The sequence below is a fragment of the Lutjanus erythropterus genome, chromosome 22, assembly GCF_056507025.1.
Source record: "Lutjanus erythropterus isolate fLutEry1 chromosome 22, fLutEry1.hap2, whole genome shotgun sequence".
NCBI classification, from domain to species: Eukaryota; Metazoa; Chordata; class Actinopteri; order Lutjaniformes; family Lutjanidae; genus Lutjanus; species Lutjanus erythropterus.
The window spans coordinates 8,301,829-8,862,596 of NC_139338.1; the positions used below are offsets into that span (position 1 = coordinate 8,301,829).

General features: G+C 39.4%; 11 protein-coding genes and 2 long non-coding RNA genes across 26 annotated transcripts; 6 read left to right on the forward strand and 7 right to left on the reverse strand.

Moving 5' to 3' along the window:
• The first annotated feature begins 532 nt into the window (after nt 1-532).
• Nucleotides 533-32,592, forward strand: LOC146306594 (basic helix-loop-helix ARNT-like protein 1). 6 transcript variants are annotated; one of them, XM_084710703.1, is made up of 17 exons: nt 533-610; nt 19,049-19,160; nt 19,323-19,361; nt 19,452-19,493; nt 20,289-20,446; nt 20,532-20,614; nt 20,711-20,803; nt 23,304-23,421; nt 23,518-23,667; nt 26,517-26,751; nt 28,030-28,136; nt 28,406-28,556; nt 28,715-28,770; nt 28,860-28,971; nt 29,984-30,071; nt 30,852-30,948; nt 32,357-32,592. In XM_084710703.1, the coding sequence occupies exons 3-17, from the start codon at nt 19,342-19,344 to the stop codon at nt 32,512-32,514; spliced, it is 1,668 nt and encodes a 555-aa protein (XP_084566829.1). In that variant the 5' UTR covers nt 533-610; nt 19,049-19,160; nt 19,323-19,341; the 3' UTR covers nt 32,515-32,592. The 6 variants fall into 6 exon arrangements, with proteins under 6 accessions (XP_084566829.1, XP_084566830.1, XP_084566827.1 ...); XM_084710704.1 differs by having other exon boundaries at nt 19,049-19,142; XM_084710701.1 differs by lacking the exon at nt 533-610 and adding an exon at nt 6,372-6,602 and having other exon boundaries at nt 23,521-23,667.
• Nucleotides 32,593-44,641: 12,049 nt separating this feature from the next.
• Nucleotides 44,642-68,451, reverse strand: LOC146306595 (uncharacterized). Its single transcript, XM_084710775.1, has 5 exons — nt 67,798-68,451; nt 48,656-48,847; nt 48,042-48,195; nt 47,768-47,953; nt 44,642-46,485 (listed from the first exon to the last, which is right to left on the reverse strand). Exons 1-5 carry the CDS (start codon nt 68,054-68,056, stop codon nt 46,149-46,151), a joined length of 1,128 nt encoding a protein of 375 aa, XP_084566901.1. The 5' UTR covers nt 68,057-68,451; the 3' UTR covers nt 44,642-46,148.
• A 20,579-nt stretch (nt 68,452-89,030) lies between these two features.
• slc13a4 (solute carrier family 13 member 4) lies at nt 89,031-113,043 on the forward strand. 2 transcript variants are annotated; one of them, XM_084710774.1, is made up of 16 exons: nt 89,031-89,536; nt 99,044-99,172; nt 102,937-103,073; nt 103,325-103,500; nt 103,730-103,793; nt 105,362-105,401; nt 105,514-105,600; nt 105,742-105,926; nt 108,623-108,742; nt 108,952-109,053; nt 109,311-109,412; nt 109,675-109,790; nt 110,717-110,832; nt 111,254-111,471; nt 112,435-112,574; nt 112,870-113,043. In XM_084710774.1, the coding sequence occupies exons 1-16, from the start codon at nt 89,414-89,416 to the stop codon at nt 112,959-112,961; spliced, it is 1,947 nt and encodes a 648-aa protein (XP_084566900.1). In that variant the 5' UTR covers nt 89,031-89,413; the 3' UTR covers nt 112,962-113,043. The 2 variants fall into 2 exon arrangements, with proteins under 2 accessions (XP_084566900.1, XP_084566899.1); XM_084710773.1 differs by having other exon boundaries at nt 111,254-111,415; nt 112,437-112,574.
• A 2,983-nt stretch (nt 113,044-116,026) lies between these two features.
• Nucleotides 116,027-117,312, reverse strand: coa6 (cytochrome c oxidase assembly factor 6). Its single transcript, XM_084711433.1, has 2 exons — nt 117,119-117,312; nt 116,027-116,889 (listed from the first exon to the last, which is right to left on the reverse strand). The coding sequence occupies exons 1-2, from the start codon at nt 117,260-117,262 to the stop codon at nt 116,791-116,793; spliced, it is 243 nt and encodes an 80-aa protein (XP_084567559.1). The 5' UTR covers nt 117,263-117,312; the 3' UTR covers nt 116,027-116,790.
• A 2,442-nt stretch (nt 117,313-119,754) lies between these two features.
• LOC146306598 (uncharacterized) lies at nt 119,755-127,506 on the forward strand. Its single transcript, XR_014768965.1, has 4 exons — nt 119,755-119,894; nt 123,297-123,351; nt 125,257-125,320; nt 127,345-127,506. It is a non-coding gene; the product is annotated as an uncharacterized LOC146306598 (long non-coding RNA).
• Nucleotides 127,507-130,762: 3,256 nt separating this feature from the next.
• Nucleotides 130,763-205,299, forward strand: ptprz1b (protein tyrosine phosphatase receptor type Z1b). 2 transcript variants are annotated; one of them, XM_084710777.1, is made up of 33 exons: nt 130,763-131,040; nt 159,932-160,000; nt 177,940-178,119; nt 179,950-180,101; nt 180,215-180,310; nt 180,426-180,492; nt 181,346-181,503; nt 183,945-184,095; nt 186,913-187,097; nt 189,687-189,813; nt 189,914-189,966; nt 190,360-190,866; nt 191,032-191,221; nt 192,695-192,922; nt 193,792-195,330; nt 196,298-196,442; nt 196,549-196,640; nt 196,733-196,818; nt 198,391-198,411; nt 200,154-200,250; nt 200,333-200,415; nt 200,526-200,660; nt 201,207-201,338; nt 201,450-201,607; nt 201,683-201,818; nt 201,968-202,114; nt 202,267-202,360; nt 203,133-203,206; nt 203,323-203,451; nt 203,543-203,689; nt 203,798-203,940; nt 204,091-204,226; nt 204,526-205,299. In XM_084710777.1, the coding sequence occupies exons 1-33, from the start codon at nt 130,977-130,979 to the stop codon at nt 204,667-204,669; spliced, it is 5,865 nt and encodes a 1,954-aa protein (XP_084566903.1). In that variant the 5' UTR covers nt 130,763-130,976; the 3' UTR covers nt 204,670-205,299. The 2 variants fall into 2 exon arrangements, with proteins under 2 accessions (XP_084566903.1, XP_084566902.1); XM_084710776.1 differs by lacking the exon at nt 193,792-195,330 and having other exon boundaries at nt 130,764-131,040.
• A 5,002-nt stretch (nt 205,300-210,301) lies between these two features.
• Nucleotides 210,302-217,373, reverse strand: LOC146306600 (HMG box-containing protein 1-like). 2 transcript variants are annotated; one of them, XM_084711145.1, is made up of 13 exons: nt 217,337-217,373; nt 215,937-216,041; nt 214,995-215,102; nt 214,710-214,905; nt 213,552-213,678; nt 213,224-213,335; nt 212,925-213,034; nt 212,495-212,651; nt 211,766-211,910; nt 211,519-211,637; nt 211,224-211,407; nt 210,980-211,121; nt 210,302-210,685 (listed from the first exon to the last, which is right to left on the reverse strand). In XM_084711145.1, exons 2-13 carry the CDS (start codon nt 216,025-216,027, stop codon nt 210,668-210,670), a joined length of 1,509 nt encoding a protein of 502 aa, XP_084567271.1. In that variant the 5' UTR covers nt 216,028-216,041; nt 217,337-217,373; the 3' UTR covers nt 210,302-210,667. The 2 variants fall into 2 exon arrangements, with proteins under 2 accessions (XP_084567271.1, XP_084567272.1); XM_084711146.1 differs by lacking the exon at nt 217,337-217,373 and adding an exon at nt 216,559-217,023.
• Nucleotides 217,374-219,025: 1,652 nt separating this feature from the next.
• On the forward strand, nt 219,026-234,888 carry pik3cg (phosphatidylinositol-4,5-bisphosphate 3-kinase, catalytic subunit gamma). Of its 2 annotated transcripts, none has more exons than XM_084711153.1 (24): nt 219,026-219,183; nt 221,067-221,286; nt 221,372-221,543; nt 221,626-221,888; nt 222,036-222,122; nt 222,216-222,316; nt 222,450-222,619; nt 222,765-222,952; nt 223,943-224,050; nt 224,217-224,304; nt 224,385-224,814; nt 225,771-225,869; nt 225,958-226,093; nt 228,977-229,042; nt 229,778-229,921; nt 230,748-230,829; nt 231,284-231,387; nt 231,481-231,627; nt 231,706-231,796; nt 231,892-232,022; nt 232,868-232,979; nt 233,725-233,882; nt 233,981-234,062; nt 234,367-234,888. In XM_084711153.1, the coding sequence occupies exons 2-24, from the start codon at nt 221,074-221,076 to the stop codon at nt 234,564-234,566; spliced, it is 3,372 nt and encodes a 1,123-aa protein (XP_084567279.1). In that variant the 5' UTR covers nt 219,026-219,183; nt 221,067-221,073; the 3' UTR covers nt 234,567-234,888. The 2 variants fall into 2 exon arrangements, with proteins under 2 accessions (XP_084567279.1, XP_084567280.1); XM_084711154.1 differs by having other exon boundaries at nt 219,031-219,183; nt 221,071-221,286.
• Nucleotides 234,889-244,748: 9,860 nt separating this feature from the next.
• Nucleotides 244,749-335,411, forward strand: ano2b (anoctamin 2b). Of its 2 annotated transcripts, XM_084710720.1 has the most exons (27): nt 244,749-244,981; nt 252,391-252,587; nt 254,694-254,735; nt 257,979-258,362; nt 273,123-273,221; nt 273,640-273,791; nt 274,485-274,539; nt 274,636-274,687; nt 278,704-278,759; nt 279,551-279,598; nt 280,415-280,479; nt 280,998-281,132; nt 281,733-281,893; nt 283,053-283,135; nt 283,627-283,713; nt 285,386-285,469; nt 294,229-294,303; nt 294,543-294,744; nt 296,779-296,890; nt 297,795-297,852; nt 297,956-298,056; nt 303,450-303,592; nt 315,730-315,882; nt 317,185-317,237; nt 318,910-319,088; nt 329,772-329,877; nt 333,246-335,411. In XM_084710720.1, the coding sequence occupies exons 1-27, from the start codon at nt 244,945-244,947 to the stop codon at nt 333,630-333,632; spliced, it is 3,306 nt and encodes a 1,101-aa protein (XP_084566846.1). In that variant the 5' UTR covers nt 244,749-244,944; the 3' UTR covers nt 333,633-335,411. The 2 variants fall into 2 exon arrangements, with proteins under 2 accessions (XP_084566846.1, XP_084566847.1); XM_084710721.1 differs by lacking the exon at nt 285,386-285,469.
• On the reverse strand, nt 294,618-297,085 carry LOC146306603 (uncharacterized). The gene is made up of 4 exons (XR_014768964.1): nt 297,031-297,085; nt 295,900-296,054; nt 295,517-295,579; nt 294,618-294,740 (listed from the first exon to the last, which is right to left on the reverse strand). It is a non-coding gene; the product is annotated as an uncharacterized LOC146306603 (long non-coding RNA).
• A 19,064-nt stretch (nt 335,412-354,475) lies between the features above and the next one.
• On the reverse strand, nt 354,476-368,433 carry LOC146306604 (uncharacterized). The gene is made up of 5 exons (XM_084711236.1): nt 368,369-368,433; nt 366,057-366,182; nt 364,987-365,055; nt 357,003-357,098; nt 354,476-355,194 (listed from the first exon to the last, which is right to left on the reverse strand). The coding sequence occupies exons 1-5, from the start codon at nt 368,408-368,410 to the stop codon at nt 355,105-355,107; spliced, it is 423 nt and encodes a 140-aa protein (XP_084567362.1). The 5' UTR covers nt 368,411-368,433; the 3' UTR covers nt 354,476-355,104.
• Nucleotides 368,434-395,081: 26,648 nt separating this feature from the next.
• ntf3 (neurotrophin 3) lies at nt 395,082-441,552 on the reverse strand. The gene is made up of 2 exons (XM_084710831.1): nt 441,387-441,552; nt 395,082-396,018 (listed from the first exon to the last, which is right to left on the reverse strand). Exons 1-2 carry the CDS (start codon nt 441,402-441,404, stop codon nt 395,137-395,139), a joined length of 900 nt encoding a protein of 299 aa, XP_084566957.1. The 5' UTR covers nt 441,405-441,552; the 3' UTR covers nt 395,082-395,136.
• Nucleotides 441,553-545,544: 103,992 nt separating this feature from the next.
• pfkfb3 (6-phosphofructo-2-kinase/fructose-2,6-biphosphatase 3) lies at nt 545,545-554,492 on the reverse strand. Of its 4 annotated transcripts, XM_084711481.1 has the most exons (16): nt 554,236-554,492; nt 551,947-552,072; nt 551,672-551,768; nt 551,513-551,579; nt 551,320-551,394; nt 551,171-551,227; nt 550,921-551,045; nt 550,630-550,837; nt 550,374-550,520; nt 550,169-550,273; nt 549,930-550,059; nt 549,709-549,836; nt 548,997-549,185; nt 548,614-548,636; nt 548,179-548,229; nt 545,545-547,103 (listed from the first exon to the last, which is right to left on the reverse strand). In XM_084711481.1, exons 1-16 carry the CDS (start codon nt 554,312-554,314, stop codon nt 547,097-547,099), a joined length of 1,614 nt encoding a protein of 537 aa, XP_084567607.1. In that variant the 5' UTR covers nt 554,315-554,492; the 3' UTR covers nt 545,545-547,096. The 4 variants fall into 4 exon arrangements, with proteins under 4 accessions (XP_084567607.1, XP_084567611.1, XP_084567610.1 ...); XM_084711485.1 differs by lacking the exon at nt 548,179-548,229; XM_084711483.1 differs by lacking the exon at nt 545,545-547,103 and having other exon boundaries at nt 548,175-548,229.
• Between the last annotated feature and the right edge of the window lie 6,276 nt (nt 554,493-560,768).

Consider the following 560,768-nt stretch of genomic DNA (forward strand, 5'->3'; position numbering starts at 1 on the left):
TTTGATGGACCAAACCAGATTAGTAACTCACCCTGGGTGTTATTAGTCAGATCAGTTACATAATGTTTCAAGACTGATGTACAGAGACGTCCTTTTCCTAACTCAGAAAGCAGGGAAAGGTGTATTTATTCTTTTAAAAAGCAATTGACAGACACATAAAAGATAAAAGGTCCGCACGCATCTAGAATCTAGTTTTAGATGTAAATGGTCTCTGCCTCTGAAACCTCAAAGCCCTGTGATTAAGCTAATATATGTAATTTCCCCCTTGTTAAAGCAAGAATCCGCTTGTAAAAGGTTAAAAAAAAAACCTCCACAGGCCAGGACTATGTTGTGAGGTATTTCTGTGTAATGCTGTGTACATATTGTTGTAGACACTTGAAGGAAACTGTCCGTGGAGAGGAGGAGGAAATGCTCATTAATATATTCATTCACACTGATGAGTTTTTATGTTGATACAATGCTTAAAATAATAAAATTAAACACAACAAGTCTGAAGGTTTTCTTTTTTTTTTTTTTTTATTGTTGGGGGAGAGGGGCAGGTAAACGAAGACCACACATCCCATAAACACACGGAGTGCAGACGCCGAGAGAAACTTCTTAAGTCTTCAAGGTAATTCAGTAATCTTGTACAGCATGTTGCTATTGTTAGAAATGGTCGTTAGCATAATCCAGGGGTTTTTAAAGCCTGAGACTGTGGGTTTCCCCTCAGAAAAAGACTTAACTTGCTTAGTTTCGTTGAATCCGTGGATGCCTAAGGGATCACGCTTATGTTATTTAATCCTATAGACACTCAGCTTTTGAGCCATTATTGGAGTTTGACATCAGACCACACTACATGCATTAAAAACTCTTAAGGCATTTATTAGTTTCAGAGTCTGGGAGGTGGAAAAACAGTAAACTTCCTCAATACTGTGTCTCTGAAAAATCCCTCTAACCAAACCACAAATTTAGACTACACAATGTGATATCCTTCTGATAAGTAATGTAATATTTTTTCATTTCCATTCACTAAGCCTCCCCTGAAATTGCTTGGAGCTCCACCAGGCCCGCTTCACACTGAAACCCTCTGGTATAATCTGTTGTCCCAAACAGGCTGAATATAATTTAATGTGATTTAATTTTTAAATGTAACCTGCAGCTGCAATAATAATAATTCTTAAATGATTATACTTAAAATTAATAGTAAAATCTAAGATCTGTGGTCTATACAAAACAAAATAAACTGATGCAATGAAATACAGTCATAGAGGATCATTTTACCTTGTATGAATGCAGGATCTACTGGAGTGTAAAGTCAGACTTTTGATTTCTCTCTCTTTAAAAGTTAAATTAAAATCGGACATAAGTGTCAAAACTGAAACTAAAGTGTTATCCACTATATTAGTCCTTGCAGAAGCATTTTTTCCCCTCTGCTTTAAGTTGCACAGCTTGTTGCTGTGATTCACTGGGGCCACTAGAGGGAGCTCTTAGTGCATTTTCAGCTGGTCAGGATCTTATGAATGGGCAGTCTGGATTATAGCTTAACAACAGCTGTTATGTGAAAACTATTCATCTCCTTTAAGACTGGTTGATCATTCATATAATAAAGGATTTAATGCTTCTCTGTGGACAGAAACAGTGCAGTCTGACTAATAGTTGAGCCATCTTTAAAAATAGCTTTAATAAGCTTGGAGTTCAAGTGAAAACATTGCTGTACTAATTAACAATACAACTGATATATTTTAACACTGGAAAAATAAGTCATTAATCCTCTGTATCTCAAATGAAGGCCCACCTAAAAGTAATCATATTACTGCTGCTGTTCTAATATGCCAAATTGTTTCAGATGTCATTTATTGTTTGAATTCAATTCTATTTTTGCAGAGGACTGGACAAATATTCTTGTGGTATGTGCAGTTTGATCTTCGGATATGGACAATTATGTATAATTAACTTCAGTTTTAATCCGACTTTGTATTTATTTTAGATCCATGTACGCACCTACACGTGTCCCGCTGCACTTCGGTCACAGACACACACCTGTCCTTGTCAGAAGTCCGGCACGTTCTCACTCTTACAAACGTGGTTACGAGCATAAATGGCAAAGAAATCAAGTTTTTTTCCCCCCAGCCAAAGTCTACTTGTGTTAACCGGGTTTCTTTTAATCCCTTACCCCGATTAAGGAAACCAGGTTTCTGGTTTCCCTTAAATCAGGTTACTAAAGCTGGCAGCAACCAGGTTACTTACGTGTTAGGAAACGCACGTGACACGCAGGTGACAGAGCCATGGCCTCGACATGACCCCGTTATTACCAGAACAGAACAATTACTTCATATAACTATAGTTATTCTTCCATTCAATTCTTCTGCGCCATTTGAAAGTTTACAAAAGAGAGAAAGATAGGATGTAATGTCGTTTTTTATCTCTCAATGCACCTTAACATCCACCATCTTCCTGCTGTTTTCACCTGAAGTTGAAAAGCACTTCAATTTATCATGTGTTGCTTTACAGACTTAGTATTTACTTCTCTTTCCCACTCAGCAAAATTTGGATGGAAAGACGTTGAAAAAACGGTTTTGCTGGTCACCTAAGAAACGTTTCATTTTGGTTAAAAGTTAAAGATGAAAAGACTTCTTTTTCCTGTCATTGAAAACACAACTATCCAAGGATGTCCCACCGATGTCCAATTTTAGTTTAACTTGAAAGGTGAAAAGTTGTCACAGCCCACATTTCAATGTCTATGTTTGGGCCACGTGGACAAAATTTGACAGACCAAAGAAGACCCACATGTCAGCTTCTGATTTTGGACTACATTCGGACTCGAACAAGACCCTAATTTCAACATCTAATTTTGAGCTATAGTTGGACCAAATCGGACAGACCAAACAAGACCCAAATTTCAATGTTTATTTTTGTGCAAAGTATGGACCAAATCGGACAGACTAAACATGGCCCAATTTTCCACGTCTAGTTTTGGACACTAAAAAGACTGCAGGTGCTTGGTGGATTATTTGATTGGAGGGTACAATCAGTTCAGTTTACACAACTTTAATTTGCAGAGCATTTAACTAACAAAACCTTTGGAGTCAAGATATCAAAGTCCTTTTTTTTTTTGGCTTATATAAAGTTGTTTTCCTCAAGTTGAAATTTGACCCATGTTTTTCTGTTCACCATCACCATGCTGGTGATAAAATGAGGACATCCAAAATATTTTCTGGCTCGGTAACTGCAGACCAAACACCAACCAGGAACATGGTAGGAAAAAAGGACAGTGTTGCCCTCAGGAAAGCCTGCAGGGGCGGAGCTGACTCATGCAGAAAGGTCACAAACAGGATTCAACATGGCAAATAGTATGTCACACCTGGAGTCGGGATTAGACCTTATCACTCAGTGACTCCTTTAACTAATTACAGACCTGCATTATTACCATGCTGTTTTAAAGGGAATATGCTGTAATGGCAAAAAAGTTAATAAACTACACTATATTTAGCCTACATAAATATATTTCAATCTTAAGTAATAAATTCAAACAAAATAAAAACAAACTCTTACTTGTGCATCTGACACACACATAAAAAAGAAAAGAACAGACATCAGGCTATTATGAAAAAGTCCCAGTGTTATTATATTATTAGTAGAAGGATTATTATGAATGATAGTTTTCAATAATAATGACTGGGGAGACTGGGGGCGATTATAACACACTCAATCTTCCAATCTTAAATATGCTAGAGTGATGACACTTACTCTGCACCTTGGCAAAAGTTTTCAAAAAACTAATTTTGAGGTATTAAAGTTACTTTTTGGATGCAGCCTCTGTTGTCTGAACTTAAGAACTTTAGATGATTGTGACTTTAAGCTTATATCAACTTTCACTTCACAAATTTTTACATGAACAAACTATGCTAAGGTAGATGTTGCTAACAAGCATAGGGGATTTTCTCATGGCTGCAAGATCAGGGACAGTTGTAACACTGTTAACACCGCCTGAGCCACATGGCCCATTGTAAGCACCTCGTTGGTCTGTGATAACAAACTTTTCTGTTAGAAAAACAACATATTTCACTAAATTGTATTGTAAAATTACTTTTAACTAAATACAAATATTTAAAATCTACAGTTGCCACTTGAATTGGTTGTCTAGTCTTTTGTTTTGAATGCCAACATGTAAGATCCCTAACATCTAGAAGAATATGAACCACCTGCAAGAAAACAAACGAACAAAACAAAACAAAACAAAACAAAACCATTATTATTTACTACAGCAATAATGTAATTATTTTGAGGTTTGCTTTTATTTGAAATACTTTGATGACTTTATTTTTTCAGCCCAGCCAAGGGTGCAATTAAAACACTCTGAAGTCTTGCATTAAATTTAATATTTTAGTCTTGTCTTTATTACTGAAAATATATCGAATGTATTATTTATTAGTGAATATGTATGTTTGTTATGTATGTGTATGTGTAGGCTACACGAGCTATTTAAATGGTACTTTTCATTTTATGATATCATATCACTATTGACATGACGTGAAATGTCTGTGATACCCTCTAAAAGTTTGTTACTAGTTATTATCCATGTCTCTAGTGTTTCCTGCTCGATGACAATGTTTCCGGTTTGGAGAAGCGCAGGCGGACCGTACTTTCACCACGGACGGGCTTTAAATGGGTTAACGAACCAACCGTCGCCACGTGATCGTCCAGTTATATAATATATAGGTCAACACGTTTCTCGCTGGCACGTGCAGCCTTCCTTCTTACGTAAAGTCTCGTGCAAAGGTCTCAAATTACACTATGTAGGTGAGAGCCGAAGATCGTCAACTTTGGATGTGATGTATCACTTTGAGTGTTTTTTAAACTGGGGTGAACGAGGGCACAATCTCCAGTATCACTGAGTACTTTTTTGTTTTTTGTCTTTTTTCACATATATTGTTGTCGTGTTAGAGAAAGTAATGTAGGCAAAGAAACCTCACAGGCCCTTTTCATGGCAGCTATTTTGACATTAAACAGTAGAGTAAACACAACAATGATACTAATTAAAGTCCTCTTGGCTCACTGGAAAGCCTCTGCTACAGTAAATTGAACGGGACTTTAATTATTATTATTGGTAACACCTGTGTTTGCCCTACTGTTTCATATCAATATGGCTGCTGTGAGAAAGGTATTTTGCTCAAACAATTTTAAGCAGTCTCTTCTCACAAACTGCAGGATATAAAACAATTTGGATGGTGGCTACATTTTCATACTTGTCATGTTACGTTGAGCCTTTCACTGTATTATATTATACACTTTACTCCACTAAATTAATCTGAAAACTTGTGGTGGAAATTCACATGAATAAACATACATCAAATAATATATTATGATGAACATTGCTTCCACAGCTGATCCTAAAGTTGAACTTTTGAAATGAGCAGTATATTTATCTTATCAACTTTTTCAGTATTTTTTTTTACTATGTAATAAAAATATATATAAGACACAAATTATCATTTTAAAAAACATCTGGAATAATGCAATTCAAACAAAATTAATATCTCATATGGATCTTTCAAATATAAAAAAACAGACAGTATATTTATTTCCACATGATTCTTTTAATACCTCCGGTTATTAATATGTGCGCTTGTGCTGAATGATCATTCACAGTGCCAGAAAATAAGGACAGAGTGAGACGTTACACTATCGCCGCCGTGTTTTGGGAAAACCAAGTGAGTGGTCAAGATCAAGTCAGATCGGTGACGCGCGTACGGCGCTTTTTCAGGTCACCAAAAGCAGCGTAGCACCGATCGGAGTAGTGAATCATTTGTCACCGCCTCATCAGGGTTTGTCTGCCTGGCACCGTTTCACAGCATATCTATCAAAAATTATATCAGCGGTGTCGCAATCTTGGTGCACGTGCCTTAGTAGTAGACAATCCACCTTTGAACAACTAACTTGGTGTCTGCGTCACGGTTTAGCCTACAGGCTCTGTGGTGGGAAATGCAAATCAGAACATATTGTTCAAAAGCGAGGCACTCATATTTGCATCTATTTTTCATGTTTTATGGCATTAAATAAAAGCGCACTTAAATTCATGGAGAACAGACCAGACTGTACTTGTTCCTTTTTTTTTTTTTTTGCTTTATTCTTGGTTGACAGAAACGCTGAATCATGAGTGAGACAGCTTCAGTGAATGCACTACAGGCAGCTGTCCTAGTAAAGCACCGTTTACTCCGACAAGTAAACGCTGGCATGAATGAACCGAAAAGGCGACGAAGGAGGAGACAAGTTTGAACTCTTCCCTCTTCGCGGCGTTGTCTAAAAGCTCGTGAGTGTTCAGTTCTCACCCGTCCCTCACGTTTCTGCCCCCCTCTCCTCCTCCTCCTCCTCTTCAGCCCCCCCACTTCGTCTCTTCTGTAAAAAAAAAAAAAATGGAGAGGAGGAGGGTGAGGGAAAAAAAATGAAGTCAATTATACAACACTCCACAGCTCCCTCCTCTCCTCATCTGTTCTGTACTACTACTAAAGCCGGTGGCTCCACATGCGCGGCGGCGCCTCCTCCGCAGCCTTCACCGCAGACACCGGCTCGAGCCTGTAGGATGTCAGCCGGTGGCTCTGACGGGACGGCGGACAGGCCGGCAGGTAGGTGCATGGGGACGGCTTGCTTGGGGGATAAATGGGGCGTCAATTGTGTGTAATTTACATTCTACTGTAGGATAGTTGTTAAGGAGCGATTAGTTGTTGCTTTTATATCCTTTGGCTGCAGAAATATCAAAACAGAGGTGGGTTAATGCTTCAGAAAGTACCAGACATACTTCTGAACTTCTTGAGCCGCCGCGTACGACTAATTGGGCTGCAGTTTCACGTTAGGCAGCGACCCTAGCGTCTTTAAAAGTAAGGTTTACTGATAATGTTTTTGCGAATATAACTTTTATGTTGACAAAGTAGCGGCGGCACCGCCTCGTTCTGGTAACGGGAGCAGCCAGCACCTGCCTACTAACCTACTGTACTTAAAATAGGCTACCAATTCGCACCCGGTCGCACCGGGGGAAGTCTGTCCATTCATTATTCCGTACTACGTGCTCGTCTCCGACGGGGCGCGCGCGGCGGAGGAGGGGCGGGAGGGTGCTTTGTTCCGTTTTGGGGAGGGAATGCTCCGTCAAACCTCATGGAAGCACGTGACCGTCACCATGACGACAGTTTTCCCCTAACATAAAAACAAACATATTTTTATTACGCTAACCGTGCCCACATATTTCATTTGACGTGGACGCCCTCCTTTTTTCCATCTAACCTGTCAGAAGTGTGTTTTTTCATTAGCCTAACCTTCACTAAACTGGCCTCGAGGGAGCTTAGTTGGTCACGTGGTTCCACGAGGTTCGTCCCCGTATTCTTTCTAGTTCAGCTTCTTTCAAAACTGGGTCAGTAGATCAGTAGAGCATCGCTGCCTGCGCCGTGCAGCAGAGGGAGGCAGTCCTTCCCTGCCGCCTGTCAGCCACACCGAGGAGCGCTGCGGTCATGTCCGCTATTCAAACTGTTGGAAGCCAGAGCCACAACATTATCTCCAAATCTAAACCAAACTCCATGAAATACCAGAGGAGCTTTAAAAAGAAACTAGAAACTATTTGTTAAAAGATCCTATCTGTCTTTTTAATCATTACAGTAGCAATGATGTGATGAAGCAATTCTTCACTTTCAGCCCCACACTATAAACTGTCTTTGATTATTAAATTGATAACCTTCTTCAGTAAAACATCAATTTCAATTCAAAAGGGCCTTTGTTGACATAGGAAACAGATATTTGCATTTTCAAAATAAGTGTGAAATAAAAAACTAAAGAAAAAAATTACCTAAACAGAAAAATTGTCAAAGAAAGTTGTTTTCTAGGGCAGACCACAGTTATTTGTATTTATTTATTTATTTTACTTTTTCCTTCGTAACTTACAGACTACTTAAAAGACAGCAGTCAACTTTGATATAAGAAACATACTGTATACTGTATATATGGACTAATTAATAATACTATTAAAATATTTCCACTATAATATGACAGTTAATGCATCCTTGGTGGGGGCACTTGTAACACTGAAAAAATATGTCATATTAACCTGATTTATCTAAAATAAAATTATACCTCAAAGTAATCACATTACTGCAGGGTTAAGATAAGAATGTTTTCATAAATCTACTTGCGCAAAGTCAATTTTTACTTGTCCCTGTACATAATTTGCTTAATTTGCAGTTGTCAAATATCCACAAAGAAAGTTAATTTTCATGTTTATAAGCAATGCAGTGTTCATAAAATGTCAGGAAATAGTGAAAATGTCCCTCCTAGGATATCAAAGTTCAAGATGTCTTGTTTTGTCAGTCCATAACTAAATATATTTAGTTTAATATAATAATAAATTGAGAAAAGTGGGAAATATCCATATATAAGAGGCTGAAAACAGCTTTTTCTTACATTTTTGCATGAAAAATTACTTTAGTGATTAATTGATATCACTCAGAAATCTATAGGCAACTTATTCTAGTGGTAACTAGATGATTTAAAATAATTCTACACTTAAATTGAGTGAAATATGTTTGTTTTCTAATAGAAAAGTATGTCAGCACATAAAGACAGGATGCTTACACTGGGCCATGTGGCTCAGTGATGTTTTAATAGCCTTTTCATCTATGTGTATTTAAAACTATAATATAAGCTGTTTGAAATCTCTCTTACAAAACAAAGCCCCCTCTACCCATTTCCTTGACAGTTTTTAATCTAGATTCTCTGCGTTAGTTTAGGAAATCTTTTGTCAAATCAGCATATTGATTTTCCATCAGTAACCATAAAAGTGCAGAAGAGGTAAACCTTGTGATTTTGGCTGATATGGAGGAACATTGGAAGGATTACTAATGAAAGAAAGGTTTTTTTTTTTTTTTAATTCTTCCTCCTTAGGGTTCCCCTGCTGAGGTTTTTTTTTTACCTAATATTGCCACCAGATTGCCTATTGAAAAATAGTAATCTATATATGAATTAGAGTCAGCATAAATACATTATTACCTCTAACCACAAAAACTCTAAAGGAACATTTTAATAGGCTCTTAAATATGAACTATTGCCTTGATGTTCTTTTGTAGGATAGACATCTATACAAGCCTTAGAACCTGGTCAATACTGCAGAGAACCTGCAGCGTTCTGTTTCATAATTAGGCTAAAACCTAATTAATTTAAAGCAAAGAAATTAAAATGGGAAAATAATCATTATGATACAAATAATACACATACAAAGTACATATTTGAAATGAAAAACTAGTTTCAAAACCATATCAGTACAATGTCCCTTAGTATCAAAGGTAAAAAAAAAAAGTAATAGCTGATCTGTCTAATCTAATTGCTGCTGGTTGTTTAGTCTTGAACCAAGCATCCTCCTGTCTGAGCTTATGGAATGTTTTTCATGAAAAATCCTGCAAATGAACCGTTAAGACACAGCTGCAGTTGGTTTATTCCAAAGCATGCTACTTATTAAAGCTTATTATGTTTATTTCCATTTAGTTGCTCTCTCCGAATGCCTTTAACACTCACAGTTACATTTTACTGACTGCTTTTTGAATTTAAAAGACAAGATTTAGGCTCCTAAATCTCGAATACTAATATCATACCAACACATTAACTGTTAAAGTACATTTTAAAAGAGCGAGGAAGTAAAATATTAAATTGTCAAACAGTCAGTGAACACTTCTCAAAGCCCCACTGCACTAAATCAGACATAATGTGTGGATAAATGAACTTTTATTCAGTTTTAATACCATAATTTTTGTGTTTGGGGAGGATTTCAAGACTTTTTTTTAAATGAATGTCTGTAGTTATTTGTGTTACAAGATGATTTTTTTTTTTTTTTTTTAAAATCAGCTTTTTAATTTTAGTCTAATCCTCTGATATCTACACCTACCAGTAATATGTAAGGGTGAAAATTAAATATGGACTTTGATATGCAAACCAACAAGTAAAAAATGTGTCACCAAGTGAATTTTTTTCAGCTGCTTAATTTAATTAAAATGTTCTAAAGTGCAGGATCTAGCCCCTGTATCTCCATGAAACTAGATAACAGACTTTTAAATGCATTTGTTGGTTACTGTTGACTGGTTTCTGCATTTGAAGTGAATGATGTATTTAAATGGAACACAAAAAAAAGAGAAATACATACCCTACAAAGTGGCTGGCTTGGCTGACTGCATGTCTCTGGGAATAAGAGGTCTAGCCTCAGTTACTGCTGTGTATAACTTTCATAGTCCAGATTCATATTCCCATATTCCCATACATGCTCTGCAGCTGCTTGCTTTTTGTGAGGAGTTGCAAGAATTGTAGGTCAGTCAACCAGAAATAACCTAGAACATACTGTGCCATAACTGTGGGATTTAAGGCTCGCCTGCCTTCTCTGCATCCATTCAAAACCACAGTACTCGTGGTTATATTCCTAGAAGCAAGCTCAGACTCTGAGCTCTGCCATAACGTCTCCGGTGGATCAGATACTGACCTCAAGCTTACATGAGAATACACACAGAAATATTAAAATTGATTGTATTCTACATGTGGTCCAGTTACACAAAGGCCACCTATAGACAAATTCCTAAGAAGAATATTGACTCTGTGGAATATTTTCTCTGTTCCTGTATGAGCAAACATATGTCAAAAAATTGTTCAGTATCACTGAAGGTCAACCAGAAGAAATAGACAGCTATAATACCACAACAGTATTTCTAATATTACCACAACCACTACAACCACTAGTACTGCTTCTACTTTTACTACTGCTTATAGTTTGACTGCAGCTGCATTTTAGTCCCTCCAGGATTTTGGTGGCTTTTTTGGTGATTGTTATGGCCTAAAATGCCTTATCTGATGATGCACGTTTGCGATGAAATTGCGGCACCAAGAAAATATTGCAAAAATGTGCTATTCTTGTATAATTCATTGAAAATCAAATGCAACTTTTTCCAGGGAGAACAAAACTACACTCTGCTCTAAGTAACCTTACCGAAAAGATTTAGGATAACAAAACCTCTGACAGAATCTGCTTTATTTGAAGAAGTGCAACTGCGGGGTGTTCCACAAAGAAGCAAAATCTTTTTGGAGCTCAAACCCAGTCAAAAGAGCACAAAATTAATTAAAAAAAAAAGTCCTCAGGGCTTTGATAAATGCAAATTACAATGACAAAGATTGTATCAAACAATATACAGTTAATACAGAAAAGTACACAATAAAACATGAGTCAGTTCATTGAGATGAGTTTGGACAAAATTCCAAGTTCATGCAGAATTCAGAGGGAATTGTCGTGGTTGCAACTTCCTTGAGAGACTAACATTTACTACTCATACTACTACTACTGTAACGTACTGTGTTGCTGTAACAAATGCTATTACTCCCAGTGCTACATATACTTTAACTACCACATATGCATACGTGATCAAGGATTTATCTTGGGGGAGACGAAATTAACAACTGTAATATTCTAATATTAAATAATATCAATGATATCTGCTGTTTGTTTGTAACTCCATATAGCCTACAGTCGTGGACAGTTTATGAGACAGTGGACTCTCGGAGGAACTCAGCCAGACTAACAATCAGCTAATAATAGCAGCAGGATATCAGAATAATAATAGCAGTAAAGGAGGTACTTGAGAGGTACTTGTAATGATAGTAGTACAAGCAGTATCTAATGACGAGGCTGAGCCAGAGAGGTGGCCTGATTGAATCTGATTGTTTATGATCTGATTCTTACGTGTTTCTTTCAGTTATATTCTATAGGTGAAGCAGATCTTGTGGCTGCGATCGGTTGAAAACTGTATGTGGTTGACAAAGGAGATTGAGTTTGTTTGTGGTCGTTTTGAATCTCTTTGTAGTTGTTTTCTTTCCCCTTGTAATTTTGCGTATGTTTGTATTTGTGTTGTGTCTCTTTGTAGTTGCTTTAATCTCTAAAATTAGGGTATTTGTAGTTATTTTCCTGTCTTTTTGTGGTCATAATGTTTCTCTTTGTAGTAAGTAATGTAATGACAGTCACAGAGATTCTGGTCAGTATAGCATAATAAATGAGGTAAATTTACTATGGAGACCAAAACTGTTTTTTGTTTCAGGCTGTAAACATGATTATTTTTGCTGTAAATTTGGGCTAATTTATATAATCAGATGTAAATCAGATTCTAGGGTGAGCCTGTGCCAACTATGTGTCACCATAGTTGCTGAAATCAACCAAAGTTGAACCCAAAATGAAACATGATCAGATTTAAGCTGCTGATTATAAAATCACTTTTATAAACTTTTACTTTTAGTGGTGCACATGACAGAATTTTAAGCTCTGTGATTGGATGTCTCTTCCCGAAATGCAAACTGGGAGTCATATAACTTCTCTTTTATGCTTTCTTTTTTTTTTTATCAAAGAATCAGATGATAACAAAATAATAATCAGTAATGAAAATGCTGTTTGTTGTAGCTCTTAGTACAGTATTACTAATAAACAACTTTCGGAAACTGCAACAAAGGGAAATTGAAAAAAATCTATAGGATAAAGAAGGAGAAAGGACAAAGTTTTGGCAGAGGTAATGTAATATTTCCTTTTGGAAGGGTAACAAATGAAGGAAGTCACTGTTTACATCTGTAGGTACACATTAGTGGTCTGGGCATTGAGCACTAATGGATTAATAAAACTACAAAGGGGAGTGATCCTGGCACTGCTGATGGATCTGGAAACTGTGGCCCTGAAACATTTAATCATGTTGAACATCAACAAAAGGAAGCGCTCTTGTATGCTCTAGTTGGAGGTTTTGCAAAAAAACAGCTCTGTGAATACAGACTGTCTGTCCTTTGAAAAACAGAAAAATGTCTCAGTCAGGGGTGATAAATGCTGAATATCTGTAGACTGAAAGGATGTTTTGAGGATGAAGGTTTTTGCATCTGCAATTATATGTTTGTCTTCTATATCTGAATGGTTTATTCTCTGTGTCTCTGCCAAGGTATTGATTTAATGAACGACATCCTGTTGTAGAAACCTTATACAATCTCTATGCCTTTGCATCTCAGAGTGGGAGAAATGGAGGACAGAGGCATTTATAGACCCACTTTAGTGAAATCACAGCTTCTCTTACTCATATAGATGCATCTGTTGCATTGATGGTTGTTATTTCACAATGACAAATTTAATGACAAAAACATAGAGCTCATTTTAAAATGTATATGGGGGAATTACTCTGAGCCCGTGTTACTGATACAAGAGGAGTTCAAAATGTAATGCAATGTGGAGCATACAGTATTAAACTGATTGACTGTTGAGGTCATGATTAAAATTATGTTACGCTTATCTTCTATAACATAATCAGTGCTAAGTGTTAAAACACAATGAATGATTGTAAATGATTGCAATAAACAGTTCATTCAGAGAAAAGCATGTCAAATGATGTGCACTTACTGCCATTTCTAAACTATGGATTAGTACATTTTAGTTGGTTAAGTTCTTAACAGCAATTAGTCCATTCATGATTAGTCATTAACATCCATAGTGGGTATGTAAGTATGACATAATAGTTTCAGATAATTCATAATTTCCCCTTTTCTTGCTTAAAGGGAGACACTGCCTTCATTTTAACTTTCTTTTTTTGCTGTGCTTGTATGAAAATATTGAGAAAAGCATATGAGTGCATGTAACCTATAGTCCCAGGGCTACTGTATTTATAATGTCTACAGATTGTTCATATTAGGTTATTTCTCCAAAATTCAATCAGTTTATTAAGATAAAGAGGATACAGTTTAAACTGTATTTTTTCTTCAAAGTTACAGTCTTGCTTTAAACTAGGCTACTTACATAAGTTTACATAAATGGTGTCTAAATTATGTTCTTTGTTTTTCAGAATGGTACACACCTTATTTTTGAAGCTAACTCCTTTTTTCTTTATCAGCCAAATTGAGAGAATATTTTTTTTTAGTATTATTATTGTAGTCTTGCAAAAGTGAATTATATAATTTGAAAACAATTGTCCAGTGAGTAGTTAAAGAATGAAGTAAATACAGAAGTACCTCTCATACCTTCATGAATATTTAACAGTTTCTCACTTTCAGAGCAGGAAATCTTTCACCAGTTTGTTCTAGTATTTTTTTAGTTAAAAAACTAGTCACACATTTGCACATCAATAGTCCAACTTTGTTCGCAGATCTTTGCTCTGGCTGTTTAACACAGACTGTCACTGTAATTTATGCTGTTTGGACACACGCTCAACATCCCCTGCTCAACTTTCACAACCTGTTATTTTTATTACTCGGCTCTGTGTTGGAGGAAACATAGCAGGCTTCGCATTGCTTTTGTGGAATTTTCAAGCAAGACATTTTGAGCTTGAGTTAAGGACTGAAATGAGCTGTCTGCATAAATATCCTCTTTACTGGACACTAGGGGCTATTGTAACATTTTTTAAACATTTTAATTCATAACTCACCAAAATACACCCTGTAATTGATATATTTTCATTAATAAGGACAAGACTAAAAATTTCAAATAAAAGCACACCTCAAAGTAATCACATTACTGATGTAATATCTAATAATGGTGTGATTCATCTTGTTCTGTTTTTACAGAAGACTAGACAGCAGTCTAGTGGTAAATAAGAGTTTAATTAGCTTGTTCATGTTTAATTCTAAACCAATACCCACAAGATGAAATTGTCATCTAAATATTAGACAGCAGAACAAAAATCATGTTCCACAGAACGAGAGAGAATCCTACTGAGCATGTGCAGAGTAAGTGCTGTCACTCTAAGGAGGAATTGAGTGTCTCTCAATTGTCCCCTGTTGCAATTTTCCCCCAGTCTCCCCTAATTTATGTCTAATAGTATTGCCTAATATCGTAAGATTGATTCAGAAACCAGTTAGAGATCGTCAGATGCTTCGGAATTGTATTAGTCACTTTGCTGGTCTTGCTCTTTATTGTGTATTTGACTTTTTATTGCTGAGTTTTCCACGCGGTGGTTTGTACTGTATCAAATTACATGCTGCATTCACTGTAATTATAGAGGAATTTTCCTGCCCATACATATAATGTCTATAATTCTAATCATGACATCTATATTATACTTTCCCCTGCCAAATATCTTGAAGTCATTCAAGTGGGGTGAAATTTGTGCTTGTTAGAAAATGTACAGAAATGCATGTAGGTCATATCGTGTTTGCTCTTGTACTCCAGCCCACACTGAGTTTAGTTACACTCCTGTGCATCTCCACCATGGGTGGCTTTCTATGTTTCTGTGTCTCAGTAATATGGTATGTCATGTGCTGCCCTGCAGGCTCGTCCGCTCTCATCAGCACTCGCGTCACGATCTGAGTTTTTGGCTCGGCTGTGAATCAGAACGTGACAGTCTATTTGTTGCTCTCGGCAGCACACAAAACAGACACTGGTGTGGCTTCCTAGATGGCACGTTTCAACCAACCAGCCAGCGGGGATCATGCAGATTGCCTCAGGGAAAAAAATTCCTGACTAATAAGGAAACAGGAAAAAGAGTGTGACGTTAGAAGCGGCGTGTTGTGCTGTATCAGCGGTGGAGAGCTAGGGTGGGTGGAAGGGATATTCGTTCCCACATTCCACTTGTGCGTCAGTGATGACCCACTAAACTCCTCTGGAGGGATTAAAGGAAATTGTGTCAATATCACAGAAATTAAATGCACTGCTGAATGAGTTGTAAAATTTGTGCCTTTTGGTAAAAGCTTGCTGTGTTTGTTTGAGGTTTGACTTTTCTACCTGTGCAAAGGGTCACTATGACGTCTCAGATACGCTTCCCTCACAGGTTTATTTCTAGGTTTCGTTTTAGGAATCTTTACATTAAGTGTTACTCATGTATCACTGTGTAGAAGTTGAAGATAAACATTAAAAGGACATTTTAAGCTTGAAAAATACTGTGGTTTTTATTAGATTGTGAAGCCAGAAGAAAAAATGGGTTATGCTGGTATGGGTATCAGAGCACATGTATATGCTCTGACACAACATAATTTATTAGACCCAAAACATGACCTTGCTACTTTTCAGCAGCGTCCCATATGGCATTTTTTTCTCCTCAGGGTGACAAAGTCATCTGCTATGGCATTTACTTTTCTACCTGAGTAAAAGGTCACTCTGACCTCAGATATGCTTCTCTCACAGGCTAATTGCTAGGTTTCTTTTTAGAAATCTTTATATAGTGTTACAAGTGTTACTCTTGTATCTCTGAGCAGAAGTTGAGGATGAACATTGAAATTACATTTTAAGCTTGAAACATACATACATACATATATCATTGTCCCAGCTTGTACTATAAAACCAGCTGAAAAAATGGGTTATACTGGTATCGGCAAGTACACGTGTCTATGCTCCGATACCACGTAGTTTTTTAACCGGAAATGAGACCCTGCTATTTCCCAGCAGTCATTTTCTAGCCCCAGGATTGCAAAGTCATCTGCTATGACATTTATTCTCTGTGTTTATTTGTTCATGCTTTAACCAGAGTTTGTAAAAGCCTGCTGTGTTGGAGGTTTGACTTTTCGAGGGTCTCTGACCTCTCCGATACTCTTCCCTCACATATTTATATATAGGTTTCCTTTTAGGAATCTTTATATAAAGTGTTACTCATGTATCTCTGTGCAAAAGTTGAGCATAAGTATTACAATTACAGTTTAAGCTTGAAAATACTGTGTTTTTGAAGTCTTCCAGCTTATATTATAAAACCAGCAGAAAAATATGGGTTAATAACTAGAAAAAGTTTGCCATTATTATCAATAACTTTCTCCTTTAGTGAGAGAAGCAGGAGGAGAATATGGGTCAGCCATGGTCAACAGTCACGCTCAAAAGCTTTGTTCACTTTTATCTACACTGTTCTCCCCAAATGGATGTCACAGTTTGAAGTGTGAGAGAGGGAAGTAGGTCAGTGTTACCGCATTATATAAGCGTTAGGTAAGACGATAGCCCAAACCCCATTTACTCTCACGTGCCTCTTTAAGTGATAAAGTCAGAGCATAGCCTGCGATTTGGCGCCATTCAATGGCAACCTTCAGTCAGTGCACCGAGAATTCGCCTGGAAACAGATGACTACAGAGCAGGAGCCAAGGCATTTCAAGTGTGTGTGTGTGTGTGTGTGAAATGTTTTGGCAGGCATAGGTCAGCTTTTAAAGTGGCATGCGGCTTTTTCCACAGTTAGATGCACATTCCACAGTGAGATATAAGCCTTTTAAAAATAACTGCCTTGACTGCAAACACATTCATGAGTGATCTTGATTTTTTTTTGCCTACATAAAAAGTCAGGCTTTTTAGGACAAAAGTTTTTTTTTCAAAATATTGATGGACTGTTTCCAGGTTGTAACAAAGCTGTCTTACAGTTCCACTAGTTTCAAATCAAAGACAGGTTTCATAGACTTGACCTAAAAACTTACCTCAAAAATGGCAGACACACAAGATATGATCTATTGTATGCATGTCTGCTTCGTAGGACTTTCCTGGAAGCAAGGAAGGGCCATAATAATTAGTAGCAGTACGGTAAATGATATTGTAATAAATAGAAAATAATTTAGCGCTACCAAAAACAATGACAAAACAGTTCTGTTGGACAGTTTCATGGAGTGAATAAAATGAAGAAATCCAAAACCTGTGGAGGCAAGAAAAGGCTATAATGATTTCAAACAACTGAATACCTAATTATGAATTTAACCATGACTTATTTCCAATGGTGGAAAGAGTACTTCAAATCTGTACTCAAGTGCAAGTACTGTTACATTGCTCCAATATATTACTTAATTACAAGTAAAAGTACTGGTGTTAGAAATATACTTTGCCTCCTTTCTCTGAAAATCAACAATCAGCTCCTTGGTTTTGCTGACGTTGAGCTGTAGGTTATAAGTTAAAATCTGTTTTAGTATATAACACTTTTTTTAGGGTTCATGACATTAAACAAAATTAATTTACTTTTTTCACATCAGCCAGATTTTTAGGGAATAGTAGGCAAAACACAGGTGTTACCAATGATACTAATTAAGGTCCCATTCCATTTAGTGTTGCAGAGCTTTCCAGAGAGCCAGCATGCAAAATAGCAGCACCCTGACTCTGTTTGACATGAATGGAACAGCACTTTAATTAGCATCATTGGTAACACCTTTGTTTACTTTGCTTTTTCGTGTCAAAATGGCCTCTGTGAAGGTCTGTTGTCCAAAATTCGTCAGGTTTCTTATAGTCAACTGCTCATTTTTGGATTACAGTAAAAGTAAAAATCAGGCTGCTTAATTGAATTGGAAAACAGACATAAAAATTAAAGATGAAAAATCCAAACTGGAACATCAAGGCTACAGTTTGGGAAATTTGAAATAAGCCTCTGGAAATTTCAAAGGAGATGAAGTAGTAAAATAATTCAACACGACCAGGTCGGTGGAATTTAATCCTGGCCCTTGTTTTTACCACTCACAATGACCTTTTTTCTGGTTATTAAAGTAGCAGGAACAAAACTGCTCTGATGACCTATTTAGAACTAGATGAATCAAATAGGCTGCACAGTTCCATGATTACTTATAAATATTAATGAACACATCAAACATATTTAGGTGCAACAATGCTATGATTAGTTATAAATATTAATAAATAGAAACAATCATCCTGCAACAGTTTATTTATTGTGATTATAACAGATTAGAACACAGATCTATTTTTTCCAAATGCCACAGTTTTGCACGGTTCAGTAACCTGTAAATCACCAGTGTGCATCATTAACAGTGGTTCAAACATGGTAATGAACTGTTTGACAGTTTTTGCACATAGATGGAGGTGAAGCCTCGGCCCTCGCCAGAAATGAGCCCAATATTTCTTCCATAGCTTAAAGGTGCATTGATTGTGTTGCTGTCACACACTTTCCCAAGACATTTAAGTCTTTTCAGCTTCACTCCTCCTGACGAATTCTTTTCTTTCGCTGATCAATACGTGCAACAAACCCAACAAACCCTTGTGGCAGAGCAAGTCTCATTCATTCATTCATGATGAATTATTGATAGAAAACCTGACAGGCCAGCGGTTTCAGTCTCTCACATCCCTGTGATGGTTGTTTTCATGTATCAGATCCCCCTGCAAAGGAAGAAGGGCCAAGCCAAGCAGGCTCCTCGCTGCCAGCTGTCGAGCTGCCAAGGAAACGAAAGGGAGATGTGGAGGAGAGGTCAGACACCCATGTACAGTAAGAGGAGAGCTATGCTGTTTGTGAAGAAAAACTTTTACTCTTTGTTCTCTGGAGTAAATATGTTGTTTATTTATATGCATTGTACTCCTGTAAATACATATTTCTCTTTTTATATATTAAATATTAAATGACTTACAGTATGTTTGTTCGATCTTACAGGCACAGCCTTGACATCCAAATGGATGATGACCTTAGCAGGTAAGCTGATTTCTTGGCTTTGTTTATACATGGTCTTTTGAGAGAGTACTGGCAAAGAATTTTCCTGATTTTTGATCCCTTTATTTGCAGATCTGAGGGAGAAGATCAGCAAGTCAAAATGAAATGCTTCAGGTAATTCTATTTTTCTTACATCGCATTAATGTGCCATCCCTTGCCACGCCTCGAAAAGCCTTTGTGTCTTTTAATGTGTAATCTGACCTAGTATTTTGAAACCAAAGGGACTTTCACAATATATAAAAAAATGCATCATGAACTTAAAGTAATTGACCCTTCATTGCTGTATGGTTTTGCTCTGTGCTCCATAAACAGTTGAGCAAGCTTGGTAACTCCATCAACTGTCTGCTTTCCTGTAAAAGCAACATGTAGTCACATCCTGAGTTAGCCAGTGTTAGCAAAACTAATTAATTTTACACTACTTAGTTAGCTAGTGTTTTCACAGCAGAGTTCTCTCCATGTTGTGGGTTGAAGTTGTGGGTGTACTGCGTGAACAGGAGGGGGCTGAGCACACGGCCCTGGGGACTCCCGTGTTGAGCGTCACTGTGGAGGAGTTAGACCGACAATCTGAACTGTCTGGGGTCTGTTTGTGAGAAATTCCTGTATCCAGTTGCAGAGTTTGGTGATCAGGCCCAGGGTGCTAAGTTTGTACTCAGCTTCTTGGGGAACATTGTGTTGAATGCTGAGCTGACATAAACAAACACTTGTGAATCTTGTCAATCAATCATTTTTCTTAAAATGGCTATCTTGCTAGATTGGTGTAAGCTACTAATTTAGTTAACTACCAAAATAGCATAAAAGAGGAAGCTGATCAAGGAGGTACCAAAGAAGGGTCAATTATCTCCCCCCTGAACAGATACAGTCGGTAGAAAGTTGTGGTATTGACTGTCTGATCTCTGACTACACTTACAGGGAGCCTCACAGCCAGATTGAGAAGCGGCGGAGGGATAAAATGAACAATCTCATTGACGAGCTGTCTGCCATGATCCCTGCCTGTCAGCCCATGGCTCGAAAACTTGACAAACTCACTGTGCTACGGAAGGCTGTGCAGCACCTGAAAGCCCTCAAAGGTAGCTCATAACCCATCTGCTAATTCGAAACATCAGTAATATCTATTTTGCTCCATCTAGAAGCTTGTGTGTCCTGTGTTTTCAGCTGGAACAAGTAGCGCCTTCACAGACACCACCTACAAGCCTTCCATCCTGCCTCACGATGACCTCCGGCACCTTCTACTCAGGGTAGGTACTCATGTACGACCCCAACTTGTCCTGCTTAGTGACACATCTATCTGTCCATTGATTGTCTATTTATCTGTCTATTTATCTATTTACCAGGCTGCAGATGGTTTCCTATTAGTTGTAAGTTGTGACCGGGCGAAAATCCTGTTCATCTCCGAGTCTGTCTCCAAGACCCTCAACTTTACCAGGGTGTGTTACACTTCTACATCATACACGTTGCTGTTTGTTTGAGACAAGTTGCTTCCATGGACACTTCTTGCTGTCGTCACACCAAAAACCACAGCCAGTAGTCCCTCCTAGGACACTGATTTGCTGCACCACTTTTGGTGCTGACACAAATGGATAGCTTTTTACCTGTTATTTAATATCAATACAGATGCCATTAAAAAGGTCTACTAATAGAGCTAAGTTGAGCACCAGCCTTTTCATTTAGCTACGTTACTGAAGGTAACTTTCTTCATAAACCTGCAGGAGCTAGCTAGTACATCTAATGTTAATTTTCCATATATAGTTTACTGCCATAGTGTCACTGTCTAAACTCTGGAGCTAGCCGGCAAGCTAACAACAACAAAATCTTACTCATGGTTATCAAAAATTCACAGGCAGCAGCTAGTACCTTCATAACTTAAAGTACATGTCTCTTGTTTTATTCAAAGACAACAAAGGGAAAAAATAATAATATGGAAATAATAATTCTAGTTAGTATTAAATCTGTAGTGATTTAATATACCTTTCCCCATGATGCAAAACCTAAAACTTGAAAGTAGCATAAGCTAGCTAACATGGTTGCCAGCTAAAATGCTTCATCCACTGTTACAGGAGTTTACAATGTGATGCCCCAGCAGTTTATGGATGATTTATAAAACTTGCAGTGGCTGTATAGTTTGAGAAATTTTGTTATCGGTGCGTGTTCACCCACCAGTGTTTTTAATGAGCATATTTTACCAATTAATTGGTGCTAACGGAAAACATACTTTTCTTTACTGACTGATTTGTGGTTAAGGAAAGAGTGTGAAGCCTTATATATCTTTTTCACTTCATTCTAACAATATTGAGTCGGTCATATTTTTGATTTGTCAGAGAACCTTGTACTGTATTTGCTTTTGTTTTTTTCATTTCTGTTTGGGGCTCCATATAAAATTTCCTCCTCATCTGCTCTCAGCATGTGTATCAGCCTGCTGTTGCCACATAATTGGTTTGTGGCCAAGGAACCAGGTCTTTCCGACTCAGTCTTCACATAAATTGTCATTGCGGACACAAAATTGTGCGAGTCTGCAGGTTTTATGAGAAAACAAAAACACATGAAGCGTTTTACTGAAACCCTGATGAAGGCCTGATAATCCTGCAAGTAAAACTTAATAATCAAGACTGTTGTTGTTCCGCGGGGTGAGCGATCTGAGCTTTTATCCATGTTTTGAAAGTCAGTTTATAGTGTTTGGCAGTCAGAATGAGAACCACACCTGCTCTACATTCTTGACCACATTTTTCAGCTTTGAGACAGACAGTAGGCAAGCAGAGAGGAATGGAGATTAGGAGGGACGCAATAGAAAAGTTTCTAAAGAAATCTGACTCCATGTCTGCAGGGCAGTATGTCTTATTTAGGGGCTTACCAGTAAACCATGACTGGATACATGCAGCAGAAATTCCCCTTTTGGTTTTACTCTTAGAGCTCAGATGCATTTACTGTATGTAGACATGATAAACTGAATTGTCTCGATACCTTTTAAATTAAGTTTTGATGCATTGAGCTCGTGTCTCCAAAAATATTGATATTGCTAAATATCAATACTGAATATTTGAAAAGCTTCCAGTATTCATTTTTCACAGTCTTGCCAGTTGAGAAATAAAATATGTCAGTGTGCTGCACATATTTGGACTGGTTTTCAAGTGTGGTGAAAAAGATGTAAAAGTCGTATCAACATGAAAAAAGCAGTAAAATAACACAAGTCAAGAAAGATGTAACAAGATGATAAACAACTAAAGGGATATAACAAAACAGAAAAAAACATAGTGAGACCAAAAATGACGTAACAAGAGATGAAAAACAATGTAACAGATGTAACAGGGTGAACGATTATTTTCATTATTGATTAATCTGTGGATGATTTTCTCTACTATTTGATTACTTGATCTATAAAATGTCAGAAGATGTTGAAAAACATTGATCTGTGTGAACATTGTTTTGTCCACAACCCAAACAGATTCAGTTTAGTGTCAGAGAGGAGTAAATAAACCAGAAAATATTCACATTTAAGAAGCTGAAATCTGGTAATTTGGCCTTTTCTTCTTTAAAATTAAAGACTCAAAACAATTAATGATTGATTCATAATCGGTTAATCATAACAGCTGTAATCGATATTCTGGTACCAGTACACTTTCTGGCTCTCTTTTTTTCTCAGTGCCTTGTCTCATTTGCTATATCTGTTGTCATGTCATAACCTGAGTCAGATTTTTCCAGGTGGTATCAAAAATAGTACCAATATTTTTTAAGGTATGGAATCGAAATTAGAAATTCCAGTATTATGACCATACTGCAATGAGCTGTATGATGATCAAGACAATAGAAGCACAGGAAAGGATAAACAGCTGAACAAACAACACAACAAGTTTTATGAGTCTATAAATGTAGTACAACATGAACAAAAACAATAAAATATAACAAATGGATGTATGTCATTTGGGCTCACAGTTGGAGCTGACTGGGCAGAGCTTATTCGATTTCGTCCACCCCAAAGACATCCACAAGGTGAAGGAACAGCTAGCGTCTTCAGAGTTGTACCCTCGCCAACGCCTCATTGATGCTGCTAGTAAGTCTGTTGCCATGTCAGGTTTAAGAAACATCTAATTTGGACACTGTAACCAAATATGAAAATTGAAATTAATGTGCAGCATTGTATGTGCAGCAGGTGTTCAGGTCCAGGCGGATGCCCCCGTCAGGCCGTCCTACTTGACCACTGGAGCCCGGAGATCCTTCTTCTGCCGGATGAAGCACAGTCAGGTGGCGGGGAAACACGAGGACAAGCAGTTGCAGCCTAGTACTTCCAAAAAGAAAGGTGGGTTCAGACTGGAGGCGGGCCTGTAAGGGCTCCCTAACACCTACTCAGTAGCTGCACCCGCCCATGATGTCACATCAACAATATCGTCGGGCAGATGTTGATTTTAGCTCAACATCCATCACAGGAACACTTGTGTCAAGATATTGGCTATTTATCCAAGTAGCAACAATGATTCTGCGTTGTTCCCACAGTAAACACAGATATGAACATTAAATCTGGGGGACTTTTACATTTTTAAACTTGACTTATTGTCTGGTTAGGTTTAGGAAAAGATCATAGTTTCTCCTGGGTGTAAATAGCAACATTGGTTATTTACAACCCAGGTACGAATAGCTTTGATGGTGCCTGTCTCTGTCATACTAGACTATATACACCCATGTGTAAGTAGCCACATTTGTCATTTACAATCTGAGTACAAATAGCATTCTCAGCTACTTACCCTGGGTGCTTGTCTCTGCCATGCAAGGCTATATGCACCCAGGTGTAAATAGCCACACTGGCTACTCCTCCCTGTGTGCAAATAGCTTCGTTGGCTACTGACACCTGGGTGCCTGTCTCTGCCACACTAGGCTATATACACCTAGGTTTTAAATCAGAATCAGAACCAGAAAAGAGGAAAACAATGCCACAGTCTCACACAGGGAGAGGCGAAGGAGACCAAATGTCCCAGATCAGATTTATACAATTTAACAAAAACACGAACCTTGGTTCAGACTCTCAGGTGTGAAAATGCCCTTTCAGCTGAATATGCACACATAAAGACATAACCTTGACTTTTCTTCAGTTTATGTGACCACTGGTTGCACTGATCTAACCAGTGCTGTGTCCTATTTTCAAGTAAGTACTTCCAAATGATTCTCTGTGTGGAATACCAGATGGATGTGCTGCAGGAGGCAACAAAACAAGTGCCAAAAAATTAGACTGAAGTGTATTCAGTACCCTCTCTGTTTATGAAATGGACTTTAACACAGAGGGATTGTTTTATTATGTGTTGTATTTCATCAGCTAAAGAACAGAATTCTGCAGGGAACACTGATTCATTGTATGCCGGCATGAAAGTGGTAAAATATTAACATAATATTTCAGCTATCAGCTGTCTGACTCCAGATTTATTTACATTTCCATTTACAATCAGTGAAGCAGTTGAATCCCAAGCAACTTAACAGACACTAATAAACGGGCTGCATTGCAGTAAAACCCACTCATCTGCTTCTTTAGGCGAGGAGGATAAAATTTAATCTCAGAAATGTTTTCTGCCGGAGCCAGGTCGGTTATCCTGAAAGCCATTTTGACCATAATAATATACTACAGTAATATGATATCAGAGAGGTTTCACCTACAGCGGAGCATGACAGAATCTAGACACACAGAATACAAATAAACACAGAGAAACACACTGACCCTCTCATCTCCGCACCTCTTTTTCAGATCAGCGCTATTTCAGATCATTTTATTCCTGTAAGCTCGCGCTCTTGAGAGCACTTGAGGTGATTCAGCAGAGAGGAACAGCTCAGATGAGTTAGTTCTTGAAACGACTGGAAGGATTCAGCTTTATATATACAATCATGCTCAGTCCTTGGACCTGCAGGGCTCTTTGGCCCAAACAGATGAGGAGGAGGAGGAGGATGTGTGCCGAAAGATTAATAAGATATTTATGTGCTTCTAGGCAATGAGGTCAGTGTTCAGGCAACCAGTGGAAAACAAACAAGTACAATGGAAAATATATTCCCTGCCTAAGAGGGAATAAAGAATTTATCTGATCTGGTTCTGGTGCAGAGATGGACAATGGTGGACGTGGGTGGATTGTGACCCCCCCTACCACCTCCATTCACCTGTTGATAATGTTTGCTGAGGTTATCGGTTGTGTGACTTTGATTTCCATGGAAAGAATGAACAAAAACTGCTTTCTTATCTCTGTAGCTGCGTATTTAAACCACTATCTAAAGTACTGTTGTTTGTGTTCCAGGTAGCTCCTGTTTCTGTGAAATTTCGAGAATCTCCAAACCAAATAAATGAGTAGTTACTTAAACAACTCAAAAAACAAAAAAAAAACAAAGATGTCATGACATACCAGAACATTTTGTTAAAACACACAAAAATGTGTCTTTTCCAAATGTAATTTAGTGGAAAGAATTCGGTGTTCGATCCAGGTTTTTTTCCAAACAGATACCACAGTTTACAAAAACATGTCCTGCACAGGAAGTAGGTCAGCGTGACTGCATTGTATAACCACAAAGAAAGAAGACGGTCCAAACCCCCACTTACTGTACACCTAATTGTGGTGATAGAAAAAAGGAGGCGTGTCGCCACCCAGTGGCCAACCTCAGCAACTGCACTGCAACAAGGGAATCAATGACTTTTAAAGCCCATAATATTATCTTATAGTGACTCAGTGCAAAGGTTGTCATAGGCAGCTGGACTTGGAAGACTTCTTGAAGACGTTTTTTCCTCTCATCCAAGGAGCTTCCCTCCATGTCCATGAATTGGTGGATGTTTAATGAATTTTCAATGTCTTGCCAATCATCATCTGAATTTCTTACGTAAACTCTGATTCCCATTTTACTTTTATGTATTTAGTTGAGTGTTTGTTCATCATTGGTGTACCGCAGATATTGTTCTAGTTTTTGAACTGATCATAATTTGTATCACACCATTCACTTCCACAGAGGGATCTATTTTGATTTCTTTCTTACAATCGTCTCTTAGTTGTATCTACCTATAAAATTCATGCTTTTCCAAATCATATTTATCTTTCATATGATCGTGTATCAAGTTGTGATTAAATTAAAGTTATTATTTTATAATTGTATTTTCAAATCTTACAGACTTGTTGTTTTTGTCCACAGACTCTTACAGATACTGCACCCTCCACTGCACTGGATACATGCGGAGCTGGCCGAGCAGCCAGCTGGACTCAGAGGGCGACGCCGAGAAGGAACCGTCAAACTTGACCTGCCTGGTGACGGTGTGTCGCCTCCTCCCCCACGTGTCCCACCAGCCTTCCAAAGACGTCAACGTCAAGCCTGCGGAGTTCATCACCCGCTGTGCGATTGACGGCAAGTTCACTTTTGTAGACCAGCGGTGAGTTTCCTGATCTGAACTGCGTCCACTTGCACAAGTTGTCATTTAGCTCCCTCATGTGACTCATGGATTTTTTTCTGAACATACGGTTCCACTGAGAAAGAAATACTGCGGTCAAGTGAGCTGCTGTTTGGGAAAACCCAGTAGAGCCAATAGCTGCTTGGATTTTTCTATTAGTCAGTTATGGTACCAGTGCTTCGAGTCGCCTAAAAGGACAAAAGACTCACATTACCAGGGGTGTAAGACTTTGAGGAAAGCAGGACTTAATGTACAGCCGGGGAGAGCCCACAAAAATATTAAGATTAATAGCTGTGGATGTAGGGAGGGGTCTGTAGAGAATGACTGTGTACAGGGTCCAGAATTACACTAAAGCAATAATTTCACATAATACTACACATCATGTTTCAAGTCCTATCTAATTTGACATCACCAAATAAGTCCTAATTTGATAAATTTCCACACTAGAAAATTAAAGGGAAAGTCAGAGACCATTCATAATTTCCTCTTCTTCTTCTCCCTTTAAAACTAGGCAGTAAAATAACTCCATATTTCACAATGTTAAAACCTCTTAAGGAAAAATGTTTAAGACATTTTAAATAATGAGGAAATTGTGAATGGTACAATGTATTTTGAGCTGACTCTTCCTTTAATTTTCTGGAATGGAATCAGTTTTATTAAAGTAGGACTTATTTGGTGACACAACATTCAACAAGGCTTCATTAAACCATGATGTGAGAAGTTAGTGCAGTAATATGAGTCTTTAGTCCTTTTTGGCTCCAAGCACCTGTACTGTAACCGTAACAGCATGAGTAGATGTGCATCAAAATCCAAGCAGCAGCTGGCTTGACCAGGTTTTTGCAGGTTTTCGCACATGGCAGCTCACTTGGCCGTAGTAAAGAAATGGCAGAGGCGTGTGGCGGCGAGGAAGCCTCTGAGCCTACAGCATGAGTTTTGTCAGTCCGACTGTCAGTGGAGATAATCCTTTGTCTTTGCCGTTGTTTCTCAGAGGGAGCTGTACATCTTGATGGCATCACATGAAACTCTTCTCAGTTTTTTGGGAAGTGATTTCATACCACAAGTATAGTAAATCATTTTATCAAATTTCCCACATTTGTGCCTGCTGAATGTTACGTGTGGTGAGACTCATTTATGCAGCATTCACTTTGATTCCATTTCCTCTCATCACTGTTTTTTAACCAGCACAATCCTGAGAGACGACGAAAGAGACGGAGAGCGCCAGAATAACTCACTTCTCTCTTTATCCTCTCCTTCTCCCAGAGCCACGACGGTTATCGGTTACTTGCCGCAGGAAGTCCTCGGCACGTCGTGTTATGAGTACTTCCACCAGGACGACCTGCAGCACCTCGCAGAGACACACAGGCAAGGTGATGGAGCAAAGACACCACAGCCGGTTGAGACAACTGTACCCCAAAACCAAATATCCATGTTTGAAAAATGGGTAACAACTTATTTGAAGGGTCATGCATAAGATGTCATTACACTGTTATAACATGTTATTACCAAAGTGTTAGAGAAAAATGCAGCATATATGTTAAGAAAATGTTTTGCTGTGTAGTTCAAGGAAAGAGAGCAACTGTTTTTCATTATTGTCTACTGTGCTTTGTGATGACACCCGTGTCCAATCTTTTGGCAGCTCTTCGAAGCAAAGACAAGATTGAGACGGCATGTTACAAGTTCAAAACAAAATATGGCTCCTACATTTCACTCCAAAGTCAGTGGTTTAGTTTCAAAAATCCTTGGACCAAAGAAGTTGAGTTTATTGTGTCGTTAAACAGGGTAATCTCGTGAGTATCGATTCATTTGTTTTTAATCTTCTTTTAAAGCAATCCTGATACAATCTATCTACCTGTCTCTGTTTTTGTGTGCAATCATGTTGCCATAGCAGTGCTTTAAAATAGAGTTTATTCAGAGATAAAGCAGCATAAATATTCCTTTGCACCAGCAGGGGGCCTGGTCAGACAAAAGATGAAGAGGCAGGCAGCTCAAAAGCACTTCAGGGTAAGAAATACATACTGTATATAGATATGGGCGTTGATGTCTTGTGTGTAACTGGCTGATTTTACCTTTTTTTTTCTTTTCTTCCACAGAAGACTCTAAGCAAATACCTATAATTCCTGGCCTTTCCAGCGGTGTTGGCACAATGATCTACGCAGGCAGCATAGGGACCCAAATCGCAAATGAGCTCATCGACTCTTACAGGTGTGTAGTGTGTATTAGGGCTGCAATTAACAATTATTTTCATTGCTGATTGATTATTTGTTAGTGTATAAAATGTCAAACAATTAAAAACAGGTTAATCACAATTTCCAAGAACCCGAAAGTGACATCTTCAAATTGCGTCTTTTGTCCAAAACCCAAAGACTTTTCATTTATTATTATATATGACAAAGAGAAGCAACAAATCCTGACATTGAAGAAGCTGGAGACATTTTTACTTGAAAAATTACTGAAATGATTAATCGATTGTCAAATAGAGCTATAAAGAGTGATGGTTGTAGATTTATGGGTTAAACACAGGACTCTCCCCCTGGGAGACTGGGATTTGTGTCCCATATGAGTGTTGACTTTTAATTTTTAGACTTCAGTTTCAGTCACAGTTTGTGTAGGTTTGGAAAAAGATTGTCTCTGCCATGCAGTTGCAAAAAGCCACACTGGCTATTTACACTGCAAATAGTGCAAATAGCATTTTTGGTTACGTACGCCTTGGTGCTTGTCTCTGCCAATCCACGTAGAAATAGCATGGTTGGCAACAGACTCTTGTGTGCTTGTCTCTGCCATATTAGTCTATATACACCCACGCATAAATAGTCACATTGGCTGTTTGCACCCCAAGTGCAGTAGCATTGTTGGCTGCCCATAATAAATACAAATATGAACATTATATCTTAGATCATAGGGGACTTTTACATTTTTAAATTTGACAGATTTTTAAAAATTATTTTAGGATTTCGGTCACAGTCTGGCTAGGTTTAGGCAAAAAAAATTTTTTGGTTAGGTTTAGGAAAAGATCATAGTTTTTCTCATATGTAAATAGCCACACTGGTTATTTCCAACCCAGATACAAATAGCTTTGTTGACTACTGACACCTGGGTGCAAATAGCATCTACCAACAGCAATAGGACATGTATGTGCATATACATCTTTAATAACCCAGAGGAATATTTAGAATAAATTACAATTTTTCAAAAATCATTTTACCTCCTGCTGCAGGATGAACTCCTCTCCATCAAGCGGAGCTTCCAGTCCATTTGGTCCAGTCCAGGAAAAACCACTGGTTTCCCCACAAACCAGCAGGAGTGTGAGTGACCTCGTCATCATTACAGCATATTTACTTACTTACACACATGTTGTTTGTGTTTATGAAATCAAGCCATAATCACTGTGCTTGCTGGCCTTCTGATAAAGGTATAAAGTGAGTAAAAATATTCAGTTTTTCAGTTCACCTTAGTTTTTCCTGTTTTTGAGACTTTTAAGAGTTTACACTTAAGAGACATTATTTGTGTTTTCATGTTTTTTTTGTTTTACTGTCAGTTTTAGTGGCATAAGGTTTAATTAAAATGCTTAACTGGGGAGTTTATATGGAAATGTTTTTTGACATTCTTGTAGATTTGTTTATGTAAATGTATAGTGACATGTCATTTATGCTAATTTGGTGCAGTTTGGTATTGTATGCAAATTAAAGCTAGCCTCTCATACATTTTATACTTTCAAACAAATTAATGGTGACATGGGGAGTTCCAGTGTTGTAAGCAGCTCAGACAGGTCAGCAAGACAACTGAGTCTGAAACCACATGGAACAATAATATCATATAAAAAGTACTGTTACTTGTAATAGAATTATTCCCTTTATTTATACCTTACTTAAAGTAAAGATTTGAGTTGTATTTCCACCACAGCATGCTCACGTCCTTATATTGTCTCTATTAGCTTATAATTCGTATTCAAATGTGAGATGTGCTAAAGCATACATTAAGATGTCGTTTAAGTTGTTTTCCTGAGTTGACTTACACGCTTTAGTGGAGAAAGGTGAGACATGAGGCTCTACGCAATGTTTTAACTTTAACGCGACTTGTTCCAGGCGTCCAGCAAAGAGGAGGCAGCAGGCAGTTCATCACAGTCCCAGTCTGACTCGGGGACAGCAGCGGGCGTTAGCAGTGCAGCTTCTCAAACTACAGGTACACTCTGAAGGATATTCATAAATCCTGTCCAAGGTTAACAGTCCTTCTCTGCATCTTGCAAAGAGCAAATGGGCAACACTTACAAAACTGGTCCAAAGGCATCAAAAATGCTTTTGACGTTTTATATTGGCAAAGAGCTTGAGCCCCTCCCACGGTTTCACAGCTACGGTCCTTTAATCTTCATCCAGTTAGGTGATACAAGAGGTTAAAGCAGTAAAATCCAACATTAGTATAATTGCAGTTATGTTTCACTCATCATATTTTTATGGGTATTTTGAAGTGTTGCATTAGAAGAGGCTCATGGAAAGTTAAAAAAAAATTTAAAACAAAAAAAATTAAATAAAAACATGAGTAATTAGAACACATAACAGGATGCTTTTATAGCTGAGGACTAGAAGAAATGTTAACCAGATTATTGTTTTGTGATTTGCACATGGCACTCAGGTCTGCTGCTCTTATATGGATTTATTGTTGTGTTTCCATATGCTTATTGCAAATTTCCTGGCACCGTATCCAATTTAAGATCAAATGCAATTCATCAACATACTCAGGTGGGTAAGAACAGATTTGGTTGTGTGCGCACGTTTCATGAATCCCCATTGGATTTTTCATGGTTTCCTCTTAGTGCTTTGTTTGAGAACATGCCTCATGCATGAGGCCCATTGTCTACAGATCCAGGGTTCCCATTTAGACACAACCTTTATTTTGAAAAGGTGTTTCCATCCTCTATTTAGCATATTAACTCTGTTTAGAAAAAGCAAAAAACACTTAAGGAAGAAACTGAGAAACCTTTTGTAATTGTGATCAAAATGTGCATAAAAACACACTGATGGAAACATAGTTAATGTCAGTAGTTTCTGTCAAGTTAATTATATGTGCCTAACCTCATATTGCCTTTATACATAAAATACAAAAATAAAATAATATATGTTTTCCAGTATTTTAAACTACTTTCTTTCTGTGGAATCCTCCTGTATATCCCTCACAGCTCGCTAATGTTAAAATGCTAAGATAAAGTTAGTTAAAGTTAGTAGGGCTTAAACATTAATGTCTATGTTTGGTTTTGTTACAGATTGGATTTCATTTCACTATTAATGTATTTTTTCATCTTCTCATCCTGAGTGAAAAAGAGTTAAATTAACCATGAAAATAAACCTATTTGCTTTGTTGCAGAGGACAGTGAGGCACCTCATTTTTGCAGCCTTTACTCAAACAGAACTGGGGTCCCTCTGCAGTAGGACCATTTTTGTAGCAACTCAGTGAACAAGGCAGAGAGAGAGAATGATGAGAAAATGGGTTCATCTAAAACAATTTATCACCAAATAACAGAACACATCGATCACTGCAGATAGGTGATACTCCGGCATGTCACGGTTTCTAAGTTTCTCTGCTCTGTGTGACCCAGGTGAGCCGTCCCAGCTGGACTTGGACAACATGGTGGTGCCAGGGCTGAGCAGCTTCAGCAGCGACGAGGCAGCGATGGCGGTCATCATGAGCTTGCTGGAGACGGACGTAAACATGAGTCAGTCGGGGGACCTTGAGGAATTACACTGGCCTTTCTAGAGGGACGGATGTTCAGCCCCTCTCACATGCTCTTGTGCCGTTTTCTTGCCATGTGCCGAGAACTTGGGCGTTCAGTTGTTCATCTGATGTGATTGTGACTGATTGGCCTGGCCTTGCACATTTGAACCCACTGGACTTGTACCAAAGGCCGCAACATGTTGCGCGTGTGGAAGCTTAACAGATAGGAATTATTACGACTGTGATTAGCTTGTTGGTCCCTGCGGCTCTCGCCTGAAGGAATGCGAGGTTAAAGTGTCCCTGGAGCCTGTGGTGATTCAGTGTCTTCCTCAGTGACACTTCAGCATCCTCAGAGGGGCTAAAACCGAGACTTTCCACGGCAGAACGATCCATCTGTTCGCTCTGCTTGCCCCCCAGTAAAGCGACCGATGTCTGGAGGACAGTCAGACTCCTGCCATGTGCAGTGCTGCTAGAGAAACTCATCGAACCATTGACATTTGCGAAACCTTTCGGCACCCAGTGAAGATGTTTTTCATAACATGATTGTTCCATTTTTTTACTCTGTTTTTTAAAGATCCCCTCCCAACACATTTTATGTCAAGCTGAGTAATGTCTGTCCAATATTGTGTCCACTAAGTATTCAAGAAGGCTAAAAAAGAATGTCTACCCCGACTCCCCTTTATTAAGAATTGAAGATTCATCACTGAATATGCAAACAGGGAGATGCCGCAGGCCTCGCACAACACCCACCACCACTATTGGTCCAGTTACACTCCGTTTGGAAGATTTTAGCGAGCGCAGTCTGGCGTGGAATCATCATATGATCTGAACGCTTCATCCAAGCTGAGTTATAATAATAATGACCATAATTTTTTTACCATTAGAAAATGATTGTGGCCAAATGTTTCACACTTAAATTTCAAGAGGCCAACATGCAGCATCACCAGCACACAATGTCCAATTTCACCAGCTAGCTATTAACGCTATCAAAAACCACAGAGGAAGTGGGTTACATGGAGAAAGCTTTACTTTGGGACTGTTTTTAATTAAATAAATACTTGAATATTGACTCCTGTTTACAATTTTGGTCCCAGGATTAACAGTTGGCATGGAAACCAGGTTCACCTGATGCTCCTGAGCAGAAGGAAGCTGAAACAGAACATATACATATTTAGCTTCAAAAGTTAAACTACTCAACGCAAACTTTACCGAAAAGTCAGTTTCTTGTGTGTACGTTGAAGGGTTCTTTTTGCCACTTTTCACTTTAGTCATTTGCACATTGGACCTTAATTGGCTACCAGTTGTGACGTCACAAATAATACTCATGTAGACGTCTCAAATTTAAAAAGTAGGAATGTGACAACAGCCTGCTAGGTGAAAACCACACCCGTTCAAGGTGCAATATGTAAGAATATTAGTGTAAAACTTTAAAAAGTAACTGAAATTATCGACAAAATGTGAAGAAATAACAGCTTCGATGTTATGTCAAAGACATTTACGCATCGTGTTGCAGAGATGCTAAAGTTAGCGAGCGAAACATCTAGCTACCTTTGTTTGCTACTTTACACAAGCTCTCTTAACTTTTTAGTCGTATAAAATGAACAAAATAAACTTAGAAAATATCAAGAAAGGATATACAAGTATTCCCACACCAAGTTTCTCTCTTTTATGGATCTTAGACTAACTTAATGTCCTTGTTAACTCATCATAAACTACCTTTCATTCAAACTTGGCAGAAATGAAATAAAATTTACCAAAACTATCATGGTTGGTCTTTCCACTGTTCCAACAGTCGTCTCCGGTTTGGATGAAATAAACCCTTTATACACCGAGCTAGATGTGTCAGCTAACAGGACTGCTACCATAGATTGTCACTCAGCCTTGTTTACATCTTTTTTCCTAGTGGCCACTCACAGTAGTGCATCAAAAAAATTCCCTGCTGCCAAAAAATGATTTTCCCCATAAGCCACCGTCTACTTAGGCTCGCCAATAAAGTCTCTAAGGAATGTGAATAATTTAACAATTGTGGCTCAAGATAGATTCTTCACGGGTTTTTTGGCCTAAAATGGCTCATTTGAGAGTAAAGGTTGCAGACTGCAGCAGACGGGGCTGAGCGGGAGCTTGTGGGCGGGGCCAGTGGAAGAAACACGACACATGTTCAGTGGCCACATTCAGCGAAAGTAAACCCGGAAGCTAGAAAACTTTTTTTCAAGTTTGTGCCAGACGAGCAATCGTCATTGAACTGAATGAGCGTCATCTTTGCGTCCTATATTTAGTTCATTATTACAGTTAGTGGTTACTCTGGAGATATGTGGACGCCTATTTGTTTGGAGTATGAATTCGACAGGTGGCCAAAATCTTGCAGTTCTTACATATTGCACCTTTGAAAGTCCAGAAAGATTCCACACAGGAAACCACATTATTGAGTGGAGGGGGTCTTTACATGGAGTGTTTCTCCATGAAGTTTTCATATTGAATGTGCACTAAAGGACTGAGCCCTAGTATGCCTATACTACGTGTTCACATATCACATTTACTGTATTCCAGACAGTTCTGTGAACGTAATCTACTGTACGCCGAACTCCTGGGAAAATATGTAAGGTCCAACATGGATGGTAGAATGTTTTTCAGTGTTGACAAGGGACAAGCCAACATGTTTTCAGGACAGATTTGAATACTGTTGTGTCACGTCTTACAGCCCCCTTTTCATTACCCTCCCTGTCACCCATAGTATTTGTGTTTTGCTGGGGAGACAGTAAATTTGCGATTTATCTATTTCTGAATGTCCCATTACCACAACTGCATCTTGTAAAAGGAAACTCCACCCTGAAGCATCTCAACACTGTTTTTTTTCAAAAAAAGAATATGGCAGAAATTGAATATAATGTTCATAAGTATATTTTCATTAGCATATAATTACCTGAAAGTAAGAATTGTTACCATAGGATGAGCCTTTTATATCTGCAGAGGCGGTGAGTCGTCTTGTAAGGAGGCCACACTGTTGCACCACCATGTCTCTACAGTGGCCCAGAACAAACAAACCAAATACTGGCTCTAAATAGGGCCTTTTGGCCAAAAGAGTTAATTTAGAGTTAATTTATCACTGAATAACCCCTTAAGTGTTATATTAACAGTGTATGAGTGTGTAAGGGTGGATTTTACTTTTACACTCAGTGACTGGCCTTCATACAACACATGTAAACTCTGGTTATATCACTGGTTCCTCTAATCTTGAAAGTATATATGTGATTGTGTTGCCTTGAACACAAATTGTTTCTGAAAAAAGTTTAATTGTAAATCAACCGTTATGCACTCTCTTTGGCTTTAAATTCAGATCTGTTGGTACTGGACAATATTTTTTTTGTTGCCATCAGTGCCATTTGAAATGGGCACTAAAGCATATTGAACATGCCCTGCTATCAAAAGACAAAATGTCTGATGTTTGTACGTGCGAATTGTCGTTGATGTATCTGCTGTAACAAGGAGTGGAGGATGAAGACTTTAAAAGTAAAGTGATTTTTTTCGTAAATGGTCTGAATTTTGTTTTGTGGTTACCATCAGTTCAATTTTGTCTGATCGTCGTGAGTAGCTGTTATTTTTGCAAGAGGCGGGAATCTTATACACTAAAAAATGCTAAAAAAAAAAACATAATATACATATAAGACAAACCAAATTATAGTTCAGTAAGTCGTAAGTAAGTCTCAAGTCTTTGAACTCAACTCCCAGGTCAAGTCAAGCCGACTGAATTTAGAGTCTGTTACAGTGGATCTGGTGAATTGAGTGTTGAATTGTGTTAATCTTAGTTAATTTGAGGAATGAAGGAAATTAAAATGATTCGTAACAGTTTGAAAATAACACACTTGGCTTTGGGGGAAGGTATCAAATATTTTCAAGTCAAAGCGAAGTCATGAGTCACTGGTGTTAAAGTACAAGTTGAGTTTGAGTCCAAATCTTCTGATTTTATTGAGTCTAAAGTAATAAAATTTATCACTTGGGCTCTGCTTCAAACTTATATTTTAAAAATAGGCAGAACTGGAAAGAATTGAAGAATTGAAATTGATTAAAACAATGCTCAGGAAAAAACGAGTAAACAAGAAAGAAGGGATTAAAGAATGTTATTAAAAGGCTGCAACTCATTACAAAGACATTTCATACAGTAATTGCTGCCCTGACTAATAAAGTATGTTGTGCAACTCTAACAATAGCCTCAATATTCAAACAAATCATTTTTAGAAACTTTTTATTTAAGACAGTTGTTGGCCTTTACAATGCAGAACAAGTCAAACAAGCAGGGAATTGGAATTACTGTCATGATCACTTATAAAATGACAGCGTTATTATTTTTAAAAATCATCTGTATCACGTGTTACATCGTGGAATAAATGTCATGAGTCATACTTATGACTCCTGTAATGCAAACTCACAGAAAATGGAGGCAACAAAACAAGATCAGAATATGTAAGTAAATGCTTTAATGCAAATCTGTAAAAGAACACACTGACTTTGCGAGCATAGTGTTGTCTTTAAGGCCATTTCACGATGTTGTTCTAGCAGTAGGAAAGTTGGCCATAGCAATTAGGAATGCTAAAAATGTACTGGGTGTCAAATTATATGTTTTTGAGACTAATATGTGGCATTATGCTGATGATATTATGCTATTTTCCTAAAATTTAAACTGGTCCATATCTAATATATTAAATTATTAAAACATACATTTGATTAATCTACATTTACTATCTTGTCCCTAAAGGGTTAAACGTGGTGGTCATGCATTTCAAAATATTCAGTGGAAAACATCTTTAATTGTACTTATTAGCTTAATGTGGGACTGAACAGGGGTGATACATTCCTTTGAGGCTTACTTCTAAGAAAAGAGAAACTTTTTTTTTTTTTTTTTTGGAAATTTTCATTGTAACTCCAATCATGTTTTTGCCCCAACAGTCAGAATCAGTGTGAATATTATTACCATTGAGTACTAAGTTTGAACACACTGCAAGAGAAAGTTTTTATTTCTCATTTTTCATTTTGTTGCAAAAATGTGTAGCTGGAAAACACAATGGGACTACAGCATTTAGCCTTACCTAGTCCCGAGTTTAAATGTGACATCAATACCACAGAAAATTATATTTACACGTTTTTCTGAGGGTATGTCTAGACGTTTTAATAAAAAAATAGCATTTTTTTTAGAGTAACTGAAGCATAGATATATTATTTTTTCTCTTGTTTAAACTATACTTTGTGCATATGAGGAAAAGGAGTTCATATGAAAAGCAACTTACAGTAAACTATCTCAGTGTTCATAATTTCTCTGTTGTCATTTTCAGGATTTCATTGGCTAAGTGAAGCACCAGTCAACCACACAATCTGTTCCAATTGGTTATGTCTTTGTACAAGAAGCAGGCACTTCCTTTCAACACAGACACTCATTGGCTGTTTGTGGATTGTAGACACGAACATGGATGCTGTCATGGTTTTGGTTTTTGTTGGTCATTTCCTGTTTTATTTTTATAAATAAAATATTTTTATTTTTCTCCCTCATGTGTCTTGTCTTTACTTCCTGTCTTTGTTCTTTCCCCGCTCTTTTTGACAGTCATTGGTTTCACCTGTCTGTCCACCTGTGTCTAATTTGGTTCTGTCTATTTAGTCCCTGTGTTTCTCTGTTTCTTTGTCAGTTTGTTGTTGCCCCAGCGTGTCATCCTGTCGTTTGTTGGACCTGTTCTCATTTCTTGGAGTTTTGCATTCTGCCTTTGTGGATTCTTTTGTTTTTTCTCCCAGACTCCGGTTTTGACTTTCTTCATTTATGTAAGCTGTTGATCATTTGTTTGCTTGACTAAATGCACTTGAACTCTGCTTCCACCGTTGCATTTTTGGGTCCACATTCTAGTTTTACTTTGACACATATTATAACAGATGCTCCTATTGGCTCAAGTGAGGTGTCAATCAAAAGGCCAGACTGCAGCGGCCATCTTGAGACCAAGATGTCACTTCTATCTGCATGCAAACTCCAGCCACAGACTGATGGATGAAGTTCATGTGGGTATTTATCAATGGAAGTTGAGTGTTTTGGACTAAATATGTGACTGGATTGGATCGACTGGACCTTTGCCAATGAAACAGGACCATTGCTGTTGGAATATTATTGATGCATGGATCACTGGGAATCCTTAATGGTGAGTTGGCTCAGTTTTGTAGTTGTTTCTTTGCTGGTTAGTGGTACTGATTGTTGTGTACTTTGATGGATATTAGTGGGAGTGTAAACTTCTGCTGACTGAGTTGTAGACTTTGTGGGTATTTATTGATGGAAGTGGTGTTTTGCACTAAATATGTTACTGGATTGGATCGACTAGGCCTTTGTCAGTGTAACAGGATTTTCATTGGAATATTATCAGTAGACTTGCACCGATTTCAACTTTCTTAGCCGATTCCGATTTCCGATTTTTGAGGGGTCTGACCTACCGATTCCGGTTCCGATTTTCAGTCTTTCTAAGAACTGTAATTGACAGCATTCACAAACATTTTTGCAACTTTTCTTGTAAATATGTTCATCATAAGACACTGACTATTAAATATTCATTTAATACTTTCTCCAAAATCATCCAGATTACAACCAGGCCTTATTATCATTTTATATTAAGATTATGAATTGGGTGAACGTGATCTCGCGAGATCATCTCGCGGGATTTCGTGGGACGCGATTTCACGTGATCTTTTGTGGAAGCGGATGTAAACAAACCGGAGACTAATGCGGTGCAACAGTTTGAAGTAAAACTTTGCCGTGAGAAAAACAAACACAGAAGTTAAAGGAGTCTGGATGAGAAAATGTTTGAGGACACGCATCAACACAGGTTGTTTATTCTTCAGCCAGAACAGGAGGTGAGATTTTAACTGTCCCTCTGTGAACAGCAGTCTGCTGCTAGCTTGCTAGCATTAGCCTGAAGTGCCAGAGAGTTTACGGCTGTTTTGCGACATTGTCAGCTCCTCTGTCTCGTTGTAGACTGTCTGTCTTCTCTTTATCCTGTTCTTTGAATCTGTCTCTGACACCATTTTCAAGCAGACGTGTGTCAGAGTGTGTAGCTGTTATCAGCGCTGTGTTGACGTCACGGTCAGTTTGTCTGCTGCGCGCATGACGTGATCATCGTGCAGAACATGTGTGTGACAATGACGGGCACAGAACCGGATTTGTGACGCTGACCAGCCGGTCACCGGTCAAGGCCAGTCACGTAAAAAACCGGCCCGATTCCGAGCATTGCCGATTAATCGGTGCAAGTCTAATTATCAGAGGGTGTTTTATTGGGATTCTTCAGCGGTGAGTTGCCTCAGTTTTGTAACAGTTTGTTTCCTTGTTGGTGGACAGATTGTACCTGCTGTTGCGACTCTATCTCAAAATGGTAGGCACTGATTGAAACACAAGAATCTCAGCTTTCAAACAGCATGTCGTAGGAGTTTAAGTAGTAGTTGCTGTGTCTTTTATTCTTTGTCGCTGTGATTGTATTTATTGATTATGTAGCATTCTTTTGTGATTTTTACTTTGAAATTTGCATTTAAGAAGTCTCCTTTGTTCTCAGAAAGTCATTTTGTGGCATTTTTACTGTTCCTTGACTCATTAGGGTTGTCTTTATTATCTGTCTGGCTGATAACTTGTATTTCATTACCTGCGCACAACAAAATCAGCAGTGAAACTCCATGATGATGCCATGTTAGCTGCTGTTGATGGGAAGTTTCTATGCTGAACTCTTCACACAACACTTACCTCTGGCCAGACAGAAGGACAAGGTGACGCACCACACCACAGCAGAAACAGCCATTCGGTACTCCAGCTTCCTCACTCTCAAGTACAGCACAGGTCTAATCACCGCCAGGTAGCGCTCAATACACATACAGGCCAGCAGCAGGGGACAGCCAATCAGGTTCAACATACTGAAGATTTGTGCTGCCTTATCCATTGGATGTGTAGGGTTGGAAACTTGCTGGACAATGGCTAAAAAGTGAAGACGATACAGGGTTAACGCTTTGCTTTTACAGTCGCTTTTGAAGGTGGGGGATGGGATATGAACTGGGCTTGTCAGAAATTTAAGTCATCCTTACAGACGTGATCGGGAAGCTTGAGGCAATTCCACAGGACAAAACCAAAAGCATCCCTGGGTGCCACAACCACAGACATATAAGGCATTGACGTGGCATTGACCACTTTGGCCTCTTGCTATGATATATCAACATATATAATCAGACCACACTGGTCCAATCAGGAGTGTCCTGTCCTGTGAAGTACATGTAAATGTGGCGAGCTGATGTTATATCCAATGATCTACAGCTTTCTGCAGCTTTCCAGCCTGTTTTTTTAGGATTCTACCTGCCTGTTTGAACTCCTGTTTGATGATTCCTCACCTGCTTCCTGCCTGGTTAAGTTTACAGAACGTCTCGTTTGACCCTTTGCCTGACTTTTGATCAGAACCTCCAGTAACTTTTACATTACTCTGACTCTTGCATTTGAGTTCAAGTTGTTACACCAGTGGGGGGCACAGAGGGAGAGACACGAGGCATACCTGTGCGCTATGTTAGGTGAATTCAAGACAAGAATATTCTCTTTCTCTGCATTCTGTAGTTAAGGTGCAAATTTGCAACACAAAATTCCTCAAAGTTAACTAAAATAATACATTTTGCCCCAAAACTTTAATGTGAAAAATGTTGGATTATAGATTATATTGACAAGGCTCTTGTCTGCCTCTGTTATGGTCAGCTTCAACACCACTCTGCAATGTTTACCTGACTGATCGACTTCTTGATCTCCTTCAAAAGTGTCATAAATCATGCTGACAGGTATTATCGACAGGTAGATGAGGTCCATCACAACAAGATTCACGCCTAGAACCTGAAAGACAAAGTTTTACACACAGGGTTAGGCAAAGTTGGTTCAAGTTCAAGAGGAGAATTTGCAGCCAATGTTATGGTTTTAGTTTTCCCTCAGTAGCAACTGACTGCCAGTTAATGGGCATGTATCTGTCTGTAGTAGGGCTGGACAATTAATCGCAATTGCAATACAATCGAAAAATCTAAATTACGGAACCAAAACACAATTTTTTTGAAAAGAAAAATCTTGTTCTCCAGATAAAGAAGGAATTAGTGTTTTGAGTTGGAGTGCAGCAGTCTAAATAGTAAGTTGGAGCCATAAACTTTCTATTAAATAGCCTGTAATCCTGTTAAATTTACAGTACCATCTATGGTTGATCCTCTCCAGACATGGCAGAGACAGACAGGCTGCAGGAGCTCCAGAGGAGCACAGGATTCACTCAGCCTCGTAAATTTACAAGAAACAATTTTTGGAATTGTGTGTCAATGTAAAGCTAAGCCTGTTATCCTGAAAATAAAAATGAGTCAAGTGGCTGCCTGTCTCACTGCCTGCCAAACTCCATTAACATTTTCCTCAATTTAACAGTTTTAAACATCTACTCCTTCTACAATAATATTAATGATTTCTTACAACTCATAAACAAACACTTACTCATTTGGCAAAAATTCAGCATTAATTTGAACTCTAATTAATGTGAAACAGGCAGACAAAACAGTTAATGTGGTCCAGAATGAGGATTTCAAAGGGGACACTGGGGTTGTAACGTTCATGTCAAGTTTCCTCGATCCCTGATGACACACTGTGGTAATTTTATGTTTACTACAGTAAATATATTACAGATCTATCCTTTATATAAAATACCCTGGGATCAATGAACCTACCTGTGACGCCGACAGTGGTTTCCTTTGCCGCAGAAATATCCAAAGCAGGGCAACGTTAGCCACCACCCCAGCGATCAGGATGAAAATGTCAGTGACATACCAGATGTCACTCCACTCTGGAGCGCGACAGACTTTGACGATAGTAGTGATGTGCCGGGGTTTTGACCCGTCCTTACCATGAAGATTCACGCTGACAAACCAATCCTGCAAAGTCAAAGAGAGTCATTATCAGCATTTGAATCTTGTATATTTTTTTTACTTAGACTGTAAAAAATGTACTCTTTATTTTAACTTAAAAGAAGATTAGTGTCTGGGCTGCATTGAAATTTGAAGTTGACTGAATTTGAGAAGACAAGTTGAAGTATCTTTTTTAATGATTCAAAACAAACTTGATATTAATTCAGTCATGTTAAATAAGCTGAAGATATTAAGTTGAACCAACAAGTCCTCACTCACACTGACGATCATTACAAACTGCTGAGTACAATCCTAACCTTTATCATAGTTTACGGTGTTTTCATTACTGTGAAAACAACTATAATTTATCTTAAAGTGTATTAGAGACACAAAGCAAATTTTCATCATATATGTTTTCTGAAAATTAGTACTAGAAAGTTTAAGTTTATTAACATGAATAAAACTTGTACTTTCTGTTAAGTTAAAAAAAAAGAAGGAAATATAAGATGATTCCGCTGAAGTCATGTGTGATTTTTTTTTTTTTTTTTACAGTGTATGACCCCTGAAGCTGTACAGAAAGGTGGAAAACTGTCCATCTTTAAAATTTACTCCAGCTGCTGTTTCTATGTGTCTTGCGTTCGGTGCTTGAACACGCTGAGAGGATTATTTTTGGAAGTAGCTGAGGCTTGCTGCACACTGCGGAGCATCCCCGCTGAGTTTTGAGGGGAATTTTCAGACTTTCACCAGATGCTCACAGTGCCTTAGTCGCACCATGAAAGTGAAATAAGTTTCTGGAAGGCGATGATGCTGTTCAGTTCTTTAAATTTTCAACGCTGTGAGGACTACAAATGTTTCGAGATAGAGGCATAAAACTCAAAACCTGGATAAAATAACAACCAAAAGCATCTGCCACCACTAAAAGTTACAGAGAAGATATGTTTATCTGTTATTTGGGTGAACTGAGCCTTTAAATTGCTCTTATTTATACACATACAGAAGGTATTTTAGTTACATTTCATGCAGTAAAATGGACAATTAATGGATCTCAAATGTCTGAAAACGTGAATTAAAGTGTTTAAAGTCAATTAAATTCCATTCAAAGTCAAATAAGAATATATTTTACACTCCTGTCCAGCCATCCCATCTTAAATCTGCCCCTCTGTGGCAGCATCATATGTACTGCTTTTTTTCCTGCTCAAGTTATTTTCCTCACCTACACAAAATGCCCTGTCCTTCATTTAATTATCCTGAACTCTCTTTGTATTATTAAGGCATGAAAAGCTAAGGCTAAACACAAAACCTCAACTTACCTCTCTTGCAGTCTGTAGTCAGTTCTTGCTTACACACACATGTACAATATCTATAGGGCAGACCAAACAAATGAGCAGGTGTTCATTTTCCACCCTTAAATGCAAAGATGAAAGTTGAATGGATATGTTTGCATTATAGATGATTTCCATCACTGTTTCCCGCCTGTTTTTACTGTTGGGGGGGTACTTGTACTTTTATGAGTAGATTTTCAAGTGTGTACTTTCACTGTTTTTTTTTTTTTTTTACTTTTACTCATTCAGAGTAATGATGTTAATAATTAATCGATTAATTGCCATTAAGAATTTAACCAATTAAAAGTGGATATTTAATTCATTTATTCATGGCAGTCATTGGACATTGTTTTGTCTGGTGGAGCCATTTGTTAAATAAGAAATCTTAAACTTGGGGGAAAAAAATGAAAATGACGGAAAAAATGTGTAGCGTGTGTTAAAAAATGTTAATGTTTAATTGATTGATAGCAACTATCAACTATTTTCCTGATTTTATCTTGTCTGACTTTCCTTTTTTAAATTGAAAATAAAATAAAATTCTATCAGGTCGCATATTTCAGTTTGCAAGATAAGTGAAATACCAAACTGTTGAAGCGGAGTGTTGAGTCCAGAATGATTTAAACAGAACCTTCTTTTCAGTGACTTGTTTTTTAGCCAGCTTCCTTATGATCATGTTATGATCTGTTCAGTAAACTAAAGCCGGCAGTGAACCATTTGCTACAGATGTCACTCAGGTCCAGTGTGAGCAGACGAACCGCTCCGTCTTCCTCAGTGTCGCTCTGCAGGCAAATGAGGTCGTCTCATTTTCAGCTGTCACGCCACTGAGACGAATGAGGTCCCACTTTTTTTTTTCCCTCTTCGTTCATCTATTTCCTTCCCTCCTTCATCTATCCCCCTCTCATCCTCCCTTCAGTCAGATCGAAACCACATGCTGAGACCTGTTCAACTAAACAAAAGTCTCTTTATTCAGCTTTTATGGCAGTCGTATTATTATTATACAACAGATCGCTCAATTATAACAGTAAAAGAAATATTTAGAACTGTCCAGTCCAAACAGTTTTACCCACCCCCAACTTCAAAAAATGTAAAGTGCAGATTTATTAGTGTGTCTACCCAAGTCCTTCTATTAAAAATAAAAAAAGCCCCACAGCTAGAGTGTAAACTGACTAGAGCAACATTAAAGGGGCTCTTTGACAGAGTTCATGATTAAAAATACATGTACATATACCAAGGGAACAATAAAGGTTTAAGGTTAATTTCTCATTTGAAAAAAACATTAGGAGCAAAATCCACATTTGCTGCACAACTGCAGATGAAGTTTCTCCATCTCCCTATTCAGTCTTTACATATCAGTGCATTTCAGTGCAGTTTCCAGTGCATCAAGGATAAAACAGCAGCCTCGCAATGTGTCTGACCTCCTTATGTTTGATATAACTTACACAGAGAACCTTAGTTACATCACACATGAGCTTTTCTTGAAATTGAAAATCCATTTTGCATGATTTTCAACTTTTCCGAGGCTCAAACCAGACTTTTGTGATCCTTATTAGCACTTATTCGCTTTTCAGTCTGTTTTTCAGTCATGTATATTCTACATGTCCCTAAATCCATCAGGGGCCCTGAATGGCTTTACCAGTCAAACCGCCGACTGTAAAGCAAGCTTTTGTCATGAATAATTATTTGACAGGATGAGCCACGGCAGCACAGACGGATAAAAAATAAGCAGACACAGACAGAAGAAAAAAGTTAACAATTTTGGTGAGAAAGAAAGGATCAGTTTAAAACGACCACTGTATCATTAAATCCATACAAACAGCACAAAATTGGCTGCATTCAGTAGTTGCAGCAACAGCGGCATTTTAATCACAGTGTGTTTGCTATCCACAATTCCCTACTGTCAGTCAATTTTCTCCACACAGTCCCGGAAAAAGAAACAGGACATAATAACAAGAGCTGTAAGTGACCTGAAGCCTTTCATTATACCACACGTGAGATTTCAAAAGTTCATGATAAATCTTTAGTTTTAAAGCAAAAATATATATATATACTGTATATATCTGTCTAGATTAGATAAAGTGGACATCAGGAAGGCTGATAGGGATCCTTTTCTGAACAATAAACTATTAAAAAATCAACACTGCTGAGAGGATTGAGCTGCCTAAACAGAGGCGGTCGCAGTCAAAGTCCTTCATTATTCTTTCAGAAATGTCTCATAAACTTCCTGCGTTCCCTTGTTGAGCGGCTACGTGATGTTTTCTTGTAATTTCTGTCGGCTAAAGACTTTCTCCAGAACTCCTCTTGCAGTTCAGTGAGAATTAAGGAAAAGTTCCGGTGTTCAGTTCCCGTCGAGTCCAAAATGCAGGAGAAGTTCAGCAAGCATGCAGCGAAAATGGGGGGAGCTCCTACACCGGCTGCATCTCCATTTTTACACCTTGGAGGAGGACGTAGCTACTGCCATGGCCGCTGTGGCGTCGGGTTGGGGTTGGGGTAGATGGGCGCCGGAGTTGGGTGGGGGTAGGCGGGCACAGCTGTGTTGGGGTTGGGTGGGTACGTCGGGGTAGGGTACTGCGCCATGATGTGAGGCTGGCTGTGGGTGGCCGTGTGGACGGGTGAGGAGGCGGAGGAGGAGGAGGAGGGGAGGTGGAGGTAGAGGGGGGCGGATGGAGCAGAGGGGGCAGAGGGCGCCGTCGGTGTCGGGACCCTCTGCAGGACAACATGTGGGTAGAGCTGAGACTCTGAGCGGTAGAGTCCGGGCATGGAGGCCTTCAGCAAACTCTCCTGACTCCTATATGGAGACAGAGAAAGAGTCAGTATTAGAGCCTGACTGATGTATCAGACGACCGATATTATCGGACCGATACTGGCCATTATCAGCATGTATGTTGCCTGATATACACCTACATAAACCTATATGAAAGTGTTTTCATATAGGATCATAATGCTGATTGTTTTAGGTACACTTGATCCTTTTTCTTAATTCAGGTCCAGTATATACATATATTTGCTCTATTTATTGTTTTTTTTAATCCTTATATTAGAAATATATCATAGTATATCATTTTTGACAATAAAGTTTATTGTTAATCTGTAAAATATCCTGCCTCAAGTACATATCTTTGTCACAGGTCTTAACCACTTCTGAGCACAAAATTTATACATATTCTATATTCTGTTTAAAGAATATCATCTGATATGTACTTTCTAATATCAGAAAGTAATATACCCCTAAAAGCCAGTATTGGTCAGGCTCCTGTCTTTGTCCTGTTGTTATCCCAGTTGCCTCTGTTGTCTGTTTGCCCGCTGTGATATTATATACTGCGGTGATTTCCTTTGGGAACTAGAAATGTGTTGACTTGTATATCCCATGAGTACTTGCATAACATGCTATATTTGTCTATTTGGTCCCCGTTAGAAGGGGATGGTGACACATGACACTTTAAGTATGAAGGTGTTTATAAGAAACTTGGTAACCTGAATGAACTTGAGTTTTTGATATTAGTAGTGAATAAAACAGGCATTACATTCATAACCTGTATAATATGTCATAGCAAGAGGTGCCTCAAACATGCAGTTGTTATAACGGCCAGCAGGGGGCAACTCCACTGGTTGCAAGGAGAAGTCAGATTGTATAGAAGTCTATGGAAAGATGACCCTATGTCTCACCTGATTTACCACCCCGGTAAGCAGTTTCCTAATGAGTTTATAGTCTCAATCGCTAGTTTATTTTCAGTTTCCAGTACATGTTTTATGATTTACATTTAGCATCTCAACTAATATCACAGACTGTCCAACCCTCGCTCCATGGTCACTTCTGGCCTCAAAAAAACAAGATAGCGACGACTAAAATACCAAAATCAAGGCTTCAAAATGATCTTCCGCAAATCAGTGGATGATGTCATGGTGACTATTTATACTTATTTTGTACAGTCTATGATCACATTACTTTTAGCAATAAATGTAAAATGTGGATAAATGAGGATAACTTAGAGTTTTGTGCTTCCTAAGTGACTCTCTACAAAGCACAGACCTCTGTGATGTGTTTGGTCCTCTGTGATGTGAGTGTTTACCTCTGGTATCCTCTGTTCTCATATCCACTGAGTCCTCCAGTCAGGTAGAGGGGGCTGTCGGGAGCCAGTCTGGGGTTCATCCTCTGGGAGAGGTGGAAGATCTTGGGAGGAGGGAACGCTTCCCACTCACCCTCTTCTCTCTCCAGCCAACACTCGCTGCGACGGGCTGAGCGCTTCTCTCTGCGCCTGAGGAGGACAGACCTTCAGCTCAGAAGTCCTCGTATACAGGGGGTAAAGTTTAAGAACACACTGAGAGTTACGTCTGGCAACCTACCTGCTCCGTCCCTCCTTCTTGGCTCTGTCCCGACTGGATCGTTCCTGCAGGCAGCAGATGAGGAAGGACAGGGACATGGCGAGGATGACGATGCCGCTCACCACTGAAGCCAGCACAGCCACTCTCAGACCACGGTCCTCAGGTCTGGGGATGGCTGTGGAGGGAGATCCCAGCAAATGACTGTCAGCGTTCAGTTGGTGCCTGCATGACGTTGTCAACTACCAGCTGAGGAACCTGAATATTTGATTCTCTGGTCCTGTACTAGAAGTTCTGTCCCATTTCCTCTCCAGTGAGCACAAGCTTGATTTCACATGACATGTCTGTATTTTTAGAGGAAATGTTCGACATATTCCCTGAGCATGACAAAGTGCTGTTCACCAGCGATGCTTTACATGCAAGCTGTAACCATATTTCACGCATAACCAGAAGTGGAAAATGAGAACCGGTCCATCCATTGCAATGGAGTAGCTCACACTGAATGCAGGTGAAAATAGCAAAGGCTGTGAAATAAAAAGCTCAATGAAGAAGACTGTTCATTTGGAACATGAGTAATTGTAAAGTCAAGCTGAAAATCTGCTAGTTTTTTCAAAATAAACCTGCTCAAATCTGCTTACCTTCACAGACAGGCAGGTAGTTGCTCCACTGCGGTTTGCCGTTCCTGACATTGCAGTAGATTTTGTCGCTCCCGACCAGCTGGTATCCCTCTCTGCACCAGAAGGCCAACACGCTGCCGATCGACACGCCTGTGCCGCTCTCTACGTAGAAGGAGCCCCGGCGTGGTGGCAGGACAGGGATACAGGACAGACCTGAGGAGAGAGACAAAACAGAGGTTAGGTCACTGATAAATGAAACACCTTGTGATTGAGAGTCAATGACATAAATGAGGAGGAGCTGCAGTTTTGATTAATCATCCACTTATTGGAAGATTGGTTTGATCCCAGGCCTCTCCAGCCCACATGCCGAAGTGTCCTTGAGCAAGACACTGAATCCCAAGTTACACCTCATAGCTGTTCCATCAGTGTGTGAATATGTGTGTGATTGTGTGAGTGAATGGGTGAATGTGACATGTAGTTGTAAAAGTGTTTCAAGGAGTCAATAGACCAGAAAAGTGCTATATAAAACCAATTCTAACCCTGACTCTTGGTAAGATGGTAAATAGAATGTATCTACCATCAGATGAAAAGATTGATCCTTCTCTCATATCTGTATGGTAAATATAAAGCTGGATGCAGGAGTTGGGTAGCTTAGCTTAGCACAAAGACTGGACAAAGCCAGGCTAGCTGTTTGATGTATGTAGCTAATAGTTGAATTGGTAGCTAATTCATTAGAAGTCAGTTACTTACTGGCACATAGTAGGTAGTTTGTTACTGATTACTTAATTAGTAAGTAGGTAAAAGGTAGGTAGGTAATATTATAGGGAATACTGAATTTCAGCTCAAGACTTTTAGCTTTGAACAGAGTCAGGCTAGCTGTTGCCCCTGTCTTCTCGTTGATAAGCTAAGCTAAGCTAATCAGCTGCTGGCTTTAGCTTCATAACAAACATAACCATGGCATCAACAACAAAATGTATCTACCAGCACCTTTAAAGCTAACTTTGTTACCTGTCCCCGATGTTATATCTCTTCAAATCTAAAGTGTAAAAACTAAAAAAAAAAACTAAACTTAGCAAAGAATCAAATTTCCATTAAGCTGTTTCTTTAATAACTTTTCTGAACAGTGTGCAGTTTCAACATTTTCCAGGCTGTCTGTGAAAAAACCACAGAGAATGAATGTTTGCTTGTAGTTTAAAGTGAACATGACATTTATGTGAGTTGAATCACTCTAGAAATAGCAAAAATTACTTTGCTTTGTTAGAAAACTGCCTTTTCTTCATGCTTCATTCCATTTTCTCACATCCTGCACCGTGTATGATTGAGGAGGCACTGATAACATTTACTTCTATCAGGCTCCATTGTTGGAAATTTTGAACCATACTGAATAGTTAAACTTTCTCAACTTTGTCTCAATGCTTATATCAAACTGCCCCTTTTCCTTTGTCTCTGTCTCACTTTCTTCTTCTCCATCCCACCCTTTCCTCTATTGCTTTTCTTTCTTCTGTCTCTTTTCTCTCCTCTGTCTTGTCAAACTCAGACACAGCGTGGTCCAGAATGTCTGTTATCCACACTGAGAGCCTGGGATATGAAGTTTTACGGGATAGATAGACACAGAGATGGATAGAGGGAGAGACACAAAGTACTATTTTTGTCTTCCTCATGCTACAATACGCAAATACCTCGGAGAGGTCTCGTGATACAGCAGCTATTGTTAGAATGTGCTGCAGGGATTTTTGAGCCTCTCAGGGAATCTCATGTAAACCTACAGCGTCGCCAGTTGCACAAATCACCCCACAAAGGATCTCACTCACATAGAAAAGAAGCATGGTTTATTTCTGCACCGCAGCACATGATGACCGTATGATATCTGCAGTGGCTTCACACAGTTATTGATCAAAGGTGATGACTCAGCAAGGACTCTGCTGGGATTCCTGGCTTTTAAAACTCACTTCATTGACTCCCACTTTAAGGCAGTATGTCAGACATTAGGTTACATCTAAAAACACTTACTCCACTAAATCACAAGGGTAAAAAAAAATACCAGATAATTAGATTGTTATCCAAAACTTAAGTATATTTTACTTGACTTGATAGAAACTATATAAACCCTATCTGGCTTCATGAAAGGAGGAAGTGCGACGTATGTTTTACTTTTTTAATAAAACAAGTCATTTGGTAAGATGCATCCTAAACAAGCAGAAGCAAAAAATTTACCAAAAGCTAGATTTCACTTGTCAAAATTACTTGTTTAGGGGAGACTGGGAACAATTGCAACACTTTTTGCATGTATCTCAGAGACTAGATAAACCAGATTTTTATATGATAAACTTAAACTTCCATCTGTCTGCTAATTACCCATACCATATGTAAAGATCATTACATATGACATATGGTTTGTAATACTTAGAATCCAAATGTGTCATCACTCTAGCATGTTTCTGATTGGATGGATAAGACTTGTTGCAACTGTCCCCTGTTGCAGCTGTCTCCAGTCCATCCTACCATGTCAAAGCTGCCACCTGGGAGCAGTGTAACAAGTTGTAAGAGCAACATTGACATATTATGACCTTTGTCTTAAGTTAATAAAGCTAACATGTTAGCAAACCGTTGCCTTGGAGCAACATTAGCACTCATTTAGAGTTATAGTCCAATATTCACTATCCTTTTAGCTCTTGTTTTGTCTTCACCTCCTAAAGGAAAAAAATCTGGATCTCTACATGGAAACAAAATGAACAAACATCAGAATGTTTCAGGTTTTTCCCAATGATCAGGTCTAAGCGACGTGTGGCTCTGGTTCTATTTTTGTGAAGTTTCATGCACTTGCTTCACCACCACCTTATTTTCACTAGTTAAAAGTGACACAGACATCCTTGACATTTCTCTTTACCCCTCCAGTCAGCAGTCAGCATGGATGACAAGACAGGAAATTACAAGGCTGAGAAGTGGCTCATTTTATATGATATGGCCCTTTAAATAAGGATATCCTCCAAAAGGATGCGGCTCGGAAGGAAAACAGGGAGCTGTTGGGAGTCACAAGTACACTGTTCTCCAGCTATATTGAAACAAGGCTGACTTAGCAAAATTAATTATTAACTTATGAAATGAACTTAGACACTTAACACTTTTGCAGAGGGATAAAACACAACTTGCGCTGCTGCAGCTTAGCTCATACTATATCTCAATTTTTCACGCTCCATCTGTGAGTTTGCTCACTCAGTGTATATTAGGAAGCCATGGTAGTTCATAATTGCTAACTTTGTACTCTATTTGTTGCTAGACAGGTGGTGTACAGTGGGTTATCAGAGCTGTTTTTTCCTGGAAGCAGGAAGACATACCAAAATAAAACAGGAAGTGAACTACCAAAGCCCAAAACCATGACATTGAGAGCATTAAGGACTAAACCAAAACAGTGAAGTTGGGGGTCACAAAACCAAAACAATGAGCTCGAAGACACTACAACAAACATGGAACTGCAGAGTCAGATAATTCTAAGATAAGAAACACCTTTAACATTACACATAATATATATATTACTAATTAAAAATCATGTTTAGTGCAGTTTTATAACAGCTCTTACATTGAGAAGAAATGAACAGACAGAAAATGAAACCATGGTGTTTTGCTAATATGATGTTTTAATGAGTAACAGCCAGAGGGGCATGTGATGCTGCAGTTTGCTTTGCTGTGTCAGTATTAGTGTAATCTGTGTGTGTGTGTGTGTGTGTGTGTGTGTGTGTGTGTGTGTGTCCTTAGAGAGAGAGAGAGAGAGAGAGAGAGAGAGATGTCATCCCACTATAAGACCCTGTGAACATGCAAGCTGCTCTCTGCTGATTAGGAGCGACAGATGGGAGGATTTCTGCAGCGGTAGACACAGAGAGGGAGAGGATCCCGTGATCCTGTGTGAAGATGACAGCATCCCCTCCCTCCCTATCTCTCTCTGACACACACACACACACACACACACACACACACACACACACACACACACACACACACACACACACACACACACATCAAGGCACACACACCAGACACGTGCGTAATGGGTACAGTGCAGGGAAACAAGGACAAGCTGACTCTGGTTTTAAAGGAGAAACTAAAAGCCATTCTGTTTCCCCTAAGAGACCTTTTACAGATGCTATCACTCTGTGTGTGTGTGTGTGTGTGTGTGTGTGTGTGTGTGTCTGTGTGTGTGTGTGTGTGTGTGCATGTATCTGGCAGCCACCAACCTACCAAAAAGCTCAAGAAAGAGTCCGATAGCTGCATAAAATTCCATTCATTTGCAATTTGCCTCCCAGTCAGACTTCACCCCTTTGCTGAAACTAAGATTTAGTAACTCAAGTATCTAGTGAAGACGGTCGCAAATCCAAGCTTCAAATAGTCAGAAACAAGGTCAGAATGTTCTTTTTATTTATTTGGATATAAGTTTTGAAATTAAGAAGGAAATAAAAGCCAGATTTGTAAAACTGATACTTGAATTCATGTCCTGGGAGAAACTTCTCAGATCCTATTTGAACTGTTTGGTAACCATGAAAATCTGTTTCTTTCCTAACTCAATCTTTTCTACCAGTTGCTAACTGTATAGATGAATCTAGCCACTGCTTTGTCTGTTCCACCATTGCTTCAGTGGCACGTTTTGTCTGCAACCCTCAGTCTGCTGGTTGTGTCTAGAAGGGAATCCCAAATTTGCGGGACTCTGGTGAGATTTTTCATAGTTTCAGTGAAAGTGTTCACTCTCACAATATCCTTTGGATCTGGGGTTCCCTTCTAGACACCGCGTCTGCTGGTTCCTGCTGACAGTGACAAGGTTGCTTTTAGGATGGCGATATTAATGTTCTTCAAATAATCCGCAGTGGATAGACGTTGGTTGTGACAACAGCCAGAAATTGATAATGGAGGAGCGAAAAAACTGTTCAGCAGCCAAACTGCACAGGTTCTTCCCGACTTCATATACATTGCTGTTAAAAGAAACGTTACAAAACACAGTAAGTGTAAAAGTAGACAATTGTAAACTTCTTACGACGGCTCACTTGCACTCATACTGTGGGGAGATGCTACTGCAGTAATGGTGACTTTCACTTTTCTACCTGTACCTTTAGCTAACTTACTTACCAGCTAACTGTATAGCTAACATCAGTGTTAGTTAGCAGTAGCTAATGTTGGTATTTGTTATCATTGGTAGAATTTGCTAACTGTAGCTAGCTTCCTTAACTTAAGATTGGAAGTTTAAATAATATGTTCCCTGGTCTGTGCAGTGGCCCAGCATGCAACACCTGTAATATGACACAGTAAGAAATAAAACAATGACAGGGACTGACGTTATCTATGTAAATGATTCATTAGATCTGCTTTTCAGTCACGCTATTGTCACATCTACTCCTAATAAAAACATCATGTTTCTCTCCACACTGCAAGAGAAAGCTGGCCCATTGAAATCACTGCAGTTTGGACATAGAAGTGTGAATTTGTGTGAATTTTTGGCAACACTATGCTTCTTTCTTTGCTTTCAGTATTTGAAAATAATACAATCCTGTCATTTGCGTTAGAGAGATGCAAATCTATCTCTCTGAAAGATTACTAAGGAGGCAATTTGCATTTGAATGAGCGTGATATGATACTGTTTAATTAAAATGAGGTGGTATTAATTATCATCTGAGATTCATTTGTGGGTCTATCAAACCATATTGCAGTAACAGGATCTGTCCTGTAATGATCTATTATAAAGACTCACACAGTTATCTGTTTACTGTCCACATGGGGATATTAATTATTAGATGGTGTGGTGAATGCACTTGAAATGTCATTTTTATTGGGACTTCATTGGGCTTTATAGCTTAGCCTGTTAAATATACAGTTGAATTAGTAAGTAGCCCAGAGAAAATCCTCAATTTAATTGGTGAGCCGAGGGCTACACAGGCTGTTAGCTGCTCAACACCGTATGGTGTCTACAGTATGAGCGGTGTTCTCTTGCTCACAACACGCCAGTTTTGTTTTTTAGAGTAAATAAAAATTTATGTCAGCTTGCTTTTTAAATGTATTGTTAGTTCATCAGTATTATAAGGAAGAAAAGAAGTCACGTCACTTTATTCACAAATTGCCAACTCATAAGTTATTTCAGAGAACTTCTCATGTAGAAAAGGTCTATTTAACTAATTATTTTCCTAATGAAGTTGTTTATGAGTGATATAAATTATAACCTGAGAGAAGACGCTAAAAATGAAAAGTTGCTGAGCTGTATGTTCGTAATATCACCGAACGAAGCTATATAATGTAGAAATGTATCATAATGTAACATTACAGCAGCACAAACTGTGTGCATCTTGCTGTCACAGGGACCTACGTTTGGTAATGCAGGGTAATTTTTTCCCCATTTGCTTCAGATCATATTTTTTTATAAACATGCTAGCAAGCAGCTTACATATTTACACATCTGGCACACACGGAGCAACATCAGCTTTCACTTTCAGTTACATTTCTGGCCACCCAGACATCAATATTTACTTTCCCTTTACCTCAGTTTTGATCTCTGCCACCTCCTAATAATAATATCTGGCTTTGTTATCACTAGCTAGCTTGTAACTTTGCTCCTTGGTGCTGTGGTGTATTGTGGGTTTATTGGAAGTTTTTTGAGGAAAACAGCTGCATGCTGTTGCTACAAATTGATGAAAAAGGTGAGAGTTAACCAACAGAGTAAAACACTATGCCGCAGTACAGTGAGCTAAAAGATTTATTTATTTATTTAATTTTTATTTGTATAGGGACAAGTATGCTCCACGTGTTACTGAGTCTGAAGCTCTAAGTGGAACCACATGGTCACTTAGCACCTGAGGAGATTGATTATGTAGGCATGTATGGATGAGTTTGAGATCAGCGAAATTACCAAAATGATCAAAACTTAACATATTAAGTTTCCGAAGAACATGGCAATGATGTGATCTTATTCCAAAATTTTAATTGCTCGTTAAATGTTAAAACACCTAGTGAGGCTAGGCGGAGTTGCAGAGTTGTGTGATAGCTCACTGTGGTTTCATCACTACCATCCATATAGATGATTTTATGCTAACACACCGTTAGCTCATCACATTAGCTAATGTATGTACTGTATACAGTATGTACAGTATGTGTTCTGCCAACTTATACAGAGTCATAGGACTTAAATCTGGAATGCACCTCCAGCTTCCTCTCTCACACACACACACACACACACACACACACACACACACACACACACACACTCGCCTGCCAAAGGAAAAGCCTTTACCTCGATAAATGCAGATAAAATATTGAACATATTACGTGACAGTCCATGTTTTAAGACTCTAGCTGAGGAGTTTTTTTTTTTTTTTGCTGGCTGTTGCCACCCCTCAGCAGGAAACTCGTCTCCTTCCCCACAAACCCTCGAGACACTAAAGTAGCACCCGCCTCCCTGCGAGTCGACGTGGTATAGTAAACAAAAAAGAGGAACAATGACACCAGTGTGGAGTGAACAAACAGAACAAGCCCCAGTGCAGCCAACATCAATAAAAACGGAATTAATGCTGAAAAGATTGAAAATGCGTGTTGGTTTTGGTGTGTTGTTGACTTTTCTTTGCTGCGGTTCGGTTGCAAGTAAAGTTGTGTGTCGTATCAGATTGACTCCTGAGCATTCGTGTGTGTGTGTGTGTGTGTGTGTGTCTGGAATCTGTGCTGATGTCCAGGTAGTGTTTGTTTCACAGAGAAAGAGGACACGACGTTGGTCCTCTGTGTGTGTGTGTTGACTCTGTGCTCTGTTTGCTCTTTCATGTTGGTTCGGTCCCATTCAGAAAGCTCCTCTGCCATTGTGGAAACTGTGGGTTGCCAATCAAAGCGTTCAGCTGCCAGCGGGATGCTAATACGCTTCTGGACCCCCAAACCTGGCAACCCGACGCTGACAACCAAACATCCACTCTGCCGTATTCTTCTCCAAAACCTTCCCCACTCGTCGCTGTCGGGGAAGCACTCGGAATAGTTTGTGATTAAATAAAGATTAGGCTCTCTGCATTAAAGATTCAAACACACACACACATACACATTCACATGCACAGAATGAGTGAACAGAAAAAACACTCTCACTAGATGCACCCACACTTGTATGAAGACACATTGATGTTCTGTACGGTGACATAAGGCATGCATGCCACGCTCACACAGACACATTCATTTACTTTCCTGCTTCATAAACACCAAATTTAAGACCTTACCCTATAAACTAATCATTAATTTATTAATGCAAAGAAGTATGTTGCAGGCAAATATTCTGGTAAATAATGTTCCACTGATTTAGTATTACACTTTCATTAAGTCAGAGGACAAATTAGACAAAGAATGTCCCAAATCTGTGCATAGCAGAGGCTGATGGGATTTTTCCTTGGCACTCTTTGCTGTGCCATGTCAAACCATGCCGCTCTGATTTGCATTTCCATTCCCAGTTTTATCAGCCTAACTCCGCTGACTCGGGCTCAGAGTAGGACCAAAGCAACCAACGCATGATGACCCTCATGTCTCCACCTCGAACAAGTGTGTGTTTTGAGACTAAACTCATGTCTGGTTAGGAGAGCAGAGAGAAAGATGTTGTTAAAAGCCTCTCTGTGTTCAGCTCTTTGTACTCTAAGTTGTGTAGCTTCTAATTGAATCTCTGTGGTTTGAAGTTTATTTCACTGTTTCATGTTCGTTTTCATGACGTTCCGAGTCAAACCAAGTCATGTCAGGCCAGCCCATGTGTATGGAAAAATGGTTTGAAGCACAGGTATCCTGACTTGTAGCCCTAGTATGCTTCAAGCTGATATGTTGGCTCATGTAGTTTTTCCCAGCATTAAAATCAACCCTGCAAACATACAAAACTTATTAATCCATGTACGATGTGTATCTATGATAAAGTTTGGGGGCCAAGTAAAAAACCTGAGTTTCACGGGTTAAACACCAAAATTGAAATGCACATCAAATAAATTGTTCCCTTAGATGGTTTCTGTCACTTCTGGTTGTTCATATCATGTTGATGTTGGTTCAATTGTTAATTTTTCTTATATGTTTCATTCTAATGACTTATTTCCTGGTATAAAAAGAGGGTTTCACAGCACGGTTGACAGTTGAGCTCTGGTTTCAACTGAGTCAGATGACTGTATGGACGGGACTTTGACACAGCAACTCCAACCCTGATCACTACAGCTGTGGCTCTAAGTGATGCCACTATTGCAAGATAGCAGCGCACATATTGGTGATGTTTTGGCTTCATTTAGTGGCAGGATGTGGAGATGCATTGTCCATCTTAATACATTCAATGGTTAAAACACAGATGATGAGAGTGAAATAACTGAAACAAAACAGTAGAGTTGCACGTCATAAAACCAAAAACATCCACTGATTAATGCAGCTTCAGTGCTAACTTCCAGAGATTTGATGTGCTAAAGAAGATACTGCCAGTGTGTTTTCTTCTCTGTATACCTGCAAAGTCTAAAGCCACTCAGTCACTAGTTTTAGTTGACACAAGTGAAACAACTTTATTAACATCCATGTTTAATCTTGAGGATTTTTTAATGTAAAAGTGCATAGTCCACACAGATAAAGCAGACAAAGACTCAGAAATTGAGACTAAACTAGAGAAAACAAGCCCTACGACTCCAAGTAAGACGTTAGCTAAACAGATTTAAGTAAACACTCTCCCTTCTCTGTGTTTGGTCAGTTTTCCCTGGATAAACAATAGTTATAAATAAATTTCATCTGAGTCAGACCTTACAAGACGCTAAAAGTCTGAGTTGAAGTTAATGAAATATGGCATTCTTGGCTGACGGCTGACTAGCTTCATCTCGTTCACCCCCGTGTTCCTGTCGGATTCTTCTTCTTCTTGAGTGTTTTTTGGTCCCTTTGCTCCAGCTGCTCCAGCTTTATGTGATCTGCCCTGCAACGAACATCGTGCCTCTCCGTCCTCTCCATCACTGTATCTATTTCTGTGGCACCTTACTGATGCGCAGTATCACAACAGATTACCTAATCCCCCCGGCTCTCGCTCTGCTTCTGAGGTGTGCGCGTTCCTGTGCAAACACATAAGGACATGCATGGTTGCCTCAGCCAGGCTTTAGTCCCTGTGTCCAGAGAGTTCCAGCTGCTAGCAGAGTGGAATAAAGTGACCAAGGACATTTCTATAGACACATTTTGAGGGTTTATGTTTTGGTTGCGACTATGCTGAAAGGTAGTGGAGTTCTCCTTGAACCGATAACGTTGGCTGGATCTGACTGAGGATAATCTGTCCGGTTAAACAGAGCGGGGACAGTAGGGCTGATCTGAGCTACAGACATCACCAATTGACTGGTTAACCTCACTTGACATGCCAGCAGGGAGTAACACTGGTCTCAAAACCCTCCAGCCTTCAACAGACCTGGCTGATGTTCAATGGATGCCATGAAAACAAACTGTTGGCACAGAACAAACTGAAAGCCCTCATTTCAGTTTCGTGACAAAGCGAAAAGAGATCTTAAGTTCCTCTTAAATTTCTTGCATGTTCAGTCACAGTGGGTGTCACTTTGGAAAATGTCAAATAAAACTTACTTTGGTGTTCTAGAAATGTTGAGGTGGCAAAAGTACATTCTTTACTCAAGCAGAAGTACATATAATTAAAAGTAAAAGTTATAAACTATGCATGAGGAAAAATATTGACATTCCCAACAGCCTCACCTTCATTTTGCCTTTGCCTTACCTACATTTCATTACCCACTTACTAGCTTTTTAAAGTGTTAGCCTCTGTGGCTTTGAGATGCCGTTTTGGTGTCCAAGTTGATGTTGCCCTGCAGAGGTGTTCTCCTGACTTAACCACAAGCACATTTTGTTCACAACTCCCCATATTGTAACAACAAGCTCACAAGTTCTTCTTCATGGCAGTGTAAGTGTGTGAACTATTGCTGTCATTGATAAGGCAGAGCTTGTGCTTTGATGTGACACGCTGAGCCAAAAAACAGTCTTGATGAGAGTTTTGGAAGTGTGTTTGTCTTCACTGCCTCTTGACTTTCATTCCTCCTGTTCTTTAGTTGTTGCCATTCAGCTTCTACCATCAGGACAGAGAGAAAGCTCATTTCAGACTCTCCCTCAGTGACTTTGTTCAGCCAGCGCTGCTAGTTTTAAGCCGTGGGAAGGTAATAATGAAGTTGAGCCACTGCCAGCAGCCATATTGGATTGACAGACAGAAGACAGAAGGAACTCTTTGTTTGACGCTCGCCAAGTCCGTAGGGCTCAGGGAGTGACGATAGTGTGTGTCTATGACAGAAATACCTCTGGTACTACGTGTGTGTGTGTGTGTGTGTGTGTGTGTGTGTGTGTGTGTGTGCCCCCATGTACAATATGTGTCCTCACAGAAACTCTTTACATGAGTCATGTGTGTTTGCAGACATCCAGACATTGCCTGTGGTAAAGTTCCTATATTTGCTAAACTGCTGCTATAGTCTACTGGAAATCTCTATATGGAATATATTAAACCCAGCAATGTCGTTTCCTATGAACTTTATGATTATTCTGTGGGCTTTGCAGATTAGATTAATCCTGGTTGCTAAAAGTTGCATCTTGGGCAATTTAGGTAATTAGCATAATGAGCTAATTAATTGCCAAAAACTGGAAATGGAAATTCTTTTTAACTTACAAAGGTGATGAGATTGTGTTGTTCAGAAATACAAATATATATACATACATACATATTGCTCATCCATAGGAGGCATGAAACTGTATGTTAGTTAGCATAATTTCACCAAGCTTATGTTACCTATCTGATACATTTTTCATAAGAACAGGCTTGTGTTTCTTAATATTTGCTTGTACTTGCTTAAGCAACATCAGTAGTTTAGGTGTGATTACAACTGCCAGCATCATTTAACCTCCTTGATGCAAGGTTTTTTATTTTCTTTTGGAAAAGCGGTACTATTATTATTTTTCTACTATTCTGTTACTATGCTGATAATGTGTTAACAAGTTGCAAATAAGACTTTCCTGTGTATTTTTGCCCATTAAATATGGTGTTGATATTAATGATTAATGTAGTGACGACTGCAAGCTAGTTAAAGCAGTCAACTCGAGCTGCACTGCAATCACACCTCACTCTCTGTAGTACATATCAAACGCACCCTTCCAATCTGGTGATCTATTTAAACTGCTAAAACCTCTCATCTCTCCCTCTGCCTGTCAGTGCCATTGCTGCTTTGCATCAGCATCACTGCCTGTTCATTCAGCCCAAACACCACCCCAGCATCCACCTGCAGGCTCAGACAGGGGGTCCAAGATATGTGATCATCACTCCTCTTTATCTCTATGTAAACATAATCTGCGGGGAGTGATGAGGTCAGAGCCTAGACGCCAAACTCTAACTATGTTCTGCTGCTGCATGACATGAGGAGTCTGACTGAAATATTCTAAAAAGCGCAGTACAGTGGGGCTAGAAATGGTTTCTTGTATTTCAGATGTTATTAGCATTCAAATAAACTTAATCTGGGAAGTTTATTTTTTGGGAGGTGGGCGTGGGGGGCTTGTTAATTTTATAGGACAGCTGAAGATATGACAGGGCGGGGGTGGGATGGCATGGAGCAAAGGGCCGCAGGTGGGAGTCAGGACTAACAACCTGCTAATCTTCCAAGTTGAATTTCATTCTCTAGACCTTTACTGTAGATGACATTTCAATCATAAAAGTACTCAGGAAATACAATTACTTGGTTCAACAGATTTCCAGTAGACTACTAGGTTTTGCTGTTTTCCGAAAATAAATCTTTGCAAAATATTGACCATGTGAAAATTCTGTATTGCAATACATTGATTTTGTTCCTCTGTGTATGACAGGAGGATCAGGTTGTTTTGCAGTGCTAATGTTAGCGAATGTTAGAGTCAAGTGCCATGGCTCCCAACGCACTCCCCCCCAAAAACCCAAAACCTCAAATACACAGAAATAATTGGCCTCAAAATACACTGGACTGTATCTGCTACCAGTGAGTGTGTGCATCTGTATTCCCTCGGTGTTAGCGTGTCATTAAAGGGATTTCTTGCGTTAGAAATAGCCTGGAATAGACAAAGGTAATTGGCTTTGCCTGTCAGTTAATCAGATTAAAGGCATTGTAACATTTCACATTTACGTTTTAGGCTTTTGGCTGACGATCGTATCTAAACAGACTCAGAGTGAAGAATAAGCAGCTTAGTGTCATCCTGAGGTAGATGCTGTATCTAAAACTGAACGTTGGTATTTGTTTTTGGTCAAGAAGCTGCATGCCTTTAGGAGATTTTTTCCACTTGGAACTACCAGAAACTGCTTGTGGTTTCTGACTATTTTTATTCTTCAGTGCTTCCTTTCAGTAGGAATATAATAAAGAGAAGAGGGGGGTATTCTTTCAAACACTGAGGGACTGTCTCAGAAAACCACACAAAGTGTGTAACAGAAAGCATTTTTGGACAGAAGAGTTAAAGACAAAATCTAATTACAGAAAAAAATAATACCACAGTCAGTAAGGATTCACTGTAAACCCCTGGTTGGCCAGATTAAGAGGCAGAACACCTGCTAAGTAACTGATATAGGCTTCATTTAGGGATTAACACTAACATTAACTCTCACACACTGTGTGGAGGTTAATAGGTTGCGTTGTTACTGTGTTAATGTAAAGGCTTACAGCTTTACGAAGGCTGAAATATCCGCTGCTCATCAGCAGCCTGCCAGATCCTCTGCAGGAGGTAAACCTGGAAACCAAGTGCACCGCTGCAGCTCCGCCAACGGTGACCAGGCAGCCTGCCTTTGACTGAATGTGAAAAAAAATATTCCAAAAAGTAGTACACAACTACGCGTTTTTACGAACGATGCTGCTCGCTGGTTTCCACACAGAATTGACTTGATTTGATTGTGGCTCTGGGGATGGCAACGCCAGCTTGGTGGTCGGTCCATGCAATTGGATAGACCTTTAACCAATCACAACGAGACATGTCAGGTTGCGTTTCTTGGTCCGCTTTCAAGTCTGACACAAAATGGCAGCTGCCTGGTCACAATCTTTCTCGTATTACAGCTACACAGTACACCAACATATGTTTCGGTAAACATTTGAGGTGAGAAATGGACGATGCCAGAATCTTGACTCATATTTGATCAGCACTGCCTGGTTTGATTTGTCTTTGGGTGGACCTGCAGCCTGGATGCAACTGTATAGACCTACAACCAATCAGAGCAGTCAAACATGTGATATGTGACTTTTCAAATCTTTACCAGTGGCACAGCTCTGTCAATCATTATACTGAACCCACCCAGTATAAAATGAACTGGATCAAAGGCTGGTGGAATGCCGTCTGAATGGAAGCAGGGCCTGATGTAAACATGAGCTCAACACTTTCTTTTGGAGTCCGGCATGGAAAATGCATGCACAGTTTTGCCATGCTTTCTGCATTGAATGACATGCTTTCTCAAAACGGTGCACAACAGCGTGTAATGGACTTTTAGGTCATTTTCTCTTGTTTGGTGGGCGTGTCAGAAGTGTTACCCAATCAGCAGCAACGCATACATAAAGATTACAATATTAGATATTTTATCAGGGTTGAACACGGCCCTGAATCCCAGACTAGATGACTTTTGCAACCTATGACTTTTCATGAGGTTGACATTTGTGGTTTTGAATTAAATATTTTGACAAGTGGGTGAGTTGCAGTGAAATTTTGCACACACATTCAGGATTAATTGTAATGACTTTGGCGATCTCTGACTCTGAGGTCAAAATTTTATTTTGTCAAATGGTTTGGTTTGTGGCCAGATCTTTGCAAAAGTAATGGCATTCCCTTCAATCTAAGCTGTAGTTTTTTTTATTTAGTTTGTGCTAATTAGTAAATGTTACCATGAGAACTTTATGTATAGGCCTAATGTAAGTTATGTATTAAATTATATATATGTTGAGATCAACATGAGTCATTATATTCATTTTTAAGATGGGAAGAAGATGATAAAAGATACATTTACATGGACACAAAACAAAATTGGAGATGAGAAGCTTTTGAAACACGGGTTAAAAGTGTCTAAATGCAGTCTGATGTCAAAGGAGGAGCACCTGAGGACAGGTTAATCAATAGCAGAACTTTGATCAATTTACTTCCAGGAACAGCCGGCAGCAAGGATTCCTGGATGAGCCGCGTAATGAGTCACGGCTTGTATTGACGGAGTCTGAAAGCTCTGGTTTGATCCAGCGCTCCAAGGCTCTGTGTGCTAAACCTTCACACGTCTGCTGCACCGGTGTTATCGATTTTTAAAACACTGGATTCAGTAAGAAGATGTAAGGTGGGACTGTTTCTTCCCTGCAGACACTGAATCTCTAGCAGCTCCATTTGACCTCTGACCTCCCTGAGATATGGCATTTTGTAGACATGTATGAATGAATACAAAAAAATCAAAAATTGGTTAAATAACACTGAGACAGCGGAGCAGATGTGCCCGCAGCGTTTCAGAGCAGAGAAAACTGCTCATTTTTTCATGATTTTGAGACCTGATTTTACATACTTAGTAATTTTTTTAATCTTTCAAATTTGGCTGAGTGGTTAATAAATTCAAACGAGCACATTTGGAACATGGAGGGTGGTGTTGCTAAAAGTGAATTTGAGTTCATCTGATAAACTTGTTAAAAAAAGAAGTTGGGAACCACTTCTATAAACACTTGTAGGGCTTCTTCCCTTATTTAGTGATTTTGATTTGGCTGCTTCATAAATCTTCTGTGCATGTTCAAAAGCTTTCTATACTTTACTGGAATCTTTTTTTTGTTGTTGTCCTATAAATGACAGCTGAAAGTGGTTTTATACACAAGCTAAAATGGCTAAAATGTCCAAATGTAAGCACAGTGTTGCTGCTGTAAGCCAGACCTGAAGGAAAGAGTCAAATAGGCTTAAAACGTGGTGAAAAAAAAAAACAAAAAACGAGGAGCTTTTATCTGTTAATGTGAACCGGAATAAGTAGTTTATACTGTCACACACACACACACACACACACACACACACACACACACACACACACTGTTTGGTTTCAGGAACATTAATATTAATCTCACCTCCAGGATTTAGAGTTTTTGGACGCTCTCTCACATAAAAGTTCTGGTGTGGCGTAATTCATGCATGTGGCGCAGTGTGGCAAGCCAGCTGATCACCTGTGTGTGCTTTTGTGTGCATTTGTGTGCCTGTGTGTGTGTGTGTTATTAAAGTATAAAGTGCTTATTCCTGCTCTGTCAGACACAGAGCTGCCGTTATGAAACGAGCAACTGTGTTGTTTATTCTCTAAACCTTTAAGAAGATTGGTGTCGTTTGGGCCGAGTGCGTCCATTTCCAATGAATGTGTGTATTAGTGTGTGTATGTGTGCGTTATGAGTGTATTAGGCACGTGAGGTTTGCATTTTGTCATCTGCTGTAGGCTATTTATGCATACACGTGAGGGAGAAGGGGCGAGCAAGGGACATAAGAATAAATGGTGGAAAACGAAGGAGAGAGAGACAGCGGAAGGAAATAAAAAGAAGAAAGAAGACGTGTCACTCAGAGGGAGGAAAAAATAGAAAAAACGAGGAACGAGAAACAAAGTGACTGAGGGAGAAAAAGCAATTAGTAGAAAAAGAGTCACAAGGTTGACGAAAATAAGAAAGGATAGAGAGACGTATAGATGGAGAGAAGAAAAGGATAGAGAGAGAGAGGAAGTGGATGGAGGGAGTGGAAGAGGAGGAGAGGAGAAAGGCAGCTCATGCTCCACTGGAGGTGAAGTCATGCGAGCGGCGCTGCAGCTTTCTCTTCAGGCTGAGCTGCTCCAGCCCGGACATAACGAACTGTCTTTAACTGCATCACCTGCCACCTCAAACACACACACACACACACACACACACACACACTAGCAGATCTGTATTCTCAGGCAAGCACACAAAAAAAACGGAGTCAGACATAAATGCACACATGTAGAAACACTGATGTACAAGAGAACACACACATGCATCCACACTGACAAACGTGCACTTGCATATCAAACTGCAAGCTAGCTTACAAGTCCACGCACACAAGGATTTACTATTAATCAACAGCAGAACAGATTAGGCCCACGTGCACAAACACTCCCAGTCACACACAGGCAAACACACAAACACACTTCATTTCGCCTTCATTGCAAATGCGCTTGAACACATGAATCTCGATAAGTCTGAGGGCAAAACAGACAAATATTTTTTAGTTTTGTGAAGACTTTTTCATGGTGTGTGGATAAGAAAACTGTGGGGAGGTTTTTGAAGCGAGTCACCTCTCGGATGAGTGCTCAAGCAAAACAAGTGAGAAATGGCTTTGATTGAGTCCATGCAAACATAAAGTTCAGTTACTTTTAAAGGTCCAATGTGTAAGATTTAGGGGGAACTTTTGGCAGAATATGGCAGAAATGGTGGGTGCCATGATGCTTTGCCATATTTCTACAGCAGCACAGAATGGACAAACCAAACACTGGCTCTAGATAGATTCCAACATGCTTGGAAGGGGAGGGTGAAGCGAAGTGTTTGTTGTTTCTTTTACCTAGCTGTCCAATCACGGAGAAGAAAAGATGGGACAAAAAGACTACCACAAGCACAAAATCATCCTGCTTATGCTCACTGAACCAGACTCTGTTCAACTTCAGCTCTGAAACCAACAATAGTACTTGCTGAGATGTTTCCTCGCCCACAAAATTTCATAAACCCACACAGACCAGCAAGTCTGTCCTCTCTCCCTACATGCTGCAGCCCTCCCCTCATCAAGAGGAAGTAGGCTACTTTGCTTTGTGCTTACACACTGGTCATTTATGGATAAAATGTAATATTAGTCAAAAAAGTCTTAGTGGCATTTTTGTTTGTTTAAGTGTTGACTGTACAGTAAGTATGTGGGCGGTATGGTTTGATTTGGTGTATAGTTTTGAGGTTAAATATCACAGAGAATACTTGAGATTAGGGCTAAAGTTGGATTCAGTTTAAGGTAAGGGCCCTTTCACGCCCCCATTAGAGGTGTCCCCGGGACCATGGTTCCTCACAAAAACAATCAAACCCTGGTCTGACAGTAAGAGGTGGTCTTGTGTCAGATCATAAATTTTCTTTTGGATAGTTCAGATATTTAGACAAATTACAGCAAGTTCTGGCAGCCTATCATTAGATGTGGAAAAATAAAAACAATCATTCATTCTCTTCCATTCATTCAAACTGTGATTGAAGGCTACCTGCTACATTGACAACCCACCAATATCAGATGCACAACCATATACAAACCGATTAATTGCAATATTGAGAAATGGAGTTTAAGCTGATAATGACTACAGGATGTAGGTTCATCATGTATAGCTCATTAGTGTGCTTGCAAAGTTGCAATGTGAAACCAAAACTAAGTGGATCGAATATTTACAGTGTAACAAAAATGCAAACCTTGGTTTGGACTGAGATTGGGACTTTCAGGCGTAAAAAGGCTCTAAAGGAGAAACACAAATCAATGCAGAAACTTTTAAACAACAAGTACAGTTTAAAGAACTCTTTTCTAATTACCTGTACCATTTCCAGAAATCCTCATTTTTGCAGGAAGTCTGAAAGCAATACCTGGGATTATACCATATAGTAACCATTATTATATGATTCTGTAATATTACAGGGGCAATGATATCTAAATTATACTATGGAGTCAACATTTTTATTGCCAATCAAACTGTTGTCTTTGAAGTTGGAATTTAGCCAAAATTTCCCAAGTCTAAGTTGGCACATTAGAATAGTTTTCTTGCCCAAACAGCAGTTCAAACCCAAAAGCATTCAGTTTAATATCACCGAAGCCTAAGACAAGTTGCGAATATTCACATTTGAGAATCTGAAACCAGTGAATATTATGTCGTTTTTGAGAAAATCAGAGCAGAAAACAGAAAAACTCTCATTGAAAGGCAGTATGAGGTTTCGTCCTCTATACACAGCCAAGAACATCCACCAAACACTTTTTCGATTTGCCATGGGTGCATCTTAGGAAAAGTTTGGTCCAAACTCTTGAATCTAATTGCATCAATGCGGATTCAACTTTGTACAAACAGAAAGGCAGTCGAAAACTTTTTGCACAGGAGTAGAAGCCATCATTTAACCTCGCATTGATGGGAGAGTTGCAGCAGTAACAAAGGAACGGATCAATGGGTGATCGACAGAAACACTGACCTGTATAGTTGCTGGTGGTGCTCTGAGTCGGCGCATCGGTCAGAGCCTCTGTCTGTGCCTCCGTCTGGGCTTCAGTCTGCAGGTCCGGCTGCAGCTGGACGGTCGTGCCGGTCGAGTCCTCCGGCAGCGACGTGGCACTGGTGCTGTTCAGGTCCTCGGGGCTCAAAGTGGAGCCACTAGCCAGGACCAGGGCACAGAGCAGGGTGCACAGCAGCATCCAAAGGTGGCTGCCCGAGGTTTGAGAGACTTTTGGAGACATGGGGTCAATAACGAAGAAGCTCTGAGAGAGGAAAGAAGATGTAGGGAGTCACAGCCTCATGGTGTGGTGTAAAGATCCTTTAGGGGAAAGTTTCCTCCTTTCCTGTCTTCCTCCTCTCCTGTTCCCTCCTGTCCTCTTCTCTTACTTCTTCCTTAGTCTTCTTTTTCCTTCTTGTCTTCACTCCCTTGGCGGAGAGAGGAAATTCCCCTCTGTGTCACCACTCATGATGCTGCAAGAAGAGAAAGACGTGAAGTGAAGGACTGTGTATGTTCATGCATGTACGTGTGTGTATAGATCCAGCTGTAATCTGCCTGCTCTCGGCTCACTTGCTGTTGTTTCCTCTCCAGCCCTCTCCTCTCTGCCCCTCAGCTCATTCACTCGTGCTCTCGCTGCTCACTCGGTCCGCTGCTCTCTCTCTCCCTCTCTCTCTCTCTGATCTCCAGCTGGGCTGACTGAGCTCTTGCATAACAGTAACTCATTCGCTGAGCTGTGCTGAGCTGTAACTCATGCAGCCTTAAGTCCTGATATTCCTGGTTGCTCTTTCCCTCTCCGCCCCTCTCACCATGTTTCCCTCTCACGCTGCACTTTCACTGTATTGACTGTGTACAGTCAGCTGAAGGCTTCACTGTTAGACCTTTACTGGAAAACCATTCGCACTGATCAATATTTGTTTTGGATCGCTCAATGGATCACAAGTTGAGGGTTAGCTTTCAACGCCCAGCTTAGCCACCAGGCTAAAAGAGGCATGTAGCCGCCCAAAACTGTGTTCAGCAGAACACACAGAGTAACACTGTCATCCAAAGTGTGTCTCAGATCATAAGACACAAGCTCCTCCAAGCAAAAGTGCAATGTACTGTTGTAGAAGCAGTGCAGTGCACAAAGCAGCAACACTCAGGTGACAAAACAATCACTAAATTAGCTCATGGCCCAAAATAGGATGGCCGACAACTCATGTCAATACTAGTGCTCACATTGTAGTACTTTTTTGAGGTAAATATTGCACTCAGTCTGAAAAGAGTGAACAATTATTTGTAATGTGGACTGAAACTAAAACAGACTTTAGAGTTGTGTGTTATGGCATAATGATGCAGCGTGTGTACATCGCCACTATAAGGCTGTGGGCTATGTCTAAGCTAATGGACACCAAAAATCTACACAACGGAGGTACAGTAGCCACTTTTTCTCTGCAGGGACAGCTGGGGTTGTCTTTGAGTCAGTGGGGTGTTAACGGCCTCAGGCCTCAAGTCTGGAGAACAAAACCCATTTGTGTTTCCACTATTGCACCGATAGTCCTACAACTTTGCCTTAAAACACACCCACAACATGCCATATCGCTGTAAACATCACTTACCCCACCCATATCAGGTAGGAGACGGAAGTTGAGCTATCATGCGATGTTGAGTTAAATGGAAACCGAAGTGGCCGGGTGTTTGCTGTTGCTGACCTTCGCTTGGTGGATCGTGATGGAGGCTTGATTGGTACGCTGAAAAATCATGTCGGCTAGAGATCAATCCAGGGAAAGCAAAGACAACAAGTGTGGAGGCTGATAATTTCCTTATTGTAAAACTATACTGTTGAATGATAATTCATTTTCACTCCTGTGTCAAATACATCAGCTTGGTCAGTGCCCCAAGCTTCAAACTGTGATGCTGTATGAGGCGCCCTCTAGTGTTATGTTTTGATGTGACAGTGTAGTGAGGGGCGCATTTAATCTGAAAACTTTGCTTTGGTTTCTGGATTGAACGGCACATTTCCTCAAAACAGTGTGCAACAGTGTGCAACTAACTTGGGGATATGTTTTCTCTCATCTGGTGGGTGTGCCACAGGTTTTATCCAATCAGCAGCAACATGTATGATAACACCACTGAAAAAAAAGGCGTTGCAGTGCAGGGCGCTTGCATGCACAACATAGTGTTCAAGCAGCACTGTTTCTATTCAAAAATATGCTTTGTCGTGGCTGAATGCTGCCAATGCAATGCAGTATTACCAGCATATGTTATGTACATTAACTTAGGTGACTAACGTAGTTATTTTATCCAGTCCTCGTTCTTTTCAAAAAACTAACCAAGTCCTTTTGATGACAGCCACCTGACTCTGCTCATAAAATGCTAAATATTTCTCAGCACGTTTTATTTTGAAAGTGTACCCAGATGTTTTATATGCATTATTGCATATTAACTTGACCACAGAGTCCTGCAAGTCCAAAACTGACCATAGAGGGGTACCTGCAGCATCATCCTTTGCAGTGGTGGGCCAATAACCAAGCTGTACCATGTCTGACAAGTTGGGAGTGAGAACAGGTTGTGTTATGTAATGTATAATAGCATGGGACCAACTAATGTTTAAGGTAAATCACATAATCACATATCCTTGCAAAGTCAGTCGATCCACACATTTTGCCTTGCTCACTCTGATCTGGCCCACAGTGTACAGTTGCAGGGTGAAGCTTATTCTCAGTGAATCTTTTCCACACTAACAACCTTAGAGCACACGCTCAGCTCACAAGACGGGCATTTGGTCTTCAAGGTTAACGTTCTTGGCTAAAGTCAAATTACACCACAGTGTTCATTCGCCTTTATTTCCATATCAAGAACCTTACTTTCATACACAAAACTCTCAGGTCACAGAAATGTTTTCCCGCAGTGTGTCTGACTCTTTTGCAATATGTGACTATGAACTGAAAAAGAGCCCTGAGGCCTTGTGGAGCAAAAGTTATGTGTTTGGCTTGTAGAAAATGAAGTACAGGTATCAAGGAGAACCAGCAGAAGAGTTCAGGATAACCAAACGAGTGGAAAAAGAGCTTTTTTAGTGCTCAAAATGGTCCAATATGACTGTTTTTGAATCTCTTGTGTTTTTCACTTGCAACCATGTGGTGAAAAACGTGACTGTAGTGCTTTCCTACCTTTCCTTGAGGGCAGGGTGTGTGTGTGTGTGCATGATCTCCCATTTGCTGGATGTGTGTGTGTGTGCAGGTATCCTCACGTGGGACTGTACATGTCACAGGTGGACGCTCAGGTGTAGCATGATGACCCTGATAGCTCTTGTTGATAGCTCTCTAGACAGAAAGTCCATGCAAAGACATGAATAATTGATGCATCTGGGACCAAAAATAGGTGAAGGATGGAGAGATAAAAGAAAAGACACAGAGGTGGGAGGCGATTAAAGAGGGAGAGAGGAGCAGGAGGAGTGAGCGATGACACAAGTGCGGGAGGAAAACAATCAGAGAGAAAGAGGGAAAGACAGCAAGAGATTGGAAAAGAAAGACAGATGAAGTGATATCCAGAGCTTTTAGCCTGAGAAAACGGCCTTCTATCAAACGTTGGGCCGGTAAATGGGGACGCGGTGGGCTCTGCTGCCGCAAACTACATTATTTACAGCCACGGCTTTGCCAAAGTGGACACAGGAAAGGCTTCAAAGGACTGATCCAAGATTTTATTTTAAGCCATCAAATTATAGCTGCACTAGACAAGGTTTTTATGGTAAAAATACACCCATCCTATCAGTGTAAATCAGAAAATGGGGCTTGAACAGAGAAGGTGGTTTCAGGTGTCAGGTCTTAATTGAACAGTCTGAACACACAGAAAGTGTTGGAGCAAAATACAGCACAGTAATGAGTCAGTGTGCTTTGCAGAGAAAATCGCAGTTTAACACCAAATCCATCACCCACTATGAAGCGGAACTGCTGTTCCGCTGCTGTACTATAGGGCTTTTTTATTCAAAAGTGTGGTCTTTCAATTTGAGAGCGTGACTCATTGATCTCATGTTCAGATCTTGTAATGCTTTCCCTCAAAACCCTGCCCCTGTACTCAGATAGCCCCTGCTGGAGCTCAGATTTGCTCTGCTTCTGCCTGCACTCAGATATATTGCTGCTCGCGCTGATTTCTTGCACTCCAGCTTCAGCCCTTCTCCTCACTCTCAGCCTGCTTTTGTGCGCTCATGAAACTTCTGCTATCAGGTTTGTCCTTCACTCTCTGATCTTTTCAAGCAGTAATCCTGTCAAAATTCCCCAACCAATTGCGGTGAGCAGTGAATTGTCCCTGCCTCGTTGCAGGCACGTTCGCTTTACTTTAGATCAGGGGTCTTCAGTGTCTTTCAGGACATGGACCCCTTAGCTGAAAGAGAGACAGAGCAGGGACTCCCTATTACATAATGTTGCAGTGAATATTTCTACTCTTACCTATAGCTAAATCAGCAGCACGGCTGATTTTAGGAGCATTAGCTTCACCCCTTGCACTTTCACTGAGGTGGAAGGTATATCAGAGTCTCCTCCTTATGAAGCTATAAAATGATCCACTGTTCATAGAGTGTCTGTACACTTGAGGTAATTATACAACTAATTTCTCAATATGTTTTAGTAATACGTAACTAACTTTGTGGTTAAGGAGAGGCAGACAGTGATTTAGTAGGTTAGCGAGCTCACATGATTGCACAAAGACTCATGGGTAGCCTTCTGTCAATGTTTTTGTTTGTTTGTTTTTACAAATAGGCTGATTTATATTTGCTACGTTAGATTCATTTTCAGACACAATTTAAACAAAGAAGGAAAGAATTCAAAGAATTTCAAAGAATTATAGAGCATTAATTTGGGGGATCCGCTGCAGTAACTTTCAGGACCGCCAAGGGGTCACAGACACCCTGTTGAAGACCCATGCTTTAGAGAGTCTTCACGCCCACCCTATGAACCCAGTTAAAGAGTTACTGCCAGTAAGAGTTTCCTGTTTGATAAACCCACAGCACCAACTCTGGTTTGTTTTTGATGATTATTAAAAACCGCATCACATGAAACCCTTTTCATCTCAAATACTTTTAATATTTCAATTTCAGTTTATTAGCTGAAGAAACACAATCTCATTGGTCAAAGATGTGCTTTAATTGTAAAAATAAAATACCCATAAAACATGAATGTTGAGCCATGACTTCATTCAGTTCCTACTCTACTTTAAGTGAAATTTCATGTTTTCCCTTTTTTCTCTCAGATTATTTTTATGTATGCATTAATTTGATGTTCAGTGATTCGACAGCAGCACATGTATTTATTATGTAAAAGCCATAATGCTTCTCATGAGGATGTTCTTTACTGTACTTATGATGATGATGTGGTTCAATGAGGCACAGCTCACAATAACAAGCCTACTTTTACTGTACGTACAGTATGTGTTGAGTCAGCTGGGGTACCACATCTAAAACCCAACTCATTATGCACTCATCATCGGAGCTCTTAATCTATAAATGTGATTATACTATTAGATCACTGTAATGTAACACTGAGGAAGAACAAGGAGACTCTCTCCAGTTTGGTGAAATTAATCGTTATGCAAGTTTGTTGCAATTATCTGCTGTATTATCTAAATACTTGTTTTTTATTTGTCTCATTTTGTCACTTTCTCACTGTTGTGATGATCCACTTTCACTTTTGCATTCATTCAATTTTCAAGAGACTGAGAACTGATCAGAGGGCAGTTACCAGAGTTTAAGGCATGCATTAACACTAACAGTCAATAATGCAGCTAAATATAGTGGGATAGTTTGTATTTTTCAAAGTCGGGTTGTATTACCTGCAGTAGTACACCCCCAGTTTGTAAAAGCAGCAGGAGTACTGGTATAAGAATCTAAGCAATGTACTGCTGTGGACAGAATCAGGAGCAAAATGCATTTTAGCCACCTAAAAAATATAAATCAGTGTAAGTGTATGCTATATTTAGAGTATTTTCACCAGTTCACCATGCCGTCAGACAGCCTTTTCCAACAGGAAACCATTGTTATGTAAGCCAAATATCACGCTTTTCAAATCAACCAAACCCCCTTCACAAAAACAGTAATTTTACCTTGCAGAACACAAAAGTAGCTGGCTCGACTGGCTAGTTTGTTTGTGTTACTGTTTGAGTTTGGTGTTTTAAAAGGTTTGTTCAAATTCACCAGTCACTCAATAACTCAAAAAAAAAACAAAAACAAAAACGAACCAAGCGAGGCAGCTGTAGACCAGCAACTCTCCTGTTCTATGAGTTAAAATCACTGTTTTTGCCAAAGAAGTCTGGTTGAGCGAGAAAGAAATCGATTTTTGGCTTATGTAAATGTGGTTCCCTGTTGGAAAAGGTCACCTGTCTGCAGGGTAAAGCAGTGAAAGCATACACTTAAACTTACATTGATTTTTTTAGGTGACTATGAAGTACATTATGCTGCTGACTCCGTCCACAGCAGTACATTACTTAGCTTTCTACACCAGAACTCCCGCTGCTTGTCCAAACTGGGGGCGTGCCGACTGCCATCTGCCGTAGGTAATGCACTGACTATGGAGAAGTACCTCATACAACCCCACTTCCAAAAACTGAACTGTCTCTTTAACAATCAATAATATATAGTGTTCTTAATATGCCACTTGCAGCATTTTTTCGTATAAATAAGTCATAGCCACATTAATAATGAAACATACTATATGTATAGCTTGTGCAAACAAATGAGATTGTCACTGAGCAGACTATCAGCCTCTGCTCTCTATTTCTATTGTGTTAAATCATCATGTGAATCTGCTGAGTTGCTTTTATGGCACAAAGCAGAAAGACAACTGAAGCTCAGACGGTGGTCCAACATGGGATGGAGAAGCAGAGAGTGACAGCTGCTGACAGATGTCCATCACATGTTCGCACTTTTAAGACCACAGTGTTTATTCGCAGGGCCGTGTGTGTTCGTGTGTAGCCTTCTACCAATAGTGGCCTCAGTTTGAGTGGATAGCACTTGTGAGAAGGATTATGAGGATTAAGGAAGCAGCCGGGCAGATACGGATGAGTCGGATGAAACTCGCACTGGTACGAATCACTCTCCATTCTTTGTCCAACTGGAATGTGAAACTGAGGCTTTTTATTGTTTATCCAACAAAGACGTCTGTCCAAGAAATTAGTTAGCATAGCATATGTGATGATAAAGAGGAGCTGTTAGATCTGATAGTGCAACAACTTACTGAGACACTGTAACAACTGAAACAAAAAATAATTTTAAAAAGCTTTCTGCTTTGCAAAGTATGGTTGTAAGAATTGTTTAAAGCAGTATTATTTGGATTTTTGGCCTCTTGGTGGCAGCAGAACAAGCTGCAAAATGCAACATTAAAAAGTTATTTTGGTTTGTGGACATATGAGCAAATGGTTGTTGGGTATTTACTTTTATAAACTCCAATTCCAAAATAGTTCAGATGCAGGTAATCAGGGTCACCCTGAAAAGCCTCAGTCGTTCATGAGCAAGGATGGAACGAGGTTCACCGCTTTGTGAAAAACTGCATGACCGAATTGTCCAGCAGTTTAAGAACATTGTTTCTCGACCAGCGGTTTCAAAGAGTACAGAGATTTAATCATCTACAATCCATAATATCATTAAACGATTCAGAGAATCCAGAGAAATCTCTGCATGCAGGAGGCGAAGCTGAAAACCAACACTGAATGTCCAAGACCTTTGATCCCTCAGGCGTCACTGCATTAAAAAGCCACGATTGAATCAAGGATACTACATGTCCTTGGGAACACTAGAAAACTATCATTGGTTTGTTGCTGTATCACTGAACGTAAGTTAAGACTCTACCATGCAAAGTGAAAGCCAAATATCAATAACATCCAAAAACAGCCTTCCTAGACTTCTCTGGACACTCACTGACTGTAAGTCCAATGTTCATTCCCCTTTCAGCTCCATATAAAACACACTCCTGACAAATGGTTTGGTCAGTGCCCCTACACACTTAAAACTATGATACTGTAGGTTCTAGTGTCAGTTTTAAGTGCAATAAGAAAGAATAATGTACGATGAGCAGGTTGTTATAAAATAAACTCCACTAGTGTTGTGCAGGACTTGAATCTTGAATCATCCTGATTAATGACCTGCTGACTGTACATTATCTCACTTCTTACACAGCTACTTACTTAAAAAAATCAAGTTTGAAAAAACTATTTATGTAAAACTGAGTTTATAATTAGAACTGTGTGTACAGCTACAGTTTACTTCTCCACCTCCTAAGCAACTGTCTGTTATTAATAGTAACAGTTACTATATAGAAATAACAGACCTGATCAGAATCAAGTATTTAATAAAGCTGTGTAATATATATGCAAAAATAAATATACAGTATCCAGGTAGACTTTCAAAATAAAAGCACTAAAACTACTTGGGTAGGTTTAGGTTGGGTTAAAACAAGTGTGTTACCTATGCAAATTCACATATGTAACATAATGTAATGTAACTCAACGTAACATGAAGATATACTTTTTATACTATGTCACCAGTATGCAGTATTTAGAGCAATCCAGCAGTGAGTTTGCCAATTGCAAACAACTCGCCTCACTTGCCCCCGGAGAACCTACGGGAGCCATTAAATGTGTCATATCTAGCCAGTGTTTGGTTTGTCTAGTCTGGGCTACTGTAGAAATATAGTGGTGCATTATGGCGGCCACCAAGAAGGAGGACCTGCACCCTCTACGGTAATGAAAACAAAAAACATTATTATTTTCAGGTGATTATACACAGGTATCAATATGAAAATAGTGATTAGTGCAGCTTTAATATGTAACTGCTGTTAATAGAGCTGGCTCTGGGTGTGCATCACTATGAGGGACCTCTTTCATGCTGCACATGAAATATTGATTAGCGCAGCCTTAAAATAAATGTTTAAGATTTTTCAAAACAGATATCACATAGCAGCAGTTCTTACTGGGTGGTGGATTTTGTACTGCATTTCCCACCATCAGTTAAAACCTGACACCTGAAACCACCTTTTTTTCCTCCACTTTCTAATTTACTCTGATAAAATGGGTGTATTTTTTGCCATGAAAACCTTCTTCAGCGCAGCTATAATTGTCTTTAAATTAAATTCTTTTATTATTGCTAAGATATGAACAGCAGCTTTTCACAGTTTGGAGATGATGCAGAAGGAAATGAACTGCTTCTCCTTTTAGAAACTAGAGAGGAGAAAAAAAAAAAAGACCAGGTCTAATAGCCTGGGGAACAATTAGCAGCTAATTTTGTATACCGCAGTCCAGAAAAAATTCAAATGATTTCAAGTTCTGATGTCTGGAGAAATATGCAACATTGCGCTCGCTACTGAGCTTATCAGCCAGACAGAGGAAACACAGGCTCGTTCTGCTGTGATGAATAATAACGCTCTGTGCATGTACAGTGTAGTTATTTTAATGAGCATTAAACATTAGAAGTCTGTCTGTCTGATCACACACACTCACAGACAGAGGCAGTGGCAATCTGCAGCTCTGTCACTATCAACCTAATCCCTAATGCGACATCTTAGAGCACATTAAATACTGTTATATAATGCAAAAACACAGCACACCGACACACATGCAAGTACACTCTCACATGCACATTCATGCACAGTCTGGACTCAGTGTTTTTGCATTTTTGTCTCTACACGTGCATATATTGTGTATTTGTGTATCTGCACCCATGCATATTCCCTATACTGTATATAGTTTGTATGTGTATGTGGGTGTTTGATTATCATGTGTGGAGCACAGCAGTGAACAGGATAAAGCCAATAATCAGCGCTAAGTATGGAAGTGCGGGGTCACGCAGGAGTCAGGGCAGAGGGGCTTTCGTTTAAACGAGAGGTTAACGAAGGACAAGACCGCGCTTCTCACCGGGGTTCAAGTAATCTGTCACAGGCAGCAGCTCAAATGATGGAGATCTGGAGAAATTCTTATGAGGAATCAGGGGATAATGAGACTGCACAGAGCCAAAAGCAACTCTGATTGGGCCGCGGTTTGAAACAGGATTCTCTGCAGCGCCCACAGAGCTCTAATTTGGTTTATTCCACCAACACTTTGATTGTATTTTACTAAAGGAATTCAGTGTATGGTGAAAAATAAGCCTATGCGGAATATTCTTTTGATTTTATTTGCCAAAAGTTATCCATACTTTTGAAATATAATTTGTAGTTACTGCAAAAAAACAAACTGTGCTTTACAGCTGCGCCTGTTGTGGTTTGAACTGTACTTTTTTCTCATCAAACATTCAACTCATGAGCAGTTGTGATGGGCTCCACCCCTAATCCCACCCATAGCTTCATCCAGTCCAAATGTGAATGATATGAAAGATGACAGTTGCTAGTACATGCAAATTACTACTACTAATACTCTCCATTGTACCACATTCTTCTCAAGAGTTGGTGGAGACCAAAACTGAGCTAAAAGTAGAGCGATACGAACTTTTTCAATGAAATACAACTGCAAATTAATACCTATGTTTGCAAGTGTTCACGTTTTTAATTTATCCCAGCCCTTGTACGTTTGACAGGTTTATTTCATGGTAAAGTTGGCTTTAGTGGCTGTATCAGATGCAGCCAAGAAGACATTTTTAATGTGATTAATGCCGCAAAACAACAGTTTGGTTGCTGGTTTGGTCTCAGCAGAAACAGCTAATCAGTAATGAGATTTGAATATCTGCTACATCAGAATGTATTCTCCCATTAAGCATTTTAACTCATTTTTGAAAAAAAATAAAACACCAAGCATTAAGAGTAAAAAAAATTGAAGGAGTGTTTTTTTCCCCATCAAAATATGTTGATGGAAACATGACTGAATATCCTATTCTTTGCTTCAGTCACCTCCTTTCCACAATGCCCTTACATTTCATTGTCATTCTCCTCTCATCCACCAGTCTTCTCACTCACCATCCTGTCACGCCCACCTCCACCCACACCTGCACCTCAGTCCCTCATCAGCTCCTCTCTACATCCACTTTCCCAGATCCTTTCTTCCTCCTCCTCGTCTTTGTGGTTTTGTTCTCTCTTGTTACCTTTAACCTACCTGCCTATTAATCTGCCTGATTCCTACACTCTTACCTTCTGACTCTGTGAGCAGCTTCCTCATTAAATCACTCAGCTGATCCCGTCTCCTTGCTTTTGACTGTGTTTGGGTCCTTCCCTTGTCGCCTGTATTCGGCAGTAAGGTTAGGAACCAGCTGTTGCTAGCTAAAAGATCCTGGACAGATGTCTCACTAAAAGGCATCAGAGTCATCTAAAATGTCCCAGTCACTTAAAAATGAGTGGTTAAATGAAACCAGCGAGATTAATCTTAAATTAGCAATTTTTGCATGCCGTTAGTTCAAGTTATCTTTGGCTTTCTAAAATAGAATTTTCAGGTACAAACAAGGTTACAAAATCAAGATGAAAAGTTTTTTTTTTGATGTTCCATACTCATTTTTGATGTTTTATTTTTAGCGTGAATCTTTTGCTCGCCTCCAGCTGGGCCCAGGCCTCTTTCTTCTCTGGACCCGTCTGCTCCCAGACTAAGTCGACTCATTACTTTCAGTACATCTACACCGACTGCATATAAGTCTGCTCTCACAGCCACAACATCATCACACCCACAGTAAACAACTTACTGCAGCACAGTGGGGAACTGCAGATTGAAGGATCTTCGCTGATTGGATTCATGTTTCTCCTACTTTAACTATTTTCTCTGTGAGCACCGGCGATGTCTCGGGATTCCTGCTGTGACAAAACACATCTGACCCTCGGAGGAGCGAAGCAGGGGTCAAACAAGAGTAAGGGGATTTGAGGGGCAGGGGTCAGGGCTGGAAGGAGGCTGGTTCAAATCCCCGAAGCAGCTGCTGGGGAATAATCCCTCACAAGAAACCACTGCTGGAGTGTCCTTGAAGGGTCCTTTTGTGTTGTTGGTGTTCAACTATAACTGTACATTCTTATATGCATAGTGATTCAGGAAGTTAAAAGTTTTGGCTTTTATTGTGTTGTTAAATATGTACTGAAACTCCAAATAATGTTGGCCCATAAAAGGAGTTTTTTTAAATTTTATTTTATTATGGATCTTGTGTGTGTGTGTGTGTGTGTGTGTGTGTGTGTGTGTGTGTGTGTGTGTGTGTGCGATCAATGGACTGTGAAGAGCATCCTGAGGGAATTTCTTCAGACTTCAGACACAAATGTTCACTTGAACTCAAGGACAAACTGAGGTTAGAGTGACCTCACTAAAAACATTTTTGGCAAGAATTCATATTCTAATTCTAACAAAATTACACACAAATATCTAACAGGGTAAAATGATGAGGTGATGTCAGATAGCATCTAAGTGAAGACCAGTGGTGGACAGCAATGAAGTACATTTACTTGAGTACTGTACTTAAGTACATTTTTTGAGTATCTGTACTACGATTTTTTTTTATTATTATTATGACTTTCACTCCACTACATTTCAAAGTCAAATATTGTACTTTTGATCACACTACATTTGCCATTACTTGTTACTTTTAGGCTAAGCACTACTTTGAAGTCAGCTGTTGCTTTTTTTTTTTCTAAAATGCAGTAAAAAAAAATAAAATGACAAATAGCTGTTTCAGAGAGTTACAAGGTTCTGTAAATGCATCGTGAAAACAATAGCAATGTATTGATATTAGAAAAGGTACTTTGTAATTTAAATACTTTTGAATACTTAAGTATTTTAAAAACATGTACTCTGGTACTTAAACTTGAGTAAAATTTTGACTTTGACTTGTAGTTGAGTAATATTTGACCAGGAGTATCTATACTTTTACTCAAGTACTGGGGTTGAGTACTGCAAATTATTCACTGGAATCACACATGTATAGTAGGAACTTCCATTTTGCCAAAACATACACCTACTACCTCTTAAAGTCCTTCAAAGTTACAGGTCAATATAGTGGTAAGTTCCATATTAAACTCTTCTTCCTAACTGCAGACTTTATATGAGACTGGACAGACATGAAGGTAAACTGCCAGACTTAAATAAATACGTCACACTGAGCACCTCCACCGACAAAAACCTACTTGAGCCACGCAGGCCGACAGCAAATACACAAACACACAACACAAATCAATAACACAAATCTAAGAACGTGTATAAGATGTGTAAGGCGAATGTATCGACACTGATTTTCAAACTTTGCTCACCAATTTAGTGAAGTTTAGGGAAGTTAGTCACATTGTAATGTTACATTTAGGAGATTTTTGAAAAATTGATGAGTAAGACAGAAGAGGGCATTTTAAGATCAGTGCTCAAGTCGGTAAAAAGGTGGAAATGACACCTTTTGTTAAACTGTAATAAAAAAAAGCAAACTCAGAATTTCACTAGATTTTTGAGTACTGAATCAAACTCAAATTCCTAAGTTTCAAAATAAACTAAACAAGTTTTGCTGACCTATAATTATTAGTTATTTCTAATTGTTATTAATTACACTTATGAGTGCTTAAAAACACATGGTTGCAACTGAAAGTAATAAATTATGAAGCATTATTTGCTTCAGTGACAATTTTTGTAATGCAATTCTTCTGAGGTTTCTAAAACTCAGGTTCAAGTTTATGTAAAGTGAAGTTGCCTTGAATTTACAACATACAGCAGTTTTTTTCTGTGAAAACTGTAATTGTTATTGGACAGGTTTACGTCTCACTGGTATTTCAGAAAGCCTTTTTTTTGCTAAACTCTTTTTCTTTGCTGGCATGTGACTTTTTTGTGTCATATTTTGTGGCAGTTTTGTGTCATGTACATGCGTCGTCACTTTTGTAAGTATTTTTAGTCGCTAAACTGGATTTCTCCTGAGGTTAATGTTGCTGTTCAGCTTCTTCCAGTGTGAAATCACCGGCAGCTTGCTTTCAAAGTAGTTTTCCTTTGTTTTCATTTTGTTCATATCACTTCAGGTGGTTTGTTTCAGTAGGAAGAATCATGTGCCGTATAGATAATTATGTTGATGGGAAAATGGCACATTCTTAAGAAAAATACTCCCCACGCCGGCTGATTGACTTGGAGATGTTGAAATTGGAGTGTAGCCTCAAAATATCTTCTGTCACTGAGGTAAAGTATGAAAGATGAGAGAAGATGAAGTTATTGATCTGTGTGAGGAAAAGTGGGCCATCACAGCAGCTGAGGAGAGGAGGTTAAGATGGTGAGGAACGAGGAAAAACAGAAAACAGAAGAAAACTATAAAACCAGAGGAAACAAACTTTAAGTGTAATCAGAAGTTTAATGTTTCTGGGTTTTTTTTGTTCCCACACGTGCAGATTACCGCTCAAGACAGAAACACTAAACTACTTGTAAATCTGTTCCCTGAGGATTTAAGGGAAGATCTGAGCTTTGGGTGACTCCCTGCAGCTTCGACGTTAATTTTGGAGGCGAGCAGCAGCAGCAGATTAGGCAGAAGCAGTCGGGACAGATAAACGTGCAGCGGCGCTGTGTGAGGCCGGCCGGGAGACTCTGGGACCCCTGTAGCTTGTCTGATCTTTCTGTTTGATCTACGCTGCGGGACCTGGCTGCTGCAGGAAGCGTCAATAACTGCTGTAGTAAGAAAGTGATTAGTAGGTATTGTTCCAGGAAAGTTCAGTGAGAGGACAGCAGCATGGTGACATCTGAATATATCATACCTCAACTGTCATATTTCACCTTTCACTGTGCAAATGAACAGTTTCATGTGCTGAAATGAAGGGAAAAGTGGATTCACAAACTTTAAATGCATAAAAATGAAAGGACTTAAATAAAATAAAATTTCCTATGTGTATGGAGTCATAGGAGTGCCATAAAAATAATATTTGTTAAATAAATACAGAAATAAATATGTAAAAATATTATTCAAATATATTTGATATTTTTTATTTTCACAAATATTGAACTATAAATGTGTAAATATAAAGGTAGTATAAGGTATAAAAGTAATTTTGAGCATTTCAATTTATTTTCACATGTATTTGTTTATTTATTTCTGTGTATATTCATTTATATCTTTTTTAAATACATATTTTCTGCATATAAATCACTCTTTTCCTGCATAGTTTGAAAAAAAGTTTATGTAATTTCATCCCTTTAATTTTTCTTATTATTTTTCCTATTGCTCTGTTTATAAAATAAAATATATACTAATAAAATACATTCTATGAGAATAAACAAATACAAAATTAAAACATATATACAGAAAATAATATAATAATTCATAATAGTCACTTATATCAATGAATAAATATATTAAATAGTATATAAATTAATATATATAAAATAAATGAGAATACATACAGTTATTATTTCATTATTGGTTTTTTGGTTCCACATTTATTCATTCTTAAATTTCTTTTTCTTTATATTTCCACATTATTTACTTATTTATGCTTTTATTTATTCCTCTTTATATTTTCATATTTATTTTATTATTCTTTACAGTTTTATTATTTTTCAGTCCCTCCTACAGTATGACGGCATAAATGTGAACACTGAAGGTTAAAAGATTGAAAATGCTGTGGATCTGGCAAACAGCCGACTCATGTGGATTTAGATTTGGTTCCCAACCTGAAGAGTGTGTGTATGTGTTTCTGTCCGCTCGTGTGTGTGTGTGTGTGTGTGTCACGCGTTTTGGATGTGATTCCTAATCTCAGGTCAGAGTTCGCTGCAATCTGGCACCACATTTTCTATTTACATTTCAGGTCTTTGGCTAAGCTGTAATCCAGAGGCAAACGGCTTCCTCTTTTCCATCAGCAACACCAGAGATGACCAACAAGCTGAGGGCTAAAACGCCTAAACCTAAATTATTAAAAGCTTATAAATGACAAGAACATGACTAAAACCCCACACCAAATGAAATTCAATAAAACATTTAAAAGCAAGGGTCCAACATTAAAAACTCCCTCCATCTCCTTCATGATACACACTGTATGAACATACAGCAACATATGTTCATTGGATTAAATACTTTTTTTTTCAGGCTGTGCAGTGAGAAGACTGTTTCCTCAGGATTTACATTTAACATGAAAATACCAAGCAGTCAGGTTTGGGGGTGTTACTTAAAAATGCATTCCAATACAGTTACTAATTATCGGTTAAAAAGTGTAGTCTGTAATGTAATATTAAAGTAATGTAACTAAGTTCAGTATAAAATATGGTGAAATTGTTGCGTCTAATACTGTATTTTTTTTCAGCTGCAATTAGCAGTTATTTTCATCATTGATTAACTGGTCAGTTAGTTTGTCAATTAATTGATTAGTTCTTTGTTGATCACAGCTCAAATGTCTTGTCTTATCCACAACCCAAAGATATTCAGTGAAGAAACCAGAAAATATTCACTTTTAAGAAGCTGAAATCAGACAATTTTGACTTTGTTTTCCTCTGTTTACTGTTTTCTTCTTTCCTGTAATGATTATTTTCATTATCAATAAATCTGTTGACTGTTTTCTCCATTAATTAATTGTCTGTTCTATAATATGCCAGAAAATAGTGAAAAATGTTGATCAGTGTTTCCCAAAGTCCAAGATGACGTTGTCAAATATCTTGTTTGAGCCACAACTCAAAGATATTCAGTTTACTGTCAGAGAGGAATAAAAACTATTAATTGATTATCAAATTAGATGCAGATTAAAGTAATAGTCAATTAATAATAGATTAATCATTACAGCTCTAAGTTTTTTATGTTTGTAGTTTGTCCAGCTGTTCCTTCCTTTGTTGTGCAAAATTTATTGATTGATTTATTGATTTAAAGACAAAATTCAGCAAAATTTCCAATCCATCCAACTAAAAATCCCAATTTTTTTATTAAATGTAACTGTAATCTGAGTATGTCTTTATTATCTGTAAATGGAATACAGTTACCTTTTTTGTATCCAGATTCCAGATTCTGTTACATGTAAAGCAGCAGTGCGTCTCAGCTCTAACACAAACCCTGGTGAAGTATACAGCACCATCTTGTGGCTGTTAGGTGGTAACACAACTTCATCTTCACTTCTCTCATGTACCTTCACTCAGTCCCTCGCATACTAAGTTTTTTTCCCTCTTGTGTTCCTTTACAGTACTCAACATGAGTACAACTCACAACTCATGATGTGGAGTCACACCAGTTGCACTTAAATGTAACCATGGAGACAAAGTAAAACAAGCTGGTGGTGATGAAGAGTCTTCAGCACCACAGCAGAGTGGACAGCTCCGCCTCAGGCTGAACAGATACCAGCTCACTGCTGACTACAGAGGCTTGGATTTCTGCTGATTGTAGCAGATTGTGCAAAGATAGATTCAGTGTCTTAATATCATATTTATGAGATTTTAGGATGATTGGACGAGGCTGTGCAGCTCGACACATCATGAAGCCATCACTGAACATCAGCATTGTTCTGAGTGGCAGCCTCAGCATTATGTAACCACAGGAGCTCCGAGGGAAAAGACGCAAAAACTGCTGTGATGGGATGAAAAAAAATACTTACTGTGGAGAAAAAAAATCCCATTTAATCACTCTATTTACAACTCATCATTCTTTTTATTTTATTTTTGCAGACAGCCCTTTGAGACATGCTTTATGATATGCAGCTATAATGAACTTTGACTTTATCCTGAAAACCATAACACAGATCTAAGAAAATGTTAAAAAGCCCTCAATTTGGAGGGAACGTCCCAACATTTGAGTGAGCCGCTAAGACTCAAAGCAACATTAACATTCGGTTTTAGCCATGTTACCGAGCACATAGCAAAGGTAAATCTAATATTTAGTCTCTTTACGTGGGTCCTTATTTTCTCCACTATGTAATGTGCTGAGCAGGTCGTGCACAGTGAGTTTCTCAGAGATTTTCCCACTGAAAACAATGTCTGATGTTGAGTGAAGATTCATGAGAGCAGTGAGGCTGAACTGAAACGGTATAGTTGTGTGCCGTAAAACCTAAACAATGAGCTGAAAGATAATACTCTCCTGAGCTGAGAGGAACTGTTGAGTTAGATGATTTTATGTCACTTCAAGCAACTGCTTTCACATTACAAATAGTCATTTCAATCATTCTCTATTTTAAAAACAAGATATTGATTATGGAAAACATGTCATATCTAAACGAAAGAAAAAGGTTGACTCCAAAATGGCACCAGAACTACTTGGTAAGGTTTAAGACGAGATAATGTTTTGGGTACAAAGTATGTAACCCAAGTTATGTACCATTACATGACGCAAGTTAAGTGCATTACATAAGTTATTTTACCTACGTAAGAAAGAATAAGTCAAAGTTGGCTTCTTGTTTCACCTGTTGACCTGTTGACCCATAGATGAGACTCAACCCATCCAAGTACTTTGCTCCTGCGTCATGCGCCTGCCCCTTCTTGGGTGAAAACAACCACTCTAATTTGACTAGTGGTTTTTGCCAGTTCAGACACATAAAATAAGAAAACTGCATCAGTTTTGAGCCATTAGAAGCTCAAATCCTCCGGTCAACCAGGCCAGTATTCATGCTATGTCTTTGCTGATCAACAATTTGTCGTTATTACATAGAAAAACTCAAAAGAAAAATAGGTTGGTGAGAGTTTGCTTTCATCAAAGTGTAAGAATGACTCCACCTGGTGGCCAGAGGTGGTATATCCTGATATATGCAAATATCTTATTGAATCTCTGGATAAGGTATTTCTGACATCTGTCACTTTTTTAAAACACTACTTTGCTGTTTTAGTTGTTTGTCTACGCTGGTGTTATGTTAAACTAATGACACTGCCAACATTAACATTCAGAAATATGACATTAGTCTTCTCTTCTTGGTTTTCACCCAAAATGTAACTAACCTCCTTCTTGAGATACATCACATCTTGGTAAAATATACAATATAGGCCTAATCGTGTGCATGCATGTCATCACTGTTTTTTTCCCTGTATTTTTGGTGTTAACATAGATAATGTGTTTTGATTGTGTTCGTATACTGTCACTGTTTTCCTTCTGATCACTGACTTTAGCTTACATTTTTATTCACACCGGAGGCTCGGACTGGTTCATAACACACTGCACTGTGACTCTTCAGTTCACGCTCAGGTTTCACTCACTGTAAACTTGGCTAAAACATCCATGAAGTGACAGTTTCCTGCCAGGAGCAGACCTCAGTCAGAAATTACAAAACAGCTTGAGTTGGTACATGAAAGCGGTGCATTTAAAACCATGTGCAGGGCCTCGTATGACAAAACCTCACACATACTGTAAGCAGCACTTAAACTCACCAAACAACCAAACAGCTTTTCTCCTCCATTGTGTAATGAGGATTAATTCTTAGCTTCTCGTCCAGCAAACAAAACCCTGGCTGTCTGCCTGGTAAAAGCAAGGAGACGTTTCAGGGGATTATCCACTCAATATGTGGTAATGTGTGAAAATACAGAAGAAGAAGTGAGATTTATTACAATCACAAGTGAGTGAGGGAACAATCTAATACTGAAATATTGTTTAAATCGCACTCATCGTTTTACTACTTAAGTCTTCTGACTGGTCTGGATGTAACTTATAGAGTCTAAATTAAGTTCACTGTGGCGTGTGTGTGTGTGTGTGTGTGTGTGTGTGTGTGTGTGTGTGTGTTTGTCTCCTCTTCATTGGCCCTTTGAGCTTACATAACCCAATCACTCTCTGCTAATTCTCACTAAACCTCTTTTAGTCTTAAACTGTATGAAACTTTGTCAATGGCTTCACACCTCACACAAGCAGAGCTCCTAGTGTGTGTGCGTGTGCGTGTGTGTGTGTGATATAATGTGTGTATAATGGCCAATGCTGTCATTCAGTCTCATCACCACAGAAGTCCTCACAGATAGTATGGAGGGTTATAAATGCCATATCGCACCAGGTTATCGACTCTAGGATCTTCTCAGCAGGCGACTTTAGCGAATTCCGGCATTTGGCGGGTCTGTGTTTGGCGTTTAGCTCCACCCCCTGGTTTTGATTGGGTTAGATTTTGGCATCATCCTTGTTTAGATTGCTTGAGTTGTAGGCTGTATTGTTACAGCTGCTGCCAGGTGCTCATGAGACAGTTTGCCCAGATTAGAGAAACACAGAGGTCATGAGTACAAATTGTCCCAGACTCCAACTTGTTCTGCCTAAAAGCAGTCACATTTAAATTAAATATTTTTTGTAGTTTATTTATCATTTTTGTAGTTTATATAGAATAAGCATCTAATTTTGTCACAAACAGCTACTGATGAAAGAAAGAAAGAGAGAAAAACACTTGATTTGAAAATATTTGATTCTAATGGCCACCTACCTTACTATGAACTTTTTTTTAAAGAAAAGAAAAAAAATATTCCCTATCAAATGCAAATGAGATCCAAAACCACTCGATTATTAGAATGAATGAAAAGCTTTAACCAGAGTTTGGAACAGTTTCACTATAAATTCATCACAGCTTTATGCACACTGCTGCCCCGTTGGATTTCTTTTTTCCCTCACTCAGCCTGAGTCTGACTCTGCTGTGGTTAGGGGGGCAGCAGAGCACAAAACAGTTAATAGTGGTTGTGATTTAAAGCTGCAACTTTTAATTTCATAGTGAGCAGCAAAACTTTGACCTTTATGTGAATAACATGTATCCCAATAAATATGATCTCATAACAGAAAACTGTCCTCTCATGAAGACAAGCATGGACACTGTCTGAGAGGAACCTGCTTGCACTGACTTAAGAAATCCTCTAGATGGCAGTGTGTGACTGCAGCCTGAACTCAGTGGTTCCATCCTGGCACATGTCACTATGTAAACTGAAGTGCTGAGGACTCCTACTAAGGATTATATGATTTTAAAAACACACAGCCGATTTTCGGATCTGGTGTTTTATCTAATTGCCAATGAGATAAATTATAGCAATGCTGGAAACTTGTATTTTATTTAAAGGCATTTCAATAGTTTTTTGTGGAAGTGTGTGTTACTCTGAATTTTGACATTTTCATTTTAACTAGTTCTAATTATTAGTTACCGGTTCCCTTTATTACTAATAATTGGTATTTTTATTAGTATATTTATAATGTATGCCTTATAACATACTTATAAATTGTGTTCTTATCCAGCATCTCTATTCTAGAGACGTATTAAGTCCCACAGTATTTCCTTTTAGCTCCATTTTATTCCCCTGAACAGACAAAAATCTCTGCATCCACGCGCCCATGCCCTTGTGCAAACTTTCATCCCTGATTGGTCGAAACACAGCCAGAGAGGGTGGGGCAATCTCGTGATTAATTAGCATACCTATCCAGGCTGATAAAAGTGGCAGCAACTTCACCTGATACTGAGCACAGCATCAAACGCACAGAGGAGGAGAGCAGAGGAGAGGAGAGGGACTTCTGCGTAGTCGTGCATGGCCCCAGAGTTAAACACGGTGGAAGTAAAACTCAGATTAGAAAAAGTAAGTTCAGACAGGTTCACTCACCTCACAGAGTCACACACAGGTTCGGTCACCGGCGGCCACGGTCTGTGCGTAAAAGCGCACAGCCAGATCAGAACTTTACGCGCGCCCAGCAGAGACTGTTTCCCTCCTCCTACTCCTTCTTCCTCCAGCCCTCCACGGTCGGTCGGCGGTTCGAGACTTTCCCCGTCGGCCGGTTTGTGACTCTCACACCCGGTTCTGCTGAATTGTGGCCGCTCCGACCCAGAGCCCCTGGTCACCCATGAGGCTAGAGGCCGCAGCCAGGATGGATCTGTTCAGGAAGCTGTGGAAGGCGAGGAAGCTGATCCTTGTGGTGTTCATCCCGCTGTCCCTGCTTCCCCTACCGCTCATCCACCCCACCAGCGTGAGTACACACAAAAATATCATTTAAAAAAAATTCTAAGCATAGAAGCAGAAAGTTAACATCTGTCAGAAAATGGCGATTTTCAATATAAAAGCACATTAGAATTTTATAGTGAGTACAAGCAAAATCAGAGTTAGGCTAAGAACTATAGACTATAAATGAGAGCATGTTAATGTTTGAGTGAGTACGAGAAAAATAAAATGTGATTTATTTTTTTTTATTATAAGCATAGAACAGAGAGTTTATCCTCTAAATGGGAGCACATTACAATTTTATGGTGAGTACAAGCGAAACAAAATGTTTAAAAAAAAATAAAAAATAAATATATATATATTTATTTTATTTATATATATATATATATAAGTATAGAAAGAGTTATCCTCTGCTAGAAAGTTATCATTTTCAAAATAAAATGCAAAACTTTCATAGTGTTCATAGTGCAAGCAAAATATGTAATCTTTTTATTAACAGCAAAGAAACAGAAAGTTAGTTTCTTCCAGAAAGTCGAATTTTTCAAAGTAAAAGCACACTACACTTTTGTGGTGGAATTAGTGGGAGTTTGCAGGTAAATAGGACAAACTAAAGCTGTTACACTACTTGTTACTTTAAGAGAAATTTATGGCTATTATATTCAAAATTAAGAACACATAACTGTGACAAAGCCTGTAAATTATTGAGTACCATAGATACACTTAACAAAAAGAAACCACGTGGTCTTTTAAGAATATTATAGGTGATTAATGGACTAGTGTGTACAGGAAGGGCTTACAAACCATACGCACACTGTTCCTGTATTTATATGCCAGAGATATCACAAGCATAGCAAAAACTAGGTTTACAATATACATTTAAGTGCTGTACATGCCGCTTATAACAATGTTGTGTTTTTTATTTCAAATAAAGTTATTTAGTTAGTCGTTTTAAATATATCAACAAACCTTATAAATACCTCAAAAACATGAGACAGATACAGCAATCAAAACATCCAGTTCATCTCTTGATCTTCCTCCTGGTTGCTCCTAACAGCTGTAGTGGGATGATGGGATTTCAGTGTGTGTGCCTGTGTGTGTGTGTGTCTGTAAGGAGAGAGGGAGAGAATCAATCAAAAGGCACACTGTCCTCTGTTTTGATGAATGCTTGTCCTGAGCTGTCTCGATCATCAGCTGAGCCGTGTGTGTGGAGAGGAGATGTCGCGACATGTTGATGAGATGGAGATCAGTGAGAGGGGGGGGGGGGGGGGGGGGGGGGGGCGAGAGAAGAGTGAACAACTTGATACTCATGTAGGCTCATGTTCAGTTGAATTGTTCGCTGTGAGAGCCGCTGAAAAGGAGGAGAAATCGGTCTGATTCTGCCTCGTAGCTCATGCTTTTAGATAACTTCTCAATGAAATTGCATAGAAAATAATGGGATTATCTCAATCTGCATGAATCCAATCCTAACAATAATTCATCTGTTTGAATTTTGAAATTTGTTGCCATGTTTCCAAGACACAGACACTACCTTTAAAACTAAATAACATAGTTATATAAAGGTTTGCTGATGGGTGATAATGTGTAGAAATGTCAGCTGAGATGAGAATTGTATATGATGTCAAAAACATGTTGTCTCATTCATATCATATTATCATTATTTGGAGTTCCAGACTCAGAACAGTTGTATGTAGGATTTTGGAAGAAGGACAGGATCATGTTTAGGCTCAGACCCATGTGATTTTTCTGGTCAAATGTCTGTAGTAAGCTAAAACTCCCTCATTTGTGCTCTTGTGCCAAATTAAATGATGCGAAATGATCATGTCCTGAGGAAAGCTTGTCTGTAACTGACTGAAAACCCAGATTCAAGCTTCAAACTGTCCTTTCAGAATGTTTTTCTGTCGTCGGTAACCTAAATGGTCCACTTTAGCCCCAGTTTAATTTGAATGCTAATTGTCCGTACCTCTGAAAAATAAATATGCTGTCTCTTTGGTCTATGAAAAACCCAGAAGGTGGTTTAATAACTCTTGCAGCTGTTCAGAACAGATTTCCAGAATCCTGTAAGACTCTTTTAACCATCTGGAAATAATATTCTGTCTGTTGCTCAAATTTTTAAAACTTTTTTCCGGCTCTTTTTCCTAAGCCGAATAAAGATGATAGAAATACAAGTTAGACCTGTATTTACCTTTATTGTTAGGCGGCAACCTCTGGTGGCCGTAGTAATTGTGACGGGTGGAAAGGAGGACATAAGGTGACGTAGTATAAACAGAGACAAAGTCTATGTAGGGGGGAGGTCGGGGTAGATGGGGTGGGTCGACCACATCCATAAAAAGTGATTGTTGACTTTTTTAAACTTTCAAGTTAGCTTAGGTAATACATTCGACTTCTGTTCTACCTCCTATCTCCATGTTTTCACTTTTTTTTTATTAATCAGTGCTATTAGTCACCCTTTGTCCCTTCTGTCTGTGGGTTTTACACATATTTAACCATTGAAAGGTGTCAACTAGTGCTACTAACTTTGACACAGGTTTTTTTTCAATTTCCTGAAAAGTGACGGTTTTGGACGTATGTTTTCTGCTCGACAGCAACAATAACTGACGTACTTATTTCTCCCACATCATGATTTTTTCATAAATGTGACCAAGTAGTTTTGGTGCTTAAAACTAACCAAACTGCAGCGATTTCACAATATTTTCGGAGTCAGTGGAAAAGATCCTATTGTGTTGTTTAGGTGTGATAATGTGTTGGGAAATCCCCAAAATTAAGTATATATGGTAAATGGTGTTTCTTTTATTTTGTACTTCCATACAAAATAGCACAAAATGTAACATGATCATTTTTGTTAAAAATAGCAGAATTTGGAAATGCTTTTTCAAAATTTTTCAAAGATTGTGGGGTATTAACTTTTCAGAGATGCTGATGCCTCATGCTGTTTAATTTAATTCATGAAAGGCACAAATTTGTGTCACACACAAAAAGATCCTTTTAGTTCATGTAATTTGTGTACTTTAAAACAATATGAAAAGATGCAGACATTCAGCAGATCTTTTATTTCCTACTCGTTATGAGCTAAACATCTTAACAAATGGTCATATTGTTTTTAGTGGCACAAAATTGCATATGACATACAAGATTAAAGTTTAAACATATAGGCTAAACTAACATGACAGGTCACATGTTCATTAACACAACATTCATATTAGTTTTTATTCATGTTTTTAGCTAAATAAGTTAGGTGCTAAACAACCCCCATCTCAAACAATAATAGTACACACCTGCCACCACAGGTATGTGTCGCACAGTATGTGTCATAAATGAGCTCTTGTGCGTCACAGCTATTTGCATTTCTTAAAACATCATTAACATTCAAAGGGATTGTTGTGTGCTTACAAGTTGTCCATCAGCCAATCACGTTGTCGCCCAGGAGCCTTGCTGTTATGTCAGGACCGGTGGATGTTTGGCAGGAGTAGGTGGCGCAGGATGAGGCCAAGAAAGAACAAGAGAACAAAAACTTCACTACAAAGAAAAAGAAAGAAACAATCCAAGCAATTAAGTTATATAATCAACCTACCACCACGCTGGATTTTGGCCCCCACGTGGCTTCCTTACGACACCAGGGACCCCAGACTGTGTCAAGAATGTGGCGGGGGTTCACAGCGAGAGTGTGCGCGTGTGTTTGTGTGTGTGTTTGGAGCGGTACTGTGTCCAGCTGCAGCGGGACAGAACATCTGCTGGATGCAGTCAGACCAGGTCAGAGAGACAGGGAGAGAGACTCAACAGACAGTCAAAGCAAACGGCAGATACCCTCAGTGCTCATCAGAGTCATGTTTGTGTCATTTTGCATTCCTACAATAACTGGAAGCTGTATACCAAAATTAAATAGTAGGATCTCTGTACAGCCACATGGAGCTGCTAGCATGCTACACAGGTTACAAGTTACACTGGTAGGCTACGCTGGGCTCTTCATGCATGATCTGACAAACCACATCTAAATCTGTGGTAAATCCACATCTGCATCTGTAGATGTACCTTCACTACTTTTAGGCAGATGTGCAGGTCTAAATAAAAGCTTCCAATAAAAGCTATTTTGCAGTATGGTTATAATAAATCACACTTGATTTTTATTTTTGTTATACTGGTTTTGTGTGCATATCTTTGTGTCTGCATATATTGGTGTAAAACAGATTGTGTCTGAGTGTGTGTGGACGTGTATTACTCATGCTGTGGGGACATAAATCTGTTTACACAGTTACATTTTGGGGACTTATTTTGGTGACAAAATGCAAACCCACATGATCTAAATCATTAAATTTCAGGGTGAAGACCTCAGAGTTATGATGGTTATGAGCAGGGCTCGGATAAGTCTCTAGAAAACGAATTTAACCCAGTGTAATGTCCTCTGAAGTAATGGAAGTAATGATGTGTGTCTGCATGGTTGTATGAGTGTGTGTTATCTGTCACTTTAAATGCTCATTAGCCCTGTGCTGATTGGAGTAGTGAATATTGGTTTCTGCTGTGACATAATTTTCCTATCAGGAGTCCCTCTAAATACCAATTATCTCCTACACTGTCCACAGATAACAGGCAGCTGATGAAACAATCAATGGACTTCTGTTACATGTTGAGACAAAATTGATCTGTCAGCTGTAGTCGTCAGGGTTTGAGGAAAATGTCCCTCTGATATACTAGACCCTCATGTAGACCTGTGTCTAAATGTTTCTTTCTACACTTGATTAAACCATTGATGGTTAGTTGAGCAAATATTACTGTCACCTGACAATCAAACTGATATTATATCAGCAACAAAGCAGCTAAATGCCTCACTGATGAAATGCTTGGTTCAAAAACTCAAGTATCTGAATGTCTACTGGATGTGACACTTCTCCACTGCACTTCAAATGTCCACTAGATTCCTTCAAGCAGTCACATTTCCCATATTATCCAGTTGCTTTCCCAACATTCTCTGTTTTTACGAGCACATGCTAATAATTTTATAACTGTATTCTGTGTGGTGGCTTATCTTCATCAGGGGTCAGAATTTTGTGAAGGAGGTATATTAGCAGAGGGGAAAATGGCAGCAGAAGTTTTGCTATATGCACGTGAAGTTCTGTGGCTCGGTGGTTGAGACGCCTCTCATCAGTCCCAGTCAAGAACCTCAGTTGCATGTCTGTGTCTATGCAGTCGAACTGACAATAAAAGTGACAAAAAAAATTATTCTTAGAAGAATAATTGTATGTCCGTTGTCAATAAATAGAGTGTGAGTCGATTTTAATTCTGAAATGTGATTAGTGGAGCTTAGAAAGAGCTGTGTTGCATTGAGTGAGTTGCAATGCTTATACACCCTGTAGGCATTAGCATAGAAAGGCAATGTGGAAAAAAATAGCCTTCTTGCTGTTAGTATTACAAAAAAATTCTAATGCAGCTATTGTATCAGAGTCATGCATTTATCTGAAAATTAAATTGCTGGATAATGAAGAACTTGATTATGCATTTTTTTTTATCCCACAGAATTGTATATTGTGAATGTATTTATTGTTTTAATCAGATTTTGTCAGTATGACATTGAAAGTCATAGGAAAGATGGAATTGTTCCAGAAAGCTCCATTAAGGCTCAAATCTCAAAGCCTTTGAAGTGCTGATGTAGTGCAGCCTGCTGAGACACACACACAGTCACACACACACAGTCACACACAAAGACTGTCCATTTCACCTCAGGCACTCCAGCATCACATTCTTTTGCAGTCTCCAAAAATCAAGTGAACTTTTGCCTAGATTTACAAAAAAAAAAAAAGAATACCTCAAGCAGCTGTTGCCACTATTTCCCTAAAATATTAGTAATAGTTCAGCTCTGAATGTCAACACCTAAAAGAAGCTGAAAATCAATACAACATTTTCACAAATAATTACTGGTTACATCACTTTTAACCTGCTTATTCTTGCATGGAAACCCTCTTTGAAATCAGGCCTGACTTCAGAGCAAACACACGCTTTCCTCCATCAGCATACCAGCATGTATTGATGTCGGCTCCCTGACACGTCTCAGCATAAAGTCTCGGTATCACAGAGGTTGCATCAGCTGCCCAGTGGTTCCTGCCTTAGTGCTTACCCAGCACTTTGGCTTTAACTTGCAAAACTAGAACAAAGAAAAAGAAGCACCGATGAGGGTTTGAGGATCTGATTGAGGCTGCAGTTCCTGTGTGGCAGTTATCTTCTGATAAACAGACATCAATAGTCAATGATCAGTGACTGAGCTGCTGAATCAGATCATCACCCTGTGTATTTACTCAGTTATCTTTGTCTCATTTTATCTGTTCGTTTATTGTTAGGTCCCCTATGACAACTCTCTTTTCCTCTTTTCAGCCTTGTCGGTGTGAACAACAGATCAGAACATCAAACTCTTTATCTTTTTATCAGGCTCCTCAGTTACCTCATGTTTCCTGAAGGTTGAGACAGACACGCTGATTAGATTAAACTCAACTGCAGTTTGTTTAGATTATGAATAATTTGTCTTTTGTTTAAAGGTCTTTCTTAGATACCTCTTGCCAAATTAAATCTACAGTAAAGTATCTAAAAGAAGCAGAGGTCATGGCTTTAGAGTGACAGCCTGTGCAATGAAAGCCAAACCAATGCTAAAGCAGTATCAACCTACCTGAAGTTAGCTCTAAAATTCCAATTTGAACTTCTTCCTGTGTCTCTTTTGGTCTATCAGCATCATTCCTGTGGTTCCATGTTCCCAGGAACACCAGATTTACATGGCACATATGGGAACATGACAAAGGGACTTATGTTCCCAGGGCCCTATGTTACCCTGTTCTACATATGTGTTCTCCCAGGGTCCTATGTTCCCAGGCACCTATGTTCTACAGCTCTGTACAGTATATAATGGAACATACACTCTTAGGACCTTGGGAACATATATTTGCTCCCATCACAGTTTTTTGTTGTGAACGTGAATTTATTAATTGTGTTGTAGCCAGTGTTGGTTAGGACTAAGACAGTTTTTAGCCACGGTAGCAGCATAGATAGCTTTAGCGATGGTCAGTTGGTCGGTCCACGACTTGTCTGAACCAAAATATCTCAACAACTATCAGATGAATTGCCATGAAATTCTGGACAGACGGTCATGTTTCCCAGATGATGAATCCTAATACCTGCAGAACTGACATTCTCACCAGCAATGGTGCTAATAAACAAATATGAGCCTGCTCACGTGCTAAACTTAGATGATGAACATTGTGAGCATGATGGGGACTGCCCATGGTTCCGATGGCCTATTATTCCAAAAACTCTAGTACCCTTGAAAATGTCCCATGCATGACTGTCCATGATCCTGAAACCAAACATCCATTGCTTCAAAAACACTCTCCCTACAGTTGTTAGTTAGAAGTAGGGTTAGGGTTTGAGCAGCCTGCATCTAATGACTCGAGTGAAGGGGGTGCACACCAACTGAGGATAAACTCAAGATTTTATTCTGACATGTGAAGTTTGTCTGAAGCAGTAACATCCCTTGAAATTGGTGTAAGACCAGAAAAATAGCTAATTGAGGGCAACCTTTCTGTGCAGAGTGTCTGCGTGGGTTCTCTCAGGGTGCTCCGGCTTCCTCCCACAGTGCAGGTTAATGGATTGGTTGTGTCAGCCCACAGTTTTTTGGAGATGCCATCACCAAAAATTGTCTGTGTTATTAACATGTACATTTCCTATAGGCATTTTTTTCTGAAAAGCTTCATTAGATCACATTTATAATAGTGGCTTTTTAGAACAGAAAGTGAAAGTTCAAGTTTATGTACCTTTTAGTGTCCATGAAAATGTACATGAAAATTTTATAACTTACAGGTATATTTAATTTGAACTGTATGCAGCGGATTATCTTAAAGTTGGCCTATGTAACAAATTTGGCAGGTGATTTATCATATTAGAGTAAGTCATTTCTGTAAAGTCTGTGGTTTCAATAACTTTGGGGTCTGAACAGGCCTGAACACATTTCATCCTGGAGCCCTGCTGCTAATTCACCCCACTCTGTGGTTATTAATTAGAGATTAACTGACCTGTTACGGGCAAGATGTTATACTGAATGTTCCTCTTACGTAAAAGTACAACAAGCTCACGCAGCGGGAACTTCATATGTTTAAAAGGCTACTTGTGGGGGGCAAATGAACAAGTAACAAACTGTATCCATATATTACATTAAAAGCAGGTAAAAGCATGTGCAGCAGCAGCATTTCTAACAGTGCTGTGTGTGTCCATGTCCATGATATTTCCTTGACTCAGGTTATCCTTTTATTATTATTATCTTATTATTATTATTATTATTATACTGAATCTGGGATTAAATGTAAAAGGTTGATGAAATTTTTCATAAGGTCTTTGTAAAATGTCACGAGAATTTTTAAGGTCGGAGAGCCTGTCACTAAGCCCTCTGGGGTTGCCACAGAGCAGTGGCTGGTGTGTCGATATTATATAACCATAACCAGACTAGTGCAACATCAGTGTGTGTGTTTTTGTGTGTGTGAGAGAGATGAGTGCCTTTGTGAAGCTCAGTTGGACTCTGAGTATAATCCACACTCCCCTCTGTCACTCCAAAGGACACGCATCATACTAATCTGACAAAAACTTCAAATATTATGATGTAATGACAATAATATGGTAAATATGAAAAAGTGTAGGAAAGCATTTTTAGGTGCATACGTGAGACTGAATAGATACTGTAATTTATCAGTGTCTATTACAATAGTGCCAAAACTGAAACTCAACAGTGGGCCATGTGCCAAAAGCAAACACCCATTGTGTTGTATAGTTAATGAACTATGTTAATGAAATATGGCACTAGGACCTCAAGTTCTCTTGATCGACTGAATTCCTGCTCAAAGTGAAAAAGTTGAATAATGAATAATAATTATCCTAATACTTAAAGAGGATTATTAACATAAAATAAATAAACAGTGATTTATGTTATAATTCAATTAATTATTCATTTTCAGTTGTTATATGCTAGAAACATCTGGTGGGCCAAATTGAACCCTATAACAGGCCAATTGTGGCCCCCAGGCCCCGCTTTGGCCAGCCCTGATATAGACATGGCTTTGTCACCAGGAGATGGTTAATTTAGCATAGCATTAAGGGTAAGGGAAACTACAATAAATAAACAAATAAATAAATAAATACAAATACAGCAGTTGTACTCATGTGCAGGGTAAACAGGTTTTAGCAATGATGCTAATTAAGGTCCTGCTTCAGCCAGTGAGCCAACAAGCACAACAGCAGCACTCTGACTCTGTTTGACCTGTATGTATCAGAACCTTAATTAGTATCATTGGTAACACCTGTGTTTGCCCGCCTAAAAAAATGGCTGCTGTCAAACAGGTGTCATAGGTGCTAGTAGGCTTATTTTTTGAACCTCTGGGCAGAGCCAGGCTAGCTATTTGCCCCTGCTTCCAGAATTTATGCTTAACTATGCTAGCTAGCTGTTGCTAAGGTCTCCCTACTGTGGTGTGGTTTAAAATGAAGTACCTGTGTCTTATTCGTGTTTTCCCTCTCACAGGAAGCATGCTGCGCGTACGTGCTGATGGTGACGGCGGTCTACTGGGTGTCTGAGGCTGTTCCCTTGGGTGCTGCCGCTCTGGTACCTGCTTTCCTTTACCCACTCTTTGGGGTGCTGAAGTCCAGCGAGGTGAGTGTCTGTCTATCGTTAGCTGTCTGTTTGTGTGGAAGCTAAGCTAAGAGGTAAAGGGAAGGATGCTATGCAGTTATGGCGCTAACTATAACAGTCAGTTTAGTTAGACAAAGAGTCACATAGTCTATATCTTATATTAATTCTTTATAACCTGGTCCATACTTGTTAGCAGAGCTAGCATGCTATAACTGAAAATTACAAAATGAAAAACTGTGTTAGCTATTTTGGGTTCTGTTTTGGACACCATGAGCTGAGGACAGAAGATCAAAACATGCTGACAGACACATACCACTGATATTTTATCACACATCAAGCAGACACAGAGCAACATTAGCATACATTCTGAGTTGTGTTTCTTTCAACCTGACGCATTTATGTCCATTGTTCACGGCTGTTTTAGCTCAATTTTGGTTTCCACCAACTTAAATTAAAAATGTCTTGCTAACTAGCTCACTATGTGTTTTATTTTACTATGTGATTTAGCTTTTTCGCTAAAAAAAATGGCAGCTGGAAAGAATGAACTAAAAGAGTTTGTGAGGTTGCAGAGTTGGATGTATATCTACATTAATCTTTGATGGTCAGATACAAATTTTATCGCTTCCCTCTATCGATCTATAGATAGATATTTTCTGGAAACAGTGTGGTTAGAAATTACCTTGTAAACAGCAAATTCTGAAGTTATTTGAGGTAGAAAGTTGCTACCATATTGTATAGTAGGTGTGTATACAGTATATAAACAATAATGAACTCTACTGACCTCAATCTAGATAAGCCTGTGCTGAAATGAGTTTGTTTACATGGTGTACTTACAGAAGTGTTTCCTACATACTTTTCATCACATCTCTGATTTTCTATAAGAAAGTTAACTTACATTTTGAGTAGAATAACTATATGAACAGGAAACAAGGTCTCTGTTACTGTGTCAACTCAACTGAGACTTTATTTTTCACATTATTTAGGGCAAGCGGTAAATCATGCAGGACTTAGCAATAATGCAGGAAACCAGCAGGACTATGGTGAATTCCAGGATGTCTGGTTGTGATGCCGTATTACTGTGCTGGTAGTCAGAGTCAGCTGATCAGATTGCTGTATATGCTGATGTACAGTAAGTCCAGATCAGGAGGAAAATGGGTGAAAGGCCTTTCTGTGCTCTGAACAGCACGCAACACTAAGATCTCTATGCATGTGGAAGGTTTCATTGATGCACATAAGTTTTCATTAGGGAGTTATGATGCGGTGTTATTTATCGTTTAATGTGTCAGAGTAAGCCAGGGGCGTCATCACTAAAGGTTTTATTAGCCATGACTTTATGGAGTGTGTAGAAAATCCCATTAACCTGCTACTCATCATTATGCCACTGATGTTCCTCAGTGTTCTTTCAAGTGTGTCTACACTCAGCCACTCAAACACTTTACCAATCATCAGCACCACTGCCAGGTTTGTTGCTCCGCCCTCTTAAAATCTGATTGGTCTGACTGTTGATGACAGCTGACAACTACTTCTTTTTTGTACTAGTAACACAAGTTTCCTCTCCATTAAACTCGCCCCCCTCTTCCTCACCTTTCTTATCAGCATTACATAAAAAGTGAGCTGTACACCTCATGTGACCAAATCGCATTGACAAACACTTGACAAAAAGCTGCCTGTTAACGCAGCTGTAAGCCTCTTGTAATGGTGTTCGCTAAATATGCCAGCAGAGCTTTATGCAACATTTTTAGTCTATTATGGTTCTCCCAGTCTCCCGTGACACCCCTATTTCCCAAACAAACCCACTGGTGAGTAGTGGCAGGATGCCTGCATGACACATTACTGTGTATAGCACATGCAGCTAAAGTTGACTTATCTGCTATCACGCTCTGTACATGTTCACTCACTGTAAGCATCAGTAAAAACTTAGGTACATATTTAATCTGGTTTGTTATTTTATAAAGAATCAAGTCTGCTGAGTTCCTCTAAAGACCAAAGATATAATGCTGAAACTGATTGGAAATCACCATGAAATTACTACTGATTGTTGGCTATAAATCGACTGTATATAAGAGCTGATTAACAAAGTTTCTAAATGTATCACTGACACTGAGTCAGTGAAGTGTAAGTTACAGACGACAGTCTGTATATTGTACTTTTTATGTATACGAAGGCCTGACTAAGACTTGATTTTTGGGGCAGATGCCGATACGAATATTTCCGATATCAAATAATAATAATAATATGCAGCAAAACACCATTTTTAAAGAAATATTATAAAAAATGTAATCTGAAATCTGATATTTGAGAACATGTAAGGGGTCACTTACTTTCTCAATTCCTTCACTGTTTTTCAAACAACATATACATTGATACCAATTATAGATTGTAGATATAGCTGTGATAAGCCAATATCAGCCAACCGATATATTTGTGGGGCTCTAATGTGTACCACAGCTTTTACTCTTTGTCACACCTGGAACTTGTGTCTCACCTCTGTATTAGTCATCAGTGAGCATTTCAATATTTTAGAATTATCAAGAAACTGTTAGAGCTTACTACTTCTCTAATTTAAAATATAAAGCCTCATTTCCATCCAAAGTACCTGGAACTGTTGGTCTCAGAACAACTTTTCAAGGAAGCCAAAGTGTCTGTCAGCCTGTTTTCTGCATTTCCACCTGTGAAGATTAGGATTTTAAAATTAGTGTGCTGAGGTATGAAAAAATGACAGCACGTCATTTTTGCACGACTATTCAGTGACAATGATGCCACATAAAGCGACAGACAGGCATCGTCCTCAGCATAAGGATCTATTCTGTAACTCCATGTTGAGGTGTCGAGGCACAATGATCAAAAAATAAACTATTAAAAAAAAAGGTAGCTGACATAAAATGGTGCAAGTACTTGACCAATCAGAAATGACCACTCTCCCCATCATTCCCAATGTTCCTGTACTTACTCGAAAGTACTGCTCCCTGAGCACATGGAAGAGTTATGCTCCAAGACTTTCTGCCAGAAATCCTTCCTGTCAGAAAGCTTTCTTAGAGAAAGGCTTTAGGAAGTCATGTTACAGAGTGACAAAGCCCAAATCAGGAGCAGGCTGTGGTAGATGAAGCATATAATTTCAACCTGGGAGACTGAAGTTTATTGATTACTAATTATTTTTGGACTTAATTGGACTTGATTCTTATTTTATGTTTTCTGGTGTAGTTTGGTTAGATTTAGGCATGAGAACTACATGTTAAACTGAGAAAAAGATCATGGTTTGGGTTGAAAAAGACTTTTAACCACATGTTAGAAAGTCCTTTCTGGCACAACTTCTCCCATGCGCACCCCACGAGGAGGAATTTTTTGGCGGTACAACAATATCTCCGGAACTTAATTTAGAACCCCAGCGGTGGTTCTTTGAGTACATGGAAATGACAGAAAAAGAGATATTGAGAAGGAGCCATGTGCAAAAATGTCCAGCAGGAGGAAGTGCAGCAGGTTTTAGGTAAAAGGTGAGGAGACACGGACTTATACAACATTGTGAGGCCGTGAACCCTGTGGGTGGGAAGTGGAGCAGATTAAAAAGAACAAATGGCAAACTGTAAGTGTTGATCCAAAAGAAGGAGGGGGAAGTAGGGAAGTGGGTGAAGGAGGGAAAAGCAAAAGGTCTGCGTCACTCCTCCTGTCTCCTTAGATCTCACACTGTTCTTTTTTTCCTCAATTTAGCCTTGTGCCATCAGACATAATTTATGACAAAGGAAATTGCATAAACTTCTATTTTAACTTTTGGCTTTTTGTGTGTTTAGGTGGCAGCAGAGTATTGTAAAGACACCACTCTGCTGCTGATGGGAGTCATTTGCCTGGCAGCCTCCATAGAGAAGTGGAACCTGCACAAACGAATCGCTTTGCGCATGGTGATGATCGCAGGCGCCAAGCCTGGCATGTGAGCAGCGCACCAACAAACACACACACTCACACATCCAGTAAAACTGTTCATACACACAAATATAAACACTAAAACCTGTTGTAAAATGGACAAGTGGCAAGAGGCTCTTCCTGGATGAGCACCTACTTGTCACAAATCTGGCTGCAAGTCCATAACTAAGGAGGGAGAAGAAAACAGCCAAGCCAATTTAAAAAAATGTGTATTAAGAAAAAGAAGGAGAACATAAACTAACAGTCTTTCTCACCCAGGTTGGTGCTGGGCTTCATGTGCTGCACAGTGTTTCTGTCCATGTGGCTCAGCAACACGTCCACCACAGCCATGGTGATGCCCATAGCCGAGGCCGTCCTGCAGCAGCTGATCTGCACTGGCCTGGCAGACAGCCACAATGACTCAGAAACCGCCGAGGCCACCGAGGATGAAGGCAGTACGTATGGCTCTGTCACTAAAACCCTAGACATTAGATGGATGTTGATAGCAGTGCTTCTACCAACACTCACACTACACTGTGAAGGTAGAAAAATGGGGTGATGTGCAGCAGTGGTTCGACAAATCCAAATGGGTTGTGGGTCCACCTGTAGCAGAACAGCCTCTCTTTGGAAATGCCACCAATAGTTCCTCTGTTACACATTTATGATGAATGTTGTTGTCTGCAGCTGTTTCAGACAAAGAAGAGAACCTGGACAAAAACAAGTTAGAGCTGCTGTATCGCAATGACAGGTAAACATCAATGATATAATTTTTTTTATAATCCTCCTCATATTCTTTTTCTCATTGGCAATACCCAGTGATTCCCAGGAAGCACCACAGACCTTGTCACTGCTAACATTTCAACAGTTGGCCTGGAGACAGTGCAGTGGACTCACACACATTTCCTTTCCCCACTGATGAGTTTCACTGGGAGGACATGAGGCTGGCAGCATACTTCAAACTACATTTTGCAAATTAGCTTTGGCAAAAGATTTAGATTCAACCCGTGATGTTGCATTTGGCTTTGATCACTGCAGTTTCCGCAGACTGGCAACCTAATCTGACAACGATGTCATGAGATTTGTGATATGTCTGCTGTGGCTGAGTACTGAGTTGAATATTGTACCTCTATGCCACCTGCAAATCGCAGATTGCAAATTGCAGATTTTAAATCATCAAATCAAATGACTGTCTGCACATAGCTTTTCAGCAATACTGTCTCATGCCTTTGAGTAGGTGACTGCCCATTGCCTTGACAGCCCAACAGTTAAAATAATGTCTCATTGGACCAAAAGCCCTTTTGTCCAACAGCTTATTACCCTGATAACAAAGAACTGGTGCTCTGGAGCCCCATTGCTACGAAAATATACACTATCCCTGTTGTACTGCCGGTTCTGTCCATTTTGATGAATCGTCTGTGGTTTTTCCCTAGCAGGCCATCTTTCTGGCCCCACACCAGACGGCATTTCAAGAAATTTTCTGTTGCAGACCAATTTGTTTGATTAACATCATGAGAGGTGCCCCTGTCACACAGGTTGTTAGAGTGGTTAGGGTTAACAACTATAGGAAAAAGTGTGTTTTTAGAGTAATGGACCTTTGGAGCAATGAGCGTCTGTCAGACAAATGGGCTTTAGGTCCAGTGGGACATTTTTCAGACTATTAGGGTTTGAAATAATGGACTGTTGGAACAATGGCATTGCACCTTTGATTATAAATATTATTAGCAGAGGTAGGATTAAATTATTGTTTCAAGTCTTTGCACTCAAGTTCCAAATTCCAAAGTTCCAAATTGATTTGTAAAGTTACTTCGCTGTTTAGGTAAGGCATTCATTCACTAATTATATTAATATTAGCTTCAACTTACTGTTCTTTGTGCATCCTGCATGTCGTATGAAGTTGGAAGTTGTTGCATCTCCGTCTCTAGTTTTTGACCAGCACGTTTTTCATACTGCAAGTCATTTTTTGTTGACCACAGCATAGTTTTTGTACTTGAACAAAATTCTTTGGTGTAATTTTTTCCAACTGGAGCTCAGTAACATAACGTCACATTCATGGCTCTCTCCTGCAACATGATTGGATGCTGTTGGATTGGTGGATCTAAATCAATGTGGTCTTGCTGAGAATGATTTTAAATAACAGAGCTTTTAATTTGGTCTTTGTGGAAGGCTCAAGTCCAAGTCAAGTCACAAGTCGTTGGTGTTAAATCAAAGCCAAGTTGCAAGTCTTTTGATTTTGTCAAGTTGAGTCTAAAGTCAAATATGTGACTTACTTGAGTCCACACCTCTGATTATTGTTAACCCCAGTTCTTCTCTCTCCAGCAATGCCTGCACTAAACAGGAGCTCTCTACACTAAGTGAGGTGAGACCTGTAAAGGCTTTTTTTTGCCAAGTAGACAGAAGTCAAATAATCAGCAGTAGAGCATCAGAAAAATCTTTATACTCTAAGTGAGGTCTTTTTCTCTTGTTCTCAGGTCCAGAGTGGGGAGGCAAATGGTTTGGGTCTAAAGCCACTCTCTAACCAGGAGTTCATCAGACACACCAATGGACATCTGCCACAGGTTAGGAACACACTCGCATAGATTATTAGAGGTGAAAGAGGAGGAAGTTTGCTGAAACAAGAATGAGGAGCATTTCCTACTCCCTTACCAGTTACGGTCAGTGAACGCCAGTAAAAGTATTCATTCTTTATTCTCTCTTAGGTTGCCATTGAAATCCCAAATGTGAAGCGGGTGAAGGCCAGGAGAGACTCCCAGTATCCCACCAAGAGGGATCACATGATCTGTAAATGCCTGTCACTCAGCATCACCTATGCCGCCACAATCGGCGGTCTCATCACCATCACCGGCACGTCAACCAACCTCATCTTTGCCGAACAGTTTAACACGTAGGTGCACATGCTTACACACACTGACTTGTGTAATGACTTGAAAACCTTCCATCCATCTGTTGACAGTGAAGAGAAATATTTAAGCAGCTTTAAAAATTGGTAGCAGACACATATTTTGGTTTGGTATTAGCTCAGGAGGCCTGTAGACAGCATCTCAACTTTCAAGCACATTTACAGCTTGATTGATTTCTTGGCTGCCGTGCTGGTCGGACTGAAACCATTCATGTTAACTCAGTGTTTGGGGGGCAAGCAGGGTCTGAGATCAAACTAATCAGCCTCTACAGCCCTGACAGAGCCGATTTCCTCCAGCCGCAGCAGTAAGCCCGGCAGAATGGCCTCCTTCATGTCGCAGCTTGTTGGACAAAGGTCAGGTTTTGATTCAGTGTGAGTGTGTGGGTTTTGCGGGTGCACTAGTAGTTGTAATCCTGAGGTGATGCTAACAGAACCAGCAACTAATCCAAGCTGTGAATGTGAAAATCCCCCAAAATTTTACTTTTAAAATTGTATTCAAATTTTAGTCAAATAGCCTGAGAACAACTTCTGTAAGGTTGGTATGTGTGTTTATGTGTATATGTTTATGTGTAAGTGTGTGTGAGTGTGTGTGTTCAGGTCAGTTGGTCCAAGTCTTTGCCTGCAACAAGTCCACATTTGTATGACAAGGCCAAGTGATCAACTTGGCCGTTGCTTTTAGTCTGCAATTGATATTTTGATACCCTGACTTACTGCCCAACTCTGTAGTTTCCTGTTGAGTCCTTTTGAGCTTTTTTGGATTCAATTTTTTGGTTCAGTCTCATTGCTCTCATTAGTCTTGTGTCCAGCAGCAACAGGCAGTAAAAAGGTTCTGATAAACAGTCAAAACTGAGCAGTTTATTAATTGATAAAGTTAAGCATTGTTTGAAAAAAAATACTGCATGTATTTTGTCTGATGTATGTTTGTTAGCATGTTCATCATACCAACTTTCTAAGGTGACTATATGTCAATGTTGTGTTTACAGCATGTTGTGCCCCCCCCCAAAAAATAAAAAAAATAAAATAATAATCTGTTAATGTAGATTTAAAGTTAAAGTTACTTTTGAAATTCTTATTTTGTTTACTTTTCTTCTTTAGGCTAATATTTATTTTATCGTTTTACTGTAATTAGAAATTTTATGTGTCCCCAGATTTTCTCCTTGTGCTTCTCTCACAGTGTGTTGTTTTTATTTAATCTTTTTTTATATATATATATATATATAAATCAACTGAAACAAACATCCTGATGATGCTGGATCACTGAGGATTATTGAAGGGATGGCAGAGTTGTTTCTGCAGCAACACATTATCATCATCTCTGAATATTATTGTCACCTTTACCCTACTCAGTGTCCATACATTAGTGAACTCAGTGAAGCACGTCTGAGCAAACACATTTCATCACCTGCACATCTGTGTGCTCAGTTAGAGCTGAAAGTGGACTGAAAATGAAGGAACACAGAAACACTTCACTGACAACCGTTTGGTACAGACCATACATTTTTTCATTAGAAGCTTGACTTTCATCTGTGCAAACATCTCTCATCGTGCCTCACACTGACAGTCAAGTCAGTGACCCTTGTGGCTCCTGCTGTATATAAAGTGCAGCTTTCGAGGAAATACACAAACTGTACAGAAAGTAGTGGCAGTAGCATTAAATCACTGACAGATGCTGACACACAATAATTTAGTGGATAACATTATTACTACTTCTACTACTGCTTCTCTTCTGCTTCATCCCTCAAAGGGGTAATTTGGAAAGATGCGTTTACTGTTAAGATTACAGGTTGAAGTTACTGTATATCATTTAGAAACTGGGTGTGCAAAATACTGTAGCACTTTCTAGTGGAACCTGACTGATATATCAGTTCACAGGCCTATAACAGCTATCAGTCTACATCAGCAAATATGTGCTGATATGAAAACTTTTTTTTTTTTTTAAACAGAACTTAATTCCATTTGTTTTTATTTGTTGTTTTATAGACAGCATTTTATGTATATTTGATCTGTTTCAGGTTTAATATACCTGTATTTTTCTCTATTTCTATTTTTTAGTCATAGTTATTTGTAATTATTAAAAATACCAGTAAAAGTTTACTGTTTCAGTATCCTGATATTATTTGGACATTAAAGTTTATTGTGAAACTGTAAAATATCCTGCCTCCATTACATATTTTAAATGTAAATGTCAACAAATTGTTAATATACAATATTTCCACTCTCTTTGACCCCAATTCCGTGTTCAATAAACCGTGTCATACCGTGGTTATTCCAGCTGGGTTTACTGTCACGACACAGAGGTGATGCTCACACTGACTCACCTCTCATCAGTGGAGATTCAGCTGTGCTGCTGCACAGATAAGCAGATGGGAATGACAACATCTGTCAGTCAAAGCAAACACATCAGAGCTGGGCAGAGTCATCGTAGGCAGCTGATGAGGAAAAATCATTTTAGACTCTAATAAGGTGCCATTTTTATCAGTACAGTGGTGTCAGTGGTCACGAGACTCTGCCTTTAAAGACACTGTGTAGTATTTAACCAATATACAGTATTTTATGAAGGTGAGCCCACATATCCCATCTCTTCCATCCTGTTGCAAAAGCCATTTCTAGCCATCATTTTATCAAATAAGTGTTCAAAGTTAACAACCTAATGCTCCCCCTTGCTCTCTTTGTCTTTCCAGTCGTTATCCAGATGCAAAGGTGATAAACTTTGGGACGTGGTTCATCTTCAGCTTCCCCATCGCCATCATCATGCTGGTCCTCACCTGGCTCTGGCTGCACTTCCTGTTCCTGGGCTGCAAGTGAGTGTGTGTGTGCGCGTGTGTGTTTGGGTGTGTATTTTACAGATGTAACCTAATATGTGATTATGTTAGTGTGTGTATCCTACATGCATCTTATCATTATAGACTCATGATAATCTCGCCGTCTGTACAGCGATGAGCCATGACGCTGTTGGAGTTACCATGTGGTTGATGTTGTTGTTATTGTGTGTGCGTTTTTGTGTGTTCAGCTTCAGGGAAACATGCTCGTTGAGTAAGAAACGCAAAACCAGGAGAGAGATGATGTCAGAGAAGAGGATCCATGAGGAGTATGCAAAACTGGGACCGATCAGGTGTGTGTGTGTGTATTTGTCTGCTTTATTGAAAGATATTTAAAAAAAAATAACAGTTTTCTGAATTTGTATGGGAATACATGCAATTATTCAATCCAACTGGAGGATTTAATGTTCAAATGGACAACTGAAGACATTTGGCAGCAACCTGTGTGCGTGTGTGTCACACACCCAGACACGACATCGTGGCACAATGATGTTATCATTCGTGTAATTGTTGCTCACATGCCTTTGTGGTTTTTATGTGTGTGTTCCAGCTACCCAGAGGTGGTGACGGGCGTTTTCTTCATCCTGATGACTCTGCTGTGGTTCACCAGGGAGCCTGGATTTGTGCCCGGCTGGACATCTCTCTTTGAGAAGTGCGTATGCATAATGTTGCAACACAATGCCGCAGTTGGTGTCATAATGAACAAGCGTTGGTGATCAGACAGGTGTGTGTTTGTCACTAAGAGATACATGAACACACACAGTCGCACAGACAAAAAGAACAGAGACACTGTAAGTTTGCTTGTAGAATCAGAACCAGAAGAACTTTGTGGTGAACTTGAAGTTTTTATCTCTTCTTCTTCTGCATCTTTTATATCTGTACTATATGTCATATGTGGGTGTTTTCTCTCTCAGGAAAGGCTACAGGACTGATGCGACCGTCTCTGTCCTTCTGGGTTTCCTGCTGTTCCTCATCCCTGCCAGGCGGCCCTTCTCCTCCTCATCTTCCTCTTCCAGCTATGGAAACACAGGTCAGGACTGTGAACTTGTCTAACCTGAGATATTTTTTTTATAGAGCTGTACTACATTCAGTTAATCTCCTCAGGGCACCAGACGGGTGGGATTTAACATATCAGATAATGTAAAGGAGGTCAGTGAAGTTGTTCAGCACTGCAAATCAGTGTCAGTTACCATTCATGTGTTTGATTGTGCAAACATCACATTGTGGATGGTGTGGTCCACTCTATTCATCATCTCAATTCATTTTTGGCTTAAACATGACAGAGAGATATCATTTTCCACGTCAGTTCATAAGCCAAAACCAATATAATATTCTTCCCAAAAAGTTAGACAATCTCACACAGTCTTGTTGCCGTGCTGCAAACAGCTGTTGTTTCAACAAGCTCCTGTCTGTGTTACCTGCCTGTGCATGTTGGTTTGCTGCTTGTATGCTGCAGGTTCACCGGGTCAGAGAAACCTCTGCTGTAAGAAAATACACAGTGTTGTTTTCCATGGTTGTGCAGCAGTTTTGAAAAAAAATCTGGTTTGGAAGTTTGCAAAAGTGTGACATTTATTGTATTTTTCTGTGCCGCTCAGCATCTGTTTTATTCCTGCACGAACCTCTAAACACCATAACCTATAAGAAACACAGATGAGGTTCAGGCATGCAAACAGCTGCAAGCCATCCACCTTTTTACAACTTCTGATGTTTAAGACACAGAGAGGTAAAGACATAAACTGGACAGAATTATCCTCAACAATTTGGCTATGACTTTTTTGCCAAATGTAATATAACAGTACATTTTATATAAATGTACTGCTTCAACAACTCTGGTAATAAATAAGTCTCTTTATTTATTGGGTCGTTAATTCTTAAAGTCCTTTATGTTTGATAATTTAGCATTACCATTAGCATTCCAGCTGTATTGATATATTTTCTGTGGTTTTAAACCATCAGATGAAGACGATGACCCGCTGGCTCCCATGATAACCTGGAAAGACTTCCAGAGACTGATGCCATGGGAGATCGTCATCCTGGTGGGAGGAGGCTATGCACTGGCAGCTGGTTGCAAGGTACTTTGGACATGTTTGTATGTGTTAGTACTGAACCATCTTAGGAGTAAGTTGGGAGTTAGGAGCCATTTTTATATTCAAGATTAACTTAAGGTTATCATCTCATGAAGGTCAGGCAGGTGTCTGGATAGGTAATGTAATGCTGTAGACATAGTTTCAGTGACAAAGAAAACGTAATCATTGAAACAACGAGCATTAAAATAATGATGGTGATGGATCAAATATAAAGGCTTTGTAGAAACAAGTTAATTTCTCATTTAATAGCTCTCATCTGTTGCTGTCTGTCTACACAACTTGGATCTGCTGCTTTGACCTAAAGTCTTTTAGATTTAGGTGGATGAGTGCAGCTTCAGGGTGAGAGACTGACCATTTGAGCATGCTCACACGTGGTTTGTCTGTATGCATGTGTGTGTGTGTGCAGGTGTCAGGCCTGTCAGTGTGGATTGGCAGACAGCTGGAGCCCATGAGTGGTCTTCCTCCCTGGGCCGTCACCCTGCTGGCCTGCCTGCTGGTGTCTGCGGTCACGGAGTTCGCTTCCAACCCAGCAACCCTCACCGTCTTCCTGCCCATCCTGTCTGCACTGGTACGACACACACTCCCTGACACACTTAGCTGGGAGACACCAAAGTGGAGAAAAAAGGCACTGACAAAATACAGACTAAATTCATAAAACAAACTTAATGTGAAGAATGCACGCAACAGTGAGAGTCAGATGAGAAGACTGATATCACTCTCATGTCTGTTCATTCAGTTTGAAGCTCCAAGCTGTACCTGTTAGCTTAGCTTAGCATAAAGACTGAAAGTAGACCACAAGTAACTTAATCAACCTACCAACACCTCCAAAGCTTACTGATTGACACGTTTTATCTTCTTTGTTTAATCTATGCATAACTGTGAAATTGCAACTTGTCGTAACACTTTGGTTTTTGGATTAATTTAACATGCAAGATTTAACTTGTTAATTAATGAGCTTAAGAAGTGCTGTAGGTGGATTTTGTTACCTTTGGACAGAGCCAGGCTAGCTGTTTCCTACACTTCAGTTGCTACTGGCTGCTGAATGGGCTCAAAATGTTTAGATGTGTACTCGAAAAAATGATACCCAATCTTAACTGGTCACTGCAGCAAATGTCATGGGAATTTTAAATAGCAAAACTAAAATCTATAGATTTAAAACTTGACAGGACAGAGGAAACTCTTCAGAGAAAGCACAGTTAAATAATCAATGAAGTTGCAATGCTTTGCTTCATGCATAAATTCAAATAACAGCATCACCTCATGAACTTTACTTTCCTCATGTGGACTATTGGTTTGGTTTCAGTTTGCTCACAGGGAAAGCTAATATCATGTACATGTGATAGAAGGGAGTGTTCATGTCCCTCACTTCTGTGTTAGTGTAAATGCTCTGAGGATGTAAATAAGCCTATGAAAGCAGTTTTTAACTCGTGACCTTTCCCCTGTTCCTGATGCTCTCCATTCATCTCCTTCTTCACCTCCTTCTTATTTTTTTCCTTCCCTTTTCCGCATTATTTACCATATCTCTCTGTCTCTCCTTTCTTCTCCCTTTCTTTATCTTTGATCTTCTTCGCCTCCGTCCCTCCGTCCAGTCGGAGACGCTGCACATCAACCCCCTCCACACTTTGATCCCGTCCACCATGTGTGTGTCATTCGGGGTCATGCTTCCAGTGGGGAACCCCCCCAATGCCATTGTCTTCAGTTACGGCCACGTGCAGATCAGCGACATGGTACGACACTCTCACACACACTCTCACTCACAAACACACACAAAGTCACATGCTCCTTCTGCACCTGCAGCATCAAAAGGCTCAAAAGTACAATGTGTCAAAGTTGTATTATGTAATCTGAGGAATGAAGATTTTTCTTTAACTCTTGGTGAACCAAAACCATTAATATTTATTATTAATTATTATTATTAATTAATTAATATTTATTTTCAAACACATGAATGCTTACAACTCAACTTTTTTTCATATTAGCACATTGTTTTTTTCATTTCCTTTCCCTCCTCCTCTTCTCCAGGTGAAAGCAGGCTTTGGGGTGAACCTGATCGGCGTGGCGGTGGTGATGTTGGCCATCACCACGTGGGGCGTTCCCCTCTTCAACCTGACTGAGTTCCCAGCCTGGGCAGTGGCCAGGAACGTCACTGGGACCTTATAACCACCGCTCTGGTGGTTTTTCTTTCTGAAAGAGAGAAAGAGACGGGGCAGTGCTTCTGTGAGGAAAGACAACAAGAAAATGACATGTGTCAAGAGGACCGTCTTGCTAAGCCTTTTCTTAGACTGATTGAACTGGACCTGAAGGAGAAGGAAGGATGGAGGGAAGGAGGAGAAGAAGAGGAGTGAGAAAAACATTACCTGTTGCTGAGATAGAATTATTAGAATTATATATTTTTTGGCCAAAAGGGGGCTTTATGAGGAAGGCAGAATGCCTTTGTCAAAGTGGCCACTGTGTGTGAGCTCTGACCTCCAGCAAAAACTTATTTTCTTTACTTCTGTTAACAAAATTTGATGGAGATTATATTTTCATGAAATCAAAGAGAATATAATTAAAAAAAGAACAGATTTTGTTTTTGATTTATAATAGATACAATGATAAGTTTTTCTATGGAAGACCATTTATGCCAAAATAAAAAAGATCCTGTAAGTTTAACGAGAAACCAGTTTTGAAATAATAAATTGGTATCTCAAAGTAATGAATTGCTTTTTGAAACCTCATCTCGAAATAATAAGAAAATCTCCCCAAATAATGACTTCATATTTCACAATAATGAGAAAATTTTGAAAAGGTTTATTATTATTTTGAGAAAATGTTCTCATTTTGAGATACTATTACTATACTATTTATTTTGATAGTTTGAGAGACATGTTATATTGAGATAATAATTTATTATTTTAAGATGCTAACTTATTATATTGAAAAGGTTTCTGATTATTATTATTTTGAGTTACTTAGTCATTCTTTTGAGAAATTCTCTCATTATTTTGAGAGTATCTCATTATTGTAGGATATGAAGCAATTATTTTGAAAAGGTTTCCCATTATTTTGAGAATATGCCATACTTTGAAATAATAAGGCACTATTTCATGAAAGTTTATAATTATTGTGACTTGCAGGACTTTTTAGGATCACATTGGTGAAAATGGACCAAATCATGCCTTGCTCTGTGGATTATTTGACATTTAGATAGAAATAAGCTATAGGGTTACTGTAGATAAGCCTCTTTTTTCTGCATGCTTGCTAAATTTCTGCTGCACTTAAATGTATTGCTCTGTAACCAGATCACATACATTGGTAAGTTTGCTGAAAATCTGAAATTTAGTTTTGATATATCACTTTGGCTAGACTACTGTATTAAAGCAAGATAAATGCATGAAAAGAGGCTTCTACTGTAGCTGATAATGTACTGTATACATAGACATAGAGCGTAGAGTCTTTATGATCTGTTTCTAAAGATATACAAGCTTGTGTATATTAGTGTCAAATTGAAAGTGTCTACACTGTCCTTAGCTGTTCTTAGCTGCTACCTGCATTGCTTTACAAATCTATTAATATTTGCCTGATGTCTTTACCAAAGTTTCTGAAGTTGATTTTGTGCCCCATCATACTGTGAATATTTTACTCAAAGAGCCTGGCAGTACCACTAGTGCCTTCACCATTACTGCCTGACAAATTACACTTTTAGCACAACTTTCTCTTGCGGGAATCCAACTTCAGACCCTGACCGTGTCAGTGCCTCACTGTCATATCAGAGCAGTCCAGGAACTCGGTTCACTAACACCATCTTTAAACAGTGGAATGTATTTTTATACTTTGCTTTATCAGCCCTGTTCTTATACTCAGTACCATTACAATATAATGAATTTAAATTATACTCTATTCAAGGTATAGGAAGTCATATGATCATGAATTTCTTTAACTTGATTTCTGAGCTTTCTGTCTTTTGTAGTTTTTCTTTACAGGGTAACACTTTACTCGAGGTCAACAGAATTATTCATGACACATGATATTGTAATAACACTTAATGACATCATTATGCTAAGTCCAAAATGTAACAAGGAAAATATTCATGAAACACTTATAATGGTGTCATGATAGCCAAATATCAAAACCAACCGCATATGTCAATTTAATGTAATGTGAAAACATAAAGCTAAATAGTGTCTTTAAGTCTGATAATTAGGGCTGCAATGGCATGTTTATGACATGTTATGTTGTCTTGGTTAATGTCAAGTTGCCACAACAAAGATATTGTTAGGTTATATTGTCTTGGTTAATGTTAAGTTGTCATAATGAAGTCTATTATATATATTATAATGAGTCTTTATGAAGGAAAGAGTCTGTATGAATGTTTATGGCATTTGTCATTAAGTGCCATTCTTTATGAATGTTTATGATTTGTCATTAAGTATCAGTTGGTCAGTAATGCCATTTTAAATACAAAGTTGACATTGTTTGAGATGTCTTTGTCAGGAGGACTTGACATTATCCAAGAAAATATATGTTGTATGAAATTTCTTTCATCAGTATATTAAGCAGCAGGACGACCATGTTTGGTCTTTATTTGTTGTCTACTTGGAGGTGAGACTTTTCTGTGGGCGTGTGAATGCAGAAAGAGTCCCTCCAAGTTCTGGGTCATTGTTGAACACAGCATCCAAAGCCTTTTACAGAAGACAGACAGGACGAGTGAAGTCGCGCAGGGTTGTATGGTAAAATAGTTTGTTCAATCAGCTGTAAAATCACATTAACTATTCTCTGGTGGTGAAAAGGTTTGCACACAACATTCACTGTACTGTGCAATAAGAAATGCTTTATATTTTTACACAAATTTTACATGTAATTTGTGACTTTTTTTTATATCATTGCATTTTAAGTTTAGGTCCTAGCGTAGGCAGAATCACAAGCCTACGCTTTTCTTTTGTAATTTATTCAGTTCTGCTGAAGGTCTCTTACATCTTGAAGGTGTTACAGCAGTGACCTTTGTCCCAGGGGCCACACTCCTTTGTAAATACATACAGATTTGTAATATAAAGATAATGTGCCTTTGCCTGTTTTCAAATGAGCTGTAATATTCCTAAATTATGTTATATCTTGATGTCTCATTCATATCCAACTCAAAAACTAGAGTTAGGATGATACATTATACATGCACAACAATAAAACAACTAAAACCACTGACTGTATTTATTGTTTTATTTTATTAACATACAACAGCACAAATCAGTCACACTTTTGAGATTTTGTCTGATGAGTCCTGGAATTAAAAGCTAAGTACCAGCAACCAGTTAAGAGCAACATTTATCTGTAAAATCACACTAGAAGTTGCTTGATCAAGACCCATGACTTTTGAATGTACAAAAACTTCATTTAACCCAAACTCCAAGCAACCACTGTGTTCTGGACAAAGACCACAATGGAGAGGAGGCAATCATTAAATACTACCAAAAAAATCATCCTGGACAGCACTGAAGTGAGTATGAACACAGATCCAGTGTGTGTGTTTGTGCGCATGGACTTGTATGTGTGGATGTGTGTAAGAGCTGCACTGATCACAAGTTTTCCAACATAATTTTAAAGTCTACAATTTGCAATAGAAAATTTTGTCCACAGTGACAATGTTACTGGATCCACTGAACATGGATCTGTTCTTTCTCTTGTCTTTCCTTTGTTATCAAAGATCTCAGACCAGCTGGGCGGGTTAACATGAGCTCACATCACATATTTCAGCTCATGCCTCCACTTGAAGCTGCTAATATGCATTGTTTCTCAAAGCACCTTACATCTGTACAAATAAATAAGGATAACGGTGAAGTTAAGGTACTCTCTCCACAATGAAGTTGGGAAATTCCTGTACAGGTCCTGCACCTCTGGCCCTGATGTGAATAAGCCTAAAAGTCTCAGATCAAGTCAGTCCACAGATTTGGATAGTCAGCTGTCCAGTGGTTATGAAGGCTGTTGAGGACCCTCAGCAGGTGTGAAGCCTTCTGTCTGCATCTTCTCTTTGTATTTCAGGAAGTCTCTCCTCTTGGTGAAATATTTCACCTGTCAGGGAAAATGGAAAGTATAATTTAGGCTGCATCCAGCTGAGCTTTCACCTGAGTTGAGTGAGCTATTTTCAAAGTCCTATGAAAGTCCTATTCTGTATTCAAGATAGTTGGTTGACCTTACCAAAACAATTCAGATGAGTTTGAAACACTGCACTGCCATCAAACTCTTTATTAAGTACAGACCTCACTGATCACAAAGATTTTAAAAAAGGGTGATAAATTACCCACTGAGCAGGGCAATTTGCCTCAAACTCGCTCTGGAACTTCTGGCAGGATGCGGCTTTGTCATCATTGTCATCCAGACATTTCCACAGCAGGTCCCTGGCGTCCCAGCAGGCTTTCCTTTGTGCTGAGTTTGGAGCCGTCATTGCTGTTCGACCCTGGGAGAGATTTTAAGAAGTAAATACTGGGTATGTTAACAGGAATTAATATAGCCTGCTATGTAAGGTGTAATCTGTTGAAAAAAACCCATCATACACTACCCTGAACACACACACTAACAGATGATTTTCTATACAACTGTCACTAAAGTCCTTTTATTACTGCAGTACTTCTGCTTTATTCTGTGTGTTTATCATTTATCCTCATTTAATGTCCCTCAATTTATACTGCTATATTATATGTTTACATGCTGTTCATTTACATACTTACACCAGCCTCAAAAGACCCAGCATCTTAATTTAACCTACATAACACCACTGTTACGTGTTCACTTTGATATCTGACAACCTTTCAGGCACTATAAAGTATCATTCAGCAAATATAACGAAGGTAAGCTGACAATACCTGAATTAAACTTCACTGTCACTCACCAAATGAGACGCTAGAACCTCCGAAATGATGTATTTGTTCCAAACACCGCTGCTGTTTGCTCGTCTCACTCCATAAAAACAGAGAAACAAAGTAACACCGTTTCTAAACAACAAACACAATACTTTTGTAACGTGTTTAAGCACTGTGGGGAATGTGAAGGACGCACATAGCAGCACTTCCTTGTCGCTGCTTGATGACGCCAAGACGCAATGGACGCAATACACCAGATGATGGCGTGGTTCGTTAAAAAATCGAACCAAAGTGAGACGTTTGAGAGTTTTAATGTTACTTGTGATATTAACAGCTGAGTAAATTACATTTCCTAGAATTTCCCAAGACGACGTCTTTACAGACAACATGGCGTGTCATATAATTTATGTATTGTTGAACTAGTGTTAATAACAGTTTTCCTCTGGCTGCCATGATAACCGCGACGAAAAGGAAAAACAGGTGAGGGAGTGATTTATTAGCTAAAGTAGCATCCTTCTTGTTAGCTTAGTTAATAGTTTTCCGTTGTGTGTTTCATTCATAATATTTCAACACAGCAAAACAACCCAGGGTTTTAACACTGCAACGTTTTTAATGGTTAACATATATTACTTAACTGTAGAGGGTAAATAATATCGAAAATGTCCCCAAAAAATGTCCCATAAAGGGTCACAGTTTAACAAAACATAAAAACTTGCACATTTTGGATAGAGCTAAAATAATATTAATGATTGATATGAAATGGTAGGGTAGACACAAGTGTTAATGATACAAATTGGATCTTGCTCAATAGCAGCACCCTGAATTTGACCTGGAACAGAACCTTAATTAGTATCAGTGGTAACACCTGTGTTTGGACTACACTTTCATGGCAAAATGGCTGCTGTGAAAAAAATGTGTATCGACAGATAATTTATCAGCAGTGAGATTAAATTGTTTAATCTAGAAAAAATGCCAAAGGTGTGCTGCTCCTAACCTTGTGAGAATGTGCTTCTTTTATTTGTTTCATATCATATAAATAGAATATTTTAGGTTTTGTACTGTCAAAGAAAAACGACAGATTGTCTGATAATGAAAAACACTAAGTTTCAACTTAGTTTGAAGTAACTTAAAGTGAGTAATATAGTCTCAAGTTTTTTGTCATATTTGCTTTTTTTTTTTGACATATTTCTAAGGACTGTGACCCAGTACACATGGCATGTCATTCCATTTGAATGTACATGGTACTTTGTACATATGACAATAAACTTGAACCTTGAGTCTTGAACCTGCCTATAGCAGTGTTTCCCAACCCTGGTCCCCAGGGACACCTGCCCTGCATGTTTTAGACGTTTCCCTGCTCCAACACACCTGATTCAAATGATCAGTTGATCATCAAGCCTCTGCAGAAGCCTGACAACAACATGGGCCCCGTTTCCCAGAGCCTTTGTAGTGCTATGTGCGTAATAAGTTGTATTTTAAGGTCTCCCTTAAGGTTGTCCCAACTCTGGGAAACAGCCCGTAACCTTAAGCGAGACCTTAAAATACAACTTACGACGCATGTAGCGCTACGAAGGCTCTGGGAAACGGGGCCCTGATCATTTGAATCAGGTATGTAGGAGCAGGGAAACATCTAAAACATGCAGGGCAGAGGGTCCCTGAGGACCAGGGTTGGGAAACACTGGCCCATAGTATAGTAATGGGGTTTACGCTTGTTCTTATTAGGCAGTAGGCTATTTGAAAAACAAGCAGTCCCCGTCCTTAGATCTGAGCTACTGGCTGGATTTTCATGCCAGCATTGCAGAGTGGAATCCTTATGTCAAAACAAGTATTTGCAGTAGCAATGACTTAAGGCTAAAAGTTAAAATTGTCTATATTTGTGTGTGCATTAATGTTCCATTCAAATCAAGCAGGAACAACTCTGTGAATGTTTCTTTTCCTCCAGAGCACAACAAGAGTTTGTCACTGAGCTACATAAATGTACAATAAAGTGTGTATAGCTTGGCAGTGAGTAAAAGCAGAATGAAAATGTGTGTTGTTGATTAACTCCCTCCCTCTCTTTTTCTCCCTCCCTCAGCCACAGTGGTGGAGAATAGCCCCCTTGGTTGCCATGGTGCCCAGCAGCAATCCATCTCAGTTCGTGTGCTTGTGCACACTGAAGGGAATGAAAAAACAAGCCCTCTGATGCAGGGCTGAGGTGCTTACCCTCCTCTTAGGAAAGTAAGTGTTTGTCACCCTGTGCGTGTGTGTGTGTGTGTGTGTGTGAGAGACTTGAGTGTGTCTCTTAAACTGCTTCAGAGACAGAACTTCATTCACTATTCATATCACACACCATTTACTGACCTCACTTCAAGTTTGTTTCCTCCACTGTCACTGAGTGTTTTTATTTTAGTCTGTCCCAGAATGGAGATTTAAGACCAAAGTTCCTCTTCAAGAACTTTTCCTAAAATGTGCCCTTATGCATGAGAGTGCAAATACACACAATTCATGCAAATGAGCATAAGGAAAGTGGAATTGGTGCTGTGCTGCTAAAACATAAAAATGTCATTCTTGTTTACAGCAAAAGCACAACAGCATTTTCAAAAACTTGTCATGAAATTGATGTTTTGTGTAACTATTTTTAACACACTGCAGGATGGATCAAAGACCAGACAGAAAGGTTTTCCAAAAAGTTGTATGAGTTTTGAAGTGGCAAGAATTGTCTGTAGCAGTAGTGATTGCATTTCAGGACCAAAGTGGACCAAAATCTAGCAACTTACTTGTCCAATTGGGAAAAATAGCATGCTGTTTAACACACTATTTACGGAGGATGCCCAATCAGGCAAGTAGTAGACAAGAAATAAACATCCTCTCACCAGTACTGTTTGGGCATTTACAAGAAGAATGCTGTAAATGACAAAGTGTATGAGCTAAAATGCAAGCAAGCCATTCAGTTTTCCTGGACACAGGATTTTAGTTGGGTTGCGTTAGAGGATGGGGTTCTCAGACTTTCAGAAATCAAGAAAAAGTTCACGCTCCCCACCTCAATTTTTTATCAAAAATTAACAATGATAAGGTAAACAACTAATAAAAAAGGATCCAAGTTTAATTTTAGTGTACTAAACGTCAGCAGGATAGCATCAGCAAACTCTGTTTATGTTCCCTACATGAATCATACTTATTCACCTTGTTGGCCTGCCCCAAAGTTTGAGAACCACTGCATTCTCAGATGTGGGTGAAACTCCAACTACAGTATATACTGTGCAGTTTTTTTAAAGAGTATTTTTTGGGCTTTTGCCTTCATTTTGAATAGGGACAGCTGAAGATATGACAGGAAAGGGGGCAGAGAGAGGGGAAATGACAGGAATCGAACCAGTGACCGTTGCAAAGGACTGACAGCCTCAGTACATTAGGCGAACGCTCTACCAACTGAGCTATCATTAATGTTGAAGCTGACTTAGTAGATTGTATTTTCTGTTGTTAGGCATAGAAGACACATTTTGAACTTTAGATAGAAAATCCTACACAGAGGAACAGCCCACAGCTCAGGTATGTCATATGCTGATCTACCAGAGTGCACATTATACTAGTATCAGACAAAGTGGTAGAGCATTGTTTTAGAAATTAAGAGAAAATCTCAAATATACCAAAAAAGAAGCCTGTCTCAAAAAATATATATGCAATTTGGGAACATATCAGCTCCACCTGCACTGTTTGTTCAGCAGGTGATTTCTGGCAGAAACACCACAGAGGGAAGCAACAAGTCACAAAGATAGATATGAGCCTAAACAGAAAAACACAGACATCAAGGATTATGTCATCATGTTTATTTAAGGTACAATTGGATGTTTGCAAAAAGAATTAAATAGCATACCATTTAATGAGCTATTTAAAGGGGGATCAACACTGACATCACATTTCATCCTGGGCGAACTCTGGTAAATGTCTTTAAGTAACTACTCTAGCTAAGTATGTATTGAAATGAGTGTGTGTGTGTGTGTGTGTGTGTGTGTGTGTGTGTGTGTGTGTGTGTGTGTGTGTGTGTGTGTGTGTGTGTGTGTGTGTGTGTGTATGGACTGCACTGTTTTAGTGCACATGCTAACATTCATCCTCACAGGAACTATTTTGACAATTTCAAATGCACACAGCCACTTCATGAAAACCACTCTAGAGTACCTCAAGGATGGTCTTTGTTCTGTTTTTTGCACTTGTTTTTGCCTTGGCAGCTTTATATTGACTGTCTTGTTTTGCGCTGCTTAAATGTTAGATGTGGCACCGTTGGCCCCAGAGAAATGTAATTTCATCCCTACTGTGTATTTGTATCTGGCTGGAATACTTTAAATTTCTCTTGAGTCTTGATACCATGGACAAGATGTCATGTTAATTACTGAACACCATTCACAGTGACCTTTTGACCCCTGAAACAGCTCTTCTGCGTGGAGCCAGTACCTCTGCTCTCCTAGACATAATTTTCAGGGGTATTAGGGCAGAAGGATTAGCATATAACCTGTTCGGAAGGTATTACATGTTTAAAAACTAAAGCAGAGTATAGAGGGAAGGATTGTGTTTGTGTTATATAAGTTAGTACATATTCAACATAGGTGGCATCAGTCAGACTTAATGCTTGAATCCTGGCATTTTAGTGTCACAGCCTGTTGGATATTGCTCACTCTCCCATTGACATAGCTCTCACATGTTGCTGCCTTTACATGCAGTGTGAGAGAGGCTTTCATTAGACTCTGATAGCTGTTGAAGTTAGTTTCCCATTGTACTTGAAACTCTTATTTTCTGTTATTTTTAAAGCAAAGTAGTGAAGTAGCTGATCCACAGTGCCATTTTGAGGCTATTAAAATCAGTAAAGCATGTCTTCTTTTTCCTTCTGCAGCACTGTTTGCAGCAGCCACGTGAGGTGGCATCGGATTAAATGTGGAGAGGACTGGAAACATGAAGAGGGCAATTAGATTGCAGCAGTATGATGTATAATCCATTCAAATCATAGTCATCATGATTAATATTACTACTGGGAAGACGGATCTGTCAGTGACAAAATTATTTTTGAGTTTAAATGAGCATCTCTTTGTATAGTACAGTGCCCATCCCATTGTAGAAAACTAGCTACCACAGTCTAAAGCCAGATCTTAACTCATACCTGCTGTGTTTTTCAAGTTCTAAAACCAACATTAATGTATTAGCTGGCCTCTTAATAAACTTGGTTGTTAATCTAAATTCATTCACCACAAAAGCAACCTTGTGTGCAACCCAGTGTCACTCACTTCATGGACAAAGGAGGAGCTGCAGTGGACATGAGCCTGCTGTCACCTGTCAGTCAGTGTCAGCTCAGCTGTGATTTCAAAAGAAGGATGACACTACTTGACACAGGACATCTAGTATAAAGGATACAGTAGCTGCAATTTGTTGTCAGACATGGCCCGGATCCCTAGACGAGGCTGAAATGGCAATGTATATTTACTGTGGACTCTCTCTTACTGTAGGCCAAACTAATTAAATTTAAGCCACACCAGTTAGATAAAGGCAATGAAGCAGACTGTTTCCTCTATTAGGAATAAAGCACCTTACAGATTCCCTCAGCTTCACTAACACCACTTTAACTGCTTTCCTTACTGTTGTTTTTGGTCACTGCAGGTTTTGGTTTTCAGTGGGTATGGCTGCTTTCTGACCATCATACACCTCTCCACTGGTAAGTGGTATCAATGCACAGACAAAACAAAACAGCGCACTCAAATTCACATGTGATGCAGAGTTTGTATTTATTTCAATTAAGTTTACATTTGTTTGATTTAATGGCCAATTACCATATCTGTATAGTGCTGACAGCATTTTTTCAATGGTTAGGTTTCCTGATTTCAAGTCAATAGTATTGTCAGAAGTAGATACGTATAATCCATCACAGTGAACATTTTTTCCCCTTTTTTGTGAAAGTGACATTATCATATTGTAATGCAATTTAATTGGACTAAACCCATGGCATTTCCTGAGCAAGTAAAATGCCACGTTAGGCAAGTAAATCTCGCAAATCACTTGTGCAATTGGGCAAATTGTTAAAAGCACATTATTTTTTGTGGAGTTGATAATGGAAGCATTTGGATTGAGGGACCAGCAACTGCCAGTTTCAATGTTGAGTGTGTTGTACAAAGATGGCTGTCAGGAGGACAGACAGAACATTATAATTAAAATTTGTATTTGTATTGTCTTGTTAGATTTTGCTAAGCATCTGCTATTAGCCTGTAGTTTGGATGAAAACCACTAGTATTATCTATGATGCAGCTTTGTGAAAACTCTGTTTGATGTATCATAGACACTATTATATAAACAATTCCCTCCGAAACAAAAGATTAAGTATAATGAAATAATAATAATGTGAAGTAGTGTGCATAACATGATGTACACATCTACATTTCTGCTAGGTCACTCCATGTACTACACTATCACGCTAACACATTATTTACATTTAAATTCATAAGTACAATGTGACATTTTCCCAACAGATAATTGAGAAACTGAAAGGAAAGTGAATATGAAAAGTTGCACTGTCACAACGTTTTAAAGTGATAAAGGAAATCCAATATTTGATGAAATTATGGTCTGTATGTGGATAAAAATGTCTCAGTTATTGGTAAGTGGTAATCCTCGTTCCTCACATGATAAGTTGAGTGTGTAAGTGCGAGATGAGTCATATGACTGATCTGTGGTGGAACCTTTAGTATGCCAGGAAGGTAAATGTCAGATCACAGTCAGACACACATAGCTTGTAAAAGGGCCAATACACACACTTGCTCACTTTCAGTTTCAGAAACACACACATAGACACACAACGATGGAGGCAGGTAGCTCTCACTGTTGTCTGAAGCTGCTTGATGCAGATGATAAATGACAACCATGACATTACTCTCTCCACAGCATGTCTGAGTCTTGGCTCTCTGATGTCTTGTTTTCTTGCCTTTAACAGATGATCTTTGACGTATAATGGATCAACTAGAATACAGTTTTATTGATTACTAATTAGAGCAGATTCTCCCTATGGGGCCATTGTCCTTCAACACTGGATCATAGGTCATCTTGCCTATTAATTAGAACAGATGGGAAATCAAAAAAGTGCTTATAAATCTTTGTCTCAAACCTGAAATATTAACAATAAATGTCCTGAGGCGTGAAAGAGTATGCTTTTATTTTCTGGATTTTTCAAGTTCTTCAGCCACACAGAGAGAAATGTACAACAGAGGCGTCAGATTGTGTCCACTCAGATTTCCAATGAACCCAGTCCAGGTTACAACATAGAGCAGATGGCCAGAAAATGAGTGAGAGCCACTGAGGACTGTTTTGTGTGTTGTTGTTGACAGTTCTTTACTTTGCTTCTTGTCTGTACTCTTAGAGGGAGTCAGTATGCTACACTCAAAAGTCTCTTTCTGGGATTTTATATGACATTGAGAAGAGTGTAACTGTTTACCTACAATTAAGAGCTAAAATGCAAACAAGAAGTTCATCCTAACTATCTGTTCATCCTTCAGATATTAATTAACTGATACTCAAGCCTACATTTTGATGTCTATGATCCTGACAGTTTCTTTCTTTTTTTCTCACATAGGAGGTTTCTCATGAGATGCTGAGCACTGGTCAGTGTACAGCAGAGGACCTGTTTCTCCCTGCAGGTATAAAGAATCAACTATATTAGTTAGCCTGTTAATACAGTGCTACTGTACATGGGGGATCTATGTAGCTCAGGCAGTTAAAATACATCTTTGGACAAGACATTTTTAAGTTTAAAGGCTTTGATTCCTGTTGAGATCAGAAAAAACAAACATTGTTCATGGTCTCCAAACTCCCCAGGGACACAACATGGTTTTCAAAGAATGTTCATCATCATGTTCTGTTTTCATCTTGAGATATTTGATCTTAAACATCATGATTAAGGATGCAAATAACTTTTATTTTCATTATTTATATCCACAACCCAAAGATATTCAGCCTACTATCATGAATGACAAATAAAAAGAATCAAATCAATTGAAGGAAAATAGAACAAGCAAATATTTGCTCCAGATGTAATGATGGCAAATGTTGTGTTACCCACCACTGACATCTCCCTCCCTGCATGAATATTTAAATACATGTCAAATGATAGTAAGTCCCATCACTTTACCACGCACAGACCAGTGTTGTCAGCACATACACATTTGCTCACACAGAAATTCACATACACATTAATCAACTACACTACTCACCCAAACACCGTACATGTGCAGGACTAATAAGCCACACACACAGAGCTGTTTTTGCTCCATAGCAGGCATCGACCACCGATGGCATCTCTCTCACACATACACACACACACACATCGACCAGTATTTGTCAGCCTAGTGGTGTCCAGAAAACTGACCTCCAGTTGCCACAGCTGGAAGTCAATATCACTGTCAACTCGGAAACAACATCCACTGTCATGGCAACAGGGTCCAGCCACACACACCACACAACATGCACATAATCAAAATGTGATGTGGATGAAGTAATTAACAGGGGAACGTTTCAGTGGAATAATGTTGTCACTTTTTGTAATGTAATTTAACACAGTTCCAGTGGCATGAAACTGATATATTGCACAGAGACTTTATAACTATTTGTAGCTAATTCTTGTTCCTTGTTATGCTTTTACATGTATGCCTACAGCGTAATTAAAATGTACAGCTTCAAGTATTATTAAACCACAACACAGTACAGACATAGTAGATACAATAAAATACATAGGCCATACCATTCATATACAACAGGACACCATACTTCATGGAGAAAGCTGATTGTCCAAATTTACATCTATGATGTGCTATTTTACAGCTGACATTCATCGTGCTCACTGTTACTCTGTTACTGTCTTGTCTGGAAAGAGGCTCTGGGGGTAAACTGCCGTTACATTTGAAAACTAACTTCAGAAATCAAAGATGACTAGACCTCTCAAAACTGAGCAGATTATATCTTTTTAGTATGTGACAGTGATGCCACCAGACAAGCTTCTTTGTCCATTACTTTCAGTGCCTGATTGTATAAAGATGTGAGGGATCTTCAGCTGAACTTTTAAGGAAAGAAATGATTTGACATCAAACACTTTAGTACAGGATGTTTCCTCCAAAAAACTAAACATGAAATGTGTATCATTAGGAGGATCTATTGAAAGAAATATAATATCAGGTTTTGACATTAACCATGGCCCAATGGTGCCTGGCTATAAAAAGTTACTCTGTGGTCACCAAGTATTCTGTGTACTGTAGGTGGTCACGAAGTTTTATCCACATACTGCAAGCCTTCATTGTTGATTGCTTTATTCATATATATACTAAATTATGTGTTGACTGAGCCTACTCACACTGCTAACATGATCCTTAAGGTGAATTTAGGAGTGAATGAAAGCAGTCTAGCTCATTTATAATTGAAAAACTATTCACAGGAAAAGAGTCACATTGAAGGAAGGCTGTGTTAAGTTGTGTTAAATTGTCTTTTTGCTATTGTTTTTACATAAATTTACCTTTGGGCCACAAAAAAAGTACTTTGGCCCTAAAATTAGCAGCTAGATGGCTCTTGGGTCTAGTGCTTAAAATATTTGCATCTATTATTGCAATATTCATATAAATGTTTTCATCAGTCAATAATAATCTGAAAATAAGTTGTGTTTTCATTTCCTTAGAACACGACATTTCTATCTACGCATCCTGCGGGTCCTCTTCCACAGAGTCTGCTTTGTTGCATCACCATGTTTTCACAGAACGGAGAAACGAAATACTGGCTGTAGATACACACTTCTTTGTTTTTTGGGGAGTTTCGAAGCCACCATAGGTTATCCTACACACTTGGCAGGTGAGTGGTTTGACATCTGTTATTTCACTGCTAGATACAACTATATCCTACGTTTTTTTTTTTAACCTCTATAGTTAAGATTGAAATGTAACACTTGCTTTAAGTCTGCAACTGCAATTTTGAACTTCCCATGACTCTTTGTCGAATGGAAATTGGAAATATCTTCTTTAGTTTATATATAATAGAAACTATTAAACACCCTTAGAGCAACCAGTGTAACATCAAAAATGATGGACAGTTATGGAACTTAAGGTGTGCATCTTTTCCCAAAGCTTCATGAAAATCTGATCAGTGTCCTCCAAGATTTTTGCACGGTAAACAGAGCAGCGCAGCCAAATACTTGAGAGTGGAGCGATCTAAATGAACTCCTGTTGAGTTGTTGACCTTGCTCCACTCGTGGTGCGAACGCACAGTCAGAGAGAGGAAAGGGAGAGCAAACACATAATCCATAATCCATAGCTGCCTGTGTGCAGTGAAAACCGAATCAGCTTTCCACAGCAACAGGATGTGAAAAAGCTCAGGATGTTTTGCAGGAGGGGACGGCTCACTGTGATCATTCTAGACACAGCTGGCGTCTCTACACCTGTCGGTGTGTTTTGTTGAGGTGATGCTGCTTTGGTTTTCTGTCTTTTTACACTGATGTTGTTGCATTCGGCTTCTGCTCCAAAAAAGCTGTTTGTGTGGTGTGTGTGTCTGTGCAAGTGTGCTCTTGTCACTGTGTGTGTTTGTTACATAAGACTCAATAAGAGGACGTTTTTCCAGTAGCATTCGTTTGCTCTATTCCCTCTATTTTTGTCAGTAATCACACTGACCAGTTCTACAGTCAACATGTCGTTATTCAACAAGCCACGTTCCCCTTTTCCCAGAAACATGCACACAGACAGACACACGCACACACAGACACAGGCTTATATACCGGAAGCACAGAGGCAGAGAGGATATTGTAACAAGCATCCGAAAAAATGTTGGTCCAACAAGTGAGACAGGGCTCCCGCCTGAATTAAAGCGGATTATCTCTCTTAATTTATGCTAATTAATGCACACGGAGTAATGAGAGCAGCATGTTATTGTGTGACTGAAGCCTGCCTCACACACACTCTCTCTCACAAACATTTATAAACTCCCACAACCAAGTGTGTGTGTTATAGCACCATTGAAGCCTGTTGCTTGTGGAGCTACACTAATTCTTTTTCACAGGACTCGCACTCAGTACTATGCCATTGTGTGCTTCATGGGAATCTTGTAGTCCCAACTATTGCCAAATCTCCCCACCACTGCAAATACACACACGCTGATTCCGCTGTGGGACAGTCCGGCTGGTTGGATCCACATTCTTGGTTCTTTTCACCGCTCTATACAAAATCAAAATCTAAAAAAAGCTGGCGGGGTTTCTCCTGGAGTCTCTTTAAAGCTTTGTGAGGAAGTAAAATGAAACCTTTAGTGAAATGTACCATGATATTCTGAGACCAAGAGACTTGTGCTCAACAGTAATCAGGGGTGGAAGTAACAAATTACAACTACTCATGTTGCTGTAATTAAGTAATTTTGGGGGGTACTTGTACTTTGAGTATTTTTTTTTTCAATTAGATAATTTTACTGTTACTTAAAGCTGCTATAAGGAGTTTTTAACTACTTATGAAATACTCTCAATTTATTACTGAAGACTATATGACCACTTACACTAAGTAATCTACTTCACTCCTTGTAAAATCATAATTCACTGCTGAATAGGCCTGCAATTAGAATTAATATCCAAGACTTTCATCAGCATTTATGTAGCCAATAATGCTATCGAATCACAAGTGTTCCAGTGAGAGCCATTACATGTATACAGGGGATGAAAAACAAAAACCGCTGCGTGTTTGCAGAGGTGGAGAGGTGGCCACTGAGCAGAACAGAGCAGGAGTTGGGAGTAATTTAAACTGATCTGACAGATTTGGAGAAACAGAAACCCATAATGCATTAACATGGTTAAAAAGTAACTAAAACTCTGAGTTCTTTTTGAGAAGTTGTACTTTTACAAGTGTTTTAACACAAGTGGTTTACTTGGAGTTGAGTAACATTTCAGTAATGTAACACTGCTTCTACTTGAGTATATATTTTGAGTACTTTTTCTACCACTGATTGTGATAGACATTTGAAGTAACCTGACTATGCTTTTTTTTTTTTTTACGATTTCATTGCTGTCTTCCTCACCTCTAGGGACTTTTTTTTCCTCACCTCTAGGGACTTTTTTATATACTGTACAAAAGAGTTCACTGCAATTCCCTATGGAGCTCCTAACAGTGATATATATATATATATATATATATATATATATATATCGATATATATATATATATATCGAGATACATATATATATATATATATATATATATATATATATATATATATATATATATATATATATATATATATATATATATATATAAGTTAAAATATCATAAAGGAGTGTATATGCTATGACAAACGGATTTGCCAAACCAGCACTGGAGTTGAAACCATAAATTTCATATCATGATTGTATTGACTGGAATGATCAAGATTACTATTGTCATAGTTTTATAAAAATGTGCTAAAAGTACTGATACATGCGCTGAAATCATTTAACCAACTTTTTTGTTGAAAATCTCAGTATTTGAGATGGTATCATGTCCTTTGCACTGTCAGTGTTTTTCACTAATGCAAAACAAATTCAGTTGCTAACTATGGTTGATGCTGGATAGTAATTACTGGAGTTTTTTTTACATCGGTTTTCGCGATTATTAAATTGAAAACTGTGATAGCAATTATCGGGAATTTTATGACTGTTTATTGTGAAACAGATTATCATTTCATACCTGTATGGTATATAAATATTATATTGTCATTACAGTGACAATACAGGAGATAATGAAATCACAAAACGACATAAAGTATGGATACAGTTCGTCTTCATTATATGTCTTTTGTCAAAAAATGTTGAGTTATAGTCGCTTTATACCATCAAGTATGACAAGTTCTCTGTAACCACATACTACAAAGCTGCTATAAAAATCTCATGAATCCCACATTGCTGCCAGAGCAGATAAAAGCCTCTAAATCGCAGCTGCGTGCTGCACACACACTCCGTGTCCCTGTAGTAATATCATAAGAATATTATAGGAGTGATACAGTGATTTCCATTAAGGGCAGTGGGCGGCGCGCACACACAGCCCGACTCCTATTGCGATATACGTGAGTGCGCGTCCCTTATCAACCAACCAGCCAGCCAGCCAGCACTCCTCCAGCCAAACCCAGCCGAACCACGCCGAGCCGAGCCAACACCGAGCCGAGCATTTAGCCCTGCCGCCCCCCTCACACAGAGGCAGCAGAGGAAGAAAGATGACCTGGTAGCGCATCTTTACGCACCCGACCCGCCGTCCGTCAGTCCCTTATAAGCCCACACTCTGCCTCTTTACGGTGAATTTTCCTGCCGAGACCATGGAGACGGCAGTTCCCAGGACCGAAATTTTCATCTCTCAGCTGCTCATTTTCAGCCAAATAGGTAAGAAACTGGAAAGGAGGGAAAGATCCTGATTTAATTGACCGTGGTGGCTGCTGACATGTGATGCTGTGGACGTTTTGAACGCTGTCAAAGATTGAGCGCTGCGTCTGGTTTATTCCCTCGGTATTTAACATCCTGCACACTTCAGTCCGTGTTTCAAAATGTGCAATCGGCAGCGAAAAAAGATGAATGTTATATGTAGATAGGATTTGTTAGAACATGCGTGCAAATTTGTTCCCACCGCTTAATATTCACGTTCACTCAAATTTAGTTTCAAGTGAATCATCTGCAGTCTGTGCAGGGGTCTTCTGGTCATGCTTTGAACAGGTTGAGGCGTTCTTCCAAACACATGTTGAAGTATGAATGAAATTGTGCGATCAGTGAGACGGCGCTCTGTGTTTTCTGCTGGTTTTCCTGACTGCTAAGGTGATCAGACTGCTGCACAGTGTGTGATGAACTTTGATTTGATAGAGGTGTTCAGGCCAATGGTTTCCTTCAGAAACTTGGCTTTGATTACAAAATCAAAACATAATTTTTTTTTATAACACATCTATGATGTTTGACAGAGATATTCCCAAAATAACAGTTGCTTAGTTGTGAATTTTATGGTCTTGAGCGTAAATTAGTGCTATATGATTTTTTTTTTCTTTTATAGCCTACAACAGTGGTGGAAGAAGTACTCTAATCTTATGCATCAGTAACAGCATGAATGCCATACTCTAAAAACTACTCTTACTGTAAAAGTTCTGAATTCAAAATGTTACTTAAGTAAAAGTATAGAAGTATTATTAGCAACATGTACTTCAGGTGTCAAAAGTTAAAGTACTCATTATGCAGAATGGCTCCTTTCATAGTGGTGTATTATTATGAAATATCACATTATGTTTTTATCACTAAAAAATACATGTGAGAGCACTTTAATGTTGTAGTTTGTCAATGCACTGGGCAGAGGTGGGACCAAGTCATTGTTTTGCAAGTCACAAGTCTTTGCACTCAAGTCCCAAGTCATAAACACTGAGTTTTGAGACCTTAACAAGCCATAATGTGTTCCTCACCAGTGTAATGCTAATTTAGGCATCACAGCCTCAACTTACTGTTTTTTGTGCAACTTAAATTTTGAACGGAGTTGGAAGTTGCCACATGTATGTCTAAAATTTTCCATTTGCATGTTTTGTAAACTGCAATTCCTTTTGTATTGACCACCTCATACTTTTTGTATGCAAACAAAATGATCTTTGGTATCATTTTTTCTAACTGAAGCTCAATAATGAAATGCAATGTAATGCAATTTGATTGGAGGCTATTGGAGCAGTTCAGACCATGTGGATTTGGAGACTTAAGTGTTGACTTGCTAGAACTGAGTAGCCTTAACTTCAGGGGAAATGGAGGGAAGGGAAATGAATTGATTTGTTGCACATTTTTTAATAACATACGTTCTAAACTTTGGGATTTTGAGGGAAGGTATTGCATATTTTCAAGTCAAAAGGCTTACATCCAAGTGAAGTCACAACTCATTTGTGTTAAAATCGAGTTTCAGGTCTTTTTGATTTCAGTCAAGTCTAAAGTCACACAATTTGTGACTCAAGTCTTAACTCCAAGACCTGTACTTCAAGTCCACACCTCTGCTGCTGTGTAGATTGGTACTATAGTACTGCATTATAATGGTATATATTTTCAATGTAAAAACTAACTAGTAATTATAAATGAAAGTGCAGTATTTAACTCACATGTTCTGGAGGAAGTGTGAAGTTTAAAATGGAAATACTCAAGTGAAGTACAAGTATGTCAGATTTATACTTATGTACAGGACTTGAGTGAGTATACTTCTAAGTTCAAAGTTAGGGTATTTATCCAGTATGGATACTGACTCTGGTGATTCTCCATCTTTTTTTTTTTTAGGTTATTTTTTTGGCATTTTTGCCTTTATTGACAGTGACAGCTGAAGGTATGACAGGAAAGGGGGGTGAAGAGACAGGGGATGACATGCAGCAAATGAGCCGCAGGCGGGATTCGAACCAGCGGCCACTGCAGAGGACCAACAGCCTCAATGCATGGTGCGCACGCCCTACCAACTGAGCTATAGGGGCGCCCCGTGATTCTCCATCTTTAATTTACCATAGCTCTCCTAGTGTCTGAAACTTTTCATGAATTATGTGATTGATTTTTCTGTATTGGCTACTTTTCACAATGTTAGTGCTGTGGATGTATGTTTAGAGAGTAAATTCATGACCTGCGGTGATGTTTAATGTAGTGATTTGTTAAAAACAATTGCTTAAGATCTGAGCCTGAGCCGCTGTTGAAGAATATAGATCCTCTTTGGTAGTGAAATCTGAGAGTGGGACTTGTTGCTGATTTCAATAATGGGTGTACAGTCAGTAACAAGATGAAGCATCACATCAGTTCTCATCAAAACTAGTCTTTTAGCAGAGCAGTTCTTTGCAGTTAATCCGCACCTCCTCATCAGGCCAAGTGTAATTTTTTTTAACCACAAAATGGTGCAAACATGAATCATTGCTTCAAATCTAGCTAACATTAGACCAGTGGCATTTGTGACATTAAGTTTGAGGTAAAAAAAGTTGATGGGAGTTTAGGTGTATTAATTAATAAGCTTTGAACCATATCATCATTTCTTTCTCGCTTGATCAATAAATCGACAGAGCTGATATATTGACCATTATTTGTTTATTAGTAGTATGTCGGTGGTTATGTTGGTGGTTATGAGTAACCAGAAATTACACCATAAAATACCAACTACCAGCTACTTTTGAAATAGTGATGTGATCGCATAGTTTGTCCACCAGACTTGACAAGTATATGTTCTTATACTATTCAATATTGATATTATTGGCCTCAAAAATCTAAAGCAGTTATATGTAAACTACAGTTTTTCAATGTAATGTTTGTCCAGACAGAATGACAAAACCTTTTTCACCAGAGTTGATAATCAAATTTTCTAAGGACTCACTTGAACTCTCTGAACCTCTGGTAATCCTCATTCACCCATCTTCAGTAAAGCTGTAGCTGACATTTTGATTTGACCTTTGGGAAATAGAATAGCATGCTAAAATGTTCACCACTGATTCTTAACAAGGTTATCTAATTGTTTTATTCTATCATCCGTTTGTTCTAGGAAAGAGCAGGAGATGAATCTCATGCCATTCAATTCAGGAAGCTGCGATCAGAGGTTTCCAAGCGTTTTCATGTCATGGACACAAACCTGCATGCTCCCTTTTGATGAGATTTTATCTGATCAGATTAACTCAGATGAGGCCATGAGACTTTTTTTTTTTATCTAATATAACTTGGCGCAGCAATAGACGATTGGTGATAGATAGAATGAATTAGTGAGCCCAGTCATTCCTCAAATCTCCCCTTGCTTTTGATTGGTTGTTTCTAATCACAGCAGGGTTATTACTAGTGCTCTGCTTTCATAAAATGAAGATCATATTTCTCATAAATGCCAGTGGCCTTTAACTCCTTCCTCCACCTGCTGTCATCACAGGGAAAAGCTGTTCCTAAATTAACTGGAGGTAGTTTGAATCAAGTGATCTCAGATCTTCTCCAACTGTTTTGGGGGAGGGGGGTTTGGCTGTCTCATAGCAGAAAAGTCTACTTGCTTGCTTGGTCTGATGGCATCCTTCGACTACCTCGGCCGAAGGAAGCAAGCTCTCATATCCCTGCCAGGCGAGCGTCCAACATATATCCTCGTGTTGGGTTTAAAAAGGTCATCTCCACACTTGATGTCTGTAATTTAGTTGTGTTCAGCTTCTGTATCTTGAAACAAAGTTAGTTGGATAGCTATATCGAGGAGGCTAAGCTAGCAAAACCAGAGTGCAAATAACAACAGCACACAGAAAAGAAACACCATTGCACCCAATATAACCATGAGTCTTGGCGTCGCTTAACTGGGAAGGATTAATAAGAAAATATTAAATGGAACATGGAGATGTAACATTAGTGCAGTGACCAGCAGGAACAGCTTCTTTTTATTTCCTCTCCCGTGTCAACAACAGATCTTTGCCAAGAACTCCTGTTTTATGGCAACTCTGAAGGGACACACTACCTCAAATTGTAAGGGCTTTTAAATCATGATGATGTGGCGATAGTGGGCTGAGTCACTGATGAGTACTCAGTACGCTGAAGATATAGATTGAAATGACCCAGTAGAAAGCAGTATCAGCAGTGGGTGCACTCATTGATAGGGCTGGGTATCAGTACTAACTACTTTTAAGATAACCCAGTACCAAGCAGGATCAAAACTTCTCCAGTCTGATGGTACCTGCATTCAATCCTCTTGGTACCCAGAAAAAAATATTGCTATTTGTATAATTTTGCGGCCAGTTACCGCAAGTGTTCTTCATAAAAGAGAACTGTTGGTATTGGCATCACTTAAACGATACAGGTATTGGTACTTGTATCGTCATTTTTTAAACAATACCCAGCCCAGTCATCAGTGACTTTCAGCCATCAGCGAGGGACGATGGCATCAGTAATCACTACCTCAACCTTGTGTTCTTTTGAGAAATACCTTTGCACAGTCAAAGTTGCAGCAGTTCAATCAGTTTTAGCTGATGTACACGAGTTTAAGCTTGTTGATTCCCTTTGCTGTGGCTGCAAGTTTACATGTATGCAACCATCTGCTGCAAGTTGGTTAATTTCCTTTAAAATGTTTGTGTTAAAGATGCTGTTCAGATACATGGAGAGAAAGATTGTTTCCTTTAGGAAAAGGGAATAGAGCATCCTCCAGCCATCTGTCCCACAATATGCCTGGACACCACTCAGAAATCACACACAAACACAATTTTTTGCTTGGCCTCTCGCTCTCTCTCTCCCATGTAAACCTACACATATAAGTGGCTGTGATGTTGTGGGTGCTCTCATTTTGGCCTTGTTTGTCCAAGCAGTCCTGCCAGTGACTAACTGGTCCTTCACTGTGCCATATGGTTTTCAACAGCACGGTTGCTTCTATACATCTGATTTCTCTGTGGTTATCATGCCTTCTGTCTGTGGTTCCATATGTGCAGTTCAGCAGGGGAGGGATTTTAGTGTGTATTCCTGTTTTGATGCAATATTTTGACATTGAATATATGTAGATACAAGTGTTGGAAACCCCTGTAGTTTTGAGGTTTAGTATGCTGTGATCCTCCTGTTTAGAGATTTAAAACTAATCTGATTCAGCTCAGCATGATGGTTGTATCTGTGTTCGTCCCCTCTTCTCTCATAGCTCTTCTCTCTTTAGACCTCAATTTGCTCTGCTCAGCTTTGAAACATGCAGAACTGCATGTGACTCCTTCTACCCATAATCACTCCCAACAGACTGAATTTCAGTTCTTATACTCGATGACTCACGCTTACATTTTGAGAAGATTGGGAGCACTGCTATCGTAGCCGTGGAACTTGCATGGCAAGTAAATTGTGTGTTTTCTCCCTGCAGTCAGCATTCATGTTTAGATATATTTGAAATGAATTGTTTAGCCACAGTGTTTGAATTGGAAGCACAGTGCATGGTGATTGGTTCAATGGAATGGCATAACTACAGTCTGCCTGCTATTGATCATTCAAGAGCTCCATAGACACTAAAATAAATAAAACTAAACTCCCACCATAAACTAGAGTAAATAGCACAGATCCCCTATATACTTCCTCTAAAGAACTCTGGCCAGCATACCACCTTCCACTATGTCATAGTTAATGTGTTTTGGTTAATGTGAGTTCAGTGATCATACGTTCTCCTTGTGAGATACCATCTGGCCACCCAGTGCACTCAGAGCATTCGAACCAGAGGGGTTGTATCCGGTGGCATAATAAGATGCCTGATGGTGTCATAGTAATTGCCTACAAAATACTGGCACACACATTCTGGCACACATAGCATACTGAATGTGTAATCCATAAATAATATGAAGAGAGCAGTGATGGCAGAGAGTAAGATACACAGTAAATGATATTAGGGATGATCTGGCTTAAAGGAGTTGCAGTAAATGATGCTTACCTTTAAACTTACAACAAGCTGACTTACTGCTTACCTACAGTCAGTCTTAAACTTCGTTTTAATTGTTATACAGTTTAATACATCTGTAATCTGAAAGATCAAGAAAAAAAACAAGATTGTAAGCTTTTAAACATGGAAGGAAAAAAATGTAAAAAGCATTAGAATACTTGAATAATATTCACAAGTATGTTTTCATCAGTGTATAATCACCTGAAAAAGAAAAAAGGCTCACTATGTTTTCAAAACAGATGTTTTCAAAGTGTGAGGCATGCCTCCCCAGGGGGGCACCAAGGGGAGCTTCGAGGAAGGCTCAGTAAATAGAATTTAAGAATATTACTTTAGTTATTACATTGGTTATCAAAAAAAGATCACATAGAATAGTCTAAATGTGGGTGATTTTGTTAAAAAGATAGTTCAGAGATACAGTAGGTTTGGGGTATTTTGATGTTTTTTCCCACTCTCCTAGAGTCAGAAACCAGTAATTGCCTTTGGATAAAACTTTTTATGCATTTGGTCTCATTTGAAGTTACATCAAACAGCAATATTAGGCTATCTTGGCTCAAGTGTTGAATGTCTATGGGACTAAATAACAATCATGGTTCCATAGGCATAGAGGAATTGGGCAAAACTAAGCACCTAAACTGATGGGGCTTCTTCCATTGTCACTTTTGGCTGCATTGAATCAAACTGTGGTCCGCTGATTTGCAGTTCTGCTGCCAGTTTTATTGCGGCAAGCTGTACCACGTTTCACCCGATATGGACCATCCCCTGAGTGGGTACAAAGTACGCCTCTCCCACCTCCCAGCAGGTTGTGGTGATGTCTTATGAGTTAAATACCACACATTAGGGTCTTGCAAATTATCACATCCTGCTTTATAGACATGTTTTTGGACATTCTGTAATAATTCTGACAATCTTAACTTAAATCGGGACGTTGGTATTCAACATCGGTGTTGAGTGTGTTTGAGGGTCAGTATGAAGCCAAAGTGTTATTATATGAACCACTGTTTGTTTTCATTCTCTCTATTCGACTCTCTATTCAACTCCTCTTTTTTATGACTATGTGGTACATGAGTTATAATTGTCTCCCTCCTTCTAGCTTTAACTCCATGCTTAAGATGAGATTATATGCACGCTAACTTGCAAACACACACACACACACACACACACACACACACACACACACACACACACACACACACACACACACACACACGTACACACAGCCGGATGGAGTCAAGCTCTGTAAACCAGTCAAATAAAAATCTTCACTGAGGGAAATAAATCTTGTTAGAAAGATTTTCCAAAGCCTTCTTAACTGTCTGGTTTTTTAGCGGAAAAAAATATAATCAGATTTCCATTTTTTTTGGCATTCAGATTTGAGAGATTATGATGATATTGTAGAGAAACGTTTCATTATAGAATATTACAGAAATATGTCATTTCCCTATAAGATTGTTAAATCCTCAAATGGAGCAAAATGTTTAGTGATAGTGATTGTGTGGATTTGAGTACTATGTCCTTTTTTAAATACCATCATGAATCTCATTTTCTCAATATGCTGCTCTGTTATAGTCACCACAGTGTTGGCATTGCTAAAAACACAGATGTTACACTGAATAATTGATTGCCTACTTTCTACTGTGACATTTTGTCTTCCTTCCCTCTGTCTCTTCCCCTCTGACTGCTTTTTCATCTGGTCTCTCTAACTAAAGCATTTTATTCATAAGTGCTCTTATTCTTTAATCCACTTAGCTGCAGTCTGCTCTTCCTGTGGCAGCGTGCGGTCACAGTTATTTTAAAGCAGGTCTGTGCCACAAGGACAGCTGAATCTCTTTGATGCTGAGCAGCCTGGACAGGAAACTCAGCTCAGTGAAACACTTACGCCACTCAAAAGTTTCTTCTTTGGTAGTTACTGCGGTCAGCAGTGATTGGTAGAAGAGTAGAGGAGTCTCAAAGTGGAATCCAGTGGTGGAAAGCTCTGTTGTATTACACAAGCCAAAATTCAACAGAGCAGACACAAATGTAGACCTAATGCTTTTAAAATATTAAATTAGAGAGTTAGTCATCTTCACTGTTCTAAGACAGAATGAGTTGTTTGCACAGACTTGTAGGACATTGAGGAAAACTTAACTGTCCCTTCTTCTTTCTTTCTCTTCTCACTTTGACCTGATTTGACCGTTAGAAGAATGCTTGTCTCCAAATCCAGCATTTCAGTATCAAATACTCACCCTGCCTGTAGACCTGCAATTTGTCTCTGAAAGGTTTACAGCTTGCTCTTTCGTGGAGAACAGCAAGGTCGACACAGAGCCATGTGTGAAAGTAAAAGCATCAAAACATTAATAGAAACTTCTCAAACAGCTGCTGCAACATAATCCACTCCCCCACTGTTGAATCAACAAATTCTGATGAAGCTTCTGAGTTATGAGGAGGTGATGGGTTAGTGCATTCATGATATGGAATAACTGTGAGTGTTAGGAGCATAATGAACAAGAGGTCCAACAGTGTGGATTATGCTGCAGTAGTGGTTCAAGAAGTGATTGAAAACTATCTACAGCTGCTGTCCTCTACAAAGGAGTAAGCTAAAAAGTCACTTTTCAAGGCTATACAAGTCAGTGTAGCATGTCTCTCATATGAGCGGTAGATGGTTCAGGTTACTGGACCAAAAAAAGTTGGTTAAATATATGTGAAACAGGAAAAGTCAGCTTTTTGAGCAACCCTTTAGTTCCCTGGCTTTGAGAAACCAGACACTGTATTCCATCCCCACCACGAGCAACACAGCCCTGTCACAGCGCTCACAGTGCTGCATTTGTGCACCCGGAGAATGCTTTTCCGCTCGCAGATACTGCTCTGTGCGCTCATATGACGCGCACACCCTTGCTCTTATATGTGCAGATTTTGAGACTAATTAAACATCATAGAGGAGCTACGTTTCTCACCCTTTAGCATTTCAATACTGATTTGGATGTCATTTTTCCAGGGCAAAGGTAGAAGCTTTGCAGCTCTAGGGTCAGCCCTAAACAAAGTGTGTTTTCAGACAGTATCCTCATGGAAGGCGTTCATAGTGTTGCACTTGTTTGTAACAATGATAAATGGCAGAAGTTGCTATTGAAAGATTGAAAAAAGGGGGTTTGAAAGATATTTTCAAATCCCTCCTACTTTAGTCACTGTGCTCAGTGGGTGACAGAAACAAATGCGTGCTTCTCCTGAAAGAACGACTACCTAATCAATGAAAAGTCATCTTTGCTTTTAATTACTTCCCTCCAAGGAGTTAGTCAAACTATTGTGCTAAAAGTATATATATATATATATATATATATATATATATATATGTATATATATATATATATATATATATATATATATGTATATATGTGTATATATATATATATGTATATATGTATATGTGTGTAAATAATGATTTGTCTGTCTCTGTAATTCTATAAAAATGTAGTGTAAATACTTACAAAGAGAAGGAGAGAGGAGAGTTGGTGTGTTAGGAGATAATGAATGACCAAAGGAAGGATATGAGGAGGAAAATGAGGATGGCAGGATCACACAGGACAAAAGGTGAAAAGGAGAGGAAGAGTGAAACTAAGTCACTGAAACCACAAAATGCCAATGCTCTCTCTGTGGTCTCTCCAGTTGAGGAGGTCTGTCTGAAGTTACAGCCACTGACAATGGCCGTCTGTCTGTGTCGGTGCCCACATACAAAAGCCACTGTTGTTTTTTATAAGGCTGGCACCGAGGACTGAGGCTACCGGAGAGGGAGAGATCCTTGCTTCTACTCGGCTGGCCAGCTGATGGGCATACGAGACTTTACCACGTACACGTACATGATTACACATGTAGACATGCTGGGGTTGTTACAATTTCAACTAGATTAAAAATGAATTAAACTGAGCTTTCAATCTCATAATCAAAATCAAAGACAGAATCAGCAATTCTCACAGAATTTATTTTTCTCTCCATTGTTGTCATTTAATTGTGGTTTAAACTAAGGTAAAAACAGAAGGTGGAGAATGTTGAGCGGTTAACTATCGAGCAGTTTGACTGAGGTGTTGCAAATTGCACAACTTGAATAGTCTTGGTTTGATTAAGTAGATGTATAGAATGTACTCTGACTGCTAACTTATTTGAGGAAACTTGATTAGAAATTGCTCTCCAAAAAAACCAAAGAACCAGAAGTTACAGCTTTTGTATTACTTTATTTTGTTTCTGGTGTTGTAATTCACTCCCAGAGGATATAATGATGCGTCCATTAGTTGATTGATAGATTAGTCGAACAGGTAATCAAAAAATATTTCCGCTCATTTTTAGGGCTGGGGCAATTTGTTGATGTAATCCATGTCATCAATTATAAAAATATGTTGATATGCATATCGTGCATGGACGCATGGATATGAACTGCTGTGCCCGGTCAGAGCATGGTTTCACCTGGAGAACAAGCTGCAGAGAGACTCGCTGTGATCATCTAAAGTGTGGGAGAATTTTAGACAGAGACATAACAGTTTGACTCTCTTTAGCTCCACAAACTGGACATGACTTATCACAGCAGGACAAACTGCTCTGCACGAGTGCTGGAAGTGAAGCACCGAGTGACCTGCTGTCCTCCTCCTGCAGCTGCAGCAGCATCATCCGCTTTACTTTCTGTCAGCACCCAAACACGATATACGAGGATTATCAACACGTGGAACGTGTTTCTGTCACTTTAAATAGATTTTCTAAAAGTTTCTTCATTACCCCATTGTTAAAAGTGATGTCTGCAACTTTACTCCGTGAGTCGTCTAACAGTGTTACTCCACTGTTTTGTAATTTCTGTTCACTTTATCAGCCATGTATGAGACAGAAATGGCTAAAAATAATGTTACAGACTGTCTGTAATTAATTTCAGTTGGCAGAAAAATTATGAAAAGTATTTTCTTTGGCCCACACTGATGCAAAAATACTTTGCCAGCGATCATCTTACCTGCATGACTCCAGAGATGAAATAACTTGAAAAATACAGATTTTTTAGTTCAGTAAAGTGTTGTCAGTAATTAGTTGTTAAATTAATATGCATCATAGCTCCTTTTGATTTGAGGTCCAGTATTTTCTGATTGGGTATCTGACATGCAGTCTATTAAATAGGAAGGAAATGAGACTAGCTTTAAAATATGCCACTATTATCATTATTCTAATGTCCATTTTTCAGGATTATGATTGAAAAAAAAAAAATTTAATTATTGAGACGTTGAAGTTTTTGATATGTATTTAAGGTAAATTGAATGTTATAAATTCGAATTTTAAAAAAGCTAGATTAATCAATACATATGATTAATTGAAAAAATAATCGATAGATTAATTGTTTAAAAAAATAATCATTAGCAGCTCTGGTCATTGCCAAAACTCAAATATCATGATTTGACGATTTTCTTCGTTGTACATGTTAGTATCTTTGGTTTTTTGGACCTGTGGTCAGACAAAACAAGACATTTGAAGACATTACCTTGAATCTTTCACCATTTCATAGATCAAATGATCAGTAAAATAATCAACAGATGAATCAATAATAACTTGTCAGCTGCAGCCCTAATAGTAGCATTATCTCAACACCATTCAGGTGCTTATTTTAATCTATGCTGTACCACAACATTGGGGAAAAGTTGCAGTGTTACATACAACTAGCTTGGTAAACATTAGAGTTAACACTAACATTAAACTGGCAGTACTGTTCATGATGTTCAGAATATGACAAAAAGAATCGTTCTTACTATTCCAGTGGTGTGTCTTAATCCACTGTTGTCTGTGAGCACCAGACAACACATTTGTGTTTCTTGTGTAATGTCATTAACTGTGCAACAGAATCAACTGTCTGCACAGAAATTGAAAATTGTGATAATCTGATCAGATGCTGCTATGGTGTCATTAGGAATACAGTCAATACGGAGAGGATTGAAAATGAGATCATGAATGAATGTCTTTATCCAAAACATGTTATAGTACAATGGTTGCATTTTAGCAGTGTCCAGTGGAAGTTAATTCCCTGAACCTGTGAGTGTTTCCATTTTACCCCAACCACAGGGAATGGATCCGGTAAAACCTCTGTGGCAGTAGATACAAGGTAACTTCACTTTATCTGTGTTTCTATCAACATATTTTGTGCCTATTTTGATGTATCAGATCAGTAAAGGTTGATGGAAGCAGCAAAATTCTAAAAAGTTTTAGAAGTTAATTTTTCGGAAAAAGTTTTAGCTCTCACTTCAGGTGTTTTTTCCCTTTTTTGAAAAGAGTTAATGCATTTCATGGGAGATGGGAGAGACACATTTTTTGAACAAATTCTGACATAACAAACATCCAGCTCTCAAGTTAATAGCTGTTTCTGCTCTGAGAGAAGAAGAAGAACCTGTCTGTGCTGTCATGAATACAGCTGACATAGAAGAATAATTACAACTTTCTCAATAGAAAGAAAAATCCTGAAGATGTTTTCCTCTCATAAATGGCCAGAGCGACAGGGTTCGTCACTTTTTCTTCTTCTTCCCTTGCCCCCAACCAGTTGATGGAAATGCTCTTTTTTGTGATATTTTAAAATTTTGCTTCAAATTCACTTGAAAATTAGATGTAACACAGCCTTTGTAGAACAGCGCGTCAGACAAAGATACAGTCAATCTAAGTTTGAAAGACTTCATTACACCAGCTTCCCCTGAGATGCGACCTGAGTGAACTGTGACCGTGTCTGACTACATGGGATCTTCTTGAGTCCAGCTTTGTCTGGATGCACACAGTTTCGTTTTTAGTCTCAAGTTTTGATTTATGGTGTCTTTCAGGTTGATTTCCCTGCTAGTGTTTACTCTGACTACAATTATACCAGACAACAAGGGCACATTTACAGTATCTTTATTAGTTGAGACTGGAGGTGGGATCTTTCCTGCTGCAACTTCCACATGTGACTTAATCTGAGCTTACAAGGTTACGTTACAACCAGTGAGCCAGTCAAAGAGAAAATTATATTTTTTGAAGTGTACTGAGCTTCCCAAATAAAAGAGTCTCTTTTTCTGTCAAGCTCTGTTGTAAGTGAGAACCCGCTGTGAAAAACGGTATGACTGAAAGTTAGACAGTGAGATGCGAAGTTAGACCCAGAAGTTGCTTTTCTTGAAGTGCTGACAAATATTCCCTTTTATTGTTCAGAGAATTGCTGAGAGTTCAAAGAGAGAAACAAAGACAGGAATCACATCTGAAACTCAAAGTAATTTCTCACAGTAAGGCCTTTTCTTTCTCTCCAGAAAAAGTCGACATTTCTTCGCAGGGCTTTCATCTGATGAGCTGCAGAAACGTTTGTTATTTTAGGCAGCGATGAAGTTAAGTGGGAACCAAAACCAATCGGTTTGATGAAAGTTAATGGAGGGCTTGTCTATCGCCTTGTCAAGCGTGGAATTCAGAGATGAGTGGAGTGGAAGTTAACTGGATCTCAGCACAGGAACAACTTTCTTTTCCCATCGAGGGAGTTCATTGGAGGATGTTGCTGTGACCAATCGGTTGGTTGAAAGTTGATTAACCCCCACCCCCACCAGCCGACCACCTCTAAGCCACATTTCAATAGAAATCTTTGGCTGGGCGCTTAAAGTAGCCCCCCACTGGCAGACGCACATATATATACACTGTAAAACATTGCTCTAATGCCTGTGTGCGGGTGTATAAATATACATGCACGCTTTTATTTATGTAAGGGTTATGTTTGCAGGTCTGTTAGTGCATTGATGATTCTCTGAATGTGTTTGTGTGTCTGCTGTCTGCCAGACAAGTGAGGAATTGGGGGCGTGACCCCGCACTGAAAGATAGAGAGGCAAAGGGGATGGTTTTGTATCCATGGCAATAGAGAGAGTCGGAGCAGGAAGCCGACAGGAAGTCAGGGTGTTCGACGCGCCATCGGGGGCTCTTCCGTTGTCATGACGCTGTGAACTGTTGTCATGGAAACTCCACTGATTCAGGCTGAATGCTGATGGAAAACATGTCGACCAGATTCTTCAATGAAAGTGTGTCATCACAGCCTCAACACTTGTTGATAAGTTCAGTGATTCAATGAGTTTTAGAGTTACACTTCTAAACAGATGAATTAATCTGTATAATCTGCAGTATATAAACAGCATTTTCAGTGGTTTAATATTAAACAAAGCTAGGACAGAAAATCCCAAATCAAAATAATTTATTCAAGCCCTTTATGAAGCCGGTTGTCTTTATGCTTTACTTTGTTCTTTGTGTCCTTTTATATGCTCTTCTTCTTCTTATTAAAACAGCAGCAGACTTCAGGCTCTGCTCTCCTCGTTAAATAATGATCAATCCTATTAAATACCAGAAAATCTTTAAGTCTTTTATTTTTCACCAGAAGCTGCTGCAGTAGTTTGCAGTCCTGCTCTAATGAAAGGCTGCACACACGTACTTGTTTCCATCACGTCAGAGAACATTACAGTGAGAACGTTTACATGTACAAAACAATCATATAAAACAGCATATTCCGTTTAGATATTTCTGAATATGGCGTTATTCTGAATGTAGCATTTTCCGATTAAGACATGTAGAATATGCCGGTGTCATTCGGGTTTTAGGAGCGTTCTTCAGACCTAGAGTGCATTCAGTCTATGCATCTCAGTTGGGATTTTTAACTGCAGTTTGCAGCACACAGCCTCTTGCCTGTCAGCTCTGTGCTGTAAATAAACCAATTAGCCAATAGTTTGCAAAGCTGGGGTAGAGATGCCTGCAGAAGAAAAAAAAAGCCTACCTTTGTCATAGGAAGGAGAAACACACCTACTTTTAAGCATTATGAAAGATTTTTACATTAACAGGTTATGGATATGTGTAAAATAGGGTTGGGCCAAATAATTTTCAAACATAATGAGTGGAGCTGCAGGTTCCTGTAAATGTTTCAAAATTAAATATTTGTTAAGAAACAAAGGGGTTCTATCCACTGAGATGCCAAAGGGCTTTTAGTTTGAAACAGAAACAGGAAGTGTATTCTTAGCATAATGCAACTTTAAAGGCACAAACAAAGTTGATTACAACATGGCTTTGTGCTTACTTTTCCATTTACTATGTTTCAGACAGAACTGACAAAGTATAGCTGATTAGCTATCTCCCTAACACAACAAACAGTCAGGGACGGAGTTATATCCAAGTTACACTGAAAAGGGACAATGATGGGGTCTGTTTTTATTAACTTTCCCGTAAGCCTGCACAATTTATCACAATATTATCGCAATTGCAATATGGCCAAGTGTAAAATCTCAGAACTCTCCTGACAAAGAAAAAGTGTGTGACGAACCAGTGTAATGAAGTACAGTAGTGCTGCAGAGTTGCCCTCGCCTACAAATCTTCTTTCTCCAGATGTAAGAAAACTTCATCATGATTATAATCATTTTTTCTGTGAAAATCAAGACTGTGATGCAAAAATAATTATTCCTACTAATCATTTCACTATCACATTTTCAGTCAAAATAACTGCAATCTGACTTTTTTGCAGATCGTGTAGCCCTACTTCCTAGCATTGTGTATTTACCAAGCTAGTTAGCAACATAGCTGTGTACCATTAGCTGTGATGCGCACTCTGCAACAGGTGCTGAAGAGATGGCCCACATTTCCCATGATGCCTTCTAGGGCAGGAACACATAAGTAAACTAAAAAAAACTTTTTTTTTTATTTTTTAGTTTGCTGTTTTGGCTTCCAAAATGCTTGTGTTAGTAATGTGGTTGTAATATGTCCATTCAGAACATTGTTGTTCATGTTGTTGATAATTGTCATTTTTGTATTGGATTATAGAAAACCATGACTAAGGTGGCTGTTACGTTTCTTGTTAGCTGTATTTTGTAAACTTAATCGTGAGTATAGATCCTGCTTTGGTATTGAACAGGAATAGAAGAGCTTTCTTTTATATTCTGGACATGTAACAGAAACACACGCTGAAATTACATTTAGATAAATTAACTGTAGTCGAATAATGTAGAATTAGCCTGGTTTAGGTTGTAAATACTATACTGTAAATACAAACCCTAAAGTTTGATAATTTTCCATCACACATGAAATTTTATCATTTACATTATGGGAACAGATTTGGGTCCCCACAGCATGAGCAATACATGTCCTCATACAGTGCACATAGACACGTACTGTACTCAGTGTGAAGTATTTTCTCAATTTGTGCCGAGCAGATGGAAATGGTGCATCTCACTGCTCTAACTAGGCAGGCAGATTAGTGAGCCACACACACACACACACACGGTTCCCTCACAAGTGAGGTGGACATGTGCAATCATACATGCTCAGTGGATAAACCAGAACTCACTGCCTACATGCACAGAAAACACACTTGGGGGGTGGTGAGCATTTGGGTTGTAACATTAAACACACACACATAGAGAGAGACACATACATCCGCCAACTGGTTGGCTTCCTTTAGTCTCCCGTGCTCTCTCTCTCTTCGTATGTGTGTGTCCTAAATGTCAGCTCACATCACACACACTAACTGTTTACACATGTATCGTGGTTTAAATTATACTTCTTTGATACTTGCTTTTTTCACCTCATTTGTCAGAGATATAGATCTGTGTCTGTCCATGTCTGAATCCCTGCATGTGTGTGTGAGCATATGTGTCATGTGTATGCGGGTCATTTATTCATAGCTTCTTGATAAGACATGTCCTGCCTGCCTGGTTCGGTTTTTAGCCTGGAGCAAAGATTTGAGGTCAGTCCCCTGCAGGGTCTCTGCCACTCACAGTTCATCAAAAATATCTCCGCTCCAGGGTAAAATGTGGAAGAAACGTGTTCATCCATCCCTTTAACACCTAGTTTTAACCCAAGCCTGGCTTGATCAGTTTGTATCTGGACAGCTCAAAATAAATAAAATGCAGGTCTAACAGCAAGAACCACTGAGGAAGAACAACAGTTTTACTGGCTTAACAACATTGAAGTGAAGCCCACAGGAAAAAAACAAGATCTCTCTTGACACTCTCTCATAATATTTCTGCATTAATAATGTCTAAAGGCTGCAGTTTTATTCCGGGCAACATAAATACTGTCATATCCCCTTTTATCCCCTGTATTTGCTGTAACTTCCGGGGAAACACGGCAAACACCAGATATGTCAGCAAGTGAGGAAGGGAGTCAGTAAATGTAACTAAATGTAAATTTAATAAATTACCCTGGTCCGTGAACATGATAGTAAGTATGAACCCTGAAGATATTAGCTAATGAGCCTGCCCTCTGACCCTCAGTCATCAAGCAAAATATGATCAGCAACTGATGAACCAGAAATAACTTGCAGTCATACACACACAGCAATAAGGTTCAACCCAGAGCCTGATGTTCCATATTTATATCCTGAATACTGAAACGAGTTGACAGAAAACAGCATTCCTGTTATGTATGCATATTGCCCTATTTTGTATCCATGGAGGAAACTTTTTGCGGTGGGAACATTTGGGCAGAATCTGCACAGCCTGCTTTCATTCTCAACATGGACAAAGTACTGAAGTTCAAATGAAGCACTTTAGGCATGCTACATTTCCAAACTGAAGCTGAAAGAGGCAGAAAGACCCAAAGCAGTTGCGCTTGCACTCACTGACTCATCTGTCAGTGTGGGTATTCATTTAAATTGCTGGGAATTAATTTGACTTCAGCGCTCTATGAGTTTGGCGCACTAGAGTGTAATTGGTTACAATAAACAAAGGATCAGAAATTGATCTAAATGTCACACCAGTACACCAATGCAGCAGAGTAGTCGCTACATCTGTAGCTGTCCCTGGCTTTACCTCTGAAAACTGTTAAAGAAACATAACTCCAGTCTGTTACTCTGTAATATATGAAACCTTTTGTCATGCAGAGACCCAGCAGAACCTGAGAAGTGGTCACTTTTCAGTTGTCAGTGTTTTTGGTTCAAGCAGAGCCGTTTTAAATAACAGAACTGTTTGGTTTTATTAGGCTTTTATGGAGCCAAAGGGCTCCAGAGGAATTTGTGATACCCCATCTGGCTGGACATAGTGGGGTGTTACCTGACACTGTACGAGTCTGGGCATATGTGTGTGTGTGTGTGTGTGTGTGTGTGTGTGTGTGTGTGTGTGTGTGTGTGTGCGTGGGTGTGCATGTCTGTGCGCACGCACGTGTGGTTTTTAACCCACAGCTGTTCAACTGTATTACCACCTCCAACACGGGGCCCCAAATTCTCACGGTCACCTCAAAACTGACTCCCTTGTCCCCACCATAACAACTGGAGTGCAAGACACTCCACACACTCTGTTACTTACACACACACTCAGATCCTAGTGATAGACTTGTCTGATGAGGTTTTATATTGCGGCTTTAATGCTGTCGTGTCCCCGTGGAACAATGCTAGGTTTGTTTAGCACTCAGAAACAATATCCTCCATTTAATTTGGAGTCTAATCTCATTAAGTCATAACCTGGGCTGCTGGACTTCACTGTGAGGCTTCGTTCATTCAGCTGAACAGAGGAGATGAATAGGAGATGTCTCCCATGCTGCAGCATGAGTAGCAGGGCATAAATGGACCATAGAGCTTCCCAAAATGCCTGGGTACATGCATATAGTATGTGGACAAATTTGTAATTTTAAAGCTACACAAGAAAAAAATTCAATATCTAATTATATATTCTATATGTGAGAGAGAACTTGCTATTCTAGTTCCACAAAAAAAAATCTTAATTTTCTTCACATGTAATTAAATGTTTGAGATTTATTAAATGGGTAATTAAACGGCCGATATTGTCCCAGAAATTAAATGGGCATTTAATTAGATGGGTAAATAATAGCTGTGTGCAGCAAGTTTAAATGTTCAATATCCAGACAATAAGTTATAGATCCTCTCTTCTCTGCTTTGTCTGTGTGTAGCCACCCTGTTAACTGTCCTGTGCATAGTTTCTAATATAACCTGCAGCAGATCAGACAGACTGACAGTGTGAAGATAAGGCAACAGAGAGACTGAACGATAGAGAAGTCAAGCGTACTAATTTAACCAGCTGACACTCAACACAGCTGAATGCTATATAAGTTATAGTCTGGCCCCTTGAGGTATGTGCCTATATGCATGTGTGTAGATGAGTGTGTATGTGCGCGTTTGTGACACTGAGGTCAGCAGGTGTCACGTTTTATGTGACACGGATGTTGTGTGCTCATCAGTGATCAGGGATGGCAGTTGTCATCTCGAGTCCTTTTCCTTTTCCAAAAAATATTTAACAGTAGTTAATTTGAAGTTCACTGCAGAAATGCTATTCATTATGTGCTGACAGGGCATCATTGATCTACTTAAAGGTCCCGTGTGTAAGATTTAATTAAATATAATATCCATAATGATTGTTGAAATTAGTTTATAATCACCTGAAAATAAGAATTGTTGTGTTTTTGTTATTTTGGAATGAGCTGTTTATTTCTACAGAGGGCGTGAGTCCTCTGTAGAAGGAGGCTGCCATGTCACACCGCCATGTTTTTACAATAGCAAAGAATGTTTTGCTGCCACTGTAGGTTTTCCTACGCGGTTAGAAAAGGAGTGTGTGGCGAGTTGGTTGCAATCTGAAACCCCAAAGAGACTTAAATAGGTTTCCATATTGCCAAGGATAAGGACCAAGGGTTCAATTGTGAATCATTCCTTCATGGCCCCCACAAGATGTTTGCTAATGACTTTGGTTACCCGATGACTTCTTTTTGCACCACTGTCAAGCTGAAATTTTTAATTTGACCTTCATCAAGTCAGTGTTTTTATATGTCAACTACTTTATGTCCAAATACCTGCAAAATTGGTGACTAAGATGATGAACATGGAAAACACACCTGCTAACCATAAGCATGTTAACATTCTGGGCATAGTGATGTTAGCTTTTAGCTAAAAGCACTACTGTGCTTAACTGAAAATTATTTGTAGCCTGATTTGGGTCTAGAACATGAAAAAATAGCCATCAATGTGAAAACTTAATGGTAGAGGTTGTTATATTTTGTGTCCAAATCAAGTGCTTTGTACACTCATTCATCCACCAATCTCCATAAGGATAGTTTTTGCTGTGCTGTACAAATACTTCTCTCCTCATGCTTTGGTACTGAATGAGCTGAAAACATAGTTTGTGTAAAGCTGATTGAACAACTGATAAAAAATGCTGTCATTTTTCTGGAGGACTCACACAGTGTCGTTTATCAGCCTTCAAACTAAACCCTTCTTGGATGAATAAACCCACTGAACCATACAGACACTTTTACTCCTTTGGATTGAACACAGGCTGTCTGTCCCTGGAGGAACACAGCGTTTCATTTAATGGGACAACAGTAATCACATCTACTGTTAAAAAACAGTTGTGTTGGTGTAAATGCAGCAGATGAAAAATTCCCTCATTGCAGGGATTCGGGCTAAATCAGCCCCAGGAGTCCTATAATCCAACACGGTGCTGTTCATTAGCGTTCAGCTGGGACATCCTCACTTATCCCAACACTAACAACATGGAGCCAGCTTCAGGGAATCATCCCTGCAGCGACCCCATCCCAAAAAACTGCAATGTAGAGCTCTTGCTGCATGTAGTTTAAGAAAAAAACATTTTAACTAGTCACTGCTAGATTTTAATTCAGTGCAGTTACAAGAGTTTTAGACAGCAATGGTCAAACACACACTCCAAGGCTCACAAACTGCAATAGACCAGCTACCTATATTTCTTTACCCATAAATCTATATTTCACTGAAAGAAAAAAGTTCATACCCCTTCCTTTTGGGTCATTGAAAGGTGTTTTAGGAAACATAAGAAATCAGTAACTGAAGAAATGTAGAGGTCAAGGCCAAGTGCCAACACCAGAGCAATACATTTTCACACTTCACCACAAAATCACTCCCGGAATGAGCAGAACGTGATGGATTGATGCAAGAGGATCTGAGCGGACACACTATCCTGTTGGGAGGGGGAGAGTAGATGGTTACAAGTTCATGACCCTTGCCTTTGTGATTGATCTGGCAACACTTGTGGTCACCATGATAACAGTAAGTTTGGTTTAATACCATAGCAGACATTCCTTCACCAGCTATTTTGTCAGAAATACATACTGAGAACAACTGGTGCATGTTTAAGCTCTGGCTCCTTCTTTTTCTCTGCAATAGTTTAAATTGATCGCTGTTCAAAAAAATACAAAAGACTAAGCTTTTTTGATGAATGATCATGGGCAGCGTTCACTTTGGTAACAAATGCATTGCTTCACAATAAAAACCATCAACAGCAGGAAAGGATAGCATTGGCTTGAACTATTTCCAGCTCTAGTACAACATTTGGAGAGTGAACAGTAAAGTGTGAGGCTGATGAAACTGAGATAACATTACAAACAGTTAAGTGGCAGCATGCACCATTTCTGATGAGTCCCTCCAACAAAAGTTGGCAATGTGGCAGGAGTGGTGGACTCTGCCAATAACAATGATCACTATTATATATCATAATATAAAGAGGTAAATACAGAATGTGAAGTCATTCACTTCCACTGAAAATTTCCCCATTGTGGGACTAATAAAAGAATCTCTTATCCTATTGCTGGAAAAATGCAGAATATAGTGTAAAAACAGGTTTTATTGAATGAAGGATTATAACTGAAACAATATTTCTTTAAAAGCAAAAACTGGCACAAGACAGCTTTTCACCCGATTGAAATGTAAAATATTGGAATTGTACACGTCAGGAATAATGCCCTCTGAGGTGGTCATTATCAGCAATTAATGGACGACAGTTGAGTTCTTTAATTCCTGATTATAGACACCTTGGAGGGCATTATCCTGTGTATACCATGGACAAAAAAATTAAGACCATTAACTTATATTGTCATGCATTTTACCAGTTTCCCTGGTAACGTCTGAGGGTTTGACAATCATTGCCATCTCATAAGGTTCTTATGCATTGGAAGAGTTTTTCACTACTGCAGTAAATATGCATAACCAGAGATATGACTTGGCAACGGGAGATACTTCTTGTCCACGCAGCTTATAGAGGCCTTTGACTCAGCTACCAGCCAGAAAGCTAATGTTAGCTAGCATGATTCAGAGTCAATATCACTGCATACCACTGACAGAAGAAAGTTTAATAGCCAATGTGATGTGAGACAATCATTTATGAGATGCGTGCAGTGTACCTTTTGCAGCTTGTTTGTTACAGTCTCTATATTGTTTTGTTCAGAAGATGAAACACTTGATTTTCCCTCTTTTCTTTTCAGTCTTTTCTTTCTTCAGCTGCATCGTTGTCATCAAAGTTGTAATATTCTCCAAATGGGTTAAAAGAAAGGTTGAAGTCACTCTTTGTTGTAATTAGATGTTAGCTTATAAGATGTTGCAATATGTTGTAAACAGGCTTTGACTGCATCCCTGTTGCTATGGTTACTCGTTTGAGTGCATTAATTTGGTACGTTAAACAGTTTCACTGGAGCTACTATTAGATGTCAATTATAAGGAATTAATGGACACCCTGCAGCCAATGAGTCACCAATTCACCCAGACCATAGTATAATGTGAAGTAATCCCATTACCAGCTCAGAAAGATCAGCAATTCTATTTTACCAACACTGAAAATTTGTGTTTGCACTTGAACTAACCACTACACAATTTAATGAAGATCAGCTCAAAAGTCCTGCGCTGTGACAGGAATTTTAACATCCAACTGACTGACAAGTGAGTGCTAATGATCTTCACTGACTGCATTGCCTCAACATGTTTTGGTCATGTTGCATGTTTATGAGTGGTGCTCCTGTAGTAAATGATCCTCAGTGACTCACACTCTCGTATAAGAGGAGCTCGTAGTCAGAGTATCAGGTGTCTGGCTGACACACATCCTCTTTTTGCTTCATTATTCACTGACAGACGTGGAGTACTCACTCATGCCAACACACAGGGCATAATTCAAATTGGACAGAAGCCCACTTTTGTTACAGATTTACAAGTGGAAATCAGTCCTTCACTCCCACCCGTTTGCCCTCGATTCAGGCATTGAAATTGAGGTTTATGAATTTGTGAAAATGAAGCCGAGCATTGCTGGAAAACTGCATGTCTGTTGACCTTTCCTGTATGAATAAAACTCCACATATAGTAATGTCTTGTTGCCACCTGAACCTTTAATGTCAGGTCTCTGCAGCCTCCCGGGAAATCCGATAAAGCAGATAGAGTACAGATGGGTGGAATAATACAGTGATTCAGCTGTGAGCTTCATGCATGGCCAGCCTGTAGCAAAGAAGTCCCATCACTATCCGCTGTGCTCTTAAAGCCGAGCACCGGTGTCTCTTTGCTCCTGGCTGCTCACCTGAGCAGCTCTGTTTCTTCAACTCAGTCCTCTGCTGCCTCCACTGACTGACAGCTTCTGTATCTCTGCCTCTCTTTAGCACTACTGCTTTAGCAATGTGCATGACTCAAAATGTCTATCAAAAATGAGCAGCTGCTATTTTATCTTTCCAAAAACCATGTAATGTTGTTATCTTCCTGTGAATAGCTACATATTATTGTTCACAAATGGCAGGTATTAACATTTCACATCTTTACAATTTGTGCACAATAACCTATTCAAGTGAAATAATGTGTTAATTAGTCAGTTCAGGCCATTAGACTAGTCGTTGCATGTTTATGATATTATTTTCGTTATTTAAATATATATTTAGATCAGGTGACCATCAGCTGAACCTGCTGATGGTCACCTGATCTAACTGGAGTTACCAGAAGTATCGGCACTTTTCAATACTACCATTTAAAACAGTACAATACTAACATCTGATAGTATTGAAATTACCAAAGCTATAAAAAACAAAAGGTCTAAGTGCTCTTTCCAGACTTAAGTTCATTTCATAATTTTTTTAATACTAATTTTGCATCATTAAAATTTTGGTATCATGAAAAACTTGGAGCTAATCTTACCTTACCTTGTTTGGTCTAGACTTCAACTTTCCACTTAGATCTGAACCGAAATTACAGGTATGAAAACGTCTGGACCAAACATATGAACCTGCTGCTGAAGAGCTGGTCTGGGTATGGTTCAAATTGAACCATGGCTTGGTTCGTTTCAGCCTGTTCTCATTCCCAACTTGTCAAATACCAACGTTTTGTCACCGCCCCTCAGCAGCTCAGACACGCTGTACTCATTAGCAGCTGTATGAGATACACCAGGCTTTCGACATTGTATAAAGAGGGATAGGTCCACACCTGGAGGAGGTGGGGTGTATGGATGCTTAAACAAACTTTTACCTAGGAGACTGGGGCTCATGTCCCATGGGAAAAACCAAACAGTATTTAAAGTTTTAAAGCACATAATGGTCATGCATTATGTGACTTTCATCTTACAAGGTGCTTCAGTGACACCACATGACTTATGTAATGGAATGTAGTTATTGTAACCTAAACCTACCCAAACTACAACTGTAGTCAGGTATAGTTCTTTAGAGGACTTGCTTAATTGCAAAGTGAAACCAAAACTAACCTGATCAGATGTATACAATGTAAGAAAAACATGGACCTTTATTTGGTTTGAACCCTTGTTAGGGCTTTCACACGTGAAGGCACCCTAGAATTAGAGCTTTGCCCTCGTACTTTTGGATGTCAGAGCACCATGAAAATGTTAAAAACATGAATATAACATATAGGACAAGTTTGTTCAGATTCTCACAACATTTCCTCCTCCAGTGTCCTTTGTGTCACTTCATTGAATCAGGCTGCTGACACACAGTGGTTGGCTAAGAGGTGTAATCCATCACTGTAGAAAAACTGACTTGGCCAGCTCGTTCCTGTGAGCGCAGCTTCACTTGAATGTTTCAAAGAAACTTTTACTTAATAGTCACATCAGGACGCATCAGCTGACTGACCTGAATAAAGGACGACTGATGTCAGAGTCAGTCCACCTGCTTTTGTGGTTTGGCTTTTGTAAATCTGGACTCAGTCCAGTGGTCAAGTGACCACGTGGGGAGAAAATATGTTTGACATGCATTTATTATGTATTTCAAAATGTGTTTTATACTTTTGAAGATATTTCAAATGCATTTTTAATGCAGTTCCACCATCTGATTATGCAGTTCTCATGAGTAAATTAAATTCTAAATTCAATCGTACAGTTTCCCTATTTTAGGGCAAAGAAATATTCCAAATACATTCCCTTTTCAAATGGAAATTCTGTCTAATAAGCTTTCAAAAATCACACTGAAAAAAACAAGTGATCCTTAGGGTGTATTTGGGTGTGTGTGTGTGTGTCTCTATGTGTGTGTCTGTATGTGTGTGTGTTGTGGTTGTATGCCAAAGGCAAATTAGATTAAAATCCCTCACAGTGTGATGTTAATGAAGCCATTATTGATGCTACAACCCCACAGTCGACTCCATTCTTCACTTTTTCCCCTTTTGCTTGCTTTCATTCATTCCCCTCATCAGTCTCTCCTCCTGTGTGCTAACATAAGTGTAATCACCAAATACACTGAATTTATAGATGGCAGTCTGAATGAGTGTGCTCTCATACATGCTGGGAAACAAGGCTGCAAATAAACCACTGCTTCTTTCATTTAAAACACCAATTAATTTAGGAGTTTAAGTCAAGTTTAGACATTTTCTCGGGAATTCTTTCTGTCTATATCAAACTCTTTTTTTGTCCCTTACTTTCTTACTTTTGTCTTTTCAATACCCACTTGTATAAACATAAAAGAGTATGCCAAGCTCTGAGTGCTCAGGCTGGTCTGATCACCCCATAATTGTCTTCACTTTATAATATATTGGACAAGTATTTCTCATTCCTGTCAGTACATTATGACACAATATAGGACTCTGATCATGTCCCCTAGACTTAGTCTTATCATTTCTCATTTTCATTACTTACACATTCCAGTTCTTTCTGCAATTTATTTTCCTTCAGGGACTATTAACTTACTCCCAAGGTCAAGAATGAACTTCATCTAATGGGGAAGAAGCATTTTGGAGAAAGCTGCAATTACATATAATTATAATTTAGCTCAAGGCTTAAGAAATGAGTCACTGCTCAGACTTTTTAAAGACCTTTTTGATCCATAGGTAGTCTGTTTTTAGCTCCTCATCTAGCGAGTCAGCAGAGAGCTCCCTGTAACCTCCAAAAGCAGAAAAAAAAATAATTTTTTTTTACATTTAGCATCAGTCTCTGCGGGAAAAAAATAGGAAAGAAGCATGAACATGAGACAAACAAGTGTGAAGTACAACGTTAAATTCCCCTGTGGCTGCATCTGTATGAGGGTTTGTTGAATATTCATTGATGCGGAAGATTTTACAGATGATACAGAAGGGTTTTGTTTTTCAGAGTGGATGAGCTGCATTTCATGTCGTGACAAGTTCAGCAACACATTGATACAACTATATGAACGACTGCATGCTGTCACGCATGTGCTGCATCCAGTGCACCCAGTGTTTTAATCCGGCTGCTGTACACAGTAAACAATAGGATTATGCCGTGTTCCTCTGTGGCACATGGACAGACCTATAATGTAGTGGGTATGGTGGTAGTTGCCCATGACCTAAATCTGACTCGACACGGGGCTTTCATCTTCTTGGAGCAGAAGGTTTTTTTGGTTTTTCTCTGTGTGCGGTGAAAGATCAAAAAAGAGAGGATGTATTGTTTGATGTCGTTTGTGTACCGGTCCTGTTTAAAATGAGTTTTTGTATTGTAATCTCTATTAGCATATGACCCCTGCTCCCTCCTCCTCCTCCTCCTCCTCCTCCTCCTCTCTATAGAGGGTAGCTCAGCAACAGGCTTTGTCAAACTGAAAAAGAAAGAAGAAAATAATAACATTTGAGAAGCTTACATCAGAGAACCTGGACATTTTTTATTAAAAAGTGACTCAAAATGATTAATCGATTATCAGAATACTTGGCAATTAATTTGATAATTCATTGATAATTGATAATTTGTTGCAACTCTAGTCTTTAGTGCTTTACAGTGTCACAGTTGATACCCATGCATAGGCTACATTTCTAACTAAAAAAAAAAATCCATATTCGAAACATGAAGTGCATATTTCTAGTATGTATCACTGAAATGGAAATAAAATCTTGTGGTAATAGTAGGGCTGAGCTATTTTGAAAAATACATCTAATCATATTACAATTAATATATGATTTGGGCATATTACAGGTAATCATAATAATTACATTATTATTCTTACTGTCATTGAAAAACATACTAAAATGATCATGGTGTGATTTCTGTGAAATCTGTACCAAACAAAGATGTTTTCTTGGAGCTACTACAAAGAAATTTTATATAGTGTTGATTTTGGAGACCCCTGTGGACAAAAGAGGTAATGTTTCCATGGTTATAACTACTAAATATAACGTCTAAATCTAAATCCTGCTTCTTTTTAACTGGCTAACGTGCTGCTTGCTACATGTAATTTTAACAATGAAAATGTAGACAGGCTTCTGTCATCTGATTTGAAGTAGAATGTGACCAGGTCGCAGGCGGTAGGAATAACTGTACGGAAATAGCCAGTTTTCTAAACGATGCTCTTGTTAACTAATATAGGTCGTAGAGAAGTAAGAAGAGGAAGTAAAAAATGAAGCTTGCTGTAGGAACATTTCCTCCAGAAAATCAAGAAAGACACAGAAATTGTGTGATGCTACTCTTCAGTTCCGTAGTATCTCCACCGTCTCTGTCTCCGTCTCCATTAAGGCCTGAATATGCTCCCAAATGGACGCTTGTATGGACAGCTGCACATACGCCAGACGTGTAGTAAATCATCTGGAAGTTTACTGTTTTTCTTTTCCTGTAAAATGAACTGTTTAGTCACCAGTTGATGAGTATAGGGCTATGGAAAACAAGAGAGGCTTGTGCCAAAACTGACAGCTTGTGTTCTGCTACAAATTAAATGATTAGAAAATATAGCCTACTGGTTAGTGCAAATACACTTTTAAATACAATACACTCATATTATTAAACAGATTCAGTGAATTTTCTGCTATCAGTTACTGTGCTGACCATCATAAATCAAATTGACTCTTTCTTGATAGCAGGAGGAGAAAGAGTGATGTGAATATAGGCAATGTGACAACACATAGAGAGAGTTAAGTAGAAAAAGCATGAGGAAGAGAGCTGTGCATCTGTGTGTGTGTCTTTGTGTTATTCAGTGTCCTTATATGTCATGAGGCCTAGAGAGGGACACAAAGCCATTAGTGCATGTCCTGCTAGTAGAATTGGCTAGGGAAGTAGCACTCACAGAGATGTACACTGTGAATCCTCCAGCTGTGACTCCATACATCACTGTATCGTTTACTGTCCCCGAGTGAAAATTACTACCCTGAAATATATAGCTCTGTGTGTGTGTATATGTTGAGAAAAATGGTGTTAATGGTGATGCTGTTCCCTCCTGCACCCTGTAAAGTGGTCTACTGTATGTTGATAACCAATGATACTGCTGCCCTGTGTGTGTGTGTGTCTGTTAGTTAGACCAAAGGGTCATGATCTGCCTCTGCTACAGCTCAGTCAAATCATTTTCCACCTTTGAAAAAGATGCTTAGGTGCTGTGTGGCTGTAGAGGGAGCAGGAGCTGAAAGAATGGCCGAAACTGTCCAATTAAAATCAAAGCGGTGTACTATTGTAAGTGTTGCTCTTGTTACCCAGGCTTAAGATTGGCCATTCACGCACAAAAAAATCATCTCACTCTGCTCTGCAGGAATACTGAAAACACAAAACAGTGACATCACATATGACAGTGTTACTTGGCTCCTTTCTGACTGAATGAAGTCAGTCTATTTCCAGTCAGGCTAGGTTGTTATGAAATTGATACCCTGAATGACAGGAAAAGCCCGCCACTCATCATGTAGCACAGTCACACAGCAGCTGGTCATGGTTTCACCTGTCAGCTTGTGCATTTGTGTGTTTTTGGAAATACAAAATGACACTAATAACCTTTCTCTCATTCTCTCTTCTGTAGTTGTGGCAGCAGAGCCGCTGATCAGAGGCCTGAAGAAACTCCCCGAAGATATCGACTGGTCGTACTCAGGTCTGTTAAACTGTTGTTTGTGTGTGTGTGTGTGGCCTAGTAATCTATAATAATAAAATGTACAACTTATGACTAAGTACTCCTGATATAAGTTGTGTGAGCATCTTACTATTTAAAGGTGTGGTAAGTGATTGAATTACACTTATGCTTTAAGTTTATAATGGAACTTTTGCCCAATGATGCAAAAACTTACTGCCTTCCCCAGCTTTAAGTCATCTGTTGTGGGTCACAAAGACTCACAAGTCAGTCTCCAAATGCATCCCTCAACAGAGACTTTGGTTGTTAAAACTGTGGGGAAAAAATGAGAGTTTCTCCATTCCCGAGCCAAGCCAGAGGCAGTCCTTTGTGTTGGGGCAGTGACATCATGTGCTTACTACTGAGGAGAACGGGGACAGAGCATTGTTTCTGGCCAGGCGTGGCCTTCAGAAAAAGCAAGAGATGTCGGTATTGGCTGTTCTCGCTGCAGTTCAAGCAACTACCTTTAAACCATTTAGAAATCCCCAGACGATCTTTAAGCAACAAGATGTCTGGAGACTATGGGTCATATAGTGCATCTTAGTGCCAGCCCAAATCCATTTTTTGGCATATCCAGATTGTATCCAGATTGATTTTTAGAAGGACTGGGCAGCAAAAAAAAAACCCACATGAAATGGGATTTTTTTTGTTTTGGGTTTGACAGGCAGTTTGGATTGGATGCTTACAGATGCGTTGCATTGTTTCTTTTGCATAACTTTCCCACAACACGCAAAGATGGCTCAGAGTGGCTGAGCAGAATCCATGCTGCAACTAGCAGGGTGGCATGGAGGACAACAGAGTTTATCTGTTCTGCACCACAAACTGACAGCATGATTTGAGGGCGAGATGATATCTATTCCTCATGTCCATGTCCGAAAACCATCCCACCAGCGTACATAGCTACTGATGCCTATGTTGCTACCATAGCAACCCATGCAGATAGGTTGGTGAGGTCTGGACATACAAATCTTAAAGATCTGATCTGAGAAACAAATCTGATTTGCCTGCAGTCTGAACAAAGGCTTTGAGGACTGAAACTTAATTGTTCAATCATCCATTAGCGATATGAAGTTTAAGCTGGAAAGCCCTAAACATCATTTTGCCCTCTGCTTGCCTTCCAAAGTCCCACAGACACTTCCTAAAAGAGATATAACTGGAGACAACACCATCATACTGGTAAATGTCAGTGTAAACAGTCCGAATATCACAGGAATTGAAGGAATTGTCTCTGAACATCTCCCATGAGAGAGCCATGATCTGCCTTCGACCATATGGTTGTATGACATCAGCTAACTCAGCACAAAGCCCCCACTGGGCTAAGCTGTGGTCCAGCAGAAACAAAGAGTGGACACAGACAGACAGTAATGGTCCCAGAGGGAGAGATTAGCCGCTTAATGGTCAGGGGGAATCAGGAGGAGCGATCAGGCTCAACAGGTCAACAGCGGGCTAAATACAGAGCTATTAAACTTATTAACCTGCACCCCGAGAGGATTGTTGGTGATAACTGATGCATGTCATTTGAAGCTCATAATAATGTGTGACATGGAGGAGGTGCACCAAACATATATTCAATAAAATCAAATGGCTATTTACCTCTAAATTTTCAGGTAATTATATTAATTGAAGGAAAAGTGGAAAAAAAACAGTATTGATCTTTATTCATCATAAAGATACCTGCATATTTTTCAGCCAGAACTATTTCTCATAAATAAGTTATGATTACTTGCAGGGACATTTTGAGCAGCCAGTAACAAGCAGAGAATTGGCAGTGGTGTCCTCCGGTGTGCTAGATCCAGTGTTTGGATCTGTTCTTTGAAGCCCTGCCTCTCAGCTGCTTAAAAGAGGAGCCTCCTCTTGCAAAGACACACAGTTAATGTCACTCTGTCACTCAAAAACGTGACACTGTGTTCAAGAGCCAAAATGAAAAAAAGGAAATGATGTTTGAGCTGCAGAGCCAGCACTCGCTCGATGATAAACACTGCATTTTTCAAAAAAAACTTTCCTTTAAGAGATTCCTTATCAGTCTGTGCTCTTTCAGGCATCGTTCTTTTACCTCCATTTCTAAAAATCCCCGGTACACAACGGAAAAAGCTGACACAGGCCAGTGATTGCAGCTTTTGTAAAATTTACGGTGTGGATGATGAATAATGTACAATGAAATGATCAGGCTTTTATGGTAGATGAATAATTTTAACTTTACCTTCATAGCATCTCTTAAAAGTAGAGTTTAGTGTAGAGTTTAGACAACACTATGCCAAACAATAAGGCCAAAGAAAACAAGACAAAATTAAGATAAAATTAAAACAATAGTACAAAGCAGCAACAGTAAAAAGCATGGCGATACAAATAAGAAGAATAAGTACAATTAAAAGATAAAAGCAAGTCTATAAAATGGGTTTTAAAAAGTGATTAAAAAGAGGTCAGTGATTCTGTAAGCCTCATCTCCTCTGGCAGGTTGTTCCAAAGCCGAGGGGCCTGATGGCAAAAGCACGGTCACCTTTAGATTTAAGCCCCGACTTACAGTAAAACTGTCCAGAAGGGCCCCATCTGAGGATAGGGCTTCAAACAGGCTCATAAGGGCCCAGACCTAGAGTGCTTTAAAAGTGATCAATCTTAAAATCAATTCCAAATCGAATAGGGGGCCAGTGGAGAGAAACCAGTGTTGCGGTGATGTGCTTTAATCTGATGAAACCAGTAGGAAGCTGCTGCATTCTGAACTAGTTGGAGGCGAGAAAGTGACCTTTGGTTAATGCCAGACAGACGGGTGTTACCATAGTCAAGCTTAGAAAAGATAATGTGTGCATGACGTTTTCCAGGTCACAGTATGAGAGGATTGGTTGAATTCTGGGTGGTTTTTACTGGATGGAAGCAGGACTGGACAGCTTTCTTGATCTGTGGTTCAAAGCTCAGATCTGAATCAAATAGTACTCTCAGATTTCTGGCAGTGGGCTTCACCTTAGGGACCAAGGACACTTTCAAAGAGATGCAGTATGATTGTGGATTTTGAGTTTTTGAGTAAAAAACAAAACAAACAGTAAAATAGTGAACAGTCTTAACGGTGTCTGAACTGATACTTTACGTAAAAGAAGCACAAAATGAAGGTTGACAACATTAAAGCTTTTTTCAGTGCTAAGGCAAATTTGAATAATATATTAACTGTTAATAGTTTTAAAGACCTAAATATAGATAAATGCCAAACACTTAGTAAATAATAAATAAAAACCCAACTGACCTGCAGTGATTTAACACTAAATAACAGTTATAGTACTACAACTATATAAAAAAAAATACATGCTGAATTGGTGTTCTTCAAACTTCAGCTTTAATTGTTTTGCAGAAATACTGTATGATCATATTTGCGCTTCTGTTGTCTGTAATGTGTACAACAAAGGGAAACAGTTTGTCAGTAGTAGGGCTGAACAGTTAATCAAAATTTTATTGAAATCGCAATAAGGTCTACTGCAGTGTCGAAATCGCAGGATGCAAATTAAACATTGTGGTGCTGCAGTGGTGTCCTGGCCAACACATCATTCTGTAGACTTAAGAAAACATCTTTGTTTAGTACAGATTCCTGAAAAAATAACAACATAATGGTTTTAATGTTTTTTTCCAATGGAAATGAGAGTTATGATGTAAAACTTGCCCTTTCCTCTAATATCGCAAATCATATCGCAATTGCAATATTAGTCAAAATATTTGCAGTGAGATATTTCTTCAAAATCACTTAGCCTTAGTCAATAGACAGCTTACATGGCACAGAAATCTGCATTGTGAGTCAGTCCAGTGGGTACTAAACTGAACTGAACTGAACGTTTAAGAACTGCTGCCACATGGCTGCAGTGTTTGGTACCCAACCTTACCAAGATGCTAAAAAAAACTGTATAAGCTATCTTGGCTGTTTGTTCTAAATAACACTTATCAGTTGATAACAATGAAATTTAAAACCCCAAACAGAATCAAATAATTGCAGCGTGACTAATTTGTTGCACTGCAACAAATGTAACTACATAAATTTATTCATTACTTTCTTGGGTCTGAACCATGAAAGGATGTTAAATGAACACAGCGTTAATATGAAACCTGGTCATGAGCCACGTTTTAATAGACTTTTATTAATGCAGTGGCTCACACACACACACTGCAGTACAGCTGTAAGCTTTTGTTTATTCGACTTGTTCCTACTCGTATTAGTCAGAGCAGCATGATTATCAATGGATGCACATGTAGTCTCATCTTGCGGATTGTTTTCTTTCCCTCTGTCAAATCTTAACAATCAATTCTTGGGCACATACACCCTGCTAGAAAAAGAGTAATAGGTTTTTTTGTGCAATACACTGAAATGGTCATGAATGATGAAAAGCCTGTCTGCAATAGAAATGAAGCGGAGGCACCCTTTCTTTTCCTTCCATGTCTTCTTCACTTCTGGTTTTTAATCTTGCTTTTTTGTCTCTTGATCTTTCTTTCTTTCTTTCTTTCTTTCTTTCTTTCTTTCTTTGTTTCTGATTCTTATAAATCATTCTATACTCTGTATGTCACATTTTCTTCACTGCTGGTTTTGGAAGTTCATCATCACAACTGAAGGCAACTCAGTGGCAGTTCATTGGGATTCATTGTAACTGTAGCCATTCCTGCCTCATGCATGTTGTGTGTGTGTGTGTGTGTGTGTGTGTGTGTGTGTGTGTGTGTGTGTGTGTGTGCGTGCGTGTTTGTGTGCGTGTACACAATCTTGTTTTTCTGAGCAGCTCTGTTTCTTGCCTTGTGCTGTGCACTGAGTTGTGAGTAAAAGCATTAACATGTGAAAGAAACGCACTTCATTGTGAGGCACTGTGCACAGTTTTTTAGTTGGGTCAGAAGTGGGAGGGGGGACAAAGGGAAATGAAAGAAAGAGGGGGGCAGGGGAGTGAGAGAGTGAGTGACACAGAGAGGGAAAGTTGAAAAAGAAGAACCTGTCTGAAAGGAAGAGGGAGGCAAAGTTTAAAATTAGGCGACATCAAAATCACAATACACCTTTTTAAAGTGCTTGAGCCTAACAAACCGTGGTTGTTTGGTTTGATTTTTATCAAAATGTTTACATTTTTTAGCAACTAAAACATAATTACATTCATAATGTTTTTTTGTTGTTTTTTTTCAGCTAAATGAGGAATTACCAGTGCAGACATTTTTCACTGCAACAACCCAATTAGCCCTGTGTTTTGTCATCCACACTAGGCTAACAGATAATAGTTTTTTAAAATGGAGATTATCAGTATTTGTAGGCAAAAATGTGGAGGATTCTGTAACAAAGTAAATTTGCAACATACTGGTAGAATTACATGTTCTCTGTATTAAACAATTGGAATTAAACAATTAGACACATCCAAAGTAGTATTTGTTAATATGAGCCGTTTACTTACACAATTTAAAAAACAGTATTTAATACTATGTATACTATGACAATGACGACCCAATCTGTGGAAGTGTTGGCTTTGTCATTTGTTGTGTGTATAGCCACATTTCCACTGCATCACATGGCTCACTTACTTTGGTTTTCAGTTATGAATAGTACGAGGTACCTTTCTTCGGCATCGCATCGGGTTTCAAGGAAGGTGAGCTGGAACTAATCAGAGCCATATTTTATTGATCCCCAGAGGATAATTAGTTAAAACACTGCAGACCACTGATGCTTGTGAAACATGGGATATCCTGCACAAAACTAGGCATTTTTAAATAGCTATCCCTTCATGTCCTTCATTATAAGAGTAGCATAGCTCCTTTTTGTGTGTGTAGTGAATGTGTGGTTGAGAGTGATGGTGACTGCAGCAGAGCAAAGGAAAACATTAGCAGTAAAGTTGTCAGTCTGGCAGTAAATGTACAGTGTAGGTTACAGTTTGTCAGTGAATAACGGCTTCAGCCTCTAAAGACCAAAGTAAATCCCCTGTGTGTTGTTTCCCGGCAGCTGGAATAATGTCACTATGACAGTCAGGTCTGCCTACATTGAGGGATTAATATCTCCTGTGGAAAATGAAGTAGAAATACCAAAGATAAGTCGAGCCAGTGGAGCTGAGTTGATGTGTGTTGATTGATTTTTTGGCCACTTGGGGGCAGTGCAGCTGTTAACACAACATGACATACTGTCACCTAATGAAGTTATGCAATCAGTTAACTTGAACAGTCATGTCTATGCCTGCTTTGTTTCATTATTTTGGTTCTTAAACTAGTCTGAATTATAATGTTGACATCTTGGTAGAACTTATTTAAAAGTAATATCATTAAGCCTGCAGGTACACTGTGCATATTCCTCCTCCATGTTGTTCTTGTCATTCCTATCTGCTCCATCTCCAGGGGGTCCCTGGGATCCTTCTGCCTGGAAGACACCCCCAGGGCCCCATCTGTTATGTGTGTATGTGTGCATGTGTTTGTGTTTGTGTGTGTGCCTTCCTCTCCCAGGCTAATGCAATGGGGATGCAATACATTTTTCAAAGGATACCGCTGAAAATATAACAACAAAACATAAGTCCATATAGGTATTCTAAAGTGATTCTATACTGCTACTACTTGCTTTTTTGATTGTATTGAAACAGCAGTTCATTATGACAGAGAACCGTTAGAGCAGTTGAAAATATTATATTAGATCCTGCATACAATTGGATAAAATTAGTCATTGAAGAAGCAATATTCAGACCAATCAGATGTAAGATGAAAAACAATGTTATATAATCAAAATGTTGAATTCATTACTGTTTAAGCTGAGGTTTTGCCTATTGGGTTTTTTCTTTACCTCTGTATCTGTGTCTCTACCTCCGTCTCCCTCTCATCTATGTGTCTGTTTCTCTGTCTCTTCTCTTCTTGATCCAGCTAAGTCTTACCCAGGGGCGACGCAGGCTTCAGTACTCCCTTGGTGCTTCATCTAGGGAATATTCACACTCACATACAGATTTTAAATATGAATACATCTGCCCCTCCACATATGTTCATAAAATTCTCTCCTTAATCCATTTCTTTATGTTTTAAATGATCTGATTGGAGAGAGAAGGAGACTGTGGCAGAAACAGAACATTTTATATGCTCACATTTTGAATCTGATCACACTGTTGGTTAAATAGTGCCCAATTTCCAAGAAAACATCATGTCTCTACCCTTCATTAGTACAGCTGAATCATTAGCGTTAGACTAATACAGACAACATGAGAAGCTGTGTGACAGCTCCATCTAACCAGACCCCGGAAGAATTCTTTATGCAGAATTTACACTCATCATGGCAATGCTAAAATGCTAATTTTGGATCAGCGTGCAGGTGTTAACAGTTCGCGTTCATCTTGCATTCATTTATTCACCATTATGCAAATATTAAGTGTAACTGTCACCAATTTTTTAAAAAATGAAGGGAAGAGCACATCAAAAGATCCATTTCTAAGGAACTGTAGCATCAAGTTTCCCATATACTGAAGAAGTCAGACACATTAGCACTGTTGAAAAAAGACCACTGCATTGATGCTGTGTGAGTGTCAAAACGAGTTGAACCTCGCTCATGTTTACTATAACGCAGTATTAACCAGCACCACCCTGCATTTGACAGTCAAGCAAGTTCAGATTCCTGGTAGATTGCTTTGCAACATGAACAACATAATTCTTCTTTTTACCGCACCATTGTTGAGACAAAGGATAAAAAAAAAAATGCTGTGATAACTTTCCAGTGTTGTGAAATCCTGTCTCATAGTATTGTAATCCGCTGTGCAGTGTGTTGGCGTCTGGTGAGCTTTTAAACCCGTGGATGGATTACCTGATCTGGCTGTTCTAGATCATATTTTATCTTCTCGGTGCTAACTAAAGTAACACGTCCACACCAAAACAGCTCTCTTTATGCAGGTATCTTTCAATATGAAGGCCCGCTAAAGTCTGTCTGCCATTTATGTGATGAAAGGACTGACACCAAACGCTGTCACTGTATCTATGGTAACAAGGTTTGTCAGATGTATATTGTAACACTTATGCATGCAGTATGAGATGTAATTACAGGTGATTAGCATAATCATGACATATAGAGAGTGACTACACCTGCCAGGCTTGGCACAAATTCAGTCAAAAGCAGCATACGCTAATCAATATTTGTATATTATCAACAAATCAAATAACTATTTACAGTAATGTAATCTAAAAGGTGTCACCTGCTGTCAGTCCAACGATAACAAGCTGGCCTTCCTGCTGGATTTGGCTCATGTCAAGCCGGGGGTGACCCGGTGGTGGACACTGCCTGATGTCCAACCTCCCTCTCTCCTCTTCTGCCTCACGCCTTTCTTGAACCCACTGTGTCCTTGTCGTCCCTGGAGTCAGAGTCCTGGTTGGAGCCACTGTAAATAATCTCGGTACTGTATTCCTCGATGTCAAACTGGCCCGTGTCCATCTCAGAGACTGTGTTTGGTCCTGTTCTGGCCATGTTCACTGGTGGGCTGCTGAGCCCATTCCATTGCCTGCTTATGTGGCTCCAATTTTGGTCCCCTGCCTAGCTAATGGCGCCTACAGTTAGCAGTTGCTTTTCATACGTACCACCTTTAATAGCAGATCAGCATGGTCAGATTGTCGTTTAAAACTCATCACACCTTTGGATGACTCGTATATAATTCCACAAAATTAGTGTAGTCATTTGAAAGCCAGATCTTCATCCCACAGGGGATATGATTACATAATTATTGTAGAATCTCTCACTGGTTATCTGTTGGGAGCCCTTAACCTGAATTGATTTGAACCCTTTTAAGCATGCATTACCATATCTTTGTTGATTTTATTATCATAATTGTAATTAGAAGGTTTTAGTCTCATAAGGGTCTTAAAGCTGTTGTAGAGGCTTTTCCACTGTGACAAGAGGAGAACAATGAAGCTTTGATCCCAGTTTTTTGAATGTCTCTCAACCACGAAGCTGCTCAGCTGTGTTTTCTCCTTCTCTCATCTCATGTTTCTGTTGTCTCCTTTTCTGTGTACATGTGTGCGCGGTCACCACCCACTATGTTCTCAACTGCTCTCTTAGTCACCAAACACTTTAGGCTGGCTTCTCTTCTGCTCTAGTTGTTGCTCAGGCTGTGTGGCTGCTCCTGGAGCCTTGTGGGAAACATGAGGTAATGATGCAGAGGTGTGTATGCGTCTTCTTTTATTTGCAGAACACACACTCTCTGTTCCCCATTTTCTTTCCTCGTCCCTTGCTCGCACCAGTATGAGGCTGGGTTAATGAGTTCACACAGCCATGAGAGGTAACTGTGTGATCTAGGATGAATTAAGTAACCAAAAATTATAGTCACAAAGCTCATGTGTACCAACATGGCCAGTCTAATCTATCTTTCATGACAGTCACAGGTGGGCAGATTGGGCTCAAAGTTATACAATCTCATTGGTTAAGGTAAACATCAGTAGGCAGAACCAAAAGGAGCACATGTTTTTTGTTTCAGTAAGTTTTATGCTGCTTTATTTTTTAGTGAACCCACACTGTATATGTTGAGATACATAGTAAATCAGTTCAGAGAGGCAGTCTGCCATTCTTTAATATTTAACTAAGTAACTTCATACAGTCTTCTCCTGGTCTTCTCTCGCTCCGGAGACTTTTTCATATTCACACGTCTAGACAGAGCAGAGATCACATAAAGAGCATACGGGGGACTCTGATTCATACCCTGGCTCTTTTTTTTTCTTTCTGAATAATCTGACAGGTCTGATTGTCAGATACGCTGGCTGCTGATGTGTGTGACAGTCCATCATTAACATTGTAGATCACACTGGATGAATGATGTGTATGTGTGTGTGTGAGTGTGCGCACAGTCCTTTCTCCGCCATTCATAATAGATTCATTTAGTAGCTTAGATCTTGTCAGCCTCAGGCTCACTTCTTTATGTCAGTCAGTAAATGTGTGTGTGTGTGTGTGTGTGTGTGTGTGTGTGTGTGTGTGTGTGTGTGTGCGTGTGCGTGCACGCCCATGAATGCATTCATAGACATTGATTCTGCAGAATAGAAATGACTGAAGTCTCCTCTCACACAAAGGAACAATTCGGATTTCTCTGCTCAGGCTGCCGCTGTGTTCTAATCAAAGAGTTTTTCTGCACACTGAGAAACTGATTGAAACACATGACACCAGCCAGGACTGAACAGTTGCTCTCTAATAGCATTGAATATTGAAGTTTCTGACAATAGGGACGTTTGTTTTTTGTGCTAATAAACTGTATCTCACACTAGTACTAATAATGTTTGTGTTTTCCCCAAAAATGACAGATTTCATCAGCCTTTTGACCTCCTAACTGCCTCTCCTTTTTATTTAAAATTTTCCATTAGCTTTGTTCAGCTTCTATCATCTGCAGTCACCAGAACCTCTGAAGGCTTTAGCTACACATTTTTCCTGTTTTGTTATGTATATTATTCTTATACAACTATATTTAATAGCCCAAACTGGATGTGGAGTAAATAATTCTGCATGTTTCACCAAGGAGTCATTATTGGGAAAGATATTTGTTGTCTTTTTCTTACAGTAGCATTGAGCTGTGCCCTCTTTATTTTCTGATATTTCTCTAGACAAACATTTTGTGCAAAATTGGGACGTCTTTTGCTGGGCAAGAGACTCACATATCAAAGCAACATTATGCAAGAATTGATATTTTTTGCGATTGGGCGCCCCTACGGTTTCTTAGTGCAATTCACTTCTATACTGCTGTTGTAAATATGGGCAGCTTCATGGGCATTTGTTATAATTATATTATTTATGATCAGAAGTGAGCTAATTGGCAACAATCCACTAGTCAACTAGTCCAACAACAAGAGGACTAGTTCGGTGTCTATCTTGCAGCGTTTTGTTTCACAAAGCTCTCGCCAGTGACTTAAAGCCAGTCCAACATTTACTCTTGCCTGGTGGCCTCTTGCTTTGTCATTCTGTCTTTTTCTTTTATCAGCTTCCCTCATCAACATGCTCTTCATACTCGTCGCCTCTGCCATGATGTCCGTAGAGGCCGCTGAGCCCAGTTTTGAGTCTGTTGCCCACGTGCCTGGATTCAGTGCCCATTCCGGCGCTGCTCCCCACCAGCATTCCCCACTGGGTCCCCACTGCCTCGGGCCTGAAAACCTTCTCCTCTTGTGCTAGTGGTGTAAACAAAACACTCTCTCTGTGCTCTGAGCTCCCACTCCAATCTGGGCAGAGACAGCTAGCTGCACGGCTAACTGAGCCGTTAGTTAACAGTAGCTAGCGGTTACTTTAGCAACAAGTAAAGCTATCTGTCCATCAGGAAACTCCAAAGTGGCCTGAAAGACGGCTGGAGGACATCAGAGGGAAAAGGTGGTGGTGTGTGACATAATGCCGTAAAGCGATGTGTACTGAGATCATACAGGCATACAGGCATTTGTGGGTGGTTGATGTAGCATCAAAAAGACTTTTAAACTTTTTCTTTAAAGTATTTGAGGAAAACTAATTTGATAATTGAAATTGGCAAGTAAGTTTTTTATGGCACAAGTGTAGCTAGTTAGGTTACAGAAAAGTAGCCTAGTGACACATTCAGCTGTCTCTGCTCTCTCGTGATCCACAGACTACCTTTATCACAGCTGACATTTTGACTTGTCACAGCAGGAAAAACACAGGCTACTAATTACATTAACAATGGTCTCATACCAGTGAGGCAGCGGGCACAGTACCAGAACACCTAAATAGCATCCACCATTATTAAGATTATTAATTACACCTGCACATTTCCTGCTAAGATGTGTCAATATGCCTGCTGTGAAAACGGCCTATTATAGCGACTGCTAGAGGCTTCATTATTTGTGTAATTAAACTAATTAGTGCCAGTTAATTGATTAATGAATTGTTAATCAAAAATACCACACGTTAATTGGTTTCAGTCACTAAAATGTGGGTTGATTTGGTTCTGTACCATTTTATGTCAATATAATTTGAACATATCCGGGTTTTGGACTGTAGATTGGGCATTTCTGTCATTCTGTGTACTAATCAGTTAATTGAAAACATAATGTAGTAATCAGCAGTTCTAAATTCATGTCTAAATCCACAAGATGCTGCCTGTAGAACCTTTTATGACCTAGATGAGGGCCCTCGATGCATAAGACCTGGTTAAACTATTCAACTGCAACTGGTTTATTCTGCCAGCCAGATAATGATGGATATTCAACAGCACCACTGTGGGTTAAACTAAACCAGCAGCCGTTTTTTGCTTTAAATATTTGATACATATTCAGCTATTTTTGCCGGCAGTGATGCAAACGGGAGCAGACAGTCCCCCCAAAAAAGTCGAGCCCTTCATTATTCAATCTAATAATCCTGTGTGTTTTCTGAGCAGTTAGCTCACTCAGCAGTGCAGAACCTTTTCACAGAGGGTGAAATCAGCTCTGTGTGTGTGTGTGTTTGTGTGTGTGTGTGTGTGTGTGTGTGTGTGTGTTTGTGCCATCCAATGGAGCTTAATTGGTATAAGCGTAGGCAGGCAGACAGTACACACACATCTCTGTCTGTGCATTATTCTTTCTTCACTTCTTCTGTGTGAAACAAATCTATACAGCACCTCAGTGCGTGTCCACAGAAATCTCCTTGACTCTCCTCCTTTTGTCTCCTTTCTGTCCTCTCTGTCTTCCTTTGTCCTCCCCCTCTTGTCCCCTACACCTGTTCTTTCCTCCACTTATTTCTCCTCTTCAGTCTTTTCTTCGCCACCTCCTCTCTGCTCCTCTCTGCACTTTTACCTTTGTGTCCTCCACTGCAGTATCTCCTTTCTCTTCTTTGTCCCCCTGCGCCACTTTCTCGTCTCACCTCTCCTCCCTCGAGAGCGAGGGCTGAGCTGAAGTGATCGGGGTGTCAGGGTAAAGAGAGCAGCAGCAGCCACGTCAGGTGTAAATGGTTTCTGCCTTGACCACTTTAACAGCTGACTGCTCTTTGAGCTGCTGCAGAGCAGATGTCTTCTTGAAGTTTCCAGACAGCTTTACTGTTTTTTCACCACTTTTGCAGCGTTACAACTTTAGTTCATAGATTAGAATGTATGAATTGTTCATTTTTAAACAAATCATAATCTCAGACTGAGTTATTTTCAACTGGAATGCTGGAAATGAGCACAAGTTAATTACCAGAGGGCTGAATTAACAGATTTCTAATAAATATCTTCATATTCTTCCGGTAAAGCTTGAAATATGTACTGTATTTGTGATTTTATCTATTCTGTTTAAAATCCTTTTGACATTCAGACAGGGACAGAGGACAAAAGCAAAGAGAAAAAAAAGGTAATACTGACAATATTTTTTTTTCTCAAAATTGCAGACTCTCTGCTTTAAAAGTCTCCCATATGAATTTGACAACAATAGGTACACTGGCAGCATCAGCAGACTTTATTCTGGGACTGCTGTGAAAAAGCAAGTGGAACTCAGAGATATGAAATGTAATTTCCATATTTAATCATCTAAATTTTACTCCTTGACTGAGTATGAGTGGATGTTCGTGCATGTGTGTGTTTATATATTCAAATGAAGACAGGAAAATCTAGCTTCAGGGTTTTTTTTTTATTCTCTTCTCCAACCTGTCAGCTACTTGTTGCCATGGTAGCGTTATGTCAGAAGAGTATTTGCGTTTGTGTTTGTTGGTGTGTCAAGATGCAGACGGATGTGACTGCAGGGGCCAGATGTGGTCATTGACACTCTGACAACCCCCTTTCATTTCTTCAGCACACAGATCCACACAAGTACAGTATGAACACTTACATTCAAAATAAAGGTCATGATGGAAATGTGGAATTGACACAGAACATACAGTCATCAAATTTAAATTAAAAGTAAACTACAAGAGGCTTTGTTAAAAACACAAGTGACACAGTCTGCATCAAAGCCAACAATCAGACATGAGTGTAATTCTGTTTTGACCTTTAATGGTAACATTATCCTTGTCGAACATCAGTTTTGTGTTGAGGTGGTATTAGAGGGCTCAGTAGCAGATACTGTATAAACCTTGGCTAATTAAACTGAGTCACTGTATGGCTCATGTTCGCTGAATGAGTTAGTGTTCATGAGGAATTATTAATAATCTTATAGAAGGTGTAGATGTTTGTAACTGTTAGATTGAGTATTATGTTAACAGAGTCTGGCAGGCAGTCACTTTTCAGAGCACTGGGCTTTTGTTTTCAGGATAATGAACTTTTAAGCTTTACATTGACAGACAGTTGACAGTTATACAACTGACAGTAGAAGAGTCATCACTTGTTATTGTCAGTTTATGATGTTGCGTGCATCCTGTACTCCTCCACTGCTCTTGCAGGGGGAAACAACTCGCTTCAACTATTGTTTGTGTATTAAATGTGGTTTCAACCTATTTTTTATACAATCTATGGTTCCGACTTGCTAATTGGACTCCAGTACTCATTTGTCCTCGCACAGTTGCTGCATATTGCTCCTTTAAGTTGCTGCTTTATGAGGAATTGCGTGCAAAAACTTCTCACATTCCTCTTAAAAGACCGTCTTTACTGTAAAAACATGACGGAGCAACCCGACAGCCTCCTTGGTAGAGGAACTGCACCATCTGTAGTTTGAAAGGGCTCATTCTAAGGTGGCAACTCTTTTTTTCAGAGGATTATACACTAAAGAAAACGTACTCATGACTCAATATTGGTATTATAAACTTGAAATGAGTGCAGTTGTTTTTGATGGAATTTATAAGCCGACATGATTGACAGCCAGCAGGTGTGCTCTCTTTGGTTGACTTAAGCATACTGTTACTGACAGGAGGCTGCTGTTCCCCTGTGTACTATACTCTGTAACTGTGTCTGCCCTCTGTCTAACACAGGGATACCTGTGGTTTCTGAAGTAGAAATGAAGACATGCCTAATAGCTGCTTAACAATAGCTACATTCTGCTGGAGTTTCCATCTCTTCCTCACTCTCTGTTGTGTCTGTGCGGTCTGCCGTTTGTGTGAAGGGTATTATACAAGATTACTGTAGGTCTAATGTAAATCTAGACATGGTGCAGTGTAATTTTATGGTTCTTATGTGACCTCTCAGTCTGTTTGGGGTTTGTGAGTGGCTAAGAAAGAAATCTCAACACCTGTCTTCCTTAAGTCTTCAATAACTGTCTTTTATGTGCAGAGTTTGGACTACAAGTCACAACTCATGACAGTTTGGTTGTTGATTGTCTCGCTGTAAATCTGAAATTGTGTCAGCAGACTGAACATCACTCCAACTGTGTCTAGAAGCCACAATCTTTCAGGAGGAAATTAAACAACTGTTACTTATAGACATTGTGTGTTTGACTAGTAAACCACTCCTGTAAATAGAATACAGCTGGATGTTACTAAACCAGTGAACTTAGCAGACATTTTCATCAGAATTTTCAGTCTGTTTTCACAGGTTCAACCACAGCTGGCAAACCAGACAGCAACACAGCAAAGATGGAATTGATTTAGTCGAACTTGGGTCAAACAAGCTCTCTCGCACACAGACACAACCCACGCAGCAAGGAATGTAATGCTAAATACCTGCCAAGTCATGTGTGACCAGTTACAGTTAAACCATCTGCTCTGACCTCATTAGGTCCATTGTCCTTACTGTTTACTGTAAAACACACGCCCACACACAAACACACGCCCACATACACACACACGCACACACACACACACACACACACACACACACACACACACACACACACACACACACACACACACACACACACACACACCAGTGACAAAGCACTGGATAAGACATGTCCAGTGGTGCATTTCTATTGTCAAGTCTTTGCTCTGCACAGATAAAGTAGATATGAAACTAGCTATTCTGTGACCCATAAAAACTGTGATTTTCAACCAACCAAATTCTTAACTACATTGCTGAATTGTCAAGTCTATCCTAAAGTTTATGACAGTATATACTGTTGATTGAATTTTTTTTACATTTTTACATTCATACATTACATTATTGGTCAGTCTTGCAATGCTTTTCACTTTTTTTTCACACATTGAGATATTAGTCAGCATAATAAATGTAGTTCAGACTCTGAGACTCTGCCTGGAGGAAATGCATGAATGTTAAGAGCGGATGAATGCATGCACAGTAAATTAACACATTCACTCATGCAAAGACAAGAAGCTGCTCATGCTTGCACAAAAATATACACAGCAGTTCAGTGTGTATGCAGGTAACTTGGGCATGTGAATTAATATTTCACACACACATATATATATTTATATATTTACTCCCAAAAATACAAAAAGAATAAATAAGAGCATACACACATCATGTTAGTTGATGTAAAGCAGATGATGTGACATGCAGTCATGCCTAAATTGTAAATTCAGACATGAGCTCATAAATAAAAAATCCTATGAGCGCCCAAATACAAGAATGTCCCTTTCGCTTTGCCTTCCATGCTGTTTTGATTTGGGTTTGTTGTGTTGCGTGTTTGGCTGCAAATTTTGCTTGTCTCGATGCCGTTCATATTCTTTTACATTATTCATGTGAAAAGCCTTGTTAAAACACATACACGCATACATACACACCACCCATCAATAAGTTTAAACAGAATTCATGCTGCGCCGTCCTGTCCTAATAAAAAACACAATTCACAGAATAAATGTACACAGAATACAAGACAGGCACTCATGCATTAACAATGCACACTCTCTCTCTCTTTCTCTCTCTCTCACACACACACACACTGTGTGACCTGAGGCCAACGAGTAATGTCTCACCTACAGTTTGACCATCTGCCCTCATTCGAGCTGTACTCATTTAACAGTTGCCTTACTGTCTGCAAACAGAACTACACATTTCTAAATGTACTGTTGTGGTGTATTAAAAAAGCCATGTGAAGCATGTCGACATCCATAAATCATGACTGCATTTAAGTCACCAATTAGACTTGAGTAATTGGTTCACTCTCACAGTCTGAGTGTAAGCCTCAGATATTTATATTGGGAGGGAAAGGCTTGATTACTTATTTGTCACAAAACATTAAGCAGGCGCTGTTTTTCAGGAGCAAACGCCAGAGGTGGCGAGTCAAATCACATGACTTGGACTCCCATTTAGTTCTACACAGGCAGATTTTAAAAATTCTGTTAGATAATCTTATCTAAATTGTTATCCGCAAACTCAACCATTTTCTTGTACAGCGGGTCCCCAAGTGTCTCTGTTATCATTTCAGATTGTTATACTGCAGCATATTTAATAGTTAGTTGCTAAAATCACGATATCCTATTCAGTTCTTCATAGGCATATTTTAAAAATTAAATTGTTATCAGCAAACTCCATAATATTCTTGTGCAGCAGGTCCCCAGGTTCCTCTGTGATAATTGTCAATATGTTTTATTACAGCGTTAAATACTAAAGTTATACCCAATAACCATTCATAAAAGATGTGGTTAGCTGGTGGATTTTTTTTTCATGTACCAGTCCCCATTGGCCAGGGAGTCATAAAGTTAATATCAGACACATGAAAGTGTTCATTCTTAAGTCAACACTAAATCCCCCAGATCCACTTTGTTTGAACTAATCTGACAGCATCCAATCAGGTTGGAGGAGAGAACCATGAATAATTAAAATTATACTACTGAGCTCCAGCTGGAAAAAGAAATTATGCCAAAGATTATTTCTTCATGTACAAATGCCTCACAGTGGTCAACAAAAAATTAGCTTTATTTGACATTTGAAGTTGCATGAAGAATGGTAAGTTGAGGTTCTGTTGTTAAAATGACATTACATTTGTTCAAGAGTGCATTATGATTCAGTTAGGACTCCAAATTTAATGTTTAGGACTTATGACTTGACTTGGGACATGACTTGGAGACTTGTACCTCCTCTTGCAAACACAGTTGAGCTTCCAGATTTTTTGGTGGCAGCTGAAAAAGATTTCACAACCAGCTTTCAGGGAGTTTGACATTTTCAGATTCTCAGTTGTTAAACACTTTTGTCTCTTCATTTATCTGTCCCTCTCTGTCTCATGTACAGGTGCCCTGAACCAGCGCAGCTGGGGTAAGAAATACCCATCCTGCAACAGTGCCAGGCAGTCTCCTGTGGACATCGATGAGACCTTTACCCAAGTCAGGCTGCAGTACCAGAATCTGCAGCTTGAAGGCTGGGACAAACTGACAGCAGAGTCTAGCACCATCCACAACAATGGGAAGACTGGTATGTTGATGTTCTTCCACAACTCATTGCTTACCTCTCCTGCAGAGTCTGATTTTTTTTATTTGAGAAATAAATCTTTATCATTTCATAGGAATTCCAAGCATAATTCTGCCACGATCAAACCTTGTCACAAACTTTTTTACATATTGTAGCTCTGGAAGACATGTTTGAAATGTCATCCTGCAGGAAATCAAACTACAAGCTGCTGCCGTTGAAAGACGAGTGACATGCAGGGTGTTTCTTTTCATTTCACTCTCAGGCAAGCACATATTAAATCAGCAACCAGAGGAGGAAGATATAGTATGCAGTAGATTCAATCTATGGAAATGATTTTGACATTATTCTGGTGCTGTAAAACATGACGTCTTAATCCCTAGATGTGGAAGGAAGCTTAACTTCCCAGATGCAGACAGAAACTGATTCACAACTCAGGGGTTAATTAGAGACAGAAGCAGCGAGGATTTATAGGAGAAAGAGTCAGACAATGAGAAGGAAGGAGGCCAGAGACCAAGTAATTGAGAGAGAGGCAACCAGAGGGACACCAGCACCGAGAGATCATGCGGAGAAAGAAGGATGATCGATGTCAAGAGGCAGAGATGAAACTGAGCAACAGAAAAGAGGCAACAAAAGAGCAAGAGGGAAAAAAATGCATATAGATATATAGAGAGAGTACAGGCAAGAGAAATGAGGACGATGTGAAGAGACAGAGGAAAGACAGCGCGTAGAGTGATGTCTGGCCTGATAAACAAATGAAAGCTGTCTGAGCTATCATCACCATCTTTCCAATACAGCCTGGGCTCTGTGTGTGTGTGTGTGTGTGTGTGTGTGTTCTCTTTGTACCTTAATGATCTTAAAATTAATCTTTTTTTCTCTGTGAAGTCAGAGAGGAAATTGCATATTAAAACAGATATTGTGTAGCTGTCATGATAATATGAGAGAAATATACGGCCTGCACCGTCTCTGAATGTTATTTTCTGTTTGGAGTCAACAAAATAAATTGAGCATCCAAAAAAATTGAGATTGCTCACTTAAAGGGATAGTTGGTATTTTTTTTGAAGTGGGGTTGTGTGAGGTACTTAACCATAGTGTGTGTATTACCTGGAGTAGATGGTAATCAACACAATCCTGTTTAAAGAAACAGCAGGAGTGCCAGTGTAGGTAGCTAATCAATGTACTGCTGTGGACAGGGTCAGCAGCATACACCTACAGTAAAAAAAAAGTAAGTACATGTTCTGCGAGGTTACTCTTTTTCCAAAGGAGTCTGGTGGCTTTGGAGAGAGTGATATCTGGATTATATAACAGCAGTTTCCTGTTGTAAAAGGCTGTCTGATGGCAAGGTAAAGCAATGAAACTAAGAGAATATTAAATAATAAAATCCGAACTATCCCTTGTAAGTATTGTTCCCTTTGGATTTAGAAGGATCGTCACACAAAACTCCTGCTTATTGTGAGGTCCTCTGGTCAATACTTTTAGGCAAATGATGGGTAATGATGGATGTAATGTGAAGAGTTTTTGTTTTATTGTCATTGAAGAAGCTCTAAAAAGTCACTATACGCTAAATGGCAGACAAAGTTAGCAATTAGCTGGTGTACATAGTGAACCTAAAGAACCAGATATTTCCCTCAAGATTTGGTGACCTGAGTGTGAAACTAAAAACAGAGCTACAGTGAGAGTGAATATTGGTTCTTTAGGTTCTTTAGGTTGAGTTATCTTAAAACACCCTCAAGTGATCATTGGACAAACTGCATCTTAGGCCACTAGTACGAAAGGGGATTGTTTTTGCTCTGTAATACCAGTGTGGCTTAATTTAACTCTGTGTCTGTGTTTCAGTGGCCATCAATGTGGAAGGGGAGTTCTTTGTGAGTGGAGGAGGGCTGAGCTCCAGGTTCAGGGTTAGCAGAATCACCTTCCACTGGGGACGCTGCAATGCAACGTCAGACGGGTCTGAGCACAGCCTGAATGGGATGAAATATCCTCTGGAGGTACAGAAGTACAGCATCTGTTCGTCTGTCCATCCACACATTTATTGTTCACACATTCGTCTACCAGTGAAACCTGAGTTCAGCTAACTTGCGTGTTTCTTGCTCTCGTTCAGATGCAGATCTACTGTTACGATCCTGATGACTTTCAAAGTCTGGATCATGCTATCAGCGAAGGAGGGAGAATCACTGCCTTGGTTGTGCTCTTTGAAGTAGGTCAACCTGTTGATTTGTGTCCCAGAATTAGAGTTAATAACTCAAAGTTAAGTGATTAAAATAAAAGTGTGTGTTTTTGCCTGTCTATGACGCTCATGTTCTTCTCCACAGATCAGCCTGGACGACAACGAGAACTTCATTCCTGTTATAGAGGCTGTCAACACTGTCAGCAGGTTTGGTAGGTCACTCCTACATACATACTACATCATCAGAGTCATCAGGGTGAAAATGGACATGTCCTCTACAAGGAAAGTAGCTGGGTGCAGGCGGTGATGTAATAAAAACAAATTTAAGTATTTGATTATCTTTTCTAATCTGTTTACCAGACAAAGTCATGATTATGTTTTGGGGAACATTTGTGTTTAATCAACAGAGAAAGCAGCACAATAATGGCGACAACAAAAGGGGCTGAAGCACACTGATTAATTCACAGGCTTTAATTGTGCAAACAGAATTTGACTGGTTTTATTTTGACTGGGACAGACAAAGATATGACAGGACAGGTGGTAGAGAGCAAATGGGCCACAGGCAGGGGTCAAACCGCCGGCCACTGCAGAGGACTGAGACTGCTGTTGTCCACCAATAGCAGTTCATGTTTTGTGTATTTATTACAATCATTTGTTCAGTTATGCAAATCTTCGAATCTCTTCACCATAAACCAGACTGCATGGACATTTCAGTATAAAGACAACATGAGTGCTGCTGTAGTTTATGAAGAATGTAATGGAGTATTTTTTTAAAATGTACCTGAGTGTCTAAAGTACCAATGTGTCCAATGAATTAGAACATTAAGTACAGCAGCCACAGCAGATTAAAGTTGATTAGAATTATCTTTCCTCTCCTAATGATGAAATTCTAAAAGGTTGCAGATTAGTTTTTAATGAACATCATGATGCATGTCATCGACTTCACAAGCAGTCTGACATTTTGAAAATGTTTGGTCCCTGGTGGATTTGCAGCTGGGATGAAACATTTGCGGTTTGTTGTGACATTTTGTAACTGATGGGACTGGTTCTTTCTTTTTCTACCAGGTAAGAGCGGGTCGATGGAAGCCTTCACCTTGCGCTCCTTGCTTCCCAATAACACAGATAAATATTATATCTACAATGGCTCACTAACTGCTCCTCCCTGCTCGGAGACGGTTGAATGGATTGTCTTTAAAAACACAGTGGCCATATCAGAAATACAGGTCAGCTGGTTTTATCACACACACACACACACACACACACACACACACACACACACACACACACACACACACACACACAATAGCACAGCAAATTGACTATCTGACTGAAACTTTTGTCATAGTTTTCATAACATTTTTTCACTGACACAGTCAAGATAAGTAAATAAAATGTAATTCATGACTGCGAAAATGATGATGAACTATACCTACAGTCTCATCAACAAATAAAAATAAGATGTAAATATTAAGAAGGGACTCTTTCAATGTGAACTCCATCCAGTGTCTCATTATATTAAGCTACAGTTATTTTGAGGTTTTGTTTTGGTGCTTTGGAAAGTGTTTAACAGCTTAACAACAAAGGATTACCAGCACTTGCTACATGTCACTTCTAAACTACGGTGGCTCTGTAGTGTCAGACAGAAAGGCCAGTAAAGAAAGGCACACTGACTCCCACTGTACATTTAAATATAATGGTGAACATAATGGCGCCGAATAAAAAAAAAAGTGACTGTGTTGCTGGAATAATGTTTAGTGCCTAGATTCTCAAACTGTGGTACATCTACGCCTGGTGGTACGTGAGCGCCCTCTAGTGGTACATAGAGTAATGTAAGAATATTATTTTAAAAATGAAATAAATTAATTTAAAAACAATACCATCAAAATACTGCAAGATATGAGCTCACTGAAATAGAATTTTTAAAAGTTTTCATGTATTTTTGTTTCATAGAGTCATGATGATGCATGTTGCGCGTACATGTGGCAGCTGTAGTTATCAGTAGTTAGTAGCTAAACTGTTTCTAGGAAAGAAAGCAGAGGTAAAATGAAGAGACAGAAAATGAATGGTTCAAAAACCCTGAAACTGTGGCTACAGACAGGATTTATTATGAAGTGTCCCCAGCACCTGCTGGAAAATGCTTGTAAAATGTTTGAATAACGCTGTTTTAGTGGAAATGGCCTGTTGGTTAAATTATTTTTGAGTTTTGGAACTGCTCATAGAATAATTACATGGGCATTGTGCAGGGCAGGCTGGTAAGACATCATATATTAACATTTGAGCAAATAAATATAACCACTGAGTAGCAATTCACCCTCATATGTATGAAACAAATATAAAACAAAGAAGATGCATATTTGAAGAAATTTACTGAATGTGAGACAGACAATGGGAGAAATGAGCAGAATTGTAGTCGATTAAATGTTCATGTTAATAACAGGTTAATAGATTTTTCCTCCAGGAGTATGAGTCTGGAACAGTTTTTAGCAAAAAACATGCTTTTTGCATGCAGAATAAAGGCATTATTTTCACCTATTGTGAAAGTGGTGAATTTGAATATTTTTGCACAGTGAGGTCCCAAAACACTAATGGAGTTGCATCAGTTGGGTCTGACTGGAAAGCTCAGTCTCTTGTGGATTCAGTGAGCTCAGTTGTATTCATGTGTGTTGTCAGTCTCCAAAGTAGCCATTTTAATATAGCGAGACCATTTTTTGAAACTTGTACTTGGTAGTGGTTCCTTGTTAGAATTAAATTCAGTTACTGGGGGCAATCTAATCAGTTCTATGCCAAATTATTAACCTTCTGAATAGCCAGAACTTCCACTGGGACAGGCAGGATTCAACCAAGTGTAAAAGCTTTTGTTAGTTTCTCCAAAAATGTAGATTTCTAATCTGTTATATTTGTATAAAGCTGCCTGATTGCTTCTTTAGTTATGTAAAAGTCATTAAAAAACATCAGTTTGCATTTTTAAAATGGACAAACATCTTCTGTAAAGTTAACATCACTGCTGCCTGTTGTGTTTGGTTGTAGTTTGTGGCTGGTTTTAGGTCACCTGTCTTTGACATCTGTGCACAAAATAAAAACAAAGTGTCTTATTGAAGTGATGCAGTGTGGCAGGTTTAGTCAAAATGTGAACTTCCAGAAGAGAGTTTTGTTGTGGCATGATGTGGTAAAAAAAAAAATCATGCAGCGACAACACAAGCCGACACTGTAGCATTACTGCAGCTTGATTCCAGACTGAAGACCTTTAAGGCCTTCTGAGGAGCAGCGACTGGATGAAATCTTCTGTGTAATAATTATCAATTATGTAGCAGAATAATGGAGAGTGAATGAGGTCATGAAAATGGTTGTGTGTATAGCTGATGTGTATATTTGTGTGTGTGTCTGTGTGCTTGTGTTTGTCTGTGTTTGCATGATTGAAACAGGGGTGGCAAGGCACGACATGGGCACATTGTAGTGAACCAAAAATAGAGCAGCGCTGTCTCTCTGCCTTCGCCTGGCACCAACACAAACCTCCAAGACAAACACACACTCACAAGAATCCCTGTTATTTCGGCAACTGCTCAGAAATGGAGAAGATGCAACAGACGCAGGTTTATTTTCTTTGTTTCACTTGCTGCTTTGTTCCTGTTTATCCATCCTCTCTCTTCTCTCTGTCTGAGCTTAGTTGGAGGTGTTTTGTGAGGTGATGACGATGGAGCAGGCTGGATATGTGATGCTGACGGATTACCTGCAGAACAACTTCAGGGAGCAGCAGCAGCAGTTCATGGGGCAGGTGTTTGCCTCGTACACCGGAGTGGAGGACGTCCTCACACCCAGTACGTCAACAAATACTCAAGTTTCTCTTATTTTTACTTTTTAAGTCAGTTCTGTTTTTTTAACCACAGGAAAACACACCATACATATAGAGCAGACCAGGTAAAAACTATGATGTTGTCATGTCATGACGCTGTTTCACACCTTAGCTAAGCCAAGCTGAGCCAAAAGGAGTTCCACCACTAACATTTTTATGATTATAGCTTTTTCAGGATGCATGTAACACAGTGAAATGGCATCTTTTGAACCAGTAATTACAGTTGCACAATTCATTGAACATTAATCTCAATCACAATTTTGGCTTTCCACAATAAAGTGAACATGATCGACTGCGATACTGACATTTAAAATGCGTACTGCACTCATAGATAACTCGGCTGTGCAAAATTTCCTAGATGTTGCAGCTGCAGTCCAGAGTAGAAGAGTATATGTACAGCGCAGAGCATCAGCTATCATCTTTTGTTTGGAAGTATTTACGATTCACGGCAAATCATGTGCGGAGAGTACATGAGGTTTGTGTCTGTGCCGCTGAGTAACACAATTAACTTGTTTACCACCTGAAAACAAACCCCCCCCCACAAATAGCAGTGGGATGAAGAACACTGAATCTGTGTCCTTGTTCCCGTCCTTATCCTCGCTCCTGTCCTTGTCCAGCATCAATTCTGTACAGTGTGTCATTGTATGAACGCAGCACAGAATGAAAGTGAACGCAGTGCTCTCTTGATAGAATTTGTAAAATGTTTTGTAGAATTTTTTTTTTAACTTTTATTTTACTTGTAACAGATGCACTGTGAATAAAGACCAATCTTATTTTGATGCATAGATTTGTACATTAGCAGAAATGTAACGTGGAGTGAAAGCAGTGCTCTGTTTATTTGAATGTGAAAATATTTGTGATCTCAATATTGATCAAAATAATGGTGATTATCATTTTGGCCATAATTCTGCAGTCCTACTGGTAAACATAATTATATACACCTCTTTGTACATTGCCATACTGCTAAGTTGAATCTATTTCTAAACCAACTTCTCTTAAAATCCTGCCTCCATTGACTTCTGGTGACCATTAACAATTTTAACACCAATTATTAAATTGTTCTCCCCTCTATCTAAATGAGATGTGCCCTCTTCAACCTGTTCTGGTTTGTTGCACAAATAAAAACATTTTTACACTAGAGAAAGTCTCTTTAGCAATACTATATCACCGTGTTAGAAACTCTAATAGCAAAGTTTGTTGTGGCTGGAGAATGATGCTTGTTTTATGGAGTCAGATCAAGCTCAGTGGATTTTAAAAGGCGATCCAATCTGCGTTCTTTTCTGGGTTTTTCAAATGGAAACTGGCAGAAAGTGCTCACATAGGTTATGTATCAATGTCATCTTTGTGCAGAAACCTAAGTCAGGTCACACAAGAGAATATTTTTAGAAGGGCTTGGGAAATTAGCTAAAACATAAGTATTTTGACTAAAATTTGATTGAACATAAACCCAAAACCATTAGCCTGACTAACCCTAACCCTGACCACTCAAATGCTGATTTTCTCAGTTTCACATCATTCTGAGCTGAGTTTTAGATAAAAGTACTGATTTCCATTCTTGGACCCCTTCGCTGCCTTTTACGTCTCTTTTCCACCTCTTCTTTTAGTTTTCGTTTTCATTACTGTCTTCTCGTTCTCTGTGCTGAGCCTGTTCTGACATGGGAGTGGGCTCAGTGCCCACAGGCCATCCAGCAGCTTGCTGGGTGGAGAACTGAGAACTGTGCCACATGACTGCAGCTTTAGTTAAAAGTTTCTTTTTTTTTTCATGACTTTTCCTGCTTACGGTTTTGGGTTCACATTCATGGGTTGGATAATACATTTATTATGTTTACATCCCAGTGAGCTTAATTTGTTGGCACGTTTTTTAGTCCTTGGAGCTGAAAAGTCATGTAGCATCGCTCACATGGAGTTGCAGCCAAGTGTTGGCTGAGACACTGGTATTGATCAGCAGTGCTATTGACTCCCAGCAGATCCAGCATGTTATGATTTTGTGCTATAAAAAAATCTTCCTTATTAGTCTTAAAAGATTTCAACCCACCTCTCCAAATCTCTAAATCATTTCACCTATCTAATTTATTGCACGTTTTGTTCAGCATGGTGGATGTAATTAAATACCTCCACCTCAGGGATCAATAGAAATATTCTATTTTTAATCTTATTTTTCTGCTGTGACTGAAAATATTTCCCGTCCTCTGCTTCCTCTGTAGCTGTAACGCTGTCCTCCAAGGTCAGCCCTAGTCATGATCATCAAAAGATATAATTCACGGCGCTCTCCATCTTCATAAAGTCGACCCTCAAGTAAAGTGGGTCTTTTGGGTTGCCAGGGAACTCGACTTTGTAGTTCAGTGCCCCTGCTCCTCTCAGCGCAGGCAATTTATTTTGCAGCTCTTTTTGAAATTGAAATAAAGTATTCAGAAATTCAGAAAAGGCTCTTTTTGCCTGTAACAAATTCATGCAGCCATACACACACACACACACACACACACACACACACACCTCCCACTCATTGCCACATTCACCTCCTGAGCAGGGCTTTTTAAAATCTCTTCCTGTTTTCTTCCATTTTCAATACAGTCGATTCTCAAGTTACCTCCAGCATCACTGAACTTAAGGTGACATGTTACACTGTGCTGTTCATGTTTAGATGTCCAGTTGTACCTTGTCCTTTCATGTCTGTGTTTCTTTGAGGCTTTTTATTGAGTTTTCTGCTACATCCACACCAATCAATATTTTACTTTTTTACTAATCTTGCCCTCTTTTTTATGTCTCTTTCTGCCGTCTCCAGCCTGCAGCTCGGAACCAGAGAACGTTCAGGCTGATGCTCAGAACGATACGACCATCGTAGTGACATGGGAGCGCCCCCGCGTGGTTTACGACACGACCATCGACTGGTACACCGTCACCTACCAGAGGCTGCAGGGCCGAGACCAGAGCAAGCAGGAGTACAGGACAGACGGGGATCAGGACGTGGTACGAAAGAATCTCTTCACATCTGGCAATAAAACAGAGAAACACGTAACATTACAAACATACGTACTGTCACCTTTAACTGTGTATCATTTCAAATAATGATTTACACCCTTATCTACAGTCCACACACGTGCTTATATGTAAAAAATAAATAGAAATTATAGTTGTTCCCTTTTTTCCTGTCGCAAATATTAGAAAATAATTTGTTGGAATTCTATGAACCGTCCATCCACTATCACAGTCTATCTGTCACTGTCACATTGCGACTGCTGTTGGGATCTGGATTGATCAAATGGATCGATTGATTGATGGTGACGATCAATCTTGGCCTCTTAATAGGTCACTGAACATCTCCTATCGTTACCAGCAATATCTGTGTGTGTGTGTGTGTGTGTGTGTGTGTGTGTGTATGTGTGTGTGTGTGTGTGTGTGTGTGTGTGTGTGTGTGTGTGTGTGTGTGTTTATATGTGTGTGTGTGAGTCAGTGTTTGTACAAACTGTTGCATGCATGTTGATGAGCCTTCAACATTCAGACAGATTGTCCACTTGCCTGGGGCAAGTAAAATGCCATGTCAGGCTGGTAAATCTTGTTTGATCGGGTAATCAATAATAGAGAATTTAAGTTTTAAACTGGAGTACAATCGATGAAACCTGTTTCATGTCAAAATGTCAGAAAATGCTTTTTTTCACCCTCAGAGATCCTTTCCTGGTTATTATCATATTAAACTGAATATCTTTGGGTTTGGGACTGACAAAACAACACATTTAAAGACGTTACCTTGGGTTTTGACAAAGTGGGATGGACATTTTCACTATTTTCTGACCTTTAAACATAATGATTGACTTTAGTCTTTGTTATTATTTGATAATAACTAATAAATAAAATGATTTGTGCAGGGGCAATTAAAAATTGACTTTGGGCAAATAGATTTCTGACCCACGTTTTGTTTGCAGACCTTATACATGTAAGTGCATATTTGTACATACATTTATTTGTGTTTGTGCTTCTAATATAGTTTTCTGTTGATGTTTCAGTGTGGGTTTGTTGTTAGTTTTTGCATTAATTTCTCTGTCATATTTGTTTTTTTAAAGGTTATTTACACAGATAAAGCATTACAACCAATGACATTTTTCAGATGATGTTATTGTTTTACAATACATTGTACATTATTAAGCTAAACATTATTGAACTATTTAAGATTAAGAGTTTAACATACCACATATAAAAATGAAAACTAACAAAAACCCACAGGGGGCATTATTTATTATTGTAAGTAGGGCTGCAGTCAACCAAAGAAAAATCTACAGCTGAAATACCATCTACTCGTCAAGCATTTGTTTGGTCAGTGGGGGAAAAATATCCATGTTATCTCTACATTAACTGACTACTAGAGTGCACTCTGTTTGGTAGCCTAAATGGATGCTAATCAAAGTTATACAGTGTTACCAAGCAAATGAATTCCTGCAGTTTTTTGTTTTTTTTTAAGATTATTTTTGGGCTTTTGCCTTTATTATAATAGTGACAGCTGAAGACGTGACAGGACGGGGGTAGAGAGATGGGGACTGACGGCCGCTGCAGAGGACTAACAGCCTCAGTATATGGCGCGCTCTACCAACTGAGCTATAGCAGCGCCCTGAATTCCCACAGTTTGATGATTTATTTTTCATGTGTTGTATTATTTTTTCCTTTAGGACATGTCTGTCGAGTAAAATTTAGAATTATATACAGCAGTAACACAAGCACACACATACGCCAACAACAAGGGTGACACCAGCTGAACAAAGCTAAGTGCTAACGTAGCTTGACCAGCTTCCGGCCCACTACTGTTTTGTTATTTAATTGCTTAAAATGAGGCTTAATGTTCAAGCAGTTTCTTCTGACTGTCCCTCAATATTACATTAGTCCAACATCCCCCCAGCCTGTGAGAGTATCTACAGTCACAACAACATGCTAATGTCAAAATGAACAGATTAACCTTCAAATTAAACATTAAAACAACATAAAATATATCGGTCCATGATTGATGATGATAAAGCAAACCAAGTAAAATCTATGCATGTTGTCATTAAAAATACATTTTTTATCCACTCAGCTCTTGTAAATCCACTCAGTGTTGTAAATTTAAAAAATAACATTATTAGCAGCGTTTATGTGAATTTTCTTTCCCATAACTTTCTCAAAGACTCAAAAATAAGGACATTTCACAACAGAGGTATTTAAATCTGTCATTCCCTCCCGGGAGTACTTGTACCCCAGGAGGTACTCCCTGCAGGAGGCAGTTGTAACACCTTAATACCACGTGCTGCAACTGAGAGTGAAAGAGAGTGAAGTTAGGAAGAAAGGCGAGAAACGGATATAGATGGGTAAAAGTGTCACAAAAATACTGCCTCTCCAAGCTGTCTCTGAATGAATTCAAACTTAACCAAATACTTTTATATCATTAAAAGTGCTACATAACATCCAATTCAAGTGGAAACATTTGTAACAACAGGGGTGGTCTTGATGAAAGGTTACTTAAGCTTCTCTAAAAAAAAAAAGGTGAAAAAAAAAGGTTTGAGAACCCCTAATTTTAACTGTGTAATTTTCCAGGGCGCCATCATCCCCAGCCTGCTGGCTAACAGCAGCTACGTGGTTCAGGTGGTTGCTGTTTGCACCAATGGACTCAGAGGACGATGGAGCGACCAGATCATCGTGGACATGCCGTTAGAAGACCCTGGTACAAACACACACACACACACGCAAAAACTCCTACAAAATAAGAGCACATATATTAACTGCTACAGTTAACAGTCTGTCTTTCTTTCTCCTCTCTGTAGAAACTGATTCAGATTCTGACACTGTCACTAAAGACTTGGATGTCAACAGGGAGGTGGGACCTGACGCCACTCTGCATGTTAGCATTAATTTTGCTGAATTACTTTGCAGTGATGAAGTTTGCCCTGCATTCCCTCATATCAATGAACCTAATTATTATGCAAATAGTTGTAATTATGTCAGGAGAGGCTTGTCACTGAGTGTTTGGAGAGCAGTACAAAAGGTTAGAAGGGACTTTCCCCCATGTTAAGGAGAGATTAAAACAAACTGAGAGACAGCACAGGCTGTGCTCCTCCACGCTGCATAAATGGAGATTACTTGTGTCTTATTATCACCTAATTTGAATGTTGAAGAAGTAAACAACACAACTGCACCACCGCTGTGTGGACATTTATGTTTGCTTCTTTAAGGAAGAAGCAGAGATGGCATTTCTTTTTCTTTGTGACAGGTCTCATCTAAAGCCAGATGGGAGAAGCCAGAGAACCAGAACCAGCTGGATTTGTCTGCAGAGGACCACAGCCCCGTGGAGGAGATCCCAGTGGAGCAGACTAGAGTTTACCAGAACCAGCCTACACGCCTCCAGAACCAGCCTGGAAACCAAACCCAAGCAAACGGAAACGTCCCGATCCAGGTCAGCACCCGTTCGACCCCAAAGACTCCCTCAGAGTCTGCCGTTCTACAGAAAACTCGGCTCACCCAGAGTGTGAAGAAGAAGAATCCGGGCCGGAACAGGTCTAAACCTGATGACATGGATCAGAATTGGATTGACGAGGACCGCAGGAAACCGACACAGCGGCCGTTCACTAAAGCAGGTTTTGACGGCAACGGCGCAATATGGGTGTCTGAGGTAACCGAGCAGCCGGGCTTCCTGTTTCCAGTTGCTAGGACAACCACCCTGCCGACGATCCGCCGACAAATCACAGAAGAGGCCTCATTGTCAGTGTTGACACATCAGGTACTTCAGTAAACATGTTTTTTATTTCCTTCATCCTTAAAGATGATTAAATCTAATACCTGTTGTTGAAACAATCAAACTGGCACACAAAATGGCAAAACAAAGATTTGTCTCATGTTCTTGAAAGTTTCCACGTCTCATCCTCATCTTTTCTTCTACTTGCAGTCAAGTGATCATGATCCACCAGACCAAAGTGGTGAAAGTGGCCGTCCTTCTCCCCAGTCAGACCTCTTCACCCCTCCTGTGGAGGACATTCAAGTCACAGATGTCTTCTATGAAGACATGGTCAACATCTCTCCTGTAGAAACCACCACCTCTGCCACAACAGTGCCTACAGCTGCTGCTGTGTTGCCAGGTCAGATTTGGTTAGAAGAGCTTCTTCTTTTTTTTTGGCACTCTTGTTTATCAAAATCATCTCCATTGGTTGGTGCTGCTGCTGCAGCTCTTTGAGCAGCGCCAGGCAGGAATTTAAGCTCATTAATATTTGAATAGGTACCAGCAGAAGATTTTCCCTCCACTGGACGCTTGCCACTGATTTTGCTCAGATTAACACCAGTATTAACACTGATGTTTTTAGATGGGGTGTTGACCTTTATAGCACAATTTTAGATTTACTGTCAAATGTATACATTTTATAAATGTTTTAAATAAATATTATGAACATCTACAATATTTAATTTACAATCACAGTTAATGGCTGTTCATCTTAAAAGATCTCTATGATGGCAGTATATTTCATAGTGTTTCTTCTCTTCAGTCTACCTGGCAATATTTTTTTCAGGTGCCTTCAAATCTTTCAGGTTGATTCAGGTTTGATTCTTTCTCACATATCCCAACTGATCTAAAGTGAGAAAAACTTGTTTTTCTGTTTGCAATTGAGAACAGCTTCATTTCAAATATTTATGTGGACATTACACATTTGACCTATGCCAACATACGTAGAGTGAAGTCTAAATGGGACAGCTGACAGATGATTGACAGATTACTGACACACACATCTTCCTCTTGTGTACGGCTCAGTTAGATGAAGTCAAAAGTGTTATACCGAATCCACCCTATTAAATCCAGTTTGATCCAAAATGAGACCATGGTGATGAACCCCAAGCACATCTGATACATATATATTGGTCCTGTGCACAACTGCAGCAATTCTGGTTTTCAGTGTTTGATGCCTTATCTACTTTCTTGCATACACTACTACAACCATGCCCACTGCTAGCTCTATTTGGAGTGCCCTTGCAATACCACAGCCCAAAATGGAGTATGACAACACTCCTACCAAGTATTTCAATATCCTATCAACCATCCCCCCAAACTAAGAACCAAATCTCTGGCCTGCTTGTTTTTCCTTCCTTTCTTTTTTCCACTTACAATTTCCTCTGTTGTGACTAGTTACCATAAAAGTAGAATATTCAATTTCTGGATTTATTTTTGTATGTGTGAAAATATAAAAATTTGTTGACTTGTTTTTCTCTATTTTTGGACTTCTTTTAGAGTTGTTCAAAAATGCAGAATTGAGGATTTGGCTTATAGGAATATTTTTATGCATGATACAATATTTATTATATGATAACAACTTAATTCATATAATGTATCATGTGATGTGATGTCTCATTACATCACATGAATTCATGTATTACCTGCATTACATCATGAGATGTTGGATCATCTGTCATTTTGTGTCAGATATGTCACATCATGTCTTATGCATCATGTTTATCATCATGAAAAATTATATCACGACATGTCACCTTGTGGCTCAACAGATGTCTCATCTTATCATGTTGCATGTTGTAAATATTGTCATTATGTTCATTCTGTCCTGCAGGTAATAAAGTGGAGAGAGTCTCCCCGCCGTCCTCTGAAGACAGCGGTGCCCCTGTGAACAAACCTCTACCTGAAACCACCACCGCAGTTCCCTCCAGCCCCCCCTCCCTCTGGATCACAGAAAGGGCAGCAACAGCCAGCAACACACTCGCTGAGTCAGTCTACAAATCGTTCACCTCCTCCTCTCTGCTCAGGGTGCTGATGCACACGACTCAGCCCATGTTTAATGGTAGGATGACATATATTGTATACTATGACTTTTACTTCCTATTAAAAGTGGCTATGAATAATAAAATGAGGGATTTACCATGGCAGCAGCATGGTATAAATAACTGTTTTTTTTTGTGGTGGGTCGACAGCTGGACTTAATTGCGGTGGATGATTGCCTGTCTTCTCTAATAGCCCACTGCTGTTTGGCTAATCACTGCTGTGCTCTGCTATCTCTGTGGCATGTTGTATAGTGGCATGATGTAGATAATACTGGTGGTGGTGGTAATGGTGATGGTTGATAAGAATAAGCTGGCATTGATGATGAGTAGACTGATAATCAGTGTCTGCTTCACTTTCTGAATTGGTTCAGAAATGAAATATGCTTCGACTCTTCTCCAATTCATGCGGCACGTTACAACTCCACATGAGGTCATATTTTTCCCAGCTCTGTATAATCTACTTGAGTCCACTCAAGCTTAATGATTAACATCTACTTTTGGGATTCCTCTTCTGGGTCTGCATCCTTTTCTGTGGCTCAACGGCGCACTCTGGTGGCCGTCTTTTTCTTCTGTTCTTCTTACAGAGTGCAGGCTTCACTTCATCTGGAGGTGGCCTCATCTGTGTTTCTGCGCCAAGTTGATTTAGGATATCTTTCCACTGAGGAACTTCGACTTCTTGACTGTTTTCTTGCACTTTATGTACAGTGTGGGCATGATGACGACTGAAAACTCTATCAGCTTCAGTCAAACTCAAGTGTGCTGTACCTGGGAAGATCAGTTTTCACCTTTTCTCTCATATTTCTGGACATGAAAAACACATGTTGAAAGGACACGTTTCAATCATGGTGTCCTGGAAAAGTTTACTTTCAAATTTTTACTTTTCTTGCAGTGAATACACCCACAACCACTGATCAGCCCTCTGGCTCAACAAACTCTCCTAACACTCTAAACAGAGAGATCGCCGACATCACGTCTGTCCCAGAAGGAGGATTTTCTGCTAAAGGAGATTTATTAAGCGCCACGCCTCAATCGCTCAACCCTCTTAATGAATACAGCAGCAGTTTCCGTCTTTCTCCTGTCCTCCCTGAAGATAAGAGGAGTGACGTTATCTTTCATCGTAATAACAAGTCCTTTGGAGAGCACTCTATTGTTCATCTGCAGATGGATTCGACCACTGTGGGTTCTAAAGATCACTTAATCACTACAAACTCCCTGTCCCTGCCACCTGGCAATGACTTGACTACCATCAACTTATTAATAACAAACCCAGTTGAAGGAAATATGCCTCATAATCACACTGATGGTAGGATTCAGGATGGTCTGAACATCTTACCTTACAATGAAGAGGAAAGCAAAACAGACAGACATAAAGAAGAACACACCTCATCTTTCTTTTATTCTAAAGGTTTGACTTTGTCCCTTCCTCATAACTCAGAGTCCAACCAGGACATGTCAGCAGAGGGAAGTGGATCAGGCTCTGGCTTTTATAGCAACAACCTCAATCAAGAATATGATGGAGTCACTACAGTCAAGACAGACCTTTCTGCTATTCCTAATTCAGCTGTTAGTTTTAGGGTGGATAGTACGGGGAAAAAGAGTAGATCAACAGGAGTTAAGATGGATAGTGAAACAGATGATGATGCGGATGAGGCAGGAAGCAAAGAGCGGGACATGGAGGAGAGTGAAAGTGAGCCAAGTGGTGAGGAAGACGAAGAGATAGAAGGTCATGAAACTGGGAATCAGAGAGTAAGGACAACTGATGGTGAAACAGATGAGAGTGCCAGACAGCCCAGTGGCCCAGCAGGTTGTGATTTGCTGGAAGAAAAAGAGACAGAAACTGAAGTTGAGGCTGGAGTAGGAAAAATGATAAACATCGAGCCTGGCAGTGGGGATGAAATTGAGGCCAATTTCAGAGTTTTTAGTCGGCCTGAGGATGTCCATGGCTCTGGAGATGGAGGCGATGATGAAAAGGGTATAGAAAAGACAGCCAGTGATGTTAAAGAAGGTATCAAAGCTATAGGTGGGAAGGAAAATGGTGACATACATGATCGAAGGGAAGAGAGCAACAAAGAAGTTATATCTGGAAGAAGAGATGAGCCCACATCCGAGTCTTCACTGTTTGACAGCAGTGTAGAAAATAGTGATGGACACAATGAAAAGGGTGAAAGCATAAGTCTTGACAGTCAAGTTGTTGGGGGTAACTCTACTCTGGAGGATGGTAAAAGTGATGGAGCTGTGGAGAGTGGGGAACACATCAAAGGAGGCAGTAGAGAACATAGTGATGCAGCTGTAATTGGAGAGAGTTTTCAGCACTTCTCAAGTGTTGACGGTTTGTTGTTTGATGCTTCAAGAAGTCCCGTGTTGGGGCGTCTGGTCCCTCTGCTCAGACGGACAGATGGCAGCAGGGCCACGGAGGAGCAAACAGAAGGTAAATATTACTCGGTGCTCTGTTTTTCCACAGCTCTGCCTCCCTGTTGTCTGAATGTGCGACAGGGCTGTTTAGTTTCTCCATTTCACATACATCTTTTCATACACATAAAGTAACACTAATCTACATAGTTTGAGTTAAGTGGCGCTCTTTTTTTGACCATTCAGCCATTAAGCCTGAATGAATAGACATTTATTCCAAACATCACACTTATTGCTGGTGGAAGCATGAACAATTAGGCTCCAATGATCAGTATTTTATGGTAATAGAGGTTGAAATGTGTGTAATGAGAATTATCACCCAACTGCGCAGTTCCCCTCAGCTTTATGGTGCATTTTAGCAGCTCATTGAGTTGGTTTTCTGGCTTTCTCAACTTTGTTTTACAGCCACAGGAGGCAGCTGTTTTCAGTATGCTACCAACTCGGTGCCAAACGGCAGACAAAGTTAACAGCTAGCTACAGAACATAATGGAGCAGCTGAAAAGCCAGGTTTCCCTCAGAAGTTGGCAGAGACCCAGACAGAGATAATAGGAAAATGAATATTGGACTTTTGTTCACCAGGGATCCATAAACATGACACTAAAGCCTTGCTCAGACTGCCAGATCTGTGTTTTGCCATATCCAGATTGTATCCAGATTGATTTAAGAAAGACAAGAAAAAAACACATGAAATAACTCAAGCTAAATGTTGAGGTGGTTTGACATGTCACTGTTTCCATTTAATAGCTGTTCTGGAGCTTTGGATCATCAGTTTACCTGGAAATCCTGATCAAAAACTGACTTCAAACCAGTGGTTCTCAAACTTTTTCTGCCATGCCCCATTTCAGAAGCCTAAAAGCTGCTTCCCTCACCTGACAATTTCTTTTTTATCAATCATTAAGAATGATAGGGGAAGCAGCTAATAAAAATACATGAATCATATTCATTCAACTAATATTTTCCCCCGGATTCACTCTTCTCTCTGTCAGAAGGAAGCAACAGCAGCCATGAGTCTCGGGTCGGGCTGGTCGGAGGAGTGGAGAGGGAGAAGAGGACGGTGGTTCCTCTTGCTGTAGTCTCAACTCTCACCATCCTCTGTCTGCTGGTACTGGTGGGCATACTCATCTACTGGAGGTACACACACACACACACACACACACACACACACACAGAGTCAGTATCTGCCTGGATCAATGTCACCTGTGTACTTCACTGAGATTTTGATTTGTTTGTGTCACAGAAACTGTTTCCAGGCGGCTAATTTCTACCCAGATGACACTGCATCACCTAAAGTCATATCTGCTCCATCCACACCCATGCTGCTAGCTACAGGTAACACACACACTGTTATCACTTTGATATCAACCACTACCAGTTAACCGCAATGTTAAGCATGCAGTTACATGTTCACTCTTTGGTTGCAGATGGTCACGAGCCACTGACAGTGAAGCAGTTTGTGAAGCACGTCATGGAGCTGCACACCACCAACACCTTCTCCAAGGAGTTTGAGGCAAGTGCAATGTTCATAACTAGACTATCTGAGTTAAACAAAAGGAAACAGGAACAACTGCAAGATATTTGAGAAGTTCCTCCAATTAAAGAGAGTAGAAATAGTGTCAAATAAAGAGATCACATTGTTTTGGTTCACGTGTGTAAGTAGACAATACCTCACTTGTCATAGCTCCTTAATGCTTTTCCATGTCTCTTATTAACATCATGTTTTTTAGGAGTATCATTCAGCAAAGTGAGAATAATATGTAACTTCATGTACAACAGCAACAGTATGCAGGAAGTTTGTTTGGTACTAACCATGGCAGTGCTACTTGGTTCTCATCCCAGACTCCAAATTCAAATATTATGTATAATTCAAATATGCAAACACAACTGAATATTCAGAATTTGCTTATCAAATTGAATCAATATTCAATTTGATAAGCAGGTTTTGAATTGATGTGCTGCAAGCTTTCAAGCTGGTAAAATATTCATATGTGTTGTAGAAATGTCCAATGTGGAGTGTCGACATATCTTAGTGTTGTTACATATTTTAGGGCAGTTTGTTGGTTAGTTCCAACAATCTGTACATCTGCATGACATTAGTCACCTCTGTTTCCTAGCATGAACCTTAATTCAAGTATACTTCTCCCATGTAATTGCCAGTGTATTTGTGTGTTTCCCCCATTTTTACAGTGTTTTTGCCTCTATAGCTGCAGCAAACAAGCCTACATTTCAATACATAAGTCTAAAAATAAGTTGAAAGGGCATGTGGGCAGATCACAGCCTTGCTCTGTAGATATGTGCAAGCCTTTTAGGTATATGTACAAAAAGAATTTTGCCTTAAAGGGATGGTTCGGATTATTTGAAGTGGGATTGTATGAGGTTCTTAATCCATAGCCAGTGATGGCGGTCAGCACGCCCCCAGTTTGGCAAAGCAGCAGGAGTACCAGTGTGGGAAGCTAAGCAATGTACTCCTGTGGACAAAGTCACAAGCAAGATTTTAGCCAAGTATAAAAAGGCCCACCTGAGAAAAGAATATTGGTTTAAGTGTCTACTATATTTAGAATATTTTCACCACTTTAACTTGCCTTCAGACAGCCTTTTCTGATCATTACGTACACCAAATATCCCTCTCTCCAAACCAACCAAACTCCTTTGGCAAATCAGAAATGGTTGGAGTTGCTGGTCTACCACTGCCTCGGTTAGTTAGTTAGTTTGTGTTGTTGTGTGACTTCTGTTTTAAAGGATTAGCTGGAGGTGTGTGCCATCTACTGTAGGTAATACACTGACTGTGTACCTCACCCAACCCCACTTAAAAAATCTGAACTATCTATGTAGGATTTCACAGTGTAGAATAATAAAACATGGCTAACATGACTGAAATCTACAAGTCCACAGCTCTGTTGGGAATATCAGTGTATTACCCACTTAGCATCGCCTCCGTGTGTGTATCTGAACCCCATATTCCTGTACCTGCACTGACTCCCTGTCTGTCTGTCTGTCTGTCATCTTGCCCCCCCTCCCACTCTCCTTTCACCACCTCCACCACCATCGTCGTGCTTTCTGCATCCTCACCACCCTCCATTAGATTGTCAAAGAATCCTATGAGGTAAGAAACCTGCAGTATCACCCCTCTCCAGTTGCAGAGTTTGGTTTCAAATGAAATCTCCCGTTCGACCGTCTGTTGACAAACCAGTAATCTGTTTGTTTACTGCATCATCTGCATGCCAGATGTGATACTGAATGTAAACTCTGAAAGTTTTTTAAGTTTACTTTTTCTTTGCCAGTGATGGATAGACATTCATCATCCGGCATGACCTGTCTGCTTCTTCAGATTTCAGTCTGTACTGGAAGCTGATTTACAGACATGTTTTCAAACTGAGATGGAACCAAGGACACTTCTAAGTGGCTCATTTACATATTAATCCATGTTTATAGTAAAGAAAAAATAGAAATTAAAGTCTCCCATCCCTGCAACTGACTTTGTAATAATTATCTGTTTTTGCAAGATTGCTGTCACGTGTGAATATGAGGCTTTAATTCAGGTCACATACAGTAGCATCAGTCTCCTGCACAGATCATTAATTATTTTCTTCTTTTTCTACTGTAAACTTACTGTAACCCTAATATGTGCTGTTAACGAAAACACTCAGAGGCAAGTGAGAAAAAATTTTGGTGATCCATTTTCTAGTCTGCTCTAAATAATTTGTGTTCCCGTGTTTATGACTTAAATCCAGGATAATCTCTTTAAGTTCCTTTTTTCATCTGCGAAAACAGGTGGGAAAAAATGTAATATTATATAATTTGCTGGCACACAACTTTTTGTTTAGAGTGTATAGTGACATTGAAATTCACCTGGAGGAAAACATGAATGCTTATAGTCCCATTTAGACCAGTGATTCTCAACCAGGTGGTGAGTAAGCAGATTTTTACATTACATTGCCTGTACACGTTATATTATGTGAGTTTGTTGTGTTACACAGTAATTCCTGAACAGAAGATGATGAACACCAACTGGATTTTTCTGAGGGGTCACAACTCAAAAAAGGTTGAGAACCACTGATCTAGAATGTGGCGTAGAGCTGAACTTTGGCCTCCTGTGGCCAAAATGGGTATTACACAAACAGTTACAATAATTAATAAATAAATTAATTAATTACATATATAAAAGAACAATAATAATTTCACCTGCCAGAACTTTTTTTTTCCTATAGAAGAGTATCAGAGCTAGATATAAAGGAAAAAATGAGAGAAAATTATTTTATTTATTTTGTGCTTTGATAATGGGAAATGAGGAAAAAGTCAAAATGTTGAACATAAAGTTGAAATGTTATTTTAACTTTATTCTCAGAATGCAAAATAAGAAAAATCTCCATCCTCTCTTCATCTGCCTTATTTTTCTCATCTGTTTCACAGATGGAAAGAAGGAACTTAGAAAAATGTGTTCTGGCAAATCATTTTTCCACCTGTCATAAAGACAGATAAACACAGGAAAGCAAACAATTTAGATCAGGCTTAGAAAATGGATCAGATCTTTTTTTCTCACTTGCTTCTCAGGGCTTCCATAGTTATCCTTTCTCTCACCTTTTTTTTCATACACAAATCCAGTAATACAATTTCATTCATGTGCTTATCTTCACTGTTGACACTTGACCATTGTATTGTAATATTATAGGCAGCTATAGACCAATAAAAATTTTAAAAAAAGGCAAGAGCCTGTTTGCCCAAAAGAAAAACGACCATATTTCATACTCACTCTAGTGGCTCCAGTGCTAATTGTGCTAATTAGCATGTTTAGTGTCCTCCGAGCGACTAACCCAAATGTTATCTGTGTTTTCTGTTGTTTTTCAGGAGGTACAGGCGTGCACAGTGGACATGGGCATCACTGCAGACAACTCCAATCACCCCGACAACAAAAGCAAGAACAGATACATCAACATACTGGCCTGTACGTCTCTGTTCAGTCTGATCACTGTTCAACATTATTATTTAACAGTAAACTGGATCTGATGAATCTGTTCCTCTCCCAGATGACCACAGCAGAGTGAAGCTCTCCAACAGTTTGGACAGAGATGGGAAATGTGGGGATTACATCAACGCTAACTTTGTGGATGTAAGTGTGTTTTTGTCAGCCTTGCTTGTACCTCAGCTGGGCCTTTTCCTCTAAATGCACTTCACATGACATCCAGTGTTTTCTTGACTTAATTGTGGTTTCCTCTGCAGGGTTATGAGCGAACGAGGGCGTACATCGCAGCTCAAGGGCCTCTCAGATCGGGCAGGGAAGACTTCTGGAGGATGATCTGGCAGCAGAATGTTGGAGTTATTGTGATGATCACCAACCTGAAGGAGAAAGGACGGGTAGGTCGCTCCACTTCTCAACCACATAATGAGACGCTGTTTCACAAAGGTCAATAAAATTTCATCTGATCTTAGATTTGAATGTTCATATGGCGTTTCATTTCACTATCAAATGCAGAGGCCAAGCTTGACCTTTCTAATCTTGTGCTGCTTGTGGATTGTTGGTTTGTTTTCAATGTAAAAACCTCAATTTGGATGCTTTCTACCTTCATGTTATCTAAAACAAGATGCTAAAATGTGCTACAATGAGTCAGTGGCATTTAGCAGGCAGAAAGTGTCAGTTTTGGAAATATAAGTGAGATGAAACATTGTTTGGATGGAAACCTACATTAAAACTAATTTAAGATATTTGCCTACAAGCACTCCTCAGCATTATTTCATCACTGCAACACTTTGAATCGATTATGTCATACTCCTTAACAATTCTTGTCAATCCGAACTAGCAAAAAAGAGAATAAACATTTCTCTCAAATGTTTCTCACTATTGTGTTTGTTGTTCTTTCACACATTTCTGTTGTTCATCCGCTCTTATTTTATCTTCTACAGACAAAATGTGACCAGTACTGGCCGGAGGAGAACCAGGAGGAATACGGTCCCTACCAGGTGACCCTGAAAAGCAGCAAGACCCTCGCTTACTACACACTGAGGACGTTCACTGTCAGAGATACCACAAATAAGGTACTTGACACACACACAAACTAAAAAACACACTCTTTAAAGAACTTTGTCAAAAGTGGCCATACACATAAAATACCACACATAATACCTCTAACCTTTCTTGTTGTCTAGGCTTCTCAGAAGAGAGTTGAACACACAGTCCTTCATTACCACTACACCCAGTGGCCAGACATGGGTGTCCCAGAATACACTCTGCCTGTCCTGTCCTTCATCAGAGCGTCCTCCCGGGCACGGACGCAGGAGATGGGACCTGTACTGGTACACTGCAGGTATGCCGAGTGTGTTGCCATATCAGATATACCATATAGTGAATGTATGTATTTGACATGTGATGTGCGTCACAGTGCCGGTGTGGGACGGACAGGAACCTACATAGTGATAGACAGCATGCTGCAGCAGATCCAGGATCAGGGCACTGTGAACGTTCTTGGTTTCCTAAAACACGTCCGGACGCAGAGGAACTTCCTGGTTCAAACAGAGGTATGCTGACACACACACACACACACTCACACACACACACACACACACACACACACACACACGACAGTGGTGTTGTCAATGTCCATCCAATCAGTTCTTATTGAAGACAAAGTGTCTCATTGTTTCTCTTCTTTGTCTTTCTCCTGTAGGAACAGTACGTGTTCATCCATGATGCTCTGGTGGAGGCCGTCTTGAGCCGTGACACCTCAGTGACCTCTGACCTCCTCCACACCTATGTGTCTGACCTCCTGACCCCCGGGGCATCAGGCAGGACACGCATGGACAAACAGTTTAAGGTACAACATGTTTATAAGTTTCTATTTTGTTCCCTGATTTGGCTTTTGTATTTTTGGCATTTAGCCTTTGAGTATTTTAAATCATATAATTAACATGCGAATGTACAATTTGAATGTTACAAATGCAGTCAACTGTTTTTGTTGTGTTTCAGTTGATCAGTCAGCGTCAAGCGAAGCACGCAGACTATAGCACTGCCCTGAGAGACGGCAACGCTGAGAGGAACCGAGCCAGAGCTCTGATGCCTGGTAAGAATAACTGGTTTAATAACTGGCCAAAAATGCCCCTAAAGCTCTTGAAGGGATAGTTCAGATTATTTGAAGTGGGGTTGTATCCACCGATCCATAGTCCATGTATGACCTATAGTCGACACGCCCCCAATATGGAGAAGCAGGAAGCAATGCAGTGCACTACTGTGGGCAGGGTCAGCAACAAGAAAGATTTTAGCCAGCTAAAAAAAGTTTAAGTGTAAAATATTTTGACCACTCAACCGTGCCATCAGAAAGCCTTATCCAACAGGAAACTGCTGTTATATACTGTTCTACTCTCTAAACCAACCAAACTCCATTGGCAAAAACAGTCATTTTAAGTTGCCAGACACAGGAGTTGCTGGTCTACTGCTGCCTTGATTGGTTACTCAGTTAGTGTTGTTGTTCTGTTGTGTTGTCTTCTGTGTCTTTAAAGCTTAGTTGTGATTCGCCAAAGTCATCATAACATAAACATATTGAAATATAGCATTCACTTAAACTGATACTGATTGTTTTAGGTGGCTAAAATACATTTTGCTGCCGACCCTGTCCACAGCAGTACATTGCTTATTTTCCCACATCAGTACTCCTGCTGCTTCTCCAAACTGGGGGCGTGTTGACTGCTGTCCAGTGTAGTTAATACACTGACTATGGATAAGTACCTCACACAACCCCACTTCAAATAATCCAAACTATCCGTTTATGTAAACGGTAGATTAAGGTGCATGACCATGTGACCCTTGTTGTGATTGGTCTCTGTGTTTTTGTATAGTTGAAAGATCGAGAGTGTGTCTGACCGCTTCAGAATCAAACTCCACAGGTTACATCAACGCCTCCTACGTCATGGTGAGACAACTGGAAATTGTTGTATTTGTTACCATTTTATTAAAAGGCCCTTTTGCCGTTTTGAATACGTGAAGGAAACATTTTCTGGTAGTCTGATGCAGCTCGTGTTTCCACAGGGACATCACCACAGTAAAGAGTTCATAGTGAGCCAGACTCCACTGAGCAGCACAGTGGCAGATTTCTGGAGAATGATCTGGGAACACAACACACACACTGTTGTCCGTCTGCCAGACACACACTGTCAGGTACATCACACACTCACACATCCTCTGTATAGCACTTATAAAATGACTGTGTATAAACACTCACTCTTACATGTTTTCCTGTTTATGTCAGAGCGAAGATTTTTGTGTTTACTGGCCCAGTAAAGACCAGCCAATGAGCTTTGAGGGTTTCACTGTGTCCTACTTGGGGGAGGAGCATGTATGTCTGCCCAATGACGAGAGACTTTTGGTACAGGACTTTAGAGTGGAGTCTCCGCAGGTAACACACACACTGAGCGTGCTGTATTTAACTAAATGTGTATGTTCATTTATAGACAATCTGTTTTTGCACTTACACATCTCATTCCTGTCTTTTGTTTTTTTCTAGAACAATTACGTGTTAGAGGTGCGTCAGTACAGTGCCACCTGTTGGCCCAACCCAGACAGTCCCATCAGGAACAGTTTTGATCTGGTCAACACGGTCAGAGAGTTCAGCAGACATACAGATGGGTCTACAGTCATACATGATCCGTGAGTACAACACAAACAAAGTCAGTCATTCATTTCACATTTTGTTCTTTCTTTGCATGGATTAATCTATATGTATATATGTGTGTGTGTGTGTGTGTGTGTGTGTGTGTGTGTGTGTGTGTGTGTGTGTGTGTGTGTGTGTGTGTGTAGGTTGGGAGGTGCTACATCAGGGCTGTTTTGTGCCCTCACCACCCTGTCCAGTCAGCTGGAGGAGGAGGGAGCAGTAGACGTCTACCAGGTGGCACGGATGACCAACCTCATGAGGCCCGGGGTTTTTAATGATATAGTAAGTATTGGTACACAAATACACACACAAAGTACTTTTAAAGGGAAAAAAGCTGGGGATAGCTGGTTAGCATGCTAACAAGACATCTCTGAAACACAATATATAGACCTCCTTGATGTCAAAACTGTTGTTTCTTCATAATCTGTTGATAATTTGAGTTCATTTTTGAATATTTAAAACTAAAATGATAACATATTGTACCTCACTTTACCTCAGACATTCAGTAGCTATCGGGTTATGTAGTATTTTATATAATAAAACATGGTTGAGTGTGTTGAAGGTGTGTTTTCCCCCCTCAGGAGCAGTACCAGTATCTGTACCGAGCTGTGCTGAGCCTGGTGAGCAGCCAGGAAGACCAGAGAGCCCTGCAGAGTCCAGAAACCAACGGATCCGTACCACTGGGACAGACCAACATCGCAGAGAGCCTGGAGTCCCTCATGTAGACACGTGTGCACATGCAACACACAAACATCTGACATACGCTGACAACGCACCAGACTGAGTGCTGTGATAACTGAGGTTTGGCCCGACATCATTTCTGCGTCTGAGGTTCAGAGCTGTGTCCACTGAGCATGTTAACGCCTGAACGTACGGTCCAACAATCGGAGACCTTTATTCAAAATATCACAATAAAATGTTACAATCCAGTAAAACTTTAAGTAACCGGAATCAGTGCAGGTCTCAATTATATCTCATGAAAGCAAAGTCTCACCTTTTATAATGAGCACATTACAGCAGCTCCAGCTACTTCAGCTGTCTGACACACAAAAGCTTTTTGCCCACTGAACACGTCTGGCAGGTTTCAACAGGTCATTAAAAGTGATAACCTTTACTTATCATGCTGTCAGCGTTAGCATGCACAGCAGACGAAGCTACAGAATCCACCAGACACAGGAAGAGTTTGTTACTGATGTTAAGAGACCAACCAGCCACGATACGACTGAACAAGTACCACTGTCTAATAAGGTACCTTTTATAAAGGGTTAGTGTTTACTTAACTAAAGGCTTTATCAGTGGTTAGTAATAAATCATGACTCCCTGTAACTGGTCAAACAGTTGTGTCTGGACAGACTTCAGACTGTATAGACCACATTCCACTGAGTAATATCTCCAGACTTGTTAATTAAAACCCTTTATTAATGGAAATGGTTCATATTTATAACTACAGACTTAAGGCTAATGGATTACCAAGATTTATGACTGCATTCTACAAAGTAGGAAGGATGAACACCAGCCAATGGGATTTTTGGCAACCCAGTAACTGATCTATAATTGCGTTGGTAAATTATTTATTTACCATTAATAAAGCCATTAGGTAAAATTCAGAAGTTTACTATAACAGGCTCGTTATTAGAAAGTGGTACCAAAGAAGCTTCACTGCCTTTCCAACAAAAACCTACAGACTCCTGAGAGATGGCCATAAACCTTTTTGAGGGCATTTATTAAAAACTAAATCAATATGACATGAGCTAAATATATTCAAAATGAATTCTCAATACTTCATTGGAAATTATTCTTCTTAATGATGGAGGGAGTCAGATATTTAACTCCAATATTAGACCTACCTTAAATTCACTGAAATCTTTAACATTTTTCTTTTCTTTGTAGTTTCTTTTATTTGATCTTTTGGTTTTGGCCTTTTTTTCACAACACTCTCTTATTCCATCATTCTTTTAAAAAACAGATATATGTATTAATAAAAACTGCAATCAGCAAACAAATAAAATTCAATCAAAACTTCCAATAATTAAAATAAAGTGGAACAATAAGATGACTGTAATGATGCAGGAAAAAGTTCCTCCTCTTGTTTTCAGTCGTGATATTTTTATGCATTGCACATTAACCAGCAGATTCTGGGGCTCAAACTACCACGTATCTTTATTTAGAGTAATGTTTTTGAATAACCAAAATCTCTAAAGGCCTCACTTGTGACTGCTGGTATTTACTGCCGCTGAATTTCTCTGCTCATGTGTTGTTGCCACTGGCTCCATGCTCTCTGATACCCCGTGCCTTTTGTAATTCATGTTCTTGTACTTTAAACCTGTTTTGATACAACTGTGTGACTAATATGCCAAAATAATGACCTGTGATTTTTTTTTATTTCTACTTTCTTAAAGTCTTGTCGCGCTCGTTACTTCCGTATGTAAAAGCCAGAGGAGGAGGGGGGAAACATCATTAGGCTCGGATGTTTTGTAAGTGATGCAAAGTGGGATTTAAATTTAAATATTCCACACAAAATCTATCTTCTTAGCATCAAACAAACAGTGTGGCAAGTGTCTGTAAAAACTTGCAGTTTGAATATGTCAGTCAAAGGAGCAATATGTAGGAATATCACTTTAAAACATTCAAAACGTTTTCTAAAATTATCAGCAGAATGTTGTGACGCAACAGTTTTACATGTACAGTGTTGCAGAGATAGCTACTGAAGTTAGCAAGCTAACAAGCTAGGTACTAATAATAATACTATTTACCTCAGACGGTGGAATAGCCAAGACCTCCTCCTGTAGGGAGACGTGTGAGCGGTGAGTTTGCTGCATTAAACAAGCTCGCTTAGTTCTTTTAGTCTAATACATAAAGACAAATAAACTCACAAAATGTCAAGAGAAAATATTTTTACACCTGTTTTCCTTATGAAACAGAAAAGTACAACCACACCTCCTTTTACCAAATAAAGATTAGCCTAATCGTCTTGTTAACACATCATTTAAATAGAGATATAAATCAAACTTGACAGAGACAAAATAAGACTCCCTAAAACCATCTTGGTCAGACAGTGGGTTCCAACTCAAGCTTGTGGCAGAATCAAGAGGATCACTACTAGCAGCATGGCAAACTGAGCTGACTAGTGACCAGCAGCTACAGCTTGAATCAATAGATGGGTAAAATCTTGCAGTTCTCACATATTGCTTCTTTAAATTCCAATGATAAGCTTTCAAATGGACAGAAAATATCAAAACCTCTGTAACCACTCCTGCAACAGAATAATCAGTCACTATAATCAGCTATAAAACAACATGTTGTCAACATGATGCAGACAACAGTGTTTGGACCATGAGACAAACAACCGAGCTCACTGATGTTTGATGAGATTTCTCATCCTGTGACTCTGGATCCCCTCAGCTCCTCTGCATCCCTGTGTCACTCGTTATGACTGTTGTCGTCAAACTCGATCGATCAACCTCCGAGTCACTTTCAAACAGAGCTGCAGCTTCTGTCTGTGCCTGTTTTGCGGCCACTCCGTTTCTTCAGCTTGTCCAGGGATGCAAAATCGCACAAATCACCGAGGCTTCTGCAACTGGAACACTGATTCAAACCAGACTCAACTGTAACCTGTCTTTTTGTGTAAATATCCCTGAATACATCAAAAGGCCAAATTGCTGTTTATACTGTACCTCTATATATTTTCTATTTTACTATAAAAAAAAGTGATTTTCTAGTCATTTACACATATATAACTGTGTGGATTCTATTTGATAATTTTAGCCTGAAAATATTGATCATGTTTATAGTTTTAATGGAATGTTATCTCTTTTTATCTTTATGATTACAGTAGCAGCTTAATGTCTCTACCTTTATCTCCAGCCATAAACTGGTGCAGTATGTATATAGCAACAGGTTGAAGCAAACCTTGTTTATGATTTAAACTTGCGTCTTTTTTCTGGGAGGGAAAAAAATAAAAATGTTCTTGTTTAGACCCAAACTTTTCCCTTAATTTATTCGTAAAGGCATGAAGACACGGGACAAATGGGATTTACCATGCATTTATTTATACCATAATACACTGTATTGCATCGTCACCCCTGATCGAACTGTACATGACATGATAGTAAAGACAAACAAAAGTTAAATAATCAATGCACAACCATGAAGGGTTAACAAAGATTAAGTCAAAACCAAAAATATATATTTCTATATAATCATATTAATATTTGCCATTACATATTATACTGTAGCAGTCACATAAGATAAAGTGTATATAGTGCATTAAGATAAACCTCGTTATGCAGTGAGAATATGAGTGTCCACCTGGGAGTATGTTAATGTCACTTTCTCAAACACTTACACCTCAAGCAGGTCCACATCCTGTCTTCACACTCTGCATGGATACAACTCTATATGAAGCGCTGAAATTCCAATCATGTGACGTTTCTAAAGCATCTCACATCTGGCACATTATAGAGGCCGGGCTTTCATTTAGGTCATAGATTTTTACTCAGTTTGTTGTGTCCTGTCTGCCCTGGGTCCTTCTTTTTCAGGCATAATGGTTTATAAATTAGCAGACCTGTTAGCTGACAGGTGTCCTGCTCAGCCAGACCTCTGCTTCAAGTATAAAAGGGGCCTGGAAAATACATTTTTAAACACAACAATGGATAGCTAGAAAACCAGCTAACCTTGAAGCTGTGGGGTATAATTTTAAGTTGTAACATTTTCCCATCAGGGGTTCTACATCAATTTTCATCCTCGCAGACTTTGGCGAGCCTTTCTGATGAGTCCGTGTGGGATCAAGCTGTCTCACTGCACAGTCAGGGAGTTTTCAGGGCTCTTTGATAGGCTTTCAAACTCAGAAGCAGCACAATCCACGTCAGGATCAATGAGAAAAATAAAAATCCTTGAGTCTTAGAGCGCCTGAGCCACAGCTGCTACTTTACCAGACTAAATTGAGTCTCTGTTGAATTTTTTTTTACCTCAATTCTTAAGCCCACAACATCCTGATTAAAAACACAACAGCTTATTTTTTTTCTGGTTTCTGATCATTTCCACTTTTCACAAAAATATTTAGCAGTAAAGTTATGTCAGCCTGGAGCATTTTTGTCTCACACCATTTGCCTAATCTATCTCTTCCTATCCTACCTGTCACCTAATGTTAAAATGTCTTTTTCTCAGTGTGCACACTACCTGTCTGACAGAAGCAAGAAATTCTGTTAAATTTTTTGACATAAAGTAAAGCCATCAAAACTTATAAACCTCAAGGAGTGGCGCCAAAAAAAAGCCTGTTTTTTGCTTTTCCTACTTAAGATTTCACTCTTTGTGCAAGCCAGTGGAAGCCATTAGTTGTTGCTGCATTAATGCTTCTTTGATTACACACAAACATACTATACTATCACACTATGGCACATACAGATGTTAGAATCAAAAGCAATAACATGTTAAATGAATTCCTAAATTGAGAGTATCCTCGTCCCCCACACTGCTGGGGATCCAGTGTCTTGCTCAAGGACACTTCAGCAGTGTAGATGATGTCTGACAAATATTAAATCCTCATGTCATCCTGCTATAATGGCAATTATCTGTAACATAGCCCATATGATCTTATATCCTTTGTGACAACACATATTAATTACCTTAAATTCTCAAATAAAAGCCAATAAAAAAATAAAGGCCAGGGGAAAAATGCTATCATTAGTACCTGAACTACAATGGGTGTCATGGAAGTAAGTTTTATTAAACCTCTGCATTGATTCCATCTGTATGATGTATTTTTCATTGTACTTTCTCAAGCAACTGTTGGGAAAAATTAACACTTCTTTCCTTTTTCAAAATAAAAGCCTTCCAGAAGGGTAAAGGGATTGCGCCCCTGAACAGTTGGCCATGATTTAAATGTTTAGAAAATAGAGAAGCATCTTAATATAAAATGTGGTAGAAAAAGTACTTAGAAATTAAAGAAATTAGATAGATAAATCCCCAGGCCCTCTACATGAGAATTTATGGTAAACATTTGTTTAATAACTAAATATTACATGATAAATGACATAGAAGCAAAAAATTATTTAGTCTTGTGCAATACACTGCGTGCAAGTAATACAGGCAATAAAATACTTTGTATATATCTTAACATATAATATATAATTTTGGGAAAATAGCTACATTCTCTGCTTTACCTAAAAATGCTACAGCACCACAACTTCCACCTGTTTCAAGCATATGGTGAGAAACTGAAAATGATCAGAATCTCTTTTTTTATTATCACATTGCTGTATAATTACTCGTGGAGATAAACTCCAGTCAAACATAAAACCCATTTAATCCGCATTTTAATATTGATTGGAGAAAATGTTTTCTCTGTAGGGAGGGAGAGTAAAATGTCATGTTTTATAACTTGCTATAATTAATATAGACAGATTATGATTTATATCACTTTAAAATATTACATTTAGCACCTTTTAAAAGAAAGAGCAGCTCCAAATGTCTACAAGAAGTAGACACTGCTGCTTTTTTTTTTTTCCACTGTGACAAGATTTGTGAGAATCTTCAAAAAGACTGAATCAAATCCTCACTTCAAGATCAAGCCGAGTCTGTTGTTAGCAAAATATAATCTTGAAGCACAGTATTAGAATATGCATCACTCCTTTTCCTTGTCACCTCTGAATATGTGTGTGTGTGTGTGTGTCTGTGTGTACGCCTACAGGCCATGCTGATCGCTCTCTCTTCTTGCCTGTAGCCTTAATTTCCCTGACAACCCTGTTGGACACAGAGGAGGAATTAGACAGCAGTACAAGGCACTGGATTAAGCAATGTGTCTGTCTGTGTGTGTGTGTGTGTGGGGACATGTCCAAGTCATATTGTAGGGATATCCTCCTTATGGAGACACAACACAAGTCATTGTATTTTAAGGACAAAGTTTGGGTAGGGTTAGGTTTAGGCAAGTAGTGGTTATGGTTCTGGGAAATCTCCAGGAAATTAATGTAAGTGAATGTAGTGTATTTTGAAATGATGGAAACATGACTGTGTGTGTGTGTGTGTGTGTGTCCTTACAGAATTGGTTCGTTTGCGTTTCCAGCAGTCTGGGTTGAGTTTTTTCTGTTCGTCTGCGAGGGCTTTGGCCTGTACGGTGAACGCCCGCCGCTCCTCACTGCGCATTTTCTTCCACCGCTCACCAAGGAGGACGCTGATGGCTCTGAAACACACACACACACACACACACACACACACATGCATGACCTCACAATAAGCTTTGACAACTTCACACTATCACGTAGGCACAGAGCACGTCACCCACCTGTTGTCCTTGCCTGGGTACATCTGTGTGTATTCCACCCTGAACTTTTTGGCAAACAGCATGAAGGCGTTCATTGGCCGCTTGCACTTAGTGGGCGTGGTGTTGTTGCTACCTGCTGTGGAGGTGTCCTGGCTTGTGGTTGGCTTTTCACGAGGTGAGTGGGAGCGACCGGGACTGTGGCCGTCTGCAGATTTTAAACACACCATCAGGATTTCTTTTATGAAAGTTTGTAATGTTTCTGCTTGATCACACAGAAGATTATCTTTTAAAACATAGAAAACTTGAGGTGCAGCACCTTGTGATGTGTCTCTGTCTGGAGAAACTGCTCCTCCACTGGACTGGGAGGCACGCCGCCGTCTGGCCATACTGCTCAACACGTAAACCGCAGAGGAGTCCAGAGGAGTGAAATCATAACTGAGGAGGACACACATAAAAACAGCTGTTTCACACGCACTAACTAATCTGCTGCTGAGTCTGTTGCTGCTTACAGCAACTAAATGTATTGTATATTTACTTGATCTGATACAAGAAGTGTATTTTACCTCTTGAATGCGTCAAACACAAGTGAGTTGTCGGTGTGTTTGGCATCTCTGTGTCCCGGAGGAAGGCACACACCTCCCACCTCCATTTCATAGCACGGTATCCCATGACGCACCACGGTCAAGCTGGGGTAAAATGATGACCAGCCTACAAGAAAGCAAGACAAAGTGTAAATGAGTCGATGCCAGGCGGATGCCGCGGTGAGGAAATTTTCCCCACTGGATAATAAACTCATCACAACACTGGTGTTACCAATAATGCTGGACATTTTACAAGAAAAGATGTGAGTGATGATGCTCAATATCTCTAATGTTAGAGCACTTACTTTGATCTTTACGTCCCCTAACTTTGAGCAAAATGAATGTTGCAAAGTGCAGTTCAAACATCCTCCACACAACAATGGAGTGAGCTAACACCTTCATGTTAATGTAGTGAATAACAGAATACTCATTTTCATGTTCGCCTGCCTTTCCAGCAGATTTCAGTGTGTACACACATATCAGTTGTCAAGAAACCTCATGTCAGACTGCCATTACTCCCTTTTTTAAGGTAATGATATATTTGAAATCTGACTCCTGGCCGACACTTTCAGTTTATAATTGTAACATCTGTCATTCAACTAAGTAATGTGATTTCTCTCTGTCAGAACATCATGTAGCATAACACCGATTACCAAGGCAAGCTTATAGTTGATTTGAACAGTTCTGATGTTCTCTCGTCATCACACCCACCTTTGTTTTTGACATAGAAGGGGTGATCAAGTTGGCACTGGGCGGTCAAGCGGGCATGTCCAAATGCCCCAGGATCGAAGGTCAGCTGTAGGACAGCCTGACCAGCCAGCACGGTCTCTGAATGTTCCACCAGCTGCAGGCCCTCGGAGCCATAACTCTGCAAAAGAGCAAGCAGTGTTTTTACTGAATGTACAGCTTCTTCACTTGCTTATTTTTGCAGACATATATTTAGCTTTTTTGTTCTTCTTTCATCAGAAGCAGTGGCAGAAAAACTACCTACCCTTAAATTATATTACTGCTGCTGCTATTGTTAAAAATGCTTTAACAGTGAATGAAAGTGACAAAGGCCACGTAACACTCCAGATGGAGACCAGATCAAAAAGCAAACTGTGAACTCAGAGGTCTGACACAAGCTTCTTGCATTATGTACCTTCAGAGATGTGGATTGCTCCTCATCACTGGAGTCTTCCTCAGCAGAGTCCAGGTCCTCGACGTCCTGCCACTCCACATTAGAGCCGCTGTGGAAGCGCAGACGAGTGCCTGGTGACAGAGAATAGCTGCAGTTATGAGTTCCCAATAGAGAAATACAGGCGGTGACTCAGTATGAGGTGGCACATAAAGTTAGACACAGATGAAATGAAGTCGCAGTCATCTAGTCTCATTTAATTACCAGGTTAAACCCAGTGTATGCATGTGGATCTTTGTGTGTGTGTGTGTGTGTGCATCTACCTTTGAGAAAGCAGTGCCAGGCGGTGGGTGGCCAGGAGAAGCTCCAGCCCATGTCTTCATCATCAGACAGAGAGGATCTGGTCGACACTGCAGAGCCACATTCACTGCTCTTCTGTGGAAACAGGAAGCGGCAGCATGGTCAGGTATGAAACAGCTGCCACAGAGCCAACAGCTGGAGGTTTGCACTGCAAACACCACAGCAGCTCACTAGTGGCCTGCAGTCACAAGGGTTTCAGTGGCATATGGTCAGAGGTGAGTCAGATTTGGTACATAAAAGATAATAAAAGATTTTATTTTTCAAAAAGCAGTAAGCAAACATGAGCTCTACCCTGCTGCGCCGATGCTCCCTGACATGACCTCTGGGGGGCGACGAGGCGCTACTGGGGAGAGACGGAGGAGGCCGAGCGTAGGAATGTAGATTACTGCTGGTGCTGGAGACGCAGACTGGAGTTGAGCTGAAAATGACAGAGGCTCGTAAGTGGCACCCATCACCAACAGCACAGAAAATCACCTGACTGTCACTTGCAGGGCTGATGCACCATGACACATTTAGAAGGAGGAGGACACCCACGTCTTTTCCTCAGTATTGTCTCTGGGACTCTGAGGAATAGTTTACAATCTACAATTGCATACAGATTCAAATTCAAACAAAGTCTAATTCTACTTAAAATCAGAATTCTTATATTTGACCGTTTTAGGCTAAAAATGAAAGTAAAGTCTTCTAAGTAAAGTCATAAATCTGTAAAAGAGTGAGAAAACAAATATGGGAATATAAAGAGAAATCAATAAAAAAAACAAAAGGAAGTGACAAAACAAAAGAATAATCGCAAGCATTTTAATTAATTTTCATTTACTAATTCATTTATGTATATTTCTACATATTAACATATATATATGTATGTATTTATTACATTTAAACTATTTACTTCTTTCGGTATATTTAAAAAAAACCCAAACATTTAGCTTTATCCCTTTATTTTTCCTTGTTCTTGTCCCTTTTGCTTTTCCTTGAAGGGCTGCGCTGTCAATCACCTGGCTTTGGGTGGATCTTCCTGCCTGGGCTGAGGAGTCGATTCCTGCACACATGAATTCTGCCTTTTCCACATTTGTACTTATTTGTACTCCACATTTATTATCTCATTCTTTTACAGATTCATTCTGTTTTTAATGCCATTCCACTGACTCCAGAACTAAGGGGCATGATTTGAAACTGCATTTGTGAAACAGAACTGTGTGTAGATAAAAATCACAGAACATCTCTGAAAACAGTTAAAATAATTTAGAAAATGTGGAAAAAGAAAACAGTGCTTTGTTAAATTTCATACTGGGCAGGGGTTACATTGTAAAATTCTGGATACAGCCCTTCTCACAAGTAGTTTTTGTTATTTAAATCAATGCCATGGTTGTGGAGACACATTACTACTACACATATATACTGTTATATTCATACTTTTTGTTTTGTTTCAGAGGTACAAATCACACCCACCTGCTGTGAGGAGACTCCTGTAGCAGTGGGCTCTCAGGTCCTGTGGCGATGTGAGCCAGCTGCGTCAGCCATTGTGTGTCGGGAGGTTGTGCGTGCGCATGTCGCTCCTGGTGCGACACGCCCACGTCCACCTGGTAGACAGGTGGTGCTGCTGGCTCGGGCTCCTCCTGAACCTCCTGCAGGTCTGGGAGGTCGTCTAGGAGGAGAAGACAACAGCTGAAAAACCTACAGCCTGCATGTATAATGAATCATCCACTGTGTTAAACCTGCTCATAGTTCGTGTACCGTATTCCATGTAACTGTCGCTGGTGGGGAAGCCTGGTGAGGAGGGGAGGTGCTCCTCACAGCAGAGCAGGTCATGTGATTGGTCTCCATCTGCATCCATCATCACAACTGAAGGTAAGAGACACAGACAACAGGACACTTAACTATTGAGTCATTATTATCATGTTAGATTTACATAATTATTTACTGAATAGACCTGAAAACTAACTCTTATATTACGGACAGCATCAAACAGTAAACACCTTTCTAAATCTCAGTCCAAATAAAATTTAAGAAGTGTATTTTGTGACAGTCCTAGGTGTCCACTTGGGACTAGTAACTAGTCTGTCACAGAACAAACACACCAAACACAGGCTCCACAGAGGGCCTTTAGCATTTTGTGTGACTTTCGTGACCACCGTAGGTCCTCCTGCACATCTGGAAGGGGAGAGTGACGTGAAGCGTTTGCAATCTGCTAGAGGTGTGTAATTTTCACTAGTTTTTATGTTATTTAAATTCTTGTTGTCAGTTTAGTTAGTTTCCAGAGTGGATTTGCTTGTTTCAGTTTATTTTTATTGGTTGAAAATGTTTACATTTAGTTTTGTTTTTAGTGGTTTCAGTATTAGTTTTTGTGTTTTTTATTGTAGTGTTATAGGGGGTATATGTCAGGGGTGAGATTTAATGCCTCATCATGTTTGTTTTGTTGACACATTCTTAATTGACTGACAAAGACTAAAACTAAAGACATTTCCTACATGTTTCTTTCATTTTAGTCACGCACACTATCATTTCAGTTAGTTTTCATTTTTCTCTAAGGTGTAGCATTTTAGTTTACTAAATGTTTTTTCACACGTTGTTTAATTGAGGTTAGGTTAGGTCGATGCTGCTACATCCTGCACACTGGTCCATTAAATCACCGGAGTACCCCTTTAAGAGTCACATGAACAGATGATCTGTGGTTACCTGTGTGTTCACCCTGAGGCTCTGAATCCCGCACGTTCTGTTGTTTGGGGTCGCTGGACAGCACGGCCGGGGTCACCACCTCCCAAACCATGATGTGCACGGTCACTGAAACATACACACATCTAAATATCAGCCAATACAGTTGCCACGATACTAGAATTTTAAATTTCAGTACAATAGTAGTATAAAAAAACAATACTAAATACCTCTTAATACTACAGTAAAGAGAAAAAAATACAAAACAGAATACTCAAGATTTTTTTTATAGCTTTGGTACTTTCTGTATGGATATTGTATCATTTTAAATGAGGTATTGACAATGTATCCATGTATGGATACTTTTGACAACCTTAATAGCCAAAAATCCCACTTTATCACACAGTTTTTATGTCAACAGTCAAATGAAAGAGTATAGAACAGATATTATCAGTAGAGGAAATAACTTGCAAATAACACTAAACATTACTATTCAGCATTAGTCATACTCCAGGATACCTTGGGTCCAGCACCCACTAACACCTACAGTGAAACTGACTCCTTTGCTGTAATGTATAGGCTATAAATGGTTGGTGTGACATAAGGAGACACAGGGTGACATAAGGTAACACTTGGCTGCCATTACCTAAGTTTAGACACATTCTCAAAGCTCCAGTACATTTACCACCTCACTATTTAATAAACGAATATGGCTATAACGGTGCTCAATATAGGCTGAAATACTCTGTTTCAGACATGTAAACATGATAAGAGTGTTTCAGTCTTATCTGTTTCGCAATATTCTCGTCATGTGACCCCTTCTTGTTTATAAACTTTGAGATCCTGCGCGCATGCGCACAACAAGCCCATTCATTCAATACTGAGTAGGGCAGCAATAATACATTTTAACTAAGTTGTTCAAAATAAGTAATAAGCACGTCATTAACCTTATAGTATATACTAACTACTGTGACATTATCGACTGCTATAAAATGCTAAAGGTGTCAATGCGTTTACGCGTCGAAAAACTTCAGACGACGTTATTTGTTGTCAGGAAACAAAAGTGTCGCTGAAATATTGAAGTTACGTCGACGAAAACGACAAAAAGCTTCACCGTCTGTATTTTTACGGGCAAGTTAACGACATTAATGACACTCAGGGCGTGAAAATCTCACTAAATACATTAAAATGGACGAGCCATCCTATTGCGCAAAGGCAGTTACAACAAAACAACTGTTAACGTCAACAATGAAGCTTTACGGAGAGCAGCGAAACTGCATTTACCGCAAAAAATAAACGTTGACAGCTCCACATTACTACTCCTTTGCGAAGTTCAGAGGGAAATCATTCAAATGGTGTAGTCACACGTCAAATTCATCGCTTTAAAACCCATAAATGATTTCAATGAACTTTCCTCAACTCACCAAAACAGTCGCCTTGTACGGGAAAGGGGGCTGGTATAAACACATTTCCCCCTTCGATCCTATTGGCCAGACTTCACGTCAGTCTATAGCTTCTCTCATTCTCATTGGTCAGTTCCGTTCAGACTTGTTCTCTTCATTATCATCACCGCAACAATAAAACATTGGGTGGGTGAGAATGATGAAAGATGGCTGAACCACAAAAGTACGAGAAGTGGCAGCTGTAAAACATGTCATCTGCTGTACAGAGAGCATTTTTTTTTTCACCATAATGACAGTATTTAGGATTGTGAGACAAGATAAATAGAAAATGTATTGTCATCCATCTCACCATGTGGCAAGAGCATGTAATAACAAATTAAATAACTAAAATGTTCATAACAGAAGTGACAATATGTTTATCATTTCAACAGCGGACAAACAGTCTCCAGCTCGATTGTCATCCATCCATCCAGTGCAACTAGAACAACAGGTAGTTTCAGTCAACTAACCTGGTCAAAGATAGCCATCTGCTGTCAGACACGTTTGTAAACCCTGTATAAAACCTTTAATATCCCCAAGTACACAGTTAAGTGTAATTCTAGATGTTTCACAGCTGAGTAAAGCCATAATCAGAGAGAGCAACATCCACTTACTGTAGTTTCCAAATGCTGTGCTCAGGCAAAAAAAAAAAAAAAAAAAAAGTACTGTTGCGTCATAACACATACTCAAAAATAAAAGTAAAAGTAAAACTACAAAAGCAAAAGTGGTGAAAGAAAGAAAGAACGAAAGACAAAGAAAAAGAAGAAAGAAAAAGAAAGTATATATTTAAGTGGCAAGTATCTTTATGAGTAAATAAAAAAAAAAAAAAAGAAAACTATGAGGCAGTATTTCTTGTTATTTCAAGTGTGATAGAAAACTTTCTATGTAAATATTACAGCAAACAAATCAGTGGGTCAAATATGAGTGGACATAAGTATTCTTTCAGAAAGTGGGTCTAAAAAGTGTCTGTCGCTTTGAGCAACAGTTCAACACACCTGAAAGATCAAATCTTAATGGTTTAATATCCATAGGTTTAAGTAAACAATGTACAAAAGATTGTTGGATGAAAGTAGAGGTGATCCAAAGTTCCAGTGCCACTTTAAGACCAATCAATATGTAGAAGGCATCGTTAAATGCAATACTACTACTCATAATAATAATAACAATGATAATAATAATAATAATAATAATAATAATAATAATAATAATAATAGAGTAATTATTAAAGTTTTAATGACGGTTTTCTGTTGAGGAGATGATTGTCTGCCTTCATGCGGGTGGAATTGAAAGTCACCACACTGTGCAGAATCGTGAGTGTTGCCTGACCTCTAGTGGTCACATTGAGGAACTGCAACAAGACAAGGCACGTCGATAAGATATTATTACATAGCAAGTTTTCCGGTCAATGCTTTCGAAATAAATCAATAAATGGTAATAATATATTTTATTGTTATGAATAAACTACAAACTGAAGCAATGTAAAAGAGATAAACAGACATCTCAGATTATTTATAACGTAATGTTCATGTTTATTGTTTTGCAGTGGTCAGAGCCTATTTATTATTATGATTATGATGATTTGAGAGCTGTCATGCGTGTTTTATTTTGAAGAGAAGCGCCGGAAGTGTTGTTCTTGTTCAGGCTAGCCGAAGTTAGCCGCCGGTGAGCTTGACATCCTTCCCGAGTAGAGGCGCAGCATTTTCTTCAAACACACTTAGAACAAACTTACAAACTGTATTTTTTTATTCTGGTTTGTGGTATCTTCGTGTAGCATAAATGCCGAAACTTTCGCCCAGAGCTCCGGGTTTCGTTGCCGTCTGCGTTCATTGGTGAGTTATTTAAAGACTTTTATGTTCTTGTTTGACTGAATTGACGCCTCTCTCCTCTCCTTCCGATTATTATGGCAGCTGTACCGTTACATTCTCCGCACACTAACATAGTTCCGCCGTGGCTGCATTGACGCTTGTTAATTACTCTACATGCGGTTGTCATTGTTTGTTTAATTTGCTGACACATAATACTTCTGGCACCGTGGTCAAATCAGCAGACTTTGTGTCTGTGCAGTTATAGTTTCATCCATGCTGGCTCGGGTGTTTTTGCTTCCTGCTTTTCAAAACTTCCTCTGCTGATGTGAAAGAAGCAGAAGGGAAACTCCAGCCATTTAATCCTGTGACACTTAAGTCAGTTAATATCAGGAGTATGTTTTAAAAATACTCCAATACGGCTGATATAATGGCTCACTGCTTTCTGTAGGATAGTAGATTTATTCCTCCAAAATGAGTTGTACTGGATTGTCATAGTCCTCCAGAGGACACTGACAGACTCAGATGAGTCACCTTTTAATAGAAATGTAGCCAACAATGACCACAAAGTCTATTACTATTAATAGATGAAATAAAGCAAAGTCCCACTGGGTCTGACTGTTAACTTTATGGAAAGCAGTGTAGATGTTGATTCATACTGTATAGTTAAACATATGGATTCATGATATATATTTGGGCCAATAATTTATCAGCCAACTATGGAAAATTATGATAATGAAATTCTAGCCATTGAATATCAGCTATGTTAATGTTTGATTTGACAGATTATTTCAAAACCTTTTGTTTGAGTTTTACACAAAATTCTCTGAAAGCTAAAGAAGTTTTTTTTTTTTTTTAATGTACCTTACGAGAAAAAAAAACTGAACATCTGAAGAGTCGGACCTGTTCTTTGTTTTTGTTGTAACAGTGATGTCAGTTAGATTTGGTTTGGTCAAAGCTGTGGAATATTAAATCATCCATATTTGCTCACTACAGGTTAGCCTTTATCACCCACAGTTGCGCACAAACTACAGGTTATAGCAGCTTATTATTAAAATTGAAAAATGTGGAATTATTGGTCAGCTTATCCTTATTGGTCATGAGAAGCAGGTAATTATTGGCTGAAAAAAATTCCATATAGTGCATCTACAAGGGGACTTTGTTGAAAACTGTGAACTAACTTAAAGCTGAAACACAAACAACACATTGACCATTCTTTGGCTCCTGTGAGTATTTGTTGTTATCTTTGTTTTGTATTATATTTAAAAAATGATGATGACATGATGAAATGATGACAGGCTTATTGTTTTCTTTCAACACAGTTGAAAAATAAGTTGATTACTTGAGAAATCAATCAGCTGTTTAATTGACAATTCAGTTTTTTCATTTGAAAGAAGCAGGAGTAAATATCTTTCTCTCTTTTTGTTATTACTTTTACTTATGCCCCATCTCGTTCTGTGACTTCAGCAGGGAGCACATCCAGTAACAGAAACAAAGCAGTTTAAACCGTGAATACAAACCTTGAGTTTATCGCTAATAGCCTACAGCCACAAAGGTCAGAGGTCATAGATGAGTGTTTACTGGCAGATAGATTTATGGCTCATATTACAAAGATCTATCTCTCTATCGATGTGCATCAATTTAGCTGCTTATTTGTTTAACTAAAGGATCCACATCAGCTGACGTGATGGCACTCAACTAATCCTTTTGGAACCAACACCTGACAAACATAAGAACACTGTACAAAAATCAATATATAACTTATGTTTGATGTGATGAAACACAAATATTTAGTATCTGTGAGTGAGTTAATTAGAATTATTGACTCTTGATTGATTAAACTGCTTCTAAAAGAAGATGTGTACAGGACAACAGCATGAGAGTGTTCTGCGTCTCTCCTCTTGCTCAAGCTAGGCGATGGATGGGAAGCAGATCCAGGTGAGCGACGAAGAGCCCAAAGTCCTGCGAGAAGAGAACCGGAGGAGGAGGAGAAAGAAAGCCATCACCTCGTCCTCCTGCGCCTCCATGGATCAGATCACTGTGGAGTTCGTGCTGCCCACGACGGCGCGGGGCGGAAACAGCCCCGACACTCTGCAGCTGGAGGTGGCTGGAAACTGGACAGTGGAACAGGTCAGCTGACTCCCTCATTATTTGTTCTGGATGTTAGAGTGGTACATACATGATACTGATTCAGTGCATGTTCTTTGTCTCCCAGGTGAAAGCTCAGGTATGGCTGAAGGCAGTGACTTTAAACCTCTGTCCTGACTTCTACCAGCGTTTTTCCCCGGACCACTGCATCCTGCTCTACCAAAAGAAAGGCAACGTGTGTGAGATCTACGACAAGCACCAGGTCTTCCAGACGCTCGACTGCATCCGTTACTGGAGAGGTAGCGACCAGTGAGAAAATGTTGAGCCGGAGTTAATCTGTTGTGTTGATGTCTAATAAACACATCTGTTGTGTTTTCAAAGCGCTGAAGAAAGACGTGGGGAGGATCCAGCTGGTTCCCCGACCACAACCCTCGGAGGAGTCCCTGCAGTACCAGCGCTACCTCAACTACCTGATCGGCTACGACGTGACCGATGTCAGCAACGTGCATGACGACGAGCTGGAGTTCACCCGCAGGAAGCTGCTGACGCCACGCCGCATCGAGCTGGCTGACCGCGACCCAAAGCTCTACTCCATGGACCCCTGGGTGACCCGCAAGCCCCTGCCTGAGCATCTGCTCAGCAAGGTGTGTGTGTGTTTGTAGTTGATTGATTGATTTTATTTTCTCCAATCGCCCAACCCTAATTTAAACTATATTATAGCAGTAAGTTTCATTCATTACTTGTTGACTGACTCACTTATTGTCTTTTCATTCATTCGCTCCTTCTTTCAGGTCAGTAACAGTCACATCCTGGTGGTGATCCACATCGGCACGGCCAGCCAGACCATCAAGGTCTCTATCGACGACCCGCCAGCACAGGTAGACAAACATAGTGATGAACACCGTTTATTATGTGTACAACTTTCTGCTCTGTTGCTGTAACATTTTCTGACAATGTTCCATCTTGTTCAGGTATTGGCGAGTTTTTTCGCCAAGACAGCAAAAAAGAGAGTTTTGCTGGGTATTCCTGACGACCTGTGTGAGGCAGACTTCGTGCTTCGCGTGTGTGGAAGGTACAGAAAGTCAAATACCAAAACACACCCTAACACAAACTAATATCACATAGTCTGTAGTTTTAAGCAGATAATTGTTATTATTTAGTGTTTTCTAATGTGAAAGTAACACTCTCAGTGTGTGTTCACACAGGGAGGAGTACCTGTACGGGGATAAACCGCTACAGAACTTCAACTGGATCCGTCAGTGTCTGAAGAACGGAGAGGAAATCCACCTGGTTCTGGAAACGCCACCTGAGACCGAGCTGGATCAGGTTCAGAAAGAGGACTGGGCACAAGTGGATGACTGCACTGGAGTTGCAGGTAAATTAAGAGAAGTGTGCTGCGTTGTTTGTGTGTGTATTTGATTATATCAGTCTCATTTTTTTTAGATATGACCAACCTGATACATGTACACAGAGTATTTCCTTCAGTGGTAGTAACTCTCCTCCTAATTTCTCTTTGTCAGGTACCCACGAGCAGTTGACCATCGATGAGAAGGACCATGAACGAGTGTTCACCATCTCTATGTGGGACTGTAACAGGAAGTTCAGAGTGAAGGTGCTGGGTATTGACATCCCATCCCTCCCCAAAATCCCAGAGTTTATTGTCTTCGTAGAGGCCAGCATCTTCCACGGCCAACAGCTTTTAGCCCAGGTAATCCAAACTTTTATCCACACAACGGCAAAATATCCGTTACCAAAATGACCATGTCTTATTCTAGAGACATGTTTTTGGTAAATAATACAGTGGATTTCCCTCCTGACTGCTTTAAAATGAGAAAAAAACAGTGTTTCATCAATCAAATGTTTTTAATGTGACCTCTTTGATACAACTGTAAGAGACTGAACAATGAAGCTGATATCAGTGACATTAAATTCAAAACAGTATTGCATGAATACTCTGTGCACAAGGGTTAGGTTGTTTTCCGTTTCTGCACATGTGCTTGATTTTACGATCACTGAATGAAGCGGCATTTGTCATCATGAGATGTTCTAGTGAGTTATGAGCAGACATGACGTAGCACCCAGCGACAACAACCTTCCTCCGAATGCACATGTGGTTAAAACTATAATAAAGTGAAATACATTGCTAAGCATCATTTCCCCTTTTCAGAATGACTCTGATATAGCCACATCCCTGACATTTTTCTTTGTTAGTGAGGTAGATAGCCACCTACAGTTTGTCAGTGCGGTCAGTCTTGATCCACTACCATTTGCCATGTTAAAGTTACTGCATTATGCTGTGACTACAAACTTAACATGTTCTGTATTCATTTCAAATTAAAAGCCCTCTAGTAATTCAGTGGAAAGAACCCCTGGAACCCCAAACTGGTCTGAAAATGTTTACATCAGCCCAGCCTTACTCTGTACCGTTTACTGTGAATCTTTTGTGCATGTGGCGGACCCCGCCACTAACAACGACAACAACAGTCAAGAGTGTTTGTAAATACATAATGGATATTGCTGAAAAATACCATGAAAAAAACATAAGCTGTATCAAAAGTGGGGTTTGATTTTATGTAAATCTTAAGAATTACAATTTTAAGCAGTTGTTATCAATTTCAGGAAGTATTTATTATCCAGAACACACAGACAGTAGGTTTTGGACAGATATCAGAGTTTAACCCTGTCTTTACTCTCTCAGGAGAGGACTTCCTCTAAAACCTTCAATGAAGAAGTGTTGTGGAACTGCTGGCTGGAGTTTAACATTAAGATCAAGGACTTGCCTAAAGGAGCACGCCTCAACCTCCAGGTAAACTTTTAATTCAAAGGACAGATGGAACTATTTTACAGTCATTAATTGCTATAACCATTGCACTCAATCTCCAAATATATATTTTTGATAGAAAACAGATTTTAGTGATTGGAACAGAGTTCCTGTGTGCCCTGATGCAATCTACCATATTTTCCCCTCTCAGGTTATTTGTGGGAAGCAGACCCAGACACCAAACTCCAAGGGAAGCTCAGCCTACCAGGATAACACAGCAGGATCAGGCAGCCATGATGGTGAGGTCTACTAACATTTGCCTCCTGCAGTGTTAGACATTAGGGCGAGGCTCATATCTGTCTGTCTGTCCATCTTTCAGGAAAGACCAAGAGTCGTCTTCTCTACTACGTCAACCTGCTGCTGATCGACCACCGCTCTCTGCTCCGCCAGGGCGAGTTCATCCTCCACATGTGGAAAATGCCGGAGAAGAGCGAGGAGAGCAGCAGCAGCATCAACGCGGACAAGCTCACTTCTGCCACCAACCCAGACAAGGCCTCCTCCATGGCCATCGCCATCTTACTGGACAAGTACTGCTACCCAGTCGTGCTGCCCAAGAGTCGCGACGTGGCCCGTGACATCGGGGCCGGGGGTGAGGAAGCTGAGGGCGGGGAGCGAGGTCAGAGAGAGATGCCCAACCACCTGAAGAAACAGTTTGCGGCTATAGTGGCAACCGACCCCCTGCATCCACTCAGTCCTGAAGACAAGGAGCTGCTGTGGCACTTCAGACATGAGTGTATGCGTGACCCCAGGTACTTAATTTATTTCAGTCTGTTATATCATTATTTTTTGCTGCTGTTGCTGGTTATTTTTTTTTTCACCAGTCTCTTAAAACTATTACAACCCTGTCTCTGACTGTCTGCTGTGTTAGCAAAGTAGCTACCCAGCTTTAGTTTGTCAGTGCAGTCAGTCCATTCATGTTTGCCCTGTTAAACTTACTGCATTACACAAACAACAAACACCTCTGGTATCTATTTAAGTTAAAAGCCCTCTAGCGTTTACCTTGCGAGGTAGCTGGATCATGCTGCCATGTTTCAAGTTGACGGTTCACCAAAAGTGGTGCAGCCAATCAGCATCCTAAGACTTCTGGCAGCTACGGGTGTGGTTTAGTTGTGACAACAGCAAGAAGCGTCTCGTCTCCTGAAGAGTTTAGCATAGATACTGTGTTAGTATCAGTTACATCAGAACTAGAGAGTATTTCTTCATTGAAAGATGAACAGAGAACGACACGGAAGGCTTTTTTCGATGGGAAAAAAAGCCCACGTTAGACGTCCAATCACATGCCAAATATTTGTTGAAAGTGCTTGCCCTTTTCCAAACAACTTCCCAAATTGTTCGATGTAACAAACCATCTGGTGTTTTAGGTAACTCTAACATTTCAGTTGACAGAAACCCCCCCTTTTTTTTTTGAAAAAGGCTTTTACTGTGAAAAATGTGCAAACAGGTGTTGTGGAAAGCTCATAGAAAGGGACTGTAGTGTGTTATATCATTGTTTTTTTGTCTGCTGTTGCTGGATATTCAAATTTGTAATTAATCTCTCACAAAATACTTCCTCTATCCATTTCAAATTTAAAACCCTCCAGTGTTTCAGTGGACAGTCACCCTTCAGTTTTTGTGGAAGACTCATGAGAACTCATTGTGTTATATCATAGTTTTTTGCTGCTTTTGCTGGATATTACATTTTGTCACCATCACCTCTTGTCTTCAGGGCCTACCCAAAGCTGCTGGGTTCAGTCAGGTGGGGGAAACAGGAAGATGTTTTGGCAGCACACCGTCTGTTGGAGCGCAGCAGTGCGTGGGACAGCAGGTAAAAGGGCTTTCGCACTGCTACTTCATGTATCTGTCCTCAATGGGTTCAGTGTCCCATCACCTGTCACCATGTTGTTCCTGTTCAGTGGTCTGGATGTCGGCCTGGCCATGCAGCTGCTGGACTGTCACTACTCTGACGCTCAGGTTCGCTCCATGGCAGTCAGGAAGCTGGAGACTCTGGAGGACGATGATGTGCTCAGATACCTTCTGCAGCTTGTCCAGGTGAGTCTTTTTTATGCTTATACATGTCAAAGGTGACACAACTGAAGTACATCAGTTGCAGTGGTGGAAAGTAAGTCATTATGTTTACTCAAGTACTTGCATTGTTTCAGATAAAACTACCCAACAGTATAAAAAGGAGCTGAAATTAGTTTGACAAAAACAATCTTCATTCAAATTCTTCTTTCTCATTATTGTTTGTTTCTGTTTAGTTTTTTTTCTACATATATATTTTTTAAATGTTTGAAATATATAAAATCAACATCAACATTAGCTCCACTTTTGCTTTTGATACTTTAACAGAAGAGTCAGATGCTTTGGAAATTAAACTTGCTTGCTTTCTTACAGTGAGTTAGATCAGAAGTCAACATCAGTCAAGTTGTTTCCATTCGTGGAACCTGAGAGGTCACAGTGTTGAGGCCTACTAAGCAGCCTACAAAGTAACCTACTACTGTCAGTGGAGGACAAAGAAATATATCTGTTTAAATAGTTTTGTATTCACACTTTTGTATTTGCAGCGTTTGCACAGGTGCTGGAAATCCTTGAAAACATAATAATAATTTAATAATAGATTGCTGTCTGGCTGAACTAGTTAGTTTTTAGATGAAGAAATAAAATAAACTGGATATTTGCTGAGCCAGATTGTGAAGGGAGTTAATGATTAATGATTAATCGATTAATTACCAAATGAAAATTTAACCGATTGACTGATTCAACTATCAGTCAAGGAAAATGCACCAAATTCACAATTATAATAAGAAGTCAGGTCTACTTACAGACAGGTGACATATTTTGAAATGTGAAATTTTGTCATGTTTTCCTTAAATTTGTCACCCATCTGTAGATTTCTGTCACAAAAACATATTTATATATATTAAAACATATTTTTTTCAATAACATCTGATTTAATGTGATAAAGAGGTGAAACGATCATTTTGTATTTAAAGATGTCATTTAAAACAGCTGGAAGGAGCTGGAAAAACTTGAAAATGCACCTTTTTAAAAAGTGCTTGAATGTGTGAACCCTGAAGCTGTGACTTTAGTCAACATGTGCAAATCTGATTTTGAGGACCTCAGAGCAGGCACAGTCTTGGAGACCCCCTGTGATTTCTGGCGCCACCTTAAAGGGGGCCCGGACCCCTGGTTAGGAACCAGTGAGTTAGATGACAGGATTGACACGACTCTCATGTCTGTGCTACAAATATGAATCAACTGTGAGCAGCCAGTTAGCTTAGCTTAGCACAAAGACATTTAAGCTAAGCTAAATGTCTACTTGTGGCAGCTTCATATTTTGCTCACAGAAAGAAGAGTGGTTTCAGTCAAGGTCTGTTGCCAATACATATCTGTATTGTTTTATTACCCAAGCCTCACTTTTCCACCAAATTGCCTGTCAAATAAAAACATACAGTATGTGAAATACATGACCTTTGCCAAGTCATGTTTTGGCACCTTTCATGCAAGAGACGCAAGTATGACGTAGGTTAACTGCACGCACATCATCGCCTGTTACAGGTTAACCTCCGATTATCACTGTCCACAGTAATTACAGTAATTAAACTGCAGTATCATTGTTTAGTTTAACAACACACTGGTGATGCAAAAGTCAAAACACATCGCAACCTGCTTACAGGACAGGAGGATGAAGCACTTCTTCCACTAAATCTCCTGTTCCACGTGATTCACAGCTACACTATCTCACAGGCTGGTGGAGAGAGGCAGCTCTGTGGACACACACTGCATGTTTGTCCTCTGATGTGTTGCCATAGCGACTGGTCAACTTTGCATGAGCAATATGAATTATTGCCTGAGGCCAACAAAGAGCCCTTTGGTCTGACAGGGAAATGACTGTCACCTTTACAGTTACTGGTGTCTCTGTATCCTGTAGTGAACTTCAGTGACACGTCTAAAATATAGAGATTTAGATTAGAAATTAATTTTAAGATAATGTTGAAGTCAGATAGATTGATTGATAATGCAAATAAGTAGCAGTACAGAGGTCTTTTTTTCAGGAGATGCTACAGTATCTGCCAGAACTTTAGTAAAATGGTTTTGTTTGTCAGCTCATGTAACTATTAGGGAAAGGTTGGGTTGTAATGTGAGCCAAGAGTTCAGTGCTGTTGTTTTCTTGTAGTCATGCCTGTCTTCTCCACTGATCTGCTTCCTTCAGCTAACACAGTGAGCTTTGTGTTTCCACTGCATTTCCACCTCTGACTCCTCACACTCTAACCTCTGAACTCTGTCTGTTAAAGGTTTCCTGTTAAAGAAGTTTTTATTCTAAACTTGTTCATGTATGTCCCCGAGGCCTTGACACACTTTGATGCCACTTTCCAACTCATGAAACATTTATAAAGCCCGTTTTTGAATGTGGCTTTGTTCTCATCAGCTGGAGGTCGTCTGTTCTTCTGGCACTCAGGTTGATCCACAGAACCTCTACTTGGTCTAAAACTCCCCGGGGTGCTCTTTAAATCAGAATTTAAAAAAATGTCAAACCTTCATGTCCAATATGTCAGTTTTTTAAAAATAAATGGGCCTATTTTCCATGTAGTTTGGAGTGCATACAGACACAATTTGAATGAGTTTCAACAACAGTGATAGATAAACATTTTTGTCTGAAACCTGAAAATCCTGTCATTTTACGTGCTTTCATTAGAAATAAGCCATAACACAAAACTGGTTTAAAAAAACACTGACTGAAGATTTTATCACAAAGTGCTCTGGCTACAATATAATTCATAATTGATTTTGGCGTGCACTTTCTGTTCATCTGACCTCTTCTGTTGATGGATAGACATAAGTCTTTCAACCTATTTTGTCTGTAATGTATTGTGTTGTATTGTTGTACGTGTATAAAGGAAGTGTGTGTGTGTGTGTGTGTGTGTCCTGCAGGCGGTCAAGTTTGAGCCGTACCACGACAGCGCCCTGGTCAGGTTCCTGCTGAAGAGGGCTCTGAGGGTGAGCGACACAAACATCTGTATCTGTTTCTCACACTGCCTTACAAAGTTTGCAGTGTATAGTGAGTCTGAGTGTGTGTGTGTGCTCCTGAGATATCCATAGTTCTGCCCATTTATTTGTTTGTACGTGTTTTTGTCATTCTCCCGATGATGAAAAGGTTTTTATCAAATATTTATTTTAGGTTCATCTGTCCAATTTGAACATTTACATGGACTGATTTTTTATAATAATCATACAGTAATATGGTCTTTTTATTGTCTGGTTCCACCTGATGTTAGCTGCACAAAGATACTACTGTGCATTATGACTAACAGAAGCCCGATTTCCATCTAATTGTCAAGCGAATTTAATGCAAATTAAACAAATCAGCTATTTAAGTGGGTTCGAGTGAGTAAACACAGTTATGCAAAGCGTAGTTTCTTTACAAGTTGCAGACTGCAGATGCAGACTGCTAAAACAGCTACTGCTTCTTCTGCTCGTGGAAACACAGATCAGTCATGTGAGCTGAATATTCGGTACATCACAGGTCATCTGGAGAAGCTTTGTCCATCTCCCACTAAGGACAAGAACTTTTTTGAAGAAGGCAAAAACCAGAATAAAAATATTTTTTGCAAAATTGAGGATGCTTTGCCATTTCCATCAACTGTTTCTAATATGATACTTTGATGGAATGATGCTGTTTAAAGTCAAGTTTTGTTGTTGTTGTCTGAATTTGTTATGTTTGTCTCTCTGCAGAGTAAGCGTATCGGTCATTTCCTCTTCTGGTTCCTGCGCAGTGAGATCGCCCAGTCCATGCATTACCAGCAGAGGTATGCTGTCCTGCTGGAGGCCTACCTGAGAGGCTGCGGTGAGGGAATGCTGCAGGACTTCAGGAAACAGGTGAGCAATAAATCAACATGTGTTATACACAGATCCTTAAACAAAATGATGCAAAAAAATAATAATTGTCTTGGAGTCAACAGACAAAGGACTCAAAACATGAGGTCCTTTTATGAAAAAGAGTTCAGTGCACAGGTTGTCAGTCCAAAGAGAAACTGGGGTATCTAATAAACAGTCAGAAGAAGAGTCAAGTACACAGAAAAATCAGGTCAGATCCAAAGAAAACACAAGGAATAATGGCTGGAACTAAATACTCAACTAACTGAGACGAACTGTCAACAGACAAAGGGCAGCACAAGAACTGTATATGCAAGAGACGAGTAGTAATGAGGGCAGGTGAAACCAGTTAGGGCAGGGCAGGTAATCACAGAGGCGGGAAACACACGGGCAGGAAGTAAAGTACCTGAAATAAGGGATAAAGGTGAGTATCAAAATAAAACAGGAAATACTGACGGAAAACTAGTAAGAAGGAAAACATGACCTTAACGGGGACATCAGGATGTAACAGTGACAACAAATTGTCTGATTCCTAAAGAGATGGTTGACTGATGGATGATCACAATCACACAGTAACACACTTAGTCAACTACTTTTACACTCACAAAGGTTTAGGCTTAAAAGTAGAGATGTTTTTTGCATTTCATGGTTTTTATTTCATTTTGAGTGTAAAAATGTGGAAACTGACCACGACCTTCTGTCAGTCTTGTCATTATTTCTTACCCGGCTGTGTGGGGAGAGAGAGTCATGTCATCTTTTAGTTGAGATTTGCTGTCTGTCTGTTAATCAGCTCTTTCAGTAACTGACACAATGAGCTGATCCTTTCCAGGTGGACATGACTGAGGCTCTGCAGAAAGTCACCCGTGAGATTAAGGCCATGTCCGCCGACAAATACGATGTTACCGCACAAGGTAAGATGGAGGAGTTCAACTTTCTGGTCACCCTACAGCTCTGTTTGCAAAGCACTGAGGCAGAGTTGCAATATTTCAGCTCCCATGGCAAAAATAAGTGTTTTCTAGGTTCTCTTAAGGAGTGTTTTTAGCTACTTTGCTAATCCTGTCTCTTGATACTTGAAACTGAGACTGAACATTTAAGGATAAGCAAAAATCTAACAATCAAACATTCAGTCCAGCATCATCCCCTTCAGCATCTGTCACATCTGTTCTCAGACAGTCAGCTCTTTGTTTTGCTTTACATTCATAATGTGACATGCATGAGTTGCTGCCTTTAATGTATGAAAACAAAAACATAAGGACAAAGTCTGACTTTCATTAGCAGCAGTGTGTAACTATTCGATCTGTCATGGTTTAAAAAAGATATCCCCAAGTCATGAAACTAACTCTGCGTGTGTCTGCTATTTGTCAGTGGTGTTTCAGTTGCGACAGAAGCTGGAGACGCTGCAGTCATCTGGTCTGCCGGAGAGTTTCAGAGTCCCTTACGATCCTGGACTCAGAGCTGGAGCCCTGCTGGTGAGGGACAAACACACGCACTGGCAGCGGAGAAACCCTTACACACCAATCCAATCATAACCAATCTATAAAAGCGTGTTTCTGTGCATTCAGATCGAACAGTGTAAAGTGATGGCGTCTAAGAAGAAGCCTCTGTGGCTGCAGTTTAAAAGGGCCGACCCCACCACCCTGTCCAAAGACCCCATCGGGATCATCTTCAAAGACGGGGACGACCTCAGACAGGACATGCTCATCCTGCAGGTGAGCAGCAGCACCAACGGTGTCTAACACACGTTTTCAGAAAGATCCTTGGCGCTCATTTTCCTTTCTTCCTTTTAGATTCTGCTGATCATGGAGTCGATCTGGGAGACTGAATCACTGGATCTCTGTCTGTTACCATACGGCTGCATCTCCACCGGAAACAAAATAGGTCAGTCATCCACCTGCACAGATATGCAAAGCAGAGGAGTTGAAGTCATTGTATGACATTCACAGCCTCCTTCTGTCTTTACTGCTGTGTTACAGGTATGATCGAGATCGTAAAGGACGCCACCACCATCGCTAACATCCAGCAGAGTGTTGTGGGAAGCACTGGAGCTTTTAAAGATGAAATCCTTTACCAGTGGCTCCGGGAAAAGTGTGTCAGCGAGGACAAGGTACACGACTCACAATTTTGGCAGGCAAACCAGCAAAAATGACTGCTTGACTTGAAGAAGGCCTCAGACTCATGATTGTAATTCTTTGACTCCGCTGTATCCATCCAGTTACAAAACACTCTGTAATACTGCTAACAATAAACACTCCTTGGTTTTGTCTCCAGCTGCTGCTCTGCTTCTCAGACATTGCAGGAAGTAGCAGTGGAGCAGGCAGGAAGGAAGTAACCCTCAGGGGTTTTTCGCTGTCGTTATACTCACACACTTTTAGCTGGGACACCTGCACCCCCTCTACTCTATATTTTCTTCTTTTTTTTAATCTTCCTGCTCTTTTTTTGATATATTGATATACACACCATGCTTCAGTCCAGTACATCTACAGTGAAAGATTTTATTAGAAGAGTTCAGTTTTTTTTTCACAGCTGAGTTTGTCCAGTTCCACAACACCAAACCAGTTTGCTTTTCCCAGTCACATAGTTCTCCTGAAACAGCGAGGAATCCACTGTCTCGCTCAAGGACTCATCAGTTGAATCTGACATTTCAAACCAACACCAGTGACAACTTTTGCACACCTGTAGCTCGACATGTGTGTAGGAGGAGACCAAAGGTTGACAAAAGAGAACAAAGAGACTCCCACACACTGTCTTCTTCACTCGCAATCAGAGATATTTAATTAATAACTGCACTTTTGTGCACAGACCTTCATCAGGTTATTAATGAATGGAACCTGATGAGTGTCTGTGTACCAAAATGCTATTTATTAAATACCTCTGATTGCAAATGAAGAAAGCCGTGTGGGAGTCTCTTTGTTCTTTATGGAAAACTAACTACAAAGTTGTTGTCTGTAGTTCCAGCAGGCTGTGGAGAAGTTTCTGTATTCCTGCGGTGGCTACTGTGTGGCTACCTACGTCCTGGGCATCGGGGATCGCCACAATGACAACATCATGATCACTGAATCTGGTAACGATGTCTGATGTCTGTGTTTTCATGTCGCCACAAGACAAAGTGAAAAATATACATAAAGTCACAGTGATGGGAAATCTGATGAGTTTTCTCTCCAGTGTTTGTGACTTAAAATGTTTTTCCAGGATTGTCATTTTTCATCTGTGAAAATAGGTGAAAAAAAGACTAATGGCAGGTGAAATTTTATTCATTTATTTTTGTTAGGATCATTCTTCCAGGTGTTTGTTGTTGTGATATTCCTTTTGGCCACAAGAGGCTGCAGTGCATCACTACTCCATGTCCTGAACAGGATTAAAAGCGTTTGAATTTTAATGGTACATATATTGTATGGTTATGTCATGTTTAAGCTGTTGTTTTTGATACAGATTTAAATACATGTCTATGTCTCTTTCTGCACATGCCAAAACTTTTTCCCCTACTTGTTTCACAGATGGAAAAAAATAAGAAACAAAATTAAAACCTGTTTCACCATAAGTCACAAACAGAGGAGAGAAAACAGTTTCTATCAGACTTAAAAAATGGATCACCAGAAGTTTTTTCACTTGCTTCTCAGGGCTTCCGTACTTATATCTAAGTACTTGTAAAATATCAGAAGTATTTTTTAACTTACATCAACAACATTTTTTCTAAAAACCTATAAATGAAACTGAAACAAACAAAGCTCCTCATCGGTTTGTTTCAGCCATCATCTGTTTTGCAGTTACTGAAACCCATCCCATGTGTCTCCTTTGCGTCTCTGCAGGAAATCTTTTCCACATCGACTTTGGTCACATCCTGGGGAATTATAAGAGCTTCATGGGAATCAGCAAGGAGTGGGTTCCCTTCGTGCTCACGCCAGACTTCCTGTATGTCATGGGAACATCAGGAAAGAAAAGCAGCCCCCACTTCCAGAAATTCCAGGTGCAGAAAATGTGATGTCTGTACATACTGCAGTCTGTCTGTACACATACAGTTACATACAGTTTCTAAGTGTTCTCCATCTTTTATCTTTGCCTCAGGACGTGTGTGTGAAGGCTTACCTCGCTCTTCGGCACCACACCAACCTGCTCATCATCCTCTTCTCCATGATGCTGATGACAGGTACAACTTCCTTCCTTATTAAACCCAAAGTTTTGTCAGTTTTATGCCTTTTACAGCAGAACAAATCCACGTGATTAACATAATTTCTTTTAATGGAATTGGAATAAAATTTTTAGTTCACATTTTTATTTAAATCATGCTGACACTGTCACCCAGTGTGACTCTTTTGCTTTTTTCTTCACTAATTTTAAAGAAGACTGAAGCACAGATGTGTTTGTGAGTTGATGAATGATAAAACAGTAGACAAAAACTGACAGATGCTCCTACTTCTGCCTGAAAAGTGAGATTTTTTTGTCATTGACAGGCATGCCCCAGCTGACGAGTAAGGAGGATATCGAGTACATCCGCGAGGCGCTGACTGTCGGCCGGAGCGAGGACGAGGCACAGCGCCACCTGCTGGACCAGATAGAAATCTGCCGAGAAAAAGGCTGGATGGTGCAGATCAACTGGTTTGTTCATCTGGTGCTGGGGATCAAGCAGGGTGTGGAGAAACGGTCCACTTAGGACTCTATCTGAATTAGGCAATATTATGATTTCAAGTGTTCCTCTCAAGATTTTAGATATTTCTTTTTATCAGTTGTAAATAAGAGTCTTCCAAGTCTGGAAAGCTATGAAAATATCTTTAAAGTCTTATCTTCAACACAGATTTTGTATTTTAGACCACAGGTCATCTCTAATGTAAAGACATTGTATGAAGAATAATGAGAGCAGAATAACTAAGATATTAGATGTGACTATGGAGAAAGACTGGAACTTTAAAAGAAAAATTGCACTGGGTCTGCAAGAGAAAAATATAAATGAATAAATTTGAACCTGTGATACTGTATGCATGCAGATTTGGCACCAAGACGTAAGGGTTTAAGTAAATGCAATGAATTCTATTCTACTGAGAGGAGACATTGAGCTGGACTGTTCTGCGGTAGTGAGTGTTACACAGCTAGACCAAGTCAAATATCTGCACCAAACTCAAAACTCAACACACAAAACCTTTATCTTTATTCTTTATTCTTTTGCCTTAAACAGCGTCACTATGACAACCGTAAGTCTTTGCCTGCCAACCATAGACTGTGTAAGAGAAGTGGACGTGGCTTCAGTGTCTGAAAAGTGAAGCCAGTGCAGTAGTGCCTTCGACCTGCATTCTTTCTAATGGCCAGCAGGGGGCGACACACTGGTTGCAAAAAGAAGTCCAGTTGTATGGAAGTTTATGAGAAAGTGACCCGACTTCTCTCTTAATTTATTACCACAGTAATCAGATTTCTATGAGTTTTGTGGTCTTCAAACCTCATTCAAACAGTATGATGTTCATTTAGTAATTTATGGAGTAAATTATACATTAAAAAATAGCTTTAGGGCTGCCTTGTGACAAGCTCCACCCTCTCATCTGAACATGGTCAACTCTAGCTCCAAAAAAAACAAAACAAAGATGGTGGCGGCCATAATGCCAAACTCAAGGCTTCAAAATGAGTGGTAAATACAGAGATTGTTTTCTCTCATTGATTGATACAGTTGATCTGAAAATAAATCAAAGAGGTGATGGAGTTCACTTGGGTTTACGCTCACCACGGCCCTGGTGACATCACAGCGTCTATGTCCACTTCTCTTTTAGTAATCTATGCTGCTAACAGAATTAGCTTGCATTTCTTCACATTTTAAACTATTTTTCGAATACAAAGGTTCAACAGTTAATAGTATATTTTTATTAAATAAGAAACCAAACTTATAGTGGAAACCCTGTTTCCATGGGTGAGGAAGAAAAATCTCTTCACCCTCTATTTTCATCCTTTTACAAAGTCTAACTACTTCCTGTCTCTTTCAAGGTCTTTTCCTGCTGAGGAAACACAGTTCTCTCACATTTCCTTCACATTGTTTGTATTTTAAAACATGGTACATGTCACACTGGTTATTGAATTCTCACTGAAGTAGCGCAGCACTGTCCCTCCACTCCAAGAGAAGCTGTAAGAAAATGGTTAATATTAAAAACATTTGGTTTTTACTGAATAATATACAAGAAATTAATGAATTAGATTTTCCTGGTCACAGATTGAAAATAGTGTAATACTGATGAAGTGTTATTATTTATATTATTAACAACCTTTTTATTTGCACTGATTGTGAAGGAATACTTCTCAGATGTCTTGAAGAACTTGGTTCAAATGAAATTGTAATTTAAAAAATATGTATTAAAAATTAAAAATTTAATTACACTAATTTATAATTACACGTGTCACTTCTGTGGCGATGTAACGCTGCAGTGGCCTGTTAGCACATGCTGGTCAGTGCTGTACTCACATTATATAGGACTGTGGAATATATAAGTGATTTTTTACATCTGTTGCGAAATGATTTGGAATATTTCAAATCATACATACATCATCAAGACAGTGAGAAATGAAATAATTCTGTACACAATAGCTGGATTTTAAACTCTCTATGTGATCCTATTATTTCTTAAACTATGTTTTCACCTGTACAATTCAGCTTTGACTGCAAGCAAGTTCATAATTCACACACGTCTCTCTGTCCAGACAAAGTATGAGACTGACACAAGTTTAGGGACAAGGTAAAACAAAAACCAACAAATCCTACCAACAAGTCCAGGAAGTGACGGCAGTTTGTGAATGTTTTGTTACGTTCCATGCTCAAGTTACTTCCTAGTTGGAGATAAAAGCTACAATAAAAATCAGCAGTTTGAAAATAAGTATTTTTTTTAATTAAGCGTTAATAAAAACTTGTTGGACAAATCTAAACCTTCCATTTTTTATGAAATAACATTTTGTAATAAAGTCTTTTATGAATGTAAATACTTTAAATCATTGGTCCTGGAGATGAAATAACTGGAACATGTCAACTTTTCTATGAAGTGATATCTAAGAAATTAAAGATATGTACGATAAATACTTTTTTTGTGTTTTCTCTTTCATAGATTAGACTTCCTGCTGTTTCAGTAGCATTTCATTATTCCAGATCCAATTCATTTCAAATCTCAGCTGTGATAATTGAGTTTGACCACAAGATGGGGCAACACCACAAATCGAGCATTCTCATCCTTTCCTCTCCTTTGCCGACTAGTTATTCCCAAAATTTCCTCATTTTCCTGCTTCCTGTCAGTTCCTACTCGTCTCTTCATCCTGCTCCTCTTCCCTTGTCTTTTTATTTCAGCACTATCATCACAGAAAAGTACGAGTGGGTGTTCAGCATGAAGAAAATGTCTCTTTCATGTCACTCTGTTCTGTGACTGTAAACTGCTGTATATATGTGTGTAGATGTACAGGATGTTGAGGGTCTAAATGGATTAGAAAGATAAGCCTCCTCATTCCCCACAGCTTATCTGCCTCTTTCTATATACTTATACTCTGCTAAATGCAAGCTTTTTAACATGCCTATGAACTGTATGGAGGCTTATCCAGGAAGTGATGGGAGTGAATAGAGTGAAATCTGAATGGATTGAAGAACCCTCCCTTTGTTCCATGTTTCTCTTTAGCATCCTTATTGTTGTAGACATGTTTGTTTATGTTTTTATGCTTCTGGGTGCCAAGTGAATATATATAAAAAAAATCATGTATCTTCAAGGAATCATTATCTGAAAAATGGAAGATAGGCAGTCTTATTTTTAAAGCGTCCACTGATTCAATTATGTGGCAGATTTGAATTTCCTTCTACTGAACCATGGCTTGTGCAGGATGTATGGGCTATTTAAAAAAAAGAAAAAAGTATCAACAATCATATAAAGAATTAACAGTTACACATTGAAGACGGTGTCGTCTGGTGAGGAACTCTGCCTTTACTTTATTGTGAAAGGTTAGTTTTTCAGTTTTACACTGAAATCATTGATGCTAAATATTCTGTGCTAGTCAGTATCTTTAGACATTCTGTATATGTTTTTATGAATTCAACCATAGTCAGTGTTTTTTGTATTTTGTCAAGAGGAAAAATTATGTCCTGAATTGTACATTTTGCTAGTAACAAGCAGCAGGCTACTCGATATAGTGCTGTCAATGATTTTGACAGTATTACTCAGGCAGTACTTAATGTGATGAACCAAAGCAAATGTCTTTGTTGTCTCTGGAGTCCTGGTTTAAACTGTGGTAAATCACCTCAGTACTGCATTTCTGTCATCAAACTGGCCTCTGTTGGTCTCTGAGGCTGTTTTCAGTCTATCCAGGTCCGGCCATGTTCACTTGAAGGCTGCTGATCCTGGTTCTGTTGCTTGTTCGTCCAGCTCTGGTCTTGGTGTCCATTCTGGAGCGTTTCCTACTTGGACCCACTTGGCTCCTCGTCTTAGTGGTGCAAATCTCCTTTGCTTCTGGTGTAAATACCAACACTCCTGGTGCTCTGAGCTCGCGGTTCAGGCACTTAATAAAACTAGCTGAAGGCAGCTACAGTTAGCAGCAGTTAGCTGTTACTCCATTGATATGCTGCCCCCTGTTGGTTTGGGGTTTGAAATCAACAGATGGCCAGTTCAACCATGTTGCACCTTTAACCAAACGTGTATGTTTTTGATTTTCTTGCTGACAAACAACTTGAGAACAAAACAATATCTTGATAGAAGAAATGACTTTTCTCATTGGTGATTATTATAGGACAAATTTTATTTAAAAACCTTAAAATCTCATAGCAAAGCTGTTGGTAAAATACCACGGCACAAGTTATACCAAGCCTGAAAATCCCAAATATTTTTGCAGGACATACTTTGGCTTTTGAAATACTGCCTGATTTTTATCACACGCATCGTAGCGTTTCTGGAATAACATCCTGGGCTCTGACAGGTGTGTGAGGTTGGTGTGGGAGGAAAGTGGAAGAAACTGGGGCATCGAGAATCGATTCTCGCTCTTTTTCTATTATCTCTTGTTCCTCTCCAGGAAGACATGAACCAGATCAGACGACGGGGGAAATCACTCTGCCTCTGTGTGTGTGTGTGTATGTGTGTGTGTGCGCGTGTGCTCACATGTGCTCTAATGTGTTCTCGTACTTCTGTCTCAGCGAGGAGTTTTGATCTTCAGGGTGAGGGCCTGTAGCGTGTCCTTGCTTCTCTAAGGGGTTATGTTAGGGTCAGGACCTGGGTTGAGGCTAATTATAGAGTTAATTAGCACATATTCAGCTGTGGGTCCAGGTGATGTGTAGATCTAAAGGTTAAGAGTAAAGGAGTCCTCACAAAAAATAAATACTTGTTTATCTGTGCATACAGATGTGCATATTATGTGTGTGCACTTCTATGTAAATGTAAATGCAGATATACTGTGATTACATGTAAATGATTATGATGTGTGGGTGTGATGCTCTTCAGTCTATTTATGGCAGCTGCCTTTAAGTGGCTTGAAGAATATAAACAGATTTAATGCTTCTCTTTGATTTCACCGGGTGTCTCTGTGACCTGTATAGCTGTAGAAACTGTCAACATTCATGCATGTTCTTTTTCTGTGGTTTTTAATGTTAGCAACAAGAGGAAATCAGTTTATTGTAAAGGTCTATGAGCTGGTGACCAAACAACTCCTAGTACTACAGCGTTTGTCTTTCATGATGCTCTGCACCAGGGGCGCATCTAAGGGGTGGCCGGGGGGGGTGAGCTGTTTTCCTCTAGCTGCTCAGATAGAACGTGAAGCATAGTTTCCAACAAATGCTGTACTTGCACAAATTTATCCTCTAGAGTATTTTGATTAACTCTGTTTTTTGCTAGTAAGTTAAATGTCCAGGTGTTACTGAGCTGTAGCTGTTAGCTAGCTAGCAGCATAAACACTGACTGGCATTCAGCCGTGTCGTTGACTCTGAATGTAATCTTGATGTGTTTAAAATTTGCTTTGCATTCTGGACGTGCCTTAAAGGAATATACTTATATTTTTTGCTGTTTTAAGCCAGGCAGGCAGTGCCAAAAAATGCCAATTTTAATTCTGAATTCGTAATCCCTGACTAATTTTACATTTGCGACGGTCTTGACACCTGATTAACTGCCTGAATGATCGACAATGTGGATGTTGGATGACTGGTTGGATTTCTGGCAGGTTAGAAATTTTGGTCAGTGCCACAGTTCAGTTTCCTTTGTGGCTGATGTTAAAAAGAATGTAGTGAGTTTTATTGGAGTAGTATTTTACATATACGTTGTGACTGTGATATAAAACTGAACTTGTCTGCAGTACAGACAGATTATACTGTCTGCATCTTCCAGCTCCAGTTTGATATTTTTCTTCATATTTTCAGTTGTTTTGGTTAAATTCACTTTATTGGAATTGTCACATGACAGCTTACTTACTGTTGGTCAGTGTGAGCTTCAGGTCCTGAATATGAACAACCTGTTCTCCTCCCAGGTTGTCAAATATTGGCATCTTTGTCACACCATTGGACATCTTGTACTGATGTACAGCGTGGCCTTTAGTGTCTGTATGAGACTTTTTAACACCTAGTTAATATTGTGAAGTGGTTGCAGTTTGGTTGGGTTTAGGTAACAAAATAACTTCATCACATTGAGGAAAAGATAATGTTTTTGGTCACTAGAGTCACATGACACCTGCAATATTATGCAACTTAAAACTAGTCCCGTTTTTGTGTCACCTGATGCCGATGGGTTTACAGTGAAGTTACTTGAAAGCCCACTGCGTCTCATACAGATGCTCAAGTGCGCCTTAAGCATCTGCATGTGACGCTGAAGGACGTGACGTCAGTATTTGATGGCATGGGAATGAGAGCCTGGCACAGAAGTCAGAGAATTTGATCAGGCAGAAAGGCAGATAAATAAGGGTAATGTGAGTTAAAACAACATAGAAGACTGATAAAATCACAGTGTCTGCCCGGTTCAGCGGGAGGTTATGTGATGGATTGTGTCTTGGCTCTGAGCAGTTGCCAGGCAACCAGCGGAGAGGCAATTCCTGCTCCCAGCCGACTCCGCAAAAGAACAAATTGCAATTTTTACATTCTAGTTTGAATAAATTAATGAGATAAAAGATGTTTATTTGTGAGCTTTAGAGGTGGATTTTGTAACCAAGTTTCCAGCCTTTGTGCTAAGCTAACTACTTATCTCTGATGACATATCACAGTCATGTTATGATAAATTACAGTAGATGTATGACATATTTCTCCTTTAACTGAACCCCTGGTCTAAATATCAATCAAAATGCAAATTACGGCTTCTGTCATTATATGCTGAGACATAAAAAAATCAGTAGTAACATTGAACTTTGGTGACTCCGGCAGGTCAACATTTGAGAAGTGTTCGCTGGGAAAGCTACACAACACAATGGTCAACCAGAGCAGCCTGTACTTTGAACTTGACCTTTTAGCAGTTTCCTCGATTACAACACCTAGCCGTTAATATTACAGCCTTTAATATTTAACACCCTGAACGTATCTGTACCGGCTGTAACCGGAGACCGAGCGCGGAGGTGTGTTCGGTTGCGCGTGCACATGTGTGTCGGGCGCTGCCTGGTCAGCGTGCCACATCAGATACCCTTACTGACAGAATACGAGGGCGCGTGGGTGTGTGCGTGGTTGTGCGCGTGCAACCTGACACGGCCTCTCACACTCTATCTGTATTTAGCATCGGTTACCATCAGGTAGAACAATTAGTCACTGAGGAGGCTGTCCAAGCAATTAGACAGGGAGGAAGTAGAATGTGCAACACACAACCGCACAGCAAATTTGATCGTTTATTTCATTCATTATTTTCCTTAAAGTGGTGGGAAAGCAAGATACAGTGTAGAACTACAAGTGAGGTGGAGAGAAGCAAACATTTATTGGTATGAAAACTTTAACCTCAATAAAATAATCTGTGTCCATTCCATTAGACATTGATACAACAACAAATAAAAACTGAAAAATTGATAAACTGGGAAGAATACAATGTTTTTAGCTTTGATTTGAGAGCAGTAAGTGTTGAAGCCAGTCTGTGCAACATAGTATGGAGAGCAGCCTTACCATGTCTAGGTTTAAAGGTACCTTGTAAAGTTGTTTTTTTTCTCACCAAAATGCATTGTGTGGAACTTTAAATGTGTCTTTTTTCCCATAGACTTCCTGATGCAGTGTGTCCTAACCAGAAAAAAGCCCATATAGACCGTCTGAGCAGACAGCTTATTACAACCCATATTTATGTTTATTGACAGCAGCAGGAAAATTGGCATTTGGAAGAGTTGGGGTGGATAGATTACCTGTGTTAGACATGATAGACAGATGGTCCATCCCATCAACTGCCAAGTGTTTTTTGAAAGTGCTTGCCCTTTTCCAAACTGTCGAAAGATGACTTCCCAGTTGGTTCTGTGCAATGAATCATCGGGTGTGTCAGGTTATCTTATAGATATATCAAACGTTGACTTATATAATGTTTTAAGTTGGATAACATTTCATATGTGACTTAAAATATTCATCTTTTGTAGCATACTTATTTTGGCCCAAACCATGATTTTCCTAAATCCAAGTATTTTGATGCCTAAACCTAACCAAACAGTGACTGTTTTATGTTAACCACATGTTTAACATCATATGACGTAGGCTCATTTTGGTAGTCCTTGATTGGTCAGTTGATTTATTGTGTCATTAGGTATGCATGAGTGTCTGTTGTTCAGATGAAGCACTTATATCTGCATGAAACCCTCGTGGCTGAATCATCACTTCAAATGATCAACAACTAACAAATGCATCAGAAAGTATCCTTTGATTAAAAAGTAAAAGGTACAAACCTGTGTACATAAAAAAATCAGGGTGGGAGTTAACTACAACTCCCAAGGTGCAACAAACATCCAATCACAGAACTTTTACAATCTACTGATTAAATCAGCCGGGTTTGGATTTCTGGGTCAATATTGTGATGTTTAAGCATTTTGAACTCTAAATCATGACTCTGATTCTTCTTCAACAGAAGCCAAGACTCAGAAATATTGCTGCCATGGTTTTGTCTGATTGTTTCCTGTTTTATTTTGTAAGAACTTTCTTTATATGTCTTTGTTGGTTTAACTTCCTGCCTTTGTTCTTTTCCTGCCCTTTTAAAAAATGCCTGATCAGTCTCACCTGTGTCTCTTGAGTTAATTAATTCTTTGTGTATTTAGTCAGTGTGTGTCGTCTCTGTCAGTTCTCAGGTCATTTGCGTTTGTTGCCCAGTGGTGTATTTTCCCACGTGTTCCTGCCTTTGTTCTGGGTTATTTTTTGTGTTTTTTGACATTGGTTTTAATTGCTTTTTCTTGGACTTCTTTAGCACCTGCAGTAAGTGTACTTTTCTCCAAGCTACGTTGTCCTGAGATGCATTTGGGTCCATCAAAGAATTGAAACTCATCTTTTTGCGAATCTTGCAAAGAACGTTGAAATAATTAAAACTGGTGGCCATAACATAAACTTATGATCACTACATTAACTGGGAGAGTCCCAGTTTTTGTGTCAAATTACCTTCTGTAACCATTGACCCACAAACTCCACCCCACTTTGCAACTACATATGAAGTCTTTCTCACTTTTTGCTGACATGTTGCTACATTTCTTGGTCTTTTACTACACCATCTGTTGATCAGTGGAACAGTATGAAGTAGCAGGAATACGTGTTGTGTTTCTATATGCTTGCATAGATATGCATCCTTGTGCTTCTGTGAACCTGAGATACCTGCTCACTGAAAAAGCTCCACAGCTCCACCAGTGCTCAAAAACTCTGCAGGGTACACTTAAAGGGACAGTTCATCCCAGAATCAAGAAGACATATTTCCCCCCTGGCCTGTAGTGCTATTTATCCATCTAGATGTTTTTGGTGTGAGTTGAGAGATTTGTAGATATCAGCCATAGAGATGTCTGCCATCTCTCCAATATAATGGGAGAAAATGGCACTCAGCACGTGGTAGTTAAAATATATATGTGTGTGTGTGTGTGTGTGTGTGTGTGTGTGTGTGTGTGTGTGTGTGTGTCTGTGTGTGTGTGAATATATATATGTTTGAAAAATTCAAAACCAATGTCTCTAACTAAAAATCATGACCTGGTTAGTTAAGATAATCCACAGACCTTGTGAGCAGTTTCATGTAGGAACTATTTTCTTTCTAGTAGAAAATAAAGTAGTTCCAGTAGATTCTACTGCAGAAACAACTTTTTCCTTTAAAACGACTAATCGCATCATAAATTCTGAAGTAATTTTCTTCTTGTTGAAGTGGATTTTCTGAAATGCGTATAGAACAAAGTATCGCTCAGGAAACCGTATTGAAGCCAACCGATATCTGAAACTTTTGAACGATACGCAGCCCTACTCAAAGCGAAGATTAGTTTTTACTAATCTTTTCTCGGAGGTGAATTCTCTGAATCTCTGCTATAGTTTCAAGGTAATACCGTGACTTTTTTTTTTCTCGTCTCGATGAGGCTGCTGAATGTGCTGCACTTCCACCTGTTCCTGAAGAACCAAAGTCCATTATATCACATGTGCCTCGTGAATTATCATTATCTCCGTTTCATTCGTGAGACTCCTCATTGTATAAGTTTAATTTGCAGTAGGAAGCCTCTCCTCTGGTCTTAAGCTCTGTGAAGTGGACCCTTAAGACCCCACAGGTTTGCAAGTAAACCATAACAGAAGGCGCAGTAATTAATGCACTTTAGAGGCCCCAGTAATCTCTGCTTGTCTGTGTGTGGCTGTAATTCCTTTTGCGAAGCACCCAATCAGCCAGCCGGTCTGTTACCCACAAGCCCACGGTGTGCAGTGTATTAAGAGAGTGTACACAATCAGCTGAGTTGTGGAGTTTCTGCTACTGAGACAGCCATTTGGAGAAGAGTATTATCCCGGCAGAGCTAAGCCTCTACTGAGCTGAGGATTGCACTACTGAGTCAGAGTGTTGCTGTTGCTCCTCTCACCTGCTGTTCACAGCAAACCAGCATGGCTGACTGACTGACTCACTGACTGACTGGGAGCTCAAACTGGAGTCACTCAGAGTTGAGTTGAAATGGCTCTGCGCAGATCCCCCTCCTCTACCTGTGCAGGTGAGTGCCGCGGTAACGTATAGGAAAGCCAGCAGGACCCCTCCTTTGTGTGGCCTGTCCGTCCTGTCCCTCCCGTATCCTCACCCAACAAAAAGGACACACTAGACAGGACCACCGTAGAGTAACCCGCCTATTGTCCCATCCCGTTTCCCCCAGTGTGTGTGTGTGTGTGTGTGTGTGTGTGTGTGTGTGTGTGTGTGTGTGTGAGGGTGTATGTGTGTGTCAGCAGGCCGTGTGGGGCGGCCGTCAACAGGCAGGGTGTACAGTTGCATGTGAGGCTGCTGTAGTTTAATTCGATTATTCATTCGGACCCCTCTGTGCTGACGTACCGCCCCTGCTGTTCTCAGCTCGTCTTGTGGAGGACCTGTTTTAGAAACGTATGAATAGAATGAATCAGTTTTTTAAGGATGAGATGTCTCAGACATGTGCTCCCTCTCAGTAAACCTCAATCAGGCGGTAATCCTGGTTAGTGTACATGGCTGACTGCTGCTGTGCTTCCTTGTACACTGTAAAAATAGGCTTTAACAGTTAAAGCTACTACAAGGAGTTTTTACCTGACCATGAAACAGTCCATTTAATACTGATGCATATATCTGGCCAACATAAGCAAAGAGGACTATCAGCAAGAAGACTGGCTATTTTAATGTAGCTGTTCTTACTGCTTGCCAATAAGTTTTGAAATCAGATTAAATGAGCCTGTGTTTACATTTTCCCAGCCAAAGTTGTAGTGAGTCCTACGTGAACCAGTTAAAGAAAAACAGTAGTAGATTTTTAGTTTTTATTTTGTGGTTATTATGGTGGAAAAGCTACCTGTTTTGTCCACACAGGACTCAAAATCAACAAAACATGAAAGTTTTTTTGGAGTAGCTTTAAAAAAGGTTAGTGTTCAGGCTGCTACATGGAGCTGCTTCATCTTTGGGAACTTAATTCAATGAGTTGATCGAACTCTGTACAGTACATTCATTCAAGTCAAAAGACTTCAAGTTAGAAGAACTCATGTTTGTAAGTTCTGCAATGCTGCTGTGCTTTCCTGTACACTGTAAAAAATTAGTTTGAACTAAAAAAAAATGTGTTTTTTACAGTGCAGGTGAGGTGAGGAAGCCATCAGGGCAGATTTCAAATGATCCTTTTTGGTTTTTGTGATGCAGCAAGACAGTGATGATAAAGATCTCATAAGCCCTGAAAGACAAAGACTAAACAAAGCGATCCCCTGCTGCTCCGAAACCGCCTGGAGCTGAGAGGCTGACATCAGAAGAAGCAACTTGTGCGTTGTGGTGCGTTTTATTGGGCTGCTCCAGGGAAACATTTTCAAATGATGCAGGCAGGCAATATTGACTGTGTGTGTGTGGGGGGGGGATTTGGCAGCTCTGGGAAGTCAGGATTTACTATCGAGCCTCCTGGAGTTTTTATGTTCCAAAGTCATTATAATACGGTATCTTTGATGGGAGATGACCCATTGATAGCCAATAATGATGCTCCAGCTGTTGTACACACACACACGGCTTTCCCCTTGCATCAGGGCCAGACTTCTACGTAGTTTGTTTACCCAGAATAACACATGGGGAAAGTTCTATCAGTGCTGTTGTATGGAAAATGAAAGACACCCTCCAGACATGTTTGAGGACATAAAAAAATACTCTGCTTGGAATAACAATTTGTGTCTGATATGGTCAGTGATTTAGTACATATTTATATCTCATACTTAAATAAAAGTACTAATACCACACTGTGAAAGTACCTCACTCCAAGCTAAAGTTCTGTATCAAAATCCTTGGGTAAAAGTATGAAAGTTCTATAGAAAAAATGTACTTTAAGTATGAAAATTAGAAGTAGTCATGTTGCAATAATTTTTTTTACTATTAGTAAAAAGAGACTAGTTAAACTGACTTTAAAAAATACTTTTAATTGGTTAGGCAAAAATTTGTTTTTGTTGTTTTCAAATACATTTCACAACAACTAACTTGTTCTAACTTGTTGACTGGATTTGAAAAAAAAGTTTCTTTCAAAAATTACTTCAATCGATAACACACAAATGAATTAAGTTTTCTCAAATCGAGGTAAAAAGTTAGATTAACACACAAACTAGAAAAAGCTGAAGTCATCATTTATGTGTTGCCCACTGAATATTTTTTTTTTAAAGTTGGTCCAACAGTTCTCTTTTATCAGTACAAATGATACGTCAGAGAGTGAGGAAGGAGGAAAACTAGCTAGCTAGCCCCTCTATTGTTTGTTTTACTCGCCCATGATGCACTATGATTATTCTTTGCCATTTGCTGCAAATGTTGAAGACAACTCAAATGATCCCATGGTACTTCATGACACCATCAGAGTCCATCTTCTGTTGTTGTTTTTATTGAGAAACTCCCAGCAACAGAAATTATGTGCTGTGCCTTTTAGGTGAGCACAGAAAAACTTTTGCCCCTTTAGTAGATTCTGGTGTCAAACTCTTCATACAACATTCTGTAAAGTGAAGATCAAACTTCCAAGTAACAAAAAGGAAAACACATTTTTGAATGGAGGGGGAATTTGATAATTAGGGCAAGATTCTTGTGAATTTCAGCACAACAAAATGCTTTGATAAAGCTTCAAAAACAAGTGTTACAGATCTTGTGCATCACTTCAAACGCCGAACATTTTTAGAACTTTAATACAGTATTTTCGTTTAATCAAGATGGTAAGAACATGAAAGCAAATAAGACAGGGTTAAGAGTGTGTTCAGCTGCGTCCTGGCAGAGGCTTCCATACAATCAGCGAGCCCGAGCCGAGACAACATGTGATAAAAGCATCAGCATTAAGTCTTTGTGCTGCGCTGCCGATGCTGCCCATTAGCTGTTCCCTGAAAGATGCCCTTTGTCTCTGCCATTAGAAATGGCTGTGAAAATAGACAGTGTTTATCTTACACAATCATTCGGAGGAACAGAGGCTGAGTGAAATTCCAAAAGGTTCAGAGAGAAAGCAACATTCAGAGGAAACTGTTCAACACACTCAAAGAGGAAACAAAGTTAAAAGTTAAGCCCCAATTTAGAATAATCTGTCTCCAGGGACACCGTATGAGAGGGAATATGTTATTAGATATGATAAGAGAGCAATATAAATGTGACAAAATGCTAATTTCTGACAAAACATTAACATTGAATCAGAAAGCAGAGTGCTATACAGGGAACTAGGTTGGAGACGTTGCAGTAATTAAAAGTGCTGAATGGGTGTTAAGTCAGCTAACTTACATGCATGGTTAACAGAGGTGATGGCAGTTAGCAGTTAGCTACGTCAGCAACAAATAAAGCTATCTTCTCATTAGGAAATGTGGTAAAATGACCCTGATATTGTATTTCCTTGTCTGTCTCAGAAGCTGTGTTCAGTCCTGGTCCGGCCATGTTCACCAGGAAGCTGCTCAGCCCCGTTTCGTTGCCCGTTATCAGCATCCAAGTTAGCAAAAATTAGCCTCAGGGTTGATCCTGAGCAGCGGAAGCAGCAGAATTTTCTCCATAAAGCATGATCCACTTTCACCCAAATCAGTGATTAGAGTCATTAAGTTGTGTTCTTGTACAAATTATGAACTTAGGCTGTTGTACATTACATTAATCAGTGAAGCCTGGCCTCCAGCACATCATATGCTACATGTAGCACTGCAGCCAGCGGGCCTGTAATCGTGGTATCTTGGGGAAATGGAACAAGTTTTTGAAGTCGTAAACATTATGGAAGACACACCAATGCACCGTACTGTTGCTACAGTAACTGTCACTGTTGTGACAGTTGGATGCCAAGATGTTATTGGTGGGTTGTAGCTTACATAAGCATGCATCTTTTTTCACAGGAAGAAAACACAATTGGATTTCTGATTTTGATCTATAAAATACAAAAAAAAAGATTTTTTTTAGTATATTTTGTCAGAGGTGCACAGTATGACATGAGGATGTGATAAAAAGAGTTTAAAAGGCTTTTTTCATTTCATCTTAACTTTAATCTTTACATATTAATCAACAAATTAAACTAAATTAAAGACATGATATGCAACATTTTCCTAAAAAAAAGTTTCATAAACATAATGCCATTCAGTTATCAGTTATGAAGTGTGGTGTTGGTTTTATCTGCAGATTTTCTGCCCTCTGTCTGTATTTCCTTATTTTCTCATTGTCTCTCACAAAACGTCGGTATTTGACTTCCTGGCATCTTTTTGGTGCGTTTATGAACAACTCGGACAAACCCTGCTGATTTTATCTTTAAGCATTCTGACAGTTGATATCACATCTATGAGATGGATTGTAATACTTCCTCCTTCAGTATATGAAATACCACAAAACCTACTTTGGGAATCTCTACTCTAGACTGGACAAACGACAGTTTTCAACTGGACAAAGTGTATTTATTTTACTTTACTTCAAAATCCAGAAACATTCAACAGAGCCTCATTTCGGTTAGCTGTGATGCCCTGCTTTTATATTTATACAAGAGGGATTTTCTCATTCATCTCCCCTCCTACCAGATCCAAACTGGCGACCTTCCAGTTCCTCTCTAACCTCCAGGCTACTGTGCTGCTGTCAAGTGAGCTGTGAGGAACAGGAGCACAACTGTTGCCATGAAATATCCTTTTCCTTTTAGCGGCTAGAACTCTTCCCGGAACATTTTCTTCTGTTGACCCGGCTGACAGATTCTCATGGTCAAACAGTATGTTTAAGTGTTGTACAACTGAGTGTGGACGAGAGAGGGAAATAAAGAATAAAACAGAAAGAGAGAGAGAGAGAGAGAGAGAGCGCTGTCCATGGTACTGAAATGAGAGCACAGCACGTGGCCTGGTGCGTTACTATGGCTACAGCTGTCTGTATCCCTAAAATAACCATACACACACATAGTAACCTTATTGCAAAAAAAAAAAAAACCGCAATCTGTTGCGGTTCCTGACAACACGGCAGTCAGATTGATACGTGGACCAATGTCTGTTTTGTCACTTTAACTCCATGTGAGCAACAAGTCATCTGCAGCAGCATGTGTACAAAATAGAATTAAGACTTTCACATTATTTGCAATATTTTTCTTGCACTGTTTGTTTTGCCGTACTTCTGCACATCGTGCTCCCTGTGTTTTGGAACTGACTATTGAGAAGTTGGCTCCACAGTACGTAGGCTTGTCCTTTGTAAAGTGCTTTGAGACAGGGTTTGTGATTGACTGACACACGCATCAATTTGCACAGTGTGAAACAAAGCTTCACTAGGCCACTTTGCATATCAGTGGCTCCAACGAGCAGTGACTGAAGATGTTGGTCGACAAATTTTATGCAGTTTTACATGTTTAGAAAAACTAAACAAAACAGGAATTGTGAGACGGCACCGTCCCCATGAGGTCCTTGATTTGATGAGAAAACCGACACTTCAAATCTCCACCCTTCCTTGGAAAATATGTGTGAAAAAAGTGGATGAGTAATGCTCTGCGCTGTCATGATGATAGATCTCAAGACTCTACTGGGACTGTTTTGTAACTACAGATACTGTCAGCCCAGTATCAGGGCCGTTTGTGAAGTGGCCACAAAATGTAATCTATAGATGCGCACACATGGACACAAACTGTCCATTTCTGTCCACTACAAAGGAGGCTGGTTTGGATGAAATTCACAGGGGAGACTGGTGTTCTGTTTCAGTTTGAGACCAATAGTCAATCTTGATTTTAACCCAAACCTCGATCGTCTCCTAAACCCAACCAAACTGCTTTATTTTGAAAGTTTAACTGGAGGATGCATCTTTATTTCTTATTTATTTAGTGCAACCTTAACTGTGGAATGAGAACAATGAGATGATGGTAATACATCAGTTTAAAAGTCGTACTGAGTGTCATGAAGAAAATGGAAAAATCATCTCCATCGTCCTTGTTCATGCACTGCTGTGAGACTGTAGATACTCTTTATGACAGAACAGTCTTTCCCCTCTTATAGTAGAACAGCAGCCGGTTAGCTTAGCTTAGCACAAAGACTGGAAACAGGGGGGAACAGTTAGCCTGGCTCTGCCCAGTGGTTAAACCTCTAAATCACTAATAATGCATTATATCTTGGTTGTTTAATCTGTACAAACACCAAAATATAAAAAGATGAGGTTGTGGTTCTGCTGCAACACGTTCTCACAACTTGGTCCTACGCTTCAAACTAGGACATTATAGGAACCCTTCTAGCATCTGTTTTGCATATGCAGGGCACTTGGCTCAAGTTAATAATAAATATCATTGCTGTGGGGCAGAAACCTTGTTTGTCCAAAACTGTTAATTTTCAGGAAATAAAATATATATATATACATATATATACATATATATATATATATATATATATATATATATATATATATATATATATATATATATATATATATATATATATATATATATATATATATATATGTATATATATATATATGAATGCTGCTTTCAACACTTTTCAATGGTTAAATATTTGTAAAACACACCAACAGACATAAAGGATGACCAATAGCATTGAGTTATGAAAAAAAGTCAAAATTTGTAGATTCGAGGACAGAGACAATATGCAGCATCTGCATAGACTTTCAAAATAAATGCACTGTAACTAATTGGTTAGTTTTAAGCACAAAAACTAATCGGTCAGGTTTCAGAAAAGCTCATGGTTTAGTTTAAATTAAGTACATTAGTTATATAAGTTAATGTGGTTTTTGTTTCTCTGGTGGAAAGTCTGGTTTTTGACTTTAAAATATAATGCTGGTGTGGTTTTCAGCAAGAAAGATAAAAACTTATTCCCCAGGATGGCAAAGTGTTGATGGGGATTAATGCACTGCTACAGCAGAGACATTCACCTTCACCTCTGATGGACAGAGTTCACTTCACTACTTAAAATCCAGCAACAAGTTTCTTCCAGAGCCTTAATGTGACCCTGTCCCTTGTTTCAATGAGACTTAGTGACTTGACAGCTGGCAAATCTTTTCAACCAAATGTATGATAATTTCTTCTATTGCCATGCTGTTATCTCATTCATATTATGGCAGAAGAACCATTTTTAATGGTTATTTCCTTACAGTTTTAAAGTGCAGAAATGTGAAGCAGGCTGTGAATGCATGTGAAAGCGTGGCGTGTTGACTTTACCTGGATAAACAGAAGAAAGCTGCACAGGACAAGATGTGAAAATACACCTGAATCGATAGAGCTGAATCATCCAAGAAGCTCTTGATTCACCCCGCTTCACTTTGGACCCACTGCTTGTAGAAGTACCTCCTCCCCGCCTCCATGTCTAAAATGTTTAGTTTTAGTGACTGACCTCACAATACATGATTTCTGGTTAATAAACCTTAAAATTTTTACAGTTATATCTTAGCCTGGAGTTCCTTGTGCAGTCTTAAATGACCAAATGTCCAATCAAAATGCTATAAACATTTCTATTTTCCAAAATGAATGTCTTCCAGATGCATGGGCCAATGGCGCTGGCTTAATCCGAGTGGCCACAGCCCTGAGCGAGTCGTCGTCCATCCACAGCGATGCCCTGTTCCATCTTACCAAGGACATGTCCGGGATGGGACTGGACCCCATGTCCTACAGCATCCTGGAGCCTGAACCCTATAGAGATGAACCAGAGGCTGAGGAATCACAAAGTCTGCTACAGGTGATTAAAGTAACAAAGAAAGTGTGTGTGGTTGGGTTCCTGCTCACACTCACTTGGAGCAACTTGTAAAAATCAGCTAATTTCCTGCGCTGGTAATGGATTTCACAGTGTTGCATCATTTTATGAGTTAGCAGAAAAAAAAATCTCATTAAAGTTGTCTTCAGATATTATAATCTGTGATGATGATGGAGACAGCTGTTCCCTAAAATTTGGTTCTCAAGCTGTTTATTCCCTTTCAAAATAAGAGCTGTAGATGAGGTATTTGGTTGAATTCAAACAATTTTGACCTGATTTTGTGTAAAAAAGTGTGAACACATGAGTTCAAGGTTAACGTTAGTTTAGGGAAAAGGCTTCAGCTGAGGATTAAGGCTGATATTAGAAATAGGTTAATGGTAAAGCCTGGGGTGAGTGCTGCCTCAGTATCTGTGTGTGTGTCAGTGTGTGTATCAGTGAGAGAGGTGTGTCTGAAGTCTGTTGTGTAGGCTGTTTGATTGATTTTTTCCTAAAATGGACATAAAAATAGACCCGGGACAAAAGCAATGATTTATACATTTTTTATAAAGTTGCTTGTGTTATTGGTGTAACAACAAGTTACATCAGTGAGCTGTCTGAGCAACCAAGGCTGCTCCCTCTCTCCACACTGCAAAAAATATCCATCTTAACTGCTCATTTTTAAAATTTTGACACGTTTGTATGAATTCATGTCGAGCTAAAGAAACCTGTTTTATAGACATGTCTAATTATTATTCTGTGACCTTGTCTGAACCTGAGCATTCACGATAGCTTCATAATTTTAGGTTTATCAGTCAGCTGTCATGCTCTTTCGGTCTTACCCTGTCCAAGTGGATCAATGCCCAAACACAGTGGCCGCACTAATAATACTGAATTACCAGGAATAGTTAGGATCAGTGTTGACTGTAAATAACAAAACCAGTCAATGGACAACTGTTGATCTAAGATAGGCTGAAATTTAGTTAGAGACGACAGTCTGATGCTGTTGTATTGTAATGACTGAACTCTAGCAGCCTCACACTCAGGCTAATGTTAGCTCTCATTCAGTGATAGCAATTACTGTTCTCTGGAGGCTCATAAAGTTTTACTGCTCTCCTTTTGGGATACTTTCTTTTTCAAGGAGGATAGTGAACCGGAGATTGTGATGAATTGATTCCCTCAACCAAGGGGGCAATTGTTACACTGATGTTTTTCATTAAATGTAATATAACAGTATAGTCTTGTCCTAGAAAACTAGTTTATTTCAAATTGGCTCATGACTCATGACAGAGAATGTAAAAATGTTACAGCTGCCCCCAGTCTCCCCTAATCCTGGGACAAAAGCAAAGCCTCACACACATTTTATATAAAGTTGCCTCTTTGATTGTGGTGTAACACACAAGTTACATCAGTAAGCTGTCTGAGCAACCAAGGTTGCTCCCTCTCTCCACGCTGCAAAAAATACCCACCTTATCCTGTCATTTTCAAAATAAGAGCACGGGACATATCTTGCAATAAGAAATATGGGGAAAAGCCCCCAGGAAAGGTGAAGTCGCTTCACATTTTTATCGCAAATCATGTTTGAAAATGAGAGTTTTTATTGTCATTTGAAATGTGAGACTCAGCCAGTCATTTCAAAGACTTCTAAAGAAGTTGAAATCACACAGAATAATGTTAGAATGTTCACCAATTTGGCAAAAAAAATGTTTTGATTTTCTTTGATTTTTATTTTATTTTGAGACTCGGCATCAAGAGTAATGAACATATTGAAGACGGACATTTTTTACAGTGTGGCACGCTGTGTGCCAAAAACGCCGGCGGTGCGCAGGCAGCCTCCAGATCCCACAGTTGGATAGATGGGTATCACCAGCATGTGATCAGGCTGCTCAGTCCCTTCAATCTGACACATCCGTCTTTAACTAAACTATGTGATGAGGCGCGGGTGAACCGCCGCTCATCTCGGACTGGGGACTAGCTGGAGTGACCTCGGGTGTCATTTTGGGGGATGATGGGGATTAAGGTGGCGGTGCTGATTAATCCGGGTGTTTTTTCCTGCGAAAAGCGCCAACTTTCACTCCCTCTCTTCTTCTTCTACTTGTCTTTGTGTCTGTGAAGCGCAACAGCATGCCGATCACCCCGAGTGAAGACAAGATCCCAGTAAGTACAACAGTATCCGTCCGCACGACACTGTTGCTTTTCTCGTCTTTGCTTTGAGTTTAGTTCGTTACACCTGAGACCAATCTGTGCCAACAGCTTCTTAACGAGACAGTTTTTATATTCACCTGTGTGGTAACCTCAATATGAACCACGTTTCACGAGGGGATTCTGTACCTACTGTTGTATGTGAGACAATATAGACCCCAATATGCAGGCAATAAGACAACATAATACTACAGTGACGATCTTTTACCATAACCAGAGCGTTATTATTTATTTTTTCACCTTCATTTCTAGACGTAATTAAAATATTGAATGCAAACAGGTGAGGTTATGAAAATGATTTACAACCTTCTGGGAACCTTCAAGGAACATCCCTCAATGGTTTTGTCATCTTCTGAAACTGGATCCAAATCCTCCCAGTATGTTGTACTTGATTTAAAAAAAATGTCAGCCAACAGAAACACTCTTGCAGAAAGTTCTGGGAGTTTGAAGCTAGCAGTCATTGTGTGTACTGTACTGTACTGTACTGTGTGTCCCATTGGGTGAAAACTTCGAAAACTTCCACAGTATATTATTATTTAACAGTTCACACAGTCCAGTGCTGCTATGTTTACTTCCACTGTGTGCAACTGATTACTAATTCCCCCAAAGTATTCAAAATCATACAATGATTGTATATGTTGATAACTGATTATGAAAAAATTCTTGGCTTTATAAAATACATTATGTCTCTACACATGGCGACTAAATACTGTTTGTTCCACTCTGAACATGATAGGGCATGAATTCCACTGAGAACATTTTTCACAGCAGCCATATTAATATAAAATAGCTGGTCACACACAGGTGTTATCAATCATATTAATTAAGGTGACAATCACAGAATGGTGTCGTATCATTGGTAACACCTGTGTTTATTTCAAAATGACTGCTGTGAAAAAAAAGGTCAATTTGGACGTTTGAATAAAGGGCTCTGGCTTTGGACCCAACAAAGCATGCAGCCATTTTTCACTGATCTCCAGATGCAAGGTACTTAAACTTAAACTGCTACAACTGCTGATTTTTCTCTATGTATACTGAGAGGGGTGAGGTAGGAGTTGAACATGTATGTTTTCCCACTCAGTAAATAGCTTAGATGTTAGCTGTTCGGCTAGTGGGAAATGCTGAGGCTAAAGCAGCTTGTTGCTCACTAGGTGGTCTAAAATGTTATACCAACATCATTAAAGTAGCTGTAACCAATGATTTTTACACTAACAGCTCATTAACTGACAATGTGAAAACAGTGTTACAATGTGAAAGAGGCCTAATTGATGAACTTTAAAATAATTATCAAATGAATTTACTTTGTGGACCTTTACTGTGAGTTTTAGCTTGTTTAGCTGCCTGTAAAGTTACTGCTTTAATTCAGTCTCAGTGTTCTCATACTGTTGTTTTAAGGGTGTTGTATCCAGCAAAAAGCTCTAAAAAACCACTATACTCTACCTGCTTAACAACAAACAGAAGATAGATACAGTTAGCGACTCGCTAGCTGGTGAAAATATTGAAGCATTCAGCCAGTGAGCCATTGGTGGAGACCATGGTTGAGACCAGTGGAGAGTCAGTATTGGACTCATGCCCTAGCTTAGGTGGCAAAAACATGACTCCAAATAAATGCTAATGTTGCTTTGTCACTACTTGACTGCTATATATATATGTATATATATATATATATATATATATATATATGTATATATATATATATACACACACAAGCTTTTTATGCAAAGTTTGTCATATCAACTTAAATTGTGATGATATGTCAAAGTGGCAAAACCGGAAGAAAACAGCCTATGCAGGTTTAAAGAATTTCTTGATTAATGTTGGATATTTTTACTTTGAATGCAAAAAAATAATTCTGAGGCATAGATAAAGCCACCTTCCCTATCATTTATTCTATTTTAGCAAAACACAACCAGTGATGTTGCTACTGTGAAACAGTTTCAGACCAAGATAGATGAAAAATTAAGATGTTAAAGGTCCACTCTGTGAGAAACTTGAGCTTGACTGTACATTTGTGCCATGTGCTCATTTACTTATCCAAATTATGTAAGTGATGTTGTCCTATTTATTGTTTAAACAAAATAGAATGACTTACGATAGCTAAGCTAGCTAGCTTTGTAATGACTTGTGACTCATGATATCACTAAGCTAGCTAGCTTAGTTATCTCTCTCATAAGTTTTTCTGTCTTTCTGGTTAAGTATTGCAGAAAGTTAGGCCAAAGTCCAACTGACAGCACAAGAGTTTATCTGTTTTTTAGCAAGAGGACATTCATTAGACTATAAAATACAGGCACATGTCAAACTGAAGTGATTGATAGACAGTTTATTAGTCTAATTTTAAATAAATAAATTCAGTCTGAGTTTGTTGTTTGTGTGTTATGACATACACAGCAGTATCACAGACGCACAGCACCATGTTCTAGAAATCTGTCCTGCTGATAAATAAGAAACCAGCTCTTTGGAAGCTCAAAAAATATCCCATCATGCCCAGAGCCTATAGAGTGTTCCCTCTTGTGCCCTCCATGTTTAGTCTCCCTCTCTACTTTCCCTCTGTCTAAATAAAGAATAAAACTGCCAAAGGTGAGCTGACTGCCCACTCTGCTGCTGAAGGTTCTCACTTCAGTGTTTTGAGAACCTGCCAAAAGCCACTTCTGTTTGCGTGTGCTGACAGTGCAGTAGATGTTTAAGTTCATTCAAACGATTATTACATAACTCCACTGCTGCTTAAAGGTTCTGTGTGTGCTGTCTTTGAACAATTTGTTAAATGGACTGTTATACCTTGTTATGATTATTTTAAACAAATGGGAGTATGATGGAGATGGTTGGTTTCTTCTGTCTCACTACAGCTACTGCTGTTGTTACAGAGGACTTACTGTATATTTGAACAAACTATTATTTTCATAGTCAGTTAATCAGTTGATTATTTTCTTGATTAATTCTTGTTTGGTCAATAAAATGTCAAAAAATGGGGAAAAACATTGATCACTGTTTCCCAAAGCTCAAGATGACATCCTTACTATAAATGTCCACAGCCCAAAGATATTCGGTTTACTGTCCTAAAGGAGTAAAGAAACCAAAAATATTCACATTTAAGAAACTGAAGATGATTATCAAAATACTTGGCAGTTCATTTAATAGTTGATTAATTGTTGCAGCTCGAATATTTTACATTCCCTTTTGATTTCTATTGGCTCTCTACAGGTTGAGGGTCCAGCTTCAAGCCCTCAGGGCAGCGGCGAAGGCCTTTGCTTTTCCGATGGACGACGGAAAGTTGACTACGTTCTCGTCTTCCATCAGCGGCGGCACAGCTCCATACGTTGCTCTGCCAGCACGTCGGTTTCACACGACAGGCTATCGATCGTTTCCAATGGCAATTTTCCCCCTTCGGCGGGCTCAGATGCGGCGGCAGGAATAGGAGGCGGCGTACCTGGAGAGGCGGTGAGTGCCGGTGAGGTGTTCATGGAGCTCGGAGGCGCAGGAGGGAACGAACCAACAGAGCCCGCTGACCACGAGATGCGTCTGATCAGACAGGAGTTTGAGGCCAACCTGCTGGAGGCCGGCCTGGAAATAGAGAGAGACAGAGAGGTGAGTGTGCCAAACTAATGTCCACATCCTCCCCTGCCTCTCCTCTCCAAGACACGGTACTGACACCTGTAGACACATAACTTTGACTTTCCAGTGTTATATTATTATGCAGTAATGCACATGTTGGTGGATTCAAAGCCTTGTGGAAAACTCCAGGCCAGCAATCATTTTAATACAAGAAACTACTTTAAATTGTCACCATCACAACTCATTTGCTCATTGTCTCTCTTTCACACAGTTTTCCAGACAACGTAAGTCAAAGCTGTTTGTAAGCCAAATGCTAATTCACCCTTAAATGCCCTTAAACACACATTCTGGGAAACATTAAACACACAGCTGTTGCTATCATTGGCTGTAGCTCGCGTTGGCTTACATCAATAGTTGCTCCAGTGTTCACTGTAATGGATTAGCTGTTGTTGTAAATGCATTCTTTTCTGAAACTGAATAAATATTAACTGAATAACTGGAAAACTAATTGCAAATGCCATCGTCTCAAAAATCACAAGTTAATTATTCTTTTATCTCAAGATGACAAAGCTTGTTTTCTCTTGATAATGGGTTCATTATTTTGTTATCTTGAGTTACGAAAACTGTTTTTCTCATGATCACGGGTTAATTATTGTGTTATCTTGAGGGAATAAACCTAATTTTCTTGTGATTACGGTTTAATTATTTTTTTTTTCAAGATAACAAACCTGTTTTCTGGTAATAATGGGTTAATTATTTTATCTTGAGAGAAAAAAGGCAAATTTTGTTGTGATAATGGATTAATCATTTAGTTTTTCATGATAACAAAGGTCATCGTTTCATGCTAATGTGTTAATTTATCTTGAAAACAAGCTTTCTTATCTTGATAACAAAATAATTAACTTCTCTTCATTAACATAACGAAGAAGTATCACCTCAGTTGATATTACATGATTATATAATTAAGACAGTAGACAAGATGTAACATTAGCATTCATTTGAAGTTGTGTTTCTTGCCATCTGACAAATGTAAGTCTAAGTCACTTTCCTTTTTAGCTCTGTTTTGGTCTCCACCAGCTCCTCAGAGAAATATCTGCCTCTTTAGCTGCTAAATGCTCCGTTGTGTTCACCAACTAGTTGCTAGCTTGTCTGCCTGCTATCAGAGCTTCTTTGCTGAAAAGAACCGTGTGTTGCAGCTGGAAATACTGCTGATGAGAGCAGTGAACCAAGATAGTTTATTATTGTGGGCCTTAAAACCAATGCAAGGAGCTTAAAGACGCTAAAACGCTCCTCAGAAGAACAAACTTAAGGAGAATTATCGCCTGACTTCCTCCCAGTTTTAATGGCCAATTTTCTCATAATACATAATGTCATTAATAGCTTATGGTATAAGGAAAAAATAAGGAAAAAAGCACAGTCCTTTAATAAGATCAACGCTTTTGGTTAATCAGGATTATAATTTCAGACAGTACCCAGCAGCCTGTGGTTTGATTCACAGACTAAATGTTGTAGTTTTTACTGACTGCACAGGCTTTTTTTAAAGACAAACCTCAACACAGGATCTGATGTAACTCTGTCTTGAGTTATTTAAGGTGAGCGCCTACATAAGCACCTGGCTCAGATCTTAGAGGAAAGAGGTGGGTGAGACTCGAGGTGCTGTTAAGGATATAAGGCGGCTATTACACCAGCAAGAGTCTAGTGTCATGAGGACATTTTATTTCTCTTTTCAAGTTTTATGTCCCATGTTGTTCTGCCTAAATCACCCTGCTGCTGTTGAACAAAATAAAAACACTGCATTAAAAAGTGAGGATCCAGAGGAGTCATGAAGTTAATGTTGATGATCATTATGTGTCAGCAGGGAAAACACAGTGCAGACTCGTCAATAGCCAAAAGAATGCTAAGATATTTATTGGAATATTGTGTACCTACGGTGCAACACAGGTACTGTGTACTCATTAAAATCAACAAAATACATGCCACTGTACTGTATATCAACAGAATTTGATACACAAGTAGGCTGACTCAGCTCAAGCTTATGAACAAAATATTTATTTTAATCACAAATATGAAATACATGAAAGCCCATTTCCACCAGTGTGATAAAAAAAAGATCATGTAAGTCATTATAATGACAGACATTCTCGAAATAATCACGTAGTATTGCACAATAATGAGTTAGTTCTGCAAAACAATGAGACACTTTCTGAAAATGTTGACTTGATATCTCAAAATAATGAGAAACAATTTGAATTTGAAAGACATTTTGTGAAACTTTCTCATTATTTTGAGATAATAAGTCATTATTTAGCAATACTAAGTCATTATTTTGAGAGTTTCTCATTATTTTGAGATAAGTCATTATTTGGGCTTCTGTAGAAATAAGATCATATAAATATAAAAGTGTTTTTCTGTGGCCATTCACAAAGAAATCTAACACTAATTTCTGGGTCAACTTGTTCACAGTTCCATTTAGCACTTAATATTCAGTTGCGAAGTCAGTCATCGACTTGGCAGTGTGTAAACACTCACAATAAGCAGTGATATGCACCTTTCTGCACCATGAAACATGACCAGAATTGAATGAAATTACCAAAAAAATTACTTATCCCAAAGGCTCACCAAAAAATAGACACACAAAACACCAAATCATCCCAAAAATGCACCGCAGAATAAGTCAATCAAAACCACTGTCACAAAAGCCTTGATAGAAAACCCCTCAGAAAATGTTTTTTAAGAAATGTCTGTGTCAGAACAGCTCGTATCCAAGGCAACACACAGATGCATAAGTCGGTGCACGCTGCACCAAACCTGCAAACCTGAGCAACAGGAAAAAAATCAAGTCTGATGATTCATTCAGCCTTGTACCGTCTTCCAGTAACACTTGCTGGAAGACAAAGGAGGCCTTAAAGCAACAATATTGACTGCCAGCAGTGTGGATGTATATTGATCCTATGGAAACAAACTGATGACTGCTCCACATGGTCAGAATATATCAAACAGGCCATTTTTCCAGAACTAGATTAGACCAGAGCTCTGAACATTTGAACTGAACTCAGATAAACATTTTAATTGTATCTTCTCCTAAGATATAATTACCTCCTCTCACATAATGAAAACACACTGAGATCTCAGCTCTGAGATCTTTCATTTGAAAATTCACATTCCTCTTTGAAAGATGCTGCTAAATGGCAGTTTACTGAATATAACTCACAGTCACTGCAGTTTTCTTACCATGATTCAGTCTAAACTTTTTCATGTGATGCCTGTTATTTTCTGCCACCTCTATATATGACTACGACTCTGTTTATTTTAGAGTCTGAATCCACACAAGGCCCTGATGGCTTCAATGTGAGCTGGCAGACTAATTCTAGTCGCTGCAGCCAACACAGCTGCTGTACTGACCCCTTTGTATCGATTTACTAATTTAGCCTGAAACGGGTAATTTTGTTTTGACATGTACAAATCGCTTCGCCGTGATTGTGTGTTACGTAGCAACCAGTGAGCGTGTAGTTCAATCCTGCTTTTGGATTGTGTGTGTGTGTGTGTGTGTGTGTGTGTGTGTGTGTGTGTGTGTGTGTGTGTGTGTGTGTGTGTGTGTGTGTGTAGTAGGCTCTTGGCAGAACACACAGTCTGTGTGCTTTGTTTTCTTGTAGCGCGGCTGCAGGCTCACTGCCACAGAGTTGTACAAATGTACTTGTAGTTATTGTTAAAAGTTCCACTTGTCAGTTAATGACTGCTGCTGCTTTTTGGCTCTGACACTCAGAGGAATCATTTGGGGAAATGAAGTGTCAGTGTCAGCTGATGACTACATTGTATCACCGCTGTGATGTCACAATTCACAAAATTGCTAGATCCTTACTTCATACAGCAGAAGCAAAGTGCCGCCCCTTTTAGCTCTGTGCTTCAATGACAGTTAAGCAAACTTGAAACCTCTGGCAACTTTCTCCTTTTCCTGTTTCCTGTATTTAGATATCATCGCCGTCCTATGAAAACCATTTATCGCCAAAATGTGAACTTTTCCAGAGCCAGGAAACTCAGCCCTTTTTTTAGCTTTGTGACACTGGATTTTTCAGATAATCCACTGGCTTTGGAAATGGTTTATTTGGCTTAAGAAATAAGAGAAGTGTCTAAACTCATAAAGGAACACTTCCTTCCTTCCAGTTTTAGAAGTTTTAGAAGAAAAACACCAACTTTGGAGATAAGTGGTTTTCACAGGACAGAAATGATGCTATATCCAAGGCTCTTCAATGCTGAAAAGAAACCAAATTTTGAAGATGCTTAGATGCAACATATAGTCATATTTTATGTTAGCTTACGTTAGCAAATTTTAGCTAACTAGTTAGCTAATCTACATTAATAATTAAGGTGCTAACATATTGCTATTATTGTCTAATTTAAGATGTGACCTGAGAGAGTGCTGCAGGCATGAAGCAATTTTGTAGGCCAACCTGGAATTTAGCTCCACAAAAAGCAAAAGGGATTTTTCCTTTGAGTTTTGAATTACTGCAGATAATAAGCTATGTAAACAAAAGTTTATCTTACTTAAAAATGAGTACAGCAGTTCAAATAGTGAGTTTGAGTCATTGATAATATATTAAATAGGTTGAAATCCTATTTAATATATGTTGTACAGTTGAAGTTGTTTCCCTCTGCCCATGAAGCTCAGCTGGCTGCAGGAGCACAAAACACATGCAACATAATAAAAAAAAAGTTGTTTATAACTGTCAGGTAACTATCATTTGTCCAATGTAGAGTAAAGTCTACTGCTCTGAAATAACACACTCTGGACTTGAAGTGACTGCCTGTCTCACTGTCTGCCACGACTCATAAACAAACACTAACTTATTTGGTTGATTTAACAGTTGATTTAACATTCAGCATTAATTTGAACTGCAGTTATCATGAAGTGAGCAAACTAGACCTGGAATAGATATTTCAAAGGGAGACACCATGGCTGTCAACATTTACCATGTTTCCTTGATCTCTAATGACATACCATTGTCATTTTATGACAGTAACAGTAAATGGTTTACAGATTTCTCCTTAAAATGTTTTTGTCAGCAAAATAATCTTCACAAATGAACCACTTTTATGATTTTTGAAGGGTAAATGCAATTCCCAGAAGGAAAAACTAATGCTACGCTGTGAACAAATCACACCACAGTTGTATACCTCAACATCACCACCACTAAGTGGTGTTTGGCACGATGATGTTTAATATCTGCAACAACCACTGCAGTCTCATTGAGCTACTTGTTAGCAACTGCCTTTTTTAAAGATGTGTAAAAGCTTCAAAATCCACCACTTTACTGATGTATTTTATGAAGTAGAACGAGTTATGAAAATATCATATGCTAACTTATTCCCGTGTTTTAGGAGTCATGCAACACTATATTTTGCATTTCCAGGTCAAGGAGAAAGTTGGCCAAGGTACCAAGTTTGCTCAGCTGTTATTGGAGCACAGAGCAAAAAGGGGCGGGACTTAGGAAGGGTCAGTTGACTCGTAAACTCTCTGTTGTGCAGTGTTTAGGGAAGAATTATGTGCACTTTAAATGCAAGATAGTCATACTTTAACAATGTCATACCAATGCACAGTGTCAGAGTTTGGTGTGTGTGTGTGTGTGTGTGTGTGTGTGTGTGTGTGTGTGTGTGTGTGTGTGATAGATACCTATTTGGCTAAATACATGTGACTGTGTGGACATCTGTCTGTGTGTGTGTGCTGGCCCGCAGCCAGTTGGCAGTGTGTGAGGTCTGCAGGCTAGTATTAATCAGATTGTTGACAACGTGGCCACGGAACCTAAGCCAGGATGAGTTTAGTTGACTGACTGATACTCCTTATCTCATCTCATTGATAGAGGGAGAGATCGAATCTGCTGCAGAGAGCAGCTGGTATAAAGAGGAACACTTGCACTCCAGCATCCCTCATTTGAATGTACTGTAGTGACGGGTACTCTTACAAAATGACTGACAAACATAATTACACTCCTTCCATCAGGGTGTAGCTCGATGTGGTTGTAGGAGGTGCTGACAAAGAGAAGGAACATTGTCTGATAATAACTGCAGGTTTGCCGCTCACTTAATCACTCATATAGATACAATCAGAAAACTGTAAATCAGTCATTTAGTCACAGTCATCTGTGTGCAGATAATAAAATAATGCAGCAAATCAAAATTGTTTGACTTTGACGGCATTATGATTCATGAGGTACATGCTGTGCCAGCATCAAAAAAGGTTATGCCTGCACCGGAGTGATGCAAACAGATCATCTAATTTGAAATAAATGAAGTTACATCACAGAACCAAAGCATTAACTGCTGACCTGTTAGTTTAGAAGGACATTTAATGTCTGCCAAAAGGTTTTAATGGACATTGTAGTACTTTTTGAGGGATTATGGTTAATCTAAGTGTTGGTAAATACTGTTTATTGGCCCGGAATTGAATCATGTACCTCAAATTCCTCTGAAATCACAATTCTGCTACTTAGCATGTTAAAATATTTAGCATATTTGAGTAGGCCCCCTCAGTTTGGCTTTGTTTCTTGCAGCAGGTTGAAAATGTGGCACTGAATGAATGAATCACTGAATAAACCAACTGTTCGACACTTAATGTTTCACAAAGCACATTAAATAATGGTAATAAGGTTCTGTTAAACTGCTTTTATGTCTACAAGACTAAATTTGGCCATAGCACACCCTGGTAGATGTGACTTATTGGCCAAGAACAAAATTATAGAGTCAGTGCTCACCATTAAACCAGTGTTTAGCATAGCTGCGTGTTAAGTTATTTATTAATAGTGTAAAGAGAGTAAAGGGATTGTTTGTATTATTTGATGTAAGGTTGTTTGAAGCACTTATAAATAGTCAGTGTTTTTTCCAGGATGGCAAAAGCATGGCAGGCCTGCTCTGCCTTTGATTGGCTGGACTGTGAAATGTTGTTCATCCAGTCATACAGAACAAACACCACAGTAGGAAGGCAGGGCTGGAAGGGTTACTTTAAAAATGTATTCTGATACTAATTTCCTGTTACAAATTGTAGTCAGTAATGTAATCCAAATATTACAATATTAAAGTAATGTAACTTGATTAATTTCCATTACTTTCGGATTCCCTCAGTATAAAAGATGGTGAAAATGTTTAGCCTATATATTGTTTATAGGGCTGCAACTAACAGTTATTTTCATCATGGATTAATTGGTTGATTACTTTCTTTGATTAGTTGTTTGATCCATTAAATGTCAGAAAATGTGAAAACTGTTGATCAAGATCAGTGTTTCCCAACCCTGGTCCTCAGGGACCACTGCCCTGCATGTTTTAGATGTTTCTCTGCTCCAACACACCTGATTCAAATGATCAGGTTGTTGTCAGGCTTCTGCAGAGGCTTGATGATGAGCTGATCATTTGAATCAGGTGTGTTGGAGTAGGGAAACATCTAAAACATGCAGGACAGTGTGCCCTGAGGACCAGGGTTGGGAAACACTGATCAAGATGACGTCCTAATGTCTTATTTTGTCCACAACTCAAAGATTTTCAGTTTACTGTCAGAGAGGAGTAAAGAAACCAGAAAATATTCACATTTAGGAAACTGAAATCTGAAACAACAAAACAATTAATTGATTATTAAAACAGATGCAGATTAATTCAATAGTTGATTAACAAAAGATTGATCACGGCAGCTCTGAGTGTTTTATATTTGTTGTTGCTGCCGTTCCTTCCTTTGTTATGTGAACTTTATTGGTTGATTGATTGATTTAAAGACAAAACATTTTGAAATTTCCCTCCAGTGAAGCGTTTTTTCACAAGAAACCATGATAATGAATTGACACTGTGCATGATAGTATATTGTTCTTTGTTTTAAAATTGTAATAATCCCCATTTTTACTAAATGTACCTGTAATCTGATTACATATTTTTTAGCTGGGGACATGTTGACTGTCATCTACTGTCAGTTGGACACTGAGTATTGATACTTCAAACAATCTGAACTATCCGTTTAAGTTCACCATGTGTTTTACTGCATAATTAGATGATTTAAGATAATTGTCTATAAAAAGTAAAGAGAATGAGGTTAAATACTTGAAAAACAAAAATACTGAAAAACAAACAAAGTTGCTGATTTTTATTAAGGTGTGAATTGTGTGCAAACTCCACTCTCCAACCTGTTTGACTTCACAGTAATTGGATACTAGGGAAAAAAAGAGAGTGGCTTAAATGTCAAACTTGTTGACAGTGTCTGAGGATTATTGAGCTGACCTTTGATCTCTGAGGGACATCCTCTTACAGAACACTTTTAATTAAATCAGAGCAGGATGTTAATTTAAGAAGTGGAGCTGGGACTTGTGCAGAGTTCAGTCTGTGGGGGCTTGGGAAGCAGAATGAGCAGGATTAAGTGTTTTGGTAAAACATCCCTTTGATAGAGAATGATCTTAACAGGCCCGGCAGCAGGACAACACACTCATCTGTGCTGCTCAAGTCCTGCTGCACCACTGTGTTGTAGAGAAATGCCAATTATCATTGATTACTGAATGTGAAGATTTTTCTCTGGAAAGGAAAGACATGTCAGGCAATTACTGCAACAGGTACTGGGGAAGATTATAGATGTATACCCATTAAGTATGCCTCGGTAATATATCAATATTATATTGATATTGTGATATAAGACTAGATATCATCTTAGATCTTTAGATATTTTTATTGTGATATGACATAAGTCAGTACTGCACATATATATTAGTGTTTTTCCTTCTGTCCTTAGCACCTTGAAATGAGTTAGCATATTAGCACTTCTGGTTCCCTCATCTCAAAGTCAAAGGTTTTTTTTTAATGGCTTTTTCTGTCTTTTCCTGAGATAAGTTCTGTGATTTAAACAAATTCAGTCATTATCTACTCGCCCTCATATCAACTGAAGGTCAGGTTTAGTATTTTGTCCACAAAACACTGCTGGAGTTTCACAGGAAAACAGTGTTGCAGAATCTGCCAAACAATTTAAACAAAACAAAACCAAAAAATATCAATATATAAAATGCCTAAAATGCCTCCATACTTCTAGAGTGGTGTAATCCAAGTCTCCTAAAGCCCCAACATGTTGTTCACTTGTGCACACACACTCACACACTACACACACCTAGTTCAGACTCTGTGCACATGCATGTGAACATGGCTCCAAGATGAGGATCTGAAGCAGATAAAAGTCTAGCGAAGACGGTCAATAGCATTTTGCTGACCATTAAATGGTTATCAGGTCTTTATTTTGAAAGGGGTCAGTGCTGTGTTCATTGGTAATTAAAACTTTATCTTTTATAGTAAACTGTAACTTTGTTCACTCAGTGCTGTACATTCATATTGTTTGTGTTTTTTTCTTAAACTTTTGCCGCTACTATCATTGTAATCTGTATCTGGTAATCATGGTACACTGTAAAACATCAGTTTTGGACATTGCCAACAAAATATTAGCCCACAGTTCATCACATGGCAGTTCAGAAAGCGTAACCAACAGTAGTAATGTCCTATATAGAACACCTCTAGCTATTCCATTATTAGATATTTAGCTATTATTAGGACATTATATAATTTGTGTCTGGCCCACGGCAGCCTGATCAATTTCTCATGTGGCCCCCCATGAAAAATAATTGCCCACCCCTGCTCTACAGTGAAGATTTAGGCTAAAAACATGGTGTAAATTATCTATTTCAAGACAGCATGGGACACTGGGGCTTTACCAGCTGTGGTTTAGTTTGTTTATAGCCTAACATGAGCCTTTTACTTTTGGCGGTTGCATTAACGTGTCAAAAATCTTAAAAGTGGTGTTCATTCATTTGTGAAGATTATCTTGCTGAATGTGTCATTATCATAAATGTTTGTTTAGCATTGAGCTTATTTTCTGCAGTAATCCAAAAGCCAGTGGATAAATCCTATTTGCTTTTTGTGGAGGGAACCAGAGCAATGCTAACTTCGGGGCTAGCCTCCAAAAATACTTCATCCCTGAGGACTAACAGCCGCAGTACAGGGAGCAATGAGCTACAGGGGCACCCCACCCAAAAGCTTTTGTTATTAGCTGTCCAGATGTAGGCTGTGGTATAAACCAAGTCTATTTTCATTCAAATTAGATTCCATCACCACATATTCTCTCTCGTGGAACCAAACAAAGTCAAAATAATGACAATACCCCCACCTGTGGACAGTATGTCTCTCTCCTTCTCCCTCATCCTCCATCCTTCTTTAGCTTTTTAGCTAACAGCTGATGTGATATACATCATCATAAAAGAGCCTACCTAAGTCAAAAGGTAACTTAGTTATATTACTGCCCAACACTGGTCATGACACGTCATGTCATGGTTATGATGGTCTAATGTCAGTCTTATGCACACCCCTTTAAGTTTTTAGGTGTTACCATAGACTCCAGTCACTTGCTTACCAAGTCCATCCCAGAATGCACTGGCAGAAAGGCTGAATGCTCTCTAAGAAGAGTTGTGAGTCACATCCAGTTCATCTTACCTACATATTTTTGGCTTTGTGTAGAGACAGGGGTATACTACATTTTACCCATTCACAATGAAGTCGCCAGTTACTGAAAGGCTGCAGTTTTGAGGCTGCTTTTAAAAGAGATGGTATGAGCACTGAAATTGGGAGCAAAAAACTCAAAGATGAAGTGTTACTGTGGCAACTCCAAACTCCATGTATTAGGGATGAGACCACAGTGGGGAAAAAAATGAAGAAACTACATTTTGGGGCTCTGTGTTAGACTAAAAGATCTGTTTTTTACAGTGTGTTACAGCTCTGCGGCAGAAGCCTGTAGCTGCTCCTGCTAATAAATACTTTGTATAAAGTTGTGAGTTAATAAATCATATATCAAATTAAATAAAATGTGTCAGCAGGTTTTAGTGGTTGTTGTAAGAAAAGTAAAGCTAGTCAACACAGGTGATTCAACAGGTCGTGTGTAGCTGGAGGTTCATCCCTACATCCGCCCACCTGCAGGTATGAAAGAGACCCTGTAATGTCAGGCCCCCCACCACACTTTCCCCAATTCAAAGACTCCTGCTAATAACCGCCTTTCATGCTGTGTGTCTTTGTGTGTCTTTGTCGTAATTTGTCATTTTCCTGTGTGGTCCATTCCATCACTGTCTCTATCTCTCTCTCATTCTCACCATCCACGCTCCTCTTGACTCGATTTCCCTCTGCTCACCACTTCACTACCAGCCATCCCATCGCCCAACCGATCACCCTCTCATACTTGATGCCTCCCCCCCATCCAAAGACGCCCCCGGCTGCGTCCTAGTTACCCCCCCTACAGAGATAAAGAGCTAATTGGAAATCCCTCTACTAATTAACCTTCTCCAGGCTGAAAGGTATTTATATCCTCTGCTTTTTGATGGAGCGATAGAAGAGAAGGGGAGGAGGGGGAGGGGAGAGGGATGGAGGGAGGGAGGGAGGAGGAGGGAAAAGGGGGGCGAGAGATGTTGAGAAATGAATGCGAGCAAGTGGGTGGAATATAATGGATGTTGGTGGAAGTTGGGTGCAAGTAAGTGAGGAAGGAGAGCGAGGTATAGACGCCAAAGTAAAAGAATGAGGCAGCTGCAGCATTTTAACATCAATGGATCACTGCTAATTTCTTAATTTTGTGACAGTGCAGTTAGGACCATAACCAAACACAATCATTGTGAAGACTGTCAGCTATCAGTTTTCAACTCTACAAATTAAATTTAGAGTCACCAGGTCAGATTTTCAAATAAAAAGAGAATTTTTGGTGATTGCAAAATATGGTGATGGTGGTTATATGCCAATGGAAAAAGGACCTGGTGGACATGTTTATGTTCTGCAGGAAGGAGGGAAGAGGAAGGCCATGCATCAGGGCTTATGGGAAATGCAGTCTGATTTGAAGTAGTAGCGAGATCTATCTCCACAGCACTTCGTGCTGGAGAAAAGTATGGCGCCACATATGATCATTCTGATATAAGAGAAAAAAAACAAAACACCTTGGGTTTTGTGTTTCTGTAAACCAATCACAATTGTCTTGGGCAGCACTAAGTCCAAGATGCAATGACAGTGCAGTGCATGTGGGGGTGGCAAGCTGGTATTAAAATGTCTAAATTATCACAAAAGTACCAGCTGCTAGCTTGTTTAGGTTCATTGTGTTAGGGCCCCAGATGCTTATTTAAAATTTTAAGCAAGTAGGTTGCTAACTCAGAGGTCTTTGTTGTTTTGCGGGGACTTTGAAAATGCAGATGCAGATGCCATGATGCTGCCTGAAATAAGCGTCCATGCTGATACCCGCAGTGTACATTCAGTGAGAATTTGGATAAAACACTTGTTTTAGCAATACTTCTTGTATGAGATACAGTTCAATAGTTGTATTCACCATGATTTCGTGTATCAGCAATAACTGTATTCAGATATATAGTTTATTTGTCATTTGTCATGTCTATATATTTTTTTTTTAGTGATTTAAAAACATCTGCAGTGGGGCGCATTGATGGCTGTTTCTTGGAAACAACCTGAACCAACCAGAGCTTTGTAGGCAGGTTTAAGATTGAGGATGTCACCCTTCTGCAAATACTTAGAAAAAATGCCACAAAAATGGAATCAAGCGTGAATGAGATTAACAAAGCTAAGTCGAATTTCAACTCTTTAATCTACATATTTCTCTGATTGACGTGACAAACATGAAGTCAGCTGTTCCTAGCGACCATCTTTCATGTTGACTTAAAAGGACGTCCTCGGGACAAATATGTCAGTCTGGCTTATTCTGCCCTAACACTGATTGGTTTTGGCAAAAATAACAACCCCTCCCAAACAGGAAACAGCTAACATGAACACAACATGAGACTGAATGAAGAATGAAAACAAAACAGGCACAAATAGCAGCATCGTTCAGTCTAGTTTGATTTTGAAAGGTATTTTCTACTCTATACAGATAGACTGTAGTGCAAGTTAAAACATTAAAACATACCTAAAAGTTACCTACAAACATTTGTCTTATGATTTTACATTCATATATACGTTTTGTAACAGAGTGTTAAAGGTCATGTGGCTTTACGCTCTGCTGTACCCTTCTGTATGACAAAGGAGAGTGTGGATGTGAGCGAGACAGAGGATAATGAAATATAAGAGGAGCAAGAGTGACAGTTAGTGAGTCAGCCAGTCAGTCAATCAGTCAGTGAAACAGTGTCTAGCGGGTAGCAGAAGGTACAGTAATATATATGTGAGGAGGGGTGGCGGTGGCAGCGGTGGTGAGGGGGAGTGAAAGATCTCAGGAGAGTAGGAGTCGAGAGAGGAGAAAGGGAATCGTTTCAGGTTTCCGTCATTTGCCATGCCACCTTTCTCTTGTCACCCGCCCCCCACCCCCCCCTCACAGAGGCTGATGGGGGTCTGAGGAGGGTAATGTTACCTGGCTGTCGTCCCCTGCTGGCTCTGCCCTCTTTCATTTCTGGTTGCACTCTCGCTCACGCTGCAAAACAGCTCCATTATGGCTGCTGCATGGATTTTGGAGCAACGGTTTTCACAATAAACAGGTTTTGTTGTTTATTTCTGTTAAATTGTAGCTCCTAAGTCACCCACAGAAAGCCAGAAAGGGTTTGTCAATGCACTTATATTCCGAATTCAGTCACATACCTCTTTGATGCTATTAAGAGCTGCCAATTATCACATTTTGCTAATGCATCTTAATACTAAATAATAATTACAGTGTGGGCACAGGACCATGATTCATTAGCACAACTGGCTACATGAGTCAGGATTTTATTTTACACACAGTAAATATATTATATCTGTTTGTTCGAGGAGCAAAAAAAGCATCAAATGTGTCAAGAACAGGCTGCGACGGCAAATCAGAGAAGAAAAACAGCTCCAGGCTTCGCTTTAGGAACAGTGGCTACATGATCTATCTTTTATAAACACCAGTATTGCCGCTGGCTAAACTAGTTGGCCAGAGTGTTTCAGTGGGTCAGGCTGAAGGCAGTGATTGGCTGTGTCTGGGTTGTTTTTGAGAATGTTGAGTTGCAGCTCCAGACACCAGTTTTGAAGTCTGAAGGCAAAAGCAGCTGAGAAGCAGTCGACTGCTGTGAAGTGCAGCGCATACTGAGGTCTCTCCTGCTATATTGGATTGCAAAGCAGGACTGACAGATGGCCTGGTAAGCAGGTAGCTTCAGCCAAGCAATCTGGTAATATATTTCCCTAAAAATGAAAGTTTGGGGTATAAAAAAAAAATACTTTTTTATAGAAAACGTTGGCTCAGTACACATGCACGAGGAATAGAGAAACATGGGGGATCAAACCCATAATCTTCCCATTATTAAAGCTTGCAGATATGCTTGACAGGCCAATGTGTGTGACTGAATGCTCTATGTTATATGAACAATTAAAAAAAAAAAGACTTTCAGCATTTCCTAAACTTCAGGCCCCAAAATTGGTCACAGACCTGATTTTATTGGGCTGCAAATGGCCAGAATAAAATGCATTCTGCATTTCCTAAAATAGTAATAGGCAACATGACATGAGAAATAGAGATCTCTGCAAAATCAGCACTCAATCCATTGAACACTTTAAAACACTAATGTTTAAAATTATAAACCAGGATAAATCAGACAGTTAGTCCATTAACATAAACCATCCTGTTATGGACAGAACATGATGCTAACACTAATACAAAGTAAAATTTGCATTTTGGAACGTAAAGCAGCAAACTTAACAGCCTGCTCAGTCCAGGTGTGATGGGGACATGTTTTTTCAGGAAGGTTCCCGGCTGTATCCAGTTACATAGACATATTTATATCATATTTTCACATAACCTTTGTTTTTCAGTTAAAGACCCACGGCCCCAGCTTCACTCGTCTCCATGCACCCTGGCCGGTATTGTGTCGAGAAGCTGAGTTTCTCAAGATTAAAGTCCCAACCAAGACGGTGAGATCTCACTAACACTTGTTGAGTTTCTGGGTCTAAGTGCAGCACTTACTTCTTGTTATTTCTATGGTTAAAGAAAACAACACAGTAACAATGCAGTAATAATTTGAGGATATAATGTTTAGCATCAGTAGTAAATGTCAGTCCTCCACTCAGCATGAGGCCGTCTTTATAGAGCCATCAAATTCAATAATCACACAGAGACAAATTCAGCAAATAAGAGAGAGAGAAGCAGATGTTCTACTGTATGTGGCTCAGTTAATAAAAATCCTTTTACTGATATTTATACTAATAATGCATTAGGGTTTCATTTCTACAGGGCCACTCTATGTTAGAAAAGAGTATTTTCTTTAGAACTGTAAATCATTTCGTTATCAAACGTGTAACATGGCTGATCCTGTGTTGTGTCTTTCATCAGAGTTATGAACTTAAAGAGGAAAGTGGTTTTGGGTCCAGTATGAGCACCGTGTGGAGGAAAATAAACCAGCCTTTCCAGCCCAAAGTACAACATCAGGACCACGAACGCACCAAGTTTCTTTCACACTGCTTCTCCAGGGACAAACTCCACCTGTGAGACACACACACACACACACACACACACACACACACACACACACACACACACACACACACACACACACACACACACACACACACACACACACTATGCTGTTGTTGAAACCATATACCAGATAAGCAGAGCTCGGCCTAATTTAAAGGTACTTAGTGGAGTTTCCAGAGTGTGTTTATATCGTTTATGTTTTCATTCAGTGTTGCTGTCTTTTCCTAGCACATTGCCACTTTTCTTGATCTATTTCCATCACATGATGCAAACAAAATGGGGACACACTCATCCAAACATTACTAGTGGTCAAAAACTCCACTAAGTACCTTTAATGTAAAACTGTGTAAGTTCTGAAACATTCATTCTCTTAGAAACAAAGTTGAAAATACTGTTTGGTTCAACACTCCAACTGGTCTTGTAGCCTTGCTTGGTCTATTACCAGTAGCTTAGGTGGCTAATGTTAGCTGTTGTTAGCAAACCTGAGGTTAATACTGTTCTGTAACTGACATCACTGAGTCATTTTGCTGACTTTATGACTCTTTATGAATATTTTGGTGCTCCGACCAATTAACAGGTTAAATAGGATCCTGATTAATCTAGAGCGTTCATTAAGTTTGATATGTTAGAGATACAAGGATATAAAGATGTATGCATTAGTTTGCATGCTGTTTTTTTAATCATGGTTGTGTTTCTTTCAGGTATAACATCACATCTAAAGACACATTCTTTGACAACGCAACAAGGGGCCGAATAGTAAGCGTTCACATTTGAATCTGTGTCTCCTTTGTGTGGCATGTTTGTCCGAGATTAGCTTTTATCTCCAGTATAATACTCCTACGTCTTTCTTAGGTGTATGAGATCCTGAGACGGACGGTGTGTGTACGAACCTGTCAAACCATAGGTAAGCTGAAAAAACTGTTCATGTTTGTTGTTGTGTGTCTTGGGGGCATTTACTGAACACATGCTGCCTTTACCAGCCCTATACATTCTTCACGTTGACATGTAGACTTTGACTTGGTCAGTGATTAAATGAAGGACATCAGGTTGAACCATTCCAGATCTAATACGTTCCCTGCAGGCATAAGCATCCGACAAATATCAATGATTTTTCCATTATGTTGGTCCTAGTCAAAAATGGTGCACGAAATAATCAATGACTTTATCAACTTCTGTTGGCAAGCAGCAGGAATTGCAGTAACACAATCTGATATACTCCTCTGGTTACCCCATGAAGTGTGAGGGCCTGTTACTGATTCAACAGTCTCAAAAGCAGAGGTCCAAGAATAAGTCATGAGTCACAAAACCTAGTTTGGCAGTTAGTGGTTCTGGCTTAATAAAAAGTCTTAATGAGCCTTTGCAGATGACATGTTGTGATACAGATCACCGGTTCATACTTTAGCACCGTCCCCCATTGGTTCAAAAGCTGTTCAGAATGCCAGTGAAATTAAATCTCAGCAACAGGTTGGGTAATACTTGAGTCACAGAGAATGAACAACATCTCAGTAGACATATTGTGACTACTGTATGTCCTGCTGTGGGACAGTAAAAAGTGTGCGTATGGTCCCTTTAAGGGTGAGATTAAAACGCAAAAGCAGGTGTGGTGAAACACTTGTGTAACATCTTTGGCTGTGCCTCTGCAGGGTAAAGTCGGCTGTCAGCTGCATTACAAGACTGTGCTGAAACTCTCAAATGCATCTGGACTGTTTGATAGACTGCAGGTGAAGTGGGTGGTGATATTGATATGCCCGCCGGGAGTTCAATGAGGAGGTGAAGTGGAGTGCAGTTGACACAAAGACGGAGCGTGATCATTGGATGAGACGGACACCTTTTTAGCCTTCATTTGTTTGGGATTTGTTTTGTTTGGGCTTTTTAGCAACTCGCTGTTCATCACCAGGCTGCTCCTAGAAAGTCATTTGCTTCAGCTGCAGATGTTCCACTAGGAAGATTAGTGATTAAAAGCCCAAGCTTACCTCGGCAGCGGTGTCAGTTGTGTATGGCTTTTGTAAGTAAGCTGATCATGATGGCAGCTACAAAAGACTCTAAATATATCAGAAACACCACACAGTTGAAAAATGTATGAATCGCTATTCCTCAAGCTTCTGCGTTGAAAAACTGCAGCACCAGTGCGTGTAGATACAGGTGCCTACATCATTACCACAGCAAATGCAGATAGGTTGGTGATGTCTGGACACAAAAATCCAATCTGATCACTTGCAAATAATAGACACACCTCTGCACAACGCTGAATCTTGTGTGAATACAACCAAAGGGATCCTCGGTCTGCTCTGACATGTGTGTCTGTCTCTCTCTGCAGCTCTCATGGACATAGAGCAGAGGAGAGGGATTGAAAATGCGATGTAACCGTTGTCTGCTATGGTTTTATAGAGTTCCAACCTCACAACATGTATGCTGTATTGGTTGGGGCTACACACCACTGCCCAGAAACAACCCAAACACAGCAAAATATGAGAAAATAAAAAAATAGAGGCAGAGGCAGGGTCTGTGCAGGTACAGACACTACCACACACCTCTAGTGATTCATTATTGATTATTTAGAGGCATTATGTTCATATAGTATGAGTCTATACATTGTTTTTTAGGGAAAATCCTGTGTAGTATGCCTTTAATAACATGCAGATAACAGCTGCCTATGCAGTCAAGAGACCCATCAGTCCCATATAGAAATGAGCTGACACCCGTTTCATTTCCAGTGTTCCACCATATGTCTGGTTGGCTTCCCCATCACAGCAGAAGGTCTCAGCCAGCGGGTACTGATGGAGCTGCAGGGGGAAGAAGGGGACAGAAAGTAGAAACGCATCTCCTTAACCTCTATCTTGTCTTTCCTCATCATTATTGGTATATGAAATTTGTGTCACAAACACACAAAGATCCCACTCCTTGTGTCTCCGCTGCCCTCCTCCATCTCCTCTACAAGTGGGTCACACTTCCTGGGTCAGGCTGAGATTGAAGCAGGGGCCTCTGGGAGTTGTGGTTGTTTCTAGCTGGTTCAGTGAGCATTGGTGCATTTGTATGTGTGTGGGTTGGTCGTGAGTTTCATTAATAGCACAGCTAATCACTGCATAGTTCCCAGTCCCCCCTTTGAGGCACTGATAATTAATTGATTAATTACTTTGATGAAAGAGCCAGCTGCGAGTGCCAGGTCATCTGACATGTCAGCGTCGGCCTTGACATCCACAGGTCAGGACATCAGGACATCATGAAATTTTCCAAAGACTAAAAAGTGGTAGCAACGTAACCCAATCCCATTCTGTCCGACACTGAAAAACTGAATTGAAACAGTGGTGGCTGCAGGGTGAGGCCTGATGTCTGCACCGCTTTTTATTTCATGATGGCTGAATAGCCTCTATAGCCAGTGGGAAACAATATAAAAAAAAAAATAGCGTGAGTGTTCTATATAGAAATGATAGGAAATTGGTTTATAATTGAGAACATTTGTCAATGACATTGGTACACTGTAAAAAAAAAGTTGAGCAAACTCATAATTTCAAGGCAGCTGCCTTCGTGTTATGGTTGGGGTGAGATCGTAGTTTGGGTTAAAATGATCTCTCTTGTGAGATCATTTGCAGGTCTGGGGTACCCTTCTAAACACAAGAGCCAAAATCATGACACTTTACAAACATTTTGGGTTTTGAAAACTCAAAGATTCAAGTTTGTCTAAAAAAAGAGTAGTAAATTATTTCATTATTGGTTGGGAAAACTTTTTTTTTTTTTTTTAACTTAAAGGAGCAATACGTAGCAATTGCATGTGGAAAAAATGAGTACTGCAGTCCAAGTAGCGAGTTTGAGCCAGAGACACTATATTAAATAGGCTGAAATCCTTTTTAATATACAGTCTACAGTTGAGGCAAGTTGTTCCCCCCCGCCCTCTCCTCCCCAGACTCAGGGAAGCTTGGGCTGGCTGCAGGAATGCGGCAGCAGCACAAGACATGCTCAACATTGTAAACTTACAATAACAAGCTTCCACTGTAAGTTGATCAGCTGTTAAAACTTTCACTTGTCTGTCCATGTAAAGTCAAGCCTGTTATCCTGAAAACAAAAACTCACTGCTCTGAAAATACACACTCTGGACAGACTGCACTACACAAAACTGAGTTGGCAAACATTTGGCATTAATTTGAACTCTAATTAATGCCAATTAATGTGAAAATGTGCAATGATGTGCAAAAAATTATTCTGACTGATGACAGGAATTTCACAACAACTGCGTCTGGAGAGTTGTTGTCAGAGAAGTGAGTGTTTTAACTGAACATGTTTCCTTGATGACATAACATGATCATTTCATGATTCATTACAGTAAATATGTTACAGACTTGTCCTTTAAGAGTTTCAGTAGGGCTCAAAACTAAAAAAATCTATTGAAATAAGTTGCCTTTAAATTTTGCGTTTTTCTCAACATTTTTCCAGTGTGAGTCTGAGTTCAAACCCACGCTGCTGCAGTGTGCTTCAACACAACGCTCAATCTGAAGAAGGAAGAAGATGATTTTCATCTTCAGGAATCAATAACATATTAACCATCAGAGCAGTGTGCAGAGTTAGATGTAAGATAAATAACAGAAGGTGCTCCTTTACGATGGCTACCACTTCATTTCACGCCACATCTTGGGTCCATTTGGTGGAAATTTGCTCTTTAAAGCCACCGACTCAACTATTACTTCGCCAGCTGCTTGGATTTCTGATTTAACACTCAATCTTCAGCCCAAACTGTTCCTACTGAAGTTTCAAGACAAATATAGGTTAAAATCTCTGGTGGGTTCAGTACATGATTTCCATAAAAGGCATATTAAAGTTGATGATTTGGATGATAGAGCAGGAGGAGAAAAGCACCTCAGAGTGACATTCAAATTCTCCCTTGGGGTTGTCTCATGCCTCTGCTCTCCCTGTCTCTCTCTTTTCCAGGCATCAGCACATTGATAGCTAAAGGCGTGTACGACGCTGCCTTCCCTCTCCACGATGTAAGTATGAGGTCTGGATTTCCCACTAGAATTACTGTTGGTCTCAATTTATTTCACCACAATATTCAATTTGCAGAGAATGGAAACTTGCTTGAGGAGTCACAGACAAAGAAAAATGACTTCCGTTGATTTTACTTAAATATACGAGTTTAATACAACACATATCTGCTGACATGAGATGTTGGTTCAGCGTGTAAAATAGGCACAGTTCATACCAACAGTTCAAAGACACAATACACACTCAGTTTTATGCAGTATGTCTCACGCACCCTTCTGATTTTCATTGTCCTTATCCTGTTTCCTCCTGTGATCAATATTCTCCTTTTTTCCTCCTGATTGCTGACAAATTGCACTTGCAACTTATTTTAAAAGTCAACAGAAACTCAAATTCTTTGGTATCAAAATTGTCTTTATTTTACAGAGTCATGCATCATCAGGACACTGGACAGGATGACGCTACATAACATGTTTTTATCAAATTAAATATTCTGCTTCAATCCAGATTTGTTGGTGCTTTTTAAAAACATTTACTCTCCAAATTGCTGCACACAAATGCAGCCATTCACCTGTAGTAACTTAAAAACAACTAACCATTCCAGTTTTTTTGTTAGAGGGGTGAGATCATAAAATATGACAGCAGACATTCAAAGCTTCATGTGAAAATCTCAACAGAAACTTCAGGTGTAAAACTGCAGATTGCAGACGCATTAGGTGCAGCCTTTTATTTGAGTGAGTGAGTGACAGATTTCTGTGTGGGCTCATGTTTTTCACCCTCTCTTCTCGCTCCTCAGGGTGACTACAAAGTCATCGGACACCTTGAGGAGAGGAACGACAGACAGGTAGAGCCACTCTTCTCTCTTCTCTCTTCCTCCTCCTCATTTTTCTGTCTAATGATAAACTACAAAAACTTCACCACTGTAGCAACTGCTCTCACACCTGAGACAGCGTCCTAGCCACTGTGACACAGTGTTTTAGTATGCTAGACACAAACGTCAACTAAAACTCTAAAACTTTCAACTTTCAACAGAGGAAAAGCAACCTCCATGGCTCTAAACAATGGTTTCATCTGTCTCTCTTCTCTCATTTTTCTTTTCCTTCCCATCTGTCTAACACTGTCACAGATTGGAGTTTAAGTTCAATAAACATTTCTCAGAGGCAGAGCCGAGCTCAGGGCAGAAAAACAACATTCAGGGACTGACTTGAATTTCAATAGATGGAGCAAAACAAAAACTGTTTTTGGAGTGAAGGTTTGCAGAGTGAAGAAAAAAAACAATGGCAAACAAAGAACTGTGGTCAAAATATAAATGAAGTATAAATAGCAAGTTTTCAATTTAATCATGATCATGGCATTCATATATTAGACCAGATCATTTATTGTGGCCTGATGATATCATTTCATCATATTACCTCCTCCTCCTTTGACTTTTTTTCTCTCAGCTGTTAGGATAATGTAGCTCAAACTTCAGTTCTTTGGCTTCATGTACTGAGGTTTAACTGAAAAAAATCACATTATTTCTTCCTCCAGATCAGCTCTGCTTCTGAGGATCGCTTGTTGATTTTCAACCGGTGAACACACATGACACGCTGGTAAACACACATGACGACATACACCCACACTGACTCTCTCTACATCTCTCTTTCTTGTGTGTTGTCAGGTTCTGCATGAGGAGTGGGCCAGATACTCAGCCTTTTACAAGTACCAGCCCATTGATCTCGTCAGGTACCGAGAACACAGCTCCAACATGTGGAAATCACATCTGTAACTCCGATTTTTTCAGGCTGAAATGTTTGTTTCAACTCAAAATAACTGTGATACACTTGTAACATTTAATTAACAAAAGATACGCTGCAAATATACAAAAGTTGCAGTGCATTATGGTTATTTGGTATCACGTAATATGAACATTTCATATTACTAATTTAGAAATAATTGAGATTTGAAACTGTATTTTCAGGGCTGTTAAGGGTGGAGTCAAAGTCAGTGTTTAGGTCTGTCAGTCGTAGTGTAGAGGCAGAGTTAGAGCACAAATCTGAGCATCGTAAATCTTGGCGTAGGGAGTGAAAGCCCAAAATAAGACATCAACACACCTCTCACTCTATTTTAGCATCTTATTTTAAACACAGCATGAGGATTCTCACCGCTGTTTTGCGTGCTCCTTAATTCTCCAGTCTGCTCGGCCGTGACCGTGAACTCCACTGTCACTTTCACCTCCTAATCCCTGACCTCTGACCCCACAGGAAGTACTTTGGGGAGAAGATCGGTCTGTACTTCGCATGGCTCGGTGTCTACACTCAGCTGCTGATTCCAGCCTCCATCGTGGGAATCATTGTTTTCGGCTACGGGGTGGCAACAGTGGATACTAATATACCCAGGTATTACAAGGAGCACTGCAGCTTCATTTGTGGAAGGATCTATTGTAAAATCCCATGTTTCTGTGGAATTATGGTGGAAAATATGTGACATTTCTAATGATTTTAACTCTGAAGATGCTCAGTCTTTTATCTGACATTCTGTTGTCTTTATCACTAACATTAGAAGGATGCAGAAGGATTTCCTCCTACCAGAATTTTAATGTATGCACACATGCCCTTACATACACACACACACACTAGACAGGGATTGCCCAGATACCTGCAGTATCTGGCTTTAGTCAGTGCTGTGTGGGAGGAACACAGAAGGCACGGCTGGCAGTGTGTGTGCGTGTGTGTATTTGTGCATGTGTGTGTGTGTGAAGGTTGATAATTCAGCCCACACTGACTATGAATAAGGTCAAAGCAGAGAAGCTTGTATCGTGGTGGTGTGTTAAAAGTTCCATTCATTTTAAACGGTTAAGCAGAACACTCACAAGGATTTCTGGGTAATTTTTACTGAGATTCCATGAAGGCAATAAAGACCTTTAGTGAATTTTTATACTGTTTTAGGTTTTTGTACTAATGTTGTTACGTCTAAGTCATGATATTCTCCTCTGGCAGTCAGGAGATGTGTGACGAGAGCCTCAATTTCACCATGTGTCCTCTGTGTGACGGAGCCTGTGACTTCTGGCGCCTGAGCACCGCCTGCGGCACCGCCAGAGCCTCGCACCTCTTCGACAACCCCGCCACTGTCTTCTTTGCTATCTTCATGTCTCTGTGGGGTGAGGTTACGTGTGTGTGTGTGTGTGTTCGCGCATGTAAACAGGATGGCCTGAACGTGACATTGCTCACTCATATCCTATGACCTCCTTCACCTCAAGTGCAGGTTTCACTCAGAGACTTGCAAACACTCTGTGGTCTGATCATTGTTTTGTCAAATGCTCTGAACTCTGGATTTTCCTGTTGTGTTCCATGTTTTTTCTCTTCTATCTTCTCTTAAAGGTACAGTTCACCTCAAAAATAAAGATTTTTCCTCTTACCTGTAGTGATGTTCATCCATCTATATTGTTGTTCATGTGAGTTGCTGAGTTTGAAGATATTTTCTTTCTGCCAAACTACACGCTCCAACTTTATCACTGCACTAGATAGCTCAGTATACAATGAGTGCACAACGTACAACGTTATGGTGCAAGCTTACTTCTGCGCAGTGACACATTTGTTAACATTGCCAAAATCTTCAAAATATGGATGGATGGATAAATAGAACTACAGGTACAAGGGAAAATGTGTGTTTCAACTGTGAGCTTTGTAGGTTATAGAAAGCCAGTTATTCTACTATCATCTAGATTTATAAGTGAGTAAGAAATGTTTGTAAAATTGGGCAGTGGATATATGAAAGTTTCTCTCTGAATGTTGTGCAGCGACTAGAAGATGTACTTCAACATGTCACCTGTCCATGCGCTGAAATTCTTTTTTTTAATCAACATTCTGATCATTGATCAGCTGATCACTGCCAAACAAGCAGTCAAAAAAAATGCAACAGGTAGTCAGTGGATCTGGAGATGGAGATTATAGATCATTTTTTAAATTTATATATTTTTTTGTCAGAGACAATGCAAAAACATAACACTTTATTATAACATGATACATATATTTCACATAAAAGATTTCTGATTAATTTGCACATGTATGTTCCCTAATTCATGGTAATTCTTGTGTTTGTGCATAATGTTTAATGTATGTGTGAGTCCATGCATGCATGCAGTCTTTATGACTATGTATGTGTTTTATCTATTTGTTTATCTATTACCTGTTCCTCTAACTGTGTGTACATGTCCATGAGCATGTGTGTGTGCACAAATGCTTAATCAGAGATCAGTGATTGCAGGTTTAGATTCATCAAAAAGATTTGACTGAGACTTTTTCTGTATGTTTGTGTAGCGGTGCTGTTCCTGGAGCACTGGAAGCGCCGTCAGATCAGTTTGAGCTTCAGCTGGGATTTGACAGGCATCGAGGAGGACGAGGTATAAACTGTATATGTACACACACACACACACACACACACACACACACACACACACACACACACATACACACACACACACACACACACACACAAGAATCTCACATTTGTAGACACTATAAAAGTTTGCTCAAATAAATGTGCTGGTCTGATTACATACAAATACACACAGATATAAAACACTTAACTTACGATAATTATGTTTTTCCAATGTCTTTGATTTATTCCTACAGTATAATATTATAGTATAGTATCAGTACATGAGAACAGTGAAGTATGTTTAAGGTGACTAAAACACCTGGGGCAGCCAGACATGTTACACCCTTTCCTGTGACATTTAAGACCAACTACCTGCTGTATTAACACTGGACACTGAAATTAAACAAATCAACTGCTGCAGAATTGTTCACTATGAATGTACATAAGACTGGACTTAAATTTCCTAATGCAACATGCACACGTGAACAACTCTTTGTCCTGTTTTCCCCTCAGGAACATCCCAGGCCAAAATACGAGACCATCCTCCTTCAGAAGAGACAGAGGAAGCAGAAACAAAAGAAAAAGAAGAAAAAGAATGAGGTAAGAAACCTCTGGCATTTGCAGTAAGTGCTTGAGACCACATTTCCCACAAGGCTTGTTTGCCTAACTCATGAGTGCTTTGATGAATGGCATATGAATTCCATTCTCATAGCTTGACCTGCCTGTCAACAACACTAATGTAAAGGTACCATACAGTCAAACTCATTCATAACATGTTAAGCAAATGATGACATTTATTTGAATGACATATGGTTGTTTTTTTTAAAGAGTCTTATGATTACAGTAAGTATAAGCAGATGCTCGGGGCTGTATGTGCATTCTGCGGGGAAACAAACTGTGTAATCAGCTGATCATGAAACTCTTCCACCTGGCTCAGTCTTCACATTTGCAATCAGATGGATCCTGATCATTTGGTTTCCAAAGCGTGCGGCAGACATTAATGTGATAATCTAATGACTGGGAAACGATCTAGATTCTGTCTGTAAATTGGGTCAATCACATCGAGTGCTGGTGGCCCACATACACTTTGCTGCAGCAACAGATGGCTTCCTGCCACAGCCTGAGAGAGGCGGGAGCTAACTGACATGATACAGGATCACAGCAGTCCCACCCCAAATACCTGAACTACTGATGAAAGTAAGAAACCTGAAGGATGCGACTGGTGTTTACTTTAGTTGTAGGGTGGGTCAGCAGATGTCACCTGCTGTTTGTGTGTCAAGAAAAAGAACGAGGAACACACAGTTCCCCCTCATTGAATTGGAAATGGTTCATTTTTTTTACCATGATACCATGACCTCTGAGAATCTTTTGTGATTGGTTTTTGGTTGGGTGGTTCTTTGATTCTGTGTCACCTGTTACAGTCATGGAATGTATAATTAATCAGGTATTACCCCTAACATTGATCAGACATTTTGCAATGCTAAGGGCGGGTTTACAAATAAAGGTCAGGTTTTTCAACTGGTCCAGTTTGTGTTCACAAAGACAAAACTCAAACAGTCCAGAACTTGTAAATACAAATAATGTGGTGTAATTGTTTGGTTGTTGGTCATACAGTTAGCAGGTAAAGAGACAACAAACGGTCCAACTTCTACCTGGATATTGTGCATCATAGAGCACTGGTACTGTTAATGTTGGTGTTGATCTGGAACACATATCAGCAGACTTCAGAGGACCCCACTTAGGATTGTCTCATGAAACCGTGGGTTTTAAATAATTTAATCCAGGCTTGTCCCCTGCCAGTAGACATTTTTGGTAGCAAAGGTAGTACTAGTTCACCAGTCACCAAAACAGAAAGAGAAAATGTTTTTTTAAACAATGAAATGACACACACATTGGTACCCTTCTGTGATTGGTACAAATGGTGTTCTCACCAGAAATAAACTGCTCCAAAGTCCACTTGACAGCGGCTGTTTGGTCCGAGTTTGAGTTCTCTGTTCACTTCAACCCAAACAAACCACTATATTTGTGGGGTCAAAACCAAGAAGCCACTGTACTTGTGGGGAAACCACAAGTTTGAACGTCTGTTTTGAGATTAAGACTTGGTTTTAGGGTTAGGGTGAGAATTAGGTTTCAGTTAGGGTTAGGCACTTGAGTTGTGATGGGCAGGGTTAGGGTAAGGAGCAGGGGAATGTATTATGTCAATAACAAGTCCCCATGAATATAGTGACATGAGTGTGAATCTGTGTGTGTAACCTGTCCCTCTGTCTTGCAGCCAGAGAAGCAGGAGGACGGGGCAGTGACAGGGAAGGACAGATGGAGACAAAAACTACTGTCTGCCATGGCTGCAGGAATACCGGTAACCCCTCCTCTCCTGTCCACTCCCCTCTCCTCCCCCTTCCTTTTCCCTTCCTTTTTCACTTTCACCTCGTCTTCCTCTTCTCCTTTCCCCTTTTTACCTTTCCTGCAGGCTGCAGTCTATCTGTTCTTCTCTTCCTGTCCCGCCCTCTGGCTTCTACAGTCTCACCTCCTCAGGTATTTGTTCTCAAATTCAATATTTCCAGTGACTAATCACAGATGGAGCCTGTTTAATTCAGACATTTTTTTGTGCAAAAATAACTTGTATATTTGCCAGCAGCGAGGGAACAGAATGGGCCGTACCTTCAGGAGACAAACCTGTTGTTTTAGACAAATACAGTCTGTATCAATGCAAACAGAGGCAGTGTGTGTGGAAACTCCAGCAGGTGGAGTGTGTGTGTTCCAAAGCAGCACGCAAAGGTCAAGAAGTGAGTCAGAGAAGTCACAACTTTCACTAAAGTCAAGTAACCATTTAGCTGCTGGGCTTTTTTAAGCCCTGCTGGTAGTTAATGACATGTTTAAAAAAAGACCAGATGGACAGACCTGAAGACAGACAGCTGATGCTAATGAGGGATTATCAGTCTCTGTGGTTCCCTTTTCTGGATGCTGTGTTACTGTGTGTGTGAGTATCCATACACACAAACAAAACTTGCACACATGTACTAGCAAGGGCTGGGCACTATGGCCTAATATTGGTTTCAGAATATATTTGCTTTTTTCTTAAAATTTCAATATAAATGCTTCTTAAATGGTAAAACACTGCTATGGTAACTGCATGGCAGCTGTTATTGTACTGGGAACTGGAATAAAAAAAAAAATCAAATCTTTTTCTCAAGTATATCAAGTATTACGACCCCTTCTAACTACAGACATAATTTGCAAATTATCGTTTTCTGCTTGTCTGACTTCTTAAATCACATAAAAGAAGTTACACTGTCTTTGTCTCTTTCTCTTCATTGTGTGCGCTGCAGCAAATTGTTACAAACAAGTGAGTCAACATGCACAATAGCAGCCTCACTGTTGCACTGGGTGACATGTGCCTTCATTACTGTGAACACACACTTTGTGGTTTATTTTGAGCCTTGAATACTCTCTAGTAACCAAACGCGTATTAATCCGTGGCTGAAAATAGTCCCCAACAAATGCACTGCTTATTCCTGCTGAAGTGACGTTTGCTACCCAGCTGTTTTAGGAAATGAGATTTTTTAATGAAACTGTTTATATGCAAGCTGCTGTTAAAGATCAACACCTTCAGCAGGAATGAGTTTAGGGCTGACTGCTTCAGACAGGTTAAAGAAGTCAGACACCCATGTTGCTAATAACATTAATCAGGCTTATTGTGCTGTCTGACTTACTGATATGCTCTCCTGGAAGTCTTACAAGGAGCAGAGATGTCATAAATTGATGCCATTAGTTACACCTGTGCTTCTCCTGCAATGACAAGCATATCAGCTGTGAAAAAAAATGTCTAACTGCTGTTCTGAATGGTGTTACTACAGCATATTTCTACACCTGCTGCTTTGGCAACACAACAATCTGGCAGCAACTTTCAAACCAATTAAAGATTAAAAATTAAAGAAGACAAAGCGTGAAAGAGAGACAAAAAAAGAGACAATGATAGAGACATTGAAATAAACAGAGAGAGACTCTGAGAAGTAGAGGGATGGAGAGAGTCAGAGGGAGGGCGGCTGAGTGGGAGTGAGGCATGCTGGGCAGGAAGCCAGGGGTAAGATTAGTGAACGTCACTATGGCGACACAGAAATCTCTTTCTCTCTCTCACACACACACTCACATACACTCTTGAACCATTTGATTCTATACCTGAGAATTTGAAATGCTGTGAGATCTGTTATCTATTATATTTCAAAAAATATAACTTTAAGTGCTATTTTTACAGTGGACAAAACATTTAACTTTGATATGACATACGGTTCCTTTTAAATGTTCTTTTTTCATAACCATCCTTTGGTTATTTATTAACTGAATCCCCGTCTGTTCCTCAATGATGGACAGTCCTCTGTCAGGACATTTCAGATTATTTCTTAAAATTAGGAGCTGTCAGTGCTAATAATGAGAGACATGTCTTGACAAAAGTCTAAAAAAGGATTTTATATACAGGGTGTTTTTAAATATTTTACCACTGGAAAGCCGGCACAAGCACTTACAGAGTCTTGCATCTGGCTAACTACCTTTCTTCCCTTTGCTTGTTATAACAGAGGCAGCATTAGATGTACATTTGTACAATAATATTTATTAACTGCCATTATAATAGCAAGCAGAGCTCCGATTTATGTTCAGTTCAAAGCAGCATTATGTTCTATTTGGTGTTTTTTGCAAACTGATTGAAATTCTGATATACACGACTGTCAGAAATATGGAGAGCTACACATGCATTTGTTATGATTACATTACTTATAATCAAAAACTTTGCCAACACAGTCAAACATGACGCATGTGCAACAACACAAGACAAAGCAAGTCGACTAATATTTCTTACAAGTCAAACAACAAGAAGGCCAGGCTGGCGTCTGTCTTGCAGCCTTTTATTTCACAAAGCTCTTGCCAACACCTAAAAGCCTGTCCAATGTTTACTCTTGTCCTTGGTCACTCTCTCTTTTTCTCTTCTTACCTTCCACTGTCACTGTCCTCTTTGGTCTCTTCTCCTCTGCTGTGATGTCACTAAAGGCTGAGCTTGCTTACGTTGTCCGTTCACCCAGCTCTGGTTCAGCATTTCACCCCGTCCCGGGACTAAAGCCTCCCCCTCCCACCCAGCAGTCCAAAGCTCCTGTGCTAGAGGTGTCGACACCAACACTCCCCTGATGCTTGTATAAGTTACACGGCAGTTAGCGATTACTTTACCGTACATCAGGAGGTACTTCAGCGCATATCCCAGAGGGGAGATGAAGGGGTTAAAGTTAAAGTTGTCTCCCCAGTAACTAATTTCTAAATAAATTATGTAAATGATAATATAATGTGCTTTTAAATCAACTTTAAATAATTACCACATAAACGCAGCACTTTTTGTTTTGTTTACTACTTCTCTCAGCTCACAGTAGTCTAAAAGGTGTAATAAGCACAAGTGGGCATCAAAATATAGACAGTGGTTCCAACACTGTCCCCCCTTGAAGTTGGAACTAGATTTGTCCCCTTGCTGTAAACCACAGAGGGCTGAGACAGATCAGCCAGAGGACATCAAGAGAAAAAGAGAAAACACTTCTCTGTCTCTCTAAAGTATGATCAAGTTTCACTAAAATCAGTGGCATATTTGGAGCTGTGTGATTTAGCGCCGTAAATAGTCAGCATCCCATCAAAGTGACTATGAAGCTCTTAATTTAAGGAAGAAGAGTTGAATATTGTTGGTTGAAATGCATCATCAGATTTGAGTTCAGGTTAAGCTCCTGGCACCAATTATACACAAGGTGAAGCGTTTTTGTGTGTGTATGTCGGTATTTTTGTCTTCAGCTGTGACCAAAATCACTCCCTAATCACTCATTCACTGCTCCCTCTATAACAGTAATTTACTCTATAGTGAGCCGTATATAGAGATATTTGACACGTATGAATCATCATCACTTTGTATCATCACTGACAGCTCTAGAGTCGCACAACAGTCATTTTTTCCCCTATGGAATTTGACACATTGCATTGTGGGATTGTCATTCTGAACAATTCACAATGTCATTCATTTGTGGGAATTTCTGAGGGAACTCTCCAGAGTATTAATTCTTATGGCAGCTTATTGCTTAGTTTCTTGCTATAACAAGATATTTTTCATCTTATTATGATGCATTTTCTTCTGACTAGATGCAAATTCTTATGTTTTTACAAGAAACCCTTTTTGTTAAAACGTATCACTTTATCTTGTATATCACAAAACTTTATTTTATAAAATCAAATTATCTTGTAATGACATTAAAACAAGAAAACTTTTCTTGTTTTATCATGATTGTTTTGTTGTAACGAGAGAAAGATCCAGTCAATGTGTAGAGACAATGAATGTAGGATGTTTTTATGTTACAGCCGTGGGATTTTATATTGTTCTGTGCAGGCATGTGTGGATTGGGTGTCAAATTAGACAGCAGCTGCTGAAGCCCCATGCAGTGTTATCAGGTCACTTAGCTTATCTGACAAGACAGGACGTACCCAACCCTCGGACCTCCCCCCATCTCCTGACAGAACACCACCCAAGCTAATGTGACATCAGGAAAATTAATTTCCTCAAAACTGGACATAATATGAGACAACCAGAGTTTAGGAGAGAAAGACTGGGAGAGATAATAAGGGGTGAGAGCATTAACAGAGGGGGTGAGTGACATGAAGACAAAGATTTTGAGTGAATCTCTGTCTTTGTCGGGCTTTGCTCAACGGAGGTTATGAGCCAAATATAACACCTGACCCATTTACTACTGCCCTTTTCTCTGATGGCCATCCCCACCAGCCATCACACACACACACACACACACACACACACACACACACACACACACACACACACACACATAACACATGCTCACGTGCACTCACACACTTTTATTCTGAAGGTCTCTTTGTCTTTCAATAAGACAGTCCCTGGGGTTCATCAACATCTACATGCATTTGTATGTTGGTGTGTGTATGTTTAGAGCTCGACTAGAAAGTTCTTTAGTATCTTGGTTGAAATTCAGATGTGGGCCCAAAAGGCAGCTCTTGAAGCCATACTTAATCTACAGATTAATCACACAAGTGGCTGGACATTTTTAATGATGAAAAAACTTTGACATCCAGTAATTAACATTTATTAAAACAGTCCTGCTGAGCAGCCAATTCATTTTATTCTCTCAGCCTGTCTGGGAGCTAAAATTATGATTCATCAGCATAAGAATATAAAGAGATGCGACAGCGACAGCCCGTTCTTACTTCCACCACATCAAAGACGGGACAATCTTTTCGTAAAGCTAAACAAGTAGTTTTGTTTTTCGTCCTTTCCCGCACGTCCAAAACTCAGAAAATGCGTGAAGTTTCTCAGCAATCTTCATTTTGAAAGATTAAATGGCATATTGATTATTGCTAACTTGACTGTGAAATCCTGAATGTGCAAAACTGACTGACTGGGAGGTGCAATCATGAGTCAGCAGAATAAGAATATAAAGAGATAGTACAGTGACGACCTGTTCTCACTTCAAACATGTCAAATACAGCAGCTTATTCAGTGCCCCTGTGCTTCAAACTATGATGTTGTAGGTGCCCTTCTAGCATCATTTGTAGAGGCGCCCCTAAGATTTTTTTAATTTTTTAATTTTTAGCCAAATAAAAATGACATAATATATATAATCTTCAAAAAAAATCCCTTTTCTGTTTGAAGCCTGTTGTATGGAGGGAGTTTCATGTGATTAAGTGCATGCAGGTCTGCATACCAATCCAAAAGCTCATTAGCTTTTATCACTGATTAACACTCTTTCAACTTGACAGAGTAATTTCCTCTAACAGAAGATATTACAAATGACCTGAGCAAGACCCAGACAGGTTTTTCAATTGATACCAGAAATTCTCTAAGCTCTCTAACAGTTCTGGCATAGAATATGGAGGTGCTTTTCTTTTAGCTTCATGAAGATGCACATTCACCCAGATTCAGTTTCTCTCATAGAGTGCACTAACTTCTGTGACAGGTTTTAATAACCGATGGTCAAGTAAAGAACTGTAGCCAGTGATGCTATGAAATGCGTGGCCACGTCCACCAGGGGAAATGTAGGGGGAGGAGAATATAGAGAAATAGTTACTGGTTTTTTTTGTTTTGTTTTTTCATCTGAACTTGTATTGCAGATCTGTGTTCAGTTCATTTAAGTTCAAGCAGCCCAGTTACAAGCAAAACAAACTTAGACACAAAGTCACACACACTAATAGACAGACAACATTGTTGGCAGACACACGCAGACAAGCACTCAGGTGTCTGTATCTAACAAGGCTATTTGCATCCAGTTGTAAGTAGTCAGTGTGGATGTTTACTCCCACATGGCAGTCAACCATGAGTTTTTACTTTTCAGTCTTGCTTTATTATTTCCATGCTTTATAGCTAAACTAAGGGGACAGGCTGTGACTAGCTGAATAGTTGCTGTGTGCCTATTCTCACCTGAGTGCAAATAGGCGCTCTAGAATTTATTTTTATTTATTGTCAGGATAATTTGTTGTTGTTGTAATAGTCATTTTGGCCACGAGAGGCTAAAGTACATCACTATTAAAACTCACCTAAAAGAAAGCATGAATGCATGTAGTCCTGTGTAGACATGGATTAATGGTGAACTTCAGCCTCTTGTGGCAAAAATGAGTATTACAATAATAAACACTGACATGATTCTGATTACCTGCCAAAAGTTTTTTTCCACCTGTTTTCACAGATGAAAAAATACATTTTTTTTCTCTCTTGCCTCTTAAGACTCTTCTAGAATATGGATAGATAAAATTTAAAATGGATAACAATGATGATCACAATATTTTCATATATTCCAGCCAACAATCCATGTGTCCTTGGAGACACACTCCTCCTCCTGAGGATGTCAAAGTCCTCCCCACACACCTGCCAGTTTCCATATTGGCCTTCTTTATGTCTGAAGTACATAGCTTGAATGTTTTATTAATATTATGAAACACTGACTATTTAAAGTTTAACAAAACAGGGTTAGAGTAAAGAGCAACATGCTGACTTAATGGATCGTGTGACTAGAATAAGCCTGTATTACAGGTTGCACTGAGTCAAAGTATTCACTAGGTGGTGCTGTTGTCTTTTTAAATAGCATACTAAAGGACCTCTGATGTACAGACATCCTTCTGTGGTCTCTGTGGGTATCTGTGTGTGTTTGTGTGTGTGTGTGTGTGTGTGTGTGTGTGTGTGTGTGTGTGTGTGTGTGTGTGTGTGTGTGAGAAATTCCCCAGCCTGCCTGTGTAAGTATATGTGTGTATATATGGATAAAGGGGTCACATACCATAGGATGGAGATTGAGCATTTGTCAAGCAGAGATCAAACCATAACAGTGAAGTGCCTTTCCGTTTTTGATGCAAGTAGGTCAGCTTCAAGCTTTGGACACAAGTAGCTTCAGCTAGCATCTAGAGCTAACTTATTAATATGTTTGACCTATATCTGGTTTGTTGAGCACTTTCAAAACTAAAGGGTAAATGTTCTGGATTCACGGAGGTTATATGCCGTACTAAACTACTTTAGACTTTACCTTCAGACAGAGACCTGCAAGCTTTTTCCCCTTCTTATACCGTTTATGCTTGGCAAAGATAGCAGTTTCCTGTCTGTGCAGTAGCTTCATATTTAGCTTATAAGTAAGTTCTTGCCTAACTCTTGGGAACAAAAGTGTAACTACAGTATTTTTTTGTTCCATGCTGTAGAAAGTCGGCTATATCAGATGTATTAGGTAGAGAGCGTCACTCTCATAGACCTGGCGTTGGTTAAAGTTACTGTGACTTTTAGCTGATGTTATGCTTGTTTGGCAGAGGTCTGCCAGAACAACATTAACTAATTCTTGACAGCTAACAGAGAAAAAGAGAATTAACTGCAGCTTGAACTCAAGCCAATGTCGTATTAAATGGATATTTAAATTATGCTCTCCCCTTGTGCTCCTCTCCTCCACGCAAAACTATGACCGAGCATTAAAACCTTCATTTTGAATGCAGAAATTTTAAGTAAACTGAAAACCACTGTCACTGAAAACGGTCACCTCAGTCTCACAACAGTTTGAGAAATAGTACATTTAAAGTACATGGACACTTTTAACTTTCAAATTAATGTGTTATTCAGGATTCTCATACTGTGGTCAAATTATCAATAATAACATCTGGACTACTGGTTTCACAGAAGGAACAGGCCCTGGTCTCCTGTGTGAAGGTCCTGTGTTGTACCCACTAACTCACCCCGGCCTCCTTCATATGCAGACTTGTTGCTCTTTTTATACTATGTTCATCCTCATGAGCTTGAAAGTCATACTGGGTGTCAAGTTTAAACTTTAAAATTCATATACGTGTGTGACTATTTCACAAAATGCCGTGATATGGCAGAAACTGTCAGTGAGGAAAAAAAAAGCTTTGTTCAGTGGCAGTGCAACTTTTTCCAGTACCAGTGTTTCAATATCAATGTATCCTTTTTCAGTTAAAGTTTGGTTCTTGATGACAAATTTTATTTACAGTCGCTGTCTGTGCTTCATACTCAGTAAATTAGTTCTCTTTACTGATTTACTTTGTCTCGATTTTTTTTTTTTTTCATTTCACACTAAGTCAACTCAAAATGTTCTCATAGGTGGGGAAATGGATAAATCACATTAACTGGGGGATGTCTGGGCATTTTAGAGTCAGTTGAGTGAAAACATTTGTTGAACTGCTCTCTAAATGTAGGATGTAGACTGTAAAATGGGCTTTTGTGCTCCTTTATGTCTCTCTGTTGAGATATAGTAACACTTCCTGTGGAGGCGGTGAGATACAGATGCTGCTGTTGCATCAACTCTCCATTCAGCTTTTACAAACCATTTCAAAGGAGGAGAGGAAACGGTGAAAATGCTTTTCACATTAGGACATTTAAGGGAGATTTGTTTTTTAATCAATGCAAATATATGAAACAGCTGTTTTTCTTCCTTTTCTTGTCTTTTGTGATGCCTCAATATGGGGTGTCTGTGCTCTGCATCACAGATTTCCCAACAAAAGCTAATGATGCATTGACAGTTGTAGGAGTGACTGCCAACTTTTCTTCTCTTTTCCTTCCCTGCCCCTCCTCCCTGTCCTTCTTGTCAGGCTGCCATAGAGAAGTTGACCTGGAAAGACCGTCTTCCTGGATACTTCATCAACGTTTCCTCTATCCTCTTTATGGTTAGTACGTAAAAATCAGCTTAATGCTCTACTTAGAATCAGACGTTTTCTCCATATGTGTGCTTGAAGCAAAATAAACATGTGTATGACACAATTTATGTACATAAATGAGTATTTGAGTGACCTACATCGATGTGTTTCTTGAAATATTAATTCCAGCCTCTGCACTGTGAGTATCGGACAAATATGGATGAGTAATGACTTATTTATTTTCGTTCTTTCTTCCGTTCTGCTCCCAGTTTGGCTTGACGTTTTCAGCAGTTTTCGGCGTCATCATCTACCGCATCACGGTGTCGGCCCTGATGGCGATGAGCCCCGATCCGGAGACGAAATCCAACGTTCGGGTAACGGTGACGGCCACCGCGGTCATCATCAACCTGGTGGTTATCCTGATCCTGGATGAAATCTACGGCGCTGTGGCAGTGTGGCTGACTGAGCTAGGTACAGAAATACACAGCCATTTACTCTTCTAGTACCATGGCTTCAGACTATTACTTTAAACATAAATTTCACACTATAGCACAAAAACGGTTGCAGCACTCTATTTATGACACATCTGTTCAGATGCATCATATGTAACTTCTCTCGCTAGGAGTCTCTTTCACATTAAAACAATAACAAAAGACGCAGTTTGATGACATCTAATGTGGTGTGGGATCATGGGATTTATTATCTTCATTGCACAACAACCACCATTGCAGATAAAACTCTTATCTGACATGACTCAAGCAGAAATAATATTCATGGACGAGTTTGTATTATTATTTTATTCATATTTTGTTTAGTCACATTTGCCTACTTCCTTCCTCAGTCTCTCTCATACCCAATTTATCCTGTGTTTTCCCTGGAGTCATAGCAACTAGCGGCTAGTAACGCACCCTTATCTTGAATAAATTACAGATTTCTCTGTGTTTGAACACACTGGAAACTTTTAAGATAATGTGGGTACACAGCTCAACAAAATATGTAATATAGGTCCAGCATTTTTAGACATTTGAACACAAAAATGTCACATAATCAACTGCAAAACAAATATTCTGGTATTTATACCCACTAGCATCAAACTGCACAGTATATTGACCTTATATAAATGTGAGTAGCCTACATATAATGTCCCAGGAGACATCTAAGAGTTAAATTAAATTCATAAACTAATAGTCTGTAATCCAGGCAAAGTATGAGGATTCAATCTAGCAGAAGTTATTTTTCTCACCCAGTCCATGCTTGTTATTTGAATTCCTCCACCTCCGCTCCAGTTATCCTCACATCCACATTCCTGTAATAAATCAGATGTTTCAGATACAGTTTCACCTCTAATAAGAACATTCAGCTGTCATACTAAACTTTCAATCCACCAACTTAAAATAAGTAGTAGTTTAGGAACATGCCAGCTATCATAGACTTTTTTTTAAAATAAAATTTGTCCACCGTCTAGCTGAGTTTATCTCTGCTCCTGACTTGTTATTAAAGGGTGTATGAGGTTAACCCAGTCACTTGTGTTTAATATTTATGCTGACATGTTTCAAAAATGTTAAATGTTAAAAATACTGCCTCAGCAACTCAATGAGCAAAATCAACATTTTTTTTTTTTTTTACATGTAATCATTCTGCATCTGTGAGTGTGAGAGACAGGAGGAGTCTCTCTGCCTCTTGGTGGACCGTTTGATGAAACTTTGATGTTTTCATGCTCCAGTCATCCCATCAGTCATCCCAGGAGGCTTCAGCCACGTTCACATTCATATTCAAAACCTCTGAAATAGAGGAAAAGAATAGGGAAGGAGAAGTGTGAGAAGGAGGGAAAGCACGTGTATGTGTGTGTGGATATGTGCGTGAGGGTATGACATGTAAAAAGTGCCAGTATTTTAACCTACTTCCACCACAGTGATTTTGTTATAACTCCAATTCAAGAGTCAGACTGACAGAATCACCACTTTTCTCAGAGCAGACTCAGAGGTCTCATGTATTCACCATGGACTAAAAGGACATGCTGTTGAAATCAGTGTGGAAAAGTTTAACATCTATTTATAAAATTCTATATACAGCCAAACCTGATGTACATTCATTCTACTTTTGTCATTTAAATAGGGCTGGGTTTCGTTTACCAATACCACTTTTCTTAAAGTGATACAGATACCAATAGAATACTTCATTTGATACCTTTTTTTCCAACTTCATTCTAATCCATAATGTGGAAGTATGGAAGTATTCAGTTGTGTGGTATCACCCCACTCTTCCCAGTTTTGCGTGAAATAATCTGCATTTTATGTGCTTATTTTTATCAGACCCTGCACCCTTGTAGAATAGCCTTACTTTTGAACATTTTGGTGGCATCTCGGCACCAAACAGGATTTTCTGAGAATTCCACATAGGACCTTTTACATGGTCTTCCTCTCTAGCCCCCCTTGTTGTCCTTTGACCTCACGAAACAATACCATGCCAAGTCTCTCTTACAGTTTCACTTCACTTGTTTTTCAGAGATTCCTAAAACAGAAACCAACTTTGAGGAGCGTCTCATCCTGAAGGCCTTCTTGCTCAAGTTTATGAATGCATATGCACCAATCTTTTATGTGGCTTTCTTCAAGGGACGGTAAGTCCTACATTCACATGTGGGGAGTGCATCTCTGTCCTGTTTATACCATGTATCTCCAAAGGTTGTTGTCTTTGTAACAGTGCCTGTTTCAGATAACCCAATGAGCACATTTAATCTTTTGGTTCATATGAAAAAACCTCCAGAGATGGAAGAGATGATCTTCTTTGCACAGCGATGATATGTATTGAAATGCCTTGCATTTCATCTGCATTTCACCTGATATATAACACACAACTGTTAGCATCTGAGGTAGAAAAAATACACAGCATTACAGATCAGAGGTGTGGCTTTGAGTCACATGACTTGGACTTGGGCTAGACTTGAGTTGCAAATTTGATGACTTTAGAATTGAGTCGGCAACATCAAAAAAGATTTTCAACTCAACTTGGAACACCAGTGACTTGTGACTTCACTTGGACTTGAGCCTTTTGACTTGAAAACACATTACACCAATTATGTAATTTTAAAAGTGTGTCACAAATCAATTCATCAATTCATTTCCTGAATCACATTAAGTCAACACTTAATTCCCCAGATCCTCTTTGTTTGAACCAATCTGACTGAGTTGGAACAAAAATAATACCAAAGATAATTTCATTCACATCATTCTCAAGAACAAGAAGGGGGTTTAAAAAAAAAGTTTCCAGTGTGCAAATTGTGCACAAATGCAACTTTATTTAACATTTGAAGTTGCACAAAGAACAGTAAGTCAAGGCTTGCAAGCTAATGCTTCGTTAATGTTAGTTTGACAGCCAAGTAATTTTGTAATTCAGTGAGGCTGGAAACTCTTGACTCAGGCTTGTCAGTCTTGACTTGGAAGTTGAGTATAAAGACTTACTTGTGACTTGCAAAACAATAACTTGGTCCCTCCTCTGTATTGTGTGTTTGTGTGTTTTTGCAGGTTTGCTGGTCGACCTGGAAATTATGTGTATGTCTTTAATGATTACCGGATGGAAGAGGTTTGTAGTCCAACTTTGCGACCATGTTTCTTTTCATTTGGCCCAATAATAAAACATCAAATAAAAAAGTGCACAGTCCAAATGAAGTGTGTGTCTCCCTCAGTGTGCACCAGGTGGTTGCCTCATTGAGTTGTGCATTCAGCTCAGCATCATCATGCTGGGGAAGCAGTTGATCCAGAACAACATCTTTGAGATCGGCATCCCGTAAGTAGACTATACTCGTTTTTCTGTGTGTGCTCACTTTGTACATTTGTAAGTTGGTTTTTAGTTTGGAAGACATAAAATGTAAGAAGTAACAAAATTGTCTAAGATCAAAGGTAGATATTTTGTCTAAAATCTAAATAGCCAATGACAGCCAACACACATACCTACATACACACATGGTTACTTACAAGCACTTACAAGATCCCCTCTCCCCTTTCTTGTTCTAAGACATTCCTCCCATGTCTGTACAGTGGTACTCCATCTTGTGTAACGGCTCAGTTTTTACATGCAAATCCCAAAGGTCAGAGGTCAGCTCTGTTTATAACAACTGTCACACAACAGAGGCGCCTTTTGACTCCAGGCTGCACTGTTGCTGTCGCTGTAAGCAAAGCTCGACCTCCTGACCTGCGGGCTGAGTCTCATCAAATGCTGGGGTTTCTTCAGGGCGTCCTGAGGGATCAGCGAGCCCCGGCGCATACCACCACACATCTACATACCATCAACTCATCTGCTTCACATTCATCGCCTACAAACTTCCACACCTGAGAGCAGCCCAGTAAAACCACAGCCTCATAATGAGGGCCAGTGTGCAGTTTTATAGGGAATGAAGGCATTAGAGGTTTTCACAGGTGCCAAAAATTGTACCTGACCTTAAAAGTTCCCTAAAGATGTGGGAAATGGACCTGTTCATTAAAAAAAAAGAAAAGAAAAACCCAAACAGAATTTTAAATAAAAACTTTCAAAATGAATGAATATTATCAACAGAATGTATTGCATTTCAGAAATATCTACTAAAGTTAGCATCCTGATCAGCTAACCCTGACCCATCCTGTTTAGTGTTGCCACTTTGTGCCTCAGGGTTTCTTAGCTTTTATAGTCTAATAAATAGTCACAATAAACTCACAAAATATAAGTAAAGGAAATGTTTTTACCCCTATTGTCAGTATTAACCTGTCCACCTTCTGAGTTCAGATTTCTCTCTTACCAAACTAAGATGAACATGTTTGTAAAGCACATGTCAAAGTCGACTGAAATTAAATAAAACTCACCAAAAATGTCTTGGTTTGTCTGACCACAGTTCAACAACTACAGTCTCTGGGCTGGTTGAAAATAAATCGTCAGTGTTCCATGTTGGATGTGAGAATATTCTGACTTGCTGACTGCTGTCCTCATTGCTCCTGGACTCAGAGTCCTGGTTGTAGCCGCTGTAAATCACCTCAGTACAGTATTCCCTGTTGTGAAGCCGGCCTTCGTCAGTCTCAGGGGTGGTGTAAACATAAATACACTGCCGGCGCTCCGAACTGCAGGTCTTGCCAGACTTGAGTCATAATAAGGCTTTTAGCTGCAGGACTGACTGAGCTACAGCAGCTAGCATGCTAGCTAAAGCCAGCGATCGTTTCGGTGAAGAGTACAGTGGGCGGCAGTTGGTGGTTACTTTAGTGATATGCTGCTTTTCCATTTGTATGGAGTTCTGCAACAGGTGGTCACATTTTTTAAAATGACTGTTCCTTGTTATTAGTAACATTCAAGAACTACATTTATTAGTTCATTTCTGTATGAGCTGAAAGTTGTTTTACTTTTGAAACAGTGCATTATTGTTTAGTTTATTATTTTCATTCATGGTAGTGGGACAGTATACAAAGGATGAGCCTACATATTAATGTCTTTTAAACTTCACTGGGGCTGGCTAACTCCCAAACAAGGGTTGAGGTCTGTGGAGACTTCACAGCAGTGTCATTCTGAGCTCCCAGACAAGTGACTGGTGGCCTGTTGAATTATAAAAGGGTACGTTTTTGCTGCATTTGGAGGAGCCTTCAGGGCAGGACAGTCTCGTTGACTCATTGTGACGTGTTGCCACGTGTTGTGACGTGAAATGCCGACTTCAAAGCAGCACCTGATTTTGTGCACAGTTTGTGTGTGTACAAGGAAGAATATCACACAGGTTTTCAGACTGTGAGGCAGGAGGGAGAGACATGAGGCAAAGATACTGTGTGAGATGAGCAAAAAGGAACACTTGCATGCTGGGACTCCGAAAACAATCTTAGTTAGTTCTTGTAGTAGTTTGCCCATTTATCACCATGGTCAGCAGTTACAGCTTTAACAGTGGCTGTTAAACACAGCTCATGGTAGCAACTGACCCTTTGCTAAACTCCTCCTGTGAATAGCAACTGTCCAATCATAGATTCACATCTGTACCTAGGCCAAGCAAGCCTGTCAAGCTTTGCATTTCCCTTCATGTTGAAGTGGTGTGCATGGAGCTCTAAAAAAGAGCAATACTGTGTCTCATGAGTTTGGAGGGTGGTGTCTTTTCTGTGGTCTTCCAAAACGTAAAACACACAAGTGCATGTGTGAGCAATGTGTTAAACTTTGCTTTTGTCTGCTCTAATGTAAGCTGCAAATGTAAGCATGTGCTGCTAATTGGCTTACGACCTGCATTAATGTTACCTGGTTAATTTAGCTTTTATCCTGGCTCTTTTCCTGTGGTGATTGCGGCCTGCTTGATCTGGCTGGGTGACTGTCTCAAGATCTGCTGCACTAAAACTAAGTCCTGTGTTTCCTTTTCCAACCTTAGTCTATCATACGCATATACATATCGTATTTCACCAGTGATAGTTACACCACAGAAATAATAAATCAAGGACAAAATTCTCCCTATATATTTTTTTTTAAATTAATTTTATTTGAAGTGATTTCGACCATCAGAAGGCAAGAAAATACCAACAGATACATACAGGCAGATTCACTAAAATGCCTCCCCAAAATGTGATTTCCACAAGACATATGACCAGTCATGACATCAACTAGCAATAAAACAATGTAACTGCTACAGAAGGAGAGAAAAGGAGCCAGGGGCGAGGGAGGTAGCAACATACATTAAATGTTCAGACAGCCTGTAAGAGAGTCTTGACCTACATCAGAAACCTCTAATCTCCTTTCACACCACTGTTTGTGGAGAGCGTATGTGCGTACTCAAATAGACTATAAAGCGTGTGTGTGGTATGAGTATGGATGTGTGTGTCCACATCCACTGTATGCGACTGTGTGTGTGTTTAAAGCACAGTAAACATTTATGTGTTCACTGCCTCCTTGAATGCGCCGGACCATCTGTAACTCCCTTGTGTGTGCCTGATAACCACATAAATAATGCAGTCAGGCATTTATCTGCTTTTATTAGAGTTTTTACAAGCACTACAGGCAGTCACATGGACCACCACATGCATACACAACACAGTGCACACACTGTTACACACAAGTACAGTATGTTTTGTCCATTGACACAATCATACTTGCATCATTTTAAATGTACACATGCTCTAGGAATTATTTACAGGCACGTACTTACAGAAACACGCACACAAAACTATTTCCTTTCTCTGCTCGCTCACTGTGTTCCCCAACAGCAGTTTGTTCAACCTCAGTTTTCATTTGAGTGCCAATCTGCTGGCCACTTTCTTCAGAAGCATCCGTGTTCCTTTGAAAACACTGAGCTTCTGGCTGTCAGTTGGTTTAAAGAATGTTAAGCGTTACTTTACCTGTGTAAATAGTTTATGGTGTATTATGTTTTACAAGCAGGGACTGTTCCATGGAAGGTTTGCTGAGTCTACCCAGTCTCTCCAGTCTGCATACAAATAACACGATTTTAAACTTTGAAAAAGTGTGCAATGCTCACGCTAAGTCAAACTTTGCAAGCGGGTGATTCTCCAGTCCTTCCCATGAGCCTCTGTGAGGATCAGATCAATAGTTTGGCAACCTTCATCATAATGGTAAGAAAAATAAACACACTGTTACATGGCTGGGTACCTAACTTTGACATTTTATGGCTCTGATGATTATTCAGTAACAAACTTTTGACAGTTTTCTATAGTCCATCAGTTTCTTCACTTCAGTCCCAAGTGCTTGGAGTCAAAACAGTTTCTCCACCTGCTCCCAGGTCTTTGAGCAGCTTCCTTCATTAAAGTGTGTAATTGTACCATAATAGGTTTGTTAAAATAGTTTTGGTAGACAAAAAGGTATTGTTCCAGAGCTGGCAGCAAAGGTATCAGCACCGGTATTGAAAATTTTTGGATGATACTCAGCCCCATGTTGTTAACATTGTGAAATGGTCGCTGTTTGGTCAGGTGTAGACATTTGTTAGGGTTAGAAAAAGAGCAGAGTTCAGATTATTCTCCCCTTGGGTACAAAAATAGATTTGGCTGCTTCAAAAGATATAACCACCACTGCCCACAAATCTCCATGTGTCCTTTACGTTGGCATGGATGTTAAGCAATGCATCACCTAGAAGGCGGCTCTCAGGGTCAAAAATTAACCCAGAGGAGAAGAAAAAGAATCAAAAGTTTTTAACAAAAAACAAAGCAATGTTGGCTTCTTGAGGCAAAAGCAGAGACGGTGGTGATCTGTGCAGCCATTAAATACATAATTTCCAGTACTTTAGATTATTAAAACTTCTTTGGCATGTCCTCTGGTCATGTCTCCCTTGCACAATTGGCTACACTTCTCCCCATGACATTATGTAACTTCAGCTGACGTTGACTTTTGGTTCCACATAGGACAGGAACCCTGGCCTGTATTTGTTTGACTCATCCATCTGCACCACCTCCTCTATATGTGGACTTTCTTGCTCTTTATACTACAACACTTGATGATTTTTATATGTGGTATTTGGACACTCTCCATAGAAGTTAATAGGAAGGATTGGTGCATCACCTGTGCACAAATTTGGATTTTGGCTTCGCACTGCTTGCTATTTGAAAGTAAAAAGTCATGTTATTAGTACGCAGACTGAAGAGACTAAAGTGACTGAGTACACATCTCACAAAATAAATAATTCATTTGTTTGGGAAACACGTTCTCTTTTCATTGGAATCAGGATTTGAAAGTTAATCTTCCAGCTGCAGCAAAGGTAATTCAATACTGAATACAGTCTGTCCTGCCTTGAACAAACAACTTTGACACCTCCTGGAAGAATGTCAGAAATACTTCATTTCAGTCTGTCTGTAGCTAGATAACTTTCACATGTTATGAATTTGGTTATTCAGAGTTTATATTTAAAGCTCATACAAGGAGCTTTAATATTTTGTTGATTTTGGGGGCCCCTGACAAGTGTTTACACCAAAATAACCACACAATATGTTAAAAATAAAATTATTTAAATGAAAAAACTTTATAAGTTGCTAATGCACTACTCACTGTAAGTTTGTCTGGGAAAAACCCAGGCACCTTTCATCTAATTTCAAGGAGAATCTGACCATGTGGCAGACATCAGGAATAACTATAGCCATAATGTACATTTCTTTCCTGTAGATAAGATTTACAGGTTTTATTTCACACTAAGCATGTGTACAAAGTTATTTATTTTTACCTTTAATCTTTTCACCCTCTGTCCGTCCTGACAGGAAGCTGAAGAAGTTGGTGCGTGCGATAAAGGACAAGGGTTCAGCAGAGGAAGAGAGGGAGGACGAGAGGCCTCCACAGCAGTGGAACCTGGACTACGCCCTGGCTCCCTTCGAAGGCCTCACGCCTGAGTACATGGAGATGAGTGAGTTTAACACACACACACACACACAGACAATTACCTTAGACACAGAGAGCAGCCATTTAGGCACCAAAACACATTTAAAATGAGTACTCTTGTACATCGATGAGAGGTTATGTAATGTGTTTCTGCGAGGACCGACAAGATGTTCCAGGTAAAAATGCACACCTGGACTGAAGAGCATATAGATGTAGGTTGTATTTGTGTTAGCTTGTTGTTCATCAAAACCATACCTTATGAACAGCATTTTTCAGTTGTTAAAGGGATTATTTAAGGTGGGGTTGTATGAGGTACTTATCTTTGTTAGTGTATTACCTATGGTGGTCAATAAGCCTCCAGTTTGGAGAAACAGAGAGGAGTACCAGCACAGAAATGAAGCACTGTGTACACTATGTTTAGAATATTTTCATGATTTTATCTTGCCTTCAGACAGCCTTTTCAGACAGCAAATCACCAAATGTTACTTTTTCTTGAATCCACTGGCAAAATCAGTCATTTTACCTTGCAGAACCTGGGAGCTGGTGGTCTACTTCTACCTCCATCAGTTAGTTTGTACTTGGTATTGTGCGACTTTGGTGAATCTGAATCAAACATTTAAAACACTGAAGTGACAGAATAACACAAATGAATCAGCTGATCAAGGCAGCAGTAGACCAGCAACTCCTGTGTTCTGCAAGATAAAATTACTGATTTTGCCAATGGAGTCTGGTCAGTCTACACAGAGCTGTATTTGTCTTATATAACGGCAGTTTCGCATTGGAAAAGGCTGTCTGACTGTCTGACTGCAGCTATTGTAGGTAACAGACTGACTGTGGATAAGTAACACATACAACTCCACCTCAAATAATCTGAGCTTTCCTCTTAAAATTTTTCAAACAACCTGGATTTACACTGGCCTGACAAGAACCAGTGACATGAATTATGACACTCTGGCTTTGGAGATTGTTTCTCATCTTCTCCCAACACACTTTGTTGTTTTCTTTTAGCCACAACAGCAATCTTTTCCTAACCTTAATCAGTAGGTTCTTTTTTACCCTAACTATCTTTTCCTAAACATGTAGCTTGTGTGACTAAACCTAATCAAACCTTAACCATAGCAACAAAAGGCCATAAAAACAATCCTTGTAATGGTCGCTTGTGAAGAACTGACAAACAGTGCATTTTGTCATTCAGTGTGGATGACTTGTTGCATTGATACTCATGCAAAAAGCGCACACACTCTGTATATAGTGATTTACATTCATGTCCATCACATACCAAAGCACATAAACAGTGGAGATGCAGTCACGATTAAAGGTTTCTCCTCCCTCATGCATAATGAGTCTCAGCTGTGGTGTTTGGATGTGTTTGATACAGACTCTTAAGAGGACAGCTAGTAATTAGAGCATGACATGAAAGTGAAAGTAATATTATTTTGGCTATGGCCTTTGTCTTTACAGTACCTGTCAGACAGGCTTCTGTAGATTTTTGTGAGCCCACAGGAGTAAGTAGACTAAACTGCTCATGCTGCATACTTGAGTACATTTCTGAGGTACTTGGGCAGTATTTAAGTTTTTTGTTACTACTTTGCTGGCTTTTTGGGGGGGATTGTTGAGGTCTAAAATCCCTTACTTTACATCAGCTTTTCTACTAACTTGTGATGCATGTTGTGATGTTTTTAACTGTTTTTTTGCTGTGAAATTTTGGAAGCAAGTGAAAATTGCAAGGTAAAATATGCTGTATTTGTAAATGAAGAACTGCATCTGGAGGATACTCCACAGAGAAGCAAAATCTTTTTAAAGCTCAAAACTCAGTCAAAACAATACTACTTTTACGTGATTTTGAATGCAGGACTTTTATTTGCAATAGAGTTCTGCAGTGTGGTATGGCTATTTTTACTTAAGTAAAAGATCTTCCACCACTGACTTTACTCAGTGTCCAACTAATTTTCACTCTTTTGTTGCATGAGATGGTTGGAGATGAAAATAGTCATGGAAGAACCTGTGAATCATTTTACTTTAGTCAGTTCAGACCTTCTGTGGAAAGCTGGCAGTGTCATGGCTTGGAAGTACCAGCCTGTCTTTACTGTTGTTGGCAATAAATAAAACGCAGTGGGGGAAAAAAAAAAAACTGTAAATCAAATATTATCCAGAGGCTTGTTGAATTTGATCCTGACACAGATGGAGCGGCAGAGAAAAAATAGAGATATCTTGAGATGTGAGGGAAAACTCAATATGGGAAAGTACAGCAAATAACAATAAATTAAGATTATTCTTACTTTTCATACATTTTCCAATACAGTGTGTTAGTCTGCAAAACATCATCATGAAGGTCATTCACAGGTCAAATAGTTAAAAGGAGGGAGGGTTATGTGCCAGTAAAAGTTGACTGATTGACTGCCTGTGAAGGGATAGTTACCATTCGGAATGAAGCTGGTAAAGAGCTACAGGTGTTGGGTTGATATGTCTGAGGGTGCACACATATAAACACACACATAACTGTGGACATGCCTCCTGTGCTATTACAACCAACAGCAGTCATAACACACCAGCAACTGCTCAGTCACAACTTTTTCCTGGAGAAGAAGAAAGCACCAATGTTTGATGAAGAGCTAGACTGAAACATTGAAGGGACAGTTTCCCCTGGTCTGCAGTGGTATTTATCCATCTATTTTTTTGTGTAAGTTGTGGAGTTTTGGGGATATTGGACATAGAGACCTTGTGAGTAGTTTCATGTAGGAACTACTTTGTTCCTGCAGTAAAATCTACTGAAACTACTTTATTTTCTACCAGAAAGAAAGTAGTTCCTCCATGAAACTGCTCACCACGAGGTCTGTTGGTTATCTTGAGTAACTGGTTCATGATTTTTGGAAAGAGACATGGGTATTGAATTTTCCAAAGGTTTTTGGGGGTTGTTCGGAGCACCATAAGCCGAGTGCCATTTTGTCTCATTATATTGGAGAGACAGCAAACATCTGTACGACTGACACCTTTAAAACTCCAAGGAAAAAATATGTATTTTTGATTTTTGTCCCTTTTAAATATAAACATCCTGGTGAAAGTTGTAAACAGCAAATTTGTTATATGAATATCAGTTCATGAAAGTTCTTCCAGATCCCCTCCAGGCATATAGAAATTCTCCAGTTGATATAATAATTTGTGTCTGTTGTGGTTTTTACACAAACAACTACTTTCTACTGTCCAACTCTACACAAAGGTCAAGCATTCAGGGGAAGTAACAATAAGCAAAACATATTTTTCACTAGAGAGGGACTTTAAATTTGCTGATTTAAACACTTGAAGTATGGGAGAGTCTGCCTTTCCCATGAAATTCCTTCTGTTTAGTTTGTTTAAAGAAGCAAGAACAACAGCTTGGATTAAATAAAAGACTGCAATTTACAATTACAAGAAGTCTACACTGAGTGCTGTTTGTTTTGAGTTGGTTCCTGTATTGAATGACAACTTACTGTATATCAAGTATCAGGAAAATAGGAATAGTGCATATTGATATTCACTGTTTGAAGTGAAAATCCCATTCATAATTTGAATATAGGATTTACCTAAATTATAAGTAGTAATGTTGTATTTTTATGGTCATAAATCATCACTTAGTTTGTTGGCTTGGTTCCAGGCTTAAAACTCTTAACAGAAGGAATTTCTGAAATGTTAATCAAGTGAATGAATGAGAAATCTACTTCTGAAGTGGGAGCCACTGAAAAAGTGGGTGGTCACTATTGAGCTCCATTAAATTCAGAATTACAAGGATTTCAGTTTTTTAACACGTAACATTTAACATGTGTGACGTATGATGTGTCTGTAATCTGCTTTTGACCTTTGAGCATCTTTTATTTGAGGACACAAGTGAAACACAATAGTTGGGACACTGTTTTTTGGTTGATAAGCCTATTTTACCAGAGGAACACAACTGAATGTGAAGCAAAAGTCTGCTTCAAGCCTCCACTGAATATATTACTTGTTCATATCTAATTCTAGAGAAAATAAAAAAAAATAGACAGATTCCTGAAGAAAAATGAATAGTGACAGCTGATATGGGCACAGAGCTTGATATTTCTGAGTGTTTTCCCCCGGTTGATGGAGTCAAAGTGCAGCAGCAGTTCAGCAAACATGCAGGAACAAGCTTGACTTCACAAACTGACAACATCTGTGTGTGAAGGACTGTGAGCCAGTAAAACTGGCTACATCATGCTTTAAGGTCGAAGCCATAAACACATGAAGATTTTAGTAAAATCATTAGTAGCAGCTAAAACTTTGTTGGCAAACATGATATGTTCTGTGTGGGAATGTTCTTGTAAATGTGGAGTTTAGAAACCTCTAGATGACGGACCAGTCTGAGGGTACTATAGGGACATACACAAGAACTACAATTCATCACAACTGGAAACATCTGCAGATTGTTTTTATATTTTACTGTATAAGTAGAATTAATTAGAAGGCATTTGTATCATAACATCTGCCTGTCTTTTGGTGGAATCATGATAACTTGGTAACAATTTCTATGAAGATCATGTCTGTAATGCATTATAATGTCTAATGAATGTGCTTACAATGCATTAAAGATATGATGTCCATAGAAAGTGTAAAAAGTTAAGGCTTTATTAAACTTTATTTAAGATTTATAATGATGCATCAACTAAGGTTTGTGAAGTCTTATAAGTGATGGATGTACTGTATTAGTTCAGCATTCATAATGCTTTATGTCCATGCCAAAGAAAAATCTGAGTCTTGGATTACACAGGATATTATAGCTACCTGAATTTAGCCAGTTATAAAGACATATATACATATTATAACAAACTAGAAATTCTGAAATGGATTGTCTTAAAAACATCCATAATACGCTAAAGTGCAATGAATAAATAGTCTGTGTCTTTATAACTGGCTAAAGTAATGTTAGCTGTAATGTGCAGTGTAACCCTGGACTCTTTCAAAGACTACTGTCACTTTGGCATGGAGGTATCTGCATTATATATGCTGAACTTACACCGATCAGGCATAGCATTATAACCACTGACAGGTGAAGTGAATAACACTGATTATCTCTTCATCATGGCACCTGTTAGTGGGTGGGATATATCAGGCAGCAAGTGAACATTTTGTCCTCACAGTTGATGTGTCAGAAGCAGGAAAAATGGGCAAGTGTAAGGATTTGAACGAGTTTGACAAGGGCCAGATTGTGATGGCTAGACGACTGGGTCAGAGCATCTCCAAAACTGCAGCTCTTGTGGCATGTTCCTGGTCTGCAGTGGTCAGTATCTATCAAAAGTGGTCCAAGGAAGGAACAGAGGTGAACCGGCGACAGGGTCATGAGCAGCCAAGCTCACTGATGCATGTGGGGAGCGAAGGCTGACCTGTGTGGTCTGATCCAACAGACGAACTACTGTTGCTCAAATTGCTGAAGAAGTTAATGCTGATTCTGATAGAAAGGTGTCAGAATACACAGTGCATCACAGTTTGTTGCGTATGGGGCTGCATATCCACAGACCAGTCAGGATGCTCATGTTGACCCCCAAAGCACCAACAGTGGGCACGTGAGCATCAGAACTGGACCACAGAGCAATGGAAGAAGGTGGCCTGGTCTGATGAATCACGTTTTCTTTTGCATCATGTGAATGGCCGGGTGCATGTGCGTCACTTACCTGGGGAACACGTGGCACAAAGATGCAGTATGGGAAGAAGGCAAGCCGACAGAGGCAGTGCGATGCTTTGGGTAATGTTCAGCTGGGAAACCTTGGGTCCTGCCATTCATGTGGATGTTACTTTGACACATCCCACCTACCTAAGCATTGTTGCAGACCATGTACACCCTTTCATGGAAACGGTATTCCCTGATGGCTGTGGCCTCTTTCAGCAGGATAATGTGCAGTGCCACAAAGCAAAAGTGGTTCAGGAATGGTTTGAGGAGCACAACAATGAGTTTGAGGTGTTGACTTGGCATCCAAATTCCCCAGATCTCAGTCCAGTCAAACATCTGTGGGATGTGCTGGACAAACAAGTCTGATCCATGGAGGCCCCACCTCGCAACTTACAGAACTTAAAGGATCTGCTGCTAACATCTTGGTCCCAGATACCACAGCACACCTTCAGGGGTCTAGTGGAGTCCATGCCTCGACGGGTCAGGGCTGTTTTAGCAGCAAAAGGGCGGCCAACACCATATTAGGCAGGTGATCATAATGTTATGCCTGATCAGTGTATTAAAACATTACATCCACCACTTATAGTAGTATTATATGTATTTATAAAGAGTTTTATAAAGCCTTATAAATGCCTTAGGTCTCATGTTTGCGCTTGTATTGCAAGAATTTCCCTCGGGGATTAATAAAGTTCTATCTTATCTTAACGACATGACCCTCTTAGAAAGTGCTACCATTAACTTCTTCCAGAGTTCAGAAGTTGTGTGATGTGTGCTGTGATATGATAATGTGGAGACTTCATGTGATACGGAGTGAGGACGGGGAGAAGGGAGGTGGGAGAGAAAAACAGAAAGAAGCCTGAGCTGATGTCGCTGCAGGGCACAGGAAAGAATGTCAGAAATGTCTGAGCTCAACAAACACACACTCACACATAGCTGTTAGAGTGTGAATGGGTGGTTCTGGGTTCGTGTCAACTCATTCATTATATATTTCTGTGTGCCGTATGTGTAAGACCTCGTGATCTGGTGTCTTGTGTGTGCATGTGTGCGCCCGGGCCAGCCTCGAACCCGTCAACCTCGGCTCAGGTAGATGGTGAGGTTATTGCTGTCGTATTTTCTTCCTCGCCGCTCTTTGTCTCAGTGTGGCGTCCCGAGGTGAAGCCGTCAGTCTCCGGCTCACTGGAAATCCCCGTTCCCACACTGCTAAAGTTGCAGTGCTCTGATCAGAGCCGTGCACCAGCCAGAGTCAGGCAAACCGCCTTGTCTTTCTCATGTTTCCTGTACACATTCTTAGGAAGCAGGTGGATGTTGTTGTGATCGTTTATTGTGCAACCCAAAAGAAGAGTTGGTAGCAGCAATAATATGATAAAGCTTCTCTTTTAAAATCTTGTCCTTGCTCTTACAGACTACATGTCATCAAGTCTGGGGTTGTTTATAGCCTTGAATTTGATAAACTTGACCGTAACAGTTATTTTAACTTCTGCCTGATGTACCACTACAGCCAGCTTCAAACCCTACTGGACCAATCAGAAAACAATGTTCTTAATATTGAACCCTGACATAGAGTGCTGCAGGGACAACACATTTTTGTAAGCCAACATTGAAGTTAGCATTGCTCTAGTTAGTGCAGAAAATAAGCTCTTAAATGTAGTTTATTCTACAAGATAATCTTCACAAATAAACACCACTTTTATGATTTTTGAAGTGTAAATACAGTTGTTAGAAGTAAAAAGCTAATGTTGGGCTATAAATGAATTTCACCACAGTCACATGACTTTACGTCACCACCACTAAGCTTCCAAATTTGTACTTTTATTTTGCATGCTATAAATTCCTAAATGTAGAACAAAACATGAACATTTCTTAAGCTTGCATTAACTACAGACCATATTTCAGGCATCTAAACCATTCGAAAACCTCACTGCTAATATGCTAACTCACTTCCAGGTTTTACAGCTCATTGCTGCAGCACTCTATTATGTTATGACTTTTGTTTTTATATCTTTTAAGTGTGCAACTTGACCAGACTTTCCTCAGACAAAATCTTGATTTCACTACTGGCACCAGAGTTCCTCACTGCAGCTGAACTCTGACTTCCCCGTTGCCAAAGAGAAGGTGTTGTAGCAACCGTCAAGACACAGGACCTGTCCAAGCCTGGACAAGTCTTTTAATCTTTCATGAGCTGACATAAAAAAAATCTGAGACTTCTTCTATGCTTGCACAACGTTTTTTCTTTTGTTATCACCCATGTTAGTGAGCACTTCTTCTATAGAGATGCAATTTAAACTGCATGATTATTGCGCAGGTATGACTGGTCATAATAAAACGCCGCTCTTAAATGTGCCGTTGTATCTTGAAAAAAAAAGACATTTATGAAGCACTGAACTATATCTGTTTCACACAGGGCTGCAGATACCAATTTTCTTTTCCCAGGAGGGCAAAGTCACAACCAGCCTACTCTGCCTCTGATTGGCTTACCCTGATATTTCAGTAGTTCACGCCTAAACATAAAGAAAGCAACCGACAAAGGGAACTGACTTGACTTTGCCCTTCTGGGAAATAAAAGTTTGTATCTGTAGCCATATATTAAATAATAATAATTAATAATAATGTCTTTTTTTCAAGATCAAACATTAAATTTTTTATTGTCACCAATTTTTATTGTGACCTGTCAGGTTAATGGATTATCTTAGCAAAGGAGAGGCACTTACTAACATGGAATTTAACAAATTTGTGAATAAAATTTGAGAGAAATAAACGGTCTATGTGCACAGAAGAAGCCTAAGAGTTTTCACTCAAAGTGGGAGCAAAAACAAAAGTGTTGTGTTTATGTGTGTTGAGCGTACTAAATTTTACACTAATGCAGTATCCAGCATTCGTGTGTATGTATGTGATTGTGATGTGCTTTGAATAAATTCCAATCAACTTTAATTTTTAGTCATAGATGTTGTGTTTCTGGATTATCTAATCAGACTGACGCAACACGCACAGGCAAACATACAGCATAGATACACACATAGTTCCACATGCTGCTTAATCATAAAAAGTCCCAGTTTAGCTGGTGCAGTGGACTGTTTGACCTTAAAAGGCATCATCTGAACCACAGAGTGAGACTGGACAGACAGTGTGACTCCGGACCAGACAAATGACCATTCACAAATGTCAATCTGACGGCCTCTTATTGAAACGCGTTCCAATGTTGTAGATTTGAGTCGTGTCTTACATGTCAACCTCACTTATGTTGTCAAACAGCAAAAAGGCTGAAGTGGATGTTGTTATAGAAACATCTACATAGTAGGGCATGTACAAAGACGTTTTCCAAGAAAAACCTGCCGCCTTGTACAGTAGCGCTGCTTGAAGCACAGGAAGTTAGTTTTTATATCCTACATAGCATTCATAATTGAGCAGACCTTTCTCACTGGGGTCATTCTGACATCCCATAGCGTAGCAACATGCATCGCAGTCTGCCACATTCCACTTTTCCATTCTACCACTGGGAGTCATCAAACTCAGACAGTTTCATTTTCTTCACATAAAGTCTTTTAATGCAATTGTGCTTTCTCTGACTGTGAGCATAATCACATTATATTCACATGGGTCTCATTCGACTCATATTTAGGACGACCAGATCCCAGCAAACCAAATGTGGGACAAAGGGTATGTTTGTGTGGGACAGTATGTGACATCTTACTGATGCTGAGGTCCCACATTTCTGTTCCGCCCCATAGCTTGTAACTTCTCTATACTTTGTCCTCTGGTTGAGTCAGTGGCACACAGTCTTTGTTGTAGCTGCATTTCATTTTCTTTATGGTAGTTTCCATCATATTCTACCATATTCTTTGCATAGCTTGTAAACTTTGCTCTTTGGGCATAGGATGGCAAAGATGCTGGTGACAGGTTACTCTGCACTTGATCCATGTATAGCGCCTTCCTTTCTTTCTTCATGGCCATTGTAAAAAAGCCAGACATTAGCAAAGAGTCTGTCCTAAAGTGGTTTGACTTTTGAAAACTGGAGGCCATCAAAATGTGGGGCATTGTCTCAATATGTGGGACACAGGACAAGGGATAAAAATGTGTGCAGACCCACATAAAGTGGGACACCTTGTCACCCTACTCACATTACTGCCATGATTGTTTAGTTGGTGCAGATGTAAATGTAGATGGTGTTAACTACTGTAAGGTAGTATCTGTAGAAAGCTAGGAAAATAAACCGAGAGCTGTCTGTTTCTATGGAAACGTGTAAATCACCCATTTTTTTTCTACCATTTTGTAAAAGCGGGTTTAGTGAAAACTCTTGAGATGGGGGAAACTGGCTTTTCCGTCTCAGAAAGTTAAACTCTAAGAGAGAGTTAAACTCTTAAACCTAACCTGCTCACTGACAGGTTTTCTTCAACACACTGAGTTTCTGTCTGACTCAGCATCTCATTCCCTCATTCATATAGTTGCGCTAGTTCTGATATGTGCTTTAATATAGGAATTCATACATTTGCATGAATTCCTGGTTAGATTCTTATAAGGAGCTCCACTGATGATGACTTTCATGCACACACTTAACTCGGTGTCAACATACTCAGAGTTGATTGAACTAATTCTGATCACTTGTTCTGGAACCAAAAAATTAGAGTTTGCCTTCTCAGGCTGAGTCAGCTCAGGACGTCCCCATGCTGGGTTTAAAAGGGTCTTCGCACAACTTGCCCAGTCAAGAAAATTAAACGAAATGGGACTGAGCGGACAGGACACGACACACAAGACTCTGACAGGATGAGGAGAGGAGGACTCTGTCTTGACATTGATGAGGCTTTGCGCACAAATGCAGTCAGTTATTGACCATTTTTCCAGGGTCTTGAACATTTTATGTGAAGATGTTGCTGCTGTTTACATTCAACCAGATTGAAAAAAAAATGCATTAATATAGATATTGTGTCATTTTGTTTCATTTTTATTCTATTTGCCTCTAAATTGGTTGCTGCTCCTGCTGCTACTCTCATTTCATTGTACAACCCTTGTTGTGTAATGATAATAAATGACCTTCACACCTTAGAAAAAACAGTAGCACCTGAAAGAAAAATCACTAACAGCAACTTGCAGCAAAGAAACATAGGGCTTTGGTTCTAAGTGGGCAGGTTTAATAAACATAATAAAGGGGTCATGGAGACAATGAACAGCAGGAACAGTTTTTATTTTCTCTCCCACATGTCAAAAACAGAACTTTGCCAACAACTCCTGCCTTAAAGCAACTCTGATGGGACACACTACCTCTAATACAAAAGGCTTTTGGATCAGTGGTAATGGACTCAGTGTGTTGATGACTGTCAGCCATCAATGATGAATGATGCCATTGTCATCATGAGTTGAATCCACAGTGTTTTTCTGGACCTTGTCGATGATTTCTCTTTAATCACAGTGAATAATGAACAACCTTTTCAGTTGGCCTGAATTGAAAATACCCTTAGTCGGATGTGCTCTGAGGTAAAGATGGACAAAGACATTCTTTGTCCAACCACCGCTATTTTCTGTGAACTGAGTTGCAAGGCAGCAACAGAGATAGGAAAAATATTTTGTAATGCGAGAGTAGCATTTTACACACTGTGACAAGCGTGATATTAATATGACGTAAACTTTAACCTCAAAAGCATATGATTTTGTTTTCATCAGAATACAGTAAAACCTTTGAGAAACTCTTTGTTTAAACTGTACCCTGTGATAAAAAAGTGTGACTTTGGTTATCGTGTCCTTAAGACATCGTAAAATCAATTATGTGTATTTAGAAATCGAACAGACCTTTTTCACAGCAGCTATTTTGACATGAAATAGTATGATCAATGATACTAATTAAGGTTCTGTTCCATGCAATAATTAGTATCATCTGTAACGCCTGTGTTTATCCTACTGTTTCATATAGATATGGAAAGAGGTCTGTTTCCAAGACTTTTTCCTAGTCTTTGTGAGGACCTCAGCAGCACATATGTATATGAATGTCATTTGAATGTGATCAGCAAAATAATTACAAACAATACTAAAAATGCAAAAAAAAAAACTGTGAATATGTTGCGTGTATGAGGGGCAGGGAGCAGTGGGGATTATGGGAAATGTAGCCTTCATTTCCAGAAACACAAATGCTGGTTTGCCAATATGATTTTATTGGCGAATTATACAACAAATCTATTTATGACTGGCTCTTTATGCATATTGATTATGTCTAGAAGGGAGGCCTTTCATTTTGGAAAACTCTTGCAAGATTTGTGTGAGTAGTTTCCTGATTGTGCACGTCGTACAAACTATTTATGCTTTATAATGCGGGTGGTTAAGATCTGGGTAAGTTTAAGGACAGAAAAACCTTGGCTGGTGATAGGGAAAGGTCATGTTTTGGGTTAAGATTATAACTCTTGCAAGATCTTTCCTAAATCTGAGGTACTCTTACCAAAATTACAAAAATGTATTTAACAATATCAGGATGTTTAATAAAACCAAACCTCCTGTTTGATGATTGTTTATCTCTTTTTTTCCCGCAGTCATCCAGTTTGGTTTCGTCTCTCTGTTCGTGGCTTCGTTCCCACTCGCTCCTCTCTTCGCCCTGCTCAACAACGTTATTGAGATCAGACTGGATGCCAAGAAGTTTGTTACGGAGCTCCGCAGGCCGGTCGCCATACGTGCTAAAGACATTGGTGAGCTGATGTGACACAAGTAAAAAGGAAAAGTCAAACACAGAGCATAACTTACTCATGAATACCACAACCTCCAATACAACCAAGGTTCTGAACTAAAATATCAAATTTAATAGGTTTGATATGGTTTTGTACATACTAACAGTTTAACAGCAAACACAGCTTGGACTTGATTTGATCTCTTACTGGCTAATAGATGATGAAATACATCTAAACCTTTCTTTATATGCCAAGGTACCCTAAAACTATCAGCTATTTAATATTTCCTTCATAATTTCCACTAAGACATCATTTCAAACATCAAAACTCTTCACTGAAACCAGACCGACTAAAATCTTTCAGGGTTTGCAGCACCTTCAGACAGTCAGTTAGGTTTCACTGCGTGTTTAAGAAACTGATGCTCCTCGGCATTTCACCGTGGTCATGTTGTTGCTGTCAGCAGTAAGGCCCTATCTATTCAATATCATCTTTTTAGCAGAAAATCAGCTTTCATTTCAACATGACCTCGATATATTCTTGGCTAAAGGGCTTTACAAAGCTCAAAGGTCAGACTGTAAGTCCATCGAAGGATAACATGTGCCTGTATGGGTTTAAAAAATGATTATCATCTGGGTCATGTCAAAAAATGGCAGCGTTGGTTGGTTGGTCTGTCAGTCTGTAAACCCATCCACCAACTTTGGCCCAGACTGAAATAACTACTGGTTCGATTGCCATGAATTTTTATACTCATGGTTTGTTTGTACCATATTTTGGTGATTGCCTGATTTTTTTCTCTCGCATGAATGGACGACCCAAAATTTTGATTCAGACATTCATTTCCCCCTCAGCTGTACTTTGTGTTCAGTGCTACATAAGTGTTAGAACTACTACTAGCTTGACTCAGTGACTATGCCACATTTCTTCCATGTTCCACAAAAGTTGACAGTTTAGAGGGTTTCACTACATATCACCATCAAGTGATATTATTTAAAAGACCAGTGTGTAAGATTTGGTGGCAGACACCTCGTCTCACCCTCCACACTATGTGACAGATGCCTAATGTAGAAAGTTGACAGGAAATGCTGTTGAAGATACGCTCTGACATGTCAAAATTGTGTTGTATTTTCTCCATTGCATGCATACTCAACAAAGACTGGACATCACTGTCAGTCCATTTGTCCGTGTTTTGTGTTTTTGAACTGAATTGAGTAAATTCAGTAGCTAACAGAGCTCTCATTTTGTCACTGTGCTTCATACAGATTTTTGTTTTCCTCTCCTAGCTCTCATCACTTGAACCATTCTCTCGTGCTCTTCTTTCTTTAGGTATATGGTACAACATACTGAGTGGAATGGGAAAGTTCTCTGTCATTATAAATGTAAGTATTCATGTAATGTCTGGTTTTTCACTGTCTGCACTGAATTAGTGATTAAGGCAGTTATACTATAGAATAAATGCATAGAAACAGGGTTTCTGTGGTAGGACCCCTACATAATGTTGGTGTTTTAAAGCTAATACAAGGAACTTTTCATATTTTGTTCATTTTGGAGGCCCCTGTGGTCAAAAGCGAAGTGTTTCTACCGTAATGACCACAAAATATAATGTCAAAAATAAAATTATCTAAACAAAAATCTAATCCAACTTCTTTTTAATCTGCTAACGTACTACTCCCTGTAACTTTGGCTTGTTTCATCTTATTTCACAGGGAAGCTGACCTAGTAGGCAGGCATTAAGATTAACCATATAGAAACAGCTGATGGTCTTGTTAATTTAAATAGGTCATACAGACACATCAGGACAACTACAGATTGTTAGGAGAGGCAGGGAAAGACATGCAGCAAGGGACGCTAAGATAGCACAAATTTAATTTTGAGACATTAGTGTAATTAGTGCAAATAAATCTGACAGATTTGGGGCAAATCAGCTGGATTAATTTATAGTACAAAACAGAAAAAGATTTAAAGAGCACTGTACTGAGGGAGCTTTATTGTCTGATAATGCTGTACAGTATAACTTTTGTTCCTGTTTGTGTTAACATTCATCCTGGGTCACATTGTTACACACTGTAAATGAAAGATGTAAAAAACACTATTTAGAGGGAAATCTATCAGATTTAAAGCTTTCATTTCACTTGGACTTATTTGAAATAGCTACATTTCAAAATTATTGCATTGTGCTGAAGCCACAATATTCAGTGTTAATGGAAAAGTCTCAGTGCATTAACCTTAAAGACATCACAGACAGGAGCAGATGTCAAAGGTTAACAAAGATTGCACAACACAGCAGAGCTTTGCCACTGACCTTGAACTGCTGCTGGAACATTTCAACACATAATCCAGCTTTGATCAGGTCTGCTCTGTGTGTGTGTGTATGTGTGTGTGTGTGTGTGTGTGTGTGTGTGTGTGTGTGTGTGTGTGTGTGTGTGTGTGTGTTCAGTGATAACAATTAATATCGAGTAGAGATAAAAACCTCTCTATCTTCTCTGAGATGTCACCCATCATGACCTTGTTAAGATCCCAGAATTATGTCTGAAACACCTGAACATGGTGATCTCCGGGTAGGTCAAGGTGTGTTTGTGTGTGTGTGGAATCAGGAAAGTTCTGCTCAGGATTTGTCGTTGGCCAGCTAACTAAATCCTATTCCGTTTACTTTTAATACTAAACAGATTTGTGGAGGATTCAGAAAAACAAGCAGCAGGAGTTTTTATTTATTCTAGAGCTACGGGGCATTCGACACACATACACACCCTTAATCTGCCCCAGGAGTTTCAAAACAATGGAAAACTGGGAGCAGAATTTCTCTTTTTGTGCATGTATCTTGCATCTATTAGTCATACAGACTTTATTTGAGGTTACTAAATGAAGACGTTTCAATGCTCAGCCTGTTCTCTTTAACATCTGAAAATAAAAGTTAAGGAAGAGATTTGACATATCACAAATTTTGCAGCTTGTCTCTTGGTGTGTTTTTTTAAAATAAGGAAGAAGATCAAGAAGAAGAAGTAAGTTAAAAGAAGTATTTCACTTTCTCTGTCTGTCTTTCTCTCTTCGTAGGCCTTTGTGATCTCCTTCACGTCAGACTTCATCCCCCGGCTTGTCTACCAGTACATGTTCAGTCAGACGGGTACCATGCATGGCTTCATTGACCACACGCTCTCCTACTTCAACGTGTCTAATTTTAAACCCGGCACGGCACCGCATAACTCTGAGCACGGAGACATCACCGTGTGCCGGTAAAAACACACACGCAACACGCATGCACACTTAAAACTTACAGATGTTGTATTTGCATTGTTAAATGCAATTACTGGACAATATTTCCATCATATCATTCAACACACACACACATACACACACACACACACACACACACACACACACACACACACACACACACACACACACGCATACTCTCTCTCTGTCTCTCTCTTTCTCTCTCTCTCTCTCTTTTTCTTGTTTTCTACTTTTCCCTCTTGCTGCCAGCAGAGTTTATGGTGAGTCTTCAAGTAAACACTGAGGTCAATTCATCTATTTTTAAATCACAGCAGTTCAGTGTCTAATGGGATTTTGTCTATGTGGATAAAACAGCATTATTCTGTCTTGTCATAGCTTATAACTTGATCCTAACAAATGCATAACACTCCCTTTCAGTCACTGTAGCACCAACAAATAACTACTAATAACATTCCTACTTCATTGCTAGTATTAATCTGACAGAAATATGTCTCTGTTTCATCTGTGGTTCGTGGAGCTGATGTCCATCTCCAACTCAATTTTCTTGTTCCTTTCAAGAAACCTGCAGAATCTGAGGGCAGGTCCATTATTTATTTATTTAATTATATATTCATTATTCATTATTGAGGTATTTATATAATTTTGTAGTGTTCCTTATGTATTAAAATCTGAACAATACAATTTCCATTTGAAAAACCCAGAAAACAACACACATGGAGCAGCCTTTTACAGGCATAGCTGGCTTTATATCCAAAATGCTCGAGGGTAGTTAGAACTGAGACATCAGCATTTGATAGATATAATAATATATCATCTGCATAAAGGAGCAGATATTATTTTATATGTTTGATATTCAGTGACATGTATATACACTAATAGTGAGACATTATTTGAGTGATTTTCGATTGCTTGAGCCTCCAAAGATAAAGTGGGGAACAGTGGACAAACTTGTGCAGTGGACCTGACTTAAGGTAGACTTATAGAAGCAATAGAGAATAAATTATTTGCACAATGTATGATTTTTTGACACATGCAGGAAGAAGAGGGAGTGTTTTTTTCTTTAATAAAGATTATCGAGCTCTATGTAGTTACTGACGTTTACATGTGAAGGAACAGAATATTCTCTCCTACTATCTTGGTCCCCACCAAACGATACAATACAAACTTTTTTCATAACCTCAGAAACTGGTAAACAGCGAGTGAATGTAAGAATTACGCAACAAGTAACAAAGTAACAGTTTTTGGTTGGAGATGTAGACCGAAACACATACCTTCAAACAAACCGTAATAAGGCATTTTGCTTCCTGAGACAGCAAGAACGAATGTGACAGATATTGTCACAACACCAACGAAGCTCAGTGTTATTAGCCCCAAAAGACAGTGCACTATTGTATCTTCTATGCATTTTCACGCATTCCAGTGGCAAGCGTCTCTTTCATAATATCAGTATAAAGCGCTGTGGAGGAAAAGGTCAGGGCCGTCGCCCACAGAGGCCAACCTGCTGTTACATAAGACAGCAAAGAATGACAACGCAAGAATACAGTCTTTGTGTCAATGTGGTGTGGTACGTCACATCTCAGACACGGCGAACTACTGTAGCCGTTTAATGTTTATAGGCGTGAAGTTGGCTGAAAGATGTTCCAAGAGAGATGTCTGTATCTGCAGTGTGTGCTGCGCTGTATAGTGTATGCACAGACTGTAACTAGGCAATGTACTGGTGGCTTATGATGTGGTCTACGCCTCCAGGCTCAAGGCAAATGATTCAGATGTTCCAGACAGCCCTTCTTTCTTTCTGACCCGGTTAATTGGGTGACACTAGTTTTATGGATGAATATATGCAAGAGGGAGGAAAAGAGGTCAAGAACGGATAAATGGATGGATGATGGTGTCAAAGAGGGAACAGAAAGATGAAGGATAAAATTGTTGAACAGAAGATAAGATCAAGCTAGGGATCGGAAGGCATAGAAGAATGTAGAAATAAGGCATAGGAAGGCGAGGATGAGAGGAGGCAGTGGTTTGAATGGATGGATAAATAGATGGATGGTGTGATAGAGGCCAACCACGAAGGTATTAAATCTTTAATCACACTTAAAAACAGCAATGTGAGGAACTTGAAGAAGTTTCTGCATCAGCGGGCACAGCATCACTGTACATCTCTGCAGTCATGTTTTCTCTACTGTATTCCCAGCGCTAAATGAGTGCTAAATAAAAACGTGGGTAAACTGAACTCTGTCTAGTGGTTTGAAATTTGGAATACTTGCAAATGTCAGGGAAACTTTGTTTCTAACTACTTCCAATGAAGAATAAGTTTTTACTTTTACTTTTCTCAGCCAGAAGTGGAAGTTAACCAGTGTTCATGGGAAAACTGGGATGCTGCATTAGCAAACAGTGGCTGTACAGTGGGGACTAAAGGATTTCCTACAGCTACTCAAAGGGCTTTACAAAAAAACAATAACAAAATGATGCAGATGCAATCCTGACGTGTCCTGATATGTTAGTTTTAAATCAACTTAAGAAAGCTTTACAGTGATTTACAAAAAACAAAGAACACACACAACATAAACAGATTTAAATAAGGATAATTAAAACAAGAGACAAGACAAATTAACCACAAATGTTTGTGATTAGTGCTTTATATGTTGCAAATGATTGTGTCATCCTTGGAAAAGACTTTGAGAAGTGAAGAGAGAACCAATCTGGTTCATGTCAAGACAGAGCAAGTTCCCTGAGCTGATGTGAAGTTGGCAGTGGTTACACTCTTATCACCAGGGAGTCAAGTGAAGGCCAAGAAATTATGCTAAATCTCACGGGGATACATTGTCTGGACTCTGTATTTGTACCAAATTTAAAGGAAATGTGTTCAGTAAATATCAAGAAATTACTCCAAAAGCCCAAAATGTCAACCCCATGGTGAGAGAGCCCCCCTCAGGGGAGCCATGAATGTCTGTACAAAAGTTTGTGGCAATTCATTTAACAGTTGTTTAGATACTTCAGTCTGGACCACAGTGGTGGACTAATCGTAATCACCATCCCTTAGAGCCACGCTGCTAGCATTGCTAAAAAACAGCTTGACACATTTGCTGGAGTGGAGTGCTGAGACATTTTAGATACATAACTCATTAGTGACAGTGGAATCAGCGGTGAACAATCTGTTGCTCATGACTAACTCTGTGGGTTTTTCATGGGACGTCAGAAACATGTCATCTCCAGACACTGCAATTGAGATGACAAGAGCTTGAACATCAGCATCTGTCAGGCAGCTGTGGTTTTGTTTGGCTGCACATGTACACCACAGAGTGGAGTAGTAAGGTTACTGTATCGATATCTCCTGATGAGAAAGTCCAACTTAAAGGGACAAATCATCCCAAGGCCCAAAATACATTTTTTCCCCTCTGGGCTGCAGGGCTGTTCATCCATCTAGTTTTGGTGTGCGTTGGTGGACTGTAGAGATATCAGCTGTAGAGATGTCTGCCATCTCTTAAACATAATGGATTTAGATAGCACTCAGCTATAAGTGAAAAAAAAAACACATTTGAAAAACTCAACAACGTCTCTTTCGAGCCTCTCATTTATAAGTAGCTGCACACTTTGTTCTAGGGTTGGGCGATATCAACTGAATTAGGATGTGATGGTGTCGGATCTTGGTAAGACAAAAATTCGCTGTACATGAGACATGGCGGTATTGCAATAACTTTTAAATGGATTACCGTACCATGGCTGAACCGATAAACCATTTGTTATAGACTCTTGAATCCAGCAAACCAGAGTTCCTTTTTTATGAGTGACTTATGCTCCGTACACTCTAGCCACTCCCCTTTCGCAACACATGGTCGCAGCTATTGCTAATTCACGCTTGTTAAATCACAATGTTCTGAGGAAGAAGTGACACAGTTGGCGGTTGTAGTTTGGTAGAAAGAAAATAAGTAACGGTGTCATGGTTCCTGGAAAGAGGCATTGCTGCTGAGTTTTTCAAACATACTTTTTTGTGCTTTGAGCACGACAAGCCGAGTGCCATCTATTTTCATTATATTTGAGAGAAGGCAGAAATCTCTATGGCCAGTAGCTCAAGATTTAGCTAATCATAACAAAACAATTTGGAGGGATAAATAGCAATACAAACCAAATGAAAATATGTATTTCTGGTTTTGGGTGAACTGTCCCTGTACGTGATTTTTAATTTATTTCCTCCAAACTGAAAATCTGATGTGACAGATGGAGCAGTGCGGTTAGTGGCTCTCTATCTGACAAAGACTAATCTGGAACATGTTGTGTGGAAATCTTAGACTTAAGTGTTTTTCTCTTCTTGTTCCTCTGTCTGTCCCCAGTCAGGGGGAAGTAATGAACCACAGAAGGATGGAAGTGTTTTTGGATGAGAGTAAGCAGGGTGCCTGACCTGTTGTCACCGTTCTTTGCACTTAACAGTTCTGGGAAGAGAGGGACGCAGATCGAAATGAGAGGGGATAGAACGAAACGGTGGGAAAGAAAAAAACAGACATTCAGCTTGAAACGCACATGTTCTTGCTCATAACGGATAGAGACATTTTTAGATCGTTTGTACTATAACGTTACCTGACAGCAACCATGTTCTGCGATGAGGGATCAGTGTGTGTTTGCGTGATTTAAGGATGGGAATGGGCTGACCCTTGTTTGTCTGTTAATTTATTCCTGGATCCCAGGAGGCATTGTAGCAGCAGCAGGAACTCTCAGGAACACACACACACACACACACACACACACACACACACACACACACACACACACACACACACACACACACACACACATAAACACACGCACGCACACACACACACATAAACACACGCACACACACACACACACACACACACACACACACACACACACACACACACACACACACACACTCGCTCACAGTCTCTCACATACTAAACATAATCTCATTGAGAGGTCTTATGAAAGAATATTGAGTTAGATGCTCCAGTTGCTGCACCGCACTGCACTATTATAACCAAACATGGAGCGTCTAGAAAACACACACACACACACACACACGCACATGCACACAGGGGGAAAATGTTCTTGGATAATGATTATTTTAAATTTAATTCTACCCAGAAAAGTGAAGTTCAGTTGAGCATTTGGGAATTGGGAATTAAACTTGTTATACAGTTAAGTTCACGTTGGAAGTCGGTCCACGGTAAACTACTGTAAAATATTTGCAAGCCAATAAGAGAAAGATGAATAGATCAAAGAAAAAACAGAGGGAGAGAAGAGTTGACTCTCACAGGCAGCATTCCTCACTCATGACTGTATAAGGACAAGGAATCAGACACCATAAGACCCTGCTAACACACACATGATGCACACACACACACATTTCGCCCTCCCTCTCTATTATTTCTATACTAGTCAAGTACTTGGTGAGACAGCTCAATCAGGTCATTTCATCTATTTTGGCTTCAGAGGATTTTTTTTATGACAGAGTGTGTGTGGATGTCAGTTGTCTCAATTTAAAACTGAGCCATTATGTTAAACTGCTATGTGTTCACTGTAGAAGACAGTTAGTTTGGAGTGTGTTTGGAGTTTCCTGCATTTCTTTTCTATTCCAATTCATTTTAAAACCTATATCAAGCTAGGAGATATTTTAATTCAGTTTTAAAGGTGCAATGTGTAAGACGTGACCAGAATTTTCATTCAAAAGGTTTAAGAAATGAACCAATATTTATTGACAAAATCTGAAGAAGTAACAGTTATAACGTCACATCAAAGACGTATTGTGTTGCCGATTTATCTACAGAAGTTAGCATGCTGACCAGCTAGCTCCAGTCCATGTTGTCTAGTAATGTTGTGCCTCAAGAGGTGATAGTCTGATCCCTCTGTGGTGTTAACAAGCTCTTATAATCTAATAAATAAACAAAATAAACCCATAAAATGTACAGAAAGGAAATTTTCTTACTTACATTTTCCTCCCTCTCGCTCCTCTCTGATTCATGCCTCTCCTGTCCCTGCCTGTCGTCTTGATCCCTCCCGGGGTCAGAGTCCTGGTCGGAGCCACTGTAAACCACCTCAGTACAGTATTCCCTGTAGTCAAGCTGGTCTCCACTGATCTCAGAAGCTGTGTTCACTCCCAGTCCGGCTGGGTTCACTCAGAGGCTGGTTGCCCACTGTCAAAACAAAAAAGTTCCCAGTGCTCTGAGCTGCAGGTCTGGCCACACTCGAGTCAACCAAGGACCAGAAGGCTAGCAGGCTAGCTACAGTCAAAGATAGTTATAGGAGAGAATATAGTGAGCAGCAGTTAGCAGCTCCTCTGCTGACATGACGCATTGCCCCTTTAACCTCAACTGTATAAAAACAAATCTAGTTATAATGGTCATTTTAACAGCTGTAGTAGGTGGAGGAGTCTTGCTTTGGTTTGTCTGATAGGTCTTTTTCACAGCACACATTTTGACACATTTTTATTAGTCATAGCAGGAAAACCACATGTGTTACTAATAACGTCACTAATGGCTCTGTTTTATTTAAGTGTCCCAGTAAATCATGACAGTATGTTAGTAGGCCAGCATGAATAATACCAGGAACCTGAAACCAGGGGTGAAATTGGGATTTGTTATGTGTGGAGTTTCCAGGGTGAATGTGTGTGTGCTTACAAAATCTGATAGATATTATCTGTTGTCAGTGCATAAAACTACAGCTGATGATGAGAAAATCTTTGTGTTAATTTAAAATAGAAGTCATATAAAAGAAGAAAATCTGTGGTAGAGTTTGCTTTTGATGTAGACTGACAAACAGACATATAAAGCAGTGCAGACAGATCGTTGGCCTCCTGTTTCTGTGTTCCCACACGGTTACTTAACTGGGGTCAGTAGTACTTTAGACCTCGATGACCTTGCATTGATATGTGTCTCTTCATGGCTTTTTAATGTTGAACATGCAGTAAAAACGATAAGCAGGCAGCAATAGAGGAAAGATTTACATTCCTAGTCTCCCTACTGTGTGCTTGATGCATTCAGTGGCTTATCAACATGTCATGGCTTAAGTATCTTCACCTCTTCCATGTTTGGCACAAATGTTTCATCTGGATCCTCTTGATTTTCTGTCTTCTTTTTGGACCATGTAGTTTCCTATTACTATTGTGCTCGATTTTGACTCTGTCTTATCTCCATCATAATGTCCCAACTGCAGTAATGTGACCTAATGCTGGCTGGAAGACAGCTCTGTCGACAGCATAGCCACAACTCCACATAATGCTGATCTTTGTCCATAAGTCTCTATCTCTCTTAAATCTTCTGTACATTCAGTGGTTTGGGAGGATGCATTCTTCTGCCTGAAGATGTTCTCTAGATAACAATGAGATTGATTGTCTCTCAGCTCTTGCCTTGAAAGGCATTGCTATATGTTGTACTGTGCATCCCACAGGAAACGGCCGACTCGTTTAAAATAGTGTTGTGAAAATGGAGCCCAAAAGTACCGTAACATAAAGCTTTCCTTCACAAAACTCCCCCCTTCAGCTTAAAGGCACATATAGAAGAATGTAGTGACTATGACATATCTGTTGAGGGTTGGTTCTGAAATTTCACATTCTGTCCTGCAGTCTGATCCCTCGCAGTTTCAAATGTGTCCATTTAAAGGCCTTAATTAAAATAAAGCTTCTCCTATGTTCCAATTTTAAAACAGTGCGGTGTTACAATTCCAGCTGCCACTGCTTTAAAATGTCAGCTTGAGGTATCTCTGCTCTGATTAGTTATCTTTGTCCTCAAAACAATCTGACATGTGTTGACATCTGGCTACCATTGTTGAGAAAAAGCTCTTTCAGATGACAGAAGAAATTAAACGCGCTTCAGCCAATTCTCAGGGAACTGCAGGGCTGTCCGGTGTTCTTGAATCAGGGTAACCTTGGAAAATTAGTCCAAAGAATACTAGAGCACACAGACTGAACTAAACAAACTTTATTCAATGAGGAATCTTTCAACGTTGAGATGTTAGTTGATTGACTAAAAGCTTGAACAATCAGTACATTAATATGCAAACAAATAATTTGGTTACTGAATACTCATGTTAAAATTACAATATGTTAAAAGCATGCACATGAAGTCTGCTTTGGGTGGCGCCCTCCACACCTGGTTCTTAAAAGTGATGAGAGCTGACTTTCTGATTGGTTTATTCAATGCTCAGCTTAAAACACACCTATGAATTAATCAGAGTTTTTGTGCACAGCTGATAGGTGCATCCCACTGTGCGCCAGGAGCACATGGGATGGGACAGGGCAAGATAAAACATTTGGATTTAATGTGAATCAATACTAGTACAAACGTAAGTTTGTTTTTTGTTTTTTTTACCAGTCTACATCTAACGACTCGGACATTAGAAATTTGTCTGCAACAATAAAATTGCTTGAAATGTAGTTTGGTGTAAGGCCAGAAATATAGCCTATTAAGGGCAAAACCCCAGCTGATTCAGCACCATGGACAGAGCTACAAAATCACTGAACTAACAACAGCAGGGAGAGTGTGTATTTTTGGAGCCATGGGCTTTCTCAACAATGGGCATTTGTTTTGGAGTTAACAGGCTGGAAGACAAATGGCCTTTAGGTCTAATGGGACATTTTTGGGACATTTGGGGTTTCCAAATAAAAGGCCAACAGAACAATGGGCAGTCCATGTGTTTTGCTTTGCAGATTTGTATTTAGAGGGACATTTAATAAGATTATAGATGGAAATTAAAAATGTATTTTTGCTATTATTATTATTATTATTATTGTTGCTTTTTGCATTGCTTTTGATCAATTGTGACAAATGAGTAACAGGTTTTTAACCAGTTACAGACTCAAATTCTCCACCAAACACTAAAGTGAACTCAGATGGCTGATTTGATTTTGACTGAATCCTTCTGTATTCTTTAACATTTCCCATATGTGAATGACTGACTGCATCCTATAGTTATGCTACAAATAAACCTGAAGCTGAGCATAAAGAGGACAAGACCCTCTTTATGTTATTTAGGAGTGATTGCATCCCACAGGAACCACTTGGTCAAACTTCTCAGTCAACTTGGCTCTGTACCAGAAATTGACAGATGTTTGTCCAGAAATGCTAATCCACTACATCAGTGATTCTCAAACCGGGGTCCAAGGACCAACAGAGGTCCTTCTTTGGGTTGTAGGGGGTCCTCCGCAAAAAAAGTTTAAGTTTTATCACTTTTTTTTGAGTTGGAACAACTGTCTGCTGTGACAGAAACATTCTCCTTATTACATCTGCCTTTCAAACAGCCCACCTCCCACTCAACATCATTTTACTTTGTTCTCTGATCCTTTCTTGTTGTTCTGCAGCCATAGTGCCTGAATTGTTCGACCACCATGTTCTCTTTTTTATGGCCTGTGCTAATGGAACACTTGCACCAAACCTGCAGTCAGCAGCACTCAGCTGGCTTTATACATGATAGCAGCCTGCCAGCGACAAATAAGGAAAAAGTTCACCAATGTTGAAGCAATATATTTCTTTAAGGAGACAACAAAGGATAACCAAAATGTGACTGAATCTATACAATGACCTAATTTTATAAATAAACAACCAGAGTTTTTATTTATATCCGATAGAGTGTTACATCCTCCACTCACTCAAGCCTTGAACTGCATATCGACATTACTCTGGTGGCCAGAACAGATACACAGCTGTTTCATGGTGTCTCTGTGTGTTTTGTACCGGATGAGACCACATCCTCACCCTGCCCGGTCAAATAAATTCTACAAGAGCTTGTGTTTCATCTGACAAGCCTGCTATAAACAAAACCCATCTTCTTCTCTGTCTTTCTTTTTAGTCATTCCTTTTTATTTCCTGCTCTTTTCTCTCATAGACTCTAATTCTGTATCTATTTTTCTCCTCATTCTTCTGCCTGTTCCTTTCACCTCTCTTGCTCTCTTAGTTTCCTCTCTCATCTCTTGTCTTTAATTCCTTGTCCTCATTTAAAGCCGTCATCCATTAGCTCAACATGTGGTTTGAATTTTCTGCTGTTTGTTTGGCCAGCACAATAAAGACTGTTTACTACAAAGAAAACAAAAGAAAGGAATCCTAATAAAGTTTGAGTGTAGACACCGGCTGAGTGGAGGGGTAGCATGTTTTAATGAGGCCTGGTCTCAGCCACAAAAAGATCCAACAGTTTGGTTCACAGGAGGACTGAATGAACAATACTGGAGGAAAGTTGTCACCTGTCAGTCAAACAGTGTTTGAGATGCCTTCCCTGGATAATCTGTTGACACTTGTCCGTAACATAAAGCTTTCCTTCACAAAACTCCCCCCTTCAGCTTAAAGGCACATATAGAAGAATGTAGTGACTATGACATATCTGTTGAGGGTTGGTTCTGAAATTTCACATTCTGTCCTGCAGTCTGATCCCTCGCAGTTTCAAATGTGTCCATTTAAAGGCCTTAATTAAAATAAAGCTTCTCCTATGTTCCAATTTTAAAACAGTGGTGCAGTGTTACAATTCCAGCTGCCACTGCTTTTTGTGGTTGTGGTTCTGTACGTGGTGTTCCTTTTCAACCCTGTTGTGCTAATGTAAACAACCCACTTGATTCCAAACAAAGAATACCATGAACTAAATAACTGAGAATCTTAACACTCATTTTGAGTTTTTTTTTTTTCCACCAGACTTGAAAAAAAGAAACAAACAAAATTTGAGTTTCAGTGTTTCATGTGTTTTTGTTCTAGGTACAAAGACTACAGGGAACCCCCCTGGTCTCTGGATGCCTACACGTTCTCCAAACAGTACTGGTGCGTCCTGGCAGCAAGACTGGCTTTTGTCATACTGTTCCAGGTATGAGCTCGTTGAGTTTGATTTATAAAGTGATGCTAACTTCAATCAGAACAGATTTCAGAGGTCCTGACATTTAAAACCACTTAAAAACACAACTTGAAGGTCACTTGGGGAGCTCAGATCTCTGCCAAGGCAGATAGTCCAGTCTTCTATGATTATGTAAATCCACAAGTGCAACAAATATGTGTAGATGCATTTCCAAAACTATTAGAAATCTGGCATCATATTTTAAGACAAAACACAGCTGGCTCATGTGAAGAAAAACTGGATTAATGTCCAGTCAACAACAAAGAATGTATGATTGTTAAAGGTAATGGACCTTAAGAAACACTTAGTGTTTATGCATGTTATACTAGCCCACATTAATATTCAAGGCTATAATATGTAACATTTCCAAATTAAACTGTCTAAAAAGGCTAGAGATACTATAAAAAATATTCAAAAAGCTCTGTAATGTCAAAGTGAAAACATAGTTGAGGGGATAGATAAAAAGAAATTCCCAGTCACTGAACATCCCCTGGCCTTCAGTTAAATCCATCATTAAGAAAAGGAAGGAATATGGCACATGTGTAAATGTGCCTATAGCAGGACGTCCTCACAAACTGAGTGATCATGCAAGAAGGAAACTAGTGAAGGAGGCCATCAAGACACCTATGACGACTCTGAAGGAGTTAAAAGCTTCAGCAGCTGAGATCGGAGCGACTCTGCATACAACAACTGTTGTCTGGGTTCTTCTCCAGTCAGAGCTTGATGGAACAGTGGCAAAGAAAAAAGCCACTGTTGAAGAAAGCTCAGTAAATGTAGAGTTCACCCAAAGGCATGTGGGAGACTCCTTGATCAAGTGGAAGATGGTTCTTTGGTCTGATGAGACCAAAATGGAGCTTTTTGGTCATCAGACTATAAACACTGTGTTTGACAGACATCAAACACAACATATCACCACAAACACACCATCCTCACTGTGAAGCATGTCATACTGTGTCTCAGCAGCAGACCCTGGAAGGTTTGTAAAGGTAGAGGGTCAAATGTATGCAGAAAAATATAGTTAAATCCTGGAGGACAATCTGATTCAGTCTGCAAGAGAACAACTTTGAGAACATTTGTTTTCCAACAAGACAAAGACCTGAAGCACACAGCGAAAACTAAATAGAAATGGATTAAAGAGAACAATTTGAATGTTCTGGAGTGGGTGAGTCGAAGCTCAGACCTCAATCCAATAGAGAATTTGTGGCTGGACTTGAAAAGGGCTGTTCACACCCAATCCCTGCGCAACCTGACAGAGCTTCAGCAGTTTTGCAAAGAATGGAGTTTACATTATGTATTTTCATTTAACATTTGACATTACTTTGTAGAGATCTGTTTTCACAAGTTTTTGTTTTGTTTTTTTGGTAATGTTTTGGTCAAAAAAGCCAAATTATATCAACCACAATTCCATTTATAAAAACAATAAGAGTTGAAAACATCCAAGGGGGTGAATACTTTTTATAGGCACTGTATCTTATATATTTCCTTGAGTTGTATATTTAGATAATCCCACATGTTTCCAACAATCTTCATACACAGAAATATACAATTTATTAAAGGTAATGTTTCCTGTTGCTGTTGGCTATAACTCCTGGGAAAACATGGAATGTGTTGGATATGTCAGAGAGTGATGAAGGAAGCTGGCAAACTAAACATGACTAAACATAACATGAATAAAACATTAACTATCTCTTCCATGAACATAATTTCTGCTTGAGAAATGTCAGATAGATTTTCGGTGAAGAAAACAACTCCCATGATCCCACGCTACTTCATGATGTCATCAAACTATGTCCTTTCCCATTGTGTTAATGTGAGAGAGCCCTAGGCAGACTTTACACATTATGAGGCTAAAGGTAGAATCAGTAGGATTTCTCCAAACTGTTTGCACACACACCAGAATGATACCAGGACATCAAATACCAAAGATTTGGGTTGGTAAAACATCCTGAACACAGCAAAATGATGAGAAAAATAAGGAAATACAGGCTGAGGGTTGGGTCTCTGCAGACACAGATAGTGACATCATTTTGTCGTAGACATCAGTGTTACAACTGACCCATCATTTTTGCGGTGATGTCCCATCAAATTGTATAATAAAATGATAAAGTAACTGTGTGTACTTATGTGTGGGACAGTCTTTCCTAATTAGCTAGATCACAATGTACTCTCATCATAGTTGGGAATATTACCAGATGCCTCAGTCAATTAGCAACCATCTCATTTGATAAATAGCTCTTTCCTTCTGTCCGCCTGTACGCCCCACTAACATGTGTCAACCAAATGTCTTTCAGAACTCAGAAAATTCCTTACAATATCTCTCAAGTTTCAAGATCAGAGGTCTTTCTAATTGTTAGGCATGTCTTCACTTGAAAGGGTTTGAAAGGGACCCATGCACGCACATGTTACGTAAATAATGGGCAAGTTCTGGGAATTATAATGACTGGCTTTTTTCTGAGAATCATTGCATTTTGAAGTTTTCTTCATTATCCAAGTAATACAGTGATAGCTGTCAGTATATCCATGGTTTTTGGTACCAATTTGCTCTCATATAAACAAATGGGCTACAAAACATGGATCAGGTTGCAGCGTGCCTCACTGAATCTGTATATTGCTGCGTTCTGACAGCGTGGTTACAGCTCGACTCTACTCGGAATTTTCTGTCAACTCAGTCACCGTTCCAAACACCGCTGCTAAAAGGTGATATGTAAACACTGCAGACCAGACTGATTAGTCAGTGGTTTGGATGGACTGAGAGCCCATTTTTTGTGCATCAGTAACGAGCAGAGCAGAGGAAATTTAGAAGTATACATACATTTTAGGTCACAGTTTGTCAGTGAGTAAAAGATGCAGCTTTTCCAGACCAACATGAAGGTCCTGTATGTTGTTTCTCAACTTTTGGAAAAGTGAAGGGAAGTTTGATGTGGCGTCGCTTTGACAGTCAGTTAAGACTCTCACTGACATTGAGGGGGTACTATTTGCAGTGGGAAACGAAGTAGAGACAAGTACCTGGTACCAAACGTGAGTTGTGTCAAGCATGCCATGCAGTGGAAACACTGCATATGGCAACATCATACATCCTCTGAAACCTCCACTTTATGGGAATAGTTAAAAAAAAGAGTTGCACAATCAATATATATTTTTTGTATAACTTAGAATGGATGGAACAGAATGGTTCATATACAGATATTTGAGTTAAAAGCTTGTGTACATTCAGGTTCTTATTTAACTTTCAAAGACTCAAAAGAAACCTTTTTCTGCACCTGACACTCTTGGCATCCATCTCTGTTTATTTGTCTTCATATCCATCCATCTTTCCCTCTCTCACACACTCCGCCCTCCAGAATCTGGTGATGTTCCTCAGCCTTGTGGTCGCCTGGGTGATCCCTGACGTTCCCAAAACCATCGTGGAGCAGCTCAAACGGGAGAAGAAGCTCCTCGTTGATGTCTTCTTACGAGAAGAGAAGGAAAAATTCCAGCTCATCCAGAGCCTCTTCTCCAAGGACACCACGCTCCACTCGGGCGGCCCCGTGCTCCACCCGGGCCAGGGCCCCCCCATGCTGGGCCGCTACAGTACTCTACCTCCAGGTCCTGTGCAGGGCTTGGGCAGTGATAGAGGAGGAGAAGGGCCAAGGGCGAGATGTAGGGCCGCCAGCTTCAGCCAGTTCACCAGGAAGATTCCCCCATCGCCCAGACAAGAAAATGAGAATTCGAGACACACGGCAGTGTGACACGTACACGAGTACTTCAGCTGGGCCTCAGGACTGGAGAACATGTTGCTCGGGTGATTCGGTCTGTGAATGTCTCTGCCTGTGTCTTTCGTGTCCTGGTGTGTGTGATGCAGTAGTGCTGTGATTAAAAACAGCAAAATTTGGAACAAATTTGAATTCATTGGTCTCAGTGTGGTTGAATGTGCAGTTTCCACACTGGCTGAATGGGTGTCTGTGTGTCGTTCTTCCTTGCACCGACTGTTCACCTGATAAAGTGTTATAATTTTTACTTTTTGGTAAAAATAAAATTTAGCGAGGCACACTTGCTTCATAGCGTAGACAAGCAATAATTATTGTATTAGGCTGAACAAATAATATTACAAGAACCTGGAAAAACTGGAGACAGAGAAAGGACTATTAACAAATGGACAGATTCAACACAGACAGATTGATGGACATCGTGGCTCTTTACCAGGGCTGGGGACTGTGAGAATTTTCCTGCTTTATGTGTTTATGCTCTTTATGTATTTTTGTTTTTAACAGAATTTGTAGCACCTGAAACATTCCACATTTTTCTGTACTTTGAAATACATGGTACTGACAGCACATATGAGCCTCTGAGAAGAGCAACATTTTTTTTTACACCATTTTACTGTGTTCCACATGATTTCTCTGTGTAGAATTCAGGAATAGGGTTGGGTACTGAACTGTACTTTTAAGGGTACCAACTGAATTACGTTGGTACTGCAGAGTACCAATTCAGGTTAAATCATCGGTGCCAAATCTCGGTACCTTGTGCATGTGGGTGAGAGAGAGTTAGAGCGAGCAGCAGCTTGTTATATTCACAGTGAGTCAGGTCAATGGCAAGCTGAAAGCAGCCCCAAGTGTGGTTAAACTTTTAAAAACCCAACGATGGCATCACTCACTGCAGTATTTATACAGCGAAATGCAAAGCTGGTGACAGTAACACGTCTGACCAAACACAAAATGCAGTAGCCTGAAAACGATTGGTACTCTGTGGGATCAGATGTGAACGGTGCCCAACCCTGTTCAGGAATCACTTTGAATCATTTTCAGACTTTACTAAAGTTTTATCAGTAGTCAGTACACAGCTGCTGGTGTTGTTTCTCTACACCCTGCCCTTTGTGTTTGATGGAAATGCACATGCCAATGTGGCACACTGTTGTATGCCACTCCAAGCTATAGTTTTAGAAATAGCTGATCTGTGAAACAAACATTTTTTCTGTTAGCCATGTGGACTTTGACAGCTGCAGCAAACTATATTCAATAACTTCTGAATGCAAAGAGAAGTCCAGCTCTTGTGCAAACTGTGAACAGGAGAGATCTCAGTGTTTTTAATGTCACGGGAGCAAATTCATCATTAGCATTCATTCATTGTGTAATACCAGACTGTACACTCTGACATTCCTGGAGGTAAGTAATAAAACTGTGTTCCTTGTCATCAAATGGAAGAACTGGATTTGGATAAAAGAAGATACCGTGTCACGCAACCTCTGCCAGCAGTCTTGGAAGTCTTCAGTTGTTGAGAAACACAGGCTGCCAGCAGATTTAATTTTGTATAACTGAGCCAGCTTGATAGGTTGCTAACATACTGTTTGGTATAAATATCACTGTATAGTTGTTAACAACTTATTAGCGTAAAAAGTAAATAACTTTTGTATGTTATACTCAAACTGAAATTTTAATTCTCCTCACTTTTTGTTAAAGGCTGTATAAGCTACAATGATACTGCAGCTAAAGTGCATAATCTTCCATTTTTCAAGAAAAGGATCAAATGGCTTTTGTTTTTTTGTTTTATTTGGCATGTTAGTGGAAATTATGTCGGACTTCTGGACGTTCTTTCAGCAGCGCCTGATCGACTGATCTCCACAAGGCCACAGTATTGATCTGTCCTGTTAAAATGTTTGGAAAGGCCCATTATGCTGTGTTTCATTCAGAAGTGGAAGCTAGCAGCAAGCTAACCTGACTAGCTTTTTACTCAGGAAATGGAGGCTAATTAGCCTATCTCGCTAACGTCACCACTTATCACTTTCGACATGTTTTTTTTCAACACTTGGGGAGTCATCCACAGCCTCTGCATGCTCACTGCTGTATTTATTCATAGAAGAAGGCGGTCTAGCTAGCATTAGCTGTCTGTCCTTCATAGGTGACCAGACTGTCAAAAGTTATAGCAACAGCTACCTGTCTGTAAACGTCTGCATACCTTTGTATGTTTCCCCACAGATGGACAAACATACAACATACATGGGGAAACAATAACTAGCTTATGGAATAATGGAGGAGTGCTGAAGTCATAAATGGGAGTGAGACATGGCTAACAACATCAGTTTACCACCTTAAACTACCTGTGTGTTCTTTGGACTTTAAGTGATATTACGAACCAATTTTTGTGCCTACGTTAGATGATGGACTGCTAAAATTTCCATTAATGACATTATTAGTCAGACCCAAAACTTCACGCCTCCTTCTCTCACGGTGAACACTAACATAGAAAACTAACATTAAAGCTGTAATATACAACATTTCCAACTTAAAATGTCAAAAAAGCAGCTATATTTTGCTGAGTTATGTGCTTACATCATCTCAGCAACATGATTCCAACAATGGTCAAACCCAGAGAATTCCTTAATTTATTCAAGGTAACGTAACATGAATAAAACGTCAATACAATAACTAATCAACATAATTCCTGCATGAGTTGTCACAGATTTTCACCGACAATGTTGGTTGTTTAACAAAGACGGCAACAACTCCCATGATTCAACACATGTGTTTAATGAAGCTTAGATTTCTTATTTTTGGTAATTACAATTGACCAAATAAGTTTCCTACACGAGTAAATGCTGACTTCTTAGCAAAAATTACTTTTAATATCAGTTCAGCTTCAACCACAGGTGTGTGAAGAGACCTGGTTGTGGTGTGGGAGTGTCAGACCCTGCTGCCGATGTGTCTTGTTAGCCTGCTATGGTATGCAGACTTTATTCAGACAACTTTTATTTGATTGCATCTTGGAACACTCTTGTTCTTGTTCTGGTGTTAACATGTTGACACGCTGTAAACCTTCAGTAGACTACTGTTTCAGAGGCCTTGTATCTGCTTATGTATTTCTAATACAACACAAAAACATCTGTCTGCTCAGTTAGGACTCAGTGACAGACTGTTAACCTTAAATGTAATTACATGGACTTTAGGAGGGACATTGTGGTTGTGGTGTTACACTGGTTTCTACCATTCAAGAAGAGAAATTTACCTGATCCTTACTTTATGTAAGCTGGTGCAGTAGTTCTTAATATGATTGATAGATGAATTATGAAATGATTTGTACATGTTGTATGATCTGTTTGCTTTTATCTCATCAGTCTGTTCTTTTTGTTATTTCATTTTTTGTTTTTTTTTCTGACCACATAGACCATGTATGATTATGTGGCCGAAAGAAAAATCTTAAGAACACAATAAACATGCAAGGCTGAAGCAGGTTTATGTGCTTGCTAGAATGTGGTAAACAGTTTGACAGTAATATTCGTACATGTACCGACACTGAAATGCTTTTCTTAATGAACATCATAATCGTCATCATCTCTGGTGCCTGTTTCTTCTTGTAGGCTTCAGTATTTGTAGACTCCTATACCTTTTAGCATTAGATGACGTGAGGGTAGAGGAAAACTCTGGGCTTGATTATTCTTGCCTGGAAGTTTTTGGCAACCAGTAGATCAGGTGCTTAAAAACGGTAGCTGGTTGAGGAATGAGTCCTGTCAAAATCTGTCAAAATTTGTTTCTCCTGCTGTCTGACTCAATACAAAAGCAAGTGAACTGCTCATTCCATGTTAAACATGCTAAATCATCTTACATGATTTATAAAGGCACTAATCCATGAAAACCCATATGTTTTTCTCACAAGTTGGTGGAGACCAAAACAGAAATAAAAGACTTTTAAAAATAATTAACTCACATTTTTTAGGTATTCAGAAACACAGCTACATTCATATGCTAATGTTGCACAATGTCTGCCAGATGTGCATAAAACAATTTGAAATGACAATGGTCCATCAGAGCTGTGTTACAGAGAGTTTGTGAGAGCAAATTTGCCACCTAGTGGTCACAAATTGCTTAATGCAGCTTTACATTTTCTCACCAAGCTGTTAGGGCTGTCCTGTCCTGTATAATACGGGACTGTCTCACACTGTCTGCCTTATTGAATCCATACAGGACACAATGGTTTTGTGTGCAACTGTACTGTATACACTATGTCTCACGAGACACAACAGAGAAGTGTCAAATCAGACTTCTCTGAAAGTAATGACACCTAGAATGACAGTCAAGCTGTCTGTCACTTAACATAATGTTGCCCTGGTTATACAGACTGTAAGATACTAACCAGCTGGACATGAATCTATCACAGGGTAGGCTACAGCATCTGTTATGAGAGATTTTGGAGTGAATGTTAAAATTTATACTATATGAATACTTTTATTGACTCTTTAGATCCTTATATTCCTGTTTTTTTAGTAGCAGAAGATTTAAAATCATGCATAAAAAGTACAAGTTGGTGCAAGTATTTCATCATAATGCAGGAAACAAAGTTTCTGATGTTTATGATCTCATGGAGCAGAACCTCCAGACCCACTGTTTGATTTGTGTGAAGCTGCTGGCAAGGTATCCCTTATTTTTCTGCATTGAAGGTGGCAACCTTAGCCTCTACCACTCCATTACACAAAAGATTTTGAATTCATGACTATTAGTTGATGTTGATAGTCGTTCTGATATATGTGATGGCTTACTGTGTCCGTTCATTTTACAGCTGGTGAGAATTAGACATGGGTTAAGGTATATTTTCTCCCAGGAAGACATGGTAAAACAAGTAATAACACAATTGAAGGGTGTGATTTTTATGTACCGTGAACAGCTACACGTGTTTGAAAGATCTGTTGATAATTTTAGTGCAGCTGATAAAACACAGTGGTTTGTGTAGGTAGAAGCTAAAGAAAACAATATGTAAAGCTTTGGACATGCTTATCATGTACTGTGAAAATCCCCGATCTCTGAAACTCTTAAAGTAAATCAGTGTATGTCATGTTGTATACAATGGAGCTGTGTTTTTTTTCTCCATTTAAAAGGTTATAAGAGTTTAAAATATGTCAACAATTCGTGAATGAGGGCAGAGTTCTCTGTGGTTTGGCTGTACAAGAGGTCTTGGGAGTTTCCTCTTTTCCCTGAATGCAACACCAACATCATTTCCTGTCTGTAGGTTTGAACTTTGGAGCTGTCTCACATTTTGTTTGGGGGATGGAAATGTTTGTAGAAACATGTGGATTAAATAAATTACAATATGGATTTTTTTTTCAGCAGTGAACCTTTACTATGACTGCTACATATGAATTGCATCATTTTGATCAGGTATGTGGTGGAACACTTTGATTTCCTATGTTTTGAACAGTAAATGTTTGAATGTATTTGAATGATATTCAGTACCAGCTATTAAGTGAACCATGTTTTCATGTTTTATACTGAAAAGAGGAAGAAAGACTCCGTTAGAGCTTTAAGCCAAAAACAGTATGTAGGAAAGGATGGTCTACAGTGTTAGAGTCTGTGTAAAGGACTTTTCTTCTTCTCGCCCTCCCCAACAGTCAGTCATGAAAATACTTTAAGCGACTCCCTCACTCCAAATCAGCCCAGCAGTTCACTTCAGCTCACTTCAGTTCCAACAACCTGACAGAAACAAACATCCCGTCACCGTCCTCTGGCTGTGGTGACTCACAAATATCTGGACATGTCCAAAAAATCTGTTTTGACGGAGCTCAGTGTTTCAGGTTGTAGCAGTGTTTTGGCGGCCTTATTAACAGCTTAGAGCGCCGACACAGCCTCCACGTGCAGCGCTGCTCACGCGCACGTCAGGCCCCGGCTGCTGCCACGCTTCATCTAGAGATCTGGAGGCTCGCTTATTTTTTCCGCGTGATGCGTGCGGTTCTCAGCAAAATAACACATTAAAAAAAAAAAGATCAGTTGACAGTCATATCAACATTAGATCAGCAGCAGGACGCCTCTCACTGCAGTTGTGTTGCATACATCTGTGCATGAAAAAACGGGTGCAGGGAAGTGTTTTTTTTCTTTCTCTCCCCCCCTGAAAAAAGTGGCAAAAATCACTAATTGCCTTCAGGAAACAGCTCTTTTATTTTCTTCCAAACTCTTCTGCAAACTCTGTGTAGAAAGACAGGGCTTGTGGACACAGTTTTTCATAAAACACAATTTTCTATATTTTATATACACATTTTAATCATTCAAATTTGGTCTGGTGGTTAAGAACACATGTCGCTTTGGTGTGACAAAATCAGAGCAGACATTTATTGTTGCTTTTTAAAAAAAATTTAAATAGGAGCTTCAAATGTAATGTAGGCCCACATTGTGCATGGTAACTGGCATCTGGTTACAACCAAGGTATGCAGAAGACCATCTCTGAACATACAACACATTGAACCATGAAGCAGATGGGCTACAGCAGCAGAAGAACACACCGGGCGCCACTCCTGTCAGCTAAGAACAGGCTACAGTTCACACGGGACTCACCAAAATTGGACAACAGAAGATTGTAAAAACGTTGCCTGGTCTGATGAGTCTGATTTCTGCTGCGACATTCAGATGTTAGGGTCAGAATTGAAAGCATGGGTCCATCCTGCCTTGTATCCACGGTTCAGGCTGCTGCTGGTGGTGTGATGGTGTGGGGGATATTTTCTTGGCACACTTTGGGTCAACACAGCCTACCTGAGTATTGTTGCTGACCATGTCCATCCCTGTATGACAACAGTGTGCCCATCTTCACTGTACTCCAGTGGCCTCCACAGTCACCAAATCTCAATTCAATAGAGCACCTTGGAGAGTAACTCTTGGCTATTGATTCTTGTAGCAGGCCAACCTGCTAGTGATTAAAGTTTCTGATTTCCATCTGAGTTGAGGTCTACCACAGTTGACTAAATGTAATGTTTCATTTCACAGTTTAAACTAAGTGTTTCAACAGTTTATCCATTATTTTCAATGTGCATCCACGTTTAAACCATTTGCTATTTGAACTGTTAAGTCATTACTTTAATTTCAACCATTTGTTCATCAATTTGCAAATACTCCAGGCTGGGATCCCTGACACACTTTATTGCCTCGGTGCAACAGTGTTTATGACTTTCTGCTTGTGTCTGTGTGTGTAATGGTAATGGATCATCAGGTATTTTTCCTTGTTTTAGTACGAGGCCAAATTGGCACGCAACCACAGCTGAAGTGGGCGAAACGTCATTGCAGAAAAATGAGCTGTCATTTGCACACACACACACACACACACACACACACACACACACACACACACACACACACACACACACACACACACACACACAGTAAAGTTGGAAACAATAGTGCTTGTGTGTGTATGAATCTAACAACCTCACCTTGTTGTGTACTCATCCTAAATTTCCTGTCCTGTCTTCTGGTACATGACCATAATGCTACAGCTAATTTAACCCAATTTTAAGGTCTAAATCCAGAATATTGTTCACATCCATTATAACCCTTGTGGATCCTTTTATTCTTCACGCTCTGTCTGTATGTTGAAATGTCAGCAGAAGCCTGCATGTATATCCTCAGACTACGGTAACGTCCTCCACTGCGAAAACACAACATATGGAATCAGCAACAACTGTGTCCAATCATCAGCTGCTGACATGATGGTTAAAGATCATGATCAACACCAGCTGTTCTGTTGTGGGTGGTGGTGGACACATTCACGCCAATCAGCTTCCTGTATGGGATTCACATTCCTGACATTTAGCGGAGATTGAGCTGACTCCTCTGACCAGTTCTCTAGTCTTACTACGGCTTTGTTGAAATGTGTAGTGGAGCCAGAAATCAGCCTTTCGCTGGACGTTTTGAGCTGATGCATATTGAGGACAGGCCTCAGTTCAGTTAAGTGCTCTCCAAGAAAAAGCGATCGTGCTCAGCGATATAAAAAAAACACGTAGCCAAATCTGGATGTGCAGCAGGTATTGTATGGGATGTTCATCAAGCCCATCTGTCTGTCTGATCTGAGCTTATAAATGTGTGCATCCCCAAAGAAGATTATCTAAGATGAAGGCTTGACTGTGGTCAGTAGTTTGGTCAAGTTTTGCTCTTGAGGCGCATAAATAAAAGCCAATAGCTGGTCACACCGCAGCAGCGCATGGGGAATCACACAAACCTGCCAGAATCTGTTTTTCTATTTAGGACAATAAAGGTTAAGTACAAGCTGCAAGTAGAAACAGATGGTAAAAAGTCAGAATGGAGAGTAGAGGTGATAGAATGGATATTTTAAGGATGGGACAAGCAAGAAGGATGATTTGTTTTCCAGACAAAAGGAGGAGAAAGGTTGGAGAGATGGAAAAAATCTAAAAAATATATATAATATTACATGTATTTAGAAAGGATGGACAGTAAGAGGACAGAGGGAAGCACTAAAACGCCTTTGTTTTTCAGAAGGCAAAGTCTGCTTAGTCTGCTGAAGCCTTCTGTTGTTTGACATCTTGTAACATAGAAAATATTATTTCAGGCCTGTTTGGTACAGAGTGAGAAAACACAGGACAGAGGTTTTAGATTTAAAAAATTGTGGGGTTTTATTTTGTTGGAATATGCTATTTGCACCTGGAATAGACTAGCTAATGTGACTATTTGCACTTGGGTATATATAGCCTTGTAATGCAGAGACAAGCATCCAGATGTGTGTAGCCAATGATGCTATTTAGATATTTACACCCACACAGCAGAGACAAGTTACCGCTTACTTCGAATTTCACAGTACAGTCAATAGTCTCCCAGGTCAGGACTAAAATCTAAAGGGGGTCAGGTGCAAATAGTTACTCTTTGTCTCATTTTTGGAATAAATAGATTATTCCAAAAATGAGAAAAAGGCAGAGCAAAAGCACAGGTGTGAATCTTAACATGAATAATGATATCATTAATTAAACTGCTGTGAAAAGGGTCTATATACAGCAAACTAAACTGCAGCAGTACTGAGTGACTGACTGCCAAACCATTTTAAATGCAAGGGACAAACACACTAACAAAATACTTTGTTTTACATGTAGTTTACTCACTTTTGCATTTCTATATATTTTGCTAATGTTCATTATTTTTTTATGTACAACCTGTCTAGGCTATGTTGTGATATTGGGCTATAATAATCTTTGACTTGGCTTAAAATGATGACAAATAAACAGACAATTTGCTACTAGCTCAGTATGAACTGTATAGAAAACAAAATAGCCATCAAACTTAAAATAGTAATGGCTTCATACTTACTGCTGCTGGTATTTGGTACAGTCCAGGGCTCAGTAGAATGCAGCCACCTCTGCTCACTGGACATATTGCCAAATATTTTGTGGCCGTGACAAACAGCGTCTGTAGTCTCACAGCTGAATCATCCGATAGTCACCTCACAGATGATGTCAGACCTCGACTCACATCAGCCCATGGATGTTTAATTCATGCAACAGGGTTGTGAGCTGATATCATTGCTGACTGCTGTACATGTTTATGCAGCTCCAGGTTTTTACTCAACATCTGAAAGTTTGTTGTGTTTGCGGTCAAAGTGTCTCGAAAAATCAATTCTAAAGCTCACCGTCACAGCTGATCACTCACTTTCTTTGTTATTCTGTGGAGAGAATGAATTGAGTTATACTCCGAACACATCTGCTTCAGTTTGCTTCAAAGTAAAAAATCTTTTTACCATAAAAATTTATGGAAAATCAACACAAAGTCTTATGGGTTATGGGTAAGACAAACTAAAGCTGATATAAAGTACATAGAGTCATTGCACGTGTCATTGTGGAGCATTTCTATCCTTTACATGTCTTTGTGTGTGTGTTTGTTTCCTGCCTCTGGCTAATTCCTGGCCTGCCCTGATTTGTCTTAAGTCTTCATTAACATACCTGCTTCTACTGATTCCACTCTTCCAGGTAGGTACACATGTTTTGAGCAGTAATTATTATGTACAATATGTCAAAAAATCTGATATCAGGTAAAAAAAAACCCCACAAAAACGAAAACACCAGTTTTACAAAACAGGCTATGATGAAGGCTACATTAAAACTGATGTCCATTATAGACTTTTCTAAAAGATACAGACATAAAATAATTTACTTACTGGTGATAAACACAAGTGTATGTGTAGAAGTAGATGTAGAAGTATTAAAGGGACAGTTCACCTCAAAATCAAAAATAACATATTTTTTCCTCTGGCCTGTGGTGTTATTTGTGTTGTGAGTTGCTGAATTTTGAATTTTTGGCCTACATGGCACTTGTGCTCAAGACACCACAAAACACACTTTAAAAATTCAACAGCAATGTCTTTTTCCAGAAATCATGACCTGAGGGAGGCACGACCACAGACAAAAGATGAGGTTGAGTTCATTTTACACAGAAACAGCTGGTAGAAATTCAGAGGACGATTTTTTACTTTTATAGCTTTACTTGAGTAAAGGAGTTGAATGAGTACTTCTACTTTTACTGAAGTCTTTTTTTAAACAAGTATCTGGGATAAATGGATTAAACACATGAATTACAATGACATTATATTAAAGGATTCAACCTTGAAGAGTTAACCTTTTTGTATATATGGGTATGTATATATAAATGCATACATGGTGTGTGTTTGCACATTATACATGACTTTGTTTTCTCACTACTTTCTTTATCTTGATTAAGTGAGAATGGTGTTAAGTATGAAGGTTGTGTAAACAAAATGTAAATTTAATGTTAATCCTTGCATTCTTACATTAAAGTAAAATAAATGAAGAAAATAAAAGGAAAAAATAACTTAACTGCACTTTTGGCTACAATGGACTGCAGGAGCTGCAGTCTGTAGCTGTGTGTGAGTCTCTCAGTTGGTTTCTGTCTTTTAATACAGGTGAGCTCCACCTACTCAAGAGACCAGAATCAATTATCACATTCAAGCAATTCACAAGGACACAAATATTCAATACAACATACTAAAAAATAAAGAAACACTTCAGTAAATTTGAAAATATGTTTCTTTGAAATAAAAATAAAAATCAGCTGTTTTAATAACCAAACCTCTTAACAGGAACAAAACACCCCTCCTACTCTACCACACTTGGTCTCTTCCTATAGGAACCCCTCTACTTAAACAGATGGACCCTCCAGCCCAGGTTTGGCTGTTCCTGGTTGATGGCAGAGGAGGAGACAAACAACACACAGGAGAGGTGAAACACAACTTAAAGTCAATAGGAAAATGTCTCTTTCGCAATCACACAGTCTTGTTTTTCTCAACTGAAAACCACAAATAACCACAGTGAAATACAACGTCAGACAAAATATTTGACCAAACAAAACAGCAAGATGGAGGACAGAGGCCTGCTCAGTGTGTGTGTGCATGTGCCTTAATTTAGGACATGAGGTTGCAGTGAACATTTATTTTGATTTTTACTCTTTAATTATGCTGGGGAAAAATATTTTAAGAGATCCAACTCTTGTCTACTAAACCCTGTACCAGGCCAACCTCCTAGAGATTCAATTTTCTAATAAATAGCATTTATTTTTTTCAAGTTGCTCAGTGTTCTCTTATTGCTAATCCAAATACACATTTTAAGCCATAATTCTTGTTTATTCTCATTTGATTTAGAAGGACTGCAGAGTTGACATGTTATGATTAAGATACATCTGATAGAAATATTATTTGATGACTTTGTCAAACAGAATAGAAAGTTTATCAGTGCTGGAGCTTCGTTCCCTCCTTTTTTCACACCAAGAAATGAGACAAAGCAGCTTAGGTGGTAAGCCTTTTTATGCCTGATTTAAATCATGTTTTTATACGAATCTGATGGAGTTGATGCAAAATATATTTTAAAAGAAAGATGATTAAAATAGCACATTTTTACGCCTATGCTAACTATGTTGGGTATTTTTAGGCCCTGCACCTGCACAGGTGTTTTCAATTATCCAGACTGATTAGACCTCTGCTCAGTCCACCACAGTCAAACACAACTGACAATTTTAAGTCACTTTCACAGCTGAAATTCAATAATTTGGTTCTTAAAGGAGGGAAAAAAAATGGTACTTTTCAATTTTTGTGCAGGTTGAGTTTAGGACTGTCGTAATAACTACAATTTAGAACTACTGTGCTATTGACAAGTCAACAGCAGGGGATGGCGAGCAACTTCAACAACGCTATGTTCATGTTATTTCTTTTTCCCTTCTTGTTTTACATTTAAATGCATGTTAAATCAGTGCTACAAGGACCAGTAACAGTTCAAGCTAAAGGATGGATTGATATCAACTGGCCGTGACCCAACTACAAGCTTAGAAGCTGTGAGTTTTGTCATGTTTTATGTTGTTTTAGTGTTTATTTCATAGGTTAACATGTTGAACTCAAGAGAAACTGTTAATTTTAAGCTTCATTTGAAGCCAACTAAATAATGTGAGTAGTAGGACGGATGTCGGCAACTGCTTTTTTGTATTACTTTTAGCTAAATACTGCAGCACAAGCTGTTAGCTTTGTTGTTTTATTGAAGCCAGACAGTTATGCTCCAGGCTTTGTGTGTGTTGTTTTGCTGCTGTATGGAAATTTACTTGATAAACAAGCTCTGAATTTAACAATATAGTCGCCTGTGAAAAAGAAGTGGTCAAACTATAGGGATTCATTTACAATATTGTGTAACTATCATTAACACGCAGCAGCTAGCTTGCTCAGACTATAAACTGCCCACTGGGCAGTGAGGTGAGATCTACAGATAATGTTACACTGAGTGTTTCTGCACCAAATTGCCTAATTTATCATGAATGAAGTAATTTGGTGAAGTAAGTAATTTGAAGTTTTTTCATTTGTTATAAATGAAGTCATTTGCCAAACAAAAGAATGGAGCCAATGCTTCACACGGCTCTGTTGAGCCAACCTAAATAACCACAGGGGGAATTCAATCACTGCATCAGCCTCATTTGTGTGCACACTGACTTTTTTTTTTATATATAACATTTGTGTCTTTTCTTTCTTTACTAACAGGTAACTGACTGATTGGACAGTTTTGTCATCCTGCATCATCAGGACCCAGGTCAGTCTGCCCTCAAATGCTTATTTACGTGTATTTATGTGATCACAAAGGGCTCCCTGAAGTGAATTATGAGCGTTATTAGTAGTATTAGGCTGTAAATCAACCACGTCATGAATAACAGGTACTAACAGGGGAGTGAGGAAGATGTCAGTTAAACAGTCACACCCACACGCTCTGAGAGAAGGTCTAATCAGGCAAAGTGAAAACACCTGTGTGGATGAACTGCGAGGATCTGTGGGAGCTCAAAAAGATGAATGAAAACCTACTGGGAACAAAAAACAAACATGATGAACTGAGACACATAATGATTAAGAACTTAAGCACATACTGCAGTCACACAAAGAAAAGAATAGATGGTGAGGGAATCTGCGGTGCTGCTTTTTGTTCCGTCTCTGAAAGAAATGATTGCAGACATGGAGGGTAATGAGATGTCACTGGTTGAACGAGTGCATCTGACATTAATAATTATCAGAACAACATATGCAGCAACAATGATAGTGATGATTGCATGATTAATTTATGTTAATAACATTTATTAGTTATCGAAGCAGCTTTTTATGTGGAAAAAAGGTCAAATAATAGTCTGCATGTGTTGTTGAAACCTGCACAGAATGATGCTCTCATGCAGGGGTGCCAGAATTTTTCCCCTTTGAAGGGCAAAACTCACACTTAATGGTGAGCGACGGACCATAAGCACGGGCCTATTGGATTATATTCTATCATATTAACATGCAAATTGCAATTCCATGTCCCTTTTAATTACTTGAGTTTGAAAAATAATTATCGTAGCTGCTCTGCAATAATGGTCAGGTGTTTTGAGCAAATTACTTTTGCATCACCAAGGATGTGAACTTGTAACCTCTGGCTTCACATCGTGACTCTGGTGATCAGGAGGTCTGCACATTTCTGAAATTTCAGTTTTTACGTCTACAACATCAGAATTTTGCCTGTTTTCCCATGAACATCAGAGATATATTCTACAAGAATTTGCTGTTTTACACTGCTGTTTACAGTAAAACATTTTAATGCACCATGGGCTCTTTTTTGATAAATCAAAAATCTGGCTGAATTGTTTGTGGAGAACAGTCTGAGCATGTTCCTGCCAGCTCAAAGCATGCATTTTGCTCATCTGAGGCTACAGTTTGGTGTAAGTTGCAATGTTGTAGCACAGACAGATGATGTGTTGCGAATTTTCAAAGTTTTAAAATGTAGACAATTGCTGTAGTGCTGCAGTCAGGATGATTACCCTACAGAGCCAGTTGACGAAGTTTGGCATAGGACTGGACCTACTATGTGCAAAGTTTGTCGAGTTTTCATGCATGGAAAAGGCAGATTTCCCAGGAAGAAGAAGCAGAAGAATAACACTGAGGGACTGGCAGTCTAATGTGAGACTGGGATCCTGCATGTTTCTAAAATCACTTTATTTTATTTTAAGTTTTCTTTACCAGAAACATCTTGCTAGCCATATCCTGAGGCGAGCCGACTTCGGCCCGTAGGCCTCACTTTGGGCAGCTCTGCCCTCGCGGGAGTGAACATTGAGAAGACTGTAGGAAAAGTATGAAAGGGCAACAGTGGGAGGGCGGGAGGATGACGAGCTCGGAGAGAGTTCATGTTCCTGTATGTCTGTGTCCTCAGGCGATACTATACTCTGCATTGTAAGTCATATACTCCTCCTTCTGACACACTGGAAACTCCTGTTCCTCCTCAGCTCACCTTCTTCTCCTCCTCTCCTCTCCCTCCGTCTGTCTGTCAGCAGCTTTTGTCTTTTCACCCCTTTAATATATGGATGAAAGAGTTCTATAGTGAATTCTTTCATGTGAAAACTGCCCCAGGCCACACCTTACATGCACACACACAATCGGCCTCCATGCATTCACACACTGCACAGACTTACATACACACTCGTATGCACACTTGTATGTCTGCGCACACATTCCCACACAACTAAAACGTAAGTTTAATAATACATGTGCAAAACATTGTAGATGCATATTTGCACTTGCACTCACATGTGAAGAAGTGCAGGAACTTTAACACCCACACCACCCACACACATGCATTTCTACATGCATACACACAGACAAACACACACACACACACACACACCTTCACAGACATAGAGATCACAGCTAGGACACACCCTATTCTCTGTCCATCTGTGTAAATACATTAACTTTGAAGTGTGTATTGGGTGTGTGTTACTGCAAATCTTTCCACACTTCTCTCTTCACTCTTCCTCCTTTTCTACTCTCTCCTTCACTTTAAAACGATAGACATGATTAGGATTTCAACAATGTCCCTTTAAAATGTTTTTTTTATACACACATTTGTATTGGCACATTTTGGAGGAAACATGTTGCCATGAATTATGCTCCGTTTGTTTATGTGGGAGACATCTGCAAAACATTCACAGCCAGTTTTCCTTTCCTTTATCATCTGTTTCCCACAACTAAAACATGATTAAGCTATTTACCACATTAAAAAAATAAAAAAATCCACTTTTTTATCCCAAAAGTTTAAAAAACAAACGCTGAGCTCTTGTCTGGGTGATCCGTGGCTCCATGATTTGTTCGTCGTTGCTACAGAGGGTTGAAATGCAGGAGTGAAAATAAATCCCCCCTCCTGTCAATAAATGAGCCGGCATCAGAGTGACTCTGGTGGCTTTTTTCCCTCCGAAAGCTTCACTCTGCCACCGACCCTCTCATCCAGAGCTCCCCGGCTTTGAGCAGCTGTCTGTCGGCTCTATGTCTCTGCTCTGCTTGGTCCTCTTGGCACTCGGCGAAGCCCCGCGATAGACGTGAATGAACTCAACTGAAGGTGAAGTCAAAAGTGAGTGAGCTGAAAGACTCTTGGGCTGATCATGTTGCTCATTAGACTCTTTTTAAGATTCTTTTTACTAGAATTCTGTTTTCTAATGACTTGCAGTAGTTTCAGCCATTGATTCAGGGTCTCACCAAAGGTACATGCAGGTACGCACAAGGTACATCGACTGCACTCGCAGACCAGCCTATAGGAACACCTGGTCTCCAGAGTCAACCGTCATGAGCCAGATTCTCTAAATCTAAGAGGAGGTGCAGCAGTCTATTTTTTTCTCAGACCACTTAATTTACAATATGCTGATTGGTTAATATGAAATTATTTCTCAGTGATACCAAAACAATGTTGACTACCCTATCTTTAAAGCTAAATACTTTTCTGCATTAAATGTCATAAAATGTTAGGCCTACATTATATATTTTAAGTTTTGAATTTAAATTAACCCCAATGTTTCCAACAACATCAAATGAGAAATCCAGAAATTATTCAAGTCACCATGTATTTCCTGCTAGCCATTGCCAACTTGTTTATAAGTGAAAAAACAACTCCCATGATCCCACGCTACTTCATGATATCATCAAAGTGCATTTTTTGTTATTGTTTTAATGTGAGAGAGACCCCTACTTAGTTAAAGCTTCATTAATCGATTTTTGGCAACCGTACGGCAAGCAAACTCTAAAACAGGCTGACTGCTACAAAGCCATTAGGCACCTTTTGAGTAGTTTTGGCTAACGTTAACAAACAGCTGCCAACTTACACATGAGTGCAGACATGGAGCAACAATTCAAAGTCATGTATCTCGTCTGCACCTGCTTAATTTAAGTCTAATATTTATTCTCCATTGTGCTTTATTTTGGCCTCCAGTTACTCCTGAGGGAAATATTGTTTCTGGCCTTTTGTTGCCAGATAATTGCACTAACTGCTAACTATGTCTGTCTGCTGTTTCAGGGGAGATTGTGTGCAGTGGGTTTATTAGTTCCTATAGCCAGCTCCTTTAAAAAAAAAGAGTTGATGAGAGGGGTGAGGCTGAACCTTACAGTAAGTCTGCTGTAAATCCAAAACAATGAGTTTATAGAGGCTTAAAAAAAAGCTCTAGAACCAGTTCTAACCCTTACCCCTCCAGTTTTAGGTCTGACAGTCTGCTTTTGAAATATCATGTCTGTGTACAAGCGCATCCTTGTGCCAGACACTGATTTGTGTTCTTTTTGAGATCATCCCTGCTTTATACTTCATCTATATAATAAATAAATAAATGGGTCTAAATAATTCAAAGTTTCAAGGACATTTGTAATGGCTACAGGGTTGTACAGCTAAATTAGAGTGGAACAAAATATAAAACAAAATAAACACATATATACATGCATGTATAGACCCAGGACATAATTCTGATGTGCATTCTACCTGTAGCAGTAGCAAACTGCAGAGATGCTGAAACAAAACACTTTGATTGATCCCAAATGGTCAAAAGAGCATTGATTCATCACAAAGAGCAGAAAGGATGACTTCCATTCCTGTTGCCCGTTGTGTCTTTGTGATGTAAAAGTAGGCAGTATTGACCAACACGGTAGTAGAGACGAGCACAAGAGCGACAATCAAACTGTAGGTGCCTCTTTTTAAAAACTGTTTTCTGTGAAACTTCATCACCTCAAGATCTCTGCTGCAGAACTTTGTAAACTTAATAATGCAGTCAAGTAGACTGTGGGATAAAAGTTGACCGAGACATCTACAACAACTCATCAATAGCAAAATGAGTGACCTGTGGAAAAACAAAAGCTAAGCCCAGCACCTGTACTCCTCACTGCACTGATTTTGTAGAAATGCTTTGGAGAAGATGGCACTAAAGAACCTGAGATGTACTTTCTCTTCCTCGGTCACATTCTGGTGGTCTTCTTAGTATGTATTGAAGCGCTGGAGGACAAGTCATTCAGCATAACCTCTGTGTTTAAAGTGATAACAGAGCTGAAAAGGAAACCTGAGATGCGTGTGTTTTTGGCTTTGCTGCAACAAACTCAAACGGCTGACCCCTGATCTGATTGAGGCTGACTTGATTGTGTTCCATGAAAAAGCCAAGAAATGCGTGAGTGAAAGGTATGACTACTCCAAGAACAGCTTTCCAAGGAAAGTGTCAAAGCTTGTCTTCACAACTGCTTAATCTTATGAAGAATCCTGTGATGCAGTCCAGGCCTGCAATCTGACAGCCATATATATGGATGGAATATGGCATGGTGCAAGCTATTCCCAACGCTCCAGAAATGCAAGGTTGCGTCAGTGAGAATCTTTCAAAGCAGATGTCCCACTTATGAATCTGAGGAAGGTCAGTGCCTACATCCTATCTATCCCATGCAGCAATGCACATTCAGAACTTGTCTTTTTAATGACCCCGTCATTGAGAAATGAGAGAAATCATCTGGATGTGGACAGTGTAAATTTATCACGTTTGAGTGCACTGATATGTACCCGGAAATTCCTTGTAATCAAACTATTGGAAGCAGCTAGGAAAGGCCAAAAAGTTTTGCAAATGGACAATCAGCTATGTGGTGAGATTGCCAGATATGTGCTGTGGGTTTATTTTTCAGTTTGAATCCTGGCTTCACTGAATCTTGCAAAGTGTCTTTTTTGGTAGGATGGATCCAGCCACTCTCTGCACCCACAGCATAATTTTGAAAAATGCTAAATAGTAGACAAAGGACTGAGGAGGTGGACAGGGTGGGGATGCACAGGACAGTCACTGTAGGGGGTGTGGACTTGTGAGTAGACTAACCAGCACTCAGTGTAACAGAAACAGCCATGAGTAGCTAACAGGTCATACATGGTGTGCTGTGGGACAAGTGATAACTACGCGTCATTACTGCCACATGCAACAAATTATTTGTAATTTAATGTATTAATAACTTTTATGTGTTCTTCTTCTTCTCTGTCTCTGGCTGCTTCCGTTAGGGGTCGCCACAGCAGTTCATGTGCTCGCTGACAGACCGGTCCCTGCCCAACCCTGTATGGATGTGCATATTTGATTTGGCTTTTTACATCAGATGCCCAAAATTATGCAACCCTCCCCATTAATCTGGGCTTGTGGCTGGGAAGCAAACCGGCAAGACCAGTGTCTCGCCCAAGGATACCTCAACACGTGGCAAAGTACTTCAGTTGATTAGGTTGGTTAGAGAGACTATTTTGTATAGATGTGAATTTCAGTGACGGGCTGCTCAACTCTGATTAGAGAGCATTAACTATTTTTTTTTTTTTTTTCAAATATGAATTTCATGATGTAGATCAGGCCCAAACAGGTGACTCTGTTAGCACTGACTTGCGAGATTCTGGACGGTTTAAAACAGTAGATGGCATTTTGAGCCATTTTCAACCGTTGAAATCCAGACTTTTAAACATTTGATAAGAAATTTCAACATTAAGACCAGCATTAGTGATAAAATTTAGTTTACAGCACAAAAACAGGCTGTTTTAACATTAAAAATGTTAGAAACCGGTTGCTGAAAACATGTGCAAAGACCAGAAACTATGAAGTACTGAATTATCAACTGTTAAACTGTTTAGGATTTCTATGTTTAAGATTTTTTGAGCAGACCTGAAATATGGCTTGTGTCTGGTGTCAAAGTTGTATGTTTTAGTTGCCCTACCAGATTATGACTGAGCTGTGGTAAAAGTAGTATATCTTAAAAGCAGCAATTATATTTTCCCCAAAACACATTTGCCAATCTTATGTCTAAACATCCTCAGTAGGTAACAGGGTTAAGTAGTAATGTAACTTATTTGGATTTTCCCAAAGTAATGAAAAAGATTTATGACTGGAGAGTAGAGAAGTATCTGAAATGTCTAAGTGCATGTGCTCCCTGAGTAAAAGGATAAATGTTGGTCCACTGACATCAGTCTTTGCTGCTGGATCTTCTCCTGCTGGATCTGAGAGCTTGTTTTTGTGCCTACCAGAGTGCGCCTGAAGCTTCGTATTTATCAATGTCGTTGTCTATTTTCTGCTGTTTTCTTCTTCTGCCCCCACATTGACCATAGAAGGCCACAGCGAGCTGAAGTCTCAGGACCTCTTAAATCTTGTTTAGATAGACAGATTTTCCTGCCATACGAACACACACGTACAGTTACATCGATGCAGGCAAAACTACAGCCCACAGACACGCACGGGTTCACACTAATGTGAACATTTACCAGAATGCATAAAAATGCTCACACTCAGAGGCCGAAGATTTGTGTATGAGTGAGATAAATCACATTAAACCTGAGCCCATGCTCCGTAACTTATTATCTGCTCTCTGGGCATGAAATGTTTAGTGCAAAATTCCACACAAGATGAAGATTGAATGATGTTTTATGACCTCAAATGGCTTGCAGGCCTCATCCTTTTCTCATCGGACACTGAATGAAAACAGAACACAGCAGAACAGAAACTTCACAACAAAGAAAATTTTGGAATTATTTTCTAGTCTGACTCATCTGTGATGTTCATCCACAATGCTGAGATGATCATAAAATGGTGATGGAGAGATATTGTATCCTGACATTTTTGGAACATTACTGTAGATCCAGGAAATTGACCACAGCTGCATTTTACCATAAGATCCAAATTTTTGCTCAGTAATTTTAGTATACCCAGATCAAGTATTATATGTATTTTAACCAGTGTAAAACATGTTTTAGGAACTTCAGGTCGACTAGCTCATAACTAGGCTGCTTAAAGGTGCAGTAAGTGATTCTGCAAAAAGATAGTTGAGGGTTGAGCTGAAACTCGTGTCGAAAGGTATTTTTAAAAGTTGGTGTTCAACTTTCAGTATTTTTCATAGCTTCTAACTGAATTTCTGTGGCATGAAGTTTGGTTTCTCTCCAGCATCACTGTTTGTACTTTCAGTTACCTGCTTTATTTTGCTGTTTCGTATTTGATTGTCAATTATAGCCTTTCCCATTGGAGACAAAAGCCAGTGAAAAATATTAAACATCCAGTGTACATTTCAACCAATACTGTGGCACAGCGGTAGCCAACAAGCAGGACAGCAGCACCCTGACCTGAAAGGAACAGAATCATACACTTGTGTTTACTGTGCTATTTCATGTCAAAATGGCTGTTGTGAAGAAGGTCTGTTGGCCTCCAGCTCCAGTTGCATAATAGTTACAACACTTATGCAACACGTATGAATCTTATTGTCTAACTTTCAGCTGGATGTTAAAATGAGGATTTCTGAACATGATGAACAAATCATAAGAAATCCATGTGGTTTTTGGTGCCAAAGAAGAACAAAACTGGAGGACTGTAAACAATGTAGCACCTCTTTGTTACTGCTGCATAATGTGAGAGTAGTTAGCACCATTTGGTAGACATCTGTGACACTGTAAGTTTTCGTAACTCCAAAGAAAGCAGCAGCCACTACAGCTGATGACAATTTGGACATTCCTCACACTACAGTTCCTTTAGCTGCTAGCTCCTCGATTAATCCCGTTTTCCACAATCATTTCATTCATTTATGACACTAATGTCTCAGTTAACAGTGACACATCATTTATTGATGTTAAAGTGCAACAAAAAGCACATTTCTCATGAGTCAGTCTCTCATATGGTGCATCTACATCCTGGTGAGAAGTTGGTTGACTGTGAGGCTGTCTGTCCCGCCCTCAGTCCCCGACTCCTCTACTAGCACCTTCCTCTGGAACTCCTGCAGAAGGAGAACAATGTGAAGGAAAAAAAGAGAAATAAAAGATTGAGCAGCTTACCTTTTAACTGTGTATCGGTATGTATGTATGTATGTCCCTGTATATCGGGATGTGAGACTCGGTTTAATCCTGGGCCATATCAGCATTACAGTTGCTTTTAAAGGGCCAGTCATAATTCTAAGACTATATAAATGTATCTGCTTGTTAACTGCTTTTGCATTGGATGATTATTAGTTTTAGTAATAACTTTGTAATGAATAACTGACTCTTAAAGCAGAAGTCCAGAAAAATAATGACAAATGAACATTGTGTTCAACTATTTAACAATTTACTGTATTTTAAAAAAATGAAGTATAAAACGTATCCACTTTACAAAGTCTCTCTAAATTTCTTTCTCATTACATCAGATTTTCTTTCTTAGACTTTTTGCTCGGCTTATTTCTTGCATATTTCACAGATTCACATTGGATGCAGGCTGTATTATTATTATCATTATTATTATCATTATTATTATTATTATTATTGTTAGGGCCCGAGCACTGAGCTCGGTGTGAAGATCCTATTGAAACTGAAGGAATTATTATTATTTTGCTATTATTCCTCCAAATGAATCACATTTTGGGGGGCTTAAACAGATCCAACAGGAAGTCAACCATTTTGAATTCCATGGTCATTCCCACATGTTGTATTTTAACAAACTCCTCCTGCAGAATTAATTGCATTGACTTCAAAATCTGTGTGCGCCATCTAGACTAATTTGTGAGCAAAAGTGATGTCTCGCTATGAAATATGAAATCGGTATAACTTTGGTGTTAATGGTCCAATCTTCATCAAACTTCACATTTTTGATAATGGTTCTGTCCTGAACACATCTACATGCCAGTATTCAGTCAGAGTCATAGCGCCACCTGCTAGCAACAGGAAATGACGTGCTTCTCCAACAGGTTGACCATATCAAACTCAAAGGTGGTCAGAAAGACCTTAAGTTCAGACCTCAGTTTTGGACAGAATTTGTCGGGCCTGGGCCTTGTCGTGCTCAACTTTTTAGGCCCGTTTAAAGCTCTGGTGCAGACTGAGATGTAGGAGGTAGGTTTCCTCAGTGTGTGGATAACAAAATATGGATGCATTCTGCAACCTGTACTTTAGAGATACCACATATCCATAACATAGCATAAAATTGCATTGAAAAAACTTATATTCCTTGCAAGCTCATGAAGGCCACATTAAATGAGGAACCAGGCTGGATTTTGCCCGCAGGCCTTGAGTTTGACACATGGTATGTGTTTAGAATGATTGAAAAATTAATCAGCCAAAATATTTGGGCTATGGTCAGCAAACGGAGAGATGAATGACTGATAAACAGAAATCAATCATCTTTCATCCCTCCCACTGTGTCTGATTTACAGGTAGTCTCAGTGAAGTCCAGTGCCAAACAAAACACATGCCAATGATTACTTGGCATGAAGTAAAAACTACCGCTGTGATGACAGCTTTGAACTATTCACGTTGACTTGTCGAACCACTGACAAGCCTTTTTAACAGCGCCTGATCAATTACCTTGAACTGCGGCTGCATCCAAGAACCCTCACTGTTTGATAGATAGTTCTCTGATCTTTAAAAAGCTTTTGTATTCTGCAGGAGCTTTGAAACAGAAGCTTTGTGGCTACTGCAGCCGTCACACTGTGGTGTTGAATCTCAGACTGTTACAGTAAACTTGAATATGTCAAACAACAACAGCTGCTTGATTTGTCAGCTGTTCATGTCTACAGCTAAGTTTCAGATGTTGTGTGTGTGTGTGTGTCATTCTCACTCTGAATCTCCTGAGTCTTGCCAGTCTGTCTTCCAGAATCTTCTCCTGGCTGGAAGTCAGCTCTGCTATGTGAGTCCGCCACTGCTGCTCTTTCTCCTGACACACAGAGGATATGCACAGTTAAAGGAAACGTAGCTGTTCATGACAGGACTGAGCACCAAAATACAAATTTAAGGCTGCACTAACCAATCATTTCATAGCAATAACAGACAAAAGGAAGGTTAAGCGATTCTGGAGAAAGCTAGTTAATTATTGAGTCTCAGTCCCAGGTTGTCAAATAACCGACACTTCGGGTTGGTGGCTCAGACCGTGCCACTCAACTAAACATGCATCAACATTCAACCCAATCCAAAGCGTCAGTATTTGACCAGCTGGCAATGAGACTCAACAATCTCTAGTTCTCCAAAATCACTAACCCCACTTTTCAATGACTCTGCAGTTACTCACAGGTCTACAGAACGTTTTAGCCAAACTGCTTTCATATCTCACCGCTCTCATCATCAGAAAAGCATCAATATACTTACCCACCAGTTAATGGCAGACAGACAAAGTTATAGAAAGGCATGCAGGGGAACATGGCGAAACATTTAATGGCTAAAGAGTCAGATAGTTTACTCAGGAGACCAAAATGAAGCTAAAAGGAGAGCAAATATTGAACTCTCATTTATTGGGAGGCTGGAAACATGACTCCAAATTAATGCTTAAGTTGCTCCATGTCTGCCACATGTGTTTTAAAAACTTTTTGTGAACTTGATCTGCAGGCTTTTGCATTTACACGTGTTATCAGCGAGTGTTCTTTTTATCTTAACTGCCAACACTGTGATTGAATCTCGATATTAAGTGCGCCTGTTGGACAAACGATCATACATCAATTTGACATTAATTTTTGCAGGCAACAGATGTTGAAGCACCTACTGTTATGGCACCACAACTGTCAGATGCAATCAACGGAGATTTGCAGACTCCTGCCAACATTAACATGACCCCACACATGTTGTCCCGAGCTGAAACAAGATTTCAAACTGAGGCAGTTGTTGATCAGTTGGTTCCTAGTGGCTGGTTAAGAAGAGTTAGTCAGTTGTCAATGGCTGTATAAAACAGAGCAGTCAAAAAATAGAATTATTGCCTTGCAGTTGTTTGTCTCCACCGACCAGTCAAGTTAGTTTACATCCATGTCTGTCCAGACTCTATAATGTGGTGAAGACTTTAATAGAATTTAATATGGAACTTACCACAGCATTAACCTGGAATGTATTTGAAAGTTGAAAGTGTATTTTTCGGCAAAATATATATGTGTGATTCCAGTGAGAAACATGCCGTCTTTACTTGGAGACAGTTTTTACAGGAGTACACAGGACTGATAGAGAGCTGAACATTATGACATCACAGTGAAGATGACTCTCATCATTTTATCCTTTTAGATATTTTAATGTCATTTTGTCACAATTAGTGTATGAATTATTGAGTTAGGGCCACAAATGTGTTCAGTGAGATCACTATGACCTTTGCTTTTGATGTTTTGACCACTAAAATCAAATCAGTTCATCCTCAAGTCCAAGAGGATGCTTTGCGCCAAGTTTGAAGAAATTTCCCAGAAACATTCTTGAGATGTCACCTTCATGAGAATGGGATGACCTGAAAATATAATGCCTTTGGCCACAGCTGTCACAGCGTGGTTTTTTAAAAAATTCTTGCATACTGCTGGGTCTAATCAGTCCAGCAGTATGCAAGATTGGCTTTGAACAAGATGCATGTTTGTTAATGATGTACGCACACACTCACTTAAGCAAGGAAGCGATTGGAAGCGATCCCCTCCAGGCATAATGAAAATACACCGTGAGCATTTTACTATTACGCAAACTGATCATGTAAAGCTTTAACAATGTTGTAGTGGATTTTTAAAATGGCACACCTTACATAGCCAATCCTATATAATGCTCTATATTAAAAATCAACAAATATCAGGGCAGAATTTCACAGCTGCAAACAAAAGAAAAACAAGCAAGAGTACCTCACACCAAATCCTATCCAATATCTTAAAGCTCTGCAGGATCTTTCTGAAGGTTACAAAGCTCCCCTGGTACGGTGATATAACAGAACATACATCCTGCTGTGGCTGCACCTCCCGGCCTCATCGAGGCGTGTTCATGTGTACAGAGGTGTGTGTGAAGAGTGATGAAAAGGACGTGTATCCCTGAACTCAAATTGTGCTCAGGATTACTCTCTTGGATCTAGTTTCCTGCTGTGTGTTTGTGTGTGTTTCTGTGTATAACTTCCATGTGTGTGTGTAGAGAAAATTGAAATCTTTGATGTACGTGTAGGAAAACTTTTGAGATGGGATACATGTGAGACGGTCGAGGCCAGTTGCGCTCAATGGACAGTGCCTGTAATCAATTAACATTTCTGTCATGGTGTGTGTGTGTGTGTGGTTCTGTGGTTGTGTGTGTGTGTTGGGGGACCAGTAATGTGTGGAGGAAGTTGATGAGAGTGAGGGAGGCCAGTCAGTTTAAATAGGAAGACTTGCTGACACATATGGAGTGAAGGTGAAAGCAGTTAAACAGTTACCGCAATTACATGCTGAACACACACACACACACACACACACACACACACACACACACACACACACACACACACACACACACACACACACACACACACACACACACACACACACACACTTTCAGATGAACAATCAGGACATTCTTTCCAAAAAAGCCTTGAGTTCAAAATGAGTGTTTGGACATTTGAAGGATTACTTCATTCATGTTCTATACACGACTGTCTTCATGGTGTGTGAAGGGGGAGTAGCACACGTTGAACAAATTGCCTTAAATTGGCGATCACTGACAAATTGACAAATTGCGTTAATGTTGTCTGTCTCTGACCCAGTTACCACATCATGGTGGCAATTTGCCATCTGGTCAGTGTTGCTGGTTGTGGAGTTGAGTATGCAAAGCAGTCAGATGTTCTTCAGGTCGAAAAAAACATAAGAGGTGTAAAAATGTCCAACCTGAACAATGAACACAAAATATTTACTATATGACTATATCCACTTTGTCATACTGTGGACATTCTGATACTTTCAGAGAACAACACTTTGGGAGATATTTAACAGCCTACCACAATGTGTTTATATAATAGGTTATTACTAAGACAGTATATTCAATTAGCCCAGGTGTAGTTTATATGCTTTACATAAAGTGAAGCTAAATAAGATTTAATGTTGGACTATTTAAGACATATTTTGTGCATGGCTTCCAAGCGGGGAGCACAAAAGTCGGTCTAGGAGCCTGTATCACAGTCTAGTAGGACGGCTAACTGTGGTAACTAGCTTATGGGAGCTACAGCACAGTTGATGGTGGTGCACCAGTGACTATAGCATCAAAAGGTCCATGTAAAAAATGCAAAAATCCCCCATGCAAAACAGCAAAGTGCAGCTCCATTCAGGAGTTTAGTTTAGTCAGCTATTAGGGGGCAGCCCTTGTTTCTACAGTAGCCCAGAACGAACAAAGCAAGCAGCCTTTCCCTTTATTTCCATGATTTTCACAGCCACAATAGTTTTTCCTCCATGCTTGAAAGGGGAGGGTGAGGCGAGGTGTTTGCAATCTGCAAGTTCAGTGCTGGACACCACTACATCCTATGGTGATGTTAGAGGACAAGTTTGGATCATCACCATAAATGAGGCTGATTGTCTGGGAATCATGAAAGTCTGGATGAAATTTAGTGCCAGTCTGTCCTGTAGATGTTGAGATATTTTACTGCATAAAGGAAACCTGCTGATGAAGCTAAATGAAGAAATACTAGATAAGCAATGTCATTACAGTTCCTTCTATGGTCAGCATGGATCTCTGTCACAGATTACATGATAACATTACCAACATTACCACCTTCAACCCCAGTTTCCTCCTGCGTCCAGTATAAGTCTTGTAAGACCAAATCTATCTCGAACTTGAACCTGGAGGTGCAAGAAAAGCTTTTTACATTGACGTCATGGTAGTTTGAGGTTTTTGGGGCTAAACAAAACACATTGTTACCAGAGTTACAAAGTTTGGGGGAAATTACAGTGGGTTTCTGCTGGTTTCATTCCATTACTTTAAACTGGGATGAATATCTTGATAATGTATTTAACTGTTTTATTGTACCATCACAGGTCCAGCCTAGTAGCTGAAACAAGTAGCTGGATTCTGTTGTTACAGATGTACACACGCTAAGTTTTCCCTTCTGGCTGGAAAATGAAATTGCATTTAACAACTGTTAATTGAATTCAAGACCCTCAAACTAAAGATAAGAGATGCTTCAGTAAATTCAGACATTCATTGAAGGATCCTGGTGTAGATGTAAGGATTCCCAGAAGGCTTTGAGAATTCTTTGGCGCCAAACTCAGTGACGTCCATTGAAGAACTGGTGCTATGAAACTGCACCCATACTGTTATCACTCCCTGAATTGAGTTGCTAGGTTTTCAAAGACAGAAAAACAGAAATATCCCCAGGCTGATATCCTGCATACTCAAGGCAGAGAGCTGTAGTCGTGTCATGGCACCTACATGGCACAGCACCTACAGCTCTCAGCAGCATCGCATTGTGAAATACATGGGCTAAAACATGAAATGATTTCTCCAAGTAATTTAGTCAAGATAAATCAATGTCAGACATAAAAAGTTGAGAAAATTGAATTCACCTCTAATTAAATCACTAGTCCAGTCCTGATGCCAGACATTTATATAAGACTTAAACCAAAGTAATTATCCATAATTATTGGTTTTGTTATCCCTGCCAGGCATAAGCCAGGAGGAGATTGTGCAAAGGGTCATATATATGTGCATGTTTATGAGAACAGGGCTGGAGCTTCTCTGCAGCTAAACTACTGGACCCATAAGCCTACAGTATCTTGTGCACAAGATGACTGTATGCTCAAGGACCTCTTGCAGTTGCAGTGATCCACATTTTTTGAAAACCTTGAAAAACCGGATATATAACTTATTTTGACTAATGACACCTTGCTCTTCATGAAGTCTGTATGAAGGAAAAATTGAGGTTTTCATCTGAACTTATTATACATGTTCGAACATAGTTGCTGAAAACACATGAAAAGACTGAGAACAATGTAGAACTGAATTGTGGAGTTAGACTGTTACACTGTTGTTCACGATTTCTGTGTTTAGCTTTTCTTGGGCAGGCCTGAAACATGGTTCTATGAAGTGCCAGAACCATGGTCCCCTAAAACTACATCAGCCTGATAACTCCCTCTCCCTTCACCCAAATGGTCCATTACGAACGTACCTCAGCAATCTCTTAGTCCAAATCAGCCCAGCAGTTCACTGCAGCTCATTTCAGTTCCAACAATCTGACACAGAAGAAAAAGAAATACCATCCTGTCACCGTCCTCTGGCTCTGATGGCTCAAACATATCTGGACATGTCCAATAAAGCTGTTAGATGGAGCGTCCACGTTTCAGGTCATTTCAGGTTGTAGGTGTTTGACACTGGAGACGGCAGAGCAGACATACCCCCAGCATTTCAGAGCAGAGAAAAACCTATTTTTTTTTCATGATTTTAAGACCTTAATTTGTATAATTAGCTTTTTCTTTTGGCTGGGTGATTAATAACGTGTTTCTGTGGTGTGACAATTCAGAGCACGCATTTATTGTTGCTTTACAGTGTCTTTAACAAGCCAGTAAAGCCTGGATTAAAAAGCGGCATCCATACAAAAGTTTTGTTTCATTTAAACCAGAGCATCCACATATTAATCCCATACCTGATGTTTTATGAAGCATTAAAATTAGATATGATACAAGACGAATAAATTCTCATCATCTTGACTGTACCTCATATGTGCTGTTGTATGTTGATGCTGTGTGTCCATGCAGACTATTGTACTATTTTATGCATTTTGAAGAAAACTGACTATAGTATACAAAAACACTTTATTAAAAACTTTGCATTTATCTAGATAAGATACTATATTTAAAAACTTCATTCCACATTTCTCCACTGGTTGCAGTTTGTGGTGGCATTGCAGTGCTTCAGCATCTGTTGGCTGTTGGGGCTGTGCACTCTTTTAGCTTTTTTATTATCTGTCACTCTGAACATTATGGCTTTGGAAGAAAATATACTGCCTTTCTTTCGGAGAATGAAATTATAAAAGGCATTAATTGTACCCTGGTTATATAATATAATGGGCAGTTTGGTGGAATTTGCTGTAATTTGAAAGAAGCAGTTTTTCAGTAAAAAACTGAATGTCAAGTTACAAACATTACAGTGTGATTCTGCAATTCCTCTGGCTTGACTGTCGCGTTCCAGCGATGAGTGTGTGTGTGTGTGTTTGTGTGAGATTGTATCCAGAGTAATGCTCGTGTGTGTGTGTGTGTGTGTGTGTGTGTCCAGGTTGGGCTGCTTGTGTGCTATCAAGTGTGCGTGCATATGCACATTTGGGTGTGTGAAAGCGTGTGTCAAGGGTCATATTCACAAGTCATGGAGTCTGGTTGTGTTTGTGTATAGTGTTTTTGTGTGTGTGTGTGAGGTTAAGTTAGGGTTCAGTGGAAAGTACATTCCATCCTGAGGTGAGAGTGACTGTCCACTCTATCAGGATAAATGTTGTCATCAACTTCCTGCCTTTTTTGATTTGAGTGTGTGTGTGTGCAGCGGAAACACTGACAACAACAGCAGCCCACGTCCCCCGCTGACCTCACACACACTTGTCAGAAACGGGGCTGCTCAAAGTGTCCACAGCTGCTTTGTGTGTGTGTGTGCATTCCATGTCCATGAGGATGTCCATCTGTTTTGGCAACCGTGTGTGTATGTTGGAATGAATCTACAGTGCACACTACTACTTTAAAAAATGCCAAATGTGTGTTTCTGTGCTCCAACTTGTGTGTCTATGTTTAGCGCCGTGAAGTGTGAGTGATAAGCCCGGCAGCCTTGACAGAGGGCCAGAGCTGTGTTTCCATGGAAGTGAATCTGATTTAGCCGCGAGCGGTGAAGTGAACCTCGCCGGTAAATTAACACTCATTGATCCAGCGCCACACTACTGTCTGTCTGCATGATCGTTCAGCCTGCTTGTTTCCATTAGGCTGATTATAACAGCCTCCTCTCATGAAACGTTAAGCACAGCGTCTTAAAAATGTGAATTAACTGAAAGAAACATGGTCGTTCTTTATTTTACTGTGCAGACGTAACAAGCCAAACTTTGTATCAAAATAGACAAAAACTAGAAATATGTTCATTTTTAGACAGTATTAGACCCTTACTAGACTTTCCTAAAGGACAATTTGGGACACATTACAACAGAGTTGTACTGTAAACTAAAGTGAAATGTATCCCTATTAAGAATGAAGTCTAATACTGTCTAATAAAAAAATATATTTCTAGTTTTAGTCTAATTTGATACGAAGTATGGCTTTTAAGAACAATGTGCCATAAGGGAATTGTTGTGTTTGTTTATGGACCAATTAAGAAGCTATAATCTCTTTTATTAAGTGAAGCTTGTTATGTCTTGTTAGTGTATTGTAAAATAAAGTGCAGCCGGAAACACAAACCGAAAGAAAACTCTGTTTGACGTTTACTAATTGATAGGTTGATAATAATATTGGCTGAGTTTAGGTGCAAATTCCTTGCCAAAATCTGACTCAGTAGATGGCAAAAGACAAAACTGAGAGCGCAAATCCGAAAATCCCATGTGTTCTCTCCTTCAGAGCTTGGCTTCCAGTAAACAGTGCTGTCAACCGGAGTGATCTGTCATTACGCCAGTCACCTCCGGTTACTACTGCTTGGCTGTGGGGTGCGACTTGTTTGCCTGTGCTTGTGTTTGGGTGAGGGCAAAAATTTGCATGCATGCATTGGCATGAGTGTGTCTTCATGCTGTGCCAAAGGCTGAGAGTCAAGAGGCTGTTTGGTTTCATAGATGCACAGACTTGTAGAATGTGTATGACCCAGGTGTGTGTGTGTGTGTGTGTGTGTGTGTGTTTGTGTGTGTGTGTGTTCACCTTCTTGCTCTCTTCTATCTCTCTAAGTCTCTCTCTTTCCTGCTGCACTCTCTCCAGTCGCCAGCGGGCCTGAAACACACATACATGCGCACACAAATATAAACACTTTTGCTTCCATTTTTCATGAGCTGAAGTAAAAGATCTCAGGCTTCCTCCATGCACACAAAAGGTTCTCTCAAATTTTGTTCACATATTTGACTAAATCCCTAGTCTGATGTGCATGCACTGCCCGGCCAAAAAAAAAAAAGAAATTCACAGTATGTGAAATATCACAACATTTATTTCTGTCCAGAGTTGCAATCATTTTTTGGCCAAGATCTCGTTGATGGTGGGAGAGTTGGACCGCTGTGTAAAGTCGTCTCCAGCACATCCCGAAGATTCTCAGTGGGATTAAGGTTTGGACGCTGGTTCAGGGAGCATGAGACTTCATTTTCACACATGGATTAACCACCACACTCTTTTACAAACTGAGCCCGTTACATCCTGACATTGTCATCTTGGGATATTTCTGTGCCATTGGGGAAGAAAAAAATCCATTGACGGAGAATCCTGCTCATTCAGTATATTCAGGTAGAGAGCTGACCTCATTATTTGTGGACGTAATGTTGTTGAACCTTGACCTGAGCAACTGAAATAACCTCAGATCATAACACTGCTCCCAGTACAGTAGGCACTAGGCATGATGGGAGCATCGCTTCATCTGCCTCTCTTCTTACCCTGATGCCCCCATCACTGTGGAACAGGGTAAATCTGGACTCATCAGACCACATGACCTTTTTCCATTGCTTCAGACTCCAATCTTTATGTTCCTTAGCAAATTTCAGCCTTTTTTCTGATTAGCTTCACTGATAACTCTGTCAAACAGTTCATTACTGTGATAATGTTATGTGAATCCATTTAAAAGCCATGTGCCTTTTTGTTATAGGCCACGCCCACTGTCACGCCACTGATAACCATTTTTTTCTGCTAAATGTTGTGCAAGTCTGTATAACAAATTTGTGAACACAATTTATCTGCTCAAAGGAAGTCTTAGATCTTTTTCTTCAACTTGGCCTCTCCTTATCTCTTACCCTCTCCTCCTTTTTGTTTCTCCGGTCTTCCTCCAAAGCTCGAGCTCCATCATCTGATTCTTTTGTTGTCTTTTCTGACGTTCCCAGGAACGCGTAGTCCTCCTCTATACACAGACCTCTCATAGACTAGAACCAGAAAAAAAAAACAGCCATTTGTAAAAAATTGTTTACATCCTCTTAGATCCAAAATTGCCTTGAGCCTTTGTCTTTACTCCACGTGTCAACCATTTCTACATCGACTGTTCTGGTTTCAATTAAATTACAGTGCCTAATAAAAAGTATTCACCCCTGGGAAGTTTATACTTTACAACATGGAATTAAAATAGATTTCATGTGGAGTTTTTCACACTGATCAACAGAAATATATATATATAGCCTTTAAAGTCAAAGATCCCTAAAAAATATCTACATTAATCACAAATGTAAAATACAAAATACATGTTTGCATAAGTATTTGCCCCTTTAGGACACTTCACAATCATTGCTGGTGCAGCCAGTTTTTAGACGTCAAAAACTTTTCTTGTTTAGATCAACTTGAATCAGGAGTTTTTTAAACCCCCAAAATTGTATATTTCAAAATTGAGGAGGAAACTCATTGAAGTGAAAGTGAATAACGGCTAATAATTTAATGTTTTCAATTGCTTCTATTTATTTTTCAAGCACCGCAATAATGACACATCACAGGTTCACACCTCACTGAGAGTAATTTTTAATTTCCTCAATTTAAAGATTCAAGTTAATCTAAAATAGAAAAGTTAATTGTCTCAACAAAATACAAAAGGTTGTCAAAACAGTACAGAGAGAGAGAGAAGGTGGGGTGGATGGATGGGTCAAACAAACTTTCACTCATGTCCTGGGTAAAACCAAAAGTCAAAATTGATGTATTTAAAGTTTTAAGTTAAATTATGTTATGTGGCTTATGAACATAACTTAACATACTTGTTTTAATCCGGACCATATTTTCCCAAACCTAACCAAATATTTTTGTTGTCTAACAAACTGTGACTGTTTTATGTTAATCCCATGTTTAACACCACACGGCTTATTTCATGTAACTGAAGGCCTGGTCCTGTCTGTTGCTGGTAATCTCAACCTATTCTGTCATTCAGATACGAGGACATGTTAGCCTGTAGCCCTTAGCATTTTTAGTGTCAACTGTGATGGTGTCAGCATCAAGCTATTGAGTTGCTTCTCTGCTGCAGGCCCTGGAAGGACAGAGGTTAAGGTGAATGCAGGCCAAGTACAGGAAATTCCTGGGTTACAATGAGCCTAAGCAGAAAGAAGGAAAAGAACAATATGAATGTCACAGAGTGACCGAGGCAGACTTCAGACTTAAATGAACTGGGGATTTTTGTCTTTTCCCTCACAATCCCCTCATAACCTGACAAAGCTTTACGAAAGATGAATGCAGTGCTTAGATTTACAAAACTGATTACCACCTATCGACACAGATGTGCAAGGTGCATCTCCTGAATAATGACTGGGAGGAGTGAATACTTATGCAAACAAGTATGTTGTATCATATCATGCAACACAGTTTTAAAGGGCCAAAATTTTGATTGAAATCTATTTTTAAACAAAGATGACTGAAATACCTAATTTGCACACCTGTTATCAGTAGGTATTGATAGTTTTAGAGTTTGAAGGCTTTAAACAGTTTTAGATTGTTTGAAGTTGTGCATTCTTGGCTGGAACAAGGGTGTTTTAAGGCACAAAGTAAGTTTAAAAAATAAGCTAAATTAAAGCAAAAAATTTGTCTCAATTCTCAGTAATAGGTTGTATATTTTTAATCAACTTAGATCACTTTTTAGAGATCTGAAAACTTGAAGATGTCTGAGCAGTTTAAATAGATTTTTAAAAGTGCTCTACTGTATCTGAGAAGGAGGTCAAAATCTGAAACCGTCAAATCGGGAGGCTGCATATAATTGGGCGTAAATACAAAAGGGTGACAAATTAGAGAGGATGGAAAAACCTGATGGATGTGGTCTGAGTTAAGATGTCGATCCCATCCACAGGGCACAAGTCGATGAATAGTTTGAGTTTGAAAATGATGAGAATCATACGCCCTTTCAGTCACCAGATCTCAACCCAAATTACAAAATATAGATGTGGAACAAATCCACTGCGGAAACGCTGTTCTGTTATCGGCTCTTCTCGGAAAAACAGTCGCAGAATAATATTCGAGGAAGAATCATCTGCCGGGTTGATGTAGGCTCGATAAGGAATTAATATATGAGAAAACGTGCAAAAGTTCAGATTACTAATAGTTTGAAAAACAACACTGTTTCAGTTCATTTAATTTCATAACCTACCTTTGACATGGGAATGCCCTGAAACCTTTTGACATGAGTCATCTCGCTCCAGGACAGGTCTGCTGCAACTGACACACACATATTCACCGGTTAACTATGAATAATTAAGTCTCACTGTTTTTGAAGCATTTGCATGGCATGTTTTACATCCATTTCAAAGAGAAAATGATATTTGCTGTGATATTATTAATAAAAAAAAAAATGCAATCAAATATGAAGTATTTTGGCTAAAATAAGCTTACCCATTCTTTAGAACTGGGACAAAATATGTATTTATGAAATGTTTTGGACTACTTTAATTTTTTTATTCCCAAACTTGCACTGTGCCAGAGAAGCTGTTTGTCCCAGACAAGAATTATCAAACAAATTAGAAATGTGTTAATTTTTTTTTTTATGAAAGTGTTGGCCCTTTTAGGGTTATATCCCAGATTTCTGTCAACTCCTCAAGATTTTTACAAAAACATGTTTTAATCTGGCATAAAAAAGGTTTAGCTGCACTCTAAGGACCCCTGTCTCACTTCCTGGCTTTGAAAAAGGCAGGAAAAATGCTTAAGCAATTCATTACATAATATTGCTAATAATCAGATGTGTCTCAACCATAACATGTCAACTCTGTAACACTTCTAAATCAAAGCTGAATAAGAATTATGGTTTTAAAATGTGTATTTTGATTAGCATTGAGGGAACTCTTAGTAAATGTAAAAAATAAAATGGCTAGTTGCTATGACTATGCTGTAAAATAAAAAAAGTAACATTTTGTCAAATAGATTTTCCCCTCAAAATACAGTTTTGTCCCAGTTCTCAAGAATGAGTGAGCTCTAATTAGGTCAAACCAACCAAAAATGTGTACAATTAAAAGTCAGTCAGTTACTCACCTGTAGGTCAGACTGACTGTGTCACTCCTCAGTATCCTCTGTTTAATGATCAATAGCTCCTGTCCTCTGTTTTAATTCTTAGAACCAGGGATGTGTCCTGCCTCCTCCTCTGACTGAGAGTCCCAACAGAAATCATTAGATCAGAACTATACAGGTTCTTATACAGTGACAGAACGCAGCCCGCATGCTAGTTATTTCCACAGTACAGTGACAGAAGTGCCACTCTCCCACTAATAAAGAGTCAAGAAGACAGAGCAGCGTAATAGATAGTTCTGAAGCTTTATTGGTGAGATCAGTCTGAGGCGTCAGTTACTTTATTTTAATGTTCACTGATAACAAAAGGCCATGTAAGCTAGTCGTGTGTCACCTGGATAGTGAGCAGTTAAACCTAAAATAGTTGGTGTGTTACTTTAAGAATTCCTATACAGTTACTAATTACCTGTCTGCTCTGTTTTGTTCATTATAGCTTTATTACACAGCTATGTCTTCCTATGGGAATCCACATTCAGTTTAATAGTGGTAATTATGTGCTTTTAAACGTACTTTGTTAAGTACGCTATTCACACTTAACACTGAAACTTGAAGTAAACTGCCCTAAACTTATTCCAGTGTTGGCTTGTGTTTTCACCGACACACCTGCTAACGTTAGCAGCTGATCTTTCCTGTAAATGCCTGTTTAAATTAAATGTTAAGCTCTTGGATGATAACAGTATTTTCACAGCTGAAGGCAGAGGGCTGTCAGTCTGCTGTGGTGTTGATCCTCTTTTCTGATTTAAAGACAAAATAGTGTTGAAATGTTTCACTAAAGGCCATGATGATGAACTGACTGAGACTGGTTTCACTAAGACCAGAGTGGTGAGAATTAAAGTACTTTAAAATTGTAATCTTGCTAATAATCACAACTTTTACTAAATGTATCTATAATCTGATTAGATCTTTTTTCTGTAACTAATAGAATACAGTTACCTTTATTTTGTATCCTAATTACTCCCCAAACCTGCTGTCTTGCTATTTCTTTAATTTTACTGGTGCACAATCTTCAGCCCCAGTGTTTCCCTATGAGGAAAGCTTTCCATACTGATGTCAGGGCAGTCTGAGGTTTTCAGGGACAAACAAAACACATCCGTTGCCAAAGTTATAAAGTTTTTGGGAAATTCCAGTGGATTTGGTGTCAGTCCAATGCTCTAAACTGGGATAAATCTCCTGATAATGGCTTTAGCTGGTTTATTGTACTCTTACCAGCCAAACCCAGTACAGAACTTGGATTCTGCTGTTACATAACAACAGTTGTGCACAAACTAAGGTTTCCCTACTGTGCCAATAATGGAATTGCGTGTAATCATTGTTAAAGTGGAAGCAGACAGCTTTTTCAGCCGCCTAACAATTCCAAGTAGTATGATTGTCGTGCCACCATGGCAAAGACAACAAATGTGTTGAAATCTGTTCCTCTGTCTGCGTCCCCTCTTACCTCACTCTGCAGCCCTGTCCCCCAGCAATTACATTCACGCACAACTAATTTGCAACAGGAAAAATGTTTTTGAGGGAAGCGTAATATGTTTGTGTCAAGATAATGAGGAAATGTTGTTAATTATTGTACATATTTAGTTTGTTCTCTGCCAAAACAGGCAACCTTGTAAAACACTATCCAATCGTAGTGAATACAACATTATTCAAAAGTCAGCAGTGTGTGTGAGATTAGATTTCTTTCTTTCTTTTTTAGAATACAAAGAAATGACTTCTTTTGGGGTTAGGTCAAAACTGCAGTGAAACCATTGGCGGGGTTGAGGGGGGTAAACATGTGGCCTCAGTCTTATTTACAGCCTGTTTTCTACGGCTGCATTTCCCCTCTGGAATCAATAAAGTTCACCGCGTCCTCGTCGCTCAATTAATAGGTCTTTCAGTAGAATGCTAATAAGAAGCCTGACAGTACAGCAGCTACTGGTGTGATGAATATACAGTGAACTCACTCTGTCATAGTGCTGACACATTTGTGAAAAACTAGTCTGGGAGCTATTATAGAAGTCAAAGCAGACTGAACTCTCTGACTGTGTTGACAGTTTACTTTGAAATTACAAGCAGACGGTTGATTTTACTGGATACTGTCATAAAACAACATATACATGAACAGAATTAGCCTATACTGTAGATCAGAGGTTTTCAAAGTGTTTTTTTTTACAGTTTCAGGGAAGGCTAAGTGAATGGAAGTAAAAAAAATATTACATTAGTTATTATATTACATATTAAAGGGAGATCACATGTATGATAATTAAGAGATGCAGTATTTTGGAATTTTACTGTTTTCCCCACTTTTTCAGAGTCAGAAACTAATAAATGCTTTTGGATATATCGTTGTAATGCATTTGTTGATGTCTGAATGTCTGTGGTATCAAAAATAAAATGATTATATATAAAATGAACCCATAGATATTCAGGAATCAAACACAACTAAAGCAAGTAAACAGAGGGTAGATAATTCACAAAAACACATTTCATTTTACACAGCAGGATTACACAAAAAACAAAATATAAAAATTGTATGTATCACAATTCAGTTACTCTACATGGAATTAATCATGATACAGGATTAAACTTAACCTAATTAGGAATAAGAGTTATTTTTGTCCATGGGCCTTTTCTTGTACACACTATAGATTGTCTTAAATTAACACATTCAGTCTGATACATTATAATTAATAGACAAGAAAACAAGAAAAGTAATGATAATGAAATTCTTGACAAAATCAGTACAATTTCCACTTAAAAATTCAATTAAGCTTTATTTCAAACAGACAAACAAAACCATTTTATTTTCATTGAACTGTTCATGTTTTTCATGAAATGAACACTGAGGTAAAATATGAAAATGGGTCAGCTCATGAGTCAGTATGTTCTATGAGAGGTTAATGACAGGTGTGTGGTGTGAATGAGAAAACACAGCATAAAACATGGCTGTAAATTGATCAAGGTGGTGTGTGTGTGTTTCTGTGTTTTTGTGCAAAAGTTCAAAGTAAGTTCCTTGTACGTTATTTGTTCTTTATGAGGTGCTACATTTGCATCCTCCTGCTGTAGAATAATGTATGTTAACCTCACTGTAGCTATAAATTGTTTTTATAGGTTGTTAACCTCAGAACAAACTCATAATGAGAAATCACAGAAGTCTAGTGGGCCTGGAAACCCTGTGATAATGTCTTCTGTAGCACTAGTGTGTATGCGTGTCTGTGTGGGTACACACAGCATGCCTAAATTAAAGCCATATTATGGCATTAAAAACATGCTCAAAACATTTGGGTAGTTCATCCAAGATTTAATGATGTTGCTTTGATGATATTTAACAGTCAAACATGTCGCATTATCTGAATTACATCGAACAGATTGTCTCCTAAAACATTCTCACAGCATCAAGTTTGATACCAACATCAGGATACAATGAGTAGGAAATCATAAATGTTGCAGTACATCTTAGAGGTAGCTGAGACTCAAAAAACCACACAGCACTTATGGCGCCCATATGTTCCCAAAAACACAGACAGGAACACGCGCTCTCACACATGGATCTACTGTCCGGCATCACTTCACACCACCTCTGTGCATTTAGCACCCTCAGAACGAGCAACGAGCTGCGATCTTTGACCTGAACATCCCCGACGCCCTCACATCATTCATCAGCCTGCGCATAGCAGGAAATGGCTCTGACATTTAATTGCTTCCCCCAGGGAAAAACATGAATAACGCTTTACTATACCATAGATTAGACAACCCCACTCCCAAAAAACTTGGAACACTGTGTAAAAGGTGAATAAAAACTGAAAGCAGGGATTTACAAAAACTTTTCAGTCTAGATTCAATTGAGTGCAAAGATGAGATATTTAATGTTCAAACTGATAAACTTAATTGTTTTGTGAATATACACTCATTCTGAATCTGATGCCTGCAACACATTTAAAAATCCTGGGACAGTGATGACTGGCGAATGATTGAAAAACACCTGTTAGATTCACTCCATAGGTAAACAGGTTAGTTGCTAACACTTGTCAGTGTCATGACTGGGTATTAAAGGTTCATCCTTGAAAGGCTCAGTGATTCACAAGCATGGATGAGGTGAGGTTCAACGCTTTGTGAAAGTGCATGGGCTAATTGTCCAACAGTTTAACAATAATGTTTCTCAATTAAAGACTGGAATGAATTTTGAGATTTCAACATCTGCAGTCCATAATATCATTAAAAGAGAAATCTCTGCATATAAGGCCAAAAACCAACACTAAATGCGTGTGACCTCTGACCCTGCAAGTGGCACTGCATTAACTCCGCCCCCCCCAAAATTATACAAAGGATATTACATAGGCTCAAGAGCACTTTGGAAAACTATGGTCAGTAAACACAGCTTGTCGCTGTGTCTACAAATACAAGTAAAGACTCAACCATGCAACGCATAAACACGTATATCCAAACATCCAGAAATGGTGCAGATTTCTCTTGGCTCGTCTGAAATGGACTGAGGGAGAGTGGTGCTGTGGTCCACATTGCAAATTATTTTAGGAAATCAGGCTTAAGAGCACAAAGACCATCCAGATTGTTACCCGCGCTAACTTCAAAAGTCAGCATCTGTGATAGTAAGGGGGTGAGTTAGCGCCCATGGCATCATGGCTACCTGCCACATCTGTAGAGGCTAATGAAAATTACACCAGGTTTTGGAGCAACATATGCCGCCATTCAGACAACATCTTTTTTTTTTTAGGGACAACCCTGCTTATTCTAGCAAGACAGTGCCACATTCTGCATGTTACAACAGCAAAAAGTGTGGGTACAAGACTGTCCTCTGTAGAGTCCAGGCCTGTCTCCAATTGAAAATGTGCAGTGCATTATGAGGCACAAAATACGAGACCACAGACCCTGGACTGTTGAGCACCATGGGAAAGAATTTAAATTTTCTAAACTTAAAAAACGAGCATTCATTTGTGTTCCATTGTATTCTAGATGGAGCTTACCATCAGTCACATTGCACAGAATGTGATGTGAAGCTCCATATATGGCCTTTGTATTCAGTCACTATCATTACCACCCCCCTGGACTCAATCATGCCACTGTAATCCATTTTTAATAACATCGCTCTTCCTATGGCCTTATTTGGGCAATTGGGACAAAATCCAGAGAATGGTGATACATCTGTTTTGGCTTCATCCCTGCATCGATAAACTTCTGCGAACTTTTGGTTCCTGTGACACAATGGATGCCTGAACTTTTGATACATATTTGAGTAACACTGGGAAAAGTTCTTATCATTACCTTGACAGTCCCCAGGGCTTGAGTTCTAGTTCCCATACATCCTTATTTGTCCATCTGTATTACAGAAGCAGCAGGAATAGTGAAGCAGCCCAGATGTCCATCTACTTAGTCATATTGTCCAGCTTCTCCTGGGGGATCCTAAGATGTTGGAGACTGTTCTCCCAAGATAAACGACAAAATCATGAAATAACATATGTTCAAACTCAATAAATTAACAAAGCCCACAAGGTGCCATAGTAATTATGACTTTTGTTCGTTGTACAAAGGAACAGGACGCCACTGCTTTCTTACCATTGCTAAGCAACGCTCAACTTTGGCTCTGTTTTAATGTGATCATGATTAATATAATATTGGCTTTGGTTACATGCAACTGTTTGTGTTGTGAGCAAGAGTGGCAGTATGCTTTGGCTGAAATGCAATCTTATGAAGGAGGAAAATCTGGATCAAACCACTCTTGTCCTAAACCTAACAAAGCCATTTTTGTCCCTAAACCTAACCAAAGCTTAACCATAGCATTGTCAGACGATAAAATGAATTAATTTTTCAACTTTGATTTGTGGAGGTTTTTGAAGGCTGATGTCATCCTCCCAATAGATCATAAAATGCTTTTGTAGTTCCAAAGGACAACTATGAACTATTTGTTCTGTCATTTAAGCTGGAGGACTTTCTCTCAACACTGCTGGGTCAGACAGGATGTATAGTCCCTCCAGGATGCGAAGGCTGAGCCTGGAGTCTTTTCTCAGTTGCCATGCCCCAAAACACAGGCATGACAGAGAGGCATTTAAGAGGAATCCTGACCGGATGCCTGAGCTACCTCAACTGACTCCTTTCAACATCCTGTGAAGGAAACTCATTTTGATTACTTGTATCCATGACCTAATTCTTTAAAGCAATACCCAAAGCCGATAACAATAACTGAGGGTTGAAACATAGATCGACTGGTAAATCAAAAGCTTAGCCTTAAGGCTCTGTTTCCTCTTCACCGCAACAGTGTGGATCTTGCCCTTACTTGTACAAGACCCTAAGACACTTGAACTCCTTCACTTGGGGTAGTGACTGTAGCTTTAAGCCGCTGAATCCAGTTTCTAATTGACAGTTAGCCTGACAGCTGCAGGCTAATTTTGCCAGCTGTGTTATAGATCAGACAAAGAGCGCTGTAAAGACTCACTAAGCGCATAGGTCCACTGAAGTGGCACAAGCAAAATGCATCAATGCTGTGGCTAGATGCATGCGTGATATCCTATCGTTTTTCATTCCAGAGACCTAATTGTTTTTGCATGAAATCAGATGTGGGTGGGCTGCTGTGTGCTGACCTGGAGTGACTCTGCGAAAGCTCTTGTCATGAAGGATTCCTAACGCGCCTTGTGTCTTAATGCCTGATCCCTCGGCCACTAAGTCGTGCGCCGCAAGAGGCTTAACTCCTCCTCAGCACCCATTGTCCAGCACAGCTCTAGGCCTCAGGGGGATTCAGCTCCACCCGCGGGACATTCATCGTAGTACACGTGTACGTATGTGTGGGTGTGTGAGCCCAGACGTGAAGAGTGTAGGGTTCTGAAACTTTCTTCTGTCATTTTAAGGCGTGTGCATGAATGTGTGTATTCATGTGTTTTTGCGTATTTCAGATCCTGTTCTGTTAAGGCAGAGTAGTGACTGCAGGAGACCTTTGTTGGCAGTGACACAATTTGGACGAATTCCTGACCTCAATCTCGCTCAGGTCAGAAGTGGGTACTAGTACTGGGACAGTATGTATGTAGGATGCACAAAGCCATGTTGAACATCATCCAAATCCCTGCAGACAAACTGAGTTAACACCAAACATGATTGTGTGGGGGGCTTTATTTTTTGTACCAGATGTTTCATTACATTCAGAGAGTATTATTTGGGCCTCAAGAGTCCCTCTTAGCACTGCACAAACATTGGTAGACATGGATCATATTTTATGAAGACAGTATTTTCTGGCTTTCCCTCCGATGTGCTCTGGCTGTTCTCACTGTGATTTACAGAGTTTCCTGATGGACAGGTAGCTTTATTTGTTGCTACAGTAATCACTAACTTCTGCCAAGTGTAGCTCCCATTAGCTAGTTACCTCAGTTAGCTGTGAAAGTAGTGCTCCTATTAGCTTTAACATAGGAGGTCCTTCAATGTGACCCAGGACACATAAGCGTTTACACCAGAAAGGATATGTGGTTAAATGCATCCCAGACCACTTCGGCAAGTGGTTTGAGTGATCGGATCATGATGCTTGATGGTTGTTTCTACTTTTATTTCATGCTATCCATTTGTGATCTGATTCTCTAAGATGCATCTTAATAGATGTGGAAACAAGCTGTAGAGCCAAGCTGACAGCAGTGTTTAGACCAGATATTTCACTCATCAAAATTGTCAACCTCAAGGTAACCCTGAAGAAAAGTCAGGGGATTGCCAAGGTATTCCTGCTATTCCTGGTATTCCCAGTGACATGCTTCTACCATGGACAAAGATTCAACAGCAATGTATCTTTCCAACTGTAATCTGGTTCCCCCTGACAAACCACAGACCCCGCCATAAATGTTTTTCAGTGGAACTACTTTCTACCAAAGAAAGAGTGCAAATCAACATCGTATTCGTATTCAACATCCAGAGCTACAGGGGAACTTTCTCTGTAAAAACATTTCATTGCTGAGACGTAACTCAACCAGTGTAATTCATGTATTTATGCTTTCCAGAAAACTGTTTGAGCAGCAGATCAATTTTCCACATGAGATGACAAATATACACTACATTTTAGTCAAGTTTTTGTGGTAGCCAGACTCAGTGATTGATGAAACTCTCCCTGTTTGAACCGCAATAAAATTGATGATACTTCATGTGGCGATCCATCCGCCTTAGAGACCGGAGTTGCCTTTTTTTTTTTTTTTGTTATTTTCAAGGTAAACATGAGGTTTTATGACCAAAACTGGGCCACTCAAGCTGTGAGAGGAACAGACAAGGTATTATTTAGAGTGACCGGGTTATGACTCCACTTCAACCAGGACTAAAACAACATTATGTCAGAGAGTTATGGGAACAGGAGTGCTGCGGAGGGGATCTCTGTCTCTGTTGAAACTGTGGGCTCACATTCCCATCTCACACCCTTTTCCTCTGTTAGACTTGGGAAGGACCAGTCATGTTGGACATGACATGCTGCAAAAACACATCAAGGTTTTTCTTTGTCAAATACTCATCATGAGGTGTAAAGCTGTTAAAATAACAAGCACACAAAATGACTGATTCCATAGAGGGTAGAACATATCATAACAACCTTAAGAAAGAGAAGGGAACACCCCTGTAAAAACAATTTACAGCATATAATGTCATTTTTCAAGGCAATCTGAGGCGTTTGAAAGACAGATCTTTGGCTTTTAGAGATGTGAAAATGAGAATAATGCACCACAAAGTAGCAGCTATAATGGATATCCACTTTCATGCATTAACCTGTGGTTAACCTGAATTTGCGATGTCTGTTAGACATTACTGTCTTTGGGGCTGCACACAGGCTTTTTGCACATTTTTCATTCAGAAATGATTATTAGAAACTTATTCTAACTCATATTCTCCTACATGCATCTTGCCAGGAGCCACTTGACTTCCACTCGGAGTCCTGCACTGGTCCAGTTTTACAACTGCACCCGCAAATCTGAGCACCAGAATTTACCTGTTACCTGCAATTATCTTCAAGTCAAATCGGGACCAGCCTGAACCTGTTAATATAAGACCTGTGACCCAAACCATGATTTAACACACGAACGCCGTCAATCACTTGTCAGGTTGGCTATAACACTTGGTAGTTTTCAGCAAAACTGTTGGGAACATTATTGTCATTGTATCCATCCCTGTGAATTTGCATGCATGATATTGTTTTTTTTGCTGATATCCTATATGCTGATATTTTCCAATGCATTTTGGCTGATTGCTGATGCAAATACAATATATCCACATAGTTTTTTCTCACTTAATTGCAGAGAACATTAAGTCTTAATTGCATTATAATTAACATTATGTCTACTCTTATCAGGATGGCCCACTGGCAGATGCAGTGGGTGCTCTACCATTTTAACACCACCCATGAGAAATGTGTCCAGTATTTTAGTTATGGTATTTTTCCTTGGTTATTGCTACCAGTTATACTAGCAAGTGACGTAATGTTGTAGGCAATGTTAATACTGCCCCTTCAAGTCTGTGTGCTGGCATGTTGTAGCTATAAAATTTGTAACAGGCAGTGTTGTGTTTTGTTGTGGCCACTTCATTGTTATTCACTTAATTTCAACACCCATGGGGACATAAATCAGTGCCTATGATTAATTGTGTCTGTGGGCTTTGTGGGAATTTTTTTCTTTTTTTTTTTTTTTTGTCTTTCAGTAGGCTTTGTCAGTGACAGTGGCAATTGTCATCGCATGTTTATTTTAATGTTATTTTTGCTAAAAAAAACAAACAAAAACCTGACAACTGTCACCAAAATTATAGTTACTGAACACAGCCTTAGTTACATCTAAAGCTGCATGCTAAGACATAATGACAATGATGTTGATGTTTAGCCGGGTCAATGTTGACCATATTCAACAGTTTCATTTAGCAGATTAGCATGCTTACATTTGCTAATTAGTTTTAAAAACAAAGCACAGCTGTGACTGGTGGAAATAATATCATTTTGTATTTGGACTTATTCAGATTTTGACCTGATGAGAATTTGAAGGATCATCAGACTTGTTGCAGTTTTTCCTGAGACACATGATACACATATATAGTACATATATAAACACATATATAAAGTTTCATGGCAGTCAGTACACCTACAATGTTGCTTTTTCTTACGTGCATTTTGTTTATTGCTGTATTGTTTCTTCGGCATTTAAAAGCTAAAATGATTTCTAACGTGTACTTGTAGAGGTTCTGCAGATTGGTGCATTACAGAATTATTGTTGTCTTCTGTCTGCATGATGTGCGACCATGAGAGCTTCCACCACTTCCGTGTTGAACTGCATCTGTGACTTGTTTTTATTATATGTTCTTTTATGTCTGCCAGCACTGCAAAACAACTTCATTTTTGGGCAATAAAGTTAATCATCTCCAATTTTAAGTATATTGAAACTGAGTATTTTTCTCCCGTAAAACAGAAAATAAATTGTCTGATGTCTGGAAATGAAACCCTGTTTGTAATTTCCGGAGTTTTTGAAATGGTTTTCTCGTGTATGTCCAAGAAAGAAACAATTTTCAGCTGAAAAGTTGCATAAACCCTGAATCATAAATATTCACAATTAAAGAAAAAAGGAATATGACCCCAGTTTCAGAGTGCAGTTCACTTGTACACTGCTGTTGTAAATGTGGACAACTATACATGTGCATTTGTTATGATTACATTATTTCTTATCAAAAACTAGCGAGTTGGCAACTTGCGAGTGCAACAACACAAGACATGGAAAAGCAGTTAATATTACTTACTAGTCTAACAGCAAGAGGGCCAGTTTGGCATCTGTCTTGCAGCCTTTGATTTCATGAAAATTCCTGTCAATGGCTGCAAGCCAGTCCAACATTTACTCTTGTCCAGCGGCCTCTTACTTGGCCTCTCTCTTTTTCTTTTCATACCTTTCTCTGTCAACATCTCTTTCGATCTCTCTGTCTCTGCCATGATGTCAGTAGAGTCTGAGCGCAGTTATGTTGCCTGCTTCCAATTCTGGCGCCACACTGGCATTGCCAACTGCCGATAGACACTCGTGCTGTCAACCAATCAGAGCACAGTAGTTGTAACACATCACTGCACAGACTAGCAAGGGCTAACAAGTTTAGGGTAGCTACATTTAGCAGCAGTTTACTTCACTGTCCTCAGGAAATGCTGTAAATTAGAGAGTTGAGGCAAAGCAGCCGGAGGACATCAGAGAGAAAGCCAGACAATGTTTTCTCCTTATGATATGATCCAGTTTCACCAAAATCAGTGACCTAGTTGTTGGTGTCTGACTTTCATGTGAATGGTGTGTGCCATAAAGCATTACACACTTATCAGGACCCAGCAATAAAAATACTGACAATAAAAATTTAATCTTTTGGAACAGTTTTGAAGATAACATTTATATAAAATGTTTGACAGAAACCATTACTGTAGCGAGGAGGAAAATGTTCCTGCATGTCTGACAGCAGAGTTTTTAAAGTTTCAGTTGCATTACAATTCATTTTTTCATTGTTTTACTGTCTGTGGAGTTTATAATATTAGATAAATTTTCAAAGGCTCTGCAATGCTTACACAAACTTAATCAGACATGGGTCACTTTACATAATGAAATTCAGATTCTAGCACTTTTGATCCCAGGCCCAGCTGTATAAACTGAACTCACCTTGAGTTCTTTGTCAGAGGAAATCAGAGTATAGAATTCTTATGCTGAGAGGATTTCAAACCACAATACGACCCTGGACATTCAAGACATATATGGATTTGGGTGGGTGTGAATCATCACCCAGCAGACTGCACAGACAAGAGTCAGCTTTACTCAACAACTATCACCAGACAAACTTCCTTTACAGAAATAGAAAGCTGTCAGATTCATGTCATGCTCAGGAAGATGAAAATAGCTCAGGGGAGGTAACAGTGGGTTGAATACAGGACCAGACAAAGTCTCTTTTGATTTTTTTTTACTTTTGGCACACTCCTCTGATTTTGGGGACACTGGCACTAGTTTGGCTGGATAAAGCAGTAGACCTCCTTTCGTCACACTGGAGTCAGGTCTTCCACTGTGACTGATCATAGATTTAGCTGTAGGGTGTAATGAATAAAAATTAAGATGGAAAAACTAGGAAATTTCTAATTGCAATGACCTTGCTAAACTGACATCCATTTGAGTTAAGAACTGGTTGTAGCTGGTTGATTGAAGTCCACTGGACGAATACTTTAAAATGTTCTGAAAATGTCAAACTCGACTTGTCAGTCATGACTTGGGACTTGACTCAGAACTTGCTTGTCTTGACTTGGGATTTGAGACTTACTTGTGACTTGCAAAACAATGACTTGGTTTCTCAGTACAGAGGCTTTTGGAGCATATAAGGTCCTATTTGACTGGTGCACAGTCAGCTGCAGTTGTGTGCAGCGTCCATATTGTGTAAGTATGCAGGCTCTTTTCCTTCTTTCTTTCGCTTTTTTAATACCTTACCCGATTTTTATTGGTCCGTTTGCAATCAGATCACCTTATTGGCTAGAAAAATGCGAAAGATGAAAGGTGCAAATATTAATTCAAATTGTACTCAGTACTCAATTATAATTTTAAAAGTAACTAAGTAGATTACTTATGCTTGATTATTACTGAAAACTCATAAAAGTACAAGTACACAAAGAACTACTTACTTACAGTAATTTGAGTATTTAGTTACTTCCACTCCTGGTTTTCTTCAACAGTTTATTTTAATGATTGGAGGGCTGCTTAAATAATTAGATTAGTAATATTTCCATGCATGTTGCAACAAGTTACGTGCGTAGATGCGCACAAAGCAAGATGATTCTCCATATTTCAGCCACCTGCAAGCCATCTACTATTATTTAGAATGTTAATTTTTATATCCCAACCCGCCTGATCTGAAGGGTTCCCCAACTTGCCAGACCTATCAGTTCAATAGTAACTCACCAGAAGAAGGTACATTTGACTCTTGAATGGAATGGGGGATGACACTCTGATTGGTTTAATTCATGTTATGCCCAAAACACACCTGTGATTAATTAAGAGACGCCCCTTTGTGCCTTACTTTGCACGCAGATTATGCATCTTTTAAATAGCATAGTGGAGTTAGACACACCCTAAATGAACTTGCACTATACACTTCAGGCCATGCGCTATAGCTCATCTCTTCAGGACCCATAGAGTCCATTAGTTGTGTTGTTCTAGTGTTGAGCTGGTAATTGCTGGTCCGTCATCAGAATTAGACTTGGCAGTTAAAAACTGAAACATCACCGCACATTTTGTAAGGGAAACCTCAGGGGCTGCTTGTGTGTGAGTGTGTGCGTTCACCTCTGCTCCAGTAGGAAACCATTATGGAGGAAACACTCCTTGTGCTGTAGAATCCCCTTAAAGAGAAATGCATTTTGCCGCTGTGGTTTCCCCTCTCTCTCATACACCCACACATACATGCATGCACACACACACGGACACACACACGGACCTACACATACATACATAAACCCAGTGGGTGGTCAATTCTGTGTTTAATTCCAGATGTTCACACTGCAGACCGGCTCAGAGACGGCCTCACATCTTAGAAAATTTCACCTGCCAATCATCTCAGTGTAAAGCACCTCATTTCCTCCATTTCCTCTTTTCCTATCCCCTGATGTGTGTTTGTGTGTATGTGTGTGCACCAGTATGGGCTCACCCTCTGCTGTGTACACAGGCCTCCCATTGTCACCCAATTAAATGTCTCCATGTGGGCCTCTCTCAACTGTTGCCAGTATCAATACTGCTTAAACATTCCTTCAGACTTTGAGTGTTTCTTTTCCTTTAGATCAAGTTTTTGGCAATGCTTCTGTTTTTCTTTTGCCTTCCAATGTCAAGGACCTCTGCCAGTACCGACAGAGTGTGACATACTGATGGAGAGGAAAACACATTACAGGCTTATTATTGAGCAAAAACATTGTTCAAGTTCAGTTTGACGCTTAAATACTTGTGCGGTAGCTGATTATGAGACTGTATCAGATATTGAATATCAACTTGTTCTTGCTTCAGTATATCAAAATAAACTTTTCAGTGGCAAGAATGAATAAAATACATGACATGTCACTGTAAATCTTTTTTTCTGAGTAGATTTGTAAATTTAATTTGTAAATCTAATTTTACCACTGGCTTTGACTATGTCCATGTCCACATTTCTGTTTTGTAGGATAATAGATGACTTGTCTCACCATTAATAAAGCATTTGAAGAAGGGCTCAGCATACATAAAATGAAAATTTATTGCAGAACATACAGTGCCTATTTTGGGCAATACTGTGAGTTGGCTTCCCTGAGGACCATATTAGGACTTATGTCTTGAAATACTGGGAGTTTAAATACATGGTATTAGTGGATCCCTCAAAGCCGTTTTATGGAATGTCTGGTGTTGAATGAAGCACTTGCTCTGGGTACGACCTGGTCCTCCAAAGCACAGTTTAATCCTCGGAAAGTCAGAGCTTTTGGCAGGAGAGCTGGACGAAATGTATGTTTGACAGGGCTCCCACACGCAATGAAAATCCTTGGATGTTTGTAGGCTTGAGAACCGTCACATGTTACAAGTGTTTGAACATTATGGATGGCTTCTTTTATTATTTTAGGATGCAAAGACATAAATTGCATAAACTGTCATCCCTTAACCATGGCTGGATCAACCCTCAATGAGGCCTAGGGAAAAGATTGACTTTGAGCTCCTACTGACCTTCTGTTTATAGTAATTAAGTTAAAAACACAAATGTATGTAGGAACATTTTTTTTTATAACAAAACATATGATAACACTTATAGAAAAGGTCTTCGTGAATATTTTAAACAAGAAGAAACTGTTACGTTACAAGTGAAAATCTCACAAGACCACAGAGAGAATAGAAAACATTTTTTAACCAATGAAATGATGCATACAATGGTATGCTTCTGTGATTGTTTCAATGTTGTTCACACCAGAAATGAGCCTCTCCAGAGTTCACTTGACATCATGACCAGAGAGCGGGTGTTTTGTTTGCACCAGAGTCTGAACCACTGAGGGGATATACGCTCTAGGGTTCAGTTCAACTGGACTAAAAACAATGGTCTGAACAGCCGTGGTAAAGAGAGAAGTCCAGCGATCACCACAGTCAGACGCCACTCTGTTCTTTTAATGGTACTGACCGAATTGCCTAAGTAGAACCAATTCACATTAAATCAATTTATGACAAATTTTGATTCCTCGATACCACCAAAAGTGGTTGGATATGCTCTTTTTGGAAATAACTGGGCTGTTTACCGTGATGTCTGTCTGTCTGTCTGTCTGGTTAGCTTAGCATTTTAACTAGTGTTAGCATCACTCAATCACTGGCAGTTTTTGAGATTTATTAGTATGTTCAAAACCTTAGTATAAAACCAATAATCATGAAATATTTCTCCATGAAATAATTATCTGCACAATGTTGCCCTGGTGACAAACTGACAGACTGCAGGTTATAGAGACGAGTTGGGAGAGGATTTTATTTTTGTGTAGTTGCAAAAGGTATTTAATAAATAAGAAAATATTCTAAATAAATAATGTTGAAATGTAGATGTTTGGAATTATTTTTTACGATTGAAATTACATTTTTATTATTTCAGAGAGAGTAAAGTACTGAAAAAGGGTACTGTTGGTACTCTTGGTTACACATGCATGTCACATGTAGCAGCTGCAGCGACTGTTTTCCACAGGAAACATGCAGTTCTCAGCAAAAATTCACAGTAAAAATGATCAGTTGTCATATAGTCATATGTACATCATAGTAACATGACACCTTTCTCAACAATTGCAATGTCTATCTATAGAATATGTGAAACCTGGAAAAAATGGGGTGACAACCTCTCTCTCTGGTCTCTGACTCTCTTTTCCTCTCTGTCTTTCTATAAAGGAAAAAAAAATCAAAGAGATTTCTGGTGACAACTATTTTCTCCTCTGCAAACTCAGTGTAGAAAGACAGGGCAGCCACGCTGTCTGTAGATCAGATGCAACATGTGTGCAGCGGCAGGCTCAGTTAGGTAACACCATCTAGTTAACTTGTTTGTTGTGTCTGGCCGACCCTCTGTGAGACACAGAGGAGAGGAGAGAGAAGCACGACCGTCCGAGCCACCTCCCCAAGGCGACGGTAGAAGAAACACTGCATTGATTTTTGAATGAACTGATAGTTGGCGTTCATTTTTGCCGCCAGGCCTGAACAATTACAGGGGAAACACTGTTAGAGCTTTGCGGTGTGGTCATCAACATCCTGACTCGTGCCAAGAATAAAAATGTGTTTACGGTGTAAATCACCACAAATATCTTATCGCCTAATCATCAGGCCACAGACGCACCAAATTCCAGCTAAATTGGTTCAGATGTTTTTAGATATCTTGAGAACAAACGGATAAGTATGGGTGAAAACAAAACCTCTCTTCAGCTTCGCTGGCAGAGTGTTCAAAGCTTGAAGTTTGTTGGCTTCGAAGCAGTTTACTGTGTTCAGACCCAGTGGTAGAGCTCTGGTCAGAATACAATACCTGCAAAAAAACCTGACTGACAGTTGCAAAAGCTTGTTGACTCCTCTTACCCTAGTTTTGATCCTGCCATCTGTAAACACTTACCTGTGACCTCTAGGCTTTCAGCAGTTTCTAAGGCTGAAAGAAAGCCCCAAAATAGCTTTCTGGGCCTTAGTTCAAGACAGGGTCGCACCAATCAGCACGAACATCCTGGTGCAGGGCAGAGAATGCCCTTCTCTGCAAATCCCCCCCCCAACAGGTATCAACACAGGACTGAGAGGAAAACCCTCTTTACTCCTATGACTACTCCTATGACTGTCAAACCAGTGTTGTCCACTGCTGAAAGAATCCTATTTCCCAAAATAATCCGCCGTCTTGCTTCTTGCTTGTCAAGCGTGCAACGGGGATAAAAGTTAAGATCCTAACACCCGGGCTTAGCAGCCTGTAAGCATATTTTTGTAAAAGGCGGGGAGAAATGTGTGCTAAAGCATCAAATTTACTTGCATTAGACCTTTTTCTTCTTGCAATCTGTAAATGTTGGCAAGGAATTGCACCAAATGCCAGAACATATTTGTGAATATTATTCTTTAAGGGGTAGAAAAACATTAAGAAGGCTACATCAGGATGTTTATTTTAGTTTTTACCCTTAATGATCATCATATTATCAATCAAAAAATGTCACAGAAGGGTTAAGAAGTGGTTCTCACTGGTTACAAGTGATATTCTCACAGCAACACCTCTCTTTGCAAATACGTAATCATCCTGTCTGCTCTCACAGTTACCTTTGCCATGTTCCCCTGCTAATACTGTCTGGAGCTGTATGTTGGTGTGACATCACAGATTAGACGAGTTGGCCGGCTCTGCACTTTTAGATTTGGCTGCGAGAGAAGGAATGAAAAGCCAGTGAGAGACTGGAGAGCCTAAAAAGAAATGCATGTCTTGGGGGGTACTAATTGTTCTTATATTAAATAACATTTTTTTTTTTTTTTGCAGCTGAGAACTTGAATTTTGTCAATTCTGTCAGACAAAAAGCCATAGTATAATATAAATGTATGTAGGAAATGGTTGCATTAAATACAAGGTTATTAAATTAGCTGCACAATAAAAACTTTATATTTTTATTCAAGAAATAAATACATTATAATGTTGAAGGCTCTGAATACATTTTTTTAATTGTTTGAAGTTGTGAAGTTGTCTTGGACAAGGGTGTTTTCTCGCACAGGGCAAGTTTAGAACCACACCAAAGCATTTTATAAATCATATGTCATATATATAAGTCCAAGAGAATAAATGTTCACCAAAAAAAATTGGATTAGAGTGTTTTTTAAGGTTTTTGTTTGTTTGTTTTGGGGCGTGGTTTGTTCCAATTCTCCCAGTTAGCAAGACAAAAATTATTACTTACATCTAAACTATCTGAGTGCTTTGGTTCTTTCTTTCAGTAATTAAAGAGATGTTTACTTGCCTCTCAGTCCCACTCCCACTCTTTCATTCACTGAAGTTTGCCCTTTACAATCAAGTGTGCCTAAAGCACTTTAAATGTAAGCACATATTCAGTCAGCACATTGAAGGTGTTGCTGATCTCCTCTCTTCTAAAGCCTGACAAGTGGTAAGCTCCTCTGAGAATAGGAGATTACTGCCTGAAATCCCAGCTCTGCATGTATGTGCATCTCCTTAAGTCAGCTTTACCCCTCTGTAAAACCCCTGGGTCATTAGAGACGGTACAATGTACTGCTCCCTCCCACCACTTCCCTCACCTGCCTCATATTGATAACAAATCAAACACCCCTGTAGGTGCTGCGTGAATAGGCTTCAAACAGGGTGCATGTCTGGTCACACCTCTTGGTGGGAGGAAACAATGGGGAGAGATCATCTCTCGCCTGATGGAGATGGGGCTACTGGGAGGCAGGGAGGTGTGATGGATAATCGTTGGAGGTCTAATTGGTGTTGTCACATTTTGTGACAGGCTTTGGTGTGAGATAATCAGCTGTGTATGACCTTGTTACTTGAGCAGGACTGTTGGCAGGGTCTTCTGACTTGGCTAGCATCACTCTCAAGCTTTGTGACGGTTATTATTTCCAACAGTCTGCTGGCAACAAAATGCTCTATAGTACATCTTTAAAGGCTTTTTGTATTATAAATGTATTTTTGAGTTCATCAGATTAATGTCTTTACTGTGCATATAAACCTACTAAATTCATGGTGCACTTTGCCTTTATACCCCAAAATGTCATATTTTCCTTGGCATTAAGAAAATGATAGAAATGGAATGGAAAAGTTACAAGAAACATTTCAGCATTTTGTTATAATCTAGGTTGCATAACATGTAGAAATCCACTCAATCACCAGATAAGATTGACGATATAGGATAATTCTGCAAAACTCAGAATTAGGTTCAATGACGTTTTATTTTTCCAGTGCCAGTGTTTAAAGGGCAACCCAAAAGTCTGTATTCCTTCCCAGGGTTTTCAAAAGGAAACTCGCACTCAGCTTTTAGCAAAAAGCAGTAGGTTAATGCTCTGATGCCCTCCCCTCCCCGACTTCAAAGGTCCAGGTAGCAATTCTGGAGAAAGATTGAGAAGTTGATTGTTGAATCTCGTCCCCAGTTCATCAAATAGTAATACTTCGGGTTGGCTAGGTCGTCAAAGCCACCAATCACCGAAATTTGACAGCTGACAGGACGGAACCTCCAGCCTCTTTCATGAAAGTTGGATGCGCTCTAACTGCATGGAAGATACTCACCACAATAGGTTTCTGTATGATGAAAATGTACACACTTAATTATGTATAGCAAGCTGCTCACCACCCAGCACCCAAAAGAAGACCATTACACTCCCATTCAGTGCTCCCAGCATGTTTTTAATCGGTAAATATGGAAAACCAGTGCTTCAGAATGACTGAATCCAGTGCTTTTGTTTGGTTCACCGGCTGCAGAGAATATGCCTGTCTGCTTTGAGTTCACAAAGTTCAGTGTCATAATACCCACAGGCCTGGACCAGACACTTACAGAACTCAATAAAAGTTGCATAAGAGCTTTATATAGACTGTACAGTATCTGTATGTTATGGCACAGACATTTACAGTCCCACTGAGAGAGGCTACTGTCCTGCAAATTACAGATGCTGTTGTGGATGGGTAAGTATTATTCCGTTTGTGACCAATCCCGTTCCTGTGTGGAAGGATCTGGGCCAAGATATTTAAGTAACTACCATTTACAGTATGTGCCCTGAAGTAAGGCACTTAAAGGGAAAATCCACCTTCAGATGTAAAGTGTGTTGTTAACTCCATAGACCCTTCCTGTGCCAATGTCATGAGCATGTATGGGCCGGTGCGCCTGGTCCCATAGGTGAACTTTTTCAAATAATGGTTCTGGAGAATAAGTCATTATAGAAATCCAGAAGAGCTAACATCTTCTTAAGCCATTGTTAAGAAACAACCCCCCAAAAAACTTAATAGCTAGTTTTCGCTAATATGTTTAGGGATTTATTTTGCCTCCACCTATGCTCCGCACACAAAAAAAGTTGTTGAGGGCTTCTTTGTCACCTCCTGTATCACTTTCAAAACTTGTAATCTGCTCTGTCATTCATTTATTCCCCAGTAGCATTACCCCTAAATTGCTCAAGTACAAAGAATAGCCTCTCGGTGAATTAAGCTTTGGTGGATCAGCAGAATGGTTACCAGCAATGCTAGCTCAACTTCATCTGCCAGCAAACATTTGTATATACGTAAAATGTAAGTGAAGGGTGATGAGGATGCCTATGGTGATTATGGTTGGTGTAGCATTAGGCAAATGAGAGTAATATCAGAGTAATTTGGGGTTGTAATTTACCATTTTTATTATAACACATTCCATTTGACTACTTCAACTACTTCTGCTTCCATTATTGACATTATATTTTTCCGAGTATGATTGCTAACCACTGTTGGCAGCTTGAGCAAGAGGCCCTGACTCTCTGCCTGATTCTGTTTGTCACTAAAAGCTGACATCAATTGGCACCGAAACATTTTCTGCTACCACACTGCAATTGCAAGTGTTGGGAAAACATCTGGACATAGCATCACACATTTGGCCAGTGGTCCATACCTAGAGGAGCAATGCAAAAAATATCACAAGGGACTCTGGAACAAATTATCTTTTCTTTTCAGTTTCAATGTGTTTTAAGGTTTTAAACACATTGAAGGCTTTTCGTTCCTTATTGCTACCATTTATTTCTTGGAGTGCCTGAACTGCCTTTCTTTGATTATCGTATTTAAAGGTGGATTTTTCCTTCAAAACCCCAGGATTCATTGGAAAAAGTTCGGATGCACGCCAAGCCAATCCTCACAAGATAATAGTTTGACAAACAACATGTGTGCAGTGCGCTGCCCTCAATCCGACAGCTGTCCCCTCTGACCCTCAGAGGGAATTCTTTGATTCCACAAACACTCTCCATCCATTTTTGAAAAACTTTATTCCTGACAAATCAATCAGTTTTGAAACAACACAGTGGAATCTGTTCTCAAGTGTTACTTATTGCTTCAACTGATACTTAAGATGACTCATGGTAACCCAGGACATGCGTTGCTGTCACGCTAGCAATCCTCTGTTATTTACTGCTCTTAACTGGAAGCTTCTTCTTCATATTTTCTGATTGGCTAAATCCTCCTCTCTCCTCCTCACATACCATCCAATACGCAGCATACCTTTACTCTTAACATGTACATCTGTGCTATGAGGTGACCTTTGAGGAATTTGATAATGAGTGATTCATATCTTTGTCAATCACGTTGCCTCTGGTCTCTTTCTGTCTCACTGCACATTTGGTGATTTGCTTAATTTGATTTTTCAGTTTTTCCTCTGACGTTCTTTCTGAAGTGTCTTTTATGTCCTTCTGCTACGCTTCCAGATACTGCTTCGACACAGATTCGAGGATGTTTTATGAAGGCTGCAGGTTGTTGGCAAGATATCAGATTTGTTTTCAAGCTTTGCAAAGAGTCATATTAATCACTCTGTTTTTACAGTTTCCTTTTTGCTGTGTAGGATGTCTCTGAAACCTCCTTTTTTGGGGGCAGGATGTGTTCTTTTTCCATGTTTCAGGCTTGACGGGGACCTATTTTCCTAAGCTAGTTTGCTCATGAATTTTACCCTTAGGTTTAGTTTTCTGAACTTTACTATAACTAATATCCGATAATGAGGGTTCTCTGGTGATAACCATCACTGAAGTTTGATTAAGTTCATACTGCCTTCACGCTGCACACAGTGGGAGCCATTGTAGAAGTCCCTTTAGACACTTCCTGTATCCGTCCTGCATTAGTCCTGCAGATAATTGATTTTAGTCAACTAATTAGAAAATACTCTCTGCAGTGAGTGAAATGATGTGATGCAGCTGGGTGACTTTCTGACTTTACTCCATCTTTTACATGATCAACCCCTGGTCCTTTGACCGCTGTCCCCATTTGATACGGATTCAGCTCCATCTGATACATTTGTTCTCTCTCTGTGCTGTAACTGGCAAGATAACTGAAGTGTAAAACATCTGATCAGATAGCAGAATAAATGACTATTGATCAGACCTCTGATCAACCATCAATATTTCCCTCACTGGCAGAACAGTTGACTCCCTGGAAGTCCCTGTGAACACAGGACAGGGAAGCACCACCAGAGAATCATTTGTGCAATTTTGCCTCAACTGAACATTTAAAGGACGAAGCTAGTGATCATCTATATGCGTTTTATTATCAACAAATCCCATGAAGATATCAAAACTAACCATGTCTGACTGTGGCACTCAGCCCCATGACCATCCATACCAAAACCTGCCACAAGTACTTAATGTATATTTTAAATTCTTAATTTTTTATCTAAAAGTACTTTACAGCAATGGTTTGCAAGGCCTTCTTGATTTTAAAAAATATACACAGTAGGAGTATACCTCATAAAATTTAGATTTTTCACTGTATAGGCATTATTTCTATGAGGAAAACTAAATGATATTGCTATCTTAAAGATTTAGATTATTATTTAAGATAAATTCTCACAGGATAAGGGCACTGTGAAGACTTGAACACAAGCTGTGTTTACAGAGCCTTCACTCTCTGCTTAACAACCTTGTCCCGCATTAGAAAAGAACACAGTTAGAAGGACCAAAGAGATAATAGAACGATGTCAAAGCGTCGTTGAGAAGAAAACACTGAATAGAGCTTTTCACACTGCACTTAGCCCAGGGCTAAAAGCTATCTTAGAAGAACCTTCCTAGCCCAAGACTCAGATTTCACACCAGAAAAATCCCTGACTTCAGCCTTGGGTTTGATGGCTCTGCTCTGGAGCTGGACCAAACCCCGAGTCTGTGGGCTTATCCTCTGAAAATTGACTAAACACGGGGCTAAAAGATGTGAAACAGGGCTAAAGGCCATTAAAGAGTTGTCACGTGTAAGTCTAGAATTGTAAGCGTTTGTCGCTGTTCAAATGGGCATTTAACTCTAGTAGAAGTGCAGTGTCAATCCTATAACGCTGGGCTCTGGTTAACTCTAGCTTTACAATGTGTGTGTGTGTGTGTGTGTGTGTGTAAGAGGGGCAAAGTTATCCCAGACTCAACTCTTATCCCAGGGCTAATGATATGAAGTGTGAAAGGCATAACACTCATACAATCCTGGCATTCATTTTTGTGAGGGAAAAATAAATGAAATTGTTATCTTTAAAGTTTGGATTATTATTTAAGATTATATCTCACTGGATAAGGGCACTCTGAAGACCTGAATACAAGCTATATTCAGAGAGCCGTCAATATGTATAAAAAAAATACACAGTTAAAAGAACCAAAGAACTAATTGAACAATGGCAAAACATCGGGGGCTATTCCTGAGTTTGGCCTCGAGCTTGTTGGTCAGAAGGTGCGACAGTGAAATGGGGCTAACTGCCTGTTAAGGAGTAGTAAATCTAGGCGGTAAATATTAGCCGCTGTTCCTACTGACATTTAATCCAAGGCGAGTAGAAGTGCAGTGTGAATCCTATAGCCCTGGGCTCAGGTTAACTCTGGGTTTACAGTGTGTGTAAGAGGGGCTAAGTTATCCCAGGGTCAACTCGTAGCCCAGGGCTTATTATATGAAGTATGAAAAGCACTTGCACAATCCCAATGCATTCCAAAGTTGTAAAACCCAGACTTTTGCCTAGAGCTTGTTAGCACCGCTCCGAAGCAGGGTTGGCAGAGAGTTTGTGGGGCCATTCCCTCCAGAGTGACTAAACACAGGTCTAAAGGCTGTAACATGGTCCATTCTAGTGTGTAATCATTAGTTGCGCGTTTCAAATTTGTAGCCCTGGGCTCAGTTTAACCCTGGGTTAACAATGTGTGTGCGAAAGGTCATTATATGTCAAAAAAAGTTTAGTAAGTATGTTCGTTTGTTAAACATTTTTAAAGCACTGAATACAGACAGAGAATTGTATAAAATGTTCCTAAAACATCAGGAAAACTCATCACTTATGAAATATTCATCTGAAATCTGCTCAAATTTTATCCAAATTGTTCGTTTTACACAAACCTCCTGCAGGTGTTGCATCCACCATTTGGTTACTTGCACAGTTTATCCGTTGTTCTGCACTGTTACTTTTATGCATTGAATATAATAAGGAATGTCCATAAAATATGTGACTTCGTCAGGGGTTGTTAGTTTATTCAAATGGCTCCCTTAAGGAAAAGATTAGGACCTCTGGTTTACAGTATCCAAACAGGAGTAAATAGCACACTTTCCTAGTGTTAGTGTCTATTTTCAGCTTCAGTGCTGGCTGACACAGAGGGTGTATGTGGAATCAAATCAAAATAAACTACATTTCCCATGTTTATTAGAATGAAGTAATATGTCACCCAGTAAATAAAACTGATGCTTTTTCAAATATTTTTTGGAACAATGGAGGATGTGGCACAGAGGCTTTGGATACACACACACACACACACACACACACACACACACACACACACACACACACACACACACAAAATACTTGTTAGTAGGAGTTAGCTTTGGTCTCCTCAGAGGATTTGTTGACAATAAGAAAAATATAGACTATCTGCAGACTTCAACTTAAAGCAATACATTAATTTAACTTCTTAAAAAGGGAAACCTCACAACTTGTGGGAGGTCGATCTTGGCTCTGATGAAATTTACAGCTTTCCAGTGTATATGTAAAATGCAGCCGCCAACAAATTTAAAAAAGAATCCAAGCTACCAAGAGTTTGAAACCGATTGAGGGACTCCTACAGTGGCTGCCAGTGTACAACACTTGATCGCCTTGTTTGGAAACGTTCAGCTTTTACCCTCTACTCCATCTTACAATTTGTCAAAGTATATTTTGAGGAGGACTATATTATTTCTTAAAGAAGAAGAAATAATATGGCATCACCTACAGTATGTAATCTTATCTATGTCACCATATGCATGTTTTTTCAGAATTTAAATGGATATTTGTTAATGAAATGTTTCCAACTTTAAGAAATATAGGTTTTTATTAATAGGAAGAAACAAAAAACAGCTCATGATAACAGTTGAGAGTAAAATGTGGTGAACAGAGTCAAGATGGTCTGAGGAAAACCAGACAGTTGAATTTTCCTAAATCTCTGTGCCAGCGGATTCCAAAAGAGGAATTTCTGTTTTTTAATTTGTCAAAAGTGTCTCCCAAAGGAATCAATCGATTATGGTGTATTACGACATAACAGTATGGTCAATTGTGAACATAGTGTAAATGTATATATTTGGTCACAAATCTCAAATCTGTGTTTTGGTCATTATACCCTCTGATGTCTGTTTCATTAAGGAGTAATTCTAAGAATCCGAGCCTCATGTAGGTCCATGGGACACGACAGGCCCTTGCGACTGTGTTGCACCAAGAAACATTTGCGGCAACTGCTGTCTGTGAGTTACCATGTCCTACTGTACGTCTCTGCTCTGCAGCCACACTGGTCAAGGCACATGTAAAGTCTTACTGTGAAGCACCTTTGCAGCCCAGCTCTGTATTATAGTCTCAAAATGAGTTCATTGTTTCATTCCTTTTTTATAGACATTTTTTTCCTTTTGAAGAAGACTTCTTTCAATAAATAACAGAAATATATTCATACGTCATATATAGATAGATAAACATGTATAAACTACATGCATTTCATATAATTTAAATAATTTATATGTACAGTTCCCCCTCGCACACTCACTCCCTCCCTCCCCGACCCCTCTCAGATGAGTTCTTCTGTAACAGCAGCGCTGCATTTGAGTGGCCTGTGGATTTGCAGCACATAATTGTGAAATATCATTGAAATGGACCCAAGATTTCTTCAGTAGAAGTTTCATTTTGTAGCAGAATGTTGCTCTTCACCCCTGTTAAACATAATCCTGTGGCAGGGAGCACACAAAATCCTATACAGGAAGTAGAATTCCAAACAGGTAGTCCCCAGCAGGGCTCGTTTACGTCCTATGACGTTTCCTTGACAATGCGCAGACGCAGGAAGTGTCTATGCGTATCCACCTCCAGCCCACCGAGTTGCGAACCTGCGTCAGCGCTCGAACGTACGTCTGTGTCGTCTTGCACTGTGAGTTCCAGTTCTTGTCGTCGATGCCCCTGCAGCCGCCCTTGAAGGGCCTTGGGGTCCGACAGCGTGTCTCGTAAAAGTACTGTTTGATGTCCTGCGTGGCACTGGTTTTAATTTTGGCCAGAACAGTGACCGGGTCCCCCCTGGTGTCCACTGCTTGGGTTTTATCTGTCACCCACTGGCTCTCGCTGTCACACACAGAGTACTCCCCACGGTAACTTCTGTGCTCAGCGTAACGCTTCTTTCGTGTCTTGTTTCCTGGCGCCCCGCCGTCTAGTCCACCGTTCACAAAATCATCAGCGAGGTACAGTGGCGGCGGCTGCAACGGCGGCCGGTCGCTCAGCAGCACCCGAGGTGAGTTGTACCGCTTGTGCTGCCTAAGAAGGTCCGTGTTCAGCAGCATCACCTGCTGGTCCACCACGCCGTCGCTGCTCCCTCCGCTGCGGCCTCCTGTCCCCCACTGCTCTGCGTCGCCCTGCTCCTCCAAAGGAAAGTTTGCAGCGAGGAGAGGAGGCAACGTGTCCTGGAGCTCCGGGTCCCGGCTTTTCCCCTGTTGGCTCTGGTTCCCCCGGGACCTTCCCCTCGTGAGGTCAGCCTGAAGCAGCTGGATGATAAGCGAGTTTAAGGGGTCGGGACTCGGCTGCTGCTGCTGTTGCCCCTGGCGACTGCTGTCCATGTTGGTTGCCTGGATACCATAGAGGTACACGAGGATCATCACATACAGCAGGATGGACATCACTAGATTCACCTGTAAGATCTGCAAAGACAGAAAGAGAGAAACTTTTGAGAAACATGAAATACTTCAGTTTCATGTAGGAACTATTTTCTTTAGCTCAAACCAGACCCTACATCCTACATGAAACTGCTCACAATAAAGGTCTGTGGCTTATCTTGAGTAATCAGGCAATGATCTCTGGAAAGAGACATTGCTGTTGAGTTTTTCAAATTTACATTTATTTAAAATGTATTTTGTGTTTTGAGAACCACAAGCAGAGTACCATCCAGCTTCATTGCATTCAAGAGAAGGCAGACATCTCTATGGAGGAAAAATAAGTATTCTTGACTTCCTTTTCCCTTTAATGACCTTAAAACCCTTACTGCACGACAAATACATTGAACTGATTTTTTTTAAATTCAGCATGACAAATGCCCATAAATCTGCTCAGAAACCATATTAAAAGGACGCTCCTCCTGAACTTGCCTGAGGGATTGTTCAACTTTTCGCCAGGATGCTGTGAAAACTTGTGAAAGGCTTTGCGGCTTAAACTCAGTTACCAAAATGTAAATAGCAGCTGAGTGTGTGCGTGTGTGTCGGTATGAAAAGATTTCATGAGAACTAACGTGCTGTTGCATGTACAGCATACCATGCGGCCAGTAAACACCCATAATTCTGTTCCAAGTAATGCATGGAAATGCTGGGCACCAGTATTTAAAATGTGCAGAATGAAGCCTGGCTCACACTCACATAATTAACACACACTTAAGTATCGCCATGAGGTGTCCCTGTCTCTCTTTAACAGTGGCAGTTACACAATTTCACAGTAATTGTATAGTGAAATGTAGTTTACTGGAGAGAGAGGCAGTTTCGTGATGGGAAAGTTGCCAGTTTGGACAATCATAGCAACATAGCTGTCAAAACCCAATAACTGTTTGACTTTCCCCCAGAGGGCCCTCTTGGACATCTCTATGATAGAGGCTCTTCCAGTGTACAAAATGTGATAAAGTGCCCTCTAGCGTGCCCTTCCACTGGGGTCCTTTTTATTTTTTGGCCCCCGCCTCTCAGACAACCTGAGTCCACCACTGAACTGAACACTGTTTTCACTTTCCTCTTGCAGTCTTCGTGACTCTTGTCTTGTCACCTTTACAATTCCTTGATTTGTACTCTCCAAAATAATCAAAGAAACACTTTCATCAGCAGTAGTTCTTGAAATGTTCAAAGATCGAGATTTAAAGCCAAAGATTGCATCACACCACTACAGCTGCTGTGACAGGGTTCTTGTTTTAATGCCTCCGGCTGAAGCCAACACAGTTACCAAACCAGGCCCTACCTGAAGCGTCCATTCTTACTGCAGTGTGTCATCTTTTGGCTCAGTTATGTTGTGAGCTCTGGTGCCCTCAGTAATCAATATTTACTTGTACATTTTATCCGGGCACACCCGATCATCTGCTCGAGCCTAAATTACTTTCCGTTTTTCCTGTTTGTTTCGGTGTTTGAGTTTCTTTAACAGATGCTCACCGCCAGAAGATTTTAAAAGCCCCGTGGCGATGAGGAGGAGGTTCAGATAACATAACATCGTGCCTACAGAGAGCATTTTTCTAATGTTTGTGTATGTATGTTCATGGGCACAAAAGCAGATGTTTCAGCGCCACATGATTATTCCTAATCAGCATGGGATGCTGGTGGTGAGAGCCGCAGGAAAGTGTTATTCTTTTTCCTCCCCATTTGTCCCGTGGGACAGCTCACTGACTGACCCTAAGTCATAAAGTCCACGTTTTAGCACCTTCCAACTGCAGCCACATCAAACACATTCACCAAGGAGGATCAGAGTGAAGAGTTCATTTGCACAGATAAACATCATACTTAAAGTAAAAAAAACACCAACACCATGACTTCAGGAGATAAATTTAAAAAAAAAAAAAAAAATTAAGCCACGTGGTGGCGTCATTTGGTGCTGAACAGTTAGTGTTTCGTGACTTTATCAAAACTTTTCCTCTCAAAACGGCTGCCAATGTTCCCTTACAGGAAAATGCATACAGTCTATGACAAAAAAAAAAAAAAAAAGAATGTAAATAGCACTTTTCTTCTGGGCTACACAGTGTAATAATAGTATTCCCACAGATTTGCAGGTGTTGATGTGTAGTTTATGTTTTGGGGAAGTTGTTATTCCTCTTGCAATCCAGTGCACACACGCATGTTCGCTAAAACTTCCTGTGACAAGTAAAGGTTCAAATGTCTTTTGAAAGAAATGAGGACGGAAAAAAGTTGAGGGATAACAGACAAACAGATGGGAGGGAACAAAAAAAGAGGTGAATTGTTCCCATCAGCGATGTTATGGCTGGATGATACAGCTGTTGGAGGGAGGGAGGGAGGGGCATCTGTTCAGCACCAATGTCACCTTACAATCAACGGCTCAGAAAAGACACAGACACACAAACACACACAGTTTTGTATGCCTAAGTTGAGAGTAACCCCTGTATTTACCACTACAGTCTTGGTTAGCACCCTCATTAACATAATACATTCGTTATACATATTATTGCCACTTTCATATTGATCAATACATGGACAATTGTGGTTATATTCATTTAGTTAACTGGTGATCTATATAATTATGTTTACATACCAATAGAAAATGTATCACAAAAATATTTAATATCAGAGAATTTATTTTCAACTAAATAGTCCATATAATTATGTCTAAATACCAATAAAAAATCATCACAAAAAATTAGCATATCGGATAAATTATTTTGACCTTCTAGTTTAAAACAAAATAAATCAAAATCGATGCAAAACATTTTTATTCCATCGATTCTTCTTCTTGTCAAAACCTAGTGCCTATTTCCCATAGTGCAACATAAAGGCAGTTAGTTTGGTCAGAGATTTGGGTGTTTTATGCTAGTAGTGGCTAATGAAGCCTGGAGCCTCAAGCTTGAAGCATGATGAGGAGCAGGCCTGGTGAGCTCACTTCTTTCTCCACTAAACACTTGTAGCCTTCATCTCCCACCAACGCTGCCTTAACTGATATCGCTCAAGACGATTTATCAGCCTTCACACACCCTTTGGAGCTGTGGAAGGCTTTACACAGCTCATTTATTTCACATATGGAGTCATACTCCCCAAAACCTGTCAAAAGACTTTGATGTTAAAATTTCCCCTTTAACATGCTTTATTGTAGCTGTCACATGAGATTCAATGGACTCAACAAAAGCCGTGCAGCCCAGACAAAGATGCTAGTGTTAGCGCCAAAGCATGCTAAATTAACAGGAATTTATGATATACGAATCAAACTAAAAAAATACAGCATCTGCCCTTAAAAGTACTTTTGGGTGCTATAAACTTTATTAAAATTTGGTGGTTTACGACCGTGACTCGTGACTCCACTCTTCAGCCTGAAATAACCTTCCCATGAGCGAAGCAGATGTGATTACCCCCATATGAAGCTCACCCTCAACTCGTGCTGCATCCTCCTAACATGCAGTCTACTCCTGAACTCCTCCACCAGAAATGCCTTTAATCAGCATAAATAAATAAAGAAAATAATTAATTAAAGCCTCCTCTTTTTTAAATGACACTTTTTCAGTGATGTGGAAACCATGATATCTCATCATTCAGGTTCCAGGGCACTGAAGAGGTGACTCTGCCAGAGAGAAGTGGTAGCCAAATCACCTGAGCTTTTCTCATTAACCTAAAGGTGCAGTTCACCCCAGAATTAAACCTATATGTATGTCCTATGCTCTATACTGTTTTTGAGTTGCCTAGTTTTGGAGATATCGGTCGTAAAGATGTCTGCCTTCTCTTCAGTATAATGAGAGATGGCACTAGTCCTGTGGTGCACAAAGCACCACAAAATACATTTGAAGAACTCAACACCCTTGACTCTTTCTGGGAATCATGACCTGGTTGCTCAAAATAAAATAAAATAAAATAATCAAAACTAGAAAAAAAGTAGTTCATACATGCAACTGTTCACAATAAGGTGTGTGCATTATCTCAAGTGACCGAGTCATGATTTTTGCAAAGAGACACTGGTTTTGAACTTGTCAAACTTTTTTTTTTGGCACTTTGAGCACCACAAGCTGCAGACAGCCAACTCCAAAACACCACAACTATCTAGATGGATAAATAGCACTACAGTCCAACTGGAAATTTTGATTTTGGGGTGAACTGTCCCTTTAATGTCAATCTACAAGTACAATCAATTCACATTGATTACACTTACATTTTTTACATTTATTTTCAGAACACTTAAGAATTTATAAATATAAGTTCTTCTAACATAAAGTCTTTTCACTTGACATGAGCAGCATATTAGCAGACTTCCCAGCATGCATTGTTTCAGAGTTGAAACTCTTCTTTTTTATTGAATAAAAAAATGATGAAAACTTGCTGTGTGTGGAATACATTTTAAGATAAGTCATGATTGCTTTTCTTCACAATAATGAAAACACTTTTTTTTATTTTAAGGCAGTTTAGACACTAACTTTTTTAAGTTAAAACAAATAGACCCTGTTATGATACACACAGGATACAGTCTGTATGATCACACGACTTTGAATGAGCTGCGAGTCCCATGTTTTCATTAATTATTCATTCATTTTCATTCACTTCCTCCTGTTTTTCTTTTCATTTTCTGACCCGTGGAATACAATGTGACAGATTAAACGCATATTGTTATATTTTAGTACACTGAGTAAGGGCAGGGTGCGGTCTCTTCTCTTCTCGAGATTGAAGCGCCCCCATTGCAATGCTTTACTGCAGCTGTTGCATGAGATTTCATGGACTGAACAGATTGTACAGCCCAGACAAAGACACAGGCAGAAAATACAGCATTAACACCAAGCCATGCTAAATTGACAGGAATTTATGTATGTTATAAAGCACAAATTAAACTAAAAAAAAAAACAGTATCCGCCCTTGAAAGCACATCTGGGTGCTATAAACTTTATTAATATTTAGGGGTGCTTTTTAGGTGAGCCTTATGGTTCTGCTCCCCAGCCTGAAATAACCCTCCCTCAGGAGAAGCAGATGTGATTGAAGCTCACCCCCAACCCCAGCTGCATCCTATATACCTCCTGCTAGCAATGTATTCAGTCTGCTACAGCCGCTTCTCCACGCTGATCCTGGATTTTGGTCACCCAAAGAAAATCAAAAAGTACATGTGATGACAGGGACTTTCCTGGTCCTTTTTTTTAAAAGTGTTTTGTGAGAAATCAGAATTGCGACCGTGACATTACTGTGACACTGACACAACCCTTGCTTCGGCAATTAAATCCAAATGTATGAATAAAGATCTCTTTGTTAATTGGTTGCCTGGCCCAGGAAAACTGCATCCAGTCAGACAAATTAATTTTCCCTCCTGCTGCCATACTCCGTGCTATCAAAGCCTTCATTCTAGTTTGTGATGTTGACATTCTGGCTCATGGACGCTAACGAAGCACAGCGATAATCTGACTGTGTGCGCAGTGGCTGTTCTGTGTTTCTGTATGCTTATTGTAGGAACAAACTTCTGCTCAAGGACAGGAAAATGAGGAAACACCTTCCCGCTGAGGACACTTTGCCCGTCCTCACCTCCACAAGAAGTTATTTTAGGACAAGGACTTGAGTTCAGGGTGAGGTTTATAATTAGGTGCTGGTTCTACTAAGGTTTAAGGTTAGGAAGTCAGTGAAAGTCGAATATGTGTGAGAGAGATAAAGGGGAAAAAAGGACGAGGCTGACAGATGTTAATGCTGCCCAAAGATAAAATGCAATAAAGTATATTTGTGTGCAGCCACAGATTGTCAGGATATTACGAGTCCACCTGTTTCAAAGGCGTCCAGGTGAATATTTACAGACGCACTATTCTGTAGACTGTGTGACTACAGAGCTGATAATGAAAGACAAACTGTCTGTTGGCTTGTTTCCATGTCTTTCAGACTGCCTTTGGCTGACTTGATTCACACAGCACCTGAAAATGTCCAAATTAATCAACTTTTCTTCTTCTTTTTTTTGTTTCTTTTCTTTTCTTCATAGTAGCTGAGACTCAGACCTGGAGGCAGCATGGCTGTGCAGGATTAACATGGATGACAACGCGACACATTGACGGAAAGAAATACAAACAGGTATTTGTTATAAGGAAGGAGTCAGAACGCTTCAAATGAACTGCTTGTCTATTATAGTGTCCCCTGTTCTCCGGCATGGTATGAAGTCAAACACCCTAAAACTAGGTGAGAAAAAACATTTAAATGAAATAAAAATAAAAACTAGATTTTAAAAAACACCTGTAAAGTTTCATAACTTCATCTTGCACAGCTGGAATGATATGGTGTTGATAGAAGCTGTCCACAGACAGACATATAAACACAAGCCAAACTATTCAAAACCTCCTCTGTGTTAATTGCTGCCAGTTGGCGTTGGCAGGATCACATTTTGCCATGATGACACAGACTCACAAGGTGAAATCATCACCAGTCACAGTATGCACTCATGTTACAACAGCTTCCTGTTTGATGGCGGATAATGTGTCATCATGACAACGGCATTTGATGAAAACTCACAAGCTTCACTTTTTACGATCATCACGGTCTGAAGCCTTTGCTGACCACATATAAGGAGGATCTGGTAAAACTACTCAGAGCAATTTGTATGAGTATAAAATCTGCAATTTCCTGTTGCGATTATCTGGCACTACGACTATGAGTCATATCTGTCATACTTTTGGCGCCCTTGCTTGCACAACACCAATCATAAAAGCCTCATTTTGATCTAAACTACACCTGGCAACGTACCCAAAGCCATTTCTGTGTTAGTTCCTGCTACAGTAGGTATCACATTTTGCAATCATGAGACACGCACACAGACTCATAAGGTGAAAACGATACCAGCTTCATGTTGTCGTAGCTGGTAATAATTTGATGCACTTACATGATTGACTTTTTTGATTGATTGATTGAGACTGGGATGTCTGCATGACTGTGAGCCTTCACAGAGTGTTGCGTTTTTACCTTTTCTGAACTTCTTAAATAACTCCTCTGACACATCTCCCCCATCTTAGGGCTAGGCAATAGATCAAAATTACAATATGGCCTATTGCAATATTCAAATTGAAAGAGGTGAAACATTTGTTAAAGGCGAAATGCCTGTGAAAATACCATTTAAATTAAATATTGTCAGGCTGCAGGGATGTCCTGGTCTACACATCATATCCTACAGAGTTAACATACAAACATCCTTGTTTGGCACAGATTGCTGCAAAATCAGTTGCATTTTTTTCAGTGAAAGTGATAATTATGATGCAAAAATGATCATTGGCAAAATCAGTCAAAATAATTGTGATTACATATTTTATCAAACTCATTCAGCCCCATATTATTAAAAAAACTAAAACTGATAAACTAACTAAACTGAATTAGTTAAACTGAAAAACAAAAAATTAGATGAAATAAAAGTCAACTACTGCACCACTGTAACAAATGGAATATACAAACTATAATAACTTGGTGAGAAGTATGCAGGATTGAACCCTCAAGTTCTCTTTGAACCCATTTACACTTTGTGCGTATTTATGCTATTCAATCTTAAAAAGCAAAGCGTAAATGCATCTGAGCCACTGGACAGACTGAAAAGATGCATCCATCTCTCATCCAGTCTGAATATTTACTCCTCCTGTGAGTAGCCTCTGAAGCAGCTGAAGTTTCACTGAAGAAAATAAAATTAGTTGTCATTTTCCATGTGCATGAGACAGAGAGACTCATTTGCAGGAAACCAAGGCGGACTGTGATCAGATTTGTGACCTGGCTGACAGAGGTGCATATGCAGCATGTGGCTGAAAATGTACTGTGTCAGACCACATCTGGATTTTATCTGGATAGGAGACACTTAAAATGACAGATGGGGCCTTCCTTCATCCTTTGTGTGTATAACTTCGTGCGACACCAAGATGAAAACAGAAAGCTATTCCCTTTTGCATGATTCAAAACGTCGTCACTCGTTTTCTTGAGTGACTGGGTCATGATTTCAGAGATGCTGGTTTTGAATTTTTCAAATGTATTTGTTTTGTGGTGCTTTGAGCAACAAGCTTAGTGCCATTTAGTCCCGTTATATTAGAGAGGAGGCAGACATCTCTACGGCTGGTATCTCCAAAACTCTGCAACTCACACCCAAACTATCTATCTAGATGGCACTACAGACCAATGGAAAGATGTGTATTTTTGATTTTGGGGTTAAATGTCCTTTAAGTGTCCCATCAGCCAAAAAGATCAACTCAAAGAGGAATCCTTTCGCTTCAGCAATCATCACAACTTTGCTTCCACACACACACACACACACACACACACACACACACACACACACACACACACACACACACACACACACACAGTGTGTACATACTGTATATTGCTAAAGGAGCAGGTTTGGGCAAGAAGAAACATCTGAAGCCTCAGGGAGCTTCAGAGGATTCCTCACATTCACCTGCAGGACGTTGGAGATCCTGTGAAGTTGTGTTCAGGACAGGAAATTCAGAACTGGTGCTCATTATCAGCGTGTTGTTTTTAGGGTGAGCTGCATCTCTTCTGTAAGTGTACAGTTTTCCTTAAACTGACTTTTCTCCTTGCACAAGGAGGGATTGGACATGGTAGTAAGCATGTTTTCAAGAAATTCACCATCTGCCTCTGAGCATTGTGCTTCACACTTAGATGGATAATTGCTCAAGGAAAATATATTTTTCATGTGACATTCAGATGGTACTGTGGCCTGAAATAGGCACAGAACTGGGTGAAACTGGAATGCAAAGTTATGAGGCTTTGTCTTCCCACACCACCACCTCGCCCCATGTGATTCCCATTCATTTACCATGAATATTGGCTCAATGTTTCCTGGCAATTTCTGTTGCTAGCTGCCTGTTGTCCAGCCACAAATCTGCCTGAAATGATCAATGGACTCATAAATCAAGATGTCAATCAAGAAGTCTTTCCCTTACAATCACTGTGTTGCTTCAGACACTTCCATAACAACAAACAGGGCCTTGTTTTGTCTACTCATACTTCATCATTTTAGGTTTTTTGAAAGAGACACTCTGTTGGAAAGTTTTCCTTCACTGATGTGTCCAATACATGAGCAAAAATACTTAACACAGACAATTTCAATCAGGTTTTTCCAGGCAGAATCCAATAAACATGTCAAAGCTGGACTTGATTGGCTCTTCTTCAAAAAGAAGTGTCCAATTATCTGTGCTCAGTGTTTAATGGGCAGTATTTTCTTTGTTTTTGTGGTCTTTTAAATCATCCTGTAGTTTCCCACAAGTGTTCCTAATGTTTTGAAATGCAAACAAATCAAATTTTGGTTTCTGTAGATATGTTTTAGTATCAAAATACTATTTTCTCAAGCCTTTCTGAAAATGAAGATGTTTGTCATGAAATGTGATACAGACATTCATGATCCCCAGATGATGAAGCCACCTGACTTTGGTGATCCCCTCACTTTTCCTTCACTTCGTCAAGTACTTTATGACCAAATACCTGCAAAACCAAAGACATTTCAGCTTCATCAGCTGCAGCCTGCTTTGTGAGCAGCACGTTAGCATGCCGACTCACATGATCAATCTTACCTGCCGAACATCATTATGACTGTGTGAGGCAGTTAGTTTGATAAATCTTGGGAAAACTCGGCTCAAAATTAGCAGGGCACAAACCTGCTGCCAATAGTGTAATACTGGTTAGTCTTAGTACTAACTATCAACTTGCTTGTTACTGAATTAAACTACTTCAGGGCTGTTGGTAAAGCAAGAGCACAGGGACAGCATCATCTGTGTAGGACAACTGAACACCAGCTACAAACGTGGCACATCACTTCTTTTATCATATCACTCCGCCAATCTTAATCAACTCTCACATAAAATGTAGCTGCCAGTCTAAATTAAAGGGCAGAATATTAATAATATGTAAACTCTATGTCCTAGGTTCTCAAACTGTGGTACATGTGCCGCTGGTAGTACGCAGGCTCCCTCGAGTGCAGTAGTTCCCAAACTTTTTCTTGCATGCCCCCGTTTCAAAAGCTGTGACAACCATACCTTATTATTGCACCATACAGCTGTTATGAATTAATTTCTTCAAAGGCCCCGAATGATTGATGCCATCTTTTTTCAACCTCACTGCAGGAACTCTGCCTTTGATTGGCTTGTACTCCTTGCCTCTGTTGCTTAGGTTGGTTATAGAAGCTATTTTGCAAGGATATGAATACAGGTGCACCGCTTTTATTGTATCACATGTTTACCCTAAAACCTCAAACATGCACTGACATATTCAACCCAATCGAACTCAAACTGGAAATTCAATAAAAGCTCTGTGTCAGAGAGAAAGTAATTTTTAAGGCATCAATAAGTAAACGAAATGATGGAAAAAAGACAACATTTGTATGATTTTTTTTTCTAGCAGCCACGTCTCAAATGACTAAATATCTCAACAGGGATGGTTTCAAAACTCTTCTTCAAAACTCTCACAAAACTTTCTGCTCACAGCAACGTTATGTAGAACAGTATTATAGACAGACAGATTTAGTGTCAGACACCTTGTTGTATCTCATCCTGTCAGTCACCACCCAGAGCTCATGTCTCTATAATCATCAGCACAGATGTCTAGCATTTTTACATTTTTACTCATGTTGTGACAGCACATTAGCCACCACATGACTAAAGATGAAGTGTTCTATCCACCTTCATTTACTGACACTAACACGCAAGACAGACCTTTGAGGACAGGTCAGGGCTTGATGAGGCAGTTATTAAAGTGTCAACTCTACTGTAGTGAGATTACACTGAGAACGACCAGTTTCCTTAATCCAAATGTCAGAATGATTTGGATAATCTTTCCCCTCGAGCAGTGGCGAGGGGCAGACGGGTTGGTCGCTGGGACAAAAGAGGGAGTGAAGGAAGACGTTTGGGAGGGATGAATGGAGGAAGAGAAAACATAATGAGGGAGTGGTTTAAGTGTTTGATTATCTGTGAGATTAACACAAGTCATGTAACGTGTGAAAATGTATTGTGTACTTTTGGATGGCTGGTCGTGTTCTGCTTCTTTTTGATTTAATGTGTCAGAAATTATTTTTTTCTTCTCTGCATTTGCATTTACACTTTTACCTGCAATTAAACCACACAATAATGACATAAATCCCACAACTCTATTTGACAAGACACAAATAAGCGCTTATCTCAAAATTACACCTATTCCTGTCAAAAGGATTAATCACCAGCATTTAAATCAGTAGCTGTAATTTAATTTTTTTCCCAGTAAGTGTTACAGATTACAGTTACATTTGTTTTGCATTCTTGAGATATCATGTTCACAAGAGTGGGATGAACGCAAAACATCTCTGGCCATTTCCCTTGCTGGGGAGGCATAAAAAATGTTTTCGGACAAGTTCCAAATCCATTGGTCACACATGCACACGCCAGTGATCGCATGATCCCCTCCATGCTTACACTTGGCAGAGATAAGAAACTAGACTGTTGTGCGATGGGATCACACCAGACGCAACGCCTGCCGAAGTTCTGACCTATGAGTTCTCAGTAGACCACCTGCCTCTGAGCTCCGCCTTCTTTTTGATCTCTTCACACCTATAACATTTTGTGACTGCATTTGCACAGTACTGATTCTATATGTTTTTATGTTGACAAAATCTGTCCACAGACATATAAACACCTGTCACATTACTCAAAACCACCTCTGTGGTCATGTCTGCACAGTAGGTGTCTCCAGGACCACATTGTACCACACTGACACACACACAGACTCACAAAATGAAGACTTGCTCCGTTCCACTCAGTAGACCCAGCTGTAGAGCGTAACGCCACTTACCAAGATCTGATGTAACTGTTCTCTGTGCATTTTAGGACGAGAACTTCTTAGAAACCTTTCTGGGAAAGAACAGGATGTTCTCCAGGTGGAAACCACTGCAGTTAAAAAAAACTGTATTGTATACCTGGTTAATAAAGACTATTAACAGGTGCAGTGGACAGTGTGTGCAACGTAAACTGCATTTTAGTTTTAGAGCACCACAAGCGTAAGTCAGATTGACTTAAATATTTTGTCACTTTCATATGTGTAGAACTTTTTGTACAATGTGCACATGAGGGGCAAGCAGGGTGACTGTCAGCTTTCACAACTAACTGAAACGCAGAGTTAAAAAAAAACTTCCTTGTTACAAGTTTCATCATGTTTCTCTCATTTTTTTTTTGCCTGTCTCCCATCAGCTTTTTCTTTGCCTGTTCAGTACATCCTCCTCTCTCTGCTTGTTTCTGTATAACCTTGATTTAAGGGCTTGTTTTTTGCCTGACAAAGGCCATTATTCAATAACTTTAATCCAGCAGACTGGGGAAAAATGCACTGACCTTGTACACACAGAAAAACAAAAACTGCACCCACCCACCATCACAAGACCTGCGGGCTGACTCCATCTGAGTTATTTTCCAGGTTTTTCAAATGGAAGCTCCAAAAGCAAAAAGCAGCCGGCAGATGTTTGTTACAGCGCTCAGACCCTCGCTTCCCCTCCTTCAACCTGGGGGGTTTATATGTAGCAACATCGTTATGCAAATACCTGCTTCAGCTCATGTGGGAAACTGTTGGGAAGACAGCATTTTGGCACCAAAACATGAGCACAAAATTTGATCTGTTTGGATAAGGAACACTGCTGGGAAGCTACAAACTGATATGGAAAGCTCAAAAAACAAAAAACACAATGGAGCTGTCCTTTAGCAAACACATCAGAAGTTTTTCAGGTCAAACTGAATTACGCAAGGCATCATTAAACCAAAGCCTCGTTCCAGAGTGAAAATGCTCCTTTTTTTTTTTTTTAGAAGAGCTAATGTTTGCACACAAGTTAGCAATGTTTGTCTCATTCTGTTTGCTCCCTTCATATCTTCAGTTTAGAAGGCTCAAGACCCATTAGGTCAGTGTCCCGACCGCCTCCCCCTCCCTCTGACATTATCCCTGCCTCATCCGCTCATCATCTCACACTCCTATCTGCTATATTCATCCTCACTTCTCTCCTTTCTCTATCCGCTTGTGCTTTCACACATCTCTAAAACCCTGCTCGCACACAGACTGTTGTGTCCGTCATAAACAACCCCATAAACTCCAAAAACGTTCAATCAATAGAGTCTGGTCAAGCTGCTTTTTTAAAGTAAAAACAGGCCAGTTGTTTTAACCTAAAAGGGTTTGTGTCCAGCCTGCCTGAAAATTTTAAGATGATTGAATTTGAAAAGTCAAGTTGAAATAACTTTGTAATGATGCAAAGCAAATTAAGTTTTCTTGTCAAATAAATTCAGTTGTACTTGAGAAAACAAGTTACAACAAGTTAATGAGAAAAGATTAGTTGATTCCACTTAATTCTTGTATGATCTTGATTTTACAGTGTATTTATACAACCTGTCAAACAAAGTACAAAGGTACTGTGTGCATGTTTCTCTGTGTTCAAAATACCAGTGCTAATTACTCCCTAGAAAATAGATCTGGGTAAAATGCCAAGATCCTCGTCTCACCTGCTCTCTACGCTCACTGGAGCTGTTAATCTGCCACTCGCTTCTGTTGAAGCTCAGAGCTACTGCAGACACACAAGTCGGCATAAATGCGAAAGAGCAGATCTTATAAGATGGAAGCATGGAAGAGCTGCCCTGAGGTTACATTTGCCAAAAAAGCGTGTCTCTTGCACGCCGTGTGTGGGAGCCACAGGTAGAGGCTGCAGGCTCGTGGCCTCTGAGCTGTGAACTCCTGAGGGATTGATGCAGATAATCAGCCTCGGCATGGAGGCGTCTTAGCCGGGGCACAGACAGGTTTCCTCAGCTGTGACGTACTGCAACTGACTGTGACATGATGGATGGGTGATGGGCAGTCTTATAACTGTGAAGTTTTAAGTTTTTCATAAGCGCATGCAGGTTAGGCAGCATGGTATGACATTTAAACCTGGTGGTGATAGTGAAGCATCCACTTCAATGCCATTATAACTGCCAGATGCAACCAGCAGAGATTTGCAAAAAATTTTAAGCTTTTTTTTCTTGGTATAGTCTGAGTTTTCTTTAGGAGACAAAGAACAGTGTACTGGTATTTGGAAAAAAGGAAGAGTGCTGCACAGGGGCAAAAAAGTAGTATGGCAAAAAAAAAAAAAATCATCAAAAGAAAAACTGACTGTCCAACTTACTGACAAAAAAAGTAGTTCATCAGGGTATGACGAAGACTCGGCTGAGTCAAAACATGTTGGCGTATCCATGATTGAAAAAAGGATTTCTAAGTTTATGATCAGAGTGCCTCAGATCATTCCAGACTGTCAGTCATTACTTTAGTTTGCCAGCAAGTTGGAAAGTCAGTGTTTGTTTCAGTTTAATGATTTTGGAAGTGAGCATCCTGGGTTCACCTAACTGCGTCCACGAGGCTTTACAACAGTACAGATACAGAAATCAACATTTTGGATAAACTTTGGATAAGCTGAAATTCTAAATAACTTACACCTTATCTAGACACACACACATGAACCATCACATGATAACTAAGATACACACCAGGTAAAATCACAGTAAGTAAAGTGGAAATGGTATCAGTGTTCAGGGTGGACAGGATGGTCCAACAGCATTTGAAACCCACTCCTCCCACACACCTTCACAATGTTGGAACTCAGGGTGCGTTGGACTTCATACAACTATTTCTGGCTCTTTACCGTGCATAAACAATGCACTGATATGAATGCCGTCGAGGAGAGATATCAGATTATTCCAGATCACCCAACTTGATGCTGCAGTGCTGTGCAGCTGCTGTCCGTTGTCATTAGGAGTTTGTTGTGATGTAGATACTCGGTTTATAAAGTTTACAGCCTGTTATGCTGTTGCATTGCTCTAAACTACAAGAGCAGAAACTTTCATTTTCCTGATTTTCCTTTTTAAGAAGTGTGCCAGCTAATATAAGAATATATTTCCTCATTTAAAATGTTCTCCCTGTGCAAAAAGACTGTTTGATTTGAAGATTTCCACTCGACTGAGGGGTCTCTGACTGATGATTTGACTCACACTGTCACGCGGCAGCCCTACTTTTCTCTCCGCCTTCCAGTCTTGCCAGAACAGCTATTAACACTATTATCACTTTCCTTAGCCTGTCTTTATTATCAAGATGTTTTGCAGTTGTCTTTTTCTCTGCAGAATGATGAGAAGTAAAGATAAGGTTGTGTGGCCTCGCTTCTAACTGTGAGTTTGCAGCGGTAACGGCACAGGAGTCGTTCAGCCAGTGTGGCTTTACTACGTGTTTATACCTTACATTTTGCCCTTTGCCGTTTGTAAATGAAACACTTCACTGCCAAAAAAAAAGAAAGTCAGGAAAACAATCCTATACTGACACCAGTACGTGCAGCAAGAGAGAGCGAATGTGTGTGCATGTGCTTCTGCAAATGTCAGCGCAGCCTGTGGCGATGTAAGTCAGATCATGTCGGGGTTTGTTCTGTTTGTCTGTGAGTCTTAACTTTTGAGCAATGTGGCCCACCTCGAGGAATGTAAATCTGACGCACATGAAAGAGCGGCCTGACACACACTGGGGTTTGTAATGGAGGGGAGCACACTGAGAAAAATGTGTCAAACTCTTTTTTTTGTGTGTGTTTCTATGAGCAAATGCACATGCCTCATCTTTTTAAATGAGTCTCAAAAACAACCCTCCTGTCCTTGTGTGCGTATAACTACATATGCATTGGGCCTCTTTTAGTGTGTTCCTGTGTGTGGGTGTGTGCATGTGAATGTCTGTGGTTGTTTTTGTGCGCATGGAGAATCATAAAGGACATAGACAGGTTAGAACTGCAGGCTAATTCTTTACCACTTTACAATAAGACTAACCTTGTGAGCACTTTATAAATCAGTAATGAACTATTAAACCAGTTATAACACAGTTTTCATACATCATGCAGACTCACTATTTGGCTAGATCCCAATACTGCTTACTACAAATTAATTCTGCTAATGAGTTAATAATTATCTAATTAATCACTAATTATAAACCATTAATAAACTATTTATAAGCTCAGTCGTACTGTAAAGTGGTAATTCAAACAAACATGAAACTACAACACCAGCTTCAATGCTTACTGTAGTAAGGTGTTGTGATAAGTCCTCCTTTATACTTCTAAATAAAATATGAATTACATTGATTTTTTTTAAAGTAATCTACCCCATCCCTTCTCTGAATATGCATATTTTAAAAACAGAATTTTTCACCTACGGAGCCTCCTGCACATTTACCATCTACAGGATGACAGTTACAGTGGTGTCAGTGCAGATGTAATACAACATTGGGATGTGGTGATATCACGACAGTAATTGGCAGGAATAACTGAATACACGCCCCTCCACTTCATTCTGGTGAACTGGATTGTAAAGGGCATGAAAAGGAAAAGCGCTGTTTACCGGCAGCAGAGGAATAGCATGTTAGAGCAGGCAGGACAGACACCAGCCCATCTGGCTGATTAAGTTGAAGTAATGATAGAATCAGGCATTGTTGACGTCTGGCAGCAAGGCGGCAGAAAGAGAGCCGACCAGTGGAGACACCACAACAATGTTAACTTACCAAGTTATCACGTATGAGACATTTCTGCCAAAATTTTCACATTAAGAAGCTTTAATTTTGCAGTGTTCCATTTTTAGGTAGGCTTTTAATGTGAAAAGCTCAAGGAGACCTTAAATTTTGTTGACAGTAACTTAATATTAGTCAGAAGCACAGCAAAGAAGAATTGTGGGAATAATGTGAGAAAACAATATTTCTTTCAAAAACGATAAATGGAGTATAACATAACTCTGTACTGGTAGAACTGGAACCATGTGATCTGCTGTAAAGTCAGTTCATCCCACTAAATATCTGTGTTATCTGTGATGTGTGCACATTACTGAGTGACCAAAACAACATGTTGTTATGACACTGACAATGAGTTCCTTGTGACTGGACCAGAGGAACACACACACACTTTAATGAAAAGCCAAATGTTATTGTCAGAGGTTGGTGGAGACTAAAACAGAGCTAAAAGAAGATTGAAATTGGAAAACCTAAATTTAATCTACGCAGACACTTGTAGTATTTGCTTTATAGTTCTATATACTGTGTATCATCTTATTTCCAATGGAAATGCAAATGTTGTAGTGTTCAGACTTTATACAGATGTCCCTTAATTTCACAAGAACATCTGTATGTGCAAAGGCGGCCAAATACTGGTGTCCCAACTTTTTTCCTTGGAAGAAAAAAAAATGAAACTTAATGATGGTCAATGGCCAAAAGCAGACATCTATTTTATTGTATTGTTAAGATACAAAAAGGGCCCAAGTTGCCTTACTTGACTGTCTTTGCAACGTCTCTTTTCAAAGTCTCACTCTGCCAGCCGTTCTCAGACTATAAAAAGTTGGGGATTTTACATGTATATATGACTTTGACTTCACAAAAATAACACAGCATGAACAGGATTTTTTGCTACAAATATCAAACCTTATGGTTGCAGTTGACTGTCGTTTGTCAGAGCAAAAAGTGCAGGATGTACAGCTGAGTACCTTAATCTGAGTACCAAATACAAACCCAGAGAATGGGGAGGAAAAAGAGGAAGAAAAAACGGTGACAGTGAGGCCCCTCATCATACATTTAAATACCCTAATTTGCCAAGATAATCATGAGAGGTCATGTGAGGAGAAATGGAAAATTGAATATGGCAGGGAGGCTAAGGGTGAAATAAAAGAGGGAGAAGATTAAGCTATTTTAAGGAGTTGGGATGAAAAAGACAGTGACCAGCAAATCACTGTCTAACCTCTGAACTGACTGTAACTGGGACGCCAGCCTGGTAATCTACTGGCAGAAACGTTTAATAAGGCAAGCCAACTGCTGTCAGACACTTCAGAAGGAAAAGGAGAAGAAAAAAGTCAGACAATTGACCCAGGATCTTAGCCTCTCTGAAAACAATCTTACTGTCCAAATGGAAATCAATAATGAGACATAATGCTGGACATTATGAGCTCTCTGTTCACCTTTAATCCAAATTGGTATCATGTGATTTAATCCTCCACTTTCAGGCAAACAGACGTGACATTTACTTGTAATGTCCAAAAACACCAGTACTTGAACAAGCAACTACTTTTCTTGGGACAACAAATGTGTCATTTGCTCTGTGTGGATTTTACAAGAACACATGAGGTCATGTTGTGCTGCTCCGGGGTTTAAGGGCAAGAGATTAAACTTCTGTTTTGGTTGCTAGCATAAAAAAGTACAGATGCCTGCTTTAACCTAATACTGGATTCACTGTTGCATGATTGCAGGAGGAGAATACAGCATGCGTCTGTGATAGTTGAGTCACAGTCCACAGGAGCAGAGCAGTGGGCCGTGAATTTAAATGCTGCAGCTCATAGCGCAGAGATCTCCCGAATCTCAGCCGTACAAAACAACATGACTCCTTAAAGTCTTAAGCTGCATTTTGTCTGTCGTACTTGCAGACAACAGGCCTTACAAGCCTGTTTTGGCTGCACCTTTTCAGGTGGATGCTGCTGGCGCTGAGTGTTCAGCTGTTCCACTGACTCAGTTACACAACGGACGCTTTGAGCAAAGCAATCTGATTAGTCAAACAGGTTCCCACTGTGCTGTAATTGACGCACAGCTAAATGTGTTTCATGGTGGCTCTGCCAACCCCTGTGGTAACTACTAGAAAACTTTCATGTCCTGTATGTGTGCGTGTGTGTCTGTTTCATTCTTATGCATGCTGTCCTGGGGCAAATAGGACAAACCTTACATGATCCCAGATCTTTTTTGTGTCCCATTACGCACATGTAGCTGCTTATAGTCAGCTGCTTGCAACAAATATAGTTAAAAACAGTGGTCGCTAAACACAGCCTGCAACATGACGACCTCTGTTGATTCAAAAGGCTGATTCTAATCCCATTTCTGCTATGTTCTGACAATAAATCCTTGTAAATCTTACACAGTGGACCTTTACTGGTCAAAACTACAGTACATGGACAGAGGCAGCTATTTAGGTGAAAATATGACACAAATTCTAGCATTTAACTTGGATTGTCAATTGCACAGAGGACAGAGCTATAAAGTTTTAACATCCACTTTTTAAGTATACAAAGGATGGGTTTGGGATAAAAATGTAACTTTAATAAAAGTATAACAGTCACAACTGTTACGTAAAAGGCTATAAAGGTAACAGTTGCACTTCTAAGTAAGCTGGTGTATTTCACTTTCAATTTAAATAGAGTCAAAAGTAAAGGCTGCGTTTAGTAAAGCAAAAAAACAAAAACAGTTTGATAAAACTGTGGTTGGTTCAGGAAACAGACATGACAGATGTAACAATGCAGCTAAAATAAGAGTTAGCAAAGACAGAATAAGACTAGAATATTGTTGTTTATTACTATGGAAATATTATTATAAAATAAAAATGTGATTAACACATTTGATATTAGTTAAATACTAATCATAAATCATTAAATTAAAGTAAAATAAAGAATTGGGCCAGTGTTTATCAAAAATGCTCCATGTTGTCTCGCTAAATAAATACACCTGACCTCACTGATAAGCATCAGTGCCTGAGGTTTCCTTTGATAAGCAGACACTTGGCTGAAAGTCTGGACCACCAACAGGGTTTGACCAGTTTCCCTGAAACATCAAATTAAACGCCGATTTAAAAATCTACTTGCTTGACTAATCAGCTGATTCTTTACAGTAGATGGAACTGTTTTTCTCATTGCGCTTCCAACCTGCTGGCTCAGGAAACCACAACTGGACCCATTTGAGCCAGTGGCAATGGCTGGTGTGCATTGCAGTTACCGTGGAGACCCCAGTGATGATGCGGTCAGGGTGCTTAGTGATGGGGCTTAGCGAGCAGTGTGCCAAACCAGCAAATCCTCCACAGGGATTTTCACCCGCCAATGTCTGAGCCCTAATACTGTCCAATTGACTCCAGATGTTACGGCACACACAGAGACAGAGGGAAAATGACAGATAGAGAAATCCAGCCTGCCGCTCAGCTTCCAGCCAAGTGTTTGTTCTGCTCATTGTAATGCATCAACAAAGAAAAACTGAGAAGACACATCCAAACTTAAGAAAATGTCCAAAAAGGAGTCACTGGAGGCGTCAGCATAAACAGGAATAAAGTGATTAACACTGCTGGTTACATCTGTTGTATAGGTATGGATACGCCTGGAATCAATGGCCTGCTGAATGGCTCCATTTAATTACACAGCTATTTACAAGCGGCTTCTGTGGTCCTGAACTGCAAACTTGTCGAAGGCCAAAGAGATTTTATGCAGCTCAGGAAAGCCAAACTGACTGAAAGATGTAAAAATTAATGTTTATGCAAAGCTCACATAAAATTAACTTCCTTGGAGTTACAACACTGGTAATGTTTAGCATGTGTGCTTGTGTGGAAGAGAAACGGAGCAATAGGAATGACACACTGATTGCTAATGACTTATCTTGATTTTTTTTTTCGTCTCCATCTCCCAAGCATGCGCTCTGTCTGCAAGGAGCTCGAGGAAAAAACACTTAAAGACAGAGAAATTTTATAGATTTTCCTCTGATTGGGGAAATTCTTTTAATTTATTTCATTTTAAATAATGAGAACTGCCAACCCTCCTGATTTTCCCAGAAGACTCATGATTTTCATTGCCCTGTTCTTGTTTTCTCCCAGGATCACAATGCTCCTGTATTTCTCCCAATTTATGACTGTTTTCTTTCCCCCTTTTCATTATCAAAACCTCTTTCTAGCACTGCAGAATGTGTACAAGCCCTACAACTCTGAAAGTCCACTGTTTCCACCAGGAAATACAGTTACATCAAACCAGACTACAAATAATTCCTGTTAAGTAAAGGAATGCATTTTGTAAAATCTGCCGCTTCAATCTCCTTTTTGGGGGCATGGTTGAAAATAAATGAAATAAGAATTAAACAAAACGAATGAATCTGAAGTTGTGCAGTTTACCCCAGATAATCATTCTGTATTCCTTCCTGAGAATTAAAAGTAGTAAAACTTTTTCTTTAAATGCCCACATGTAGTAGGTCACATTTACAAATATAGTTCAACAAACTTAGTTTCTGCCTGGCAACCTCACCGTAATGATAAGACAGGACCCACCTAAAAATTATTTCTTGAATAATCACAACACAACAATTTTACTCTTAAATGAACCAAACAAGATAATAACATTTTTTTTTCAATTTCTATTTCTTAATGCGCATTCTATTTGAGCTAATAGAGTAAATCTGAAACCTCACTTTGTGGTTTAGGCTGTTATCCTCCTCGTCTTCCTCTACCTCCCACCTTGCTCTCTTTTTCACCCGTAGGGTGTTAAGGTAGGCTAAGTGAAGGGAAGGGCAGAATTCCAATCATAACAGAGAATTATCCTCTGACTGTTCTGCTGTCTCCTGCCAGGTGACTCATCTGCGTTCACTGCCATTATCCCTCGAGAAAACTAATTTGTGCCCAAGTGTGGTTGCAGCAGCAAGCATCTCTGGTGCGCTGTGTATTTTGTGTGTGCTTTTATAAGAGGGAAAGTGATATTAAAGTGAGTGTGAGCTGTGTGATTAAAATGTGGTGTGGAAAGGAAGTTGGTAAGCATGTCAAAGTGTTTTAATAACACATTTTAGCAACATGTTGTCACTCCCAACTCTCCAAACAGCAGCTTGGTCAGTGGCCCTATGCTTCAGACTATGATGCTGTAGCTACTCCTCCAGCATTAGCTAATCTAGAGCTCTGTGGTCAAGAAAGCAATAAAAAAATATGCAAAGTCCAGGTATGCTTTCAAAATAAAAGCACAAAAAAAAAACAGACTTGGGTAAGTTTAGGCAACAAAATTACTTTGTTAGGTTCAGGGAAAGATCTTGGTTTGGGCTAAAATAAACACATATAATGTACATAATGTAGCTTTCATTACATATGTAACATATGTTACATAACCTACTTAAGTGTCTTACGCATGTTACATAAATTAAAAGCAAGTTCGCATTGATTTTTGACTTCACACAAGATGTTGCAAAAACAACTTGGTTAAGTATAAGTAACAAAATAACTTGGTTAAGTTACGAAAAGATCATGGTTTGGGTTAAAATGAGCATGCATGCCATGTAAGTTAACGTACATAATGTAACATAACTAATGAGACCTAATTAAGTGAACTACGTATGTTATGTAAAGTAAAAGCTAGTCAGCATTAACTTTTAAAACTTGAGTTTTAAAACTACTTGGTTAGATTTAGGAAACGGTTGGGTTAAAATAAATACGATCATGATATACGTAACTTACAGAATGAGTGTAAAGTAACTTACATACGTTAACCAAACTAGAAGCAAGTTAACGCTGACTTTTGGTCTCACATGGGGCATGAATCCCAGTCTCCTGGGTGAAAGTCCCTCGTCTGTTTGACCCATTCATCCACCCCAGCTCCGCCATATGCAAATTTTCATGCTCTTTACGCTACATCGCCTGACGTTCACCTGACTGAACAAGCTGTTGTATTTGACTCTTTGTGAGTGACAGCGGGCTGATCCTCGGGGGTCTGGTGCACAGTTCTGACATGTACATATTTACACACTGTACCTACAGGTACACATTCCTTTACCTGACAGACAAAACAAATGTGAACACACATCTCAGTCTGATTACATAAACCAAAGAGAGAAGGAAGAGAATAATCTTGTTTATTTTTTTAAATACATGACAGTGTGATCACTGTTCCCGGTACACATATCTAATTACTGAAATTGTAAATCATTTATACTCTAAAGGCGACCAGTCAGAGTCAAACAGAGTTGTTTTGTCTGTACTTGTGGTTCAAACAGATGTTGAAAAGTTGACAGCGTTTGACCTCTGTGTGATCCGTTCATGTTCAATGAGACTTGGTAGAGACATGGGTCATTGTATGGCATGGAGCAAGGGAAAACTCACCATCAGTCATTGGTATGACTTTCTGTTATTTCCAAGCTTTAGATGGAGTAATACGGAAATTAAATTTCAGTTTCTGATTGTCTTGATGGGCCAAACAGAGTTTCTGGTTGGACAATGGACTTTATAGCTGTCAGTGAGACTATCAATTCTCAGAAAGACAACAATAGATCATGACAGCCAAGCACAGATTGTTCCCATAAACACTATAATCACAAGTATACAAAAATATACAAGGTACCAGATTGATTTCTTATTTATTTATACAATAGTGCTGCATAGCAAGATTTAGATGTAAATCTCTCTTTTGCAACTCATCAAAAAAAAAGTAACTATCCACAGTAACTTGGTTGAAGAAATAAAAATAAAAGAAACTATGGATGAATTAAGTAAGAAGAAGTTGTGCTGTAGGCTGGGGGTTGTACTGTTAAACAAAGTTGATCCTTACACCAGGATTGACCAACCTTACAAATCATGCGTTCATTCGTGGCAGGTTTAAAATTAACCCTGGTAAAACAGTAGTAGAATACAAAACTAACATTTTTGTAATTGAATGCCAGTAGAATTCAGTTTTATGATTTCATAATACTATACAATACAGTTTTAAAGCATTTGGTGGCTCCAAATGGCAATGATTTGCAACTGAGAAATTTGAAAGTTAACACTTGAACTTTCACATCAGTAAACTGCACAGAAACCCTGCTGGAAAGTGAAAGGGTAAGAGGATCTCAAGGCACCCTGTGGAGTTTCTGACCTCTTATAGTCTGCAGAGCAATGGTTTTACCAGTGGGTCCCCATTTTGTTTGTTGTTTGTTTGGATCCACATGAACAATACAACATATTCCTACCAAATACTTTCACACTACTTATCTCACATATTCCAAGAAATGCAGCACTGTGCCAGCAAAGGCAGGAAAGAAGAAGACTGCAGAAAAGTAAACATGGATTCAAACAGTGGAGGATTCAAGATGTAACAGAAATTTGGCAAAAAAAAAAAAAGGGCGGGGGGCAACCTTGTAGTTTACGGGCTTTTTGTTATTTCTAATAAAATCAAGAACTATCACACGTAATATTTATGTGAAAGAAATTTGGCTTTGAAAATGTTTTATGAGGAAAGGGATGGATTCAACACGTTTGTAATGCCCCAGGGATACGTACATGTTATGGTGAATAACACAGACGAAATGTAATCAGAAAATTCATCAGGGCAACTTTAATGCTGTTTAGAAGACTTTGGAATTTTCCTCTTATGAAACCATTTGGCTCTTCTTATGGAAAGAAAATTAACATTAACACACCCAAGAAATGTGTGCAAAGTAGAGATTTAGTAGTCTGCTTTGTACTGTAATACTAAGTAGTTACCAAGTGGTCTCTCATTACTTCATAATCATTATGTTCTGATTACTTGGCTACCCACTTTGTGTCCCTTCAAGTAAAATTGTGCATAACATTGAGTAATAACTGAGTGTTGAATCATTAGTCCATCATAGCCTGTTCATTAGTTACTCTTTTTTTAATTAATCAACTCTATAATATTTATTACCCATTAACTAATGGTTCGCTGGCAGTTAGTTCCTCATTCTTTCCTCATTTGTTCCCTGGTATCTACTTAAATTGTATTTACATTATTGTAAAGTGTAACCACAAAATTATAAATTGTAATCAAATTATCACTTTCTTGCACTGATTTGGCACTGACTCCATGTTACTGAAACAAATAACTGAAACTATAAGTTACTGAAACAAATAAAAGTTATGGTAGTTTTTAAGTTGTTTCTTTGTGTGCTATTTCTATATATACTGAGCTCCTGGGTCAAAACAGCTGGCAATCTCAAACCACCACTGGACAGTGTGTATCAAGTCATTCTTAAGCTTGTACTGTTACTTGTATTGCTTGTCAAATTCATTCAGCATGCACTGATGTGTAAAACAAGACGGGTCTAGCTTCATGAAAAAAAGAAAAAACTGAAAGTGCACATTGCGTTTGCTTGCCATCCCTTGTGGCTGGCTTGCCAGTAGTGTATTTAGTACCATGTGCTACTGTGAGGCCGAACTGTGCAGGTAAAATTAATACTGAGTGCTGTGTCACTGGAAGGTGTTTCTGTTTATCTGAGGTTTCACACTTCAAACAGAGACGACGATCTGCTGAGTGAAACCAGCTGCCCAAGTGTTTGGGTGGCAAAGCGAACTCACAGACCTGCCCGGTCAGTGGGATACACAAGTGTAGCAGTGTTGACACACATCTGTTTAGTCCTCATGTGAAAGAGAGAGAGGAAGAAATAGAAGAAGAAAGCCTTGATCCATCTGCTTCTTACACAACAGGCCAGACAGACACAACAGCACTGGCCGCAGTGTTAGATTTCCTCAGGTTTTTGTCAAAGGGTGAAGGACGAGAATGTGTTATTACTTTGATGTGGTTTTTCATTATGTGCTATGTCTGACAAAGTCCATGTAGACTGCACAAACACACTGAACAGACGCTGGCACTGTTTGCGATTTCCCACTTTTTTTTGAAAAATCTTTTTTGTTTTGTTTTGTTTTATTTGTTTTCCCTTCCCACATTTATCCTTGAGAGCAATCGAGAGTTACATTTAAGTTCACTTCATAACACGCCGACACTTAAATCCACAACTCTGGCTTGACATGGAGCCCCGGGAGGAGATCGAACAAAGGCCGAAACGCAGTTGATCTGACCACTGTGTAAGAGATGTGAAGTGTGAACACTGGTTGTGTGTGAGAGTGAGAGAGACCAAGCAGTAATAGGTTATAATAACCAACCCAAATCAGCCACAGAGATCAGGGGAGCTAATCCAGTGTCAGTCCTAATAGAATCACAGACACAGGAATAGACTGTACGGCTCAACATGACCTTGCTTCAGTGTGTGTGTGTGTGTGTCTGTGTGTTTGTGTATGATGGTAGTAGTTCCTGGATTAATGGTGAAGAGGCAAGGGCTGGATTACCAACTGGGCAAAGTGGGCAACTGCCCCTAGAGCCCCAGAACTCCAAACGCCCTGAATGGCTCCATTATGACTGTGTATTTTTACATTTTAGGTCTTCAGCATGCTGGACAGTGCACCACTTAAACTAGGAGACACTTCAGCAATGAATGAGACGCAAAAAGATTTATTAAGGAAGGTTTTACACCTTGTGGTGTCAGGCTGGAGTAGGTCTTGACAGTGTGCACTGCATGAGGGTGTGTTTAAGCCCTTTTCAAGACTAAAATTGTCCTCCTCATTGCCCTGAGTTGTACCTGCTGCTAGTTTATTTGCACATTTTAAATTGGCTTCTATTTGTTACCCAATCATGTCAAAATTTATATTTAAATCCTTTAAGTTTCATATTCCAGGATGAATGTGTTTAATCGTAACACACAGAAGGTAATATTCTAGCACAGAATCACTTTACATATTAAACACACAGTGGGAGGAATGGGGCCTAGAATCTCATTTTCTCCAAGGGCCCCTAGCAGATTCATCGTAGAGTAACAGAGAGCCTGATAAGTAAGTTTCAAAGACATGGCTAAATACCTTGCATGTGAAACATCTGAAAATCGCATTCCTGTGAATGCATCATGGACAGTATGAGTCGTCCAAAAACCACATGTACCACTGAATGCAAAACGAGTGAAATATCCAAAAACTACATGTTCCTCTGAATGCATCACATGAAACCTTTGAAAAACATGTGTACCCCCAGATACATCACATGTGAAATGTCCAAAAAACACAAGTGCCTCTGTACGCATCATGTGAGAAGTTTTTCCTCTGAATGCATCACATGTGAAAAGTCCGAAAATCACACATGCCTCCAAATGCGTCATGCGAGAAACGTCCAAAAACCACATTTGGCTCTGAATGCATCACATGTGAAACATCTGAAAACCACATGTGCCTCTGAATGCATCACATGTAAAATCTCTGAATACCACATGTGCTTTAAAATGCATCTCGTGCGAAATGTCCAAAAACCATATACGTGTCTCCAAATGCATCACTTTAGACACATTTGAAAAGTTACGTCTTTTTGTCGTAGGAGTATTTATACTGACGTACAAATTTTAATTTTTAATTTTATTTTTCTTCTTTAAACTTTTGACATCAGTTTGTTTTTCTGCAGCACATGATGTTCCTGGTGCCAAGTGGGGAAAATCGTAGCCCTCAAACTAAATCAGTGCATCATCTTTTATTAATTATCGTTAATTCAAAGCATGGTAGATTAGACAAGGCTCAAATGAGAGGTTAACATGTGTCACGTGCAGCCCACATGATTAATCTTCTCCCTGAATGATAAAGAATGAACTGCTGTAAATCTGTCTTGTCATAAAAAGTCCTGATGAGTGTTTTCAGGATAGGATCTGATCTGCTCTTTTCTTCTCTGCGGCACTGTTTGTCATCTGACTGAGATCCTGATATCGAGGGTTATTTTTTACTGCTTCTGTATCCCATGGTTAAAGGAAGATAGCCAGACTGACTGACTGCACCGCTAACTATGTTTTCCACTTATCAATTTTTGTCCTATTTATCCAGAAGAATGCTACAAACTTAGAGCTGTGTGCAGGCATATCCAGGGTTTCTGCAGGTAATTAAAAAGCCTAAACCTAAAAAATATGAATTTTAAGCCTGAAAAAGGCCTTGAATACAATTTTGACAGGTCTTAATTAATGGAAATTGATTGGATTATGAAATCAACATTACTTTTAAAAAGTTGGATTAACTTAATTCTCACTTTTAAATGTGTTTTTGAAAAAAAAAAAAAAAAAAGCACTGATCACACAGTTTCAACTACAAAACAAAGGCAACATGTACTCCAATTTTTCTTTGCCAGTGTTGAGGTGAAAGAAGTATTAAATTGCATTAACAAAAGTCTTTTTTTTTTGTTTTCACAAGTCTTACATTAAACTTGTTGAAACCCGCAGAATGACATCAGTTTTGCCAGATTGTTTTCCGCTCTGTTGGGTTGTATTTGGTTGCATTATTGGGGTTAAAATTGGTCTGTCCGACTGGACAGGTTTTAGGCTGGATTACCATGAGTTGGGCTGCTTTTTAACAAGGTATTTTAAATTATTGTGAGGGACATGTCCTTACCATCCTTACTCAATTCTACACCCTTGCTACTCTTACTAGACTTATATACTATTTACCACTATTCTGTGATTGGCGCTTGTGGTCACATGGTTACCATTTAGCAAAAGTTGCATATGCTCGCTTTAGAGTTACCAGTGATGTGACTTATGAGGACATTACGGCAAAGTAAGAACATTTCACTGGCCATCAATGCGGTTTAATTTAGAGATTTCAGAGTTTGGGTTGGGTTTTGGTGATTGTAAAGGTTTGAGGACACATGAGGTCATCATAAGTATAGTCACTCAAACATACATGTTTGTCCCTCTGGGGTAGCCAGTTCTAAAAACACCTGCACTAACTGTACTGTCAGGCACTTTGGATAAAAGCATCCCTTAACCAATTTATATGTTACAAGTCTGCGCACATGTATGTACATTTACTGCCTGAAATTCATCAATATTTCAAGATGTTTCAGGGTCCAAAAAACAGCTATCTTGAGGCAAAGGTTATGACGATGAGTCATAACTTTAATGGTGGCATCTACATTTCTTTACGCTCTTTCCAGATGCCTACAGTATCCAGTTGTTTTTATTTCTAGCTCCTTGCTGGAGGAGCCAGCAGACAGTCCAAGGACGTACCTGGACGAGACCCCACTTGTCACAAACACTGAGCCAATTTGTGATACTTTATATGCAGACATGTTGGGCTGCAACAGGGTAAAGCTTCCTGTCTCACCAACTGTATGTCAGAAATTCATTCTGTTTGCCCAAACTAGACTTCGGTGTTGCTTTTGGCTCGCATCTAAAAATCTTCTCCAAACAGGTGGGGATTCCAAACTTTACACACCAAAAACAAAATGTTCAAGCAGCAGCAAGCGAGCACCTTGTCCTCAGATACCCGACTATCATACCTTCAATCCAGGAGACAAATTCTGACCTGAACCTTATCATACAGTCAGTCAGTACCTGAGAACACACATAACTCTTTCAATACCACTGATAATATTGTTAAATACTATCCATCACTGTCAGAGTAGATATTGCTTTCCCTAAGCAACAATTATCTGATTTCTGAATGAAACTCTTGCGCTATGTTTAGCTCTTTGATCTCCAACAGTAAAGAGCATCACATGCTGGATGATGAATGGCCTGCTGTCATCCATTTGGCTGTGGGTTTGGTCTTATTTTGTTTTGGCAAATAAAAGAATTTCTACAATTTCATGGTTTCGCTCCCCAGCATCTCTCAGCCTGCGACTGCAGAGAAGTCAAGTCTTTAACTCTACCACAAATATCCGAGTGTTGACAGGCCATTGTTTAAAGATCCGAGGTTGCCTTCAAAACACATATTACAGTAAATCCTCTACCTGACACTGTGTCAGTCTGCCAAAAAACAGATGTTCCATGTGTCAAAAACAAAACCCTTTTGTAAAGAAATTACATAGTTTTCACTTTCAAGATGCTCTACACTCTTAGACATAAAAATGCTAACTACAAACCATAAAGTGCTCTTTGGTTTGTCCCCATCGGAGAATTCTGTTTGGTTCCTGCTAGAACCTTTAATAAAGGTTCCACTTGGAACCCTTTCAGAGTTCTGCAGCATTCTACAGAGAACCTTTCTATAGTGTAATGTTCCACTCAGAACCCTCTCTGGGGGTTCTACCAACCTCTTTATATTCCAAGGGCTTTATCTAGGACCCACCAAAGGGGTTCTACCAAGATCCGTTTTATATTCCAACGGGTTCTATTGAGAAACTGTTTAGATTCCAAGGGATTTCTCAGAAACACACTCGGGGGGTTCTATCAGTAACCTTGTTATATTCCAAGGGTTTTATCTAGGACCCACTCAGGTGGTTCTACCAAAAGCCATTTTATATTCAGAAGGTTTTATCTAAAACCTACCCAGGAGGTTCTACTGCAAACCCTGTCATATAATGTTACAATGAACCCTTGATGAAAGAGTTCTTCAAGAATTTCAACAATTCTTGAAGAACTCTTTCTTCCACAAAGGGTAATTCTTATGAAGGAGCCTTGACAAACCCTTTCTTCAAAAAAGCATTCTTCAGTAGGAAATGGTTCTGGGTAGAACCTCAGTCCTTCAGGAAGAGCCCTTATTTCTAAGAGTGTAGTTACCGTTTTTAAAAATATTTTGGCATTGCAGCGAGGCTCCTGTCAAGCCCACAGTGTCAAATTAGGATTTTGCTGAGCCTGATGTTTTGGAGTCTTTCCTTCTCTGACTTCTCAGTCAGCGATCACTGTAAAACAGGATGGATGAAATGTTTTTTTCTCACGTAACACACAGCAGTGTTCTCTGTCCAAACCAGCACTTAAGCACTTTCACAATAAAACAAACACACGGACTGACTTTTATCATCTGGTCATGCCAGGACACATCATGGCGCCAGCCACACCAGGATGAATAACTGCAATATTAAGATGACAAAAAAACATTAGTAATCGTAACAATTGAACCCTCATCCATTTTTTTTCCTCAAACCGTTTTGTTTGTTAGTCAGGAGTCTGTCCAAGGCCAATTAAGTTGTGATATATCTCTTTCTTTGTGTTACTCTGTCTTTTCTTGGCCGACATCAGTCATCTGAGCTGCCAAACTATGATAAATCTACAGACTTGATTTTAGATTTACTTAGTTGAGATTTAACTATATGGGACTGGCATCACGCTGTCACAGCCATGATGTCCTAACTGGAATAGAAAGTTTTATTTCTGTTTACACTAAGCTCTGAGTCACATGCAGGTCAGGTCAGTGTGAACACAGTCAATGGGAAGTTTTTGAATTCACAAACTAGACTGTTTATTCATGGTAATGACTCCAGGGGATGGCAATGTCTGTCTGTCTGTCTGTCTGTCTGTTAGTCAGCAAGTCAGTCCACAACTTTGGTCCAGACTGAAATAGTTTGACAATTATTGGATGGATTACTATGAAATTTTGTTCAGACTTTGGTGATCCTCTGACCTTTTTATGTAGCCTCAGAATGTCTTGACTTTCATCTAGTTCATTTTTATCGAAGTCTCAAATTTTGAACAATATTTATGTTTCTCGGATTTGAGAATCCCTGGACCCTTCATCTAGCATCATTTTTGTTTTTTTTATTGAAACATCTCAAAATATGGGATCGATTAAAATTAATTTAAAACATGTTTAAATTATTTTGAGTGAAATACAGCAACAGACTGTGTTGCTTGGCATTTTAAACATGGCTACAGTAGTCACAGTACTCGCTCATGGTGTCAAAGGCATGATCAGTCCAGGAGAATTTGAGATTAGGTCCAGACAAGTTGCTGGTCTGTTGATCACGCACACATTCACTGACTCATGCATGCAGCAACTGCTTGATCCCCTGGCAGGGGCAATAATGTTAAAGTGAAATAGCAGCTGCCAGTCTGTGTAATACCCTGAATATCATTAGATAGCCTTTGATTCAAAATGACACAAATTTACTCTTCAAAGCCAGAGTACTTTATAGATTCCCAGCAGGAAATGAAGCATGTACAGGACAGTACTCTGTCTTTACAAAGAATGAATGCTTTCTCTTTAATCTGTGGAACAGCTGTAATTGTACATCTTGAGGATCAGAGATGGAAAAGTACCGACATTACATTGGAAGGAGCTGCACTACTCACTAATCACTATACTCACACATTTGAATAAATGCAGCTATTTGGATTTGTCATGTAGGTTTTCTTTACATTTGCATAATGTGAACAGCTCTGCTGACGGTTCCAGCTGTCCGTCTTTCATGTGATGTACTTCTAGGACAAAAGCGGTCCTGCTTTTCCTACAACTGATCCCTTTGTGTTTTGCAATGCTTATTAGATGCAAACCAAGCAACCACATACTGTCCTTCCACATGCTCTGTGGCAAGAAGTCGTGCTATTCTGTACCAAAACATTATTATGCTGTTGGAATTTCTTTCTCTCTGGTTTTACTAAGTATTTTACCAACTATGAGGGTCTTGTCAGTTCAGTGCTGAGTTGAGAAACGTGAAAATGAAGCCCAACCAGCTCTAAAATTAGTCTCCATTTATCCTCAACTACCCTGTACTCATTCTTCAGGCTATTCATGCTTTAATAGTAAACATCTGAAACAAGCCAGTACAGTAAAATCAGTTTGATTTATATTGTGCTGCTGAATAAAACATTTTGACCTTAAATAGAGGACTTATTTAAGGATGAAAGGCCAAGACACACAAGACACACAAGACACACAAGACTAAAATCACAAAAGAGGTGCAACAGACATGTAAAACAAAGTCAAAGTCTATATATATATATATACACATATAGTCTTGAGTTGAGATTTTTTGTGATGACTTGACTAGTGCTTTCAAGGAGTCCATATATAAAGCATCTTAAGCAGGAACATCCTGTTCCTAGACAGAACAGTGATACTATAATTCTGAAAAACCTCATGTGGGTTTTTTTTTAATGATCCATTGCTAACATTGCCAACATAAAAAAGATTTAGTATGTCCTATTACACAGTGTGTAAATTCAGTTTGCAAAAAAATACCAGATTGTCAAGCTGCATTCCAGATCGCACACTTTTCTCTTTACTTCAAATTTCACGCTTCACAGTGTGACGGATGTATGAACAGGAGGGTCAAAGTTTAAGGTGCAAAAGTAAAAGTAGTGTGTCCCAATTGTATGCATACTGCATGCAACAGTGCATAATTTGCAAAGGCGGCAATAGACCTAGGTAGTAAAAGTAGAAAGAACTAGAATGACATCCCCATCTGTCCACACATGGGTATATTCCCATTCAGTAATGAAACAAAGCCAAATAACCTGGATATGACTTCAGTTCTGTAGGTTAATGTGTGGTCCACTGTTGATAAATCACAAAATTAAGTTAAGTAGTTACTGTAGGGAATATTAATTAAAGCATGATACAGTACAATCATGTGTGATATAGCTCTTAAGAGTTGCAGGGATGCAATCGGTGCATAAAATCTGACTGAGCTAAAAATCAAAACCTACACTGCAGGGACTCATGTTGACACCTTGCATCATGTCTAAATCCAGCTCGTGTTGACTTTGGACATAGTTCCTAGGAATAACGGATTGGGATGCACCTGGGGGATAAACAATATCAGTAAAAAGCAAATTTCAAACAGCAGCAACAGGCATAGTACTGCAGAGGAACAAGGATTGTGAAATCCATTCTGTCGAAAACCGTAAACCTGCTTTGGCCTGACAATAAGGAGCAAAAACATTCGTTCTTCTCTGTCCTCACAGCAACGCACAACTCTGAAGACTCAGATGGTCCGAGCCTCCAGCCGGCACATGAACGCACCACAGCAGCACACTTTTTCAAATCAGTCCAGGCTATCAAGAGCATTATCTGTGACAGATAACACATTACTAATGTCAGTATTCATACAGCACTTTGGCAGTCCTCTATCCGATTATGGTCAAGCCAACAAAGCCATTTCAATTTGATTACATATCTCAAGCTAAGTTCATGCTCCACTGCAACTTTCACACAGTTTGTAAACATAGCGGCCACACAAATTCACTGTCCAATGAAAACCATGCATGTTCCGTTTTGGCGATTTTTGATTTGCCACATAAAATGAGGCTTTTAAGGGATAGTTTAGATTATTTTAAGTGGGTTTGTATGAGGTACTTATTCATAGTCAGTACATGGTCTACAGTAGATGGTGATCAACGCACCCTCAGTCAGGAGGAGCAGAGAGGAGTACCAGCTGAGACACCAAGCACTGAACTGAACTGCTGTGGACAGGGTCAGCAGCAAAAAGTGTTTTAGCCATCTAAAGAGTTTAAGTCTACGTTATTATTCGATATGTTAGTTTGTGTGTGTTATTGTGTGACTTTGGTCTTTTTCAAGGATAGTTCGGACTCACACAATAACACAAACAAACTATCGAGTCAGCAGCAGACCAGCAACTCCTTTAATCTGTGAAGTAAAATTGCTGATTTTGCCTTTGAAGTTTGGTTTGTTTGGAGAGAGTGATGTTTCCTGCCAAGGGCTTAAGTTTAAGGTTAGGATTTTGTCTTTAAGGTAAACATAAAAGTTAGGATTAGCCTCCTGTTTGGGTTAGAGTTTAACCAAATGTGTGGACAAGTGGGGATTGGGACTGTGTGTGCTGTGTGTGTGATTGCGGTTTAGACTCAGCAGGTTTCACCCTGCGGCCGTCTGAACATCTGTCAGCTCAAATATCAAAGGTGGCCACTAACCTGACACATCAGCCCACACAGATGTCACCTATAGGCTTCTCATTCCATACGGAGAAAATGGGAGATGGCCGCTCCCAACTATTTGAGCCGTGATTATACAACAAATCTGAGACGCACTGGAGCGGCCTCTCTGCTGTTACTGCTATGAAGGAATCATCTGTGTAAAACAAGATGGAAATACAAGAGTCCTTTTACCAAAAGCAGGTTTTCCCCTTTTTTCATGGAGGTGATGTAAGAGAAGTGTACAACGGTAGAATCTGTTGCCAAAATAACATCTTCATGACAAATCTAAACTATTTATACAATGGCCTTCTATTAACAGATTAACAAGAAGCTGCTCAGATGGTGTAACTCTGCTAAAACAGTTTCTGTTTGAAGCAAATTTGTCTTGACTCAGGGTTATAGTGTCTTTAAACAATAATCTTCTTCATGGCAAAAGGCCCGGATCTTATCAGATATAATTACCAGATATAATCCAGTGGTACATTGGATAAGGATGACCTGTCAACAAAATTTAATGGAAATGTGTAACTTTTTAGACACTCATCTGACATCCTAAATAAAGAGTGCATATAATTCCTTAGGCAGTTTCTCTGTTTTAGGGCACTTTATCCTTGGAATGTGTTCTCCCCATATGCCAGTTCCAAAGACAAATTTCCATTTTATGTGAATTTAATGGATAGTAAAGTAATCTGGATCAGAATCTTTTACACCTTCCTTCCACAAGCAATGTCATTAGGCCTAGTGGCAAGTATCTTTAGGTGTCTTTTCTGATGGGGGCCCTGTGTGGGCCAGCGACAGACTGATGGCAGCATTAAGGTAGAGCCCTATAGTTTCTATAATAACACAGTCCTGACTGGAATCATGAAAATTGAGAATTTAAAACTGACTGGAGATTTAAAAATATTACTATTTAATTTGTTGTCATGAATTAGTCATTTATTCAACATGCATTTTAAAAAAGACAAACCAATAGTACAGTTTTACAAGGAATCTGACAGTGCACAGTCTTGGAATGCTAATTTTCCCTGATATTTGTGTCTGGTGGGGCGATCAGCTTAAGCTTGGTGCAGAAATACACTGGGGGAAACCCTGTACACCACTACAGTTTGGAGGAAAATATTGTAGTTATCATTGTGTTACATTTATCTGACAGCTGCAATTAGTTACTTGATAGATTACTCTTGTCACGTTTCTTAGATGTAAACAGTTCCATCAAAGAGACATTTACTCTCTTGACTTTCAGATTGTTTCATTTGAACTGTTCAGACCATTAACATAAATAAAAATGATTAATGTGCCTCTACTTGATGCCATGACCCTTCATACTTAGCTTATGACTCCTTCCCATCTCGGGGCCCAACCCTGAGAATGGAAACCGCTAAAATAAATGACCTTACAGTGGACAAAGTAGTGAAAACCTCCTCAACCTGGATTAGTTACTACAGTAAACTGCTGCTTTATATGTACATGCATGCATCAGTACTAACAATCTGAAGTAAAACTGTTACTGACTAGCAACAAATATATTTTATGTAATAATAAACTATTGTATTTATCTGTTTCATTCATTAATAAATATCCCATCCAAAACATGTTATTACATGAGGTAACCACTTATATTACATTGTAATGTGCATGGAATAGTGGATCACCATCTTCCACCCTGCTCTCTAAGTGTCTGCAGTGAAAAATCCATCAGTCAACCACTAATACACAGTATGTATAATAATGTATCAGTCACAAGGGCAAATTTATGCAGTAACAAGTATTTGCTGTTATTATAAGTAGGATTTTGAATGCAGAAGATGGTTTTCATTCTGGCACCCATGTAAACCGGTTTGAGTGTCCATACAGCCTGCTTGAGCAGCGCATGTCATGCGTGTGTCAGGCCCTGCTCTCGCCACGCTTCATCTGGAGATTCGGAGGCTCGCCTACTTTTTCAGCGTGATGCACATGGTTCTCGGCAAAATACACAACAAAAATGGTCTGCTGACAGTCAGATCAACATTATATCAGCAACAGGACACCTGTCAGTACAGTTTAATTGTGTACATCTGTGCAGTATGTCGCAGACTTCTCCCTCTATCCATTCCTCCCTCCCTCTCTCTCTGAATGAGGGGGAAATCACTGATTGCACTTCAGAAAAATGCTATTTTCTTCTCTTCAAACTCTTCTGCAAACTCTGTGTAGAAAGATAGAACCTTCAGCAGCTGCATCGCAGCAGAAACACAGCCTGCGTGGACACCACAACGTGTGTGAGCCGCAGCAGTTCGGCGACAACGCCGCCTCACACTGCTCCAGCGTGTAATGTGAACCAGCCAGTCTCCCGTTCATTGAAGGTTTAGAAATAAACATTTTTGCATGAGTCAAGCCAGGAAATTTGCAAATCAATCAGGAAAGAGTCAATGTGATTAGTGGCCTTCTTCCAAGAAATGACTTACCATATTAGTGGACAGAGATGAAGCGACAGGGGATACATGTACAGTCAGACTGATAGGATTAAACAAGATATCTGATTTCTCTGTGTATTCTGTATTTATTTTACTGCTAAGTTTAAATGCAATCCACAATTTAACATCAGATTTAGACCAAAGAAGGCTTGAGATGCAAGTTAATGAGGGTTATGAAAGTTACTCAAAGCTGCACACCAACATACTGTACATGCATGGATCAACTGCTAGTTTATAAAAAATCCGTAAATGCTACTGGTAGACTCAGTGCCCTAGTGCCCTTGGGTTCGAAAGAATGCCACGAAAGTACCCTTTTGGATGCCTTTAAGGTGCATAAAACATGATAAAAAAAAACCTCTACAGTGCCGTTCCATTGTATAAAATGTGAAAGTGTGCCCTCTAAGGTGCCATTAAAGTGTATAAAACATGATAAATGGTCCTTTAAGGTGCCCTTCCAGTGGAGAAAATGCAATCCAGTGGCATAAGCTGCCCTAAATGTTAGAAAAACAGTTGGCCTCTATGTGCCTCCAAATGGTTAAAAGGTTTATCGGTCTCTGTGTGTTTTTAGTACAGAGGTATATTAGTTGTTGTACTTTAAGTCACATAATAAAATAGTTGAAATCTAATACAAGGTTTGGGACTGTTTCACCATAAATGCACCATGACACTGATGCCTACAGCATACAGCTGGTGCCCTTTTTATTATTTTACCTCTGTCCCTCAGAAAGGGAAAGTCCACCACTGGTAGAGGCATATAAGTAAATGAAAGATTGTACGGGAAGTCATCCCTGTGGACGCTATCAGTGATCAGCTGTATCAGGATTGGGACACTATCAGGAGGTCACTGAGTCTACCTTTTAATGTGCAAACGGAGAGAGTGGAAAGGAAAACAGGCTCGAGATGGAGAGGGGAGGACGTAGAGAGAGGGAGAGGGACAAATGAGGGACGTAAAGATCCAGACAGTAAATGTGAGGGAGATAAAGAAAATCGTTGAGACAGAGAGGCAGATTACGGGGGCAAAACAGTCAGAAAGAGGAGGGCTGAACCGTCATATGACCGAACTGCTGGGAAGACAGAGGGCCTCACCTTGAAAACCACATGATCTCTATCTGCTCTGCCTTGGGGAATTGTGGGAAAGACGAGGAAACTTTTGTCTCGCTGGAGCTGTGCTAGGATTTCAGTTAAGATTTAGGATTGTTTACATGAAGGAAGGCAGTTCAGGTTACAGGTTAAAGGAATGAATTCCCTAAATGAATCTCCTGACATGTATATGTGTGTTTCTGTTCCACAGAGCAGAGAAAGCTGTCTGATCCAGATCCTTACACTGTGTTTTGCTCTAACTAGCCATAAGAATGTGCGGCATATAAACACTCCGCTAAATGTGTAAACCATGTCGGAGCAGGCAGGCCTGTGAAACTGTAACCATATAGAATGAGAGGAACAGCTTGATCCACACACACAAGAGCAAAAGGAGGATGGAAAAACCCTCAGTCCTAAACACACGATGAACTCAGCAACATCTTTTGCCTCTCTCATCCCTTTGGAATGAAGCATCACATATTTAAAGGACTTCAGTACGCAGAAGCCACTCACGTTCACGAACCTGCTAGAAAAAAAAGCCCTTTCAAACCCTTGACCCCAAACGCCACATTTGACACAAATGTATTTAAGAAGTACTTGAGCTCCACTTGACTTTAATCACAAACCCCCTCAATGTCTTAAAGAGCAGAAACAACCTGCAAGACACATCTGTTAAGTGCTTTTAGAGTCGCAGAGGAGTGGGTGCAAACACTTCAGGGATGGCAAAAGTTAGTGTTGGTGCTAGACTTTGTGCTAATCGGTCCTTACAGTGACAACTGAGGGCATGATCAACGATTAGTTTTTAACTACGCGGACATTAAGGCAGTTTTAACTAACTTCCTATCAGACCTGTCTTGGTAAAACCTCTAGAATCCGTGTACTACTATTTATTTAGGGACGTTTCTGGTGAAGCGGCATGTCAGCACAAGTGATGAAGGAATTTTAAATCCTAAATTACAAACCAGTTTTCTCTTTTCCGTGGATCTGACACAATGTATCTCTGTTCTCCATCTGCCTGCTCACCGAAACTGGCTCTGCGCTCCACAAGAGGAGTTGATGTTATGGATATGATTATGATTATTATGATTATTAAGCAAAGACAGATGGATTTTGACAAACTGAAGCAATATTCATACTTCATGTCCATTTTTCTGACAATGCACATGTAAACATGAGGCTAATGCCCAATATCTTTATTTCTGGTGTGTAATTCCACAGACTGTCAGCATCCATCATGTGATTGTTGCCAATAATAGACATAATCAACACGTCACGGGGTAGAAACATTGTTAAGTGTGCTGTCATCATCTAGTGGTCAAAATAACAAAGGCTTAGCGATGGCCCACATTTCCCATCAGGCTTAGACCTAGTGATGCACTGAGCTGAATTTTTTCTGTTCCAAAATCCATGTTGCTTTTTGTTAGAGTGTGTAATGTGTCTGTTCAGAACATGGTGGTTTATGTTGATCATTTCTTTACCCTGCCGACATTTGACCTGATTGTAGTTTTCCTCTCCCCCTGCCCCCTGGAAGTCAGATTGTCTCTTGGCGATTGCGAGTAACCACGCCTGGATGATGTGAAGTTGGTGCCACTGAATGTGACATGGGTCTAACTGAACAGAGCAGCTGTGATAGGATGCAGATGGTTTAACTTATTCTCACCCACCAATTACTTTCTCTTTCCATAATATTTCCATCTCAAATGCTTTTTCAAACACTGGACATGTTCATGTTAAAAACACATTTTTGAACACAATGTCAATTTGTGTTCTTAGTTAGATTTTTCTTGAAAATAACATCTAAATGCAAAACACATGACTGGATGATTTAGATTTATAAGACTAGATTTTCCAAAATGCTGCAGAGCTGAGCTAAGTCCCTGATATGATTTTGGATCTGGATCAATACCAAAATCATATAATCCTTGGGCAAAGGACATTTTGATTTTAAAAGCTTGGTTCACATTCTTTCCAGTCTGTCTTAAAACAATAGTTATCAGCCTTTTTGTACATTGGAACAGGTTCTACTTGTTTCAATCATTCTTTTGATTCATACTGGCCATTAAGAGATCTCTTCCTAAAGCACTTCCATTGTAAGTGATGAGGGAGAAAGTCCACAGTTCTCATGCAGTGCGTACTGAAGTCTGTTTGAAGTTAACATGAAGCTTGAGCAAGCTGATCTGGACAAATGAAGTGATCATCTTCCAAGTCATTTCAGTATAAAATTCCCTCTTTGCATTACTATCCCCTCACCGCAGCTGAGCACCGCCTAGGGAAAAAGACAGAATTCTGTACTTTGGAAGATATCCACTCGGTCCTCCTGCTGAAGTCTTATATTACGTTCAAATAAACTTTGGAGTATTTTTGACCAGAGGATGGACTGCGGATGTCTGAGGTCCATCGTCATCGTCATCATCACCTGCTTCTTCAAACTGCATGCCAACCGCCATCAACTGTACATGCAGTGCCTAATAAAGTGCCTAATAAAACCCAACTTTAAAAAACTATCCCTTTAAGAGCCAGTATGTCCATGTGAAAAAATGTGAACAGCTTAACCTTTAGATATACAGTATCTTAGTTCAAACAGAGGTGATGGTGATCTCCTGTCTATAGTCTGACTTCTGAGCTCTAATAACTGACAGCCACCCCCTGGCAGGGCCGGATTAACCCGTGAGGGGGCTCAAACCCCCTCACCCCCCCACCAATCACTCTCTGTGCATTGTGTTTGGGCCCTGTCACCTCTGAGCTCCCATTAAACCCAGCACAATCATTCCTCCTTTACTGGAAGAATACGTTCTTAGTTTGTGGCTGTTTATGTAGGGATACGCACCATGTGAGCACAACGTAAATAAAACCTATGCATGTATTTTCCTAAATATAACTGTTTTTGGAAAAATACTTTTTGAAGGGAGAGTTAGGGACCGTTCAGATGCTGTGTCTGAAAACATGTGGACACTGCTTTGTTTTTCATCTTTTTATTCCAGGAGTTTGAGACGCTGCACTACTGTCGTGCTTGCTGTTCCTTAGCAATCATTACACTCGTTCAGGGATGTTCTGATACACGCTGGTGAGCATGATGGTAGGCGAGCTGGCACAACTCTCAACTGTTACAATTAGTGACAAAGCAACATGTTCACCAGCTGATACATCTCCAGGCACTGTTTCTTCCTTTGGTGTCAAAACCTTAAGAACATGATGGATTGTACACCTCCGGGTATCCCTGAATTAGTACAAGTAGTTGCTGCAGCATCTTCAGTTGGCTGACCTTTCATCCAGATGTTGTTAACATCCTGGGACGAAAAGCTGAAGCAGGTCCTGTGGAGCCCATTGTTTAATTCTTATCACCTGACCTGTGGTGCGCTGGTTGCATTCAAAAAAGTTTTACATCTCAGTGCACAAAAACAGGCATGTCACGACAAATCCTGTCAATCTGAGCCTTTCTGTTTGAAATGATGAACGTGCACATGCAAAAGATGTAACGTCTGAAGGACCCCGTACTGAATAATCCATGTCTTCCCTCAGCATCGAAAGAATTCTTACTTGCTTAACTTCTTTTGATTTGTTCACATGGTGTTTTCTTTGTGTTATTGAGTAAAATTGGTCCCAAAAGGTTCACGTTCCAAATGATTTTCCAGCACACAACCACTTTTCTAACATTTTGTTCACCTTGAGTGGTCTTTTCCTCACTGAAATGTCACGTTATCTTGTATTCAGTAATATAATAAAACTGGATTTTAGGTGTTTAGTGAAAATTGGTTTACACATAATGACACAGCATGATTAAGCGGTGAAGAAATGTGAAACATCACATGTTGAGTGAACAGATTTCCAGAACAGGGAGGTTCAAGGACATCAGTCCCACCGGAGGTGTCATGAACCCAAATGAATGAAACATCTGTGGAAGGATCACACCAACAGCAACCCAGCCTTTTCTTCTGCAAGTGTCTGGCTGATGCTCAAATCCAGGGAGGGTTCATCACTGATCAACATTACAAGAAACATTACATGTTAAATGATGCAAGGGAATGTTATTTTTCTGTCTGTTTGTATATTTAAACCCCCTATTAACACAGAAAAGTTAATCCCCACTTGACAGGTATACATTCTACACCTGCAAGCTTCCAACCACAGACATTTCGACACCAGACTCTGCAACACCAAACACTGCAGCAGACACTCTCTCTGCCGGAGAGAGTGAAAATGAATGATTTAATACGCATTTCAGTCTTGATCTTTGCCTTTTGTGATGGCAGTCATCTTTTCTCACTGGTACCTCAAAAGTTAGACATCTATTCTGGACACATTGTCTCTGTTTGTCTGAGAATGTAAACCAGCAACTTCCGAACGGCGCCATAAACCTCGAGGCAAAGTTTTATGCTGTTTGTTATTGTCATATGATGCTCCTGGACAAAATGCTGCAACATAAATATAAGAAAATGGGGCAGCAAATGTAACTGGTGTACAAAAGGAAGAGTAAAGCTGATAGAGGAGGGGAGACAGAAGCACAAAAGCACAGAAAGGTTGGAATGCAGCGCCAGAAGGGACAACAGGAACTCTCCATAGTAACATTATCAGCCTCCTGGGAGCCATTTTAGCCCCGTTCTACCTTTATCTACTATATGTTCTTCTCTTAAATCCAGCCTCTAATCTGTTCACACCCCTCACTCCTAATTTTTATCTTTTCTCCTGCAGTAAAACACAAAATGAATGTTGTTAAACTGAGCTTTTGCAGCTGCACTGCACCCACAGTGCACGCAACAGCCCACAGCTGGAGTAGACAGCATATCTCAGGGTGCCTTGGAGGACTTTTTTTTTTTTTTTGCCTCAAGTGCCCATAAAGGGAGTTCCAGAATGGAACCAGCCCCTGTCTCTCTCCTCCTCCTTCCTTGCGTCCTAATTTCCTCGTCCTGCTGCATGTCAGGAGGGGCTGTGCGTCAAATCCGTCGCTGCAACAGCTGCTCCAGCGGCCTCTGAGCTGCTCCACATTAGTGGACTCCCACCACAGCAGCAGGAAAGCATCCACCACGGGCTCAAGACGCCCACTGATGCGCGCCATTACGCAAAGCTGCCCGGACCACATGTCACATCAGACAACTGCAGCACATAACGCAGAGTTGCCTCCATGTTATGTTACATTATCAGACTGGACACACGTACAGACAAACACGCTCGCAGCATTAGCATTTTTGGGTTACTGGGCTATTTGGCTCTAACCCCATCAACAGCTCCAAACATTCAAATTCTGGTGTTTGAGAGGTGGAAATCAGCCGTGCATGGCTGGTGGAAAATAACAAGATATCAAAAGTATTCACACATGCACACAAATTAATGCAAAACACACATTACAGGCATAATATACAACATTTTTCTAAATAAAAGCTCCATAAAGCTGTTTTTTTTTTTTTTTTTTGGTTTAATCTGTTGTTGAAGTGTTTTTTTTTTCCCTTAAACAATAGGAAAAATTGTAACTTTTATAGTTTTAATTAGGAAGAATCAATGGGAAAAAACTATTAAATTAATGATGATGTGACATTTGTTGGGGTCTGTACCAAACAAACATGTTTTCTTGCATCTGGAGAACAAGATTTGTAGGCCAGGACATCTATGCAGCATGACATGTACTTCATGGAAAAACTGCAGCATTTTCATTTTGAATATTGCTTTAGGCCATATTTTGATTTTGATAATATCTTGATTAATTGTGTAGCCCTGTGTTTAATACACATAATGTTCTGTGGAAGTGTAACTGGCCACATTACTGTGGCACTCACTTGTTCCAAGAAATATTTAGTTGCATTTATGCAAAAAGGCAAATTTGGGGAGGTGGAGACATCAGGGCAAAATGAGGGGATATAAAATGTATCAAAACATGCACACAAAATTCACATAAAACACACATTAACCACAACTCTGCAGAAACCTTCAGCTCCATACAGTCAAGAAAATGGTGATGTGTGGTTTATTTGGCCTATTCTGTCTTTAAAGCATACCTAGACCATTTCCAAACACTTTTCAATAACTTTCGCTTTGTAATTCAATTCTGTAAAGGGGTGTCAAATTAAAGGACAATGAAACACAACAAAGACATGTGTCACCTGCCTGACTGAGCTCACATCTGGCTTATTTTGTCTCTCATTAATAAGCAAAGCATTCAGTCAATGATTTATTACAACTATTTATTACTATAGTAATGCAATTAAAATTTCAAACGGTTTCAAGCACTTACTATAAAAATCCAAGGACTTTTCAAACCTGCTGTCAAGGATTTCCAGCACCCTTAAGAATCCTGTTAAGTTTTTTATCCTTAAACAAGTAAAAAAATCTGTATTTTTCTCCCAGTTTTTCATGCACATAATGTGCTGAATAATTGATCAAATAGATGTAAAGTATTATTTGCCAACAATTTATAATCAGATCGGTTTGAACTTTTTTATGCAAGAAAAGTCAAAATTCTGAGTGCAGCTTCTTAATTGTGATTATTTTCTGGTTTCTTTAGTTCTCTCTGATAGTAAACTGAAAAACTTTGAGTTGTGGACAAAACAAGACCTTTCAGGATGTCATCTTACCCTTTTGATATTTTTCACCATTTTATGGCCTGAACAACTACTTGATTCATCCATAAAGACATCGAAAATATTCTTTGTTGCAGCCTTATTATTAATAAACCCAAAAGTTTCCACCGATAGAAAGCAGTAAAGCGACTGTGGCCAGGAAAACCTTCCTTAACTATAAAGCTTGTTCCAAAAATTAGGAATTATTTCGTTGCATTTATCAAAAAAGGGCGAATTCGGGAGAGAGTAGGTCCGCAGAAGGCGCTGGAGAGGGCCTCTGCACCTCTCCACCTCATGCGCACCCAGCAGTCTATAGTTTACATGCATACACAAACAAACTTGCAGGCATGCACAGGGGCAGGGAACGCGCAAGGGAGGGAAAAAGAGGATTGAACTCCTAGTCCGCCTCAACTGTGTCAATTTGAGTCAACTGTGACATATGAGCTTTCACCGCCACTAAACAGCGAGCCGAGGCACAATTAGCGCGTCGGTAATCCAAAGATACAAGCTGAGCCACATCTGAACCGTTCCCGGGCTGTGCACACTCAGCCTGTGACGCGCCGCCTGCACACGCCTTTGAAAAGAGCAAAGGCTCCCGGGTGCATGAGAAAACAGCCAAATATTTGTGTGTTTGTGTGCGTAAGCGAGCTTTGGAGAGACACATCCCCTCTGTCTACCTGTGCACACAAACACACCGAGAGAAGAGGTGAATCTTTCCGCGCTGCTTTCCCCCCGGAGGCAGCGCACGCACGGCCCGCATTCTACTTTGTTTTACCTGCCAAGCTCAGGGGAGGAACACGTCCCTGAACGTGTCATGCAACTCCTCTGTGCTACAAAAAGTAAATATTTAATCTGGAGCTGCACTCCAAACCAATTTAGGCGCCTCTGTTGTGCCAAATTTAGTTTCCAAAACTTTCCAAAGCAACTCCAGCAGCTCCAAGGCTCATCATCACACGATTTTACGCACCAAGAGCACAACTTTGTGCGTCTCTGGCTTCTTTTAAAGTCTGCTGAACATACTGAACACTTTGGGTCAGTCTCTGTCACTTATGTACTGTCAGATTCCACAAGAACCAAAGAGTTCTCCAGCGAGAAAAGTGCTCCAAATCAAAGCAAATAAAGAAGCAGTTCCTACCGTAATAAAGGTAACCATAGCATCGGCAGGTTAGTATCCAACAGAGTCGACATGAAGGTGATTTAATATTTAGACAGAATCCTTTGGCGAAAACTTCCCACTCTGTGAGGGCTGCCGCCGGTCTGTGCGCCACACACACTGCTTCTGATCTGATCTGTTTGGAGAGGATCGGATCAGGGTGTGCGTAATGCTCTCTCTCTCTCTCTCTCTCTCTCTCTCTCTCTCTCTCTCTCTCTCTCTCTCTCTCTCTCTCACACACACACACACAACATAATCTACGGCCCTCTGTGTGTGTGTTTGTGTGTGTGTGTGTGTGTGTGTGTGTGTGTGTGTGTGTGTGTGTGTGTGTGTGTGTGTGTGTTACAGGACAGATGGCTCTTGGCTCTTGGCGCATGTTGCTGCAAAGACCTGCATGCATGCTGCCACTGTCTGTCAGCGGAGCGAGCCTGCTGACATGAATTAGGACACCGAATTAGGAGCGTGTGTGAGTGTGTTTGCGTGTGTGTGTGCGTGACTAATACAATCTTTACGTCTTTATGTAGTGCTGGCTGACATTTGGCAGGTTCTCCAAGAGTGAACGTTTCCAGTCAAACCGGGCTATAATCTTTAGGAATTAAAAAAAAAAACTTGAACCATAGTATCCATAGAATAAAAGAAAAACAAATAGTTTGTTCTACAGGAATATGTTTGTATACACTGATTAATAGATGCACATTGGCACTAAAATCCTTCCATATTACTGTACAGATTTGTGTAGTTTTGACAAAATGGTTAACTCCTTTCAGTTTTCTGTTTAGAGTTTTGAGAAACTGAGGTAAAATGTCAGGAAACAATTGGGAAAAAACTGTAAGTAACTGACAACAAACAACAAAAACAAGTACAGTTCAGTAAAGTTGTTGCAAAATACAGACTAAGGGTAGACCAAAATGTTTTTGTCAGGGTCCTTACTGGTTCACCTTCGCTGGATCACACGAGAATTCATCTCGCCAGCCTTCAAGTTATGCGTTTGTGTCCACATTAAAAGTGGTGCAGCCAGTCAGCGTCCGAGGAGGATCCACCAGCAGCAACAAGCTGGTTTTAGGTGTAACAATGGAAGATTTGATCTGACTGAAGTTAGCCCAAGTTAAACATGAGAGCAGGTGATTGGACGAACTATCTAAGTGTTTTTCTGAAAGTGCCTGGCCTTTTCCACATAGTTCTAAAGTCAGCTTCCCAAATGGTCCTGTGAAACAAACCATCTTGTATGTCAGGTTAATTGCTGGTACTCAATCAAGTAATCAAGGAAAGCGATAATTGATATTTGGAACCAATATAGATTTGCAGTAAAAAATGAAAGTCTCCGTCAAAATTTTGAATAATCAAAACTCCACACAAAAATTCATTGAAAATAACTAATAATCATATGTATAGTTACTAGAACTTTTCAACATCACAAATCAAATTAATATACAAAATATCTCCACAAAGTTGCAGGAAAAATAAGGAAAAGTAAAACAAAAACTTAATACTACTTACATATATACTTTAGCATATGCTTACTTAAAATAGAACTTCAACATTATCTAAAAAAAAGTGCACTGAGCTGCAAGCAGCATTTCTTAAAGTTAACTGAAAATTTTAATAAATAAACAACAATTTTATATGTAAATTAAGGAAAAATAAATAAAAATAGTAAATATTTGCACTGGAATTTGTACTTCAAAGCTAAAATACATCACATTTCTGCAGTAAAATGTCATATGTCTATATTTTCTTTAGTTACCTACTCCTTACCTACATTATCCCAAGTGGTACCAACAATGGTGGATGTTTAAAAGTGAAGACAATAACTACCATGATCCCACTCTACTTCACATTGTTTTAATGTGAGAGAGACCTGGAGCAGCAGAATTTACATACTGTGCTTTTAAATTTGTACTGGTGTTTGTACTTATGGCATATGTTTAAAGCGGTGTTTATCAGCCTATGTGATGATTATTTCCAAGTTCTAAAATTCAAAGAGGTGAAACTCCAGAAACTCTACTGGTAAGTCAAACAACTTTATTCTCAGACTGGTGTATTCCAGAGTCAAAGAAAGCCAAAGCCAAAAACACTGGTCTAAGGAAAAAGTTATTCAGCATACTTTAAGTGTAGCTGAGGTTTTATCTCTTTGAGTGCTTTTCCCCTCCCTATGCCCCTGAAAGTCGGTGAAGTTGTGCCAGAAACCTTGACTCTGCTTCTACAAGTCACCAGATACCTGATATATGTGTCTTCATTTTCTTTTGAGAGACTTCATGTGACTTTTTAAAACTACTTTAAGAAGATGAACCATGATGACCACAAACTTTATCTAACCATAAAATGTGTGCATTCTCAGCATATGTATCATTTTGGATAAACTCCTCTGTTTCTGTGTCTGAGCTGATTTCCAAAACATCAGAACAGTCTGTTATCTGCACATCTGGTCTTTCTCCTCCACAACTTGTCAATCTCAACAGCACATCTGGTAAAGGTATGAATGCTTTCTCACTGGCCAGTACACAGAGGCAAGACCTGACCTGATGGATAATTGGACAAGTCGGTGTCTATTGAACTGTAACCAAAGTGGAAGATAAAGTGACTAGCAGGCACAGCCTCCTGTCAGCGTGTGTGAACACAGAGGCTCTGCCAGTCAAGTCGCTGCGGTTGGAATTAGATTATGTTTATGGAAAGTTTAGTAGCATTATGGGGTTTGAGCCTGCCAAACCGCATCCATGAAGGCAAGATTTGTACACAATCTGACAGAAGTGCCGGCTGAAGCTTAACCCAGGGCAAAAACGCACCACTTCACAGGCAAACTCTCAAAATGTTAAAGAGACCATGTGTGGTTTTTGACCACAAATGGCGCTATGGACCCATGTTTAGATGACGAGATCTCCGTTTTGTGTCTTGAGGTGTGTGGATGCATATGATAAAGCTTGGGTGACACAAGACACATTTGATTGCATGGTTATTCCACTGATCAATACTTTTTATTATTATTATTATTATCATGTAAAGAAATGTTCAGTAATAATGCAGATTTCACACACACTTGTACAAATGTCCTTACAGCCAGAAAACTTTCCGGTTAAAGAGATACTTAGAATTTTTTTAAGTGGGGTTGTATATGATGTACTTATCCATAGTCAGTGATTTACCTACAGTCAACATGAAGTTGCAGGAATAACAGTGTAGGAAGCTAAGCAATGTACGGCAGACAGGGTCAGCAGCAAAATGTATTTTAGCCACTTAAAAAAAAAATCAGTATCAGTTTACGTATACATTATATTTAGAATGTTTTCACTACTTTGCCTTGCCTCGCCTTTTCTGGCTGGAAACCTGTTATATAAGCTGAATATCACTGTCTTCAAAGCAACCAGATCGCTTTGGCTAAAGCACCAATTTTATCTTGCAGAACATAAGAGTCGCTGTTCTACTGCTGCCTCAGCTGGTTAGTTTGTTTGACTTCAGTAAATCTGAACTAACCCTTTAAAACACTGAAGTCACACAATAATACAAACAAACTAACCAACTGAGGCAGCAGCAGACCAGCAACTCCCAGGCTGTGTAAGGTAAAATGCCAATGATGTCTAGCTGCTTTGGAGAGGGCGATATTTGTCTTTTATAATAGTGATTTCCCACTGGAAAAATCTGTCAGCTCTTTGTTCTGAGTCAGGAGATCTTGTATGTCGTCCTTGTTTGCCCTAATCTTCTGCTCAAGTGAGGACACATGTTCTCTGAGAGTATCCAAACACATCTGCATGGTGATTCGTTTTGGTTGGACAGGATCCACCTTTGAGTCCAGATGACTGAGTATATCTGTCTTGACCTGTTGTACATATTCCATAAAGCTTGTAAGGAGAACCTATTTTGTTGATCCATTGCTGTTGTTAAGCTATTCAGTTCCCTGGTCATATTTGTATGATTTATAGAGCTACAAATGTGTGCAAGCAGACAGGCCTTTGATGGACTCACTATGACCATCTCCAGACAGCATGTTTTTGGTCAGACCGTAACTCTTCTCTCTTGCAGAGTTGCCAATATGTGTAAGTGAGTATGCTTTCATGTGTCTCTCTGATCTAACTGTGTTCAGTGAGTGGAAGAAAGCAGCAGTACGTTCGGTCGACCAATTAGCAGCCATACAGAAACATAAATGGGCAGCTGTATCTGTCCTGTTTCTTTCATAAGGACAGACAGCTTGGTTAAATAAAAAAATGGGTGCAGGCGATGAGAAAAAGAAGCAAGTTTTAAGGTTCAGAGGCAGCACCTGTGTGCAGTAAGTGACTCAATCCACAGGGATTATGTTGAATCAGGGAGCATCATCGCAGACACGGAGTGGTCCAAATCTGTTTTGTATGGAACACATTTTTCCCAAAACAAAATAGGAAGAGTGCATGTCAGAGGGCAAGTACAAAAGATGGTCAACCAGCGTCTGGTAGCACTTTTCGCATTAGGGTTTTGCAGTTTTCATTTCGTGTTTGTCTGGCCAAACAGAATTAAAACAGGGTAAAGGCAAAGGGGAAAAAACAGCCAATGGTCCTTTGTTGATGCTTCCAAAATCAAACCATGTTCAGAATGATCCTTCGAGGCAGTTTGTGGAAACTCTTACACAGCTGCTATGGTTGAAGCATGTAGTGCTTTTGTGGCGCAGGATGACTCATAACTTTAACAGTTACCTGGTTTATAGTCATGCTTGTCATCTGCCTTGTAACGAGCAGGTTACAATACGGCACCAACACATTTTTTAAAAGTTCAGTCACCAGTAATATTAGCCTAAAGGCCTGTACACACCAGACGTGTTTTTATCATGTTATTATTTTGCATGTCAATATTTGTCAAACCTGTATGCCAGCCAGCACAAGCTTTCATATTAATGACAACATTTTTAGGACACATTCATGACTGTATGCTGAAGGACCTCTGTTATTCTTTCTGAAAGACCAAGAAGCTATTCTTTCAAATGCAATATCTCAGGAAGATCCCAAGGGAATTTCTTCAGACTTAGCCCAAATGACCACTTGGATCCAAGGATGAATTAAACGTTGGTGGTTAAAGGTCCGTCCCAATCTCATGAACACAACATCTCGGGAAATTTGGTATAAATGTCCACTTGGACTCAAGGTAGACCTGATTAGATCTTGGTTGTCAAAGGTCATTGTGACCTCACTTAACACATTTTTGGCCATAAGTCAAGAATGCATCCAAATATTCTTTTGGAGTTGCCTTGCAGAGATCTACACTCTACTCAGGCAACCCCTCAAGTTCCACCTTTTTTGCCTTGACACAATTTTGAAAAAAAAAGCTGATTTTTTTTTGTGAAATGGCATTGCATCAGGCATGTTGAAATTCACAATTTTGTGCTGTTTATTTGCATTACTGTTGATGTCTGTTTATAGCTGTGCAATTCACATGTAAACCTCAAAAGAGTTACTGATATTGTGTTGCAAATAAACTTAAAAACTGGTACCTGCAAGATGCTTGTTCACATCTCCTGAACAGCAAGCAAACAGAGCCTGTCAGACTTAATCTGCACTGCTGTGTGTGTCACAAAGTGAGGAATACACTGTGTATTGTTTTTTCCCCCTCTATGACTAAGCATTAGTCATAGCTACATCATAAGAGGTCCCTTTATACCAGCCTCTCGTTCAGCATCATCACTGTAAAGGATGTATTAAATTTTTAACGAGCACAATGGCAACGCACATCTCCAGCAGGTCCCCCGGGCCCCCACGTGACATGACAACTGTGTAATTATTATCCTGGACCGCAGCGAGATCATCAAATATGAAAGGGGCGAGGCAGAGGGGGGAAATTTTTAGAGGAGAAAGGGGGATGAAGAGGCAGAGGACGAGAGAAGAGGAGGAGGAGTAGTCAGCTGAGAGAGAGCAGGGAGATGAAGAAGAGGAGAGGCTGGGAAAGATGGAGAGGAGAGCGAGAAATATGAACAAAAAGTTGATAGAAGGTGTTTATGCAGAAAGTTAAGGAAGGAGAGAAACTGATTAAAGAGGGACAGAGTGGAAATGAAAAATGAGATAAAAGAAATGTCCTCCTGTCAAAAAGTGCAGAAAATGTCTTGATCTGGTGTTTGAGGAGTTGCCTTGTGAGGCAGCTGAATTGACAAGATCATAAGACCATGCAAGAATCCAAAGGTGGTGCAGCCAGTCAACATCCTAAGAGGGACTCCTGGCAGCTCCAGGCGTGGGTTTAAGAGTGACAACAGAGAGACACGTCCATGTCTTCTCGAGCAAACAATGGCGGTTCTTGAAGTTCTTGTTATCATAGATACTGACACAGCTAACAGGAGAGTATCTTTTCACTGAAAGAAGAGCCGACTGGCTCCAAGAGGAGTTTGATCTGACTGACCCATGTTAGATGAGATAGACAGATGGTTCACCAATCATCTGCCAAGTGTTTTTTGAAAGTGCCTGCCCTTTTTCAAACAGTATTTAAGGATTGACTTTGAAGTTTAATTTTAATGTAATTCCTTTTTATTTCCCCTGCATATGTCATATTCATTTAACCTTGTTTCACTTCAGTATTTAGTTAGTTAGCCCAAGATGAGATAGATAAATGGTTCTCCAATGACGTGCTAAGTGTTTTTGAAAGTGCTTGCCCTTTTCCTAACAGCGTTTAAGGATTGACTTTTAAGTTTAATTTTAATGTAATTGCATTTTTCACATTAATTTAACTTTGTTTCACTTCGGTATTTCTCCCCTGGTCAACCATCTGCCCTGCAGGTTGCCTGTGCCCCACCCCCCCACCCCGCCAGGGGGACCCGCCCCTGAGTTTGGGAACCACTGGCTTTGTGAATGCCACACATTAGCAGCAGCAGCTTCAGTTTTTCATCGCTACAAAGTAATCAAGCACAGTATTAAGTGTAGGACACCCATATCACTGCACATCTGCAGACAACTGAAAAGTTGAAGCTATACATCACTAAATCACTGAAGAGGGTAAACTAGCTTCCCGTTGGAATTAAGCATTTATTCTGCTCCTCATGCTTTTACTTTGTCTCATGTCCTTTTGCTTTGTTTTGTCTGCCCTTCTGTTTGTTTAAACCTCCTCATAAATAAATATGACTTGTATTAACCTGACCAGATTCCAGATTTCGAGTGTAGAGTTGGTCCACAGAATCTGAAACCTGACGCCGTGTTGCGATAGCCCAGATAACCTTAAACAAGGAGACTTAGTCTGTTCTGACAGACTAAATCCTGATGAGATCACAGGCAACATCCTAAATTACATGAATGGATTAGATTTGTTTTCACAGTAAATTCCACACGCTTTATGCTGACATCCCAGCATGCCTGTTCAAAAGCGCCGCGCGCGTCTTTCTCTGTTTGCACTGCGATAGGCATCAGTGAACAATCCCAACCACCAACAGCAAACACTGTTCCTGTTGAAAATATCAACAGGGAGTAATTGATGGGACAAAGATTTTTGTCACGGCATTCTGCGTAACATGCGACTCTGTTCCATGGAAAATTAAACAGCAGTGTTGACGGACAAACGCCTATTAAAAAGAGATGAATACAGCACACGCAGGCTTATTCAAACTCCAATAGGAAGACAAACGCACGCATATACTCATAATTAATGGAGGCAGATGTGTGCCAGCACACAGAGCAAACACACCTGAGAGGGAAATGAATGAGTAGGGATGAGGAGGTGAGGAAGAGAAGGAGGGAGAGTGAAAGGAAGGTAGAACAGAAAGTTAAAATAGTCAAAGAAAAGGGGATGAAGAGGAGGAAAGATGGCAGACATGACGTTGAGCCAGTAGTGGAAGGAAGGGAGGGTGAAAGGAAGGAGGGGGGAGACAATGGAGGAGAAGGTGAGGAGGGCTTTGCCGCTGTGCTCTGCCGCCTCCCAGACGTTTAGTCAAATAAACAGAGGAAAAAGAGAGTGATTGCTATGTGTTAAACACACAGGATGTGTGTGTGTCCTAATGATCGTGCAACCTGTGGGTCTGACGGAGTGGTAGCCTCCCTACATGCTGCTGAACATCTCAGAACACACACAGACCTCACAGGGAGAGTGTGTATTTGTGTTGACGCAGGCACCAAGTTGGTGCCAATTATACACTACCAGTCTCGAGGGACTGGTGTGACTAGAGTGTGTTTAATGTGGGAAGTTGTGTGTGTATGTTTGCGTAACAGTACTCAGTCTATTTTCTTAGGGATGTGTTTTGTGTTTTGTCTAACAGGTCTTCATACCCTAAAAACAGAATAGGTTGCCAGTGATTGCCAAAATGACATAAGACCACTGGAACGTACCAGTGACAGGTAACACTGGACCTTAAGTACATAACATAACATAATGTAACATATTCATAGTCATAGTTTGGGTTGGGTTTAGGCATCAAACGTAGTTGGTAGCAGTACTTAGTAGCCTGGGAACCAGACAAATCTGCCGAGCCCATGATTTCATTTGTTCAAGTAGATACATATGTCCCCCCTGCTATTGAGACAGAATTCCACCAGCCTGGTGGCCTGGTGCCTCAGGTTGTGAAGCATTAGCCTCATCTGTGGAGGCTGTGAGTTCGACTCCTGCCTACGGCCCTTTGCTGCATGTCATTCCCCCACTCTTTCTCCCCTTTTCATCTCATATCTTCAACTGTCCTATAAAAAAAACCATCAGTCATTGGTTCAGATTTGAAAAGTTAAATCACACATTTTGCTGCTCTGATTGGTTGTAGGTCCATCCAATTGCGTCCCATTAACAGGTCCATCCAGTGCAATGCCTCAGGCTCCCAAACAGTCACACTAGGCAGTGCTGATCAAATAGTGCAAGAAATTTTGTACCCTGTTTGGAAATGGAGCCTCCAGAAACTCAGATTAAACAGTAACCAGGCAGTACTGATCAAAGATTGATATTCTGTCACTGCATTGCATCTTTCTCACCTAAAATGTTTTCAGAAACATACTTTAGTGCATTATTTAGCTGTAATATGAGAATGATTGGGACCGGCCTTCGGGGCATTTTGGCCTTGCAAAATGGACCAATGAGGCGTGTTCTATACAACGACTAACTCACTACTCGGTTAGCCTTAAGCCACTTGATACAAGGGTGACAGTCCTGTATTTGACTCATTCACCCACGCCACTCCCTACAAAGATTTCCTCACTTTTTATGGTCCTCCGTCATAATTACTACAGCCAACTAATAATAATAATCAGCTGCTTGAGGACAGACTCATTTTTGTCATGGCTTTAGTAGTTACGGTAGAAGTTTGTAAATTAAGTCTGTGGATCATAAGTATATAAACTTGTATTTGTACTACATGAACGCGTAGTCACAGAAATGTGTGTGTGCTTACAGCCTGTTCTTCACGTTATTCCTCAACTACTGTATATGTGAATATATGTCTGTCTATACCACACATATTTCAAAATATAGCAAACATTTTCGTATATGTCCAATATATTTTATAGATATGCTGTGACATATTTCATACATAATTTTTTTTATATTTCAATTTACTTATAGTGTATTGTATTACTCATATTATAAGCATATTCCTGCATATAACTGTAACTCATTCTTTTTCGTGAGATATAGAAGTATAAACTAGCATAAAATGGAAATACTCAATTAATGTACAAAAAAGTAAAACGTACGGGGTAAAAGTACAGGCACTACAGTTAAAATACACACACACGACAGTAAAGAAGGAGAAAGTGAACTATTGATCATTTATTTGTTTAAATTTGTCAATATTTTTGTTCTACGTTTTGTTAAACTTAGAAAGTACTTTATTAATCTCACATAGGAGAAATTAAATTTTTATGTTACACATTTTTTCATTACACATATAGGTCAGACACACACTCACATACACATTCACAGTACTTACAGACAGATATATTTTGGTGCCTTGCTTAAAGGAAGTGACCTGGCTCCTGTCCAGTAACCAGTCACTCCATACTGCAGTTCATACTGGACTTGAACCGGCCTCCCTCTGGTTCCCGAGCCAAGTCAGTACAGACTGAGCTGCTGATACCCTACAAATGGATGAGACGTCACCTTGCCAGCTTTCAGAGTAAATACCATGGTGAACATAAACCCCTCTCCTCCCTCAGATTGTTTAGGCTTTATTTGAATTGTGGAATATCTGTCTCTGAGATCTTTACCTCCATCCTCAGTGGAGAGGATTTGGAGGTTAATTTGTGATTCTCACAGCAGAAGGATGACTTTTTAAAGAAAAAATCATATCCTCACGCTAAACCAGACTCACAGTTGTGTCATGGATTTGGCCCTCACCTCAACAGCCAAAAAGTGTGGATTTACAATCTGCAACATATGACGCCCTCCTTGATCTTCACTGTAGATAGGAAACCACGTCCGTTTATTACAGTATTTTATGTTTTTTGTTTTATACAGTTGTAGTGAAGTGCAGTTTTGGTTGTCAGAAGTACTTTTCATGACAAGCAGAACCAAAGAGAGACATAAAGACAGAGAAAGAAAAAAGAGAAATCAGAGGGAAGACCAATGATGATGATGATTATCAGAGCAGAACACTGCATTATTCATCCTGCTCTCTGGGGAGGGAGACAGGAGCAGGAGGAGGGATGGAGTGAGAGAAGGTAAAAAAGTAGGCAAGGGAGGAAAAGAAGGCAACATGAGGAGGGCAGGAAAAGGAGAAAGAGGAGGAAGAAGTGGGCACGTGGAAAGAGTAGGAGTGTGGCAGGAGGAGAGACGGGGAGAGACTGAGAGAAAAGAAGGGTACTGGAGGATGGGTGGGGGGGTGCAAACCAAAGTTGAGGAGGTAAATGAGGATAGGGAGGAGGCAAAGACGAAGGGACAAAGTGCTGCATTCATTCTAAGAACCACTAACCCCGTCTTACCGACAGTCAGTGCTGATTTCTTTTAACCCTGTCAACAGTATTCTTCTAATTGTAATCAAGTAGCTCTTGTTGCTGAACAGCAGATCAGAAAACAGTTCTCTATAAATAATTTCTTAACCTTTTAAAACATAAATATTGGAATTATTGGAACTATTTTGATGGTATATTAATACTACAATATTAAGACATTTAGCAATGCAGAGGCTACAGTTTCATAACTGCTGTAGCTGGCAAGCTAACTACTAGCAGCAGCTCTATTTTCTCTGTTGACTGACTGAGTAAATGACTTGTAAGAAGTCATTAATAATCTTTTCAAAGGGGTACATTTTAATAACAAGTAAATTGAGAAAAATGTCAATGGATTCTGGCAGGCAGTGAGAGGGGCAGCCACTAAACCTAAACTCCAGTTTATGTTGACAGACGATTCAGTTATAAACAGTTGATCAATTTACAATGTTGCACTTGTCTTGCACTCCTGTAGTGTTCTTGCATCCTGCCTGAGCTTTTGTGCATCTGTAAAGGACGGGGCGGGGCAAGCAACTCAATTCAACCATAGACTGTATATTGAACAGGAGTTCAACCTATAACTTGCTATTTTTTGCTCATTGTTGGATGTGCAGGTAAGATTTTTTTTCTTTTTCTTTTCTTTTTTTTTTTTTACAGTAGACTGGACAACAGTCTAGCAGACATGTTGTAAAAACGTGACTTCATCATGTGCTTTCTCTTGAAGAAAACACAATCGGGTTAGGTATTCTCAGAATTCTAAATACTTCTATGGAAGCATTTAGAAAGAGTCTGTGCTTTTGTGCAGTAGGTCTACAAGTTGGTACAGGCATAATTGGAGGTGTGATAGGTATGGCAGTTGTCTTATGATAAAGGGTTGTTTAAAGACCGTGAAGAAAGGAAAAGTGCTATTGATTGAAGGTTACTGTCCTTTTGGCACAGTTCAGGCATGATTGAAGTTTCTGCTTATTTCCTACGTTGCGTCATGGTTGTATACTGCAGTAGATGTTTATTCCAGCTTTTTACCACACCTGTAGATAATTACTTTTTTTTGTTTAATTTTAGTGTTGTGTCTTATTCTTAAACTGTCACAATTTATTGAAAGAGTAGATTTTTAAAAATCAGAAATTGTAAATGAATATAAATGTGTGGCCCCCTGCCAGTAACTGCACTTATGCACAATTATCTCTGATTTTTCATTTGCAATTTGAAGAATGTTTACCTCAGGTGAAGTGCTCTAGATAGGATTATTACTTTGTCTTATTTGGAAAACAGAAATTCTAGTATCCAGAGGCAGTCTAGTCTTACAGTTTAAACCAGATGTTTTGTATTTATCTAATCAAGACTGAAAGAGATACCGCACAGTTTAAGAATTTTCCATCTTATCTCACAGCCTCAGGCAGTGCATCTGGTATTTGTGAGGAACTGTAGCAGAAATGAGAAAGTTAATCAACAAATTTCAAACAACAAATTTTATCTATTCTTTAACCAATACCTTCTGAAACACTAATGCAGAACTCGTATAAACTTTCACACAAAGCAACATGAAGAAAAAGTTATCTGCATCCAAACTACTACTCTCATTTATTTAGTTGGCTTCAAACGAGGCTTAACGTTAACATAGTTTCCCTCGACTGTCCCTCGATATTACAACATTAGTCCAACATTAGACAAACATACAAATCCTACAAAATAAACAATAAAACAACATAACACTATTGCAAATGGGAAAACTTACTTTCAAAACTTTCAAGTTTGAAGTCCAGCCATAAACAGCTTGTCACTCAAAAATAAAATACATCAGGTCTTCATATGTTCATATGTCAACAATGATGGAAGCGCTTCTTTCCTTATTAAAGAAGAAGACCAGTGACTGTCTGACCAATGAGAGTAAGGTTGAAAAAAAAAAAAAAAAAGTCTATCAACCAAATCCTTGATCAGGACGTTCCTAGAAGGTTCCTAAAAAAAAAAAAGGAAATAGATTGAGTCAGTATCACAGTTAAAGGTCTGTTTGTGTCAAAAACATTTTGAAGATTATAGCATTCAGTTGGTGACACCTTACAAATGACACGCTGTTGTGAAACCGCTGAAGTGAGTTCATTGGCTCTGCAGCCACTTGGGCAGATTTGCATATAAGGCCGGCATTTTTGTCCTCTGAGAGTCACTTAAAGCCGTTAATCAAACTTTGATGGCTGTGATGACAGTTTCAGTTAAAGGCAGAGAGCATCAGAGAGAAGGAATGCACTGTGACTGAAGAGAGGACTAAGAGTTTAACAGCATGTGACACTGAACAGTGTTAGGGAGTTCCCTCAAGTAAAAACTGATGGAACACAATGTTTTGCTGTTCCTTTCAGGACTGCATAAACTGTGTGCTTTTCAAGATCTTCAAAACAGGGTTTGATGTCATTGTTACCTTTATTTTTAAGAGATTCTGATGTAAAAATTGATGAAGTCAGATCAGTGTTACTTCAAGTAAATGCTACAACCCAAAGACGGTCCGTGTGCAGGAATGCAATGGTGCGTTATGAATTAGCCAAGGTTAATAAAGTCTTTTGAATTATTCATGAGTCAAGTGCCTTCAATCCGTTAGAAACCACCCATCAACTTTTTTGGATGACTGAGCTGCTGAGTCTAGCACTCCACTCTTTCATGAGATTTCACAAAAGTGTTATTTGGTCTGCCTGAGAATGCTGCTTTACTGAACTGCTTTCAGATCACTAAGAACAAACAGATGTAGACACGAGATCTCACTCTTTATCGTACACTCACTGAAATACTTTACTGGTTGCATTTGCAAGCCAACCTTTTATGTGCAATCAAGTGTTATGGCCTGGTTGCATGAGCATTTAAAAAAGGCGAGATTTCATGGTGAAATCAATTAATTTTAATGGAATCTCCAGGGTTAATGGGTTTGCTGCTGGAGGCAAAGTAGATCCATGCAAAGTTTTCACATGGACTTAAACTCTGGTAAACTTTGACCCACTCATTTGTGCTGTTGTTGCCTCATTTTTAATGTTTTAACCTCACATCTTGTCTCTCTGTGTGACTGGTTGAGTTTTGCCTCTTGTATGTGTGTATGTCAGAAGTGTGGACTCTAGTCACATGACATGGACTCAAGCCAGAGTCAAGACAAATTTGGTCACTTTAGATTCCACTTGACAAATTAAAAAAGTTTTACAAATTCACTTGGACTTTAATGACTCATGACTTCACCTGGACTTAGGCTTTAGACTTAAGACTTACAAAGCCATTTCTTATTCTATTTAAGTTATTTTGTATTTATTTAAAAGTGTGCCACAAATCAATTCATTTTCCTTCTTTTCCGGAAGCAACAAACATTAATACAATTTATTCCCCAGATCCATTTTGCCAACCTGTAAAACATCCAAGCACTTTGCAGGAGAAAACCATGAAGAACTAATGTTACATTACTGAGCTCCACTTCACAAAAATGAAAAAAAAAAGATAATTTTGTTCCCATAAAAAAACTATGCAGTGGTCAACAAAAAACAAATTGCAGTATATGTCACACACCAGTTCAGACGCTAAGGATCTACAGTGAAGATTAAGGCTAAAAACCATGGTGTAAATTATGTCTTTCAAGTCAACTTGGCATGTTGGAGCTTTAGGAGTCTTAGATTACACCAGACAAGCAGTGTGGAGGCATTTTATGTTTTGTTTTTTTTTTCTGTTGTTTTTTATGTTTGAAAACTGGTCACCATTCACTTCCATTGTTTTGAAGATTCTGCAGGGCTGTTTTCCTGTAAAACTCCAGAAGTGTTTCGTGGACTTAAAAACTAATCTGAGTAGATAATGTCTGAATTTTCATTTTTGGGTGAACTATCCCTTTAACTTGTCAGCTACAGTAGTTCAGAAATCACAGGTATATCGCAACATCCTTAGTCGACATGAATGAAACAAGAAAAGACACTTTGACATGCCAAAACATTCCCAGCCAAGTGTGAATGACCTATAATTACCCCTCCCTCAATGCCTAGCGTTGGCGTTCCCATGAGCAAGGCACTAAACCTGCAAGTGCCTCAAAGACGCAGCTCCAGTTACATAAGAGTGTGGGCACACTGGGCTGCAGCCTGTATGTGTGAGTGTGACATAGGGCGTTGCTAAAGGAGCATTGGTGTTAAGCAAACCTTCCCTGAGTAAATAAAGGTTAATTTAATTTCATATAGACATGCAAACACACTCACACTGTACACAAAGGACTGACTGTGATGCGTGGTACTGCTTTGCTTTCTGAAAGCCACCATAAGGACCAATATTTACAACTGTGTATATTGTGGTGGAGACACAGGATGCACATATTGTGTCTCACTGATTGCTTAATAAAATTGAATAGATAAGTCTGATATTAAAAAATATATTGCTTAGTGGACTGAGTGTACATGAGTCCTTTTCCCTTCCTCAGGTCATACAACGAGAGGCTCTAACAGGAAAACACTGGACTTGAATGAAGGAGAAATCACTTAGAATTTATTCAAATTGAGTTTATGCCAAGATAATAAGTCTTCTGGTGTCTAAAAGTGTTGAGACAGTGCAGCAAACAGTGCCAACATACATAATCATGAACAGAAATTCATGTTTTTATGTGTCTGTGCCAGCGACAGACATGATCAGAGGCATTAAGTTTTGTGTTTGTCCGTCCACCCCTCTGTCCATCTCATTCTCATGAATGCAATGTCTTCAGAGAGCTTTGATGTAATTTCTTTTAAATTTGGTACACATGCTGACATGGGCTCAGGGATTACCTGAATGTCCTATTCTTGTGACCATGATGTCTCTGGAACACCTGGCGGGAACTTCATAACATCTGGCACAAATGTCCACTCGGATTTAAGGACTAACTGAACAGACTTTGGTATCAAAAGTCACTGTGACCTCACAAAACATGTTTTTGGCCATAACTTAAAAATATTCACTACATACATTATAAGGCTTTGTGCACACATGCATATAAATAAATTGTAACTTGACTGGTTGATGGAGACAACTGTGAGGCAGGAATTCTATTTGTTGACTGCTCTGTTTTATACGACTATTGACAGGTGACTTCTCACTCTTCTTAACTGGCCAGTAGAGGCCACATGTGATCAACAACTGCTTCAGTTTGAAATCTTGTTTCATCTCAGGACAATGTATGTGGGGATCATGTTAATGTTGGCGGATGCTGGTTGCATCTGGCAGTTGTGGTGGCATTGCAGTAGGTGCTTCATCATCTGTTGCCTGGCGGAGATCTGCACTCTACTGAGTGACCTCTTCCAGTTACATATGGAGGAAATGTAAATATAATGTCATTACGGTTCAACGGGGTTGCAATCTAGTGTGTGTTTAAAACAAATAAACAGCGTTAGATCATCAGTCAAGGCTTTCATTTATATGACTGGGTCACCACAACAGAGGCAGCTCAGCATGTCAGAGGCAACAACAGTAGAACATAAAGTGAAAAAAGCTTTCCTCTTGCCCCACCTCTTTATTTGTCCAGTCAGACAAGTTGGATTAAGACAACAAGCAGCTGCCTGGGAAGAAAAAAACCCTTTGCCTCATATAATAGACAGGACCACATTGGACTCTGTTGACTTACTTTACAAATGAATGTGTGCGAGAGCAGAAGGTATGCATGCAGACGTTGTGTGTGCATTCATGTGCATGCATTGCTATGTGTGTCTGTGTGTTCCTGTCAACACTCACAGCAGAGTGAAATAATTGCAGTCTGTCCTGCATTATAGTTGGTTTGTACTGTCGTGTACTGTCACGAAGACAGAAAAAGAATTAAATGTGTAAATAAATAGCAGTTATATTTGTTGGGAAGTCAGCATGTGGAGGCACCCTGTCTCGCCTGAAATAAAGAGTGCCTCTGCTAACATCAGAAAAAAAATGTACTAATATTAAGTTTATTAAGGTTCAGAGAAAACAAGCAGCGGGCCACACACACAGCAAAGGCAGTATACTGATGGAAACAGATTAGAGGAAACACAAAGCAAATTTGAGCTCCACTCAGTCTGCGAGTGAATGTTTGAGCGGCGCATCAGAGCAAAACCACATTTGTGTTCAAGGGAGAAGAAAATCATGAATGCAACAGATTTTTGTATTTGGACATGCAAAGGAATTGTGTAACTGCATTTGAGCCAGCAGGGGGGATTCTCACGCTTGTAGTGATCAAAGCTGTTTGTGCTAATGTTAGGCAGTCTGATTCCCCTGAGTGAAAAATGAAACTTAGAGCGTGGCCTACTCAATTTGACGTGGAGGTGAAGGGTTAAACACTTCCTTTTACTTTCAAAATAAGAGCTAGGACTATAACCAGATTTTCACCCAAATGTGTCAATAATTTGATCCAAGTACATCTGCAAAAAAAAAATTCTTCTATCCGTTACCATTATCCAATTATTTGGCATCGGTTTATCAAGATAACCAGTAGGATAAGACATATAGGCATAAAAAATAAGATGGATTATACTCCTAAATGGACACGTCCACAGATAGCTGCAGACATCATGGGCGCCTATCAGTTCTGTTTACTTTCTTGCGTCCGTGTGGAGGACGCATTCCACAAAGATGCACAAGATGGATGACTCCGCATCATCACAGCAAACTTGGGGTACACGGGTGTCTGCGCAGAGACTACACTTACACCCTCTGATGACAACATTTACGTCACACAGACTTTGTCAGATCCTTGTGCAAATGCGAAAGGTATAATACCGGCTTTACAGAAGAGCGATCAAAAGCTGACTTTTTTTTGAACATTGAAAAATACCTTCCAGACTTCCATATATGGGTGTGTCCTGTTGATTCTGCTCTTATGAATTCGTGCCCGTGTGCTCTGCAGTGTTGACTCTCACTCTGAGAGCGCACAGAATTGATTCGGTTGTCTTTTTCCATATGTAATGATTAAGGAGAATGAGCCATTTGTAGATCAATACTCGTGTCTCTCCACCATTCATGAGACTGTCCATGAGAAGAATGGCAAAGAATAAAAAAGTGCAGTTTAATCAATTGGAATGTATCTGAAATGTTCTTCATCAGCATGAAAACAGCTTTTACAAGTTTCTAAATCCGCATTTGAGTGACAATTTTCATAACGCTGCATAGACTTCAAAATAACACAATCAGTGGCACTGGCAAACAACCTAAACCTAAACCTTTCTTGTCCGCCTCATCATTTCATCTGCAGCGTTCTCTTGAAAACTGTGAGTGCCTCTGATCTGAAGTATGCAGGTGCACATATTCTCACTGCACAATCGTCTTTCCTAAATACCAATTTCTTTGTGGAGAAAATCGCATGCATTTTTTTTTTTGTGCATATGCATTGTTTACATATCTGTTCCTTGACCAGATAAATAATTGTATTTACATTTTCCAATAATTGATTTCTTACTGTTTTTTTTTTTTTTCAGTTTTATTGGGACTTTGTGTAATATGTTACCCAGAAATTATTTTCCTTCAGAAACCTTGCTGTGCTAACCAAGTTTTTCAAAATCCCTAACCCCACCAATGGAAACTTTTCATTCTTCATTAACTTGACATTGAAAATATCGCGTCACTGCACAGAGGCAACAATAACCCGGTTACTTCATTGATTGTAAACACTGTTAATTAAAACTGGGACATGGGGATTTGAATCAAGGTCTCTGTTATGATAAGGAAGTGTTTACTCTGTGTACACCTGTGCTAGTTTATACAGAGAGGATTAACATCTATATGTAGCATATCTGTTATGAATGTTAGGAGAATCAGGTTACTTCAGTGAGGCAGTGATTCTGCTTAAATTAACTTGACAAAGAAGAATTTGAATATGTAAATGGAAGTTGTCAGGGCATAGATGCAATGATATATTAATCTTTACAAATCCAGATTTGGTATTTTAACAATGGAATAGGCATCAGTGCTAAACAATATACATTTAATTTCAAAAACCAAATCCAGTCATGTCCTTAAAATTGAAAGTAAGATTGCGACACCCCGACAATAAAAGTCCCCTACTTATTTGTCTTTTGAACGCTTTATTATTAAGTTGTAAAATAAACCAAGGAAGGAAATGTTCAAACAGCGACACAGGAGAAAAACTAAACATCAAACCACAGAGATTCAGTTAGACACTTCAAAAGTAATGAGAGTCTTAACACATAGAAAGCTCTTTCTTTTGGTTTCACTGCACACAGAATACATGCTTGTTTTAGGGGGAGGAGGGGGTCATCACTGGTTGGCCACAGTCAGTGAGATGTCACTGAAACCCACTTGGAGGCAGGTGAGGCCCCACCGTGAAAATGCCCCATCTTGGGCACAACTCGTCACAGCTCAGCATGTTATAAGTGGGGATGGAAATGCAAATCAGTGCTGCATAATTCTACTTGGCTCGACTGAGTGCCAACGGCAGAGCCACAAAACTTTCTTGACTGCTCCAGCCCTTGAGGGAATGGAAAGCCAGAAATTCCAAAGTACAAGATCGTATCATCGCTTAGCTGTGTTGCACCACTACTACTACATTTATTTAATCCTGGACATAAAAGTCCTTCACATAAAAAAATGGTTGCCCTAAATATAATGCCAATAAAAGATTTTCATGCTTCTCAGACAGGAGTCAATAGTTCATTGCCTTTTGAGAATAAACTGTGGGACCTTTATTGTCTCGGACAGGACAAGACAATAAGCTTGAGGCTTTTTTCCCCTGACTTTCATAGCTCTTGAACTGAACTTTGTCGTGGATTACTAATGTTTTTGTTGGCAATAGTTTGATACATAGGTTGCTTGACAGCCAGTAATTTAAAAAGCTTAACCAGTGGATATCATGGCCTTCTTGCAGCCCATGGTGTCTTCTGAGGTCTTGAGATGTTTGTGTTGATGCAAAACATTAGAGTCGGAGTGTCATCCAAGAAGCTTTAAATTTTTCAATAAACAGTCCATGATCTCTGAAATCCCAAAGGTGGTGTGAGAGTCAATGACGAGATAACAAACTCAGATGATCTTGTAATCAAGTGGTTGGAAATCTCATTCAGATAAACTCTGTCAAAACACTTCCTCTGATTTTATCAGCGCAGGATGTTTGGGTGTGATGTGCTCAACTGGGTTTCAGTGTGTGTTTGTTATTAACAGTTTTTTGTGTGTTTTTGTTCTTTTATGCTTTGCCTAACCAGATTTTTAGTATTAGTGTAGGAGTTTTCTTTCTTGTGCTTTGGAAAATGTCTTGTGATGATTGAGATATGGTATATGTTCCGTGTCAGTCAGCATCTGCTGCCAATTAACGAAGTTATCAGGGACAATTTTTGGTGGTTAGATATCTATCTGTAGGAGTGTTGTGGAATCTGAATGTAGTGGGTGGACCAGAACTACAGGACGAAGAAGACAAGGAAAAGGTTTTTGCTCAGAGTGGTAGTTTTCAAGGTGGGGTGAGCAATTCTGGAGACAGATAACTAATCATTTCCAGGTCTTCAAACACCAACGCTTTGGGTTGGGTTGACTGTTTAGTCCCATTGTTTTGCTGAGTGGTTCAGTTCAAGCCACCAACATAGCACGGTATTTGACAACCTGGGAATGAGATTCAACAATCCACTTTCTCCTTTTTCCTTTCTCCAGAACCTCACCCCACCCTTAAGATTTATTTTTGGGCATGTTTGCCTTTTAAATGCAGGTGCACACTGGACAGACAGGCTGAAAATGTAGCATGGAACTTGCTCTCTGAGCAGAACTGAAAGTTACGTAGATTGTCTTAGAATAATCATCTAATTAGAACCATAAAGCGTTTGTACAACATGTACCACTTGCCATAATTCATCATAGCTGACTGGTTCACATGTTCAGTGAAATTACCAGTTCTGAACAAATGGAACTTATTAGAATCAGTAAATGAGCACGTGTTAGCTTGCTAGCAAGCAAGCAAGCTCTAACATTATGTTTTGATTTTTGGAGTGGACTTTGTTCAGCTAGTTTTCATGATCAGCACATACATGGCAACCGGCCCCCTGGTGCTCCCATGAAAAATGCAGTGAAAGTGCCATCTTGGAAACAGAGTGGGAGGGACTTGGCCTAGTTCAGCTCTACCTACAGGTCAAGCCACATCCCAGCGCAGGTCCAGCTCCACCTCAAGTCCGATGGGGTCATTTTGATGACAAGGAATAGAGTACTGAGGTGGTTTTCCTGCTGGGTTTGGCTCCTTGCACCTCGGGGATGAATCAGCCTCAGAGACTGACAGGGAATTTAGTACCAAGGTGATTTACAGAGTCTCCCCAAGGACAGAAGCTTTGCTTATTGTTAAAGTAGTTGGATGCTAACTTCAGCCACTTATAGTGCTGTTAGGTAGTGAGCTCAGTCAGCCATGCAGTTATCTGACTCAGCTAATGGCACTGCAGATAGCAGCAGTTAAACTCTTCATTTGTGCACGAACTTCACTAGGTCCAGAGAGGTGTAGCTAGATAAGGTTATATCCCACCTATTTCACTCTACTGTTAGCATCACCTGCTCTTGGATGACTTTATGGTAGATCGATGATAAATTACTTTGTAGGGTGCACTACATGCCAGAAAATACTTTTTTAATTTAAGTCTTCTCCACCAGCATTTTTTTTAAGTTGCCAGCCAGTGCAAGCATTTTTGACACCCACTGACTATTCAGTTTTATGAATATGTTAACATGGAACAAAACAAAAGAACAAATCTTCTAGTTTCACATTTTGCTCTAGCTTCTTTCATGCATTTTCATAAGCACTTGTTGGTAGGTTGCATCAAAAAACAGAAAAAATGTAATTTTCAGACAAAAAAACAAAACAGCATTTGTGATTTTTTTTTTTTTTTTTTTTTAGCAGAATACTGAGTTCATGATTTTATAAATTCATATTATGTATGTGACATCACTGTCACCACTGTGGTTAACATTAGGTGTGTGTGTCCCATCCGAAACACACCCAAGAGTCCTGGGCACTGGGGCACTTTCTGTCCCGGCTGCGGCGCAGGTGCCAGGGGCTGTGGTGTGAGCAGCCTCGCTGTGTACCAGCTGCTGTGGAGGTCCAGTGGCTGCAGCGCGAGCAACAATTAAAGTGGTTGTTTTGAACCCAAAGGCAGATGAGCAGGGAGGATAGGTGAAGGTATGAGCTTGAGCTGCGTGTTGGTCTTGAAATGTTGGCACTGGGATCCTGGGCACAGGAGAAGACAACATTAGAAAACAGTAACACGATGAAAAACACAAGAATCTCACCTGAGCAGCTGATAGTGTACCACAAAGCTGGCTGAAAAATCTGGTGCTGAATGGCTAGAGAGCTGGCTGTGTTGATGATGATGATGAGATGATTGCATGCAGGTGTGGAGGTCCACCAGGTGTCTAATGAGGCTGCTGCACCCACAACACACCCACACACACACACACACACAGACACAGACACAGGAGAGGAGGAGACCCAAGATAAACAGGGAGAGCACAGGAAAACACATAGAAAACAGCTGGCCGACAGCAGCCCTGCTATGTGCCCGGGCTCCGTGCCCGGATCGCGGTGCTCTTTGACCGGCTGCGGTGTGACTCCCAGGGGCTGCAGTGTGAGCAGCCCCAGTTTGTAGCCGGGCTCTGTGGCTGGGTCATGACGCCCTCTGACCCGTGGATCTGCAGCTGATGATTTCTGATGTTTTCGTGCAAGATACCTCCATCTTGTTCTTCTGCCATTCATTTCCAGTAGTTCCATTCTTCGTCGAATGATGATATTTTTTTTTTGTCAGATGATGCAGCACTACATCCCCTACCGCCTCGCAGTGAAAACAGCAATTGACAAGATATCTCATCAATGGAGGTGAAAGCGTTAATAGTTAGGGTTCTATGTGTGTGTTTAGTACAGAGATAGAGCTGTGCATCATCCCAGTCAAATAAATTAAAAATTAAAATGTGGTATTTATACTTAAAATCTGAGTCATAGAATAAAATAAGTCTAGGTTGAAACCTAGTACATGGCTCCAGCATGTATGGTCGGTGTCCTGAGGAACTGTTTTACCATAAATGCATCATGACTTGATGTGCACTGGTGTTCCAGTGCATGCAATTGGTGCATTTTTTTCACTCCTGCCCCTCAGACTGCCCCTGAGTACATATGCTCTATTATGTGTATGAAAGCAATAAATGGCGGCGCAGAAATAGAAGCAAGCCTCTGCACAAGATAACACAACACAGGCAACATATAGTTTACCTTAACTTACACAACTCGACTTTTCTTGTGAGTTACTTGCCCCCAACCATCTTCTCCCCTTACTGCATTCTTCAGTGTGTATGTGTGTGACAGTGATCCGTGGCCTGGAGCTGAATAGGACAGCATGGGAAGAGGAGATGTGCAGAGGAAAAAAAAAAAAAAAGAAAGAGGGGAAGAAGAAGCATCCTTCATTCCTGAAGGTGGAAAAGAAAAGACACATACACAACAGGGATGTTTCACGGAGAAAGAGATGAGAGGAGAAAAAGTGAGGTGGGAGAAAGAAAAGAGAGGGGAAAACGGGTGAGACGAGGTCAGAGAAAAACAGAGGAGAAGGAGAGCAGCTTTTACTCCTGTCTGGATCAGGTTTCTACCCAGTTTGATGGGTCATTGCTTATCTCTTTTACCCTACTTTCACACACATACATGCACAAGAAACACACACTGACACAAAATAGTGCTTATATTCACATACAAGTCCACTGTTTAATGGGAAACTCAGATGTTTCATATAAGTGTCTTAAAAACACATATTAACATAAAAAAAAAGTCTGTGATGAAATCTTAAAAGAAACTTTAATAATATTTAAATAAAAATAAATAGAAAAAACACACTGAGCTGGAAAGAATAATAAAGCGGATTAACAAAAACAGAAAACAAACAAAAAAAATTAAAAAGAATAAATAAAACACACATGTACATTATTGCAGGGCTGCTTTCCCAGCGAGAAGTCTGTGACTTTTCCCTCTGGGCTTCTCGATTCTTCAGTTCAGTTGTTGGCTCAGTCTCATATTAACACTCTTCCAACACACAAACACACATTCACACACACACTTACTCACACACTGCCTTTATCTCTCTATCTCGCTCTCTCTTTTGCTTACACACACATGCTCTCGTTTACATGAGCAACATTTAATCCACAAGGAAAAACAATTTCTTGCTTACACACAACATCTCATCAAAAGCCTGAGAATATATCAATCTGCTGTTGTTTACACATCCACCACACAGAGGCCAACGCACACACAAATACACAAAAACACAGCTCAGACACTTGCACTGTGTCATAGTGACACATGAATAGAGTGTATAGATTCTGTATAAAACCGCACACATAAATACATCCAGGAGCAGACACTCATGTGATCACAGGGATGTTCCACCCCTGCAGGGTTTTTCTGGCCTCCAGGTCTGCATGTTCGTACACAGTGTCTCTTCTCTCTCTCTCTAACTGTCCCCCCTGATCACACTGCCCACACACACTGTGTGAATTCAATCTGATTGGTTTAGATTGGACTCATTTTCTGGATAAACAGCACGAACGCATGAGGAGGAGAAAAACTAGATGGACTCGTTGTACGATTCCCAGGTCAAGCAGCCAAGCAGAAAAGTGTTAGCTCATGAAAATTTTAAATAAGACTAAGGGTGGTAAGCCACAGGCACTACATCATATAAACCTTCAGGACAGCAGACCTTTGAATAATCATTACTTTCAACTGCGCTGAAAGACAATAAAGGGCTAAGCACTTACCATGACCAGTCAACACTCACTATGCAGTACAAATCAACCCAACCTCTTGCATCTGCAACACGTTCAAACAAAGTGAAAGAGGTTTCAACATCTTTCCTGTTAAGTTCCAACACCGGATACTCTGGCATCGCCCATCTGATTTGCAGGAATTAGCCTGGAACCTCTCAGTTCATTTTGTTTTCCATGGAGCTGTTATGGTTTTGGGTTTCTGTTAGGTTATTTTTCTGTTTTGATTTTGTAAGAGTCTTCTGTCTTTATTCATGAGCTAATAAAATTTCTGAACTGCGCCAGCTCTGCCTAGTCTGCATTTGGCTGCATCCTTTTTATTTCTGGTACCCTGTTCAATACATACGTGACAGGGGTTTTATTAACGTGAGCAGACCAAAATGCCTCTAAAATTTCAAAGCCGCTATACCGTACTTCCTGTCCTGGTCTTTTTCCCACCTTTTTTGATCACTGATTAGTTTCACCTGTCCCTGGTAACATCCCTTTGTTTTGTCTCAGCATTTTCCTCACATTTTCCTGTGGTCTTTGGGACTCTGCCTTGGTTTTAGACTTGGTCTGGTTTGTGGACTTTTGACCTACACGCCAGTTTTGTTTGCACTTTTTTTACTTTTCATTCCATTTTAAAACTGTTTCTGCTGGACCAATCCATAACATTTGTTCATGGGCTTTACTTATACATTTTCTGTAATGCGCCTGCTCTGCCTCGTCTCTTTTTTTGGTCCATCCTCATATATGCTATCCTGCTTGACATATACATGACAGGGTGATGTGCAGACCAAAACGCCTCTGGATGCACTTGGATAGAAAGTCTATCAGAGCCTTTGTAGCGCTACGTGCGTCGTAAGTTGTATTTTAAGGTCTGCCGGGCTGTTTCCCAACTCTGGGAAACAGCAATAAACGTGTGACTTGGGACACAGAATGGCGGCTGAGTGGTCGCAATCATCATCTTATTACATCTAAACAGTACACTAAAATATGTTTCTGAAAAGATGTGAGGCAGGAAATTGGCAGAGTAGTAACAGTCTCTTGGTTCATATTTGATGTTTTCATGATGTTTGGTCTGAGTTTCGTGAGTCTGTGGTGTTGTGCTATACAGACCTGCTGACGCAATTGATCAGATCTACAATCAATCAGAGTAATGAAACATCAATCCTGGTATAGAACCTGCCCATAAATCAGATAAATGGTTGTGACTGGCCAAGGATGGTGGAATTCTGTCTAAATGGAAGATGTTCAAATCTATCTTCCAGAGCAAATGAAAACATAAGGTTTGCAGATTTGTCTGGTTCCCATGCTAGAAACCAAGCTCAAATTGCTCAAAACATCAAGGGGTTATCATTACTTCTTCATTTTCAGTCCACATTCAGTCTAACCCCGACCTCATTTGTTCCACTGCCAGCGCTTGGTCAAATTCTGCTTCCTGACATACTTAGTCCAGTCCCAGTTCCTTTACTTTCTCCAGTTGTCCCAGCAAGCTGGCAACCTTGTCAAGAAACCAGGGATCTGCTCCTGAGCCAATCACTCCAGCCACTTTCACTCCACATGGGACACACATCCACAGCAGCACATTGCTTAGCTTCCATGCCGGTACTCCTTTCTGGTCCTCCAAACTGGGGGCATGCCAACCACTATCTGCTAACTTAACCACTGACTCTGGTTAAGTTGTTGTCAGTAGGTTCATGGGGTTCAAGTTCTCTAGAAAGTTCACGTTGCCATGACCCAGCATCAATGGGGACACTTTCAGATGAAAAGTTACAGATATTTAATTAAGGCTCAGTTCGAATGACAGCTCATGTAGATGAATGACAGCTGCAGGAGGCACAAACCAGCAGAGCGCAGTAGTGCAGCTGAGTGTTGCAGCTTAAGAAAAGTGAGGATGTGTTATGTCTCAATTACAGTTCTCTCTCTCTCTCTCACTCATTTACATTGACACACACATACAGGCCATCTGTTGTTAGGGCAAGTCCAATTCCACGCATCGCTAACCTAAAGCGTGAGACCATGTAGCAGGACACATAAAACTGGAGAGGACAGAAAGAGGGGGAAGGAGGGAAGGGGGACAGGACGCGAGGGAAGGAAGGAAAGGGAGGAGAAGACAGGAGGAGGGAAGGAGGAGGGTAATTCAAGGCCGTAGGTATAGTTTACCTGTCGTGGCAGCCAGACGGCAGGAGAGCTGCTGCATTAGATCACTCTGCCAGATAGGAGAGAGGGAAAGGGACAGAGAGAGAGAACGTTTTTTATGTGTGTGAGTGTGTGTGTGAGTGTGTGTAAGAGAGCGTACAAGAGCACAAGAGAGTTGTCGGGTTAGATTGCCCAGTCCGATAAGTCTGCAGTTCCCATATGGGAGTAGGAAGGTAACAGGTAACACTAGAATAAGTGGTCCTCCTGGAATAAATAAAGGCTTCTCTTCAATGAGAAGCGAAGGGGAATTGGGAAGGCAATTGAAATGTTTATAGAGCTGCGGTGAGCTGCTGAGGGAGCCTCTAGTTCTTAAAGAATAATGAATTGAAGAATTATTACTATTACAGGACAGAAAACAAAGAGTTGATTGCCATTGTTTGCCAGAGTTAAGTATTGGGGTAAAACAAATGCAGACAAACTGTTTTTACACCAAAATTAGTGCATGTATGCAGCTTTTTTAAAAATGTGAGTAAACCCACTAATATAGTAGCTTCTAAGTGAATCTCTGAAATTTTTGTCCTGTGTCGCTGTTTGTACTTTCAAGTAGCGACTATATTTTACCGTTTCATGTTTGCTTTCAACTGCATAGGTGTCACATTAAATTGGGAAAAGTCTAACATTTCTAGATTCACAATTCACGATATTGCGCTGATGAGCTAAGTCAAACCAAGCCGGTACATGTGTATGGACTGAAAAAGGTGCAAAAGAGTCATAGATGTTAACAACATAAGTGACAAGCCTTCACTACCTGGAAAAGGAGCATGTCAAGAACTAACCCTTCGCTAAGCCCCACCCTCCTTAGTTACTGTTGCTAGAGATGCATCATCATCGACCCACTTTGATTCTACATCAGCCCACATCCTTCCCCCCAAATCCCCTATAAAATAAATGCAGTGGTATCTAACGAGTTTGTGAGCTTATGTTAGAGCAGATGAAGACAGAGTTTAATCCATTCACCACGTGTGTGCTCTTGTGTTTCATGTTTTTGAGAGACGTCACCGTCCAGGCTCATGAAAGGCTGAGTGTCACTCTTATCAGAGCCTCTTGCACCTTTAGCATGGAGATAAATGGAAAGCTTGACAGCTCTAGTAACAGTTGCTAAGCTATGATTGGACAGTTGCTGTTTGGAGGCAGGGCTTAGCAAAGGGTCAGTTAATGCAGATTGTGCCCTGTTCCATTGACGACAAAAGCCAGATGTTTGTGGGTGCCATTGGCTTTTTTGTCCAGTTTAAAAGGACCTTTACTGAGAATGGATCCGGTGGTCAGTCAGTTTAAGTTAGGAAAAGGATCACTGTGTGTTCAAACAGAACTCAAAGTGAATTTTAGAGGAGGTGTGTCTGCACAAAGTCAATGGAAAGACATTTCTAGACACTAATTTGCTCAGGGTGATGCAAATGACTCAAAGACCCATCAGGCAAATTGAAGTGTTTCAACTTGATCGCAACGCAGTTGAGTAGACAAACATAGCTTTCATAAGAAGAATGATGCTGCAAGGATCAGCATCAATTTTTACACAAAATTTACACAAATATCATCATAATACTGTATACCCCAGTAAAATGTCAGGAAGGCATGACGGTATGAAAAAATAGATACCGTCTACACCTAATGGTCACATGATCAAGCGTCCGCACAAAAAGGGTCTATTAAGAACATGTATGTCCAAAACTGCTGCTGGTTGAGTAGGCAGCTCCCCGAACACATGACTGGGATAAAATAATTCAGTGAACTTCAGTGCACTGAGTGAATCAAACTACTTAAAAGAGTCGGGATTGCGACATTCGCAGTGATTGTGTTATGTGGAGAAAATGCTTTTTGGAGCACTGTGCATCCATTGATAGGGAAGGAAATTGCAAAACCCCACAGCCACTATGCCAAAATTACCACACATCCCAACTAAAGGGTGACACATGAGTGGATTTTCACTCCTGTCCCATCCCACTCCCACAGACATAGTCCTGTCTCGACCCAATCCCATGACAGAGTGAAAAAGAATCTAGTCCGCTCCCATGAACCCACAGTCCACACAGCATTGCACATGTTTTTATATGTGAAAAAACTGACTCATTATTACTATCATTCCCACTCCTGCCCACTTCTGTTGACTCTCTTGTCCTGTCCTGTCCGGGTCCCATGATGAATACTGAAATTGACTAATTCTGCATGAATCCCACAAGAATCCCATGTGCCGCAGGTTTCCTAACAAAATGTCGGCCTCTAATCCCAACGCTTTTTCTGAGAGCTTGATTGAAACAGCCCACCTAACTGCTTCCCAAAACATTCCTGCATCTATTCTGTAAAACTGTCTAATAAAATTGTATTAAAAAAGGAAAAATGTTTTTGGTTATCTTGTTTGAGGACAGTGTTCCAATTGTTCCCCTAAAACACCAGAATAAGTGGAATCAGGTGCTCAGTTGATATAATACAGACTGCGATTCATGCTCCCTCCACAGTTTTGTCTTTCTAATGAATCCCAAACAATGACATGATCTGGCTCCTGTAGAAAAGGTCACACAAGACTTCAGTCATTAGTTCTTACGAAGGAGACAGCATTTCAATCAACATGTAAATCAAAGCTGGGTGTGTTCATGAAAACAGAATTTTGGCTGGGACAGCAACGGGTGGAACAGGCGATCATCTGGCAGGAAAAAGGCAGTCGAAGATGATGTTAAGAGGGATGTGATGTTAAAAAAGTGTCAGAGATAAGTGCACACATCAAAAGACTGAACTAAATGTATGTTAAAGATACTGTAAAGCAACAATAAATCTGTGTTCTGAGCTTGTCACACCACTGAAACATGTCATTAACCACCCAACCAAATTTGAATGATTAAAAAATCACTAATGCTATAAATTGTCTTAAAATCATGAAAAAATGAGCAGTTTGGGGGGAGTGTCCACTCTGCTGTTGACGTGTCAAACACCTACAACCTGAAAACGTCCTCCAACACAGACTAGCAACTTAATTAGACATGTCCAGAAATGTTTGAGCCACCAGAGCCAGAGGATGTTTTTTTTTTCTTCTCTGTTGGGTTGTTGGAACTGAAGTGAGCTGAAGTGAACTGCTGGACAGAGAGAGTCGCTGAAGGCATATTCATAACTGACTAGGGAGGGAGGGTGAGACAGTGTTGATAATGTGAAGCACATCATCGAGTTGTGTTTCAGGTCCGCCCAAAAAAATCCTGAACACAGAAACCGTGAACAATTTTTACCAGCCTATTTCACCAATTCAGTGCTTCATAGTTCTTAGTTCTGTCACATGTTTCAGCAACTATGTTCTGACATTTATAATGTGTCAAGACAAAGTTTAAGATGAGTTTCTTGTGTTAAAGAAAACATGTCTGTGTGACATTTGCTGACATCTTTACTGTGTGGGTATTGGAGGACATATGTACTGCTGCTGTAAACTTGTGTCACTCTGCTTCTACTCTCTCAACACTTTAATTTGAAATTTTGGAACAAAGTCGTGACCGAACAAGGAAAGGTTTGTTTAAGTGAATTTCACTGCTTGACTGATTTGAGTGTTTGACAGTCAGGCTCAAGGCTGATAATACAAAAACAGAACCTTGATTTGTTTCTTCATGTTTTCAAGTTCACTGGTTATTTTTTCAGGAGACGGGCCATGACAGATTTTGCACAGAGGCTAACAGAGGAGAATGGTACGCCTCTTAACCCATACATTTGTCAGCAATATGCCTTTTTTTTTCTCATCCTTGACAAACTGAACCAAGCCACATGTCTTCCAGATACCTGCAGATTATCAGAGGTTAGGCAAAGTTTAAACTCCTTAGCCATTTCATGTCAGAGCCAAACTGTAAAAAGTTCATCCCTGGGAAAATAGAGCAATAAATATATTACTACTGTGGACTTGTGCTTAGACTCCATGACATATCATGGATAATATCCAATACATCAAGAAAATGAGGAAAGGTTGCAAATATTTCACGGAGGCTTAACTGTGTATCTCTTAACCTGGAGCCAAGAAAGGAGAGAAAAATATGACTTCTTACTTACTGACTACACAGAAGGAATGTAACTTCACTCTGTGGAATTTTATATCGTAAATATGAATCTCAAAGGGACACCTATGGTGTTATAGGCTTTTTACTGTCCATCAAAAGTCAAATATTTTTCTCTTGTGGTATTTTGCCTTCTTTTCAACATCTTTATAGCCATGGCCATTGTCTTTGCTGTTGCTGATGACAGTTTTTAGCTACGCAACATGGCTTTAGGGATGGCAACAGTGGCGGACTCAGGCTGTCTGAGGGGCAAGGGGCGACAAAAGTAAAAAGGGCCCCAGTTGTATGTGGTGGCGCCTAAAGTCTTGTTGCACTTTATCACGTTTTGTCCACTGGAGGGGCACACAAGAGGGCACTATATCACATTGTTTGGACAATGGCCAGTCTACATGTCATTTAATCATATTTTATCTACCACAGAGGCATCAAAGAGGGCACTTTTTCTGTTTGTTTTTTTTTTAATATGGGGGCACCAGCAGGGACAATCGCCCCCCTTACCCATTGAGTCCAACAGTGAATGGCAATGTCAGTCTTCCAGTCAGTCAGTAGAATGACCACTTTAGTCCTGACTGAAAAACAGGCTGACATTTTCAACTTTGAGTACAATTACTTGACAAATGTTGGAGGGGATGCCATTAAACCCGGTCCACACATTCATGAATTGTAGTCATTGTAATTATTCTGATGATCTAAGCCATCACCAGACCAAATTTTAAGTTTGTCTAATAGTTTGGTGTATGACCAAACACCTGCAAAACTAATTTCACTTAGCCTCAGCTGTGCTTTGTGTTTGCTGCTAATTAGCAAAATGTTAGCATGCTAACATGCTAAACGAAGATGGTGAATATGACAAACATTAGCCAATACTCGCTTAATTTTGTCATTGTGAGCAGGTTAGCATGAAAAAGGCCATGTCTGGAGTCAGTGTTTGGTTTGTCTGTTCTTATTTATTATTATTTATAATTATTGGTTATCACTGAAACCAAATCATGCATCCCTTTCTTTGCAGCAGAGGATATTTCCAGGAAAAAAGTCATTTTACCATCTGCGGGACATTTGCAACAAAAAGTTACATGTCTGTAACCATATTTATTTCTAGATTCTACTTTTGTATTGTTGGTCATTGTGGTTATTGTCAAAAATGTCCTGTTGTAAATAAGCAGGTACAAGTTATGGCAGGGTGTGTGTTCATGCATCGCTGCATTTTGAATTAAACAATACTGATATATCAAGTAGCAAAACAGATTGACTCAAGTGAACTTATGTAATGCTGTTTGCATTGTGGTGTCTCAGTTCTGTTCAGTTCAAAATGTTACTATCCCTTAAGGGAAATAAAGTTTTATGGGCTTCCAGTAAGAATGCAGTAAGAATACACAATAAAGAAACAATGAACTGCAGTACAAACAATTAAACCATATTACATACGAGCTCTATAGAGAAAAACCTGCCTCATAAAAACTGCAGGAAGCATGTCTGTAGCTTTTTTTTTTTCTTTTTTACAAATTTGTGTCTCTTCTATTTGCACATTTTAATTGTTGTGACATTTAGTAAATGATTAAGAAAACCCCACATATAGGGTCTCAAATCTTGAAATATTCTTATATATGGTAAAATATAATCTGATGGGTAGCTCTGGCATTTGAAAAAAGCATTAATTACATTTTGCAATTATTATGAGTTAATAATAAATTGCATTAGTTATCATTCGTGTCGATATTTTTCCTCGTATCTTCGCCTGATCTGTACACTCACTTGAGCTGAATGAAACATCTGTGGGAGCAGAGAGTGCGGCTTGTGAAATTAAGGAAGCACATAACTATAAAAAACCGTCCTGCTGCTCCATACCAGCATTAATGGCATCAGTGTTTACCATCACCATCACCGTACGGCAGCATGCTTTCATACAAAGACACTGGGTCTGATTAAGCAACAGCCCGTAAAGTGCATGCTGAGAACGGGGGAAACATACAATAGAGAGGAAAAGGGTGTTGCCTGTGGAGAATTACGTGAGAAATGAGAGTGACAAAACAGCAGGCAATCAACAGTAGAGGTACATGCAGACAGGAAGGGTGTAATGCATGAGGACAAAGTATGTTGTGTAGCCTTGGCCCTTAAAGACAGACACAGAGGGATTTATTGAATGTGCTCACCCACCAACCTGTTCTTTCTTTTCTTACACTAAACCATATCTTGCAGGACAGCAGCAACCCGAAATAGATCCTATAGATTTCTGTGAATCAAAAGGTGGGCTATTGTGAAACCTGTAGATCAAAACATGTGGTTTTCAAGATTAGGTTGACATCATTTGGAAAAGAGTCGTCATTTTCCTGACTTTTTTGGACTAACAATGTACATATTTTTGGAGCCCACGTTTTGAAAGCATCCATGGTCCTCAAGATGTCACCGAAAAGGTCGACAGGTGTCACACTGTGACAGCAACACAGCTCAGCTTGAACTACACTTATACACCTGTCGTATTGTCCAGTTGGCGTGCGTGTCACCTCGGGGTGAGTGATGCAGGCCATCTGGGGTCTGTTTGCCGGGTGTGGCTGGGTGGGACGTCACCCTGAGGGGACTGTGACAGCGTGATGTGCTGCCATTGTCTTGAAAAGCCTTTAATAATGTTGCTCATCAAATATGTCACTTAAGGTGAGTGAAGCCTTTCCAAGAAATACCAAGAATTCTTTTTTTTTTTTTTTGTGATTTGGTGTCCCTACTGTTTCTAAGTGCAACTCACATAAACACAACTGTTATAAATTTGTTATGATTACATGCATTATGAGGAAAAGTAAGCCAGCTAATATTACTTATAAGTCCAACATCAAGAAGTCCAGCTCGGTGTCTGTCTTTTATTTTGTGAACATCTTGAATAAAAGCCTGCTCACAGCTATATATCGTCACCAGAGCTTATTGTGGCTAATCTACAAAATGCGTTTGATTACCAGAGAAGCGTAAAGAATACACACCAAGTCTGTCTTTCATGGATGTCAGCACATGATGTCCACAACAAGCCCTTGACGTGTTATTACATTATTATTACATTTTCCTCTCAAACACAGCAGGAAGAACCAGGCAGAAGAAGCATCAAATCAAGGTGAAGTTTCAGTAAACTTGCTGCAGTAGCCTATAGGTGAAGCTAAACCTGGCAACAAGTGTGCGCATTTCCAGATAACACAGTAAAGTGATACAGCAGAGAACGAGAGCGGCTTCTACCCCGAACATCAACCTTGAGGAGAACGGAAGAGAGAAATGAACAGGCTCTCATTGTCAAGTCTCGTTCTCACGGAAGTACGGTGTTTTCACCTGCTGGAGGGCTGGAGGGAGCAGGAAGTTTCCTCTGAGGGTATAAGGAGGGGTCGCAGGGTTGAAGCCAACGCCCGGATTGTATTATTGCTGCGACCGTGTTGATGCATTTATGTGCTTTGAGTTGAGCATTGCAAACAGCTGAATTATTAATCCACATGTTCACTGCTCTGTCACAAAGTGCCTGCTGGACTTCTAAGAGATCAAGCTACTATTAAAACAGCATGGTTGGCACTGTAGTGTTTTATTTTACGACGGAAGAACATAGTTGTCTGATATTGAAATGATTTAATATATTTTATTTATTATGGGTGAATGAATTCAGAATGAGAACATCAAAATGAACTTCAATCACCTGTTGTGTGACAGTCATCTGTGACTGACAAGAAATAACAAAAGCATGTCTTTGAACTAGTGCATATGCATAGTTTACTTTGGCAAAGTGGCATGCGTGTCTTACCTGGAAAATGTGTGTGAATTTGCTGCCTGGTAGCGTTCTGATCCATGCCAACAAATTCCAACTCACTGGAAGAACAGCTTAAATGTTTGAGTTGTTATTCCTCCCACATCTGACCTCAGGAATCTGTTGATGAGCGATGGCACTCGTACACTTTGGCGCTGTTCTCATCCAGTGAAAAGTAAGCAATCAGAATAGATACCTTTGGTGTTTGTTGCGGCTTACTTATCTAGCTACAGACTGTAATGAAGCAAAAGCAATCAATTTAAATACGCACCCGGCTGGAGTAACAGAGCACTGGACAGAGTGCTGTAATTACAGGACTGTCTGATGTGATTTGTGACAGTCTGACAGATCCATGAAAGAGAGACAGCTAACGCTAGTCAAACCTCCTCCTTTGTGCGATTTGGAAAAACACAGCACTGATCAAGGCCGTTTCTAGCTTTTCAGAGGCCCTATGCAGAACTTTATGTAGGGTCCCCCTTTTTTGTGAAGCCTTGCACTGTAAAAAAAAAAAAAAAAAAAAAGACAAAAGTTGAGAGTGCAAGAATTTCAAGGCAACGGCCCTCTCTAGAGTTTTGAATCAAACTGAAACTCTTACATTTTGAAATACACTAAACAAAGTTTTGCTGAGCTGCAACCTTTTGTTGAGATAATTTACTTTTCTTCTTTAGATAAATTTGAAGTAAAAAAAATATATGTCAATAATTTTTCACGTTGAATTGTGAAGCTGATTTGTCATTTTTTGGATGTTTGAAAATTAAGTGCTTGCAGTTGAAAATATGAAATTATTTACTTTCACTTCAATGAATTTACTCCAAATGGAGTATGGATCCAAAACTCAACCTTTTAAGTTTATCTAAAGAAGAAAAGTAAATAACCTTGACAAAACATCCTTAGTTGATTAAACTGTTTCAAAATTAAAGAGTTTGACTTTGGCTCAAAACTCAAAAAAGTAAAACCCCTCAAAATATCTCTCGCACATATTTTCTGAATGCATCTGCACAGTTATGGAGTAGATATTTTTACTCTATTACAGGTAAGCTATTACAGCTATTTCAGGTAAAAACATGTAGAACAGCAGAGTAGAACAAGCAACTGTTGCAGCCTGTGGTGCCAGCTGGAGTTTTAATTAAATTACTACCAAGATGTGATTTATGCATTACTAAAATAAAAGCAGTGCACCACAGAGAGAAGAACAGTATAACTCAGTAACATCTTAATAATCAGCCTTCACATGCCCCCAGGACAGGTGCAAATCAAGAATGTGTTGATATTGGTCGGGTAAAACAGCTATCATAGCATCATTATCTAGCTTTATTGCTGAATAGCTGGCCAGCTACTACAAATGAAACATCAATACACAAAACAGCATTTTAGTGTTTATATGAGATTAAATACCCCAGTATTGGAGTAGTGTGCTATTATCAGTAGCGTGCTATAATTGTAGTTGGCAGTCCTAACAATGCTGACTCTCACAGGCTTCAGTGTCAGTGGGGGTTTTTTTCACTTGCCTGATTCAGCAAGTGGGTCAGAAATCTACTTGCCCAAACTGAGTTTTTACTTGTCTTATTAGTGGTTTTCAATAACAACAAAGACTGAAGTCATTTCTTATATTTAATATAGGGCTGCAATGACTATAAAAATGGGAAAAAATAGTAATTGTCCATCCCCATTTTGAAAATTCTTTCAGGCTAAAACCCACATATTTGTTTTAATATGATGATAAACAAAGAAAAGTAAAAAAATCTCCATATCTGACAGGCTGAAAACTGCATTTTCTGCCATTTTTGCATGACAAATTAAAAATGAATCTATTATCAAAATAGTTTAATTCTTTTCTACCACTTGGCTGGTCAAGCTGGTGAGTTGCCAGATGTACTTGCCCGACATGGCATTTTCCTTGCCCCGGGCAAGCAGGCAGTTCTTATTGTGGAGCCCTGTCTCACCTGTCAGTCACAACCTGCCATGGGAAACGACACCCAGACGTTTACAGCTAAAATGCTAAAAATCACTTGAGAAATTGAAAATGATGCCCAGGAGATTCTGTATCATTGTAGTTTAGACTTACTTTACATAAAATGAAGAGGATTTAAATTTCAGTTTGATGATAAAGTTGTCAGTCAGCAATGACTCATGTCAGAGAGCTAGTTATGAATGTGTTTACATGTAGCTACAGAGTGTGTGTGTGTGTGTGTGTGTGTGTGTGTGTGTGTGTGTGTGTGTGTGTGTGTGTGTGTGTGTGTGTGTGTGTGTGTGTGTGTGTGCGTGTTTGTGCATGTTTGCAGTGTCCTGGCACAACATGCAAATATTACAAATGAGACAGTTGACATCTAAATAAAAGTGCACATCCTGTTCTTTGGAGTCAGGTTGCTGAACATGAAGAGGAACTAGGAGTGTTGGCAAACCTCACGTGCAACATTAACCCTGTCAGGGACACACTCCAATACTGCTCGGTGCATACTACATTTTAACTTCCTCTAAATTTTTAGCATCACATCATGACCTTTTCCTCCAAAACAAGCCCTATAAATCACAGATGATCTTTGTTTTTCAAAAAAATTGCATTTACTTACTTTTCTATCACGAAACTTGCTTGCACCAACAAGGATACATTTTTAAAATCTGATTAAATCATGGTTTAACTTTTAATTATGTTGTATCATAGCTTTATAAGATTAAATTCAAAAGTCTCTTTAAACCTTTAATACCATTTAGTTTTACTCTATGCCTGGATTAAATTTATTTATGAACTGTTTTAGCTGGCCAGCAAACAAGATAACTTTTTAAAAAACTTTTTCGCTTTTTGCTAGCTAGCAAACAACGTAACATTTTTTTTGTCACTTTTTAACAAGTTAGCAAATAATGTAATGTTTTTCTTACCTTTTAATCAGCAGCTTCCAAACACACATCACACTAAACTAAACACTAAACTCTAATTAAAATTAACCTTCAATTAATTAATCTTTGTTGGCACAAACCAGTATAAAATAAAATAAAAAAAAACCCAATATTTTCACATAAGTACATTTGCAGACAGTATGGGAACTACTTTATGATTAAAGCCATCAGCCAGTCATTTAACAAATGCTGTTCATGTGCTGTTCCAACACCATATTTGTAGTAAGCAGCAGAGTACACCACAGTCACAATAGTTCTTTATTGTGTATCACTCACAGCCTGATATTTGTGGCTGAAACAATGATCACAGTACCTTGTAGATACCAATTGTGTTATTGAGTGTAGTCTATGAGGAATTCCTTTGACACATGATGTACCTGGTGATTAAGTCGACAAGCATCTTCACTATGCTTTCATCAAACCAGAATGTTTTCGTTCTGGCTTATTATCAGTCACTTTGTGTTCACTGCTGTGTTTTGATAAGAGTTAATCTGTAGTGCTTTTTCAGAAGCACTATGACAGAGTTTATTTTCTTTGCACTGTTCTGTAACCCTCCTCTCGCTCTGGCAGTGGGCACTCTTTTTTTTTTCTTCTTCTTCTTTCCCCCCCCCCCATCACTACTGAAATGAGCCCGTTGGACCTTAATGCTCAGTGCTGTCATCCCCGCCATGTTTGCTTCAATGTAGAGTTTTTAATGTCGCATCACCAGATATCTTTTCAAGCATTATTTACTCAGTGAGCTTTTTCCAGCACCGCCCTGCTACTGACACACAGTCTAACCTGGGCGTGAGCAGCACGTCAGCAACACATAGCTACTGTCTTATGTAAATCCTCCGCAACTGTCCATACTGGTTCCATTGAAACTGTGCATTCACAACAACAATATCAAGACCAATACAGAATCAGCCTAACATCCTTTAATTAATATGATTAAGTATGCTGCAGGTATCAGGCACTTCCTTTACATTTAAAGTATAGAGGGTGGAGTATTTGTTAGTGTTGACGTGCCACATATACAGCCTACAGACTTTTAAACTTGGCAGACACTCAATTAGAGGCCATTAACTCCAGTCAAGTCTTGTGTGTGTTTCTAAAATGCTGCTGAAGATGTGCAGAAAGTCATGCAGAGTTGCCAAGTTCCACAAGCCAAATAATGCAAAGTTGTATTTTAGGGAAAATGATCATACAGTCAAAGCAGACTGCAGCACAATCAGGTCTTAATTTGCAACTAACATTAAAGCTGTGGTTCAGAGCAAACTATGCATCCTAGCATCTAAGCTACAGGTATCGTAGGCAATAGCAATGCTAGCAGCAGGAATGGCAATAACAGTCTGACGGTCAGTAGTTCACTACTTCAGTCTCAGTGGTCATTTGTGTTTAGTGATAATTAGCAAATATTAGCATGCTTACACTTGGTAAACTGTATACTGGCTAAACATCAGCATGTCAGCACTGACTTTGCAACATTTCCATGCTGGTGTGCGCTGGTGGTGCGACGGTCTGCACACTATTTAAACAGCATCTTGGCCCACACATTTGCCAAGTAATAGGCTTATTACAAGCCGTGAAACTGGCATAAATGCCGTCCTTGTCTACATGGCAGATACAAGCGCAAACAATGAGACTGAGAACTGGTTAATGTCGTTCAGGCTCACATAAAATCAATCTGCTGGAGTCTGTGTCAGACATCTGTGTACTCAAACTATCTTGTGAGTGCACAAACTTGTGTGGATTTAACTCTATAAAATATAAACAGAAGTATTACGTGTACTGTATTATGTGTAAATGGATGTTTTTCCAAACTTTGGTGTTCGCAGGAAGCAAGTGTTGACTCATATTGACAGTGTTTGAGAATAGTTGGCCATTACTTCCTTGTTCTTCTGTAACCATACAACCGAAAGCGGTGAGCCATATCATGCAAAAGGACAGTCAACACACTGACTCGGCAGCAATGTCACCATGACGGGTTCCTGTCTATTTATTGTGTTGAGACAACAAAGTGATTCTAGTGTCTGATTGCAACCAAGATATGACAACAAGATATCTTTGACCTTAAGCCTTTCAACAGGTGAACCCTGTGGGGGCGTCACTGTTTTAAATTACCAATAGATTCGTGGAGAGATTTAATTAATTGATACACATCTGAATGTCAGTTATTCACTGTGAGGTAAAGAGAGCAGAGAGAGTGATCGACCTTGAGCTCAACGCCCCACCCACACACTATACAGCACCAACACTGGTCCTTATCGGTGATTAAAGGGAGATGAGGCATTGTGCATTAAACTGCGTCATCGTTCCCTCCGTCTCTCTTTCTCTTTTAATCAGGGGAAGTCACAGCTGACATCTCTCTGCCCACACAAGAGCTTCCTGAACGACCCAGATACACTTACCGTCAATATGCTGTTTGTGTGTGTGTGTGGTGTGTGTGTGTGTGTGTAGTGCTGGCTAAATCCAGTGACCTCCTCAGTGTCCTTTGAACTCCTTTATGTTGATGTACTGCCCTGAAAGGCCAAAGAGCGAATACTGACTTTATGTAGCACTAACTGAGAGAAAAAAATACAGCTTCATGGAAATTTGCACTTCACCAGAAACATGGTTCCATGATTCTGTCTGCTGGATGTCTAAATAATTGTTGGCTGACATACTTTACAATATTACTTTATTATCTATTATCTCTGGAGAAGATCATGCGATAGGTTTGTGTGTGCATGACCAACAGGGCTGGCATTAGCTATTGTCCATAGCTAATGTCATATACCACTGGACCCATCAGCCTGATTTTTTTTTTGTGCGCATCTATGATTGTATGCCCAAGGACTTATTGTATTTGTGGTTATTCACAATTTTTGAATAATCTATTTTGATGACTGCTCTGTTTTGGGGTTTTTTTTTTACCAACTGATGACATTCATAGAAAAGTTTCGTCTTATCTTAAACCAGAACATCTGCAGATTAGTAATGCAGCTTCCCATACAAATATGGTATGTTCAACTAAAATTATGCACAATACAAGATGGATAAATGCCTGTCCTGTTAACTTCACCGCCATTTCCACTATGCAAGGTCCATTAGTGAACAAATGAGAGATGCAAACTTCACTGACTGGAACTCACTTAAACGCATGATATATAAATGCTGCCTTTAGCGATCTGTGTCACAATAAACAGTAACAAAAGACATAGTTTGATTACGTCACCATACATGATAAAAATCTGTCTGACATGACTCAATGACGACGTAAAGTTTTATTCATGTTACGTTTAGTCATGTGCGCTGACTTCCTTCCTCAGTCTCTGACATGTTTTCCTATTTACTTTTATCCTGTGTTTTCACAAAAGTTACAGCAACTGCCTAGCAACAGCTTGCAGGGAAATATACTGTTGCCTTCAGCAAATGACAGATTTCTCTGCTTTTGGGCTAATTTAAACACACAAATCAACAAAATATATGACATATCCCTAGCATTTTTAGACATTTTAATGCTAAAATGTTACATAGTATAGCTTTAATTATTAACCATGTTTCATGAACTTTGGTTTGTTATAAACTTGAACATGATACTGGTTAGTTGTTGTAATTAAATTTAGTTAGTTAATTGATCTAATTAACTCTGTGCCAAAACATTATCCTTCTGAATAACCACAACTGAATTGGTTTCTATACCATTCATATTTTTGTAAAGCTGCACTTGTAATCTTAAATAACTACCAAAATTTCTAAGTCAGTACTAATGTTTCAACTGAGATGTTTGGGCTCATCGACCTGTTTGATTCCTTATCAAGTTCATATTATTAGGTGAACTCTGGATCCTTGGTTACAATGCCATTACACTATTCTATGCATCTTAAAAAAACACTGTACTGTGTTTTAAGTACATGGGTAACTGTGTATTGTCTGCTAGCAAAAAGGGCTACAGTTTTTTGGGGGGTTTTTTTGTTGATGTTGTCTAAACCGTGGTCTTGGTCTTTCAAGTAAACAACTGTCGATAGCCTCATTTATCGTGGGCTTCTCAATTTTGTTGGTTAGTAGTTTTCTTTTGTAGTATGGTAAATTCACAATCCATTAACATGTGTATTTAAACACAAGAGACACATGACAAGAGGAAAATACTCACCTACATGCAGACAAAAGCAACATAGGCAGTCACACAAGTCAACAGACGAGGAACAGACAAACTCTGACAGTCTAACAATACTCCTCCACATTCCTTCCAACAACCCTCCTCCTGCTCCCCAAGTCAAACCCAACCCTTCACACATGCATGCATACATCAACACTTATATTTGTCCCTGGCCCATTGAGAACAACACACAACTGCTTGCTACATTTAAGTTCAATGTTATCTTGCCTTGTCGATCTGTAAAGCAGAACAAGCAGAGTATTTCTTTGGTGCAGCTGAATGCTCCGTCTGCTCTATTGATGAGGCAGAAACACTTAGAGGAACCATTTAAAACCATAATCCATAGCAGCTTACCTCTAGCACAGCTATGGGTACGTTTTAATCTTATTTTTGTCTGCTGTTACTTAGGTTATTTTGCATTATGACTATTTATTCAAAGAGAGATTCTGTTATTTTTAAACCTGTGCTTGACAACATTAAGCCTGATATACATGTGTTTAATCCCAGCTCCTACTGTACAAGAAAATTATTGATGCGAAGACAAAGGTCATGACTTATGTGTTCACACTGTATAGTCCGATCATCTGAGTATGTGCAAAATAGAAAATGATCGTTCTGTCTATTGATTGCCAGTAAAGATTTATTTTATAGCTTTGAGACAGGTAGAAGTTTTTTTTGCTTGTAATAATGCTAACAAGAAGAAACATGCTGCCTAGATCGCGTGTGGCATCCTGTATGTCAGTTTGGCTTGTCCATTTTGCAGAGGGAATGGGCGGTGACTTAGCATTGTGACACATTGTGTTGCCATTGCAATTGCAGGCGCTCAGTTTGCCAATTCGTGCAAACAAAGTGCAGTGAGAACAAAGGCACTGACCTTTTCCGACATGTCAGAAATTCATCAGAACATCTGACAGCCGTTCCAGAGCAGTTCTTGCTCCCCCCCTTTGCACTGCATGGCATGATCTCTACAGAGACAGTTTTTCAGACAGCCCTTTTAGAGAGGGACTGGTGACTATTTCACACAACCGCACTAGTTTGACCAAAAAAAACAGAAAACAAATGTAATTTTACAAAAAATTTAAAAGATAGTACATCTGAAGTCTTCAAGTCAAGGAGGACAAAATACTCACATTTGACTTATTTGTTTGTCTCATGTCACTGAGACTTGAGATGTGCTAGGTTTTTTGGGTCTAGCACTCCACTGAGAATCCTATCGTTGAAGCGCAACCTCCTTTTCTAAAAAGAAAATTTTACCACATAAACTACTGGAGTTGCTGGTCAACTTGTTCAATAAGTTTCTTTGCATTATTGTGTGACGTTGGTGTTTTAAAGGGTTAGTTTAGATCCACACTGATGTGTTTAACAAAAGGAAGATCTGATGTGTGCATCTAGGATGATAGCCCACTTGGAACAAGTTTGCTCAGAGCAGCGCACCCTGCTACCCTGCTGCTTAGGGCCAGCATACCCGTAGATAAGTGCCCCACCAAATTCGGCATCGTATTATGGCTGGCCAAAAATGTCCAAACCAATTACATGCTAAACTGGGCTCTGTTTCTGGGAAAGGATGAGACATAGAGTGAAGACAGCTCGTGGGAGAGAGTGTGGTGCTGAGACCGGCAGAGCCACTCCTGGGAAAGGGAAGAAATATGACCATGAATAATTTCTTTACTCCTCGCAAACTGGTCACCACCCTACAGGCCAAGAAGACCAGCCTGGTTGGCACCCTGGGAAAAACTCAGGGCAAGTCGCCCCCCACTACGTAAAAGCAAGTGGAGCTGTTCAGCGTAAAGGTGCTGATATCTGTGGCCATCATCGATGGACCAAAGGCAAATCTGTGTCTGTGATGTACTACAGTAACACCAAGTACAGTGTGGATGTTCTAGAGCAGGTGCCTGGCCAGCGGCTGTGTTCTACAGCGTCCTCGACCTGGCCTGGGTTGATGTCCACATTCTCCACAAGGAGTCCAGGAAGTTCATGCTGCAGACGGCAGAGGAGCTGAGAGCAGAGTTTGTGGAAGGAAAAGGAGCTGTGTGTCAGTTTGCACAGGGTCCTAGTCAGCAGCAGGGGCAAGCACCAAAAAAACAAAACAAGAAAGGCTGATATAAATCTCAATCTGAATCTAAATCAAACCACTTGACACCTGCTGCAAATACTGCAAACCTGTGTGTAAAAATTCTATGAAGAGGGCAGAGTGCACTTGTGTTGAGTGTGAAACTTACTCTAACACCAGCCAGGCTAATGACGAAATTAGTCCTTACTTAATTAGCATTACATTATTTTTTATGACTCTATGGCATAAACGTTTTTGTTTCAGGTAGCTATGGGTGAGGTGTGAGATGTGACAACAGCAAGAAGTGTTTACAGAAGCGACTCGTGTCAAACCAACAATGGCAGCTCCTGAAAAGGTTAGTATAGATATTGTGATAGCATCGGTTATATCTTCATTGAAAGAAAAGCAAAGAACAGCATGACTTTTCTCCATGGGAAAGATGTTTTCACTCTTCTCCCAACTTCAGCAAGCAATCTAAAATTAGCCCGGTTCATCCATATAACCTGTGTTTTTTTTTTAAAGTGCCTGCCCTTTTCCAAAACTGCTCCTAAGGACGACTTCCCAGATATTTCTGTCTAACAAACCATCTGGTATGTCAGGTTATGAAACAGGAGGGTGAGACAATTTAGTTTTATTCTACAACCTCACTGCTACATGCGACATACTGACTGTATTTTTGACAGCAAAATCTGACACAGTAAATCCTACACACTGGTCCTTTAAGGTCACAACAGTGTATCAGGCGTGTAGTAAAGCTTTATATCTGCCACGTGTAATATCAGGTTTGTAACACGCAGGTCTGTTGTTGGCAGCTGTATGGTATCTGTTGTTTTCATTCAGCAGTCTGGTTTACAGCTGCAGCTTCACTAAAAAGCTGCTGTGTTTTTCGTTCCATTTCCAAAAGAGGAATTATTTGGAGACACCAAATACAACTTTTTCCACGAGTTAGACATCACATGGAGCTGTTTGATGCCTGGCTGTTTCAGGGACTTTTTGTGTTGTAATAATGGTTTGCCTTGTAACACTCCAGAAAGTTTGCCCGCAGTCATAAAGTGGGATTGATGGAGGATAAATGCACGGGGGGGGGGGCTCCCACCTACAGTCACCATTTATTTTGTTTCATTACAGTTGGCAGAGAGAGGGAGGGAAAGAGAAGAGAGAAAAAAAGTCATTTCACACTGGCAGAGAAGCTGAAGGAAGGGAAATAACATTTTCAAAATATGAAGGAAGGAAAAGTAAATTAATGCCTGGTGATAAACATGTACATCATGAAACTAGGGGCTGTTTTATATTAATCACCTTTTATGAGCAACAGCTACCATGCATTCACAGCATTTCTTTTTAAAGCTGTACTTGGCAGTGAGCAGATGCAAATTGTCAGCAGAAAATAGCAGCATGATGTAACTGTTCAAAATGTAATGGTGGTGAGTTCAGCTTTTTCGGTCACTGGTTTTAGGCTAACTAAAGAATAAGAATGTAGCTTTATCTTTCCACTACAAATTCCAAATCCAACGATAAATTAAACCCACTGACAAGTATTGCCTGTGTAGCTACAGACTGATGTGGCTGGCTTATGGCAGCAACAGTCAATATTACTGGAGTGGCAGCTGAAGCCTTTGGTGAGACTGATGAAAGACAACTTTTTCTTTGAAACTGCCAGAGATGGCAAAACTCTGTACTCAAGTAGAGGCACAGATACTCATGTATAATAACGACTCTGGTAAAAGCAGAAGTACTGATTCAACTTTGTCAACTAAAAGTGAAAAAGTACAGGCTCTTTTTTACGTGGTTTTCAGGTTGTTACATCTGTTTCATCTTGCTACATTTTTATGCTGTTCGTCTTGTGTCTTTTTTTGTCTTATTACATCTGTTATGTGTGATATACACTGATGGATACACCAAGGAATCGTCACTTCTATGTATTATTGTCCCAACTATTTAGGCTGAAATCAGTCTTGATGTTTGGGAGGCGGCCTGCAATGATGCATATTAAAATTAAAAATTGCGTCCTCTTCTTCAGCTGTGGTTTTCCAAGCATCAGCATCACCTACTGCTTATTTCCAGGGGCGCATTTAGTCATTTTGGTGCTTGAGGCAAACAGAAACCCTCCACATCCATTGTTCTCCCCTATTAAAAATAGGGGAGAACAATGGATTTGAATAAGTAATGAGTCATAAACATAAACATTTATTAATGGTGGAGTGAGCAGCAGATCACATTTCACTCAAAACTACTGATATGCCCATCATCATGGCACTAAATATAAAGTTGTACGCTCACCAAAATCATCAGGCTTCATCCTCTGGGAGGCATAAATATCTGCACAAATTAACTGACTTAATAACAATAACAGAAATCCATCCAATAGTTGCTTGATATATTTCAGTCTGTACCAAAGTGGTGGACTGACCAACAGACCAGCGTTGCTATCTGCATAGCTGTGCCAGGAACATGGCTAAAAACAAGCTTTAATGTTTATCCAAATTCCCATCATGAGTGTGTCGTGTAACATGAAAAATCTGAAATATTAGATCTATCTGTGGGAGAAAGCCTGTCTTGTTATTTCTTGCAAAATTGAACACCAGCAAAATAAAACAAACTGAACTGCAAAAGCCACATGAACGGCATAATTCGATTGCACTACACAAGTATCCAAATTTCTCTCAAAACAGTAGATAAAAGGCTCTTCGATCTATTTTCATAACTGGCCTTTTCATGTCCTTAAAGTGCTCATTGTACTGCCACATTCTTGGTAATCCCTCTAAATAAAAGCATTGCCTGTTGATCTAAAATGTTGAGCACAGTAGCGTCAGTCTCTGTGTTTTTTGTTTGGCTGAGTTATGATATGATGCTTTATTAACAAAGCGCTATGAAAATAAAGATATTATTGTAATTTAGTCCAGAAGGCAGGACCGCTCCCCAGCGCAGCAGTGCCGCAGTTCTTCATCTTCCTCTGACATGGGTGTTGAATAAAGACGAGGGAGTGGTGCTCGGTATAAACAGGCCACAGTGATCCGTCATCTCGTTACACTTGACTTTAACAATACTACCAAACTGACATTCTAAGTATTACCGCACCGATTTCCTCTGGGGATGAACAGACTGGCTTCTGTCCCACTAAGCTACAATAGCCAGTAATCTCAGTCCAACAGACAGGGTGAGATCAGCTCTGCTGAGACAAAACCTATAATAAGGGGTCAGTACGGGGTCAGCGCCTCCTGATGTGTCTGCCTCCTGGAACTATTTTTTGTAATGCAGAAATTAGATTATAGCCGATAATCTGTGCTGGGATTTACAAACCAGGAAGTTTTCTCTGAGTCGCAGGTGATGGGTTTGGGCTGAAATTAAAAAGATCAGACCTGGGTCATGTGTAGGTTAAAAATCCAATTTACTCCTTCCTCTTGGAAATCTGTGCTATTTTTGTCTCAGTGTGATATGTATCAATAGTGGCTGCATGTTTCACTCTTCAACATGTGGAGGTCGCCACGTATTGAAGCCTGTCATGCCATCAGATTATTAAACCCAGAAAACAAAAACAAAATGAACACGTATGCTGTTTGTTAGAGTGAATGCGGACATGTCTTGTATTAAAAAACCTTTTAGCTCGATGAGCATTTGAATGATATTCTCAGTAAACAACGACATCCAAAAATTTTAGAACTGGCCCTGGCTCGCAAACAGCTCATCATTCAGTTATGGAACATTGACAGGCAAAGAGTTGCTGTGATAGATTATCTATTGCAGGAAATTGTTGGAAACTCATATTTGCTTGGAAAATAGGACATCAGTTTAAGGGTTTGTGGTATGTTTTGGAAAATGGTTGCGAGCTATGTAAATTACTTTTATTATAATTATTTATTGGGTTATACCATGCAAAACCATGATCTCTTCATTCTGTTTCATGTGTCCATTTAATATTTTTGTAGGAAAAGTTCCTGAACTTAGTTTGCCTTTAGTTTCTTGGCAAGTTGTCCCTCCAAACTGTTCTAGCTCACGAAAGAAAATAAATTTGAAGTGTAAAGACACACTTTGGGTCAAGTAGCAGCATGAGTAAAATATGTAGCTGTGTAGACAGCTGTAGCCTGCTGTTTAAAATAGAAGCATATCTGTGCCATTAGATGTGTTAGACAAATGCAACTGAAACACCCTCTGAGAATGTGTTGTAAGATGGACATTATAGCAACTAGCTAGCAAAAGCTAGCACCATTAACCTTGAATAAATTACAGATAATCCATTAGATAATGAAACTAATTTTCTTGTAACTGGTCAGTTTTGTGAAACTTTAAATAAGCCTTTAAAAATGTCAGGGCAGACAGGGATAAAAATACTATGTTGCAATACTTTACAATACTTTGTGCACTTCTGCATGTGAAAACAGATCTCCTGCAGTTTTATGGCAGCCCTAGTTTGCTTCAGGCCAGCTGCTGAAGTCGATTCTCAGCTCTTCTCAGTGGGGTTCTGCTACTGCTGATTTGAATGGCTGCCGCTTCCTCCTGACATTTTAGCCTCAGCCCTGCACTGAAGCGTTGGTCGGGCCAGAACTATAGATGATATGATGAAAAACAGACATTTCTCAGCTCGGGGATTCATCTATCAAAAGTAGACACACTGGCATCTCAGACTCACGTGACCATCTTTCTGCCATTATCTTGAATCTTGTTTCAGAATCATGTTCATATTATGCAGCCATACAAGGAAATGAATGAATGCTTGAAGAGTTTTAGTCCAAAGTAAAACCTTCACCATTTATAAAATCAACATGCTTTCCATAAAACGGCTGATGGCAAGACATTAACTTTAAAAACATTGACACAAGTTCAGACGTTGTTTGATAAAATCACAGCATACTTTCAGATTAAAGATACTGAATAGTAATTTCCATAAATGCCATTATTTCTGAGCAGCAGGAAGAGGAAAATTATGGAGTTATCAAGCTCAATTTAAAAAGTATACTGCAAGGCATTAGACACACACATTCATGGAAATTACCATGACATCACTAAGATGAGGTACTGAACCGCGAGAAAAATCCTTGTGTGTGTTTTGTGTGTGTGTGTTTTGTGTGTGTGTGGTACTGATAGCTTGACCCACAGCGTGCATGTGAATACATGAAAATGAAACCCAAACGATGCTTTTCAACTCTGACCTGCATGATTAGTTTTGCTGTCTGTCAAGATTCAGGTTTCTCTCTGTCTGTTGTTGCCTTCTGTCAAACACATGTGTGCACATACAGGCACCTGGTTATGATTTAAAATGTGGGAGCAAACGTGGAAAGATAGTCAGGGGGATCAGGGGGGTCCTCCCCCACAAAAAAAAAGTAATTTAAAACAAATTTACAAATTTTATACACCATCTAACCTCTTTATTAAGTACAATAACTGCTACCTGCAGTTACAGGGTTAATGCAAAATGTTAAAAACCCTGTTGCACTACAAAGACCACTCTTTGATTCAGCTCAGCGTTTCCCACAGGGTTCTGTGACTCTGTGGTGGGTGCTCCTCAGGAGGAAAGATTTATACAAATTCATCAATCTGGTGTACATTAAAAGCAAAATTATAGTAAGAGTCTATATAGAACTTTGTGTTCTTGTGAGCAGTTTATCCATAAACACATTTGTTGTGTAGAGATAAAGGGTGATGGAAAAGTCACACCAACAAAACATGGCAAATGAGACAGTTTTAAGTTACTGCAACGTTTTTAACTGGTTATGAACAGTGTTGGGCAAGTTGAAAATTAGTAACTAGTTACAGTTACTGCTCTCAAAAAGTAATCAAATTACTAACTGAGTTACTGCATTGTAAACTAACTAGTTACTAGGAAAAGTAACTTTTGCATTACTTTTTTACTTCAGTACTCTATGCACACATTATTTTAGTGTTGCTGTGGCACAGTGCAAGACAAAACAACTCACATTTAATTTTATCATTGTAGCCATTATCACTATGAAGAAAAGTAAGTTGTCGACCAATAAAAAAGAACAAAAGATATGTTTTAAAGCTTTTCATATTTTGCTGCATTTAAAATTAAGCATTAGTATTAGTAAAAACTACCTATCTTAGCAATTCAGGCTAATCCTTAGCTAAATGATTCACATGGCAAATCACCAACATGTGTGACGTGTAAATTTGCTTTCCACACTTAGCAGTTCTTTTACCTGATATTTATCAATCACAGCCAGATAAAAATAATGTACGGTCACATGACAACAAATGTCATTTGCCTAGAAACAGGGGCTGGGTCAACCTACCCGACTCATCTTACTCCACTCTCCCTTATCTGAGAAATTCAAAGCATGTATTGTGTTATCTTCACACCTTTAGGCTAAGACGGTGCGACATGAAATCATGCCACAGCATCATGCGAAATGACACATCACAGAACCTCATGTGCCCCAGTCACTCAGCACAGTAGAATATCTAACATTTCTCCATGAGGAGATGAAGGCTGGGAACAAACAAAGCCGGCTGTGCTGTGGAAGTGCAGACAAAGGTTACGCAATCTAACAGTTAAGCGAAGAGCAGAGCAGAAAAAAACGCAGATCTCCATGCACCAACAGAAAGGAGGGAAAGAGGAGCGCACAACCAAATTACCTGATATCACAAAACACAGATTGAGTCACAGAAAAATGGAAATTTTCAGATTAAAAAAAGCTAATGACAGAGCAGGAAACCAAGAAGCTGCTGTCATTCCTCTGTGCAAAATCAGGTAAGAGAAAATTATTTTACAGCCAAACCGGAGCTTGAAAATGGTTACATTCCGTTTGTTACTTACACCGATAATGATAAAATTGTATTTGGACTCATAACCGCGGTAGATACTGTAGCGTTAGTTAGCGTTAGCTCAAACATTTGTACCCTCAAAATACCTGTGCCTCAGATGCAGGCAGAAATGTTCCAGTGTGTGTTTGTGTGTGTGCATGAGCGTGCTTTCAGACTGACAACTGTGGAAAACCATCAGTGATGGGTTCAGCTGACCCAATTCAAATGGTGGTCCAAAAATGATTTTTATTACTTGTTTTGGTCAGTTGCTGAAAACTGTAAAATGATCATTGATTGGCTGCTTTCATATAATCAATTAAATGTGGGAACTGGATGATGATAAATTCATTTTTAAACAGACAAAACGTGGTGTAGCAAAACCATGTTTGCGCCCCCTAACTGAATAACTGGGATGCATTTGCTCCACTTGCTTCAGTGCTCAGGCGCCTATGCACACACACACAAACACACACACACGCACACACACACGCACACACAGAATACCAGAAACAGATTTCTCAGGGTCAGTAAATTGAAAGCAGAATTATTCAATAATGTACTCTGTTTCTTTAATCTGTGTGGACAGCCCCCCTCCTCGCTTTTCAATTACTTTCATCTGCATTTCTTGCTCCCACACACACAACAAACTGCGAAGACAGAAAGAGTCATTAAGGACAGTCGGAGGAAAGTGCTGGGAATCATGACTTTAATATGAAAAGGTGGTCTGCAGATTTATGTGAAGCAAAGTGATGGTGTCATTTCTTCCCCCTGCAGGTGACCACACCACTCCCACCCCCCTAACTGTGACCCTGACCCTGACCGATGACCTCTGCTCGGCCTCCAGGCTCTCTGACTCTGGATCATGTTTCTGCTCTGCAATAATCTGCAGCTTTGTGTCGTGGGTGAGTGATACTGCAGCATGTGATATGAAGTGGTGGAATTCCACCATTACTTATTTACTTATTCAGTGTACTTCTATTCAATTTGTTGGTACTTGCACTTTCCTGACATATTTTCTTTTCTTTATACTTTTACTCCACTACATTTCAGAGGGACATATTGTACTTTTTACAAACTGCTCTAAAAACTTAACTAAAACTTAACTACAGATGAAACTATTATTCAATTATTCAATCATGTTTTCATGTAAAAACATTGTTCTAGTTTCACAAATGTGAGAACTTCCTGCTTTTCATTTTATGTATTTTAATAACTTTAATGTCTAAGATTCTGAATGTTGCGCTATTAGTTGGACAAAACAAGCATTGTGAAGAAGTCACTTTGGGCTCTAAATAATTTTTCACAGTTTACTAACTTTTTACAAACCAGTCAATCGATGAATGGAGAAAATAATCAGCACATTAATCCATAAAGAAAATAATAATTAGTTGCAGTCTTATTCAAACAGTTATGTTATTTTATTTAATTATTTTTCTTTCTACACATTACATGCATATCGTCTTATTTATTTAATTATTTTTATTATTAGTAGCATTTTATTTGTTTTCTATTCTTTGTGGATACTACGTACTGTCATGCAATGGGGGACAGTGTCATTGTGTTGTCACTGTGCTGCTGCAAATATTAAAAAGATTATTTACAAATAAATAAATAAATAAATTTAGCTTGTCTGCAGCGGCCATGGGCTCGACTCCCGCCTGTGGTCCTTTGCTGCATGTAATTCCCCGACTTTCTCTCCCCCTTTTCTGTCCTCGCTTCAGTTGTCCTATCAAATAAAGGTATATATAAAAAAGCTTTGGATTCACACAGTAACAGAATTACAAATTTAACCTGATCCTAAAATAATTACAATAGTATTATCCTTTTAAATCTGCCAACTGTCACATTGCTGTCAAATTCCGAGATTAAAAAAGAAAAAAAAATTCTACATTGAAGAAATATTTTCTTATACTGCACTTAAATCAGATTAAACACCAAAGTGTTTTATAGAAAAAAAATCTTTGTTGCGTAAATAATATCATCCGCATTGCCTTGATCTGACAAAAAAGGCTCTTTAGAAACAGCAGTTTGAATGTAAAACTGCTGTATGTCTTTTTACCTGGAGGCTACTGCAGATCATGCTGAGGGCTGAGATTAGTTTGTAAACTACTTTCACAACCAGTGACTAAGTCTTTCCTGTCACAAATCAAAGCAAGAAAAAGTGCTTGTGTTTTTGCCAGAGTGTGCATCTGTGTGTCTGGTTTTGATTGCCTCCAGCCTTATGAAAATTTGACTGACAATTACTTCCAATCATAAAAAGAGAAAATCATATTTATAACGGTGAGAGTGTCTGTAATCTGAATTTCTATAACCCTTTCTACGTGATCGTGCTGTTTGTTGGCAAGGCATAAGTGATCATTATAGTTGGAGAACAGTGCGTCCATCATTTGTTCAGTGAGTGCAGGAGGGTTTTAATCATGAACAGGCAACCTCTATGATATACACTGTAACATCAGTACAGATTAGTGTGTAGATTGTTCAGTTTTATAGCAAAAGATTAGAAATGTAATTATACAGACTTGTTTCTTAACAATGGCTGAAGTAAAAAAACAACAACAACCAATTAATCGATCACCATTAAGTTCTTATCATCCCTACCTGTAATTATGTTGCAGAAGTGACTGGTTGATTTCAACATTATTAACAAATAGTTTGGCATCTCTGATCAAGGCAGCAAAGTTTGCTTGTGATATCACAATATTAGTATCATCAGCAAAAAGAATGGGTGATGCAGTTTCAGACATCCAAACCAAGTCATTCATATAGGCGAGAAGCAGAAGAGGCCCAAGAATAGATCCTTGAGGTACTCCACAATATAACATAATTCTGTGAACAAGGCAATTAAAGCTTGTCTTAGTTCAGTGAAAGAGAGAAACATGTTTTTTTGTTGTTTTTGTTGTTTAATAAGGGAAGTAGTTATGAGAATATTTCCTTTTTTGACATTTTGTGAGCTCATTTTGTTTATTTTGTCATGGCTCGCACACATCTCCCACCTTTTGTTTCATTTTATTGCATGAAATCATAGTTTAAGCGTATATTTTTTTTGACTGGCATTGGCAGCTGGTATGTGATAAAACTTTAATTTTAGCCATTAGGACTTTCCTTCTGGTGTCAAACAACACAGCCAGATGACATATTTGCTTCGTTGAGCGGTCTACTATTCTGATTTGCCTCCAGTTTTTCCTTTGTTATGCCTCCAGCTAACACTAGGATTTAATCAGGAATCTCTTCCCTGCCTCTGGTCTGTTCTGTAATAGATAGAAAAAGTTGTGTTTTGTATAAGTTTACTTTGAAGCCTTATTCTTGGCTCTGAACATTATCTTTCGGTGGCCCGCAGCTCCAAAATCAGATCAGCTTGGATCCGTCGCTGTGTGAAATACTGTCGTCATTGGTTGTTCTGTCAGCTTCACCTTAATATATAGAGTGTGGAAATTTTCACAGCACTGTGGGTCAGTAGTCACACGATACACAGAGTGAGACATCAACACGTGTGTCCTCTAAAGACCTGCTTGAGGTTGATGTGGATCATCATCCTGTTTCACTTTTGTCCCACATAAAACAAAAGTTTGGCCCTGAATCATATGTTAAGTCTGTTTATGTAGAAGCCAAAGATCTTGTGAAGTCCTAAGCCAATCATCAGGACGAAAATTGATTTTATGAGCTATGTGATTTGGATGAACTAGAAAGTCCCTTTTTTTTTTTTTTTTAGGATTGTGTATTATGACATTTTAAGATAGTCAGTGTTCCATAAAATCACACAACTAAAACATTAAATATGCAAAAGCTGGAATGGCAGTTTCATTTTGATGTGTTTGTGTTCACCTTGCCTTAAAAGCTTGAAAAGAAGACAAGATGGATTTCATTTATTGAGCATATGTTCTGATTTTTCAAGTAGTAGAAAGTAGATGTTTCTGTGAGTGATTTATGAATTTAGCTGCATTCAATAACAACGTGACGACTCGACCACAGTGCACGCTCTAGTTGTTTTTGTAAGTTTTAGATTTTCTCCGTCTTTGGAAGTAAGCTGCACTCTGGTCCTGATTTGCATGAGTTTATGGTCTCTTGTCAGCCAGTGTCAGCCAGGCATAGCTATTCGCCTGAAACAATGTTAAGAATTTAATTTATCCATCCATTCAATTCTCTGCCACAAACACCTGTAGACCTCTTATTAGATGTGTCAGCAGTCCGACTCACTACAACCAAAACTGTGATGGTGTCCTGCATGATATAATGAAAATTATCTCTAAGATTTCAGTCCTGCTTGATTTGGCAACACTTACTTAATACATAGTCACTGGAAGTAATAGCATATGCAGTTTAATACTACAGTAAACACTCTTGAGCAGCTACTTTGTTAAAGATCCTGTAAAACAACAATAAACGTGTGCTCAGAGTTTGTCACACCACAGAAACATGTGTTATCATTTAAAAAAAATTAGCAGTTTTCTCGGCTCTGAAATGCTGAGGGTGTGTCTACTCCGCTGTCTCAGTGTCAAACACCACTACAACCTGAAAACAACCTCAAACATGGACGCTCTGTCTAGCAGCATTGTTACATCTTTTACATTGTTTTTGTCTTGTTACGTCGTTTACATTGTGTACGTATTGTTACGTTGTGTTGTTACGTTTTTCACATAATTTTTGTCTTATGTCCTTTCTGTTGTCTTTGTCTTGATACACCATTTTCATCTTGTTACGTCTTTTACCTCATTTTTATCTTGTTTACATCTTTCACGCCATTTTTGTCTGGTTACATCTTTTAAAGAGTTTCGTCTTGTAACGTTTTCACTTTCTTATGTCGTTACATCTTTTACACCATTTTCATCTTGTTATGCCTTATGGTGTCTTTGTATTGTGACAGTTTTTGTCTTGTTACATCTTCGGCACCATTTTGTTCCTGTTATGTACTTCACATTATTCTTGTCTTGTTATGTCTGTCATATATGATATGCACTAACAGATACATCAAGGAATCATCTTTTCTATGTGTTTCCTCTCTATTTATCTATTTAGGTTGAAGTCAGTTTTGATGTTTTGGCATTCAATGATGCAAAATAGTCAATAATCCTCCTCAAGTTCATTAAAAGTAAAATAATGAGCCTTTTTTGAAAATGTTATGGGTAGAAAGTAAAAGTATTTGTGTAAAAATGAAGGGGATAAAAGTAAAAAGTGAAAATTCTACTAATGTACAGTAACTATTTATACAGTAAGTGTTTGTACTTATTACTTCCCATCTCTGGGTAGTGGTAATAATTTATTGATGTTATTGAATGGTGAAACAGATGACGGAAAAGAAGGGAGAGACATGGAGAACAGCGTGCAACAAAGTTCCCACAAGACTTTTTAGTTCATGGTTGGCACCTTTAAACCATGACAAACTTTTCGTTTACATTTTCTTCTTCTCTACATTCGTCCCTTCCTCCTCTCCTGCATTCTCACATTAATTCTTCCACCCAGGCAGTTCAGCTCTCTGCCACAGAAACTTCTGCTTTCCTCTCTTTCTCTTTCTGTAATTCCCTTCTCTCTCTCTCTGTTTTCCCAGGGGGTGACCCTTCCTCCTCTTCCACATCCCTGATTCAGAACAAGAAGGGCTGTAACCCCAGACACACACACACACACATACACTCACACACTCACAGAGTAACCTCAGCGTCTCAGGATCAATTACTGAATTAGCATCTCAGGCTGGAGTGCCAGGAACAGAGTGGGAGAGAGAACAACAGAGAGTTATATTTTATCATTCTCTCTTTCCCTTCCATTATTGTTTCCCTTGTGATTTCCCTCTCCATCATCTGGCTTACGCTGCAGCTTGCTCTCACTTGCGTTTTCTCACAGCTAAATTATTTAAAAAAATCAAAATTTTCATGACATCTAAATTCATTTGCATTCATTTTTTGGCACGGATGCCAGAGGTTTCTGCTTTGAGCTGTTCCTGCGGTAAAATGTTGAATTTTCTATTCAGCGATGAACAAAATACCACACCATAAATAGACAAAAGTCTTTTCCCATTCAAGACTGATTTACACACACACACACACACACACACACACACACACACACACACACACACACACACACACACACACTGTCTGGCCTGTAACAAGAGCCATGTGATTTTTTGACAGTAACATGAACCTATTCCTTTTTAATCTAATGTAGAGTATCCCCTATAGAAGCTACCCTCTGGTCCTTTTCACTGTGTGTGTGTGTGTGTGTGTGTGTGTGTGTGTGTAGAGAGAGAGAGAAAGAGAGAGAGAGAGAGGTAGGTAGGATTATTGCTACTGTAAATGCCCCATATTACAATGTATGCACTACATCAAACACCACACTTATCTCTCACATGCCTGGGTTATAATGGGATTACAGTGAACAAGGGGCCTGAGGGGCTCCTGAAACACATCTTGAAGAGGCACTTCCAGGCTTTGCCACCAGGGGCTGCATTGTTTGAGTTATATAAACAGTCCCTCAAGGAAGTGGCAGTGTTGCGATCTCAACAATTTGCGCAAATTCAACCAATCGTGAATTCTGCACACCCTTGCACACCCTTTGTCCAATCACTGCAACTTTTACGCAAATTTGACCATCATCGTAACTTCCGGTGAGTTCCAACAATCACAGCAGTTGCCTGTGCAAACATTTTTCATGTGTCTCAATGAAGTGACTCAGTGTTTAATTATTTTAATTTTAATTTTGAATGAGCTATGCAAACAAAATAATCAAACTTTTTTTTCACGCACTCCCAAAAACATTGCAACACGCACTACATTTTTTTTTTTTTTTTTTTTTTTTTTGTAGAAAAGATGCTATGAAATCAGGCATTTTAGGATAATACTTGAATATTGATTGAATCAGGTGTGTTGGAGCAGGCAAACATCTAAAACATGCAGGGCAGTGGGCCCCAAGGACCAGGACTGGGAAGCGCTGAATTAATGGATAACTAGTTGTGTATTCGGTTCTCTCTAAATTTATTCAGATGATAAATGGGGCTTGTGCATTTGTGTGTTTAGTCATTATGCACAAATAGCCCTGCACACAAAAAAGTTGATTTTGTATTCATATTTCATATCTTGGAACGGCTCACCTGCCAGGTCACACTTTGGGAAACACTCAAATAGTAAAGGTATATGTTCTTGAACGGGTTCCAGAGATCCTTGAGAGGTTTCCAGGGTCCTTGAAGGAGTCCGATCATCGGGATTTGAGTTATTTAGTTTTAGATGACAAGGTCAGACAACCACTTGCCCAGGAGAGCAGAGGAAAAATACTCTCTGTGTGTCTTTGACGAAATTGTGATGAGATTTCACTGCACACATCTAATGTATGTAATATTGGCAAAGTAAAGCTTGGTGTTTATCTTCTTAATTCTACTTCAAAATGTAATGTTCTTGACCTAAAACTTTTGCCAGGAGTTGAGTATCGGATCTGAGATAGTGAGGGGTTCAGTCGTTAAGCACGCAAGCACACACGCACACTCACACACACGCTGCGCTGACTGAGAGCGGTATGCTAAAAGCAGTTGGCAGCAAAGAGGCCAAGTTTTGACAAGTCTCTCTCTGTCTCACACACGCTGCTCCTCTGCCTCGTTCTTTTCGCTCTACCCATCCCCTCTGTCAACCCCCCCCTCTATTTTCAGACGTCGCTCTCCTCCCCATCTCCTCTCGTCCCAGACATGTCGGCAGCTTTTTTTTTTTTTTTTCCTAGGGAGGACAGACACACGACATGAATTATTTCCACAGCCCTGTCCTGTATGAAGAGGCACAGGAAAGGATTTAGGACAGCAGAAGCACTTCATATCCTCTTACTTTTTGAAAAGTCACCTTTTTCTTTAGTGGCTCAAGTAATTGAAGACCAAATCTGCCTCACACCATCTTTTTTCCATCTATATCACATTATAACTTCCCAGCCATAGATGGATGTAGACTCTGTTTCAGTTCCCTTTCACTGAAATGCTTGTCTGATGGTTGAACCCACCCTCAGATTTGGAAATTCAATATATATAACAATTTTTCCAAACTTTCCAAAACTCACAATTTATGAAATGTTTTTCTTCTTAATTATCACAACCTGTTTCAGTGTAAAACCTTTACAACTCCAAAAGTTTCATCTGATAAATACACAGTAGTAGTTAACATTTGTGCTTTCTTGTCATGAATACAGTCCATTTTTCTTGGACATGACCGCTGTCTTGTGCCACAACAGTTTGGTTTTTAAAAAGTTCCCCATGTGGGCCATCAAGACTCGAGAGAATGAGCGATTAGAAGGCAGAAAGGGACGAGTCAGCATCTGTGTGTAAGGACGTGATGAGGGAAGAGAGAGATAATGGAGAGGAAGTGAAGTGTTGGGGCGGCTGGCAGACAGCAATGTCAAAACTTTGTCTGATGGGGAAATGATGGATGGAGAGAGAAAAAGAGAGAGTGATTATGGCCTCCACTCAGGAGGATGGAGGGGTTTTTTTTTGCTTAAGTTGCCCTCACTCATCTTTCATTGCCTTTCCCTTTCTTTGTCAGTTGTGAAAGTTTGTGTCTGAGGAGGTGGTTAAAGTTCTCAAGTCACATTAGTTTTTGGTTTCGCTCAGAAAAACGTTTTACTCTGTCTTTTTCTCATGTTTTTTAATGGAATAAATGTGTTTGTTTTCTCTTGTGAGGCCAAGTGCTTGGGCAGGTGATGAAAGAAAGAAGAAATGCCAGGGATTGCAATATGTACATTTCATTTATAACCAGACAGCAGCAGGGAAACAGTTGGCTGAATTTACAAAGAAAGAAAATATTTGTCTCATGTTTGCAACTTGAATATCGTGTTCATCAGGCTGTTACCAACAGCTTGTTTCAAGTGTATTCCATAGTGAATTTACTTCATCCACATGAAGAGTGTTGCTTAAAACGTCTCTGGATGTTTGACCCATTTTTAAGTTTCAATTCAGTCATGCTTTGGGTTGTTCTGGCTGAAGCAAGCAAGAGCTGAAAGAACACTCAAACAAACATCAGATATGATGAGATATGATGATAAGAACTACCTAAAATTACAGAAACTATCTTTGGGGAAAATAAAATTAAGTGTACTTGAATGTTTCACTTTGGTCCATGTTCTGATTTATGACCTATACTGCAGCCAGCCACCAGAGGGAGATCCAGGAGTTCTGACTTCACCTTTGGGGAACTGTCTTGTCATCCATCTTTGTATGCATATCTATATACACTCACCAGTCACTTCATTAGGTACACCTTGCTAGTACTGGGTTGTACCGGGTAGTTTCCTTTTGCCTTCAGAGCTTCCCTAATTCTTCGTGGCATAGATTCAACAAGGTGCTGGAAACGTTTCTCAGAGGTTCTGGCGCATATTGACATGAGAGCATCACGCAGTTGCTGCTGATTTGTCGGCTGCACGTCCATGATGTAAATCCCCTCTTCCACCACATCCCAAAGGTGCTCTACTGGATTGAGATCTGGTGACTATGGAAGCTGTTGGAGTACAGTGAACTCATTGTCATGTTCAGTAATCCAGTTTGAGATGATTTGAGCTTTGTGACATGTTGTGTTATCCTGCTGGAAGCAGCCACCAGAAGATGGGTACAATATGGTCATAAAGGGATGGACATGATCAGCAACAGTACTCAGGTAGACTGTGGTATTTAAACGATGGTCAGTTGGTACTAAGGGGCCCAAAGTGTGTCAAGAAAATATCCCCCACACCATCACACCACCAGCAGCCTGAACCGTTGATACAAGGTAGGATGGATCCATGCTTTCATGTTGTTTACACCAAATGGTTTACACCAGTGGTTATTTGAGTTACTGTTGCCTTTCTGTCATCTTGAATCAGTCTGACTGTTCTCCTCTGGCATCAGCAAGCCATTTTCACCCAGGGAACTGCCACTCACTGGACCGTTCTCTGTAAACTCTAGAGATGGTTGTGCGTGAAAATCCCAGTAGATCAGCAGTTTCTGAAATATTCAGACAAGCCCGTCTGACACCAACAACCATGCTATGTTCAAAGTCACTTAAATCACCTTTCTTCCGCATTCTGATGCTCAGTTTGGACTTCAGCAGGTCGTCTTGACCATGTCTGCATGCATAATGTGTTGAGTTGCTGCCATATGATGGGTTGATTAGATATTTGTATTAATAAGCAGATGAATAGATATACCTAATAAAGTGGCCGGTGAGTGTATGTCAGTGGTTTAAACAAACAAAATGGAGCTGCTGCTGTCTGGAATTGAAATTAGGGCCTTTGCTGTGGCTCATAAGAGAATTTTGAACTTGTGTAACTCTTGTGCACACAGTTTTTATAGTGGTCTAGAGATGTCTCACATAAATATGTTCAATGAAAGTGTTGTGGGAAAAAACATGACTCACTTGAATTACACACAGTCTCCACAGCCACTGGAGAAAAAATCATATATCTGCTATCATGAATGTGTAAGACAGTAGCATGTTCTGAGCCCACTTACAGGGGAAAATTACAAACTGAAGTGTCCCACGAGACGAATGTTGGTTCAGCGTGCATTTTCAGAAGAAGCTATGGGACCAGGAGCTAAAGTTAGCCTTCCTACTATTGACAAAGTCATCTGGAATCCACATCAAAATATTACTGTGACATGAAACAGCAGAACAACTGCCTTAGATTAAGAGTCTTCATTTCTAGAGTGCTTTTGAACCAATTACAATAATGTCCAACCCACATCAGAAATATTGAACTCAATCAGTAAAATATGGAGTCTTAGTTTTATTTGGATGTCGTAACACTCGTTTACCGCTGCTGTTTGTGAGTGAATTAAAAAAATTTGACATATGGGAAAATGAGTAATGTGGCTGCTGGGAATAGCTACTAAATTCTTTCCCATGGCTGGTGCGAGGCTGTTGTTGCTGCTGCTCTTTACTAGCTTACCATTGCTAATGCCAATGCAGTGTCTACTGATTTGTGTGTGCAGAAGTGACTCTGATGTGTGTGTGTGTGTGTGTGTGTGTGGTTGTGTGTGTGTGTGTGTGTGTGTGTGTGTGTGTGTGTGTGTGTGTGTGTGTGTGTGTGTGTGTGTGTTTGATTTGATGTTTGATAGTAAAAATAGCAAACAGTAACCATAAGGTTTTGTTGCTTCTTTAGAATAGGGTGCTCATTTCTTGTGCCTTCTGGGAAAGTCAGTATTGGAAGCAGAAGTGGAGAACGGACATCAGAGGAAGCTGGGAACAAAAATGCTTTCAAACATTAAGGAATCATCCACATTTTGCCAAGAGTTAGACTATAAGATTCATATCTCCTTTCACAACAGTACAATAAATATAAAGCTAACACCAGCAGCTGGTTAGCTTAACCCAACACAGAATGTAAACACTATAAAAAGGCTAGCTTGGCTTAACAAAATGGAACAAATTTTATCTTGCTGTTAAAACGATGTTTGGTGCTTGAGCACATGTTATATTTGCACTTCGGTTGAAGTACCAGTTAAACAAACAAGATATAGCATGTTCATTAGAGAGCTTTAGAGTTGCTACTTTATTTTATCCATGCAATCAGCCTTTCACAAGATGGAATATTTCCCAAATTGTCCCTTTGAATGAGGGCTCTTTAGTGAACATATTTCCAAAATGCAGCCAAATTTAGAAATTGATATAATATGATGGATGGATATGAGGGTGGGCTTTTTTGAAAGTCTATTTCTTTATTTAGAGAGTGGGAAAGTAGAGAGAGAGAGAGAGAGAGAGAGAGAGAGAGAGAGAGAGAGAGAGAGAGAGAGAGAGAGAGAGAGAGAGAGAGAGAGACAAACCAGTGAAGTCACAGAAGTGATATCACAAGTGGGATTCACTCCCAGGCCAGGAGGTGCACAAATGGCTCAGACCGACTGCAGTATCTTTTGGAACGAATGCCTGCAAGAACCAGGGGTGTATAAAGATGTCTTAGGCTATAAGGACTGGATATCTTCTGATGGTGCAAGATCCAAGTCTTCCTAACTAGAAACATCACAGATTTAAATGGGATGTTCACAGTTCCGGACAGTTTGAAAGTCATCTACTGAACATGCGTGATATCAGTGGGGTGAGGTGCCTGGACAGAGCCCAGAGGATAAAAGACACCGCAGCCACAGCCTGATCATCATCACCATCTGCCAGGAGATACAGAAGTATCAGCTGCCATACCAACAGACTTCAAACAGCTTCTTTTGTAAGACTCTGCTTTCCACCAAAAATATTTTTCTGTTTTGGTTACACAACTTGCATTCATAGTGCAACCTTGTGTTGTAGAATTTACCATGAACCTGTTTCGGGAAACATCCAGACTCATTAAGTCTTTGAATTCCAGCCTGTTATCAGCTGAACCGGGTCTGACCTCTTCAAATAAAGGAACTTCCCAAGAAGGCTGGGAAAAAAAGCATCATGATACAAACAGGCTTTTTACACTCCCCAAATTCCCCTAAATTCAACACATACAGTATTAATATAGAGACAGGGCTTGTCGCAGATGAAAATCTGATTACCTCAAGGACCCTGAAATTGCATGCTAACCACTTCAAAGTTCCTCTGGGGAGTTTTTTGAGTAGCCCTTGTGTGTGGTGTCAAAGTTAGTTTGGTGTTCAGTTTCTGATACCAAATGTTTCATTGTTCTGTGACATCTCGGCAATAAAAGAGGCCTAAGATTTTGTTTTTTGGAGCCTCCAGCATGTCCAGTCCCTGTTATGTAATCAGGATTTTGATAGTGAACCTCTTTCATGCACACGTATAGTGCAAAGCCCTGTGCTTAACTAAATTAGGATCAATCTGGTCTGCTGACAAAAGTCACTTAAGGTTCAGTCTATAGCTGTAGAATAAGGAAATGTTATAACTTTGTGATATTTTAGACTGATCTAAATAGTATATTTGTGCTAAAAAATAAAAAATAAAAGAATTAAGCAAAGAAGCAATGAATCACAGAGTCAGTTTGTGATTACAAGCAATGATTATAATGAAAATATTTATAACTGCAGCTTTTGTAAATTGGTAAATCACTGCTATCACTGCTGCTTTATAAAGTAATGACATGGTACTTAGTAAGATGGAACAATATTGGTTTATTTAGTTAGAAAATGGGTCATTTAACATTGAACATTTAATTAAATACAGTTAAGCTCTTTGTGCAGTATGCAGTAATTCAAATATGACAAATAAACAAACAAAGTCATCCTTTTTAAAATAACAATTTTGTCAGTTTTTAGAAAAATTAATCCATCAAACGATGTGATAAAAATGTGCTTCCATAAATATTTTAGTTTCCTTTTTTTATGAATTTAAGTGCATTTACAACAAAGTTCACAGTAGCACCACTCAGCAATGTAACACAACCTCTCAAGGTTTTAAAGGTCCACTTTTTTCGTGACAACACAACCAAACACAGTAAAATTACACAATCAAATTCAGCCTGCATTTAACCCATCCTGGTATTAGAAAGGCCGAGTCCAAACTGGGATTCAAACCCACAACTTTCTTGCCATCAGACCATTGGTTAAAGATATTTAAACTCTATGGGATTTTTCTCTTTTGCTTAATACTACATTGCAGAAGATGCCCAGGCACAACTGTTAAATCAGAGTAAAACACCACATTAAAATGTAAAAATATAAATCTAAAAGTTTATTGATCAAAACTGCTAAATTTAGCCCTCTACATATTTCAGCCTCTAAATTCAACCCTCCACACAAAGCACAACAGCAGAATACAAAGCTCACTCACTGGGCTTGTAGTTTAACGCACTACTGGCATTGTTTTCACCTTGTGAATCTCTCTCTCTGTGTGTGTGTGTGTGTGTGTGTGTGTGTGTGTGTAGAAACTACCAGTTTTACCAGTTTTTGAGTCCTGTGCCAGTCGCCAACATGAGAGTATCACAGCTGTGCAAGATGCAGACACTAAACTTTACAGTTGTATAACTGAGATAAAAAAAAAAAAAAATGAAGGCTTAGTTTGAAGATGGGTGTGGCACAAACAAGAGCACTGGGAGTAAAGTTGTAGGAAATAGGCAACTGTTCATTAGATGTGGTTTTGAGTACTTTGATAGATGTTTCTACATCTGTTTGTGTTTTCATTCATCATGAAACTTTACAGAGTTCATTCTGTTCATTCTTCGTCCTGTTGGTCAGAACTGGCATCATCGCTGGTTTGATCCCATCACAAGATGGTCTCTATCTTTTAAATTTATCAGGTACATTTTTTTTTTTCAATGAAGCAGAATTTTTCCAACATAGTTGGTGTTACTCTCCAAGTAGTGGAAATGCTTGCAACGAAGTACTGAAAAGCCTATGTAAAAAAAAGGGGGTGCATGATGTAATAAAAATAAACACTTGATTATTTATTTACATAAAAGCAGGTCTGTGTTCAGAACTGAATGGCAATAGCAAACAAGTGCGCTGTTGAGCTTTTACAATAAGACTCTGTTATCGGCCATTACCAAACCTCGTGACGAGCATCCCAGTTTGACCGTAGGTGTCAAAACAGCCTCTGAATTACATAACAGCTGCAGTAAAATTGTAGTCTAAGAAGCCGAGTGTTTGCAGACATCACAGAAGCCTTTTTCAATCTCAACTGATGCAGACAGTATAATGGGTTAAACTCAAGCTAACAGCATTGTGTAATCCAGTGTTTCAATAAGTGACCCCCTTCAAAGCAGGCATGTGGGCCACAGTGCTGGCAAACTCAGTGTCACCTTGGTTTTGTGACATAATAAGGAACAAAAATGACCTAAAATGTTTTTTGTTTTGTTTTTTTTGTTTTTTTTGTTTTGCCTTCAAACCTGCGTCTGTCTCTGCAGTTGGTGCTTCAGGTTTTTATACCCTAAAAACTCCCCAAATGCTCGAGGGCTGTCCAGCCGTCTAGTTTTGACTGTCTTCTTCACACCACATGAGAGTACTTAAGTCACTTTGGTGCCTGTGGTTTGGTTGCGATTTACGGAGTTAGCATTATTAAATCAAAATTGCAATAATAAGGGCCTTTCATGAACACATGCAAGCCATAGTACTGTCCTTAGGCTGCTTTAACACCAAGAGCTCATTTACAGTACAGACTGGTGATAAAATGTTTCCTGAATCATCAGATAGCATGCTGACCTCACTTATCATCATCAACGATAGCTGCAGACACATCAACGATAACTTGGCGACAGAGCAAAGTATTATTGCTTCAGTGAAGTCTGCCTGACTGTCTGGTCGCTTTCGTTTCAATTTTATGACCCATCATGCGATGGGTCATGTGTTTGCATGTGTGAGTGACTGACCCACTGTCATCCCACACACTCCTGGATGTTTTTTTTTATGCCAATTTATGACTCAAGGACCTCTTGGGATTATGGTGATTCACAATTTTTGGAAAACCTTGAAAAACATATTTTGACTCCTGTGTTTTATTATGACTGCTGGATCCTCACTCCTCTTAACTATGCGGTAGGAGTTGCAAGTCATCAACAACTGCTTGTTGATAATCCATTAATCAGTTTGAGTAATATTTTAAGGAAAAAAACATAAATTCTCTGATTCCAGGTTCTTAAATATGAATATTTTCTGGTTTCATCATTCCTCTGTGACAATAAATTGAATGTCTATGGTTTGTGGACAAAACAAGACTTTTGAGGATGCTGTCTTGGACATTAGGATACACTGACTGTCATTTTTCAGCATTTTCTGGACAAACAACTGATCGATTACTCTGGAAATGATGATGAAAAATCATTTGCAGCCTAATAAATAACAGTGTTTAAATTGAGAAACCTGGATTTATCATCCCATTTATTGTTTCGTCAGTAAGTTTATAAAGTTATTTGAACCCACGACACTTGGTTATAACACCACTACACAATTGTATCTTAAAGAAACTGAGACTATGCAAAAAACTTTTTTACAAAGCTTTGCAATTCTCCACTGGTTGCATTTGACAGTTGTAGTGGCATTGCAGCAGGTGCTTCACAAGCTGTTGTGCTGATGTGCGCTCTTCTGGTAATCTATGTTCTAGACCACTGTGAACTTTTAGCCATTCTAGCAGCGCAGTTCTAGAGATGGCAATGTCGGTCAGTCAGTGGGGTCATTACTTTGGTTCTGTCTGAAATATCTCAAGAATTACTTGATGGATTACTGTGAAATTCTCTACAGATGTTCAAGTTTCCCACAGGATGGATTCTAATACTGCAAACCGGACAGTCCCCTCAGCCTCAGCTGTAGCCTGCTTTGTGTTCTGTGCTAATTAGCTAATGTTAGCATGCCATCAGTCTAACATTGCTTCCTAACTGGAAGCGATAAGAGTGAACATCAGATTGTTTCAGTTTTTCTCAGTGAAGATTTGCTAATCTTTTGTGTGTGTCGGCAAATCAGGCTGAGCAACATGTTACTTGTTTGGAAAACCGCTTACTCTGGTGCTATTTTTGCAAAGTTCCTGCACCTGCCTCGCCTTCAACCCCTTTTTTCAAGTCAACGCTGATGTCCTTGACATTACTGTTTCTACTTCAGTCAGCAGTCAACATGGACGTCCAGAGATTAATTCATGGGGTTGAGAAACGGCACATCTCATATGATCCACAGGACCGTTTTAATAGGGACATCATCAAAAAAGACAAGGTTTGGAAGGAAAGCTGGGAGTTGTTTGGGAAATTCAGTTAAGTAAACTGTAGCCTGGCTGCTTTAAGAAAATTATTTAGAGTTAAATCTGTAGCATTGTTAACACCAGATCAGTGGATTCCCTCCCAGACTGTCCCTTGATGATTTAAATCAATTTACTCTCTGTGAATTTCTACTGGATTCTCTCAAATGACTGGGTTTAGCAACAAACTGTTGTTCTCTGAATATCTGTTTCTTCAATAAACTTAAATAATCTCCTTCCATCACAAACTAACTTTTTTTTTCACTGTTCACGCCTTCATACATCATGTCTGAGAGCAGATTCAGGGTTCGCAACAGAAGACACTAAACAGGCCTCGCGGTCTGTACGCCCCCTGAAACGCTTCACAACTTCTTTCATCTTCGGTCAAGTGCTGGGAAATGTTTATGTAAGCCATGGTGATGACAGAGACATCTTAGATATAATGACCGAGGCAATTTACTAGCCCTACCAAGGAGAAAAATCTAGAAAGAAATAAATATAAATAGTGACACGTGGTAAGACACAGACTTACTGTCTTTTATCACCTGTCAAATCACGTTTTACCCACAGGGCATTGTAGGATATTTTCTATATCTAACAGCCATGAAATTAAAATTTCATGGACGGTCACGCTATTTCAGGAAAAGAGTCTAAGTTGTAATCATGCTGATAAAATACTGACCAGCTTTTGAATTTAGTCTCAACAGTAGTTGCAATAATAGCCACAACTATGCTTCTGTCACTGAATGAAATGTTTCCATCAGTCCAAGCTGACACAGAGAGACAGAGGACGAGTGCTGTGGGACTCTGTCCCCGTAATGGGTCACACATCCTCCTGCCGCTGTCGTGACGATGCACACGATGCTCTGAGACTAATCCACCAGGAAGTAGAGATGAGCGTTAATCACTGCTCCTCTGACTGCACGCAGAGATTACACACTCACAATCCAGACTCATACAGACACACACATGCATGTGTTGCATACGGTCTGCTTTATCTTACATAGATTTTAACCCACTAACTTTGAACTGGGAAAACTTGATATGTTTGCAGATCCATTTTCAATTGCTCCCTTTCAGTTTTAATTAATTTTACTATGTGATATATGGAAATCAACACGTACAGTCTTTACCTTTTTACAGGAAACACTGACCATTAAAGTGAAATTTCCAGACATTTTTTGTGTTTTTTTTAAAGGAGCTCTACCATTTGGTTGAACCTCACTTGTTGAAAGACATGCAATATTTAAATTTTTGCTCATGAAAACAAGAAATATACATCTAATGTCAAAGACTTCCCATCAATATATGGGCACACCTTAAAGCTACTACAGGGAACTTTAATATTTTGTTGATTTTAAAGGACCCGTGGACAAAAGCAGTAGGATTTCCAATGAAATAATCACAAAATAATGATGTCAAAAATAAGGTTATCTACATAAAAAATCTCCTCCTACTTCATTTTAACATTCTACTCACTGTAACTTTGGCTGGGAAGGTTTGTTCATGATTTCAGGAGACTCTGACCCGGTGGCAGGCATTAAGAATAACTATACAGAAAAAGCAAATCTTCTCCTGGATGGTCTTGTTTGCTTGTGTAGGTCATATAGAAGTGTCAGTAGTATATTTCATACAGAGTTAAAAATTTCTTGTAGTAGCTTTAAAAGTTGACTCAAAAACAACTAATAGTAACTGTCTCTCTCTATTTGCCCACTGCTTCTGCCCACAAGACTGGTCCCCATTTTAATAAGTCACAGCTGTGACACAAGGGGTTAAAAGTCAGGTTTTTTTCCTCTCTGGGTAAATGCAGACATAATCCCAAAGTCATAATCTAGCAGAGAGGTGGCAGAGCTGCCCGTTAATCCTCCTACAACATCATCAGGGAAGCCCCCGCCAACATCACCACTTCCCCCTCCTCTTAGACTGAACACATCCGTTTGGACTTTACTCTCACCAATCTGATGAAGTGGGAAACTGTGTAGTGAAGTGGGACGCGGTTAGAGGAACATGGTGCGAAGGAAGAAAGAGATCAAGGGCGTGTGGCTGGGTTTAATATCAGATCTGTTTTAAAAAAAAAACAAAAACTGACACGTAGATTATGAGGCCTTTTCATCCGCTGAACAACGGACGTCCATTCATAAAGCAGTTTGCACGTCATAGCACTATCCTCCAGCGTTTGGCCCAGTGAAAGCCTCCATGACATGACGTCAAAAGGTCTGGACCATACGGACTGCTGTTCCCTACAATAATGCCAATGATACAGGAGGATTTCCATAGTAATACGTAATGGTAAATTAGAGGGTATGAGGCCTGTTGAAGAAGGCCCTCTTTCTTCTTGCGGCTCCAGCAGTAGGGGGGGTTATTTGGAAAGCAGGCGAATTTAGCGTCCAAATTATGAGTTGATTGACTGATCATCAGCGCCCAACAAGCAACAAGGAGACAGCTGAAGTCCATCCCCTGGACCTGACTTTAAGAAAAATATTAATGTCTGTGAAAAGGATAAAGGAAGTTTTTCTTCTAAACACATTAATAGTTGCTGAAAACATAAAAGACTGAGAACTATGTGGTACTGAATCGTGTGTGCAAGATTTTTGGGGGCGGACCTGAAAGACGGTTCAGTGATGTGCCGGAGGCATGATCCCCCAACACTATGTAACCCCCAAGAAACCTCACTTCAGTTCACTTCACTTCCAACAAACCAACACAGAAGAAGGAAAAAAACATTCTCTTTTTTCATGATTTTGAGACCCAATTTTCTATATTTCTTTATTCATTCAAATTTGGCTGGGTGGTTAATGACATATTTCTGTGGTGTGACAAACTCAGAACACACATTTATTGTTGCTTTGCATGATCTTTAACAGTAGTCAGTGGCAAGATTGTTCACGTTTGAGTTGTGAATTGTTACACATATGATTTCCTCTATTTAAAACATTCCTGTCCCTTGTAATGTTAACTTTCCTGAAATGTTTTATCCAGCGACTCCTAGTCCTTTTATCAGTTGGGAATAAGTGAAAATCTGCTTCTGCAACCACATCATGGAACAAAAACACACAGGCATCTTGACCTCCATTATTTTCTTGACATGTAAAATTATGTTTTAATTTGACAAACATCATATATGTAATTCATGCCCCCATTCCAACGGGATCAAAAGATTATTTGTCTCTCGTCTTTTGCCTCTATATTTGGGAAAGCATTTATAATGGAGCTTTGAACTGTTACTTAATTTACTGACCAGATGCTGCATGATCGAGAGATTTTTTCTCAAGTGAAAGGACTCTATTAAAATACTGTGGCCAATTAATTTGCCTAAATTGACCTGATGTTCATTCACGGTGCATCTGCTGCAATTAAAATGACAAATTGGTCAGACCATCTTTGACTTGGACCTTTGATACAGTGTGAATGTGGCTAGTGTTATCACTATTTTTATGGCAGTAGTGGTGTCTGCATTTTTTTACACTACAAATGGCCCCAGCTTGTGGACACAGGATTGGCTACGAAGCACATTCTGTACTGTGTGGCTTGGTTTATATGCCGCTTTAGTAGAATAACCACATTTCCAGTACATACATCTTCATCTTATAGTGTGTAATTAGACATTTTTCGCTGGCTCAGTATGGTGTAAGAAATCCACAAAGAACTCATTCAGTCTATGAACTTTGGTTGGCGCTGCTGTCATTGCATGATTGACTGTATCAGCTATCACTCATCACCCAAACCACTCGTATTTGTCCCGGCTGACCTTACAGGAAAATCCCTAAATTGCATCAGAAGCTCTTCCAGCTCTCTTTTGCATTCACCAACACTAAGGTTAACATGATTAGCCTGGTTACACTGCTGCAAAACCTGACCCACCTCTGTGAAAGCTTTGTGAGTTCAATTTGCATATCAGAATTTATTTTCAACAAATGCTTAGAGCGGTATTGAAATCTCATAACATGCTTTTTAGTACGTTAAAACAGTATGATCTTTTGGTATATATGCAACATAAGTGTGAAACCAATAGCACGAGGTGCTTTTTCCAGGGAAATATTACGGTATGCAAGCACAATATGCCAGCATAAATATCCTGCAGCAGCAGTAGTGATGGCAGGTCATCAGTAATGGTACTACAAAGCGGATTTTTTTTTTTTTTTTTTAATTAGCTAATTGTTGACACAGGTTATCACAGTTATGCATCTCCAACTGGCAAGGAGGCTCTTAGGAAGTGACATGATCAACACAGCAAAACTTACAGCTTTCCAGAGCTGGTATTTATCCATCACTGAGCTTGAACCGATGCTGGCAGGCGCTTGTTGAGAAAGCAGTCGGGCGAAGCAAGAAATCGCTCTCATGTTGCCATTACAAATAAACTTTTTGTCTACTGAACTCGTCTGTTCTCTGAGGATGGGAGCTGATGTAACGATATGTGCTGCTTCTCTGGCATGGTGTCAGTTAGTCTGGAGCCAGTAAATGTTCGGTAAACAGCCTGTCACTCTGAAATAAAATACATTGAGGCAGGTGTTCCGCCGGCACGTAGTAATAACGCGATAGTACCTGAGCCTGTAACAACATGAGTAGTATTGCTTTATTTCCAGGTGCTGGTAAAAGAAGGGAAACAAGGAAAAATACATTTTAACAGACAAAACCATAGTCATATGAACTATTCCAGTGTTTATTTATACAATCATATGTTGAAGTATGTGTTTAGTACATGTTTTGGGTATTTAGTGTATAGTATGTGATTTTGGACGCTGCTGTATTCTTGGCATGTTTTTTTTTCATTTATAGGGCAGCTGAAGGATGAGGGGCTAACGCTCTACAGACTGAGCTACAAACAGCTGCTTTTGTTGTTTTATTTGTTGTATAGCCGGGCTCAGGCTGCAAAACAATTTTTCATATGGGATGCTGCTGGGCAGTAGCAGCGTCCTGTTTAGGGGCAAATAAATTACATAATATGAGATCAGTGCATAGACTCATGTACTCACCGCTAGCCAAGCAAGCATTTCAGGCTCCATCTGCAGCATTTCCAAAACTGGTATTGGAACAGCGCTGTTTAAAAGTAGTAATTTTTGTTTCACAGGGGATGCTGAACCAAAGAAGGCCGCATACTGAATCGGACAGCCGGTATCAAACAGTCTCTACACATGTTGTTGCATCTTTATTATTTCAACATCAAGCTCTTTGCAGAAATCAAACGGATATGATAATTCTTTGCCCACTTGAGATTTTTCGCTGGTGCGAGCCATTCGATAAAGGGTGGAGCTGCAGTGTCTCGGTCCTGGTCCCATTTGTCTTGTCGTCCAGACTGTCGGTGGTGGATAAACAGTCACACTTTCTGAGGCTGGAAGATGCATAGATCTACTGCACAGCACGTAATTTCATAACAACGCTTACAGTTTGTAATAAAAAAGTGTTTTTTTGAAATGTGCACTGAGGCTTGGTGGTTAAACCGGCTGATGAAAAAGTGTGATTTATTTATGGTGAATCTCTCCAAACTGCTTTTAGGTGTAGTAAATATTACAATGGCACCCTTTGGGAGACAGCTTTAGTCCAGGGGAAAAGTTGAAGACAGAAAGGCCGTCTTTGTTGATAGGGGATTTCCAAGTGCCTGTTATCTATTTTATTAACAAATCCAGACTCTCGGTTGCTCCATTCATCATATATCACTTAAAGAGCTTTATATAACATCTAAAAAACTTTAACTTTTCAAAAAATATAGCCCACTTCTCCCACACAGTTTTACTGAGTAGATCTGCTTGCCTGTTTAAACATAATCATTCTGCTCATTTAATGAAAAAGAAATACTTTTGAGGGCTTTCGGTGTATTCTATGTTTATATGATGCATTTTATGAAATATAACTGTGCTCAACTTAGGTTGATCAGATGATTGGAGCTGTCCCCAGGAAAGTCCCTGTTTTTTTTACTGTCTTTCTGTCTTGTATAGAATCTATATGCATATTGAATTATTTATAGTTTAGATAATTAAATACACTGCATTGAACCATTTGCATTTGACGATTTTCCTTATTGAATATTCTATAATTTGACATACCTACACTCAGTATGGTACTGTAAATTAGGATTATATGACACAGTTTACACAGTTACTCGGTACCCCAATTTTATCAGTCAGCCAGCACCATACAGTACAACAGTTACCATGGTCAAAAAACATGCAACCAAAATCGTCCCCCTTTTTTATTTCATAGATAATTTATTTCATAGACTTACCAATCGCTAAGGGGTGTGGTTGGGCTCAGAAGGGGCCTGGCACTGCTACTAGCACAGAAGTACTACAACGTGGTCTGCGAGTTTTTAGAAGATAAATGTGACAGCTGCTAGCATGTTTTGTACCATTAGCATCCCAGGAATTAATTTGTCATTTTTAGCTTATAGGAGCTCGGAAGTTGTTGTTTCCTTTGGACTTTGAAAACAGAGATAGCGGATGCCATAATGTCGACTGAAACCAAGCAACCAATGGCAAGCTTTATACCTGCGGTGTGCATCCAGTGCGTCAGACTACATTACATACTACGTTATGTTACATACTTGCTAATGCAAAGTTATAAACTACATTACGTTATGTTACATTTTGTGCTTACCTATGAAACTTCCATACGTACATGAGCTTAGGAAAGTAACATACTCAGTTCTGGATGTTGCATATTTATCATCTTTAACTTGACTGCAGAGATCTGAACATGTCCCAGGTGAAACCAAGAGTCAGCGTCCTCTTATGATGTTGCGTTACATTTCATTTCATTTCATTTTTTTTTGTTACCTTCTTACCTACGTTATCTTACACACTACACTATGTACTTTATTGTGTTATGTTACCTACTTACCAATGTAAAGTTATGTACTACATTATGTTGTCATCCACGTAACATGCTTACTTTACATTACATATATGAACTTTAAGTAAGTAACATAATCATTTTAACCCAGAAAGTATTTTTTGTACCTTTATTTTGAAAGTGTACCTCGATGTTGCATATTTATCATTGCTAACTTGACTGTGGAGTCCTGCATGTGTCCCATGTGGAACCAAGAGTCACCGTCTTCATATTATGTTGCATTACGTTACATTACTTTTTTACATTACCTACTTACCCATGTTATCTTACATATTACACTGTGTACTTCATTTTGTTATTTTACTTTACTGCTACTTTACTGCTAATTTTAACCCAGTAAGTATTTTTTGTACCTGTATTTTGAATGTGTACCACTATATTTATCATTGCTAACCTAACCGTTAACCATTGCACATGCAAATCTGATGTTAGAGATCTACCTACAGAGTCAAAGCATCCACTGATCAAACTGCTGTGTTTGATGAGTTTGGAGTGAGAATGGATTAAATATGAAAAGTGGAACTGATCACACTTTTGTCCCACACAGGGACTGTTATTAATATGATGTTGATGTCACTGGTACAACATGCAGCCATGAGACAAAGACATCAGCCTGTTGATACATGTTATCTCCTGCGGCTCTCTGCCAGTGTGTTTTTGGCACTGAAGCACTCGAGCTCAGGCTTTATGGTCTAAACAGTCACTTGTTTTCATACCATTCAGTTACATCAGCTTACACTAAATGACACGACTCATCCCTCCACATCATGTGAACGCAACAGCCTTCGACCTCTCTGATGAAAGCAAACATAAACTAATCGAAAAGGGGATGAGTTTCTACGACCTTTTTCCAGTTATAGTGCGCTATCTCTTTATTTAACTTTTGCCATGTCCACATTTCACATTGTTGCTATTCCTGATTCGCTGCTGTGTAATCCTAAAGGCCCAGTTATGGAAAATATCTTTTTTTGGTCATCTGTACGCAGAGAAAAATAATGAAAATAACAGACACTGCTTTATTTTCCCAAATTTGTTTTGGTCACTGTCCTTGGAGTTGATGTGAAGAGAAGGGACAAGAGATACTACTTACTGGACATCATTCAAATATGTCTGAGTGATTACTACCCAGCAGGAACATAGTAGGAAGCAGTGGGCTCAGAGCCAAAGACAATACATCTGTCAGGAGCGAAGGCTCATTCTGCCACTTGCTCCTCATGTGCAGCAGTACAGTACATGAGGAAAAATACTCTTCTGGGTCATGCTGCATTTCACTTGAAGTAGGTCCGACACCTGCCAGGGGTTTTCGGTCATTACCAGGATTGTTGGATTTGGGTCTGGTATTCGGGGGAAAACATTGTGGGGAAACACTGTGGGAACTTACAGGGAAATAAATCCATTCAGCAACCAAAGAAACGTATATGACAGTCAAACCAGACACAAGATCCTTAGTAAATCTGCATGAATTATATAATTTGTGAACTTACACAGTGAGAACTATATATTGACTGTAAATCAACATAATTCTTCGAAGATATATGTAATATCAATGTCGAGTAATGTAATATTGAGTTCAGCAACCATTTGTAAACCCAAAATTTTGCTGGTATTTTACAAAAACCTTACAAGACATACGCAAGACACCACATTTATATATGAGACATACAAAAGAAATATAGAAAACATATAGATGTTAAGTTGTGTTGCGGTATGTTATGTCACGTTATATAACGTTGTTTTACATTACATTATGATACACTACCTACTTACCTACATTACATTACATACTACATTACGCTATGCTGCATTACCTACTTACCTGTGTTGCATTACGTACTACACAACGTAACATACTTACCTACATTATGTACCATGGTACGTTATAGTACATTATGTGCTTACCTATGTAACTTGAATGCATTACAATACATATCTGAATGAAAGTACTATGCTCATTGTAACCCTGTAAAAATAACAACGTTATTTTACGTTACATTAACGATACGCTGCCTATGTTGTGCCTATGTTATGTTACATACTACATTACTACATGTAAACATAATTTTTTGGAACTTACTCATTAACTACTATATACTGACAGTAAATCAACATAATCCTTCGTAGATATAATATCATATATAATAAACGAGTTTGACAACCATTAGTAAATCCAAAGTCTTGCTGGTATTGTACAAAAGACATACGGTAGTCGTCACATTTATATATGAGACATAGTACATTATGTGCTTATGTACGTAATTTGCATACATTACGCTGCATAGGTTAATGTAAGTAACATGCTCATTTTAACCCCATAAAAATAACGTTATTTTACGTAACATTAACGATGCGCTGCCGATGTTACATTACATACTACTAGTATTATGTATTGACAGTAAATCCACGTATTCCTTAGTAGATATGTGTAATATCAAACATATATGAGTTGGGCAACCTTTAGTAAAACCAAAATCTTTCTGTTATTGTATAGAAACGTTACAAGATGTATGCAAGATATGAATATGTCTTTATAACAGAGGCATAATACAAGAAGATACCACTCTTATATATATATGTTAAATATGAATCTGCTGCCAGTTAGCAGTTTCTCCTTTTTTTTTTCAGTCTTAATGCTAAGTTGCTAACCATCTGTTGGCTGTAGCCTCATATTCAAATAAATGAGAAAGATATGTTTTCTTCTAAATCTTAGCATGATAACAAATGTCAGACTATTCCTTTAAGGATTATTTTTAGTCGCCATCTTGGGACCCACTTCCCACCATGTTTTCCTGCCTGTGGTGAAATATTCTGTACCACAGTGGGTGTGTATGTGCTTAAAACATCAGTGTCTGGGACTGAAGAGGCCCCTCGTTTCCCAGCAGCACTTGTGCATTTAAAACATTAACTTCAGCTATATGATTCTGGGGAACCATCACAGTTTTACGGTTTTGAGCAGTGATCCAAGACGACCTACACAAAATTCCAAGGGTTACATCAATAAATGTGATGCTCAGTATAGAAGACTTTACAGTCAGCACTGACAGATTTAAGTCCACCATTAGCGTAACGCGATGTACGTTGCAGCTGATATACAGTGAATGTATGGCTGAATAAGATCAACAAGCATTTCAAGCAATCAAAGGTCACATCCACAGCACCCTGCCTACTGTGGATCAATCTAAAGAGAGATTTATTTGTTATGTTTAAAACTTTGTGAATTATTAAAGTGTTTATGCCTCTGCAGGAGGTGACATGCCCCCTACAAAGTGTTATATGATGTTTGGACGGGACGTTATTATGTAACAGAACTGCATAAATAATAAACCAAGAAAGTGTTTGACAGAAAGCAGCGTGCAGAGTGAGATCAAATCCAGCTTGATCGTATGAAATGCAAATAATATGATGTAATGGCACTGGGAATGAAAAATAATAGGTTACACATTCAAACTGTTCCTTTTTTTGTGATTAATTCACCAGAGATTGTAAACAAAAGTCATGTGACTCAGAAGCAGGTTGTAAAACAACAACTCCAGGACCAAAAAAGTTGGGACATTGTGTAAAACATAAACAAAAGCAGAATGCAATAATTTGCACATCTTTTTTTACTTGTATTTAATTGAATACAGGACAAAGACAAGATATTTAATCTTCAAACTAATAAACTTTGGGGGTTTTTTTAATTCAAAAAAGTTGGGGCAGCAATAACAAAAGACTGGGAAAGTTGTGAAATGCTCAAAAAACACCTGTTTGGATCATTCCACAGGTAAACAGGTTCATAGGTAACATGTGACAGTATCATGACTGAGCTCGAAAGGGTCAGCTGTTCATAAGCGTGCATGTGGTGAGATTCAATGCTTTGTGAAAAACAGTGAGGTCAAGTAGTCCAACAGTTTAAGAATGTTTCTCAACACAAAACTGCAGAAATTTAGGGATTATATCATTAAAAGATTCAGAGAATCCAGAGAAATCTGGAAAAGGAGCATGAAAACCAGCATTAAATTCCCGTGATCTTTGACCTCTCAGGCAGCACTTGTCAGAAACTTACATAATTGTATAAAGAATACAACGTGGGCTCGAGAACATTGTTGTCAGTAAACACAGTTTGTTGCTGCATCTACAAATTCATTTTAATACTCTGTCATGCAAAGTGAAAGCCAAGTATCAACAACTTCCAGAAACGCTGCAGACTTCTCTGGATCCAAGCTCATCTGAGACGGACTGATGGAGAGTGGGAAAGTACGCTGTGGTCCACATTTCAGAAATCATGGATGTCATGTCCTTCAGGCTAAAGAAGAGATGGATCATCCAGATTGTCACCTGCACCAAATTCAAAAGCCAGCATCTGTGGTAGTATGGCGGAGTGTTAGTGCCAATGGCATTATGGAAAACTGCCGCATCTGGTTTGTGGAACATATGCTGCCATCCAGATGTTTTTTTCTGAGAAGTTTCAGAACTAAAACTCTCCTGAGACCCTCTTCAAAACTATACACTATATAAACCATGATGGTGGTGAGTGTTGAATTCAGAACCTGAATTTGTTTGTTATGTTTGTTGGTGCTGTTGGTTCAACTTAATATCTTACACTTATTGGCCATGTTTTCTCAAGACTCAAAAAACAGCATGCACATCCACAACTGATAAGTACTGGCTGCTCGACAGTAGAACAAGTACAAAAATAAAAAAATAGGTCTGCACACCAGAAACTGCTCCTGAAGATGTATTTAATGTTTTCTCAAGTGAATTAGTATCTATTAGTATTATATTGGTGTATATTTGTATTTATATACATATATAGATAGATAGATACTACAGTAGTATTATAAACTAGTATTAGTAGTAGAATTATTATCCCTGAGAAAAGTTTTTGTTTTGAATCATTTCAAAATTACCTCAACTTCTTTCATTTCACATTCAGTCAACTTAAATTTTAAGGCAGCCTGGACACTAACGTTTTTAACTTAAAACAAAATGGAAAAAATAACTGATTTTTACCATCATTTGCTAATATTACAGCTGACACTGATTAGAATGTCATTGGCTTTTGAACTATTTAAGTACAATAGGTGGTTTAGAAAACAGGTTTGAAATCCAAACTGATAATATTTGAAGGCACAGTACTGACGTGAACGTTGGGTTGTTTAATGTGGTCGGATCAAAAGTAATCGCTACTGTAAAAACAGAAACTCTATAAATAAATACACATACAGGCCAACTTCCAACCACTTCATTCCTTTATACACAACGCTGACCACACCCGCCCTGCAGACAGAAATAGAGGATATCAAAACATCACTTTACAACATAATAAGCATCACTTCAACTTCCAACATTGTTCTCACAACCTCAAACCTGTGTGCTCTCATCAAGACAGAAATAGAAGCACATTAATTCTGCTGACAAGCAGAACAATGTTTTTGACCTCCTCACCTACAGACTGTAATGTCCCTGTAATTGTCCTTCTGGAAGTGAACCTCTTGATTGTGTTGCATTAATTCGAAGTTTGCTTAGAGGGAAATAAGTGGCTCTGCTCTTGATACCATCAAGAGGTTGACAGTAAACTTTGTTGTGTTTAGTTAGGACATCGAGACAGACTTCAGCCTTTGTCTCCTAAGTTCTGTTCTGTCATTAAAAGTAACTTTCAAAACAGCATGAACTCTCAAAAATATTAGAATCTAAATATCTGAGATGAAATCACATTATTTCTTATAAGTTGAAGGTATAATATGCAACATTTTCCTGAAAAAACAAATAATGTAGAGACTCAACACAATCCCTTTCAATCATCACTTATGACCCCACTATCCTCACTTTGCTGTGCCCACGATAATTCACCTACCCAAAATATTGTTTTTAACGTCCTGGTATCTTTCTACCTTTAATATTTATTAACACTGGAGTCACAGATTAGTTCTGATCATACTGATAATACCCAAGTGACAGAATATAACTACTTAAGTACTGTGCTGAAGTTAGGTACTCTTATTTTACTTAAGTGTGTCCACTTTATGCCACTTCATACTGCACTACATTTATCTGACAGATAGCAGAGCCCAACTGATACTGGATTTTTGGGGAAGATGTGATACTGATATAGGAAGTACAAAAAAATCCCAATGCCAATAAATCTGCCACAATATAAAATCTAAAATGATATCAGGTTACTGAAGCAGTAGTCTTCCACTGGTATTTGTAATAATTCCAAATGATAAGGCTTATCATTTAAAAAACACAAATAGAAGAACTTGAATTAAGAAAAGGGATCAACATGCTACCTATAAAATAAAAACAATCTGCATTACATTCTGTAAAAAAAAAAAAATCTATATGTAGAGTGATAATATTGTATGGCTCTAATAGTTAGTTGTTACTTTTCCTTTTCAGATTAATACAGAATTTAATCAATATTCAACAATGATCAACTAATAAATTTAGATGTGTTATAATAGATTAAGGTACTGGCAGTTTATAAAGTAGTGAAAATAGTATAATTTATTATTCTGAATTGGGCATTTCTGACTAGTTTTAATTTTGGTACGTAAAGTTGAATTTAAGACGTACTTGCTTACTTGTAAAAGAGCATTTTTGCACTGTGAGATTGACTTCAGTGAAAGAATAATATTTTTAGAGTAAGTTAGATGTAATGTGTAACATTTTAGTTATCATCTATGTATAATAATATCTACAGAATGTTTAATTTAATATAAACCTGGTTTCTTCTCACATCTTAAATCCTACAGACCTTTTTCACAGCAGCCATGTTGATATGACTAAATCTGGTAAACACAGGTGTTACCACTGATACAAATGAAATGACTCTTCACCCAAAGCAAATGAAACCTGAATTAGTATCATTGGTAACACCTGTGTGCAAACCAATGTTTCATGTCAAAATTGCTGCTGTGAAAAAGGTCTACACCACCATCTAGTGTACACTGGTAGTAATGACTCTTTTTTTTTTTTACAGTCCAGTCTTCTTCTATACTGTCAGAATCTCACAAGTTTTATTTTGCAGAGTGAAGAAGCTGATGTTGCCAAACAGCCTCATAATTGTGAAGAAACTAATAAAATGTTAGCCTGGACAATAGATAAGCTGTCATTTCCCAGATTCAACTGCAATATGTTATATGCAAAAATCAGTTTAATAGTCAAAACCAGTGGACTTTTTCCACCAATGACACATTCAATAATTTGCTAATTAGCAGTGTTGTTATTAGCAGGAATAAAAACACAGTAAACCTCATAAATTGCTTTAATAACAATATTTAAGTATTAGTAGTGTGGTTATACAAATATAATACAGATGTGAAGTTGACAAGATTATCATTTGTTCATAAATCAAGAAGGTCTATAGCAGTGGTGCCCAACCCTGGTCCTCAGGGACCACTGCCCTGCATGTTTTAGATGTTTCTCTGCTCCAACACACCTGATTCAAATGATCAGGTTGTTGTCAGGCTTCTGCAGAGGCTCGATGATGAGCTGATCATTTGAATCAGGTGTGTTGGAGCAGGGAAACATCTAAAACATGCAGGACAGTGGTCCCTGAGGACCAGGGCTGGGCACCACTGGTCTATAGGGTATCCAAAATATTTATATATCAATAACTAATCGAGGTCCAAAGAGATAAAATCATCTAATACTTACAAAAAAGTGATAGATTTGAGAAGAGTCCAGAAAACAGATACTAATTTGTGTAGTAGAGCTTTTTTCCTTCTTTCCTCAGCTGCTGCTCACACACTGAAATCCTAACATTTCCCTCAATGAAAAAATGTCATCTCCTCAGTGTTTCATTACATTATATTCATGTAATAAATATACAAATGTCAATTAGATGGTAATCTGCATGAAAATAAAGAAAAATTAAATAGTTGTAATAATAATCAGATTGTAGTGATCAGTTTGACCTGGACAGTTGAGATCACTGTAAGAGGTTTCCATGTATGACAATCACAGAGCACCAGATTTATGTTTGACACTTTAAGTAGGCCTACATTTTGTACTTTTGCTTTGAAGTAGGATTTTGGATGCAAACCTTTTGCTTGTATTGAGTATTGAGTATTTCTATGTTGTGGTATAGGTACTTTTACTAAAGTAATGTCTGTCTCAATACTTCTTCCTCCACTACTAAATAGTACTTTGCAACTGTAGTGGATCTTTTCCCTTTGTGAGATTTTACAGTTTCATTTTGTCTTTCCAACTGTATGTGCGCCCACATTATACACTTCACATGAGCAAAAACAAAACAGAAAGTGTGGGGTATTTTGAGGATTGTTTTCCATAAGTGTCCAATTGTACATCAGTTTGATTCACTGTTGCCCCAATTTACACTTCAGTCTTCTAATTTTACTGTATGGGTACTGAGACAGAAGTTGTTATTTAAAAATGATCAGCAACTGCAGTGCTGTTTTTTTTTTTAGAAGTTTCTGTGTACATTTTGACTAATGTTCAGTGAAGAAGGAAAGTACCCTGACTTTTGTAGAGCCTCTTCCAGTGCAGCACAGTGGTATAACATGCCAAACTATTCCAGTCTGCAAGAGACCTTTTTTTTGACAAGTAGGTGTAATTAATTCCTTACGCTTTGAACCAGCATGCATAATGTCAGAGCTCTAGAACTGGCTGAACTGAATGGTATACAGTTGTCGGATGTACTGGTATTACTTTCTTTGTCCAGCAGGTGGTGTGATCGCTGCAAAGTTAGACAGATCCACACAGCAGTGAAGGTTAACTGGGTTCATACAGAGTAAACTCTTTTTGCTCCAGTGAAATCCAGGCAAAGTGCCTCAGCAAATATTATGGAAGCAAATGATGGGCTTTAACTTATCTTCTGTCATATTCTGTCATGCAGTGTTTCTGTCCATGTAACACGTAAAAACAATGAAGTCACAACAACACCGTGTAGAGCACAGTGTTGGAGTGTAATCATGCTGTGTGAAAGAACAGTTATTACAGTTATTCTCTGTTATTCTTAATTACTGGCAAATGTTGACAGCATTACATAAATAAATATAATCAGACTGACAACTGACTAAATAATACATGTGATGAAAAACAATGGCCATCTGGAAAGCAGAAGAAACACTTTCATTACTGTAAAATATTATTTTATTGTGCAAGTTGTTTTTCATTCTGCCCGGGGCAAAAACCTGAAGAAGAAATGACCTGCAAATATCCTCAGAGACAAAGCTAAAGTCATTCTCACAAGGATAAATTAACAATAACAACAGCACACACACACACACATTGCACTGCTCGCTGCACTCCTCCATTCAGCTGAGTCATAATCCTATTAGTTAGCACATTTCCTGTTTATATTCCTGTCTGTGGCCGAGGTACAACACAGTCACCTTGTTCCTGAGTTCACATGCCACCATGGCGACTGCGGCATTTCCACGACGTTGCCTCATTTCCAGATGAGTTGTGTTTACTGAACGTCTCAAAGTGAAAGTCAAACCAACATACATTGATATATTTCCCTTTTTTGTCAAAATTAGCACATTAGAGTGTTTATTAATAAACGTGACAGTGATTAAAGCTGGGGCATGCAGTTTAGTTTGTGTCATTATTGGGCAAAAGTTCCAAATAACCTTTTAGCATGTGATTCAAGTGACATGTGAAACTAGACATTTAGAAAGTCCTCAGTAAATGATGCTGCATTCGGGACAACTTGGAAGTAAAAAAAATTTCAACCTCCTATTAGAAAAAGTGCAGTGAGCTCAGGGCAAATCCATCTGACCCGACCATGAGGAAATAAAAAGTAGCCTGTTACAGCACATGTCGCTCTACTCTGTGTTGTTTGTGCAAGGAGGCTGAGCTCATCAGTTTGTCAGGGTCAGCTATGTTTTTTTTTTTTGTTGTTTTTAACGTTGTGCACCTGGAAAGTTTGTAGGTCAGAAGTTGGACACTTCAGCTGGGAAATTCTGAACTCCGACTTTGACGGGAACTCCGCATAATTCCAGTGGTGTTAGAGAAAACTAGACTTTTGCTTTTACTTTTCCTCCTCTAGGCTCTGTTTTCAGGCTTTAGAAAATCAAGCCTGTGTCCTGTGGCCAATCACAGATAGTTGATCGTCAAGTCTCATGCCAAAAATGCCATTATTACTGCGTTGTAGACCACACCAAATTCTGAAATTTCCCTGAGACGATCTGACCTCCTACTAAAAAACATGTAATGAATGCCTCCCAAAGTTGGAGGTCCTATTTGTGAACAATTCCACTGACACTGACTTCATGAAGAAAGAGCTGTCCTGACAACACACATGGAGGCTTAAAATAATAACATGCTAACATGTTCTCTGCATGTTAATTGATGTTACAACATGCTTCTGGTTGGTGGACTTTGCAGCCCATGCGCATAAGTGCTGTAAAAAAAAAAGTATCATAATGTCCATCACCTCATGCTGAGGGTTCAGCCATGTGTCCGCTTGTCAAAGAAACTTAATTTGTTAGGGTCAGCCATGTTTTTTCTTTACGTTTGGCTCCATGCACCTCGAAAGCCTTGAGAGCAAAAGTCAGAAGAATTTAGCTTTTTTTTTTAAGCCAGCTGGTTTGTGTTGAGTTGAGTCAAGCCACATTTACTTTGTAACAGCAGCAGACAATGAACAACACATCGCGTTGCAATAGGAAAGCAATTTGTCAAACAGACTGGATTACCCACATCAATAGTTAGAACAAGCTGCAGTATTTTTTTAATTGTCAGTATACACACAGATCATTTTGTTTTATTACTTGTGGCACGTGGTTTGGTTTTTTGTGGGTTTTGCATCCTGCCATTGGTGGATTAGTAATATTTGTGGCACAGTTCATGAGTTTCTGATGGCAGACATGTTTTTACACTCTTTCCTGAAGAGGGCGCACGTTCCCTTTATATCAGTTCACACTAAACTCAAAGGAAATGGGGATCACTTGATTTCCCTTCCTGTCACATGGGTGTCTGACTCACTCATCTGTGTGGTCAGTCAAAGTGAGTCATGCGGGGATTCCTGCTGAATTCATTTGTGCGTGTGTATAGTGTCTTTTCATGGTGTTTGGTTTGAATTTTCAGCCGGCGTGAGCACAGAGCTCAGCCTGTGAGAGGACAGGCTCTCACTTCAGATTAGATGGTATTATGAATTGAGCAGGACGCACTGATCCCGACGCAGACGGACCACCAGACGGTCAGACGGATAGATTAACCATAACCGCACCTCCAGACACACCCATACACACAAATGACGGGGGTCACAGATAACATGTGCACCTTGACCTACAGTGTGGTTTAATGTGCCGACACAGTGTGGTCATCTGTCCCTCTGTCTATCCAGCTGTGCTGTGTCATAGAACATCCAGCTGTGCAGTCACCACAACATTATATAATCATTTAATCTTCAAGCATTACATTTTAATACAAACTTTAAATGTATCTTGTCATTCTGGATTGGAATCAACACCTAAATACTGATACAGACTAAAATATATTCAGAAAGATATTTTATTTATTTTATATGTCCATAACTTTCTGATATTATCCTCAGAGGATTTCTGGAAAGAACTATATAAATAGGTACTGACTGATTTCCAATTTCTTAGAAAGACCTGCTCCATTTGAGCCCAAAACAACATTAACTCATGGTTCACATATTATATGAAATCTTATACTCCATATTTCCTGTATTGTATGCTTGCTTACTGACACTAACAATTAAAGGAGCAGTGTGTAAGATTTACTGGGATTTGTAGGCAGAATATGTACAGCCATGTTTCTATGGTAGCCCAGGAGGGACAAACCAAACACTGGCTCTAGATACGGCCTTTCACATTTTTCACAAGTCTCGCTGCCCCTGTGGATTCTCTGACACAGAAAGGGGAAGAAGATGGTGTGTTGGTAGATGACACTGAATCCCACACACTGGTACTTTAAATCGGATGTGTGTTCTCACCGTCTTCGTTTTCCCTACAATTAGTGCCAAATTACATAGTTCTTTCCAAAAACCTTCCTATAAATTCACAGGTAAATGTCAGTCCCTTTTAGAAGGTGGAGGCTAATTCTAGTAATATGGGACCTGTAAAATGCCACAAATTGTACTCATAAACCTTAGCAGAGTTTATTTTTAACGCTTTTATTGTGAAATTTAAACGCAAGCGCCCACTGTGTCATGAAAGAATGGTTCCACATTTTGGGAAGTCTGATTTTTTTTTTTTTCCCTTTCTTGTCAATAGTCAGGTGAGAATTGATACCACTATCATGTCTGAGAGTTGTACTGCTTGTACAACTCTTGGCAAGTGTAGGATGACGTAGAAAAACGTTCAAGTCTCACATGGTCAATCAAATCATACAAAATTTCTAAAAATTCCTTTCAGATAGTCAAAGGTAAAATATTAGCTTGCGTAACGTGCAGGAGATAACAGGGATGCGGTGTTGTGTTTTACTTTGTTATTGGGAGTGGAAACGAAAAACTGATTCTTTTTCTGGATGTAGAAATGAAAGTGGCTGACTTCTGGTTTTCATATTAGACACCTCATTAGCGGACACAGTCAACACAGGTCACCATGACTCATCGATCACTTCAGTCATCCAAACTTGCAAGTGTTTATCACACACACCAACCTGCAATCATCCCACACTGCACACTCACTACCACGTACCACATAATAAAGAGGACTACCACTGGTTTAAAGTAAATGACAGCTTCCAAGATCTGGTTTGTCTTCATCGCTGCCACCCACAGACACAGTTATATAATGATAAACTAAAACAAACAAAAAGACACAAAAGAGAGTAGAAGACAGAGGCAGGTTGAAATTAATTAATTCGCTTTATTTTGCAGTATTCTAATAAGACGTAACAAGCCATACTTTGTATCAAACTGACAAAAACTAGGAAAAATGTGTTCTCTGTTACAGCAGTTACAGTAGTCTATACTCTAATTTCTACATTCATAAGACATGACAAACTGTACTTTGTATCAAATTACAGCAACAATAAATAACATGTTCTTAATTAGATAGTATTAGACCCTTTATTAGACTTTTTAGAGGGTAATTAGGTAAACATTACTGTCTTCAGCTGGTCCCAGGAGTAGCCAAGGCCAATGTCTACATCTTTGATCAAATCATATTATCTACCTACAATATTACCATAATTACCCTCTAATAAAATCTAATAAGGATGGGAAATAATACACTTCAGTTTACAGTACAGTTCTGTTGTAATGTACCCTTTATGAAAGCTTAATAACGGTGTAACAGTGAGAAATAATATACTTAAGTTTACAGCACAGATCTGTTGTAATGTGTCTCTAAATACCCTCTTATAAACTCTAATTCCATTATTTAATCAGCCATATGAAATTAGGTGACGATGATTTATTAACATTGAACCAGTTTTACTGGTCATTGGTCATCAAGCATAAGATTAGAGATGTGCAATGTAGAGCAATGTAGCAGCTAAGAGCTGTTATTTATTACTAGTCAGGTTTTAATAATGACTCATAAAGTATCATACCTAACATACCTCGCATTGTATTAGCACGGTCATACACTGTGCAAGGATCGTTGCATTTTTAGGCGTGACATATTAAAGCAAATCTGCCCAGGATGCCTCCTACACCCAGCAGAGAACAGGCGTCTACTTGTTGTTTGCATTCACAATGGGTGTATGGGTAAAAATGTAGGTATGAATGACAGCTGCACCTCTTTTTGAAATTCAAACTTATTGCTGCCGCTGATTTGATAAAGTCAAACCAACATGGACATTAAAAAACATTAGGGGAACTATCTTCTTTTTTAACTTTCATTTATCCATGTAATTTATTTACTTAATGATGTAAAGTAGGCGCTGTGCTTGCAATGTGTGTCTAGAGTGCACTGGGTTCATTCTGCAGATGCAGTTTCTGTCTTGTCAGGGTAGAAAAGTCCCTTAAACACCTCATAGAGCATCAAACCCCGACTGAAACCAGAGTGATGACATTCGTGGCAATTTCGCTGAGTTGTCATTGCATCACATAGGACATGAACTGTACCTTTATAACCAAACTTTTATTCATTTTGCTCTTCTAACTGCACCCTGTACAGTGGTGACAACAGCCGAGGTGTTGCCACAGATGGGTGATGCCAAAATACGTACACAATACACACACACAAACACACACACATACACACGTCATGTTTTCCAGAGGTATGCAGCTGTCGACAAGGTGGAAATGCAGTCATATCAGAGTTCAAAGTCAATACTGTTGCTGTCAAAAGCTTATTATATTTGAATATTTGGAAATCATAGATGCACAGTTGAGAAAAGTCCATCTGTATGTGACGCACTCATGAAGACACTGCTGTAAAAAACATCTTTGTCTTCTCAGATTTTTTTCTTTATGCCTGGCCTTAATACTTTTCCATAAACAGCTGTCATGCAGTGTAACTAAGGATTTAAAATCTTAAAATTCTGGGTGACACTGTATAACTTTAGAAAAGTGACTGAAGGATAAATAATTAAATCTTAATGTCAGATTATTAGGATGACCCACGGTGTGTCTTGTACTTCGTATAGAGATCAGGGTTATGTTAGTGGGCCGTGCATCCTGAGAGTTAAGAGGATATACAGCAGCTAAGAGCAGATACAGTCATGATATGTTCAGTGTTATACTTGTTCTCACACGGTACTTTGGTGGATTATGGGGCAGTTAACTGTGGAGCCAAAGATCAGCCATTGGTTTGGTATTTTGTTCTCAGCGTCCACATTGCCTAACCTGTTTAGATTGCAAAATTAACTATTAATTAACTGGATATACAATAAATCACTGTTGCCAGTGGATAGAAATCAATATATATGTTAAAAATGGTCTTTGAAGACAAAAGTCTTGACGTCATGGACTGCAGAGTTAAGAGGTTGAGCTGGTGAAGCAGAGACCTGCAGACAGAGAGCGGTGTGTAAAGGATCCGGGGTAAGACCATTAGAGCTGTCCTACAGCTGAAAGAACAGAGGATCAGAGAGGTTCAAAGTTTTCCAAAAAGATCCACCTGCTGTGACGCTGGAAGAGTCTGTCATCAACCAACGGCTTAACAAATACACAGCAAGCACTGCGGCTACGGTTAGCTTTAGCCTAGGTTTATTTCTGTGTGTATGACAGAGGGTTCTTGGTTATTATACCATTATTCATTCCAAAAATAGCCAAAAAACAAAATGACAAATGTGTCAGTCTAGCCTAAATGTCTGTAAAGGCCTGAGCTATATGAGGAATTACACTGATCTGTTATTTTCAGTGTTTTCTGTATCATGAACTTCATTGACCCAATATATCTATAATGCTCTACCATCACAAATTAAAGAATAGATAAGTTTTGAACAGTTTGACAAGCCTAAAAACTGTGGATAAAAAACCCTTCAGTGACACTTTATTTGAAGGGGTGTGCATAAGATTGTAATAACACTGTTATAATCATGTCATGACACTGTTATTAATATGAAGGCATCTTTATGAATGTTTCTGACTTTTGTCATTGAGTGTAATTCAGTCAGTCATGTCATCATGTCAAAGATGTCATTGTTTGAGATGTCTTGCCATTAATCCAGCCAATAATGTCTTATTACAACTTGACATTAATCAAGCAAATAATGTCTTTGACATGACAAAGTGACATTAATTAAGACAAAAGAAGCTGTCAGTGTCCTTGTCATGACAAACTTGAAGAAACTGTTTAGCTGTATGTTTTAACATGATGTCATAGGTTTTTGGGTTTGACATTGGCTGTCATGAGACCATTATAACTGTGTCATAAATATTTTCCTTAACCTCAAGTAAAGCGGTACATTTCTGACTTATCATAAAGATGTCATTAAGTTTTATTACATTGTCAGATGCTTTTGTAATGGTGTCATGAATAACTTCCTGGGCTTAGAGAAAAGTGGTACCACTTGGATTTGGTCATAAAAGTAGACTAACCGTTGTCTACTGTTAAATGTAGTTGCCGTCAGCTCGTAAGCACAGTTCACAGTGAAGCCAGCCACCTGATTCGCTGGCTCAGCCCTGGGGTGCCAGGAGCCAAACCTGGCAGGAAAACCACCTCAGTACTGTAATCCCTGTAAAAGTGGTCACTGTCAGTTCTGGCGGCTGTATTCAGTCAACACTGCATTAAAGATGACATAATAGACCAAATGGCTCTTTATGATAAATATTCATAAAGAGTCCTTCATGACAGGTGTCATAACATGTTTTTGATGGTTTTATGAAAACCTCTTCAAATAAAGTGAACTAAACTGCATAAAACCACCAAGATCTGACTCATATTTTCTCAGGGAACTGGGATGGTAAGTGGTTGTGGACTTAAACTTAGCTGCAGTTTCTGAAGAATACATCACAGTTGCAGAAGTGACTTGTTGCAACACAGGAAAATTGGCTACGCAACTGCAGAAACTCTACTTCTATCAAACTGTTGCAAAAGAAGAGAAAAACAACAGAATCATCACTTATTTCAGCATCAAAGGGATCGCCTTTGTGTCGAACATGACCATTGTATTTCTCACGGTGTCAGACGAAGAACTGAAATAGAATAATGATGCACTGTAGCAGAGAACAATGCAACTCTTTTGTAATGAATCAGATTGATTTGAGGATTTGTACCTCTGACGCAGGCTGCAGCAGCAAACTGGGGGTCAAGTAAGGTATTGGGTATTGTGGCGTCAGACTTGACAAATTTAATTTTACAAATCACTTAGACAAGCATTTCTGAACTCAGTCCTGCTCTGTGCACCTCCACTGACTCCATAATCCCTCACGGCAAGGGTCAAATTTGAAATAAGTTTTGATCTCTGAGTTCAAACAATTCGAAAATGCAGCTTAATCTCAGTGTGGAGAAGTGATTTCACACAGCGGCATCATATCACATCTTTGCCATACTCCTTTCTTTGGTCTAAATCTAATTTAAATTGATACTGAGGCTGTGTGCATAATGCAAGAAACATTAACAGAGCTCTGCCTATCATCTGGAACATGATAGGTGAGGTTGATGGAGGGCTTCTGGGGGTATGTCAGACAAAAAAGGCTACAGTAACTACTGATCTACAATATTTTTGAGCTCTTATTTGCATTGAAACCACAGCATTGTTGGCAAACAAGTTTGGATGGATTAAAAATGCCAATTGTAACTAAACATCACCTTGTTTGGTTATGCTTTATTTGTTGCACCTGCCCTCTTCACATGATGGCCAAAGGGTGGGAATTTAGGAGCCCTGAGAACTATAGTTTGAACAAGTTTAGCAACTGTTATTTCTCAATCCAGTGACAGCAATCTTAAGATAGAGAAGTTGATTACTGTCATTCAGTGAACCACAGGTGTCTCAAGACAACAAGTTCAACAAATTCAATTCTCAGATGTAAAGTGTGAAGACCAGGGTCAGGGTCAGGGTCAGGGTCAAAGATCAGAGCTTTAAGGTCATATTATTGGGGTTTATTTAAATTATTATGTACTGAAATGTATTGAATGATGTAACGTTACATTAAGACAGGTAGTTCCAGGAGGATATTTGATTTGCCTGTCCAGTCTTAGCTGTAGCACTATACTGTATGTGTGCATGTCCTAGCAGTGAAGTCAGAATGTGACCCCTCGACTAAGACACTCACAGCTTGAACCTCCTGTCTCTCTACAGTTGCATAAGATCATTAATGAAAAGCCTGGAGAGTAAACAGTCTTTGTTGGTACACAGAACAACCGGGTGGCACGCTTGGCTCCATGGGTGCTCTGGACCTGTGACATAAGGCAGCTCACTGCCAATCCGCCTCACCCCAGGGTGCTCCTCACCCCTCCTCTGTAGTTATAGGTTTGGTGAGAGGAAAGGTTTGGCAGCTCCGGGGGACAGGAAATGTAACATTCCTGTGCGTGCCTGTGTGTGGTTTGTTTTGATTTTGATTCCAGCTGTTATTCATCCATGTGGTTAAAATGGGGTTATGTCACTAATAAAACAATAAGAAGGAGAAAAATAGAAGCAATGAAGTAGAAAATGAGGGGAGCTGCAGTAGACTGCACGAAAGGGAAAGTGTAAAAAGTGACACAAATTGTTGACATCAGGAGTTAATTTGATTATGTACAAAATTACAATACAGCAAAAAGTATTGAATATGTAGGCTGCATTACATACATATAAAATTGATATTGTTTAATTGCAAAACTATTATACAGTACTTTGGGCAGCAGTTGCAAAACCACATTACAGCAGAAGTGTACTGTAAACTAAAGTGTATAATTACCAACTGTTAGACCCTTATTAGACTTCATTAGAGGATAATTTGGGACACACTACAACAGAGCTGTACAGTAAACTAAAGTGTGTCATTTCCCACTGATAGACACTTATCAGACTTTTGGGCCATAATACATCAGAACTGTATTATAAACTAAGGTGTATTGTTTCCCAGCGTCAGATACTTATTAGACTCTATTATAGGCTAATTTGAGACACAGTATAACAGAACTGCACTGTAAACTAAAGTGTATTGTTTCCACACCATGATTAGATTTCATTAGAAGGTAATTAGAGAACATTACAACTGTATTTTAAACTAATGTTTCCTGTTTCACACTTCTAGACACATACTAGACCTTATTAGAGGGGAATTTGGGAAGCATTACAACAGAGCTGTACTGTAAACTAAAGTGTATCACTGCCCACTAGATTTTATTAGAGAGTAATTAGGGACAAAATACTTCAGAACTGTACTGTAAACTAAGGGTGTATTATTTCCCACTATCAGACCCTTACTAGACCTTATTAGAGGGTAATTTGGGGCATGTGACAACAGAGCTGTATTGTAAACTAAAGTGAAATCACATATCTGCTACTTCACCATTTAAAAACAATATGTGAAAGAAGTAGGCATCAGTCTTGGCTACGGGACCAGGTACAAGACCAGCCAAAGAAGGCGTGTCTCATGTAGCAGATATGTGATTTCACTTTAGTTTACAGTTCAGATCTGCTGTAATGTTTTCTAAATTACCCTTTAATAAAGTCTAATAAAGGGTCTAATACTATCTAATAAGGAACATATTATTTCTGGCTTTTGTGTAATTTGATACAACTTGATACATACTTGTTACGTCTTATTAGTGTACTGTAAAATAAATTGCAACCAATTATGCTTTAATGTTTTAATATCTGGTTGTGAAAAGTCTTCTTCTTCTCAGTGTTAAACCTGCATGTCATGCAACCCATGGATTTGGCCTTCTGCTGCAGTTTGCTACTAGAATACAACACACACACACACACAGATACATACACAATAGCTGGAGGCCACTCAGAATCAATGAACTTTTGGTGCACCGTGGAAAACGTAACCGTGTTTGTCTGGGTCACCAACAGAGGCAAATTCAGTTCATTCCAGTGTTTTTCCTCTCACTGAGCACTGAGCACACAGTGGGTCCTGTCCAGACACAAATTACTGCCTGTCTACACTAACTTTGACTCACAGGCTAGACGATCCGATAATCTTGTCTGGAGAGGTGGTACTTTTCCAACATCTCTCTTTATATAATTTCATGACAAATATGCAGACTGCAATATCAGTGATTTGCCCCAAAGCTGGCATCACTACACACATGTATGCATACTTTTGTGGGGATAAAGTAAAGCCTCTTGCAGAGTGTGGCATGAAGGAGGTTAAAGCTGGACTATGAGGTCATCAATATTTTTTATATGACAAACGGTCAAATATTCAGTGGCAGTTTAATGTTTTGCTTTAACCAGCAATTGTACTTTTAACTATGCAAACTTCCCAAAGGCAAAGCAATAAGATTTTGCTTGCATTACACTTCACTGCATCTTCTGAAAACATGCAAGACGAGCAACAGGAGGCGCTCTGGCTGCTGCCTGCTCGCTCTGAGCCCATGTACTGTAACTGGTTCTGGTCCAACACTTCCTCATAAAAATGCTGTTGCTTTCTTAGGTTACAACATCCCAAGATCGAAATAAAGCAAAAATGCGCTATAAAAGCTCTTCAGTGTTTCCAGAAGCTGCCACAGAAAGAGGAACCATACTTTGCACCATCAAAATCAAAAAAATAAAAAGCACCACAAACCCTCATCCTTCCTGTTCCTTCCACATTCTGCCCTGTGTGCTATCTTATTGTTCTGCATCAGTTCTTACAAAATAATTTCAACAGGACAACAAAACAAATTGACCTGTATGTACAGACAGGCCTGAGAAGAATTCAAAACTGACAGATGGTGCAGGCACACTGGATTGGTCGATGGATCGAGAGCAGGAGATCTGTCTGTGCAGCGCGTGATGGATAACGACCAGTTGCCATATCTGAATTTGCACAACCTCAAATGTTTTAAGAATCATATTTTAGTCTACTATTTAGCTTTAATATGAGAAGTTTGAGACCTGCTTGCCATGTTGCAAACAGACGAGCCAAAAACACGTCGGGTTTAAAGTTATCAGTCATCATTTCATCCAAACCATGATCTTTCCCCAACCCTGAATAAGAGTTGTTGTCACATTGTAAAACATAATTAGTGTGTACAAGGTGCTCAATGAAGAAAAGCGTGTATAAATCCTGCGTATTCTGGGTCATGTTCTGGCAATGCCCTTCTTAGCTGTACACAGGGTTTAAGCAATCAGATTATTCCTGCCAAGGAGCTCTAACCTGCATTTTTCCTGCCAGCAGATAATTTTTATTTACCCTGAACTATAATACTTACTAATTTTCACTTTGAAGAGTAATGTTAAGTATTTGCACTACAGCAACTACAGAGCAAAACACTGGTGATTGGTGTAGATTGGTTCATCACTCATTCTTGAGAACTGGAACAAAACTGTATTTTTTATTTTAAAAAGATCAAACTTGGCTATTAAACCTCCTCGTGATTTAAGTTTTTATTAAATGTTGTCGCCAATTCTGTCAGATGGAAAATCTGATTGGTTGACAAAATGTTGCTTTTTTTAATTTCAAAGCATATTCATAGTGAGTTGCCATCATATATTTTATGATGTTTTATATTTTTTGCTAAAGTCACCTTAATGTTAATGAATGCACACATTTACAGTTACTTTGTTTTAAACATAATCCTAATTTAGCTTTAATTTAGAAGGGCTAGGTACTTATGATAGCAATATTATTTAATGAATTTGTTGAAAAATAAAAACCTTACCTGTGCGTGAGCAATGTCCCTGCCTTTTTTTTAAACCAGGAAGTGAGATAGTGAAGCTTAGGGTGTAGCCATACGGCACTGCGTATAGCTAACCCTTTTTATGCCTGATTAAATGTTTTTGTAAAAATCTGACAGAGTTGCTAGAAACACAACTTCAGAGTACTTTTAGATTTTGATGACTTTTCAGACATTTTTAAAATCTTTTGAAGTTGTGAATTCTTGTCACAGTGCAAGTACTTGTTTTCTGGTAGGACATAATTTGTCCCCATTCTCAAGAATGGCTGGAGAACATACCAAAAAGGGGCGGGGCTTAGGTAGGGTCAATTCTCAGTAGAGGAAATACAGTCAGCAAAAACCTCTAAATTCTGGCAAAGCGGCATAAGTAACTCAACCCAGTGAGGTTTAAAGCCAACAAGTAGGCTACTTCTTCCTCTGAAAAATGTGTACCATGCATGTTGAAACCCCTTTTCATCATCTTTTCTCACTGTTCTGTCTTCAGAGTGGAGGAGATATTTGTATCAACATGTGGGTGTCAACCCCTCTGCTGCTTTTAGTTCCCTGCCCACCATTGGTATTACTCCGCCTTAGAGGTTTTTCCTTCTCTGTCATGCTGGGACTACGTGAGCCTTCACACACATCACTCTCTCAATTATTCATATAGAGGGGGAAGAAAAAGAGGAGGAGGAGAAGGATGAAGAGAGGGGTAGAAGGAGGGGGAATGGGATCAGGTGGACGTGACTTTGCTCACGCTGAACGGATGCCATTTTGTTCCACTTTTTCTGAATTCATTCCATCTTTTCCCCTTGTAACTTCTTTTTTCTCACATTTTCTCTCCTCTTTTTCCCTCCTCCTCATACCTCATTTTCTCTCCTCGCTCCTTTCCTTTCCTTTCCTTTCCTTTCAACTTCTCCCATCTTCTTGTTTTTACTTTTTCCTGATCTATCCTTGTGTTTTCCTTTCCTTTCTTTTCCTTTCCTCTTTGTCCTGTTGGCGTGTCTGCAGCCAGGGACGATCCCATTAGACAGCTAACTCTAACCCATTAACTTGACGAGGATTTAGGAAGAGTCTGCAACGATATAACAGGAAGTAAGCCACTGTTGTCTAATACAGTAACGTCAGGAGCACTGTGTAGCCACCTTGGCAGCTTTTCTTCTCTGAAGATTTATCTCTTTTTCAATCCAGCCACTAATCCAGTGTCTATTTGAGCCTAAAAGGCCATGATGTTAATGTGTCGACTGCCAAGGCGGTTGGCTACTAATTCTGATCTATCTGCTCGTCTAATTTAGATGAGATTATGCGGTGATCACAGCAGAAGCAGGTTTAGGTCTTGGATGTCGACACACAGGCAATGAGAAGTCACACTTTTGCATGGTGACTGAGTTCTTGTTTCCATTACAGTTGGATGATGAATGCCAGCATCAGCAGCAGTCTCAGGAACTCTGTGCCTTGAGGCAACCAAGTGCGCTGCAAGTCTTGACTTAAAGTTACTCAGAATAAGTAAACAATTAGTATGTACTGATTGTAGGTACTAGAATTGTAGGATTGTATTTCATTTTAAGAATAAAACAAAAACTTCTGGGGGCAACATATCAAGCTATTGTTGTTTTAAAGGGGCAGTTCACCCTCCCAAGTCAAAATTAGACATTTTCCCCCTTGCTTCTAGTGCTACTTATCCATCTAGATTGTTTTGGTGTAAGTTGCAGAGTTTTGGAGATATCTGCAGTAAAGATGTCTGTCTTCTCTCCAGTATAATGCGACTAAATGGCACTCAATGTGTAGCGTTCAAAGCACCAACAAATACATCTGAAAAATAAAAAAAAATCATGACTCAGTTACTCAAAATAATTAACAGATCTTGTTGTGAGCGATTCCTATTGCCTTGACCATTCTATATTGGAGAGAAGGCAGACACCTCTACGGCCAATAGCTCCAAAACTCTGCAACTCACATCAAAAAAATCATCAAGATGGATAAATGGCAGTAATCTCAGGGGGGAAAATATGTATTTTAATAAAAATATGTCCCTTTAATAAAGAAGTCTGGCGAGCAACCTGCACACTGCATGAGTCAGCGAACAGCAGGGCGCAGTGGTTGCCTCACTGTGAAGTGGGAAGTGCGCAGCCTGCCGCCTGCAGCTCTTCCTCTACTAGCTCACTGTGGCGACTCCCTTTTGTTCCATTACTCCACTGTCAAAAAATAACAAAAATGACTATTGTCTTGTAGACGCATTTTCCAACGAAGCTGCCACAGAAAGAGGAAACAGTTGTGACTTTGTTCCATCAAAGTAAAGGTCAGCAGATATTTCCATAACTGTTCCTGTTCCTTTACACATTCTATCTTATGTCACGTGTTATTGTTCTGCATAAATGATCAAAAATATTCTCAACATGACAACTAACCAAAAGCAAAAACCTCTATCGTGTTTATGTGTAATGTGAAGGGTTGCTCATAGTGATCACTGCAGAGAATTACCACATTACTATGAAAGGAGTTGGTTCCCACATTGAGAGGTTGGTGGTGTGCAGCTAACAGCTAACTGTGGCTGCTCCTTCTTGTTCCATCACTCCCTGAAATATTTCATTTTGTCGTCACATCTTCGATGGCCGAGTTCACTGACAAACACATTGCATTTCCTGTGATTATTTGACTAAAAGTCAAGTTGTGTTTCACCAGTTAAATGTTTTTAATGTGAAGCTGCAGCATTAGGAAATGTTTGGTTGCATTAGCAGTAATCTCGGAATGAATCGGCTATCGTCTGATAGCGACTTAGCATCCAGCATTCATATGCATATATCTGTTTGGAGATTACATTAGCAGTAACTTGATACAGAATTCTTTCTGGGGTTGTCGCCGTAGACACCCAGTTCATAATACAGCAAATATATAAATATTGTATTACTTCCATCAGTGGACCGTACGTTCAATCACCATTGTGTTCACTCATTCAACCATGGTGACAATACAGATATATTTATTTAAATGAAAATCTTCTATATTGCTAATTTAAGTTCTACTTGCAGTTGAGAGAAATTTCACTCTCCCACCCAGTCTTCTGTTCTTAAATTAGATATTTTTTATTTTAAGTTATTTCTGGCCAGGCGTCCTGGACTCCCTGCAGTGTAAAGCACATTCCACGTAACCGCAACATCCTGGTTTTAAATCCAGCCAGAGACCTTTGTTGTCTTTCATTCTTCTCTCATTCAATAGACTTCCTGTTGTTAATCTCCACTATACACAATCCACTAAAGGCAGTAATGCCAACAATAGATAAAATTGTCCTATAGAGGTATAACCTTCAAATGTGTATTTTCGCACAGAAAAAGGCGTCCCAGTGCTCCTTGTAAATCTCCTTTGCATGACCCTGATGACATTATTAATATGTTTATTTGAATATTTGGTCTGCATTAGATGTTATGCTCAAATTGGAGTATCAACCTTTGTTGATGTTGTAAGATTTCAGCTATATTCTTATTTAATGGGCAAGAATTCATAGCTTTACAGCTTGTAACTATGAGACAGAACTCTTAAAGAACTTAAATTTTCATCATGTATCATTCATACAAATTTGAACACTAACAAGCAGGTTCAAGTAGATTTGTAAAGCACCACGATACAAATTTTTCACTCATAACTGCATAACAATCTTCATGTCTTCATTTACATCTCACTGCATTTTTCAGTTGACTTGCAGTGCAATTGCACTGCCTCTAAAATTCATGTCTTGTTCTGTCTGAACACACCACAAGCTGGAGAGCTCTGAGCAGTCTGATGGATTACCTGCAAAATAGAGATGAGTGTCATCAACATGTAATCGGAGATTGACGCTACAAATTAGGTACCCAAGAGAGAATAAACAGAATATGAATAGTTTGTGGACTGAGTACAGCTCCTTGGGAGACACCATACCTAACTGTATAGAGAGGAATTGATATCTAGCCACCTTCTAGCTGCTTGACACTATTATACCTGCCTCCCATCTCATCCCTTAAATCTTCATTGACGTGTCATGTCTTCAAAACACCGCACCACAAACCTACAGTAAGTTGTTTACCCCAATAAAGGTCTCAGCTACAGGAATTAGGATACAGTAGTGAGGAATGTTTTAAACATTTGATGAGAGGAACTAAATAACACGAAAGCACCACTGACTTAAAATGCAACTAAAAAATGGTGACAGTCCACTAAAAACAAAACCCTCCAGTTCTCTAATGTCTCAACTTGAACCAACCAGCCAACTTTCAGTTTATTCACGTAGTGACAGTGCATGTATTTATCCTTTTTCTACATTTTCAGATGGTATTTCTGCTGTTATTGAACACACTTTACAGTCTGACATTGCTTTTACTTAAAAAAAAAAAAGTCATTTACTTAATTATATTTGAAACAGTGGGAGTTTTTGTTTAATAGTTCTGAGTCATCCACACACATTCATAATCAGACTGTAGTTCCTTTTCTCTTCTTCCACCACATTATTTGCTACACTGCAACTTTATATTAGAAATAAAAATATCAGCCTCCTAAAGGATTGGAAAAATTAGATGCTGTCTGTGAAATCCATAATCTACCAGTTCAAAGTGACACAAAACAAAACGATAGGATGACTCACCACATTAAGACAATTTTTTGAACGATGATGGAGCAGTGCAGAGGATCACGTAAAAGGGCTGTTATTTCAGCACTAGTGTAATCAGGGATAACACATGGTCTATTTAATCTGCTCCGTTCCATTCAAGGCCCGCTGAATGACTTATCCTCTCCATTCAGCGCAAAATCTCCCCATCAATGGCCTCTGCACAAAGAGAGAGGGATGAGTTTTCACTCTGCTGCACAAATAATGAAGGTAATGCATTCTTTACGAAATTAGTAGAAAAACACAAGCTCAACTTTTTTCTTTAGATAATCAGAATTAGCCACACACAAAAAATAATATATCACATTCATTTTTTCTATAATTTTGCTATTTTATGCAATAAAACTAAACTAAATGTTAAAGAAAGAAATATACACTTAGAAAAAAAATACCAAACTTGAAAATAACCATCCTTCAAGCATGATCGCTTTGACAATTTCCAGATTAAATTTCAGTTTGTAACCATTAACATTATTTTACTGGTTCAAACTGGTTTGGTCTGTTTGAAATCTAAGACCAGCAGGGTCTCTGGAGGGCAGCTGGCAGGTCCTTTAGATGGTCTCTGGATTTTCCATTGATTCGACCTGGTAAACTTCCACTCACGAGCCTGACAGGAATGTGTGATGTTTCTGTGTCCTACATGGAAACACACATGTTTGACAAAGACATTGTGAACACGTGATTACTGATGTGCAACAGTCGTAAAGCCATAAACGTGCATTTACTGGCAGTGATGCAATGCAGGAAAAAAGGGACCTCCTCTGTATGTAGGCCAGTAGTTCCAAACCTTTTTCTTACCTTTGATGTCAGACGTACCCCCTCAGCCCTGTGGGACTCATGTACCCCTTTATCAACACCATCATATTCCAAACCTGTTCATTTATATAATAAATTAACCATTAATTATATAAAATTGTTACTTAGGATGATTGGGTCAAGTTTGCTTTCATATTGCAACTACCTGGCGTGTCAGATAAAGCTGGACATTTCAGCCTTTTTATCCAGTCCTGTTAGTGAACTATATTTCAGCCATTTCTCCATTATTTTCAGCTAATGGTGCATTCTAGTTGAATTAGAAAGTAATAATATCTGACTCAGGTGGAATGCACCTTGAAGTTGACGCGCAAAGCCAGAGGAACCTCACCGACCCTCCTCTCAAAATCCAAGATGGCTCCTTCACACATCATGCACAAGTACAAAGTGTCTTAGTCATGCACAAAGTACTGTCCACTTCTATATATGTTGCTACGGTGTTTGCATGCGCAAAATACTAATTGCATTGTCATGAAGCACAGCTAAGGTTTTCATGGAGGCGTTCATCTTTGTTTTCCAAATCGTTCTCCTGGAACGTGGTCAAGTCAGGTGTGGCGTCATTTCCAGCTCTGACTTACCGCATCTGAAGTAAAAGGAACACTGAAAAATCCAACCATTGAGCCCATCCATTACTTTTTGTTAACTATCTCAACCTTTATGCATTATATTTAGATAAATGTTCTACCTTTTATCCCTTTTAGCTATATTCAACCTTGTAGCCTATCCATTACTTTTATCTGTCTATTTCAACTATTTAAGCATTATGTTTAGGTGGCCCAATTTCTTTTCTCTCTGTAGGTAATTGCTGAGCAGTTACCTAAACAGCATTTTGTGTCCGAGTTTACACATGTGTACATGCCTGTATGCATGTATGCACACTCTGTATGTGAAGGGTACAAGAGGCCGAGATTATTCTGAGCTCAAATGGGACAGAGACACATGACCGGCTAATAAGGTAGAGCTAAGCAGGTAGAGGAGGGCGAGCCGCTGAGTCATGACAACGGAGCGATGAAAATAGAGACATGATGCCTGGTTACCTGGTGACGATGAGTCTGTGAAACACTGCATGTTGATGCTGGCAAAAGGTCACCCAGCCTCCTTTTCTATGCTAATCACAAGTGCAGACAAGTTTTCGGTACACCTGAGACTCGACTCCATTGACCAACCGGGCCACTCTCCATTACTTTCTCTGTTTGTGTACCTTTAACCTGACTGATTGGGAACGAGCACATCCTTCGTCAGCGCAGAATTAGGCGGCTATTTGTGGAGCTGCAGGCTTAGCGCTGCCTGTTAACAAGCCAACGTACTATTCATACGCCTGACACAGCAACTCCGCTCTCCCACAGAGATTACACGCTTGCACACACACCAACATAACCACCAGTACCAACACCAGACCACATGCAAGTCTACTTTAGACTGAACACATAGTTAGACAGCTGAGCCACTTTTTAGAGGAAGAGGAAAAGCAAGTCAATGAAGTACTGCAATGACGCAAACATTCTCCATATTCATAGGAAGACACTTGCATAGGTAAAGCGGCCCAATATGCATCACAACAACATGCAAAGTTAGAATGCAAAGCAGGTCTCAGAGTTTCGGTGCTCAGTGTGAGCGCAGAGGAGAAGGTAAACCTGTCAGCAGTCACATACACAAGTTTGTATCTGTGTGTGTGTGAATGAGGCAGAGCAGTGAACCTGACAGCAGTCACATAACCGATCTGCCCACATGATGACCAGTCCGAGCCAAGACACTCAGTCTGCTCATGATTCAGACTTGAGGAAATACCACATTCAGCCGCCAAATGCAGAGTGCCTGTATGTTTGTGTGAATGAGCGAGTGGATGAGTCGGAGAGGAGGAGAGGAAATGACATGCCTCTGGATACAGCATGCATGCATCAAAAAACTTGTAATCATCTTATAGAGGACCATGAATCATCCAAGAAACGTGCAAACACTTTTGATTAAACAAATCTCCTATTTCACAAGTTATGCAAACATTGCAGGAGTCTTCTCTGCAGCAGTAACAGGAACAGTGAGCAAAATGTTTGCCCCCTTGGAAAAAGCATTTGCCAAGCAGGAAGCAGTAAAAGAGTGAGATCATTCACTTATGGAAAGCGGTGAAAACATCACCAGAGACCTTTGCATACATTTAATACCAGGGGTAAGTTTAAACCAGCTGCTTTATCACACTGTGTTAGCTAGTGTGCACACAGGCAGAGTGTCAGATGATACAAGCTGGCGGAACTGAACACAGAGATTGGCACGGACAAAAACTATCTGCATAGTCCAGTTGTTCTTGAGATTTTTCACTGTTGATCGTTAAAAGTGATGCTTGATACTTGAATGATCCCGGCCTCTGACTGAAAACACTCACACTGCGTCTCAGGGTCCTATGACCGACATCTTCATGCAGTTTGCTCGTCTGTGTTGTTCAGATGCCAAACATCACTGATGTCTGGTGTTTTAAATTAATATTTGTCATGTGTTCATACAAGTAGTATGCTAAAAAGTCAGTATAACACCGCATCAGCACTGCTGTCCCTTGAAGCACTGCATCAAAAGTTATGGATTCAGATGTGACGGGGTTATTCCTTTGTTCCCAGTTCTACATATGTGCTCTCCCAGGGTCCTATGTTCCCATGGTCCTATGTTCTCAGGGTCCTATGTTCCCATGGTCCAATTTTCCCATGATCCTATGTTCCCATGGTCCTATGTTGCCATGTTCCTATGTTGCCATGATCCTATGTTCCCATGGTCCTATGTTCCCATGGTCCTATGTTGCCATGATCCTATGTTCCCATGGTCCTATGTTCCCATGGTCCTATGTTGCCATGATCCTATGTTCCCATGGTCCTATGTTCCCATGGTCTTACATTCCTAAGGTCCTATATTACCCAGTTCTATAATGCACATAATGAACACAGGACCCTAGAAATTTAGGACCTTAAGAATTTAGGATCCTCTAAATGCTGTGAACATTGCTCCTGTTGCTGTAATTTACCCTGACTGGGACATGAATGTACCAAATTTCATGGCATTACTCAAAACCACAAATCTCAACTTCAGTATTCAGTGGATCACCAGTGGTGAGGATAACATGGCTAAAAAAATCGCTTGAATTTTTACAGTTTGGCCATATACATGACATTAAAGCTAACTCTCAAACCACATTGCTACTTTGTAATTTGAAGAAAACAATGTCATTTCATAACTTTGTGAAGTTATTGTGGAAAAATTCTTCGTCTAAATAGTGAGAGTTGCTAGTTCTCTGAAGAATTACCAAGACGGTGTGATGAATCAGATCTCTTTACTTCATGCAGCATGGAGAGAAGACTCACAAAGCGTCTTGCCTTATATACAAAAACAACAGTTGCTGATACTGTTCCACTGATTTGATTGATTGATTTTTCACTCAGGCTTACAGTAAGTTTCACAACTTACATACAGAGACTCACAAAATTAGTACATTGATTATTCATCAAATTTGTTCATCTTCCACATTATCCACTCTGTGCTGATAAGTGTTTTTATCTGCCACTGAACTTGAATTTACCCTCACTACATTGACCTTATTTTGTGCTTAATCTGGAGAGAGAGGGGGCTCTTTTATTATCTACTCTGATGTAAGTCCACAGCACACAACATCCTGAATGCACTCAGTCACGATCAGTCTGATAAGACAACACACATGAGTGAGTGACTCATGCATTTTGTGAATGGGTTAGATAGTGAAGGAGGGGTGCCAGAACAGGCTATTTACACTGCGAATTAGCTCCATAAAAGGAAACACAAAGAGCAGACGTCATGAAAATAAGCAAACAACAAACTGGAGTCATTTCCAGGAGTTAATTTATTGGTCCAGCAGATGCAAAATCAACTGTACAACATACTGTCCTCTCATGCATAGTCCTGATTAAAACAAAGTGCCTTTGCTCCAAGCAGTCATTCAGAACTACATAAAAATAAATAAAGAATATAATAAAACATTTTTTTTACAAAAAAAAACACACATTTCAAGTATCTCAAGCAAACATGTTAACAAAAGTTGCACTGAGAGAGGTCTTTCTCAACAGCTTTCCATTCAGTCCCAACACATTAGTACAAAAACATTTAAACATACATTTTCATTAAAAGACCCAACAGAGTTCCAAGTCATCTCCCATCCATCTCCAGTTATACTGTATGTACACTAACATTTACAGAGATATTATTAACAGCACGCGTTGTTATAATAAAAATATAGGTGCTTACATTTGTGCGTAGCAGACAATGACAGCAAAAAGGGAATCAAGGAAAAATAAAGTTAAGTTTCCCATCAGTGTAGGGATCTCTGTCAAAATGATCAGCATGTACTGTAGCACTGAAACTAAACATAGTGAAAAATAAATATTCAACCTGTGAGGAATAAAACATTGAAACGATATGTGGAGTTATTAGGTGAAACGTGGTGCCTCTCCTCGAGCGATAGATCCCAGAGAAATAGCAAGAGAAGCGGCATCTACAGGCACTCTACGGCAAAAATCACCTCCATTACTGTGAAGTTACACGACATGAAAAACAAACAGTAGTGACAAAAACCGAACAAAAGTAAAAATTTATCCCCAATGTGCAAAATAATCGCTTCTTTTGTAGCGTGTCAGCATATAAAGGAGTCAATTAAATCATGACGCTGCTTTTTTTTTTTTTTTAGAAAAAACACGTACATGAAAAACGCCAGTGCTTCCAAAGAGGTGCGAAAGAGTTTACAATGTAAACTAAACGCTAAATCCTTTTTTTAAATTAACAGTGCAACCATAAGGTGGAAAAACAGGATGAGCTGAGTGTTTAATCTGGGCATGAGGGTTGGTCTCTCCTGAAATAACAAACCAGAAGAAACTGGTTTCCCAGAGAGCCAGCCATCTGAGCTGTAAGAACTAACAGGAATGACTGTTGATTTAAATGAGTCACAGTTTGCCTCTTTCAGTCTGACTAAATGATACATGTAATGTTAAAGGTTTCCCAAAAAACACAGATTCATCAGTTTCAGAGAGAAAGAAAACAATAGCAAGAAAATGAGAATTTAAGAGTCTTGCTTTGAAATGACACATCTTTGAACATAAATATCTGATAGGACAGCAATTAAAATAACCAAAGTCCTCTTTTTGAACAATTAAAGGTACAATAACTTGCGTCCTCGGCTGACAAAATGACAACATTTACAGAACTGATCCTTTATGTTTGACGAACTGAGAAATGTTGCTTTTTGAAAAAATAATTTTCCGCGTTGTTTCATGTTATTGTCTTCAGTGAGTGTTTGTCAGCGATCCACTTTGAGCGAAGTGACACATCACTGCAATGTCACTGGCAGGTCTGCAGGACGTCATGGCGACCAGATGAGCTTCTCCTCAGGTTCTGTAAACACACAAAAAAATGCGATAACATTAGAACTTTAGAGGCCTTCCATATCGTAGCACATCTTAACTATACAAAATATTAAACTTGGTTGCCTGATGTTTAAGAACACAAAAGACAAAAGTGCTCATGCATAAATAAAAATAAATATATAACCGCCAGGCAATGACACTGTCTCATGTAGTGTAATCCCTAAACCACAAGTTACATCACCTGTGTTTTCTCAGGCCCTGACTTCCACTCTGATATTTTTAGAGGGCGCGAAAACTAGCATTGAGTTCATGAGTGTGTGAATGGGTTGTTGTGGCTGCCTGTGTGTATGGCTGAACACACTTAATCCTCAGGTGATTATGAATGGAGCTGACAAGATCCTCACACGCCCAACATCGTTATCCACACATTTCCACTGTGCCAGCAAAACTAGCACAGACATGCTGTTTCCCTTTGAGTTAACTCGCATCACATGTTCATTTAACTGCCGAGACTTGGGAAGTGTTTGGTTGTCTGTGGTAGAGACCCAACTTTGGTAGCAGCTGATGTCATTCGCCCAGTAAATTTAACAAAAGGAGGATATTAAACTAACTGCAAACACAAGCCAGATGAGGAACAAAGAAAGAGTAAAGTCATGTCTGATGTACGGTAGTTTTTACAGCAGACCTAAGTCGCACTTTGGATGATATTAGCTGTCAACAGCTGCACTTTTAAAATCAATTTAAATCAATTTTCATTAGAAAAAACTGACATTTCTGTTTGTTTCTAATTGGAAAATGATCATACAAGTTATCATTTTAATTTAGTTTGTGAATGTTGTCAGCTTGTTAGCATGCTAACAAAACAAGCGCTTCTAAGGAAGCTAGCTTTAGCATGTTAGATTTCTATCTCTGCTGTATAAGCCTGCTGGCTAGTTGTTGTAGTGCAGCGGTTATGTTTTCAAAAGCTCGCCTTGTTTAGGAGTAGAAACCTGTGGCACAGTAATCTGGTTTAGTCTGGTTGGCACATGAGTCATTTATGTCAGATGTGGCTGCTGGCAGAACTACTGTATGAAGCAACTGCAAAGCCTCTACAGTGTGTTTACCTTTGAAAGACTAAGAGAGAAACCACTTTCAGATATTGCAGGATGGTTCGTCTTTAAGCGACAGGACAAGACAGGCCAAAAATAAACCAAACACAGAGACAAGAACAGGACAGTCAGCATGAATCAGTGTAGTAGTGGAACAGGCGTGCGTGGTGACAACATTAATGACGAAAGCAGGAAGGAATGACAGGAATGTAAACTAGGACGTTTCCTATGAACAAACACAGTATGAAGGGTTTTTTTCTTTTCCCTCACTAAGAAGAAGCAGTGATTTACACATGAGATATACTGTTCTCAGTTAAATACTATTCAAGTCCAGGAAAAGAAACGTCAGCAGTGAACATAATCTTAACAAAGATACAGCGACAGGAAGAGAGTGGAGCCGTAAGGTAGAAAGTGAAACAGCCAGAGATAGTGAACTGAGCAAATACTTACAGGCAAACTTTGCCCAGCCAGTGCTGTAAGGTGCAGAGGAGGGGAAGGCAGCACAGGAAAAGAGGACGGGAAACAAGTGAGCGAACACACATGCAGTCTGTACAGAGGCCGTCAGAAAGGAAACACATGACAGAGACTGTTTTGTCTGTTTTTTTAGTGTCTCTTGGTCTCCTAAATTCTGTTTACAGAGGTTTCCATCCTGATAAAATGAGAATTCTCTGCAGGAAGACAAACCTTTTGCCTATTTTACCATAAAGATTATTTAATTGGGTGTGAGACATCAGCTTCTCTTGTCTCAAGTCAAAAAAAACATGGTTCTGGTTTTAACAAACCCCCTTAATTCTAAATATATGATGCTTGAAGTTTTAAAGTGTGAATCTTACCTGTCCGGCCAGGGCGAGAGGGAGGTGTGAGGGGCTGCACAGTGCCAGCGAGGCAACAGACGGAGGCAGCTCCTGGATGGGAGCTTCGTCGAGGTCATCGATGCGAGGTTTCTTGATGTTTGACTCCGGGCTGGTCAGAGGAGTCACGCTATTCCTCCTGATCAAAGTACCGGGACCCCTCTTCACCTCCTGCAGGAAACAAATATCACATATATGACACTTTATTCATTTTTTTTTTACATTTCATGTTGTAGTGAACTGTGCCCTTCAAAATGTATTTTTCAGATTTGGCCTTTTTAGGGAAAGAAAATGTGATGAATGCTAATAAATCAGAAAAAGAAAATGCAAGTGGATGCTTGTTTTGACCATCAGGTGGTGCCAATCCTCCAGTCTGAAAACCAGTATAATATTGTAGAAGAAGAGTTGTTTCTGTCTCCCATTAAGCACATTAACTCTTTTGGGGAAACGAAAAAACAGCAAGCAAAGCTTTCTACCACTGGAAACCAATAGCAACCCAAAAAAAAAGCAAAAACCACCTCAAATGAGCATAAAAACTTTTGTGAAATCAAGGGATTTTTCAGATTTTGACATTTCCATCAACCTTTCCTCATCTGATACTTCAAAATGTGCATAAAAAGACTTTGATGGAAACACGGCTATTGACTTCAGTTCTGTAGGAATGAGCAGAAAATTCCCAGTAATCAGTTTTTACCTCTGGTCTGTCTCTGTGGGTGTTCACAGCCTCCACATTCAGATAGATGGACTCCACTTTGCACCCGTAGGCGACCGGGGTGAGCTTCAGAACTGTGTGGAGCGGACACTTGAGGTAGGGCATCTCATCTGGAAGCAACCAATCCAGTGACAAGACATGAGTATTTCTAACTGCATATTTAGATTAGGACTTGAGGGGCTTATGGGAGTTGTAGCACCCACCTGCACTTTTATCCAGGAAGTAGGCCAGCAGGCAGCGCATGACGGCCTGGTGGCAGATAACCAGGACGTTCTCTTGCCTCTCCAGCTCCATGATGACAGGCTCCACCCGCTGAACCAGATCCTGGTAGGACTACAATAAAGAGGGTGGAGTGTTTATTGTTAGTTTATTAACCTAAATCAAAATAAATGCTCTGTATTTTAGATTTTTTTTTAAGTGTGAGGGTGTCCAGTGGTTGTACCTCTCCAGCTGGGTAGCGGTAGTAGAATTTATCCTCATCTCTCAGAGCAAATTCTTCAGGGAGCTTCTCCTTCACTTCATCATACGTCATCTCTTCACACACTCCCTAAAACAAACACACCCAAAGCATTATATTTCAGTCTGACAGCAACAAGTCTAGCTGTGTGATGTGATGTGGCGTATTGTAACAGCAGAGTGATACTCACAGCGTCTATCTCGTTGAGAGCCTTCCACTGTTCGTACGGGACTCCCAGGTGCTCGGCGGTCTGGATGCTGGAACACAGCTGGCTGGTCCAAACCTTAAGGTTCTTCAGCTGCTGCTCCTCCACGAACCGGGCCAGGCCGGCCGAAAACTACAGCGGGGGGAGGGAGGAGGATTTAACACCTGAAGCTGATCAATCACAGTGTTAAAAATCTTGTCGTCTTGTTAACTTTTTTGGTTCTGTCTGTGTCTGTTAGTACCTGTTTGCCCCGCGGTGAGAGGCCTGCATCACCGCCCAGACGTCCCTCCAGGTTGTCTGTGCTTTCTCCGTGCCGACAAAGGTAGATGGTTCTGGGCTGGACGTGGATGTTCATCAGGTAGTAGACGATCTTGCTCTGGATGTGATCTTGGATGCGATTGACGAGGTAACGCCGACCCACGTCGATCACCTTTATGAAGGAGAGATCCCTGAAGGACAAGAGCAACAATTACTCAGAGTCTGTATCGGACATTTATAGAAGTCCGGAAAAAAATCACTGCTGATCATTTACCTGTCGTGCTGATCAGGATCCAGGGGTTGGTAGCTGGTTTTGTAGCATTCAATTCTCCTCTGGAAATCCAACATGGCGTCAGTCTTGTTGCAGTCCCGGTAGTCTGGACACGACACCTTCACTTCCTGCGCAGGGAGGCAAGCTTGTCAGACGGCAAATAACACGCCTGATTCCAGAGAGTTACAAACATTTAATGACGTCTCACACAGACAGCACAAGAACTCATTTTGAGGTTGTGTTTGCAACTCACCATGATGTTCGACGCAATGACGTTGGGGTCGTCGCACACGGACTCGATGAAAAAGATCTGGGCAGAAAAAGGAAAAGTAGTTGAAATTTGCTGCATTGTCCATTATGAGGTCAAACCTTGACTGCCCAGGTTGCCGTGGTAACACTTACTTTGAAGCCATTCTCAGCGCCAAACTTGAGGATCATGTCTCGCCTCTCTCTTGTCGTGTTTGTTGCATCGAAGACCTAAAAGAAAAATAATCATGAAACAGTTTTTATAAAGCATGTGATTCTGGTGTAGAAATTGGTATCAGGAAAAGATGAAAAAAGAAAAAAAAGATGGTATCTGAACATTTCTACTCACCGCTACTTGACCTCCTTCATCCTTCAAATAGGACTTGACATCCCTCAAGGCTGCTAAGGCACATTGCCTACAGAAGACAGGAGATGTTCATTTAGCGTTTTCATTAAAACGTACAAAGGAGATGATTGTAATTGTCCATGTGATTTGTGCAAAACTTACTGCCTGATTTTCACGGCACATTCATTATCAGGCTTGAAGAAGTCATAGGAGCTGTAGTTCTTGACTGCCTCCCTGCGATACTCTCCGACATTGAAGACTACAACAACACAGAAGGAGAAGCAACGAGCATGAAACAGTGTTCTGGAGGTAGAAACATGAGTTGGAGCTGGCAGGAAAAACACTTCAAGGACGCGGCGTGTTGTGTTGTAACTGATAAGGCACTGAATAAACTGTGCTGTGAGTCTACGTGTGTGTTTGTGAGTGCTGTTGTGTACCTTTGGTGGGCATGCCGATCCAGTTGAGGTATCGGGTGAGCTTCTTGGACATGTACGTCTTGCCACGAGCCGGCAGGCCCACCATCACGATGACCGTGGGGGGGTTGGCGAAGTGGGGGGCGCCAGCTGCAGCAGCATGGAGAGGAAGGAAGGGGGGTATATGTTACAACAACAGTGCCTGTTTACAAAATGCAACAAGGACAGAATTAACATCTTAAATTAACATCTTGTGCTCTGCAACCTGAGAGGCAATGGCAGCCTGAGAGCTGGCACAAATAATGGCTGGTCACCAAGAGCCTGCCTGAATTTAATTATTAGATCACGTCTGCTGCTTTTATCGTTATTTATTTCTCTCCGTGCTGACACACTCCCAACAAGCATGTGAGTGTCTGCTGCCGCCAGACTCGCCTTTTACTTCCACCTCACTTAACAATGAGTGACCCACTTCTGCACACTCTGAACCGGCTTACACGAGCCAGGATGAGCCGTTTCACTTGACCAGATATACTGTAACCCTGTAAACTGCAACCCTGAGGTCGAGGACAATTTATATCGTGCATATGTCGCTGCAGACTGCCCTGGTTTTGGTCGAGAGGGATGCAGAATGTTAATTCCCAATTAGAAATATATTCTGTGGGTCAAAGAAACTGAATAAATTACCGCAGATCGTTTGACTGAAGCGGTAAATTTGTTTCATGTCTTTTAAGGGTCTTTTTTTTTCATCCAGGTGCACATGGTGCTTTTCAGTCTCCATCGCTGCAGGACAGGTGTACACATCATCACCTGATAACACCCCAAGAGCTAATTTATATTTCCTCGCAGTGCTGCTAATCTTGTTTCCATAACACAAGCGCCACGCTGCCTAAACGGAAAAACAGATCACGCTCTAAGTCGATCCTCAAGACATCTGTTTCATCATTCTACAACCAATCCATCTCACCTACTGGGCAGCATCCCATCCCACACTACCTCATAGCTCTATTTTACTCTCCTCATTATGAAAAAGTATTACAGACACATAAAAGTCTCAGTTTGGTCTGATCAAGCTCAGAATTCTAATCAGATCTAAGGGGACAAGTAAGGGAGACAGCACTTCTGTGGCACAGACAATGCTCTTTTCCCCCTCATTGACAAGTAAACCACAATATAGCACATCAATAATCAATAAGCAGCAGAGAGGGGAGTGACAGATGTGAATCCAGATGTGCAGCTAGTCTGTCTGAATGAAATCTATTCAGTCATGACAAAGAAATCTCTTCTGTGCCTTACATCTTAATCATATACAGGGCTCAACAATAAGGACTACCCGGGAAAGTAAAATGCCACGTCAGGCTATTAAATCTAGGAACTCATTAATTGTTAAAATACGTTTTCATGCAAAAAAGACAGAAAATGCTGTTTTCAACCCTTAAACTATGGAGATTTCCTTTGCATTGCATCCATTTACATTGCAACTGTAAATTAAACATGACAATTAGCTTTAGTTTTCTTTGATATTTGATAACTGATAATAAATTTATACAAGGGAAAATAAAAAATGATTTTGGGCAAGTGCATTTCTGATTGACTTGGTCATTTTCTTATCTTTTAAATGAAAAGTTTGCTCCTTAACAGCCACTTTTGAAAATCTTTAAAAGCCAAAATAAAGGCAAAAGCTTTAAAATTCCTGTTTCATCTCATCAATATTCCTGTGGTATCTTTGGTGAAGCCAAAACAGACACAGCAGCAGGGTCGCACCATGCACACGCGCTGCCGTCCGACCAATTGGAAGACGGGACCGCTTCAAAGGCGTCAGACACCGGTTGCGGGGAACCGCGGTCACCATGGTGACCGGAGATCCGACGTGCCACAGTCGGTGGGCCGTGACGTGCTGCGCGTGCTGATGAACGACCACCAATCAATGAAGTGATGCGTTAAAAGACCGGTGTAGGACAGGTGCACCACGCAGAACGAGAGCCGACACACTAATTGCTATACCTTAAATATTAGATGAAAGCTGGAGTGAAATGTAGTCTTAAATCGCTGTTTCATTTAATGGAAACATAAATGCTCGCCTTTGTGTTGTATTACGGGAGCAGAAGTAGTCTAATGATGCTACAAGCTTCAACAGCGGTGCCGGCAACCACGGACACCATAATTCGTAATTTACACAGCCATTACACTGCCATTTTATGTTATATTATTATATTATTAGCCCTCTAATAATACTTACTAATACTTGGGCTATAACTCTGTATTGATACTATGAGAAAACTACAAGAATATCATAGAAATATTACAGGGTTTTACCTCGCCGTGACGCCTGCTTGCCATCTTTGGTGGGAATCCAGATCTTTTGGATCCTGTTCTGGGTCAGCTCTCTGGGCATTCCTTAGAGACTGAAGAGCCGCACAGTAACACGAGAACCGAGCCGCTTAGATCCCGGGGAAAAAGAGCTGAAGACGGGGAAAAGGACGAGCAGGAGCCTCCTCCGTTCAGCAGGAATGAGCCGGACTGTTCACAATGTCTGCAGAGCGCGTTGAGCCGGGCTAATCTGCCGGTCTGCGGCACACATCCGCTATTTAACCCCGCCCGCCTGGCCGGGAAACAACGTGACTGCAGTGACGAAATACAAACACGCGCACAGACCAGGTCACACATACTGTACATACGGTAGACACACACACAGAGGCAGCCGCAGCGCCACCCTGTGGACCCTGGGTGATATTTTAACAACATTATTATATACATAAATTATTAACGTTTAATAGGTCTTATTTATTATTATTACTACTTATTATTCTTAGTTATGCATACATATATATAAATAATAATAACAAAAACAACAATAATATATAATATATATATATATATATATATATATATATATATATATATATATATATATATATATATATATATATATATAATAAATACTGAAAACTGAAATAACAATTAATATTATAACCATTCTTCATAGACCCTTTTTTACAATTCCCATTGCAACTCAAAGACCACTTAGACATATGTATAATCAAAATTTAATAATGCAACTATAATATTAAATTAAATGGAAGACATCAGACAAAAGCGCACCTCAATGTAAGGTCCCGTTCCATTTAGTGTAGCAAAGCCTGACGATTTAGTATTATAAGTATTGTCTACAATGCATGCAGCTGTAATGCAATTTCCTTAATTCCTATTGCGTTGTATTGATTATCTAAAATTATTTAGACAGCTTTACTGTTTCTTGCTGTAAGGTGAATTCTGCTCTCATGGGATCAGTAAAACTTTAGTAAAAGTTTATCTTATTTGATGTCTTTTCTAAATTGGAAACTTCGTTAACAGGCTATGTTGTTAGCTGTTGGCTGCTGTTTGTAATATTAATGTTAATGAATGTAACTTTTCTAAAGGTAGAATCAATAGGATCTCTACATTTTTTTGAGGAAAATGTTGCATATAATGCCAGTATGGATAATGATATTCATTATTAGATTGTTTATTGAGCTTTAGTCTTGACAAAGCTATTTTTCAAAGAAACAAAGACTGGTTTCTTTGTGATGAAGTCTAATTTATACTTTTTCAACATTTTCAACACTTTCTCCATGTCTGCCAGCTGCTGCAACATGAGCACTGCCCAAGGCTACTTCTTTTTGAGCCTGTGATAAAACGTGGAGGAAACGTGCAGACTGTCACATCACCTCAGTCTGCTTCCTCATACTGGGTTACCCCATTGAGTCATGATAGCATAATGATTATATGGCCTATAGATAGGTCTAGTGATGTGGCATAAACTTCAAAAAACCCACAATGACCAAACATGCTTTACTACAAATGATCAAAAGAATCTTGACAGGAAATATTGTAAGACAACCAGACTCCATTAATAAATTACATTAAAATAAGAGATACTAAATATTTTTTTCACTGGAGCCATTTTTGACATGAACACAGGTTTTACAAATGATACTAATGAAGGCTCTGCTACATTATAGAGTGGGATATTAATGAGTATCACTGGTAACATCTGTGTTTATCCTGCCGTTTCATATCAGTATGGCTCCTGTGAAAAAGGTTTATTGATTGCAGAGGGACCTGGATAACTTTTATGACCTCCTGTAAAATTATATATACTCAGCTTTCTCCAAAAATATAAAGAGTGCATCTTAAAATCATGACATCCTACTATTTTTTTAAATCATATATTTAAAGCGACTTCATTCAGCTCTTTGCAGCATCTGAGAAGAGACTAAAAATAACTGCTCACTGAGTTCATGTAGCCTGGTTTACAGTTTCAGTCTGACCCTGAACCCCACGACACCCGTCTGCATGCGTGGAGAGTTCAGATAAGGAGATACACACACACACACACACACACACACACACGGCATCTCACACATATTACTTTGTAAGATCTTTCAAATGCAACATAAACTCTCATCTTGAAAGATTTTTGGCATGCAGTGAATCCTGAAGACACAAATCTGTTACTCATTAGTGACTGAAATTGCATCCAATCGTGACCTCATTCTGTTTACACTCACAGTTTTTGCTTTTTAGGAAAGATGTGGACTCGAGTCACATGGATTGGACTTTTATAGAGTTTTATGACTTTAGACTTGATTTGACAAAACCCAAAGTGTCTTTTTAAAAATGCTATACTTAAGATTTACTATTAAACTACAAATGATGCATTGTTTCTGCCCACAGTGATGATACAATATTTCCTTCAGAGTGGGGACTTATAAAGTGAAGTGTGGCCAGAGTCAGATGTAATTCAAAATACTTTTGCAACCGCTGCGGTTCTTAAACTTTTTACAGTGTACTGAATTTCCTGCGTTGCCTCAGTTTGGATTTCTGTTTGGTAAGTCCTCTGACCTCCATCCAACCTTCACCCTTTTTTCCCAAAAGCCTCATTCTTTATAGAATTTCTTGAAAACAACAAGGCAGCTGGGGTATCATTAGCTGCTCCATGACAGGATCTGCGAAAGTTTCGTATAATTATTTATTTGTATAAGTATTTATATTAGGATGTAATATTTCATCATTTGAAGCTGAAAAACAACTGTAGCCCAGTCAGCATGACTAGGCTGATCTCTACTAAGACATTTCAGGTCATTTTTTCACTGTACTGACTCTGATATTAAAGATTCAACATGTTTTTTTTGTGAAAAAACTATCAGAACTTAGAAAACAACAAGAGAAAAATGTGCATTTGCATGGAATAATTATACATGAATAAAGAAATCAGTTAACTATATATAGTTTATAGCCTTTATTTTGACTCGACATTGACTTAGAATCTCTCTGAACTCTTTCCAACCTTTTCCCTGTTTATTTAATATTTTATTCATCACAGTGACAAACTCTTTCCTGTTGAGCATCTGAACAAAGAGCAGCTGTGAGACAAAAGAGAATAGCATATTTATGTGTTGAACATCCTCCTTCAGTCATTTACTTAGCTACGAGTACAATTAACAGAAAACAAGTACAAAAAAGTACAAGGTCAGGTCATAATCTTTCCTCGTGACGTGAAGGATTCAGACATGTCACAGTCTCAAAGTGCTCGAGTGGAGAAACCACAGTTGTGAAACCAAATGTGGTTTTGTGTCTGTTGTTTGACCTGATAGTGAAACACATTTTTTAAACTTTGCCTTAGAAAAAAGGAGAGCAGGAAAGATAAAATTTTAAAGGAACATGGATGCAATTGTGTTTTTGTTTTTTTTGTTTTTTTAGTGGATAAGATTTTCACCTTCCTTTAACTTACAGTAACACTCTTATTTAAGCAGAAGAAAAGAATGTCTGCTGTTATAAAAGCTGCATGGATCATCCAAGGCTTTTGCTATTTCATTATAATGTTTTCTTAAAAGTGCAAATTAAAGATAGTCTTAGTTTTTTTTTTCACTTCTACTGCAGATGCTGCGAGTGTGACAGTGATTTAGATTGTGTTTTGTCTCGGGGGATAAACTGCTTGTCCGTCTTGGCCGAATTTCCCTAAAAATAGCTTTGAATCCAAGTGGGACTACGTGGAGCGTACGGTAATTAAAGTAATATTTGTAAGGAAAACATTTGATTAAGCCTTGAGTCTGTAATGAAATGTGTCTCTCTGAATACAAGGTGGTTCATTCTGCCTGATTTGTAAGTGAGCTTTAGAACACAATATATATGAAAAAAACAATAAGACAATGAATTTCCTTGTTAAAATATATAGTAAGTTATAGAATATAATGTTTTTAATTTAAATCACTCTAACTTGTGTAGATTCAGAGGACTTTTATAGTCATGAATTTAAGTGCAATTTTGAGCTACTTCTACTTAAAGGGATGGTTTACCCCAAAATGAAAATTCAGTCATTATCTACTCACCCTCATGCCAACTGAGGGTTGGGTTTACTTTGTTAGTCTGCAAAACACTGCTGGAGTTTCACAGGAAAACAGCGCTGCAAAATCTGCCAAATATTGAAAGTGAATGGTGACCAGTTTTCAAGCATAAAAAACAAATGAAAAAACAAAACAAAACAAAACATAAAATGTCTTCATTCTGCTTGTCTCCTAATGCACACCGTCACATCACACACAGCCGGTTCAGATGGTGTGCATGTGCACATGAACGTGGCTCCAAATTAAGGATCTACAGTGAAGATTCAGGCTAAAAACATGGTGTAAATAACATTTCTTTAGTCAGCTTGGCATGTTTGGGCTTTAGGAGTCTTGGATTACACCAGACGAGCAGTATGGAGGCATTTTATGTTTTTATTTTGTTGTTTTTCACATTTGAAACTGGTCACCATTCACTTCCATTGTTTAGGAGATTCTGCAACATCCCTTTAACTTGAGTATTTCCATTTTATGCAAATTCATAGTTTTCCTCCACAACATCTCTGAGGCAAATGCTGCTACACTTATTTGGGAGCGATTGTTAATAGTTACTTTTCAGATTGATCTTTTAAATAAAAACACATTAGCTCGGTCAGCATCATCTAATTTGCCATTTGGCTGATTGCAGTTAACAAGGCTGATGTTTGTCAATGTTTGGCTGATACTGTGCAGTGCATCACTACTAATGCATTGATGGATCACTAAAAATAATGAATATATAATAATATATCAGTCCTCTTTTTTGAGTACTTTTATTGATACTTAAAAACTTTGAATGCAGGACTTTTGTTTGTTAAACATATTAACTTAACACAGTAATCACAGAGATATAGTGGGGCGACATCGCTCAATATATCATGACAATCGTTCATTTTGTCATAACAGCACCAAATCTGGCAGATGATTAAGTCGCACACCACTTGGTTTTGGCTTTTTCGAAACACCTTCAGCTGCAAAAAGTGAACACAACATATCCAAGTCGACCTACTGGCCCTTACAAACACACAGTGACCCCTCTGCCACTTTAAGCCACCCGCATCGTGACCCCCCGACCCCGTCTCAGGTCACACCCGCTGGTATTTAGGTCATGGTTTAACAGGCCGCTGACAGCCAATCATATCACTCTGCCCTGCTGTGCACGCTCAGGACACGCTCTCACCATCACTTTCACGCCTGCTTCCTACATATAGAATACACATACACACACACACACACACACAGACTACACACACTGCAGCTACAGGTCTGACTGTGGCCAAAACAAACCTGCTGCTGACCCCGAAACCCAGCGAGGACATTTGTGTCTGTCAGTTTTTGTACTACATTCAAAATCACATGAAGGAATTCAGTGTGTTTAGCACTCTGTATTGCAGGCTTATTTTTTATTTATTTTAAAATTTTACGCTTTTCAAACTAAAGGAGTGCACTTTTACACTAAAAATAAACTTGTTTAAACTTAAAAAAGTTAGTGTCTAGGCTGCCTTATAATTTGACTGAATCTGAAAAGATAAGTTTAGGTAGTTTTGTAATGATTCAAAACAAACAAGTTTAGTAAATAGGTTTAGTAGATAAAGTTTTCAGCATATATTCTTCAAACTGCAAAAAAGAAGGTTCTTGAGAGATTTTTTACTCTTGAACAATGCATCCTGGGAAGTCTGCTAATATGCTGAGCATGTTTGTTTAGAAACTTAATGAGTTGATTTAACTCTTTTGACGTGAGTCAGAAGACTTAAAGTTAGAAAAGCTCATGTTTCTGAAAACAAATTTACCTTTAACTTGAATAAATAAAACTTGTATATTTACAGCGAGTTAAAGAGATGAGATTAGACAAGTCCACTAAATCCCTGTGATTTTTTTTTTTTACAGTGTAGGTCTTGTCCTATTAAAATAGCAGGTTCAGATGCATTCTGAGAAAATGTTACTGATAACTTTTACTTTACCAGGTACTTTTTACTGACATTAGTACGAAGACATGAGACATGAAACAACTTTGTCTACCCGAGTAGGAAATTTTAGTCTTTCCACAGCTGTTCAAACATCTGTCTTACCTCTGTTTCATCCACAATCCCCTAATTTTTAATCCTTGCAACCCTGCAGTATGAATGAAGGGAATCTTCAAAATCAGTCTCTTTTCCTGTTTCTGTCTTTCTACTCAACCTGTTTCCCTGATCTGAATAAAACCTGTTCCAGTGGGATCCTTCCTTCTGACGTTTTTCACCAAAACCTCCAGGGCTCTTTTTGGCGCAATTACATAAGTTCTGAATGAGGCTGGGGCTGTGTTCACCGTCCCAGTCCCCTTCCCACAATCCATCAGGGCTAAGTTAAGACTGTGGGGCCCTGGGGATGTGTTAACACTACTGAGGAACCAGAGTTATGTCAGACAAAATTCAGAAGAAAACTAGGCTTCTGGGATATTTAGGGCTGCTCCTTGTCAGGGATTGTGCAAGTTTTTGAGTTCAATTCATG

What these genes read in the sequence shown, in the direction of transcription:
- LOC146306594 (XM_084710699.1), top strand. Translation starts at nt 6,422, where the DNA reads ATGAAGTCAATTATACAACACTCCACAGCTCCCTCCTCTCCTCATCTG. An exon ending in CGCAGAGACACACAGGCAAG is followed by an intron (nt 28,137 to 28,405) that starts GTGATGGAGCAA and finishes ATCTTTTGGCAG; the next exon opens with CTCTTCGAAGCAAAGACAAG. An exon ending in GAGCTCATCGACTCTTACAG is followed by an intron (nt 28,972 to 29,983) that starts GTGTGTAGTGTG and finishes CTCCTGCTGCAG; the next exon opens with GATGAACTCCTCTCCATCAA.
- LOC146306595 (XM_084710775.1), bottom strand. Translation starts at nt 68,056, where the DNA reads ATGTCTCCAAAAGTCTCTCAAACCTCGGGCAGCCACCTTTGGATGCTG. An exon ending in CACCACCAGCAACTATACAG is followed by an intron (nt 48,848 to 67,797) that starts GTCAGTGTTTCT and finishes CTCTCTCCTCAG; the next exon opens with GTCTGTCCTGTATCCCTGTC. An exon ending in GAGAACAGAGGATACCAGAG is followed by an intron (nt 46,486 to 47,767) that starts GTAAACACTCAC and finishes GTCTCCATATAG; the next exon opens with GAGTCAGGAGAGTTTGCTGA.
- slc13a4 (XM_084710774.1), top strand. Translation starts at nt 89,414, where the DNA reads ATGAGGCTAGAGGCCGCAGCCAGGATGGATCTGTTCAGGAAGCTGTGG. An exon ending in TGGACATCTCTCTTTGAGAA is followed by an intron (nt 109,413 to 109,674) that starts GTGCGTATGCAT and finishes TTTCTCTCTCAG; the next exon opens with GAAAGGCTACAGGACTGATG. An exon ending in CACTGGCAGCTGGTTGCAAG is followed by an intron (nt 110,833 to 111,253) that starts GTACTTTGGACA and finishes GTGTGTGTGCAG; the next exon opens with GTGTCAGGCCTGTCAGTGTG.
- coa6 (XM_084711433.1), bottom strand. Translation starts at nt 117,262, where the DNA reads ATGACGGCTCCAAACTCAGCACAAAGGAAAGCCTGCTGGGACGCCAGG. An exon ending in CAAATTGCCCTGCTCAGTGG is followed by an intron (nt 116,890 to 117,118) that starts GTAATTTATCAC and finishes TTTCCCTGACAG; the next exon opens with GTGAAATATTTCACCAAGAG.
- ptprz1b (XM_084710777.1), top strand. Translation starts at nt 130,977, where the DNA reads ATGGAGACGGCAGTTCCCAGGACCGAAATTTTCATCTCTCAGCTGCTC. An exon ending in GGAGGACGTCCTCACACCCA is followed by an intron (nt 184,096 to 186,912) that starts GTACGTCAACAA and finishes TGCCGTCTCCAG; the next exon opens with CCTGCAGCTCGGAACCAGAG. An exon ending in TGCCAGACACACACTGTCAG is followed by an intron (nt 203,452 to 203,542) that starts GTACATCACACA and finishes TGTTTATGTCAG; the next exon opens with AGCGAAGATTTTTGTGTTTA.
- LOC146306600 (XM_084711146.1), bottom strand. An exon ending in CGACAGTTACATGGAATACG is followed by an intron (nt 214,906 to 214,994) that starts GTACACGAACTA and finishes TTCTCCTCCTAG; the next exon opens with ACGACCTCCCAGACCTGCAG. An exon ending in GTGTTTGACGCATTCAAGAG is followed by an intron (nt 211,638 to 211,765) that starts GTAAAATACACT and finishes TGTCCTCCTCAG; the next exon opens with TTATGATTTCACTCCTCTGG.
- pik3cg (XM_084711153.1), top strand. Translation starts at nt 221,074, where the DNA reads ATGGATGGGAAGCAGATCCAGGTGAGCGACGAAGAGCCCAAAGTCCTG. An exon ending in CTGAGCATCTGCTCAGCAAG is followed by an intron (nt 221,889 to 222,035) that starts GTGTGTGTGTGT and finishes TCCTTCTTTCAG; the next exon opens with GTCAGTAACAGTCACATCCT. An exon ending in GAGCACGCCTCAACCTCCAG is followed by an intron (nt 224,051 to 224,216) that starts GTAAACTTTTAA and finishes TTCCCCTCTCAG; the next exon opens with GTTATTTGTGGGAAGCAGAC.
- ano2b (XM_084710720.1), top strand. Translation starts at nt 244,945, where the DNA reads ATGGCTCTGCGCAGATCCCCCTCCTCTACCTGTGCAG. An exon ending in TATCTTCATGTCTCTGTGGG is followed by an intron (nt 281,894 to 283,052) that starts GTGAGGTTACGT and finishes ATGTTTGTGTAG; the next exon opens with CGGTGCTGTTCCTGGAGCAC. An exon ending in CAGGCATCGAGGAGGACGAG is followed by an intron (nt 283,136 to 283,626) that starts GTATAAACTGTA and finishes TTTTCCCCTCAG; the next exon opens with GAACATCCCAGGCCAAAATA.
- LOC146306604 (XM_084711236.1), bottom strand. Translation starts at nt 368,410, where the DNA reads ATGACTCATGTCAAAAGGTTTCAGGGCATTCCCATGTCAAAG. An exon ending in GAAACAAAAAGGAGGAGAGG is followed by an intron (nt 365,056 to 366,056) that starts GTAAGAGATAAG and finishes TGTGTGTTTCAG; the next exon opens with GCCCGCTGGCGACTGGAGAG. An exon ending in CAAGACTCAGGAGATTCAGA is followed by an intron (nt 355,195 to 357,002) that starts GTGAGAATGACA and finishes CTCCTTCTGCAG; the next exon opens with GAGTTCCAGAGGAAGGTGCT.
- pfkfb3 (XM_084711481.1), bottom strand. Translation starts at nt 554,314, where the DNA reads ATGCCCAGAGAGCTGACCCAGAACAGGATCCAAAAGATCTGGATTCCC. An exon ending in ACCGCTACCCAGCTGGAGAG is followed by an intron (nt 550,060 to 550,168) that starts GTACAACCACTG and finishes TCTTTATTGTAG; the next exon opens with TCCTACCAGGATCTGGTTCA. An exon ending in CCCACAGAGACAGACCAGAG is followed by an intron (nt 549,186 to 549,708) that starts GTAAAAACTGAT and finishes TGTTTCCTGCAG; the next exon opens with GAGGTGAAGAGGGGTCCCGG.